We start from the raw sequence: 576,716 nt of genomic DNA, 5'->3' as shown, positions 1-576,716 counted from the left end.
ACTGAGGCCCAGAGAGCTTATGACTTTCCCCAGGGTCATACAGTCAGTGTCAGAGGCAATAATTGGAATGAGATCTTTCTACATGACTCTGGACAGTGCTCTGTCTGCTACACCAAAAACAGAAATTTTGAAGAATGGATGAGGACTGGGATTTGAGTAAGCTCATTTAACTGGCCTGGATCTTCATCTTAATGAGCTTGGTCTATATTCACCACAGGAAAGAGACCCCTGGGACTAGGTCAGAGAATGATGTGGAGAAACATGGGATTAGTAAATCGGGCCCCCAATATAGAGGGCTTTAGCATCACACTAGGGAGTTTGGAATTCCTCTTGTGGACACTAAGGAATGATGCTGTATTGGGTTATAGATTTAGAGCTGGAGGAAACCTTGGAAGAAAACTATTCCAACCTCCTCATTTTACATGGGAGGAAACTGGAGCCCAGAGATTATCCAAAGTCACACAGCTAATAAGTAGCACAGTGAGAGCCTTAGGTAAGATTCAAATTCTTCACTCCAAGTCCAACACTCCATCTATTCCAACCCAAATCCAGCATTCCTTATACTATACTATGAAGGAAATGGGACCTTCATAAGGATTGTCTGGCATCAGTACAAGGGATAGATTGGCAGGGGAAACTTTCAAGGCAGACTGGGATTAGGTGGTCAGTCTCTGTTTGGGTTAGCAGAATTAAATCTAATCCTTCTCTATAGCTTCCTTTCCATAGGTTCCTGGGACTGTGAAACAGGGCTTTCCTCTGTGCAAAGCTTCCTGATCCACGAAGGATCAAACACTCAACCTTGACTTTATTATGACCATGTTTTCACTCACTTTGCTTGCCAGGTCAAGGGAAGGAATCTACAGCCTCTCCCTCCCTTTACTAGATATGACTCTTTGGTTCTCTTTGTCCTGTTTATTTGGAATTGCTTCCATGGCCTGTGGTGGAAAAGACACCCAGAGAGACCTTTCTTCATACCTGCTTCCAGGGGACAACATGTTCCTTTTCTGTGAACGAGAAGCTAGGCCGTGTTCAGACTCCCTACTCAGCAAACAGCAGTGCACACAGAGACAGGAGGCTTCTAGTGGAAACAAGCTCTGTTTTGCCAGGAGAGAGTCTTAAACAAATCATGAGAGAGACAGCTATAGGACTGGAGGTGTCCAGGACAGTCTTGGGCACAGTTAGCCTCACCCTGCACCCAACTGGAAGCAGAGCATTCATTTTCTAAAGCCACTGTTCCTCTCTCTCTCCCTCCTCCCTAAAACCCAAGATTGTCATTGGAAAGAAACTGGAGTCAGATTTGAAAAAGGAGGAACTTTGTGGGGTATTTCGGGGGGGGGGGGCAGTTACAAGGAGCCAAAAAAGGAGTTTGGAAGAAGGAAGTGATATTTGGAGGGTGTGGGACATCAAATACTCTCAATGTGGAGAGGCAGTAAAGTATTTTTCTTGGACTGTACAAAAAGGCAGCCTTGAAAATGGAGAAGTAGTTGTTTTAGGGGGCCTGGCAGAGAGGTGGCTGCCTCCCTCACCTTCTCGTAGGCTGGCTCTACATGTCCCCATTTGAATGTAAAGTTCCGGTATTTTCAGGGTGATTTCTTGCTTGTCCACAGTCACTCTTTTGACGTAGGGTAGGGGTTCTGAACCCTCTTGGACAGTGAAAAGTTGCTCCTGGACCCTTTATGGTGAAACCTGTGGATCCCTTCTCAGGGTAATGTTTTTAAACACATAAATTAAAATACACAGATTACAAATGAAAGAAACCATACTGAAATATGATTATAAAAATATTTTAAAAAACAAATTGATGGACCCCAAGTTAAAATTCTAGGTCATAGGACTATGTGCCCATTTTTTTCCCATCAGACTAAGCTGCAGGGGTGGGGAACCTGTGACTTCAAGGCTACATGTGACCCTCTAGATACTTAAATGTGAACCCTTGACTGAATCCAAACTTCACAGAGTTCTGTGATAAACTCCAAGTTCCCTTCTAGTCCAAATCTCTGATCTTATGAATTAAAAAAGCATTTGTTATAGGTACTGCACTAGCTGTTGTGGGTACAAGGACAAGTCTCTGCCCTCAAGAAACTTAAACTCTCCTGGGGTATGTATTCAGACAGGTAAATAAATAGTGGGTAATTTTAAGAACCTGAGTGCTAATATTAAAAGTTCTATCTTTTGCATCTGTTATGGCCTCTTTACAACCAGGCATGCTGGTAAAATGTTTTATTTTTCCTGCTCCTGGGCTCAGACCAGGAAGATAAGGGGAGATGTAATGGTTCCTTTGTCAAGAAGTTGGGGAAACCATCGCTGTTGCCAGAGTCCCTAAGGATACGGTGACAGAGGGTTGTAGTTGGAGATCTAGTGAGTGCCACTGCCAAAAGTTTGCTTTCTGACTTGTGTCTTGTGTAGTTTTTGCAATCTATGGGAAGAGATCTCTGAGAGATAAAAGTACATTTGTGCTGTAAGACTCCTAATTAGGTATCTTCTTGCAAAAATTTTTTCCATCCTTTACATTCTATCTGTCAGCTGAAAAGATCCATTGTAATCATGTATCTTACGCATAGTATGTTCAGTTTAGGCTTTGACACTAGGTCTATCCCTCCTCCTTTTTTTTCTTCCTCCCCCTTCTCATCCTGGAGCTCACATCTATCAGGGTATGTATCCACTAAAAGATAATAGTTTTCTGTCTTTTTTCCCTCTAAACATGTGTGATGGGCAAACTGAGAATGGCCTTTTTAGTCTCAATACTTGTCACATGGGTGACCGCAATACTTGAAAATGGTTTTCTCCTCATTTAGTTTACCCTTAGTCATTCAGGTTCTCATGAACAACTTTTCAGTTACCTAGGGCCTGGCCTTACCTTTCTGCCTTTGTGCTTTCTGGTTTCTTCCACTACTGGGTAAAAAGTTTTACCCAAGAATGACTAGAGGTTCAAAGGTAGGCAAATAGAGCTTGCAAACTTGGAGCCAATGAAGTTGGTTTCACTTTTTGCAATAATTCTAGAGCATATAATTAAAGAAATGGTGAACAAATGTCTAAAAAAGGAAGCAGTGATCACAAGGGCCAAGATGGCATCTATAAGAGCTGATTGTACCTCATTTCCTGCCTTGGCAAGGTCACTAAACTGTAAATAATGGGAATTCTGTAGCTCTCATCTTCCTGAATTTTAACAAAGAATTTGAGAACGTATCTTATGCCATTCTTGTGCAAAGAAAGAAAGATAGGGACTGGATGATAACACAATAACGGATTAAAAATTATTTGAATGTCAGGACCAAAAGAATGGTCACTTGAAAGGCACTCCCCAGCAAAGTGCACTTCACTATGTTTTTTTTTCCTTTTTTCTTTACTTATTTTCCTTTCTCACAGTTTAAGAAGGGCATTGATAAGATGGAGAGCATCCCGAAGAATGCAGCTAGGATAGTAAAGGGCCTCAAAACTGTGCCATATTGGGACCCACTGAACACTCTGGGGCTGTTTAACCCAGAGAAGGGAAGATTCAGGGAAAAGATGATAACTCTCAAATAGATGGACCGTGTTTGAAGCTCTGTTAAGAGGAAAAGGGACTACATTTGCTTTATTTGGTTCCAAAGGATAGACACAGGAGAAATGGGTTGAAGACGCAAAGAGGAAGATTTAGGCTTAAAATAAGGGAAAACTTTCCAATGATTCGAGTTGCCCTAAAGTTGAATAATGGGTTACCTTGAGACGTCACTGAATTCTTTTAAGAGAGTCTAGGTGACCATTGGTCAGATATGTTCTTTTCTTTTGTGTACATATCTATGTTTCATATACTTACATTATATTATATATTTATATTTGTTTTATTCTCAACTCAAGAAATAAAACAATCATTTCCATCATATAGTAGAATAGGTGACTGTATGTGAAACTGCAAATCTGTTACGTATGACTCGCTATTCCTTTTAAATATATCAATTATTGTGTATATAAGTTATATTAAATATACTGTGTTCTTTTTGAGTATACGTTGGATTTGATGGCTGCTGATTTCCCTTCTAGCTCTGAAAGTCCATGATTCTGTGAAAGAAAAAGAGTGTGGACAAAAATCATGGCTGTATACTTGGTCCACGTTAGAACAATGAGGGGACTTGGCTTCCCGTCGATTTCTTCACTACTTTCTGACAAAATGTTTAGTTGTTTTTTCCTGGAGAGTAATATGGCGCCCAGGAAACAAAATATATATGAAATCTCAGTCATGCTTGCAGTCAAATATTAGAGGACATCTGGATGTTGTAAATAAGCTGTTGCCAAGAAAGAAAAAACATGCCAATGATCTTTCCACTTATGGTAAACTAAGCCACGGTGTCCTTAGGGTGATTGGAGATTTGCTTAATATTTGGTTCATTACAGTATGTCTATTTCTAGAGGACTTTTGCCCTAGAAAGGACCATCTGATGGAGATGGCAGGTGATAAATTCAATCCAGTGGAGGAGTATTCAGATGTAACTATCAGTACTGATGAGAATCTCAGCAATGACCCTTCAGATACTCAACTCCTCCAGGGGTTCTGTGGTCACATCCATCTAACTGCTTCCTTCAAGGATGCAAGGAGATATGTCACCCATTTTCACCTCTCCAGTTTGACCCTTGTCCTTGTCTTATCTCAACACTCTGGGAGCCTTTCTGACCAACTGAAGGAGATTCAACAACTTACAATAAATACAAAACCTTTCCCAAGAAACTGACTCCTTGGAAATTAGAATGGACCAAACAGAAATTAACATGAGAAATATTTTTTTAAAAAGTAGAAGAAAGTGTGGTCTGCCATACCCCTTACTCTTCCTATGTGACTGGCCCATCTTCCCCCCACGTTGGGCATTTTTTTGGTGATGTCGTTTTCTCTACTTCACAATTTGACATTTGTAATGAGTTACAGCCAGATAGGAATCAAAGGCCTGTCATGAAGTCATGAGAGTAGTCTGTGGTTAGACTGAATTTGTAGGAGACCAACCAGCCTAGGCTTATGAATTTCTTTAGCATCACATGGAAGCTTAGGGGAATTGTCAAGGAAGGTTATCTAGAGTCTGGAATTAGTACAGGAACAGTGAAAGGAAAGGGGAATCAAGGGATTTCAAGGGTGGAGGGCACCGCAATATAGAATATGATTAATTGTCCAGAAATGCTACAGAAAAGATACGCTGTAGAAATCCTTGGATGAGGAAGATCAGCATGAGCTGGAGAAACCAAGGGATAAATTCAAGTGGATCTTGAAGGAAACATGAGATTGGGATAAAGCAAAAGGGAAGCAATGTGCAGGTAGGAGGCTCAGTGGATAGAGCACTGGACTGGAAATAAGATTTGTGTTCTTGAGTTCAAATCTGATTTCAGACACTTACTAGCTGTGTGACCCTGGGCAAGTCACTCGACCCTATTTGCCTCAGTTTCCCATCTATAAAATGAGCTGGAGAAGGAAATGGCAAGGCACTCCTGTAACTTTACCAAGAAAACCCCCAGGAAGAGTCGAACATGACTGAATAACAAGAACAAAAGGGAAAGAAGGGCCGTACCACTTCCTCTTCTTACTTTTCTCTTTCCTCCTTTTGTTTTCTTTCCTTCTCACATTCCTACACCCCCAGCACAGAGGCTCTTAACCTGGGGTACATGAACTTTTTTTTAATATTTAGATATTTTTGTTCCAGTATGATTGGTGCCCTTCATAATCCTATGTATTTTGTTTTATGCATTTAAAAACATTCCATAGGCTTTACAGTCTGCTAAGGGGTCTATGATAAAAATAAGGTTAAGAACCCTTGCCCTAGATCCACCACCAAGGAGGCTTATGGACGCTACATTGACCTGCTGATGCCCCTTGGGCCTAAAAACTTGCCACCTTGAGTAAACTGGAAAATATATTCAGAAAAACAAAGCCCTCCCACCGACACCTGTGTCCATACCTTTGCACAGTCCTATCACTAAATCTGGCCCACAGACTTCACCTCCATCTTTCTTCTCATCTCCCCTCCCAGCTACAGCTAGAAGGTGGCTGATGCTTTCTCCTCAAAGTATATTCTTGGGCCTGTGCAGGGAGGGCAGACTTGTTTTTGAGGCAAGTGATGACTTGACTAAACCTTCGGGGCTCCTGGCTGGAGATGTTGGATTGTGTCTTTCCAGACAAAGAGAAGAGGTCATTGGTGTTTGTTCTCCAAGGTCTGAGCCCTGCCAGCGAGGCCTGTGGTAGCACACACAGGCCTGCCAAATTGCTTTCCCTTTTGTCCTTGCCAGCAGAAGGCAGAGCCCAACAACCAGGGCTGGTCAGCAGTTCCTTGTGGTTTTGGAAAAGTTTTTGTCTGCTCTGGCCACGATTTCTCTGAGGAAAACCTGACCTATCTGTAGAATGCTTATTTGTGAATAGTCTAAAGTAGCCTTGAAAATCATCCCTGACTGACAGGCCTTGGACCACAGAGAAACTTAATAAGCTGTTTTCTCCCCTTCCCTTGGGCCTCTTCTGTAGGAGGAATCCTGAATGAGCTTGCTAGGGGGCAAGTCATTAAGGTTACTAGATTTTTAGATATGTCAGCCTAGTGAATCTTGTGAGCTTATGGGTGTCAGAGTCCCTGCATCCAGTCTAAGAAATGTCGATGAAGACAGATAAGAGGGCTATAGCCAATGATTCTATTTATGACCGTAGGCAATTCATTTAGCTTCTCTGGCCTCAGCTTCCTCATCTGTCAAGTGAGTAGGTTGAAAGAGATCTCAAAGATCCATTCCAGATCTAAGTCCTCTCATTTATTCTTTCAAGGTCCTTTCAAGCTCTAAACATACAAATTCTGTACTGAGGAGAGAACCAATTAGGACATCTTGATGGGACAAACCCTAAAATTCCTCCAGAAGGTAGAAATAAAGGGATAATTTAGGTTATTAGTTTATCAAAGAAATATGATTCCCTGGGACAAGGGGAAAAAATTGGATGAAAATGGGTATCAGTCAACAAACATGTATTAGGCCCTTGCTATTCACTAGGGAGACAAATGCAAAATTAAGACAGTCTGACCTCTAGAAGTTTATATTCTACTGATGATAAATGTACATGAAAGGACCAATGAATATATGAAAAATCATTTATTAAATACAGCATAAGTAACAGTGAAAAAGATCCATGTAACTTTCAAAGGCTAGCTTGAATTTTTGCAGGTCTGTTGATATAAGAGAAGATTGGTCATCTTCAAAGTTCTTTTTATTTCAGACACCCAGGGTGTCTTTTATTCATGTATATATCACTTAGGATTTCATGTACGCAGGATGAATTTCTCAGCTTTACCTCAAGAGTCTAAATTTAAGAGTTTGAATTTGGGGTATTACAGATAGTAAGATTGAAAAGGTACATTTAACCAGGCCAATAAGTATGACTGGGGATGCTATTCAAACAAACATTCTTTCTAGTTTTTGCTGAGGAGAATGAGAAACCTTAGAGCAGCTAGGAGGGGCAGTGGATAGAGCACTACCCTAGGAACTAGGAAGACTGTTCTTCCTGAGTTCGAATCTGGCCTCACTTACTGACTGTGTGACTGTAAAATAAGCTGGAGAAGGAAATGACAAGCCACTCCAATATCTCTACCAAAAAAAAAAAACCTCAAATGATGTCAAGAAGAGTCAGACAAGCAAGTTGGAGAGGACAGGAAAGTTGAATCTGACACATATAGTTATTTAGTCTTCCTACTGTTGAGAGGGGAAAAATGTTTTCCCTAAACTTGCCTTGTGAATTTTCTTCTGATGACCATGGACCATGTCTGATTGGATAAATTAAGTATTTTCAAACTTAATTATCCAGATACTTATTTTTACCCAGTGCTTTCCTTTGGCTGTGAAAGCTTTACCTTTGAATAGTTCATAGGATTTAGAGTGAAAAGGGACCTTTGAAACTACCTAGTCTTCTCCCTCTATACCCTCTCCCTAGGGGAAAAGATGTAATTCAGTTAAAGGAGCATTGAGCTTGACTGCTGAATTAGGAACCACAAAATCTGAGTGGTGACTGTGACACCTACCACCCTGTGTAATCTTCCATCTGAAAAATGACTCCCATGGTCCCTTCCAGTCTAGATCTATGATTCTGTGATCATTCATATTACAGATGAGACAACCGAGTATGGAGGAATACATTGTCTCGCTTAAGGCCACTCAGGCAATAAACATCAGAGCTGAGACTCAAACTTAGTGCTCCTTCCTCTTTGCTAGGCTGCCTCCTCACGATTATAAATCATGACATGCCTCTTAGAATATCCCTGAGCTGTGCAGAACTGAATAACACTATCCTGTTTTGTAATATATTGTCTTTTATACAGGCCGTCAATAGGGCATGCGATCCATCTTGCCTTTTCCAGAAATGGGAATGGCTTGCACTGACTCATCCACTTCCCTCACTTGGTCTCCCTTGCAGCAGGGATGTGGATTTGCAAGGCAGAGTGTCATGTGTCACCAAAAAACAAACCACAGCTATCTTGTTTTGCAAATAGGTGAATATTAAATGATAGCCAGTATTACTGAGCTGAAGAAAAGCAGGGAGATTTGAGGTAAAGTACTATCCTCTGTATTATAAATAGTGATGAAGATATTCTCAATCTTAGCCAACGTGTGCTGTCTGACTGTATAGACATAGACGACCAGAAATTTGGCTGAGAAGTCTGTTTTCTCAAGCCCTTCAATGTACTTGCTTTGGAGAATGGTTGATGGATGCCTTGCTTTGGAAATTAGATGCAGATTTCTGAGTTACTTATCAGTTAGATTTTTCTATCCATCTGTCTGCCTTGCTTCTTTCTCTCTGTGTCTTTTTTTCTCTCCCTCTGGAAAATCTTGAATTGCCCTCAGGCACTAGTGAGGAGTGAAGAGGGAGAAATTGTTTCATTCTTGGAAACAGTGGTGGGCCTGTTGATGTCTCTGTTCACCAAAGATGGCCCTCTGTCAGGAATGTTTCATGTCTGTAACTTGGGGGCACCAAAACATGACCCAACAAAGAACTCTTTTGGCAGCTGGCCCAATTGCTCAAGAGGCTGCCCATTTCAGTCAGTCAGAGAGGGAAGGTAGCACCCTAGCCTCGGCACACTGTGCTGCCTTTGGAATCTTGTGTATCAGGCACTGAGGAAAATTCAATGAATGGCATAATGCAGCATCAACTTATAAGCATCCTGGTGTGTAGACTGAGAAGACAGCCCTATCCAGGACATGAATAGGATGCAAGGACTGTCATTATAGAAAGATCTAGGGAGAAATGTGAGGGGGTTTCCAGTATGTGAGTGGAAACCACAGGAGATCACTGTGCCAAAGACAGTCAGAACTCAGATCATAAACACTGGAAGGAACTCATAATCTAAGGCAGGGATTGGCAAAACTATGGACCAGAGGTCAAATCTGGCCCATTGCCTGCTGTTTGACCTGACCTCTGAGCTAAGAATGGGTTTTACATTTTAAAATAAAGTGTACAAATCATTCTTAGTTCATGGTCCATTCAAAAGCAGGGCCTTATTTTACCAACTTTTGATCTAAGATATAGAGTGGATACCAGGGAAATAATAACCAGAAATAATTATGATAGGCTTTCACAAGGGTGGGGCACCTGTGACCTCAAAGCCACATGTGGCCCTCTAGGTCCTCAAGTATGACCTTTTGATCTTGTTCTATGAAGTTTGGATTCCCTCAAAGGGCTGTCCTTGAGGACCTAGAGGGCCACATGTGACTTCGAGGGTTCAGGTGCCCCGCCCCTGCAAGAGAATAGATCTAGAACAGGGAGGAACCTCAGAGGTAACCTAATCTAATCCACTAATTTTACAGTTGAGGAAACATATACATATATATTTATATATCCACACATACATATATGTATATAAACACATATACATATATGTGTATATATAGATGCACACTTGTGTATGTTTATATACATATATACATATGTGTGCATATGTGTATATGTATGTATATCTGCATATATATGTAAAACTTCATGTGGAAAAAGGGTTAGACATAGGAATAACAAGTTACAAAGAGTTGAATTTAGGTTCAATTTAAGGAAAACCTTCCTAGTCATTTAATCTGGTCAAAACTGTAATGATCTGCTACAGAGCTAGTGAGTTCCCTATTACTGAAGGTTTTTGAGCTGTCTAGATGTTTTCATTTTAGGAATTTTGCAGAGGAAATCCATACTTTTGTTAAGGGTGAGATTAGATGACCTCTGAACTCACATGTAGGTCTGAGATTCTCTGATTTTAAGAAGTAGTCAGCCAACGTTAGCTAGTGATGCTGTGCCATACGGTTGTTTGGTCCTGTTTTGGTTTGGGCCTTCTACTTTCCACTACAGCCAGGTGGACTGACTTTGCTTGATCTAGCTCATGACCATATCTAGGATCTGGTTTTGGCACGTAAAACTAAAATTGGCAAAATACACATAAAAGATTCTCTGGTTAAAGAACAAGTTGTTAAAATTTCAAGGTCTCCTTGTCTCCCATGCCTCATATTTGATTTGATTTAATTTAACATATGTTTCCTGGGAATTTAAGCTTAGTATAACACTATTAGTATAATACAAACTCAAGCTCTTTTTGGAATTCAGTTTTCAAGTCAAAGTCCTACCCTCACAAAGCTTATAATCTAATGGGGAAAAATGAAGAATACACAGGTGATCATAGTACTCTTTGTAATATGTAAATATTATAAGGATACTACAAAAATGTCCTAAGGGTGTTCAGATGAGTACATTCAGTTGGGCAAAAGCAGGAAGAATGTGGCATCTGTGCTGAACTTTAAAGCAAAGGTAAGATTTTCATCAATGATCATGAAGGGAGCGAGAATAACAGATAGTGACAGGATATGTGCAGTGGAACAGTGTGGGGAATGTCTGGTACATTTGAGGAATATCAAGTAATCCACGGGAATTAGTGGGAGAGAAAGCTCAAAAAATTCTTGATAAAGGTTAGTTTGAACAGGTTGGAAATAATTTTTTTTGTGTAATGAGAACTTCAATTCAGAAAATCATTAATCAATGGTTGTATTATATGAGCATCACTGTGCTCATTTCAGTAAGGATACAAAGTTTAGATAATAGGGCTCCTGTTCTCATAGTACTCAGTCTCACTGAAGGATAAGATACATATATTCATAGCACTGGAAGATATAGTTGCAAGTACAGGAAGGTTAAATGTTCAGTCATACGTTTGGGTTTAAAAAGTCAATTTCACAAATACAGGATGGGATCGAGTGGGGGGGGGAGACATAGACAGTGGTTTATCTGAAGATCTAAGAACTGTATGGGTAATGAGTCAACAGTGGCAATGAGTGATGTGGCAGCCAAAACGAGGTCATTTGATCTTGGGCTACATTAAGTAACATTCAGCTTCCAGGAATAAGGAGGTACCCTAAGTCAAACCACATCTGGAGAAGTCAGCATGGTTCTGAGGGCTCCAGTTTAAGAAAGGCATTGACAAAGGAGGACATTATGTCGTATTGATCATTCAACAAGACTTTTCAAGTTCCTAACTGGGTCAGCAGGCACTGTGCTTGGCAGTGAAAATACAAAACCATTAATGAAACAATTCCTGTCTTCAAACTTACATTCTGTAGGGGAAACAGCATTGAAAGCTTACATTACATTGCATGATATTACAAGCTTACATGTAAACCCTTAGTTTACATTCTGTAAGAAAAACAATATGTACAAATATGCATGTACAAAGTAACTCCTAGCATGGTGGGCTCTAAAATCTAGAGAAATCAGGAAACGCCTCTTGTAGGGGATGGCTAAAAGTGAGCTTTGAAGAAATTAAGAATCCAAAAAGACAGAGATGAGAAAAAAGCATCACAAGGGACAGACAACCTGAGCAAAGACAAGGAGACTGAAGAATGCTCTGTGTCCCAAAGAGAAAGAAGAGCACTTTGGTGGAATTACAGAATGTGTGAAGGGGAATAAGAAATAATAAAGCTGAAAAGATAGGCTTGGACCAATCGTGAAGGGCTTTAAATGCCAAACAGAGTAATTTATATATAACACCAGAGCAACAGGGACCCACTAGAACTGAGGGAGCAAGGAAATGGCTGGAACTAGCGGTGTTTAGTCTTTAAAAGAAAAGACTGGGGTGGGGCATGATGGCTGTCTGCAAGAATTTTAAGGGCTGGCATGAGGAAGAATTATTAAACTGTTAAACTGTTTGGCCCAGAGGGCAGAACCTGTAGTAATGGGTAGAAGCTGCAAACAAACATATTTAGGCATCTTTGAGGTGAGGTCATTACTTCCAAGGAGAATTAGAAAAGATTTCATGGAAGATGAAACACACAGATTGAATTTTAAAGAATGGGTAGGAATTTTAATCAAATATTTTATTAGAACTTAATACTTAATGACCAATTAAAACTGCTTAGTAACTATTTATGTTTAAATTATCTCATTTCAAGACATAAAGTATGATAAATTTTCAGACTCACCCTCTTAAGTCCATATAGGAGCTTTTTGTTCATTCATTCTCATTCAGTTTTCCTCTTATATAGTACTAGTACTTATGGCATTCTTCTAATTTTGCTTTTTACACTTTGCATTATTTCTTAAAGACCTGTCCTTTGTATTATTCCTACATGATGATCTTAACTGCATTATAGTATTCCGTTCCATCATTCTACCACAATTTATATACTCATTCCCCTATTATTGAATATGTAGGTTATTTCTCATCCTCTTAATCACATGTAATGCTTCATTGGAAACCTTTGAACAGATTCTTTTTATTGTTTTGTTTTGATAATCCCTCCAGGGAATATTCCCAGCAATTGAATAAGTTGGTTAAAGGATATATTTTCGTAGATTATTGTCCTTAATTCTCAAAGAAGACCAAAATGACATCACTATGTTGGAGTCAAGGTGCAATGTGTCCAACTGTGGTGAATCAGGCCAATTGGGAGCTCAGAAGGCTCTACCACAAGTCCGTCACAAATAGTCCACACGACCATTTCATAGTTTGATGACTTTTACTATGTAGTGACTAAAATATTCTATTATTTTTAATCTATCAGAAATAAATCATTGTAACTGTTTTCTCACAATCCCACCATCATTTCATTTCATTGTGCCAACTTTTTTTTAGTAGGAATTGGTATCTCAAATTTATTTCAATCTTTATTTTAGTGAGGTTGAGCATTTATTACAATTTATATTTTTGATGTTTGATTTGTTTGTTTGATGAATTTGTTTGAACTTTAACAATTTGTTTTTACCATTTAGAAAAATTCTATTCATATCCTTTGACTGTTAAACCATCGTGAACTTTGGCAGTGGAGCGTATTGCCAGATACATTCTCCTTATCACCTCTACCCCCATGAATTCTTTGTTTCCTTCAAGATTCAGCTCTAGCACTAACTTCTCCATAGAGCTTTTTCTGATCCTCCTAGCTGCTAGGCTCTTCCCAACAAAACCACCTGGAGTTTATTTGTACATATATTTTTGTATACGTATATATACGTGTTATTTCATTTGTTAGAATATAAGCTCCCAGAAGTGCAGAAACTACTTCACTTTTGTGTTTTAGTCTCTAGTGCTTGGTGCAATGCCTGGTGCTTAATAAATGCTATTGGTTGGTTGGTTACTGTCTCCATTTTACAGAAGAAAACCCTGAAGTTCAGATAGATCATAATTTGACCACTGTGAGACAATTTTTCAAGCTGTTTGGTAGGAAAAAATAGGGTCATAATTTGAAGAAATGACATGGCAGAGGGAGGGAAATTTTATTGCTGAGTCGATTTTTTTAAAGGATACTTGACCTTTTAAAAAATGACAAGGTTGGACTACTTAGGCTTTAGGTTCTTTCTAGATCTGGATCCTTTGATCTTATGACTTGAGTGTGATTGCAGTCAAAGGGGAAGATTCCAGGAGAGAGTAAAAGAGTGAAGATATGATGAAAAGAATGATTGAAGTGCAAGATAGCAGAGAAAGTGGTCAGGAGGCAATCAATAGAATAGCCAAAGTCAAGACATACTCTTCTTCCTCACAAAGTGAAGCATGTCTGCTGTATGGATGGTTTTTATCGGGTCCTGATTTTTCTTCCTTGCTCTGATTTCTGGTTTTTTTTCATTCTTTCATTCCTGACTAGGTTAGGTGCCTGCCTGGTATTTGGCCTGTGGTTTTGCCTAACACATCATCAGATCTGATAATTAACAAGTGGTTGGCAACTTAAGAGAGAACAACTTCAGTTGAGTAATGAGGTCAGAATCCATATTGTACAGGATAGAGGAAAGAATGGGAGAAGAGAAAATGGAAGCAATGAGTATAAACAGCTTTTTCTAAGAGTTTGACTGATAAAAGAAAGATCCATATTCTGCCCTGATTTCCTCCCTCCTCCCCCACTGAGTAGTGCTTGAGAAAAGAGACTCCAAGATTCAGCATTGTTGGAGAAATTTCTCCCCTGGAAACTGAGATAATACAATGGCTCTCTCTGCATCATCACCTGTGCTCTACTCTTGCTCCCTCCCTCATATACTTGTTTAATTTATTTCATGAAATATTTCTCAATTACATTTTTAAAAATTGAAACATTCATTTATTTTAAATCTGAGTTCCAAATTCTCTCCCTACTTCTAAAATTGTAGAACAAGTTAAGCCATCTGTACATAGGTAACCTGCTTCCTCCTACTCTTAATGTTTACCAAAGAGCTGCTATCGGTTAACCCTAGTGCTGGTGAATTAATTACATAACAAATTTACTAATGACTGCTTCCAATGCCCACTGACGCTGACAAGAAAGATAGAGACTTGGGAACTTTCATGGAGAAATGTACATTTAGTCCATCCATTTCTACATGCCTTGATAAGATAACTTAGTGGATAGCTCTAGTTAAACATACACATTAACAACTCTGGGAGAAAAATAAAAAGGTATCACTTACTTCTAAGCTGAATTTGAATTATTAATATTTTCCCTTTCATTTTCTTAAGTCGAGGCAGTCAACAAAATGATAAATAGAACATTTGCCAATTTCTGAGGTATAAATATTCTCATCAAAAAAATATAACAATCAGCGCTCTCTGGTTTGAGCTGACTCTAGTACATCCCCACTAGACCAATATTACCTTTTAAGTTCTCATTGTACTCATTTGATTCATAGCTATTATTTTTTATTTTGAGGTTCATACCAACCATGTCTACACTAACATTTCCAAAACTAATGACCAGCATAATTTGAATAAGGGATTTGTGCACAAATTTCAGTCTTAGTGAAATATTCCCTCCCAAAATACTAAATAAGATATTACGTACATGTCAAAATACTCATTTGGAGTGCCTAATATAAGTGATCTTGAGTCAGAGGATGGATGTTCATTTGTCCAGCACACTTTGGAGGGGAATCTTCTTTTGGGTAGGACTAGATGCCTTTTAAGGTATCTTCAAACTCCAGAACTCTCTGATTCTGTTACTACAGTTATAATACATTACTTGTTTTAGAATAACTGTGTTTTGGGGCTATTAAAATAGGTTTACTATCCTTTATTTTGCTTCATTATTTCCTGATCTCCTCTCTTTTCCCATGGGACTTCAATACCATCCAGTTCCCTACCCATAAATAGCGATCATGGCTTCCATCAGTACATTCTAAATCCAGAAATATTCCATGTACAAATTACATGAGGAGGAAACATGGCTTCTCTATAGAAGCAAAGGGAAGTAAAAACCTGCGAATCCAGCCAGCTTACCCTGGCATTGCCCCTGGAACACCTGCACTACAGTCCTGGTAGAGTCAAGTTGAGTCATAACAGCTCTTTGGATATTTACTAAACAAGCAAAGTAGAATTCAATAGGTTTTTAAGATTTATTAAAATAACTTTAGGACATGAGGAATGATTTGCCTTCCTTTATTTTTAGAGTAAACAGAGATCTTTTATTTCCTTTTCATTCTTCTAGGGTCAGCTGAAGGGAAGGTAGTCATTATAGTTACCTAGAATTAAAAGCTACCCTGTACACCATCTTATCTATCCCCTGCATTTCACTGATAAGGAACTCAGCACCTGGAAGGGGAAATGAATTTCTCCAAGTTGCACAATCAGTTAGTGACTAAACCAGGACTGAAAGCCAAGTTGCCTGGCTACACTGCCCCAACAATACTGGGTGCTCTTGTTCCATACCTTCTGGGCATACCCCATGTCCAGAGAAAACTGAAGAATGAGCAGGGGGGGAATGGAAATGAAAACACACTTTGAACCACCTCATAATCTAGATGGAGTGGGCGACTTAAATTCTATTTTTAAAAAACTGGCCTTTTTTCAACTGGTTGTTTTCAAAATGGCAGCTTGTTTAAAGTCAGCAGGGTGGGAAAATAGTGTCTGGATTTCCCCTCACAAACCGTATGATGTTTTCCAAACTAATTTGTGTACATAAACAAACTGAGTCTGCATGTACTAAGTAAAGTGGATGTAGAGAGTATTACATAGATAATTCAAATCCCCCTCCCCCAAACCACCACCAAAAAATGAAAAAATAGTCCCAACACCATTTGGCCTGATATTACCTGACCACTTAAGCCAATGTTGTTCTTAGATTTAAATCATCCAGTTAATGGACTCTCTTCTAACCTTCACACATATTTTCTCTTCCTTATTTAATATTGCGTACACATGTGTGTATGTGTGTGGCATCAGAGCCAAGGTGAGGAGACAATAGGTTGCCAACTCCTCTGTATCCAAGATGATGCAGCTTAGGTAGGAGATTGTGGGCTGAGATCCTTACTTTGGATGGGAAAGGGGATGGGCTGCCTATTGGTTAGAGAATGTTCAATAGTGTGCATGTGTATTAATATATGTCTATTATAGGATGTGTATGTATATTACATGTGTTATATTATGATAGTGTGTATATATTTGTGTATTATAAGATTATGGGTTTAAAGTTATAAAGGACCTTATCTAAGCTCAACCTTTTCATCCTACAGATGAGCAAACTGAAGCCTAGTGAGGTTCAACAACTTGCTAAAAGTTACACAGGATTTGTAGGATATGTAGGATTTGAACTCAGGTCCTCTGGCTTTTTCTATGTCACATTAACACATGTGTTTGAATTGTCCCTTTCTATATCTTAAAAAGAAAATAACGATAAATGTACTAGAGATGGAGAGTTCATACAGTAGTAGGAAAACAGAAAAATACATTTGCGAGGGATGCCCTGGTACTCCTCCCCTCATCCTTATTCCACATGGACCTGTGCCTAGAATTATTGTTTCCTCTTACCCCAATTGGGTGAAGGAGGATGTGCAATTAAAGTTCATATGGGCTTCACTCACTGCAGCAAGAATGAGAAATCTCTTCTAATTGTGAAGAAATGATTTTCAAGTACTATCTTACCTCATCCTCCCTGAGAGGCAGGTGTTAGTTATCTCCATTTCACAGAGAGAAAACTGAGGCTGGGAGTGGTTGTGACTTGCCCAGGGTCTCACAATTAGTAAACGTCTGAGGCTGGATTCAAACTCAGATTTTCTGGACTCCAACTCTAGCACTGGAGTAGGTTACGAAGGTTAACTATGGAATTTTCCCTGGAGGACTTCTTAAAAAATAGCATGGATCCTCCTGTTTCTAGGACTAGTTTAGGTGTCTCTGCCCCATGGTGGGAAGACAGGCAGGAGGCTCAGATGACCTCCAAGTTTGTCTCTATCTCTAGCCTTTTCACAAAATAGAGATGACTAACTGGGTGATCTTTGTGTTTTGGGTGTTAATAAACTATTGGTTTTGACTTCTCCCTTTCAACCTGTGCTCTGTAGATGTTCCAAGAAACTGTACTTTGATTAAACAGCTTTGATCAAGCAGCTGTACTCTCCATCACAGACCTCTGAATCATGTCACTGCTTTCAGCATTTGTGCCAATTCACGGAATAATGTTGCCCAGCCAAGCAAGAGGGAATGAAATACAGAGTATTACACTGAGCATGTTGTAAAGAAGACAGCTGCAAACAGTCAGTCAGTATTTTCTTTTGTTGTTTTCTTTTCTTTTTCTTTTTTTTGAAGTTGATACATTAGGTACCCTTGAAAATAATTACCACACTATCAACACATACAAACCAGTTATTCACGTGGACTTCCCACCGTAGAGTGGGCAGCTCCCAGACTTCAATCAGGTGGGAACAGAGATTTGAAGAAACAAATCTTTTTTTTGTTTCTGTTTTCTTCTGACTTTACTTGTTGTTCAGAAATAGGATTGTGTGCTTTATTAAGCTCTATGTGAGTGCCCATCTTGTGTGTGTGTGTGTGTGTGTGTGTGTGTGTGTATATTGGGGTGGGGGGCAGGGGGAAAGCAGGGGTTTAGAGTGATGCAATAAGCTAAGAAGACATGTGTATGTGTGTATATGGTGTGTGTATGTATGTTTACATGTAGTTAACTACAAGGATGCCAAGGAAATGGCATTTGGATGTAGGGCACTTTGAACTATAAATCATTTCTTCCCTTTGGATATACGTCCTTTGTGGAGGCTGACTGTCATCTGTAGTGACTTGCTGCTCATAAGTGGAAGAAGGAACTCTTTAACCAGAACTCTTTGTTTCTTTGAAGGAAAGCACATTTAGCTACATGGTGTTGCCACAAGATGCCTTTGTTCATTTGCCGGCTGTGGATGTGAATTTATACATCAAATATTAAATTCTTTCGTCAAGGTCTTTTCAGTGAGGTTAGACAGTGAGGCTGTGTCTTAACTCAGTAGCCCAGGATTTAGGCTGGCTTGAATCGCACTTTCTGTTAGAAATATCATGTGTATTCCAATAGAGTGTCAGAAAAAGTCTGTGGGCATCAGTGTCTATCAGGCAGATGACTTACAATTACCAGCAGAGGTTAGGAGTCCACATGATCAAGGAAGGCACTGAGGAACATATAAGCTACTAATTCTTGAGGAACAAGAAGTTAAGAAGCCAAGCCAGTAAGCCACAGATTAAGGCTATCAGGTATCAGGGGTCAAGGTTGGCAAAAGTCCAAAATCCAGGCATGATCAGCAAGTCAGGTCAGAGTTACAGTAATGAGAGCACTGGAAGAGTAATCAGATTCTGAGGTGAGGTCTGGTTGGGTCAGAGGGCTCTTACATGTGAGTTATTATTAAGGGATTGAGCCTTGAGCATGGGCAGGTCTGAGCCTGCAGGTGAGGAAAAATGATCTTTCTTGGCTAGTTTGAGAGCCACGGTAGATTTTGGCACTGAGTAAACATTTAAAATTATGTAGCTAGAACTGACAATGATACTGTACTGCATACATGATCAGTGCTTAATATACATTATTGAATATATTGAATTATGTGTATATGTATATGTGTGTATATACATATATGCAGATAGATAGATAGATAGACAGACAGAGAGATAATTAGGCATATAATTATTTCTTTTCTGGGGAGCCCTGAAAAGTTTTTTAATATTTTTCTTGGGTTGCACTGTAGGGCTTGCTCAGAGGTTAAACCTGTGATGAAAAGAAAGCTATCTTTTGTGAACTTGGGAGTGAATTAGTTGTCAAATTGAATATTCTCTTTTTTGAGGTGATAGACACAGCTTTAATGTTATCCTCTAAAAACTCTTCTTTCCTCTTCTCCCTTTTGGATGAAGGAGGAATCCAGTGGCAATCAGGAGATCAATCCAGAACAGCCAAATATATGAATCCCCAAATAAGCACAATGATGCTCTGGGTTCTCATGGTATGTCATTCTTATGGTATGCCAGGAGGGTCTGAACTGTGTATGTGGGCTCCAGGTCTAGGGAATCATGAAAATTTCCCAGTTTGCACTAGGCTGTTTTACATGTATTTTGATCCCCTCTAGCCCTCTTCTTGATGTTTCTTCATACTAACTTTGCATAACCTCACCCCCATAAACCCTAGGAGATACGTACTTGTGGTCTGAAATGTATGACAACAAAGGGACAATGAGGAAAAGAGGGAGAGGGTACTGGAACAAGGAACCAAGATCATGGTAGTACCAGTGGAAGGAAAGGAAAATGACTAGAGATTTGGTATAGCAGAATCTGAACCAAGGGAGTCCAGCATCCCTAGGGACCAAGACAATTGGGAGGCTCAGGGCCTCAAGATGGAATTTAGAGATCAATGAAGTCTAGAATAGGTTGTGGAAAAATAAGCCCTGGGCTAGTCATTGCAAGGGTCCCTGGATTAGTTCCAAGGAATAGTCTCTGGGAAGCTGCTGTGGTCAGCACTGCCCATGACCTATGGTGTGAGCCTTCACAGGCCCATCAGCAGAAATGCTAATGATATCCTTAGCTAGCATAGTAAAGGCACACCCTGCATCACAGAGTACCGCCCCATAAGAATGTGCTTTGCTTTTCAATTATGACTGTTGCTTCTTTTGCTTCCTGAGCTGTGGAGCAACATAGAAAGAGAGTTGATCACCCTTAGGTGCCAGGTCTGAGGTGTGTTTCACCATAAATATTCCTGCTTGCTTTAAAGGGGATATAGAACAAAAATGAATGTCATATTTTTTTTCCAGTTTTTAACATGGAAGAAAGTCTTAGATTTTCAACTGGCAAATACTGATTGGGCGCCACTGTGTAACGTATTGGGGATACAAAGATAACGATAAAATAGCCCCTGCTCTCAAGGAATGTACATTCTATCAGAAGAAGACAACATAGATAAATATATGTAGATACAAAATATATAGTAGGGACATACAAGGTGATTTCAGGGGGAGACACTAGCATTTGGGGGATCAAGAAGAGCTTAAAATAAGAAGTAATGTTTGATCTACGTTATGAAGGAAGCTAGGAATTTTGAACAGTGGAGATGAGGATGAGCAGAATTCTAGATATTGGTCAGCCCATCCCATAACCATTGGATCAGACATGGGAGATGGGAATGTCATTATCATGAACAGCAGGTGATAGTGTGTTTATAATGCAGGTATGAGATGACCTCATTTCATTTCACTTTGCTGCATGCCTTGGAAGATGAACTTCTGGCAAAAGAGGTCAAATAAATGAAGACAAACTATGTAAGGGGGGCTTTGAGTAATGAGATATAGTCTTTTGCATTAATAGATTGTTGGTTCATACTGAGTGCAGGGTGAAGAGGCTGAGTGGCTCTTTTTATTGATGTTCTTTATTTGATTCCCAATAACCATCTGTCCTCACCACTTAGAAAACCACTGCGTGCCGGGAAATTGAGGGCAGAGAGTAGGTCTTTATATGTGTGATGGTTGGCTTTCTAGGGTGATCCTCTGAGCCTATGACCCCATCAAGTGAAAGGCTTAGCATAAAATTCTGATGAATTTCCTTGGAACATATTTCTAGGGATGAAGCTAATTCAGAAGTGAAGTTTCTGGAATGCTGTTACCACATAGAATCTTCAGGTGACTTTCCCATCTCCTTGACTAGGAGAAATGGCAAGTGCTGGACTCACCAATAATGTTCTTTCCTTTGGACCAGCGTAGGATAGGAGGTGGTAGCGAGGTAGAGGAAGAGGTGGCTTCTGGGTTTTCTCCTTGAGAATTACTTTAATGACCATCACACCAACACTTAGTTCCCCTTGCCATGAATGTAGTCCTTTGAACAGCCAGAAGGTTACATGGGAGCTCTGAGGGGCAGTGAAAAGGTGAAGGAGTGTCTTAAGAAAGGATATGGAAGAATGATAAAGAGAAATTTAGCCTTATTTTTCTCTAAGCTTTTTGTTTCCTCTCCATTCCAAAATGGCAGCTTATAAAAAAAGGATAGAGTGCTGGATGTAGGTGTTAGGAAGACCTAAGTTTGAATCTTGCCTTGGTCAAGTCAGTCCACTTGGGACACGGCCAAGTCTATGCCAGGGAATGTGTTAAATGCTGATGATACAAAGAAAGGCAAGAAGTCCCTGTTCTCAAAAACCTCATGATCCAATGTGGAGACTACATGAAAGCAGCTATGAACAAACAAGATACATACAAGACAAATCAGGGATAATCTTAGAAGGAAAAACCTGGAGTTAAGGGGATCAGGAAAGTCAAGTCAGCAAGCATTTATTAAGCTGGATCCTGGGCTAAGTCCTAGGGATAAAAGAAAGGCTAGAAACAGTTCCTTCTCCAGAGGAGAGGGAAGAGGGGAGAGTGGGGGGCAGAGAGAGAGACAGAGAGAGAGAGAGACAGAGAGAGAGAGACAGAGAGAGAGAGAGAGAGAGACAGAGAGAGAGAGACAGAGAGAGGGAGAGAGAGAGAGAGAGAGAGAGAGACAGAGACAGAGACAGAGACAGAGACAGAGACAGAGAGACAGAGACAGAGAGACAGAGAGAGAGAGAGAGAGAGAGAGAGAGAGAGAGAGAGAGAGAGAGAGAGAGAGAGAGAGAGAGAGAGAGACATAGGGGGTGGACACTGGCTACTTCCTCTATCTCCTATGTTTTCTGACTGACTGAGCTATTAAAGTTACCCAAAGGAACATACTCTGACTCCCATACAGGAGGCTTCTGTAATGATCCTAGGTCTTTTAGGCTGACTCACTCCTCACCCCTCACTCCTGAGAAAGGGGCCATGGTGAATCTGAATCTGCGCATAGTAGGCACTTGTTGGAAGGGTTGTATTGATGGGAATGGGGCTGGAAAGGAGAGTTGATTGGTCCTCCTGTTTTGCTCTTCTGTGTTGTTTGACTGTAATCTGAATTTTTAGGGTTACCCTTCAGATGGTTTGCTGCTCTTGTTTCCATGTATTACCTGAAAGATGTATCCAGTGGAGATCTCTCCAAGGAACGTAGCCTTCTCAGCAACTCTGAAACGACACCTGCTTGAGACAGGATGAATTTAGTAATGAACCTTGACAGCTGGTCACAGGTTTCTGAATAATTACAATGACTTGCGATTTGTCCTAAGGAATCAATCATTTCTTTGGGCTTGGAGTTTCTTTTGTAAGTGGGGAGGCTTTGATTGGGGTGGGGGGGATGTGTGTGGATTTGTATTCACCAGAGCACCCCAGGGGTAGAAAACAGATATATTCCCTCAGGAAGCCCTGGGAATTGTCAGAAATTCACCATGTGCCTTTAATAGACGAGTGACTTCCTGATGCCATTGCCATGTCTCCCCCCTCTTATCTTGGCCTCTTGTGCCCTTAGTCTTAATAGCATGTGACACTCTTGGCAAGAAAACCATGGAGATGGGAGTGCCATTTTCTATTTCTGATGTGGGTACCCTTCCCTAAGTGCTCTCGTTAATGCTTCATGATGGATTTTAGTACAACAGGGAGGCTAACCCAGCCCAGGCACTCTCCGTATTTGCTCCTCACTTCCTTAATATATTCATTTATTCAGTGCTACAGAAGAAAAAAAAGTTTCATTAATTCACAAGGCAAACTGAGAGGAGGTAATCTTGGTCCCATAGATGGAGGGATGGGATAATCCAGCCAAATACAAAATAGGAGGGTAAAACAAAGAGAATAAATGCCCTCATTTCTATTACTATCTCACAAAATAAAAAATTGCTTTTTCCCCCTCCTTTTTTGTTTCTCCACCCTCCTGGAGGAGAAGGCCATTTCTTTATTCCCCTTAGTTTCAAAGGTGGGGCCCTTTCCTGTCATTTTCATTTGGAAGGGGGAGAGATGGGCATCTGCCTCATGAAGACCTTTTCATTTTAAAATATATGGCATTGGCAAGGCTCACTATATCACATATTTTCAATCTTAAGCTTCCAGCCACAGATTCTTTCCAAATGGCAAATAGAAATTACATACTTCTTAAAGGATCTGTGATTGTGTGTGTTTGTGTGTGTGTGTATGTGTGTGTGTCTGCCAATCACTCCCCTTTCATGAGCCTAGCAGATGGACTTCATGAGTTGTTATGGCTGGAAAAAAAAAGAAATCCATGCCCTTCTGGTGATGAGGCTCTCCAAAAGTAGTTAGGCCAGTCCTCAGATGGCAGATAGACATACTCAAAGTTTTGGGTGTTTTTCAGATTTGTTTAGAACCTGACAGGAACCAATCTCTGCCTGGCTGAGGCTTCCAGAATCTAGTACCATAAGGAGTCACCACAAGGAAGACTTTAGTGGAAGAAGTAATAATATGATGGTAATAGCAGTTTAGCTTCTGCCCATGTGTATATCACCATTTCCCATGAGAACAGCTCTCAAATGAAAGTTGAGAGCCTAGTTTTTACTGCAGTAATATAATAATAAATATTAATAATAGCTAGCATTTATGTAACACTTAAGGATTTACAAAGCCCTGTACCAATATTATCTCATTTTATCCTTACAGCAGCTCTGGGAGGTAGGTACCATTATTATCCTGTTGTAGATGAAGAAACTGAGGCAGACAGAGGTTGTGACTTGTCCAGGGTCACATAGCTAGTAAGTATGTGAAGTCACATTTGAAGTCAGGTCTTTCTAACTCCATGTCAGGCATTTTATTCACCAGACCACCTGACTGCCAATAAGATCCTGTTCTTATATAACCTTTGGGACCTGAATATCCAGAAAGTATCACGAACTCAACATATCCAAACCAGAACTCATTATTTCCCCCCAAACCTACCCCTACTAACTTTTACAATTTCCTTGCGGGGCATTGAGGGCACTATTCTTTTAGTCACCCAGGTTCACAGTCATCTTCTCCTCTTCATTCTCACCAATTTCCTTGATATTTCAATACTGGATGTATCTTAGATTCTAACTCAATTAACACTTCTTGAATCCAAACACTTATCTCTATTCAGATGGTTATCACCCAATATTAGCCTCTCATCCACTGGTCTATCGTAACATCTCGTAATTGTTCTCTGCCTCAAGGCCTTCCCTTCTCTAATCCATCCTCAAAATATCTGTCAAACTAATATTTTTAAAACACAAATCATGGTACTCTCCTATTCAAGTTGCTTCAATGGGTCCCCCTTTTATCTAGGATAAAATACAGTTTCCTGTGTCATTTAAAGTCCTTCAAAATATGACTTCATCCTATTTTTTTAGGCCAATTTCGCATTACATCCTTGTCACTTATTCAATTTTCCATTCCAGACAAACAGGTCTACTTGTTCCCCATGTATGGCCTGCCATCTCCCACTTTGGGCTTTTGTACTTAGTGTCCTCCCATACCTGGTATGTTTTCCCTCCCCACTTCCACTTCTAGGCTCAGTTCAGGTGGCTCTTCCTCTAAGAAATCTTTCCTGATTTCCCCCAGTGTTAATGTTTCTCTCTCCAAATCACTTTGTTTCTATTTCTATGTCTATCCATTTGTATCTGTATTTATCTCTATTTTACCTATATCTATAGATATTTGCAGTACAAAAATATATCTATATCAATAGATGGAGATAAATCTCTGTCTTGTATACTTACTCCTCTGTGAATCTGTTGTTTCTCCCGGTAGCTTGTGAGTTTCTTGAGTACAGAGACCATCTCTTTTTTAGTTGTATGGTACAGTACGTACAGTATGACACAGAGTAAGTAGACCATTAACTAATGGTTGTTAATTGAAGGGTAGATTTCAATAGATGCATAAGAGTGTTAGTGTGTCTCACTTCAATAGAGGAAGTTTATAGTTTTCTAATAGTTCCCATGTGTGCACACATGTATACACATACACACACAGCTACGCCTCCCCAAATCTCCTTTTTGGGGGAGTGAGATCTATGGTAGCAGATTTGGAAATTCATTTGGTGGATGTTTTTTAAAACTTAGTCTGGTTGTGGGGAGCTGTGCCCAAAGGGGACTCATCTATTTCCCACCACCCTTTTGAATTTTCCAGTCTGCCTCTAGCTGGAAAGCCTATGGGGAAACCACTTCTCAGCCATTTGCATGTAAATTAATGCACCACACCACAGTGCCCAGCTTCCTCAAGCTGATGAACAACTCATCAAAAGTAAGGGCCTTTGGGACCTGTCATTCCTGAGAAGGTAAAAACTAAGCAAATCTGCTTCTCCTGCTAGTTTGCCAGTGTGCACATTTGACCCTGCTTCACTGCTGGCTATTTTGATGCATCACTTAGGTGACTGAGTCGTTGCAACTTAAACATTTCTTGTTTGGAAAGAAAATGTTCCAGAGAGGACCATAGGCTTTCCCCTTCCATGCTGGTTTTGTTCTGTTATCCAGCCCAATGTTGGTGGAATCAAGTGATTCAAAGAAAACATACGTTAGAAACACTAGAAAATATTGATTCAGACAGCAGAACTAATGGCTAACAAATGCTCTTCCCAATCAGAAGTAAACAGTTACAGAGGGGTTCTTTGAATTTGGTTCTCTCTTTATGCTGACCACATAAAGAGCATGTGCAGCTAGTTGTTACCCAACCCAGATTAACATGGTTAGCGTTCTTTGGTGGATAGATGCCTCAGCAACATATTGGACAAATGTTAGGTTCTGGCTCTTGGGTTCTCTTGTTTGCAGGACCCTTGCATCATTCACCAGCCTGTTTATCCCTCTCTTTGATTGTCTGGCACATTAAGGGCATTCAGTGTCCCTGGGGAAGCTCTGGAAAGCAGTGAAAAAACTAGAAGATTCGGAAAACAGTGTTGACATTCATCAATAGGGAAACTCAGCTTGACTCCTGAGTTTGAGACCATTTTTCTTGCCATAGGTAGAAAAGATAAATGCTTCTCTCCTAAGGGATCAGGTGTATCTTTTATGATCTATATTTTTTGAGTAAAAGGCTGAAATTGTTATGGTGTAGTAACTAGCTATCTTTTTGAGCCTACACTTCCTTTTTTAACCAGGTTGCCCTAGTGACACCAGTTAAAGAGAGTTGTGCTGAAGTTGTCTTGAAAAGTTTGAACAGCTATAGTATCCAAGGAGTTGAAGGAATAGGCAGAGATAGTGAGGTTGGAATGGGGACTCAGAGGAGTGGGCAAAGAAATGCCACTGAACTGGATAGTCAGGTAGCTTCTAAAAGCCTTCCCAGCCAGGCCCCTTCCTACTTTTCCAGTCTTCTCACACCTAACTGCCTACCACATACTCTTCCATCTCTAGCAACGTTGGCCTCCCTGCTCTTCCTCTCTCCAAACATTCCAACTTCAGCCTCGGTTCCTTTTAACTAGCTGTCCCCCATTCCTAAAATGCTCCCTCCCCCTTCTCATTTCTGCCTCCCAGCTTCCTTGTAAAACTCAGATTAAATCCACCTTCCACTAAAGAATGCCCTATTTGGTGTTCCTTCTTCCACTCAGTCTGGGATCACCGCTCAATTACCCTGTATATATCTTGTATGATCATACATGTTTACATGTTCTCTCCTTCATTAGAATGTAATCCCTCTGAGGACAGGGATCACATTTTTTTACATTTTTGTGTCTCCAGTGCTCACCACAGAGTCTGGCACATAGTAAGCACTTAATAAATTCTTATTGATTCACAACAGATCTACTAACACTCTTTTGTATTTCTGAGCTACTGCTAGAACACAATAAGTAATCCCCAAGTGCTGGGGAAGAATGAATAGACTCTCTCAGCTGCTGGAAATGGATAGAATAATCAACAGGCATAGCTGATATGTGTTAGGTGATGGAAGAGAGCAGAGAAATAAATATGGTCCTTACTTTCAATTAGGGCAGCTAAATGGCACAATGGATAGAGCACTGGCTTGGAATCAGGAAGACTGCTTCATGAGTTCAAATCTAGCTTCATACACTTCTCAGCTATGTGACGCTAAGCCAGTCACTTAAGCCTGTTTGCCTCAGTTTCTTCACCTGTAGAATGAGCTAAAGAAACAAATGGCAAACCACTCCAATGTCTTTGCCAAGAAAACTCTATATGAGGCCACAAAGAACCAGACATGACTGAACAGCAAAACTTTCAATGAGGTTATGAAGAAAACTTCATAAACTCTCTGTTTTATCTCCCATCCTTTTCTTTTCCTTTCTGGTCTCATAAGAGGTGGTCCTTCTCCTGGCCATGACCCATCTTTCTACCTGGGTCCATTATCTCTGCAACTGCTCTACACATCATTCCTCACTCATCATCAGTCTCCTCAACTTGCTCCTTCTCCTTGGCTTAAAAACATGCTTGTCTCCCATATCCTAAAACAACTTTCTTTTGATCGTGGTGTTTTTTCAAACTATTGTTTTTGCCCTCAACTCTGAAACTTTCAGAAAGAATAGTCAACACTCACTGTTTCTGTTGTTTCACCAATCATTGAATAAGCATTCCTAAAGTACTTACTATGTATCTGGCACTCCTTCAAAGAGATGAGAATACATCCAAAGAGATCAAAGAAAAAGAAAAAGGACCTATATGTACAAAATTATTTATAGCAGCTCTTTTTGTGAGGGTAAAGAATCGGAAATTGAGGGGGTACCCATCCACTGACAAATGGCTGAACAAGTTGTGGTGTATGACTGCTGGAATACTGTTGTGCTATAAGAAATGACAAGTAGAATGGTTTCAGAACAACCTGGAAAGACTTATGTGAACAGATGCAAAGGAAAATGAGCAGAACCAGAACATTATAACAGCAGTCTCTTAACTGTAATAAACTGTGAAAGACTTAGCTTCTCTGATCAATACAATGATTCACCACAATTCCAAAGGATTATTGATGAAAAACATTATACATTTCCAGAGAGACAACTGATGAAGTCTGAGTACAGATTGAAACATATTTTTTCACTTTCTTTTTTCTTCCTTTTATTTTGCAACCTGGACAATATGAAAATATGTTTTGCATGATTTCATATGTGTAATTGATATCACATTTCCTGATTTCTCAATGAGTAGGGGAGTTGTGGGAAGGAAGGAAAGAATTTAGGGCTCAAGAAATGTAAATGAATGTTAAACATCAATAAATACTAATTTAAAAAAGAAATGGGGATACAAAGAAAGGCAAAAACCGTTCCTGCTCTCAAGGAGCTTACATTCTCATACTCACTCCCTGCAGCTAGATGGTGCATTGCATAGAGCACCAGTACAGGAGTCAGGAGGAACTGAGTTCAAATCTCACCTCAGATACTTGACACTCACTTAACCCCAATTGCCTCATCCTGGGTCATCTCCAGTCATCCCGATGAATATCTGGTCACTGGACTCAGATGGCTCTGGAGGAGAAGTGAGGCTGGTGACCTGCACAGCCCTCCCTCTCTCAAAACAAAGTCAAGTGCAAGTCATGTCATCATTTGTCTGATGGCACGGTCTTCTTCGGCAACGAAGGACGAACACACACTCACCCCCTGCTCATTCCTCTGCAGCCTAATTTTTATCCCTACTATTCTCCTTTTTTTCAAGATCACCAGTGACTTATTCATTGTCAAAAACAAGAGCCCTTCCCACATACCTTGACCTACTTCTTAATATTGTCTCCTCCCTTGCCTCCTGTGACACAATTCTTTTATTTCTCTTCCTGACTGTTGACCTGCCTCTTCTCTTCTTTTCTGTACCTTTTTCCACCTTCCATCAAGGATCTCATATTCCTTTTCCTTTTTATCCTCCATAGTAATATCTGGGTTCCTGCATGGGTAATTATTCAGTATGTAGGAGCAGGTTAAAGAGAAGTGAAAGACCTGGTGGGAAGTCAGGCATTACAGGAGCTGAACTTGACTTTATTTTGAACATGGTTTATCTTCACTATTCCTAGTGCCTTTGCTGTAAAGCTTGTAGAGTAATAAGTGCTGAGAGCACCAGACTTAAAGTCCGCATGAGTGAGTTCAAATCTTGCTTCAGGCACTTACTAGCTGTGAGACTCTGGACAAGTCATTTAAGGCATCTAGATGGAGCAGGGGGTAGAGCACTGGGCCTGGAATCAAGAAGACCTGAGTTTAAATCTTGCCTAAGACAATTACTAGCTGTGTGCCCTTGGGCAAGTCACTTATCCCTGTTTGCCTCAGCTTCTTCAACTGTAAAAAGGGGATAATAATAGCTTCATTGTGCTTAGCACAATGCTTGGAACATAGTAGGTGGTGTGTAAATATCATGTTATCATCATCATCATCATCATCATCGTCATCATCATCATCATTATAATATAATTCCCTTTCAATTTCTTCATCTGAAAAATGAGTGAAATCATAGCACCTACCTCCCAGGATTGTCGTGAGAATCAAATCAAATCAGATCAGATAGAATATGTAAATCACTTTGCCACCCTAAAGTGCTACATAATGCTAGTATTGTTCTAATTATTTGCAGTCATAAAATCTGGACTTGAATCTTGGCTCTGCCTTGGTGATCCTGGGAAAATTTCTTAACCTCTCTGGGCCCCCATTTCCTTCTCTGTGGGATGAAGTGATTAGACTAAATCCTTTCTAAGGTCTCTTCCAACTTCTAGAATGTTTCCTCCTTGGAACATACATCAGTCTTCCCACAAGCCATGTATTTGGAAGGCTTCTGAAGTATGGTGTGAAACGTCACATAGCCAGAAATAGTCTCGTTAGAAATATGTCATAGATGGCTACTTGGTGGGGAGCTTCTGGGGGCCAGGGTGGAAGGGAGGTCAAATAACTGGGCTGTGTAGAAAATATAGCGAGGTATACTGTCAATAGCTGACTGTCTCAGCAAATGAATTATAAACCTTTGGAATAAAAAAGCTTCAGTTCAGGAAATTGAAGTAATTGACTAGATTCAAGGGTGGGGAACCTGAGGCCGCAAGTCCACATGTGACCCTCTAGGTTCTTGGGTGTGGCCTTTTGACTGAGTCCAGGTTTTACAGAACAAATCCTTTTATTAAGGAAATTTGTTCTGTGAAATTTGGATTCAGTTAAAGAGCCACACTTGAGGACCTAGAGGGCCATATGTGGCCTCAAGGCTATAGAATCCCTATGCCTGGCACCAGAAGATGTGTTTTTCTGGGGGTCCAGGATGGGAGGAGAGATATGTCTTCCCCTTAGGTCTGAATTTCAGTATGACCTAAAAGATATAGCTGTCTAACCCAGATGAGCTTTTGGCAGTCAACTAATCCTGAAATGTAGGAAGTTTTCTGGACCCCTGGACTCAGCATTTGGAGATGGCAAGAGGAGAGGAGATCAGGTCATAGTTCTCATTTTCAGTGATGGTTTCCTGACTCATTCATTTTACTCAAGAAATCTTTTCTCCCCCAAATCTCTGAGTGATACTGTGGTTAAGTTCTTTAAATAGGCAATCATCAGCAGTTTTGCATTGATTAAGCAACTTGAGCATCTAAAAATAGCCTGCCAAGCAGTTTCTTCTTCATGTGGCAGAGACTTTAAATGGAGCTGAATTCACACCTTTTAAAAGAACTGAATAGACAAGACTCAGGCCCTGAATCTCTACTGTATATTTCTCATCTGTCCCACCAAGATGGAAGCTGAATTTGAATGCATTAGAGAATATTTAATATCATCATCGTCATCCCCATCAGCAAATCTTTTATTAAGCATCTAGTATGTGCCAGGGACTGTGCTAAGCACTAGGGATACAAAAGAAGGCAAAAAACAAAGCTTGACCTCAAGGAACTCACATTACAATAAGGGAGAAAACATGCTAACAGCTATGTATATACAAGATATATAGAGGGTAAATGGGAGGCAATCTCAGAAGGAAAGTGAGGGGGGAGACCAGGAAATGTCTCTTGCAATAGGTGGGATTTGAGTTGAGTCTTGGAGGAAACCAGTGAAATTAGGAGGCAGAAGTGAGGATGGAGAACATTCCATGCATGAAAGACAGCCGGTGAAAAAGTTTTGAGTTGAGAAATGGCCTCACATTCAAGAATCAACAGGAAAGCCAGTGTTGCTGGATGGAGGAATACATGGGGTGGGAGGAGTGTAAGACTACCAGAAAGGCCAGAAAGGCCAGAAAGTCTCAGATCACGAGGAGCTTTAAAAGATAAACAGAAAGACAAATAAATAAAAGAGAAACACAAAATTTTCTGTTTAATCCTGGAGATAATAGAGAACCCACTGGAGGTTATTAGATAAGGAGAAGAAATGGTCAGACACATGCTTTATGATCCCTGGCAGCTGAGTGAAGGACAGATGAGAGTGGAGAAAGCCAAGGCAGGGAGACCAACCAGCAGGCTATTACAGAAATATCTTACACTTTCATCGTCCTTTCAACTTTTCAAAACACCTTTGTTTCTATGACTTCAGCCTACGTGACGTTATAGTATCTATTGGCAGATTCTGTCTATACAAAGGCAGGTAGCATTAGCTCCATTTGGCAGGTGAATAAACAAGCAGAAAATAAAAGGGTTAAGTGAGTCACTCAAGGTCACACAATAAGGTGGAGCTGTGCTTTGGATCCAAGTCTGCTGACTCCTATCTTTTTGTTTCTTTCTCTCCATTGTTTGTTGGCTTTTTAACATTTTATAAAATTTAAAAAACACTCCAAAGGGTCATTAGAATAGTAGTAGTAGCAGCAGCAGCAGCAGCAGCAGTAGCAGTAGCAGTAGCAGTAGCAGTAGCAATAGTAGTAGTAGTAGTAGAAGAAGAAGAAGAAGAAGAAGAAGAAGAAGAAGAAGAAGAAGAAAATGTAGCTATGACATGCCGCAGTGTGCAAGGCATTAAGCTCCAAGTGGTTGATGTACACTAGAAGATAAGAGAGATTGCAGCTGATACATAACCTGTGCCCTAATGCTTCTGTCAGCACTAACAGAATTTACAGAAGATGATACGGGAGAACAAAGTCTAACAAGCTGCCCAAGGAGGGCTCCGGGCTCCAGGCTCTGGCACAATCGCTGCATTATCAGCCTTCAGGGCTTTCAGATGAAGTCCTCTCTTTTCCAGAGTGCTACATCAGTGGAACGACAAGGCATGCTATGTGTACAATTAAATAACTCGTTTCCTTCAGGAAGGAGATGATAATTATCATATATTTACTTCTCAGTAACACCACGGAGCTGTATTTTGCCTGTACAGCTTCTATTCAATGGAGAAGCCAATACGCCTTGTTTCCAAGCAGCTGGATTTATGTCTGTGTGCTCCCAGCAGGCTGGCTCCATCAAAGGAGCCATTAAATTATTTCCCATTATGCTCCTTTTATCTCTTCAGCTTTCTATTGTCACAGCTTTTCCCCACTGGCTGAGGGCTTTTGCCGCAAGGCAGCTCTCCCTTTGGGATGCCCCTTTCTTTAACCCATGGGTGTCACTCCCCTAAGCCTCTGTGGAAAGAGACAAATAATGCCTCTTTTCTTTCTTTTCCACCATATTCTTCCTGGTAGGTTCTCTACCTTTTCCCCTACTCTCGTTCAGAACTGTGTGGCACTGTGACACTTAGCTGGTCCAAGCCAAAATGGGAGGGTCTCACCTCCCCTAGAGCTGTAAACAATGCTGGTAGTTTTGGCAAGAGGTACAGAGAAGCCAAAGGGGTGGAGGCTTCCCTAGCAACCTTTCGAAGGGAGGTAAGTTTTTCCCTGACAGAATGCGTACTTCAGCCTGAGATGATAGGAAGTTAGGAAGCCCATGAATGGAACTTGGCTTCATTTTGAACGTGATTTATCTGCTGTGTTCTGGCGCCTTCGGTGTATGGCCTGTGAGGGAGCCACTGTCATGGCATAAGTGCTAGGATATAATGAGGAAGAACACTGGGTTGGGGGTGGGAGAATTGTAGAGGACAGACAAACTACACGGAGCAAATTCCCATACTTCTAGACATTTGAATTTCTGGGTGTTTCTTTGGGGACCAAGGCTTCTTTTCAGGGCACCTTAACCCCACAAGTGGAATGAGGGCCATTGAAAAGGTGTGACTTGATCCTCATTTGTCCCACACTACAAGCTAGGACTCTGTCTCTGCATCCTCTGGCTCTGGTAGGCGAGCCTTAGCTTGTCTGGAACCAGGCCTCTACCACACTTTCTAGACATCTTCACACTCTGCTGTCCCCAGATAGCTTTACTCGCTCCTTTCCTAACCCCCTTGTATGGGTTACCTTTCCCTATTAGATCATAAATTCCTTAAACCAGCCAAGTAATGATATATAGAAAGTGATGGACCTAGAGTTAGAAAACCTGAGTTCAAATTCAGCCTCAGACACTTACTTTCTTTGTGACCCTAGGAAAGTCATTTAACTTATGTCCACCTCCATTTCCTTATCTATAAAATGGGAATACTTATACCACCTATATCTCAGAGTGGTTTTGAGGATAAAATGATATATTTGTAAATTGCTCTGCAAATCTTCAAGCTTTATAGAAATGCTATGTTGCAGTTAAGGTAGTAGTGTAGTAGTAGTGATAATTTTACCTGTATTTTTGCTTTATAACTATTATCTCATTCACCCTTAGAAGTAATCCTATGCCTTCTGTAATGTTCTATTCCCTCCACTATAGCAAACAGTAAGCTGACTTCTTGTCCTTAGCTTTCCTTATCCTAAATCTAATCCAAACTTTGGATCAAGTCAAAAGGCAGCACTTGAAGACCTAAAGGGCCACAGGTGGCCTCAAGGTTGCAGGTTCCCTACCCCTGTAACCACTTCTCACAAGTCTCAGTTCATTCTTTTTATTAGTGCTATTTACCGCACTCTTCTTACAGGCCTGTGTCACATTTTTGTATTTATCCTCAGTTATCTGCCCTTGCTTTCATTTTCTCTAGGTATCTTTTAAGAATTACAGTTGGTTGAAGAGGTATGTCCATCCGCACCACTCCCTTGGTTTTCTACCTTTTCTTCCTCATCAGAATTCTCTTTGTATCCTCAAAATTTCATTCTTGAGAACTTTTCATTGCTCTTAGACTGAATCCACATAGAGAATTTCCTACTTTTCCTTCTTAAAAATCTTCCTGTCCTTAGCACAGGGCACAGCACAAAGTAGACGCTTAATAAATACTAGTTTACCGACCTCTGAAATCTCCCACTTCCTCCAAGTTCTAGGATATCTGTAAGACTTTCCTCTATCACAGATTTTAGGATGTAGCAGTCACTTCCCATCACTCGTATACCCCCAAGCAGTTCCTCCTTGTTGGTGAGAATCAATCCCAGAATATTAGTTAACCTTTGTTAGCTTCCTCATTTCTCTTTGTTCTTTTCACTTGTATTTTATTTAAGTTTTATTTTTGTCACCTTTACTTCCTCACGTATTCCATCCCTCCTCCCTCTCCCAGAAAGCCCATTATTTATAACAAAGAATTTTAAATAGAGGGGGAAAGATCAACACAACCTACCAACACGTTGACCAAGACTCCCATCGTCTTCCACCTCTGCAAAGGAAGAAGGGGGAATATCCTCACATCTCTTCTAAGGGGCAATTTCTGCATCTCTTTAAGGATGAAATTATTTTAAGGCAAATGGAGAATTTGTTAGCCTTTTTTTTTTTGCTTTGGAAAGACAGACAAAGAGACAGAGTCAGAGAGAGAGACAGAGAGAGACAGAGAAACAGACAGAGACAGAAAAAGTTCTAGTAAATGCCTGGATAATTAAAAGTCTCAATTTTCCTATTTTATACCACCATGCCAGACCTGGGATATGATTCCTAAACTCTTCAGTTTCTATTACTGTTAAATGATTAAAGAATTACATTTGCTAATGGAGAAAAAGCAAACACATGATTGGTGCTTCATGCAAAATCCCAAATCAACCTTGATTATTGCTAGCAGTGAGAAGTCCTTGGCCTTTTCCACAAGTAGTAAGATGAGATGCTGATTGCTAATAATGACTGGCCTATGAAGGAATCAGGTTGTTTGGGGAACAGAGTTTATACGGTTTTTGTTTGTTTGTTTATTCCTGGTGAGTGTGTGGGGACAGAATACATACCACCTTTCCAATAAGTAAGACCATCCTAAATGAGGATGAAATATGGATTGACCTTTGTGTCCAATTTTCATTATTTTTTATCCACATGACTACTCTTTTGGAAAATCTGTGGAAATGTGTTCATTCTTTGAAAGCATTTGTTCTGTGGCTGTGAAATTATCTTCAATTATGATTCTAATTAGTTGTAAATATCCTACTTGTATCTTGTGATTTGTTTGAAAGAAAAGCCCATCAATAAGAAGCCTAACGTATAATATCTGATGAAGCTTTTGTTAAGAAAACTGGTTTTAATATTTGGCCCCATTAAGTCAATGATGCTCATTCATTACTCCTGACAGGCGAATGGTAAATGCCTTTGATGGCTTGTGGCTGAGAAGTTTGTGACAGGTCCATCTGAAAACATATCCTTCATGGATCAGTAATCAGGACATAATTGGGCACTAACTAAAATAGTCATGTATGTCAGGCTACCAGGTTCTTTGAAAAGAAAAAGACATTAACCTTTCTCTCCTGCTCAGGCCTCTTCTGTCGCAGCGTGGAGTTGGAATGAGGGCTGGAGAACATAGTCATTGCTGTCAAATTGCCAGTTTGCTATTGAACTTGTGTATCAGCTTTTCTCATCCCAGCACCATCTGCTTGGTGCCTTCTGTCATTCCTTCAGCTACACCTCTGAAACCATAGCAGTTCCCAAAACACTGACAGCTCCCTCTGTAACCGAATTTGAGATGAGGAGAAAAATAGAGCTACGTCTGCTCACCCTATTAGCATTGAGAGAAAGCGAGAAACTGTTCCCCTACAGCTAAATTTTACTCTTGTACAAGTTTTATTGTAATGGGTATCATAGATTTTGAGCTAGAAGAGACTGGAGAACTCTTCTAGTCTCACCATCTCATTTTACAGATTAAAAATAATCTGAGGTCTAGAGAAGATACTGACTTATGTGACCGTAGCACACAGCCTTGTAAGAAACAAGACTGGAATTGGAACCCAGGTTTTCTGACTCCAAAGTCAGCACTCTTTCTGCAGGGTGACATTACCTTGGAGATGACAAAAGTTCTCAAATATTAAAAAAGTAGTCTCGAAAGAATCTCTTGTATGCGAATATCTATAATGTTTTTATTAGACATGTATAACCAACCATAAGCATACTACATGGAGTAAGGACATCCATAAGGAATGGTTTGTAGACTGCTGCTCTCTTGTTCTAAAATATCTGCTTTGTTAGTCAAATATGGTGCCTCTAATTCCATCATTAGAAAGGAAACATGCCTCCAGTGTCTTAGCAAAGAAGAGGTAGACAGCAGGTGTGGAAGGAGGTACATGCTTTCAGACATGGTCAATCTGTTTATATGTTTTGCTGAAACATACTTATTTGATACAGAGGAGATTTCCATGGGATGGTGGGAGTTGGGGGTGGTGGTGGAGAGGTAGTGATTGGGAAGTAGCAGAGTTGTAAGAAAAAAAGAGAAAAAAAAGAAGCAATGATTTTCCTCCCAAATTCCACTATTACAAGTTCATTCTGTTAGAGCTGTTTTTAACCTCTCTTAGAGTCAAATTCTAAATATAAACCCCTGAGAACAGTAAGACATTGATCTATTCACATTCACAATTTATCATAGAATAACAGACTATGGGTCCAAAACAGAGATGTTAAGACATCCAGAGCATAGGTCCAGCAGGATATGAAAAGATACTCTGCTGGATCCATTCTCACCATTAACAGACCCCAGGGGTCACAGTTGAAGAACCAAAGAAGATATGGGATATGGGAAGTGGGAAAATTCAGTAATTCCCATAAGCAACTCAGTTTTCACTTCCTGACTTTAGCTCTCAAGATATTAACTAACCTTCTGTTGGGCAGATATAACTGAGATTATCATTTGATTTCCATCAAGAATCTCCCTGGGCTGCAACTCTGAGAATTTTTTAGTTATAGTACATCTTCCTAGGAGTGCCAGGGCTGGGAATATAAAATAGAAATGACTGTGCTGAAATATGGTTAGAGATCAGTTTCATATCATCCACCTGTTAGAAAAGCAGAAGACATTTAAGAGATGGGGATATGGCCCCAGAAAGAAAGCAGTACTTCAGTTAGACTTACTTTGTGAATTCTCTCTCTTTTTTTTATGGAAAAAGTTGTTCTGCATTTGGCAAATATTTGTCTAGGGTTAGACACGGTGAGACTAAGAAAGGCAGAAGACACGATGCAAATTAACTTGTGGTAGTGGGGGATCACATTAACCCCGCGTCCCTAGACATGACTCTCACTTGGGGTGATTTTCTGAGAATTCTGCCGCCTCATGTGAGATAGTTGAAGACACCATCATATACTGTAAAACTCCTGTTTTCCTCCCATTTCCCCCTTTTTACCCTTTCCTCATTCTCTTCTTCCTCCCCTTCTCTCTCTTCCAAACCAAAGCTGCATAAGGAACAGGGCATTTTCAACGTTGCTGTTAACTAGAAATAGCCTTCTCGTTCAGTTCACCTCAGTCGGCACCTAGGCGTACAACCCCTCCCCACCCACAGTTGCTGTGAGACATCCCCTTTATAATTTCTTATGGTACAATAGTATCCTTTTGCATTCAAATACCTTACTCTGCTCAGCCACTCCCCAGATGATGGATACTGCCTTGACTGCTATTTCACGATACCTGGAGACTGATGATAAGATACACTACTTTCCTTCTGAGATGTTATGGTACAGAATAAGACATTTTCTGGATATGGCCAATGCAGAAGTTTGTATTGCTATTCATATTTGTTTTAAAAAAAAGTTCTTTTGTAAGGAGTGGGGGATGGGATGCAGGAAGCAGACAAAATAGGTTTTTGTTAAGTTTTTAAAGTAAATTTTAACTAAAAAAAAGAAATGGCACTTTTCAAGAAAGCTTGGTTCCAAAATGGAAGAGCTGGCCTCTACCAATCCCTCAAATTCCATTCCCTGCTGAGGTTTCCTCTTGGCCTCACTTGTTTACTCAATGTGTTCACTGGGTGTCAAAGGCCCTTAGGGACCCTGCCAAGAGACAAGTTGTGGACAGTGTCAGATCTGACTCACTGGGCTGAGATGAGTGCTAATTGTCCCATTCTTTTTCGAGTAGAGAGCGTGGGCCTTTGAAGATCAAGCAGGAGCTGCTGGGAGAACAGGAACAGCTGATGGGGTGATGCGGGCATTTATAGCCACCTCCGAGCACACAGGAAATTGTTAATCAAGAAATCACAACCACAGCATGCTTTGTATTTATATATAATGATACCTTGCATTCACCACTTGCCTGTCATAAGCATTTTATAGACATTATTTCTAATCTGTGCACAAGCCCTAGGTGTGGCTGACAAGTAGCCATCCTTTTAAAAGCTCCCTCCTCTATAAAGGACTCTTTCGCTTCTATGGGATTTGAACTCAGTCCAATTCACCAAACATTTACCGAACACCTACCATTTAGGGAGCCCTGGATTAGACTCTGGGGAGCCATAAAGATGAAATAACAATTGGTCTCTGCCCTCATAGATCTTAGATATAGAACTAAAAGGAACTAAAGAGACTATCTAGTTCCCTCTAATTTTACAGATGGGGAAACTGAGGCCCAAAGAGGTGAAGTCACTTTCCAAGGTTGCCTCAGTAAGTAAGCATCAAAGGCAAAGTTTGAACTTGGCTTCTCTGACTCCATAGCTGGTGTTCTATCCACCTCACCTTGCTGAGCACGTGGGCTAATAGAAGTCTATCCAATGCCTCGTCCATAGTAGGGACTTCATAAATGCTTAGCAGTTGATTGTTATAATGAACGGAAACAGATACAAAGGAGAACGTGGTAAACAAAGATTTGTGAAGCAGTAAGACGCACAAAGGAGGTCTAAACAAAGCTCTCTTTAAATTTCAAGGAGGTAAAGATCATTCCTGATGAGGAACTGATATCAGGGAAATATCATAGCATGCCAGCTCTTGAGGGATGGGCAAAATCTTAACAAGCTGAGGTAGAAGAAGGGTACACTAGACACAGGGAAAAGACTGAGCAAAGGGAACAAAGGTAGGATATATATTTGTGTGCATTTGTGTGTAATGTGTGTATGTATGTAAATAAGTACATATGTATGTACTTACATGTATGTATAGATATACACATGCACACACATCTATATATGGAACATTGAGTGGTCCTGCTTGACTGGAAAACAGAGTATGGGTTAAAAAACATCATGAACTATGGAGGACCTTGACTGCCAGGCTAAGGAGTCAGTTGGTTGGCAGTAGAGAGCCATGATGAGTGTGGAAGAAGGATATGACATGTTCAGATTTCTGCATTCCTGGGGGAACTAAAATTGCAATTTCAGTAATGGTCAGATTTCCACATTTCAAAGGGAACTAAAATTGCAATTTCAGTAATGGTCAGATTTCCACATTTCAAAGGGAACTAAAATTGTAATTTCGTTGATGAAAAGAAGTCCAATGAGGAAGCCCCAGATGTGTACCTGGTCTGTATTAGAGAGTTTCCTAGGGCACTTGGAGGGTAAGTGGTGTGCCCAGCTTCATAAAACTAGTATGTTAAGGGCAGAACTTGAACCCAGGCCTTCTTCTCTCCCATACACTGTCTCTCTCTAATCTTTCCTTTATGGACAATTAATCTGGCAGCAATGTGAGGGATAGTTTGGAGGATCAGGAGATCAAGTAAAAGATGACTACGATAGTCATCCAGATAGTTGATAGTAAAGGCCTACCTATATTAGGGCTTCACCTAATGCTGGCTTTGCCAATAGCATTGGCAAAGAAAGAAATTAAATGATAAATTTAGCAATGGCAGAATCTCTTAAAATCTGGGCAATACAAATGAACATTTAATTATATGTTACTTTGTATGATACTTCCATCATCACACAAGTTTGCATTTAATTGTATACTGCCATCCATGTGTATGTCCTGTCTCCTCAACTAGACCATAAACTCCATCTCTTGATCCTATGATCCTTGAGGGTGAGAACCACATGTTGTCCTTCTGTAGACATCACAGCCCCTAGCCCATTGGACCCCAGTTGGTGTTCGATTTATACTTATTTCTTAATTGAAAATAAAAAGGACCTACTATTTAAGGGAATGTCAACACTGGAAACTGAGGGGTTCAAGGTACCCCCTTGCATCTCCTTGTTTTTTAAATACCTTCTCTTCCCTTCAAGGCTCAGCTCAAGAGCCACCTCTTCCTTGAAAAACCCCAAGCCCTGGAGCTGAGTGCCCTTTCGCTTCAGATATATTCCTGGATTACTGTTTGCCTTCTTCATACTATACCTTATATTAGTTTTATGTCACTGAATGTCTTATTTCTCCAGTTATATCCTGGTAAATGTTTAACAACTGTATCTCCAAAATGCAGGACACACATTTAAGTTAAATTTGAATTATGAACATTTCCCTAAGTCTAGTCAATCAGCAAAAAAATAAATCAAACCCTAATTTTTAGCATTTTCCAATATGAGATATAAATGCTTACACTGAAAATTTAAAAAGACTCCCTCACAGCCCTCCCATCTCCTCTTCAGTTAGACTGATCTCGAGAATAGGAATGACAGGGCCACCCTCATCAAAACTGAGCAACAGACAAAGGTTGCCTTTGCTGCGTGCCCAGGGCCTTCACTGTCTGTCTGGGGTGCCCCACAACAATCATCTTCAGGCCCTGGGCAGCATTCCCAGCATTCTGGCCTCCCTTCCTTTTATACTCCCACAAGCACTTAACTCTTCCTTTGTCCCATTCCCTCAGTGCTTGAATCTCAGATAAAGCCCTTAGAGAATGTCTACTTATGTGCCCCTCCTTCCCATGGCATCACACCTTAAACCTAAAAAAAATGTTGATGGGCATGAGTGCAGGTTGGGGAGATGTTTTTGATCAGGGGTGCTTGTCAGAGTTCCTAAAAACTCACCTGTTCCTACCATGGATAAGGCCAGCTTTTATGGATTATCTCCCACAACCTTGTCCCCATACCCTTTTGTAAGAAGTGGAGCAAAGGGTGGAAAAGGGACTGGTACTTGTGAAAGAAAGAAAAGCTTCTAAACAAAGGACCAGCTGCCTACTCTATCTTCTTTCACCCCTGGCACCGCTGTTCCACCCCAAATCTTGCTTCTATACCAAATAGCATTTTAGATCTGCAAGGGACCTTTATGTCATCTGCGTTTTCTTTTTTCATGGACTGCTTTGACACCCAGGTAAAATCTATATATCTCTTCTTTGAATAATATGTTTAAAGGCATAAAGTAAAACATATAGAAAGGAAGCCAAAGGTTAGTGAAAATAAAAGTGCATTTTTTTCCCACTCAGGTTCACAGACCCCCTGAAATCTATCCACAGATCTCTTGGAAGATCCATGGACCCAAGGTTAAAAACCCCTGATTTATTCTAAGCCTTTCATTTTGTACATGAGGAAATTGAGGCCCAGAGAATTCAAATGGCTTACTCAAGTTAGTCAGTCCCAGGCTGGGACTTGAAATCAGTTCTTGGCCCTCAGTCTATACTCCCCTCCATTCCTCTGTGGATAAGAATCTCCTTCAGACCCTCAGTAGCAAAGAGTTCCAGACAAGTTGAGGTGCCAGCTTTTTAGAAGTTCTGAGATTCATATCGTAGAAAGTCCCTTGAAGATTCCTTAAATCTTTTTGCCCTCTGACAGATACGAGAAGGTTAACCTCTCTATGGACGCTTCAGCTTTCTTTTCTTAAAAGGTCAAGAGAGGTAGTCTAAATGACCTCTGGTCCATTCTAATTTGAAATTTATGAAGTTCTGATCCTTTGACAGACAAGTATAATAGATTTAGAGCTACATGGGACCTGAGAGGTCATCTATTGTATCCCCTTTCGTTTTACAGATGAAGAAACCAAGGCATAGAAAAATTAAACAACTTGCCTAAGGTCACACAGTATGGGATTCAAACCTAGGACTCTTTGATTCCCTATAAGTAGAGGTAAGTTAGGATTTGTTGGTTTGTCTTAAACATACACATACACACACACACACACACACACACACACACACACACACACACACACACACACACACATGCAGAGCATCAAGGTATGTGTATGCTTTCCTTAGTGTCAATTCTGGGTTTTCTCCTGTCTGACAGGTAAGCCCTAACCAGATTGCCTAGAATGACAAGAATGGATAGCACATGCCCTCTGGTTGGTGGAGGGGGATGCATTTATCTCTGTGTATCTTTTAAGACCCAGAGAGGTCAAAGGTGGGTCCATATAGTTGTAAAAGGAACTGACAGAGAGACTCGGTGAGTTTGTGCTCATCATTTTTACATGCTACATTTGGATTACACTTAATTTAGCAGTTTCTCTGGAGGGAGCTTTGTCTGAGCTGTGTTAGCCTTTTATGGTCATGAAGCTAATTAAGTAAATGCAATTCAGGGGCACTTGGAAACCAGCTACTCTTTACTCAGGAATTGGCTGTGTCTCCAACTTGAATATGGCAAGAGAGCCTACCTCCTTAGGAAAGCAGGGACTTTTACTGAGAAAATCAGAAGTGAGCATCTCATGGTTTAACTTCCAGCTGGAGCTCCACCTCTTGCTCTCCCCCTTACAGGAGCATCTTAGCTCATGCTGGCTTCCCCTTCCCATCAATAATGATTAGAGTTGTTGTCTGACTGAGCTACAGTAAACCTACCTGATTACTGACCTGCAGTTGCCCTTGCCTCAGAATGGGATTCTTATTACAGCTGATGAAGGTTGTCTGCTCCAGGAAGGGAGAGGGATTTCATATACCATTAGCAGAAGCTCTGTGAGAAAATACAACATTCCTCTGTGGTTAAAAATATTATTTTACACACCTTACTGTGTCACTGGCTACATGGAAGACAAACTGTCTCAGGCTCAAGTCTGTGGTCATCCAGAGTGGGAAAAATAGTGACTCTAGAATGAGAAAACCATGGATTCAGCTTCCATTTCTCATGCTTTCTACCAGTAGACCTTAGGCAAATCACTTCCTCAGGCCTCAGTTTCCTCATCCACAGAACGAGAAGGCTGAACTAGAATACTTCTTAAATCCCTTCTAACTCTATATCTATAATCTTGTGACCTATGGAGTGGGTTTTAACAACTTGTGTTTCATGTAAAGAGATAAAGTGAAATTGTAGCTTGTGAGTCCAAATTCAGATGCAGATCAACTCTGCTTACCTTTTCCCCCCTTATTATAAGCCTAAAAAGTACCTATAAGTGGTATATACATGGTAGATCTGTGATATACAGAACTTGGCAACTCCCTCTACCAGCCAAGGGTGATGCTTCAGGTAAACAAAGGTTGTCATTTGCTCAGTGTCTGGTAGCTAGTAAATATCAAAAGTGAGATTTGAACCCAGGTCTTCCAATTTCTAAGCACACAATTCTGTCCACCAGACCACACTGCCTCTATTTTCCAATTTGTAGTAGCTACTTAACACAGCACTCCATATCTGGTCTCCATGTCTTTCCACAGGCTTGTTCCCTATGCCAGGATCCTACTTCCTCTTAGAATGCCTAGATTCCTTCACATTTCGGTTACATGAGGCATTTCCTGATTTCCCCTCGGTATCAGTGCTTCCTCCCTGCCCCTCTCCACAATTATCTTTTTTATATATTTATAAATGTAAGTATTGTAGACCTCTTCCCTCTATCTCCAAGGTAAATTTTTTGAGATCAGGGACTGTTTTGGTCATTGTATCCCAAGAACCTGACACAGTGCCCAGCACAGAATGGGCACTTAATAAAAACTTGTTGATTTATTGAATGAATACATGAACATGTTCACATTTCTGCCACTTTCTTCTGGAGGTAGAAGCAAGTTTCCTGCAAGGAAATCTGTAAAGGCCAGGAGAAAAGGTAATTATCATCTTTGCCTTTCCCTTGATTTTTCTCCCCTCCTTACCTCTGGTCTCTGTGAAAAATAGATTTTTTTAAACTGCCATTTCCAACGTGTTGCCCTAGAGAGAAGTACAGTAATTAGCTTCCGGAAACTTGGTTTCCTGACTTCCTCATTTGTACAATGGTGGTGGGGTGATGCCTTTGTTATCCCAACGCTCTAGGGAAGAGAATTACATCGAGTATATTAGGTAAAATGGCCAAAGGATCTTCCCTAGGGCCATCTTTGATGTCCCTTCCAACTCTAAATATAAGATCAGATGACTCCTTGAGCATCCCTTGATCCCCACGGGGGCAGTGGATCTAGGTGCTGGGACACATCCAGGATTTGTCATGATGCTAAACCCCTTGATCTAATAATGCTGGACTCATAGTCAATCAATACAGAGACCCCCCTGTTCTTTTTTTAATGCCAATAAAACAAGCACTATGTCCAGAACCAAAAAGCTTTGTTACTTTGCTTAGAGCTTTTAAATGGTCCCCAGGACGTAAAGGATACTCTCTGAGATATGAGCTCTGTGATTTTCTTTTTAGCTGCAGGAGTAGCAAAGAAAAAAATTGCTAACATGAATAAGGCTAACAAGCCACAAAGAACCAGTGAAGTCAGTGGAGGAAGGATGGGATATAGATGTCCCGGCAAGGTTGCTGCAGCACAGGGCAGTTTGGTCCAGTTTTCTTTACTAATGGATTTCCCCGCCTAACTCAGCAGCCTCTCTGCAGAGGGAACTACCCCTGCTTGCCTGATGTAATGAAAGCTGAAGGTTGGCTGCACATCCAATTGATTTCCAGTGCAGCTGGAAAAAGGAGAGTTGCCCCCTCCCCATCCCCCAATACCTGCTGGATCGCTGCCAAGTCTGGGACAATTGGCAGGGCAGCCAATCAAGATGCGGAAGGCCAGGGAGTTTATATAAAGCAAGCAATTAATACTTGATGATAGGAAAGCCAGTCAGAGGATGTGTCTTTGAGCAGGATGTATCTCAATCTGGAAGAAGGAAATGGCAGACCACTCCAGTGTCTTTGCCAAGAAAAAGCCCAAATGGGATCAAAAAGAGACAGATCTAACTGAAAAACGGAACGGCAACACAAATCTCAGTCTTGAGGTGATGGCCTTTGATCCAATCCACTGAAGCTTTTCTGGACCAGAACTGACTTTTGGTCATACTTGTGGACATCCCCCTCCATAGAAAAGAGAGTCTCAACTTAAATGAGCAGAAACTGTCATTCAGGAGACCCACATTAGGCAGGAGCTCTGACTCCTGGGAGAGAATTAGTGTTGTGTCAAGGAAAATAGGGCTGAACTTGGATGTACTTCCTTTGATCTGTCTGTCCTTGGGCCTCAATTTACTCATATGTCATATAAAAGGATTAGGCTAGATGGTCCCTGAGGTCCCTTACAATTCTGTTAACCTGTGAATGAATTTTTAGTCTGTCCAGCTCAGAACATCTGATACCACTCCTCCATTTTGCAGCTAATTCACAGTTAGATAGCACTTTACCATTTACATAACACTTTCTCACAATTACACTACGAGGTAGATAATACAAGAATTCTACCTGTTTTACAGGTGAGAAAATGGAGGTCCAGAGAAGACAGGTTTCTTACCCAAGGTCAGACAAGTACCAAGAAGCAGAAACAAGATCCTGGTGCTGTTTTCACTTCTCCATACCTCTCAGGGAGAAGTTGTTTTAAAAAAAAAAAAAAAAAAGGGGAAAAAAAAAGACTTTGAAAGGGAAGGATGCAAGTCACTACTGAAAGCTGGTGAGAGTTCACGAATTTCACATCTGTGACATCATCACCTGTGTGACCATGGGAATTCCCCTAGGCCCTTTCATAAATAGGTTCTATCCTTTCCTTTACCAAAATCAAAACTTAAAACAAATAAACAGAAAAAGGTCTTACCATGATAAATCATTAAGAAGCAATCAGCTTCTTGGCTGGACAAGTCAAGTGCTAAGCAATTGGCACCCCTTTCTGAACCCCTGCTTACACCACCCAGCCCAGCAGTTATTTTTTGAACTCTAAGGGAAATACCTTTCCTGAGCACTTAACTGCCCTTTTATGCATTTTTAAAATGTCCTGGCTCATTTCCTCAGCAGCATTACAATAGTCAGTGAGTCAGTGGCCTGGCCTGTGTGTGTGTGTGTGTGTGTGTGTGTGTGTGTGTGTGTGTGTATTTTGAGTTTTGTTTTTTTTTTAGTGACTAACCCTGTCTGCTTCCCTGAGTTTCCAGTAACTCTGAGTAAAGACTCAGCCTGAATCACTCTGACTGTATGTTTTTCTTTTCCTTTTTTTTCTTTCACTCCACTTTTAAATATCAACAGCTACATGCTGGCTGGAGAGAGTCATGTGGGTGCAAAATAACTGGAGGCTATAGACCTATAATTGGTGGGGAAATGTAGGCCAGGACGGTTGGGCTACTGTTCCCTCTCATTTTTGTTTAGGTCTATAAGGTCTCAAGGTTCCTCATCTTGAAATTTGAACATATCCCCCAGAAGCCCTTTCTAGGGCTCCTAGCCAAAACTGCTTTCCTTCATTCTGAATTCTTCTGGAGCATTTTCTAAAGCTCTCCTTTGCCCTATCAGTCTCCTACCCTATATTTTGCTTCTCTGCTTATGTTCATTATTCCCCACTCAGTAAATTTCCTGAGGTCAGGGATTATATCCATCCATCTATCTGTTCTCCATCAAAAAGCATCTATCAAGCTCTTAACTATAAACCATGCATAATGATATTTGATAGAGATAAAAAAAGTTAAAACTACATATGCATATACTTACATATTACATATATGTGTATATATGCATGTGTCTGTGTACACACATATGTGTATATTTATACACACACATTATGTGTGTGTATATATATATATGTACATATACATATACATATACATATATACATGTACAGGGTATCCCAAAAGTCTCAGTGGAGTTTTAAGCTAATAACTGCACTAAGACTTTAAAATACTGTGTGTGGGACAGGAAAAGGAATAGGGAGGGAATATATACTTTTCATCTTGCATACACAAAGTTAACACAATGCCTTGCTACAAATAATAATAAGATCAAGAAGGAGAAAAAAAAGAAGACGAGAAGGAGGATGAGGAGGAGAAGAAAAAGGAGGAAGAGAAGTTAGCGATATTTATTTAACATGCTATGCTTTGTAAAGCACTTGGCATTTATCTTACCTCATCCTCATAAAAACCCAGTTGTTTTCAGATGAGGAAAATGAATTTCCTAAAGGTTAAGTGATCAGCTGGTGGTCACGTCCATAACAAGGGAGAGGCCATATTAAGTAGTAATGGAAAGAACCCTGGACTGGTTATTGGGAGAGGCGTGATTTCAATGAATTCAACTGACATTGCTTTGTTTCTGATATGACCATGAGAAAGTCATGAATGAATGAATGAATGAATGAATGAATGAATGAATGAATGAAAGAAAGAATGAAAAAAACATTTAATTCATTGTCCTGTGCCAGCATAACAAAGCACTGGGGATACAAAGAAAAGCAAATAAAATGGCATCTGCCCTCAAGAGACTTAGATTCTAATGGGAAAGAAAATACATAAAAGGGGAGTAAGAGCTGGAAAAGCTGGGGTGGGATGATTCTGAAGAGGATAAGGCAAAAGTTCACCTTAGAGCCCAGGGTCCCAGAGACAGAACTGGATTTCTAGTTTCTTCACCATTCCTGAGCCCCCTCAGTTTACTTATCTCTGTAGTATGGTGGGGGGAAATCTCACTGGCCCCATAGAAGACAGGCAGAGGTTTCAGCTGGTTCCTAAGAGGCCCTAGATCAAAGAGGATTAGTGACCCAGTCAGAAAGAACTGCTATTATTAGACCTTAAAAGGAGTGACTCTACCCCTTGGCATCTTCTCCCTTTTCATCTTCCTCTCTTTTGGACTTCCTGTAAGGAGGAAAAGTTTTCTTTTCTCTCTCCTCCTCCCCAGCTGTAGAAGTGCCTGAACATTGATCATGAAAGATGGACTTTTCAGGAGTTCTTGGGTGAGCTAATTGGCAGTAAGAGGAGTTTGCTACAACTATACCCTCCTTACTGAAGGTACCCACTGCCATAGGAACCATCCCAACCATGGGTTTGCAAGAAAATCTGAACTCTGAGGGAGTTGTTTGGACAGTGTGGAGTTGAGGTGAAGGTGAAATAGTGCTTCAGCAATCCTTCTACGTGTTTTAATGCTTTAAGTATGCCAGGAGAGTATACTAGGAATCATGGGTTTATGTTTTTAATGCACAATTATGTGTTTGTATTTTAATCACCTCTTATGTAAAATAAATAGATAACCTATCTCTGATCTACACTGTATTTTGAATGCCTTTCCCAGCCCTTCTGGGAAACCTTAGATGTGAGCTATACATAAATTTTCCATGGTTTCCCCAAAGGCTTTAGGGTCAGGGCCCAAGCTAGGGCCCCTTGGTGAGAAAGGGCTTCCTGGGCCCCCTAAGTAAAATACCAGGTTGTTTTAAGATCAATAAAATGGAATAATAACCATTGTAGAACCAACTAGGGCCTGAAGTCAGGAAGACCTGAGTCCAAATCAGCCTCAGACTAGCTGTGTGACCCTGGGCAAGTCACTTAACCTCTGTCTACTTCAGTTTCCTCAGTTAAATAATGGTGACAATAATAGCACCTCCTGCCCAGGGCTGTTGTATCAAATGAGGTAAAATTTGTAAACCTCTTAGCACCGTGTGTAGCACATAGTAGGCACTATGAAGTGCTTATTTACTTCCTTTCCTACCTATAGAATCATTGTGCAGATTTGACAAAATATGTGAAGAATGTTGTAAAGCTAAAAGTACTGTATAACCTGTTACCTAAATCTATACAAAACATTATGTAAATGTCAGCTATTTTTAAATGTTGGAGGTAGGATTCGAACCCAGGTCTCTCCTAACTGCTGAATTAAATTCTTCTTTGCTTCTTTTAATTTTATTTATTGCTCTCAATAAAAATAATAGTAATAATAACAATGTTGCAAAGTGTAAGAAAATAGATATAATGCATCTACTTCCCATTATGATTATTGATAATTATAATTAATGTTTTATAAATCCATTCGTTGTTTTGGACTGTTAGGCTACCTGGATCAGGACCTTTTCAGGGATCCCTCAGTATCCTGATTTCATTTCCCTTCAAAGAATTATGAGCTTTAGAGCTAGAAGGCACTCTAGAGATGCTTGAGTTCAAACCAATCGTTGGACACACACACTAAATTGAAACTGGTTACAAGAGAACGTAAGTGACTTAGCCAAGGTCACATAGTCAGACAGTGTTATAATCAAATCTGAAATCAAGGTCCTCTGCTTCCAAATACAGTGTTCTTTCCACTACATCAAAATGCCTCCATGGGATGCTGAAAGGGACCCAGGTCGAATGCTGCTTTTCTCTCATTTCCAATGAGAGATGATCAAACATTTATTAAGCACTTACTGAGTGCCAGGCATAGTGAGAAATTCTAAGAATACAAATAGAAGCAAAAAAAACCAGCCCCTGCCCTCAAGGTGCTTATAATCTAATGGTAGAAGATGCCATGTAAAAGGAAGCTGATGAAAGTGAGAAGTGAAAGCCTACCTGAGCAGGGGCTCAGAGGGGAAAGAAATCCAGAGAGTCAGGGATGGATCCCACCGTGGAATGAAGGAGTGAACATTGTTGGCTTGGATGGTTCCTTAAAATGGGGGGTTCCAGGAACTGACAGGTCAGAGAAAGGGGCTTCACTTTTACTTACCAAAAACATTTGGCTCACCAATGGCCTGCACAGAATCGAAGGCTGGCATTATTGAAACATTCCCAGTTAGACATATTATACTGGCAATAATTCTATCTGTACACAAGGGTTGGCAGCTACAAGTCTGCCAGATGTTGGAAAAGCTCTCCACTCTCTCCCTGTCTCACTGCCTTTCACATCTTAGATTCAGAACTGCAGGTATCATCATAATTCATTTCAGCAAAACATTTCAATTCAACAAACATTTTAAGTGCCAGATATTTAGAAGGCAGTATTATCCAACATTTTTTGAGAACCTATTACATGTAAGGTGCTAAGAAGGAATGCCTCGCAATTCCTTGCCCTCAAAGACAGTATGTACCTAAATAGTAGGAAAGTAAGGCTCATGAGCTAAGCAATGATTGGCAATTCAAGGCCAGTATAAGTAAATGGAAGATGGTTAATCATAAAATATCTGAGGACCTACTATGTGTGTATAATTATGTGTGTACAAAAGGCAGTAGAAAGAAACATGGTAGACACAAGTCATGCAGCATGTTACCAGTGCTAATTTCTGGGCATAAGTGGTATAGAAAAGATAACTATTAAGGACATATGAGTACAAAAGAAAGCAGGCTGGTTCCAGCCACTCGGCAGGGGTGTCTTAGGGGATATTCTTCATCAGGTAACATTTGGACAAGATGGATTCCAAGATCTCTTCCATCTCTGGGATTCTAAGATTCTATGTCGTAGATATTAAATGAGTATATAGATCCCTTTGATCACTGTAAAGGAGTGATCAGTATGACCTGAAGTGGGTGGGGAAGAATTCACAGAAAAAGTGGAATTTTAGGAAGACTTACAAGGGAAAGGCAGAGTGGGATGGTAGGTAGAGTGACGGACTTGAAATCAGAACAACCTAGTCTCAGATCTCTCCTCGACATTTTCTAGCTATGTGATCTTGAGCAAATCAATCTCTCTAAACCTTTCTTAGCTCTGAAATGGGGATAATAATTGCATTTACCCCACAGGGTTGTTATTCAAATCATATGCCTGCAAATACTATATAAAGACTGCCTCATTTTTCATATTAAGAAAGATTAAGATTTAAATAAGCAGAGAGTGGTGGCAGAGTGTTGTCATCCATTCATTCATTAGTCAATAAACGTTTATTAAACACCTGCTACTGCATATGCTGGATCCTATACCAGGCACTGAGGATACTAGTACATAGAAAGAGATGATCTCCACTCTCAAAGAGTTTGCATTCAACACATTTTATTAAGCACCTACTGTAGACAGAGCACTACTGTAGATAGTGCCAGGTATCCAGCAGCGTGGTATATCAGGAGACCATGAGTCACACATGAATCTGGTTCCTTTGAATTCTTCAAAGCATCAGTGAACTTGGCAAATCTCAGTAACCTTGATCTCAGGGAAAATCCTGTATGATTCTTTGGGTACCATGAGCCTGTCAGAAAACTTTACAAAAGAATTGATGTACTGAAAAAAGAAACCAGTATCTAGGAGGAAATGCTTAGATGTGTCATCTTGCAACATTTACTAGAGCCGAGGGGTGGCCCAGTTGGTGAGTCGTGAATGATTCATGGGAGCAGGCTGACCTCATCTTTGTAAAGCACCATGACCTGAGTATTTACAGAAATTTATTGGCCTCTTGATCTGCCCATACCTTCCCCTAAGTAGGACAGAGGAGCTGCTTGGAAATAGACGAGTTCCCTGGTCACTCTTGATTGAAAAATTCCTCTCAAAACTGATGTCAGCTAGTGGGGAAAAGGGATTCTTTGTGTGAGAATTCAGTTTAAGAACCCCTACTTTAAATGCACAATTTGTGCTAGGCACTGTGATGGGTGCAGAGGATAAAAATACAAAATACCATAAAAGACAAAAAAAAAAAAAGCCAAACAAACAAAACAAAACCCAGTCTTTCTTCTTAAGGACCTTACATTTTACTTACTTATTTATAAATAAGTATGTGTGTGCCACTTTAAGTAGCATACATTTAAGGGAATGAGTAAAGGTCTACCATTATGGATGGCACCCAAAATGAGACTTGGAGAAAGTGGGATTGCAAGAGCCAGAGGTGAACAGGGGATGCTTGACATGGCCATCAGAATGCCTTTGTGTCTCAGATGAAAAGGGTATTGAAAAGCCCTTAGGAGCATCATTCAGTGATGTAGGAAGAATCCCAGACCTAGAGCCAAGAGGGACCTACAGGTCATTTGGTCCTCTTCCACATGAAGAAATTGAAGTCCATGGAGGTAATGTGACCAGCCCAAGGTCACAAAGGTAATATGTCGAGAAGCAACATGGCGGGACCTGACAATGGCATGGAAGGAATGGTCTGAATAGTTTATCTATATTATTGAGATTTTGTTCTTCTAAAAAAACCCAGAGGAGTTTTTCTAGTCATGGGAAACTGATAATTGTATGAAACTTTTACAGTCACTAATGTGACATTGGAGATGATGGGCAAATAACTCTTACCCTGAGAGGTGCTAGGATTACTAGATGTCCCCAAAAGGTAATTGCGGGCCTAGAGTTCTGCTGGTCCTAGGCCTCTTTCTGAAGGGTGTGATAGTCCCTCCCAGCCAGGTGTCTCCAAGGAACCACAATAAATAAGACTGACATATTCACAGATCTTCCACGCTCAGGGAAACATTTGCCCCCATTTGTGACAACCTGAACTTTCTCTTTAACCCAACTGAAGAGGAGGATCAGCCCCTGAACCTCTGGAAGTCCCATGCCAAGATATTTCACCAGTCTGTTCCCTTGTTGAATGTGGGAGGTGGGAGGAAGGAAGGAAGGAAGGAAAGAAGGAAGGAAGGAAGGAAGGAAGGAAGGAAGGAAGGAAGGAAGGAAGGAAGGAAGGAAGGAAGGAAGGAAGGAAGGAAGGAAGAATAACTTCTTTGTTCACTTTCCAGATCTCGTAGATGGCCAAACTATACTCTGTGAAAAGAAAGCGTCCAAGGCTTAAATTATGGCATTTTTCAAGGGATCATTGTTTCATCTCGTGAACCACTGAAGATATTCTGGAGTTTCTTCATTTTTTCTTTGGCTGATAGTGTCATGGCCAGAAATAGTTATTTGTAGGTGATAAATAGGTCCTGAGAATTAATGATCCAACAAATGAATGAATGAAGAAGCGTTTATTAAGTGCTTACAATAGTCAAGCCCATTCCTTCCCTAAGATTCTTTTGTATCTCTCTCTTGAATAGCCAGGCCCATCCAGAAGGCCTGGTAGAAAGCTGGCAGATATGGCACATATAGATGCTTCTCTTGCAACAGTCTGGGGTTGGGGGCAAGGGTAGGGCAGATGGACCTATTTGCATATTTCTATGGACAAAGTCACATGGATATGCCAAGTAGGCATTTTATTTTTGGTTGCTCTATATACCATCCTGATATACATCTAAGATATCAATAATAATAATAGCCCATATTTTATAGCATTTTCATAAACTAAATATTCTTTCAGTTTTTGTCTTTGCTAACAGTGCCTTGAACATGGTAGATGTTTTATAAATGCTTTTTGAATTCCGGACCCAAATGAAGAAGTCTGAGGGTACCTAGCCTAGGCTTAAGGAGATGATGAATGATCAATTAGCCTTTGTCCAGAGGTCAGTGTGGTATAGTGGGCAGGAAACTGACTCTGGACTCAAAGGATCTGAGTTTGAATCCTAGAACTCACTGAATGCCCAGGACAGGCAGCATGGTATAGGGGATAGGATTTTGAACTTCAAATCAGGAAGACCTAGCTTTAAGGCCTACCACAAATATAATTTGGGTGACCTTGAGCAGTCACTTCAGCTCTCTTGGCCTTAGCTCCTCATCTATAAAATGAAGAAGTAGATTTGATGTGTTCTAAATCCCCCTCCAACTCTAAGTCTTAAATCTAATCATTCTGTGACCATGAACAAGTTACATAATCACTCTGGGTCTCAACTTACTCATATGGAAAACAAGAGGATTGTACTAGATAATCATTAAAGCTACCATCCAGCCCCAAATCTTTGATTCCATCTGTGTAGGTATGCTCTTTACCAGCATCAATCACAACCTAATCCTCAGACCCATAAGATTCCTACCATGTTTCTTGAAAGACTATGGCTGAAGAGTTTGTGGCCCATTGGCCAGATTCTGGTGATACATCGCTCTGCACCAAGCTAAGTTGTTCCTTGGAATACTGGCACACAACCTGTTACCTATCTTGTGCTCAGAGCCCTTTAACTTTGGATGGACCTTTGGATGGTGAGGTTGAATTTCGCTGGCAGAGCCTGCAAGGGTTACCTCGCCAGTGTAAGACCCTAGTATAAAGATAGAAAACTTGAAAGTAAGGAGTGTTATTAAGGGTCATAATGAAACATTTTATCCATGTGAAGTTAAAACTCTTTTAAAGTTGATGGGCCTGTACATGAATTTCTCAAAATATTTTGATATCGTCTTTTATAATTGTACACAATAGTACATTTACCATAAATGACATTTTCAGTATGAAGTTTATTTTCTTAACTTGTACACCCTAGAGATTTTTATTTTGTAGTGTCTTCAGTACTATATCAACTGGATATTAAAATGAACATTTGTGCAGCTGGAAATTTTTTTCAAGTAACTAAAGGTACAACCAGTAATACCTAAAAAACAAAAAACCTAAATGCTCTATTTTAAAATTGTGGAATAAATTTTCTTTTTTTTTTTTGTTATTAATTTATTTAACTTTTAACATTCATTTTCACAAAATTTTGGGTTCCACATTTTCTCCCCTTTTGTCCCCTCCCCCCACCCCAGAACACCGAGCGTTCTAATTGCCCCTGTCTGCCAATCTGCCCTCCCTCCCTCCCCACCCTTTCCCTTTGTAAGGCAAGCAATTCAATATAGGCCAGATCTGTGTAGTTTTGCAAATGACTTCCATAATACTAGTGTTGTGTAAGAACTAATTATATTTCCCTCCATCCTACCCTGTCCCCCATTACTTCTGTTATCTCTTTTGATCCTGTCCCTCCCCATGAGTGTTGACCTCAAATTGCTCCCTCCTCCCCGTGCCCTCCCTTCCATCATCCCCCCCACCCTGCTTATCCCCTTATCCCCCACTTTCCTGTATTGTAAGATAGGTTTTCATACCAAAATGAGTGTGCATTTTATTCCTTCCTTTAGCAGAATGTGATGAGAGTAAACTTCATGTTTTTCTCTCACCTCTCCTCTTTTTCCCTTCACTAAAAAGTCTTTTGCTTGACTCTTTTATGAGAGATAATTTGCCCCATTCCATTTCTCCCTTTCTCCTCCCAATATATTTCTCTCTCACTGCTTGATTTCATTTTTTTTTAAGATATGATCCCCTCCTCTTCAGTTCACTCTGTGCACTCTGTCTCTATGTATGTGTGCGTATGTGCATGTGTGTGTGTGTAATCCCACCCAGTACCCAGATACTGAAATGTTTCAAGAGTTACCAGTATTGTCTTTCCATGTAGGAATGTAAACAGTTCAGCTTTAGTAAGTCCCTTATGACTTCTCTTTGCTATTTACTTTTTCATGCTTCTCTTCATTCTTGTGTTTGAAAGTCAAATTTTCTTTTCAGCTCTGGTCTTTTCAACAAGAATGCTTGAAAGTCCTCTATTTCATTGAAAGACCAATTTTTCCCCTGAAGTATTATATTCAGTTTTGCCGGGTAGGTGATTCTTGGTTTTAGTCCTAGTTCCTTTGACTTCTGGAATATCCTATTCCATGCCCTTCGATCCCTTAATGTGGAAGCTGCTAGATCTTGTGTTATCCTGATTGTATTTCCTCAATACTTGAATTGTTTCTTTCTAGCTGCTTGCAATATTTTCTCCTTGATCTGGGAACTCTGGAATTTGGCCACAATGTTCCTAGGAGTTTCTCTTTTGGGATCTCTTACAGGCGGTGATCTGTGGATTCCTTGAATACTTATTTTGCCCTCTGGTTCTAGAATCTCAGGGCAGTTTTCCTTGATAATTTCATGAAAGATGATGTCTAGGCTCTTTTTTTGATCCTGGCTTTCAGGTAGGCCCATAATTTTTAAATTGTCTCTCCTGGATCTATTCTCCAGGTCAGTTGTTTTTCCAATGAGATATTTCACATTATCTTCCATTTTTTCATTCTTTTGGTTTTGTTTTGTGATTTCTTGGTTTCTCATAAAGTCATTAGCCTCCATCTGTTCCATTCTAATTTTGAAAGAACTATTTTCTTCAGTGAGCTTTTGAGACTCCTTTTCCATTTGGCTAATTCTGCTTTTGAAAGCATTCTTCTCCTCCTTGGCTTCTTGAACCTCCTTTGCCAATTGAGTTAGCCTATTTTTCAGGGTGTTATTTTCTTCCGCATTATTTTGGGTCTCCTTTAGCAGGGTGCTGATCTGTTGTTCATACTTTGCTTGCAAGTCTTTTATTACTCTTCCCAGTTTTTCCTCCACCTCTCTATCATGATTTAGAAAATTGTTTGGGCTCTTTAAGACCTTTTCCCAGAACAGATCCCATTGAGTGGGCTGGGATGTAGAAGCACTGACTTCCATGTCTTCCCCTGATGGTGAGCACCGGTCTTCCTCATCAGAAGGGAGGGGAGGAGAAACCTGCTCACCAAGAAAGTAACCCTCAATAGTCTTGGTTTTTTTCCCTTTTCTGGGCATTTTCCCAGCCAGTGACTTGAGCTCTGAATATTCTCCTCACATCCACCTCGTCTCCTGATCCTCCCAGCCCGCGCTTGGGGTCTGAGAATCAAATGCTGCTCCCAGCCTCGGGGCTTCAGCAGGGGCAGGGCTGCTATTCAGTGTGAGATCAAGTTCAGCTGCTAGGTCGGGGCAGGGCCACCTCACGGGCTCAGTTCCCTCAGGGGGTTTATGCCGAGACCTTCAACAATGGATCCGGGCTCCTGCCTGCTTGGGGAGCCCCGGTATGCTCCCGCCTCTGCTGTTGCTTTCCGAGGGGGCCTGAGTATGGGGGCACCCCACTCCCCTCTCGACCCACCAAAGAGACCTTCTCACCGACCCCCGTCACCTGTGGGTGGAGGGACCCGCGTGGCCTCTGGAGATCCTGTCCCTGAAGCCCGCTCGGATCTTTTCCTCTCGGTGCCTCGGCCGTGGCAGGGCTGTACTCAGCTCCCAGTCCCAGCTCCCAGTCCCAGCGCCCAGTCCGCGGTGCGAAGGACCTTTTGCAAGAGGTTTGCAGGTCTCTCGGGAACAGAAATCTCCCTCGCTCCAATTTTCTGTGGCCTCTGGGTGCAGAATTCGCCGTGAGTTACTTATTTGTAGCCGTTCTATGGGTTGTGGGTTCGGAGCTATGTGTATGTACGTCTTTCTGCTCCTCCCCTCAATAAATTTTCTTAATAGACTTCTCCCATTTCAAATTTGAGGAAGTGACTGACCCACAGTTACACATAGAGAAAAGGTGAGAAATGAGGCTCAGACTCCACTCTTCTGACTCCAAGCCCAGGGATTCTTTCTGTGATCTTGGGAGGCAGCCACAAAGCCACAAAGCAGTACATTCTAGGGCAGCTTAAGGGGAAATGGGACTCCTGCTCCTGGAAAGCTCAGAGTTTTTTTTTATTACCTTTAGTGCTGGATTGGGGTGAGGACACGGAAAAATTGAAGCAGGGCAGGCCTTGCCTTTGGGATATTGTTTTTTAAGTTCCTTTAATGGTCCCAGACTTGTCCCTGAAACAAAGGCTTAAGTTTTTAATTATAACATTCTTCATAAGTCATGTATCTGCAAGTGATGGAACGTTGCAGTCTCCCAAGAGTGGAAATTGATGACCATCCAAAGGGGAATAAAAAGTTGCGTGATGGTATTAATACACTGCAGCTAGGAAGAACAATGGATAAAGCTCTGTACCTGAAGTCAGGAAGACCAGAGTTCAAATCCAGCCTCAGATACTTCCTGGCTGTGTGATTGTGGGTAAGTCACTTAGCCTCTGTTCCTGTTCCCTCATCTATAAAATGGGGGAAAATAACAGCATTTACCTCCCAGAATTGTTGTGAGGATTGAATCAGAAAACGTTTGTTAAGTGCTATATAAATATTAGCCATTGGCTATCATTATTATTAAATTATAAATAAGGAATTACATAGGAGAAAAGGAGTAAGGGATGCCATCAAGAAAAGATGGAGTGGACCTGTGGCTCACGTGAGCAATACCTGAGGGACAGCCTCTGTGCCCTACTGGCATACTTAAGATATCAAGGGAAATTGATAAGGACAGTTAGCATGTTGTCAGACTAGATGGTAGATTCTTATCCATCTCTGTCCTTGGAAGGGATAGCACATTGGTGAGGTCATAGATCTATTTCTGTATTTGAATATGAGTAATATACCTGTGTGAGCCTCAGCCCCACTTCTCTTCCCCCCACCCCATCCCTCCCTCTCCCTTTCTGTGTGTCTCTCTGTCTCTGTCTCTCTCTGTGGCTCTGCCTCTCTCTCAGCTTCCTAACTTTCCCAGCTGCTCTGTATCACTTTCCATATTTGACAGTCAGAACCAATGCCTCTGGGTGGTTTAGTTTACTTGTCCTTCCCTATGGATTCTGCAGCTGACCAGCTATCTTTAAATCTTTTCTGTTTCCACTCTAACTGGAATTTTCCTTTTGGTTTTATGGCTCGCTATCATTCATCATCAGTGGGTGGATCAGGGAGTTGGAAAGCAGAGAGGGGAAAACCCCAATGCACTCGTTGTTCCCAGAGGGATGACTGAGGTTAAAAAGCTTCAGTTCTGACAACATAGCTTAATCGGAAAGGGTTGAATTTGGGATCAGACACTCTCCTCTCTCATCTGTACAGCTTTGGATGGTGAAGATGATGATGATGAAGATAATACTAGCAGCTCACATTTACGCAACACTTTAAAGTTCAAAAATTGCTTTTTATAGATTATCTCATTTAGAGTCATTTCTCTAGGATTCAGTTTTTTAATCTGTGAAATAAGGGAGTTGGACTGGATCAGTCCATCAATGAGCATTTGCTAAATGACTACTCTGTGCCAGGTCTGGTGGTAGAAATTGGGGATACAAAATAAAAAAATAAAAATGAAAAACTACCTGCCCTTGAAGAGCTTACATTCTGTTGGGTGGGGGGAGGGGAATGACATGTATAGTGTAATTATTTCGAAGAAACACAAAAGAAACAGAAGGGAACCTTGTAGAGGGCAACATTAACAGCTAACAGGTCCAGGAATGGTCTCTTGCAGTTGGTGGCACTTGAGATGAGGCTTAAAGGAAGCCTGCCAAGGACTGCAAAGCCAGAGGTGAGAAGGGAGAGCAATTCAGACATGAGGGATAGCCCATGCAAGGTCATGAGGGTAGGCAAGTGAACATATTTTTAATAAGGAATAGTAAATATTTTTAATATGGCTAAAAAGTAGAGTATGTGGGAGGAAGTGATATGCAAAGAAACTGGAGGAGTTAGAAAGGTTCAGGTTTTGAAGAGATTTAAATGCCAAATGGAGGGCTTGACTTTGCTTATCCAAGTAATTGGGATCCACTGAATTCCAACCCAGGGTTGGGGGAGGGGTGTGGTCTGATCTGTACTATAGGAAAATCAGTTTGGAAGCACCGTGAAGGAAGGAGTGGAGTAAAAAGAGGTTTCAGACAGGGAGACCAACTAAGAGGCTCTTATAATGGTTCAGAAAAAAGATGATTAAGGTCTGAACTTGGATGGCAGCTGTGTGAGTGGAGGATAGATATATCTAAGAAATGCTGGAAAGAATGAAACAGGATATGGCAACAAACTGATATTGTGGAGTAAGTCAGCCAGAGGAGGGAGTCAGGTATGATGGCAAGGTCTCCAATCCTTCGCAGAACTTCAGAAGAGGGATGGGTTTTGTGGAAAAGACAATGAGTTCCATGTCTATAACATAGAATATGAGGTTACTGGAGCACTAATATAGTTAAATGTCTATTAGGCGGTTGGTGATGTGAGACTGGAGTTGGTAAGGGAGAGCGAGTTAGGAAGATATCAAAATCATCTCTGCAGAAGTAATAATTGAACCCATGAAAGCTAATAATATCACCATGGGAGGAAAGTCTATAGAGAAAAGAAAAGAAAAGAAAAGAAAAGAAAAGAAAAGAAAAGAAAAGAAAAGAAAAGAAAAGCTAGACCAGAGCCTTAGGGAACACCCAAAGCGAGTGGACATGGGTGATAAAGGAGTAAAGACTGAGGAGGAGTGCCACAGGTAGAAAGAAAACTTAGGAAGAACACCACAATGATGAGAGAGGAAAGAGTATCCAAGGGGAAAAGCTGTCAGTTGTGACAAAGGCTATAAAGAGGTCAAGTAGGAGGAAGGGAGGGACCATTAGGCTTGGCAATTAAGCAGTAATGGAGAGAGTGAGTGAGGAGGCTGGAAACCAGGATGCATAGATGACGGCAAGAGGAAGAGAGATGATATTGGAGTTTAACTGAAAGGAGGGTGATAGTTATTGGCCATATTAAGATCAAATGAAAGCATTTTAAGCATAGAAGAGATTTGGACATTTAGTACCAATTGTACCAAAAAATTAGTACAATTTTTGCAGCTCAAAAAGTCCTGAAGATTAGCTGACCTCTGAGGCTCCTTCCATTTATGGTCATTGGATTATATAAGTCACACCTCTGTAGCTAAGAACCGAAGTATTGAATGGTAAAAAAAAAAAAAAAAAAAAAAAATAGACAGGCTACTTGTGAGCATTTCTGCAGATGGGGACCAACTTGGAGGTAGTAGTCAGTCAGCACCTACTGTGTGCCACTGTGCTCCACTGTGGAGATGGAAAAAAAGGTAAAAGTCACCCTTCTCAAAGTGCTTACAGTCTGATGAGGGAGACCACATACAAACAACTACGTACAAACAAGATAGAGGCAGAACAGATCATCAAGGCATTCGCATTAAGAGGAAGCAAGAAAGACTTCTCATAGCCAGTAGCATTGGCAGAGTCACAAAATTTATATTCTGTTTTATTGGAGGGGGAAGGATGAAGAAAAAGGAGTAGGAAAAAGTTGAGTTCCTCTCTGAGAAATGAATGTATGCATAAATTTATGGAATCCTAGAATTTCAGAGTTGTGAAGAACATCAGAGGGCATTAAGTCCAACCTCCCACTCTGTACAGGACTCCTCCCACATCATCCCTGAGAGACAGTCATGTAGCCTCCGCTTGGACAGCCTTTACTTATAAGAATGTTCTTCTTTATCATGGCATAAAATCAGTCCTCCTGGAATGTGCCCCCATTGCTCAGAGTTTTTCTCTGGGACAACACAGATTAAAGTCTTATCCTTCTTCTATATTAATTATTGGAAGACATAAATCATGTCCCATTCTATGAGTCTTCATTCATCCATTGAGCTACTTATTAGGTACCTACGAGGTGCCTTACTGTGTTTGTCACTTGGAATGAATGAATTGGTGAAAAACCATTTGTCCAATACATATTTTGTGCCAAATACAACGCAAAGCTTGGGGGATACAAAAAAAAAAAAAGCAAAGGCAGTACTCAAGTAGCTTATATTCATACACACACACACACATACACACACACACAGAGGAGGGGGGAGGCAAAGTAATTGGGGTTAGGTGACTTGCCCAAGGTCATACAGCTAGTAAGTGTCAGGTATCTGAGGCTGGATTTGCACTCAGATCCTCCTGACTCCAGAACTGGTGCTCTATTCACTGTGCCACCTAGGAGCCCCCAAAGTAGCTTATATTCTAATGGAGAAAACAACCTACCCAAGGAAATAGTGGCCATGGAGGAGCACCCTGGGTCACATTTATTAAGTACTTACTATGTGTCAGGCAAATGTGAAAAAAAAAGCCAAGATCCCTGCCTTCTGAGAGTTGATGAGTTCTTTTCTTTAGAGAGACAAGACATACATATGGCACATTTAAGAATTAATGACAGACAGGATATTGCACTTAAGCATTAATGTTTCAGTAGAGCTGGGATCTTGTCGCTCTCCCATTGGCATGGAGCATAACCCCTTCATTCTTTCTCTCTCTGTGAGACTCTTACTCTTCCAATAAATCCTCCACAGGCAGTCTTCCCAATATAACAGAAGATTAGACTCTGGGCCCTTTAATGCTTTGTAGATACCAAGGCAACCCTTGGTCTTTCAGTTGTCATCTTTCACTCTCACTTCATGATCAGCTCGATTTCTTTTCCAAGTACACAATACCTGTTCAGATGAGTCAGAGCCATCCCTTGTAAGCAAGTCTTTGGTGGTAATATGCTGCTACTTGTGAATGCCCACCCTTGGCAGGGGTGTGCTGGATCTAGAACTGACTGTTAAATTCTCCATGTGAATAGTTACACCTTGGAAGTAGGAAAACACTACAAAACACAGCTTGATTTATTATTTTGTTGATTGTCTTGACTTAAAAAAATGATGGAGAAAGATTAGAAATGCAGATTAAACTTAAAAGTGTGTCGTGCATACATTTGAGCAGGGAGGAAGAGCTGATTGCTAAAGCATTCAGCACGTCCTTGATCCTATATCTCTATTGCCCTTTCGGGGTACCTGCAATTTATATTTTTCTAAGATTAAGGGGTTCCATAATGCTGTCCATGGTTGATTGGTTGTTGTCCTTCATTGTTGAAGGGAGCCAAGATGACGTCACTAGGTTGAGATCAAGGTACAGTGCATCCAACTTTGGCTGATCAGACCCATATGAGCTCAGAAGACTACCATAGTTTGGGCACAAGGAGCTGGTATGAACATTTGTCATGGAGATGTTTCTAAACTTGCACATCTCATGTTTCTTTTGAACTACTGCAATTCTACCTTGCTCTTAGAGCACAGTGCCTTCCTTGATGTGGGCATGCCATGCTGGACAGTGCTAGGCCAGTGTCTCTCATGTCTCACAATCAGTTTCAGAGCTCTTCAGAGAGACTTTGAGAGTGTCCTTGACTTAATTCTTTGACCTCCATGTGAATACTTAACTTCAGTCAGTTCTCCATAAGAAAGTCTTTTAGGCAAACATACTTTAGCATTCCAACAATATCTAGCAGTATAAGATAGATATCTAATAAATGCTGTAGGTATTCAGAAAAAGAGGATATCAGTGTAGGGTGGGGAAAGGTTTGTGAAGGAGATAGGACTTGAGCCTGAAGGTATGGGTAGCATTCAAATAGACAAGAGGAGTAGAGAGAACAGTCTAAAGTAAGAGGAACAACATGAGGATAGAAACACAGTCAGGAACTTAGTCAAAGGCACTTATGGAGCACCTGCTGTTTTCCTAGCATTATATCAGGTATCAGTGGTGATGCAAAAGAAATATAGCAACTGTGTTTGCCTTCCAATAGCTTAAAGTTTATGAAAGGTTGAAACAAGTAAGAGGAAACATGGGATAAAGGCTAAGGAGCTTGCCCCAGAGACAGGAAGACAAACCTATGGTCAAGTCCTATGTCTCTATCTACTAACTATGTTGCCCTGGGCAGCCATTTACCCTCTGAGTATTGTAGATCACTGGTGTCAAAATCCAATAGAAATAAGGCCAATGCACCTTACAAAAGGATCTCTAAGGGCCACATGTTGACTTAGCAAACCACATATTAATACTATCTGTGTTCTAGTGTATTTCCATTTATTTTGATAGATATTTCCCGATTACATTTTAATCTGGTTTGGGCATTGCTCAGGAGTTTGGGGAGCCCCATGCTGCCCTCAGGCCATGTGTCTGACACCTCTACTCTAAGCAACCCTCAGATTTTAAATTACATAGAAGGGGCCAACCTGCATCGATGGAGAGAGGAGTTCTTAATACTAATGAAATCATGTTTCCAATCCATAAATCCTATGTCTAGGTATAGCAATGTAACAGTGTCTATCCTCTGGCATGGTAGAAAGAGAACTGATTTTAGAATCCGAAGATCTGGGTTCTTGTCTTTCCTCTGTCACTTGGACAACTGTGTGGCTGTGGGCCAGTCACTCCATGTCTCTAGCCTTCAGCTTTGCCTCTGTTAAATGGGCTGGTCGGACCACATGGCCTTTGCATTCCCTTCTAGCTCTATAAGCCTCTGATAGAAAATGATGAAATAATCAAGTCACTAATGCAAACAGGAATGATGCCAAAGAGCAAGGAAACAGAGTGGGTTGGAATGGTCAGGGAAAGCCTTAGAGGCAGTGGGAATAAGGCTGAATCTGGAGGGACTGCTGGGATTTAGAAAGACTGAATGAGAGGGCAAGGGTGTCTCAGAAGCTGAGAGCACCTTTAGCCAGACAGAATGGCTGCAATCGCAAGCGTTGGGGACTAAAAGAAAATATAGATGATGTACAGAATGGAGGCCAAATCATCAAGTGTCTTGAAAGCCATGCGGAGTACTTTGATCTTTGTCCTAGAAAAACTTCTATATAATGAGTTCTTGTACTGTGAACACTTTTGCACTGATTCCCAGCTGGAGTGTGTCTTCTTCTTTTTTAAAAATAAATTTTATTGATATATTTTCTTTTTAGATAGCCAAAGTTCCCCCCTGTATTATTCCTCCTGCCTCCCAGAGTGCCATCTCGAATAACAAACACAATTTAAAAAGAAGAAAAATGGGAAGAGGAAAAACCCAGCAAAATCAATTAAGATATTGAAAAAAATCTGACAATACATGTAATGTTCCCCACCCGTGGCCCCAGTACCTCTTCAAAGTAGTCAAAGGAAGTGGCTTCTCACATCTCTTCTTTGGGGCTAAATGTGATATTCCCTCGTCTCAATTCAACTCCCCCTTGGGTCAGAATCCAGAATGATACATGATGTACTTAGCATTGATTCTCATTTCCTGGCCTTGGCCCAGCTCCCTTTTGTGAGGTAAAGAATGATTGCCTGATGACAGAAGTTTTTCTATTGCTCCCCTCTTCCCTCTGGTTGTCAGAGAAGCATATGTTGGATAAGGAAAGGAGATAATATGCTGCAGTGGGTGGAGAATGGGACTTGGATCATGGCAGATCCAGCTTCAGTCCTGACTTATCAGATGTTTGACCTTGGACAAGTCCATTACCTGTCTGAGTCATCTATAAAATCAGTGTGTTAGATGACCTCTAAGGTCTTCTCCAAACCTAAATCTGTGATCTTCTGAAAATATCCAGTCATCACGTCCTGATAGAGTTCAGTGGTTGAAGGAGCACTCAGTCAGTCAGAGCCACACCCTTCCCTAGGTAATCCAGAAGAGCCCCGATGAGGGGGCTGAGGGTTAATGATGTGAGTCCAACCCAAAAGAGAGCTCAGGAAGGTCCAAGAATTCAGGTTGAGACTCAAGCTTTAAATACTCCAAGTGCATTTCCCAGGTGAAAGTCTCTGCCCTGGGAAGGAGCAGGACCCTCGGTCAGCTTGACTTTCTGGCTACTGCATGAGACAACTTGAGTCTGGAGGTGTTAGAAAGTTAGACCCCTAGTTTCTGCCTCTGATTTCAAATTGCCCCTGGGGGCTGCCATTGGAGGGGGGAATCTCTGGAGCTCTAAAGAGAAGCTGAAATAGGAAGTTCATTTTCAAATTATGCCTGTATCTCAAGGGGAATCATCCATCTGATAGCTGTCAGGGAACAAGGAGAATAAAATATGGAGGTATAGAGTGTCCTCAGACAAGTTAGAAAGCTGTTGAAGAGCAAAGAAAAGTAATGATGACTGTCATTCTTGGCACAGAACACTTTGTGTGTGTGTGTGTGTATGTGTGTATGTGTGTGTGAATGTGTGTGTGTGTGTGTGTGTGTGTGAGGACTGCTGTGTGGCATTAATGTTCATTCAGCTCTTATCTGCAGTTGCAAAGGCTGCTGGATCTAAGCATGGAAATGTAGTTGTTCTTAATACCAGTGGGACTGATTCTGCTCTCTCCTTACCACTACCTCTTCTCTCTCCCCATCCCCCCTTCTCTTGTCCCCTTCGCCATTCTGGTTAGTGTAATAAACCCTGAGGGGTGTTATTTGGACATTCCCACCAAATGCTGATAATAAGGACTTCTCTGTTGGGGATTCTGTGGGAAGCATAAACACAATTTAAAAAGAAGAAAAATAGGAAGAAGGAAAAACCCAGCAAAACCAATTAAGATATTGAAAAAAATCTGACAATACATGTGATATTGAGTGAGGACCTCCATTTCCCAGAGATATAGTCTGGTTTAGTATAGCCCAGCTTTTCAGACTTCAAAAAGAAAATTAATCTTTACTTCTGAGAAGTGTCATATTCTCTCAGACACGCTCCTCTCTCCCCTTGTGTCTGTCCCTCTTTCTCTCCCTTTACTCTCTCTCCCTGTGGACAATAGCTACATATACGTGTATATGTACATATACACGTATAAGTACACACATATATGTATATATATGTGTGTGTGCATAATATTTATGTATTTATGCCTCTCAACTGGTCATCTCTTACTCATGGGTAAATAAATCTACACGTATACACACAGGTCTATTTGTGTATACAGACACAAACCCTATATGCATATATAGGCACATGTATGTATGTATGCACACATGCATGCATAACTGACATTTATGTAATCCTCTGATTGTCTGTAAAGTGCTGCTTTACATAATTATCTCATGGGATCCTTTACTAGCCAATAAAGCAACAAGAGACGTGATAATAGATAGCTGTGGCCTTCATACAAAAGGAAGACCTGATTCCTAGTCCGATATAGCTATAGTAAAATCATCTCAGCTTTCCCCCATCCGTCTCAGGCTATGGAAGTTCATTTTCCACAAATGAGAGCCTCTTGACCATGCTGTGTGGTGAGAGGCTATCAACAAAGACTGTAGCCCTGATGGTCCCCAGTGGAGGTAAATGGTGTCTATTGGGTTCTCAGGGAAGACGAAGGAACAAGCAGCTGAGAAGGAAGAAAAAAGACACTGAATGGAAAGAGGAGAGATAAGAAAGTGGTGCCTCTGTTGGCAAGCTGTGGGGGTGACTAATTGTCAGGTGTTACTAGGTGAGTGTGTAGGTGGCTGAATCATCAATGAAAAGCCAGAGAGTCAGCTGGAGAGGAAGAGCCATGCAATGGTAATCCCCACCTTTGAATAATGAGGGCTCTTTAAAGTTTGCAAAGCACTTTCCTCACTTCAATACTATGGGGTGAGTAATGTATATAGTTTTAGACCCACTTTGCAGACGAGGAAACTGAGGTTTAGTGAGGTAAACTGTGGTCACATAGCTAGTGTTAGAGTCAGAATTTGAAATCAGGCCTCCTGACTCTCTATTCAACCCTGATACCTCTATAATAAATCAAGTAGGATTTAAAACTGAAGGGAAACTCACTAACTGCCTTGTTTTATGGATAAGGAAATTGAGGCCAAGAGAGGTTAAAGTACTTGCCCAAGTTAGACCAGTAGTAACTAGCAGTGGTGAGATTTGAATTTGGATCCTTTGACTCCAAATTCATTGTTCCCAACTTTTTCCAAGCTGTATAAATCGCTTGCCTCACAACGATGCTACCCAGTAGATAAGTATTACTACCCCATTTTATAATGAGAAAAAGAGGGCTAGGGAATGTGAGTGTTTTGCTCAAAGACAACAGGTAGAAAGGAGAAAAGAGAAGTACTTGAAACCTTCTCCTACCTGCTGTGCTATGGTTTAGAAAAGTCCAGTTCATTTAAGTTTTATGTCTTCTGGGCAAGAATCATTTCTTTAGCAAGAGCAGATATTTCAGAAGGCAGCTTGGTCTAGTGAAAAAAAAAAACACTGAATTGGGAGCCACCAAAGCTGGCTAGCTCTGAATACAGACATCACTGCTTTAAAGACTTGGCTTTTGTCACCTTGGACAAGTCATTTCACAGAATTCCTAACTGAAGGTCTGCTTCTGACTCCCCAGACATTTCCACCATGCCTCAGTTGCCTTCTTTCCCTAGAAGTTCGCTGATCTCCTAGGGCCTTTTCACTCTCAGTCCCTCTGGTCCTCTTCTCCCACTGGTGAATTCCTCTTGGGGCTCCATTTTGAGGAAGGGCCCAGACCTGCCATCCTTTCTTCCCTTCCCAGCTCAGCTTCTGGCTCTCCAGACTTCTTCCTCCAACCTTGCCCCAAACGTGTATTTCCCCCATTTCCAACACACACTTTTCAATATCCTTTTCTCTGTTGTCTCCCATCGTTAGAAGGTAAGATTCTTGAAGGTAGAGACTGTCTTTGTTTTGTTTCTATTTATATGCCCAGCACTTAGCACAGTACTTGGCACACAGTAAGTGCTTAATAAATGCTTGTTGCAAAAGTCTCTCAGACTCCATTCTGTCCTTTGCAAAATAAATGGAGCTGAACTAGTTGGCTTCCAAGGTTCCCACCATCTCTCAATTTATATTCTATGATCTCTAAAGTACTAAATCTAAATCCTAGTAATGTACTCAAAACCCTCTGAGTAGCCTTCTGACCTACGAGTATTCTTCCTATATGGCATACCAGACAGTAAGTAAATAACCTTAACCACTATGGATCAAGAAGCTAAAAGATAAGTCAGAGTACTTACTTTGAGCTCAGGTGTCTTTTCCCTCATGTTGGCTTGGTTTTTAATCCTTCTGTGTTGGCATAATTTCTACACCCTTCCCCTTAGACTTTAGCTGCAGGGCCAGCTTGGTCCATCAATTCTGGGGGATTCAGTATCAGAGACAGCAGCAACTGCTCTCTTTGTTTGTGTACCTGATGCTATAGCCAAGCTCCCCAATCTGAACCAGTAGTGCACTTCAGACATATCAGGATTAACTACTAAGGAAACATCTACCTGCAGACTTCTCAAAATGAATATGGAGACAGTTCAAATGAGCTATGCCCTCTGGAGCCATGCAACTAGCACTTACTGGTCACACCCAGCCTCCTATTTCTGACTTCTAGGGCCATGAAAGAAGATGAATATATGAACCATCCATCCATCCATCCATGTAATGCATCTATCCATCCTCTCACCCTCTTTTTCCCCAGCCCAGGAAACCCACACCACTGGGCAGTGTCCCAATCCCTGGGCAGGAGAAGTTACAGCCCTGGTAAAAAGTGGTACCTCTGAGCCTAAGGGTGGTATATCCTAAGAGAGGGAGATAAAAATTGATCAGTAGCTAAGTGACTGACCAAGGTCCTTCTCCAAATGCAGATGGCTATTTGAAATAGCCTGAAAGCCAAGCAGACCAGAGGACTAAGGCTTGATTGGCAGTGTCCTAGGGATGGGGACTTTGACACTGATTCTAGCACTTACTTCCCAGGGTTGTCACAAGGATCAGAATGTGATAATATTTGTAAAGTACCTCAAATTTCAAAGCACTGTGCAAATGCTAGCTCCAGTTCCATGTGAAACTTTGTACATATACTGTCCCTCATGGAACCTGAGTTTTCTCCTCCTTAAAATGACGGGGTTGGAATAAATGAACAATGAAATCCTTATCAACTCTTTCAACTATTCTGGAATGCATAGCTCATTCTTCTGATTTATAACCTTATTGGATTTTTTTTTAATCTTAACTCTAGAGTTGCAGCCTGGTGAGACATACTGGGACTACTTCCAGGGATATAGTTGTCTCCTTAGAGAGCAATCAAGCTAATGTACCAGACTAGTTTCAGAAGAAAAGAAATATATTTGGTTAAGCCACCTACCCGATGAACCTATCCAAAAGGCTTCTTGGGCCCTTTAGAAATACTGGCATTAATATATGTCCTGAGATTCCCAATCTCCCCTGCCCCCACCATCATCATTTTGGTAGTGTATTGTGAATGTTTTGTTAGTGGTTGTTAACCAATGGTACTGAACACACAGGAACACAATGAGCCATGCAGAATTGATGGCCAGCTATATTCATTTGCACTTGTCAGCCTATAATTTAGTATGGTTTGTAAGGTAACGTGAAAACTACATATATTTTGTTTTTATATAACGTGACAGAGTGAAAAGAACCTTTAGTTCTATCGCAGTGAAAATAATGTAAATCATTTGCATACAAAAAGGGGAATACTGGGATGGCCTAATATAATGGTGATCCTTGGTCACCTTTACAAAGTGCTTTCCTTACAACGCTCTTGCGAGGTAAGTAGTGCCTATATTATCGTTCCCATTTCACAGGCCCATGTTGAATGGTTTCTACCAGGTCATAAGATTAGTAGAAGGTCACTAGGGGAAATCAGGACATCAAATTTCAAATCGGTTTTCTCTGCTATACTGTAAATGTTGCTCAGCTGTTCTCCTCTCTCACTCTCAAATATCCCTTCCCACCCTTCCTACCCATCACCCATGTCTCTTCGAGAGCATAAACCCTGTTTTCTTTTAAATGCTTCTATACTTCCAATCTCCTCTAAAATTGAAACCTGATGCCACATCAAGGTGACCCTGGATTCATGATAGTCATGGCAATAACCTCTCCTCTATTGCCTTCTCTTCCTCTCTGTTTTCCTAAGCTCCCTTCCCTCCCTACTCTTTGGCTCTGGTTCCTTCTTCTCCCTGCCCCTTGGTGTGGGCAGTGTCATTTTCAGGGCTTACATTTTAACCCTGAGGGTTGTTGTGGGGTCCTGCTGGTGCGGGGGATAGCTAACTATGTTGGATCCTTTTTTATTAGTTACCTTCCGTATGTCATTCTATGCTTAGCATGGCATAGTACAGATAAGATTGAGTACTGGGTAGAGCCTGACTTATCATTAGGAAGTTCAACTCACTCCTCAGAAATTTACTAGCTGGCTCACCCCAGGAAATCACTTAACCTCTCTATGCCTCAGTTTACTCATCTGTAAAATGAGGGGGTTGGATTCGATGGTTCTTACGTTTCCTTTCTAACTCAAAATCTGGGATCCTGGGCACCAATCCCATTCATAGGTATTCTTTCAAATGTATTGGCCCTTGATACTTTTTTCAGGGACAAAAGATGTGTTTGGAAGCCCTTCTGGTTCAACTCCAGCTGGAAAGATTGCCAGACTGGTACAGGAACAGGTGCCTTGCTGTGGCTATTGATTTGTACTTCTCCAGGAGTCACATGCAAAGATCTCCATTTGGTTGTTGAGCACCCCAAAAGTCACCTAAAGACTCAGACAGAGCTGAGAGCTGAGTGGAGAAACTTGGGTATTTTGTTAAAGTCACATCCTGATCTTGGAATGTCCTGTCTTCTCATTTCTGTCCATCTCTCCCTCCTCTGCCTATGACCAGGAGCTTTATCTGATTTTACTGGTAGATTTGGACAAAGAAGATATCTGAATTCTAACATGTGATGAGCAAAGACCATGAAACCAGGATATAGCAATAGGTTCCATCACCGAGAAGACATATAGGTCACTAGCCACCAGACAGAGCTGCACATTAGCAGTGTACTCTGCAAATTCCCTGGCTTGGAGAGAGCTGAAGTGCCATATAAGCCTGATGGAACATCCTGGCCATACCCAAAAGGAGCAGCTACGGAGAATTGGCCAGCCTAGCATTCTGCAGGAAAAAAAAAAAAACACAGGCCCTGTCACAAGATATAAAGGCAGAATCCTCTGATGAAACTTAACATCTGCTTATTAATTTGGCTTTTGAATTTGTTTTTTGGATTGCTGATTGATTTTTGAGCCTCAGTAGAGCATTTCTCTTCTACAGGTAATTAAATACCTCTTCTGGAAAATTAATTTGGGAAGGAAAAGAGGGAATTTAGAGAATAAAGATTCATCATCCTTACCCAGCACCTGCATATGGTGTCCATAAGCATTGACCCTTTCTAAACCACTCTTATTTGGGAGAGTTAAATGTAAAAATCAATCTATAACTTTAGTAGGAGCCATGGCAATTTGTAGTGATTAATTATTTGGGGCAGAGGGAATGGAAATGAAGTTCTTTCAAATGAAATTTGTAGTATGAAAACAGAGTGGCACTTCTGCCATGAGCATGGCATGGTTCTAATGTCTTGGGTTGTTTCTTTCCTTGTATATCCATTGTGCTGGTTAGTTACCATCTTCCTCACAAGTGGTATTTTTAAAGTGCCATGAATACCTCAACAGATTTCATTAAATTCACCAAATATTTTTCAAATGTCTATTACGTGCAAGGCATTGTGAATATAAAGACAAAAAAATGTCCCTGTCCTCTAGGAGCTTATATTCCATTGGGAGTTGCACATGTATATAGACAAGTAAAAACAGAAGATGTACAAAGTAATTTTGGTGAGGGAGGAGAGGCAGACAGGGGGAGATGAGGAAAAACCACTTGAAAGTAACACTTGAGCTGAGCCTTGATAGAGTTCCTAGAGCTGGGGGACTGGCACTCCAGGCACTGTAGACAGCCAGTGCAAAGGCATGGAAGGGATACATGGTATGCAGTTATGTGGAAAACAGCAAAGTTTGAATGGAAGGTACAGTATGTAAGGAGGTGTAATGTATAATCTGCCTGGAAAGATGAGTGACATTGAGTGACAATGATGTACCTAGATATGTGCTGTGCACTAGAGGGGATATAAAGAAATAGAAAGCACAGCTCCTATTCTCAGAATGTTTGCATTCTGCTGCTGAGAAGAAAAGACATACACAAGAAAAGATGTAGACCAATATGTAACACGTAACACTATGTGTTATAACAGTATAACAACATACAATAAAGTGTATGCCAAGAGCTCTTTACTAATAGTAAGGTCTGCTCAGAGAGGAAAGAAATCCTTGTAAGTGGAAGTGGTTATGGAAAGGTGAAGAAGGCTGGGGAGGACTTGATCTGAGCCATGAAAAAAATGGATAGAATTTGGATAGATGGATCTAAAGGGAGGACATTCTAAGTGAAAGAAATGGTTGCAGGAGGCAATAATATGACAGATGAGTTATTCAAGGGAAAGGGAATAGATTCATCTGACCAAAAACTGTGTATGTTGGAGAATAGTAGGAGATATACCTGAAGAGGTAGATCAGGACCAAATTGTGTAGGACCTTTTGAATGCTAGGCTAAGAAGCTTCACGTTCATCCAGGAGATAGTTTTGTGTGTGTGTGGGTATGTGTGTGCATATATACACACACATTTATACAAAGAGAGAGATAAAGAGAATATATTGTTTCACATAAAGTATTTTTGCATTTGGGGCAATCTAGTGAAGGTGGTACACTGTAGAGGGCTAGATTTTAAGTCGAAGAAAGGATGTAGGGTCAATCTCAGCTCTGCCTGTTTCATACACATATGTATGTATGTGTGTATATACACATATATGCCTGTTTGTATGTATCCATATATTTATGTGTGTGCTTGCGTACACATATACTGTATATATATATGAGATGTAGATATAATACATACTGTGTTCATATTTTATGCATTTATATATGAATGTATAAAAATATATATGTATTTATATATAAATAAATTAAATATGTGTGTGTATATGCACATATATATGGTGGATGTATAGATAGATAGACACATGCTCTCAGGACCAGACAGACCTAGGTACATCTTAGGGGAGTGTGTCACTCTTATGGCTTATAGCTCCCACCTAGAAGCTTGGGAATATGTCTTCATGGCATACCTACACCCCAATGCCATCCCCAGTGTGCTGAGGCCGCTGCAGGCAGGCATTTCACAATATTGCTGAATAGTTTTATAGAAAGCAGAGAAATAAAACAAATGCTTGCTTGAGCAATCACTGCTCCTGTAGATGTTGGAAAATCCTTAGTCATTTACAATTCTGAGTATAAGGACTCCTGTGGCAGAGCCCTGCACTCTGATTTCGGTCTGGGCCTATGGTTCCTTGCCACTTGAAAGTGAGAGGGGTAGCGAAGGTGGCAGGTAAGTGATGCTCACCTTCCCTCCTCCCCCTTTCAACATCCTGTCAATTTTCATGGCATTGTTTGCATACAGTCTGCCATTTTCTCAGGTAGCCCCATCAGATCTCTTCTTCGGGGCCCTCCTGTCCTTTGATGCCAAAACAAAACCAAAACAGCCAAGCATTAAAACCTTGCACTGTCCTTTTTTTATTCTTTCCAGGTACCCATACTCTCTTATAATAACTATCTTGAAATATTTAACGAGATTAGAGGCTCATACATTTTAAGTGAGAAGGGACTCAAAAGTTTAGTCCAGCTCCCCTAACAAGATGAGAAAACTAAGAATTTACGTGACTTGCCCAATATCATGTACCTGAAATTCAACCCCAGATCCCTATTTTGACTTCCAATCTAACCCTCTCCACTGTACCAACTGGATTGCCACACCTCTCCACCCCTCAAAAAAAATGAGGTGTTCCTCTTGGAGCCAGAAGGACACACGTAGGAGTACAAAGATACAAAGAGGCGCATGTAGGTCTACATAATGACAAACCCCATAATAATTAGAGCTACCCCAAAATGGAATGTGTTCCCTGGGAAGTGAGAGGGCATCCTCTCACTAAAGGTCTTCAAGCAAAGGCTGGATTGCTATCCCAAGCCTCACTGGCTCTTTCTAAACCAGGGGAAGCTTCGAATCAAAACCATGAGCCACAACACTTCAGCGTGTTGCTGGAACAAGATTAAAATATAATTGGAAAGCATTGAACAAAATAAAATAAAAATATAACAAAACAGAGAGGACACTGAACTTACATAGATGACAGTATGGTCATCTGTGATCCAGTGGTCCTCATTTCTGTCTGAGTTTGACACCACTGTTTTCAATCCATTCTTTGAGGGCATGTGACTCTTGTGGTGGGGACAATAGAACCGTCTCTTTACAGGAAGCCATATAATTACCTTCAGAGTAGAACAAGTATTTGTTCTAGTCAAGGTTTTCAGCTATTGCTGTAAAGAGGAATGAATCTTTATTCACTTTCCTTTTCCTTGGAGTAAAAAGGCAGTTTTATTTTCAGTGGAGGGAGAAGGGCCAGACCTGTTTCAGGTGCAGGTCTTCCCTTATAACCCATATAATATAGTAGGCAGAGATTCTGACAGATGTTCAGTCTTGCAAATTGATCAATAAGCAGCTAAATTGTAAGCATCCCTAGAGAAGGATCTCTTGTCTATTTCTTCTCTTGTATCCTTCCTGGTGCTGGACAGGAAGCATTTAATAAATGTTGTTGCATTCAGTTCAACCAACTGAGTTCTTGACTTATCAATCACCTTAGTGACACTTTCCAGCATATGTAAATGTGTCTTTCTCATTTATATATCTGGTGATATCTCACCATTTTTAGGTACCGAGGGGCCACCTTAGGCTCCAAGAGAGATTTTTGGATGTCTTAATTCTCTGAATCAGACACTTCTTAAAAATATTTTATTTCATTAAGAACCAAGAAAGATTTTCCAGATCATCTAAACCCAGCCTCCATACTTTATAGATGAAGACTTTGAGGACCATCAGGTAAAACCACTATATTAGGGACAGCTAGAACTAGATCCTTGGTGTTCTTTCCACTAGGAAGGCTTCTCAGGTTAGAAGTTGTCTCATATGAAAAGAGTAGAAGCAGGGGAAGAAGGAAACCTTAAAAAGCCCTTACTAAAGCGTTGCACTTTCCTTGGTTTAGTCATTCCCCAAAGATGATGGCCAGCTCTATGGTACAGAGCAGACTATGGACTGCCCCATTAAAAGTTAGAGTTCCTCCAAAAGTGAGATTAATGGTAAGCAGCATCTGCCCTCAATCATGGGAGCTGGTCTTGAAAATGTATACCACATGGCTTGCTTGGGCCATGCCATGACAGAACCTGGATTGCCAAAGAACATCTCATTGAGTTAGCAGTGACCAAGAAGGAAATGCTCAAAAGCAGGCAGCATTTCAGTGGCAGAGTTCCAGTAGGACATCTGTAGCCCCTTTGAGGCTATGAGATGAGGGGTATTTTCATGCTAAAGAGCCATCCATGAAATACATCTGACAACTTAGTTCATACATGTATATATATTAATTGGTCAGTCCCTACATACATGCATATTAATTAGTAGAAAACATTGAATGACCTCAGAAGCACTGAACTTGATACTTTAATAGGATCATGAATGTATGTGTGTTATATGCATCTGGGTATGAGATTAAGACTTCTATTCCCCTCAAAAGGACCGTTAAGGACTATCTCATGGCATATTCATGTTTTTAAAAGTGGGTTCCACACTGCATAAATGTTTAAATTTCTTGGCCACTAAGTAAGAAATGTATCTCTCCCCTTTACTTGGATAAATAAAAGATTATAGGAGTAGAATATACTGTCAGATATGTTCATGACAGTCAGTTTTACTGAACCATTTTTCTTTGTTTTAAGGGAAGGGGCATCTAGAAATGGTTATAGCATAAAAACACAAAATATTAATTAAATTTAAAATATATGCATATACATGTTCTCTATATTATGTATGTATGTGTGACAAGATATGGTTATCTATTGGTACATGCATTTTATATTAAAGAAGCAATATGTTCTAGTGGACAGAGAGCCAGCTCTGGAGTCAAGAAGACTTGGATGCGAGGTCCACCTCTGACAGAGATGCTGGCTATGTGAACCTGGGCAAATCATTTAATCTCCCAATGCCCTGAAGCAAATCTCAAAAACTATAAATTGCAGAGCAGGTGACCATCTGCTTGGGTAGAGGGAGTTTCCTGATCGCTTCTCCATGCCAGTGACATCCCAGCACTGACTGACATAGACGCAAATACAAATATTTAAGATCATCCTATCCAGTTCCGTTTTGCAGCTATCTGTTGGCTTTTTGGGTCCCTTTTTATAAAGAGGTTCCCAAGCTCCTTCCCCTCTTGGATCAAAAGATAAAGGTTTCAAATCTTTAAAAGGAAAATATCATGTTCTGAAAGCCAGAGTTTGAGAGTTTGCCTAACTCTTTTAGTATTGGTCTTTATTTTGTCTTCTTGTATTTAGCTGGCTCGGCATTACTGGGCATCAAATATATATTTTCAAGAACACATGGATATTTTGTATTATAGAGACAAAAAAATCAAAATATTGTCAAACTTTGATTTGCCAGAATGCTTGGGCCGTAGAATGTCTTCGTTAATAGATATTGCTGGTCAGCTCAGGGATAAGCAAAAAGCTTATTTTCAATCATTGCTATGAATCTTCCCAAAATGCCAGTCTACTTTTCTGCCTTAGGATACTGTAATGGAAAGCAATCTTCTCCAAAGTACTGACCGTTTAATTCTTTGTATCCTTAGCACATAGCTTAATATCCTGTATATAGAAGATGCTTAATAAACACTTAATTGAATTTAATTAATTTTATCTTTTTTTCTTGGAAGCACTGGACAATCAGCTGTCCTTGTATCAGACTAAATTTATACTAAACCCAGGCTATCTTCTAAAAGTCCCTCCTTTTAATGAAATTGTCCATTTATTTTCTTGTATTTGCTTATTTCTCCTAAATGTATAGGGAAAAGTCCCATTCATAGAGGTTTCCATACAGTTGGGTTCTAAGCATTTGATCTTTCACTGAATTTCTCATTTTTCATCCATGTAGATATATAGCCCTTAAAACAAACTTCCCAGTCTCTGCTGCCTGATTTTTGGCTTAAAATGGAATTGATTCCATTTTGGCTCAGAAACTTGTGAACAGGAGGAATCCCTGCCTTTGGAACAGATAGGCCTTTGCCTGGATAGCTAAGGCTTCATGTGGGCCCCCTGCATCCCTTGGAAACTACCCATGGCCGAGATTACTCTGTCATTCCCTACGCCTCCAACCAGGATGTGTTTCCTCCACCTGGACAAGTAGAGCAGAGGACATTCCTAGGATTGTCTTTTCTACCTCAGAAACTCTTCATTTCCAGATGGCTAGGTTTAACCAGTTACCTGGTTGCTCAGCTATTCCATATGTCTTGGCCACATAGTTCAAGTCAAAGATTAATTTTCTGCACTTTGCCTCCTCTGCAGCCCACTGGGCTCTACCTGAATCTATGACTTCAGGCACCATTTGAAGTTAGCATCATTTTTGCTCCTGATCTGATTATGTGACAATATCATCCCATAACAAGGAGTGGAAAGATGGGCAGGATATTTACCATGTTATGTTTTGGGTCAGATAAGTGAAAAGTTGTTTGCTACTCAAATTTTTCCATTGTCACATGGTTGGAGTAGCAAATGACAGAAGGAAGATAAACTAAAACATTTTCCATGAATTTTTATGTTGGTGTCAGCTGTGCTCATATGTTCATGGTACTAATTTCTGTGTCTATAAAACTAAAATGTACTATAAATCTAAAATAGCCCATCAAACCATTTGCTTATAATAGCATGCTTGAAAATTGCCCTAAAGTCACCCTTTGGAAAACAAAAGCAAAACCTAGACCATTACAAAGAGTACTTGTCCTCGATGTGCTTGCAAACATTCTTCCTATTAATGACGTTTATTCCCCTCCATTTGACAAACACTGATTTCCTCTCTCCCTGCCCTCACCTTTGCCCCTCTTGTTTGAAGTAGAACAGGAATTAATATGGTTATCTTCTTGAATAACAAATGCCTTCACTCAAGCATCAGTCCAGTAATGGCAAAACAACATTTTATTTGGAGTTACTGGTCACAGTGCCACTGTTTGAGGAAAGATCATGTAAATGGTTGCTTGTGATGGGGTTAAAAAAAGTCATCAAACTGAAGATCCACAGAAAAGATGGGCTGTTGTTCCTTTTTAAGACTGTCTTTGTTGACAGCTGATGGGTAAGGGTCAGACCCGGAGCTGTCAGGCTGGAAGATTTTGAGACTTGGGCGTGTCCGCATACATTCTGAGATAGAGCCATTGGATGGAGTTACCTAAAACGGAATATGAGCCAGACTTGGAATTCAGATACCAGACGTAGGTCAAGAATCCAAGAAGCAGAATTAAGGGCGATGGGAGGGAGAAAGTGTTTGACTCAAAAACTTGTGAATATGCGAGAAGATGCAGCAATAGCTACAGTTACAGACAAATCTGTAACTGACAGAATCTGGGTCCCTATTGTTAAAAAAAAAATGTCACATCAGTTACATTGTATATGAGCCAGTTATAACTCATCACCCTCCCTTGTCTTCAGTACTCCATTGACTGCCAAGTCTTGATACTATTTCCACAATGCCTCTCTCGTTTATCTCCTTCCTATTGACAAGAATATTACCACCCCCTCACCACCTCCCACTTGGAGGGGTGCCGCAGTAGCCTCCTAACTGGGCTCCCTGCTTCTACTCACTCCCCTCTCCAGGCCACCCTTCAAAGAGCTATCAGAATAATCTTCCTAAAACACCAGAAGTAGAGTCTTCTTATATTATTTATGTAATATCATATATACTTATATGATAAGTATATATAATATATTTATACATATTACTTAGATATATTATAATTATACATATAATATGTATATACATTATATTGCTTTCTTTGCTCTAGAATCTTAAATGACTCCCTTTGGTTTGTAGTACAATATATCATTTCCTCAGCTTGGCATGTAATACCCTTGACCATTTGACTCTAGCCTACTTTTTCAGATTTTATATTACTCCCCTTAATATGCTTGATTTTCTAGTCACATTGATCTATGAGTGCTGTTGATGGACCTGGACATCGATGGTTTATCTCTGTCTTTGCTTTGGCCACTAAGTGGTGCAGTGGATAAGGTGCTGGACGAGTCAGGAAGCCCTGAGTTCTATTCCAGCCTCAGACACGTGTGAACCTGGGCACATGACTTAACCTCTGTCTTCTTCGGTTTCTTCATCTGTAGAATAGGCTATTAATAGCATCTACATCTACCTATTGTGAGGATAAAATGAAATAATGTTTATATAGCTCTTTGCTCTTTATATAGTTCTTAACATGTGTCTTAGTCTTAGCACGTGAAAGTGCTATATAGAGACTCAATAAAGATTTATTAAGTGCCTAGTATTTACCAAGTACTGTGCTAAGCCCTGAAAATTCAAATGTGAGACAACACATACACACATACAAGCTGAGAGGGGAAAATTTGGGGGTGGTGGGGAGGTCGTGGAGGAAGTTAACTGGTGTATGGCCATGTTGGAGAAGTAAAAGCTATACTCCATGAAAGCAGGGAAATGAGGCGATCCCCAAGGAGATGTCAATCCTGTCCCTTCCTTAAATGGAGTTCATGGTTTCGCTCTCCAATAATAGGGGCAGAAAGTATGATGACCTGTACCAAGGCTGATTGGATCTTATAAGATAATGAGACTTCCAAGTGATGAGTTTACTGGGAACTTGGTAGAGAAGTCTAAAACAAATGCTACTGTAGAATTCAAAGCTGTATTGACAATATGATGATGATGATGTCCCTTATTATTACTGTTGTTGTTATCATATTATTAGGCTATCCCCTATGTCCAGAATATTCTTCTTCCTTGTTTTTCTGTTCTTGGAATTTTTCATTTCCTTAAAGGCTCAGCTCAGATATCACCTCTGATAAGAAGCCAAGGGAATTTCCAAAAATGTCCCAAATCCTTTACTTTACCCACTCAGCAAGAAACATTCTAGATTTGAGACAGGACTAGAACCTAGAGGTCACCTGATACTCTGCCCCCCATCTTAGGGATAGAAAACAAGGGCAAGAGAGGCAAAAGGGACTTGTCCAAGTTCACTAAGATGGTCATTTTTATAGCAAAATTCAAGCCCAGATTCTTGAAATCTGGTGCTTTCACCACTGTACCATATAGCCTCCTCAAGAGACAAAGGCAAGATTAGAGGCAAAGAAGCCCCTGACAGTATTTACCAAGATTTCAAAGAGGTTTTATGTGTTTAAGACTTAGCACAAAAGACATTAATAAGCATATGAATGACTTCCAAAGGAAAATAGTTGGTTGTGTTGAAAGAATAGGAGAAACAGATGGACAGTCTAAGTATTACCCTCCAGATAGGAAGAAAAAAAAGTGAACAAGAGCTGAAGGTCCCTGGCACATTGGCAACAACGAGCCAAAAAGCCACCCATGATGAGAAACCCTTTCAATCCAAGGAACGTTGACTAAGTGCCTAAGATGTGCAGGGTGGTGGGCTCTAACTCTAGGGATTCAAAGGCAAAAATAAAATAATTTCTGCCCTCAAAGCACTTATATTCTTTATAAGTGAGGAGAATATTTGTAAGCAGTAGATTATGGAAGGGACTCGTCTGCTTGGATATCTCTTTCAAGGGAATGTAATTTGCATGTGTATGTGGAGATGTGTCTCTCCTGAACTCCACTGCTAAATGCCTTTGAAGCCTTTTGAACTGTGTCCTGTAGTCATCTCAAACTCCATATGTCCAAACTAGAACTCATTATTTTTTCTCCAAAAGCAATCCTTTTTCTAAATTTCTCTCTTTCTGTTAAGACATCCCTTTCACTCAAGGAATAATCCTTGATTCCTCACTCTTCATCATCACCCCATATTCAACCAATTGCCAGGTCCTATGGATTTTGCTACCACATCATCTCATTTATCTCTGTCTTTCTATAACCTAGTTCAGGTCCTCATCACCTCTTGCCTGGGGTATTGCTATAGTCTTCTAATCAGTGTCTCTGCCTTAAGTGTCTCTCCATTCTAATCCATTATCCACACAGCTCCCAAAGTCATATTCCTAAAGCATAGATGAATCCATGGACTCCCCTCCTTAATATAGTCCATATCATTTCTAAGATCAAATACAGATTTTCTGTTGGCATTTAAAGCCCTTTACAAGTTAACTTCAATCTACCTTTCCAGGATTATCATACATTACTATGTTTAACATGTACTACTATTCAGCCAAACTGACCTTCTGGCCACTCCTCACACACAACTACCTCCTGATCCTGTGCTTTTCCTTGGCTATGTCCCTTATCTGGACTGGTGTCCCTCCACACTTCCAAGCCTTAGCTTCCTTCAAGTATCAGTTCAGGCTCCACCTCTTACATGAGAGCTTTCCTAATCCCCCACCCCCAGCTTCTATTGCCTTTCCAGTCCTGAAAATATTTCCCTAATCCCTTCCCATTGCAGGAAGATCATTTCATGCATGCGTGGTATGTGGGCAACATACATTGTCAGCAGTGTTATCTTATCATTGAGTTGGCTTCCTATAAGTTCCAGCTAAAATCCCATCTTCTACAAGAAGCCTTTCCCAACTCCTCTATCTATATTCTGGTGCTTTTCCTTTGTTAATTATTCCCAATTTATCCTGTATGTATTTCTTTGTCCATATTTGTTTACTTGTCATCCCCTATAGATTATAAACTACTTGAGGGCAAGAACGATCTTTTGTCTCTTTTAGTATCCCCAGCTCTTAGCACAGTACCTGGCACATAGTAGGAGCTTAATAAATGTTTGTTGACTGGTTGACTATTATTAGGTAGGCCAGCTCAAAGTAGTTAGAGCACTGAGTTAGGAGTCAGGAAGACCTGAGTTCGAATTTCAACTCAAACATTTTCTAGGTGAGCGACCATGGACAAGTCACTTAACTTTGACCTCACTCAGTTTCCTCATCTGCAAAATGAGGATACTAATAGCACCTATCTCCCAGAGTTGTGAGAATGAAATGAGAAAACATTAATAAAGTGCTTTATAAGCGCTAAGGTGCTAGATAGATGCTAGCTATTATTAACATTACTATTATACATACTTCTCTGCATATACATTATTTTCCCCCGTAGAATGAAAATTCCTTGAGAGTAGAGGTTGTTTCAGTTTTATCTTTGTTTCTCCGTTTCCTAACATAGTGCTTGGCACATAGCAGATGCTTAAAAACTCTTGTTGATTGATTGAGGAGAACCATTGTAGTAGTGAAGTTAGACGCGCATCAAAACATTAATCAGGTTCTAAGTAAAGGGATGAGAAACTCAGCCATCTTTGCATGGTAGCAATATGACTTCAACCACTTTGTTCTCAGCAATTAATGCAATTAACATTCTTGGATTAAAGATTCTTGTCCCAGGAGCAGGTTTGCATTGCCGAGTAGCAAGCAGCCTTCCTCTGATGGTAATGACCTTTGTTCCCCGTTGGCTTCTTGCCCCTGCTTGAACTGATGATTTAATAATGAGATGTCTCCAGAATCCAATACTAATTTTCCCTCATTTCCTTTTTCCTCTCCCTCCACCTTCCTATCCTGCTCCCTGACAGAGGCTAACCCAGATATTTCTAACATGGTTGCGGTTACTGCGAGAATATTTCAGTTTGGTGAAGATAGACTGGGGTGGATGGAAAAGCCTAAAGATAGAATATGGCCACTATTTCTGTTCAACTTGAATTTGAACTGTTGGCCACTCTAGCTCTTTTTACTTGTTCCAGTATTTCTTCTGTAGCCCGTGATGCCTACTAGGATAGTGTCATGGATTATGTGTGAGGCTTCAAGAAGGAAGCCTTCATTTTTCAAGGACCTCCCTCCCCACCCCAATCCCTGATCTAAAGCCAATGACAGTTCCAATGATGACTAGCCTTTACATAGTGCTTCAAGGCCTACAAAGCACTTTATGTCATCTCCCAGTCCTCCTTAATCTTAGTGTCTTTTCTCTGCTTACCCTTGCCCTGATTCATCTTGTATAAATCTTATTTTTACATAATTTTTTGCAAGTTTTCCCCCCATCAGACTCTGTGCTCCCCAGCTCTTAGCCTCTCACATAGAGATACTACCTGATTTTGTTCTCCTAACATGCTTGTGAGATAGGTGCTATTATTATCTCCTTTTTACATATGAGTAAACTGAGTCTGAGAGAGCTTAAGAGACTTGTCCAGGGGACATACTGCTAATAAGTGTCTGAGGCAAAATTCAAACTTAGGTCTTTCTGACACCAAGTCTTCAGCTATGTCCGTTTATGGCAGTTAGTTACTAACACCAAGGACTTTATTTTGAGGTGATCTAATTTCCTCCTAATTTTATTCCCTCTGCAAAACCTAAGGCCTAGTGAAGGTTGAACATCTCACTTGAGGAATAAGGAAGTAGAGTAGTAGAGTAGCTGTGTTCTGATTCTGTTCATGTCTATCTGAGTTCATCAACATGTACCCAGAGGGAAAAAAGGAATTTTTATTGTATAAAATGGAAGCAATGAGTTATGGTTAGGATTGCTTTTCTGATTTCCAATTTTTTAAAAAAGAAAGCAATAGTGATATGTGAGGAGAAATTTTTAGGACTAGTCAAGGCCAGAGGCAGATCTAGCCCCATGAAGTCCCTTTCTTTGAATCTGAGGTCCTAGCTTCTGCATAAAGCCACTGTCCCAAAGTAGTACCATCCAGCGTTCTAGCCACCCACCAAGTCAGTTGCATCATCCATCTGCCCAAGAATCCAATGGGACCACTAGGAACTCATATCAATTATTTCATTTCTTTGAACATCTGTATCCTCACCTGCAAAATGAGAATGTTGGACTAAGTATTCTCTAAGGACCTTTCCAAATCAAAAGTTCTAGAATTCTGTGATTTTAAGTCCCAGCTTCTTCTTTTGAGGGTTTCACATCAGTATGACTCATCTTCCCCACCTAGACTAAGTTCCTAGAGAGCAGAAACTTTGACTCATACTTCTGCATCCCTTACAAGATGAGGGATATCCTAGGTATCCAATAAATCTATGGTGAATAATTAGTTGATGGCATTATTGCTTTCTAGTTCCCCATCAGGAACTTTCTAATCTTCTAACCCAGCTTTCCTAACATTCTGCTCCATCTGGCCCCCACTCTTTCAACAGCCTTCCTACCTCAGCCTTCTGTGTTGACACCCCATTTGAACTGAGTAGTGGCAGATCTGGCCTGTGGCTCACCACAAAGTTGGCAAACAGTACGCTCTTACTGGTTTTCACCATCCTAGAAGTACTCTTGGCGTGCTTGGGTCTTTAAAAAGGGCAAAATCCCGATTCTGTTTACAACCAAATGACCAGACTTTTCTTGAGAGAGAGGTCTAAAATGAAGCCAACTAAGTGGTCTTCTTGCCACCAGCCTCTCTTCATACTTCCAGGACAGTCTCTTTAATATACATATGTTATCATGTCCCTCTGCCAGTGAAAAAACCTACATTGCTTAAATATGCAGAAGATTGAACTTGGCATTCAAGATCCTTCACAATCTTGTTTCAACTTGTCTTTTAAATTTTATCTTATACTACTTCCCTTACACACTAGACGTTCCAGCCAAAACTGACTGCCCCCATTTTTATCCTATCTCTATGCACATATGTAAATATTCATGAATACACATGTATGTATAAATGCATATATGCATGTATCTCTACATACCTGTATATTGACATTCCTATACACATGGACATATGCATATAAACCTATGTATATATGTTTGTGTGTGTACAGTTCTCTAGGCAAGCCCCCTCCCCAAGCCTGAACAATGTCCTTCCTTCTTCCACCACCATTTCTCTGCAAATCTTTCCTTACTTGATGACCCAAGTCCAGAGCTACTTTTTCTCTGTAGTCTCCTCAGATTCTCCTAGCTATTAGAGATCTCTCCCTTCTCAGAAATCGCACACCACCCTATCTGGATCTCTGCTGTTCATTTATCATGTTTTAACTTAGAATTATGTTGTACATTTGTCTAATCTACAAATGCCTTGAAGTCACCTACTATATCTTGCTTCATCTTTGTATATACAACTCTTAACATAATCTTTCATTGTCCCTTGCCTTCAGCAACCATTTACTAAGAGACTACTATGTGCCACACGTTTTATGGGTACCAAGGATGCAAAGTCTATGGCAAAAGAATCCCTTCCCACAAGTACTATACACTTAAGTGCCGGATTAATATCAAGTACTATCTCCTTTTCCACTTTTCCAGTGCTTCACACAGTACCTCTGGCACTTAACAGAGTTCCTGAAACATAGTAGGCACTTAATAAGTGTTCATTGATTGATTGATCTTCCAGAAAGATTCTATCACTCATCTGGCCTTGCTTGCAGGCTTGTGGCTACCTAGGGAGAAATCTCTGTCATCTAAACCTAGAAGGGAACTCAGAGTTCATTCCAGTTCAACCCCTGTCATCTTCTAAATAAGGAACCTAAGACTCAGAGAGGTTAAGTGGCTTGCTTGTAATCACACAGGTAGAAACAGCAGATCTGGAGTCCGATCTTAGGACCCCAAGCTCAGCATTCATCCCTATCAAAGTCTAAAGAGCCCCTGGTTAAGTCAGAACCTCAGTATCAAGTCAACCTCAGGAGAAGGCTTTGATCTGTGGTCCCTTGTATGGCCCTCCTCTGTGTGCCTGTACTGGATTCCTGACTTATTGCCTGCTCTGACTTTGGTAACTGAGTGATCTTTACCTACAGTCAGATCATCCCATCCTGGCATCCATCTTGTGACATCTGCTATGCTAGAACTCATGGTCCTGAACTGACACCTGGGATTTGTGGGATGTAGGGTAATTGCTGGTGAAATGTGTCTTTGTCTGGCATTCGCATGAAGAATTTTGTCCCTTTTGAGTTACCATCTGAGATCTGCCCAACAGCTTTAGAGAGCTGACTGTCCCATTGATCTTTGCTAATGCAAGGTCGGAGCTCAGTCATTTGTCCGTGTGCTCATTTTCACACTGTAGGCCAATTAGTCTTTAGAATAAGAACTGCTCCATCAGCATCCTATGAGAGAAAAAGAGGGATTCTACAGGGTGCACTGAAGCTGGATTTTGTCCAGCCACTAATTTTTGCTTGTGTACATAGAAATGCTAGTCTCATTTTCAGAAGGCTAATTGAATTTCACTAGCTTTGAAAAAAAGGCTAACCTTCTGCTCAGAGTTCCTTCTGTCACCATGGTATCACTGGAGGGGAGAGGAAGGCTAATGACTGCACAGCTTCGCCTCACTTAAATACAATTCATTTGAAAATCAAGACATCACCCTCGTGATGTCATCACTCCTCTTCAAAAATGAAGGATGAGCAGCAGTTGATTAGAAATACCTTGGTTTCACCTGGGTTCATGTCTGAGAAATAACCCAATGGACCAGTTTCACATCTGAAACTAGCCCAACTGATGGGAGTTTAGGAAATTGAAGGAAGACAAAAAAGCCTCATATAAATATTCAAATATTGCTTTCAATCCAGTCAACATTTATTAAATTCCCACTGTGTATCAGGCAGTGCTAGGAACTGAAGATATAGAGTCCAAAACAAAACAGTACTTGTCTTCAAGGAGTTTATATTCTGCTGGACTTGGCTGACTCATACTTGAGTATACATATAAAATATATAGACCCATATATATTGGGCTGCTCATCCATATTAACCTATATTGGTCACTATTTCAGTTTGGACCTTTACTCCAGGATGCTGGTATCCAGGGGGCCTTGCTTCTTCCCCACAGCAATGGTTGACCTCAGGAGAAGAGAAGGAAAAGGAGACTTCATATCCCTAGAAGGCTGGTCCCAGGGTAAGGGGCAGATAGGGTCAGGGTCCACTAGAGGGATGTTCTGTCCTTCCAGATGGAATCCTGTGAAAATGAGCGATGTAACTCTGGAACAGGCCAGAGACAAGTACTGAACTTGAAAGCATAAGCATAATCCAGACCATAATCCATCCATCCTCCTCAAATGAGTTTGCTCTGGACCACCAGAATTCCTAACTTTTGCCCTGGATTTGCATAATCCTATAATGTCCAGGACAGTATCCCACATGTGAGAGTGTTGAAGAAATTCCATTTGGTGTAGATGAACTCACAAGTCTGTTGGTTTGGAATGGAAAGTAATTTTTAATAATTACTAAGAACCTGGGCTTTCTCATGCTACATCTGAGAGGTATGTAAACCATAGACAATTCCCTCTAGCGACAACAGGTAGAAATGGCATTTAAGATAATAACCACACTCCATCTCCCAACTCCATCCTTTTGCACTGACTGCCCCCCATGCCTTTCTTGTGTCTGCCTCCTGGTTTCCTTTGGGATGCTACTTCAAGAAGCCTCTCCTCATCCTCCCAACTGCTAGTATAGCCCCTCCTGGATTATCTCCAGTTTACCCTGCATATACCTTGTACGTACACGGTTTTTTGCTTCTTGTCTCTCCCATTTGAATGTGAGCTCCTTGAGACCAGGGACCATGGTTTTACCTTTCTTTGAGCATTTAAGATAGCGCTTGGCACATATTAAGCAAGTTACACGTGCTTATTGATTTGACTTGACTGTTACTCTCATTTGTATAGTATTTTAATATTTTCAAAGTGATTTGTGAACATGAAAGATATGAAAAGGAGCCTTCTTTCCTTCTTGCCATAGGTGGAGTCCATGGGGTATGGAATCTTGCATATGGTGTAAGACTTGGTTGATGTCTAGATTTGTTTTGCTAACTCTCTCCCTTTTCTTTCTTGTTTTATTCTTTGTTATAAATCATGGTCCTCTGAGTGGGGGAAGAAGAAGGGTATGTTAGAATGTGAAGGTGAATCCAAAAGTTACTAAATGGTGTATACCCTTTGATCTACTATTAGGACTATACCCCAAAGAAATGAAAAAAAGAAGAAGAATATTGAAAACAATTCTTTTTGTAGTGGCAAATAAGTGTAAACTAAAGGGGTGCCCATCAGTTAGGGAATAACTGGATGAAGTATGGTATATGATATAATGAAATACTATTGTGTTGTAAGAAATGATTTACAGTATGGTTTCATAAAAACCTCAGAAGACTTGTACAGCTGATGCAAAGGGAAGCAAGCCAAACTAGGAGAACAATTTATATAATACCAACAGCATTGTAAAGACAAACAACTTTGAAAGACTAAAGAGCCATGATTAATGTAATGATCAGTCATGGCTCCAAAGGACCAATAAGCAAGTATGCTATCTACCTCTTGACAGAGAAGTTATCGAGAGGAGATGCAAAGTGAGACATACATTTTTGGACATGGTCATTGTGGGATTTTGTTTTGATTGACCACATATTTATTATTCTTTGTTTTTTTTTTTCAATGAGGGAGGCAGGGATTGAGAGAGAGAAAACAAATGCTGGTTAATTGAAAAAAATATATTTTTTAAAAATACAAGTGATATAGAAACAATTTAGTAAAAAAAAATAGATTTGCAAAGTGAATACAATTGAGATTTGATGTTCAGAACTTTAACACAAGAGAGACCCTATGATATGGTAGAAAGAATCAGTAGAGTTGGGAGATCTCAGTTTGAATCCTTACTTTTAGCTGAATCCCAGGCAAGCCACTTAAACTTTCTGAGCCTCACTGAGGATAATATTATATGATTTCCCTCACAGGGTTGTTGAGAAGAAAATGCTTTATAAATCTTAAAATTTTTCACCAGTGTCATATGTTACATTCTCTACAATGCTTCACATACTATGGGTAGTCAGGAAATATATCGCATCAGCAAAAAAAATAGGTCAGGATTTGTGCTTGGGTGTGCTGAGAGGCAGATACTGAGTGAAGCCAACAAGATCGGACAGGGATGCAGTGCTGAACTTCAAGAAACACCCAGAGGTCCTCATACTCCTTTTTTCCTATTTAAAGATTATTCCTGTCAGGTAGACCCAGATATCTGGGGGCAGTAGTTAACCAACCAGCTAAAAGGATTCCCTGTTTTTAAACAGTGCTGCATACTATAACCTATTACCACTCTATTAATTTTGCCTGTAGAGTCAACCTCCAGGCATCTGTCTGCAGGACAAAAGGGGGACAGTACATAGTCTAGTTTAGCAGTACAGAGTGTTAAAAGGAAAACAGCACATGATGAGGTCAGGAAGGTATATGGGAAGCAAATTATATGTGCCAGGATAAGAACACTGAACTAATCAATGTGGGAGAGGGGAGACCAGCAGGGAATGAGGAGAAGGATAAAAATAAGAAGAGATATAAGTGTACCTGTGGTTAGGGTACTTAGAGACAGAGAGAGACAAAGTGGACAGACAGACAGAAAGACAGAGACAAAGTGGACAGACAGACAGAAAGACAGAGACAGAGAGAGACAAAGCGGACAGACAGAAAGACAGACAGAGAGAGACAAAGTGCACAGACAGACAGAAAGACAGAGACAGAGACAGAGAGAGAGAGAGACAAAGACAAAGACAGAGAGAGACAGAGACAGGACAGAGAGACACAAAGTGGACAGACACAGACAGAAAGACAGAGACAGAGAGACAGAGACAGAGAGAGACAAAGTGGAGAGACAGAAAGATAGAGACACAGAGAGAGAGAGAGACAGAGACAAAGCAGACAGACAGGCAGAAAAAGAGAGAGAGATACATTAAAGATATGCTACCAGAAAAATAAATTCTTATCATTTAATTTATTGAATTATTCTGGTAGGAAGGCTTGATGATTCAAAAAACTGAGGAGTACTACAAGCCTTCTGGGGTGATGATTTCAGATCCTACTTTGTCATTGACCTGTAAAAGGTCAAGCCTTCCCTTCAATTTCCTCCATTGCCCCACCAATCTTGCTTACAGGATTGCTGGGCTTTAATAAGATCTCATTTCAGAGTGGTGATAACTCATAGCTCAAAGAACTTCAGCAGCTGTGACAGTGCATAGAGTCATAAAGACTTGAGTTCAAATCTAACCTCAGACACATACTAGTTGTGTGACCCTGGGGAAGTCACTTAAGTCACTGGCTTGCCTCAGTTTCCTCATCTGTAAAATGAGCTGGAGAAGGTAATGGCAAACCACTGCAGTATCTTTTCCAAGAAGACCCCAACTGGAATCATGAAGAGTTGGATACAACTAAAATGACTGAACATAAACATGAATTTCAGCACCTGTGTTGGTCACACCTTCTTCTCCAGGCTAAGCTGGTGGAAGGCCTATTAGGAGCTCTGTCACTGACCAAAGGTAGAGCTTTCCAAATTCTGTTCCCTCCCTTGTGCTGAGCTGGCCAGTGTTTTAGAGAATTCTGGATGTTCTGTTTCATGTGGTGGTGTAGAGAGGGCAGAGTTGTATCAATACACTAGTTAAGTTTCTAGTTCCACTCTCAGTTGATGGGTAAACTAAGGAGTGATCAGGCCTTCTGTTCAAGTTTATCTCATTGTGAAAGGGAAATGGTCTGATATATTTCCCTGTGATTTGATAATGGTGGATTCAATAATAGCTGCAGAACCTTGAGCATTGTGGAAAAAAATGCTAATCAGATGCGTGTGTTCTTTGTGTAAGGTACACAGTGGTTGCCTTCTTCTCGGAGGAGGGACAGTCATCATACACATAGAAATGTGATAGAGGCTCCAGAGAAGTCTGAGGGATGAAAATTGAACCCGTAGTCAATTTACAGGGTTATTCATTCATTTTTCCTGTATGTCTGCTTTCTTCTATCTCCTTCATTGTCTTATATCTTCCACGGCACCCAGAGAGGGCTGGGTGTTCAATAAACATTAACTGGTTGGCTTAGCATGGAGGGGGAAGTGTGAGAAATAAGCGAGAATAAGGCTTTCCAAGAGCTGGTAGTGATGGATGTAGGTAGGAATTTGATTTGGGATGTGGGTGTCAATTCCCTGAAGATTGACTATTTAGGTTAAGAATCCTGCCAAGTGAGGAGAGGCAGTGACTGAAGCTTAGCCCACAGGGACTTAATTAACTATGGGCCAGTGGGGCTTCGGTCCTGTGAAGGGATGAGAGATGATGTTTTTATAGTCTTCCTAGGAAGAACTGGGGAGCAAGGGGAACTCATAAGTACAGACCGCATGCCAACAGTGGCAAAACGTCTACAGTTGGTCTTCTGTAGAATGTGGTTTTGAAAGAACTGAACTCCTAACCACCCCAGCCCTGACATATCCCTGCCCTTCCCTACTGGTGCCTAAAACCAGGAAGTCATTCATTTGGGACAAGGTTAAAATGCCAGATGAAAGTGCAGTCCACTCCCTGGGATTCATATTTTGTCAAAAATGAGTACCCAATTATGTTATTTTATTTGGGGAATATTTTAAATGTTTTATTAATGCTTTTTGATATTTATGTCACATTCTCTTTCCAAATGATCAGTTGTTCTTAATCTTTTTTCTGGGTCACGGATCCCTTTGCTAGTCTGGGAAACCTGTAAACCCCTTCTCAGAAGAATATATTAAGTATGAAAAATAAAATTCATAGGATTACAAAGGAAATAAATCATGGTGCTATGTAGTTATCCATTTTTTTAAAAAGACAAATTCACAAACCCCAGTTAAGAACCCTTGCAATAAATTAACCATGCCCTTAGCACTCTTTCTTATAACAAAAAACCCACTCAAGCAAAACTGCTTAATAGTGACCAAGATATATTAGATTATTTTAACTAGTTGTCCCCTTAGAAAGTAAACATCATGGTCTGATGGAATTAACAGGTGACAGGTAAATCCTGATGGAAGACAAGGGTGGAGAAGAAAAACAGGATCAGAGCATGGGAGGGCAAGCTTGGGGTGAGGGATGCTTTTGTAGGCAATTTGAGGGTGCTAGGCCATTGTGTGAAGGTAGTCCCTTAAAACCCAAATACTTGCATCCCAGTCCATTGTAATACAAGAATGTGTCACTCCTAAACTTTGTACTTATGCTCTAAATTCAATGGCAAGTGCTTCTGGGACTGGAGCTCTTAGAAGTAAGTAAGCTTGTTTGCCCTGGACAGTGGATGCTTTCCCCCATTTTTATTTCTCCATGTCTACTCATCCCTCTCTAGTTTTCTCATAGGTACTATTGGAAAATATAGGGCTAGAGGACAGGGTACTCCTTGCAAAGTTGTAAGTCTCCAAAGCCACCCTTCAAGACTTCCAAAGACTTAGAAGAGAGGTGATGCACTAGAGGGACAGAAGCAGACATACATTCTCAGACGTGGTCAATATCTTGACCTGTTTCGCTCAATTATTCATATCTATTATAAAAAAGGACTTTTATTTAGGGGGAAGGTTGGCAGAGATAGATAGGAAAAAAGAGCATCAGAAAAGCAATTTAAAAGTTAGAGAAAGTTAGATGGAAGCTATTGGTTATGGTATATTGTGATCTACTATATATTTATGTGACATAATTTGTAATATGATAATTACTCATTATAATCATAATTATGTATATAATACCATTATTATAGAAAATGAATGAAAAATAGAGATGATGCTGAGTAAGTAACCCCTCTCTTTCTACTCTAAGTCTTGCTGATGAGGATGCAAGAGCATGAATTAGTATGGATGTCACTTGTCATCCTTCTTTGTAACTGAGGAAAGAATTGCCTCTCCCACAGGCTACTCTGATTTTCTATGCCTCAGGCTGCCTTGGGATTCAGTGAATTCTGCTGATTCTGGTTTGTTGCTTTTTTATGTTTTCATTTCTGTAGTTAAAGGCAGAAGACATGTGTCAGTACAATGACATTATGTCTGGGGAAAAAGAAAAGGTGGTGTCCTAGAGAGAGAAATCTATCACTCAAGTGGAGAAACAGGTCTTTGGCCTACCTGATATATTACCTCAATTCAACAAGTGCCTCCTGTGTGCCTGGAACTGTGCTATGTGAGTGGTATACAAAGCCAACAATAGACTGCTCCTTCCCATAAGACCTTTACATTCTACTGGGGGAGAGCAACAGGAACTAGATGTAGATATTAGTAAATGCAAAATATGTGTAGCACTCTGTCTGGGCTCACTCTCCAAACCCTATATTGTACTCGCATATTTGGTCCCAGAAGACTGTCACTTTCCTCAGAATTCCAGGGAAGATCATGAGGAGTTGTGGCTTTTAATGGCTGCTCATGGGCCCCTATCCGGTGAAGCAGTTCATATCTCCCCAAAATCAATCAACCATTTGACAGTGATTAGCTTTTATAAAAGGATATTTACTTCTTATTATAACCGTTCTCAGGTAGATAAAGAACAAAGTTACACCGTGCACATGCATAGTCTTTGGGGAGAGTGGGTAGGGATCAAGATATGCCTTGTGACTCCTGGTCCTGGTGGTCCTTTCTCCCTTCTAGGAGTCTTCACCAAGTTCCCTTTGAGGAGTAGTATTGTCTATGGAGAGGTTGTCCCCTTGATTAGCTCAACTGTTCCTCTGTAGCAATTAGCGCGATGCCTGACACGTAGCAGACACTTAATAAATGTTCATTTATTAGATTGATTGATGGATTGGTTGTTGTCTTGGCTGATGGGTCAATCCAAAGCTGGACTGTTGCTCTTCGGGACTCAGTTTTTGCTACAACATGCTCCAAGGTTGTCTGCTAAAGACTCTGGTTGACCCTCTAAAATGGCTTTTTCATCCTTGTCCTTTCAGAGCTTATAAGGTCATAACTGGGTCCATTCTATGTCAATTTACTGATCTATCTAATATCAGAAAAGGATAAACACAAAAAAGGAGCATCATGTGTTCAGGGACACATGGTTGTTGGATGGAAGATAGGGCAGGCAGCCTGTCTTGTTTTTGAATTCTCCTTTTGAAATGCCACCAGGGCAAAAAAGAGATAGAGAGAGGCAGAGACAGACAGGCAGATAATCTCCTTGAACTTTTTGTACTCACACTCACTTCTGTCTCACCCTCTCTTCAGTCATTAGTCCTGTATCCTCAGCCAACCAGAAGACTTTTCATTTTCATATGGAGCATGTAGCACTGACCCCTAAGTCACTTGTGATGAGTAGAAGCTGATTCCACATAGTAGAGAGATATCATCTGGTTAACCAGTATTGGGGAGATATCAATTAATTAATTAGTGCTGAAGGTGTATGTACCAGATGAAGATTGGGAAATGAGGTAATGTAATAGACAGAGCACTGGTCCTGGAGTCAGAAAGACCTGAGTTTAAGTCTGGCCCCAAATACTTACTAGCTGGGTGACCTTGAGCAAGTCACTTAATCTCCATTTGCCTCAGTTTCCTCATCTGTGAAATAGGGGTAATAATAACACCTAGCTCACAGAGTTCCTATGAGGATCATATGAGATAATAATAAATGTAAAGCACTTAGCACAGTGCCTGGCACACGGTAAGTACTATGTAAATATTATTATTATTTGTAGATGACAGTATGAGGAGCCAGAACCTCAGGGTCACCTCTAGAACCCTGAGGGTAGGAGTAATTAGTAGCTAGCCACACTCTGGGACTTACCACTGAAATCAGCAAAGGGAGGAAGGTTGGGACCATGAGCCCAGAGAGGATGCTGTGTATAAAATCAATACAAAATCATTTCAAGCTGGAAGACTGGAGAGAAGAGTCAGGAAAGGCCACCTGTAAGGGGCAACACATGCTGATTCCTGAATGGTCCTAGGGATAACAAGAGGCAGAGGGAAAGAGAACATTCCTGGTGTAGGAGACAGTCTGTGCAAAGGTGGAGAGTAGAACATCAAATACAGCAAAGCATCCACTTCGTCTGGAATTCAGAATGTGTGAGGGGGAGAGGTGGGGCTTTATTCACATCAACAATTTGGCATAAAAGCTGTTGATATGATGATAGAAAAAATCCATATATTAATCTAGTTGGCAAAAAGATGTAGCTGCAGCACATGACGTATATATCTCTTCTGGGAAAAGTTAGACAATTTCCCCGCAAGATTGTGCACCTGTCTGTAAGACAGACCTGGTAAGAGGAATTTAAGGAGACTCTGCTGAATTTAGGCCAACTGTGGAGTAATGCAGACAGCTGGCTAGAAGCCCACTGAGCAAGCGGAGCTATTTGGAGGTTTCGCTTCCAGATTTTCTGATTCCCAAATGATTTGTTTGCAAAAAAGAAAAGCAAAGAAAAAGTCTCAATTCAATTCTCTCCATCTTCTCCCTGCTTTGCCTATTCAGAAAGTCCTTAGTCCAGGATATGAAAACCTCATACTCCAACATGAGTGATAAGAATTAAAAGAAATCACCTCTCAGAGAGAACTCTTAAGGGTTCATTGCCTCTGACCCCAAACCCCTTCCCTGTAGACATTGGAGGGCAGTCATGGAATGAAGAAAAATGTATAAGTAGTCTGACCATGAGTTCACCCAGTGCCCATAACCCCAACCTTTCTGTTCTTGAAAGAGATGGAGGAAGGTAAGAATAAAAGGGGAACCCAGAAATAGAGGAGGGAAAGAAAATCCTAGGATGCCCTTCATCCATAGCACCATTACTCTGAACTGCCTACCTGGAAGGCTCTAAGCTATAGACATGCTCTCAAGGGTGAGCTTCTTTCCCTGGGGTTCTGGGTAGTAATAACTGATGCCCAAGAAATACAGAGATAGGCATGACTGGAATGAAACTCTTGAGAGGGTAGAAAGGAAAGAAACAACAGGTATTTGATAGAGGACTCAGTGACTATGAGTACAGTTGAAGGTATGGCCCTGGGATAAAACTGTAGACTTTTTAAAAATTGGCCTTAGGGTCAGCCCTCCCATTTTGTAGATAAAGAAAATTCTGCCCTGGAAGTGGATGAGACTTCCCCAAGGTCACATAGCAAGTGACAAGGCGAGCACTAAAATCTAGATTTCCTGACTCCCACTGAACTGCTCTTTCAACTAAATCGTTGTGTGGGTGTGAATGCCAAACAGATTGATGACTTAGATCGTTAGCTTTGCCAAGTGAGGAAAGCCACTGACCAAACCTTAGCCCACAGGGATTTGATGAAACATGAGAGAGTAAAATTTCTACTGTACGAAGAAACACAGGAATATATATACTTTTTTTTTTTTTTATAAAACCTAGAACAGAACTGGGGTTGAGACCGAATCAGGACATTAGGGTGCAGTGGAAACCATGGTGGAGTCAGGAGGACCTGAGTTCAAATCTTTAACCCCAATTGGCAAAAACAAAGAGCAGGACCTCAGAGTCATGAGGCTAGAAATTTGGGCGTCTGAGACAAAATTCAGTAAATATCCCTCACCTTTAATAGCAAAATAAACAGTGCTCTACTCCATTTCAAGGGCTATTTGTGTGGTGTTTACATGTGAAAAAAGAAAGGAAAACAGATGGAAAAGACTTGGATTTCCATGGCTAGCTTGTTTTCCTCTGCTTTATCTTTTTGAGCTATGCAGAACAAAATTCAATGAGGAATCAGTCATTAACAAGCTAAATTGCTCAACAAGTGGGCACCTCCTGCCAGTTTAAAGGGCTTAGCTGAAGTGAGTATGGCATGCTAATAATGCTGGAGCTGCTTTAAATATCCTTTGTTGACCTAACGTGGTTTGGGAGGAGGTGGGAGATTCACATGGCAGTCTTCAGGCTGTGACTTCTGATTTAGTCTTTGGGGGTGTCTTTAGTATCTAGGAATTACTATGAATTCAAAAGTAGGAATTAGTGTGAATTCAGAGGTAGAGTGAAAGAGGAAGATCTGAACCAAAGCCAATAAGAATGCAAGAAAAAGAACTAAGTCTTTTTTTTGGCTTTATTTTGAGCATTGCATGTTATTTTTTAAGTATGTCTTCAGTGTCTACAGTGCCTGGCATTGTGGCCTATTCTTGATAGGACAGTAAAGAAGTAGGAGACTCTGCCCCTAGTCACAGGAGGTTACAATCATCTATACGTAGGATGAGTAGAAAGCAGAACTAAAGTAAGGTAAATTAAAGTGAATCATTGGATTGTAGATTTAGAGGTGGGAGGGACCTTAATGGTCATCCCTCTCCTCTCATTGAGGTAGCTGTGGTTCAGAGAGGTTCAGTAATATACCTGTGCTCACCGTGGCAGCAAATGTCATAGCAGAGATTAGAACCCAGATTCTCTTACTCCAAATCTAATGCCTTTTCCTCTGTACTTAACTGGTACATAGAGCAGAACTAGACATAGGCGAAAGCCCTGGAGACACACACAGTTACAGAAATATCAGAGTAAAGGGTTTCTATTTCATTGAGGCAGTCTTGTTGATTATAAAGGAAGAAATGCGTGTGTGTGCATGTGTGTACATATATATGTATGTATGTATGTATTGTGTATGTGTGTATATGTGTATAGATAGAGAGATAGGTATTTGAATAAGAGTTCTTAATCTGGGGTCCATGGACAGCCAAGGGTCAGAAAGTTTTTTCAAATTCAAGGAATAGAAAAATAAAGAATTAAAAAAAACCCAAGTTGATAAAATGGTATCTTACATCAGAGAATATAGACTGCAGTGAGAACTGGAACTAAATAAAGGAAGAAACAGGAAAAGATCAGTCTTCAATAAACTACATTTCAACCTAAAAGAAAGGGCTAAAAAATGACCTGGATGTGCTGGAGTTGTTCTGAATTACTTGATCCTGGTAATGGACTAGATAGGGACAATATTTTAACGACCATATTCTGAACTGATCAGAAAGGAAGAAGGCTTTGGGTGACCTAGGAATGTATAGAGATTGTCAGAAATGTCGATGACTGAGTCTTACCCAAGGCTCAAACAATGATACAGATATGAATGAGATAGAAAAGGACTGGAGAATCAGGAGACCATTGTATACATTTACAGCAATATTGTAAGGATGGCTAACTGGGAAAGACTTGGCTACTCTGATCAAGACAATGGTCCAAAATAATTCCAAAGGACTCATGATAAAAAGCACTCTCCACCTCCAGAGAAAACTGATAAACTCTGACTGCAGATTGAAGCATACTCTTTTTTTTTACTTTATTTTTCTGGGTGTGTGTGTATGTGTGTGTGTATGTGTGTTTGCAACATGACTGATATGGAAATGTTTTGCATGACTTCACATGTATAATCGATATCAAATTGTTTGCCTTTTCAAGGAGGGATGAGGGGAGGGAGGAAGAGAATTAGGAAGTCAAAATCTTTAAAAATCAATGTTAAAAATTTTAAATGTAGTTGGGAAATGGTTTTGAAAATAAATAAAATATATTAGAAAAAAGAAGAGGACTCAGACAGAGATCAAGTATTTAATCATCACTGCATTTTATCAATAGATGGATCCAAGGGGTGCTCAAGTAAAGACCAAGAGAAGTAGTTTTAATGGCACACACTGGAAAATAATCTGGGTAGAGTTAAGTGATAAGGAAAGCTATGCTCAGGGTGGATCCTGAGAAAATGCTGGTGATAGTGTCTGCCAAAGAGATTCCTGTGATAGAAGGAGAAAGGTAGCTAGCAATCATTATGGATGGAAACTCACAGACCAGAGAGGGTTAAGGACACTGAGAATCTGGGGAAAATTCTAGAAATGTATGTCTGCTAGCATGTCAGTAAGTCAGGACTAGAGTTATACTATGGGATTGTGGGAAGTCAACTGGACAGCTCAGCAAACATTTATTAAACTCCTACTCTGAGCTAGGCACTGTACTGACAGCTGAGGGCACAAAGGAAGACAAAGAGCTTTGGATGCGGAGGCTGAAGATGAAGATTCTGTTTATAGAAACATAGACTTAGAATTGGAAGGACATCAAGTCCAACCCCCTTATTTTACAGGGATGGAAACTGACTCACAGAGAGGTTGTGACATCCAGGGTCACACAGCTCCTAAATGTATGAGACGGGACTTGAACTGAGACCTTCATGATTCCAGGACCATTACTCTTTCACACTGCCTCTAAAATACTTGATGTGTGACTTCTGGCAAGTCTCTTCACTTCCCTGGGCCTCAGTTTTGTTATCTATAAAATGGATGGGTTGGACCAAATGATACCAGAGGTCCCAAGAACTCTAACACTCTAAGTATAATGACTATAAATAGATTGGGGGTATGCATCTATATGGTGCCTACTGTGTACCAGACACTCCTCTGTGCACTTCACACATGCTCATTTACTCCTCAAAACAAGGTAGGTCCCATTTTACAGCTGAGGAAACTGAGGCAAACAGAGGTTAAGTAACTTTTCCAGGTTCACACAGCCAGTAGGCATCTGAAGTCATATTGGAACTCATGTCTTCCTGACTCTAGGACCAGAGATCTATGCCATATCACCTGCCTGTCAGTTTTACAAAGTATGTATGTGCTGTCACTTGAATCTCAGTATACCTTCTCTGGAGTAAGAATTGCAGCTACCATTATTCTTATTTTTGCAATTAAGGAAAAATGAGCACAAAGATATCAACTGATTAGTCAAAGTTCACAAAGTTAGCGTCAAAAGTGGGATTAGAGAGGAGATGTTCCTGATTCTAGGTCCCATTCTTTTGGAGACCTCTCTGATAGTAAAACGTATTCTAATGGTGTGCAATTGGAAACGCAAACTTTCATTTTCCCAGTCAGATGAAACTCTCCCATGTAAATGTAAGATTGAAAACATTGCCACTTGAAGCCCCCCAATTTTAAAAGATATTCTTTGCAGAAATAACTGAGCCAATATTATTATATTTGGCAATGTTTTGTAAAGCTATAAACAAACTAACTTCATTAGGCTCCAATTTGAGGCTTTTCCAGAATGTCTTCTGGAACAAAATTGAAACGATTTTATTCTTAGAAGAGCAAATAACTAAAATTCCTTCCTTAACATTGAGTCAGGAACAACCATAGGCAGGTTTTGTTTGGGAGTTTTGTTTTGGTTTTTTTTTTTTTTAATGTTTAATAGTTCCTTGCCCCTAGTGTTTGCAAAACAATCGCATTCTAATCCAGAAAACAAAATATAACCTCTACATGTTTTGTTCTTCAGCCTATGTTTTGGATAGAGCAGAAATCAACACATCTGTTTATGTTTAGTAATTTCAAATGATATAGTGCCTTTTTGTGCCCAGAAGAACCTTGAAAGTGGGTCTGCTTTATCAGTTGGTATCAGTCCAACTCTGACTTGAGCTGTCTATTTGGTGAACAGAGTATTCGAGGTTCCCTTGTCAGATACATGCCCTGAGTGGTTTATCTCTGGTGGATCTCTGCCGCTTCTCTCCACCTACTCCTCTCTCCCTTGTAGGGAGAATATCAAGTCTTCTGGCCATTCATCAGTGTTGCTTAGAAAAAACATGGTAGGCCACTAACTGAAGGGCTGATTTCTCCCCCTTCTTTCCCCTCCCTCTCCCCTCCTCCCTCCTCCTTCTTCTCTCCTCCCTTTTTCTCTTTATTTTTTTCTTTTTCCTGTTCAAGAGTAGTATTGGAACCACTGTTTGAGAACTTTTACATGATAATCATAGTCTTTTTATACCAGCAGATCATAGGATCATAGATATAAAGCTAGGGTGGATTCATCTAGTAGTCTAACTTTGTCATTTACTATAGCTCAGTGGGTCTCATAACAAAACAAAGATTAATTTCTAAAATATATGCACACACATTATATATAATATAAATAAATGTGTACTTATATAAATATATAATAAAAATATATATTGCATGAATATATAAGTATATTTAAATTATATTAATATATAATAGAAGTGTTTATATTATATGAATATATAATAGAAATACATATTTATGTTATACAAATGCATAATATAAATAAATGTTACATAAATGTATAATATACATTAATATTTATCTGTATTATATTAATACATTTTATAAGTCAATATCTATTTCTGTTATGTAAATATATAATATAAATAAATATACATAATATAAATAAAACCACAATAAATCAGGGATTGAGCCCAGCCTGTGATTTTGCGGATGTAAGGAATTCCCTGGTAGGGAAATTCCCTCTTACCAATGCAGATAGGAACCTTCTTCCTGGATCTATAGTCTCAGAGAACTCCTTAGAGCAAGGATACTGCCAAGCGTTCCAGAACCGGATTAAAACATAATTGGGAAATAGTTAAAACAAATAAAACTATAATAGAACAAATGCAATATATGATCCACAGAGATCGTCATGAGTGGCATAGTGGCCCCTTCTCTGTCTGGATTTGAATTCACTAACCTTCAGCACAGAGGGTTTAAATAAGAGATGGCACTTGGTCCCAGGTCCTTCTGGCTTCAAGGCCAGCTCTCTGTCCATGAAGCCTGTAGTTCCCTTTCAGTAGAAGGATGATGGCTCAAGCAGTCCACATCAAACATTTTTAATGGAGTCTTAACCAGTAAATAAATGCCCAGTTAGATTACAGATGTATTTTTCTTCTGTGACAACCGCCACGTGCATATGGAAGCATTTTTAGTTGTTTTGGGTGTGGTTTTTTGGGGGGGTAAAAGTTATCTTGTAGTTATCGTAAGCACTTAATAAATCGAACAGCTGTGCGTAGCGTATTAAACTACTCTGGAAATTCACAACGTATTTTTTGTTGTTGTTACTGTGGCTATTGTTACTGTTGTAAGGGGTCTGAGGAACAAAAAAAAGCGCTGGGAACCACTGCACTAAGCTACACTTTCTTCTCTCTTCCTTATCTTCTGAATGTCTAGCTTTGAATCCTAAAACAGATACTTTAGAGTTCTATGACTCTGGGTAAGTCACTAAACCTCTTTGAACCTGAACATCTTCATCTGTAAAATGAGAATAGTAACCCCTGGAAGGGACCTTAGAGGTCATTGAGTCTAACCTCCTCATTTTACAGATGAGGAAACTGAGGCCCAGAGAGGTTATATTTATCATTTTTGTCATTTTTTATATTCCGTATGGGTATATGGCAATTTTTGAGTGAGCCAGTTCTTTTTTTTCTGATATGTTAAGAGTAAGGCCTCAGTAAAAGAATCACTAGATTTAACAATATGATCAGATTTGTGATTCTTCTCGCCTATTGCCAGGTTGTTCTCCAGAATGTTTGGACCAATCCAAACATCTATCAATGGTGTATCTGTAGGATCATATTCAGAGCTGGAAGAGATTGAAGAGACCACCTAGTTCAATCTTTGAGCACTGAAGTTCAAACAAATTTAGGCTACCTTCCCAAGGTCACGCATAGTGAGAGGCAGAAGAGGGATCTGATCCCAAGTCTCTGAATCCAAGTCCAAAACGTCCTCAGTGATTCCTTGCAGCCTTCCACCACTGAATTTTATTATCAGACTATTGATTTGGAACCATAAGGAATCTTACAGATCCTTGGTTTTGAACCCTGGTCAAGAATCTTATCATCTTGCCCAACACCTTCATTTCACAGAGGAAACAGAGACCTAGAGTTATTTCATTTGTCAAAAAAAAATTATTCCAGAAGGGCATTTAGCATTTTCTCAAAGTTGTCTTGATTTGAATTCTCTAATTATTAGGGTATTTGAGCATCTTTTCATATGGCTGTTAAGTTAATATTTTCCCCTTTTAAAATTGCATATTCATACCCTTTGATTGTCCCTTGTGTATCTTATATCAGTTTTTTATAGATACTGATTTTTGTCAGGGATATTTACTAATGTATCTTGACTAATATTTATAATTTTGGCAAAGAGATTCCCAATCTCTATGACTTTGTGATCCACAGCAGTGAATTTAGACTTTCACAACTTCTTTTGACCACTGTCTGCTAAAGCCTAGTACAAAGTATTGTCCATCAGAAAGAGTAATGAATTGGTAGGGTTGGTCCCTTGCAGATCAGTTTTAAAGTTCAATTTATATTCACATAATCACTAAAAGTTTTGTGTTGAGCATTGGGGAGAATGAAGCTGCTAACTGATGGTCCCTGATCGGGGTACTTCAACGCTTGTAAAAATAGCAGTATATAATTGGTTTAGGCCTGTGATTTAATTGGTATAAGGAACTTCCAGTGAAAAAATCCTCCATCAATGCACATCAGCACCTGCTCTACAATTTATAGTCTGAGAGAGGAGGTCTGCAAAGTTAAGGGCTTTGCTACCATCACCCAACCAACATATGTCAGAGTTAGGACTTAGGTTGGGTTTCTTATGACCCTGAAATCTGCTCTCTAAGCCACACAGCTATGAAGGGTGTGATTTAGATGAAAGAGAAAAAGACTAGTATTCAAATCCCAGCCCTTCTTTTTACCACCTATGCCCCCTTAGATAAGTCACTTAACCTCTATATATGTCTTTGTATCACTATCCCATAGACATTTTTAAATTCAATGAGTCATAGTACTCTGTGGAGATCACCACATAGAGAATAAAGCCCCCCTCCTCACTCCCCTATACACATTCTTCACTTTTTTTATAGGAGTCAGAGGTACCAGATGAGCAGGCACAATTATTTGCAATAATATTATCTTTCCCATCAAAGGCTTTGGAATTTCCCTGTTTCATTTCCAAGGAGGGTGCCACCATCTTTCCAGTGTCCCAGATGCCTAACCTCTTTATCCTTTTTCTGAGTTAATATCTGGTCTTAGACACTAACTAGCTATGTGACTCTCAGCAAATCACTTCTTTGTTTGCCTTAGTTTCCTCATCTGTAAAATAGGGATAATAACAGTACCTACCTCACAGGTTGTTGAGAGAAAAAACAATGAGATGATGTTTACAAAGCCCTTCACCCAATGCCTGGTATATGGTGGAGGCTATATAAATACTTATTCCTTTCCCTCCTCATTTTCCTCACTCAATCAAAATTACTCTTTTCAAAGTTACCAATGATTTCTTAATTGTCAAATCTGGTGCCCTATTTTAATTCACCTTATTTGACCCTCCTTCTGCAGCATTTGGCACAATCTCCTCCTGGATCCTTTTTCCTCTCTATGTTGTCCTGATACTGCTTTCTAGGTTCTCCTGTTACCTGTAACATCAACTCCTTCTCACCCTCTGGAGGTGGATCATCATTCATATGTTCCCTAAATGTGAGTTTGTTCCAAGGTTCTGTCCTGGACCTTTTCTCCTCTCTCTGTACACCCTCTTTACGTGGTTACTTCATCAGCAACCATGACTTTAATTATTATCTCTATGAAGACAACTTCCCATATCCAGCCCCAATCTCTTTCTTGAGTTCCAATCCCACATTATAAACTACCTATTGGACATTCTGAACTGTGTATCCCATAGACATTTTAAATTCAACAAGTCTAAAATGGTACTCATTATCTTCTTCTCTCAAATCAATCCCTCTTCTCAACATGTCTATTTCCACTGAGAACAACACCCTTCTTCTTTTCCTTCAGTTTCTCCAATTTGGCCTTATCCTGGACTCCTCAGTTTTACTCATGCTCAAGTAGCCAATTCACTGTCAAATTACCCTTTCTGCCTCCCCTAACATCTCTCATGTTTCTCTTTATTCATACAACTACCACCCTACCACATGCCCTTACCACATCTTTTGGACTATTGAAATAGACTCTATAATAGTTTCCCTCACACCAGTCTCTCCCCACACAAGTCCATCCTCCACACAGTCTACAAAACCAAGTCACGTCCCTCCTCAAGCAATTCCAGAAGCTCCCAGTTGACTCTAGGATCAATGATTTCATCTTTAGCTCATCCTTTTTAAATGTCTATTTTTGGGTATGTTGCACAATGTACACCATTACTAGTATACTACATGTATATCATTTATAAATAATCACACATACACTGGGGGTGTGTCAGTAATTTTTTTACTGGATAAGATCCAAAAATTTTGAAGACCCCTGGGTTCGAGGCTTCTAATATCCTCTTTCAGCCCCAAATCTACTGTCTTAGAATCCTTCCATTTACGATCTCTTACAACTCCTCACTGCGCAGACACACACACACACACACACACACACACACACACACACACACACACACACACACACACACACACACACACACACACACACACCCCACCCTTGCCATTCATGCAGCAAGAAAACCTGGAATCAGCCAATGGTTTTGAGGCAAAGGTCAGGGACAGGTTCTCCCAGTCAAACGAAGTATTGTTTCTCTGGAGCCGGCCAATGTCATGAATGCTCTCCGGCCCACTCTAATTACAGTCTGTGGTAGGTAAGAAGGAGCTCGTTTAGGGCGGCTGCTTTTCCTGGGCATTGTATTTGCCCGTAAATACTTCAAAATAGTTGCAGTGAAATGTGTAGCCTTTGAAAGCCGGGGAGGAGCAGATCGAAGGGAGGCGCCCTCGCTCCCAACGAGTTACACAGGCGTCTTTCTGAATGGGTAGAGAAGAAACGGTTATTTCCTTAAATTTGAAAAAACAAAAAAAGAAAAGAAAGGTGGGGAAGGGGGTGGGGATGGGGATGTGGGGGGAGTGCGGCTCAGTGGAGCAGATCCTTAGTCAGATAGCAGCTGAGCCATGCCAGAGCTCTTACTCCGGGCAAATTCAAACTATAAAAGTGACCGGGGGAGGGGGCCTGGGGAGGGGACCTGGGGAGGAGGCGGGAAATCATCCACATCCTCCCGCGGCTCGGCCGCTGCCAGGGTACGTGTGGGAAGAGGCGTTTGGACACTTTCCGCCGGGTTTCGGGGGCGCTGCAGGGACTCCGCCCCGGGGTTCTTGCAGGGCAGTGCCCCCTCCCACTCCACAGCGGGGAAGCGAGCCGTGCAGCAGCGGCAGCTCCGGCAGCGGCAGCAGCAGCAGAGCTCCCAGCCCAGCTTTGCACTGGAGGGAGCCCCCCGCATCCCCAAGTCTGGCTGCGGCTGGAGTTGAGGTCCCGCCCCTTTTGCAGGCAGCTCTTGGGCTTCTGATTGGAGCGCGGAGGACCAATCAGCGGGGGTCCTGGCGAGAGGCTGTCAGTTTGCAAGCTTCTCGCGCTCCGGCTAATCCCCGCAGCCTTCTTTGGTAGCGCTGCTGCTGCTGCTAAGGCTGCTAAGGCTGCTAAGGCTGCCGAGGCTCGGGCTCAGGCTGCGGCTGCGGCTGCTGCTGCTGGTGCTGCCACCGCCGCTACCGCGCGCACTCCGGGCAGCTCTGGCCTCAGACCTGCTCCGCTGCCCACGCAGCGAACAAGTGGGCGCTGCTCTCGCTCGCTCGCTCGCTCTCACCGGCTGGATTACCGCTGATTGTCCTTCCTGCGCCCATTTCTGTCCTTTAACTCCACAGACAGCGTCCACACATACGCCCAGGCCTGGGAAGCCCTGAGAAGGTGGTTTCCCCCGGGATTTTGATCTTGAGGGGGAAGAGGAGTGGTGGCATTTGTGAGCTGTCATGCACCGACCGTTCCTCCTCCTGTGATTTCTCTCTCTTTCCTTCCCGGCCTCATCAGCTCTGGCAGATAGAAAGATATTAAGACTAAGAAGCTTGGTTCTCTAAGGCTCGTATCCAAGGGCATCAGGCACTCGTGTGCTGGGAGCTACATCTGCTTCTTGGCTAAGGCTGAAGAAAAACATCTTAAGCTGGAAATCCTGCTTGCTAGTTCTCGCTGGCATCTCTCTCTCTCTCTCTCTCTCTCTCTCTCTCTCTCTCTCTCTCTCTCTCTCTCTCTCTCTCTCTCTCTCTCTCCTCCCTTTCTCCCTCCCTCCTTTTCCTGCGGATTTTTAGTCCAAAGGACTGTCTCACTTTGGAGATGCAGTGACAAGATAATGGAAGTAAAAGTCTGGGTTTCCAGGAAGGAAAATTATAGGAAGCAGCGAGTGGAAGCGAAGAGCAGTTAAAACAGCCTCAGTCCATCTAAGAAGGGGAGAAGACGGCAGCAATATCAGACCATAGCCCCCCAGGCCAGCAAGATCAAGGTTGGCAAGCTAATAGTAGAGATCTGGGATTCCTGAAGGTGTGCCGGCTCCTAGCTGATCATTATTATTATCGGTTATTATTTTAATACACTGGTTGGAGCTTCGTGGGCGAAGTAAGTGCTGCCTTTCTGTCTTCTCGTCTTTCCCTTTGCCCGGCTACTGCTGCTGCTGCTGCTGCTGCTGCCGCTGCAGCTGACAGAAACGTGTTAGGAAAGCAGAAGAAGATGCCAGCCATCCTGGTCGCCTCCAAAATGAAATCGGGACTGCCGAAACCTGTGCACAGTGCCGCACCGATCCTCCATGTGCCCGTGGCCAGGGCCGGCCCCCAACCTTGCTACCTCAAGTTTGGGAGCAAGGTAGAGGTGACCAAGCCTATTTATTCGAGCCAGATACCCCTGAAATCTCAGGGGCTCCATGAGCCTGCGGGGGATGGGCTCCCCCTGAGGAAGAGCAGTTCTGTGGAAAACGGATTTGACACCCAGGTGAGAGAGAAGGCTAGTGGGGGTCCGGGGGGGGAGCGCGAGGTTCGGAGATATTGAGGTAGTGGGGAGCAGGGAATGAACTGGAGAGAGAATTAGAGTAGCATATGGGAGGGGATGGAAATCTTTATGATGGGGGTATGAGGTTTGGAGATTGTAAGGGACATGATGGTGGTGGGTGTGGCCAGAGGAGTCCTTGGGGTATAGAGATTTGTATGACTGAGGGTAGGTTACTAAGTAGGTATATGATGGAGGTGCTCTGGCACATTGGGTAGTTGTGTTGGTGGAAGGCATATTAAGGGTATCTCTTTCTCCTGACTCTTAGGAAGGCATGCCAATGTGTATTTTCAGGGAAAATAAAAATGCATGTGCTTTTCTATCATTTAGTAATAAAGATAAAAATACTAAGCTAGCCGCTGGCATAGTGCATTACCAGTTTGTCTAACATGACAAGGGTTAGTTTCTATTTGTCAGTTCTGGCTTTGGTTTAATCTCGAGTTGCAAAATCATTTGAGACACATCTATTTGCACTTAGATAGCATGGCTCTGGGCATTGACGTGAGATTCAGGCAAGCCTTATGGGAGAATGGAAAAAATATCCCTTTGCTTGTAGGATCATGGTTTCTGAGGGAGAATGTTCAGATCTGACAGTATGGTTGGTGTGATGTTGGACCTAGGGTATGCAAGCAGGCAGCAGTGAGGGTCCATGGCACACCATCTAAGGAGAGCAGATAGTCTGTCTTAGCTGGCTGGCACCTCTCTTCACACTGATGGGTTGATAGTATGGGGTGGTTTTCTTAGTGGTATCATACCTGAAGTCTGAGACCTCCTTCCTAGGTGGCAGGTCATGGAAAACTGAACCAAGAGAGAAAGATCACATCATCTGCTTGGATCTGTGATGGCTAGACCCCCTAACCTCTCCTAAGGAAAAAAATCATGGCTGCCAGTTGGTTCTGTTGGCCTTCTGCCTTGCTTTTACAGTGACAGGGTGGGGTATAGGCTCTGCTTTCTGGCTGTATGACAGCAGAGACCTTTTGGGTCAGACAGAACAGATGAACGTAACTGTTATGCCCCAGAGCCTGTGGCATAGCAACCCTGGGATTACTGAATTTGCCCTGGTGATTCGCCTGTACTCCCCCTTCCTCTGTTTCATTAACCTTTACAGGTTATCTGGAAGTGGTTGCCCTGCCATCCAGCTTTTAAGCTCCTCACTTAAGCCCTGCTTGAAGATTTCAGTCAACAACTTCTCTTGCCTGTGCAAAAATGCACCCCCCCCCCAGATAATGAAATATGTTCCTGTATGTGAGCTCCCTTCTATAGGCCTTACCACCAATGCTGAGACATCTTGCTTGCTATGATAATCCTACCAATAGCTCAGTCTTAAGATCCTGGTAGTAGCTGAACAAGAGCTTTCCCTCCCTCCATCAAGGGCCCCGCCCAATCAATTGCAGTTTTCCTAGTGATGACCAGTGATGCCTTATATGTGGAAAAGGTGTGGAGGTGAGTCTTAAAGGCCAACTCCCACTGCCCAAGGAAAGAAGAGCATATTTTTAACATTGCTTACAGGAGATGGATGGTAATACAGTCCTGGGCTCAGGCAACAGTAAAACTGCTGCTATGGGAGGCTGCCCCGGGAGCACAGACAGGCCACTCCTGCTGGGCTACTTTTCTTCCATTACCATCTGTAATTCTGCAGTTGCTACCCTAGCCTTTGCACCACTTAACTTGAAAGCACACGAAATGAAGGACTCCATAAAACTATGACCACTTCTTAAGTTAAATGAAGGTACATGGAGGAAGGTAAGGGGAAGTATGCCTTTACCAAGGATGGAGCAGTGAGATCATCTAGAAGCCAGATTTGCTCTATACAGTGATGATAGTAACAGCTAACATTATAGAGCACTTCAAGGTTTGCAGAGTGCTTTACGTAGCTCATCTGATCATCACAACAGCCCTGTGAGGTAAACACTATTGTTACCTCAATTTTTACAGATGAGGAAACTGAGGCAGAGAGTGGTTAAGTGACTTACTTAGGGTCACAAAGTTTGCAAGTATTTGAGACAAGATTTGAATTTTGGTCTTCTTGACTCCAAGTCTAGTGCTCTTCTGTCCACTTGGCCACCTCATTGACTAGAATCTAAGATATAGCTCTTCAATTCACAACCTCTCTTTTCCTGGGACTTGTGTTCCACACTCCAGACTCTGCAATCCAGTGACATTAGCCTCTTTGCTCTTCCTCAGACTGTCTCTTGGCTTCAAACACTTCACTGGTTTTCTCCCATTCCTGGAATTCTCTCCCTCCTCATCACTCTCTCTGGGCTTCCTTGACTTCCTTCAAAGTACAGCTAAAATCCCACATCTTACAAGAAACCTCCCTTGATCCTCCTTCCTTCTGTTGATTATCTCCAATTGATCCTGTCTATATCTTATTTGCATAGAGTTGTTTGCATGTTTCCTTTTTTGACTGTAAGATTCTTGAAAGCAAGGACTGCGGCATTTTTTTTTTTTTTTTTGCCTTTCTTTGTATCCACAGAGCTTAGCTAACACTATAGAACATTTTAAAGTTTGCAGAGTACACTGGCTTGCTGTATAGAATCATTGAAACACAGAAAACTTGGGGGACATATACCACTTGTCCTCTTGATTCCTCCCACCATTTTCATAGCCTTCTATGAGGCACCACATAGTACCCAGCTTACAGAGGTACACTAACCTTGTTGCTGGGACTTTAGTAGCTTACATACACTGATTTCCATAAACCTGGAATGGATGGAAACATCTAGAGGCAATCCCCTGTGCATTTCCCTACCTTCTCTGGGCTACCTCCACAACCAATCTGTCATCTTTTAATGGTAAAATTATCTGTGTCCCAGATACCAAGAGGTGGAAAACAGAAAAGGGTAGGTTGGAATTCAGAGCATTATAGCAACAGCAGAAGAGTTCATCACACTGTACCGCCCCCCCTCCGCCCCCAATTCTGGGATGACAATGAAGACCTCTATACCTGTGTATCCTTTTTGGTGAATGTACTTTCCCTATGTGCTCATTATAACCTGACTATTGGAAATGTGGACTTCAGAAGGCACGTTACTGTTCTGTAACCAGATTAGGCTTGAAGGTGGTAAGCACCATGTTGGTTACTAGGTCATACATGCTAATGGTTATTTGAATCTGAGAATTTAAGTAATAATATAGAACAAGTTTGTATGATTTCCTCCAGTGTTGTGAATTGTGATGGTGCCATTTTCTTTCTTAACGTTCTTTTCATGTCATAAAGATCAAGATCCGTTGGCATGGTCTTTGAAATGAGAAATGGTTTGCTCATCTTACGAATTTGGCTGAACTCGTATACCTGCAGCCCTTTGATTGATTTGTCCTTGGAATTGGGTGGCATGAGTGAGAAGACATTGGGGTCAACCAGAATAGTGACTTGGGACACCTTTTATATTCAAGAGAATGTCAGTCACTGAGTTCAACAAGCATTTATTAAGTTCTTACCATGGAGCAAGCTCTGTGCCAAACATGTAGGATACAAAGAAAGACAAGAAACAGCCCCCACCCTGGAGAAGTTTGTATTCTAACAGGAAAAACAATATATAAACCATTCGATACATACAGGATAGATATAGAGGAGATGGATTAGAAACCTTAGAGAGGAAGATTCTAGCAACAGGAAAGAATGGGAAAGGCTTCCTGCAGAAGGGAGGGGGATTTGAATAGAGTCTTCAAGGAAATGATGAGAAAAAGTGGGGTTTGAAATTATTCATATCAAGGAAAGTTAGGTTTTTTTTTTTCTTTTCCCTGTAATCAATGTATGTTAACTCCTGACTGGAAAACCCATAGGGGAAAATGAATTCTGGATTAGATCTGAGGTGCTAGTCTTTGTTGAGTTCTACTTGGCCATATATAAAAATCCTTCAGTTGTCAGGGTGCTATAACAGCTCAGTACCAGAAAACAGGAAAGGACTCAGGTGGTATCCTCAAAGACGTAGTTACTACTGACCTTCTGACACAAAGTCTTTGTTGCTAGCTTTGTCTTTCACTTTGTGCTTATAAACTCATCATACCCCAGTACACAAGATTTTCCCAGGGATACACAAATGGTCTTTCATACACAAATGTTCTTTTATACACAGCAGGAAAAGCCCCGCAGGTAGAGTCCCCAAAGGCAGAGTTCTCCACCCCAAAGAGGCTTCTCCCACCTAGCTTGCATCTTTTCCTTCTGACATAATCAACTCTACTGTATAAAGGGAACCTTTTAGAACCTCAGTTCTTGAGGGCAGGGAATACTCTAGAAAAAATTTACTTTGTGTCCCAAATACTCAGCACTGTGATTGGTAATTGGTAAGAACTTAATAAGAGCATTCATTGAAGTCAGTCAGTCCAAATGTTTCTGATCTCCCTCCTTTTGTCTGCTGCCTATTGGCATCCTCAGAGTGGGAGAACTCCTCTTCAGAGACATACAATTTATGAGATAATCATTGTTCATTTGGGGGGGGGGGGGGAATCTTTGTAACATGTTCTCTTCCATGCTTTGAATACACTGCTTCTTCATCTCGAGCTTTTAAAATTGCTATCTTCTCTTAAGGTTCAGCTCAGGTGCCTCTTTCTCTTATCCCCTGATAGGTTCTTGGTCTCCTTCACATTATCTTGCATTTACTATAATCTCCTTGATGACAGCAGGTGAATTGTTGGGGGGGGGGGGGTTGTCTTTACCTCCACCATTTTGTCTGCCTGTCTCAGTTTATTCAATTGTAAAATAATACTAGCCCCAACCTGCCAAAGTTGTGGTGATTATCAAATGATATAAGATTTGTAAAGTGCTTAGCGCAGTGCCTGGAATATAGCAGATTCTTAATAAAAAACTTGTTCCCTTCTTTTCTTCCTCTGTCCAGTACTTAGCATAGTGCCTTTAACCTCATAGTTACTTAATAAGTATGTGTTTAATTAAATTGAGTGGTTGGTGTCCTCCTTAAGGCTATTGGCAGCATTTAAGCCCTTCTTATTTCATTACTCCTGATTATCAAAACCACCAATCTTATCCAAACTTCACCGGCATCACTTCTCAATGGGTTTTGTCCAACCCCATCTAAGACCCCACATTCCAAGTCATGAGAGAAATCATGTTTTGGATTTTTCCATTTTGTCCCTGTAGCAGTCACCTGGGGATTGTCTGGGTAAAGTCTTGCTGGGGCATTTCACTGTAGCAGCAGGAAATAGCAGGCCTGACCATCTTTTGTCCTTTAGTTACTCACCTTCCTGTGAAAGTTTGGATGTCTTTGGAGCGATTCCCAGAAGAGCAGGTGCTAGAGCCTGAATCTTCTCATAGGCAGCTCCTTATCCTAGATTCAAACTGAATAACTGGTGGAACTTAATGGGGACAGGAGTAGCCCGGGATGACTTCAATCGAGAATGTAAAGCTTAAACTGCACTTTGAAAAACAGCTGGGATGTCACTAGGTAAAGAGCAAAGCTGAGAGCCAGTGATGTTTATGGGGCATTTTTTTCTCTTCTTCAATTTATTAAAGAAGGAATCAAAACCATGCTGACTTTAAGAGGGATAGGAGTTATATAGCAAGAAGACTGATATTTAATAGCTAGGAAATTGAGGAAGAGAAAGAAAGAGAAAGAGGATGGCAGAATGGTTTGCCAGGGCAGAAGGTGTGCATTGAGGAGTTGTGTTCATCTTTTGTTCTCGAAGAGGACCATGACATCAGAGAAATGGTGACATGACTTGCACTTGACTTTGTTTTGAGTGAGGGAGACCTGTGCCAGGTCACCAACCTCACTTTCTCCTCCTGAGTCATCTAGATTCAGTGACCAGATAATTGTAATACCAAAGCTGAATAGGGCAATGTCGCCTCTATCAAGCAGGTTATCATCTTTCCTAGTCTATAGAAGTAGAAGGGAAGGCTTAAGGAAAGACCTAAGTCCATATAGTGTTCAAGCTGGGTAGCACTGGGACACTCATCTTCTGGCCATCACAAACTCTGGCCACTTCAACCCTGTGTCTGTAGGAAACACATGAATTCCCGGGGTCAGCCACTGATACTTGGTGCAGTTGTTAATGCATATTTGAAAGAAAGTAACCTCAGAAACGAATATTCACCATGGCATTTTCATGTCCTGAGTGACTAGTGGGATTCACATTGCTCTTCATGCTCCAGACATATCTTTCATGCACCACAATTCTTTATCCAATGAGCAGGAAGGAGTTCCCTAAGTCAGAGAATGCAGAATCACAGAATTTAAGAGGTGTCTATACGTCCTCAGCAGCTCCCTGGTTCAACTGAAGGGAGTGGCCGCTAACATACTACTGGTAGTTATCCAGTTGCTTCTTGAGGACCTCCAAGGAGGGGGAAGCCATCACCAATTAAAGAAGCCCATTCCACTTTGAGAGAGCTCTTATTTTTAGTAAGTTTGTCCTGACGTCAAGCCTAACTTGTCACCTTGTGACTTCAATCTGTGGCTCCTGGTTCTAGTCTCTGAAGCTAAATTGAGCAAATCTGATCATTCTTCCACATGGCAGCCCTTCACATAATTAAAGACCAATATTTTCTTCCTGCGTTGATTCTTCTCTTTTGCAAAATAATCATCCCCAGTTCCTTCAAATGATTCTCGTGTTACATATCCAAGGTCCTTTGCCATACAGGTTACCCTGCTCCCAATATTCTCCAACTTATTAATGTCCTTAAGCTATGGTGCCCAGAACAATGCTTCAGATGATGTCTGATGATGGGTAGCACAATGAGAGAATCACCTCCCTCTCCTGGAAATTATACCTCTCAGTGCAGCTCCAATTCAAGTTTTGGCTGCCACAGCATACCACTGACTAATATTGAGCTTTCCATCCAGATTAACATGCTGGATACAAGGAAAGGAATGAATGATAATCATAACAATTGACATCTGTCAAGCACTTTAAGATTAGCAGAGGACTTTAAATGCAGTCTTTCTCTAGTTTCTTACTCTGTAGCTTTTTTCGTTAGGATCATGCCCCCTCTCCATCAGAAATTCAGATGCCTTCAATTTGTCTCATAGTCACTGGAACCACCACCAAACAGCTGTACAAAAAGAAATCAAGTCTCTCTTTTAATTCTATTTAATGTGTTTTAAGTCTCATAGTGGAATAGATTAAGATCTTTTCCTTTTATCTGGGAGAGATCTGGGATATCCCTGTTGGATTCCTTTTCTGGTATCTTGTGACAACTGGACCTTTCCCCAAGAATGAATATTTATAACATTGGTTCCCTTCACCTACAACATAAATTATAACCATGTGCAAAGAATTGTTTTAGAGACAGGTTCTAAATTAGCCCAGAAACCTCTGTCCAGAAGGTTGCAAGACCACCGAAGCCTGTTTGAAGAGAACTGTTAAATCTACTCCCCCTTCTCTTTGAAAGAAGCAACAGCAAAAAGGCCATCTTTAGTATTTTCCATTTTTAGGAGCTGGTTGGTGTTTCAATTAGGCTCATTTCTTAAGAAAGTAATTAGAGGTGATTGAAATCCTCTGTGGGTGTTTCAGAAGTTTAAAATAAAACTGAGGAGGCCATTGGGAAGAAAGCTTCAAGAACACAACCTGTTGTAACTTGGTGCCATTGTGTTTTGATTAGAACTCTTCATCATCAGTTGGTTATGGATTTGGTTTGTGCATTTTTGTGCTGTTTTGTTGTTCCCTTTCTTTTGTTTCTCTAACTTTTAAGGAGGATGTGTAGTGTGGTTACCTGCCAACATGTTAGAATGTTAATCATTCACATATTATTTCTTACTATATTAGTTAATTATGAGTCTGATCAGAGGTTTCTTAAGTGGCCATTATATCCATATTATGTAGATAAATAGGAGAGGCAGCCTGGCATAATGGATAGAGAGTTAGCCTTAAAGTTTTGGGATGGCCTGGCTTTAAGTCCTATTTCTAACCCATATTTATAGTGTGACAATGAGAAAGTCTCTTAATCTGTCAGTGTCTCAGATAATGATCTAATCCTGTAAGTTACAGATAGGCTGCCAATCTATATTGATGGAGATTTGACATTTGAAGTTCCCCCTCATGGATGAATTCACTGTTCTGGACCTCAAATATGGATAAACATACATATGCACATGACTCCTATATATGAAATACCTCTAAGTAATCATAAAAATTAAGGGTCTGATGGAAGTCATTAGATCCCAAATGGAGATGTCAAGACACCTTGGTTTCATAACTAGGACTCACCAAATTGCTCTCCCAAATTGAGTAAATAATTAAACCTCTCTGTCTCTTGTTTTATTAGATGTGATAGCTGAAGGGCAATGCAAAGACACAAAGTAGTTATAAATTGGCTACAACATTTTAATAATGAGAAGGTTCACTTGAGAAGTGGCATAAAAGACAGCATCCAAGATGTGTATATTCTCTCATTATCAAAGACTTATATGAGGAGGTGAGCCAGTTTGGAAGCAAGAGTGAGGGATCGTGTGTCAGTGAACAGCCTCAGTTCTGCCCTGAGATAGGAAGAAAACCAAAGGAAAGCCTTTGACATGTTGGGTAGCTCTTCTGGGGAGATGCTGTAGAATAGAATGGACAGAAAATGGAAGGAGGGAGAGGTTGTAGATGAGCTGCAGTCTGTGCCAAGAGAGTACCCACATTGGAGGAGATCAGAGATCAGAATATTGAAATAAGATGAGATTGGTGTTCTTTTCTGCAGACATTTAGAAATGGGCTTTTTTGGGGTTGTTTTTTCAGTCATATCTGACTCTTCATGACCCCATTTGGGGTTTTCTTGGCAAAGACACTGGAGTTATTTGCCATTTCCTTCTCCAGTTTATTTTATAGATAAGAAAACTGAGGCAAACAAAGTTAAATGACTTGCCTTGGTTCACACAGCTAGGAAATATCTGAAACCAAATTTGAACTCAGGTCTTCCAGACTCCAGGGCCAGCACTCTATCTGCTGCAACACCTAGTTTTCAGAGAGGAGTTTTAACCAAAGCTCTTGGCCCCATTGCAGAAGTATCCACCAAGTGGATACCCAGTTGAAAAACACTCTATTTCTAAATGTTATTCTAACCTCACTGTTTAACCTCATCACTAGCCATGTTAGTACTATAGGCTCATATTTCACAGGATCACAGATTTAACTGGAAGAGACCCACATAGATAAGGATGCCAACGACCAGAAAGACTAAGTAACTCACCTGGGGTCATACAACTATTGTATGGCAGAGCTGGGTCTCAAATTCAGGTATCTTGACTCTATAAATAGTGATTTTCCAACAACCTCACCTTAGAAGGACAAATGTCAAGAACATATCCATTTGTACTACAAAAGGAGGAAGGAATGGGGTCTTTTCATCAGGTAAATGGGGGCTCAAATCTGGGAGAGAAAGTCTTATCAGGGAGAGATCAAGGTCAATGTTCAGTGCTCAAAATAGATGGTTTCTCCAGCATACTGACTCCTTTTGCAGGCTCAAACTCAACTGTCACTAATCCAGTTGGTTTGTGTTCTTTGAAGATTCTGCTTCAAAAACAGACTAACAAATTCCGGGAAGAAAAGTACTGCCATTCAAACCCCAAAAGAGACAAAAACAGATTAGATGGACCCTGCATTAAGACAAAGATAGCCCTCTCACCAAATCAAAGTAAATTCACTTTCATGAAAAAAGACTCGTGTGTGTGTGTGTGTGTGTGTGTGTGTGTGTGTGTGTTCTCAAGCACTTGGGTAAAGGGGCACTCAACCAGATGGCACTGCCAAGAAAAAGTGTTGACTGGCAAAAGGATTCTAAATAACCACTTTGTCTTAAAAGGATACTGTTGATTAGCTATTGGATATATACAATAAGTATATTACATATTATATTATGTAGATATATAATAGGTTATATAAATCTGTGTATATTTATAAGTGAAGGAGGAAATTGCCACTCTTTCCAGCTTTCTAACATTTTGATCAGGGATTGGAATTCAACTTGCTCTGAAATTCCAGTCAAATGGACTGGTTTGCTATTTGCTTCCTATATCCACACCTTTGCACAGGCTGTCCCCTATGCCTACAATGCCCTCCCCTTTAGCCCCAACCTCATGGAGATCCCTGGCTACTTAGGTGCCACCTTATACCCAAGAAGCCTTGTCTGATCTCCTCAGAAATACAGAGTGTATTGATATAAAATGTATATAAAATACATTGCACATAAATATAAAATACAGATATACATGAATATGTATATGTATAAATATTTATAAATGTATATGAAAAATATTGATGTAAGATGTATATAAACTAGAGCTATATTTTATATTTTTGTACAATGTGTTTTATATACACCTTATATCAATACATTTTGTATTTCTGAGGGGAAATAGTGGAGATTTATAATCTAGATAGATAATAGGGATATCTCTCTAAATTACTTGTATATTTCTGTAATTATATAGTAGACATAGACTATATAATGTATCTATCTACATAGACTTATACAGCAGGTATATCACATGTTCTATTATAAAGATATATAGTAGGTTAAATAAATCTGTATATATGTATGTATATGTATATATAAACATAGTTTTAATCCAGACAAAGTTGGGCTATCTGACTCCAGGGACAGAATTTAAGAGAAGAGATTCAATCAGAAAGTGGGTGAAAGTTAGAAAAATTAAGGTCCCTATTTCCTGTGTGCTATTGACATGAAAGACCAGGATTGAATTCTGAGACTCCTGGAAATTTGTCATTTTATACTTTGTTCATTATTTCAACCCTCTTTTTAGGTACTAGTAATGATACCATCTACCTAGGGGCAGCAAGGTGGCACCCTAGTGCATAGTGTACCAGTCCTAGAGTCAGAAAGACTCATCTTCCGAGTTCAAATCTGGTCTCTGACACTTACTAGCTATGTGACCCTGAGCAAGTCATTTCACCCTGTTTGCCTCAGTTTCCTTATCGATAAATGAGCTGGAGAAGGAAAGGGCAAACCACTCCACCATCTCTGCCAAGAAAACCCCAATGGGGTCTCGAAGAGTTGAACAGAACTAAAACTAAACAGCAAAAGATCTCTATCGTTTATTTTTAAGCATACATATTTTCCTTCAGGTGATTGTAAGCTCCTTGAATACAAAGTTTTCTTTTTGTTCTTGCATCCTCAGCTCACAGTGCTTGAAATGTAGTAATACAGTGGGTATTTAAGAAATACTTCAGAATGAATGAATGAAGTAGTTTGTTCATTAATTATTTAATTTTTATAATAATTATAATTTTAAATTAATAAATACCTACAGTGCCATAGATCTCCTGTACATTTGGGACCCCCATTTTTCTTCCAAAAGAGGCAGCTCAGTAGCCTAGTGGATAGATCTCTGGGCCAGAGATCAGGTCAGGATGTCTTCAGTTCAAATGTGACCCCAGATATTTACTAACTTTGTGACCCTGGACACATCACCTAACCTCTGTTTGCCTCATTTAATAAATGCAAAATTTATCATGGTAAAATGGGGATAATAATTACGCCTACCTCACAAAGTTGTTGTGAAAATCAAGTGAGATAGTAGTTGTAAAAAATACTTATCAGAGTGCTTGGCATGCTTATTAATAACCCTTCCCTTCCCTCCTTAAAAGCAAGTCCCGGGGGCCTGGTTTCTTGGCTCCTTCCCCTGGTTTATTACTTCTACCCTTCTCCACCAACCTGGTTTTCTCATCACTGAGCTTTCAATTCAGGAGGAGCCCCAAGGTGCTCCCCCTTCTTCTCCATCTTGCTCCTTGAAGTCAATAAATGACTCCTCTTTGTTTGTTGTTTTTTTAAAGGGATTTTTGTTACTAGTGAGTAAAAGGAGGTTTGCAGTAATGAACAAAGCATAAAATGACAGATTTCCAGGAACCTTAGAATTTAATCCTGGTCTTTTATTCCAGTAATGTAGAGGAAATTAGAGGCCTTAATCCTTCTCACCTTCACCCACTTTCTGATTGAACATCTCTTCAATCCTATCCCTGGAGTCAGAGCCCAGCTCTGCCTTGGCCAAGCACTGGGATGGGTAGAATTATATAGATTTAGAGCTGAAGAAATGAATGGTGATCTCTCTTTCTCTCTCTCTGTCTCTCTCTGTCTCTCTGTCTCTCTCTGTCTCTCTCTCTCTCTCTCTCTCTCAACAACAACAAATGTAAAATCAGAGAAGTCAATAATCAATAAACATTTATTAAGCGCCTGTTATGTTTCAGGCAGTATACTATGCATTGGGGATATAAAAAGGAGACAGTTTTTTCTCTGAATTAGTTCAACCTTTTGATGCTCCTCCTAAAACTAAATGAACTTTGCATGGGACCTTGGGTCCAGGAGGACTTTGGATGGTAAATATAGGACTACATAAAGCATGAAAACAGCCCATCCTTAGCCAAGCTTTGCTGGGAGTCCTTCTCCCTGGAAAAGTTTGATAAAGGCAGATATTTTTGGTGAGAAATTAGCATTAGGTGCCTACGTGTTTACAGACTGGAGGTGAGGTGAGAGAGAACTTAAAAGTTACATCTCTCCTCTCTCTTCCTCCCTCCCTCTAAATACAAAGTATGTATCTCTATAGACATGTACAATAGATATAATTTGTATTACGTATACTATAGAGATATATAGGCTACATAGCTAGATCTGTATATATGTGTGTGTGTACAGTTTAATCCAGGCAAAGTTCAACTTCTTGGTTTTACAAATGAGGAACCTTGGGCCCAGAGGAGTTCTGTGACTTACCCAAGGCTACACAGGTACTAAGGGTATTGTTGTTTGTTTGTTAAGTAGGGTATGAGGTCGAGAGTTGGAAGGGACCTCAGAGACTATTAGACTAGGATTTGAACTCATGTCCTTTGACTCCAAATCAGTGCTTTTATACCCCTGTACCATGCGGCTCCCCAATGAAAAAGACCCACACAGACTGGGCACAGGCATGCAGCCACCCCCTATAACCAATCTGTGCCATTACCCTTAAGGTAACTGAAGGCCTAGGATATGGCTCATCCCTTAGACTTTGTACCCATGAAGGGTACCTCCAACATCATTACTACCACTTGTTTCACTGATTTCCCAAGGGAGACTAATATACCTTCCCATACTTACATGGCAGCTAGATGATGCAGTGAATAGAGTGTTGAACCCAGATTCAGGAAGACCATCCTTGCTTAACTGTGTGACCTTGAGCAAGTCATTTAGTCTCTGTTTGCCTCAATTTCCTCATCTGGAAAATGAGGATAATAGTAGTGCCTACCTCCCAACGTTGTTGTGGAGATAAAATGAAAAGCACTTAGTAAACCTTATAGTCCTATGTAAATGCTAGCTATTGTTACATAGCTAACACATCTATCAAAGATCTTAGTACACATGAGGTCATTCTCCAAAAGACAGCTCAAACTTCTATAGTACTTTGAGGTTTACAGATATGTGTCTCACCAAAAGCTGCCAAAATCATTGCCGGTGAGGAGAAAGATGAAGAGACAAAGGATCTTGCTTAAGGTCACATGGCAAGTAAGTTGGCAAACCTGGATTTTAACCTAGGGCTTCTGATTCTAATGTGCTCATTCTGCTAACACATGCTGGTTTTTTCACCGTGCCTGACACATAGTAGGTGCTCAAATGTTTACTTGTATTGTCTGTAGTCCTTCCTTTTCTAGGGATGATGTCATAAGGCCATAGGATTTTAAGAACCGGAAAGAACCGGAAAGGACCTTAAACATCATTTAATCTAACCCTTTAACTGTGTAGATAAGGAAATAGGCCCAGAAGGGTTAAGATGATTTGCCTAAGGTCAAAGGGCAGAGAGCAGCAAAGCATTTCAAGCTGATTTAGATTTGGTTTGGCAAGGCTTCCAGATATCTATACCCTTCTAGAAGCCACTTTAGCGTCACTGACTTTGGAGTAGCAATTCTTCCCTTAGTCAGTTTCCCCAACAATTTTCCCCTCCCACCCATCTCCCAATGCCTGGCATCAGACTTTGTACTGCCCTGAAAGGCAATGCCTTCCTTGCCCTTGTTATTGATGGCTGTGGACTCCTCTGATGTCTTTCCCTTTCCCAGACTTCTCAGATATTATATATTCCTTATGTGGTCATCAAACAGTCCTCCTCCAGACTTCCTACCTCCCATACCACCCTCTCAGTCACCTTCAGGAACCTCATATTTGCCTCTTTCCACTGTCCTAGAGTCTCTATGCCTACAGCCCCTACAAAGTCCTAACTTGTTTTTGACTCATCCCCACAGTTCCCTGTAGTTTCACAATAGAAGAATACCCACCTGAATGGTAAATTTTAACAGTTCCTTCCATTGATGAAGATAGAGTCCTGACACCATACTGTATCATGACAAACTGGTTTGAAGATTTTCCCACCAACATGATCAGTTAACCAACCATCATGCACAGAGACATAATCAAATTGTACCTATTTACATGGTAACTTTGGATTTCTTCTACCCCATGGGGTCAAAGGAGAGAAAATTCAGTCCTGCTACTTCCTAGACAGAGAGCAACAGTTGGTAATGAATTAAAGCTTTTGTCAATGCAAGATAATAGCAAGTTACATGGAGGTTTCTCAGGAAATTTATGTCACCCACACAAACCCCAAAGAATGACTCAGGACTCGTTGCCTCTGATTCCCATGAAAACAGTCCTGGTCTTGTCATTGAGCTATTTTGCAAACAACAGCCTGAAACCCCAGTGTGTTTTGTCTTTCCTTCTAAATGTGTGCCTTTATACCTTGGGCGACCTTCAGTCTGTGCCAACCCTACAGCCTCCAATGTGGGAGTAGGAGATGGCATGGGAACATGGCTTAGCAGAGTTCCCTCAATGCCTAACTCCTGACTTCCCACTCCTGGATAGTTGGATCTTGGCTGTTTTGGACATCTCTGAACAAAATCATTTTCTTATTGCCTTGGGGGTTAATTGAAAGTGCAAAGACATGGGAGTTAGGAGACTTAGCTTGTAGCTTTGGCTCTTGTTAATTCACTGTGTGAATGTAAGCAGAGCGCTTAACCTCTTTGCGGCCCACTTTCTTCGTCTATAAACTGGGATAGGGGGAGGCGTGGAGTAGAAGATCTTTTCCAAATCTAACATACTGTGATTTTAATAAGCACAACAGGACCCCCAAAAGACTTGGGGTACTTTGCAGTTATTAAGGTGTTCAATACTGCCCTCAGCCTTTTGGGTCCTTGTCCTTCTTAATAGAAGAAGATCAACATAACATCACTATGTTGCAGTCGATGTACAGTTTGTCTGACTGTGGCTGATCAGACCAATGTGAGCTCGCAAGGCTCTATCACTCTTATATGTCACTTACATATCACTCTTATACACTCTATCAAGAGTGTATAAATGATACTCCTCTAGGCACAGAGGGGAGGTCGTGAAGAAGTCTAAAATATGGTCCTTGTATTTTAAGAACCATTCAGACTTATATGAAGAAAGCAGAAAACTACCATTGGGCCCAGAGATGGTGTGAGAATAGGAGATCTAGGTAATAGGTACAACTCAGTTCAGAGTAAGAAGAAATAGCTATAGGCTGGTGTGTTTCGGAGTGGCTTAAACTTGGATCTGATGGATAACTAGGTCTTAGGCTATGATTTGGTTGAGCGGAGAGGAGGTGGGAGGGTATTTCAATCAAGTGAGGGAAAGGCTAGAAAATGCCAGCAGAGCTTGCCTGAATACACTCCTCGGTTCTTGTCACATTGCCTTAGATGCATAGAAATGTCCTGTCCTCTCAGAATGTCATCACCATTTCCTCCGCCTTGCTCCAAGAAGCTCTTCGTCAGCCTCATTCATCCTTGTCTTTCCCTTAGCCTCCCCGCTGTTGGCCTGTCTTTGCTATGGTGCCCCACTTGGCTTTGCTACATCCTGCTGCAATCTGGTAATGATTCTTTTCCTTGTAACCTACTCTTTCTGCTGCGACCCAGGGCACCCCACTCTGACCACCCTGACAAGAGCCTCCCATGTGTCTGACAGCTGGATGGGTTCCTCTCACATCCTTTTTCAGCCTCTCATCTGGCTCAGCAGAACGCCTCCATTTCATGCCCATTCCTCTATGATTATTCTCAGGCCTAGGAGTGACGCATGTTTCTACCGCAGTTTCTTGGCCCCAAACACCCCAAAGCTGTCAGCCTTTCCAGTTTATGAACCACTTGTCATTAGCCACTCTCTCTAACTGGACAGGACCCTCAGGGAGAAGAGGTCAGTACAGGGACAGCTCCAAGGAACTCACACCACTCAGGCAAATAAACTAGAAGTAATAAACTCACACTTGTATAACATCTTCAAGTTTATAAACAAGCCTGTAAGGTAGGTAGTATAAATATTATCTCCATTTACAGATGAGGAAACTGAGGCTCTGAGAAGTGACTTACCTAGGTCACACAGCCCTTACTCCCCATCCTGAAATGTCCTTTCTAATCAATCTGGTTTACCCTGGGACAGTCCATCTCCCAAATCAGTGCCTTTAACCATGCTCTCCATGCCATGCATGCTCTCTATTTCTCCCTCTGCTAATATGATCTTCATCTTTCTTCATAGCACAGCACAGGTATCACCTTCTACTCCAGGTCTTTCCTTATCCCTCCTCGTTTCCTTCCCCTTAAGATGCCCCATCCCACTGAAATGATCTTGTGTTTTTATTTGTTTACGTAGTATATGCTTTCATGGGAACATTCTCAGTAGAATATAAACCCCTTGAGGTCAAGGTCTACTTAGTTTTTTTCTTTGTATTCTCAGCATCTGACCAGCATAAAAAATGCTCCCTCAATTGAATTGAAGTGTTAGAGCCAGGATTTGAACCCAAGCCTTCTGATTCCCAGACTAGGGATCTTCCTGCTGTTTCAGCTGTCTCCCTATGGAGTTAAAATAATGCAATACAGTCTGGGAATTAGATACAATTCCCTTAGAAAAGTGGCTCTTACTCTGTGATCTTAAGACTCCTAGATTTCAGGACATCTGTGAACTTGGATCAGAAAAGAAGAATTCCATCTTGCTTTTCACTTCACTCTAACTGAAATATAGCATTTCCTTCAGTTATTGAAAAATATTTTTCTGAAAAGGAGTATCTCTAAAATATTCTGAAAAATGATCTGACTTTATCAGACTGCCAATGGGGGCGGGGGTGGGGGGCGGCCAGGACACACAAAAAAAGCTTAAGAACCTCCGCCTTAGACCGTGGAATGATAAGAGACTCCTTTAGCTTTAAGCTTATTCTTTTATCCATCTAAGACATAGGCAGGAGAGAAGGGGAAAAAATAGGAAAGTAAGGGAGGGAATGCTTGCTTCTATTATTGGATGTTCTACTCTGAGCAGCTTGGCAATTTTAGAAATTCTAAACAGCTTGCCACTAAATCATTTTCCCCTCTTTCTACCAAATGGAGCCAGACCAGTTTCCTTATTGTCATTATCTCACACCACTTTGAATTTGGAGCAGTAAATTGAATGAGAAAAGTTAGCACCCTTCCTAGAACCAAGCATGCAATCCACGTCCCTTTGCTGGAGGGCAAGACCGGGGGCAACTGCTACCTTCTGATTTCCTCAGATATAAGAAGTGTGGCTTGGAGAAGAGACGAAATTTGTAGAAGGTGACACAGCAAATGAGGCGCAATGACACTGGCATGAACTTGGTTTAGTCCCATGTGGTGTTCACTAGTATATGTCTTTATGTATTAAAAAAAAAAGAGGACCCAGTTTAGTCTCCACTTTGGAGTTCAATATCAAGAATAAATGACTATCTAGGCCATGAGAAAAAGGGTTTTAATTCTGCAGGGTTTATAGTTCTTTCTGATCACTCTTCTTATTCCCCAGTTATTACAGGTCTGGACTTGTTTCTTTTCTGAAGCATGAAGCAGAAATAAATATACATTTGACCCATTCCCTAGAAATGTTTACCTGGCTAAAAATACTCTAGCTGGGTATTATTTTTAGAGGGATTTATATTCGAAGTATATAAATTGCCAACTTAGATGTGTATTATTAGGCATGAACTATTCGTACATTTTATAACAGGAAGCTTCTGGTTTTCCATTGAGGAGAACTGGAACTCAGTCAGAAACTTGCCATTTGAAAATTCCTAATGTTATAACTCAATTGCTGTCTTCCAAAGCATTTTGTCATAGACCTTTAGTGATTTGGCCATTGGACGACTGGAAAGCCATCAGCCGCCTCTGAGAGTTCATTGAGTCCACTTTGGAGATCCTGCCATGTTTTAAAGGAAGTCTACCCTAAGTTTTCTCTCCACAGGCTTGTCACATTTTGCAATGTGTTGCCTTTGGATTGGTCTATGATCAGACATGGTGCTTATTTTAGAACTGGAAGGAGAGAAGAGACATCAATAAAATAATACTGAGTGGAAATACATTTTGTGGTTTTAAAATATCTGCCCTGGTTAGGAGAGATTACTTGTGTGTGTGTGTGTGTGTGTGTGTGTGTGTGTGTGTGTGTGTGTGTTTGTGTGTGTATTTAAATCACTTTCAGTTTTCTCTTCTCTTTCTCTTGGAAATTGGTGGGAAGGGAGCTGAGAGAGGAATTCAATTCCTGCTAAAGTATTCCCATTCCACTCTTAAGGACAGCTGTGAAATTTGATTCTTACTCACTTATAGCCCTTGGGTCAGCACCTGGTTATCTCCCCACCTATCTGGATGCTCCTTTCTGGTGTCACATTACCACAGGATTTTGGATTTGGAAGTCACCTTCAGCAGCCATATAGTCCAACCCAGACCCCACAAGTGGTCATGCAACCTTTGTTTGAAGATATCCAATCCAAGGAGGGGAATGTTCCACCACTTGAGGCAGCCCAATTTCACTTCCGGGTAGCTTTAATTGTTAGGAAACTTTTCTTCACATTGAGCCAGAATTTGCCTGCAGCTTCTGTCAATTACTCCTTATTCTTTCAAACAGAACAAGGCTCTTCCACACATCAGCATTTCAATTTTTTGGTCATGATTATTATGTTCTCCCTGGATCTTTGCTTTTCCAAGCTATATATCCATGTATATTTAGATATAGATCTAGATTTATATATATATACATATATACATATGGGCTACACACACACACACACACACACACACACACACACACACACACACAGGCTATATGTCCATAAGTTCCTTCACCATTCTAGTTACCCTCCTGAGATTGGACTCCAGTTTATTAATATCTGAAAGTTTGGCAACTGGAACTGAGCATGGTGCTCCCAGTGCTCTGACTAGGGCAGAGAATGGCAGGGCTATTGCCTTTGTCTCCTGTGCTAGTTCATAATTCTGCTTTTGCCCTATAAATGAGTGTCCTCCCCACCCCCAGACTTCATCCTCTGCCCTTTGTCGTTTCCCTCTTCTCTTTCTTCATTGGTGATATCATCCAGTCCTATAGTTAGAGTAATTACATCTATGCAGATCACACCCAAATCTCTATATTCACCCAAATCTGCCCCCTTGGTCCCACATCTACATCTGTAGGCACTTCCACCTCAAAAACAATGTGTCCAAAGCTAAATTCCTCACTTTCCAACAAAACCTGTATTCCTTCCCAATTTCCCAACTTCTTTTGATGGTATCACCATTATCCCAGTCATCCAGGCTTATAACCTCAGAGTCTTCTTTGGTTCTTGTCCTCTGGCATCCAATCAGGTGTCAAATCCTATTAAGTCTACCTCCAAAATATCTCTCACACCTGTGTCCTCTCCAGTCATACTTCAGTCTCTAATAGTAACTTCATCACCTTGGGCCTGGACTATTTTATTAGCTACTTAACACCACCTCTCCCCACCTCTTCCCCAAAGCTAGGTGGCACAGTGGAGAGAGTGCCAGGCCTGGAGTCAGGAAGACCTGAATTCAAGTCTAACCTCAGGCACTAGCTCTGTGACCCTGGACAAATCACTTTGCCCTGTTTGCCTCAGTTTCCTCATCTATAAAATGAGCTAGAAAAGGAAATGGCAAACTATTCTAGTATCTCTGCCAAGAAAACCCCAAATGGGGTCACAGAGAGTTGCACAGAACTAAAACAATTGAACAATCAACCTCATCTTTAGTTTATTTTCCATCCTCTGCCATCCTCACAGAGCTGCCAAAAGAATCTGCCTAATGCAAAGATCAGACCATATCATCCATGTTATTCTTTTGTTTTCAGCCTTCAGTACCCCCCAGTTTGGGGCCATTCATAATAGGGTTCCAATTTGCTTTCCCAGATTTATTTAAAACTCCTTCATGCTATTTAGATTTTAGCCAAATTTGTTCTTTGATAATCTTGCTTCTCACTCCTCCAATTTACTGTGTTGACAAAGGTTGGTATGTATGGCTTGTACACTTCATCTCCCTCCAAATATCTTTCCCTTCCAGGTCCAGCTGTGATGCTACCTCCAAGTGCAGCCTTTCCCAATTTCCCCAGCTGAATGGCATCTGTCTTCATACTTAGCTGTGCACCGTGTCTGCTCCTTTCCTTTGACACCATCACATTCTGCTTTGTGTTATAATTATGTGTGTGCATAAGCATTTAGTTGTAAGTTGTCTGATGGCAGATTCTCTGTATCCCCAAATCCTACCATGGTGTCTTTACGTCTAGACATTGTTGTAGGGAACTCCCAGTGAGAAAACTCCTTGTGCCATTGCATATCAGTGAGAAAACTCCTTGTGCCATTGCAGATCAGTCACTGTTCTAAACTGTATAGTCTTAGGGGGAGTCCTGGGACGATGGGAGGTTAAATGACTTACCCAGTCACACAGAGAAGGATGCAAAGAGAAAATGCTTGAAGCTAGGTCTTCCTGATCCTAAGACTGACTCCCTTTCAACTGTACTGGGCTGCATCTTACCTTGCTTGCATGTTCATTGAATTGAACTGGTCCTGGGACCAAGCAGAGTAAGTCTACCACCTCTTCCAATTAGCAGACCTCTAGGCACTTGAGAGTAGTGATCCTGGCCTCCTCTAATTTTTCTCTTCTCTAAGCTAAGAATCTCTAGTTTCATCCACCACTTCTCCTTCAACAGCATGGTTCCAAATCCTCCCACCATTCTGTTCACCTTCTTTTGGGACATATTCTAGTCTGTCAATTTCCTTCCTAGAATATGGTTTCCAGCACTGAAGCTAGTGCTCCAGATGTGGTCTGAACAGGACAAGACTTCAGAGAGACTGCAACTCTATTCTGAACAATGTTTCTCTCAATGCCACTTAAGACAGCTTTTCTGCCTCCCCTTGGAGCCACTGACATCTGTTAAGCACGGAGCCCCCTAAAACTCCTAAAATGTGTATCACCTTCCAATGCATAGTGTGTGTGTGTGTGTGTGTGTGTGTGTGTGTGTATGTTTTAACTCTGTATACCAGATTTTAAGCTTCTTGAGGACCAGGACCATGTCTTACTTATCTTTTTATTGGTCCCATCACCTAGCACCGTGCATTATATGTTTTAAGTGCTAAAATGCTTAATATATGTTGACTGAATTAATTTGAATTGAATGCCTCTACTTTTTTCACTATATGTTGGTTGTTTTTCCTCCTGCTTTCTTTTTTAAATTATTATTGGGAGGGATAGCTCATTGGGTATGTCAAGGGGAAGGAAAGTTACATTTAGAAATGAAGGTATAAAAACCAAAAATATGTTAAAAAATAGATGGTAAAAAACTGAGCACCACTGGAGCAGAATCATGAAGGGGTTGAAATTTGTCTCATGGACTTTTTGAGCTACTCCTTTCTCCTTAAAATCATCATCATCATCATCATTCATTCATTCATTCTCCTTCCTAATGGAAAGTGGAAGGATACTCCTGTCTAGAAGGAAAGCGGTATTTCATTTATCCTTGTGGAGCCCTATGATGATGGAAAATTCAGTTCTCCCATTGGGATTTTCTTCTATGCTAGATTGTGCTGTGCTGATGGAGATTGGAGATAATGACCTCCTTCAATTGGATTGACAGTGAGCTCAGTCACAGGCTGTGGTTACCATTAGCTATTGAATCCTTCTGGGATTCTTTAGTAACAGTAGGCAGTAGTCATTGTTTTCTGATTTGGTGCCACTTCCCAAAGTCCTTGGGTGCTTTGAGTTTTTCTTTCCCACTTCCCAATTTCAGACAAATGTTGTGTTGATATTTCTTTGAAAAGATGCTTCCCCTACTCATATCTGCACTCCCCACAGGTCTGGCAGTATAGTGATAGCGTCTCATTCTCTCCTCGATTGTTTTTAGGTGACCACAATTCCCCCTGAGTATCTGGAAAGGGTTATTAAAATTACTTGGGCCTCCTACCTGAAAAACCTGGATCAGAAGATTTTGACCATTTTTGTTTGGCATCAACTCCTTTGGCAGTCTGGGGATGCCTATGGACATCTCAGGATACTGTTTTTAAATATTTGAAATAATGCAATTACAAAGGAAATCAACAATAGTAAATACATACATACACACACATGTGTGTGTGTGTGTTTAAAAACTCAAGTTATTAGCTTCCAGGTTAAGAACTTCCAAGAGTAAGGTGGAAGGGGAAGAGACCAGGTATTCCTACTAGCATTACTGTTCATTGGGGAAGGAAAGATGTTCCTGCTGTACATGTCTATTATTCTAAAAATAGTATTTTAAAAAAGTTAAACTATTTTTAAATTAAATTTTTGAATATTTTTTAAAAGGCTACTGTAGCCTCTCAGAGCTAGAAGGGGCTTCGGGGGCCACCTAATTCCACTAATAACTGAACATGAATCTATCTATGTTCTACAGTATCTCCAGAAAATGGTCATCTAGGGCCTTCCTTGGGGCCTCTCAGTGAGAGAGAAGTTTTTCTTTTTGTTACATCAAAGTTTGTTTCTTTATAATTTCTACCCACTGGCCCCCTGTCGTTATTCAGTCGTTTCAGTCATGTCTAACTCTTCATGACCCCATTTGGGGTTTTCTTGGCAGAGATACTAGAGTGGTTTGCCATTTCTTTCTCCAGCTCATTTTACAGATGAGGAAGCTGAGGCAGAGTTAAGTGACTTTCCCAGGATCATACAGCTAGTGAGTGTCTGAGGTCAGATTTGAACTCAGGAAGATGAGTCTTCCTGGTTCCCAGGACAGTGATCTATCCATTGTACCATCAGCTACCCACCCATTGTCTTAATTCATTTTCCACAAAATGGTCCTGAAGATATATGTTGAAGTACTGGTGTCATGTTGTTGTCTTTCCTTTTTTAAGCTGAACACCTGAAATACTTTCAAATATTTTCCAAGTATTTTAATAGCAGGCATGTCTCCATACCATAGTATTTGATCTCTTTTGGACTTCCTGCAGCTTGTCAATAACCTTTCAAATGTGTCCTTCACAACTGATGTACAATTGGCAGTGTAGCTTCCTAAATATCGTCCCTCTTGTTCTGGACAATACGTCTTTTAAAAATTTCAACCAAATGTCAAATTAGTTTTCTGTGCCCTCGGTGGTGCCTCTTAATAAGAATAGGACCGGTGAGTGAGCTTTCATTCTGCTGAGCTAATGTGATTCATTTCAGTTCAACAGTCATTTATTAAATAAATGCCTATTGTGTTCTAGAATCTATCTCCATTTTATAGAGGCAACATTTCCTCAAACCAGAATGTCATGAAATGTTGGCTCTAAGGCTCATACTTAACATCTGAGCCATTTTTGAAAACTTCTGTAACATTCTGAGCTGTTTAAAAATTGTTGGCATGGTCGCTGATACCATAGAAACCACTGCTCAAGCAAAGAAGCTGTCTTTGCTCAGCCAAAGCTGGGCTGCTCTTGGATGGAGGAGAAGACTGGGTGATGTGGGGTCAAACTTCATCTTTAACTTAGGGTTATGTCGTCCCTGAACCTCTCTGTCTTAGTGTTTTTATCAGAATGAGATGATAGGATGACAGGATCAGGAGGGACTTTGGAGATTACCTAGCTGTCCATCCTCCTAGTACTAGATGGTGGAGGTGAGGTCCATTAAAGAGGAGTGACTTGTTTAACCGCTTTATTAGGATCACATGCCTAGCTCATGGCCGAGGGAGATAAGAACTCAGGTCTCTTGACTCCAAGTTCAGTGGTCTTTCCACAACACTATGAGGTTACCTATAGGAAAGAGCATTTAGAAAGATAAAAGTATGATTCAAATATGGGTCAATAACAGTGAATGAAAATGTCATTAGAAAATAAAGACATTAGGTTATTCTTTTAATAGGTATTTATTGGTCTCTGATTATTTTTATGACATGGGCACTGTGGTATATTGAAATAAATCTAAGACATTTCGTGACCTTCAGAAAGTTAAATAACAATAAAAGACAGGGATGATAAAATGTCAGATGAATGGTACAGATACTGTGTACTATAGTTCAGACAGAGACTAAAGAGAACCTTATAAATTCATTGCAGAAGGCTTGGTGATAGAGGAGAGATCTGAGCTAAACTTTGAATGATGTTTTGGTTTTAAAGAGGAAGAAAGATGTGTAAGATTTTAAAAGAAGCCAGTGTGGCAAAAGGAAAAGAAGATTGTTTCTGGAGTCAGTAGGCCTGGGTTCAAATATCACCTCTGATAGAAACTGTGTAATGTGGGACAAATCACTCCACAACCTGGGCCTCAGTTTCCTCATTTTTAAGAGGTTGACATTGAACTACACAGCCTCTGAGGAGCTGTCCAACTCTAGATCTATGATCCATATACTTCAGGGATTTCAGCTAAAACCAAAACTTGATTTTTCATGTCCTCTGCATCTAAATGTGGGCAGTTTCCCAGGAAGACTTTGGGCCTAGTTTACTCAAGTATCTAGGAAGAGTCCAGTCCCATAATGCTTATTGACTTGACTTCACATTGACTAAATGCTTCCATTGGCCTTTGGAGAATTCCAGCCTACTTCCCTTTACTCTGTAGGTTATTTAGTTTCTTTGCCTCGTTCATTCAATCTACACCAGGAAATAGTAAGTGATCTTTGGGAGATGCACACATATGTTTTCTCAAAGAAGTAGATGAGAGACATTTGGAGAAGTACAGACAATTAAACCATTCCCCATTATTGGAATGCACCCTGAGATATAATATAATAGTGATGATAATAATAGACAACATTTATATAGCACTCCAAGGTATTCAAAGTGCTTTACTTATGATCCAGCTGATATTACCATCCTCATTTTAAAGATGAAGAAACTGGGGCTTAGAAAAATTGTGACTTGCATAAGGTCGTACAGATAGTTCATGTCTAAGACAAGACTGAAAACTAAATCCTGACTCCGTCTGGCAATCTAACAATAGGGAAGGGAGTTATTGGTGTCTTCCTCAGAGGCATCACCTTTCAGAAAGTTCTTTGGCCCCTTTATCTGATTGGATCTAAATTTCTTGACCGTGGAGGTTGGATATGTGATCCATGTTTTCATTCATGGAGTTTTGGGTCATAAAAATTGGTTACCTTGAGTGGAAACTCTAGAAGGAAGGGAACATTCACTTGCACGTGTGTCCACACCCACCCACTCACATAGACACCCACACAACTTAACATACAGGTTTAGTCATTCTTTGTTTCATATATCCATGCACCCAGAGGCTGTGTCAGAGGCCTTATTATAAATCACAGATAATGGCAACAATGGAGATTTGTTATGAGAGATAATTATGAAGTTAGCTCACCACAAAGCATTATCATCTCAGCAGTTTAAGTTTTAGTCTCTGCCCAGGCACCCTTGTGATGCTCTGAGTCATTCCTAAGAGGGGTGGAGGCCAAGAGCTCCAACTATCTACTGACCAGTGCCATCTGCTGGGCCTTACCCTTCTTTTGATCCAAGCTTTGATCTCAGGAAACCAGATTCCAGATTAAGATGCCACCACTTTCAGAACTGGCAGGCAGATATTTGAGATGAGACCCTAAGTAAAATGGACAGGTTAGTATAATGAATATCTCCCATTCCTGCTTTCTCACTCTTTTTCTCCCTTCAAGAACCGCTATACCATTTTTCTTGCCTCCTCAGACCTGGATGCCCAGTGTTCTCCAGGTGCTCCATCCCTCCTTATCAAGAGGGAAGTGTATCTGATCAAACAATAACTTGGTGTGAATTCATTTAAATTCCCTTTTAAAGACAACTTAGTTGACCGCTAGCTCAGCACTCTTTTTTAATGAAGAAATTTTGAATCTTTTGGCCAGAATTTGGACAGTTAGGCGGAAGAGAATTTTTTAAGTAATTTATTTATTTTAAATTTAGGGAATAAAACAAGCATTTTCATAACATACTATAATAGAAGAGAAACTTTGAAAGGGGGTAAGATGTGGGTGGGGACCTTTCCAGCTCTGTGCTTGCACTGTCTAGCTGTACTTTGTCAATTGGTAAAGTTGTCCCTGGATGTACATCTCCTCTCCTGAAATTGAAGAAGTAAGAAGTGGTAGCAACTAGAAAAGTACTCCCAAGCTTTGTTCCATAGCCTCAGTTGGGGTGATGATAAACTGCTTGGCCTGTTTTCTACTTTAACCTAAACCTCTAAGAGAAAAAGAGGTGTTTTACACACACACACACACACACACACACACACACACACATTATTGTATTGTGGGTGGAGAGAGGAGTGAACTAAAACCCTTAGAGGAATGGCATCCCAAAATTTTGCTATTTATTGGGCACTGACATGGGGATAAGCATGAGATGAGGGGAGGTATGACTCTACAGAAGATTGTCTGAAAAAAAAAAACAGGGAATTTAATGCTCTGCTACATCAATATGGGGACAAGAATGTGTCTGACAGAACCTCCCCTCATTCTCCCCCTTCTTACCTACCCTTCCCCCCAAAACAAGGGGATTCCATGCTTTGCAGAGATGGCAAAGGACTCTGCTCTTGCCCAAAAGGGCGTGAAAGCGCTGCTGTGTCATTAAGCTGTTAAGTCCCTAGATGAAGTCTTTCCCAACTTGGCTTGTGCACCTTCTCATATCCATGACAATGCAACCTCCAGACTCTTCAGTTGGGTTGTCAAGTGAAAGGGAAAGTCTGTCAGCCTGAGCACCTGGGGTGTGGGGGAGCGCAGAGGGAGGTAAAAGAGAGAGGCATTCCCTGCCCTCGGAGGGCTTACGGTGTAGCTAGGCACAGATATTTTCTATTGTTAAGTTTTCAGAATGTCTGAGGTGGAAAGAGTCTCATGTGCTCCAACCCACACCAGAACAAGAATTCTCTTCTGTTTGAAGGCTTCCAATGACGAAGACCCCACTACTTCCAAAGAGGTCCCCTTATGAAAAAGCTTTTTTTGTATCAAACTAGCCGTATCTGCTGGCTGGCCCTAGACAACCCAGCTTCCATTTTATATCCCATCCGCCATCTCATGGATATGCTTCTGCCCTCCCCTTTCTCACCTTCCCCAAAACAAATCACTCCTTTCTGAGCTCAATCCTGCGCTATGTATAGTCTTTTCCTCTTCAAATGTTATGGCCTTGAAGTCTGGGACTGTCTATTCTTTAAAATATTTGTACCTCCAGAACCAGACACAGTGCTTGGCACATAGTAAGTGAATGAGCATTTAAAATAGTACCTACTGTGTGCCAAGAGCTTTATAAATATTTTCTCATTTGATCCTCACAGCAACCCTGGAAGGTAGGTGCTAGTATTATTATCCTCATTTTACAGCAGAGGAAACTGAGGCAAACAGAGGTTAACTGGCTTGCTCAGAGTCTTACAGCTAGGAAGTAGCTGAGGCTAGATTTGAACGCAGGTTTTCATGACTTCCAGCCCAGTACTCTATCCTCTACACCACCTAAGAACATCTGTTAAGTGCTGACTTGGTAAATACTTAATGGATGCTTTTTTATTTATTCATCAAATACAAATCTGTCTCTCTGCAGCTTTCTTCCATTAGGTTTAATTCTCCCCCTCTGGGGCCAAGCAGGATTAGTTTAATCGCTCTCTCGAGGGACAGCCCATCAAATTCTTGAAAATGGCTTTCACATCTTTCTACCCCTACACACACATCTTTAAAACACACACACATACACACACACGCACACACACATGCACAGACGCACACATGCACACACACAAGTTTTCTTTACGTCTGGTAAAACATCCCTACCTCCTTCAGATGATTCTCATGTAGCATCCAATAGAACAAGCATTGATTATTTGCCCCTACATGATCTAGAGGCCCTTCATCATCCTAATTCTTTTTCTCTGGGTTCTCTGCAGTTTATCAATATCTTTTCATTTTTCACATTTGTATCCCTGGTGACTAGCATATAATGGGCAATTCATCAATGCTTGTTGATTAATTGTTTGATTGGCTGACTGGAGTCTGGAACTAAACAACTCCAGATGTGGTTGGATCAGGGCAGAGTGTAGCAGGATTATCACCTCTGTAGTCTTGGGCACCATGATTCACTTAATATGGCCTAAAATCACATTAGCTCTTGGCTTTTCTATCACCCTGTTGGCTCACAATTAGTTTGTTGTCCTGTAAAATCAAAGTTTTATAAGCACCCTGCTCCAACTGAATCATGTGTCCCCCATCTTTGATGTATGAAGTTGATTCAGGAGGCTTACATGTAAAAGATCCCATCAGGGAAATTGAATGAATGAGAAAAAAGAAAAGTGATGTGAAAAGCTTATGTGTTCCATTGTTAGTCACATAATATGAAAAAATAAAGAGGAAGTTGGGTGGCCTTTCTTGAGGATGATTTACAAACCACAAACAAGACTCACACAGGGTGGGCAGGCACAGGTGGATCATGATCTGCATTGTTGGATGGAATTTCTGAATCGTTGAGATCAGAGATCCCTGAAGTAGCAAAGTATTGAAGTCTAAGATTTTACACTTACCTCTTTCAAATTTCATCTTATTAAATTTGGTCCAAAATTCTAGCACGTCTGGATTTTTTTGAAAGGATCTTGATTTTGTCATCTAATGTATTTGCTGTTCATCAGCACATTGATAAACTTGCATCCATCTATGCCTTTATCTAAATTATTAACAAAAATGTTTAACTGCATAGAACCAAAGGCAAGAACTATTTCCTTGTTTAGTCTTCAGATATCCCCAGCGCCCAGAACAGTTCATCCCTAAATAAATACTTGTTGTTGAACTGTCAAAGTTGACATCAAGTCTTCAATGACCCCTTTTGGGGTCCAGCCATTCAAATAGTTTTGATGTGGGCTGCCATCTACCCTCCCTTCCCCCACATCTCTCTACCTTTCCTGGTCCCCCTTCTACCCTAGCTGCTAATGCTTTACCTTCCAAGGATGAATTTTATCTACTCTGCACAGATCCTGTGTATACCTTTTTACATATGTATTCTCTCCCCTGGTAAAAATAAGCACTCTCACGACATCATTAATCCTCTCTAAGAACAAAGGATAAACTGTAAGAACTTCTACAAACTTGAGAGCAGGGACTGTTTTTGCTTTGTATCCCTAGCACTTAGCTGTAAGCTAAGCAAGTGCTTAATAGATTTTTGCTTGCTTGCTTAATAAGAATTGGGTTTTTTTTTTATTTTTTTGGTTTGCGGGTTGTTTTTTGGGAGGCAATCAAGCTTAAGTGATTCACCTGGGTCACACAGATATTAGTAAGAATTATATGAGAAACCTTAGAAAAAACTTGCTTAAAACCTAGGGGAGCCATGGACATGCATACCCACAACAGTGTTCTAAAAGTACAGTCTTATGTTAATAGCTAAAAACTTCACTAAGACTTTTGAGACATACATACATGCACAGATTCTCCTCTCCTCTCCCTTTTTTCTCTTCTCTCTCTCTCTTTCTCTCTCCTTCTATCCTTCCTTGCCTCCTTCTATCTCATATGTAGGTGTATATATATGTTTGTATGCATATGGACATACGTGTATTTATTTACATGTTTATGTGCACCCATATATACAAGTTGACACACATGAGCATGTCTTTACATTTAACTATAATATTATATCATGCTCAGAAGCTCCTCATATAGCATGGGCATAATAACATGTGTGTTATATTCTATACAGTACACATGATATTATGTTAATAATGTATTATATGTTATTATGTATAATTTACTTCTTCTACTATTACATGCCTTTTCATCTTGACTCCCCGAGCCAGTGCAGGGAGATGAGTGCATTTGACTGTCTCCTTTGCATTGTAGTTGAGTCCCTTCCTGGCTGATCCTGCCAAGAGCACATGCCTGCTTCAATAAGCCAAGCATGTATATGTTCATCTGACCGGCCCAGTGAAATTAACGTAGTGACCTTGCAAAAAATGAAGATGAGGTTAACTCAGTGTGCCCCATTCTTCTTAAATCCACATTGGATTTTTGTAGTCGCCATCTCCTTTCTTGATGTCCGTATATCATTCCTTTAATAATATGTTCTCAAATTTTGCCAGGGATCAAACTCTAGCTCTCTAGTCTATACTTTGGAGATTTTATCTTCTTCCAAAAACTGGGCAATATTTCCTCCGATCCCTTCATCTTACTCAGAGACCTGGGTGTCTGTCCCACTAACTTGTATGATCTCAGGCAATTCACTTTCTGTCTTCAAACCTCACTGTGCTTATCTGTAAAATTAGGAGTTTGGATTAGATGACCTGTAAGTTATTTTCCAGGTCTGTGACGTACCCTGTGATTCACCTCCTTGGCAAACTAGAGCTGTGAAGTCCACACTGAGCCTCTTTGTTATTTTTTCAGTCCCCTGTGGCCCAGGAAGGACCAGGTGCAGTCTGAATGTGAGGCCACTCGGTCACCAAGCGTGGGGGTAAAGCTGTCTGGAAGTCCCATGATTCCCAAGGACATTCTCCTTCTCTCCTTTAACAATCCATCCTTCAATAATGTTGCCCTGGCTTAGAGCTGTTTTCACAGCAGCCAGACCTCCCCACCCACACAGTCGAATATTTTAGCCAAGGGAGCACTCAGCCGGGAGAAGGAAGTGTCCTTTAGAACGGGGTTGTCAGTGGTGTTGCAAGGCCCCTCAATAGCCCTATTGACATGCCTGGGCTAGATGACAATCGGCCTGCCCCCAGCTCCATCAGTCAGGCTGTGGCGGCCAGGCTTGGTTCGGTCAATAGTTGGCATGGAGGCCAGATGCTGATGTGCCAGAGCTGGGAGCCAGCATATTTTACATGCTCTGAAATGCCAGCTCTGTTTAATGGGGAGCAGCTGGTATGGACTTTAATTCCTTCAGAGTTTTAATAAAAGCAGTGTTAATCAGGTTCCAGGGGCTGCTCTGGCTTGGACTGGTACTTTCTGACTTCTTCCTTATTTGTATTTGCTTCAGTTCCTGTGTCCTCGGCTAGCACCTGTTACTTAGGTGCTGTTCCTGGGCCAAGACTCAGGTGTGTCCGTGCTATGGGCAGCTTACCTTCCCAGAGGCAGTGGAAAAATACAGATACCACCACCGGCTATGAGATAGCTGCTGGATGGCCATCAAATTGGTTCAATTCCAGAGACATTAAGTACCACCATGGGTCTAGTAACGGGGGCATGAAGACAAAGAGGAAATGAGTCCCTACCCTCAAGGAACTTAGATTCTACTTGGTGAGATACAACAGGTGTGTGTACGTGTGTATATATATATATACACGTACACACAAGTATATGTGTATATATAAACAGACATTGTATATTTATATATGTAAGCATCTGTAAGACTATATAGTTGTGCAAGTATATACATTTGTGTAAACACAAATGCATGGACACACATGTGTACCATATATGTACATGTATGTGTAATAGGCACAGGATATGTTGAAAGTAAATACAAATTACTTTTGGGAGGAGGTAACAAGTGGGGATTGTGGAAATGGGAATTGTATCTTGTAGCAGGTAACACCCAAACTGTGCCTTGAAGGATACTGAGGGGGTTCTAAGAGGGAGAGAAAAAAAAGGGAGAGCATTCCAGACATGAGGATGCCTGAGCAAAGACCTGAGAAAGGGAAATAGAATGTCATATGTGGGTCAGGTAGACAAGTTCTGCTAGAATGTAGATTTAATGAAAAGGTTGAGAGAGTAGAGCTGAGAGAGACTGAAGCTTAATTGCAAAGAGTTTTGAATGCCATTTAGTGCATTTGAATGCCATTTGAATGCATTTATATTTGGTTAGGAGGCAATAGGGAACCATTAAAAGTTCTTGAGCAAGAGAGTGCTGTGGTCAAAGCTATGCTTTTGGAATACTCCTCTGGCCCGGGATGGAGCATGGGATGGAGATCAGAGTTTTAATGCTTGGAAAGAAGCAAAGATAGTTTCTGTACACGGTTTCCTTAGTGTCTCCTTGATCTCTCTGGCCAGGAAGAGCTAGAACACAAGAGGTTTTCCAACAGATTCTGCACCTCTTGTCGGGTGCATTAATTGATGGGTTGGGATAGTTTGTCTGGGGAGGATGGGGAGCCAGAGAGTCATGGTCATCATCATTAATATGTTGCTTTATGGTTTTCAAAGCACTTTACCAGTATCCTTTTATCCTCACAACAACCCTGGGGATAAGTGCTATTTTAACCCCATTTTACAGATGAGGAAACTGAGGCATACAAAGGTTAAGTGACTTGCCCAGGGCCATATAACTAAAGTTCATATTCGAACCCAAGTCTGCCTGACTCCTGGTTCATCATAGTTCATCATACCAACTAGCTGTCCTAGGCTTTACTCTTCCTCCATGTCTTTCCATAGAGGAATATTGGCTAGGTCGCTGTGGACCAGCTTTCACGATTGCACGCAGATCTCTAGGTATTGATGTCATTACTGTGGAACTTTCCTAGTCTTTGTATATGCTGAGTTCAAGGGGACATCATTCTAGTCTAAGCTGCTTACTTTACAGATAAGAAAACTGAGGCACAGAGAAGTTGTAACCTTCCCAAGGTCACATAGCTCATCAGTGGTAGAGCCTTGAATCTAGGCTCTGAATCCCACTCCAAGTCCAGCGTACTTCATCCCGCAGCAACCCCATAGCTTAGGAGATTTTGTCCTTTGCTTCCAGGCAAGGAATGCTAGTCATTTGTCCTCAGTGAGAATTTGTCTCCCTTTTTCACCCTGGCGTGCTTCTGGAGAGCACTGGGTTCTTGGCTCTCTTTGATCTCCCAATTGTCAGCTGAGATTTGTGTTCATGAATTCACAATGTCGGAGCACTCTATTATTTCCAAATCAAGTCTTCTCTAGATGAGGCAAGAAAGAGCACACTTTTAGAATTGGAGAATTTATTCTCTACAGTAAACTGTTCTCTCTTTGCTGGGCTGGAAGCCTGAAGTGTGGGCGTTTTTAATCCCCTCTTAAACCTTTGTGTTACCAGATGCAAGCTCAATTATGCTATTGACATGAATACTAAATTTATGGGTTTGGGGGGGCGGAAATAACTCTGAAGTAGAGAGAGAAGGAGAACTCTGGGGACAGCTTGGCTTTTAATGTTGAAATATAAGCTATAGGCAGCTAACCTCAATTTCTCTGAGGATTTCAGGTAAACCACATTGTCTTCTCTGGTTTCTAGGGAGCCCTTTGGTTTTTAATAGAATAATGAACATGACTGTAGACAAATCAACAAGTGTTTCAAGGATCAACAGGTATTTATAGAATATCTATAGTTACATGCTCAGACCTGTCCAAGGCTTGGTGGGACATACAAAAGAATTATGAGCCATGGTCCCTGCCCTCAAAGATCTTAAAATCTAGTTGAAATTCCATAACTAAGGCATTAATTAGGGAGTAACTGCAGCTAGACTGTGTGGTTTGAGCCAGAAGTACAAAAGGAATTCAGAGAAGACAGAGACCAGTCTGGAAATCATCCTGTATATAGCACTTCATGGTTTACAAAAACATTGTTTCCCCAGCAACTCCGCATGAGGTAGGACAAGTTCTAGGCTCATTTCATATTAAAGGAACAGATTCTGAGGAGTTAAATAATTTGCTAAGAATCACAAATCTAGTGAATATCAGAGCTACACCTCAAGCTCTGGGGATCTGGACTCCATGTCTAGAACTCTTTCCACCATGTTGAACTGTCTTTCTCAAAAGATGAGTAAAGGCAGCTAGGTGGCAGAGTGGATAAAGCACTGGATATGGGTTCAAGAAGACCTGAGTTCACATTTGGACTCTGACACTCAAACTGCCTGACCCTGGGCAAGACATTTAATCTCTCTCTCCCTCAGTTTCCTCAATTGTAAAAAAAATGGGAAAAATAACAGCACCTACCAGAGGTTCTAAAGAAATAGTATTTGTAAAGTGTTTAGCACAGTGCCTGGCATATGGTATACACTAAATAAATGCTCATTTCTTAGAATTTTTAGATGTGTGGAGGCAAAGGAAAAGGGCATGTCAAAGGAGAGGATCCACAGGGAAAAGCCCTGAGAGTAGGAATCAATCTGATAGGTTCAGAAGGATTATGAAAGGAATTGACTGGAGCATTGTTCAATCATTTTAAAAGATTTGATAAGCAAGTGGGGGCAGAATAATTTCCAGAAACATAACTTAATTATAATATAATACATTGATTTTTCTGTCCAGTACGTGACAATTGTTTCAAGATTCTCTCTCCATCTAGAGCTAATTGTTTTGTAAAAACCAAAAACAATCCATTTCGAAACCATGTTTAACGATGTAACCAGTATTATACTACGAGTTGCCAGCCTCTTTGCCATGAGGAGGGAGAATGTTAATTATTTGCATTTTAAGACTTTCCGTGGTTTTTTACTTACTCGACATTTGAATACCTTTCACTGGCGTTTTCATTCATATAGCTGTTGTCATTTCATATTTTATTCCCTTGGGTAGCTAGGTGGCACAGTGGATAGAGAGAGCATGGGGCCTCATGTCAGGGAGACTTATCTTCCCGAGTTCAAATCTGGCCTCAGACATTTGCTAGCTATGTGCCCCCGGGCAAGTTATTTAACCCTATTTGCCTCAGTTCCTCATTGGTACAATGATCTGGAGAAGGTATTTTTGCCTCGAAAACCCCAAGTGGGGTCATGGAGAGTTGCACATAACTAAACGATAACAAATTTTATCCTCCTAGTTATGCTTCTTTTACTGTAGATCTTTTCATGCAGAGCTTTCCAAGTTTCTCCAGTTTCCTCACATTCATAATTTTTTGCTGCACAATAATATTCCATTGTGTTCATCTAGCATATTTCCCCATCATTCCACAGTCTGAAATGTTACTTTACACAAAATGCCATTAAGATCTCTCTACTGCCCACTGAATAAAATCCAATCCTATGGAGTTTCTTTGATTCCAGACTTCTCTCTTACCACTTGCCTATATTGTTACTATAGCCCACCAAACCAGAGTACTCATTACTCCCTTGATACATCCCTCATGTTTTTCCCACTGCAGTGTCCTTCTTCCACAGCTTTACCTGTCATGAATTTCTACTTGTGTTTCAAGGCACAATTCAAAAGCCCCCTTCTCTCATGAAGACTTCCTGGATTCCCCAATGTGTGATCCAACTCCCAGACCCAGGGAACTTAACCACATTCTTCTTTGTAGTATATTATATTTGTTTTGTTTGGGGTTTTCAGCCTATTGTAAGCTCCCCAAAAATAGGGATTCTGTCTTATACACATCTGTATTTTTCACAGAGCTCAGAAAGGTGCTTTGTACATATAGTTAATGCAAAATCAGGGCTTCTTAGCCTACAGTCCATGAACTTTTAAAAAAAAATTGATTTCTGTTTTCAGCATAATTACTTTCTCCCTATGACCCTTTGCATTTTATTTTGTACACTTATTATTTTTAGAAAGGGTCTGTGGCTTTTACCAACCTGACAAAAGGGTCTGTGACAGAAAAGGTTAATAAACTCTGGTCTAAATAAATCTTTGTTTAATATAATCAGTTAAATACGAAATTACATCAGCAAGTAAACCTTGAAAATCTGGCAATTTTTTCCTCAACCAGGAAGTCTTTGATATGCAACAAGGTACATTGGAAAGAACACTTATTCTCAGGGGCCCTAGATCCAAATCTCACTCATCTATGGCACTTGGTCAATCAATTCACTTACTTGGGCCTCAGTTTCCCTATCTGTTAAATGAGGGGGTTGAACCAGATGGCCTCTGACATCTCTTCCAGCTCTTGATCTCTGGTGTGATTCTGCTGAGACAGAAACTAATTCTGGAAAGTGACTGGCCAAAGGCTTCTGGGTAGGAGCAAGTCAGTCACATAAAAGTGTCTTGTTCGTATAAACCACACCTTTAGCGGCTCTGTCCTCACCATGCTCCCTACACTTCAGCCATCCTCATCTCCACTCCACTGCAAACTTGGACCCTGCCCCTGAGTCCTCCACCTCTCAAAGCTGAGCTTTACCTTGATGAGATACAGCTTTTCTTTCTTCCCCTTTCCAGTCCCTCCTTAGGGTTCTTTTTCCCAGTTAAATTTTAAATTTCTTGGGGACAGAGACTCTCTTGGTTATTTGTATTTATGTCCACTTAACATAGTGTTTGCACATAGTAATCAATAAATGCTCTATATTCTTTCTCTCTCTCTCTCATCTCTCTCTCTTTCTCTGTCTCTCTCACTGTCTCTGTCTGTCTATCTCTGTCTGTGTGTGTGTCTCTCTCTGTGTGTGTCTCTCTCTCTTTCTCTCTTCAGGAAATAAGTGTGTTAAATTAAACCAAAATCAGTAACTGGTTCCAGTCTGAGATCGTAGGGTGAAACAGCTGGCATTTGTTTTCTGTTTTCCTAGGCAAATAGATGGTACTAGGTCAAGAAGACCTGAGTTCAAATCTAGCCTAGGACCTGTAATATTTGTATTATCCTGGCCATGTCACTTAACTTCTGTCTGCCTCACTTTCCTCACCTATAAAATGGGAATAATAATAGCACCTTCCTCTCAGATCTTTTGTGAGAATCAAATGAGATAATGTTTGTAAAGTGTTTAGTAGAGTTCCTGGCACATGGGAGGCATTAACTAAATGCTTATTCCCCTTCCCTTCCTTCCTCCTTTCACAAGATGCCCTGTGCCCTCCTTTTTGTGTCCATGCTTTTGATTTTCTCCTTTCTTCTGCCCTTATTTAGTGCCTTTAATATTTCTGATATTACCAGTTTCTCATTGATAAGGATAGCTATCATCCTGCCCACCCACTTTAAAGATGAGAAAACTGTTGCACAAGGGTATTAAGTATCACCTTAATGTCATACAATGAATTAAAGGAACAGCTGATCTTTTGACTCATCATTCTTGCTTTTTTCCCATTGGATTCTTCTGGTTTCATAAAGCTTAGGTCTCCTAAACTCCATCTCATTCCTCATTACTCATACTTAATTTATCAATGAATTTAGGTTAAGACATTTACATCTGATGCTGGCTCTTGGTCCTATCCTCAGCCTGATCTGAACTCACTCTATTTTCCTCTTACCCCCCCATGTGATATCCCTGGGTGCAGACATGAAGCCCCCAAAGCTTATCAGTGTGAGTGAGAAACCATCATGGAAACTGTCACCTCCTCAATTTTTCCTGGAATTCACACCTCAGTGGTACAGGTAGAGGCAGGTCCATATGCCCTCCTTCTCTTCTCGCATCCCTAAGGTAGACTTGTTGAATCACCAGTGCCAGTTCCCCAGAGGGCCTTAAGTACAAATTTTCTTTGGAATAATTTTGTCCAAGTGATCCATGAATTCTGGTAACCCGCTAAGAAGATCAAGGGATCACCATATTTCTTTGTCCACAAAGGAATAAAGCCATCTGTCATGTACTATTTAAAAGGAGCAACTGTAGTTCTTTGGCATCACATCTCAGGGAAATAACAAAGAGAAGAAATGGAATTAGAACATCAGTTTGTGAATAGGAAAGAGAAATTATATGTTTCTGACTATTTGGGGGAAAAGGAGGGGAAAAGGGGCCTGAAGATCCAGTGAGGTAGGGGAAAGTGGGCATCCTTCCAAAATACAACTCTGACCTGATCCTTTGATTTAAAGGAGCAAGCCTTTCAAATGGTGATTAACCATGAAAATCAGAGTAGTTGATAACTTCAGAGATGACTGAAATTCACTGGCTCCCAAAACAAATTGGATCTGGGTTTAGATCAGAGTGGGTTTTAAAAAAATATCTAGAAACAGTTTGTGAGGCTAGAATTATGTTAATTTATGCAGTTCCCACTGCTGCTGCGTTTAAAAATAGTTCCATTTCAAGAAAACTAGTTGTACTGTCAATCTGCTTTCTCAAGACTGCCTCTCTCTCTTACCTTCACCCCCTTAATAGATATAACACCGGGCACAAGGTATACGTTAAGTGGTGGCCCCTTTCCAGCCAGGTTGGCCCTTGACATTCATGGGGGGGAGGGGGAGATTTCTAATGTTGTGGGTTTTGTTTGTTTAATTTTTTGAATGAGAGGTCAGAGAGCCAGGTGTTGACCTGTGTGTTTAATGAAAGCCCCAATCTCTGGCTGGCTAGTGTGAGATACCCCTATAATTGTCCTCTGGTTCAACCATCCACGGAAATGCTTTCTTTGAAGCTTTTCCAGAACAAAACTGATGGGAGCTCCTTCTCTCATGTGTCCCTCAGCACATAGGAGTAATTCTGGACACACAATATGGCCCAGTCCACCACAAAGAAGAAGGAATTACTAAGACTTAGCTGTTATAAAATCATAGAATTATGTGGCAAGAGAAGGGACTTCAGATATGATGAATTACATCTAAAACATATCAAGCAAGTGATTGACAGGCCTCCTTTGGAAGACTTGAAGTGATGGTGACCTCACTACCACCATTACCCCCTCAAGGAAGGTCATTCTATTTCTGAACAGTTTTAATCATTAAGAAATTTTTCATGATATTGAGCAAAATCTGCCTCCCTGTAATGTCCAAGCATATACTTCTATTAGTTCCTCTTTTCAGGACCAAGTAGAAGTGTAATTATTCTAGAAAACAGCCAAGTGGTGCAGTATATAGAGTGCTGGACTTGGAGTCAAGAAGACCTGCATTCAAATGTACCCTCAGATGCTAGCTCTGTGACCCTGGGCAAGTTACTTAACCTCAGTTGTAAAATGAGGATAATAACAGCTCCTCTCTCACAGAATTGTTGTAAGGATCCAATGAATTAATATTGTAAAATGCTTAGCATGGAGCCCAGCACATCATAGGCCTTATAAGTCTTTATAACCCTGCCTTCTGCTCCCCCCAACAGTGTTTCAGATATTCCAGAACAGCTGCCACATCAACCAAAGTCTGTTGTTGTCTAGAATAACCATCCCTTTACTCTTTTCATTGGTTGTAATATGATATAGCATTAAGGTCTCTTGTCATTCTCATTGCCCTTCTCTGATCATCCTCCACCTTATCAATGCTCCTTGTAAAATATGTTACCCAGACACAGAATTCTAAATGTACCAGAGTGGCCCATGGTCATGAAACCAGTATGGGTCAGGGGGAGGACTTAAACCCATACATTCCTAACTCCAAAGTCAGCTTTCTAAATACAGTGTCACACTGCTTGGACTAAAAAATGTTGTTGGTAAGAATGTGGGCCTTTGTTTCACTGGGAATCATGAAATTATGAAGGAATTATCCATTCTTCAAAGATGGTCCAGCCTACCCTCCTCTTTCTGTTCAATTCCAGGCCCAATTCATTGTCCATCTGTGATATATATGTAAGACACAGGGGCAGCTAGGTGGTGCGGTGGATAGAGCACTGGTGCAGGCATCAGGAGGACCTGAGTTCAAATCTCACCTCAGACACTTGATACTCACTAGCTGTGTGACCTTGGGCAAATCACTTAACCCCAATTGCCTCATCCTGGGTCATATCCAGTCATCCTGATGAATATCTGGTCACTGGATTCAGATGGCTCTGGAGAAGTGAGGCTGGTGACTTGCACAGCCCTCCCTCACTCAAAACAAAGTCAAGTGCAAGTCATGTCATTATTTCTCTGATGGCATGGTCTTCTTCGGAACACACATATGTAAGACATATGTACTAATGGACCAGCTCAATGGGATGCCCATCCAATTCTGTGCCAAGTCTGGACAATAGCCATTCTCCAGTTGCATCTTCTTGTATAGACAGATAGACCAAATCTCTTATGAGAATCCGGATCTCATTTAAGGAAGGAAGCGTTTATTAAGTACCTATTATGTATCAGGCACCACACTAAACACTTAACATTTATTATCTAATTTTATCCTCACAACAACCCTGTGAGGTAGGCACTATTAAGATTCCCTTTTTACATTTAAGGAAACTGAAGCAGACAAAGGTTGTGACTTGTCACACAGCTAGAAAGTATCTGAGGTCAAAATGAACTCAGCTCAACGTTCTAGCCACTTAAGAGTGTCTAAAGTCTTCTATAGTCTGATTTAGAATGAAAATTCACATACTGCATCTCTCAAATAATAAATGTTCTTTAGTATTAATGTTTCTATTTTCTCTGATGTTTGGTAGTCTGCTTTAGTGGACAACTGCTTTACCCCTTCTGCTGGTTCCACTATTCCAGGATTTATTTCCTGGGGAAATATTCTGTGGATTTTTCAAGGGTAAGTAGGGGAGGGTGAGAGCACTTATAGTTCAATCTGCATCTTGGTTTCCAGAAGTTCAAGTAGAATTTCACATGAATTGTCCTATGGTTTTACCTATTACCATGCAAATTGGACCTTATATAAAGTCTTCCTTATAGTGGATCAAAATTAATGAATTGCTCTACTAAAAGTGGCCTTGGGGTATAGGGAGAGATATATACCTATTTTAATGTGAAATATTCCCGAATGAGACAATCATAGAATTGAAACATTAGAGCTGAAAAGAACCTTATATGTCATTTAGTGTGATCTTTTCATTTTATAATTGAGGAAACTGAGGCCCCCAAGAAGAGAAATGACATGCCCAAGCATACACAGCTGCTTTATGGCAGAAGTAGAATCAGAACCCAGGTCTCTTGACTCCCAAAGAAATCCACGCAATCCTATTTTGTTCAATTACAGATGTGGTTACAGGAAAAGTCAACCCCTCCTTTCTGACACTGCTTGTGTTATGTCAGGCAAGTCACTGAACTTCCATGCTCCTCAGTTTCTCCATCTGCAGAATGAGAGGGTTGAACTTAGCAGGTCCCTTCCAGGTATCTAGTTCAGGGGTCCTATGAATTACACTAAAGCCATATGGTAAGGGCATGTAGTTCCAGGGTGCCTCAGCAGCCAGATATGCAAGGTTGCTATCACCATCTAGTGGTCAAGCAGGTAAAACGTTAGCAGTATTTTCCTTTACCTTGACAATAAATGTAACTGAGGAAGATTCAACACTGAGATCCAACCAGGGATGGAGACACCTCCACTCCACTCCACTCCAGCTCCTTTGAGAGCCAATTGTTAATTAATCACTATAATCATTTACAATTTGAAAATGGACAAACTATAATTCAGAACTAGATATTACTGTTTTGTTGATTATCTAGAATTAAGAAAATGAGGGAGAAAAATGTTAAGAATTCAAATTAATCTTAAAAAGTGTATCATGGGTATATTCTTTTTTGGAGAGCTATTTGTTAAACATTTGCCAACCTTGGATTTAACACACACTTATTAGCTGTTGTTGGTCTAAGTGGAAGATGGTCCCCTGCCCAGTCCGCTTGTCAAATCTGGATCATCCACTGCTCCAGGGAGTGTGGACAGACATGAGTAAAGTGGTGGAGGAAGCTTATAGATCAGGGGTGAAGAACCTGCAGCCTCAAGGCCACCTGTGGCCCTCTAGGTCCTCAAGTGCAGTCCTTTGACTGAATTCAAGCTTCATAGAACAAATCCCCTTAATAAAAGGATTTGTTCTGTAAAACTTGGACTCAATCAAAAAGCCACACCTGAGGACCTAGAAGGTCACATGTGGCCTTGAGGCTGCAGGTTCCCCACCCCTGTTATAGATGAAAAGAATTCAGAATTGACTTGAGAGCTGTTCTCTATATGAACATTCCATCTCTTGCCTGTAAGGCCTTTTAACAAATGGGTTTCCTCTTCACCATTAACATAGCTCTCCCTTCTTTCAAAGCCCAAATTAGGTGCCATCTCTCCTGTGAGGCTTTTTCTGATTCTCACCTCCATCCCCACCCCATCATTAGCCATCTCCCCCTTATAATCCTTTCTTATTACTCTGTATTTACAAAACAGATCTCATTCACATATAATGGAAACCAAGTGATAGACATAATTCCTCAATTTTATACTTAGGAGATTAGTTCAGTTAATGTGTTAACATACATGTTTTGAAATCAGAGATAAGTTGATTGTCATGGATGCTTGGAATCTAATTTCCACAAAAAGGACTCTGGACAGAAAATCTTGAATTTGGTTGCTTGTCACTAATTACCTCTGTTGAGGTTTTTTTTTTTCATTTCTTTTTATTTTCTGTAATGTGTACCCCCGGCAATTCTCTAAAAAGATAAGCTAGCTGCAGAGCAGGTGGAAGTTGCATTGGTAAAGGGAATTTTCTATACTAATGAAATCCATGTCCAACCAAAAAGAAAAAAAAACAGCCACAAAAATGCCATCCATCCCAAAAGGGAATTTGGAAAGAGAGTGCTTAATAGGCAGTTATCCAGAGCAAAATTAAAGACATTTTAGTGCAGTGTTTGTTATTCATTTTGGGGTTCTTCCAATTTCCCCCTCCCCTCCCATTCCTTCCATTTTTATGTGGTGAATTGCAAGCTCTTAGTAAGTACTTCCTGCCTTCTCTAAGCTTCTCTCTCCATGGTCTGAACAGCCATTGAGTCATAACCTTTCTCCTTTAATGTACTCTAGGGTTTGTGACATTCAGGGCTATTCACAGATAGAGAAAAAAACTAAATGTCCCAGCTGCCCCAAATATTTCACTAGCTTGCAGGAGGTAGCTTAAATTTCCATCACTCATAGGCATGGCATCCCCATGAGCACTTTGTATCCTCTGCCAGACTAGGGTAGATGGGCCTATCACTTTACCCAGAAAGCAGTTTGGAAAACAGAGCCCACAGTGATGGAGGAATAAGACAGAGATTTGGATTTTTGTGGCGCACTGGGCAAAGCACTGGGCTTGGAATCAGGTAGATCTGTGTTCAGTCTTGCCTAAAACACTTACTGCGTGATCCTGGGAAAGTCACTTAATGTACCACAGCCTCAGTTTCCTCATATCTGTAAAATGGAGATAAAAGAGCACCTACCTCACAAAGCTGTGTGTAGTACATAGGCACAATTATTTCATGGCTGCTCAGGTCTCTTATACCTGCTTCTACCATGCTAAAATAATTAGTAATAATAATTTAACCGTGTTTTATTAGTGCTTAAATGTTTACAATGCATTTTACGTATTTTATCTCATTTGATCCTCATAGCAACTTTGTAAGGTAGGTGCTATGTTTTCCCCACTTTATAGATCCCAAGGAAACAGAGACTGAGATATATCAAGTGACTTTCCCAGGATCACACAATGACACATATACATATACACTATATATACATACAAGGACATATATATATATACTTTCCTCAGGACAGCCTTAGCAGGTAGATTTTGTATTGTCCCATCTTAGAGATGTGTCATCTGAGGCTTAGAGGACAAATAAATTGTCCAAGATAATGCTTAAGGTAATACATTGTCCTTAATTGGAAATACTCAGACCCTTCAGAGAAACTACTCCTATTAGAACTTCTCTTGCATCATTTGGGATCTCATATACATTGGGTGGGGTCATAGGAACCATCTTATACCAAAAGAGACACCCACGATTTGGACCAATGTGTCTTCAGCTTTGACTGGATTGAGGTAGTTACCAAAATTAAAGGCTTAAAAATAAATAGTCATAATACAATTATAAACAATCAGTTTCAGTGATCAAATGCTAAATCAAAGATTTAAAAATAAATAACCGTAAGACAATTAGAAACAATCAATTTTAATGATCAAATAGCCAGGGGACAATGGTAGGTAGAGGGAACTCAAACCAACTCTCAGGGGATTCTTGTTCTTTTAATTGCTTATCAAATGATATTCTGATCTTAATTTATATTATTATTATTAATGACATAGAAAGTTTTCAGATTTACAAAACTCTTCACGTATGTATCTTTTTTGATCTTTACAACAACTCTGGGAGGCAGGTGCTGTTATTGTCCTCATTTTACAAATGAAGAAACTGAGGATAAGAGAATTAAGTAATTTGTCCAGGGTCACACAGCTAGTGTGAGACAGGATTGGAACTCAGGTTTTCCTGTCTCCAATAGTAGCTTACAGTTACCGTGAAAGGTTCCCTGCTAAAAAGAAATATTTCCCATTGTAAATAATTTATTAAATTTTCTTTCTTATTTAAATCAATATTATGTTATAAGCCAGATTGTTGCTGTTTCTCAGAAACTGGTTATCCAAATGTATAGAAAAGGGAGATTTAAACCCTGGATTTAGAAAGGTAATATTAAAAAAATTTCCTTATTAACCACTTATGCCAATTACCTTGTCAAAACATCTTAGAAACTGGATTCCTACATAAGGCATGCTCATTGGCCATTTGGAAATAGACGAAATAGAAAGGAATGATAAGATGAGGATTGTTGTGGCCATAATGTATCTAGGCTCACCATGCTGTTAGACAGCTGGCTTTTCAAACCTCCCAGGTAACCCCTTTTAGTCCTCATTGCTGATTGTCTGTAAGCAGTTCTATTGAACTGAGTGCAGCTTGGTTTCTTTCTATAACGCTAAAAATCATTCCTTTCCAGGAATATTCTATTAATGGGTTTGTTCCAAACAGTGATAAAATCATTAACCATAGCAAATTCACTGTCCAAGTATTTTCCAATGAGGCTGCTCCCCAATCTCTGTCAACTTAACCAACTTCTTCAGAGGCAAACAATAATTTAATCCACTTCCTTTAACTAGTCCTCAACCTGATTACTGCATTAAGTAAAAATCTATTCATTCTTTTATTTTTGGTGTTTTAGGATTTTATGGAGTGCAGAAATTAAGATTTTTTTATATTGCTTGTTTTCCTATTACTCAACCATCTTTGCATCCCCTGATAAAAATCTTGTTGATTTTTTCATGTATTGCTATAGGTAATAGGTCATTAACTTTAAAAAAAATATTTTGCAATAATATTGATAACATTGTGTAGTATTCTTTTGATATCTATCTTTGCCAGGCTTGGAGATCAAAAGAATATTTGCCTTGTAGAAAGAATAAGTAGAATGCCTTCTTTTTTCATTTTAGAAAATGGTTTACATAATGTAAGGATTATTTTTTTCTCTGAATGTCTGATGGAATTAAATTGTGAATTTATCTGGTCCTGGCACCTTTTGCACTAGTGACTCATTAATAGGCCTCTTAATTCCCCCTTCTAACATTGGTATATTTGGCTTATTTTTTTCCTATTAGCTATTCGTCAAATTTGGTTTTAATAAATATTCATCCATTTCTTTTAGATTCTGTTTTATAGCCATATAGCTATACATAATAGTCTTCAGTAGGTTCCTTCCTTACTTCTGCTGTATTGGTTATGGTCTGTCTTTTTGCTCATTTTGAATTTGGACAATTTGATTTTCCTTATTTCTCCTTTGAGCCAAATTTACTGACCACTCTTTCATTTATTATTTCAGTTTTTATTGTATGCACTTTTATTGATTTCTAATATTTTGTCAGTTTCCTACTCTGATTGCTTTTTGGTGTATTTATTCATGTCTGTTTTGTTAATATAATTATTCAATGATTGACTTCCTCTTCTGAGTACTGATTTAGTTGTTTCCCATGAACTCTGATATCTATATTTATGTTGTCATCATCTTTAATGTGTTATTGTTTCAATAATTTGCTAAGTATTCAGGAAGTCATTCATTTAAGTCTATATCTTCTCATCCTATTTTTCTCAATTACTTTTTATTATGATCTACAAAGGGCATGTTTAAAACTTCTGCCTTTCTATATGCAACTTCTTTGTGTGCAGAGTACAACTAAATTTTTGCAAATATATTTGAAAGGAATTTCTTCTGGTTTTTTTTTTCCTATTCAGTTTCCGTATATCATAACTTCTTCAACACTGTCCCAATCTGGAACTTCTTTATCTTTTTTGTTTAATTTTTATTTATTATAGTCCATTAGTGAGATGCTGAAATTTTCCATGAATATTGATTTTTCCATTTGATATTTTTTTTTACAACTCAGTTAACTTTTCCCTTACAGTTCTGTTTTTTATGCCACCAAATGCGTAACTGTTTAAAATTGATATTCTCTCACTGCTAGAGGAACCATTAAGCATGAAATATTTTCATTCTTTACCTCTTCTAATGCTTTTAAATTTGAAATGAACTTTGTTAAGTCTCAACATTGTAATTTTGAGTTTTCTGGAGTGAGTTAAAACCTGATAATTTTTAGTCCATCCTATCATATTAAATCTAAGTACATCTTTTGGTATTAGGCAAATGTGTTCCTCTACACAACAATATATTGTCAGGTTATATTTTAAAGTATTCAATAACTCCTTCCCAAAAAGAAGAATTCATCCCATTTCCATTCAGAGTTACAGCTGTTGAATTTGACTCACCCTCCATCATCCTTTGTTAAGTTTTTCATCTTGTCAGACTGAAATACCATATCTTTAATTTCACTAACGCTAACCCTTTCACGAATGTAACACCCAAACACTAAAAGACAGTTTCTCTATTTTATATTATTATTCATACTCTTAAGCTTTGCAGAAGTTTAAAACCTCATTTAAGAGAGGAATTTTGTTCTGGAATAGTCTCCCCACTATCACCTTTCCATTTTGATTACCTGATTTTTCTTTCTTTCTTTTCTTGTCTGTAATTCTTATATTCAACTGATTTTTTCTGAATCATAGACGGAGCTGCAAGGGATCTTAGATGCCATGGAGTCCAATCCAGTTATTTTTCAGTAATTGAAAAGGAGGCACAGAGGATTAAAGTTGCTTGCCCAAAGTCACGCAGGTAATCATGGAGCTGAAGTTGGGATCCCTTTCAGCGTCTCCGCATCCAGGGTCCTTGTCACTATCTCATACAGGATCCCTCCATTCTTTTCTCTCTCTTTTTTTTCCTGTCTCAGGTCTGACTGTATAATTCATTAGTTTGCCTAAACAATTCTACAATCTTTCCTGGCTCTTCAGTGATTTCATTAAGTTAGCAATTAGTTAATCATAATTATTAAGCAATGATCAATTAAAATATTTATCTTGGTATCCAGGGGTTGTATTCTGGGTGGTTTTGAGAGTCAAAAGATAGTTTTAAGGTTGACCATCTCATCAAATTCTTCTTGATTTTTAAATATCTGCCCTTTGTCCTTGAAAAAGTAATTTGCTTTTCTGGGAAGCTGATTTGAGAGTAAATACTTCTGTCATAATTTAGGAATACTACATTACAGCTCCTGTAATTTCTAGGTTTTATAGAAGTATCTTATGTAATTAAATTGGTCTTTTTTAAAAAAAATTATGATACCTGTCTTCTTGGCTACTTTTATGATGATTTCTTCGCATCTTTTGCCTTAAAGTCAAGGTAATAAGCATTAATCAGTGATATGCCAAGCTTGATGCCAAGAACCAAGGATACAAAGTGCGAATTCAGACACGTTCAACTTCTACATCTATTTCCTCATCTGTAAAATGGGAATAATCATATCTGGTATTACAGAAAGTATTAGATTTTAAGGTAAAGCTCCTCGATTCAGTCCTGGTTATGACACTTACTCTTTGTTACCTTAGGTTCTGTGCCTCAGTTTCCTCATCTGTAAAGTGAGGAGATTAACAAAACAACTTCTGAAGTCCCTTTTAGCTCTAAATAAATGATCCTATGACTCACCTCACAGGACTGTTGTGATGATCAAATGCAATAATGACTGCGAAATATTTTTAAAACCATTAAATGCTACACAAATCAGCTGTAATTATTGGAATTAGAAAGGACCTTATATATCATGTGGTTTCATAATTCTCAAGCTAACAGAATATTTTGAGGTCTCAAAGATAGACTTCATGAGGATGAAATGACACTAGAATAAATCAAAATTGGGAAAATTTTGTAGCAAAGGAGCATAAATTAAAATTTTTTAGACCCCCAAAAGCATAATATGGAAATTATGAATATATTATAATTAATATTTTTGAGCAATAGCTAAAATGTGTTTTGATATGTAGTACCACATTTAATACTTCAGAGGGAAAATATCACTACTCTAAAATTTTTTTGGAAATGTTGTTTTTCACATCACACAGATGACCAGAGTTCTCTAGAAGAAACCTCCCCTCCCACCCACCCACCCCCACCCAAGAGGGGAAATGATTTGCCCAAGGGCCACATAACTAGTTATTGGCATAACTAGGCCAGGTACCTTAGAGTTGTGCCTTCTAGTCTAATGTTTTCTCCATTATACCATTCTCTCTCATCTTTTAAAGACAAGGTTCTTTGTAGGCAATGAAGACCCCTTCTTAGCAAAGCCAAAAACTGACCTCACTTCTTTTGATATCTCATCTAGTGTTCTCAAGACTAGTCCACACTGTTTAGGTTGGAGTTTACCTATATAACATCATTTTCGAAATAGTTATTTTATTTCTTCCAACATAAGTAGGTTGATTAGGAGGTAGAATGTGAAGGTAATTAAACTTGGCTGTCACTTTAGCTGCTGAAGTCAGAGTGAAATATATTTCTATAACCTTGCATTCCTTTCATTTCCCTAGCAGTCAAACTATATGAATTAAGCTTCTTATGGGAACAATATCTGACCCAAATGTGTTAGAAAGGGGCTTAGCAAGATGGAAAAACCATGATCTCCTTCTCCAATCAACTGATCTCCTTGACATAACTTAAATGAAGAGTAACCTCCATCTTGTACTGGAAAAGCCTTCATTTGTAAAGAAAACAAGGTTCCCAGCCATCTTATCTAATGGAAATGGTTTCTACATCCAGTGTGTACAGACAAGCTCTATTCAGTTTTTCATGTTTGTTGATTTTTGTGAGTCAGAATATGAAGTCCTCAGACATAACTTCCTAGAAGGCTTTCTACGTATCTTTAACTTTTAGGGAATTAGATTAGATCCTGTGTTCTCAATGGTAGGCCACCCAAGTGGAAGCTTATGAGATGTTCTGTTCTGGATCCATGAATTAGCCTGGTGTGAGTTAAAGGGACCACAAAAAAAGACATCAGACGCATAAATAATTCATTTTCTATTCATGTTTTCAACTCATGTAAACATCGCTAAAATTATTTAGCTTTTCCTGCTGTTCTATGTGACAGTGTTATAGGCAGCAGAATTTTACTTTGCTTTTCCCCTCAATACTTCTTACCCCAACTTCTCTCAATTTCCCCTTTTCACACCCATATAATCATAAAATCTGAGTGGAAGACACCTTATTATAGGTCTTCTAGTTTAGCCCAAATTGGAGCATAATGATAATAGCTAACATTTATATAAACACCTTAAGGTTTACAAAAAAAAAAAGGCTTTTTGTATGTTATCTCATTACAACCTCACAACAACCCTGTAAGGGCTATTAATAACCCCATTTTTACAATAGAGGAAACTGAGGCAGACAGAGCTTAAATGACTTATCTAGGGTCACACAGCTAGCGCCTGAGGCAAGTTTTGAATTCAAGTCTTCCTGACTCCAACTTTGGCATCTCTCCATTAGGCTACCTAGATTCCTGAACAGAGTTCCTCTTACCAACACCCTAACAAATGGTGATTTGACTTTTACTTGAAGACTGATTACTAGCTATGTGAAGTAAGACAGGTTGCTTAACTTCTATGGCTGTTTCCTCATCTGTATAATGGGAGCAACATATGTGGTAGGGTAAAAAGGGTTGGATTTTAGGTTAAAGACCTGGGCTCAAATCCTGATTTTGACAGTCCTTATTACCTTAGACTCTGTGTCTCAGTTTCCTTACCTGTAAAATGAAGAGATTGGACAAAATGACCTCTGAGGTCCCTTTCAGCTCTAAATATATGACCCTATGACCTACCTCTAAGCCTGCATATTCCCATGTTTAGACAACTCTAATGTTTAGGAAGATTATTCCTCATGTGAGATAGCTGAAATTTTCTGTCTTCACTTTTTACCCATTCCCCCTTTGGGGACAAAGAAATTAAGTCTAATTCCTCTTCCATGTGCTAGCTCTTCATTTGCATGAAGACAACCAATAGTACCTTCTTCCTACCTCCAATTAAATCTTCTCCACTCCGGGATAAACATTTCTGTTCCTTTAATAATCTTTGCATGGTGTGGTTTCAAGTCCTCTCATCATCCTTGACTCTTCCCTTTCCTCCTCTGGATGTCCTTGAGCCAATCTTTATTTTTACTGATAGATAACACCCAGAATTGAACACGGTACTTCAGAAGAAACCTGAATAACCTCTAAGGTCCCTCTTGGTTCTAGATCTATGATTCAGTGAGACTCAATGTGGTTTAACCAGGGAAGCATACAACCAAGGCTCCGGCTTTTTATAATAATTTGTCAGTCTAGTCCCTAGGCATGTGTGGGTCAAGCGGTTGGTGACCTTTCCAAGGATGGAGATCATTTGGCCTAAATTTCTGTGACCCTTATGCTGGAGCTTAGAACCTATTCAGCTTCCTTTGATTGGCCTTCTCATGCCCTAAAGGGGCGTCCAAAAATTTCCCCTTTCACCTAAAAAACACTGACTTGGAAGGTAGGATTCCTAGATCCTATTCCTACTTCCACCATGATGCAAACTGAGCAACTTGTCTTCCCCTTCCTAGGACAGCTTCCTTCCTTCTTTGCAAAGTGAGGAGATTAGACTCGGTAGTCTTTGAGGTCTCTAACCAAGGTACAATGGACAGGCCTATCTCTGGCAAGTATATTCCCTGTTACCAATCCCTGGTTTATCTTTGTCTGACTGCAGTGATTACTCATAGTCTTCTCTTGGTTTTGGGGGGGTTTTTTTTGATTATTTGATTATCCCATGCCTGATGCAACTCTGTTCTCTCTGCTATGGAGCACCTGTCTTCCCGTTATTTCTCTGGAAAACATGTCTACAGTTAGGAAATGTCAGTGATAATTTGCCATCAAACAACTGATTAAAAATAAAAGAAGGAGCTCTCAATCTTAAAAGCTGATTGCTTTTCCATCTTGGTCCTTTAATTTATCTGAGTGCATGTAATTTGAACTAGCTATTTAAGGGGCTCTTGTTAGACATATCTTTAATAGGACAGAGTACATTGGTCCACTGAAAAACATTCAATGGAAAAATGTGATTGCCTCTTCAAGTTTTGTGTTTCTTCCTTCACATTTCTGAACTGAGAAGTGCACACTGAACTTGACTCTATGAGCTTGTCATATCTGATAATATCAGTAATTCTTCCACTCCAGTGTGTCATCAACAACTCTGTAGGGACATTTACACCTAAATGAATATTCAAGATGAATGAGTGAAAAAAATTTATCAAGCACTTACTATGTATCAGACACTGTGATAAAAGTTGGGAACATAAATGGAAAAAGTTCCTAACTTCATGGAGCTTTCATTATAATAGGGGAATCAATTTTCTTCTCCTTCCCCAACCTAACCCTCTTCTGAACTTCCCCATTTCTACTGAGATCACTAACATCCTTTCAATCACCTAGGTTTGCAGCCTTGGAACCAATTGCCAAGTTGGAGGGAATGCTTGGTCATCAAGCCTCAGAAGTGGCTCCTGCTTTAAACATCTCTTCTCTCCAAAGAATCCAATGGTTTCTCCCTCCCCTGCAGAGCAGCTGTGGTCCCCTTTGATCTCTAGTGCTTAGCTCTCATTTTTTCCCCTCTTTCATTGTATCATTTATTCTGAGCTCTTACACATTTCAGCATGATTCTACCTTTCAAAGACTGCCCAGGTTAATAAAACACTTGCTTCTTCCTGGTAATCTAGACCATGAGGGAGAGAAACAGGGCCTTTAGAATGCCTTTGGGGGAGTGCCCAGGGCACACAAGACCAACCCCTGCCTTTTTTCCAGTGCAGTGAGATTATTTTGGAGAGGCCATAATTTGGCAATGAAAATCCATGCACTCATGAGTCGTGTTTTGATGGGGGCGTTACTAGAATTCAACAGTTAATGATCACGAAATGAGAGTCTGACACTGGAAAGCAAACCCAAAAGTGGGAGGGTCATAGATGCTCTTCGAGTTTATCAGATGAAAGAAGAAGTAGCTTTGGATGGAAAGCAATCTCCCCTTATCGGGGGACCCAGTGAGGGAAACATACAGTGTGTGGAAGGCAATATGTGAAAGGCAGCATGGAGGGATGAATAGGATGCAGAACTTGGAGTTGGGAAGACCAGTGTTCAAATCCTGGCTCCGTATTTAACTTAGCAGCTATGTGCTTAGTAGCTGTACCCTTAGCAGCTATGCTTAATAGTTATATCCTTAGTACTTATGCTTAATAGCTATACCCTTACTACCTATATTCAATGACTTCTTAGTATTGATAGTCTATTTATCAATAGACTTTCATTTATGTGAAACTTCTCTAAGAGTCAGCAAACTTTTTATTAAGAGTTGAAATTTATACATGGTGAGGGGGTAAGGGGTGGGGAGGTAATCGTCAAGCTGATGAAATAAATCAACTGGTCCTTGATTGTAGGATCATCTATCGACTGAGAATTGCCCACAAGAAGCTTATATTCCACAGGATCTAGCACAAATGGCCCCCTGGTTTTAAATGAGCATTTTATGTTCTCAAATTGAACATTTCTCTAGAAAAATGTCCAACTTGTTTTTATTAGTTCCTATCCTGGTTTCTTTCATTAATGCTATTAAAATCTGGCATATAGGACCATAAACACTGGCACAGTTCGGCTGGTTTCGGTCATTTTCCCTGGGAGTTTTCTATAAGCAGCAACATTTTTTTTTTGGTCCTTTTTGGAAACTCTGCACTTAACTTTGTTTTGCCTCAGACTAATCAGTATGCCGAGCTAAACTCTTTAAAGATTGATGCCTCAGTCACAACAAATCTAACTCCTGCTGTGAACTGAGAATACTGATTGGGGTGCCAGTCCTTCATTAGCAAGACAGATTTGGCCTGCTTCATTTGCATGCAGCCGCCTGGACTTTGCAGACCAACGCACAAGTTCCCCTTCTGCATTGTGACGGCAGGGACCTGAGGCCTGACATCCAGCCCCTCTGAAAAGCCTGAAGTGGAATTTGGAAGGTGGGGCTCTAGGGGATGCTTAGGGCATCAGAGGAATGGATGGCTGTTTACTCCATTAGGAAGTCGAAGGATCATAGTGCCATGGAATGACTCCCTGCCAGCTGGGAAAGTCTGAAAAAAAATCCAGTGAATTGCTTGAGCATGCTGCTCTGACATACATCCCTGAAAACATTAAGATCTTTTCTTGGAGCTGAGAGTACACTGAAACTTCGGGTCTGTTTTGGCAGTTGAAGCTACAGGCTCTGCCTTTGTTGCCCGGCCAAACCTTTGATTGGCCTTTGAAGGAGGGTGTTTGGAAAAGATACCTTTGGCTCCTCAGAGTGTACAGAGGCCTGGGGCTTCTGTTTATTTATTTTTAACATGAATATGTATGTAGTCAGGCAAATTTATTGGATGCTGAGGTGAATATGTCTACAGATATGAAAGAGAAGAAATGACTTTGTGGAGGTATTTGAATTCTTTCCTGCCAGAAAAAGAGCAAAATAATAAAAATACTTCTAATAATTTTAGTAGGAACCTTATCAGCCAGAAAGAGTTAATATACCTCTCTAAAGAAACGTGGCTTATTTTTTTTCCTTGATAGTTAAAAACTGCATATTCCTGTTCATTGGAATGTTTAGGGAATGGAGTGTCTTGGTTAAGTGACCTGGTTAACTGAAAACAAAGCAGAATTATTATTATTTTTATTGTTGCACAAACAAGACCAGAAAAATAAACCCCTGCTACTAAAACCTTGTTATTATCTGAATTCAAGCGCACCATGTAAACAAATGTCATCCTCTTACTTCTCCACTGATAAAAAACTTCATCTAACACAATTAAGCTGTAAAATAGGTGTTAGCTTTGTTCACCAGAGCCAGTCTGTGGCTTTCACCTTCAAAAGAGAGCCAAGGGTTTAGTGTTCTCGTCAGCACTCTTGTCTTTGAAGAAGTCCTACCACGCGAACTCCAGTTGGTTCCATAATGGTACTAGCTAGCCCCAGTATTAATCAATTCTCTCTTGGTTTGGGTCCCATAAAACAAATATTTTGAAGGGAAACAAAAAAGCAAAAAAAATAGCTCTGGAAACTGATAATAACTGAAAGATGACTAAACCAGACTGAATCCTCAGTATATCTTTTCTCTTTCTTTCTACAGATTACTGTCCAAGCTTTCAAGTTAAAAAAAATTCTAAAACATTATTATTTGCTAATTTTAAGTGGCATTCTTAAATTAAAAGAATATAGAGCCTTTTCTAAGAAGGTCTTTATCTAGGGGCATGGGAGGAAAGAAAACACCTAGAATCCCATCCAAGAGTTCAAGGATGAATTATGATCCACACTCATCCACAGAGCTAGATAATGTGACTTTCAGAACATGTCCCTTCCCCTTTTGGGGTCTCAGTTTCCTCCTTTGTAAAATGAATCATTTGGACTAGATAATCTCTAGTTCTAGAGTCTGTGATTTAGGATCTCGTTACTAGCCCTAGAGAAAAGACCACAAAACCTCTCCATTCAATTCCCTGTCAAGGCTACCAATGCCCAGGAGGCAGAATGAGATCGTGGCGAATGCTCTTGATTTGGACTCAGAGCATGAGTTGTAATCCCAGTTTATCCAATTTTTTAGTTCTATGACCTTGGGCATATATCTTCCTCTGCCTGGACTTGCTCAGTGTTTTCCTTTGTAAAATGAGGTTAGACTCTGGATAATGTCAAAATCACTTGCCTTTCTAAACCTGTTCTTATAATATTTAGGGTTAATTAGGAAGTATGTAGGGCATATAGTACATAGGTATACACTGCATAGTGTATTAGGGAAGCTAGGTGGCACAGTAGATAGAGTTCCAGACTGGGAATCAGGAAAACTTATCTTCCTGAGTTCAGATCTGGCCTCAGATATTTGCCAACTGTGAGACCCTGGCTAAGTTACTTCACTCTGTTTGCCTCAGTTTCCTCCTTTGTAAAATGAGCTGGAGAAGGAAATGGCAAATCACTGCAGTATCTCTGCCAAGAAAACCCCAAGCAGGGTATAACGACTGAACAAAAGAGGAGTACACATACATACATACATACATACATATATGTATGTATACTGTATGTATGATATATGTATATGTATGTATGCTATATGTATACATGTAACATATATGTAAGTATATATGATATACAGGGTAGGAAATACCCATTTGTGAGACAGTTGAATAAATCATTGTACCTAGCTTCCCCTATTTATTTTGTCCATGGGAGTGAATGCAAAAGATCTAAAATTTCATCAGCTTGGAGCAATTACTGGGATCATTATTGGGACTGATAGAGAGTACGTGTGTGAAGCAGGATCTGAGCCCAGGTCCTCTCCACAACTCCATGCCATTTCTTTACTACAGACTCCAGTCTGAGAAAATGCCCCACACCCATACCCTGTACTCAGGTGAGAGGGTAAGTTTGGTGTAGATTTCTATGGAAGTCTGGCTTTATGCCGTCTAAAGACTTGCCCAGTCCCTGGGGATGAAATTGAACACCAGGAAAATCACAGGAAAATGGCAGAATCTATCAACTCTTTTTTCGTCTAGCTCCCCTCGGTTTGAGGCATCTTAATTGATGTTTTTAATAGACAATGTTACACCTAAGCAGGGACTCACTTTAATATTTTTTCCAGGGCATTGTGCTTTTGTTTCAACTAATTAGAGGATGTAAGATGGTGCAGTGGTCAGAGAACTGACCTTGGAGCTAGGAGGACAAAAGTTAGGGGCAAATTCCGCCCCTCTGACACACACTAGCCAAGCAAGTCATTTCTTAGTCTTTTGGTGCCATAGGCAGTGGATGCTCTAAGATGACAAATAGCTGAGAGAATGAATTTTCTCAGCTAAGAACTCCTTATGTTAATAAAATCACAGGTCTGATCCCTGACTATCGTAACTGATGATGATAATTCCTTGGATATATACTGGAAAAGAATTTCCCTTGTCACTGAAAATGACAACAAAGGTTAGATAAGTGTGTATCAGGGATGACTGCAAAAGGAGATTCTACATTGGACAGGAATTTGGAAGCAGCCACTTGATAAAGTACATAGAGAGCTAGGCCTGGAGTCAGAAGACCTGAGCTCAAATGTGACCTCAGCCACTAACTAGCTGTGTAACCCAGGATAAGTCTCTTAACCTCTCACATTCTCAGTTTCTTCAACTGAAAAATGGGGATAATAATAGCACCCACCTCCCAGGACACTTTTTAGGATCAAATGAGATAATTTGTAAAGCGCTTGGTCACTTATATGACTGGCACTTGGTAGGCACTTCCTCCTCTTAAATGTCCTTTCTAACTGTAAGGCTTATAAGTCTTTCACTTGGGGCAGAGGTGTCTTGCTAGATTATCTGCTCAGCTTTCCTATCTTTTATAGCTTAAAGTATTTTGATGATAGAATCAGCGTTTGATGCCTCTAGATGATAATGCTTCTGAAATATATTTACTAAGCAAGGGATTTGGCAGATGACAACTTGCTTTAGAAGTCTGTTCATGCCTTCAGTTATCATAACAATGATGTTTAAGTCACTGAGAGGTAGCCAAGCCTTGTGTACCAAGGGAAGTGCTTTAAACTCATTTTAAAAAGTAAGACCCAAGAATAAGCTCAAATAATAATTAGTTGAAAAAAGGTTATAAAAAACCTCATGAGGATTATTGTAACTGAGAAATGCAAACATTTCCCTTGAGTCAATGTGGAAATGAATGAATAAAGCACCATTTGATTCATTGTCCTGAAAAATATTAAAACCATTTCAGAAAACAAACCCTAGATACCACATCTTAAACTACAGGAGGGACTGTGTCTGTAGAAAAGGATGAAAATCAAGGGAATAAGAAAGATATTATGAAAACAGAAATGGCTAAAAGATAAAACCATGCATTAATGATATAAAACAATAAGAAAAGAGATTGGAAATAGAAACTAAACAGTGGGAGGTATTATAGATTAAAATGGAAATGGCAATAAAGAGGCAAGTATAATCAGAATTCTCCATTTTTATAATCATTTTTTCAAGTAATTTTACTAGAGCAAGAAAGCCTTGTACACACAATTAAAGTATATGCAACAGATATACAGTCACTTGAAATTAAGAATAATAAATACAATAATTTCTTGTGAATATTAACCCATATTAAATCAGATTTTTTTCTTTATACTAACTTATGCAGTATAATAAGGTGAAGTTTTTTTTAACTCTTTCTTTAAGATTGTGATCATGTCAAGTCTTCTCAGTCCTATCCCATACCATTTAACTTGCTTTTATTTCATTTCATAGAATCATAGCTTGAGCCAGAAGGAATCTTAGCAGTCATCTGTCCAACTCCTCACTTTACTGATGAGGAAACTAAGATATAGCAGTGAGAGGAAAGCATTTGTCCAAGGTCACTCACATAATAAGTGCAGAGATGGGAATCAAACACAGATTTACTGATTTGAAATTTAGTATCTTTCCACTATACCATATAATAAAGGATCTCACCAATATAAAAATCATTGTGATTTTAAATATCACTTAAAATATTATTTTAATTTATTTAAATTTAAAATATCATTGTGAAGAGGAGAGAATGCTCAATTTTAGAGATGATAATATACTAAATAATATATTTCCAAGCCCCCTCACACTCATAAATAGTCCAGACCCTATAAACCAATTAGGAAAAAAAAGATTATAGAATAGACTTATTGAACTGAGGGAAAAGCATGGATAGGGCAGCATGGAAAATTTTTTCCTTCTATTAAGAGCTATAGTCCTTGTAGGAAAACACTGGTAGTCTGACTTGGCATCAAAATCAGCCTCTCTGCCTTTAAAGAGGTACTTTTGCATTGTATTGCAGAGCATCTTGGCTCCCAAAGGCTTGGTTGGTTCGGATCAGCAGCTGGAAGTGTGTCCACATAAGTATGACAGGGGTGGGAGAATTAGAAGGACACTTAGCTTGATCCCATCAATAGTGTAACCCCAAATTGAGTGACCTCAATTTGGTCACACCAGCACCAACTGTGGATGAGACACATAAGCCACAGCAATAAAAAGATCAAAGCTTTGGAAATCACACTGAGCCAGAAAACAATTGTTTCCTACACATTCTTTATGTTTTCAATTTCCTAAGCTTGTATGGGCTCCCTTGACTCTGAATCTCTGCTTGATAACTGGTGTTCCAGCCAGTACTCACCCTTAGATAAGAGAAGCAGACATCCTGCTGTCAACCTGGCTTCACTTTTTGGCTTATCTTAGCTCTGCTTTCAACTTGAACCCTGGCTGTTCAGCTTGAAATACAGATTGCTTTTTCCTACTTTCAAGGAACTGCTTAATTCCCAGCCCATGTTGACATTGGTCCGGGATATCATCTGCAGTAAGACCAGAGGTGCCATATCTCAACCATCTCTGGAAGCAACTGGAGAAACTAAATTATTTTTGTTCCCATTACTAGATGGGAACATGGTAGAGCCATTGAAAAAATTAGTTCTATGTTAATGGGTTCTGAGCCAGGTCAAGGGCAAATAAATGTTTGAATCCATCAACTGTCTTTTTTTGAGTCAAATTCTTAGCATAAAGACCATCAGAAAAAGAGAAAGTGAAGGTTCCTGGGAAACTGCTCATTGTTTATTTTTGCTGCTCAGAATAAGGATATTATTTTCTAAATTGAACTGATGAGCATGCCCCACCAACTTGACTAAGAAATACAAAATAAAATTTACATGCTGTATTTGGCAAAAAATGAAACTTTAGGATGTGAAATATGATCCCATCATTCTGATGTCTCTGGTGTACTGGAAAAAATATTGAATTTAGAGTCTGAAAACTTGTATTTAAATTGTGTCTCTGCCACTTATAACTTGTATGACTTTGGACATGTCACTTTACTTACCTTGGTCTTACTTTCCTCATTTGTAAAATGAGGGGGTTGAATTATAAACCCCATTTCAGCTTAAACCTGTGTTTTTATGAGTCTATTTAAAAAACCTGAGGGTGGAAGTTAAGAACCTTGGGTTTTAGACATAATTCTACCATTAGCTGACTTTATGATCTTACAAAGTCACTTAAATTTCCCGGTCCCTGTTTCTTCATTTGCAAAATATGAATAATTGTCCTTCCCAACCTAATTCAATGAGCTATGGTTAAGTATAAAATGTCAAACTCATAAGAAAGGGCTTTGAAGAATGAAAGTCTATATAAATGTAAATTGTTTTTTATTAAGTGCTCCTAATATAATTCTATAAAATGTCTTATTTTAAAAATGAATTTAAGACATTACATTAAAGAAAAGAAAAACTGAAAATAAGCAAAACAAAAGTTGATTGTAATTATACATGTAATGTATGCATGAAATCATTATATGCAAATTGACTTATATATACATATATATGAAAGCAACAATGCGCATGTTAATTATAATCAAATTATCTTCCTTGCCTCCATCACCCCCTCAGGATATTTTTTCTGTATGTTTGTCAAGGCTTTGTTACTGTTATTGTTACCTTAATTTGCATAATTATAGACAAGTGTGTATGTTGTTTTTATTGGTTTGGTTTTCTTTACCCCGCATCCCTTCATATGGGTTTTTCCATGTTTATTTTTGTTCTTCATATTCACCATTTCTCACAGCACCAATAACATTCCATTACATTCACATGTTTTAATTTATTACCATTCCTTAACTTTTAGATATATAGTCTGTTTCCACATTTTAATATATTACAAATGGTGCTGCTAAAAAAATGTATTTTGTACAATTTGGTCCTTTTTCCCCCTCATCAGTAAGTACCTTTGGGTAGAATCCTTGTGGGATCATCAGTCAAAGAGTATGAACTTCTTGTAACCAGTAATTTCACATTACTTTCCAAAATAATTGAACCAGTTCACACCATTGTTTAATACTGTGCCTTGTTTCTGAACAGCTATCCCAGCATTTAATGTTTAACGACTTTCACTAGTTTTCACAATTTGATGGGTGTCACTTCAAACTCATAGTTGTTTTAGTTTATACTTCTCTGATTTTAGAGACTAAAATCCTTTTTCATGCAGCTAGCGATAATTCATGTTTCTTCCTTTGGGTACTGCTTAGTATAATGATGACTCATTCATTCATACACTTCGACCACTTATCCATTGGAGAATGGTTCTTATTTGCAAATTTGTACAAATATCTTATAGACTGTAAATATGTGATTCCTGCTACAGATATTAATTACTAAGTTTCATTCCTTTAAAATCAACAAGGAAGAATTTATTGGCTATTAGAGATATATTGAATCTTTTTCAAAGTTTCTCAGCATAACAAAGAAAATAAAATGCCATCATTCCAGCCTCCCAACCCTGTCTATGTTGGATTACTTCTGGAAAGATAATTGTGAGTCAGTTTTGTGTCTGATAAATAGGGTGAGAACAAAACCAAGTGTATCTCTTTCTTTCAGATGTGCTTAATCATGGCCCAACACGAGGAGACTTGAGGCTTTGACATAGAGCTTTTGTTTCCAAGTTCTGAGTCAAATACATCCAACTATGACATCAGGTCCCCATCATTTCTCAGAGGAGGCCCATCAAAGGAAGCACTTTAGCAGTGTAATGTGAGGGGTCTGTCCCAGCATTACACTGGGCGCTGTCCCAACTGCAGGTTCCCATAACTAGGTAGCAGGTCCCATTGGGATCATCACAGTATCAAATAGTGCTATCCCACCCAGAATAGTGATTAATCTCAGTAGTTTTGAAAAGATTTCAGAAGGACTTTTCCATGAGAAAGTAGAGATTTTGATATAATCTCAAGAGGGCAGGCTGTTGTTTTCCATGTTCTCATCAAGAGAAAGAAGAAAGAAGACTACATCTTCTATTGCACTGGGTACTACTCAGGACTTCAGTGTCAGGCACAGAGCATGGTGATACAAAACAGCCTGATTGTCTTTATTTCCTAATATTTTATTAATGAGAGCTTGATGAGGACCTCTTCTTTCTCTGTTTACGGCAGAAATTAGAGAGACAGTAGATAACCACGTGCCTGGCTCCGGAGGACAAAATGAAGAAGATAAATAGTAAATTCTCACTTTTCCCCAAATGACTGGGGATCAGAGTTCTAACCGGTCAACTATTATGAGTAATGAGTAGTATACAGATTCTAACTTGATTTCTGCTTTATCAGAGATTTGAAATATGATGCAATGTTTGCCACCAGAACTGGAAAACGTTAATCGAAATAACAAAGATAATAATAACTAGCCTTTATGTAGTGCTTTGAGATTTGCAGAGTGCTTTAAAATATTATCTCATTTTTTCATCATAACTACCCTATGAGGTAAATGCTATCATTATCCCCATTTTACAACTGAAGAAACTGAGGCAAAAAGAGGTTAAGTGACTAATCCAGGATCTCTCAGCTAGTAAATGGCTGAGACAGGGTTTGAATTTAAGTCTTCCTGACTGCTGGTCTAGCACTCTTACCTACTGTATGACATAGCAGCTAACTCTGATGCCCTGTCATCTCAGTGAGTCCTCAAAGACTCTACCTGGCAAGTCCTACCAAAATGAGAAAGCTTTGAGCATGTACCCAAATAGGATTGCCAGACAAGGACTGCCAATCAAGCTAAACTTGGGGAGCTCATCACCAAGAGTTTGGCCATCAGGTGGTGTTTTTTTTAAACCACAGTCAAGACTTGGAGTTTACTGGAGTGCCATGGAAGGAGCTTACTAAATGTATGATGTTGAGCAAGACATTTAATCTTCCTTAAGTATGTTCTCGGTCTCACTTCCCACATCTACAAAATAAGGGGCTTGAATTACATAACCTCTGAGGTCCCTTCTAGGCACAGATCTGTGATCTTATGTGTGAAATATTTTACAAGGCTTAAATCTTAGCTATTAGTAAGGAAACTGTGGCGTCCCCACTTAGGGATCGATGATTTCTGGTTCATAGGATTGAGACCTGGAAGGGACTTTAGAGATCATAGGACTGTATGGAATATAGAATACAATACATAATAATATATAATGTGATATACAACAATTATATAGAATTCATATAATTAGAGCAGGAAGGGATCTGAGAGGTTAAATCCAATCCCCTAATTTTACAGATTTGAAAACTGAAGTCAAGAGAAGATTCTTTAACCTCTGATTTGTCCTTATAGTCAGAGATAGTAAACAGTACCATTTAACCCTATTCCCTAACTTTAGAGAGGAGGAAACCAAGAAACTGTGACTTATCCAGGTCACATGGATAGTAAGTGTTATTAGCAGAGCTAGCATTCAAAGCCAGGGTATCTGGGTGATAATCAAGACACTTCTACTACCCCACACTGCCTCTCAGTGATAAACACAGCTGCCAATCCTGGGACTTGGGGAGCATATGGAGAAGATAGCAATGACCTCTTGGGTAAAGAGTGTGACTCCAAATGGGGATTCAAGTGAGCGAATCTAAGCCAAGAGTCAGGCTGACTCGGAAAAGAGGCCCCTTCTCCAATTCCTAAACACCAAGGGACTAATACAGAAGTGGGAAGCTAGGTATGGTTGTGGAGACATTCACCCAGGATCATGAAGGCAAATGGCAAGGAGGTGAGATGGCCATCTGACACAATCCACTCACTCAAAACTGCCCTTTTATTGTGGCAGCATGTGGCATAGAACCTTCGCAGAGATCTCAGAGGTTATCCTGAGGCTTCAGCCCACCCTTCTACACCAGCCCCAACAACTGACTATCTCTCCTTTGCTGGGAGACGTCTGATGAGGGGGAACCCACTGCCTCAGCCACTTCATAGTTGTTTGCCCCTGGGCAAGTCATAATCTTTATCAAACTTGGTTTCTTCACTGGAAAATTATATCACCTACCTACAGGATAGTTTGGAGGATCAGATTTTACATATATGTGTGTGCATGTATATATGTGTGTATACATGTATATATAGGTGTATGCATGCACATATACATATATACATATGTAATTTGTGCTACATATTGATATTATACTTTTGTTGAATATTTATATGTTATGTTTAGGCATGTGTATGTATGTATGCAGGCACCTTGCAAACTATACATAGGTACATATATGTATATGTGTATATATGTGTTGCATAGGTGCACATGTATATATACATATATAATTTCTACTACATAGTGATATTATAGTCATATGTACATATATTTATGTTCATATACACATATATCACCTTGCAAACCTTAAATAACTGCATAATGTTACCCATATTATTTATCATTATTATTATTATATAGTATACACATGAGAGCCCATGAAGTTTTAAGAGGGCAGAGAGAAAAGGAGCCAGCATGCTTGAACACTAGAATGGCATTTGGAGTCTCAGTCCTTTCTATCCAGGGCCTTAACATTTCCAAGACTCAGTTTTTTCATTTACAAAACAGGGATAAATACTATTCCCTGAAGTCCCTGTCTCACAGTAGGAGCCTGCAGTGATAGCCTGCAAACTTTAAAGCCCTTTAGACAGGTAGGTTCTTAGCAGGATTGTTGCGACCATGACTTTGGTCCCTTGTCCCTTCTGGAGCTAGTGAATCTGCTGATAAACACTCAGCTCTGAGGAAGATGTCCAGAGCCTTGGAAAGAAAACAGTTCCTTCATATTGTCCAACAGAAGATTATTTTCCAAGGGTAGGGTGTGGTCCAACAAGTTATCTGCCCTCCTAGGCAGGACATAACAGATAGCACCTAGACTTGTGCCATGGGGAAGTGAAAGCCCAGAAATTGCACACAATGTGCCAAGAACCCTGTGAGGCCCTTTGACCACCTGTGGGAAAGCCTGGGGAACTCCATGGGCTATCTAGAGCAGAGCAGCTGATGCCAACTGCTTTGGAATTTACTTTTTTTCAAGGTGGCAAATGTGCCTCGGTCTTTCCAGGTCTGTAGCTATAAAGCAAGTCACTTAACTTTTTCTGGGCCTCAGTTTCCTCATTTGTGAAGCAAGGGGTTGGACTCACTTCCCTCTAAAGTCCATTTTACTCCTAAATTTATGGTGCTATGATAAGTCTGTGCCAACCATTGCACAGCTTTCTGGTTTCTAGAGCCCCCTGCTTCCGGTGCTTAATTAGAAAGGCAAACCACTGCACTATTGTTGACCAGAGGCAGTGTGTTTGGTACATATAAAAAATACCCTCCTATCTCCTATTGTGGCCAATCACAGTCTGATGATTAAGGCGATCATGAAGTCTGACAGCACAATTCCCTCCAGGGGGAGAAAGAAGTAGTGTCTGAATCCTAGTCCAAGAAAGTAAATAGTGATGATTGTGTCCTAGAGGGAGTCAGGGCTTCTCTAATGTACCCATAATCCAAAGTTCTCAGATGGATTTGAGCCACTGGGTACAGGAGCAGAGATTTGAAGCCAAGGAGGTCTGTATAGGATCTGGAAGTAAGTTATCGGGGAAGGTCAAGGAGCTCTTTCTCTGGGTTAATCTCACTCTTCATTCTGATGGTGTGAGTTCCCCACTCCCTCCTCCTAGAGCAAGTCATGGCCCCTCAGTGAGTAGATTAAGGATCCTGCAGATCCAGCTTTGTAGAAGAAACCATAGAATAAATTCTTAACTGGAGTGGAGTGAGTGGCTGGGGCTTTTTTCTGGTGCACTAAATTTAGAGAGTGCTAACAGTATTTGCAGTCTTTTGGTATGTTGGGTGGAACACCTTCCCTACTCAGTCCTGCTCTCTGCACCTCTTGCCAGTAGCAGCTATATACCACTGTTGTAGGGTCTCTGTCTCTCCCTCACAGGATGACATCTCTCTTTATCCTCTTCTACTCTGACCTCCATTGAAGACATCTACTGTGTTGTTTGCCTTACTTGTGTTTCTGCTAGGAGAACTAACTGTGGAGAGACTTCTAGCTGTATGGATAGAAGGAGTGCCTCACCAAGAAAATTACAGACATTTTCAAATATTAATTGAGAAGGCAGTACTTCAGGGACATCATTATGAATTTTACCAAAATTTATTAAAGTACCTACTCCCTACATGATGCTGTGGTAGAGGCATTGGGGATAAAAGAGACCCAAAAAGGAAACAACACTAATGACTGTATATAATTGTGAAGATATTTCCATTGTGAGCCTTCTTTCTGTGGATTGTGAATCAATGGTCATTTACTGTATTTACCATGACTTTGAAATGATCGTGGTCCACTCCCATTTCCCCTCCCCCCTCCTCTCCCAAGAGCCACAATGAACTGTAACTATAACCAATTACCTCTTTCTCTACCTGGACCCCAAGCCAAGTCAGCCCACAATAAAGAACCTCTAGTAACTTATTAATAGTGTGAGATTTGGGATTGTGCTGCTGGGCTCCTAGCTTGATTTGGGGGTGAATCTACTATGGCTGGTTTGTAGGAACGAAAGTCCCAGAGAGATACAAAGAAGGGGGTATGGTCAGCTCATCTTTCAGTGTTGAACTTTGATCCTGTGGAGCAGAAAGTAGCAGCTGGGATTCTGGCTCTTCCCTTGGAGGCACAGTGCCCCGTTTATCTCTAAAATTGTATTTACTTAGGGGTAGGGCAGGCAAAGAGTCCCTCAGGCATAACTCTGCAGATAAGAAGGGCCCTATAGCTGTGTGTGAAAATAACTGAAGTGGGAAAATCCTGAATTTGCTATCATAAGGTCTCTTCCTAGAAAGCAGAAAAGAGCTAGCATCGTATAGCATTTAGGGTTTGCAAAATCTTGAACAAATGTTAGCTCATTTTTCTTCCTTACAACCCTGGGAAATCCATGTTATTATTAAACCCATTTTACAGGAGACAAAATTGAGTCAGAAAGCAGTTAAATGACTTATTTGGGGTCACAGAAATCTTAAATGGCTAAGGTCAAATTTAAATGCAAATTTTCCTGACTCCGGACCCAGCATTCTGTCGACTGTACTGTAAGCTGCCCAAGGGATCTGTGGATAAAAATTTCAGGAGGTCCATGAATTTGGATGGGAAACAAAAAATTATATCATTATTTTCACTAACTTCTAACTTAAATTTAGCATTTTCTTCAGGTATTTAAAGGCAGTATTCTTAGAAGGGGGCTTGTAGGTTTTATCAGTCTGTCAAAGGGGTCTGTAATGCACATGCCTGCCCCCCCCACACACACACACATACACACACACCATAAAGTTAACCCTTGTATTAGGAATTCTCTTCATTAATAATGATTTGGTACTTTTATGGGCACTCCTATAGCTGTACTTGCCATTCTGTCATTGACAAAGGCTCCCATGCTGTCTGACACTGGTGATACGCTCCAACCTTCTCACACCCACCAGGCACCTCCTCATTGCTCCTTGCGAAGCTTAATTTTAATTCTTTGTACACTGCCATATCCCTCCACTTGTAGCAATGAACACACACTGACAGACAAGCCTTGCGGACTGTGCATGCAGTTACAGGCAATGATCCAGAGAACAGGCATTCACTTCCGTTTTCCTGTGTGGATAGATAGGTTGAGCTTTTAAAAGTGGTTTTAGACAATGTTGAATGAAGGAAACATACAATTTAATCAGCACAATGCCATTCACAAATAGGAGCATCTGGAAGACCTCACCTCGTCAGTCAGAAATCCTTGGCTGAACATCCTCCAAGCCAGAGACTAATTAGCATCTTTGAAGATGCTTCTTTTGATGGCTCATTTGATATTTATAATCATTGAACAAAGTCATCTCTGGTGCTATGTCTGTTGAGGAATTCTGAAAACTATTTTAATACAATATATACATAATAGATGCCTTGTTGGAAAATAACCATTAGGGTGATGTTTCACTCTTTTCAATTGTGTTTCAGTTCTGCCCAACTCTTCATGACCCCACTTGAGGTTTTCTTGACAAAGATACTGGAGAGGTTTCCCTTTTTCTTTTCCAGCTCATTTTACAGATGAGAAAACTGAGGCAAACAGAGTTAAGTGAAGTCCCAGGGTCACACAGGAAGCTTGTGGATTTGAACTCAAGAAGATGAGTCTTCCTGACTCCAGGCCTGACCTCTCTATCTACCACACCATTTAGGTCACCATATTTCATTCTACCAAATGAAGAAGCATAGGGACTGGACTACTGATTTGACTGGTGTAGGGAACACTTAATCAGTCAACCAGTATGTATTAATTATCCACTCTTTGTCGGTCACTGTGCTAGGTGCTGGTGATAATGTGTACAGACAGTGAAAGAATTTTTGCTCACACACACATATATACAAACATATTTGAATGGGATAGACAACAAATGTATGTTGATATGTGTCTGTGTGTGTCTCTGTATGTGTGTGTGTGTGTGTGTGTGTGTGTGTATGGAGAGGGGGAGAGAGAGATACACACACACACACACACACGCAATAAGAGAGAAAGAGAATAAAGATATACACAAAATAGTTAAATACAAGATACCATGGTTGGAAAGTCCCTTTAGTAATGCAGGTCAACACCTTCTTTGCAGCTGAAAATCTTAAGAGACTTGCCTGGAGCACTCAGGGAAGGGCAAGGCATTGGCCCAGGTTCACTCAGCCATAATGTATGAGACCACGCAGGATGTAAACCCAAGTCTTCCTGGCTTCAAGGCCAGCTCTCTTGAAACAATGCCATGCTCCCTCTCCTACAAAATGAAATTCTTTCAAACAGTGGAATCTTGTATTCTGTGTACCTTTCAGTCAATTGTATAACTATAAAGATACGGTCTGCTATAAAAATCGTTCATGGAAACCTTATTCCATTCTCATGTGTTCATTAAGGATACCCTTGATGAATGTATAAACTGCACTCATAAAGATTTTGTAGAGATGGGAAAGTAGGCCTTGATTACTTTTTTTGAGTCTAATAACGTTTGCGACTTTTTTCAAAGTATTTGGCATCCTGTTTGCACATAGATATCTTGAGAATCAGCGTCATTAAACACATGTAACATCCAGCGCAGATTTTCCTTGTGTGTGTGATCAAGTCCAGGTTCTTTTTCTAACCTGGTTTCCTTTAGTACCATTTCCACTTTAACATATGGTATGAAATCAGGAACTGTTATGTTAGCGTTCTTTGTTATTTAAATTTTGAGTATCTTTTCCACTTTTTGTCTCTTATTCTCCTTCCAGTTTCATCTTCCAACAACCTGAAGATTATCCGGCTTGATTGGGCCTCTTGCCAAGATTTCTATAAACTTCTTTTTCTTTCCGGTTTATGTTTTGGGAGGCACTACTACTCATAGCCTTTCTCCCTCCTTCCATATAAGATTTTACAGATGTTTTTTTCCAAATGCACATGGTTCTCAGCTGCCATATTTCTCTAATCTGTGAAGGGATCAATATTTGGTTGGTTAAGGTGTTTCTAAACTCTTCTGTCTTTTCATTATGGTAACTGATTTGCATTGATTAAACTTCCTTAGCAGATCATAGGCTAGTGTCATTTCTTCCATTCATTTCCTATATTTCAGTCTCAGTAGCTGGTTTAAATAGGTCAGACTGCAGTCATATGAATAGTCATTTCACATCTTCTCATTTTTACCTTGTCTTCATATTGATATTGACTTGGATATTTGCTGTAACAATCAATGGTCTGACTGTACACTCACAACTAATTTGGAATTTCTTCATCAATAACCAGTTGCTTCTTGACTGTTAAAATATCAGCTTCACTTCTCTTACGCTATGTGGTGCTCACTATGTCCAGCGTTTCTAAATTTCTTTTTAGAATGAAATTTTCATGAGTGCACATATTATTATCCCCATCCAAAGGAAGAAAAATGACTTTTCCTTAAAATCACTTCACTATAAAAATCAGTCTAGAATTGAATGGAAGTTTCTCTTAACTCTGGGCCTAGAACTCTTTCCATTGCATCTTGCAACCAGAAAGAAAGTCTGGGACGTTAGATGAATGTTTTTGTTATTATAATAATTTTTAAAATAAAATAACTTAAAGTGAACTATTTTTGCTAGATTTTAACAATTTATTTTGCTAATGTAATTTAAACATTTCTCTCCAGATCAACTCATGCTCATATTTCTATGATGACATAATATCAATAGCTCTTAAAGTCTAGAGAAAAGCCACAGCAGATCTGGGTTCATTCCCTGGTATTGTGCATCATTTGGAACTTTGAGTAAATCATTTATTTAATGCCTTTATGCCTTAGTACCTTTCTTGAGGAGGCAGTGTGGTGCAGCGGTAAGAGCCCTGAACTAGGAGTCACAGGATCTTGCCTTGAATAAGGCTTATACTTCATTTGTGACAATGGGCAAATCCTTGTAAATAAAACAAGAGGCTTGAATAGAGAACCTCTTGGTCCCTATGAGCTCTACATCTGTGATACAATAGTCTACTTGGTGCATAGACTGGTTGAAAAAATAAAGTAGTAAATGTGAAAATGATTTCAAAACTTAAAAAGAGTTCTGTAAACACAAAGTATTGTTTTTAATTTTATAAGTAGTGGGAGTGGAAGTTATTCTAGAAGCATTCTATTATACATGCTCTGGGTCTTGAGTCATAATTGAAGTTGAAAATGCTGTATGATCAACAGCAAAGCTAATTAAAGCAAATGAAATTTCATGGGTCTGCACAAATGCAAGAAAACAAGTCATTAGTGCTTGGAGTTTTTCTTCAACAAACAATGGATTACTGGTTAATGGATTTCTCTGGGCTTTCCTTAGGTGCCTAATGGAGACAGAGTTACCCATGTTGCCTTCCCACTTAGGCCTCAAACATCTGTTTCCTCCTGCTTACCCTAATTTCATGCCTTGTGTACCACCACGAAGAATGATTTCTGCTCAGGGCAATACATGCTAAAGTCTGTATGTACACGGCTGCCGTATGTTAGTAAAGGCTCTCCCTGAATAAGGAGTGAATTGTTTAGAAGGTTGATAGGCCTGTCATGGCTGCCTACAATGCCCTTCAGGGCTGATTAGTATCACTAAGTGGGTTGGAATTGGTTTAATCCTAACTGTTGTCATCTTCTGGTGGTCATTTCGTTGGAAGGGTAATGTCTGAGGAACCTCATCCGATGATGATGGGTTTTGAATTCCCAGTATACATGTGTATCTCACCTTAAAGGATGAAGCAAATGTAAAAAGTTCTTTGAAAAGTTACTGCTTTTCCCCAAGGAAGAATACTAGTGAGTGGCCCAAAGTTCATAAACAGGTCCCAGAAAGTCTTGACATCAGCCCTGAAGGGATGACCCTGCCCTTTAAAGAGCCATCTTTAATAACCTTAAATAGGGCTAGTGAGGAATGAAAGACTTGATTCTAAAAGAGAAAATAAAATTAAATAAATACTGCCCTTTGACCACCTCATCCAGCCTACAGTAATATTCCCATTTACATCAAGCTTCAATATTTTAGAAAGCATTTTCTTAGAATAACTCTGTCAGATAGTTAGTGTATTATTATCTGCATTTTACAGATGAGGAGACTGAAACTAAGAGATGTTAAATGACTTGTCCAAGATGACGCTTCTAGGTATTGGTTCTGGAATTTGAACTCTGGTCTCTCCTGACTCCAAATCCAATATTCTTTCAACAATACCATTCAGAATTCAGAAAGAAAAAAATATTTTGAGGACAATTCTTTCCCCAATTTGTTCCCTCTCCCCTGAAATCCAACCTTTAAATGTCCTGAACCTGCAGAATTAATAGCCAGAAACCATTTACTTTTCTAAACTGCATTGTGATCCTGACAGTTTTTTTAATGAGGTCCCATGGACATATAGTATTGGGTTTTAAAAACTATTTTTTCTTGGTCTCTGAGTTAGCACTCATGCTTATCAGCTAGGGTTCTGAGGGATTCAGCTTTTTCAGTGCTCCAGAGTAAGTCCTTTAGATGATCGCAACACATTTTCACTCTCTCTCATAGCCTTTAATCTGGGCTGGGGTCATAGCTGGATGTGACACTGCACTCCAGAGGCCTAGGCACCCACCAAGGAGGCCACTTGGAGAGCAGAGGAAAGGCCAAAGGGCATTGGGGGATTTTACAGATTTCCACTTTGAGTGTTATCTTCCTTACTCTGAAAGTGGGGGTAGAGGAAGGAGGAAGAATTTCTAGGCCCAGACCATTTCATAGAACAAATAACCCAGGCACACCTGGCAAAGCCTTGGATTAGGGGATGAGGATGACTGTCTGCTCTGAGAATTGAAAATGAGTCTTAATTTTGTTGGGACCAATCCAGTCACTTTTCTTATAGCAACAGCCATCAATCCAAAGGGATTTAAGGTGAATGTTTTGAGGGGAGCTTGACACTTTTAGATTCATAGCACCTTGATGACATTTCATTGAAGGGGGAACCTGGCTCACTTTCCTGATTTATCAAGCCAACTGGAGATGACTTCTGCTTGAGGATTTTTGGGCCCCATACTTACACACACACACACACACACACTCACACTCTTTGTTCTTCTTATATTACCCAGGTGGGCAGTAAAGTATATTGTATTTGCACTGAGATGTTGGGTAGGGATTAGGCTCTGGGCCAAGGCCAGAGACCTGAACCATAGATTTTGTGTGTGTGTGTGTGTGTGTGTGTGTGAGTGTGTGTGTGTGTGTGTGACATGCACAGTACAAATTAAACTCCATTAAGGGAAGGAAGTAAAGTCAATAACACTTTAATTGTACAATCATAAATTTCTTTGATATTCTTTATTAAAAAGGAAAAGAAAAAAGAAGGAAGGAAGGAAAAAGGAGAAGAAAGAGAAAGGAGGGAAGGAAAGAGAGAAGGAAGAAAGGAAGAAAAAGAGAGAGAGAGAACCCTTTGGTTTTACAGCCAAGATCTTCTCTTGAAGTGTATTCATTCATTCATTCATGGGCTTGTCAGCAGGTTATTGTATCTGCCATCGGCCTTCCAGAAAACCATACATCTTACTTTCAAACCCTCCAACAGCTTGTGAACCCCTGCAAAGCCTGCTGTTCTGTGTGCGACCTTTCACCAAGGGGCTTACTCCTCTAGCAGACACTGAGAAGATCTGGCTGTATCATGGCTCAGGTCTCCTTTGTCAGTAGGCCCAGGAATGAGAGTTCTTTCTTCTCTCAGAAGGATTACAAAATTACTTTGTAAATTTGACTATAAATGGCTAAAAACCTTTCAGGTCATGCACATCCCCAACTCCTTTATGCCCCTCTTCCCTGAGTTCAAGCTTTCTGGAAAGGTAGACACTGTCAACTTTCTACAAGTAAAAATCTCCATGATTCTTGTTTCCTAGATATGAGCCAAAGGAAGGTATGTACATTGGATGGGATTTACTTTTTTTTTTATTTGAAAGATAAAGGTAAGTACTTCTACAGGGTTTTTAAAAATTGTTTGTTTGTTTTTTAACCACATAGACTCAGGAAAAAAGATTGGGTTTTTCCACTGGGAAATAAAAGCAAAAAGTTGTTCGGGTGCTACTGGTGACTTTGTTTTTTAATATCACTTTTTCCCTTGGGAGCTATACCATTTCCCCTGTATTTATATCCACTGTTGCTAGTATCTAGAGCCCACATTCTCAAATGGACTGCCACAAGCTTGTTTTTTCTGAGTGGTCCAAAAGACTTTTCTGTCTGCATATTCCCCTGATGTGTAGTATTTCTCCAATCCTTGAAATTCATACCAATTAGTTATTCTATTGGCTTGAGATACTGAAAAGCCCTGTGAAAAACAGAATGACCATATTACATTATATTTTCCAATTGTTTTCACCTTAACTCATATTACTATGTCCAGTAAATTTATCTGGAGGAAAGGGGATCCCAGAAGGCTAGGGCACAGAACAAGTAAGTTTGATTTGAGGGTTGGAGGTCTCAAACAGGACACCATCTCTGAGGAGGTAGGTCCAAGTGTACCATCTCAGCTACCAATAAAACCACTCTCAACCATCCTCTGGGTACTGAGAACCCTAGTAACAAAAGTATGACCAGCAATCAATCAATAAACATTTGTGAAGTGCCTACTATGTGTCAGGCACAATAAAGCAGTAAACCAACAAATGTTTATAAGTACCTACTGCATGCCAGGCAGTGGGCTAAGTGTTGGAGATTCTTATACAAATAAGGGACAATCCTTGCTCTGAAGGAGTCTCCATTAATACAGGCTGATTTTACTGCCTTACTTTGTACCAAAAGGACTTAATTGGGGAACTGGAGAGATAGGGGGCAGTCTGAGGGTTGGATTAGCAAGAAGGCACTAAAGAAAGTAGCCTGGTGGGAGGCATCTTCTTCATAGATTATAGGAATCAGAGGGGTAGAAAGAGGCCATTACTCCATAAAATTTGCCCAGTTCCTGATGGTATTTATGTAGTGGCAAATATACTTCATAATCACTAATGGCACTACTATTACTAGTTGGGTATTTCGATCCTTAACCTGCAAAGGAACTAGTTGACATTTTGCTTCCAAAACATATAGAAATAAAATATATAGATATGTTGTATAGAATACACAACACATATATATGTATATATACATATAACATATACCTGTATGTATGTATATTACACACACACACACACATCCTTCTTCTTACTTTGTCTAGGAATTCTCAACCTGCAATCCATGAGCTTGTTTTTCCTTAAATCTATCTTTATAATTGTATTTCCATATAATTGGTTTCCTTTGCAATCCCACATATTTTGTTTTATGAATTAAAACACATGATTCTGAGAAGGGGTCTGTAGGTTTCACCAGATTGCCAAAGGGATGCATAATACAAATATGATTAAGGATTCTATTTTAGAAAAAGAGACCTTTCTCTTTCTTTTCTTTCCATTCACCTATTCTCCATTTGGCTAAATTCTTCTTGAAGTCTTATAGTCCAAATGAGGGTTCAATGTACCAGGATCAGTCTCAAACCTACTGATTTGGAATAAGATTCAGCTCTGGCTACAGGCTGATGGTTTGATCAACCAGTGGCTTTTTCCAGAAAAGTCATGGAGGCAGCATGGCATGGTAGACAGAGAGTTGACCCCATAGCCAGCAAGACCTGAATTCAAATTTGGCTTTTGACACATGCTACCAGCATGACTCTGGGCAAGTCTCTTAACCTCTCAGTGACCCATGTAGTTTTCTTTAATTCTGAATTGCAGATCAGTTTACCTGATATGCAGATGTTGAGAGAGTTGCCTCCCTGTGAATTTGCCCAGATGAAATGACAGGTTCAGCAAAAAATAAAAGAAAATTAGAGTAGTGGGGGGAGAAAAGACCTGTAGGAGAAATGAAAGGGAAAACCCAAAATGAGAGTGGAGAATGAGGAACTGACCAGTCTATTTTCTCCCATCACAAATGGGCTTGGCTGTTTTGTTTAGTATTTTGAGAGAATAAACTCAGCCTGATCACCATGTCTGCACTTGCATTGTCTGAGAACAAGTGGTGTATTGTGTCCCTTCAACTGCAGTGTGGGCAGGTGGGTTTGAAAACACCACAGTCCACTGACCCTGCTTCTTGCACATGCCCGGAAATATCTGGGATGGGGGGGACAGAGTGGCACCTGTGTGCATGGGAGTGGTCAGGAGATGGGGGATTCAGGAGGAACCCAGGAAGAAAAGAAATGGAGGGCAGAGGGGTGCGGTGGGAGCATATGTCTACAACACATGAAGTTGTCACACATGCAGTTTCAAACACACAAATGAATAAGCATTAAAAGCATTCTCCTGTGATGGGCTCTTTTCTGACTGCAGCTGTCAATCACTTCAGGGATCCAAGAAAAACAGCTATATATGCCAAACTGTTTTATCCAAGAAGAAAAAATCCCAATGAGTTAGGGTTGGGGTGAGTTGAGTGAGGGCTAATATATGCTCACTCTGATCCTGCTTTCCATGGGCTGAGCACATTTAGAAACAAGTGTGGCTTTCTACCTGTGTCCAGCTGTCTATTAAAATAGTCCGTGCTCCCTTGCGCCCTGAATCTTCAGGCAGCAGATTACCCTAAACTTCCAGTGTGGCCAGGATCCATACCCGAAATGGTTAACTGTGATTCTTCCCTGAAATGATGAACGGCCCCATTGAACTAGGAATGCCCAATCTTTGGAGTGCTTGTGGTTGCTGGGGAGGGGAGGGAAGAGGAGGGGAGGGAAGGGGAGGGGAGATGTTGCCTGTCCTAAGCTCACTGCTGCTGGAGCCCCAGCTGCCTCCTTCCAGAACTGCTTTTCAGGAGTTGTTTGATTTGGCCTTGGGAGGGAGAGGGAGTGATATCTAAAGCAAAGAGCCACCCAATGTGGTTTTCCCCCCTCCCTGAAGAAACCTGGCTGTCAGGATCAGCCCGAAAAATGAACTGGCCTAAACAAGAGCGGAGGGAGCTGTCCCACCGATACCTGGATTACAATGAGTGAGATGGATCTGTAGCATTCCTGGCCGCTGGTCCTCCTCTGGCAGGTGCTTTCATTTCTTTCCCTTTTTGCTTGGAGGAAATAAAATGAATGTGATGCTGTGGCGCTGGGAACAAAATAATGTCACCATGAAGCTGGTAAGGATTTCAGATTGCACGGGGTGCTTCTCTTGGGAAGGAAAATCCTGAAGTGCTTTTGACATTTGGTATTTCCTGCGGTGTGCATTTACAAAGAGAAAATAAAAACAAAAATAGAATCTTAACCAAGAAAGTGTGTGTGTGTGTGTGTGTGTGTGTGTGTGAGTGTGTGCATGTGTGCGTGCGTGCGTGTGTGTGTGTGTAAGAGAAGGGATTAGGTTAAATGATCTCTCAGATCCCTTCCAAGCCTAACATTTTCATATTCTGTGCAGTTTTCAGGTGCTGAGGTCTGTTTTCCTCAAGCAGGCTCATGTATTATCAACTGAATCCAGTTTCAACTTGATCTCATTCAGTTCATCCTTCTGTACATTTGAAAATTACTATACACGTTGACTTTGATTTCTGTTTACTGTTCACTTTGTCTGAGAGCGAAAAAACAGGAACCCTGTCAGCAGAAACAATTTCTCTTCTGTCTTGATTATCACTTTTTTTTTTCATTTAGTCTCGCAGAAACAGTCCAATCTGAGGTACTTGTGTCTTGAGAATGTGTGCTTAAAATAATATCCCAGTTCTCCATCACACAGGGGCTACAGAAAATCACTCATTTCCAAACAGAAAGTTTCTAGCTGCTCAAGATCCAGAAATAAATGAAGCTAGAGAAGGCTTTTCTATCTATATCTGCTGGCTGATCAGAATTGTTGGGGGATATGAAAGATGAAACTGGAACCCAAATTTAGAGAGACTGGGATGAACAGTTTACTTTCTGTTTTGTTTCTAAGGAGATGCTATCTTAGCTCCATTAAATATGGAGGTGTTGCATCCACCTAATAGCTCTTAACTTCTTTTTTTGTAAAGTAAATAACTTTTTTAGAAGATAATTATCACACTTTTTTGTTGTACTTTAGGAATTTTTCACTGAAGAGTAATTGTGTTTAATTTGATTGAAAAGGAATTAAGAAAATTTTTAGGAAACTGACTGTTAATATATGGGCAGTTTTGCTGGTTTAAAACAGAAGGGAACGTGAAAGATTGTGTGAGGACGCCAGTTTCTTAATCCTTTCCCAGAATCCTTAGTGCACCAGGCGGGGCTTTTAAACTTCCTTACAAAGACAGTTTGGGACATCATTTAAGGATGGTGCATTCAGAGAGGACGCTTTGCCCTGGCTAGGACCGGATAGCTTTGCCATGGTCCCCCTGAATTCCCAGGAAAGAAAATGCTATTTTACAATGGTGATCCCTAACCTTTGTGTAGTTCATACAGGTATGCTGTAGTAAGGGTTTCAGTATAAACCTCTCTTCCTTTTGCCTGCTGATTTAGCCTGTGGAGGGAGTTCTCCACCAAGCTGTGTGTGAGTTCTTTGGGGGTGGGGAGGTGTCAGTCTTTGATCCTAAAATGGCTTTGTCCTTTTTTGAATGAACTACTAGGATTCTTGGAACTCATGAAAATCCTCCAAATGCAGCCACCTTTTGGAAGAAAAGGCAGAAGGAAATTTACACTGATTGAATACTCTAGGCAAAATCGTTTATAAACTGCGCACCTGTCTCCTCACCAAGAAAAGGAAAGGGCTCCTTCTCCATAATCAGGCACCATCTTTTCTCACTCAGCTTCATTGCAAAATGATAAAATGTACTGATGCTCTCGTAGAAAGAATCCACAAAGCTTTATTAATAAGACATTGTTGGGAGAATTGCTTTGGGCTCTTAGCAGGCTTAGAGGAAAGCAACCTATTTGTACACTGGAAACTTTGGTGACCCTCATTATCAAGGAGTTCATAGGCAGTTCTTCACAGAAATCTGTTGTGCATGAATGACCATCACAGAATAGAGCTCAGGGTAAGAGATGGGAACTCCAACTTTTGTAGCTGGAGCAGCTGGATAAATGCTAAGTCTTTCTAACTTTAAACTTTGGAACTTCATTGTTCCAGGCAAATTTTGGAACCAAAGCTTTTGCCTCATGTGCTATTTATTTTAAGGCTGACTGGATCAAATCAGGCAAATCTTAATTAGATGACAAATATTGCCTATTCATTTGGCATGTATTTTCCTGGAGCATTTTATATATTTATGATCATGACTAAATGAAAAGGCAAATACATTTTTCTCCTGTTTAACAAAAAAAAGCCCTAGTAGGTTGGGGGCGGGGAGGAGTGTCTCTGTATTTGGCGATCAAAATGAATTGAGGGGAACACAAGACTTTAAAACACCTGTTGGGCCCTTAGTAAGCCAAGTCTTCTTGGACTAGAGGTAAAAGAGAACAATAAAATGGGATGGTTTTTTTCCTTCTTTTTTTCTCCCAGCACAAGTCACTAAACTAGACCCTTTTAGCTTTAGCAGGAAAAAGAGAAAAGGGGAAATCATGAAAGGGATGTTCGGAAGGGTTATCTGGGAGCAGTTTGCATCCTCTTAGAAACTGCAGGGGGAGTACAATAAGGGTTGTCAGTACAAAAGAAATAAAATCACTGCTGCCTCTCCCTCCTCCCTCTTTCTCTTTTCTCTTCAAATTCACTCTCTCCTGGGAGGAGGCACCCCCATCCAACACAGTTTATAGACATACTTTGCTGCTGGGAGTTGACAAGAAGCTGAGAACTGCTTCAAAGATAATCCAGTGTGCTTGAGAGAAAACATGGCCTCCTGGAATTAGCCCATTACTTTCACTTCTACTCAGGTGTGTAGTTCAAGGGTTAGAGTGAGCGAAGGAGAAAAGAGTTTAAATTAGTTGATCTCTCCATCCTACCCAAGAGAACTCAAACCAGAGTCTTCCTGAAAGAGGAGAGAACAGCATGAAGAATAATTGAAAATAATGACCATGATGAGAGTATGTACATCTGACCTTTGCCTCTCCCCAAGAGGACCATCCATCAAGACCTCAGTCTAAGGTCTAGCTCACAGCTGGCCTAAGAAGCTGATTAAAAGGGGTCAGCATGTCAAAGGTCTCCAGATTTTCTCTTGGTATACTTTTCCACAGTCACACTATTGTCTTCCAAAAGACATGGGTAGGGTGTGGTTAGTACTGAGCTTGAAAGCCTCAAGCTTATGCTTTGTAAATTGAGTTTTGGTCATTCAGTTTTTCTGAAGTGGCTTGAATTTCTTTTTTTTTTTTAAACTGCTTCTTGACTAAAGGTTCATGGTCAGTTCTTGGCAGGAGGTCACACTACCTTCTCTATGGGAAATACAGTCCTGTCCTTCAGTGCCTTCCAGACTGTTCTGTTGATGTTCACCGACTATACAAGGGATGGATTTTTCTGTCCTCCAAGTGCTGGAATAATATTTTTCCTGACACTTCCAAGAATCTCAGGGGTAGAATGATTTTTCTTTGCAGCAAGAAACCAAGTTAAAATTCACAAGAACATTCCCCACATAAATTTCTGTTTTCTGTAACAGACCATTACAGCCTTTAAATATCTTTCAGAATTTGAAACCAAAGAATGTAATGTAACTTTCAACCACAACAATTATTTTTTTTTGTGGGGGGGAGCAAAAAGAAGGAAACCAGCATTTAAAAATCATTAAATTTAGATGGTACTTTTTTTAAAACCAATGTCTAGTTCTTTTGCGTTAATAGAAATGTAGTATTGTAATTGGTCCCTTTGGCAACAAAATGGTGCCTACTACATTACTTATGCAATTGTTTTTGTGTGGAGTCCGTAAAAATTTAGTTTTTTAGTTTCTGGTTTTTGTCACATCACACCAACTACCCAAAAGACGTGAAGCCAAATCTTTCCATCACATGGTTCACGGTGCTCCATGGTGGGCTGACTCCTTAGGGACTATCCCTTCTGTAGCCATTCCCCCAGAAGATTTTCCTTTTGACCCAGATTTGTTGCAGGTGTGCTAGGCTGCTGGTTCTTTTTTCAAGAGCCATAATGGACTGGCAGGAAGGTGGGGGCAGGGTAGGAAAGTGGGTGGCAAGGACCAGACCTACAGCAGTTAGTGGTAATGGAGTAGGGTGGGGGGAAGGAAAATTCATTCAACACATTAATGAGAATGTGTTAGAAATTGTGCAAATAGAACAGTGAAAAGCTGCTCCTTCCATAGATCTATGTGAGGCTTATGAGGTAGCATGGGATTACGTTTCTACTTAGCAAATAAATTAGAATCCTACAATAACCCTAGAAGAATCAGTGTAATAATAATATTTGACATTTATAGAGTACTTTAAGGTTTGCAAAGCTCCTAACATACATTGTCATGTGGCTTCCTATTTGGAGAAAGTAATCATCCAATCTCCATTTTTTTCCCCAGTGAATTCTAGTTGAACCTAGTTGAACTTTTCTAGTTGAACTTTTCATTGTCCCCTGACTCTACCTTGTACATTACTACCTTATGCTGTGTCTACCCACATTTCATCCTTTCTTCTCCACCATGATGCCTGTCCTTTATCATCCTTGACCAAGGATATCATGTTGAAATGCAAACTTTGCTGCTTGTGCATCTTGGCTTCACAACTAGTTTGCAAACTCTTTAGAAGCAGGAACCCTCAAAATCTCCTTGTGTACTTTATAGTGTCAAGTATATCAATATTTAACAAATGCTTTTCAATTACTGTTGACGTCCATGGTCCAGTTTCAGAAGACCTTCCTGGGAACCTAGTAACATTGAACTGAGAATAGTTTGCCAGCTCCAGCTTCCAGACAATTGGCAGGTTCATGAAAGTGCAGTTGGGCAGACCGATATAAGACGCATGAGTAGGAAAAGCCATTATTAGTTAGAATTCTGCCCAGAAAAGTCATGTATCATCGAAAATGGGGCATAGCTTCTCATGGGAAGAATGGACTCCATCCACTTCTCCATCTGTTGTAGGAAAAGAGTGATTTCAAAGTCCAGTCAGATTCTACCTCCACAATGAGAGTTTTTCTTATCCCCATAACTAGGAGATATCACTCCTTAAAGCTCTGTTTTGGAATGGAAAGGCATTTACTATGTGCCTCAAACATAGTAGGCACTTAAATGTTGATTGATTTATTGACTGATGGATTGCCTAGCACTGCACTAACAGAAAATGAAAACTATGGTTCTTAAGGAGCTTGAATTCTAATTGGAGGAGACAACTCCTAAAGGGGAGGTTCATGTTTGTATTAGTTCATGGCAGACGGAAAAGCCAAGTAATGCTTCAGTTCCTGAGGGCAGATGGAAAGGCCAGGGAGACCTTGGGGAACAATGATAGGCAGATTCAAAGGTCACTGTGGAGTGGGATTTGCAGATGCCTTCTTCATAGGTGGAGATGTGGGGGCCAGCATCCAGTTGAAAGAGAGTGTCCTTTACCAGGTGGTACCTAGGCAGTAGGGACTGGGTTGAGGAAAGGTCAATGGCCCAAGGGCAGTTGGTGTTGGTGCTTCTTCTAGTTGCCTGTTGGTGGACTGAAGGCTGGAAAGGGAAGATCCCCGTGTCCCTGCCATGGCAACTGGTGGTACTGGCTGCTCCCATTGGCCAATTTTCATGTACTTATGTTACCCATCTACTAGAATATAAGCTCTTTAGGACAGAGACAATGTACGTTTTTTTTCTACATCCTTAGAGTATAACACAATACCTTTCACTCAGTAGGTGTTTAAGAATCACTTGTTTGCACTGAACTAAGTAGGTGATGTAATTCTTCTGTATCTTATTACTCAGTGTTTTGTTAATTTTTTTTTCTGGAAAACTTGTTTTGGTGAAATCTGAAACTGAAAAAGAAGAATAGAGTATATTACTTTTCATTTGTGTAATGCCTTTAGGACTTTGGACCACCATTTAATCCTAAGAGTAAGTTGATATTTCCTGATATTGCAATGAGTTAACATTTTCAAATTAAATAAACTAAATTTAGTGATTCAATTGGTTTTTTCTAAACACTTATCAAACTACTAATCTTCCTTCCCACAAAATAATGTCTAGCAGCTGCTGGTAACGAGCATGAGCTATGAGGCAATGTGAAAGCTTGAGTATTTAAGAGAGGGAGCACAGGTACTTAACAAATGCTTGCTGATTTGTTGGGTCCTATTAGAAGGCTCATGTTTTGTTTCATAAAACTATATTAAAAAAAATAAAAAGAGGGCCTCTGACTGAAGTCACTTCATCAGCACACAACAGTGAGCCAAACTGAACCATCTCAGGCCATCCTTGGAAATAGCCAGGTGTTATATCTCAAGGGATGATTTGTGGCAGATGAGTAGAAGACGTAACAAGATGGTCTTCATTTTCGATCCCTGTGCCTCTATGGAGAACAGGCTGTTCAAAAATTAATATACAGGCTCGCTATTTAGTATTTAACTTTCTGCTTACTCTGGCTCTTATCATCTGGTTCCTAGATGTCTCTTTATCCAAGGATTCTGGGTATTGACATGCAAATGATCATGCTGAATATGGAGATGGTTTTTCAAAGGAAATATTCCAAAATGTTTGGTTTCAGTTCTGAACACATCTATTGTTCGAAGTGGAAAGTTTGTCATAAAGTGGGAATTATTGGCAGATGTAATCTCAAGCTTCAGCAAAATGAAGGTGCCTTTTATTCACTGTTTCTGTTCCATAACTTACGGCTGGTTTGATCATTCCTATCATCTGTATCTTTGCACAGAGTAAAGGATCCTGATTTTTTTTTTTTTTTGGCTTTTGCTGCTAATGAGAAGTTTAGATGGCTATTCCTACTCTTCCTCTTTGTCTGCCTCTACTTCAAGATAAGAAAAATAATGAATATAGTGTATGATGTCATAAGGAAAGGGCTGGATTTGGAGTTAGAAGAGGTCTTAGCTTTAAATCCTTGCTGTATCATTTATTCGCTGTGTGACTTTGGTCAAGTTACTCGACCTCTCTTGGCTATAGTTTACCGAGATGTCAGATACAGGGGTTGGACTATGCATTCTATAAAGTCTCTTCCAATTGTGCTGTAACACCCCTAAGTGAAAGTTATAAAGGAAGTTTGGGTTTCCAATTCCACTATGTTCTGGGAAAAGAAACTTTGAAGGAAGTTAATAAAGAAAAGCTTTTTTGTTAATTTTAAATTTGTAGTTATAAAAATTGTTAATTATAAAGATCTGTCTACAAATGTTTTTTGAACATTTTTGAACTTAGTGCAGTGCTAGTGGAGGGGAGGATACCCGTGAAGCATGGACAAAGTTTGTACTGAAGAAGTTAATTGTCTAGGTGTGTGTGTGTGTTCATCCTTCATTGTCAAAGAAGACCATGCCATCAGAGAAATAGTGACATGACTAGCCCTTAACTTTGTTTTGAGTGAGGGAGGGCTGTGCAGGTCACCAGCCTCACTTCTCCTCCTAAGTCATCTGAATCTAATGATCAAATATTCATCAGGATGACTGAAGATGATCCAGGATGAGGCAGTTGGAGTTAAATGTCTTGCCCAAGGTCACACAGCTAGTGAGTGTCAAGTGTCTGAGGTGAGATTTGAGAGATAGGACTAATTAACATACAAGAAATGATTAAGGAATAATACAAGAGAGAATATATTTAATCATCAAATGGTATGGGCCATTCTCTAAATACTGTAGGGAGAGCCGAGATAAAATAATAGTAATAATGAGGAGGAAGAAAATAACATGGTCGGAGATATATCACAGTTTAAGGTTCGTTTCGCAAACATTATCTCAGTTGATCCTTTCAACAACCCTTGGAGGTGCTACTATTATCATCGCAATTTTACAGAAGAGGAAACTGGGGATGGGAGAGCTGAAGTGCCTTGCCTAGTGTTACACAGCTATTAAGTGTTGGAGGTCAAATTTGAACTCAGGTCTTTGTGACTTCAAACTCAGTGCTCTGTTCACTGTGCCCCCAGCTGTCTCTAAGCAGACATTTCTGTTCTCCATTAAAATGGAAGTTCATTGAGAGTTGTGATACCATTCTTGGTATTTGTGCCCAGTGCCTAGCATACTTGTTACTCCTCAGTCCTGTCCAATTCTTCGTGAATTCATGAGCCACATTGTCCATGAGGTTTTCTGGGCAAAGATACTGGAGGAGTTTGCCATTCCCTTTTCCACTGGATTAAGGCAAACAGAGGTTAAATGACTTGGCCAAAGTCACAGAGCTAGTAAGTATCTGAGGCCAGATTTGAGCTCCCCTCTTCCTGATTCCAATCACCATAATTGCCACTTAATAAATATTTGTTGATTGATCTAGTCCAACCCCTTTATTTTACAGATGAGGAAAACTGAGACCCAGAGAAGTAATTGCCACTTAATAAATAAAAAAAACCTAATAATAATAAAAAGCTAAAAAATTAAATTGGGCACGTCACTTTATGCTGTTTATCTCAGTTTCCTCATCCATAAAATGAGCTGGAGAAGGAAATGGTGAACCGCTCCAGTGTCTTTGCCAAGAAAATCCCAAATAGGGTCACGAAGACTTAGACTGAAAGAACTGAAAACAGCGCCACAAAGAAGCAGCTGTGATCATCCCAACACCTTTGTCAAAGATGCTAGGTGGTACCATTTCAAGTGTAGACAGTCTGACACTACTGTATTTGTAGAGACAGGAAAACTCTGTGTCCTCTGTTTTCTCCAAACATAGAAAACACTAAAAAAACCTAAGTGAAAATTATGTTGGGGGAAAGGAGCCTTTCACACAGAGTCTAGTCTTGGAAATCGGTCAACCAAGCAACAAGTATATCAGAGCTCTGACTGGGAAGAGAACACTGGGAGGATAGAAGGGGAGGGGATAGAAGAAGCAGGAGGCCAGAAATGAGAGCAGACAATAGCCTCAGGGAGCTTACAGTCTTGTTGGAGAGACATGACATGAGCCCATTAAATGGCTGGAGAACAAGACGGTATAAAGTAATGTACCAAACTGTGTAAATGTTTTCCGTGTTGTTTTGAATTGTCATCTAGATTTTCTCCCTCTTTTTTTGGCACAGAATATGAGCTGGGAGAAGCATGAAAAAAAGTCATGCAAATTCCATAAATTCCCAGACTACTTCTTTCTGGGCATCTTGCAAACTCCCAGCTTTTCCTTTGGTTACTGACTTTGCTTGAGGCTGAGTTCAAGTGCATTTGCAAACTTGGACTAAATATCCAACATAACGATTTACAATAGTTTTTGCAAGCTCAAGACAGCCCACATAGGTTCTCTCTCCATTAAACAAGGAAAGAACCCATAGTAGAGGGAGGCCAGCTTAATTCATCCAGGCTCTTGGAATCCATTTTTGATTTGTCCTCCAGCTTCAAATCACTGACCATTGCCTTCGTCTCCTGACCTTCTGTATGAAACAGGATCTGTACACCTTTGGAAATCTGGTAGCTACAGCCTTAGGTTCTGGTTTTGTTCACTTGAAAAAGGTTGAATGACAACTTACAAGTGTGTAGACTTTTCAGGAAAATTTCTAGCTCAGTCCAAAGATGCAAATCCATAAATTGAACATCAGCCCTCACCACGGCCATTGTAGCCTCCCTTCCAAGGTGATGCATTTTTTCCATATCTTTTACATGCACGCAGACACTTCCTGCTGTTCGTAGGTAATAACTAGGGAAATGCTGGCCCTTATTTCCCACGTGCAGGAGGGAAGGCTGTTGGAAGAGTTGTGTTCTTTGTCCCCTAAAGACCTAGATGAGCCCCTGAGCTTTACACCAGCCTTACATGATTCATTGTTCCACAGGAACCCGGGTCTCAGCTCCATAGCACATGAATGAAGCCAGAAGGGTGTGTGATCCTTCTTTAGGTTAACCATTACAGAAGCAACACAGTGACAGGAGGGTAATTTGAGCTTACTCTGACCCTGGAACCTCTCCTCCTGTGGTTTTCTGATCTGCTGCAGCCTACAAGCTAATGCAGTGACATAATGCGAGGGACACTGTTTTACTGCCCACAGGTGCAGAGCACAGGGTGAGCCCGGGACTCCAGAGAACTTCCTAGTCCCAGCCTTTGGCTGCAGGTAACCACTGCTGAAATGGGCTTCCTCCCCCTGGGAGGTTTTATTGTGTTTAAAGCTGCACGTCCATAGAAATTGTGGGTGAAATTATTTGCATACTGTGGCCATGGATGCTTCCAAAGAGTGGCAGTTTTGGTGAGGCTCATTTTCTCTTTTTTTTTTTTTAATTAAAAAAATGTATTAAAGAATTGTCAAATGAAAACATCTGGTCACCTTTCTTGAGCTTGGTAAGAATTTGAAATGAATTGGTTACCTTGGAAAGCAGCAATGTGGGGTTATAGAAACATATAGGTAGGGTTTACAAAAAGGGACAGTTTTCCTAAAAGGAAAACCAGGGAGGTTCATGTTATGAGTATCATAAAGTGTGTGGTAGGGTACAATCTGCCTATTGATGTATCTGAGATGTCTTTTAATAACTATGATTCCAGTATAATAATAAACCTGTTTGTGGCATATTTTGACTTTTCCCTGAAAAAGCAAAATACTCAGGTACCAACAGGACAGGTTTCAGCTCAGGACCCCTTAGCCAAAGCTTCCTTCTCCTGTGGTGCAGTGAAGAAAGTCCTCAGTCTGTAGTCAGAGGAATTTGTTTCCTATCACTACCTTTCCTGTGTGACCTTGGGAAAGTGACTTGGCCTTGTTTTCCTCATCTGTAAAATGAAAGTGGTTGAACCAGATGGTTTCTAAGGGTCCCTTCAAGCTCTGTGATCCCCTCCTTTCAGACCATGACCATAAGAAATGCTTTTGCTGTCAGGTCTGATGACTTTTCCTCCTATTTTGGATCCTTCAGTCACACAGGCAATAACTCTGCTGGTGTTCAGTTGATGAAATTCAATGAATACATTCTGAAATTAAAACAGTAGTAACAAACTACCACATTCCAGAAGGGCTCCGTTCTAAGTGTTGCTGGTTCCAGTTTCCCAGGGCTCTCTTCAAATAATGGCTTTCCTCCTCCTCCACCCCCAGCTTATTTTGTATTCTGAACCAAAATCTCAGCATTATAACTGATCCATTTTTTACTACTCTAAATAATGAGACCATAGACTAAATGATGCTCTTGTCCCTTTATATACAAAGGATTCCCCTGGATGTGGATTTCTCCAGTGATATATGTGTGTATTCATATATGTATATATACTTATACACACAAACACACACATATATATGCATGTATGTGTATGTGTACATGTATATACTGTGGCCAGCATCTGTGCCGCACTGCTAAGTGGGAAGGTAAAGTCATCTCCATGCAAATTTGTGAGCTAATTAGGAATTCACCCTCTGAAGGGAATCATTCTCTGGTTTGTCATTCTGTATGGGCTATCTTCTGGTTTATACATGACTCGCTGCTCTAGTAAATATGCTCTTCTAATACTCTTATCTCAGCAGGCCTTCTGGGTTTACTGGAGCATGTGGCAAGAAACCTCCCTCCTCAGTTCATTTTAGGAGAGATTTGAAGGGCTTAACTTGAAAATTATATTTGAAGAACGGACTCCAATGATTTGGGTGCAACAATAGGGGTCACACCAGATAGGTCTGTTTTGTTCTCCACTCTTACTGACCTCCCTGGCTTCCTTGAAAGCCCAACTAAAATCCTACCTTCCGCAGGAACCTTTCATTAACCCCTCTTAATTCCAGTGCTGTCTCTCTTTTAATTATTTCCTGTTTATCCTGTATAGAACTTGCTTTGTATAGATTTGTGTGCAATGGGTCTTCCCCATTAGATGGCAAGCTCCTTGAGACCTGGGACTGTGTCTTGCCTTTTTTTGAATCTCCAGGGCTTAGTATAGTGCCTAGCACATAGAAGGCATTTAATAAATGCTTATTGAATTGACTTGTCCAGTTCTGAAGGACTTTTCCTTAATAAGGATTGGAGTAATGGTCAGAGTTTGTGAAGCCTTTTCTTACCTTAAAAGTGGATCAATCCATATTCTAATTGTGGTTGTGTGTGTGTTTTTCCCCTGGATTTGTGATTTCATTGAAATACTCTGATGTCACTTTTTTTTCTACGTCACACTGCTTCATTAGCTTAATTATGTCAATGTGCTCTGTGTTGTAGAGTGTTTCTTGGTTAAATAAGGGTTGAACTGGCAGGTCACTGAGGTCCCTTCTAACTCTGTTCAGAGCAGACAGCCTTTCCCCAAAAAGTCTAGGCGAGGGGTGGGAAACCTGTGACCCTGTGGCCGCATGTGGCCTTCTAGGTCCTCAAGTGCAGCCCTTTGAATCTCACCTTCACAGAACAAATCGAGGATTTCACTTGAGAATCTGGAAGGCCACATGTGGCCTTGAGGCTGAAGGTTCCCCACCCCTGGTCTAAGCTTTTTCCTACCCCTCCACAACCCCCCTCCCAATAACTCACAAGAAGTATGTGGCAATTCAAAACCCTTCTGCTGCTTAGCCTGGGACATTTGGTCAGCCTAGAGGCAACTCATCGTTTCTTTCTACAGATATAAAATATAACTCTCCCCTAAGTTTTCCTTTCCTCTATGACCGTGGACTGATCTCCTAATCATAGTTCAATGGATTAGAAATAATTCATAAACCAATCTGCAGTAAGTAAGGGCATGCTTGGCTCAAGAGAAATCTGTAAGCATCCCCTTTGCATAGGAGGGACAGTCCTCTTCTTGATTCCCAGGTATCCATCCCTGCCAACTTAAATCCCTTAATATCTCTCCACCCCCTTTTTTGCTTCATCAACCTACTGTCTATTCTGTTTTTCTTTAAATCTGTTTTCCATACGCAGAAATCATCTAGACCAGAAGCAGTGGAGGAACCAAAGACGCATTGGGGTTAGGGTCAAATTTGAGTCTGATTCCCATTCTTGTCACTTAATAACTGCCCGATTTGGGGCAAGTAAAGTGACTTCCATAGACCCGAGTTTCTTTATCTGTAAGACAGATTAAATGACCTCTAAAGTCCCTGCCAACTCTATGATCCTACGATCTTAATTAACACTCTAATTGATACTGCTTTGCTTTTCCAGTTAGAAAAGCATTCAGAATTCCCAAAGTATGTGGCCCATCCTGTTTTAAAGACTTAATTTTTCCTAATTGTGTGTGCTTCAATAAATTTGAATTTTTCAGGTATGTCTGTTAGTCTATGAGCGAAAATCACTTCAAAATGCTGTGGAGGAAGGACCTGTAAAAGTCAATACAAATCACATGCAAGGAAACAATAAAGGTGAAAAATCTGTAATGTGGAATGCTGATACCTTCAATGAAGTCTAAAATGAGACGAGCTGGTTCTTTTTTAAAAACCAAACACCTCTGAAGTATAGAGTGACTGAATCAGCTTTCAACTCTTAGAACCTAGTCTTCTGAACTTCATGTAACCAAAACTTAGAAGAGACATTTTTGTTTTCTGTTTCTGCCTCTCATTCTACTTTTTCCAAATGAATCGGGCTAGAATGGGTAGAGCAGGAGGTGCTGATCAGTGAATTTGAAAGTGATGGGACTAAGATCTAACATGAATTTATCTAGGGCAGCTGTCAGCCACAAATCTTCCTTGGATTAATTCAACAGTAACTGAGTGGCTTTCCCTTGCCCCCCAGACTTTTTGCTGAGAAGCAATACCCAATTGTCAGAGACGCGACTGTCAAAATCAATAACATTTCATTCAGAACCAGGTATATATGTGTGCAAAGTAGGTATTTCCAAATAGGGGAAGATATTTGTATAGATTTTAAGATGACCGGAAAACTGCACTGCTTTATTGCTGGCTGATACAGCTGGTGTGATTGTTTAGCAGAGAATGACGTTAATTCTGGATAATCCCCCTAGAGAGGCAGCCAGAAGCGACCACCAATGAACCCTTTTTTAAAGGTCTGTCATCTCAACTGGGCAATCAGAACCAGAAACTAGACATGTACATTTTAATTCTTTGGAGATGAGCATCTGTGAACAGTTGGGAGAATAAAGTAGCAGCAGTTTCCAGAGAGAGCAGGTGTCAAGGTTCATTTCAAATCCTCTCGGTTTGCTTCACTTCTTCTTCGTTGCAAAAGAAATATTGGGAAAGGGGACGGACCACTGCAAGACATGTGCCTCCAATTACTTTTAGTATTCGAGATGAGTTTTAAATATGCTCTTTTACAAGAGTGATTTGATGGACAAATTATTCCAACTTTATGACAATTTCAGGTCTCCAACCTGGTCTCTAGATTAACCCTCACTGGCAACTTTCCAGGAGCCTATTGGGAGGACCTGATCTCCTAGCAAATTGACACATGCTGCTTTATTGAACAGAAATGCCCAGAGTGAGAATAAGTGACTGAGTTTATAACTCCCCTGAGAGCTGGATTGAAATTCCTCATGGGCAAAATTTACTGACAATGAAAACATAACTTGTGCACACTTCTCTCATCAGGGGCAGTTAGATGGAGAGAGAGTGGCTATGGCCCAGATTAGACAAGCCTGGGTACTGTGTGGCCTTTAGGATACCTGTGACACACGTTCAGCATTATACAAGAGCCATTTGAAAGGATAAAGGGAATGAGGCCTAACTGGGCCAAATCTAGTCTGCCATCTAAGATCCAAGTTGTCTATTGACTGCTGAGGTTTCTCCAGTCTTGTTTATAGTTACAAAGCCCGTGTGTTTGAAACTCAGAGAAATAGTCAGTTTTCTTCCCAGTTCCAAACTACAACTTTTTAATCACTATGTTTTCCTATTTATATTTAGACCTTCTCTTATATCACTCATCAATTAGAAAGCTTTATGCTTGCTGTGTGCCAGGCACTTGTGTCAACTGCTAGGGATAAAAAGATCTCTACTCCGAAGGATCTTACATCCTAACAGCAGAGATAAGTATCTATATAAGTATATTCAGAATAATGTAAATAAATATAAAGTAGTTCAATAGAGTTACTTTAGGAGAGTGGGTACTAGCAGCTGTCAGGTAGGGGGAAGGGGATCAGGAAAGACCTCATGTAGAAGGTTGCTTCAGCTGCATCTTGAAAGGAAGAGAGTGATTCTATAAAGCTGAAATGTAGAAGTGTATTTCAGGCATTGGAGAATGCCATGGCAGTGATAGATAGAGACAGGAGATGTAAAGTTCTATTGGAGAAATAGTGAGAAAACCAGGTGGGCTGTATTTATGATCCTTGATTTAAAAAAAGGTTCAGAAAATTCAGTCCCATTCAGCTTCATCCTTAATCAAGTTTTCCCGACTGTCACCCTAAATGCACTTTCAGCTGTATATCCTGTGTGTGCCTCCATGACATTCCCAGTGACTTTGAATATCTGTTTCTACTAGAACATCTTCCTTCCTTTGTGCTTTTGTTTGAGATCAGGAATTCAAATGAGGATAGTCAGGTTGCCTCAACTAGAGAACGAGGGTGCTACACATGACCTGAGGACTTCACTTGCCAAAGTTCCCTCTTTCAACAGATGTCCCCAGTGGCAGAAAAGCAATGGGGATGAATAAGTAATAAGCTTACACATCAAAAGTACTGACAATTATTCACCAACTAATGTCAAATCAGGTCCTGTGCAGTGATCTTAGTTTTGAGAGTTTCAGAAACATTAAAGATACCTTTTCAGAGGTTATATTTTTTTTAACCTCTCAAAATACCTCATAGTTTATCTCCACCCCTGACACTTACGATAATCTTCCAAGTGGCTGACGGTTTGCTTTTCAAGTGAGTCGTCTTTGATAAGTGAAGGTTGTATCAGATGGCTCATTTTTCTAACTGTATCTTAGAACAACCAGTTTGGCAACAGAAGGACCCCTTGCTTATAGAGCTGAAAATGATGGAGCCAGAAGCTGTCTCTAAGTGGATGACTTAGCTCTCTAACTTGGCCTCATAAGGTCTTCTCTGGATCCCTTTAGAGGTAACATGCTTCTTTTTGGCAGGTAGCTTATCAAAATGATCCTTTTATTCCAACATTAGTTCCAGCACCCAGCGTCAGCCTAGCATTGTAGTAGGCGCTTAATAAAAGTTGATTGGGTCATTTTTCTCTCCAGAGCCAACCCTTATCGAACCATTAGACATATTTTGTGTTGACATGATTCTGTTCCAGTCTGTAGGCTCTCCTCCCTTGCGCAGGTCTCCTCAGGTAGCCAGTATGTCATTCTGCTTTGGGTTCCTGGCCATCGCTTTCCATGGTCAAGATTTTGACCTTTCTCCTAAGAAGACGCCCAGCCACACATTAAGTTCCACGAGCACAGGGGTCATGTCCTAATTATCTTTTTAATTATCCCCTTGTGCATAATGGAATATTTTTACACGTGGCTCTTAAATAGTGATTGAATGAATGAATGAATGAGAAGCAGGTGGAAAGTAGGAGGAGCATCATGAATTAGCCCAACAGTTCTCAATATGTTATCTCTGAGGGTCTTCTGGACAGCATAGGGGCTTTTCTCTTATAATCTTACTGTCACTATCAACATGCTATGCACATATTCCACTCAAATCCCATTCATGTGCAAGTCAAGACATCACCCTCATGGTGCCACCATCCCTCATCAAGGATAAAAGGCGAACAACAATAACAACAGTTCCACTTGGACATACTTTCTAATAGCATGGAAACTCCCTAAGGCATTTTGTCTATGGAGCCCCAGTTCCTGGAACAACCCCATACACATAGTAGGTACTTAATAAATGACCATTAAATTAACATAAGTTAAGAATTGGCTAGGATGTTTAATTTTTTAAAAATCACCATGTTGGTTTCCCATCAAGAATTAGTGTCACCTTCCCCTTCTTTCCTGGGAGTGATCTTCGTGGGAAGTCAGTATGAGGTATTTCTCAGGGTCTTTCACAACACTGATAACATTTTATCAGTGGCAATGGCATAAGAAAAAATGGTTTCATTCTTTTTTACTGCTACACCCTAAGGACCGTGGGATTTTTCCATCTGACTTGCAGCTGACATCTTCTATATCTATTATTCCTTCCCACACCCCAATTAGGATGTGAGCTCCTTGAGAGTAAGGACTGTCTTACTTTTTCTGTTTGCCATCGCTAGCATTTAGCACAAGGCTTTCGGCAGATCACTTAATACTTCATTCATTCATTCGTTCGTTGGTTCATTCACTCACTGAGGGAGACCACAGCAACCAGGAATGTTTAAAGATCTCTGTTAAAATATTCTTTGAAGAAATCCCTAAGTACAGGTGGAGCAAGTAGATAGGTAAATACCTCTCCTCCCCCATTCTCCCTCATTTATTTGCAAAGAGAGACCATAATGTCTTAATGCTTTTATTTAAAGAGATACCAATATTTTATCCTTCTAAGTTTTTGTTAAAATGTCTTCAAATGTATAATTGTTGCAGCGGACTGCCAACATTGTTTTTGTCTACACTGTATTCCTTTATGTTCCTTCTTGGCAAGTCTGTATTTCCCAGGGGGGGCAGGTTTTGCCTAGTGCTATGTATCAAAAAATACATATTGCACTTACAAAAGTGCCTTTTAACTCCACCACAATCGCAACCACTCAGAATGTGTCTGCATCCCATCACTTCCCCAAGCCTTGGAGCTCTCAGCAGGTGGATAAAGGGCCACCCTTTCATGTGTATTCCTGGCAGGTAGCATACTGCTCATGTTGCAGAAACTTCTGCAGCCATTTTATTTATGTCAAAGATAGAGGTAAAAGGAGCATTTGTAGACAGAAAATGCTACCACTCTATGAAAGCGCCCACTGCAGGGAGAGGGGTTCTCTTGAAAGTGCTTAGTGTGTGTGTTGGGGGCAGGGATGGGGGGAGGGGCAAGGGCTGAAGACAATCAACTGATCATCGCTTACTGTCTACGATATGCCAGGTACTGTGGTCAACACTGGGAATAAAGGGACAAAAATGGAACAGTCCTTACCCTCAGGGAGCTTATAATCTATTGAAAAAGCCAACAGACAGATTCATAAACATATACATAATAAATGAAAAGTGATTGAGGTAGGAGGGAGAAAGGAGAGGAAAGTGCAGTTCCAAATGCAGTTGTCGTGTTGTCCCTCACTTCCCCTGGCATGTGATCCGGCTTGTTATTATAATTAAACAGTTGTTCATAACCAGAACCGGTTTCTCTGATGAACATAAGGAAGTCAAATTTCAAAAAAGGAAAAAATTGGCAAGACTGCTCTGATGTATTGCCCCAGCCCTACCCTATTGATTAGGGAACTAGGAAATGATTAGCTCAGTGGAAAGTTTGTGGAAGAGGAGGTGGCAAGTGTCCACTGGGACCAGTTTTCAATGATTTTCTCATTTGTACTCTGACTTCAAGAGAGCCCAGTGAGCATAACATCCAAATCTGGTGCTGCTGATAGGGTCTTCCAATCTGGCTTCCAGGAAATCATCTTTTGATCCTTCCATGTAGGTGTGATTCTCTTGCATCTTTGTCTGATGTATTCTCTAAGTGCGTTTTTCATGGTCTCATTTTACAGCACATTTCTTTGTACGTATCATATCTTCCAGCTGTAGTGACCGTAAGCTTCTTGAGGATTTTTACGTTTGTCCGGACCCCAGTGCTTAGGACAGTAAATCAAAGGTATTTAATCAATGTTTGATAAATGAATGTATGCTTATTGGTAACTCTTCTCATTCTGAATACTGTAGTCTTCATATTGGCCTTATTGGACTTTAACAATAATAATAAAGCTTTAGATTTTGTAGGGTGCAAACATATATCATCTTATTTAACCCTCACAGAAATCCAGGGAGGGTGTGCACTTGAGGTTCTATGATCTCCATTTTAGAGATCACAGGATCATAGATCTAGAACTGGGAGGGACCTCAGACATTACCTTGTCCAACCATCATTTTTCAGACAAGGAAACTGAGGCTCTGAGAACTTAAATGACATTTTTCATGGTCATATAGCTATGTTAGAGGCAGGATTCAAACACAGGTTTTTCTGATTATAAGTTCACAGTACTCCTCCCACTGAACCTTATTGACTTTATTATGGGATTCTATTGAGATAGAAAAGATGGTAGAGCATTTTTTGTTGCAGTTTTCTAAAACAGATATTGACCTGCCATTCTATAAGTCAAGATGCCCTTATTAATTGATATTTCCTCATATGTAAAGTACATATTAATTAATGCTCCTAATGATGACCCCAAGATACTTCAAAAAGCCACCTCCAAATCATCACCTAAAAAATCATTTTGTTCATCATTGCTCTGTTTGTTTTTCTAATTCACTGAATGCAACGAATTCTTAAATGGTGTCCTTAATGATTCTCTTACTATGAATATTGTATTAACTATGAGATCATCCGATTCTTTGGCCATACAGATACCATTTGATGTTGTATCTAGTTTCTTCAACATTAAATCCACATTAGTTATGACTAAGGATGCACCTTTTGACCCAAACTAGAATATCAGGGGGAATTGATATACTGTGACAACCCTGGAAGCTTTTTATGGATTAGATGCTACCCAGGCGACAGGATAATTTAATAGTAAATAATGGCTGGGTTAACATTGCTGGGCAAACACAAGTCTACATCATTCTATTTCTTGGTGCTTTTTTCTTTCTTCTTTTTACTTTTCAGATTTTCTCCTGCTTGTTGGCTTTCCCCATTTCCTCCATAGTCCCTCCCTCTTCCCACCCCAGCCCCTATTACTATTTTCAGGCATTCCTGCATGACCTACTTATGAACTGCATGTTTTTAGTCCTCTAGGAATATAAGAGTTCAGAGAGAAGAGTTCAGGCTCGATGACCTGTTCTATCTTTGGATTTTGTCTCTTGGCTATAAAGAAGGCTGTCACTTAGTGCCAGTATTGATGGCATTTGCAATGTGGACAGCTGTCCTCAGGGAACTAGGCTCAGACAAATAACCCATTTTCAAGAGGACATAATCATTAGATGACAAATACTTACGGTTCTTATTGACCTGGACCAAACTTGAACTGTTCTCAGAGACATTAAATTTTCATATTCGGGAAGCTACTTTGAGAAGCCAGGTTATTTCTTTATATGTATTTAAAAGTTCTAACAATATTTACTTAGTTCTTTCATACTATGTCTGAACCTCGAATCTCAGAACAGGAATCTGTTTGGAGGAAGGTGGGATTGGGTAGGAGATTGACTTGGTCAATCAGACCAGAGATGCTAATTTATAACACAATATTTCTTTGCCATATTTTATCTCCATAGGGTTAGAGTAAGAATCGAATTGGAGGCATTTAGGGTTAGGGTTTCCTTTTGAGTTCTTATAAAAAAATCAACAGCATCCTAGCATGTAAAATGACAAATACGCAGGATTTTACTTCGATGGGCTTCTTAGAAAATCATCTACATTTTACTCAACAACCACAACAATGCAAAATGAAACAATATTAAAAAACATCACAGCCCTGATCAATGCCTTGACTAATAGTGACTGCATAGGACTGACAATGAAGGAGACCACATACTTCTGAATAGGGAAGTGATGGACTTTAAGTAGGAAATAATGCATGCATTTTGAGACATCTACAGTGTATCGATGGCAGTGCTAGTTGGTGCAGTGGAGAGAGTGCTGGATCGGGAGTGAGGAGGAACTTGACTCAGGTCCAGTCTCAGGCAGTTCCTGGATGGTGACCCTGGGCAAATCGCTAAAATAGTGATAACGTTAGCACCTACTTCCCCGAGTCCTTATGAGGATAAAATGAGATATTGTTTATAAATCATTTTGCAAACCTTAAAATGCCACATTTGTTATTATTTATGTGTTTTGCTTCTACTGGTATCTAACCTTTTGGTCTCAGGACCCCTTTACACTCTTAAAAATTATTGAGAACCCCAAAGAATTTTTGTTTATTTAGATTATATCTGTTGACATTTAGAAAGTAAAATATGTTGGCTACAATAAAATTTGTTATGAAAATTGTTTTGACCTCTCATACTCCTTGAAAGGGTGTCCCAAGAGTCACTACTGACTTAGACTATAGTTATTTGTTACGAGGGATGACTCTGTGGGGAATGGGAAGGGGGGAATCATTGGAAAGTGACAGGACAGGAGTCAGGACTAACCTTGTAATTTTACTGGTATGGAGAACTCCTTTTACCAATGTAATCCAGCACCTTCCCTGTAGGTCCTTAGAGAATTGCCTGGAATGCTAAGAGGTTAAGTAGCTTGCTTGGTATGTGTCATATGGTGGCACATGAACCCAAGTCTTCCTGGCTTAGAGGTCAACTCTATATCCACTATATCAAGCAGACAGTAACGATGGCAGTTTGGGTTGTTGTTTTTTTAAGAAAATTAATGAAATATTCAAAGAGATCAAACAAGTCTGAATTTCCTTCTATTGAAAGAGTGACAATTTTTTTTTTTACTGGCCAATACTCTAAATTTCTCTGTATAAAATTTGATGAAGCATAGTTTATGTTTAATAAGGGCTTGTTGGTTGATTGATTTGCTTTAGACAATGACTGGATATTGGCAGGAGATATAATAGATGACCTCATCAGTCTCTTTCATCTCAATTATCTATTTTTTTCCATATGGGAAGGAATAAAATGGAACCTGTTGAGCTGCCAAATGATAGGTTGATCCCCTTTCATCTTAGTGGTGTAGTTTGTTGTTTACCCAGGAGATTTGAAAATGGCTAACTCAAGAGGTCCTTCTCTTCTCTCCCTACAACAATACCCCCGTCTCTTGATAATAACCTCCCTCTGTTAAAGGCATCTTATTTTTCAGAGCATTAGGCCTTGAAGCTATTGTTGAACTCCTATACCTGACTCTTTTAAGACTACCTTTCTAAGGAAAATCTCCTATAGTTTCTCTCTCCATCCTTGTCTTTGGCCTCTCGGGCAGGTGCTCTCTTATTTAAACTGTCCAGGTGGTTCAGGTTTTGTAGCTTTCTGGCTTCCACTTGGCTTTCCAAAGCAAACCGCTATACTCCTCTCTATCCCCATGCCCCCATCTCACCTTTTCTACCTGGTACTTTCCAGAAAGTCTTCAGATAGCTCTCTCAATTTCTTATTCTGAAGTCAGTCCAATGATATTTCTAAAGTGACATATTCCTATAGTAACTGTTTCCAAAAAGAAATGAATTCACAAGTTTCCTGATTGGTGAGGTCTCCTATGAACAACACAACTGAGGAAAAAGAATAAGGACTCTCCTTTTAATACCCTATGTATTTTCCTCAATTGTTTGTGATAGCTAGAGGGGGAAGAAGAAGCAGTTTCAGATGTTTCCTATAATCAGAGAAGTGGGGTGGAGGGAGATTTTATATGTGTGCACAAGTGCATGTGTGTGTGTGTGAATACATACATATGTATATAAATGTATAAATAAGATTGCATATATATGTAAAGAAAGAGAGAGAGAGAAGATCAATCAACTTATGTAAAGCACTTTGCAGAGCTTAAGGGCTACATAAATAGGAACTATTAGATACAGAAGAAGACCAATACTCAGGCAACATTATCATCAGAAAGTCCATTGTGCCATAAAGTCTTACTTGTTTGAGCAGAGATATATTTATTCTCATTCATTGGGGTTTTATTAATCTTTTCATCAGCTTGCCAACTTACTGTTGAGAGGGACTCAGCAATGATGTTTTTGCCTTGCATGACACGTTTTAACCAATCCCTAACCCTCCTTTGCTCTGAGACACTTAATATGGATTTTTTAAAACTTTGAAGTCAGATGCTAATGAAATACCCTTCAGGATCAGCAGACTCTCTTTCTCTAGGGGGTAATAAAGCACACTGGTAGGAGCCGCTTTTGTTCACTAGTCTAACTATATCTCTAGCCATCTTAGTCATCCCAATTAGAAGTTCTTCAATTGGTCTTCGACCAGATGGACAAGCTGACCACTCCATAACCACCTGCTCATATGGAGCCCTCAGTGTCTTTAGCGCCTTTTTCTCCTTCTCCTGAATATGTTGGGAGAATCCTTCAGTGAGAGAGGACCAGAAAGCAGGGCTGTTGGAGCTAATTTAATTTTGAGAAAGCTATCAGGCAGTAGATGATGAAGTTAGATTTGCATCTCAGAAACAGATGGCCACCGCAGATGATGAGATTAGATTTATTATGTTTGGGGAAATTAATTCGTCACTTTATTTTGTTGTGTTTTTTTTAACGTGATTTTGTTAACTCCCTGACAGAAATGATTAATGGAAAGAACTTGTTCTTTAATGTAAAACATGGGACACATTAGGACCTTAGAGAAAACAGGTCATCTAATTGCTCATTAATATTGGGTGCAAACAGTTCTGTAATATGCGAACCTAGAGAGCAAAGATGCTGCCACCTATTGAGAAGTGCAGGCCTGTGCTTTCCACTTTGTATAGATGTATCCTCTCTTGTTTTCTGATCAAGCATCTGCAACTTATGCATCTCTATCTCTGTCTATCTATCTGTCTATATACACAGACATACAAACACACACACACATATACACAAATGGATGTGTATATATATGTACATGTGTATATGTGTGTGAATATATGTATTTATACATGTGTATGTATGTGTGTAGATGAGTTTTTAAAGCCATTGCTGTTACCCAGCATTACATAACTCTCAGTAGTTGCTCATTCTGATATCATAATAAGTTCTGATATCTGGGAATAATTTACTAAAGGGGCAATGTGGTGAAGTGAAAATAGTGTTGGTTTTGGAAACAAAATGGAAACCTGCTGCAAATTCAGTTTCTGTCACATGCTTATTCTGAGACCATGAAAAAAATCATTTAACCTTTCTGAGCCTTTGCTTCCCTCATCTGTAAAATGGATCTAAAAATACTTGTAGTTCTTACTCATAAGGATTGTGAACAACATGTTATTGGTTGTTAAATGTTGGCCATTTATGATGATTCAAACTTAAAATATTCAATGAACAGGTGGCTGGAGCAGCTTATAAATTAATCATTTCTTCCCTATGTTCCTTTCTCTTGTCTTGATCATTTATCTATATGTTAGTGGACGTATTTTCGTTTATTTGTAGCTCCTCCTTGAAAGTTCTAGACCTGTGTATCTCCTAGCCTGGTAGTGATCCTGAATTCCTCAAAGCTGTGATAGCTTAGTATGAGCTCTGGCCTACCCTAGCAAGCTGGAAAGGTTCTGAATGCGGCCCCCAATTTCAGGCTATCTCTCTGTCAAATATCTGAGGACCAGCCAGGTTTGGAGAAAGTTTATTGCCCAGTGGCTATAGGGCAATGAGAACTTTGATGACATCTGCCTTGTTGTAGAGGGGTTGCCATGTGTGTTGGTGGAGGGAGAGTCCATGCTGATGAAATGAATGGTTCTTGAAGTACAGTCACAGATATGATTATTGTGAGCATCTGATCTTGATTTCTTCATATTCTTTCCAATAAGGCTTTCTGCAATTCTATATCCGCCCCATTGATCAGTCTTAAACACATTTTAGCATTATACTACTCAGCAACGTGGGCTAAAACAGAGGTTCTTAACCTGGGATCCCCAGAGCTGCCCCTCCCCCAAGGATTCCGTGGATAGTTTCCAGGAGGTTCATGAATTTGGATGGGAGAAAATGCATCTTTTTTTTCCTCTTACTAACCTCTAACTGAAATTTAACATTTCCATCAGTTCTCTAAAAACATTAGTCTGAGAAGGGGTCTACAGACCTCACAAGACTGCCATGACATAGAAAAAGTTATGACCCCCTGGTATAACAAACAGGGACCCAGCCTCCCAAGCCAGGACAACCTGCACCCTAATCTCACCTTAGTTGCATACTGTCTATGATACTCTAGCTAAGTTGCATAAACTCTTAATGCCCCAGGTCAAGGGTGGGGAACTTGCAGCCTCAAGGCCACATGTGGCCCTCTAGGTCCTCAAGTGCAGCCTAAACTTTTCTATGGGACTATGGATAGAGCGTTGAGCCTGGAGTCAGTAACCTTACTTAGATGCTTATTATCAAGTCACTTAACCTCTGCCAGCCTCAGTTTTCTTAACTATAAAATGAGGACAATAACAGAGCCTCGCCTTCAGGGTTGTTGTGAGGATCAAAGAATAATATTTAAAGTGCTTAACACTGTGCCTGACACACAGTAGGCACCATATGAACGTGCATTCCCTTCCCTACCTCTTTGGCTTGAAATGGGTTGAAACCCACCATGGCCCATTATTTTACCTTGGGACTGACGGTTGTTTAGCTCTTTTCCAATTACCAGACGTTTAGGCTGTTTCCATTTATTTTTCACAATCAAAAAAATGCTACTATAAATATCTTGGTTAGATAGCTCATTATTTCTTTCTGACAATGTTGAACTGCCGTAAGGGAAGCACAGTTTCTGGAAATAAAGGGAAATGATCGTCTCAGGAAGGGTAGGATAGCCATACACAAGAATATGAAATGCTCTTACCTGGAATAGGGAGATTCGGTTTTTCCTGTTTGGTCCCAGAGAGTATAATTGAGAACCAGAGGGTGGCACTTGGAAAGAGAGAAATTCAGGAGTAGATACTCCTTAAACAATTAGAGCTGTTCATTTGTGTTTATTCTTTCCAGATCTTAGGCAAATGAGCACCAGTCCTGAGATAGATGAGCCCAAGATTAAAGGTGACTTTTTAAGCTTTAGAGGTCTGGAAGGTCTGTGTCTTTTCAGGTTGGAGCTAGTAGCCTCAGAGAAAACTTCTGCATTAGAAAGTACACTCACCAAAAAGAGAATTTTGCCTGTTTGCCTGCAACATGTCATGGTACTATTTTGGAAAATGCGATGCTGAGGTGAAATGGAAAATATCTAAATAATGATCTTGCACAATGCTTTGTGTTCTGAAAAGGTTTAAGTATCCAGTCTCCCAGCAAATCATAACTGGTTATACATTAAGCTACTGAATTCCATTTTATTAGTGCAAATTTTTTAATGTACAGCATAACTTGTATGTATAGGAATAAATTGTTTACCTAATAACTGCTTAAAAGTAATTAAAATTGTCCAAAGGTAGAACCAACTACGTCAGAAGAAAGTAGGTTCTCTCTCCTTGAAAATCTTGAAGCAAAAACTATGAAAATACTTATCCCATATTTCACAGAAGACATTCTTTTTTAGGTGCATAGATTGAACTATAGATGGATACACAGATGTCTTCCTATTCTGAAATTCTGTAATATGTTTCTTAGAATATATTCCTGTTAATGTGGTTATGGGGTCAAAGGATGTGACTGTTTTTATAACAGTGGCTCTTCAAAAGGGATTCCATCAGCCTGAGCCTCAACCAACAGCATTTATTTATCTGCTTCATGTCCATAAACCAATCTTATTGTTCCATATGACCCAGCCCCTGGGTGGGGCCAGGGTAAGGTGAGAAAAGGTTGAATTCATGTAACAGGAACTCAGGACAATGTTGTTGTGTTTGTTTGGCCTCACTTCTCAGGGAGGTGATGCTGTGATATGCAAGTGAATTGGACTTAAGTGAGGGAGAGCTGTGCAAAGTCACCAGCAATTGTTTCTGTTTTGGGATAATGTACAAATGTACATGAAGTACAGGCACATGAAGGCAGGTAAACCAGCTGGAAAGGACCCAGGGCCAGGGATGTCAGAAATGGAAGCAGGGTCAAAACTAAAGATTCCCAACAGAACTTGAGAGATGAGATGGTGGGAAGCAAAATCCACTTTTTAAAATTGTGAGCATTTGGAGAAAGATGTGAGGGAGAGGACAGGTAGGCAAAGAAAGAGAATATAATTTGATCCACTGGTGACCATGCAGATGCATTCAAGTTTTAAACAGTCAAGAGCTAGCTAGCCCCTATTGCTCAAAGCTAAATCAGTTTGGGAATTGTTTGGAATACTCTTATCTTCATTAGCCTCCATGGAAACCAGGCTTATTCATAACCCTGTAAACTGCTCTCTGAATTGTTCCTGCCTTCCTTAACACTGAAATAGGGACTAGAGAGGGGAGCAGGAGGCATCAGATTAAAACCAGTACTGCATTATAATTTCTGTTTCTTTGAGCTTATTAGGTCAGACTATATTCCAACATGTAGAGAGGTTACAGCCTGTGTTGGTGGAGAGAATACCCATGGTACTGAAATAGTAGATGCTTGAATAATTAAAGTTCAACCATTGCACATAACATTGCACCTTTAAACATGTATAGATTATAGATTTAAACATTGTGCATATATTTTATATTTAATCACCGTACAACATTTTATCGTAGTTGACTTGTTTTTCAGTTGTGTCCAACTCTTCATGACTCTATTTAGGGTTTTCTTGGCAAAGATCCTGGAGTAGTTTCCTATTTCCTTCTCCAGCTCATTTTACAGATGAGGAAACTGAAACAAATGGGGTGAAGTGACTTGCCCAGGGTCATACAGTTAGTAAGTAACTGAAGCCAGATTTGAACTCAGAAAAATGAGTCTTCCTGATTCTAAGCCCACTGTTTTATACTCTACGACACCCAGCTGCCCCTGGTACAACAGAGTAGAAAAAACATTGAATTTATAGTCAGATGACATTGGTTGAAGCTTAACTTTGTCACATATTACATGTGTTCCATTCAATTCAATTCAATAAACATTTATTAAATATCTACTATATTCTAGGCACTGTGCTAAGATCTTTGTCATAACTTAACCTCCTTAGACCTCAGTTTCTTCCTCTGTAAAATGAGGAGGGTTGTAGTGGAATCACCCTTGCAAGGACTTCTAACCCTAAATCTATAAATTTATAAGTTTATGGCCTCAATGAAAAATAGGATTTGAACCCAGACCTTTTGCCTCTTACTTGCATTTCTCTATTTAGGATACCACATGGCCTCTAACCCAGACAGTATTTTGAAGAAGAGGAATCATTCAAGTATTTTGTTGCCAGAGTACCCCTCAAGCTGTCACTGGTAGGAGAGGAAAGCTGTGTGGGTGGCCCAGGATAATGGGAGGGAGAGAAGAAAGCACCCCATGAAGTTTCCTAGCCAGTCACAGTTAAAAGCAGTTTTTCCAGTCTAGCTTAGCGTTAGGTTATTTTGCCTTCCTTTTCTTGCCCATAATGAAAGTGACACCCATTTACAAGCCAGTCACTGGGAGTAGTGAAAGGATGGCTTCTTGAGTGGAAAAGATCAATTAAATGATTATCCCAGCCTGCCGCTCACTAATGGCTTTCTTACTTTGTTTGGGAGCCAGGAAACAGAAGGCCAGGTCATTTAGCCTTTTGGAGGCAATCTAATTGCTATCTCTGTGATGCCAAGTTTCATTAGACAAAGGGGTCACCGTTCTTAGCAACTAAGCATTTCTGGCATTTCAGAAAATTTCCCCCTTATCAGATTGGGGCTTTCCAATATGGCTGTTTGACATGGTTCTTGGCTGTGCTGTGTTGAAAATTTGGTGCACATTATACCTTCTCGATGTCTATCAAGGCTCCTAGGGCCCCATCTAATAGGTACACACACAGCATCTCACTTAGCCTGTCCAAATATAGTGACTTCCTCATCCCTTTGAAAGTTAATGGTTGTTGGCCCTGGGCTTTTTTTAAACTATGGGTATTGGTTACAAGTAGTCATCTTAACTCACTTCACTGTGAGTCATGTTTGGAAATGGGCACGCTTTTGACAATTGTTTCATTTTTGTGAACTCTTACACACACACACACACACACACAAACCAAACCGAAACAAACATACATATATAAACACAAGGAAAACAACTTCTTTATATCGTTACTATCTACTGGACTGATTAACTTGGAAGGTCACAGATCTAGGAATGGATATAGATTTCCATCTGGCAGATCTCCCTATGTGCAGAATTGATAGTTGAACATGTGAAATGTGTGCTTATCTTTGGAGAAAGCTATAAAACTCTTGGATTTTGTTTGTCTACTTTGAAATGAACATCACTGGGGAATGAGTTTGAGACTTGAAATAAATCTGGGAGTTATCCTTGGCTCTGCCACTTTTGTCACCTTTGACCTGGTGTTAGTCACTTAACTATTCTAGGCCCCAGTTTCTCCATATGTAAAATGATAGGGTTGAGCCCAAAGATCCCTTCTATCTCTTCTAGTTCTAAATCTAAGAACTTACAACCCCATTTTAGGTTATGTCCATTAATGTTCTATAGACAACATAACTGAACCAGCATTCATATCTTGTTTAGCATTACTGATGTAGAATTAGATCTTCAAGTAAAAAAGGCTAGTTCATCTCCTTGATCTCTATTTTAGATCACAGAGAACTCCCATAGCATGTAATCTTGAGGACCAAGTGGCTTTTTTCTTGATGTTCAGTGTCATAGTTGAAAGATGAATTAGGTGTTGTGCCAGGGGATCTAACAGACAGAGGCACCATATGACTGTTTGGACTAAAGTTGTCAAAATTCAGCAGTGGAAGATGACTATATATTAAACATTTGGTCTTGTGTGGCCTCCCCTTGTGATTTAAATAAACATAGCAACCCTCCTCCTTAGTCCTTAGAATCCTACCCTGCCACCCACTCCCAGCTCAATCTGTGCCAAGCATGAGATTCAGAGTAAAATAATTGATATTAAAGGTGGTCCCTCATTTGCTAGCAAACGGCCTGTGATTTATTTCATATTCCTCTCATAAATAAAAGGAAGCTATTTCATGGTTTTGTATTAAATAAAAAGAGTTTGAGGAGAGATGGAGAGATGAGAGAAATGAATTATGTAGGAGTCCAAGAAACTGGATGAACTGTGGTCCAGCGGGTAGGGAATGGAGGCTGACATTTATCCAGTAGCTTAACTTATGAAAGAAGATCTAGCCACAGCGCACACATAACTTCAGCTAAAATTAACCATCAAGGCTTTGTGAGCCTGTGTAGATGTTTTAACTGGCTGTGCACTGACAGGGATAAGAATGCTGCCGTATGATTCTTGGTCTTGGAGAGTTGGCTCTGCCAATGCTGGCCAGCGTGGCTGTTACAAAATAGTAAGAGGGTCACTCTTGACTCTGGCAGGATCATGATGAGGAGGGCTCATTTCAGCCTGGTTTGGCTGTAGCTTGGTTTGGTTTGAGTTATGTTTGAACTGTTTCCAATTTATTTTCTTTTTTAGTGTGTCCCTGCTAACCTTTCCAGTAGACTTTATCTCTTGCTTTGTATGTAGGAGCAGATGCACTTTTGTGTTTTGTTGTTTGTTTGTCTCACTGGGTTTTTTAAGTGTAATGAACAGAATGAAGATAATGTTTTTATGTCTAGTGGAAAGGATTTGTCCTGAAATGACTGGCAGTCAGAACAAATTAATTTTGCTTCTCAAGGGATAGGGTTGATGAGGAAGAGTGAGGAATAGGGAAGTGTAATCAGGATGACCAGTTTTAAGTAACTTCCCATAAGCATGGCAAGCTGATGAGTATCTTGTCTTGAACTCTTAGTGGTTAGAGGTATTAAAAGAAGATGGTTTTGGGAAGAACTTGGAAAAGGGAGGTAAAGGAGTTGTTTCCACACATATTAGCTCTAGAGGAGATCTAAGTGTAGATTGGGAATCTTCCGGAATATAAAGGAACAGAGGTTGACCATTTGGGAATACTAAAAGAGCTCAGTGACTTGGGCTTCCTTGGGCCCCCTTGTTGAGGCTAAGAATTCATTCTGAAGCTTGCTTCCGTGGAGAAAAATGAAGGAATGCTAGCTTTGCTCCATGTGGTAGACTGTACCCAGTTAAACATTAAATATCTACCCATGATCAGAAACTAATGGTAGGGCTGCCTTGAGAGCAGCTCTGATCTACCAGTAAGAATAGTTTTTCATAGGATGCAGATTTTACTGACCAAAAAACGTTTTATGTTAGGAAAAATCTCTTTTGGTTATAATTTTCAAAAGAAACGTGTAGTTTTGTTGTTTGTTTTCTTTTCTTTTTAAAGAATTAAACTACAAGTGGGCATGGTATAAACTGGCACACAAATTCCTGTTGCCAGGTTTGGCAAGTACTTTGTAAGGGCAGTGTATTCTCGACATAAGAGCATACAGTAATTATTTAATGATTACCGTATTAAGTGGTTGACCTTGGTGCTTATACAATTGGAACTATCCATTATAAATGAAAATTTTAAAAATTCCATATGGTTTAAAGGAAACAAGGTTAGCCATTCTGGAATGCTAGTATCCTTAAAAGTGAAAAGATGAATTGATCATACAAAAACATGGGTTGACTAATATGACATTCAAGAGTCAATGCTCCATGTTGTGTAAAAAGTAAAAAAGAAAACTGAGGTATTCTGGGCTCCTCAGTCATTTATTCATTGACTCATCAGGTATTTCTGGATTTTCTGCTATAAGCAATGCACCATGTACATTAGGCCTCTCCTATTTGCATGCTGCTCAGAGGTAAACTGTTGAGTTTCAAGGCACCTGTACACTACACTAGCTGAACATATAATTGATTTCTATCTATAACCATCTGATTGTTTACCTTGTTTCTGCTGCGAAAGGGTGTTGTCCCACTTACATACTTTGCAGAATCAAAGCTAGGTATTAGAATTTACGCTTTTTTCTTGAAATTAATTTTTAACGATTTCTAATCCTATTTGGCTCAAGCTTTAAAGAATTTTTTAAAAATTCAAGTGGTCTGGAGCCTAATGGCAATGGCAGTATTCTTCTTTGAGGAAGAAATAAAAAGAAGCTGCTGCGTAGCATTTGATCTCAGCTTTGCCCACAGCCATCAAAAAATAGTGGAGATTCACAGAAGATCATAAATCTTGAGCTGAGAGGGATCTTCAGAATTCTCTACTCAAAACCCCTCATATTTGAATCAGAGGACTGGATGGTTCCTATAAATTGTTCTTGATTTCCCTTGGGGCAAGATGAGAGCCTTACCATTGCTCATTTTTCTCCTCACAGTCATCAGAGTGACCAGGATGGGGTGTTACTGGAGAGTTGTGGGGAACAGATCAAATGAATTGTTCCAGATATGTGTTTTGTTTTGTTTTTACAATATTTGGCTCACTGTGCTCCTGTCTAGGCTTTCCCTTGGGTGGGAGAAAATTCCACTTTATACTGGATATCAGCGAATCATCTGGGTGATTAATCCCTTGGGGCTTAGCTATCTCCTCCTTGAAATCTATTAAAGAAAACCCAGGGACCACCCCTCCTTGATTTAGGCTGAAATACCCCAACAACAGGGCCTGAGATTGACCCCAGTGCTCAGAGTGAAACATCCCTTCTATTTCCAGTTCTTAGTTGCTAAGAATTATATTTGTTGGAAAACAAATTTATCTCCCAATGGGGGAAAAGCTTGATGCCAAGAAAACCTGATTCAGTCAGAGTTTCCTTCCTCCCTCACTTTTCTTTCCCGCAATCCTCAGCACATCAATTTTGGTTAATCAGAGGTGACTCTGCCCAGATGGCATGGCAGCCTCTGGTGACAGTGTAACTAAAGTGATATTCTGTGTCCCTAGATGATTTGCTTTTAATTTCTGTTACTTTCACAATACAGTGCAATGCAATGACCAACAGCCGGTAAATGTCACCTGGAGTTATGCTTGAGTTTAGGAGCAGAATTTTACTTCCTTTTAAGGAAGGCTGAAAACATCCCACCACCTTAATCTTCCTGTTAAAACCATAGATGAGCCAGTCCACTTTGTTCATCTTTTCTTTTCTCTTGATTCATCAAAAAACCTAGCTGTACTGGCATATCCTCATTTCATTTCTGACAGGATTACTAAACTGATCAGGGGAATACAGTAGATAGGGTTTTCCTAATTTCAGCAAAGAATTTGAGAAAGTTTTCTATGACATTCTTATAGATAAGATGAAGAGATATGGGTGAGATAGTATAATTAGCTGTGTTGAGAGTTTGCTAAATAGGGAGACCCAAAGCATAGCCATTAGCGAATCAAGTCAGCATAAAGGGATGTCTTTAGTGAAGGAATCTGTTCTTAGGATCATTCCACATAACATTTTTCTCAGTGACTCAGAAAAATGAATGGTCTATTTGTCACATTTTCAAATGGTACAAAGCTAGAGTATATCCCAATTAGGATCCAAAGAAAAATCAACAGATTAGAATCTAATAACTGAACTGAATGTAACAACGTGAAATATAATTGAGATGAATATTGTCTTCTATTTGTGTTCAAGAAGCATCTTCATAGATATAAGATGGGGAAAGTATCACTTGATAGCTATTCACCTGGAAAAAATGTTTGAAGGTTGTTATGGATAACAAACTTAATATATTAGTATAGTATTATAGAAACAGTATTGGACTAGGAGTCTAGTAAGACCCTGGTTCAAATCCCATCTCTGAGACTTAAAATTGTGTGACCAGAGGCAAGTTTCTTAATCTCTCTAAGACTATCATCTGAAAAGAGGAGAGAGTAATACCTGTTATACTGACCTTATAGGATTGTCATGATTATCAAAGGAGATAACATACATAAAGAGCTTTGCAAATCTTAAAGTGTTAAAGATATGCTAAGAGTGCTAATAGTAAGCCAGCAGTGTCATATGGCAGCCACAAAGGCTAACACAATCTTGTTGAGTTGTATCTGTTTGTTACCCATGGACCATATTGTTCATGGAGTTTTCTTGGCAAAGATTTGTTGTTGTTGAGTCATTTCAGTCATGTCCAACTCTTTGTGACCCCATTTGAGGTTTTCTTGGCAAAAATACTGGAATGGTTTGCCATTTCCTTCTGCAGCTCACTTTACAGATGAGGAAACTGAGGCAAACAGGGTTAAGTGACTTGCCTAGGGTCACACAGCTAGTGTGAGGCCAGACTTGAACTCAGGCAGCAGTCCTGAATCCAGCCCCAGCGCTCTATGCACTGAGCCATCTAGCTGCCCCAATGTCATCTTGGGCAACTTTTTAAAAACGAGTCAGAGAGTCCAAGCAAAGGGAGTTTATAGTCCCACTATAATCTTCCCTGCTCTGACCATAGCTGCAGTATTGGGTTCAGTTCCACACTTTGTGAAGGTCAAGTTGGAGAATGTCTAGAAGAGGGCAGCCAGGACAGTGAATGACCCTGAAATCTTGGTGGTTGGCTGAAGAAATGTGGTTTGGTTTTTGTTTTTGTTTTTAGCCTAGAGGAAATAATATAACAATCTCGTTATATGAGGAAAATAGGCTTCAAGAATTTGAAAGCTATCATATGAAAAAAAAAGTTTAAACTTGCTCTATTTGGCTTGAGAGGGCAGATCTTGGAGCAATGGGTGAGAATTACAAGGAGGCAGGTTAAGGCTCCATGTCAAGGAAAACTCCTATACAATGCTAGATTTGGAGTGAAGAAGACTTGAGTTCAGGTATATATTATTATTATTAATACATTATAGTATATATCATGTTATTTTATAGTATTTATATTATATTATTATGTTAATTTAACATAATATATTATGTATGTATATATTTTATGATCAAATCTGTCAAGAACAGCTACATGACTTCATCAAGAAACTAGACCCTCTGTCCTCAAACTACAACCCACTAGTCAAATTTCCCAGGCAGGAAAGCATCACCCAAGAATGATTCCAACTACGTATGCATAGCTTTGATATCATGACTTTTAGCAAGTAGGGCCAGTGTTACACAGAGATAGAGTACAGGACCATCCATGGAAACACCTCCCACAAAGCTGCCATTATGCACTAGATTGTGAAGTTTTGATTAGGTGGGTGGGGACAGAGAGTCATCTATCGCTAGGGAGAGCAGACTCAATTCTACACAAAAATAAGGCTCTGAAAGGACTTTAGAGACAAACTTTTCCCACTTTCCAATTTTGCCCTGTTAACAGCATCTCCCTGTTCTCTTATGTTTTTATAGGGTCCTGAGTTCAAAAGTCCTTTTCCATCTGTCACTAGAGATGAAGGGAGCTGTCTTGTTATGAGAGAAGTCTCACATTAAAGCATTACTTTTAAAAGCCTTTACCATTTATGGATCATTTAATGGATATCTATTAATCACTTATGAGTCCTTCATTCTGCTAGGTACTGTGAGATATGCAGAAGAATTACAAGATATGGTCTTTTCCCTTGAGGATTTCATATCATACATGAAAAAATTAGCAAGGATTTAGTAGTATAAGGGGGAAGGGGGAGGAAGGGAATTTTATTATGTGGAAAAATAGCATGAGGGTTGGAGTTAATGGGTAGATTTGCCTGGCTGGGGCAAAATTTATGTTGAGAAAAGAATAAGTCAGCATAGCTAGAGTGAGTATATGGTCTTCTTCAAAAACAAAGGATGAACACATTCAGATATTGTAAGAGTCCTGAATGTCTGGATGAATCACAGGATCTCAGAGGCAGAAGTTTCCTCAGAAGTTATGTTGACCAATCCATACTCAAACGAAAATGTCCTTTCTAACATCACTAACAAATGATTATCCAAGTTTTGCTAGAAGACCGTTAGAGAAAGAAGAATCTGATACTGCATAAAATAGCTCATTTCACTTAGGGATGGTTCTAATTGTGAGAAGTTTTGAAATCTTGTTTTTCCTTATAGCAGTTCTAAATTAACGTCTTTGCCATTCATTTCTACTTATTTCTTCTACTTCTCCCTTCTGGGGTCAAATTTAGTGAGTAATTTTGGACTCATTTGGAGAGGCACTAGGAGTCCACATTTATAGGATCTTTATTATACTCATGACAAAGAGTTCACTGCTTCCAGTGAGCACAACAGATCAGATACAATTTTAGTAACTTTTTAACTCATGTTGGCCCCAGGCCCATGGACTAGCCTGAGGATAGGCACAATACCGAGATACAAGTTGCCTTGGGGTCAATATGACCAACCCTGTTGGCTAGTAATGAAAACCCCTTGTTCAAGACTAATAATGGTTTATTTGCTGCCAATAAGATAGTGTTCAGCTGTCGCAATGATGCCTGCTTGAGTCATGCTCATGAAAATCTGATTCCCATAATAACTGTAAAGGAAACATTTGGAAGGAGCACATCTTATTAGTTAGTAACTAATGAATAGTATGATATGGAGAACCCTTGAGAAATTCAGAGTGAGGCCCTGTTTGGTCCCATCAGGAGCCACTGAGAAAAATGGTCGAAAAATCTTTCAGACAGTGAGGAGGTAAGGACTTTTAAAATAACATTTTGATACTGGGGGTGAGAGTAGATATAACTGAGCATGCAATTTTAAGTCTAGTGCTCCCACGACTAACTACTCTTTAGAAAAGTCCTCTTTCTCTTTTCCATCCTAACTGATACTTCCTGGGGTGCCTGAAGAGATGGTGAGGGTTTGTAATTAAGCTTTCTTCTCTGATGCCCTTCCTACAGATTAGCTATGTTGTGAGTTTGTTCCCTTAGCTCTAGAGCAAGGTTCCTAATTTTGTCCGTGTGTGTGTGTGTGTGTGTGAGAGAGAGAGAGAGTGTGTGAGTGTGTGAGAGAGAGACAAAGAGACAGAGACAGAGAGACAGACAGAGACAGAGACAAACAGAGAAGAAGCGCTTTGGTGCAGTTGAAACCTATGGATCCCTTCTCAGATTAATGGTTTTCATTGCATAAAATAAAATACATAGTTAAGGTAAACAAATATTTAAGTGGTTACTGTTGCAGCTAGGTGGTGCCAAGTCTGGAGTCAGGAAAATTCAATGTCCTGAGTTCAAATCTAGCCTCAGACACTTACTAGTTGTGTGACCCTGGGCAAGTCTGCTGCAGTTTCCTCATCTGTAAAATGAGCTGGAGAAGGAAATGGCAAACTACTCCAAGTATCTCTGCCAAGAAAATCCCAAATGAGGTTAAAAAGAGTGGGATATCACTGAACTATAACTATTGTTTGCCATGCTTTGTGCTAAGCTCCGCACAGTCCCTACCCCGAACGAGTTCACTGCATAAGGGGGGAGACAACATGCAAAGGTCTATGTAAATACAAGAATATTGAGGGTAAATTGGAGATAATCTGGAGGGAAAGCACTAGCACTGAGGGGATCAGGAAAGGTCTCTTATAGAAGGTGAGATTTGAGCTGAGACTCTAAGGAAGCCAAGGAAAGCAGGGGAATGAAGAGAAGGAAGGAGAACATTCAGGCATGAAAGAGATCCAATGAAAAAGTACAGACTCAGGAGATGGAATGTCATGTGCAAGAAGGTAGGCCAGTGTCACTGGATCACGGGAGCCAAGTGGAAGAATACTGGAAAGGAATGAAGGGTCCAGGTTGTAAAGAGCTTAAAAAATGGATCAATTATCTTGATATAAAAACATAAGTTCCCTCCCCCAAAACAAGTTCATGAACCTCTTGAAGTCTCTCCACTGACCCTTTTGAGGTCCATGGGCTCAGACTGAGAAATCTTGCTACAGGTAAGTAGGCTCAAGAACTAGGAATCAGTGACAACTTAGTTCAACCTTCTTATGAAGAAATGAAGGTGAAGAAATTGAATCCCAGGGAAAGAAAATAGCTTATTTAGGATCACACAGATAACAAATGTGAGGACAACTTGCCTACTATATGAAAGGCTCTCTAGTCTCCTCAGTAGATAGTTGTCCATCTGTCCAAGCTTGGCACCAAATGAGAGAGCTTCTTGGCAAACATAGCTGCATTTAATGGACTTGGTTCCCATTCTGCAGCTGAATCTTCCAAGGCCATTTAGCAAATATTTGATAAAGATGATGTTTTAGGAATTACATGCCAACCCAGTTACCTAGCCAGTAGAACAGGAAATAACAACTCTATGAGTATTTACTAAGTGTCTCTTAGGTGCTATATTATGAGAAGTACAAAAAATCTATAAGACAGAGTATGCAAATCAGTTGGTTGTTTTTGTCCCTTAACTATGAACAGACTATGATCTAAAACTTCTTAGAGCGTATTTCTCCATAGCAACAATGATACAGATGGCGGCTGTGTCTCCAGGCTTGCCCTCAGAAGTCTACTTAAGCCATAAAATATGTAACCAGACCCAAGGTGACCCTGAGAAGATCCAAGTGCCAACTTTAGAGGAGGTATTAAACTTTTGAAATTTGATTGAAAAAGCAGATCCAGGATTAATATAATGGAAAAGCTTTCTAACCATTAGAGCTGTCCAAAAATGAACTGGGATGCTACAGAAGGAGGAAGTTCTCTATCCCTGGAGGCTTTCAAGTAAAAATTGGATGATCATTTGCTTGCCAAGGATGTTGTAGAAAGGATTCTTGTTTAGGCAGGTGCTGAGCTCAATTTCTTCTGTGGTCATGCAACTAATTAGTGTCTGAGGTAGGATGGGTCTTTCCATCTCCTGAGTCCAGTTCTCTGTCCACTAATGCCCACATCCATAATTTGGGGACTGCCATAATAATTTCTATTATTCAAGGTCTCATCATATTACTGTATGATTGCTGTTCACTGTTCTCAAAGAGGACCAAAATGACATCACTACACTAGAGTCAAGTTTCAGTGTGTCATACTGTGACTGATCAGACCAACATGAGCTTGGAATGTTCTACCACAGGTCAGGTACAAAAAGTCTGTGTGAACATTTGGGGTAGATTCTCTAAATTTGTGCATCCTCTGTTTCCTTTGAGCTGTTTCAATTTTGCTTTGCTCATACAGCACAGCATCTTCTCTGATGTGGGCACACTATGATGAGTGATCCTGTGCCGGTGTCTCCCATGTCACACAATTCCAAATTTTTTAAGAGAGACCTTGAGAGTATCTATGTATTGCTTCTTCTGACCACCATGTGAATGTTTTCCCTGTGTGAGTTTTCCATAAAATACTCTTTATGACAAGCATATGTTTTGCATTTGAACAATATGGCCAACCTATTGGAGTTGTGCTCTCTGAAGCAGAGACTGGATGCTTGGCAGTTTAATTTGTTGAGTAAGTGCCTCAGTGTCTGGTACCATATACTGCCAGGTGATCTTCAGAATCTTCCTAAGAAAATTTATAGGTATACCTGGCCTAGGGATGGCCTTGAGGCCACAGATTCCCCAACCCAGACCTAGTTCATGTATTTTGACCCATATTCTTTTAGGAAAAAAAGATGCAAAACAAGGCTCCATTTGCCTGGGGTAGTCATTTTTCTGGAGGTGGGACTGAGGATAACACAAAAATGTCTAGGATATAATTCCAAAGGGAACCCCAAACTTCCCCTTTGTTCCATGAAAGGCTCCACCTGTCACACTTTCCAACTTTTCATTTGCTGTCTTGCTTCCTGTTTGAAATTGTCATCCCTGACCCTCTTCACAGGGGCCTCTAGGTAGGAAAGACTGAGAATGATAGCAAGAAACATAAATAACATGAGCGTAACATGCTCATCAGATTGGTCAGTAGAAGTTGGTGGGGTTAGCTCGATATAATGGATGATAGAATTGGAATGCCAAAAGGACTAGATAGTGGATTGGATCAGATAAGGAGAAAAGGAATAGGATAAGAAGCCAGATCTGCGATTTCATTAGCAGAGGAAATTGCCTGGTGATGAAATTCCCTTGAACAGGACAGCTTGGCACCTAATCTACAACATAAAATATTAGATAGTTGCCTGGATTCAGGACACTGAAGATCTAGAAAACAAAGTTCTTGACTCTAAACCCTCTTGGCACCATGGAGAGGTTCAGCCTCTGAAATAGAAATGGTATTAGCAATGGAAATGACATTCAAGAAGATATATTACCATCTGTTTTGCCTCTGCATCCAAAGGACCAGTGGGTGTTTCCATCTGACTTACTACTAAAACTTCCTATATGTGGGCTCTCCCTATTAGAATGTGAGTTCCTTGAATCACAAGTGCTTACTACAATATTTTGTAACTAGTAAACACCTATTTTTTTTTTCAGTCATTCATTCATTCATGCCATAGAGATGGAAGCAAAGGGAAAACATGAAATTCTTAAAACCTGTCCCCGCCAAGACCAGTGGGATTAGTCAGAATTCTCACAGGGTTACAAAGTATATAGCACTAGATTTATGGGGACTTTAGTACCCAGTATGTTTCCTGAGAAAGGAGGCTATGAGTGACAACAACCTCAGTCTTTAAGTGGATCACCTGCAGGGTGAGACACAGATTGGCACCAACTTGAGGAAGAAAATCATAGTTAGGAGATCCCTGGGATGCATTTAATTCCTTGCACCACTTCAGTTTATTTTAGTACCAAGGTTTCAAAATGCCTGAAGTCACTCTGTGGCCCTACCCTATGCTCAGTCCTGTTCTGATAGACAATGCCATGTTTGTAGGGTTTCTAGAACATTCCCATTCAGTGCCCGGGGCGTCTCGTGCAAAGTGCCTGGGGTTGGATTGGCAGCATTGCTGTTTCCTAAGTAAATATTTATCCAGGCACACCTCTGGTCTTTCAAACTTCTGGAGCTAGATATACATTTTTTTTTTTTTAAGGAAAGGAAAAGAAAGAAAAAGAAAAGAAAACTTTTTGCCTTAATTTTTAAAACTCTTTTTGGCCTTATTAGAGTACTACTCCATAGCAGTAACTTGTATTAAATTTTTAAATTATTATTCGAAGGTATGGATGGAGTGGGGGTTGGAGGGACACATAAGCCAGATGAATTTACAGGTAGAGTTTTTTAAACTTTTAAAGAATAAGTATATGACAAAAATTATTCTTTTAAAAACTGAGAAAGAAGGCACTCTGACAAACTCCTTATGAGACAAATATGGTCCTAATACTTAAACATGTGGAAGATAAAACAGAGAAATCAATGTCAATTTCAAAATTTTAAATTAAATCCTAGGCCCCCCCCCCCCAAAAAAAGTGTTCTTAAAATGAGGAAAATATCCATTTGATATTTCTCTACTCCTTCTGGGACATGGGAAACTACATAAAAGCCTTCCTGCACCTTTTAGGTCCGGATACCCATACACCGCCCCCCCACACACATACATACACATGCAACACACCAAGGGCTGAGTCCTAAGAGGAGTGTCAGTGATGTCTATTGAGCAATAAACTTTGTTCTCACCACCTTCCAATCTGTCCATGAGCAACTCATCCAAGTGTGGCTCTCAAAGAGAGCCAAGAATGCCAGTGTTTCACAATCATGGTAGCATATGAGAACTTGGCTCAATGTGGGGAGTGGGGAGAGTTCCATTCCTCCTAGTCATTTGCAGGGTGTGTGTGTGTGTGTGTGTGTGTGTGTGTGTGTGTGTGTGTGTGTGTGTGTGTGTGTGTGTGTGTGTGAGGGAGAAAGAGAAAGAGAGAGACAGAGACAGAGACAGAGACAGAGACAGAGAGACAGAGAAAGAGAAGAGAAAAAGCAACTACCAGAGAATACAGATTTCCTTTTGAGGGTTAGGAAAATGGAATATTGAAAAATTGCATTTAATTTTGATGTCTTTGGGAATCAAGGAGGGAATTCATGCCCACTGATAAATATGAAGTCATAGATACCTGAAGTTGGAAAGGATATCAAAGACCATCTACTCCAAACCAGTCATTTTACAGATGAAGAAACTGAGATGGGGGGGTTTATGACTTGACTAAAATCATCCAGGTAGTGATCCCATCAGAGGTGGAATTTCAATCCAGCTCCTCTGACTTCAGAGTTATTGATCTTTCTACTGCGCCACACTGCTGCCATATAAATACGGATTATTAAGTCTCTGACAATAAGCAAGTTTGTAGCTAATAATTATTATTATAATTAATAATCATTGTTATTATTATCGTGTGCCTCCAAATCTACTAAATACTTTTTTTCACAACAGCTTTGTGGAGTAGATAACATAAGCATTATTACTGCCATCATAAAGGTGGTACAACTGAGGCAAGAGATCAAACAATTTTTCCACAACAACACAGCTAGTGTGTATCAAAGATGGGATTGAGCCATGTCTTCTTAGTTGTAAATTTCTTGCTATTTCTATTATACCACTATATTATGGGGGCTACAAGTGGGAAATACATAATAATAAACTTATCGCTTGCATCAATATCTCAATGGATCTGTGTTCTTGTTAATGAGGGCAGTCCATCCAGCACCTCAGACTAAAACCCTTCTATGCCTTCCAATCTGATATTACTCTTTTTTACATGTCCTTCTATAAATCTGTCAGACACCATCCACTTTCTTTACATTGGAAGAAAGGAAAACAAGCATATATTTAGTGCCTACTACATGCTAGGTGCTGTGCCAAACTCTGGGGCTGCAAAGAAAGGCAAAATATAGTCCCTGCCCTGGAGGAGCTCATGATCTAGTGGGGGAGGCAATATGAGAACAACTATGTACAAACAAGTTATAGACAGGAGAAACAGGAAATAATTAACAAAGGGAAGGCATAGGAGTTCAGGTATTTGGAAAGGCTTCCTATAGCAGATGAGAATTTAACTGGGACTTGAAGGAAGTCAAGAAGTAGAGATGAGAAGAGAAAGCATTCTAGGCATGGGGGAGCACCAGTGAAAATGGTCAGATCCAAGAGGTGGCATACCTTCTTTGATAAACAGCAAGAAATCATTATCACTAAATCAAGTAATATGTGGAAATGTGTAAGGTATAAGAAAGCTGGAAAGTTGGGGAGGGGGTGACAAGTTATGCTGGGCTTTGAATGCCAGACTGAGAATTTTGTATTTGATTCCATGGGTGATAGGGAGCTACTGGAGTTTATTGAGTAGAGGAGTGTCACAGACAGACTGGCACTTAAGGAAAATCACTTTTGTGGATGCATGGAGTATGGAGTAGAGTAAAGAAAGACTTGTGGGAGGCAGAGCACAAGTAGGTTTGGGGGGGAGATAATCTGTTTTGGATGTGTATCAGTGAAGGAGTTACTTACACTGATAAGATTACATATCTGAAAAAAGTTGGAGAGAGACAGAGACAGAGAAAGACAAGAGACAGAGACAGAGAGAGTCAGACAGACAGAGAGAGATATTTTCTCTCTAATTCAGAGGAATATTGAGGGATTTTTTTGTTTTGTTTTTTGGTGTCTTATCCAAAGCCAGTAGTAGCCATGCAAGTCCAGTTGGTATAGCGGATTAATGAAAGGTATATTAATATGAGCTAAATTCACTTATTCTACTGTGAAGAAAGATATTAGCAGACCAGGATCATTAGGTAGAGTGGATTTAATTAACAGTTATGCTCCTGATGTGCTCTTTGAGCTGTGGAATCAAACTTAGTGTCATCAACACAGTGTCATCGATTTAGAATCGGAAGTAATTCTACAATGATCTAATTCTACCCTCTCATTATCACATAAGGAAACTGAATCCAGAGAAATGAGTTATGTAACCAGAGGTAAATGGCAGATTTGGAATTCCAGATGCCCTGATCCCACACCTAGCTTTCTTTTTCAATCACCCCAAGGCCTCTCTTCCCTGTGCTTTATTCCTTCTCCTGCAAAAATAAGGATGATAATTTCTAATTCACCTTTTTCACTGCAATGTTATGAGATAAATGATAGTGTTTTAATTAAAACTCTGAAAATGCATGTCTTTGAATAAAAGAAAAAGAGTTGTATAGATTCATAGCAGCAGCATCATGGATTGACTTATTTTTTTTGTTTTTTTGGAATTCAGATAACACATAATAAGATTTATATAAATGTTAGTTTTTATTATTATCATTATTATCCAATGCTAATTCTTTATAACCATACAGGCCCAGGTATGTATGGATTGGACACCATTCTATTATTGGAAAAACATGATGCTGGGGATATCCAGCCTTTCGAAACAAACTAGATCCAACTAATTGAGTTAAGACCATCCCACATGCTGAGATAACCAACTTTAATCTCTGGATACTTGGCTTTTTTTTTCTTTTGAGGTTTTTGCAATATTTCTATAAAGTGGAACAGCTCTCTTGGTACTTTCCACTACCCTGTTAGTGTGTGTGTGTGTGTGTGTGTGTGTGTGTGTGTCTGTGTTCATGTGTTAAAGAAGGAAATACCCAGTCTTTTGGCCTGGATTTATTGGTCTGATTAATTACTGACATTTATATAGCTCTGTAATGTTTGCTTTAAAGACACTAGCTACTTTGACCCATAAAACAACTCAAGTAAGTACTGTATCTATGATTGTGCCCATTTTAAAGATGAGGAAACAGAATCAGAGAGTTTAAGAGATTTACCCATTATAAGAATGAAAAGAAGCAAGAGTTTAAGAGATTTCCTTATAGTAAAAATCAGAGGTAGAATTTGAACTCAGGTCTTCCTAACTAATCCCAGTATTCTGTCTACCAAATCATACTGCTTGCTAAAGTGCTGGCTCTCTCAGATAGCCTGGGGAGCTATATTCTAAAGCATTATTAGCTTCATACTTAGAGAACTATGTTAATACCTTTACCAGCCATCACTGGAACACTAATTCCAGGGGTAGAATCTTGGAAATAAAACCAAAGATGCTCCTGTGTACCTACTTGTTAAATCCAACATTAGCAGAATTACAAAGCTCAAAGAAATTGCCATTATCCTCATTATCATGATGATGAGCTGGCAAAATATTCTCTGTTTTCACTGTATTAGGATAGAATAATAATCAATGTTAAGCAAAGAAAGAAACACTTCTTGAAATTCCATCAAGTAACATAAAATTAATCAGATGAAATTCAGCCTTTCAAAGTCTTTAAATTCTTTCTTCCTTTTATCTCCTCAAGTATTTGACAGCAAACTCCTTTCCTGGTATGAGAATTAGAGAACCATGACATTTCTCGAGTGGAGGATGGTTTCATTAGATACCTAATTAAAAAAGGAAGAAAGAAAGAGGGAAATTCAACAAGAATAAGAGGAGTTTGAAATGGCAAAGAGCTACATTAACAAGCTAATCCATTAGAATGAATATGGAGTTATTGCTTTTTTAAAAATTGTCATTAAAATTATTAAAATTTAAATTATAAATTATAATTATAAAAATTAAAATTATTTTATTTTCCTATTGGATTTTTTGTCATTTCCATTCATGTTCACTTATATTAAAATAACGCTACCCTCCTCTAAATGTTTAATTAATTATTGTGTTCATGTTGTCTTTTATTTTAACTTTACTGACATTGTTTGTTTTTACATCTCTGGATCTCTGAACATGCCCTTGCTCCCTACCCAGAGTGCCAGAGGATAGAGAGGAGGGGGGAGAAAGAGTGAGAGGAAACAAGAGGGGGAAAAGGAAAGGGAGAGGAGAAGGAAAAGGGAGAGAGAGCATTTTATGTTGTTCTTTTCAAGATCAGTCAGGGTTCTCATGGTAAAGCCAATAATATAACTAGACTTGGGGATGGGAAATTCTGGTTAGTTGATGGATCTGGGTAACTGTGGCTGAACCAGAAAGAATTGCTCTGCTTTGCAGATGAAACAAGATGATCGTAGGAGATGAGATAGGATGGCTGCATGTTTTGAGTTTTGCAATAACTCAGGAGTTATCTTCTGCAGTCGTTATCATTTTCCTATAGCTCTTAGAAGAGTTAGCCAGATGTGATGAGATACAAGGAAAGAATGAGAAGCAGTGGGTGAAAGTTACAGAAAGGTCAATTTTGGCTCTATGGAAGAGAAAATTTTCTTCCAATTTATCCTTATTCTCTTTGAAAGAGTTTATCAGAAAAAGCTTCAATTAACACAGCATATTTTTTTTTTGTTAGTTGGGATGCCATTAAACCATGTAATGGTAATTTTTTCCCCTCCCTGTTTCCTCTTAATATATTAAACAATGAGAAAAAATTTTTGTTTGAAAATTGAGTGAAATCCCACTTTATTGGAACCTTGACTGCAGTCAGTTTCTCAAGGATTTATACTTGGTTTTTTTCTCTCTATAGAAAGCAGTTTATTATTTTCAAACATCTTTGCATAACAATGATCAACTCTTGTTCCCAGGCATTGCCCACAGCCCTAGACTTTAAACTCTTCTCTAATGTGAACATTCATCTGCTGCTCCATCATTCATCCCCACTGTGTGTATGTGTCCCTGCTTCAATTAGTTTTGTGTAGTCTTAATTTGTTATAAATAGCATCATTCGATTTAGCAGATCAGTATCAGAAGTTCCTTTGCTAGGGAATTGGTTTTTAGAAGATTATACCTTTTAAGAAACATGCCTTTAAACACCATACATAGAAAGAAAATGGAAAGAAAGTATTAGAACAAACTTTTTTTTTTCTATTTTCCAGTCCAGTAGTAACCACAGCCTTCTTTTCCCCTATTGAATTTTAAGGTTTAGAAAGTGTTCTGATGTACAATTTCTAGTAGCCCCATTTTACCAGTGAGGAAACTAAGGGCTTCAGTTGATCCCATTGTGCCCATCAATGTTAGGACTTAAGCAAAGGGGCGAGCTTGATAAAACTGGCAAAAATGTATTTTTAGAAGTGACTCTATATGATATTCAGCATGTTCAAGCAGTTGACAGAAATCTATAAGAGCAAAAGTCAATCCCCAATAGATAAGTCATCAAAGGATACAAAGAATAGTTCTCAAAGGAAGAATTCCAAACTATTAAATAACACATGCAGCATTATTCTTTATCACTTATAATGAGAGAAAGGCAGATCAAAATATGTCTGAGCTTTTACCTCACAACCTGCAAGCTGTGACTAAGACTTTATATCCCCAGCACCTAGGACAGCGCTTTGGTACCTAGTTATCTTTGTAATCACCATCATCTGTCATCATTGTCATCTTTGACACGTTTATACTTCTTTAACTTTTGAAAAGGGCTTTATACGGATTATTTCATTTGATCCTAACAACTTTAGGAGATAGGTACGGTTTATCTCCATTTTGCAGATGTGGAAACTGAGACTGAGAATGGTTAACTGACTTTCCCAGTCACATACATAAAAAATGCTTGAGGTAGGAATTGAATTAGATATTCCTGACTCCAGGTCCAACAATCTACATGCTGTACCACCCAGCTGCTTATTAAGTGTTTGTGGACTGAGTGATGCCTTTGAGTACAATGTGCTAATGTTGGTTTCCATAATTTCTTCATCCCCCATTTTCATTTGAAAGACTTCCACAATTTATACATAATAGAGACTCATCAAAGTCATTGTAGCTGTACCCCAACATTTGTTCAGTAATTTCTCAATCATATCTGATTTTTTGTGGTTTTCTTGGCAAAGCTACTGGAATGGTTTGCCTTTTTGTTCTCCAGCTCATTTTACAGATGAAGAAACTAAGGCAAGCAGGATTAAGTGACTTACCTAGGGTTACACAGCTAGTAAGTGTCTGAGACCAGGTTTGAACTCAGGAAAAGAAGTCTTCCTAACTCCAGACCCTGTGCTCTATGGGCTGTGACACTACCTTAGCTACCCTGTGCCCCATCAAGTTGGATATAAAAGGTGGGAAAGCCTTTTCCACTTGGGAATATTCAGGTCAGACTCTGATACTAGAAAATTTTCCTCATGAATACTCTGCCAATAAATAACATTTTGAAAAGAAAGGCATTTATTTCTAAGGGATATAATACTACAAAAGAAAGGCTGGGAAAGGCTAGAGAGAGGCTTCCAGCTACCAAGCACTCTCCAAACTATTCCATCAAGAATAGCTCTCTAACTGACTGGCATCTATAATCAGGATTGGATTCTGGAACCTTGCAGAGTTCAGTGTTTCTGCAAGTCTATTTTGGATTCCCTCCATGGAAGGGGGGGGAATCTATTTTTGGTCTACCTATTGTTGCCCTTTCTAATGGACTGAGAAAAGCTGCCCTTACTGAATGTTGGAACCTCTGGTGATTGGTCAGCTAGGAATAGACTCTTTCTTCTGTTTAAGCATAAGAACAGTGGAAAGAATCAGTTACTGATCCTAACTGAATTGTCAGATGGAGGTAGTCTGGCTTCCTAATTCTTCCTTTGGTTCTTAAATTGAGATAAATTTAATATATGCACAATTGGTGGAATTGAATTTCCCCAGCTTTTGAGAGTTGGTGAAAACATAACAACCTCTACTAAAGCCCTGATAACTGATTAATTTAGAGTAGGGTTCTTTACCTATTTTGTGTCATGGACCCCCGTGGCAGTCTGGGGAAGCCTATGGACCCCTTCAAGGAGGAACATTTTTAAATGTGTAATATAAACTCTACTGGGTTAAAAAAGGAAGCCCTTATATTGAAATATAGTTATCAAAATATTTTAAAGTTAAGCTCATGGATCCTAGGCTAATAATCCTTTACTTTGAGTTAGAAAGGACCTTAGAGATCATCTAGTCCAAACTCCTCGTTTTACAAATGAGAAAATTGAGGCCAACAGGGTTGAGTGACTTGCCCAGAGTCACACAGCTAGTGTCTGAGGTCAGATTTGAACTCAGGAAGATGGGTCTTTCTTGCTGACTCCAGGCCCAGCGCTCTATACACTATGCCACCTGGCAGCCTTTTTAATCTTAAAGGAAACAGAGATGAAAATAGGACTGTGGAATCTTCAATGATTTTCTACCACTTTTTAAGTTCCATGTATAAGAGGTATAGGTCTAAGTCATTTGTCATGGAGGCCAACTTTAATAATCCTAGAATAAAACAATTACAGTAATAATAATAGCCAGTGCCTTAAGGTTTTCAGAGCGCTTTATATCTGTCACAACCATTCTGGGAGGGAGGCACTATTATGGTCCCCATTTTTTACAGTTGTACGAACTGAGACAGAGAGTTCAAGTGACTTGCTGAGGTTCCATAGTGGGTGCCATAGGTAGGATTCCAACTCAGGTCTTACAGACTCAAACTCCAGAACTCTGTTCATCCAGCCACCTGGCAGCCTCAACCACACTCCCTTCTCTTCAGGGATATTTGTCATACAAATGTAGCCGATGGAGTTTGCTCCTAGTCTTTTGTCTTAAAAATCCCAGTGATTAGCATGAGGTCGGACTTTCAAATTAAACTGATTTCATTTTTTGTTTGTTCTGGTAAACATAAAGCTGTAAGTGATTCAGCTCCCACAAAAGGAATTGAAGTGTTGATGCTTTAACATTTTGCTCCTTTAAAGGGACACAGAGGCTAGAAAATTTTGTTAAATTCACTCATTAACCTGAAATGGCCCTTTAAAAGGCATCCTTTTGGGCAGTGATTTCCCCTTAATGTTTTCTCAATAAAGGGGAAAGATTCTCTGGGTGAAAATAGGGCTTTAGTTTCTGTAGGCCAACCCATGGCTGAGTGTCTGCTGCTCCATTCAGGCCTTCACGTGTCTTAAAGCTGTCTTAAGCTTTCCCCAAGCTCTGATGTCAGATCTCTCAGTAGGGTACAGCTAAACTACAGTAAGCTGAATGCTTCCTCAGTACAATGCTTTGAATGTTAATGGTGCTAACTGGCCTCTGACAGAAGCGAGACTGAATCCTAGGGCCCAGGGATTGCCATGTGCTAAGTCATGAAATCTGATTGGAGAGTTTAATTGGGAACCTAATGCCAACTGTTTCCTTTTTTCTTTTTTTAATTGTAGATCTACACAGACTGGGCCAATCATTATTTAGCAAAATCGGGTCATAAACGCTTAATCAAGGATCTCCAGCAAGATGTAACCGATGGCGTCTTATTGGCTGAGATCATCCAGGTTGTAGGTAAGTCTGAAATTTCGTGCTGTGTTCAGTGTGTGACATTGGAACCAGGACCAAACTTTTCTGCCCTTTTCAAAGTTAGACAGAAGGGAGGATCCTCATGGGCAAGATCAGGTTTATTGGAGTAATTTTTATTCAACTATATAGTATGGTAAAACATAAGATTTTCCTGATGAGATCACTAATGCAGTAACAGCATCTTACAAGGAAGTGCTAAGACAAGAAAGAAGCAAACGTTTCATTGTTTTTCCTTCCTTTGACTTGCAGTTTTTCCAATGCTTTTAATTTTAGTGGAACAGTTTAGAGTTAATTCTCTCAGGCAGTATAGTGCTAAACTAATCCTTCAATTTCAACTGAAGTTTGAGTTGAACTGTAGCTAGGTAAAAGGATTTTTTAGTTTATCTAGTTTTAAAGCGTGGAAAGAGCGGAAATAGAAGAGGAAGGAAAAACCTGTGCCCCAGGGAAGAGTGTTAATCTGGTGAAAAGATGCATTGAGATTGGTCTTCTTTGGCATTCAATCTCTTGCCATGTTCCTTGCCATCCTTTTAGTGATGGGCAAGTCTTATCATCCATACCAAAAGACTTTAAGTAAGCTTGAAGACAAATGAGACCAGTCAGCAAGAATTAGACTGTTGTCCCTGGTGGGGGGAATGATGCCACGCAAAAAGCTGCTGGCAAAAAATACGTAAATAACTCAGAGGCTACAAGCTGAGGATATGCACTGCTGGGGCCCCAAATTTTGGGTGTGACCTTCCTTTCTGTGTTGGATGGGTCTTACCTGGAGAAAGCATGAGGTTTTGAGATGAAAATGGAAATCATAATTCAGGTAGAGAAGTGTTTCTCTGAAATCCTCAGATGGCATCTTGAGGCCAAAAGTTTCATTGATTCCTCATGTGAATGGGCCAAAATGAAAAGAATCTATCTCTTCCCTTGAAAAGACTCTTTCTTGGCACAACAGCTGCCATGATAGGGTTGGCAAGCATGCAGCCTAGAAAACAATAGCTGTCCTTTTGAAAGAGGGACTGTCTACAGTGAAGCGTGAGGTATTGCAGTGAAATCCTATTAGCCTAAAAGTCAGAAAACCTAAGTTTTGGTCCAAGTTCCACAATTACCTAGCCATATAACCTTGGCATAACTTAAAAACAAAGGAAAACCAAAAAATTCTCCTTGCCTCTATACTCTCATCTGTAAAAAGAGAATTATAATGCATGATGTTACTGATTCAGAGTGGTGTAGTGAAAATTATGAAACACAGATTCAGAACTAGAAGAGTTCAGGTCATTCAATGCCTTCATTTTTCAAATGGAGAAACTCAGGCACAGGAAGATAAAATGATTTGCATAAAGTCACACAGATATTAAGAATCAGACCTGGGAGGTGAACCTATAAGCAGTGGCAAAAGTATAAAACAGCATGCAAATAAATGTAAGGCAGTATTTTTCTTATTATTTATTATAGGTGAACTAACATGGGTGTCAAGTCATTTCCACCTCCCCACCCCCACCCCAACCATGTTCTTCAGTTCCCTGAAGAACTTAAAAGGATCTCCAAAGCAGATGAGCTAAATATCCTGGAGTGCCAGGTCATTCAGCAGATTCTGGAGGCTCAGTGAACTAGGGATGTTTAGCCTGGAAAGAAGACTAGGCGGAGTGGCGGGGGGGGTGTTGGGCAGGGACATGATAGCTCTCTTCAAATATTTGAAAAGCTGTCGTGGAGGAGGGATTCAACTTGTTTTGTTTGGCCCACAGTGCAGAACTAGAAGCAGTAGGTGAAAATATCAGAGGCAGATTTTGGCTAGAAGGAACAACTTCCTGACAGTTGGAGCTCTCCCAAAGCAGACATGCAGTAGGTAGCAGGCTCCCCTCTGTCCCTCTCCCTGCCCCCTCACAGCAAGCCTTCAAATGCAATTGAGAAGGATGCTGTGGAGGTGACTTGATGGTCAAGTGTGGATTGGGCTAGATGATGACAAAAGCCCTTCTAACTCTGAAATTCTGTGAAAGGTGTTTGTCTGAAGAAATGAATTTCTTTCTTAAAAATAGAGTTATTTTCTTCTTTCTCAACAGCAGAATCAAATCCAGCATTTGAAAATGTAGCCTGATTCTGGACAATCATAATCAAATCAGTGTTTAAATATCGTGAAATTAGAATCTATGAGGCCTGAGATCTGTGTGTGCCAATGTGTTAAGGTTATGCCCATGTTGTTATTTTCCATGTCTTCATATTTTATGAGAATTCTACAGTTAGGTTTATTAATGGACTAATTTTGAATGTCACAAAACAGTACTAAAATCAAAGTGTCAGGCTCTGTATTGATTGAAGCAATAAGTGAAGATGTATTTATTTGCAGAATTGTGACTAGGAGGAGACCACTGGGGCTTTGACCCCCTAGCCAGCACTGAAGGCTCACACTTCCTACCCAAAGGGTCCCCCACTTCATTTCACCTCCAGTCTGAAGAATACTTTCTCTACATCTCTCAGTACCCTAACTTAAATCTTCATAGGCATTTAGGGGTAGCAGGGAGATTGTCTGGGAAAGGCAAAGGAAGTTGGGGGGGATCACTCGCTTCACTGGAAGGAGAAGGAAGGAATAGGGATGAGCTATTTCCCTCTTCTCTTCCCCTTCCTTTCCCACCATGACTATGCTTATGAGTAGGATCAATGATTTTCCTTCTCCCCAAAGCCCCCCTAACCATATTCACTGTCTGGAAAACTCTCTAGGGCATCATCTCATTCCCCTCCCCCCTTCATTTTCCCAGGGGTCTTGGATTCTTGATTTGGGTTCTAGGTATTAAAAATGCTAAAAACTTAGACTGCTTGATAAGCCTATATACACTGTCTATTAGTGTCTAGTGTCTCCAGATGGAATTTAAAGAACTTAGAGTATTTCCAGAATGAAGGCCTTGAACCATGAATGTAAATGTTTTCTTTTGGTTTTTTTTTAATTGAATAAGTACCATTGAACTAGCCATTAATCAGAAATGGATAGCTTCTAAATTTGAACACCATGAATGGGCTAATGGAAAGTCTGCCAGTAACCTTGAATTTAGGAAACCAAATTTATTCTTATTTATTATATCAAGACCGTTGCATCATTCTTGCCATAGCCTTCTGTGCCATTGGTTGAATCTGATTTATGTCTTGGTTGTTCACATCAACAGTTATTGATTTTATACTGTTTTTTTTCTTTTTCAATTTTTCATTTGCAACAGACAGACATGTAACCTTTTCAAAATGCATATGGTAAAAACCTTAGTTGGAATGTTTGGAGAATAGAACATTCTAGTTCAAGAATCTGGACCTCATGGAATAGTCATTAATCAAATTAATAAATCAAGTTTTTATCAGGTACCCACTATGTGCTAAGTTCTCTGGATATAAAAACAAAAATAAAAAATTCCTGCTTTTAAGGAACCCATACAGTCTACTGGGAGAGATCACACGTTGATATATAATCATATACAGCAGGTAATTTGGGGAGAGAAGGAAGCAGTGGTGGAGGAGGGGGAGAAAATTTACCTGAAAAAAATAAGATGGAAGTAAGGTGGGAGAGATGCCAAGGTAGCTGAAATTTTCTAAGAGGTTTGAAAGGCCCCAAATAAAAATTTATTATTGTGCCCTATAAACTCTTATGTTTTCAGACGTGTTTTGCCTTGTGTGACAAAATCTTGGGAAGATTCCCTTTGGTAATCTCTTATTTGAAAATGAGTTTCTTGTCAATAGAAAGTCATCTTTTTTTGTTCACTTCCTTGTAGAGATGGGTCAATAGTTGGACAAGTCATTGGACTTTCCAGGGCCTCCATTTACCTTCCTTTGTTCTAGGCTATATTGTCGAAACAAAAGCTCTCTCGTTTGTGACTGTACTTAGAGCAAGTAGGGGAATGACCTGAGAAGAGATGAAGATTGGTGGTCCCTGGGTTTGGGGCTGTGTTCCTTCAGTTTGGTGCCAGTGGATCCCGTTCTAGCTGAAGCTGAGTGCTCTTGGACATTTCCGTTCCCAGGTTCCCAGACAAATATTTCAGGGATGCACCATCATTTTAAGGAGTGTCGTCTCCGCAGTTGTCATATTCTTAAATGAGTATGGCCTTTCTCCAGCTGTCCCTGGAGGAATGGCCTATGAGTAAATCCCTGAGCCTGCTTGGTGCGTCTCAGTGTTTCACACGCTTGGTTGCTTTGGACAGCCCCACTTTTAGGCCCTTGGATGTGCAGCCAGCAGCAAGGGCCCTGGAAATAGCTGTTCTAAGGGTTTCCACTGTTGGTTTCACTTTAGGTTTTGAAGTTTGATATATTCTCTTTATTTTTCAGCAAATGAAAAGATTGAAGACATCAATGGCTGTCCAAAGAATAGATCTCAAATGGTAAGTAGTCCAAAAACTGAGGGGCTGAATGTGATTAATATATTCCTACTGTATATTACACCGATGGTTTTGTGAATATTCCCATGTGATCAATAGATGTACTTATTCCTACTTTTTATTCTGGGGACAGGTTTGGATATAGGAGTGGGAAGGGGAAGATACATAACCAACTAACAGACTTCTCCAGGGGCATTATTTTTCTTCTGTAACCTTTGTGGTTAAACTTTGTCCTTAAAATAATCAATAGCCTATTGGTTTTTAGAAACTTGCTATGCTGAATTGGAAAAGCAATATATAGGAGGGCTCCTAGAAATAGGATTGATACAAGATATCTTGCTTTCCCTGAAAGACCCCAAATAGTTTACATATTTTTAATGTAACACAAGGGTATTAATAGAAGCCAAAAATGCAGAGATTTTCCAGGGAAGCCTTGAGAAGTGGTATATTATATGCTCTGATGGAATTTTGAAGATATATCACATTGCATTTTTTTGGATTGGTATTTTAAATCAGCCAGTTTTTTAAATAAACCCTTGAAATTAAAGCAGTGAAGATATTATTAGTGTTCAGGAAAGAAAATTGGATTAAATGTGATAATATTAAGCCTTTAGTTTCTCATCTTCAAAAAAGTTTATGAGTAAGGTATTCAAAGAATGTGATTCATTTGAGCCTAAGACTATAGCAATGCCTATTCATTAAAAAAAAAAAAAAAAAAAAAAAAAGGAACATGGTACGCTTAAGGAAAGGCTTTATGCTTAGAATTAATTTGCTGCCAACATTCCAAATGAGGTTGATTTTTGTCTTTCCTTCCAGTGTGATCCAATTTAATGCATTTAATTCTAAAACACATCAATTTGATAGGCAGTCTTTAGACTCATGATATGAAGTCTATTGTTTGTTAGGTCTTGTTCAGATTTAAATTCATTGTAACCCCTCCTTTGTCTCTTCTCCCTCGAATTTTTTTTTCTTTCCTTACTTTTTTTTTGCTTATGGTAGTGTTTTCCACATAAGAGTTGCAGGACATTGTTCTGTAGCTTGCACATGAAATCACTTTCTCTGCAGACCAGTTTTAAATATGGGGACGTTTGTTTTTTTACCCCTTTGATCCAGAGGATGACCCTTTCTTTCATAAGAAAATCCATATATAGATATATCACTGCTTCTTTTGCTTTGAAAATCTTGGCCGCTATTTTTACTGGTGCTTCAGCAGCTGTCTAGAGTATAAATAATTGAGAAAATTTGGAAGATCACTAACCTAACCATTACAGTAAGCATGTCAAGCATGTCTTTGCATGAAGTGGGCTCATTTGTCTTGGAAATTGAATTGGATTCATTTGTCATGCCCCATTTCAGTGTGTAAGTAGGGGGCTGACATCTGAAAATGATGTCCTTTTTTCAAAAAGGTTGTACTCTGTTCTGTGTGTGTGCACACATTTTCAACAGCTACCTTTTGAAGTGTCATTCTCCAGTAAAAGGAAAGTCAATCTTCAAAATCAAAATATCATTGTCTTCCCAAACTCCCAAAAGAGGATCAGTTCTCTATGCAAATATATCTGGGTATATTTATGTGTGTGTATCTATATCTTCTATATCTCTCTGTTATGTATACACACATATATATGCACACACACATACACACACACACACACACATATATGTATATAATCCCAAGAAGTCTTAGTAAGTTTTAAGCACTAAAACATATATACAACTGTAATCTTATCAGTTATTGAATGAATTTTAAAGGTTATTGGTTTTTAACAAAAACCAAAACCTTTCATTTTCCAAGGATACCTAGTGCCAGTACATGAGATAAGGAGGGAGAGAAAAGAGGTGGAGGCATTTGTGGTAAAAACCAAGGGCAGAGATTGTTCTGAGCACAAGATTCCAATCCAGGAAATGGCATCACTCCTAGAGTCATGTCATTCTGTAGAAAATGAGGATGATAACAAAAGAAGCAAATTGAATAGTAGACTTAAACCAAAGAGAACATTTGTCTATCCAGATCTGTTTGGTATCAGGGAAGTTCTTATAGTCTGGAAAGCAATTTCCCTCTCAAAAAGATATAAAAATATACAACTTTCTGTGTAATATCCACAGATTTAACTCTTGCTTATTTCTAGTAATGGAGGACAGTAGTGGCCTGGATGAATCAATCAGTAGTCCTCAGGGATAGATAAACTAACATTTTATTCAGCTTTTTAGAGTTTACTTCCTCCAGATGAATGGGGTTTTTTGTTTGTTTTTTCAAAGACTGACCTTGTCAATTATATTTTACTCACTGTAATATTACAATAATAACAGCAACATTTTATCTAGAATGTCACAGAATTTTCTTCATTACACCTTGTGAGATAGATAATGCATGTATAATGAAATTGAGATTCTGAGGAGGCATCATGGTGCACTTGAAAGGTTCCTGAACTTTTTCACTGAATTTGGAGTTGTGGGATCTGAGAGCCCATCCTGCCACTTTTAAATTGTGTGACCTTTGAAAAGTCACTTGACATCTCTGGACCTTGATTTCCTTATGGACCTCAGTTTCCTTACTCCAAATAGTTGGAGTAAAATGTGTAAAATGGCACCTAAATTCTCTTGCAGCTCTAGGTCTATATAGTATATTATGATTTACCCAAGACTGCACAGCTAGTCAATTTCAAAGGCCTCATTTGAACTTGGGGCTCCTCTGACCCCAAGTCCTTTCCACTATAATGAGTTAACCTTCCAAGAAGTGTGTTCTTTGAAGGGATCAGTTGTTTTAGGAGTAGTCTAGGTGGCAAAAGAAAAACAAACTGTGCAGAAAAGAGGGGCTGCAAGTAACCTACAAGGCAAATGATGTACATGTGGATAACTGAGAGTTAGCCTTGATATCTGTAGTTAATTTACTTAATGTGTGTTCTTACTGGATATAATTGATATGTAACATTGAATCTTTGTTAATAAAACGGGAGAGTGAGTTAATATTGAAACACTAGGGATCTTATAATCTTGACTCATTGCTACCCTTCAGTTTTTATGTTTGCAAAATGAAAATAAGTGTGCAGAAGGTGAAGTTTTTGAAGAAGTTTTTGAGAAAAATGGAGCGTAACCAGAAGTAACCAAACAAAAGTATCATTAACCTCCCACTGCTTCTTTTCCCCTCCCTGCCTAGCCCTGAGCCAGGTGTTTTAGGTGGGAGAGGTATAATCCACTACCCTCACCCCTCAGCAGACACCCATGGTTGACTTGCTGACAGCTCCTTCTCTTCCTAGAATGCAGGACAGAAATTGCACTTACTAAAGAGTTGAAATAGGAGAGAGAAAGAGACTTCCAGTGGAATCTTGGACTAAATTCTGCATTCATGTTATTATCATGGTTTTTAATATAGGTGTTGACACCTGAGAATTATGTAAGCCCTTGCCTAGTAATAAGCTGTGGGCTCATTCATTTTCTTAAATAACAGGATGCATCAACTATCTCCAGCTAATCTCTCTGAGCTTTAGTCCTAATCTCCTCCCTCAGAGATCAAATCCTTTCCTTGATTGGTCCAAGTTGAAAAAACTTTTATGGGTCTCCATGACCATGAAAGCACAACCCATGGACCTCATTTCCTAGATTTTCAGGTCTTTTCAGCTCTAACACAAGTCCTCTGCTTTCTTGGCACCATTTTTATCAAGTAGACTCACCAATGGAAATGGGAATGATTGAGGTGCAGTTTTTTCTTTCAATATCTCACGTGGAAATCATCCTTATCCTACAATGTCAGATTGGGGAAATAGGAATCATAGAAACACATCTACTTGCTGAAGAGTAGAAAAGCTGCTCCACAATAAATTCCTCACCTTATTAGTATACCTTGTGATTTACCTTTTTATTTCGTAAAAACCACCACCCCAATAAAATTTCATGAGGGGAGGGACAGTTTCATTTTTGTCCCTGTATTGTCATTGCTTGGTGCATAATTTGTGCCTAATAAATGTTTGTCATACTGCCTTGATATTATTTGGACATGCTAACTCACTGAAGAGGAGAGATGCCATTTCCAATATACTGATTTTTTGTTTGGTGAAATCCAGAAGTCTTTACTGACACTCTAGAACAGTAGTACCTTCTGGCTAAAAAGGCAAAAATTCTTTCTAATGATGCCTGGAGCACCACTCAGAATGTTTTGACTGCTGAGTGATCAAAACCTAAACCCCTTATAAGAGCAGCCTTTGCCAGTTGTCAGGTTAGAGCCTAACAGCCCGTACAGTTGGATCACATGAGGATGGCCTTGCTTTTGACCAAGGTTCTGGGAAGAGCTGTTGCTATCCATGCCAAACAGCAGCAATCTTCCCATATTTGCATGGAATGAACATAACTGAGTCTTAATCCCAGCTCTCCAGTGCTTCTAGAATTCCAGTTTAGGCAGCCAACAAGGAGAAGTGTTCATGCAACAAATCTTTCTACAGCTCCCAACTATAGGAACCATGAGGCTATTAATTTAGTGGCTGTGGATGAAGTCAGGAGCAGTAGTCAAGTTTCTTCAGTTGTGCCACACATTGGCATTCTTTGAAGGAGGCTTTTGATATCAGGACATTATTCAGGTGGTCTCATCTGGGGAAGCAAAACAGCATAGTCAAATGACATATTTGAATCAGGAGACCCTGGCTTAAACTGCTGCGTCTCTCATCAGTGTGTGCTCATGAGCAAGTCACTTGACTAAACCTCAGTTTTCTCATCTGTAAAATGAAAATAAGAATGCATACGGGTCCTGTCATGTAGGACTGTTTTGAGTCTTGAATGAGATAATATATGCAGAGCTCTCTGCAAACGTATTAAGGTATTACATAAATTCATGATAATTATCATACCATTTTGCAGTCTGGTTACTCTTCAGAACCTGAACATTAATTTCTACCTTATTCCAACCCCTACCCTCTATAGTCCCGTCTGCTTAGTTCTTAAATAAGTTTATGTTTGTGGGTCAAAACTCAGCTAGTGTCCCCATGGCAACAGAGGGGCATCTTTTTAACTGTCATATGGTATATTCGGCAGATCTCTGTTAGCTTGGAAGGAGACCTGCTGCTTGGAGCTATGCCATGGCAGACCGGCTTAACTCCTCAAAGAGTGCTCTGATACACTTGACTAAACGTCGAGCCCAGGAATTGCCCACAGCCCTTTGTCTCTTATTGTTCTTAATTTAAGCAGCTTGGCTCTGTTCCTAATGATGGTAGCTGCCTTTGGAATGGAAAGCCTTCTCTTGTTTTTCCCCCTATCTGATAGAAAGTGTTTTAAGAACAGGGGTAACTGGTGCGCTGTGAGGAGGGAGGATGTAGTTGAAAAGTATGGAGGAGTGTTGTCCCTACCAGGGGTGCTCCACTGGCCACACTTTACTTTGGTGAGAGATTCTTGGATCCTGAAGACAGAGCGTGGTATAGTAATGAACCAGAATTCCTCCCACAGACCCCCACTCAATGCAAGCTCCTTGAGGGCAATGGGGATGCTGTGGAATGGATAGACTGCTGAGCCAGGATTTGGGAAGACTCATCTCCCCCAGTTCAAATCTAACCTCAGGCACTTACTAGCTGTGTGACCCTGGGCAAGACACTTCACCATGTTTGTCTCAGTTTCCTTATCTGCAAAATGAGGTGGAGAAGGAAATGACAAACCACTCCAATATCTCTACTTAGAAAATCCCAAACTCATGAAGAGTTGTATACAACTGAAAACAACTGAACAAAATGGTGGCAATGACTTCTGAGGCTGCTAGGTGGCGCCAATAGCATTGAACCTAGAACTAAGCAGGTTAGGAAGACCTGGGTTCAAATTCTACCTCGGATACTTAACAGGAAAGTCATGGAACCAACCTCTGTTTCAGTTTCCTCAACTGTAAAACTGGGATAAAATAATAGCAAAAAAGGGATATTATAATAGCACCTACCTCACAGGATTGTTATAAGAATGGAATGAGATAAAATTTATAAAGTACTTAGCCCAGTTCCTGGCACTAAAGAAATGTTCATTCCTTTTCCCTTCACTGCTTTCATTTTAATCTCTGTATTTCTAGCACCTAAAAGAGGACCTGATATCTAGTATAGGTTTTGTTGTTGTTCAGTCATTTTTCAGTTGTGTCTGATTCTTCATGACCCAATTTAGGGTTTTCTTGGCAAAGATGCTGGAGTGATTTGTCATTTCCTTCTCCAACTCATTTTACAGATGAGGAAACTGAGGTATACAGGGTTAAGTGACTTGCTCAGGGCCACAGAGCTAGTAAGTGTCTGAGGCCAGATTTGAACTCAGGAAGATGAGTCTTCCTGACTCCAGGGATGGTACTCTGACTACTGCTCTACCTCACTGCCCAACTTAGTATGGTTGAATTGGATATGAATGAATTAGACTCCAATTTGAAGTCTAAGGTCCTGGATCTGAATGTGGACTCTGCCAGTTATTTCCTTGTGTGACCCTGAACAGTCCTCTGAATGTGTCTGGGCTTCAGTTTCCTCAACTATAAAATTACGGAATTGGACTAGATGAACTTTAGTGTTCTTTCTAGCTCTAAATATCTAATCAATCCCATAAAGCTGTGAGAGTAGTGATCAGAAGGATGTGAGACATCAAGAGGTCACTTAAACTCTTGCCTTGCTATGTCTTCTTTGTGAGAACATCCACATCTGAGAGCCCAGAAACCAGCAGTCCATGTTTTCAGTATAGGAAAGGGATAGGTAAGTAGTTTCCAAGATGTGGATGCTCATCATGAAATGACCAGTTTTACCTCTGAGGGACATTTCAGGTGTCAGTGATTGTTTTTCATGTATATTCTTAGACATTTATTGGGGAGAAGGTTGCAAAACCATCATGAGACCTGAAGGAAGCTCTAGTATGTATTCAATAATCAGTTTCCTAGCCCTTATTTATTATTTCATGACTAGCATTTTTGACTTGGCAAATGAATGAAACAGAAACAACGCCAGTGGTTCATTGGGCTTAGAGAGAAGGGAAGGACAGAGATAAAGTCTGGATTATCTGTGATTTCCTTGATTTGAGAAATTTTGGAGGAGGAAACTCCCTCTATCAATGAAGGTCAGCACCTGATAGTATTAGAAAGTTTCCTGGATCACTCATAGATGAAGGAATTTGTTCCTGATCATATCAAGTATGTGTCAGTCAGAGCTTGAACTTGGTTCTTGCTGGCTTCAAGGCCAACTCTCTATTAAGCCACAGCTGCCAGTACATCTTTAGGGAAGAAAAAATCTTCTAGAAGTAACTTGAGTTGACCTATGTGTCACTGACTTGAATAGACATCCCCCAGTAGAAAGCATCCTTTAGAGATTCCCCTCAAAAGTCCCAGTGATATATGATATGTATCCATATCTTGTCCCAGGAGGATGAGTTACTGCACCCACAGCCAGTAAGCCTGAGCTCGATGACCTGCAGTCTTCCCAGGGGCATCAGGAATGTGTGGTCAGATGACACTGGAAGTGTCTGAAATACTTGGACAGCTGAAATGCTTCTTCCACAAACCCCATGCCTATTTTTATATATGCCTGAATGCACACACACACACACACACACACACACACACACACACACCACTATACTGTGCAAATGGATACAGAAAATCTATGAAATCATTTAAGGTTAAGAGCAAATATTGGTTTAATAGGCTTACAGAAAACAAGATAATCCGAGAGTGCCCTGTGTGGGTTCTGATTGCCTGAGCAGCACGTCTGGTTTCTGCTCCCTCAGAGCCTACCTTTGGGCAGTGACCTTAAAATTGTTATACCTGGGAGGGTCTTTATGGTAACAATGCCAATAACTACATGTACACAGTGATTTAAGGCATGCTATGCAGTCTAAGGAAGCTAAGTGACATAATGGATCGAGGGTTAGATGTGGAGTCCGGGAGACCTGAGTCCAAATCCCATTTAATTGTGTGACTCTGATAAAGTCACTTGATATTTGTCCATCTCAATTCTTACTTATCTGCAAAATGGGAATTATAATGGCACCTGCCTCTGAGAGCTGTGGTGAGAATCAAATAAGATAAGATTTCTAAAGTACTTTGCAAACCATGAAGTGCTATATAAAGAGTGCTAGCTATGATGACGATGACGATTTTCATTATCATTATCCAGTGTCTCCTAACTGCATCCCTGTGTGTATTTCCCTTGTGGAATTAAAGTAGCCAGTACTGTTGCTGCTGCTTGTCCTTCCCTGTTTTCATTTCTTGTCTTGATTTAACCAGAATATAAAAACAATTCAATTCTATTAAATATGCATTTATTAAGCATCAAATATATGGTAGGCAGATACAAAGACACAATTAAGCCACTCTCGCCTAAACGTTATCATTACTGTTTGCAGAGCACTTCAGTGTTATTGAGGTATTTCATCTTTCCAAGATCCTAGTAAAGGAGATGAGAAATATGATGAATTCTTTCTGTTTTAGAAATGGAAAAACTCCTCTCCCTCTTCCTGCTCCTGAGGATTTTTTGACTTGGCTATGTGAACCAGATAGCTTTGGGTCATGTGAGAGAACTCCTGATTGCCTTTCCTTCAGATTACATACTATGACATTGGCATTCCAACCTGGGCATCCATCCCTTATCTCCCTTGAGAATAAGACCAAAGGAATGGAATGGAATGGAGTGGAGTGGAGTAGAGTGGAGTGGAGTGGAGTGGAGGGGAGGGGAGGGGAGGGGAGGGGAGTGGAGGGGAGGGGAGGGGAGGGGAGGGGAGGGGAGGGGAGGGGAAGGAAAGATTATTGGTGAGGCAGAGAAAAGCAAGCCATACTTGACTTTTATTCATTCCCTTTAAATCTAGGTTTGAAGAAAACCTTAGGCTGTGCTCAATGATGTAAACAGATGGCATGAATTTTAAAGGGAGTATAAGCCCAGCTTAAATGTATAATGCTGGGGGGAAGTATATTTATCACATGTTATCATTTCGTCAGTGTCCTTCACTTGGTTTATCCTGTAGATGTTGCCAGAGAAGACATTCACAGTTTTTCATTCTTAATTTAGGTGTAATGTTTTACATAAATAACATAAATAAATGTCTTGCCAAAATCTAGGTGAATGACATTTGCAACATTTCCTTGATATATGAATCTAACAACCTTTATCAAAAATGGAGATGAATTTGGTCTGAGGTGACCTATTCTTGATAAAATCATTGCTTCTTTTTCTAATGTTTACTAATCATTCCATATCATTATGTCCCTGGAGTTATGATTATACACTGTCTTTTGGACACAGTCAAGTCAACTAGCATTCGGTAAGGTGCTACTATGTGCCAGGAACTGTGTGAAGAGACAGGGATACAAAAAAAGGGCACAAACAGACCCTGTCCTAGAGGAGTTCACAGTTCACTAGCTTAGCCCAGTGCCTGGTGCATAGTGCAACACTATAAATGTTTTTCGATGAGCCATTTTCAGTGGTGTTTGAAAGCTCATAAAGAATGAGAGAGTTACTAGAGAGCTAGGCAATTTTGTTGCAATTTTTGAAAATGGGAAAAGAATGAAATCTGCAATGTGTAGGTCAATGATCTTGATTTTTATTCCTGGCAAAACTCTCAAATGCATTAATAAAGGAACAGTTAGTAAATATTAGAAAAAGAAGCAATAATTTTATCAAGAATAGGTCATCTCAGACTAAATTCATTTCCATTTTTGATAGAGGTTATTAGGTTCATAGATCAGGGAAATGTGGTAGATGTCATTTACCTAGATTTTAGCAAGACATTTGACAAAATCTCTCATGCAATCCTTATGGACAGATATCTTTGTTGAGAGATATTGACTAGACACTCTGACAATTAGGTATATTCAGGACTGGTTGAATTGCTGGCCACAAAGAGCCATTATTAAGGGCTCAATGTCAAGTTGGGTGCAGGTTGCTAGTGGAGTCTTCCAAGGATGTATACTTGGCCCTGCACTGTTTAACATTCTTATCAGAGACTTGGATATTGTGTTCATCCTTCATTGCCAAAGACCATGCCATCAGAGAAATGATGACATGACTTGCACTTGACTTTGTTTTGAGTGATGAAGGGCTGTTCAGAGACTTGGATAAAGGCAAGAGTGGTGTGCTTACAAAATTTCAGAAAAGCACAAAGCTTGGAGGGACAGCTCATATATTAAGGGACATGATTAGTATCCAGAAAGGTCTTAAAAGGCTAGAATTTGGAATTGAATCTAATACAGTGCCTGTATAATAAGGACTAATGTGAAGTCTCACAGTTTAGGTCAAAAGTTAAGTATGAATTTCCCCCAAGTTTATATCCTGGATTGTCTTGTTTTCCCTATTTTTTTCCCTTAGTAATATCATGAGTTTAATGGTCATCTCTATGCAGATGATTACCAAATACATAGGATAATTCTTAATCTCTTTCTTAAACTTCAGGTCTGTTATATATCTCCACCAGCATGATCCATAGGCATTTGAAATGCACCATGTCCAAACTGGAACTCAAAGCTTATATTTCACTCCCCTTCAAACCCATTCTTTTTCCAAACTTCCCAGTGTCTATTCTGGGTATCACCATCTTTCTAGTCACCCAGATTTGCTACAGTGGAATCATACATGATTCTTTACTCTCCTTCAACCCCTCCCACCATATTCAGTTCCCTGCTATTTCTAACCCCTTTCTCGTATTTGTCCCTTCTCCTACACAACCATTTCCCCAGTTTAAGCTCTCATTCCCTCTTTCTTGGACTAGTGTAACATCCTGCCAATTGGCTTCCCTGTGTCTAGGCCCACCCTCCTCCAATCCATCTTCCAAACACCTCCCAGATGGCTATTCCTAAAACAAAGATGTGGTCTTGTTCCTAAACTCAAAAATGTTTGGCCACTTCCTATTGCCTTTAGGATAAAATACGAAATCCTCAACCTGGCATTTATTACCTTAGCATGGTGTGGCGCCCACGTATCTTTCCACTTGTTATGTCCTCTCCATCATACATTTTCTGTTCAAGTCAAATTATTCTGCTGGGATTATAGCGTAGTTGTTATTTGTGGTTGGCGAAAGTGAGAGTCACGTGCCTTAGAAAGTAGATGTGAAAAGAAATTGTAGACACACACACATACACAAAGAAAAGTAGATGTGGGAAGAGGCGAAATTGTCTTTTCTGTTGTAAAAGGTTAAAAGCTGTGTTTTGAGTTCAGAGGTTCAAAGTGGATGGAGAAAAATAACTTTAGAAATGAATTATATGAAAAAATAGTGGAAAGAGGAATGAAAATGATAGGTTTAGAATACAGGGGAAAAGGGGGTATATCTCAAGATTATTGGATTTCTGAAAAACTGTGAAAAAGAAAATCTGACCATTCTATTTTATGGATTTATATTAAAAACTCCCCAACTTTTGAGAACACAGGACTAATTACAAATAAAAAATATTCATGGGGTACAAACATGGAAAAACAAGAGATTCATCTTAGCCAGGAATGTCATCATTAACATTCAAAGCTATAATGTCAAAGAAAAACTCTGTGAATGTGATTTTAACAATCAGTTATCAGAAAATGCAATTACAAATCATCTAAGATGTTTCTATGGCAGTAAGAAACAACAGAAGAAACTAAACCATCCCCACCCTCTCCCATATACAGAGTGAAAAGGACTAGATCCTAAAAACGATTCCCCACCATAATTAAGCATTCTTAAAAACAAAATATAGACATTTGATAATCAAGACAATTTTAAATAGTTCCCAGATAAAAGATTCAACTTCAGAACAGCATTTAGTTTGGAGAAACAGCAGGAGGTAACAGATTCTTGAATGAATCACAAGCCTGAGATTAAGAAAGAAAGAACTTTTATAATAGACTTGGGACCCCCTGAGCTAAGTACTCTGAATAATAAGTACTTTATAATTGTTACTAATTGTGTACAGTTAATAAAGGTGGATTTTTAAAATAAAGATAGTTCAGTTTTGGTTAATCACAAAATCCTGTCAGCATATGTAAGATTTTTTTTTTCTGGGTTAAGCTCAGGAAAGATTCACACTGGAGTAATAAAAAAAGATTTCTGACAAAATACTTTAACAAAGAATCGTAAAGAATTTCAAAGTTAGTAATATAACTTTGATTACAAATGAATTTCTATATAAAAATCAATTGAGCGATTTAAAAGTACAACAAAACACCATGTATAATATAAAAATATATACATAGATTACAGATAATGTTGTGGACCAGTGGTGGAGAACCTGTGACCTGGAGGCCACAAGTGGCTTTCTAGGTCCTCAAGTGCGACCTTTTGACTGAATCCAATCTGTTCTGTAAAACTTCAACTCAGTCAAAAGACCACACCCAAGCCAGCTGCAGGTCCCCTCCCCCTGGTGTGGACTGTAATTCATTATATTAATTCTAACAAAATTCTAACTAAAATCTGAAACCTCAGTGATATTTATCTAACGCCATATTTGAATATCACTAGAGTTATGTACAACCAATTCAAAATAGAATTCAAAACAGAAAACATTGAGAGATAGAGAAAGAAATTATATTACTCTTAAAGGTTATTGATGACCTTTGATAAAAACCATGGATAATAAAAACATGTCGATCATTGTTATTTATGCAAGAAATACCATAGCAGTTAAATTTCTAAATTAAATATTAGCTGATATGCAAAAATAACTAGACAAAATTTTGTAATATTTCAGTATTTCAATAGGCACTAATGGAATATGATAAATCAAAATTTTTAAAGTATACTAAGAAGTTACAAATATGACTAGAGTACTAAAGAAACAGTTTGCTAGATGCATGGAGAGTACTGAATGAAAAAAGCCAGAAATATAAATGTTTTTCATTTATCAGCTCGTTGAGAAGTTATAAGTGAATTCAGAAAGCTATAAATTTTATGCACTAATTTACAAGTCATTACACTGTAAAAATTAGATACTTATTTTGAAAATATGATCAAAACGCATAGGCCTGAGTACACATTTTTAAATGATTTTGAATCTAGGTTAAAAACCAAATCATGTAAATAAATATCAATGTGCTATAAACATAATGACAATATAAATATAGTATATTCACATGTATGGGATATGGCAAAAGAACATTCAGAAGCAAATAAACATGTATTTAGAAGAGAAATAAACATATATTTAGGAGACACTAAGGAAGAGATTAAGATAAGAAGAGAAGTAAGTAAGAAGAAAAAATGAAATAATGATTGAATTGATCAATTAAACTGTTTTTCAAAGACCAATATAATTTACAAACAGTAAATATAAATTTTATTCAAATAAAGGAAGAAAAGTCGAATCACCTGAATGGAAATGAACAAGAGGGATCACAAAGAATGAAAAAGCCAGAAAGCTACCAGATGTTGTCTTCTCAGGACAGAGTGAAATGGGATCATCACCTCCTCTCTTTTGAACATAATGCTTCTATTTATGTAGCCCAAGACTATTAATTTATTAGGGTCCCATATCACACTATCATTTCCTATTGGCCATTCAGTGTTCTAAAAATCTTGGGCTCTTTTGAAATGAATTGTTTTTTTAGCAACATCTCCTATAACCTAGATACTAATTTTTAACAAATGTTTTAAGTTTTCTGTGTATTCCAAGCTTTATTTCATTAGTCTCATTCCATCACCCAGCCTATCAGGATTTTTGTAAATTCAAAGTATTGTCATCTGATACATTACTTAGCCCCTCCATCCTAGTTCCAGTTGGGCAAATTTAATGAACAACTATATCTTAACACTTGTCTTTCTCTCTCCAAACAAATTGTCTTCCAAACTGTCATTATATATACTTCAAAAGATCACAGGAACCAATTTAGAAGCCATCTACTCTATAACTCCTTTATTTGACAGATGAGAAACTGACTTCCAAAGTGCAAAGTGACTTGCCTGTGATCATAGGGCAGAACTAGAGTTTGCATCTAAAGCCCATTTAGACTGAAAAATTTACCACAAATCTAGCAATCTTTCCACTGGACTATGCTGCCTCTTTAATTCCTGGGCAAGAGCTCATAATTAACATGGTTTATTATATGGTCTAGATGGGGACTTCAGAATTCACTTAAGTTCAGCAACCTCATTTTACAGATGAGGAAACTGAGATCCAGGTAGGTTAAAGGATTCTCCCAGTATCAGACAGGTATTAAGAAGCAAAGGCAGGATTTGAATGAGTTTCTCTTGACTTTGGTGCCCAGTAGTCTTTCCACTGTAACACACATCCTGTTCTCTGACACTGTCTTATTAGAAGACTAGTTACTTCAGAAAACATGGAGTCATGTAATTTAGACCTGGAGAAGCATTGAAGATTGGCTCATCAAAACCTCTCATTTCAGAGACAAGGAAAGTGATTCTCAGTGAGGTTAAATAATTCTCCTAAAGTCACCTGGGTAGTTAATAGCTGAGTTTGAACCTCATGTTAATATCTTTGTATTAGATCACAGCTACTAAGTTTTACTTCTGTACTCACTGGTAATAGCAGTGTTTCATTATTATGTAACTCATCCTTCAATTGTCTCTCAGAGGCTACACAATCCCTAGAGATCTGCCCCCCTCCACCCTTCCCAAAATTGCCAGGTTTTATTTCATTATTATTATTTTTTAACCATGTGAATTACAAGAAGTAGGTAATTGACCTTATCTCTAACAAGTCTCAAAGGATTGCCAAATTTCTAGTCCATCTGATAGGAAAACAATATGCCACTTGGTTGTTCACGTCACATGGACATCTATACACTTTTCTATATTTGTTCACCTACAGTAATGGCACCAATAATATATAATCTTAATCTTGGTTGTATCTGTAGAACATGATATTAAAGAAAAGCTAGACTTTCCATTTTAGGCATAAGCCTGACAGTATCATTTTTTAATTAAAATTATAATATAAGCTTTTTCTTCTTGGATGAGGGAAGTTGTCCAAAAGCCAAGTAGAGTTTCCCCTTGACCTTGAACATTTTTTATAAGTCCATTGGAATTTCAAATTTTAATTCTCAGTCAAAAGATGAAACTATATAGACAAGATTAAACAAGGGTTACAAGTTTAGGTAACAGTTTCAGAGAATACTTTAAGCAACTTAAAATGTCACCAGATCCTAGAGAATAATTTTCCTCAATCCCTTTAATCCCTTTTTGAGAGAATCTCTAAGGATTCTCCTGGTTTTTGCCTAGCTTAGTATCCCTAAAATTTATAGTACAATGTCTGGCCCATAGTAATTATTTAATAAATATTCATTGACTTGACTTAACCTTCGTCCAGGTGAAAAAGACATTCCAGTGGAGAGAAAGCATGTAAATGACCATATGCATAATAGGTGAATATGAATTAAATTGGAGATAATCTCAGAGGGAAGGTGCTGGCATTGAAGGGGACTAGGAAAGTCTCCTTACAGAAGGTGGAATTTGAACTGAGAACTTGAAGAAGACAAGGCACATAGGTGGCAGAGATAAGGAGGGAATGTCTCCTGGCATGGAGACAGACAACGTAAAGGTACAGAATCTGAAGATGGAGTGTCTTGAATAAGCAACAACAAGGAGGTTAAGTTTAAGAACTGATTGGTAGGAAGGGGTCAAGTTGTGAAGGGCTTTAAAAACCAAACAGAAGGTGATATAGTTTATCCTAGAGATAATAGGGAGACACTGTAGATAATTGAGTTGAGTGAGGGGAAGGGGTGACATGATATACTTTCAGAAGATCACTTTGGCAGCTGAGTGGAGAATGGACTGGAATAGGGAGAGACTTAGGACAAGGAGACCAATTCCAAGGCTATTGAAGTAGGCTAGACATAAGGTAAAGAGGGTCCACACCTGAATGGTGACAGTGTCTCTCTCACGGAAGAACGAGGGGGTTACATATGATAGATGTTTTGAAGGGAGAATCAACAGGACAAGGGAAGGTGAGATCAAGAGACTCTCCCATTTACTGAAATAATCAGACTCCTTCCTTCTCCTGGTCTGATCATTAATCCAGGCAAGGTATAGAAAAGGAAGGTAATGCTCTCGAGCTGATCAGTCAAGGGACCTGCTTCTCCTTGTCTGCTCATCACTTCAGCTCCATCGAGGAGAACAGAGTTCTTTTCTGGACTTTCATCCAGCTTCCTCCAAGAATATAGTCAGGTCTGTGGTAAGAGGAAAGGAAGATTTTAGTTTGGGGCACTGTTTTCATAGAAGTCTGATTATATTCTCATAAGGTGTCTCCTGTAGATGGAGTCATTAAATTTAGATTGGCAAAATATTGATTTTGTAATATTTTTTAAAAGAACGGGCAGGGAAGGAGCCTTGATGTGTTTCCACAGTGAGAAACTCCTTCCTCTTTATAAGGTGAAGACCACTCAAGATGCTCGTTGGGAAACCCATGTGCATCATATATTTGTCTTCCAAAGTAAACAAAAAGAAACATTCGGATAAATAAGGAAAAATAGAGCCATACATAAAATAAAATCTTCAATAAAACTGTGAGATCACTTTAAAAACTCTAGCTGTAAATGACTAAATCTGATTCTTCTTTCAATCGCTTATCTGCTGTGCACACGAATGGATTATGCTACTTCTGCTATTTGCTTGTTGACTGACTATCTTATTTGAATGTGGAGGATGTCAATGAGAAATCTGTGTCTAATAAAGATCACCGATTGGTATACAGCCTGAAGTGCTGGAGATTTGTTGATCAGTCAATGAATATTTATTAAGCACTTAATAGATGCTCAGCTCTATTCTAAGTACTGGAGATACAAATACCAAAAAAAAAAAAAAAAAGACAATCCCTGCCCTCAAGGAACTTCCAGTCTAATGGAGGGAAACTATATACAAAAGGAAACTGAAAAGAGAAGAGGAGAGTGATAGACTTAGAGGCAAGATGAAAAAGTCTCCAAGCAGTACAGCTGGTGAGAAATAGGGAAAGGTCTGAGCCAGGCCCCCTCCTTAGATAGAAGGTTTAGAACTCATGGCTCTGCCCTCCAATTAACAGGGGTGGAGAACCTGTGGCCTTGAGGCCACATGTGGTCCTCTAGGTCTTCAAGTGCAGCCCTTAACTCTATAAAGAACCACACTACAGGACCTAGAGAGTGGCTTTGAGGGTGCAGGTTCCCTACCCTTGAATTAGAGGGTCCAATCAGAGGGGCAGAGGGTATTAGAGATATGTGAGCACCAAGACTGATTCAGTTTTGCAGGAAAATGACATTTCCTAATGAGGAGGAAAGGGCAGGAAGGTACACTGTAGAAATCCAAAAAGTACAGCTGATGGAAAATGGGGGTGTGGGGGAAGACTCAGGTAAAGTGTCTTACCCAGCTGGAGTCTCATAGTGAGTATATTTCACAGTCAGGAGGACTTGAACCTAGGACTTTGACACTTAGAGGCTGGCTCTCTCTCCACTACTGCCTCTATATTAAGGTCTATTGTATGTAAGAATGGCAGTGTGGTGTAGTGGATAGAGAACCAACCTTGGAGCCGGAAATGCCCTGTCTGATCCAGTGAGCTCCAAGCAATTCTCTAAGATTTGTAGGTTGCTGGGAAGGTGCTGCTCTGCCTAGGGAGAGGGAGTTTCTTCATCCTGGCCTTCCTTGTTTGAATGAAATAATAGGTCTAGGCTCTCTCCTTTCATGGAGTGTCATTACGTAGAAAGAAAGGCAGCTTAGTAGAGTCGGCAGAGCTCAGCAAACTCCCCCTGAGAGCCAGATCCAGCCTATGGTTTGTTTTTGTACAGCCTGAGAGCTAAAAATCATTATTCCATTTTAAAATAAAGTTTGCTATATTTTAAATTTAAAAAATTCTTAGTTGAAAGGTCAGGCAGGCCTTTAATCTGGAAGGGAAAGGAGGGGAAAGAATAAGCATTTATAAAGTACCTACTATGTGACAAGCACTGTACCAAGAGCTTTACAAATATCTCATAAGAGCTGTTTTTATCACCATTTTACAGTTGAGGAAACTGAGGCAAACATAGGTTAAGTGACTAGCCTAAAGTAATACAACTGGTATTGTTTACTGAGGAACTTGCATCTTCCTAACTATGAAGCCTGTACTATCCAGCTGCCTCATCTCACACTGATGGATAGTGGAGAGAGACCTGACTATGAGTCGGGAAGCTCTGAGTTCAAATTCCACCTCTGGCACACACTGGGGATGTGATCATGGGAAGTCACCTAACTTCCTTGTGCCCCAGACAACTCTCTATAAATCGCAGTGAAGATGCTGATTTACATTGTTAGAGTGAATTCTGCCCTGGGAGCTCCCTACGCTAAGAAAATTTCAGGTCCTGTTTATAAAAATCTGTCAGGCCTAGAGGCCTAAGGGCTACCCGAGTCTTACCTTACCTATCACAGGTCTTCGGCTGGCCAAACCAGATAAACGTATGAGAGAAGAGACTTTCCAGAGTCGAACAAGGGTTAGGCTTTATTCAGGGTCTTGGTTACATGTGCAGGGGGAACTCTTCCCGAGGAGAGAGAAATCTCCCAAGGAGGCAAAGATCTTACAGTAAGAGAATGGAAGCAGAAGTGGAAGAGGGAGAGAGGGGAGAAGAAAGAGCGAAGAGAGGAGAGAAGGAAGAGGGGCCTTCTGTCCTCTAAGGGCCCCTCAGCGCTAAGAGTGCCTTCAGGCTTTCCTGACCCTACTTAAGCTCTCCTGCCGCATAGTTTGCACCTGAATACCGTGCCTGTTAGACAACAATAGGTGTGCTCAGACCCCGGGCCAATCTCGAGGGCAGGGATGCTCTCTCCCAGCACGTTTCCCACGGGAAGAAGCGGAAATGCATGAGATAGCCCGGTCTCACACCTCAATTCCCTGCTGTTCCCTGGGGGGCCTCATGAGAACTCTAAGGTTTAGAAGTCCTCACCTTTACCTGCCCGAGACTGTCCACATGGAACTGAGCTCACACCCCCAACAAAAATCAGTTCATATATTGTTGTTTTTACTCCAGTCTCTTCATTCTTTGTCATCTCATGTCTTTTCTTATTTCTTCCTATTTATTACTTCTCTCCAGCCCCACCCCTAATAGACTGTAACGTTCAGTGAAAAACTGTGTCCCCAGTGTCTGGCTCATAGTAAGATTTTAATACATGCTTGTTGTAATGTTTAAGGATGTGGGAAACAGAGATTTTATTTTACCTTTATAGCCCCAGTGTACTCAGTAGGCACTTAATAGATGCTCATGAAATTGCATTTTGCAATAATATTCCATTGTATTCATATGCCATGGTTTATTTATCCAGTCCTCCCTAGTTAGATATTTGGGTTGTTTCCAATTTTTTTTATATTATACATAAAATCTCTTAAAATATTTATGAACAGATACATATCTTGTTCTTTATTTCCTTTTTAAAATGTTAGAGTAGGGTCAATTCTCTAAAACACTTTTTTCTTTTTTCTAGTGGAGCCCATTTTTTTTAAACAGATGAGGAAACTGTGTCACAGAGAAATTAAGTGATTTGCCCAGTTTGATTAGTACTTTGCTAGTCCTGACCCCAACTCCTGCATTTTTTCCACCGTGCCACCTCGCTGCCTCATTATTTCTGCCATGTCTTCTGGAATAACCAACTCCTTCCCTGTATTTGATATTTTGTTAGCTGACCTTTTCTCTAGAGACTGAACTGGAGAATGTTCTGGAGTTTTCAGGAGAAACTATTTTTGGGAACAAAATGATCTAGATTTGATGATCCCAAAGTAGGAACATGAGCCAAAGAGAATTATTTGTAGAAAGGACTCCCTACCCCTCAAAATGAACACAGAGTTCTGGGCCATGGATGATAAGCTAATTGAAATTGAAGCCCTATGGGGCCCTATGAGCCTTGGGGGCCCTATGAACTTTTACCCAAGGAAATCAGTGATTCAATTAGTTTGGAACGTGTAGAGAATAAAATTTAACCTAATGAGCCTTTTCTGTCTCTCTGTCTCTTTCCTGCTCTTGCTCTCTCTCTCTTCCCACATACATATACATATACTGATACATACATCTATACACATATGCACACACACTTCCAACCTTCTTTCCCATTTCGGTCTAGAAGGGGAGAATTAGATGTAAACATCTGAAAAAAAATCCCTCCCATGGAACCAAAATTGTCAACATTAGGTTTTAGTTTGGGAGGACCCCAAATCTATCTTCAATATAACTCTGATTTCCAGATCTGTTGTATCTAAGATATGGTTCCCCTCCCCAAGTCTTCTCTCCATTTCAGGGGCAAATATAGAACTGGGAAGCCACCAATAGAAAAACATGAGATGCGAGGCAGTCTAAGAAGGATGGAAAAAGATAGTCACTGAAAGAGTTTAAAGTAGTCTTGTTTTCAGATGCTTTTTTTTCTTCTTTTTTAATCTCTTGAGATTTTTTTTTTTTTTTTGGTCCATGTGGATCTAGCTGTTAACAGCAACAGCAGCAAGACATATGTAATTTTTTTTAAGTTAAAACAGCATCTTGGAAAGCGAAAATTATAAATGTCATAAAAGTTTTAGTGGATAACGTTGCCAATGGTGGTGGGGAAACAAAGAAGAGGAGAAAGCAGACCTCTGCTCCCACTCCCAAAAGGAATTTTTGAAACTTTTCCAGGTCTGTTTCCTGGATCATTGCAAACTGCATGTTGAAAAGAGGGGTGGGAGCCAGAGAGGACCCTCGTTTCTAAATCTTGTAGCCTGTTGGTATCTCATCAAATAAGACGTCTGCTGTGGTATTCCCTGTATAAGACCAGGTTCCATCATGAATAAAGAGTAAGGCATAGAATTGGGAAGGACCTGAATCAGAAAGAGTTCAAATCCTGCCTTAGACTTTTATTAGCTGTGTCATTCTGGGCAGGTCACTTAACCTCTGCATTCCTCCATTTCCACATCTGTAGATGGAGATAATGAAAACAAGGTTGTTGTGAAGATCATGTAGAGATAACATATGTAAAATGCTTTGCAAACTATAAACCCCTATATAAATTCTCCTTAAACTAAGCAGACTTTTATCCACTGAGACCAAGTGACTTGAGGACATACTGAGGTTTCCAAGGGCATCCTAAGTGCCTAGATGTCCAATGTCTGAAATTTTATCATTAAAGATTCATTCTTTTGGCCCTCGTCTTTTGAAAGGCAAATACCCTGGGATGTTTTGGGGGTGGGAGGGAGGGTGTGGTACAGGTATCAGACATTACCCAAATTCACAGGAAGGTGTGATTTAGTTGTCAGAATAAAAACTAAGCAATGCCTATTAGCTGGAAAATTGGAGAGGGAAGGAAGGGATATTGAAAAAAATGAAAGGGGACAGAAAAAGTATTGGAGAATGAGGAAAAATTCCTATTTCTTTATGCCAGCATAAGACTATACTCACTGACATGACAGGCTTACCATGTTATGTCATGTTCTATGTAGTGTACTTGTCATTTTTCAGGGGAGCAAACTTTAGATCTACGTGCTGTGTCATAAGGGAGCCCTGCTCTGGTCTGGAGGCCCGACATTGCACAGACTACGAACCAAGCTGAATCACAGTGCCTTGGCCTCCTGGGGTTTGCATGAAGTAAACAGACGGCCCTGGCGAGACAGACATTTGGTAGGGCATTCCTCCAAACTCATTTTTGCTATTTTTGTTTGGTTTCATGGTGAGGTTTTTATTTTTTGTTTCTTTCTTTCTTTTTTTTTTTTTTAAGAAAGGATGGAAGCAAACTGACCATGAGAAGTGGGATGGATGTTTTTAGATGCAAAGCCAAAATTCCTAACATTGTCTTGCCACAATGTATTTCCTTCTGCCACCACCCAGCCCAACCAGGAATTTATAGCAGATATCCCAAAAATAGGAGGGGAGTGGGATTGATGAGTGGTCCCTACCATTAAAAACCTGGCCCCTGAGTGTTAGGGGAAAGTTTCTAATGATTACTACGGTCAGAGTCAGTCAACAAGCATTTATTCGGTTCTTACTATGTGCCAAGTCCTGCGTTAGGTACTGGGGATGCAAAGAAGCTCTAGGGGTGAGGGAACACACCAGAAAACCTCAGCATAGTAGCAAGGATCTGTTAGATTTGAGATTCTCAGGCATCACCCATTTACCCCCTTGTTGTTAGTGATTATCATCAAATAGAAGGCCCAGGTTTACATCCCAGCGGTCAGAGAGTCCCATAAACTGGAACAATGAGAAGACAATTAGAATTGAAAGTGGAGGTCCTAGGTTCAGATCCTTCTACCCCTATGACCTTGGGTAAATCACTTCCCTTCTCAGAAATCCGTTTCCTTATCTGTAAATGTCAAGTGAAAGATTCCAGTGAATGATTTCCAAGACTTCTGACTCTCCAACATTCCATGATACTGAGAAATTCAGAAAAAATCTTTCCCCAACTCGGAAGACAGTAAGTTTCTTTTCATTTTTCATTCTCTGATGTTCAGAAGTGATAGCTGACCTTTTAGTAACAGCTGAAGATGGAAAGAACATTTTGGAGACATTCCACCTTCAACCCTTGAAATCCCTGGTTTCTTTCAAAGATCACCTCACCCGCTGCCTCTTACATAAGGTCTTTCCCGATGCACCCACACAATGCTATCTCCCCTCTCCATTATCTTGGGTGTTCTCACATGTGCAAATTACCTTGTAATAATAAACAACACTTATATAGAATTTTAAAATTCATTAAGCTCTTTACAAATATCATCCCAATTTATCCTCACAACAATCCTGGGAGGGAGGTGATATTATTATCCTAATTTTATACTTGAGGAAACAGGCAGACAGGGATTAAGTGCCATGCCCAGGGTCATGACACAGCTGGTAAGGGTCTGAGACTGAATTTGAACTCAGGTCTTTCTAATTCCAGGCTGAGCCCTCTATCCACTGCACCACTTAGGTGTATATATTTATATGTGTATATGTGGTCTCTCCCAACAGATTTGAAGCTCCTTGTAGAATGTAACTTTTCTTTTCTTTTTCTTTTTGGTCTTTATATTGCCGGAGCCTTCAGTGCCAGATGTATCATCAGTGCTTAATAAATGCTTCTTAACTAATTTATTGAGCCACTCAGTGATGGAAGCATGACACCTATTATTCTCTCCATTTTACAGATGGGGAACCTGAGGCTTTAGTGAGGTTAAGATGCTCAGTTACAGTCTCATAATTAGCAAGTGCTAGAGGTAGTATCTGAGTCCAGGAATTACCTATCTCTGAGTCCGGTGGTCTTTCCCCTGCTATACGGCAAGACAGATCTGAAAAAAATTCCAAGGGTGGCAGCGATTTCTCCTTCCCACCTTTTACCCACTGGCTCCCTGAAAATTAATAAGCTACAGTTGGGGGTTCAGGTATGCTGAGTCCCGTGGATAGCAATCCTTTGCATTAAAATCCCTTCCAGGAGCTTTGCATTCAGATTCGCTGGTATTTAGAGAAAAAAGCTGCCATAGCAACGGCCACAACAGATGGTGGTGGATCTGTCTCTAAGCTACCAAGGAGATATACAGCAGCCTTTCCCACTTTTGCATGTTTTATAATATCCAGAGGCCTGGGACAATCTTAGACTGACTGACTCATGTTTCAAGGGCGGATCTTTTTCATTTTATCTTTCTTTCCTCTTGGCATATTTTAAAGAGTCTTCCCCATCTTGTCCTTTGTCTATGGTTGATTTCATGGAGTGCGTGAGGTGGAGTCTGGGTTGCATTTATCCTTTCCGGATTTTCCTGGGAGGATGAAGTCAAAAATTAGACTTTTTGAACTTTTGATCTAAGGTCACAAACTCTTTTTTCTTATTTGCTATTTATTTGCCTATTGTGTTCCAATCCATGCCAGGCAGAGTGAGTAAAGCAATTAGGGTCCCATGAGAACCTACAAACTTTGGCAAAAGTGATGGAGGTTACCTTTGTTGCCTCTCTGTCTCCCCTACTCCAGCCCTCTACCTTTGAGTCTTGCCCTACACTCCAGGTACCAGCACTCTGGTTACTTAGGACACTGCTCACTCAGTGTGGAACCTCCCATGAATCTGCCCTCACAGAGATATTTTGCACATGACAAGACCTTTCTGTTGATTCCTATGCCTATGGTTACTGTGCCCTCTCGGCAGCCAGTGCATTTCTTGGAATCCTTTGGAATGCTAGACTTTGCACAAATTTTTTAGCTAATTTTGGAAAGTGGTTTATATTGGCAGCTGAGTGTTAATGAACAACTATGGTCATATTTACATACTTGGCTGGTTAAGGATATCTTTGTCAGTTCCTTCTCTCAAACTTTAAATTTAGATCCCATCTTACACTGTATCTGGATCACATATGACTTATGGCCCCAATAAATAACAACACTAGGAGTTCTTCAAGCCGTAATTAGTACATGATGCCGGCCACTTTGAATATTTTCCTGGCAGATTTGGGGATTGTGCAATGTTGACCATAAATTCAAATGAATTGTTTACCTGTACAGTATTTGGAAAGAAACCTTGAAATGAATTTTAATTTGTAGGGAAACTGGATCAAAGGAGACTTTGCCCCCTCTGATCTCATTCCAAATGAAGCTAGGAGTTTTGAATCAACATCTGATCCCTCTCTGTTCCTTAGCCCGGACTTCTTCCTGGGGTAGAGATGAAAAGAGAGTGGCTCTCATCAGCTTTGTCAGGGATGATTTTGCATTTAATGGAATGTTATTAAAAAGTGCACTTGAGTTTTGAGGAATGTTTTTGGACACCTTCTGTGAGCAGTCGAGTCACTGTGGGGAAAAGAATCAAGGAAATTAATGGTGCTATGTGTATGTAGACTTAAAAAAATCTCTTCTCTCCCAACATTCAATTATTTAATATTTAGATAAAATATTCTTTAAATTTAAAGACTTAATATTTTTAGCATCTCCAGGGATAGCCTCAGGATACTACTCAGCGTATTTCATCTCCATACCAAGAAAAATAGTGAGTGTCCTTGTCTCATTGCCATGGCTCTATGGTCTGGTTAAATAGTTTAAATAAGCCACCAAGGACTGACTGGGTTTTGTCACGAGATACCTACACAGTTTTCTGATGGAAATCTATAGGAAGCTTATGGGTACATTGATTGACAGAACTGAACTTGAATGGAGATCATCATGGGGAATATTTGACTTGGAGAGAAGACGCTAAATGATATGAGGAATCATGAAGTAGTTAAAGGCTCACTAGTTAGACTGAGAGTCAGATAAATGGGAGGCTGCTAGATGGCACCATAGTGCATAGAATGCCAGGCCTGTAGTCAGGAATACTCATTCTTCTTCAAATCTGGCCTCAAACACTTACTAACTATGTGACCCTGGGCAAGTCACTTAACCTTGTTTGCCTCAGTGTCCTCATCTGTAAAATGAACTGAAGAAGGAAATGGCAAACCATTCCAGTATCTCTGCCAAAGGAAACCCCAGATGGGGTCATGAAGAGTCGAACACCATACAGATAACCCATTTTATACAGGGTTTAACAATCCTGGGAGATAAACGCTATTATTATCCCCATTTTATAGATGCAAATGACTTGCTTAGGGTCACACAACTAGTAAGTGTCTAAGGCTGGGTTCACTGTGCCATATAGCTTCCATTTCAGATAACTGAAATGTGAGGTAGGGAAATGTCCATAGCACAGGCCAATATTATATTCTTACAGTGTTAAAATTTAAAAATTTATTTATTTCAAAATAATTTTATTTATAAAATTTAAAATTTATTTTAATTAAACATTTTTTTTTCTTCTTCCACTCCTCAACCTCCCCCTTCCCCCACTAGAAAAAAGGAGATGGGGTTGAGGGGAGAGACTTTTGTAACAAATATACATAGTCAGGCAAAACTCATTGCCATATTCTCTATGTCCAAAAATGCATGCCTCAAAAAACATTTAAAAAGATGTACGTCTCACTCTGTATATTTAGTTTATCCTTTCTCTGTCAGGAAGTGAGTAACTCTTCATCACTATTCTTCAGGAATCATGGCTGGTCATCACCTTGATCAGAATTGTCGAGTCTTTCAAAATTGTTCATTGTAACGATGAATCAGTTTAACAGCATTATTATTAGAACATAGAATATTCTCTCACTTCACTCTGTGTCACTCCAAACATCTTCCCACATTTCTCTGAAACTTGGTTTGAGAGTAGCAATTAAAATCCACAGACTTCAAGACCAGAAGTATGGAACCAACATCCGAGATCATCTTTTATTGTTTATTTGTCTTTAAAGAAGGCAGAAATTCTGGTTGTCTTCTAGAAGACATTCATTTCATTTCGTTTCCTGCCCTCCCAACTCCATTTTTTTTTGTCCACTGTCACAGTTGAAGATTACTCCAAAACACTACAGAGACTTTTCTTGTCCCTTCTTATCCTGCCTCATCATTTCTTTTCTTTACCATGCAGGGGAAGGTAGGGAGAATGGTTGTAGGAAATTGTAGCAAGTGCTTCATCATTTCGGTGCTGAGGAGGTAGAAAGGGGGAGGAGGACAAAAAATTTGCAAAAATGGGGAAAAGAACTGAAGTGATTTTCTTTCTGGTGGATAGACTCTAATATTTTTGTACTTACTGATTTCTGCCTCTTCTTGATTAGAAAATGTACCCGTGATGAGGGTTCATTTAAGGTGAGTCAGAGGTAGAAACAGTCATAAGCACCCACCCTGTCATCAGTATCATTGACTTTGCATATAAGTATGGTGCAATGCCATGACTTAAAAGAAGTATAAGGATTTAGTGAATTCTCCAGTCAATTGATGGATAGAAATGAACCTGTAAATTTCCAGATATAAACAACACCCAGATAAGGAGACTCATTTTTCTGATATACATCAGGTCCTGCAAGTTATTATATTAGGAGATAGTTGCCCAAGGTATTGAGGAGTAAAGTGAGCTTCCAGGATCATGTAGCTGGGATGTGTAAGAGGTAAACCTTGAACTTGGATCTTCTAGCTATGTGTCAGGCACTGCACCTGCACCACCACTGCCTTTCCAATGAAAACATTTTAAATTGTTTTCTTGCTGTCAGAGTAGAAGAGGCTCCTCCCAGCCAAGTGCAGAGGGAAATATAGCTCTCCCTTGAACTCAGGGCTGTCTAGTCCAGAGAAGCAGGGTACCAATGTGGAAAACTCACTGTCTGCAGCAGAAAAGAGTAATTAACAAACTGCGTCAGGGAGTCACTTACACTTCTGTTATAAACGGTAACCATTGTTAGTTTATATGAAACCCTATGAACTGATTGATGGTCTTAGTTTGGGAAAATAGTGCCTAAGCCTGGGTGTGAATATCAAAACATGCTATTGCAAACTGCCAAATGCGTTCATTTACTTATGACTCCCGTCGGCTTTACTCAATAGCTCATATTTGCATGGTTTACAGAGAGCTTTAACACACATTGATTCAAGAATATTCTGAATAGCTCTATGAAATACATAGCATAAGTGATGTTACCTTCATTTAAAAATAAAGAACCTCAAGGTATTAAGAGATTTGCCCAACAACTTAGAGTTAGCAAGGGGTCAAGCCTGGGAATGGTCTGTTTCCGCTACATTGTAGTACCTTACCTCGAGACGGATTACCTTTCTTTAGAATGATCATAATCATAAAAAGCCTTAACAATTGAAATATAAACAAGCCCTTTATTCCAAAATGTGCTAATTATTCTTCTGGGCTGCTGTCCATTAGCATGTGCTTAAGTGGTAGCCATGACATCAGCACTCCTAGGATTTGAGAGCATCTGAGAGGCCTCCTGCCCCTTTGCTGGTGGGTCCCTGCTTGACCGGGAGAGAGAGCGTAAAGACAGATGGATATGAGAAATTGCAGCCCTCCCCAGTCATCTGCAATGCCTGCTATTCTGGGAATTTTGTGAGTAAACATTGCCTAGATACCAGCTGGAAACTCCAGTTACTGTTTGTACATTTCACTGCCCGTCCCAGTGACTGCAAAGTTCTGCCAGCACAGGCTAGTGGACCAATCTTTCCTCACCTCCAACTTATTTGGCAACCTAGAACATTTGGAGGACCTCACTGGAGACAATGGTCAAGGCAACATTGCCAGTCCCACTCTGGTTATTCTTGGCAGCCTGGAGTCATGCAGGGCTGCTACTCTGGGAGCCCAGTGACTGGGATGTTAGGTAACCTTTTCCTATTCATGTATAAATGAGGAAGAGTTACTGACCTGCATCTATCAGTTAGGAGGAGTTTTTTGTTTGTTTGTTTAACGTTGGTACACTTTCCTTGTTAAGTGTCCAAGCTAGCACACAAAGGACTCTTTCTGTGATATGAAGTTCTGGACATAATGTAACATGAGGTGGCATTGGAGGATTGCAAACCTTATTGAATGTTTCTTCTCTGTTGTTTTTTTTTTTCACCTAGATTGAAAACATAGATGCCTGTCTGAATTTCCTGGCAGCTAAGGGAATAAATATACAGGGTCTGTCTGCAGAAGGTGAGTCAGAGTTGTCATTGTTAAAAATCTACTTTATTAATTGGAAATGTATCCTACCCTGACCTCTGTTGAAAATAGAATTAGTACAGGGGCTATTTGTGGACCATCCTACTTTTGATTTTCCTTCAGTAAAGTGGGAGGCACAATGGGAAAATAAGTCAATTTTACTGGGAGTAACTTTTCTTTAAGAACCACAAATATTACCATGAGAATGAAAGCAGCATTAACTACTCAGGAAAGTTGTGGGTTGCTGGCAGAACAGGCCAAGCAGGAAGTAGTGAGCTCATTTGGAGGATCATGGAATCATAGATTTAGAGTTGACATTTGGGCTTGGTGCAACGACATCTTTTTGTTCAACTATGTGTTCACCTGTTGTTTACACATTCTGTTAGTTATGAGATTAGGCACCTACTACAGAATAAATTTAGAACTTTACAACTCCTAGGAAAATGAAGAAATGACCCTCTCTCAACCTTCCCTTCCCATAGAAAAATAGGTACTTTTACTTGGCCTTTTGAAAACGGTGCATGTTATCTTAATGAGATGCAAAATTTTTTTGAATCTTGATTACTTTTTAATTAACCTAAATCAGCTGGCTAATTAGCACATTAGTGTAAGCTAATGGCTCGTAGTTAAGTTAGTTATTAGTTGAGGGATGACTGGCCAGAATTCTCCCCTTCTCTGAACCGGATAGCCATGAAAGCCTTCACTTTCCCTTGTGTTTATACATAGAAGGAGCTGCCAGTTTCTGAAGCTGCCCTAGGCCACTGCCAACTCCCCAAACTCATTATGTCACACCTGCCTCTAGTTTTCACCAAACAGGTCATTTGATTTGGAATTCAGGTGATGATGCCTTTTCCCAGTGAGACTGCCTTCCTGAAGTGATGAGCGTCAGCATCTTCTGGGGATCATAGAGTGGGATAGAAAGGGATCAGTAGATGGAAATAGTTGAATGGAATGTATTGCCGGTAAGTTTGCAAACATGCGAAATCCTGTTGGGGAATACCTACTTCCTTGCTTTTCTATTGTGATGTGTTCAGTGTTCTTCTAGACTGGATAAAGAGTGATGAGACCTAAGCCAGCTGGCATGTGTGGGACATGTGTATGTAAGGCGAAGAGTGGAGGAAATGAAAATTCCCTTTCAGAGTAACGTAGTATTTCCTCCTCCTGAAAGCAGATGTTTTGTTAATGCACGGGGGTAGGAAGGGGAGGTTTGTTGTCAGCATATTTTCTTCAAAGTAATTCAGAGTGATTTATCATTGTCCTGGGTTTGAGGGACTGATTTCAGAGGCAGGAGAGGTGATTCTGTCCTGCCCATTCCCTTACATTTAGCAATAAATGCTCTCTAACTTGAGGGTTATGTGCCAGTGAAAGCAAATCCCAACTTTCCTATCTGAGTGGATTTTATTGCTAAGATGTTATAAAATACAACTGTTTGTAATGTTACTATAGGACCTATAACAGTTAGGCTTTGTGTGTCTACCCCTGCAATGAGTTGCCACCCACACCTCAAGAGAGCAAGCAGCAGAGAATCTTTATCAGCACTCTGATTGGAGTCAGGGTTGTCCTTAGAAAGAGAGTAAGCTTCCTTTCTGACATGTTAGACGTTTAAAAAAGTTGTTCTCTTTTTCTCTCTGTCCTTTATGATTTGGGGAGTGCTGATTAGCCAGAGTCTAAGTGTGTGAGATCATGGATAGTCTTGCGTAATTGTTGATCAATCTTTTCGGTATCTCTCCCTGGCACACATTCAGCACTTAGATATTCTTAGACTCAGATGGCTGTTATCTGCATGGGTTGTTATCTTGCTCATAACCAGTCTAATGATGGCCTTAAAGAGACGTTATTGCTATCTTAGAATGAAGGAGGTTTTGGAAGAGGAGAAGGGAAAAGTAATTGATGGGTAGACTCTGGGCAGTAAGGCTTCTCATAAAAGTTACAAAGAGTTACAAAGACTACTGAAAGTCAAATTAAAAGACGACAAGTGGTTATGTTATACCTCAAAGAAAACTCAACACATAAAGGGGGGGGGGGAATGAAGGTTATAATAGATGATACCTAAATATAAGTGTGGTCGATTACTTTTGCTCATAGGAATCTTATATCTGTGACATTTCTAATCACGAGGAAGGCCACAACTGTCCAATAAAAAAGTTACTTACCAAGAATGACTATGAGACAAATGCTTGCATTTTGCATTTCTGACATGCTCCAAGATCATGTATAATTTAAGTCTGCATGAAGATATTGAGTTAAAAAAATCAACTTTTGAAGTACACACTTGTGAAGGCATGTTTAGGCCAAAATTGGTTTGCAGAATATCTGAAGGTTGGTTTCATCAGTGAACTCCAAGCCTAGCATGAGTCAGTAATGTGACCTGGAAACACATAAAACTACTGGTATCTCAGGCTTTATTAATTGGAATATAGTGTCCTGAAAGTTGAATGTGATGGTCTCATTGCCCTGGAAATATCACATCTGCTTTATTGGGTTCAGTTCTGGGCATCATGTGGTAAGAAAGGGATTGACAAGCTAAAACCCAATTCAGTTCAGTAAGCATTTATTAGGATCCTATTACATAGGTGTTACAAGCATGGAGAAGGGTTCATGTTGAACTGATTTTTTTTTGAAGGGAAGAGAATAGACTCTATGAACTCTACATCAGTGAGCTTTGCTCCTGACAAAATTCTAGAACATGTTATCAAAGGGTGGCTAATAAGCAACTACAAAAAAAATGGTGGTCATGAAGAAACCAACATGACTTCATTAAGAGCAAAGAATTCATCCTAGAAGCAAAGGATTTCAGAGATGGAAGAGGCTATAGTGACCATCTAGTGGATGTTTTTCTTTTACTTGAATCGAGACTAAGTTTGCCTCTTTGAAAATTTGTAATATTTCTCCTAGTTCCAACCTTGGGTGCCAAACACCAATCTGTTCCTTCTTTCATTAAATAGCCCTTAAGGTTCTTGAAGGAAATTGTCATGTCCCATCCCTCCCCTGCCCCCCCCCCCCCCATCTTTCCTTTTTTGTTTATTTGTTTTTTGGCTGATCCTCCTATAATGTGATCTTGAGGCATTTCACCATCCCAGTAGCTCTTTCCCTGGACACTTTATCGACATTCTTCTGAAAAGGTGACATGCAGAACTAAGTGTATGATATTCCTGATGTGGTCTGATCTGGACAGAGGAAAGTCAAACTGTTACTCCTTTATTTATGGAAGTTATGCCTTATAAAAGAGCCCACAATAACATTAAATATCTTGGCTGCTGATTCACCATAGTGATTCATTCTGAGCTTGTGGTGTACTATGACTCTCAGCTCTTCTTTTTTTTTTTTTTTTTTCAGATGAGCTGCTGCTAGGTCTTCTCAGAGCAACCTTTCTTTTTTTTCTTTCAATAGACTTCCTAGGTGGATAGATCAGGGAAATGCTGAAGATATCATTTGTCTAGATTTTAATATAATATTTCACACACACACACACACACACACACACACACACACACACACACACACACACAGTTGGACCCTGAGCAAGTCATTTAACCCTCTTTGTTTCACTTTCCTCACCTGTGAAATGAACTAGAGAAGGAAATAACAAACCACTCCAGTATCTTTGCCCAGAAAACTCTAAACTGTGTCACAAAGAGTTGAACATAACTGAAAGACAACTGAACTACAAAAACAAGAGGTAAAGCAACATGAGGGAATACAACTAGCTAGATTGAAGCATGGTTGAACAGTCAAGGCCAATGAGTAATATTTAATGATTCAGTCAATTTGGAAGATGGTTCATTGTAGAATACTCCCGGTTATCTGTGCTTGACCTTTTGCTGTTTAACATTTTTATCACTGATTGGATAAAAGCATGAACACCATACTTATCATATTTTCACACAATACAAAGCTAGAAGGGATAGCTAATATGTATAACAATCAGAATCTAAAAAGATCTTGATATGCTAGAATATTGTTACAACTCTAAGACGAGATTTTGTAAGGATAAATATGAAATCTTTAGCTTGGGTTAAAAAAATGAAACTCCCAAGTATAGGATGGATGAGCTTCATCTAGACAGTAGTTTACCTGAAAAAAATATGTACTTTGTGAGGACTGCAACCTAAACATGAGTAGCGATTGTGATAATGGTGACCAGAATAGCTAATTTGATGACGTTAAGAAGCCCAGTGTCTAAGACTTGGGACATGATAGTCCTATTGATAGACCATATTTGGAGTAGTATGTTCAGTTCTATTATTATTGAAGTTTATTTACATATACTTTACATGTAACTATCATAAGCTCCTTTTGGGTAAGAATTGTTTCATTCTTTTAATTTGTATCCCCAGTGCCTAACATAATGCATGGCACATAGTAGGAGCTTGTTAAATGCTTGTTGATTGACTCTTCCTTTTTAGGAATGATATAACTAAGCTGAAGAGGGATTGGGATGGTGAAAGTCCTCAAAAGCATTCAGTCTGAGGATTCCTTGAAGTTTGAATGTTTAACCTAAAGCAGACAGCTGCCCTCAATCATTGGAGAGTCACCATGTGGACATGGGATTAGTCTTATTTGACTTCATGCCCCAGAAGGCAGAACCAGAATCAATGGGTCAGCATGATAGAGACTGATGTAGCCTTGATATAAGGAAAGACTTTCTAATAATTAGATCCATCCAAAAGTGTAATGGACTGGGAGTTAAGAAATTTCCCCTTACTAGAGGTCTTCATATAGAGGCTAGAAGAATATTTATCAGAAAAATTGTATAATTTGTCCTAGGTGTCAGGTAAGGGATGGTCTGCATAAGGGAAACAAGTGTAAGCAATGCATAGAAAACTGAAGAGAAGCAGATTTCATCCTGTCATAAAGAGGAACCTCCTACCACTTGAAACTGTCCAAAAGTGGGATAAGATGAGCTGGGAGGTGCCAGATTCCCCATCATTTTTCTATTGAAAAACCACATGTTGGGGATATTGTAAAAGGTATCCTTCTTTAACTTTTGTGACCTTTAAAGACTTTCCCATTTTGGACATTTTGGGAGATTGCAGTCTGTTTAGGATCACAGAGCTAGCAAGGAGCAGTCAGGATTTGAATCCAGGACTTCCTTCCAGGTCTAAATCTAGAACCTTCCCAAGATTTTTCTACACTGGATTGTGGCCTTTGGGACACATGGGGGGTGGGGATGATTTACATTCTTGCAGTGTACTTTTTTCCTTACATTTCTTGTCATCCCTGTAGAAATAAAAGAAGAGTTACTGATCTTTGTGGGTTTTTAAAAATACATATTTTTTAGGGATAGCCAGATTGTGCTGTGGATGGAACACTGGGCCAAGAGTCAGGAAGACTCCTCCTAAATTTAAATCTGGTCTCAAAGGCTTCCTAGCTGTGTTTGACCCTGGGCAAGTCACTTAACCCTGTTTGCCTCAGTTTCCTCATCTGTAAAATGAGCTGGAGAAGGAAATGACAAATCACTCCAGTATCTCTGCCAAGAAAACCCCAGATGGGGTCACAGAGAGCTGGACATGACTGCACAACAACAACAACAAGAATGTAATTTATTCTGTTTCATTGGTTTTATTCTGATTGGGAAGTTTATTTTTTCTCCTATCTTTCATTTGAGATGAAACTAACAGATCAGCTTTTAGAAACTCCCAAAGATACACACCCCTCCACCCGTTCCCAGGGACTAAAAATGCTAGGGAGATAAGTGTGTTTACATCTTGTCTTGGAAGCATTTTAAATGACTTGAGGTCATGTGTCAACTTGTCTTTTAGGGCACCTAGCCATTGTTCCAGGACCCAAATAACACAGCTCAGGGAGTACTAGCGATAGATATAGACCATGGAGCTAGATGGATTCCATTTATGAGATCAATGTGTGGTCACTTCTGTGCTGTGGTGGCAGAAACACTGGCTTGGGAGTCAAGGGCACTGACCCTTTAGGCAAGTTGTTTAATCTCCCTGATTACCTCATGTAAAATGAGGAGGTTGAATTGCTTAGCCTCTCAAGCTATTATCCTTTGACTCTCCTCTTTCAATAAAACCATCAAAGAACAGAAGTACTAGGGGCAAGAAGGTCAACTCCTTACAAAATATGAACTTCTACACCTACGTGGTGGCCCAAAAGTTTTAGTGTGGTTTTAAACTTTTGGGCCACTCCATCCTATGTCTACTGCATTATTCTGATCTGTCAATCGGGGCAACTTCTCAGAAAAAAAAAAGGAAATGAGGTTAGTCTGGGGAGCCAGGCCTAGGGTAATCCCATTCTGTCTCTCCAAAATCCATCCCAGTTTGAACATTATTCTTTATAGGATCTACATAGATTACAACCAATCAACAAGGAAGACAGGACCCAAAGGAACTGTAGTGAAGTATAAATTGTGATGGAAACCATTATATGAGAGATAATAAATAATGTAGTAGCAAGAACTTTTAATCTAGAATCAGAGTATCTGTGTTTATATCTTGGGTCTTCACTTTGGTAGATATATCATTTTGGGCAAGTGATTGAGTTTTCCTGGCCCATGTTTTCTTTATTTAGAAAATCTCCTAAGATCTTCTCAAGATCTAAATCTATGACCCTAACAGCCTATGATCTACTAAATTGGTCTGCTGCTCACTAGTTGTGTAACCTTGGAAAGTCATTTCCCTTGCTTTCAATTTCAGCAGGTGAGGAGGGTTGGCAGTGTAGTGCAGGTTAAACAATTTAAGGTCTGGGGACCAGAATTCAAATCGTGACTCTTTCACTTACTATCTACCAATGTGATGCTGGGCTGTCATTTGAACCTCTCTGGGCCTCCGTTCCTTATCTGTAAAAGGAGGCAGCTGGATTTAACAATTTCCTAGATTTCTTCTAATTCTAAATCTTTGAAATTCACCTATGGGTCTAAAATTATTTGAATGTAAGAATAATGATCAGGAAAACATTGTGGCTTGCCTTTTTTTTTTTGAGATTGCTTGTAGAGTTGGCTGACAATCTTTATGGCACATTCACAAACATAGTCTGAAAATGTAAGAAGAATTGAACACATTATTTTGGAAAATCTGAGAGAAGTCATGACATAATTTCTCTTTAGCTCTTGCTTCTCTGTCCTAAAAAAGCCACTGCCACTACTGAGTTTTAGAATAGGGATGGGAATATGATTTCTTTGCTGTAGAGAACTCTCAGTACTTTACCAGGAATTTGTAGTCTTAGAAAGCCGTAATTGTCTTCCCTTTTTCCTACCGTCAGCAACTGAAAGCATTATCTCTGTCCTCCACATTTTCTAGAGCATTTGGTCTGGATATCTCCTGTGCCCCCTCCCCCCCCCCGAATTGGTCTTTTTATATATTTAAATTATATATAATTTTATATTATAATTATATATTTATATATATTTTACTCTACATGTTTGCTGCACTCTACCTCAAGGAGAATGTAAGTTCTTTCAAGGCAGAGGTATATTTTTGTAGTACAGTATACTATAAATAGTAGGTTCTTAATAGTGGCTTGTTGAATGACTGACTGAATAAATTGTGTCCCAGGTCCATAGTATAGTGCCTTGAACATAGTAGATACCAAATGTTGGGTGAGTGAAGCCCAATACCACCCACCCCATGTTAGTCTTGACCCAATACATTTTGGAGCATACCATACCACAATTAAGTATCTTTAGTACCTATCTAATGGCCAAACATCTGGTGATAAGCCTTTCTGAAGTGAGCCAGGCAGGTTCTCCAATGATAGTAACTTGGTTTATAACTGGTCCATTTTCAAAGTCTTTCAAGTATAGAGGACCTGCTGGAACATGTTGTTCTTGAAGAATCCAAGGTCAGGGCCCAGCCACAGTGAAGCATTAAAGCAGAATCCTGTGATGCTCAAGAAATGTTTGCCTCCTAGTTATAAAATTCTGTTCATTGTGAGTAGGGGTTGTTTCATTCTTTGTACTTAAATCCTCAGCACCTAGAACAGTGTCCAGCACATAGTAGGTGCTTAATATCTATTGATTGACTGATTGATTCTGCTCTCCTCTTACTTTCTACTTTATAAAAGGAGAAAACAAGGGGGGAAAAACCACTGGCTATATCCTAAAACAACTAAAAGATATGAAGTTATATATGTAATATATATGTATGTAGAATATATGTAAGGGAAAATGTCAGCTCTAAAGAGTGGACCAACTAGAATAGATATGACATATCTTTAGAATGGTAGAGCTGGAAAGCACCTTAGAGATGGTGTTTGTTTTGTAGTTGAGGAAACTTGGGCCCCAAAGGGCAAATGACTTGCCTTATGTAGAATTAGCAGATTAAGAAATCATCAAATACCAAAAGAAGGAGAATATAGGATCATGGATCTAGAACTGGAAGGTTCTAGTCACCTAGTGTAGTCCCTTTATTTTCTAAGAAACATAGGCCTGAACACATTAAGTGATATACCCAAGGTTAATCAGATAGCAATTAATCAATAGGTATTTACAAGTGGTTAATATTTCCCAGGAACAGGGTTTAATAGCTGGGAAATACGAAAGAAATAAAGAAAAAGCAACATCCTGAAAACAGTCTCTATGTTCCAGAAGTCTGCATTCTAATGGAGGAGACAACTTATGAATAAATAGAAAAGGAGAATGATGGCAGAAATGAAGACTCCAATGACTGGAGGAACCAGGAAGACTTGGCATTTTAGCTGATTCTTGAGCAAAGTGAGGGATAAAAAAAGACGGAGATGGGAAGGGAAAGCATTTCAGGCACAGTCAGGTCCTGTAACTCAGTGAGTGTCTATCTCAAATAGAAGTGGATCCTTGTGGGCCGGTTATTGACTTAGTCACAAATTAATATTATCTGTGCTTTGTTATGTTTTTACTTATTTTATTAAATATTTCCCAGTTACATTTTAATCTAGTTTGGGCTGTATGCATCCAAGTTTGACCCCTTTGTCCTAACCCCGAGTCCAATGCCCTTTTGCATTTACCAAGCTCTGTCACCCATTTGAATCAGAAGCTGACTGCACTCATCTGGAGGTACAGTCTAACAACAATCATAGCTAGCGTTGATTCGGCACTTTTAACATCTGTAAAACATTTACAAATATGATCTCGATATCGTCATCACTAACATTTATTTTATTATGTGCCAGGCACTATGTTAAGCATTTTACAGTTATAATCTTATTTGAATCCTAGGGGAAGGGGGCAGGTACTAGTATTATCCTCATTTTACAGATGAGGAAACTGAGGCAAAGATTAACGTGACTTTCCCAGGGTCACACTGCTCATTCATGTCTCAGGTAGGATTTGAACTCAACACTCTATCCACTATGCCCTAGCTAATTATCTACTTCTTCCTTCTGACCATTTGGTTTTTCCCAATGGAGAAGGAAGCAAAGGCTTGGGGGTTGGAGCTCTGCCCCTTGTCCCTTGTCCTGGATACTGTTTCCCATGTCCTATGGGTTCTAGGTCAAAAATCAGAGCATTATGTGAACAGTTGCCCAAAATTGAGGTCTCAACTTTCATAGCATTTGTTAATCTCAACTGGAACATTCAGCCTTTCCAGAAAATTCAAAATACCATGTCTCTAATGAAAACAGTAAAGCCGGGAAGGGGAGAGTTAAGCAGTGTAACATTCAGGTGACTAAACAATTAACAGGCCGTATATCCTTAAGGAGGGAATTTGCTCCTGTGTATTGTCTCCTTTCCCACACTCCCCATCCCTTTCCCCAGCCCCAACCTCCAGCACCTTTAAGAGAATTGGAGTCAAGAAAACTGCAACAGGAAGTAATCCAGACTGTCTTAATCAGCAAATCACATCAGGGTTTGAGTACAATGGCAAACTGCCACTCCTTTCTTTAATGAATAAATGAGCAAGAAGAGGGGCCTGTTGTAAACATATGGCTTGCTCTTTAAAGGAGTTCATTCATAGATTTATCCCTATCACCACCCCCACCCCACTCACTTCTTGGGGAAAGATGCACACTGTTCTTTAGGCAGAGTTCCCTGCTCACTAGGACTGGGGATGCGTTTCCTTACCTTTTATCTCCCTTTGGGGAGGGAAAAGTTTTCTGCGGCTTATTTTTCTTTCCTCCCCTAGATACCCCCCAGGTAGCAGGCTTCTACTAGGTTGGAACTGAAAGGAATTTGTCCTCCTCTTTTCCTAGGAACCCCATTCCTGGTCTGTTCTTCCTGTTGGGTGGCCCAGCCCCAATGGGTTAGCTTTCCAGGGTCAGGTGCAAGACCCATCTATCAGATGTCTGGCTTTAACTGAGAGGGAATTGCATATGGAACAAAAATCACTTGCTTTCATTTGCCTCTGTCTGTTAACAAATATTTTATTCCTGTTCTGTTTCTTGTTATGAGCAGCTTGAGGGAGATGGAATTTATCATCTGAAAATAAATCCATTGTGCTGGGAGATTCTTTTTTTCCTTTTTTCTTGTATCTTCTTCCCTTGTTCCTCTTTTAGAAATATAGAAAAGAGATTAGTTTTAGACCAGCTCCTAAGAAAACACTGGATGTAAGAGAATCATTTTCTTAGAACAAAATATTCCTTAAACAGCTCCCAGTTCAAACTGTATGGGACTTGAGTTTGAGTTTACCTTAGATTCTTGCTACTTCTGTGAACTTGAGGAACTCACTTGGGCCTCAGTTTCACCATTTCTTAAAAGAATGAATTAGACTAGATGACTTCTATGTTCCTATAATCTAAAGTGAGGAAGATGCAGTGGAGTCAAGATGGTGGAATAGAGGCAGGGACTTACGTGTACTCTCCCCCAAGCCCCTCCAAATACTTTTAAATAATGACTAAACAAATTCTAGAGTGGTAGAACCCACAAAAAAATAGAGTGAAACAAGTTTACAGTCTAAGATAACTTAGAAAACTGGTAGGAAAGGTCTGTTGCACCAGGGTGAGAGAGGAGTACAGTCCAGCACAAGTTGCACCAGGGCAGCCTAGGCTCCAGCAAACCAGAAGCAGGCCTTGGAGTGACTATGAAGGTGGCAATTTCCATACCTCTCAGCTCACTGAGGGTATGGGGATCAGACAGTGGATCAGAAGGGGATTTATAGGGATCCCTTTGCTGGCACCAGGGGCTAGATTCTGTTGCATTGCCTATACTCAGATCTGGGTCACAGTCTTGGGTCTTAGTTCCACTGCAAAGAGGAGTAGTACCACAGTAGAGCTTTTGGTTAAAGGGAAGCAGGGACCCTGGTCACAGTTCCAGGGTTGAAAAGAATGCTTGTGGTCACTTGCAGACCAGAGCACAGTGCAAGAGAGTAGTAAACACACCTTTTCCTAGAGCATATCACCTTGAAAGAACCAAAAACTTATAGGTTCCCAAAATTACTTCTGAAAAGAGCTACACAATAAAAACCCTGACGCTTGAGATAGCGCTCCCTCCACTTCGGAAACAGAGACCCATTTTAGCATAGAGTTAAAAGTCAAGAAATAGGCTGTAAAATTAGCAAACAACAGAAGAAAAAAATTCTGACTATAGAAAATTACTATGGTGACAAGGAAGATCAAAAGACACACTCAGAAGAAGGCAACAAAGTCAAAATTCCTGCATCCAAAGTCTCAAAGAAAAATATGAATTGGTCTCAGGCCATGGAAGAGCTCAAAAAGGATTTTAAAAATCAAATAAGAGAGGTGGAGGAAAAATTGGGAAAAGAAATGAGAGTGATACCAGAAAATCATTTTAAAAAACATTAAAAAAAAAAACAAAACCCAGTCAACAGCTTGGTAAAGGAGACACAAAAAATACTGAAGAATATAATACCTTAAAAAAAGACTAGGCCAAATGGTAAAAGAAGCACAATTCTTGAAAAGCAAAATTGACAAAATTGAAAAAAAGAGGCACAAAAATTCACTGAAGAAACAGCTCCTTAAAAAGTAGAATTGGTCAAATGGAAAAGGAGGTACACAAGCTCACTGAAGAAAATAATTCCTTAAAAGTTAGAGTTGGACAAATGGAAGCTAATGCCTTTATGAGATATCAAGAAACAGTCAAACAAAATCTAAAGAATGGGAAAAAATAGTCTTCTGAATGTGAAACATATCATTGGAAAAACAGTTGATCTGGAAAATAGGTCCAAGAGAGATGAATTAAGAATTATTGGACAACTTGAAATTCATAATCAAATAAAGAGCCTAGACATCATCTTTCAAGAAATTATCAAAGAAGATTTGCTGATATTCTAGAGCTAGAAGATGAAATAGGAATTGAAAGAATCCACCAATCACTTCCTGAAAGAGATCCCAGAATAAAAACTCCCAGGAAAATTATAGTCAGATTCCAGACCTCTCAGATCAAAGAGAAAATGCTCCAAGCAGCCAAAAACAAATAGTTCAAATATTGTGGATCCACAGTCAGCATAACCCAAGATTTAGCAGCTTCTACATTAAAGTATTGGAGGGCTTAGAATATGATATTCCAGAGCGTGAAGGAGCTAGAATTACAACCAAGAATCACCTCACAAAACTGAGTATAATCTCTCAGGAGAAAAATAGATATTCAGTGAAATAGAAGACTTTCAACTATTCCTGATGAAAAGATCAACTTTGAATAGAAAATTTGGCTTTCAAATACAGGACTCAAGAGAAGCATAAAAAGGCAAACAGGAAAGAGAAATCATAAGGGACTTAATAAGGTTAAACTATTTACTTTCCTACATGGAAAAATAACACCTAACTCATAAGAATTTTCTCATTATTAAAACAATTAGAAAGGGTATACATAAACAGAAGGCAGAGGTGTCTGCTTGTGATGGTAAGATTAACAAAATAAAATTAAGAAATGAGAAAGAAGAATGCACTGGAAGAAGGCTAAAGGGAGAAGTAGAATGGGATAGTGGGATAAATTATCTGACATAAAAGAGACCTGAAAGAGATTTCACAGTGGAGAGTAAAATGGGAGAACCAGAGCGGGGGGCATATAAACCTTATTCTAATCATAACTAACTCAAAGAGGGAGTAATATACAAACTCAGTTTGGTGTAAAAATCTATCTTATACAGGAAAGTAGGAAGGGAAAGGCATAAGAGAAGTGGGGGTGGGAGGAAGTGATAGAAGGTAAGGAAGACTGGGGGAAGTAAAAATCAGAATCAAAACGCTTTTGAGAATGAACAGGATAAAAGGAGAAAGAGAATAGCATAAACAGTGGCAAATAAGGTGGAGGGAAAAAAATACGGTACTATGAAAAAAATTATTTTGAGTTTCTCTGATAAAGACTTCATTTCTCAAACATACAGAAAACTGAGTCAAATTTTAGGAAAAAGAGCCATTACCCAGTTGATAAATGGTCAAAGGATATGAACAGGTAGTTTTCAGACAAAGTAATCAAGGTATCTATAGTCATATAAAATATGCTCTAAATTATTATTGATGAGAGAAATTCAAATTAAAATAACTCTGAGCTGCTACCTCATACCTGACAGAAAAGGAAAATGACACAAATTGGAGGGGATATGGGAAAATTAAAACACTAATGTACTATTGGCGAAGTTGTATACTAATCCAACCATTCTGGAGAGCAATTTGGAACTGTGCCCAAAGGGCTATAAAACCATGCATACCCTTTGACCAAACAATACCACTGCTACATCTATATCCCAAAGAGATAAAAAAATAAAAAAGAAAAGGATCTATCTGTAAAAAAATATTTATAGCAGTTCTTTTAGTGGTGACAAAGAACTGAAAATTGTGGAGGTGCCCATCAATTGGGGAATGACTGGACAAGTTATGTCACATGATTATGATGGAATACTATTGTACCATAAAACATACTGAGGGGGATAGTTTAAGAAAAGCATTGCAAGATCCATATGAACTGATTCACAGTGAAGTAAAAAGAACCAGATCATTGTGTTCAGTAACAACGTTATAATGATGATCCAATGTGAAAGCCTTGCCTACTCTGATCAATATAGGGAACCAAGACAATTCCAAAGGATTCATAATGAAAAAATTCAGTCCACCACCAGAGAGTGAGCAGATGAACTCTGAGTGCAAATTGAAATATGATTTTCTTGTGATTATTGGGCAGGAACAGGACAAGAATCATTATAATTATTTGGGTTATGCATTGTATCTTCTCCTTTATCTTGTGATTTCGCTGTCTAAGGAACTCCCTCTACCAATGGAGACTGGCACCTTCCCTGTAACTTATAGTTTGGGGGAGTTGCCTAGGCACTGAGAGGTTAAGTGATTTATTAAAAGTCTTACAGCTGGTATGTGTCAGAGATGGGGCTTGAACCCAAGCCTTCCTGCCTCAGAAACCTACTCTCTACCAATGGTACCATGTTGCCTCTCTAGGGACTAGACCTATTCCCACTAGCATTGGGAATGCCAAGGAGGAAGCTCCCTCTACCAATGGAGGCTGGCACCTTCCCTGTAACTAATGGTCTAGTGGTCTAGGGTCATATGGCAGGTATATGTCGGAGGTGGCATTGAGGACTTCTCTCTATCCACCATGCTAGGGCTGCTACTTGGGAGGAGGGTGTGTGGAAAGGGGTAGGGGGAGAGGAACCAATAGCTCAACCCCCCCAAAAACAGAAAGCAGAAGATGGAGACCTCCATAGAAATGAATAAGTTGGCTCAGTGATTGCAGACGTCACCCCCATTGGGTTGGTCACTTCGCTTCTTTCACAAATGTGATGCTTGAGTTTTTTGTCCTCTAACAGGAACTGTCTAGTAACAGTCTGCCAGCCCCAGGTTGGAACTTGCCTTTTATCTCTAATGTATCCACTACAGAGGAAAAAAATAATAATTTCTTTGTGGTTAAAGCTCAGTTTTAAGCAACTGTGATACCAATTAAGTTTTCAGGAAGTCTGCCTTATCCTGGAGGAATGCAATTCCAGTTGCGGGCTGAAAGGGACCATCACTGGTTTAGAGGAGAGGAATGAGACCCAAGGGAAAGATGCCCTTCTGACAAGCTGTTTTTTATTATCTTTCAGAAATCCGGAATGGAAACCTGAAGGCCATTTTAGGCCTTTTTTTCAGCCTATCCAGATACAAGCAACAGCAGCAGCAACCCCAGAAACAGCATCACTCATCTCAGCCAGTCCCCACCACAGTGGTATCCCAGCTGCCCACATCTCCCTACCAGGGTCAAGTCGGGGCACCGCAGCCTCAGCAACAGGGGCTGGCTACCCCCCAAACCCAGTGCCAGCAGCACCCACCAGCTCCACATCAGCAGTCGAAAGCACAGCCAGAAATGCAATCCAGGTGGGGTTTCCTTTTTTTTTTTTTTTTTTTTTAAAGCACAGCTCTCTTCATTTCTGAGCTTCTATCATGGAATGTGTTCTTTCTCTAAAGATCTTCAGTGATAGTGGCTCCTGGTAGCCTGTGAGAGATGTCTTCAGCGTAGAAGTAGATAGAACAAGCCAGTCTTCTGTGAATTGATGGAACTGCTCATTGGTTTGGGTGTCAGCAGTCAAAAGTAATTAACTAGTTCACCTAAAATTCTGTGTCTATCAAATTCATACCAGCCTGTAATAAAATGTCCCTTATCATAGACTTCAGAGACCTCTTACATTTCTCTTTTACATATATTAGGGTATCATGATGGCAAGTGGGAGGTGGAAACAAAAACTTTCCTTTGGGAAGACAGCTAAGGGAGAGTTTTAGATTTCATGAGCAGAAATTCTAAATTGGAATTTTATCTCTGCCACTTACCAGCTACATGGCCTTGGTCAAGAGAGTCAACTTTTCTTAACCTCCCTTTGCTCATTTGTGAAATGGGGATAATCATGCCTCTACATCCTATCTCCGGGGCTGTTAGGATTTAGAGTCAGTCCAATGCCTTCATTTAATAGAGGAGGAAATAGAGGCCCAGGGAGGGCAAGTTACTTACATAAAGTCACATGGGTAGTAAGTGGCAGAGTCGGGGTTTGAACCCAGATCTCTCTGAGGGAGAGATTCTGACTCTTTCCTAAACTAAACCACATGACCACTCAACTGTCTTTGCACCTGGTAACTTCTGCCTGTTTGTGAGGATCAAAGAAGGCACTGTGTGTAAAGCATTTTATAAAATACTATTGTTATTATTACTGCTTTTATATCTACCTTGATTATATATATAATTTTATATACATGTATATATATTTATAGAGAAATATAAAATATATAATCTATAATAATATATAATATAACGGGTAGAGAGGTAGCGCAGTGGATAGAGCACTAGGCTTAGAATCATGGAGACTCATCTTCATTTCAAATCTGTCCTCAGATACTTGTTAGTTGTGTGACCCTGGGCAAGTCACTTAACCTTCTTTGCCTCAGTTTCTCATCAGTAAAATGGGCTGGAGAAGGAAATGACAAACACTCCAGCATCTTTGCTAAGAAAACCCCAAATGGGGTCACAAACAGTAAAACATGATTGAAACATCCAAACAACAACAATATATTATAATAATATAATAGGTAATAAATATAAATAGTGATCACATTATATATAATGCAGTCACAAGTTATATATAAGTTGCATATTTAGAGTTATATATGCAAACGTCTACATTAAATATGACACATATATGGTACACACACATACATGGTATATCTCAGAAGGGCCACAGGTAATATGGTAAGAGGAAAGATTCCTTGTTGCTTAGTCAGAATCTAAAACAATCTACACAGGGATTAAGGTCAGAGCTGCCATATTGGATAGGAGTCCTAGATTCTCCATCTCATGTCTCTCTAAAGATGAGAACACCAAAAGACCATTGATATGACTTTCTTCTCTGACTGTAATCTAAAAGCAGGGGCCATGTCCTCCAACATCCTTGCTTTCTTCACAAGCCTGTAGTAAAGAATACATCGTCTATAAGATCATTTGAATTTTGCTTTCAAGTTATTTATATTCTCTTTCTCAGATACCCCTTGGAGGTTAGCACATTATGTAAGTTTCTAGCTTTTCATATGGATTATACAAAAAGAGAGAAAGCCAGGGAAGCTTTTTATGAAAACTCATCAGAATAACCCGTCCGAATCCTCCTGACATCAGTATGCCATTTCACAGTTAGTGTTCTACATGAGGTGTTGTCATATTCCAGCTCTTCTCGTGACCCATGCATCAGACGTGTACTTTTGTAGTGGTTTCTCATTTTGTTTTCTTTTTAAAGCCATATGCCATTTCAATAATTAGATTGTGGCATCATGAGTATTTTTTTTAGGGTCTATAACATAAGGGCAAATCCCCAGGGCTTTTCTATTCTTTGACTATATCTGCACATAACTAGATATCAGATTTAGTCACAAGTTTCTTGTTTGTTTGGGTTTTTTTTCCAGTTGTTTGACATCCCTAGATACTTCTTGTATTTGAGAAAGACTAAGAATATTGTTTTAAGTTATTTTTAGGGCAGCAAAGCTAAGTTCAAGTTATTTTAAATTTACCCTTTTAATTAGGCTTAGATAATATTCATCACAGAGGAGCAAGTACTTATTTCTGGACTAACAAGTCTAGTAGACAATCCATTTCAACTGTTCATCCCATTTGGTAGATAATACATTTCCATTTAAAAACAAGAAGAAATACTAAAAATGATCTTGAGCCTCAGTCACCAATACCTGGATTCCAGTCCCATCTCTGACACAAGCTGGCTGGCTGATCCTAAGCAAGTCTCTTTAGCCATCTCTGGCACATCTCCAAATGATAAGTTGCAGAGGAGGTACCAGGCTGTTTCCTGTGCTGATACAAGCACAGATCCAGTCCAAAAACACGATCCAAAAAAGCTCTCCATTTAAATGGCTGCTTTCACACTCCAGAGAGCAAAAAGAAAGGGTAACTATGTAAGCTTATGATGTTCATAAACTTATTTGGTAGCAAAGATGTTATTCATTAATTTGAAATACTCTATGGAAGCCCTGAAGGAGATATTTAAATACCGATGTTTTATAAATATAGTAGTTCAACAGTTATTATATCCCCCATAGAAATACTAGTGGCCAATAATACAAATACTTATGATACACCTGCCTATGTGTGCATACATATATATTCAGGCAAGGAAAAATAAGGTAGACCAAGAAATTGTACGCAAAGCAAGAATGAAAATCTGTCTTGTTACTTGCAATATCTTGGATAATTTTCCATCAATTCAATGGAAATTGGTTATGTTAGTGAAGTCAGATCCCAATGACCTGGTTGGTGGTGTAGAGAAGTGCAGTGGAGAGAGTAGTACATTTGGAATTGGAGAGCCTGGTTTTGAATCTTGTCTCTTGTCTATTACCTTTTTGAACTCGAGCAAGATTTTTACTTTTCTGGACTTGTGCTGAATCACTTGTAAGAAGAGGAGACTGGACTCCATGACAAGTGAGGTCCCTTTTACCTCTGAATCTGTGAGCCACTGAGGTAAAAAGAGAAAACTATGAATGGGCCATTTCTGTCCATCATCAGTGTCCTATAAGTTGTGACTTATTTGGGGGAACATATCTTCTCTCTGCTCACTTATCTCTTCTACTTTTTTTCTCTTTTCCTGTTGTGCAGTGCATCATCCAGGGACCCATCTCAAAGCAAACTCATCCGATTCACTCTGGGTCAGAAAAAAACCTCTAGGTTAGAGTTTCTTCCTGTTCTGCAAAGCATGGTTTAACCCAATAGCCTTTACCCTCCGCTTTTGCCCAGTTTCCTTTTGGATTTTCCCCCCAATTGCATGTTTGGAATTCAGGTTAACAAAATAAGATGACGGTCTTGTTTACCTATGATCGGAGAGCTGCTCAAACACAGTAGGCATAGAAGGTGTTGAAAAGTGGTGTTGTGTGTGTGTGTATGTGTGTATGTTGCTTTGGTTATGTTTATTTTAATTTGCCTTCTAATTTTGTGAGTTTTTCTCCCTTCCTTACTCTGCTTCTACCTTGCTCAGCTCTGGTATCTTTGACACCTTTGTTTTCTGTGGTTGAAATACTTAACAAGTGGTTGGTGTTTCCTCTGGACAATAAAGACCTGACTGTGGATGTAAGTGAGATGAGATCAAACCTCAGTACAGATATTTGTCTTCTTTTTGCACCCTGAAGCACCGAGAGCCTAGAACATCTAATCTCCCTGCAGATCCTTAATGGTCACAACTGGCTGTTTTTTCCTGGATTCCTAGCTTGGTTTGTACACTGTGTCCTAGAAGGACTTCCTCACAGAGCTCAGGAATGCCATTCAAATCATCATTTGAGTTAGCCTTCTGATATTTGTATGTTTACTTCGTGCACTTTGCCCTACAGTTGATGAACTTTTGCTCCAAATGTCCCATGGGGTATTCTAATGGATGAATTTTTCTTTGTTAAGATTTGAATTTATCTTCTTTTGAAATACTTGTTTTATTCTGGAGTGCCCCAAGGGTTAGGGGGTTGTGTTGCTATTTTAACAGGCATAAAGCTAACTTAGAATTCTAGTGATAGTCCAGGCTTATTTTTGGTGCTAGTGGCAGGCTTCTTTAGCCAGAATTAACTGCTTTGAAAGGCCTCATGCCAGCTGAATAAATGACTGATTCTGGGTATTCCAAAGGTAGAGGAGGCACTCACATATTACTAGTCAAGGAAACCCATGCTACAATATGGATGGATAGTAAATTCTTCCTGAGAACACCTCAGAGCATTCCTGTGCAATAGTGCGCAGACTAGATTCAAACAAACCAGGAGTATTCTGAATGTAGCCTTCCTGGGCATGGCAATGCCAGAGATAGTTTCTGCTCCTCTTGACCATGGCTGTGTAAACCAAAGCAACGACAGAAAGAATGCACATTTTCTTGGAATGTTGGTATGCTCCCAGATTGAGCAGAGTTCCCGGTGTCTTGAATGCATCCTCTGTACACCCCATTCTTTTTGTGAGCTGATCTGCTGTACCAGGCCCTGCCAATTCAAAACTTCCCATGAGTATTTTAAGAAATTGGTAGGGACAGCAATATAATCCTGCATGCAAAAAGGGGGATGCGGTGGTAACATGGAATTTAGAATGGAATGATGTTTGGAGAAAAGACTTTTTTGCTGGACCTCCTACAAGTTTCCAAACATATGCAGACAAGCTGTTGCCCTTCCTATGCTCGGTTCTCCCCACCCTTAACCTTTGAAGTGGTAGTGGGAGAAAAAACACTCTTCTCTTACAAGCATGTTGGGCAAGGGAGAAATTGGTAGCGCCTGCAGGTTGCATGCAATGAGTAACAGTTTTATAGTCTTTTCTCCACTCTGTGCAGATTAAAGAAATCAATTGTAACTTTTAACAGATGACCTTTCTTTCCTTTTCTGTTAAGTCATTTTCCTTACATTTAACTAAAAAAAGCAACAGGTGGGCTTTAAAATGCCCATATGTATATTCCCAGTCATTACGTAAGTCTTTGCTTGGTAATGCAGACAGAGCCTTGTTAAGTCAGGTTTCTTTTAAGAATGTGTTGTCCAGACAAGTCTCCTACTATGAGCAACATCTAGTTTATTTACTTTCCTCTGATTTACTTCCTCTTCTCAGCAAAAGGGGAAATGCTTGGAGTAGCTGCTGCTTTGGTGGTACCTGTTCCATTATCATGACAGTTATGTGAGGGCAGAGCAGAGAGAGATATCCTAGCATGTGAAGTAATTACTCTTAGTTAAGGGGTTGGCAGAAATGCCCCTTGTGCACCAAGAAATTGTGGGAGCAGTGCTTGAGTGTCTCTACAACAAGAGTGACTTGTTTCTGGCACCAAAGAAAAAAATCAGAGCTGACAACAGGAAAATCACTCCCTGAGCTTAGACCCAGGTATTAGACAGGTGGAAAACACTGCCTGGCACTTGGTGAAAATTGTGCCCACTATTTAGTAACCTCAGCAGAGCCAGCAGTTAACTATGCTGGATCCAAGGTAGTACAAGTGGGGAAAGTACATGAGAAGAACAGTCTTAACAGCTGGGGTATGCTCTCATAATTTGAAACCCACCTTCAGGTTGAATGTCATTAGTATAGATTATAAGAACCAACACTGGTTACACTTCCAGTGATGGTGATCTGATTCTGGCCACTTTTCTCAACCTTTCTGAGATGTTCCGTCATTGAAAATGCCATGCATCTTTACTAGAGGGAAGCATGAACCTGGCTGTATAACCCAAGGAGTTCCTCGCCTGTGTGGTTTTAACATCTCACCCCTTTCAGAACTTCTGAGAGTGGTTGTGGCGGGATTGTCTCAGGAAGAAGACATGTTCTGTTCTAAGTCCCTCATTCAGAGGGATGTATGGATGTCTGGAAGGAACTGAGAAACTGGCCTGAACAGGCTAGGAATATTTGTAGTTGATGAGAACTCCCTCCAGGCTTGATGAACTAGGCTTTGTCTGTGAGTGAGACCTTAAGGCGACAGTGTACACTAGGGGAGGAAGGTAGCATCCAGGTAGGATCTGGATAGTCCTTTGCCTTTCAGCTATTGCCTTCCACATCTTTTATGTTAATGATTGTGTTTTCTTTTGGTTTTTTTCAGTCTTAATGTAGTAGAAAGAGCACTGGATAGATCATGTTAATTCAAATCCTACCTCTATTTTATATATATATATATGTATATATATATATATTTCCTATGGGATCTTAGACAAAGGATTTAATCACTTTGGGCTTCTATTCTCATTTGCAAGATAAGGGGATTGGGCCAGACTATCTCTAGAATTCCTTCTAGTTGTAGATTCCCAAGTATTCCATCAGTCAATCAAAAGACATTTTAAGCACTGCTATGTGCCACAGAAAGAATCAAAGACAGCTCACATTCTAATGGGGAAGACAACATGCAAACAATATACAAAGCAAGCTATATACAGAATGAACAGGAGATAATTGACCTAGGGAAGGTGCTGAAATCAAGAGGGGTTGGGCAAGGCTTCCTGTAGAAGGTGGGATTTTAGTTGGGTCTTAAAGGAATCCAGGGAAGTCAATAGATGGAACCTAGGAAGGAGAGCATTCCAGGCATAGGGAGAAGCCAGAGAAAATGTCCAGAACTGAAAGATGGAATGTCTTGTTGGTGAAACAGCCAGGAGGCCAGTGTCATTGAATTGAAGAGTATATGTCGAGGAAATAATGTATAAGAAGACTGGAAAGGTAGGAGGAGTCTAGGTGATGAAGGGCTTTGAATGCCAAATAGCATTTTTATTTGGTCCTAGAGGCAGTAGGGAACCAGTACAGTTAATTGAGTTGGAGGATGGGGATAGGGAGGATGATATGATCAGAACTGCACCTTAGGAAGATCATTTTAGTGGCTGAATGGAGAATGAATTGGAGCAGCAAGAGACTTGAGGCAGGCAGCCCTACCAGCAGGCTATTGCAATAGTCCAGCTGTGAGCTGATGAGGGCCTGCACCAGGGTGGTAGTAGTGTCAGAGGAGAATAGGGGGCACACATGAGAGATGTTGTATAAGTGAGATCAACAGGCACAAGCTCAGATACAGCAGATGAGAGGGGAATGAGATGTCCAGCATGACTCCTAGGTGGCAAACCTGAAGGACTGGGAGGATGTTGTTGCTTTCTACATTAATAGAGAAGGTAGGAGAAGGAAAGAGTTTAAGGGAAAAGATAATGAGTTTAGTTTTGGACATGTTGGGTTTAAGATGTCCAATGGACGTCCAGTTTGAGATGTACGAAAGGCAATTGGAGATGTGAAATTGGGGGTCAACTGAGAGCTGAGAGCAGGATAAATGGATATAAGAATCATCAGTATCACGATGGTAATTAAAATCACCAAGGGAGGTAGTACAGATGAGGAAGAGAAGAGGACCCCGAGCAGAACCCTGAGGGATACCTGTGGTTAGAACATGTGGTCTGGAGGAAGATCCAGTAAAGGAAACTGAGTAGGAGTGGTCAGACAGGTTGAAGAAGAACTAAGAAAGAATGGTGTATCAAGGAGAAAAGAGTGATCCATGGTGTCAAAAGCCGCAGAAAGATCAAGGAAAATGAGAATTGAGAAAAGGCCATTGGATTTGTCAACTAAGAGATCATTAGTAACTAGAGAGAGCAGTTTCAGTGGAATGATAGGGTTGGAAGCTGGATTGTAAAGGTTTCAGATGAGAGTGAGAAGAGAGAAAGTGGAGGTATCCATTATAAATGGTCTTTTCTAGGAGTTTAGCTACAAGGAGCAGAAGTTTTAGGGTGATAGTGGGCATGGAAGGTCACTTGAACTAAGCCGTTAAGAAAGCTAGGGAAACCAAAAAGAAGAGGTAAAAATGGAATATATTCTTATCATGGGGAATAGTTTGTTCAAAGGGATAGAGATGATAAATGGAATGTTGCATTTGGGCATCAGCAAATAGATGCATGTGATGAGGGGGATCCCTCAAGTGACTAAGACTTGCTTTGATTAGTTTATAAACACTCCTTTAGCCACTGCTTTAGGCAGCTCTTTCTGGACCTAGAAATAAAAGGTCAATAAGCTGTCCCTGCTCTCAAGAAGCTTATACTCAGTCAGGGGAAACAACATATACACATGTAAGTAAATACACAAGGTAAATACTAGTTTATACACCTGCAAAGGACTCCACCATCAGGATATGGCCACCTGGGCTCTTCTCAGATGCTCGGACAGGATCCAACACCCCACTCAAGAAGAGAATCTGTCCAAAGCAGCTTCTGGTGTAGACTGATTCTTGATGCTATCTCTGGCCCTGCTGGTGATAGCACTAATCTCAGACTCCTTGACTTAGATCTTCCCTAACCCTCCACGATTGGAGGCAGACCTGCTTATCACTCATGGCATTCCTTGTTTGTCATTACCCCTACCTCATGCTTTATCCTGCCCATTGTTACCTGAACAGATATCGGCCAGTTGTGACAATGCTAGCCAGGTTGATGATGGCGATAATAACCCACTTTAAAATGTGTAAAGCAATTCGTGCTACATTGTAAGATGTGTGAAGCATTTTATGCTACTTTGTAAGATGTGTAAAGCATTTTTTGCTACATTATCTTATCGCCTCCTCACCAGAATTGTAAGTGAAGAAACTATTGTTATCCCCAATTTGCAGAAGAGGAATCTGAGTCTCAGAGAGGTTCAGTAAATTGACCAGGATCACAAATCTCATAGATAGTAAGGGGCTGAGTTAGGATTTGAACTCGGGTCTTCTGAACTCCAGGCTCAGCATAGAGGATTCGTGTTCCTATCAAGCCCACTACACAAATTTGCAAAGATGTTAAACACATCTAGCCCCCAAATTCCATGCATTTTCACTGGTTTGGTAAGTATGCATCCATGTTTGGAATCTTCCTGTGACACCTCCTAGCCAATTGCAGACATTCCACATAGCTTATAAGAACCAGCACCAGGGATCCTCTAATGAGGATGATCTGATTCAGTTAAAATGGACAGTAGATAGAGTGCTGGGTCTGGAGTCAAGACCTGAGTTCAAATCTGCTCCAGATACTTACTCAGTAGTTGTATGACCCTGAGTAAGTCAATTAATTTCTATCTGCCTCAGTTTCCTCATCTGTAAAATGGGGATATTAATAACACCTACCATCTAGAGTTGTTGTAAGGATCAAACGAGGTAATAATTGTAAAATTCTTAGCACAGTGCCTGGCACATGGTAAGCAATATAGAAATATTAGTTATTATTATTGTCATTGTTAACACTAGCTGCAGATTTTCTGAGTCAAGTATTTCTACCACTGTGCAACAGAAGGTAGCATGATTCTGAGAGGTGTCTCCTCAATTAAGAGAGGTTTAGAGCAGAACTTTGCTAATGAAGCTATTACTTCCTCTTCCAGTTACACTGGAATTGCTACACCCTTGAAAATCTCCAACCCACTTGCCTTTACCACTTTGTATCATCCTTGGAATTGGCCTTTATGGCAGCAATTGATTTCCCTAAGAGGGACAAAGGAAACCCCTCATTGAGGCAAATGTTCAATGCTGTGTGGGAATAGATTGTCTTCAGTTCTTATTGCCACTTTTTAGAAAAGGGCTGTTCCCTCCTTCCCTCATCCAGGGCTAGTCATCAGAGAATTGCTTAAGAGTCTCAGCAATATAAATTTTATGGCCCCTCACACCAGCTCATGTTCTCTATTTTCTCTCCAGCCATCTTTCTTGCTCTGCCAACAAGAAGATGTTTAAAGAGGGTGGCTGCACATGTATATGTATACACATAATGCTTTCCAACTGTGGTCATCATTGCCTGGTGCTCAACAATTTACATGGAAAGTGATGGTTATGCTCTTGAAAGTTGAGCGTTCAGCATTATCACTTGATCTAATGAAAGGCGGCTGGAATGTCTGTGGCCATATAAACTCAACTGTGCAGATCTCTAATTATTGGAAACAACCAGCCATGAAACTCCCAGACTGAAATGTTGGCCTAGATAGTCTGTATACTGCAATGGAGAGAACTCTGGACTTAAACTTAGAGCCGCCTGGCTTTAACTCTTGCCTCTGACTCTACCTGGGGGACCAAGAGCCAAGTCACTGAATTTCTCAGAACCTTAGTTTTCTCAGCTATAAAATAACAATAGTACCATTTACTGTGTCTACTTCACAGGGCTGCTGACTGTGAGACCCCATATGCAATCAAAAATCAGTTAAAACATTTATTGAGTGTTTGCTATGTGCCAACCACTTTTTCTAAGTGTTCAGAATATAAAGAAAGGCAAAAACACTCATGTCCTCAAGAGACTTGCGTTCCAATGTGACTTGATATATACATGATCTATATAGAGTCAGTGGGAGTTAATCTCAGGGGAGTAGACACTAATGTCTGAGGGGGAATTGGGAAAAGGTCTCTTGTAAAAGAGAAAATTTGATCAGAGACCAGAAGGATGCTCAGGAAACCAAGTGAGGGAATTGAGGAGACAGAATATTCCAGGCATAGAGGCACTAAGTGTAAATGTGTGGAGATGGGAGATGTAGAGTCCTGTGTGAAAGGCCATTGGAGCAGAATAGAGAATGTGTGGAGGTTAACGAAGAAAAAGAAAGAGACAATTAGGTGATGCAATGGATAGAGCACCAGCCCTGGAGTCAGGAGAATCTGACTTCAAATTCAGTATCAGACACTTACTAACCTTGTGACCCTGGGCAAGAAGAAGAAAAAGGAGAAAGAGAAGAAGGAGGAGGAGGAGACTGAAAAGGAAGGATCCAGGTCTAAAAATCTTTGGATGCCAAACTGAGTATTTTCTATTTGGTCCTACAGAGGATTCTTGTAATTATAGAGGTAATGAGAGGGTGAAGTAGGACATTAATTATCTAAGTGGAGAAAAGAGGACTTACATGTGAGATATTGTGAAAGTAGAAATGATCAGATTTGGTGGTGCTGAAGTTGTAAGCCTGGTTACGTAAATGACATTCACTTTTAACCTCGTTAGTGAAGGTTAGTGAAGGTTAGTGAACCTCAAACATTGTCAAAGAAGATACTGAGAAAAGATAGAAAATTCCAATGATTCGATGTCCAAAGTCAACCAATTTACCAGAGTCCTTCCTAGAACCAAGAATTGAGATAGATATACATACATACATATATATATACATGTGTGTATCTGTGTGTATATATATGTGTGTGTGTGTATAATTTAAAAGAAAGTGAATGATTGTCTTTAAGCAAATAGATAATATTGTAAGAAGAGCTGTACATACTTAACAATTCATAGTCTGAGGAGACTGACTTCAGTGTAAAATCCCTAAGAAAGCTATTGATCAGATATTAAAAGTAGGTACTAATATGTTCTAATGTTTCCAAAGTAACCCATCTGTTTTCATTCTGTGTTTGGTAATTCTGTCTCTGTTGAATATATTTTATGGTGATTTCTCAATTTCTTTATTGTCATTATAGAGTAAGTCCCTCCTTTAAGAACCAAGGCAAGAGCTTGACACCCACATCCTTTTTATCATTCCGTATTTCTTAATGTATCCACCTAAGTGTAATTAGAAATTGGCTGCCAATGAAAGAATATACAACCAAGATGAAAAGCAAAATGAATTTCAAGACAGACGTTGATAAACTAGAGAGTTTCCAAAGAAGGATTGCCATGATGGTGCTGAAATTGTAGAGAACATCATATAAAAATCAGTTGAACGAACTGGGGATTGAGAGCATGGAGAAGAGAAGGTTTGGGTGTCCATGACAGCTGTCTTTAAGAATCTGAAACCTTGTTGTGTGGATGGAGGGGTTAGATTTGTTCTGCTTGGAGTTAGGATTCCACTGATGCTTTGTGATAAAGAAGAGATTCTTGCTCAAGTATAGATTGGGGGTGTCCCTTTCCATCAACTCTGATTGTGAGATACTTTGAACTTCACATTTTTAAGCAGTTTTTTTTTTTCAGAGAAAACACTCCTAAGTGTTTGTCTAAAAAGTAAAACCACTCAAAGTTTATGTTTGAGCATTGGCTCATTCATTCAACAAGATTAGGATATTCCAGTCACTGTGCTGACTATTAGAGATACAAAGACAAGAAATGAAGCTGTGTTACTGTCCTCAAGGCATTTCCCATCAATTTCTGTGTTTGTTCCTAGTCCCTAAATATTTGCTGTGGTTTGCCTATGATTTAAATTCTCCAGATGCAATTAGCCTGGATGCTCTCCTGTTCTTAGCTCCTGCATGGTTGCAGCCCTCTCTCCTAAGCTACCTCTCTCCTCCCCTTCCTTGGCCAGACCAAATCAGTTACCTGTTGACTTTTCCATTTCAGACTCCCAGGTCCTACCACGAGGGTATCAGCTGCAGGCAGCGAAGCCAAAACTCGTGGGTCTGTTAGTGCCAACAACCGGCGCAGCCAGAGCTTTAACAACTATGACAAATCCAAGCCTGTTAACTCCCCACCCCTCCCGCCAAACAATGAGCAAGGTAAGTCATCTTCTCGGAGTATTTTTAGCTTTTTGCCTTTGCTCTAAATCTCTGGGGAGAAGGGTTGACAAGCCAGGTAAAAACTTTAAAAGGAATACATTTGGGGGGAGGGGGGGGAATCTAAGATACTGAATTGTCTGAAATGTTATTCCCAGAACTGAAAATGATGTCAAAGGCATGCGGTTGTATTCCAGGTTTCTGATTCTCTCTGTAGGTCACCTTTGCTTCCCTTGGGGGCCAGCCAGGCAGCCCACTTAGTTCACCTCTTTTAAGATGTTTGCCTTTTTGGTCAATTGGGAGCACTACACACCTGAGGTCCGGATGGTACCTTTCCTGGGGGAGTTGGGCCAGGACCCAGCTGGCTTCAGGAGGTCTCCACGTCTAAGAAATTCCCCTGCTTCTCTAGTCCTCAGCCTTTGCCCCCACTGGCCTAGCCCTGAGGGGACCACACTTTTCCCAGCTTCCTTTGACTTCCCTTTGAGTAATAGAAGCTTATTCTCAGGAAAGTTGTTGATCCAGGCATCGCTGTATCCTCAGAACGTAGGGAAGAGAAGAGGTGTGAGGTGTGAATAGTGTGTGTGTGCGTGTGTGTGCGCGCGCGTGTGTGTGTGTGTGTGTGTGTGTATTGAAAGCAGGTACTTATTCTAGTGTTCTCAGAGTAGCCCATCTGTTTTCATTTAGAGTGTTCGGGTCTGTTTGTCTGATGGTAATTCTGTCTCCAATATAAATGATGGTGATTTCTCAGTTTTTGTACTACCATATAAATTAAGCACCTTCTTTAATGAGGCAAGAGTTTAACACCTCCATCCTTTTATAGTTCAATATTTCTACACACACACACACACACACACACACACACACACGGAAAGAGAGCTAGCAAATGTCCAGTGAGACCCAAAAGACTCACTTGGTAGATCCTAGCAAGCCCATGAATTCTTATGATTTCTCCAAAGTCCTGGACCCTTCATCATATGGATGGTTATTGGGCACTTCCCTCTCTCCTTTTTTGGGCTCCAAATCTCTCTTGACTTCTATAAGCATTTATTTAACTCCTGCTGGATGCAGAGAAAATGGTGCTAAGTGCTAAGGCAATGCAAAGATGAAATAAGACTAGGTCTCTGCCTTCCTCAGTTGTCAGTCACATTGAATGCGCAAATAACTAACTATTCATGATAAGTGTGTGTGAGAATTCCTAGCTAAGTTCTCTGAGATGCAAGAGGAGAAGCATTATTACTTAATGAATGGTGGTGGAGTGAGAAGCAGAGAGGGGAGGAAAATCAGAGAAGGCTTTTAACTTAAGCCTTAAAGAAACTGAGCAGATTTCAGCATGGGGAAATGAAGGAAGAGTAGTTTAGAAGATTTTCCAAGTATAGAGAATGGTGTGAGCAAAGATGGAGGAAAGATACTCTACACTTTGGGTAGAGTCTAGTGCCAGTGAAGGGGAGCATTCTGAGATAAGACTGGAAAGTCTGAGAAAGACTGGAAAGTGGGGCCAGATTGTCCTGGAGTATCAGGCTGCTAAGTGTTCTTTTCAATAACGCAGTAGTATCTTTGAGCAAGCCTACCCCACCCTTGCCACTTTCCATCTGTGATAATAAAAAATGTGCCAAGATTAGATACTAGCATATTAGAAGATTTAAGAGATTACAAAATACCAGCATCTGGAGTCTGACTAGGTGTGAGAATTCTTACTGTGGTAGGATTCTGCACACACAAGGGATCACACAGTCAGCGGGTCAGCTACTCCTTGGAAGTATGCATGGTAACTCTAAGACTAGAGAGTCAAAGCAAATGCAAAATCCAAGTTAAAAGACCTATACAAGCTGCAGTCAAAAGGGACTAGGCAGTTCCCATTAACTAATGCCAAATTTCCATGTCCAGGAATTCCCCATAAACAGGAGGGGATAGGTAGCAATTAAGGGGTTCCAAATTAATGAGCTGGAAATAGTGTCTTGGGATCCAGCTTAGATGAGTAGATCCACACAAGCGATATGGCAAGATTATGACTCCTCATCCTATGACAAGGTATCTGTTCCATGCTTTGGTTAGTGTAAGTGGCAAACAGTTGGCAGATGTTGAGGCAGGGCTACTCAGGTGCCAACAGCAGTGGATTGTGGCACACAGGTGGAGAGCTAGGTCTAAGTGCTTTAGTAGAAGCCAGCCATGGACACCATGTAGCTAAGACAAGGAATTCAGCAGTGGAGAATCACCTTAAGCCCCTAGTGGTCAAAGCCAGCTACTAGCGGAGCTCCTTTGTCAAATGTCACTTAGCATTAAAAAAAAATGATCATGTCAAGAACACAATTTGTTTTGTATTTACTTCTATCTCTGACAAATTCAGGATATTATCAATCCATATTTGGGGTTTTAGAAGCAGGAGAAGGGTTACTGCATCTTTTCAAATCTTTTTTTCATTGATTATTCTTTTACCTAATGTAGCTTAGACCAATATTGAATACTGTTAATTATAAATTTTGTAAGTAACACATCTTTTTAAAAAATTTTATTCTATAGATTAGCTCATTTATTGTTGAACTACGGGCAAGGTTTTACTGGCCTTTCAATTTCTTCTATCTTCTAATGGTAGATTTAACCATGATGGCAGGGGTGGTAAGATCCATGCACCACCAGCTACTGTTTTCATACAGCATTCACATATACCCCCAGCTCATCTCTTCATTTTTGTCAGAGAAAGAGCCAGTGTACTTGGCATACTGGCTAATTTCAATTTTCTTCACCATTTTTCTGAGGGATGCACCATAACATATTCCATATTTAACAATAATTCTGACACTCTTGGTACTTTTAATCATGTCACCAGCTACTGGAACCAAACTCAGAGAGGAATAAAATATCCTTGATAAGGATAGAAAATATTATCTACCTAAGTTTAAAATGATTTGTGAAGAAAGAAGCATATTCTACAAAACCTAAGTCTGATCTAGTTCTATATTTACTGACTTCTCTTGAGCTCCGTAATCATGTTTTATTTTTCAGAATGTGTCTGATCTTGTTTCCCTTGAAAAAAAGAAGACTGCAGATATTAATTAGAACTCAAGAGATGTCTGTTCAGAACTTATGATGTGCAAAGTACTTGTTATACTACAGGAAAAATACAAACATGGATAAGACACAGGCCTTGTTTTAATGGGACTTTATAATCTAGTTGTAGGGAGGAAATCTGACACATTCTAAAGTGCTGTGGTAAAGGGGAAAAAAATCTCACTCTTCGTTGGAAGGATCCTGAAAGGTTCTTAAGAAGAAGTATGATTTCAGTTCAGTCTTGAAGGATGGGTGAGATTTCAACAGGTGGAAATATGGAAGAGAAGGTGTGTTCTGGACACAAGAATGACATGAACAAATTCATAGAAGGAAGAGAGTGTGGGTCACATGCATTTAACTGGTATTGCTCTAGTGGTTTGAACGGCATTTGGCTTTAATCTCATTCCTGCAATATGAATTAAGGACAGAATATCAACCACACTGCGTGACTTGACAACAAGGCCTGTTGAACATGTGTGTCAGTAGGATGGTTTTTTGATGAACTGATCAGGACTATTAGCTTAAAGACTCAGAGCCAAAGTTGTCAAGGGTGGGGGAAATAGCAGTCACTAAACACTTTTTTAAATAGGGTTACTAGACTGATGGATCAAGGGAATGTTACAGATATGTTATACTTAGTTTTCAGTAATGACTTGGATTAAATTTCCTGTGCTCCCCTTATGGGCAAGATGAGGAGATGTGGTGTACATGACAGTATAATTAGATTCTGATTGAATGTCCAAAGCTTAAAATCTAAAAGAGTACTGTCAAAATAGAGGGAAGTAGCTAATGGAGCACCCCAGAAATCTATTCTTGGCCCCCTGGTATTCAACAAATCATTTTTGGTCAATGACTTAGCAATCAGATTTTCAAACAACACAAACATGGTGAGGCTAGACAGGATCAAAAGAGACCTGGACAGGTTAATCGAGTAGTCAATAATCAAGTGTTTATTAAGCACGTACCGGGCATCAGGCACCATGCTAAACACTGGAGATACAAAAACAGGCAAAAAGAAAGACAGATGCTGCCTTTTTTTGAGGCAGTGAGATGGTATAGGAGATAAGTACTAGGCTTGGGGGAAGACCTGAGTTCTAATGTGGCTCAGCTATATGACTATGGACAAGTCACTTAACCTCTGTCTCAGTTTCCTCAACTGTAAAATGGGGCTAATAATTGAGCTTACCCCCCAACAGGGTGGTTTTGAGGATCAAATGAGGCATTTGTAAAGATGTAGCATGTTGCCTAGAATGTAGTAGGCGCTTAGGAAATATTGTTTTCTTCCTTCCCTTAAGAATCTTACCTTCTAATGGGGAAGAAAACACATGAAAGGGGTGCTGGATAGGGGGCTGCTTTTAGACATAGGGTGAATATAAAAAAATGAAAACTGTAGGGATAAAAATAAAGTAGGATACTTGGATTCAGAATGAATCAGCTTTACAAGTACAAACGAGGGGAAATGTGACTAGACAACCGTTCCTAAGAAAAAGATCTGTCACTTTTCATGAATGGTAGTGTGTCTTGGCCTGACATGGCCAAGTGCCAGCTTAGGCTACAGTGAGAGTTTGGTGTCATAAGGGAAGAAAGTGATAATCCTACCGTCCCCTTCCCTGGTCAGACCACACTGGGAAGAGTGCACTGTCTTCTAGGTGCCACAGTTAGGAAGGACATCAGCGACCTTGAAAGTGTTCACAAAAGGGTACTCGGGATGACAGTGAAGGCCTAGTCACCATGTCATATGAGGATTTATTATAAGAAACTGGAGATGTTTAGCCAGAGGGGAAAAAAACTAAAAAAACAAAATTGTTGGCATATGATACCTGCCTCCAAGCCTTAGCACACAGGAGAAAGGTTTGACTTGATCTCAAAGGACATAACTAGGAGAAGTGATTGGAAGTTGCAAAGACAGGAAGCTAGGTTATGTGGAAAGAAAATCTTCCTGACTTCAGGTCTGTCTAGAAGAAGAGTAGGCAGCCCCAGGAGGTAGTGGCCTCCCTGTCCCTGGAAGTTTTTTATTGGAAGCAAGATTGGAGCACTTGTGAAGTGTTATGAAGGAGAATCCCCAAGTATGTACAGTTGAAACTAGATGACCCGTGAAGTCCCTTTGACTTTCAGTTTTGTGATGCTTGGTTACAATTTGGAGTGTTTTCTATTTTTTCTTACTTCCCTATATTTGCCTGTTCTGGGTGTATCCACCTTAACACTGACTATCCAGTAGAAACTAAACAACAGCGTCAGTTATCCTGAAATATTCACAGGCTCTCTTCTGGGCTTCATCATTTCTCTTGAATAATGTGATCTTTCCATTCTTTTATCCAAATCAGGTAGGTATTTTAAGAAGTTGAAATAATAACATACTCACCTGATCAAAAGGAAGTCTTTTTTTGTCATCATCTATTTACTATGAAATATGACAAAGGGAGTTCTTCTTTTCCAACTATCCAGATTGAGACTTCTCCCTGACACTGGTCTTCTTTCCATATGTCACTTTCATCGTCTCTTTGATCCCTGCTGCCTTTTATGGAAGGGAGAATAGAGGCAGACGTTGCCGGAGACAGAGTTTTATAGCCTTCCACACTGTCATATCTGGAGGATCACACGTTCTGCAGAATGAGCTGAGCCATTGATTTAGTAGCTCTATAAACTTGTCACTTTGTGGTTCAAGAAGCAAGTTCTTCATCCCAGTTAGTGACTGGAAGATATAACTGTAAAAGCTTTGTTCACATCATGCTTTCTTAACAGGGCTCTGAAGTAAAAGTCAACAGTTTGGTCAAAAAGTATGCTTCAGCACTCTTGGCCTTGTCAAGCAGAATATGGTTAGGATAACCTATTTGTAGACTTCTACAGGGGATGGGAACTGGACCTATGATTTAATTGGCATGGAGACTCCTGGGTGAGGAGAGTTCCTCTACCGGTACAACAGGTCATCACCTTCTCTGCAGTTTATAATCTTAGTGGGGTTGCCTAGAGCCCTGGGAGGCTAAAGGATTTATCCTAGGGCACAGTCAGTGGGTTTCAAAGGTGGGAATCAAACCCAGTTCCTCCTGGCTTCAAGGCTGACTTTTCTCCACCACACCAGGATGCCTCTGTGAAACTTATACTTGGAGAAAGAAAATAGGTAATAGTGGGCTACGTGTCACTGATGATCCAGCTGATGCCCATAAATTTTTTTTCACTTAGTTATTTTGATGCTTTAATTTTTCAAAATTATTTGTCCCATTTGGAAGCCTTTCTTAATTCAAGGAGACTTTTGCAAAATACTTATCAGATCTTTTAAAAAATATCTTTTTAGGATTCATGCTCCTTGTGAACTCGATGGAGAAATGTACAGTTATGGTGGGAAAGAGTATAAGTTAATTAGTCATTTGTTCTTTGCTTATATCACTATCACTATGCACCTAATCCCTCCATCTATATATAGAAGCTATCCTTGAAATAAATAAATAAAAATCCTGGGTCATCTTCAGTCATCCTGATGAATATCTGGTCCCTGGATCCAGATGGTTCTGAAGAAATGAGGCTGGTGACCTTGCACAGCGCCCCCTTACTCAAAACAAAGTCAAGTGCAAGTCATGTCATCATTTCTCTGATGGCATGGTCTCCTTTGGCAACAAAGGATGAACACAACAACACAACAACAAGACATGGAACTTGCTAATTTACTTAACCCAAATAAGAGTCATTAATAGGATCATTATCCACTTAGAGGGAGATCTGTAATAGAGAGGGTGTCCCAGTGATTTGTGATTGACCTGGCAATTTTAAACATTGTAATTAATCAATAATCTAGTTTGAGTCCTAAATTGCATACTTACTAAGTTTATAGAGTACACAAAGTCAGAAAGTATATCTAACAGTTGGTTGTCAAGATCCCAAAAAATCAAAACAGATCAACACATTGGGCAAAATCCAAGATTAAATTTAACAGAGGTAAATATAACGTATTCCTCTTGGACTGAAAAAATTCTACTTCCCAACTGCAAGATTGGTGAGAAGTTAGTCAAAAGAAATTCTTCTTTAAAATACTTAGCAGTTTTTAGTGGAGCAAATTGGGATCCCCAAAGCTAATATTTTGGGCTATGTTAAGAGAAAAATGTAATGTTCAGAATTTTAGTTTCCACTATTTAGTTTCCACTATTCCAGAATTAAAGTTTCCACTGTACTCTACCTTCTTTAGACTACCTTTGTAGTATTGAGTTCAGTGTTTTCCATATATGTTCTGTCCCCTCTATTAGAATTGAATTCTTTGGGATAAAGAACTGTTTCATTTCCATCTTTGTGTGCTCAATGTCTTGCACATAATAGGTATGATTCTTAAATCATGTCATTAGATGCCCTTTGGTAGTCATTTCCTGTTTCAGTCCATTAAAAAAGAATTTTCAAATAAGAAGACCCATCATTCTCCTTTAACATTCAAAACCTACTGTGTTTAGCATTGAAATCCTTGCTTGTACATTGAAAAAAAAAGTGTGATTTCTGTTTTCAAACTCATGTTGAAAATTTAGACTAATAAATACCTTTCCTCTGGGCATTTGTTACCTGGCTTTTAATAACTGTGAAGAAGATCAGAGACCTCAAAAGTCAAAGTGAATCATTAATTAGATGAAATATGTTTTTGACTATCCACTGATAGGAAGAGAAAATGACCATTTGATGGTCATCAGAACTTTGAGATAATTAATCATGTCATTTGTCATGCTTCTGTCTTTATAAGAAAAAGTTGTCAGACAGATACAATTTAAATTGAAAGCCAAGGGATATTTAAGCTGAGGTTTGGGGGGGAATGCTTCATTTTTTTTCCCCTTGTTCATTTTGCCCGTGTCAGCCACAATGTGGTTTTTGAATATTCAATGTAGTAACATTTGTTTTATCTTTTTAAGAAGTTTCGTTGGTGTGTTTTGCTGTTTATATATTATAATTATATCAATTATCCACTCCTACCTCACAGAATCCTCCCATGTAACAAAGAAGCACAATTAAGCAAAATCAATTACCTCCCTAGTCATTATTTGCTGGATTTGGCATCTTCAATGTCCCTTCTCTATACCTGAAGGGAACGGGTGGGATCCTCACCTCACCTGTGGAATTATTGGCATACTCTAAAGCCATTTTTCTTGACTGTTTCATGATCTTTCTTAGGACTAAAGATGAATACATTTTGCATCCTAGTGAAACACAGACAGAATTTATAAGCTAAGCATGGACCATAAAAAACAAAGAATTTAATTTTAAGATCAAATCTGTGACTCAGTAAAAACAACTCATAGGAACCCTGCAACTGTGTGAGTTTGCATTGTCTTAATATTCAGGAACTTCTACTTTACCAAAATCAATTTCTTATCAGTCAACAAGCATTCTTTTAGCACCTATGTGCCAAGCATGTGCTAAGTGCGGAGATGAAAACAGAAGTGACAGTCACTGCCCATTCTGTGCTCACCCTTTAATTCCCAGTCATCTGATTCCTGCTTTCACCATTCTACAGAAAATACTCCCTTCATTGCCACCAATGACCTCATAGCTGTCATAGCCAATGATCTTATTTTTAAACTTTCAGCAGTATTTGAAACTTCCTGATATTACATTCTCCTGGTGCTCTTTCTACTTGTCTTACTATTACCCAGGCTCCTTCCTAATTCATTTTCCTTCCCCTGTCCCCTAAGAGTACATGTTCCCCAAGGCTTTGGACTAGGTAGTCTTTTCTGCATTCTTTTCCTTGATGATTTCATCTCTTCCCTTCATTTTAAATATCACCTCTGTGCAGATGACTTCCAAGTCTATATTTCCATTCCTAATCTCTTCCCCTAACCTGCCATCTTGTTTTCAACATCCTGCTGGCACCTGGAACTTCATAACTTGGTCCTTCATCCCCCTTCTCCAGACTTCCCTATTTCTGTTGCGTAATGATCCTCTCAGTCACCCAGGCTTAAAACCTTGGAGTCTTATTTGATGTTCCTTTCTGATCTTCCCCTTTCAATTTTGTGGCCAAATCCTATAACATTTACCCTCACAGTAGTTTCTGTTCTTATCTTATCCGTTCCTACTTCTATTAACCTATGTAGGCCCTCATCCCCTCTCAGCTGGACTATTATAATAGCCTCTCAATGAATTCCCCTCTATCTAGTCCTTTCCTCCCCACATCTTTCTATATTCCTTGAAATATTCTTCTTTGTAATGCACTCATGTAAATTTATCATTTCTCTGCTGAAAGAACTTCAGTGACCACCACTTTCCTATAGATTAAAATATAAAATCTTTTGCTTGGCTTTTAAGACCTTTTATAATCTGGCTCCAGCCTACATTTCTTATTTGATGCTTTCGATCTAATACTCTCTAGTCATTTTTTCCTTTTTTTTAAATTCTGAATTTAAACTGTAAATAAAATGGGTATTTCCATATACCTAGTAGAACAGAAAACGGAAATTGCAAATCTCAATTTTGTTCAGCTTCCTTTTACTTTGAAGTATGTTCAGCATGTGACTTTCCTTTTTTATATTTTATTTTTTCCAATTACATGTAAATCAATTTTTTGAATATTTTATTTTTTCAGTTACATGTAAAAAACAATTTTTAACATTCATTTTTTGAAAAAATATGAGTCCCAAATTTTTTCTTGCCCTTTTCCCCTCTTACCTCCTCATGCCCTGAGACAGTAAACAATTTGATATAGGTACTGCATGTGCAGTCATGCAAAACATATTTCCATATTAGTCATGTGGTGAAAGACAACAGCCTCTCCCCCAAAAACATGAAAAAAAATAAAGAAAATGAAAAATAGCATGCTTTGATCTACATTCAGACCCCATTAGTTCTTTCTCTGTAGGTGGATAGCATTTTTCATCATGAGTCCTTTGGAATTATCTTGAATCAATGTATTGATCAGCCATGATACTATATACTGTTACTATGCACAATGTACACAAGAATATTCTATTAAAATCATATACTACAATTTGTTCAGCCATTCTCCAATTGATGGGCATCCCCTCAGTTTCCAATTCTTTGCTGCCACCAAAAGCTGTTATGAATATATTCTTTGGTGCAAATAGGTTCTTTTCCCTTTTTTTATCTCTTTGGGATACAGATCTAATAGTAGTATTGCTAGGTAAAAAGATATGCACAGGATATGGGTAGAGTTCCAAATTGCTCTCTAGCATGATTGGGTCACTTCCCAACTCTACTAACAATGTACTGGTGTCCCACTTTTCCCACATCCCTTCCAACACTTATTTTCCTTTTCCGTCATATTAGCCAATGAGATAGGTGTAAAGTGGTATCTCAGAGTTGTTTTAATTTGAGTTTCCCTAACCATTAGAGCACATGACTTTCATGTTTGATTGTCTTTGCTATTTCTTTGCTTTCCTTATGTTGTCTTCTGTACATTTAAAAAATAATGCTTTGATGACCCTCTTTTCTTTATTTTTTTCAGAACCCTATTTTTTGCCCCTCCTTAATTTCCCCTTTCATTAAAAAAGAAAAAATCCTTTTAGCAAATATGCCTCTTTCAAACAAAAATTTCCATGCTGATTGACCATGTTGTAAAATAGTCCTTTCATTCTACGTGTTGAGTCCATGACCATTTTGTCAAGAGGCAGAGAGCGTGCATACTGTGCTGTAACCAAGCCATTTGCCAGCATTAACCTTTGCTCTCCATCTCAGTGCCAGGTAGTAAATGAGCTGCATCCATATGCTGGCTGGACTGATCTCAGAATTATCTTACCTGAAACTCTAGGTCAAAGTGATTATCTTGGTTCATCTACAGAGAATGAAAATGTGATATTTGGTCCTTGCAGGTGACTGCTGATCATCTCCATTAACTGCTGTGCTCATTGGTTTGACCAAAAGCTACATTCTCACTGGTTCTGAGAACACAGCCTTTGTGTGTACCCCTGCTGGGAGTTAGTGACTCATGCCAATCTTGTCATTGGCAAGTTCCCTGTCGCTAGGGGTATCTAAGGATAAGTCCCGTGTGGGTGATAGAGCTATTGTGTGTATATATCATATATATAATATGACTATTATATATGTATTATATACATAATATGACTATTATATTGATTAACTATCCTATGTTTGTGTTTCCCTCACATAAGAAAAGATAAAATAAAATGAGGAGTCCTCGCCCTTTGCCTTGTTCAACAACAGAGATCATTGTGTTTCTCTGAAGTGTAACTGGGGTTAAAAAAATCAATGATCTGTAATCATTCACAACTAACTGGAAAAACAAAGCGGAACTATTTGATGGGCCAAAACTAATCTCTGCTGCCCTCTAATGGCCAAATCTGGAATAATTTCTAGAGCATCTAGTCTTTCTACCTGACTTTCACTAGCCTCTCTTCCCCCTTCTCTCCTTTTCTGTACATGTGTATGTACATGTTTGTATGCACATCTACAGTTTCCTTGCTTATAGTATGGTGCTCGGTACTGATGAAATCACAGGTCTAGTCTATTCTAGACTGGAATATTTTTGTCTTTATTTTCTGGATATTGATCATATCTTGTCATTAATTTAATATGTTGGATCTGCGATGTTCTCTATGTGGGTTCTCCCTCCAACAGGGTCAGCCATGTTCACTTCACCTTTGTTTATGCTGTACAGTTCTTGTTCATATCAGTCTATGTATTCCTTTGGCTAGGTGGCTAGGAGTACCATCCCTAGAGTCAGGAAGACTCCGCTTCCTGAGTTCAAATCTGGCCTCAGATACTTACTAGCCGTGTGACCTTGGGCAAGTCACTTAACCCTCTTTGTCTCAGTTTCCTCATCTGTATCTGTCCTCATCTCCACTCCAGTATCTGTGCCATGAAAACCCCAAATGGGGTGACAGAGTCAGACACGACTGAAATGACTGAACAGCAGCATTCCTTCACAAAGGATAATTACGTGCTTACTGTATATTTTTTTTACTGTTACACGGACACCTGTAGACTATAAAGATCATCCATGGTCATGACTAAGTTCACAAGGAGTTGTGGACAGCATATTCTCTAAGGTGAGGACGAACAAACGGTATCTTAGCTGAAATACAAGTGGAAGAAAAAATGTCTTCCATGACAGACTGTGTCTACCTACCCTCTTCTCTCATTTCCTACTTGGTGAATTGGGAAGATGGTGCATTTACCCCTTAGAAAAAGGTATGTGCCCTTTAGAATCACTATGACTCAAGTTACTTAGCTAACAATCTCCCTGTCTCTGAGAAGTAGACATTTCAAAAGTCCAATATGTCGTCTAGAATCAAGTGTATTCACTTTTCCTTCTTTGTTGTAGCATTAGTCTATGTGGTTCTTAAGGATTTGGGCCAGTGAGAGCCAGACTTGTAGTCAAGATCTGTGAACGAGTCTTGCCTCAGATCTTGAGCAGTTCTGTGATCTGGGGCAAGTCTCTTGATCCGTCTAAACAACTGTCAAATACTGTATGTGTTTGTCCTTCATTGCCGAAGAAGACCATGCCACCAGAGAAATAATGACATGACTTGTACTTGACTTTGTTTTGAGTGAGGGAGGGCTGTGCAAGTCACCAGCCTCACTTCTCCTCCAGAGCCATCTGAATCCAATGACCAGATATTCATCAAGATGACTGGAGATGACCCAGCATGAGGCAATTGGGGTTAAGTGACTTGCCCAAGGTCACACAGCTAGGGCTTGTCAAGTGTCTGAGGTGAGATTTGATATCAGGTCCTCCTGACTCCTGCACTGGTGCTCTATCCACTGCACCACCTAGCTGCCACTTGTCAAATACTGTGACCTACCGGGAAGGTGTATGTGCTACTTGCATTGGTAGGAGAAGTTTCTTTATTGGATGTTCCCTAATCCAGTGAAATCATAGGGTCAGTCCAAAACAAACAAACAAAAAAGTAACTGATCTAGAGAGGGACATCAATAGGTAAAAACCGCTGACATTCTATGTGGAGACCTAGAATCTTTCCTTAGACTTTGGTGTAGGATCACATGATTAGGAAGGAAGATGTTTGGAGATAATTTAGTAGAACAAATGCATTTAGGAATGCAGTGTCCATACTCAGGGCTGGCCTTATAAGTAAGTGGAATAAGTAGGTGACGAAATATGTGCCGTGATCTAAAGGCCCTCCCCTTCTGTAAATAACTCCCTTCAGTTCCCAAAATGTCACCACTGCAGATTCATGCCTTTGAGTCCTAAAGCGCCTGGCAACACACATAAACACTAGTCACTTACAACATGCCACATGGGACAGATTTGAAGGAGATTGCATTTTAGGAAGGATTTTTATTAACCTAAGTGATCAAACTTTGCTTTTATATATTCATTTTTCCTGGAATATCAGAGAATACAGTGAAAAGTAAAGATTTTTGATTCCTTAAAAAAGTTTTTTTTTTTTGGCAAAGTAGTGCTCTAGAGTTTCAATAACTCTTTCAATAAAAGCCAAGGGGTTGATGTGGTCAGTAAACCCTTGGAGTCAATTCCCATAGCCCAAGTAAGAAATGCTGGCTATGATCTGGCCTTTCTGAAGCTTAATTTGTCAAAGGATGCATTTCCTACATTTGCTGTAGGGGGGCAGCAAGTGCCCAAGAAAAAGAGATCATTCTTCAAGTATAAATGAGAGGTTTATAGAATTTTGCGGAAGGAAATATTCTTTATTAAGAAGCTGAAAATTACATTAGTGGCCCTTTCTCATGCATATCTTATAAAGCAAATGGATCTTTGCTATTTCATTGATGACCTCTCCCTGAATGGGGTTCAATGGTGTATATATAAAGTGCTTTATAACCACAAAAATCTTTAGAAATGTGAACTGCCATTCTTATAAAACTGCCTAGTGTAAAATTCTACCATAGAGGAAGTTTTTATTTAGGCAGGCCCTATTTTTTTCACAGATACACATTATATCAGAGCCAGAGGGACCTAAGAGGACATCTAGTCCAACAAGGACCCAAACTTGAATCCATCCTGCAACATGTCCTATCACTGTATTGCTCTACTAGGAAGTTTTTCTTTATATTAAGCCTAAATTTGTCCCTTTATGACTTGGAATGGATTGCTCCCTGTGAAGTCAAGGAGAAAAACATCTAACTCCCCCCTTCCACATGACATGCCTCCAGATATTTGAAGTTATCCATGCTTATCCATTATATAAACTCCTCCATCATAAATTTTCTCATCTCAGGGCTAAACATCCATAGTCTCTTCACCCATCCTCGTGGCACAATCTTGAAGACCTCAGCCAATCTGGCTGCCATCTTTTGGATGCTTTCTAATTTATCAATGTCCTACTGAATGCAATGCCTAGAACTGAACATGGTGCTCCAGATATGGTCTGACCAGGACAGAGCATGATGAAGCTATCACCTCCCTAATTTCAAACACTATGACTTTGTTAAAGTATCTCAAGGTCATATTAGCTTCTTGACTGCCATATCACTTTCTTTATACTTACTGAATTGGCAATTCACTAAAACTGGGATCTTTTTCTTGCTAACTGATGTCAAGTCATGTGTCCTTACCAAACCTCTTGGCTTCAGTGTTTGGTCATATTCAAGTGCAAGATATGTTATCCCTATTAATTTTCAACTTAAAGAATCAGCCCAAGGTAGTAGATAGAAAGCTAGGTTCTCTGTCTACTTGGTACGTAGTTAGAACTGAGATGAGGGTTCACATCCTGCCTCTGATGAGTACTGGCTGTGTACCCTGGGCAAAGCACTTACACTCTCAGGGCTCTAATCATCTCTTTAAGCTGATAAATCATAGAGAATATGCTGAATTGCTCTGCATTAAGAGGAAATTTCCACATTTTTTCACTATACCAACAAATCACAGGATCAGTCCCAATATTCATATTATTAGATTCAGTCTAGCATTCTATTTCCTTGACATAGTTTTGGATCCTGATTCCATCATCCATTGCATTAGATGTTCCATTCTAACTTTGTATTGTTTCCCTATGTGATGAGTATGTATCCGAGCTTCTGTCCAAGTCGTTGATAAAAATGTTAAATAGTGCAAAACTAAGCTGAGATTCCTGGGGCATTACATCAGAGCATTCCCTCCAAGGTGATATTGAACAATTAATTATGCTTCTTGGATATGGTTGTTTAACTGGTTGCTATTGGTTCTTTATTTCTTTTGACGGCACCACCATCCTTTTAATTACCGAGGTCCATGATCTAGGTTCCATTCTTGACTTTTCCATCTCCTTCACTCCCCTATATCTAATCTGTTGCCATGTCCTATTGGTTCTGCCTCCACAATGTGCTACACATCCTTTCCTTCACTTCCATGATCTATTAGTTTTGCTGCCCTGTCAAAAAAAGAAGATAAGAAAAAGAAGGAAGGAAGGAAGGAAGGAAGGAAGGAAGGAAGGAAGGAAGGAAGGAAGGAAGGAAGGAAGGAAGGAAGGAAGGAAGGACATTAATTTGGTATGACCTATCCTTGATAAAACCAGGCTGATGAGTATTGCAGTCAGAAAGACCCAAGTTCATAACCTGTCTCAGACACTTACTGAGTGACCTTGACATAAGTTATTAACCTCTCAACTTCAGTGTCCCAGATCTGTAAAATGGGAATGACAGCACCTCTCCCACAGATTTGTTAGAAGGATTAAGTGACATGAAAATTGTAAAACACTTTGCAGATCTTAAAGTGTTATATAAATGCTAGCATCATCATCATTACCATCATCCACCAGCTCAGCCACTGCCCAATTCAATTGTTTAACATCTCTTCCCAGGATTACTCCAAGACCTCCCAGATGGCCTCCAATCTCTGCCCTCTCCAAACCATTCTCACACTATGGATAAACTGATGTTACTTAAATACAGATCTGGTCATGTTACACTTCAGGGAATTTTTATTTTCTCTAGGATTAAAAAGAAGAGAAAAGAAAAGAAAAACATGTTATCCTGGCATGAAAAAACTGTACAATATGGTTCCCATCTCTTTCTCTGGTATTATTTCACATTACTCCCTTACAGACACTCTCTGGTCCAGACAGATTGACCTACTGTTCTCTGAATACAGTATTCTATCTCTGCCTCTTTCTTCTAACAGGTGCTCCTCCATACCTGGAGTAATCTTCCTTCTCATCTCTGCCTATTAGAATCAGATCTTTCAAGGCTCGGCTTAGATGCCATCTCCACAATGCCATTCCCGATTCCCCCAGTGATTACTGCTTTCTCCATCATGAAGTGATTCTACATCAGTTTTGTTGTACATTGGGTTTGCTTATCTGTGTGCATGTTGATACATCTAGTAGAATATTAACCCCTAGAGGATGGGAACTGTTTCCTTTGTAGCCCCAGCAACTAGCATACTGCTTTGCACTACTAGGTATTTAATCACTGCACCTTAACCACAAAAAAAAAGCATAAAATACTTTAGCATATGCCTTGTTAAAATTTAAGTAAATTGTATCTCTAGCAATCCACTAATCAACCAGGCTAACAACCCTGTCACAAAAGGAAACACGATTAGTCTGGCATGATCAGACCTTGATTAAACCATGCCAGCTCTAGTGCACTAGTGAGCTCTGACTTGATCCAGCATGAGTTCCGATTCTTCTCCTTTCTCTGGACCTGGATCTTACCTGCTTTCCCAGGACACTTCTTTCCTGCAGTCCTGTTCCTTGTTCTTAATTGAGGGGATATTACAAAATACATACACACACATACACACGCACGCACGCACGCACACAGGTTGGGGAAGGGGAAAGATTAATTATATGGCCTCAATCTACCATGTAATGTTGGTTATCATGGACTTGACTACTGGGCTTCCCAACCAGAACTTTCTGCAACCTAAGTCCAGGGTTCTACAAAACAGAATAAGGAGCCTATTCTTAAAATAGCACCTAGTGTGCTGGGGTCTGGGCCTCCTAATAATCAACAAACATTTATTAAGCATCTTCTCTGTGTCAAGCACTGTGCTAAGGCAAGAGCAATACAAATATAAGCATTAGACAATTCCCACCTTCAAGAAGTTTACTTCTAACAGGATACTACAGTAGAGTGGTGTACAGGGAATTGTGTCCAAGAAAGGGAGTTTGAGACACAGTAGTCACAGGGATTATGAGTGGCATCATTCACCCATAAATCAGTATGCCCTTTTTAACAGTGATGACACTATCCTTTTGACTATTAATCCAAGAGCAAGAGGGGGAATAGAATGAATGGGAGAAGGGGATCAGGAAGAGACAGTTGAAGGCTGCACAGTAAATGGGGTATGGAGCATGGTCTGACCCTTGCTAGATACAGTGAAGTGAGGTGAATTTTCCCTATGTCATTCACCCACCAGTCAGGATGACTCAACCCTCAGGCAAAACCCCTATGCTCCTAACCTTGGGGAAGGAAAGGTCAATAAATTTCCAATTCACTTATGGAAATGGAGTAGGGTACATCCCTAAGAACATTACCCGTATAGGGACTTACCTAGAACCCTGGCCCTTCTGAGCTCCAAAGCCAATGGTATTCCTTCTTTGGAATTAAGTGGGCTAGTAGAATAGTCACCAGCATCAGTTTCGGAGCTAATGCTGCCTTAAATACTCCTGTTCTTAATGAGGCAGCTGGATGGTGCACTGGACAGGCCTGGAGTGCCAGGCCTGAAGTCAGGAAGACTCCTCTTCCTCAATTCAAATCCAACTCAGACACTAACTAGCTGTGTGATCCTAGGCAAGTCACTTAACCCCATTTGTCTCAGTTTTCTCATCTATAAAATGAGCAGGAGAAAGAAATGGCAAACCACTCTAGTATCTCCACCAAGGAAACCTCAAATGGGATCATGAAGAGTCAGAAACAATTTAAAAACTACTGAACTGGGGAGTAATTGGAAACCCCTGTCGACAGTGACTACGTCTATGCCACAGCATGTCAGCCTCTTCTCTCCTGGTCAATATCAGGGGACTCTTTGGTCTTTCTATTTTCCTCTTCCATATACTTTTTTTCTTGAGATCACAGGTTCTGCCCCTTTCTGCTTCTCAGGAATAGATTTTCCTGCCCCTTTCCCTGTAGTGCTGGGTCTAATCAACAGTACTGAAGAAACTTCAAAGACCTGGGTTCATATTCTGCTTCTCCCCCTTATTGCCTGTGTGACATTTTTTATTAAATAAGTCTCACTTGAGCCTCACTTTCTTTTATGAAAGGAGGGCTTGTAAGATTGTACAGATTTAGAGTTGGAAGGGAAGGGCACTAGGACCAGCTTGAAAAAACTTAAAACCAAAATGGTTAAGTAACTAGTCCATGGCCACACAGCTGGTAAGCCTATCTTCCTGTCTCAGAATCCAGTGTCCTGGCCTTTATACTAATTCTCAAGGGATTTTTGAAAAGATAATTGCTAAGACCTCTTCTAACTCTAATCCTGTGATCTCTCTTGCTGATTAAATATGGATCATTTAATCATATCTTCATATCTCTGCCTTGGCAAGCCCTCTCTCTCCTAGCACTGAATGTGCAACTGACTTATTGATGAAATTTCATTCCACCATCCATGGAGGGGTGTGGGAGTGGCGTCTGAAGTAAATGTTTTTACTTATTGACAAAGTGTCCTCAGAAAAAAGTAACTTTGCTGAACTGGCCACTGAAGTAGGAAAACTAACATGCCACTTGTTTAATCAGATCTTAAAATTCTTATCAATTAGCATGTATTTATTAAGGACCTACTATGTGCCAGTCACTGTGCTAGATGCTGAGAACCCAAAGATAATGAAACAGACATAACTGTAGAGCCTACGTTCTATTCAATATTAAAGACAGAAATGTATCAGAATCTACCCCTAAATTAATTAAAGATGAAATTATGTCTTTCTACAAGTGTTTGAAGCTTCCATAAGTCAAATACAAAATCTAAGTGCAGTCAGTGCATTTTGGAGCAAAGGTTTTGAAGAGCATTAGAGGTTTTTTCTTTCTTTTCTTTCTCTGTGCATTTTGCAAAGGGTTAAGTATAAGAACCCTTCATCAGAGACCTGTTTTCATAACTGGGATCTTCCCTCCTTTCCTTTTTTCTTTCTTTCCTTCTTTCTTTCTTTCTTTCCTTCTTTCCTTCTTTCCTTCCTTCTTTCTTTCTTTCTTCCTTCTTTCCTTTCTTTCATTCTTTCTTATTCTTTCAGAACTCTTCAGTCTGACTCCTATACCACATTAATGTGGCCAGACCCATATTTTCAATCATCTTCTTTCACTCCCATCCTCAGGGCTAATGACAGTAGGAATTTATCATTGGTCAAATAGAAGAAACTATTTCCAAACAGGAGGCAGTGAGAAGTAATGAATGCAGTGCTCAATCTAGAAATCCTTATTAGTTCTATAATTCTGGTCAGCTAATTTTATTTTTCTGGGGCTCGGTTTTCTCATCTGTGAAATAGAGGGGGATGGTTGGGCTGGATTTGTTAGCTTCTAAAATGAAGTTTGAAGTCTCTGATCTTGTGATCAAACCATGAAACACTTTCGCTTTGGATCCCCTTTCAGGATCACATCTGCTTGTCTTTGGAAATTCTGTGGCTCTAGACATAGGAAATAGCCAGCACTGGCTCCTTGTTAAGACAAGTACTGAGTCCGTTGCAAACAGCAGTAGCATGACAATGTTTGGAAATGCTCAATTTAATTAAAGAGTCCCTCTGATCAACCTTTAGACCTGAATGTTTCCGAAATCATCCAAAGCCTGACATGAAGGCTGAATTCCTTGAAGTGTTTCCAAGGTGCCTTTTGAATGATTTTCCCCACAGATCCTATCAGGAGCATGCAGCTGGGAGAGTGGAGCTCTGGTTCTCTGGGCCGTTCTAACAATAGGGTTTTGTTTCATTCCCCCACCCCCAATCTAACCCTCTTCTCTATATTAGCCAACTATCCTCTTCACTCCCTCTCCTAAGGAGTGTGATGTAGGTAATTCCCCAGACCCAGAAGGGGCTACAATTTTGTGGTGAGATGATCTGTATCAAATCAACAGGAAACTTTGATGTCCTCTGGATAATAGTTAAATTCAGAATCCAAAAGAAAAGTCTTCAATCAGATTACCAGTTGCTGGTGAAAACCAGATTCGAACAGCCTGCTTCTCTTGAGAATGAAAGTCTCTTTGGCATTTATCTAGTTCCAACCAAGTACTAGGCGCTGAGCCTCATTTAGAAATAATCCTGGAGTTAGTAAAAGGAGAAAGAAACATAAAGAGAATTCTTCCTTTGCCTTAGGTTTAGCCAGGAGGAGTCTTTCAAGACCACCCTCTTTTCTCTTTTTCAAGGAGGAAGGGAAAGGCACAGGATCTAGTGCTTAATATGGTTCTAATGTTATAGTTCCAAGTGTGGCCTATGATTTGGAATGTACTGCTTCTGATCATCTGAGAATCAAAGGACACAAGAACCAGGTATCCATCTTCATTGTTTAATTCATCTCCTTCTAAAGCAGCCCAGGGTGACTTTTTTTTCTCTTTTAAATTCATTAAGGAGTTTCATGTAGTAGCTAAGACACCTTTAATCTTAGCAGCTTTGTTCTGAGCAAAGGAGACAGATGCCAGTCAATCAATAAGTATTTATTATGATCTAAAATATACCAGGAACTATGCTAGGAGCTAGTAGTCCCTGCCCTCAAGAAGCTAACATTCTGTCAGAGCAATGAATTGTACATAGAGGATGTCCCAAAAATCTTGGTGCGGGTTTAAGCTTAAACTCCCTTTGTCTAAGTATGCAGAGAATAAATAGAAAAATAAATACAAGAGCCCAGGAAGGGAGGGCACTAACAATTGTGGAGATAAGTTGTCAGGAATCTTGTTCAGAAATAGCTTTTCATTATAGTCAGTTCTGCTATAAGGCTTATTTAGAAAAGGTGGATTTGTTCCCGAGCCACCAATACATTAGGGAATGATAAAGCATGACTTGAATTTTGCCCTGAAGAAAGTGAGAATGTAGGAAACTGACCGATTTCACAATAACTCACATGCTACAAGCCTTCCAGCTCCCACTTTCAGAAGCAAACTTTGGGTCTTTTGCAAAGTAAAGTACCATATTTATCATAGATCTTCTGGTGCAATTGGAGCTGTGGATGGAAGAGGGCTAGTGGCCGCCCAACACTCCACCCCCAACTCCTCACCTTCTGCTACAGAAGATCCCTAAGCCCACATCCTGAAATGACAACCTATTCAAGCCTTTGAGCCCAGCCCAGACTTGTGAGAACCAGGTTACAGGCCAAACAACAGCCTCAAGATACTATTGTAGTAGTTTGGGTATTTTTTTTACCTATTTAATATGTGCAAAATTACTTTTATTGCATCCCTATCTTTTTTTTTATTGTGTCACTGACAGTTTTGAATGCTGTGCCTCTAAGGCCATTTTTCCCACAAGACCTATGAATTTTGCATAGCAGGGTGATTTTTAAGAATGCATATGTCCTCATATGAAAGAATTGACTATAAACTATGAAAAATATAAAAATAGATAAATCCATATTCATATAGTTAAAAATTTTTCATATAGAGTTGCTTTTTTTTCTTTTTTAAAGGCAGTTGCAAGTGGGAGTCCATGTTCTGAATTCTAAAATTTCTTATAGTCATCCCCCAGAAATCTCATGGTATCTGGTCTGAGAAATTTCTGTAAGGCTAGGCAAGGATGGGGAACCTACAACCTCAAGGCCACATATGGCCCTCTAGGTCCTCAGGTGTGACTCTTGGACTAAATCCAAACTTCACAGAACAAATCCTTTTAATAAAACTAGGACTCAATCAGAAGGCCGCACCACATGTGACCTCGAGGCCACGGGTTCCCTAACCCTGGTTTAGAGTCTCAGAAGCATATTTGTCCAGCAATGGACATCATTGAATGCTTGCTCCCTCAGGGCAAATGAACTCAGCCTCATGAGCAGTGAAAACAGTGGATTGTGTAATAATCACCATCGTCATCACCAGTAATAAACATAGGTTGAGCACCTACTGTGAGCAGGCTACTGTGACAAGTGAAAAGGTAGATAAAGAGTCTTCCAGCGGTTCACACTATAGGTAGGGAGACATAACAGAAGTATGAAAGATAGCTTGTAGACAAGTTTACTTGGTTGTACTCAATGGAAATTTCCTGTATGGATGAAGATCACTGATTTATATTGTGCTTTGCCCCCCACTTACTCAATTCTCAAATATTTGCATTCCAGCTTTCAGCTTCATTACTCAACTGAAAGAACTTCCTCCAAAATCACCACTGATTTCCAAATTCTCAGATCTGATGGCCTTTCTCAGTCCTCACCTTTACTGACTTTACTGTGATGCTCAACACTTTTGACTGCCCCTATCCTCCTAAATTCTGTCTCCTCCCTGCTTTGTTTTCTTGCCTGTCTGATAGTGTCTTCTCAGTCTCCTTGCCTGGCATATGTATCATGCCCCTAACCGCAGGTGTTCCCTAAGGCTCTGTCCTAACTTCCCTCCTCTCTTCTCTTTATAATCTCTCAGTGATCTCACCAATTCCCATGGGTACAACTATGATCTCTATATAGATAATTCCCAGAGTCACATATCCATCCCAAGTCTCCCTTCTGAGCTCCAGTTAGATTTCCAACTACCCAAAGGATGTTTCAAACTTGATGTCTTTTAGACATCTCCAATACAGCATGTCTAAAACTGGAGTCATTGTTGCTCCCTACCCCCAGTTTCTACATATCCACTCTCTACTAAACGTCTCTGTTTCCATCAGAGCCACCACCAGGCTTTTAGTCTCTTTGCTTCAAAACTCTAGCAGTGTCCTTGCTTCAACATTCTCTCTCACCCCACATAACCAGTCAGTTGCCAAATCTCATCATTTCTACATCAGATCAGTTCTTCCTTATGTCTCTCTCCAGTGCATCTAAAGTACAGATCCAGCTATCTCTCTTCCATGCTCAAACTCCAGTGGCTCCTTTTGACTTTTAGGATCAAATAGAAGAGCTTCCCTGACTTTTAAAACCCTTCCAACCTGAGCCCCAGTCTACCTTTCCAAACTTCATATTCTTTAATCCCCTTCCTGAATTCTATGGTCCAGCCAAACTAGTCTTCTTCCTATTCCTCATACAAGTTCTGTACCCCATCTCCGACTCTGCATTGGCCATTGGCCATGCCTGGAATGCACTCCTTCCTCACCCCTGCTTCTATCAACCCTCGTTTATTTAGAAATTCAAGTACTAACTGTGGCATTTTAAAAGTTTGAGAGACATAAATTCTGGGTAATTTAATTACTTTATTAATAATACCAGCATTTTAAAGAAAGGATGGTCATTTGACCATCTTTCTCTTAGACTAAAGACAATCGTGGCCACAGTCTCACAGCTTATATGCACATTGGAAGAGGGGTCGCAACAAGGGTGACAATCAACTCTAATTGGTCAACAATTAATGACAGAATGAATGTCACAATGAGGGGCTGGACCTGAACTTAGATGATATTGTTTATTTCCAAATTACCCCCAGCCTTGGGTAACCTATTCAAATAATTTATCCCCCACCCAAGACTGAGTAGAAGGGAGTTTTACCTTAGATTAGAAGTCAGGTTTAGTTTGGTGGAGTAGCAATACCCAGAATGAGGAGAATATCAATCCTATCTTCCATCAGCCCTGTCCTTGAGAGATTTGCCAAGGAAATGGAACAGGGAGCTATACCAACTGAGAATCATGTTGATCCTTAGTCATATACCAACTTAATTTAATCAAATTCTGGCTCTGACACTTATTTCCTCAGTGGACTTGGACAAATCAGTTCATTTCTGTAGACCTCAGTTTTCCTCATCTTTAAAATGAGCAGATTAGACCAGACGGTTCTCAAGGTCTTTTCCAGCTCTACGCTTATGACCCTGTGATCCACTCTAGCTTTAAATTTCTGATACAATGACTGAGATGCTGGATTTGGAGTCAGAAGACCTTGGTTTGCATCCTAGCCCTTGTCCATGGTTACATAACTAATGTTTCTTCTAGACGCTAAAGTCAGCCTTCTATAGACTCTGACATGGTACGTCTCAAGTTTTGTGTTTGTGTTTTTTAAGATTTTTGGTAAAAGATTTAATTCTTTAAAAGACAGCTGATAATTAATAATCATTCATCATTAAGTGCCTACTACATGCCAGGCAATGGGAGATCTTGGGTAAACCATTTAACCTCTGTGAGTCTCAATTTCCTCGTCTATGAAATAAAGGGGTTGATCTCTATGGTCTCTAAGGTCCCTTCCAACTCTAACTCTGTGTTACCATGATTTTGTATTTACATTGTTTGCATCTTGTCTCCCACATACGATTGTAAACTCCTTGAGGTTAAGGACTGTCTTTTGTCTCTTTGTATCCCCAGGACAGTATCGGGCACATAGTAGGCACTTAACAAATGTTTATTGAATTGAATAGTCTTAACTATCTTGTAAGATATTAGGTTTTAATATAAGATATTAGGTTTTCAACAAAGTGGTACAGTGGAGAGAACACCGGATTTGGGGTCAGGACACTTACTAACTGTATGATCCTGGGCAAGTCACAATCTCTATTTGCCTTAGTTTCCTCATCTGTAAAATGGGGATAATAATAGCAGCTACCTCCCAGGGTTGTTGTGAGGATCAAATGAGATAATAACTGTAAAGCACTTAACAAAGTGGCTGACACATAGTAGGCATTTTATAAATGTTAGCTATTATTATTCTGTGAGGGCAAGTCTTTGGGTCTTCCATAATAATTAAAACAGGGTATTATAGTGTGTAGACAGTGCTTTAAAAAAAATTACTTTGAGCCAAGTGGCACTGAATCCCTGCTAAGTTGGATGCCACTCAGATGAGTGACGTTTGTTGCCCATGGAGATATTTGATACCTGGGGAACTTTCGGTTCAGGTCTTTACATGTCCTACATTTGGCTAAGTGCTGATGGGACTTCCCAGTGAGAAATCTTGGTCTATTGAAAATTAACCCAGGAATGTCAGTGACCCCATCACCCACATCCTCTGATTTTAACAAAAATCAATTTTCTTGTCAACTGCCCCACACAAACAGCAACCAGAAGGAGTGGAAAATTCACCCACGGAGGGAAAGAGCAGAAGTCTGAGCTGTTGGATTTGCATGGTGGGCTTGGGGGATGGGAGAAGGAAATGAATGAATATCCATTAAGAGGAATTTGCGGACGCATGAAAACTGGCAAGAGTTCTGTTAAGATGAAGCAGTTGACCCATCGAAAACCCAGTAAGTCTCAGTTAACAAAAGGCAGTTACCGCTTTTCTGAGTGTGAGTGCTAACTTTGCCTGCCACCAGACAGGGTCTGATTTGTAAGGATGATGGATTGCAGGGATTCAACCTGTCCTTGATTTTTGTTTTAAGTTGGCTCTGGACCAGAGTAACATCGTTTGGCTCTTACTTTGTAATTTGCAGGCAAAGTATCTGTGCTTAGTAGCCATTCTTCGACTTTATCTTGTAAAATAAAGATAAAACAACTGCCAAAAGGAGAGTGTCCTGCCAATGTTTTTGAAATAAGAAATATGTAAATGAAAACCATCTCTTGCATACTGAGCTTTTCCCTCTCTTGCTAGCAGGATGAGAGCAAGATATGTGATCACATGATCACACATATATGCCTGTGTATGCAGAACATTTCAAATTGGTTGGTTTGCTTTCAAAAAATGCAGCGTTGAACAAATTGTTTGCGTTAAATGTAAACACATCTGAACAACTGGCAATTTAAACTTCTGTGCTGATGGTTGTGAAAGCTGTCATAGGCTCGTTCACTCCCCCATAACTCAGAGTGGGTGGGTAATTCCTACAGAAACTGAGAGCCAGGTCAAATAGAGACTACTAATTTGTAACTAGGTGGGTGGGAGGGATGGAGAGGCATCTGGCTTGCCCAAAGAGCTCTCTGAGAGGTTATGGTCATTTAAAAAGGATTATCTCCTAAAGGGATGTTTGTTTTGGTCATTTGATTTACATCTCACTCTTGAAGCCTGACCGGGTACCCTGGCTCTGAGTCGTCTGGTAATAAGCCAACTATATAACGATGGGTGTACTTCTAGGAATCTAAATAGCCCACCTACAAAACAACCAGCTTTTTTCTTCCATCCCATTTCTGTAGCAGATATGGATTATCCTACCCTGTTTTTTTTAATCTAACAATCTGCAGGAAAAAAATCACTTAAGCCCAATTTAATTAGTTTTGATGAGATAAAGTTGCCCAATACTATATGTTTTTATTTGGAAAAAATCTAATAATGTCAAATGATTAATTTCTCTCTTTGCTTCCCATTTTCTGCTTATGGCTGGGAGGTCAACTAGTTGGCAGTCAATAGAAAATGGCACTTTGCCATCACTGGATTGGGAAGAAAAGTTGGCAAGTTTCCAATTCCCCACCATCCCTTTCAGACCCTCCCTCTATTGTCATTCATCTTTCACCTTTAAGGTTCACTCCCTTTTACTTTATGTCATCCCACCCTGATCCTTGTTATCTCCATTTTTGTCAAGGAGTTCAGCACCTGGTCCTCCTCCCCATCCTCATCCCTTGCCTTTTACCAGGGGACTTGACTATTCATGTCAATGTATCTTCTAACACCCTGATTTCCCTGATCATCAGCCTCCAATGATTCCTTTGACCTCTCCCTATGAGTCCACCCTAATCACCTCCAAAGATGGTCCTACCTGGTGTAGTGGCAGGGGAACTATTTCTGGATCAGTGTTCAGATTCTACCTTTGTTGCTGATTTACATATGTGACATTGGGCAGGTCACATAAATGCTCTGATCTCAAGTATCTTCATGTAATTATAACAGGTGACATTTGTGAAGCACTTTAAACTTTGTAAAGCGCTTTGTGTATTTATTTAATTTGACCACAACAACCCTGGGAAGAAAGGGCTATTATCCTCCACTTGACAGGTAAGGGTTTTGACCCTCAGAGAGGTCAAATGATGTGCAGGATCCCATAGCTATTATGAATTAGAGGTTAGATTTGAATTCAGATCTTTCTGACTTCAAACCTAGCCCTTTAGCCGCTAAACCACCAAACTGCCCATTATGTGAAATAGGAATTATAATACCTGTGGTACTTACCTGGCAGGGTGGTTGAAAGAATCAGTTAGAGATAATCTACGTAAGACAGGTTGGTTGTCAGTCATGTTCAATCATGTTCGATTCTTCATGACCCCATTTGGGATTTTCTTGGCAAAGATACTGGAGTGGTTTGCCATTTCCTTCTCCGGCTCATTTTAAAGATGAGGAAACTGCGGTAAACTGGGTTAAATGACTTGCCCAGGGTTACACAGCTAGGAAGTGTCTGAGAGGGGATTTGAACTCAGGAAGATGAGTCTTTCTGGCATCAGACCTGGCATTCTATCTACTGTGCCACCTAGCTGAGAGGTTATACTTTTTAAAGTCTATATAAGGGGTAGGGAACCTGTGACTTCCAGGCCACATGTGGCCCTCTAAGTCCTTGGGTGTGGCCTTTGGATTGAGTCCCAAACTTCATAGAACAAATTCTTTTATTAAGGGGATTTGGTCTGTGAAATTTGGATTCAGTCAAAGGGTCACACTTGAGGATCTAGAGGGTCATATGTGGCCTTGAGGCTGCAGGTTCCCCATCCCTGGTCTATAAAATGATAGTTACTATTTAGTACTCACTATGTTGAAGGTTATGTGGTAGAACTTGCTGGGTATAAAATATTTAATATGTTAGAGCCCCTTACCCTGTTTTAAAAAACCTGTAAGAGTGGCAGAATATGATCTTACAGTCATGAATAAAAACTTAAAGCATCTACCATCTTGCAATCCACTAGAAAAGAGGCATTTGAACTCAGAAAATGGAGAGGAGCAGGGACTTTTAAATTGTCAACTACTCAGGTTGCCTTGTGTTTGTCAGAGAAGGGGATGTGTGCCATGGAGTGGTTTTTCTTGGGAAGGAGAACAATAAAACTTCTGTTAACTGAAACCCAACTAGATCTTTGCCTGGATGACGTATTTGCTTAACACTTGAAAATTAAGACTTAGGGGATATAATAGCTGTCTTTAAATATTGGAGTGATTGTCATGAGGAAGAAAAAAATAGTTTTATTCTGTTTGGCCCCAGAGGAAAGAACTAGCACCAACGGGTAAAAGATCGAAGGAGACAAAGTTTTGGTTCAGTATAAGGAGCGACCTCCTCACAATGAGAACTGTTTCACAATGAGCTCCCTTGAGAGGCTGGTTCACCATCCATTGGGATATTGAAGCAGAAGTGGACAACTACTTTGGGGGATATAATAAAAGGAATTTTTGTTTCAGGTGGGAGTTGGAGTAAATGACTCTGAAGTCCCTTCCAACTATGAGATTCCACGATTCTACTTGACTCTTATGTGAAAGATGTAGGAAATAGATTCAGGGGCACAGACAAAGAAGTGACATCTAGATTAGAGCATTGGTTTGGGAATTTATTCAGTGCAACCTCCTATACCTTTTATAGGTATATGCATAGCCCTACATAGTAAGAATTAATGTTCAGCATATGACTTGAAAATTTCTGTAAGGCCTCAAGCTTTCAAAGATTTAAATTGCATTAACCATATTGTACTTAATAAAAGCCAGGCTATGGAGTGATAAATACATCATAGAAAGCCAGAGTTGAAATAAGTACTCTAGTTGAATCATAAAATTCAATCAAACAAACCACTCTACTCTTGAACTCTTTTGTTTAAGAGGTGTTCACTGCAACAGTTTCTCTTGGTTTCACCAGATGATCACTTTGGCCTTGATAATAGTCTCTTGAAGGCTGACGGTGTAGAAATGAGAAGACAGAAAAAAAGGAGACTGTTGGCTGGTAGTTCTAAGAGGGAAGACTATGTTGAGAAAAGGTGATGATCTATATACAAGATGGGATTAAAAAATGAATAAATTTTATTTGGGAAGAAAGAGTGGATTAGAAAATAATAAATTTTAGATGGGAAGAAAGAGTGGAGGGATTTTATACAATTTTCAGTAGAAAAGACTTTCTGCAGACTAATGTCAAGACTATCTCAATATGGCCTTAGTCTGCCTTTACCATTTTTATTTCATATTACTCTCTTTTATGTACTTCATGTTCCAGGCAAACTGAACAATTTTTATCCCACTTCTTGTGCTACCTTCTCCCATTTTCATGTCTTTGCTCACCTTATCCACCATGCCTAGAGTATGTTTCCTTCATATATACTTTTTAAAGAGACTCAGTCACTTCTTTTATATTTCTATCCATAGCCCCTAGGAGAAGGCAGCTAAGTGGCACAATGGATAGAGTGCTAGGTGTGGAGTGAGGAAGACCTGAGTTCAAATCTGGTCTCAGACACTTCCTATCTGGGTGACCCCGGACAAGTCACTTCACCCATTTGCCTCAGTTTCCTCATCTGTAAAATGAACTGGAGAAGGAAATGGCCAACCACTCCAGTGTCTTTGCCAAGAAAGCACCAAGTGGGGTCATGAAGAGTCTGACACAGATGAACAACAAGACCTGAAGTGTCATGTAGTATACAGGAAGCATTTAATAAATGCCTCTTGATTGATTCACCCCCTCCATTACAGTCACTTTCTCTTGCCTTCAAGGTCTAGGAGAAGTGGTACCTCTTCCATGAAGTTTTCCCTGATACTCAGCTAAAAGTGATCAAATTTCTCATAGCACTTTGCTGGACTTTCCTTTGTTTTTATCTCACTCTCTCTTACACCCTAATTATTTATGTAGATGTTTTTCTTCTCATTAGATTGTTGGTAACTTTGGAACAGGATCTGCATAGTACAGCACTTTTGGGTCCCTAGACCTAGCACATTGTCTTGCAAATATTAGGTGTTTAATGGGTGCTTCTCAAATTGAAGACATCTAGGAAAGCAAGAGGCCTTGAAACTGTGCCATGAAGGAGTAGTTGGAAGAACTGGGATGTTTCAAAGAGAGAAGAGAAGATGAAACATGATCCCTGGGTTCAAGTATTTGAAGGTCTGTCATGTTGAGTACAGATTAAATTTATTTTGCTTGACTCCAGATACAAATCCAGAACCAACAGGTAGAAATAACTGAGACATTCTACTTTTCACCTCATTATATGTCAAAACTTCCTAATGATCAGAGTTGTCAGAAAAGTGTAATGAGCTGCCTCAAATAGGTAGTGACCCCTCTGTCCCTGGAGAGGTTTAGGTATTGTCTGGATGACCCCATTAGAGGTAGGGGTAGATGGGGTGTTCAGGTAGGACTGGTGTGAGGGCTTGCCCAGCCCTATTCATAATAGCTCCTCCACCTTCATTCAGCTCTCACGTGTGATTCCAAGAAGCTGTAATATGCCCAAGGGCCACAGCCTAGGAAACCATCTTGACTAAACCAGGTTGACAGTAACCAACAGGTTATCTGAAATCAGTCAGTGAACTAGGGGGGTGTCTCCCTCAAACATGTGAAGACTTTCCTGGGCAGAATGGGTAGTTGAGAACAATTGAAAGTAGCTGGCACTATGAAGAACATAGGTCTTGGCCAAGACATGGAAGGCATCAAGGTCTACCTCCCAGGCAGTCGTCCTGACTTTTGTCATGCCACTGCACTTTGATGACTCTGGAAGAGAGAGTGAGATTGATGACATTATGTAACTGGACCACTTAAATCCAATTCATCCATGAGTCAAGACATCATCCTGTGACATCACTGGTCTTCTTGAAAAAGGAATGACAACTTTAGGTTGGAGATGGAGGCTCAGGTTTTCCTTTGAACTAAATGACCTCCCTGACATCTTGCAATTCTGAATTTCTAAGATTCCAATCTCACTGAAATTCATTATATTTGACAAAGTTATAGCCATTTCAACTTTATTCATTTAAATTATTATACAAAGTTTGCCTCTTAGTAGGAAAGTTTAATCTTCAACAATGCCATCTATTTTGACAGCAAGAAGCAACTATGTCAACATTCAGCTGGGGGATTATTTGGAATTGTGATGAAATCAGCATCTTTTGTCCCAGGATTTTAAGCCAAATTTGAGAAGGAATAAAATTTAAAAAAAATTAAAAACCCCTACTTTGCTAGCCAGCTCTTTCCAGTTAGTACTGGGTGGTGGCTTGCTAGGAAAAAATACACTATGTGAAACTGAATAAGCACAGTGTATACGTGCTAGGTGAGGAGCGAAGAATGGTGTTCGGATTGAGTTAAATGTTCCATTTTACATTTTGCGTGGGTGAAATAGATATACCTCTGAAATTGCTGGTTATGATTAGTCCAGTGGATGGAATTGGCTGACCAGAGTTTACCCTGATCAAGTACAGCATCTCGGTGTTTTGACATTCTCAGTTGATTTTAATAGTAGGTGTGAATGAAGTAGACTTATTTTACTTTTACCAGGGCAGTTTACTTTGGAGCTCAGCACTTTCTAACATCTGAGAGTTGTAAACAAGAGGTCTATGAAGTGTGAAAAGAGTAAAGACATGAATTTTCTCACCAGAGTCATAGCACGCTGGAGACTTTTTAAAGCTGGAAGTGATTTTAGAGGTCCTTCAAATTCTTCACCTTGGTGTGTTGTAAAGCCTTCACCATCATCATCATCATCATCATCCTAGCAGTAAATAAAGCAGAACTAGGAGAACAAATTATTCAAAAATATTATAAAAATATAATAAAATGTTGCAACATGTAATATTAATAATATTATAAAATATTATAAAATTTTTTGAAAGACTTGAGAACCCTGATCCACACAATTACCTCTCCAGTTGTCTTGTGCTTTCTTATCTGAGTTCATATTGTTAACACACACACACACACACACACACACACACACACCACCCCCACCAAGAAAGCATAATGTCCTTAAAGGCTGGTCCGGTCTTTCATTTTAGCTGTGTATCTCTTGCAGCTAGCACAGTGTCTGCTACATAAAAGATCCCTAATAAATATGATCAGTTGAATTGAATCAAGGGATCCCAGATCTAGAGGGGACCTTAGGAGTCATGTAGTTGCACCTCCTCATTTTACAAATAAGGGGAGAGAAGTGCAAAGTATCTTGCTCCAGGTCACTTAGTCAGTATTAGAGCTAGTATTTGCACCCATGTTCTTTGATTCTTTTTACACTGTCCCACACTATCTCTCAATTCAACCCTCTCATCACACAAAGAGTGGGGTACAAGATAATATATATTGCTAGTGAAAATGCTACTAAATATAAAATTAATTAAATATCTAGTTAAAGGTTAAATTCATCCTAGAGTTTTTGTAGGGAAACTCTGCATCCTCATCATATCCCTTATTTGGGAGGTACATATCTGCAGATATTGATATTAATATATAAGACTTCTATTTCTATGATACTTTAAGGTTTATAACATGGCACCCAAATATCCTTATCACCATTTTACAGGTGTGAAAACTGAGGCTCAAAAGGGTTATCTCATAGCTCCTAAGTGTCAATGCCAGTGTTCTAAACCTGACTCCAAGTCTAGTGTGCTTCCCACCTGGGGACTTTGCCTCCCTTTATACCTCATTGCTTTCTGGGACCAGTAGAGAGGTGCCCCTTTAAGAACCAAGGAAGAGAGGCCGCCAGAACCCAGAGCAGCTGCTTAAAGGTGCCAGGACCACAGAGCATTGTCAGATCCATTTTCCTTGACCTGGATCCCTTCTTTATGTCTGTCTGTCCTGATTTTGATGTCTATCTGTGTTTCTGGACTCGTTTTCTCTCTACTCCCTTCTATTTTGAGGAGTTGGTATATCATTTACCCACCTAGGCTTCAGACCCTTGATGGTGCATTGTGCTTTTCCTTCTGGACGCTTCAATAGGCTTTGTTGTGTCCCATATCTCCAACTCAGGAAGGAGCTGGGCTTCTACTTTCTTATGTACTCATAGATTTCCCATTGAAGCCATAATAGTAATTTGTTCATCAAGGGCTACAGAGTGTAGATGAAGTTTCTTCTGCCTTTACAGTCAGGGGTAATACTTCAAATTCCTTACACTCTGGTTAAAACAGTTAACTTTATTAGTTATAACTCCCACTATGAGTCATTACGTTGGTAGTCAATTCAAGCTCTCACAGACTCATCTTGTGTTTTTATTTGTTTGTACATAAGATGAAAATCTACATGAGTATGATGAAATAGGCTGGGATCAATTAGGGAATAGCTAAGCCAATTGTGGTGCGTAAATGTAATGGAATACTACTTCACCATAAGAACTATGAGTATGAAAAATTACAAAAAGCATAGGAAGCTTTATATGAACAGATGGAGACTGAAATATTCTGGGATCTGGGATCTCATCAATTCAAGGGTTCTTTCCAGTGATACAGATTGCAACTTCATCCTGTTTATAAATCCTGCTTATCTCCATTAAGGTGGCCTAGGGGCTTCACCCAGTATTCTGGAGACTTTTCTTACTTTCTGCAGAGAGAGTGTCAGTAGAGCATCTGGCTGTGCATCTGTCAGCCTTCATTCTCTCCATATGAACAGGTCTTCTCTTCCTTAATCCCTCAATGACATCTTTTAATCTTATTCTTCTCAAGTTAATCACTGATTATATCTTACTTAACCTGCTCACATTCACCACATATCTCTTCATTTACCTCTGTGGATATTTATTTTTAATATATAAGAGACATTTGTATTCTAGATCTCATTGCTGTTGGTATAATGTTAGTATTTTTTTAAAATGGATCTTTGTTTCCCTGATAAGTTTGAAATCATGGAAAGATCTGTTTTAAGTTCTTTATTATTTTGTTTTTCTCCAATTACATGTAAAATAATTTTAAACATCCATTTTTTTTAAATTTTGAGTTCCAAATTCCCTCTCTTCCCTTCCCCCCCCCATTGAAAATGCAAGCAATTTGATATAGGTCATACATGAGTAATCATACAGTATGTATTTCGATATTAGTCATGTTGTAAAAGAAAACAGACCAAATTTAAAAACAAAACTGTAGGACAAGTAAAAAAGTCTGCTTCAGTCTGTATTCAGATTCCATCCATTCTTTCTCTGGAGATGGATAGCATTTTTCATCCTAAGCCCTTCAAAGTTATCTTGTGTCATTGTATTGCTAAAGTAGTGAAGTCGTTCATAGTTGATAATCTTGCAATATTACTGTTATCATGTACAGTTTTTTCCTGGTTCTTTCATTCTTTGCATCAATCACTGAAGGATCTTTGCAGTTTCCTAAAGACTGTCCAGCCTATTCTCCTCCTCCTCTTTATTTTCTGTCCCCCTTCCCTTATCATCTGTCTGTCTGTGCCATCTGCCTTAGATATGCACACTATGAACAAGTTATATAGATCATCAATCCAAACACATGTTGTAATATGGGCAACAGGAATGCTTATTCCCTTTGGTCTTTCTGTGTAGAAGATCGGGCCAAATTTCTTTGAGTGATTGCAGATCACTTCAAGGAGGCCTTGCAGTATGCTATGTCTTGATGTAATCAGCACAATGTCATCCACAAACAGGAGCATCTGGAAGACCTCACCATCCACAGGGAATTCCTCTTCAACTTGGACTTTGCACTAGAGCTCCTCTCACAATAGCAAATAGTTTTGGCAAGCATATGTCTCCCTGTTTTATGCCTCGCCTGATGTTTATGAGCAGAGGGTCATTGAACAAGGTTATTTCTGTTATATCTTTCGAGGAATCATGAGTGATTTTGATATATGGGTGGGTAATACCTTGTTGTAAAGGAGCCAATAAGAGAGCATTTTGTTACTAAATTTGAATGCTTTTTCATAATCAATGCACAATGGTATTCTGTATCCTCTTCATTTTTCAATTAATTGTGAAATGGAAAATATTTGGTCCATTGTGAAAAATCCTTTGTCAAGGCCTGTTTGTTCTCTGCTGATGTTCTCTTTGAGGATGACCTCAACTTGTGCATTAGTGACTCTCATAAATGGAAGAGTAGATCTACAGATCAATAACTGTTGAGGCTCTCTGTCACTCTTTTTTACTATATTAATAAGGTCTGAGTTTGGGGGTTTTCTCCCCCATATTTTTGGTACCCTCCCCTGTTTCAGATACTGTGTGTCTCAGTCCCTCAAGACCATCACCACTGAATAGCCTCTAGCCTGGTTCTCCTCCGTATGTACTTGGTTTCTAACTCTTCTCTAAGAGAGTCCAGGACTGTGATATTAAAGTCCAAGTATAGGGATTCCACTGACTTTCATGAGAAAAATGGTTGGCAAAATGATTTTTGCAAATTGTTTTCATTTTTCATACTCTGCCCTTCTTCCATTTTCAGTTAAATACAATGACTGCAAGAAAAGGAACACTGTTTTTTAGAAGAAAGAAACTGGATTGGTGTAATTATAATGAGCAAGCTTGGTTGTAGAGAAGAGTTGAAAAATGTACCTACCTCCTTTCTTTGAAGATGTGAGGGTTTATGGGTGTTGCATATACTGTCAGTCTTGGTTGATTTGTTGGTTATTTTTCCTGAAATGCTTTTCTTTACCCTTTTTAATTTTTATTCTTTGTAACAAGGATTGGTTTATCCAGTAAGAGAATGGGAGGCAACATGCTATAAAAATGAGATACCAATAAAAATTTTAAAATAACTGGCACGGACTTATTTAGGTTTAAATTAAACCTCTAGGTAGTTTTAAAAGGGAAGCTAGAATCATAAAATGTTAGAGCTAGAAAGCATCTTAGAAATGAACCAATCCGAATCCTCATCTTATAGAAGAGGAAATTAAAAGAAAAAGTAGTGAGTTGACTTACCCAGCGTCACATACCTATGGAGCGATGATGACTCCATTTCAGGTCTTCTGACACTCAGGCCAATGCTTTCCCCACCATACTCTGGACTACCTCCACTTGAGTCATTGTTCCTTATAACCCAACATGCAGATGTGGTCCGACTAGTCGTTGTTCATAGCTACTCATGTGAAGATCCTTAGAGTCTTACAGATAATGCAACAACAACAATCAAAGTTGCAAGTGTCTGTCTTTCCAACTAAGACAATGAGGGCAATGTGTGTGGAGTGTGCTGTCTCCGTTGAGATTGCTGGGGCTTGACTAAGCACAAGGGTAACCTTGTTTGCTGTCCTAGATGAGAACAAAGGGGAGCTTGATAAAGCTAGAAAGTCTTCCTGGGGGGCTTTTGCTTGGGTGGACTTTCTAACAGACACAATTTGAAAGCTATTTCTAAACCTCCACTGCTGATGAATGTGTAAGAAGACAGTAAGTGAAAACATGAACAAACTATGTTGGATTTGTTTGGGAGACTAGGGCTTAATCCAGATTTATAAACAGGTATCCACATTAACTCAGGCCACTCTTTCCTTGCTGAGAGTTCTTAAACTGAGGTCCAAGGGGATCTGTGGATAGATTTCAGAAGACTTTTGAAGTTGAGTGAGAAAATGACATCTTCCTTTTCACTAATCTCTAACTGAAATTGGGCATTTATTTGAATTATGATTTTTTAAAAATTATTCTGATTTAATAAGCTTTGCCAGAGGGTTTTGTCTGTCTGTCTGTCTCTGTCTGTCTGTCTCTGTCTCTCTTTCTCTCCTACACACATGCACATACACACACACACACACACACACACATATACACACACACATTAACTCCTGGATTGACAAACTCCTTTGATAGAGAAAAGAAACATTTTTAGAGGCTTTTAAGTCACTGTATTTTAGTGTACTTTAAAAACATTCTATATGCAAAAAACCTAATTTAATAAAACAGTTGATTGTGTAACAGAAAGAGTGCTTGGTAAGGAGTCAGAGAAGACCTGGATTCAAATCTTATCCCTGAAATTTACCAGGTCACAAAATGTGACCTAGAGCAAATCACTCATTTAACCTTTTTCTGTATGAGTTTCCTTATGTGTAAAATGAGATTATTAATACTTGTAGTGCCTATACTATTGTGTGAATCAAGAGAAATAATGCATGTAAAGTGCTTTGTAAACTTTAAAGCCATATGTAAACATGAGTTATTATCTGCCTTACAAAAGATATCTTTGCTTTACCAAGGCTAATAATCTCAATGAAAAAAGCTCTTAATATATTTAAGAGGTGATAGATATCATTTCCAAAATGGTGATTGAGTATACAGACAGCTTGACAGGAAAACATCAGTTGTAAAAAGTAAGACCTGAGAAAGATAGTTGCAAGCCTTGAGTAAAGAAAGGCAGGTGGATCCTCCCAAAAAGAGACTCTCTGCCTCTGTTTATTCTTTTCCTAAGGAGGAAGAGTGCTACTTTCCTAGTAAGAAGAAGGCAGTCAGTAGAGAATTCCACAAACCCTAATCAAGGTAATATCTAAATGCCCAAATCTGGCAAAGCGCCCAGAATGTTGAGCTATGCTGTGCCAACCATATTCATATTTGTACATATCTGGGAAATTTTTCAGTATTTGTTTACACATGTAGGCACAGTGACATCTTATATAGAGTTCAATAACCAAGTTCAGTGGCATGGTTTGTACATGGATCATCCAGGGAAACATTCTGAGCTGGCTATTTTGCCAACTTGTGGTCTTTGATCATAGCATCATAGATTCAGAGCTGGAAGGGATCTCAAAAGCCATCTAGTTGAACCCCATCATTTTACAAATAAGTGACTGGGACCCAGAGAAGTTAAATTATTTGTCTAAAGTCACATGGCTAGTATCAAAGTTGGGATTTGAACAGGGGTCCTGTGCAGTTGGCAGGTAGGTGGCATAGCAGATGGATACCAGCCCTGGAGTTAGATGGACCTGAGTTCAAATCTGACCTCAGGCACTTACAAATTATGTGACCCTAGGCAAGTCACTTCACTCTGTTTGCCTCATTTTCTTCATCTGTAAAATGAGCTAGAGAAACAAATGGCAAACCACTCCAGTATCTTTGCCAAGAAAACCCCACATGGGGGTCAAGAAGAGTCAGACACAACTAATTGATTAAACCACAATAATCCTGTGCAGTTTGCATTTTATTTACTCAGAAAAATTAATAGCAAGTTTATGTTTTCTAAAAACTGTCTAAATTTCAAAGAACAGACCCTGTACTACTGAATTCCCTTGCTATTAAGCAGATATCTCCCTTCCTTTTTTAATAGCCTTTTCAAGAAGTTCTGTTTTTCTCCTTAGAGACTGGACTAAAGTGTTTAATTTCCACTGTCTCTGGGTAGACAAGACTGGAAAGAGTATTCAATGAAACAAGAGTACAGTGCTCCTTTTCCCACCCTCCTTCCCCTCCCTTCCAAGTCTTTTCACTTCCTCTTCAGGATCAGAATTCTTGGCACAGTTCTATGGTGAGACAAGAGTTTTTTTCACACCTCATTATGATCACACTTGTTTCAATCCTGATATGGCAGAATTCGATAGTGGAAAGTCAAAGTCAGACAACGTGGATTTGAATTCCAGCTGCATCATTTACAACTTGGGTGACCTTGGGCAAGTCATTAAACCATCTCAACACTAAAATAAAGAAGCAGAACTAGATGAGGTCCCTCTATGAGTCTTTTGTGTTAATAATATTTCTTGCAGATTCCACTTCAATTGAGATGTAAAACTTCTCTTGTTGGGGTTAGCTGTTGATATGGTGATAGTGACAGCCCAGTGACGATTTTAGTAGCAGAGCTAGAGTACCAGTGTTCTTTTCCATTTATTTATTTAACAAGCATTTATTTTCGACTTACTATGCATCAGGCACTGTGTGGCCCTGACCTCAAAGAGCTTATAACTGTAGTGTTTAAAACGTTCAAGAGATATTGTTTCTGAGTAATTTGTTACTTTGTTAACAATGCTAGCATTTTATTAATAAAAGAGGTCAGTGGTATTCTCAAATGCCAGAGACCTCTCTTGGCATTGGCTTCAGTGGGTGTTCCTGAGGGTGGCAATCTGCTGTGATGGGTTCACAGCTAGTGAGGGAAAGAATATTACAGTGAGAGCTGGACCTATTCTGATGAAGGACTTGGGGAGGGGCTATAAATTTGATTACATCCTTTAGTTTTGAATTACTATCTCCACCCAAATTTGAGCAGAACACAATGGGCTTCCACACCTTAGATTAAATCTCTTGTTATACTGGGTGAGATCTATCCACCATTGAGGAAAAAGTTAATTCAACATTCAGAGACAGAGCTTGAAAATGAGGACTTTAGAAAAAGGGGGAAACTATGGATCTCCCCAAATCCTTTAATAATCATTTCTCTCATATTTGACTAGGATGGGGGGGGGGGAGGGAAACAACAAAGTAAATATAAAAATATCCAAACTAAATACAAAATAATCTGATGGGAGAGCAGAGCCCTAAAACCTGGAGATTTGGAGCCAAAGACTCTGAGTCCCACTCCTGGCTCTGATCATCGTATTTGCTTGACTTTGGATATGTTGTTTAATCTCTCTGGGCTTCAATCCCTAATCTTCAAAATGAGGAGGCTGAACTCAGTGACCTCTAAGATCTCTTCTTTCTCTAAAACTAAGATTTTCTGAATCCCCATGTAGGCATGGCACTTCAGCTGAGCCTTGGAGGGATCTGGAGATTATAGGAGGCAGCAGTGAAGTAGGACAGCATTCCACACTTGTGGGATAGTCATTATAAAGCTGTGGAGATGGCCAAGGGGAAAGGAACGAATATTTATTAAGTACCTACTATGTTCCAAGCACTGTGCTAAATGCTTTATAGTTATTTTTTTTTTAATGTTTATTTATTTATTTTTAGTTTTTGACATTCATTTTCACAAAATTTTGAGTTCCAAATTTTCTCCCCATCTCTCCCCTCCCTCCACCCCATAACACCTTACATTCTGATTACCCTTTCCCTCACTATACCCTTCCTTTTATCATACCCCACCCTTCCCTTTCCCCATCTTCTCTCTTTTCTTGCAGGGCAAGATAGATTTCTATACCTCATTACCTGTATTTCTTATTTTCCACTTGTATGCAAAAGCAATGCTCAACATTCATTTCTGATACTTTTAATTCCCACTTCTCTCCCTTCCTCCCTCCCCATCTATCCCCAATGATAAGGCAAGCAATTCAATATAGGCTACATATGTGTAGTTGTGCAAAAAACTTCCGTAACAGTCATGTTGTGTAAGACTATATTTCCCTCCATCCTATCCTGTCCTCTATTTATTCTATTATATCATTTGATCTCCCCAAAAGTGTTTACTTCTAATTACTCCCTTCTCCCATTTGTCCTCCCTTCTATGATCCCCCTCACCCCCTTGTCCCCTTCCTCCCTACTTTCCTGTAGTGTAAGAGAGATTTTCATACCAAATTGAGTGAGCATGTTATTCCCTCCTTAAGCCAAATGTGAAGAGAGTAAGTTTCACTTTTTCCCTCTCACCTCCTTCCTTTTCTCCTCCATTGAAAAAGATTTTTCTTGCCTCTTATATGAGTGATAGTTTGCCCCATTACATTTCTCCCTTCCTCCTCCCAATGTATTCCTCTCTCACCCCTTAATTTTATTTTTTTAGATATCATCCCTTCTTATTCAACTCAGTCTGTGCTTTGTGTGTGTGTGTGTGTGTGTGTGTGTGTGTGTGTGTGTATAATCCCTCCACTTATTCAAATAGTGAGAAAAGTCTCAAGAGTAACAAATATTATCTTTCCATGTAGGAGTGTAAACAGTTCAACTTTAGAAAGTCCTTTATGATTTCTATTTCCTATTTACCTTTTCATTGATTCTCTTCTCTTGATTCTTGTATTTGAAAGTCAAATTTTCTATTGACTTCTAGGCTTTTCATCAAGAATGCTTGATAGTCCTCTATATCGTTGAATGACCATTTTCCCCCGGAAGTATTTTACTCAGTTTTTCTGGGTAGGTGATTCTTGGTTTTAATCTCAGTTCCTTTGATTTCTGAAATATCCTATTCCAAGTCCTTCAATCCCTTAATGTAAAAGCTTCCAGATCCTGTGTTATCCTGATGGTATTTCCACAATACTCAAATTGTTTCTTTCTAGTTGCTTGCAATATTTTCTCCTTGACCTGGGAACTCTGAAATTTGGCCACAATATTCCTAGGAGTTTCTCTTATCAGATCTCTTTCAGGAGGTGATCCGTGGCTTCTTTCAATATATATTTTGTCCTCTGGTTCTAGAATATCAGGGCAGTTTTCCTTGATAATTTCATGGAAGATGATATCAAGGCTCTTTTTTTGATCATGACTTCCAGGTAGTCCCATAATTTTTAAATTGTCTCTCCTGGATCTATTTTCCAGGTCAGTTGTTTTTCCAATGAGATATTTCACATTATCTTCCATTTTTTAATTCTTTTGGTTTTGCTTTGTAATTTCTTGGTTTCTCATAAAGTCATTAGCTTCCATCTGCTCCATTTTCATTTTTAAGAACTATTTTCTTCAGTGAGCTTTTGAACCTCTTTTTCCAATTGAATTAGCCTATTTTTAAAGGTGTTATTTTTTTTTCAACATTTTTTGGGTCTCTTTTAGTAAGCTGTTGACTTGCTTTTCATGATTTTCTTGCATCACTCTCATTTCTCTCCCCAAGTTTTTCTCCACCTCTCTTACTTGATTTTCAAAATCCTTTTTGAGCTCTTCCATGGCCTGAGACCATTGCATATTTATTTTGGAAGCCTCTAATGGTAAGCATTGTTCTTCTTCATCGAAAAGGATGGAAGAAAATACCTGTTCACCAAGAAAGTATGGTCTTATTTTTTCCCCCTTTTTGGGGCAATTTCCCAGCCAGTTATTTGACTTTTGAGTCCTTTGTCAACAGCAGGGTATACTCTGGGGACCTGTAAGTTCTCAGTAACTCCAAGGTGGCACAATCAAGGGAGAGGAATTTATTCCTCTCCTAGTCTGCACCCTGGTCTCAGAGCAACCAAAAACTTTTCTGCCCAGAGTCTTTGAGTAGTAGAATTTCCACTCCACAACAGACTCCAGCTCCACCACATCCCACGACCATGCTCAGGGCTGAGATTCAGATCAACCACTCAATTCCCCCAGGGGCTTTAGGCTGAAGGCTTTACAAATGGATGCTGCTGCTGCATCCTCCACTGCTGAGACCGCCACCTGGGGCTGGAGCTAGGGGAGGACCTGCTCCCTTCTTGCCCAGTTGAAAAAGTCCTCTCACTGCCCTTTGATGTTGTCCTTGGTGTTTGTGCGTTGAGGAATCTGTGAACCTCCACAGCTGCTGGGGATTCCACCCCTGAGGGCTGCTCTGGTCCTGTTCCTCCCAGTGCTGTGCAGGCAAGGCTGAGCTGTGCTCTGCTCTGTGTTGGTGTGATAGACCTTTCCTATCAGCCTTCAAGGTTACCTTGGGCTGGAAATCTCTTTCACTCTGTCATTCTGTGGCTTCTGCTGCTATAGAATTTGTTGAGAGTCATTTTTATAAGCATTTTATGGGCTGTCATGCTTTGTAGTTATTATCTCAGCTAGGAGGCATGGCAAAGTGGAAAGCAAGCGCAGCCTGGAGTCAGGAAGATTCATCTTCCTGAGCTCAAATCTAGCCCCAGACATTATCTGTATGACCCTAGCAAGTCATACCACCTGTGTTTGCCTCAGTTTCCTAATATGTAAAATGAACTAGAGAAGGAAATGACAAACCACTCAACAACAACATGCTAATAGGTCTGTGTAGTTGGGTGATATAGAAAGTTGAAGGAAGTAAAATATAAAAAGATGGAAAAGGTAGGAAGTGGCTGTATTATGAAAGGCTTTAAATGCTGAACAGGATTTGCTATGAATCCTGTATTTGAGAGGGAGCCACTGGAGCATACTGAGTGGGGGAATGTCACAGTAGGACCTACACAATAGGAAAATGACTTTGATGGCAGAATAGAGGGTAAAATGGAGAGCGAAGAGACTTGAAACAAAAAAAAAAAAAACAATTAGAAAAGAACTGTTGTAATAATCCAGTGGTGAAGACTGCTTAAACTCATGTGGTGGTTGTGTCAATGGAGAGAGGTCATTTATACCTGAAATGTTGCAATGGTAAAAAATGACAAAATTGGATAATGATTTCAACTTTGAACATATTAAATAAGTGGGAGTTAGGAACCAAGGATGACACCAAGGTTGCCAGCCTAGGTGAACAGGAGGCTGGCGGTATCCTCAATAGAATAGTAATTTGCCAGTGCAAAGGCACAGACAGGATGAACTAGAAGGAAAAGCAAGTAGGTCCATTTGGCTTTTGCTATATGGTCATGAAGAACATTTGAGACATTGCTTTTTTTTTTCAAACCTTGAATTAAGGGTTAACTCTGAATGAAAGAGAAAACATTTATTAAGCACTCACATTTATTAAGCACTTACAATGAGGAAAGCAAGACCTGTCCTGCTTCTGAAGAGTTCTCATTCTGATGAATCTGCTCTGAAACTTATGATACTTGAAACGTTTCTAAAGCACTTCAGTCCTCATTGTAGTAAATACATCCAGATGCAGGCTGGACTCACATAAATGAAATGAACACAGGTGTAGAACTCAAGCAGTGGATTTGTGGTTCTCCTTTCACTTGTGGGAAAACTGCATTTTAGAGAGTACTGGGGCACGGCTGGGTTCTGTGATCATATTTCCATCATATATCATTTCATATAGCTTTCAATGAAGGCAGTAGGAGTCCTTGGTAACAGAAGAACACAGGTAAGCTTTAACTGGATTTAAATATACACAGTACATATCACCAAAGCATATTGAACCATAGTATAATTTCACACAAAGATCTCAACTTCTTTGCTTCTATCCAAAGACTTGGAACTCTGCCACATGTAACGAATCTTACAGTAAATGACATTTACAAATTTTGAGTTCCCCTTTGCTGCTTTGGTAGAAATGATAGTAGTTACATTCCTCCCCCTCCAGAAATCTATAGAAGAAGGATAAACAGCAAACAAAGAAATCAATTTCACTATATACATTTCTTGGTCCTTATTACTATTGGTCCTTTTCTTCAATAATTGGCCTCTCTGATATGCTAAGATCCTTTAGTTCCTTCCCCTTGTACTTAGGGAATTCTGCTCCAGAGTTACCTTTCCTTGCCCCAAGAAAATCTGAGGGGGCTGTGCTCAGTCTTTGGGAGTGAGGGAAGGCTGGGGGCTACCACGTCAGAAGTCCTCAGCCAAGAATATTATGTTAAGAAGGATTTCTAGGACTGTACAGTGTTTTTCACTGCCAAGGAATTGTTAGCTGGGTATGGTGACCTCCTGAAAGGACAGTGTTTGGCATATCATGCAGTGTTTACAATTCCTTTGTGAAATTTCAGACACCCTTGGAGAAAGGGAGAAAGGTTTTGTACAGTTGATTCAGTACATTTTTAATAGCCATATATGGTACTAGGTAGAGAAATAGAGATATCGATATAAAAATATCTGTTCTTCCAGTCTCCATTTAGGGTTTTTTTTTAAAATGCTCTTCTGAGCATTTTCAGGAGGGAAAGGAGTAACTTGTTGATGATATAGCCTCACGAAACAAAGGAATAAAAATAATCTATTGGGAAAAAAATAACTGTGGAATCTTTGAACATTAGAAGCCAAGTGATACTTTTTCCTTATAGAAACAAAGTGGAAAGATTTTTAAAGTATGCAGTTTAATGTTAGGTTTCTGGTGGAGTTTTAAGTATTTACTTTCCATTAAAAAATATTAGTACAAGGTCTGACTCGAGCTTTGAAATATAGATGAATTTCCAGGCAGTTGCATTTGGTTGAGGCTTACCAGTTCCTGCATTATTAATAGAAACCCTGCTGCTAACTTTGGATAACTATTTGGAAAATATATAAAGGAAACTATTTGGCAAACATTATTTCCTTGTTTTCTATTATAGTGATAGCCACCAGCTAAGAATCAAATGATCGCATTACCTAGTCCTGATTTCACCTAATTTGAATGAGATTTTCCCTCCTATTGCCAGTTGTTAGTATACTCTCAAAATAAATTGACTTGTTTATATCTCATATGGATTTGCATTTTGAATTTACTTATCTGTGCATGTATTTTTTATCTCCAGGTAGATTGTGATTTTTGTAGCTCTCAAAAAAGACCTGGAAGCTTAAAATAAATGTATATTTAATTGAATTGTATTAAAAACTATCCACCTTTAAAAACTACCTTGTCATTAAAAAAAATAGCTCTAGATGTCAAGGGCCTCCTCTTAAGTTTGTTTTTTGTTTTTTTTTTTCCTGAAATTGAAGAGCCAGATAAGGGAAATTGAAAAGCTTGTGAGTACCATAAAAGAGAGAATCCAGGCAATGCACTTTTCAAATCAAATTCATTTCTGTTCTATGAGCATGCCACAATACGATCGATGCCTGAGTACTTATCTGGGAAACATAGTCAGTTTACTATTATAGAAAATTGTCCACCAAGAACTTAAGTCGTAAAGCAAACAAACACGACTCTGCCAGCCTTCTTAGTTACCATGACCTCTTCTCAGCTTTCAAGAAAGCAACCGAAAATGATTACAAGGTTGGGAAATGGCTGAGAGTAAAGGCTGGATAGCTGGTGGTACCTAATTACAGTCGTCAGGCATGTTAAGAAATAGCCTATGAGTGACGTGGAGCAGCTGTTCTATTTTCATTAAGGACAGAGCAAGAAATAATGGGGCTGCTTTTGTAACAGGGAGACATTATGACTGATTTAAGGAAGCATTTCCTGTGTTGCTCATGGAACTTTAAGAAAGGAACTTAGAGCTCATCCAGCCCAGTGTTCTTAATTCTTTCTATCATAGACCCCTTCAACAACAGTCTGGTGTAGCTTATGGACCACTTCTTAAATTAATGTCTGGAAATGTATAAAATAAAATATAGAGGAAACCAGTGATATCAAAAACAGTTATCATTGTATATACAAAACAATCAAATTCATAGACCCCAGGTTAAGAATTCCTGGATTCTGCTCTAACCCATCTCAACTGACAGATGAAGAAATTCAAGTCTAGAGAAAGGAAAGGATTTGCCCAAGGTCATGTAACTGTAGGTTATGATAAGGAGTTACTCACAGGATGTGTTGTTTCCTTGGTAAGAAATTTCCAAGGTACCAGGAGACTTCTCTGGATACAGTTCTCCCCAAAAGCAGGAGTTTGGACTCTTGTCAAGTTTCCTTCAGATTGTTTTGTCTGTCTCTTCCTTTACAGCTCTGATGGCCTGCTTCTCAGAGCTAGTACAGGTACCTTACTGTGGTTTATGTATTTTGTTTGTTTGTTTCAATGGCTACAGTTTCCCATGAGTCCAATATCTCAGGTGGCCCATCCCTCACATCCTCAGGGGCTATTGCCACCACATACACAAGAAGGGCAGCCGCAGAATACTAAAAATCTTAGAATAGGAGTCAGGACCCCTGGATTCTAGTCCAGCTTGACCTCTGACCATCTCAGTGACATTAGGCAGAATGAAAGATGAACCATCTCTGGGTCTTAATCCCATAGTATCAGGAATTTAGAACAGAAATATTGGCCTTAGAGATTATCTAATTCAAAGAACTCCTCCCCCCTCCCCCCAACTATCTCACAGAGGCTGGAAGGACAACACCTATTCAATCCACTGTTGATTCTCAGGGAAATTTCACCTGCCAGGGTTCCTGCCTGGCCTGGTTCTCCCCTCTTTAGGCAGCCTGTTGGTCCGCACCACTCTCAAGGGCTCACTACTCAGGATGGCTCCAAAATTGTTAGTACCCCTTTCATTCATAGCTTAAGACTTTGGGGACATCTTGTGTTATTGGCGCCAGACTTTCTATAAACTCTGAATCGGCTTTACTCCTACACTAGCTGAGAACTGAGCACAAGTGATCCTCCAGCCTCTGCCCTCCCCAGGTAGCAGGTTGACAGGCATACACCATCACAAAGATCCTAAGACTATTTTACAGAAGAGGAAGTAGTGACCTAGAGAAAAAGAGACCTGCTCCAGAAGACCTAATTCAAGTAACCTGTATTGCCTCTCTTTGCCTTCCAATTAATTATCTCTTCATCTGCCTCCTTATGGCCTTTTTCACGTCTTCATTTTCTGTTCCTCCATCTCTTTTCCCTCTGAAATGGGGGGTGGCATGGGGAAGGGGGACTAGGAGAAGCAGGTAAGAAAAGGAGTAAAGTATAATGCCTTTAAATCAACTTATCGTGTAGAATTGTACGGATCACCAGTAGGAAACTTTTGGAGGAGGGAATAAAAATGATTTACTCAGGATGGGCAGACATCTGTCAGTAGAGGAAAATTCAGAATTGTTCCACTTGAGTAGTGTTGTATATTATAGTTAGAGGTTTGTCTTATCTCCCCCAACACTTAACATGGTACTTGGTACACAGTAGCTGCTTAAGAGTTTAGTTGAATCTGTTGAAACATAAAGTGCTATGAAACTACCAACTTTAAGAAAAACCAGCTTCTTTCTTAGAACTGTGAAATAAAGAGCTCACGCATTTCAGGTGTCTTGGAACTGAAAGATGAATGCTAAAGGGATTGACCTAGGTAAAACAGGCAGGCATCCTAAAAACCAATCTGCCATCTAGGTTGCTGTAGTCCATGCTTAAAAAAAAACTGGTTTCAATTATTCTAACAAATTTGCATGCCTGAGATTGACAGCTTGACAAATTATAGGAAATTGCAAACATTTTCTCCAGTCCCAATTATCAAGCCCATTCCCTAAAGAGTTCAGTGGGAGATTTAAGTCTGAAGCTTCCATGGGCAGGGGGGTGGGTTTCCCCTTCCTCAAGGATTGGCTTAGTGTAATAAGAATGCTCATTGGGAGCACGGATCAGCCAGTATACGATACTTTATCCAGTGATGGCTTTTGGCATTTCAACCAGACCACCAACGTATGCCTAACTGAAATGCTGGGAACAAAATAAACTCGGGGCCAGCGTTTGCCTTTGGAAAGGGGGGGGAGAAGAGAAGAAATGCTTATTTATCTGACTGAGACAATATTTTCATTTAGAATGTATTTTGGTTATTGTAAGTGAAAGTTAAGGCAGGTTTCTGAAGAAACTAAACATCATTCCTCTCTGGAGGATTAACCCCTAACTTTAAAAGAAAGAAGAAAAGGGGGGAAAAAACCTTTGCCTCAAGGTAGCCTGTCTCTGGCCCTGGTTGATGAAACTTTCTCCTCCTCACTGATGGTTTGTGGTCTGGGAGAGAGATTTATTAAAAAGCACAAAGTTTTGTTTTGTTTTAGCGGGGAGGGCTCATCCAAGCAGATCCAATCATTTTGCCAAACACATGATACATGTGAGAAATAAAAAAAAAGTATCGGGAAAAGAAATATAATTAGTAAATCAAACTCTACAAGCCAAAGGTTAGGGTTAATTCTCCCTTCAACCCTGATTGGACATTTATAATTTATTTCGAATTGAATAATAATTAGCATTTATATGGTGCTTTGAGGTTTGAAAAATGCGTTATACAAATAGTTTTTTTGATCCAGTACTCCTAGGAGGTAGATGTTGTGGTTAGCCCTGTTTTACCAGAGATGTAAATTGAGGCCAAGATCTCACCCTGAGTCACTTGGGCATGAAAGTATCAGAGATAAGGTTTGAATTTGAGACTTTCTAACTTGAGGTCCCTTATATTATCTATTGCACCTATAGAGGAGATTATATATGACTTTTTAAAAATGTTTCTTCATTTGCGTTCTTTCACTTCCCTCTCCCAACCCCTTGCAGCTTCCGAATTTGTCTCGGATATAGCTTTTCAACAGAGAAATATGTTTGTTTTCTATTCTTGATAGAGAAAAGTGTATGTTTACATACATACATATGCATACATATATGCACACACACATATACATATACATATATGTACACGTGTATTTATGTATGTGTGTATGTATATGTGTGTGGAGAGAGAGAGAGACCCTGATAGATATCAGTGAAAATAGTTTCATTGATTTTGAAGTAAACACCTTCGAGTTTTGCTTTAAATATTTCTGGCATTTTTGGAGTTATGTGTGAATTTCCTGGAGTTGAATATATCAGTTTTATTCTTCTATTAAGTGACCTTTGGAGGGTCAACATATTTAGAGATAAGGAACGAATCTGTCAAACTTGGAACTGCCAGTGACTTCATGAATTTCCTAGGTAAAATGTACTTGGGGGAAAAGTACTGACCACAGCCTAGCCTTAGGTCTGCTGTTTAAGTATTTGAAAAATAGAGCTCAAAGAGCTCTCATTTTACAGATAGGGAGACAAAGTCTCAAAGAGATTAAGTGGTTTACCCCAAATTAGTGACAGGACAAAACATCCAGTGATCTTTCTGGTATAATATCCTGATTTATTACCATAGCAAAGGACACAACAAATTGGAACACTTAGGGAGGGGAATGCCAGCTTTCCAAAGAAAGGAATTGCCTTCAAACAGTAGTTTTTGTTGTTGTTGTTGCAAAGATCTGTGTGATTGTGTTATTATCTCAAATAGCAGTCAATTTAATGAGCATCTGTTTCAGCTGACCTTGGAAGGATAGCTCATGACATTGAGCTCTTTCTGACATCTCAATATTAAGGAACTTCATGACCACATGAGAGGTTTACTTCTTATATCAAAGTCAAGGAGTGAATATTGGAGGAGAAAATATGATCCCCACATCGAAGACGCTGGCAACGCACTTCACAGGGCTTCAACTAATTCCATTCCAAAGGTCATTTTAGCTCTGGGAGCTTTATACGTTGGCATGAGTCTCATGTCAAGGGGCCATAGACATTGAGTCTTGCAGTCTAAAGAAGCAAGTGGAATTTCTTCTGAAGTTCTCATCCTGCTCTCACAAAGCAAGGGATACCCTAAAAGGAGAACACGAAATATTCTGTATCTTCATTCCTTCCCATGGGATCTTGAGGATCTATAAATCAATGGCCAGTTCTCTAGGGTGGAATTGTATCATGCAAATGATTGTAAGCGCTAAGTAAGTACTCTTTGAACATATAAAATGTCACATGGGAAAAGATATTCAAGTAGAGAGCTTCTAGTCCCGGAGAGAAGATGACTTGTCTCTTAGGAAAAATAATAGATACACCTGATTCCATACTTGCCTTACTTCTTGCTACACTTCATAAGTTCCTTCCAAGGAATTCACTTCAGTAAATATTTATTAAACAACTGCAACATGCTGGGCAGTGTGCTTAGTGCTGAAGATGCAGAGATGGATTAAGGAGCTTACCTTCAAACAGAGGAAAGAGAGTGGAAACAAATAAGCTCTCTATATATACATATATATATGTATGTATATATATACACACACACATATACATATATACATATATATGTATGTGTATATATATATATATATATATATATATATATATATATATATACAAAATTCAAAGTGACTTGGGATGTATCCCCCACTAGAAACTGGGGGATATAAGGATAGCCCTTGTGTAGAAGGAGACATTGGAACGGAGATCTGAAGGAAGTTAGAGAATATAAGAGGCAGAGGTCGAGGGATTTTATTCCAAGCCCAGTTGATTTTGGTCTTTTCAGTTTTGTCAACTCTTCATGACCTCATTTGGGGTTTTCTTGGCAATGATACTGGAGTCATTTCCTTCTCCAGCTCATTTTACAAAGGAGGAACTAAAGCAGACAGGGTTAAGTGACTTGCCCAGGATCACATAGCCAGTAAAGTGCCTGAAGCCAGATTTGAACTCAGGAAAATGAGACATCCAGACTCCAGACCTGGCACTCTATCCACTGTTTTTGCAAAGACAAAACAAGAAAGGGAACATCCTCTATGGGAAATAGCAAGTAGGATGGTTTGTCTATAGCATAGGATAAAGGAGATTTATATACAATAAATTGGTAAACATTTTAAGGGTTGTTATATACAGAAACATCAATAAATGTTGTAGCCAGTCAATCTATAAGTATTTGTTTATCACCTACTATGTGGAGGCACTGTGCTAAGAGCCAGATATTGAAAGACTTCAAATGCCAAACACAGAACTTTCTATTTTATGCTAAAGGCAAGTGGGAGCCCCAGCAGCTTCTAGAGCAAGGAAGTGACATGGTTAGATCTCTACTTTAGGAAAACCCCCCTGGCAATTATGTGGAGGGTAGACTGGAGAGAGGAGAGATTTGAGGCAGGGAGACCAATCAGAAGGCTGTTAGATTTGTCCAGGTAAGAGGTGATAAAGGCTGGAATTAGTGGAATGGACATCTCTGTTGGAAGTTACTGACAACAGTGTAACAAAAATCTAATAATGAGCCTAATTACTTATTAATTAAGCTAATCTGGAAACTACCTTAATCTAAGAATCTTCCTTTGAAGTGTTACAACATATGTACTAGTGTATTCCAGTAATCATATACGATGTTGTAATAGCAATAAATTAGTTCTAGAAAACAAAGGGAGATTTCAGTCTTTTTTTTTCAGGCCGACCACATTGCTCATCCAAGGAAGGAGGAGTGGGAGTGATACCCTTCTGATCTGAGTGAGAACAGGCTAGACATGTATAGCCTTGGTCAGTTCCCTTCATTCCTTGGCACAAATACACAGGACTGCCAGGTGCAGTTTAGAGCACTTTGCCCGCCTCTGTAAATGACCACTTTGCCTCTGTTTACATCTAGTACCTACCTATTCTTAAAGGATATCATGTTATAGCTTGAATAAACCATTTGCAGTTACCAATATAGTCTCTCCCAATATATAGGTTCAGTGATGCAAAGTGAAGGGAGCTGACCCAGGAAATCGTTGTGCACAGTAATAGCAATATTGTATGATAATCAAGTGTGGATGACTTAGCTATTCTCAGCAATTCAATGATCCAAGACAATTCCAAAGGACTCATGATGAAAAATGCTATTAATGCAGATTGCAGCATACTATTTTTCACTTTGTGTGTGTGTGTGTGTGTGTATGTCTGTGTATTTCTTTTGGGTCTGTTTTGTTCACAACATGACTAATATGGAAATATGTTTCACATGATCTCACATATATAACCTATATCAAATTACCTACCTTATTAGGGAAGGGAGAGATGAGAGAGGGAGGGAGAATATTTGGAATTCAAAATTTAAAGAAAAATAAATGTTAAACATAATCTTTACATATAATTGGGAAAAATAAATTACTGTTTTTAAAAATTGTGTGTGTGTGCTCAGGAGTTCAACAAGAGTTACTATGATCAAATCAACTATAAGAAAGTGCTAGGTAGGCAATTAATTAATTATCCAATCCATTTTCAAAACAGACTCTCACATGGTCATCTAATGTGGCTTCTATTAAGTATATGTAACAGCATGCAGTCTACAGATCACAAAGTCATTGGGGAAGGAGTAGTCAGCTCCTCATTAGGTAAAGAGAGGTCTCAAGAGACCTGTGACCACTGATTTTATGAAGCCACAGTCCACACTCAGTATCACATTAGGTACCATTAAGTCACACGGGAACTGTCATACTACCACAAATTCTAGCCAAGACAGTATTGGAGACAACGCTTGTCAGTGGCACTGAGGTGAGAGCAAGACTGATGTGCTCAGTCAATAAGCATTTATGCCATAGCTATTATGGGCCAGGTTCTGAAGATACAAAGACAAAAGTGAAATTTCTTTGCCCATGAAGAGCTTACATCCCATCAGAGAAACAAAGTGGACTGATATCTATAAAAATAGACACGATCTTCTTGGGGAGAGGTACAGGTGCAAGGGGGAAGAGGGTAGTGGTTAGGGGAAGGGGGAAACAGCTGGAAGGAGCAGTCAAGTTTTCATGTAAAAAGGAGCATTTGAACTGAATCTTGAGGGAAACTAGAATTCCAAGACATGGTGAGGAAGGAGTTCATTCCTTGAGGGATAACCAGTGCAGAAACACAGAGATAAGAGATGGAACATCATGTGTGAGGAAGAGGAAGAAGGCCAATGTGGATGGACCAAAGAGTATATAGAGGAGAGTAATATGGAATAAACTGGAAAAGTAAACCCTTCAACTTGAGGTCTGGTCCGTGGGGGAGTTGCTTTACCATCTGTGATGCTGAATGTGAAACGTTTTTCCTGCTGATATTGGGGATTTGAGTTTCTTTTTGAATATGATATGTCCTGGGGTTCAGTTATTTATATTTGTAAAAGAAAAATTGAAGCCCCATTAATGACTATTATTTAGAAATACTCATCAAATGCTAGGAAATCCTACTGCTTGTGTCAAACTTGGGTTTTTGGTAACCTCTTCTGTTCCCCAAAGGAATATTTTGTTTTCTTGGCTTTGCAAACTCCCAGACCCTGTGGTCTGAATGCCCATGAGGTTGTCATCAGGGAACATCTAGCCCCCTCCTCTTAAAATCCGAATCACCAGTAAGTCGGGAAGATGTTTTCAAACATTGGGAGGTCTGTTTTGGATCACACCCGAGCTCTATCTTCCCGGAGACTCTGAAAATGAAGTGAAGCAGTTCTTATGCGGTTACAAGAGCTCCGTGATTTACAGTGTTGGACTCACCAGACTGCTCTTGCCTCTGAAAAAGCCCAAGCCCTCAACAGCCGTTTATTTTTAAATTATAAAAAGCAGCTCTATGTACGGTGTACTTGGTTGCTAGAGGGCAGAGAAACATAGGTTTAAAAAAAGGGAGAAAAATGCCGTTAATCCCCAGCAGGCTCCTGGGCAGTAGAGCAGTTATGGATGACAAAAGTTAATTAGAAACATGAGCAGTTTAACCAAAAACGTTTGTGACAATTGGGAGTGCAGCGTCTCCAGAAGGGTAAGTTCTTAAAGACAAACGTTAATGGAGAAAGTGACTGCTGCTAGGTAAGTAATCTAATTGCAATCCTTTTTTTTCAGGCTTTCCCTTTAGTTGCTGAACTATCTATACAAAAGGAAGAATATTGGGCTTGGGGTATGGGGTGTGAGCATCTATGTCAGAGCAAGGAAAGCGGAGAATTTGGGTTGTGTTAGGATGCCGGCAGTAACTGCCACCAACCTTTCTTCCAGCTGGATTCACTTAGAAGATAGAGATGTATCATTTAAGTTTGCCGCATGAAGAGACTGTAATTTTAATATTTTTATTAAAAAAAAAAGCTGGTTAGCCTCTGTCTCAAATGTAAATCTACGTTTGAAAACATACTAATGCGAGTAAACTCCAAGTCTTATTTGAAAGCATTTTGTGGCTTTAATGACAGAACAAAACATTACAAAACAAAAAAAAACACCAGTAAATCTCTAAGCCGGGACAGTGCTTACAGAGAGCCAAGGGAAGCCTTTGCTTTGGGATAAAGCAACGTTCCCCTGCTTAGGAGGGAGCCTTGTGGACATGTCCGGCTCTTATCCAGTTTATTTTTGAAAACCATCCAGTTTGATCCCAGTGCCTGTCAAAAAGTGTCAGCTGAGTCAAAAAAGTGTAGATTTGGAGGTCTTAGCAGACTTCTTGTTAGGGATTTCCCTCTCTACTGAAAACTGATGTAGTAATACTTTCTCATTTCACTTTCGGAACTGACACCTATAAAGAGTATTTAAAGAGTATTTTTTTTCTTTTTACTAGAACTATGATTTCATTTCTATATGTGGACATTCCCTTTATCAATGCAGGCCAGTACCTATTTATGGAGAGTTATTCTCTTTTAAAAAGGGAAGAAAAATGGAAATGTTTGAGCTATTTGTATGACTTGATATTAAAAAAATTTATAGTCAACTTTATAACATGATTTTTTTTAAATACTGATTTATCTTCTTAAGTGCGCTCTTTTTTTTTTTTGTCTAGTTGGGAGTTGGGTGAGTCCAGATCCCTGATTTTATCAGTCTAGTGTGGAAACTCCAGTAATGTCACAGAGAAACTTTTAGAGTTCATTAGAACCTTAGAAAGAGTCAAAGAACCTTAGAGCTTTAATTTAGAATCTTAGAAAGTTGCCTGAGGTATTGAAAGGTTAAGCGACGTGCCTTGGGTCACCCAGGCATAGATGGACAAAAAGACATTGTCCATCAATGTATCCAGGGCAAGACTTGAACCCAGAACTTGGTGTCTTCATGACACCAAGGTCCATTCTCTATCCATTATACTACATTGCCTCTCAGTTTTGCTTCGTGGAATGTGATATCAAAATCAATGTGTATTCTCTTAATACATATGAGAAAGTGGTTCAGGATATGATCTGGAACAAATTAGATGTGAGGGGGAAGCCAGTCTAGGATTTAAAATTTAGCTACAGATAATACATAAAGTAAAGAATTTAGATGTTACTTTGTTCAGATCTTGAAACATTTGCTATGTAATACTTCAATTTCAAAAGATTATGTCAATCAATTAAGTATTTTTAAGCACCTGTTATGTACCAAGTACCATCCTAGATCCCAAGCATACAAATGTAAAGAATCAAGCCATCATTACTGGTAAGGAGCCTGTGGAGACAGTAAACACATTCATAAGTGTATGCAGAATAATTAGTAAGAAAAGGAACACAGATGAATACAAATTAAATTAGTATTTGGGAAGGTAAAATACTACAAGTGGGGTGATCAAGAAAGCCTTCATGTAGAAGACAGTGTTGGAGCTCAGTCTTAAAAGGATGGAGGGATTCTAATAGTTGAAGGCATAGAAGACACACAGAATGAAATCATTGCAGGTACTACCTCGATCAATGTAGATTTCAACCTCTCCATACTTAAGTAGTTAGTTTTACATGCTGTTCTGATCAGATAGATTTCTCACCTGATGGCCAGCCCTCATTGAACTTGGACTGGTTTTCAGATCATAGGCACATTGGACCATTATTGGAGCCATTCAAGTTTGTTCAGATTAGACAGAGCATGTGCTCTACCAGCACAACTTTTGAGGCCCCAGGGCCATGCCATAATGAGGAATATTTTTGGATGGCAATATTTAATATTGCGTAGAAATAACCTCTTCATAGCTTATCTTAGTGCAACGAAGGATTTACAGTTGTGTGTATGTTTTTCTCCCCTGTTTCTCCAGAGCCATCAGAAAGCCCCACCTCCTCACACCCAGGGATGAATGAAAATGCACCCGCCTCATATCAGAGCAGCAGCAGTCCCACTTCTGTTCAGTGCAACAACTCTTCAGCCATCCCCCAGCCAGGCTCAGCTGCAAAACCCTGGCGAAGCAAATCCCTCAGTGCTAAGCACACTGCCACGTCTACTATGCTCTCTGTAAAGCAGCCGGTGCCAGAGACACCCAGACCCCCTCCAGAAAACATCAAGCCAGCTCCTAACAATCAGAAATCAATGCTAGAAAAGTTGAAACTCTTCAATAGCAAAGGGGGATCCAAGACAGGGGAGGGGCCAGGCTCCCGAGACACCAGCTGTGAGAGGTTGGAGATGCTTCCCAGCTTTGAGGAGAGTGAGGAGATAGAGGCTGCCAGTCGAAATATCCCCACTACCAGTCCAGCTTCTAATAGCCCCAAAATCGCACTCAAGGGAATTGCACAGAGGACATTCAGCCGGGCCCTAACCAATAAGAAGAATTCCCCCAAAAGCAATGAGAAAGAAAAAGAGAAACAGCAACGGGAGAAAGAAAAGGAAAAGGGCAAGGACACCATCAAAAGAACATCTGTCACAGAGAAGCCAGAAATGAAAGAGGAGCCAAAAGAAGAAGCATCAGGAACCACTACCACAGAGATGCCCAAAAAGTCATCGAAGATCGCAAGCTTTATACCCAAAGGAGGGAAGCTCACTAGTGCCAAGAAGGAGGTGCCAATCTCCTCCTCTTCCTCCTCCTCGCACAGCGGAATACCAAAACCAGGGATGAAAACCACACCTGGGAAATCCCCAAGTGCCCCACTGCCTTCAAAGGAAGGGGAGAGAAGCCGTAGCGGGAAACCTAGCTCAGGGCTGTCTCATCAGAAGACCCCACTGGACAGCAGGCGCTCAAGTTCCTCCTCTAGCTTAGCCTCCTCAGAAGGAAAAGGGCTTGGAGGAATGGTGACCTTGAACAGCAGCAGCAGCTGCAACCAGACTGTCCATGGGCCAACTGGTACCACCCAGACAACAGGAAGCAATACTGTCAGTGTTCAGCTACCTCAGCCCCAACAGCAATACAACCACCCCAACACTGCAACAGTAGCGCCTTTCATGTACAGGTAGGAGATCATTCCTCTGGTACTTCAAAGCACCAAGCTTCATCAATAGAAAAAATGTGTGTGTATACATGCATCACATATGTGTACATGTAGACACACATGCATTCATATATTCACACATCCATGTATATACATATACACGCATGTATAGACATGATGTATGTGTGTATAAGTGTTTCATATATAATCCATAATGCAAAAAAATAGCAGGATAAGATGTTTTATTTCAAAGTAAAATCACTGCTTCCAATGATTTGCTCTTAAAGTTCATTGTTGCAGATAGGAGAGAGAAAGCATTTATCATCAAATATATTTCCTTGTAAACTGATGCACTGGTCCTTCTAGTGTCGAGAGTTTGCAATCTTCTATGGAAACTATTAACACCAAAGAGAGAACAGTGCGAATAGCCAAGTAGCAGATTGTGGTGAAGAGGGTCTAAAAGTTTCTTCCTAGGTTGCAGACTCTTATCAAGGGCAGAGGTTGTTGTGTCTGATGCATCTCTGTACCTCTCTGCAGCAGTAGGGTTCTAGAAAGTTGTAGGATGCATTTTTAGGTGCTCCATACTTTTTGCTGGCTGGGTGAAGGCATGACTTAATGACTCAGAATGAACAGAGTGTTGCAGATGTTCCAAGATAGCTCCATATACACTCAAGTGATTGGGGAAGGATATGCATCAGGCAAAGATTCATGTGTTTCAAATCACATTAAAGAAGGCTCTCAAGATACATTGGAGAAAGCATTGGGTTCAATGGGACGGAGTGTACAATGATCAACTAGACTAGAGATTACCACATAGAAGAGTTGTAGCAAGTAATTCTAGATGCCTCAGTGGATAGAAAGCCAGGTCTCGAGTTAGAAAGACTCATCTCCTTGAGTTCAAATCCAACCTCAGACACAAGCTGTGCAATCCTGGACAAATCGCTTAATCCTGTTTGCCTCACTTTCTTCATCTATAAAATAAGTTGGGGAAGGAAATGACAAACCCTCCCAATATCTTTGCCAAATAGGGTCATGAACACAACTCAACAATATCGAGTGCCTCTGAAACTGGTACATCATTTTTGCCTTATAAAATCTAACCTAAGAAGCATTTGTTAAGTATCTATGATGTGCAAGTCATTGCGTTAGCTGCAGTCAGACAATGAACATTAAGTGCTTACTATATGTCGATATTGCGCTAAGCTTCAAGAAACACAAAATATATATATATATGTATATATGTATGTATGTGTGTGTGTATATATATATATATATATATATATATATATATATATATATATATATATATATATATATATATATGCATATATACACATATATAAGTTCCTGACATCAAAGACCTGGCATTCTCCTCTGAGCATACAACATATAAAACAACCCACATGCCTGCATTTAAGCATTGGTCGTCATGTTGCTACGTTGCTGAGTCTTTTCTCCCTCTTCCTTTGTATTCATGCAAGTTTGTAAAAGTTTCATCTGACTGGCAGTTGGAAAGAATGAGTATAGTTTGGGATTCTCATAGAAAAAAAAAACCCAAACAAGAAAGCTTTGTCTGTGGCTAAGCGAGGGAAGTGGATAGACCTTTTGTCATTGCTTTTTTCTCCCTCTCCTCTTTTGCTTCCCTCTTCCCCTTCCATGAATGACAAGACTAAACTTATTAGACATGAGATTGTCATCTCTTTATTAATTTAAGTAATATGTTCAGCAAACCAGACTGAAAAGAATGCAAATGCTTACATAATGACTCACTGCTGATCTACAGACAGTGTTTGAGTACCAGTATTCTGTGAAGCATGAAGGCAGCTGCATTGCCACTCAAAAATATTATAACTAATAACATATTGACAGTGTTGAAGGAATGTGTATATATGAATTTGATCTAAAACCCACAAATCTTATTTTTTCAAAATGGCAGCATTTAGAAAGAAACCATTAGAAATTATACAGAAACTCCACTTTTTTTTCTAAAATTGTTTTTACCAGGATTATTTTTGAAGTTACAAAACATATTCCAAGATTCCTGGTTGTATATTTATAACGGCATATTTAATGTCAAACTTAAAAGAGTAGGAAACCATTTAATAGATAAGATCTAATGAATAGTAATCAAAGGAAAGGGACAAACTTCCAATTCATTCAATCAACAGATATTTATGTGCCTACTACATGCCAGGCACTCCTCTAGACAAAAGCAAAAGCCTTTGCCCTTGAAAAAGCATGCAATTTTATCTTCCAGCTTCTCTTTTCATTTCAGTGTGCCTCTTGGATTGCCATCTTTGTTTCTTTAATATATTGGCCTCTTAAAGGCAGAGAGTCACTCACTTGTCAGAGCCACTGTGCTCTGTGGAGCCTAGCATGACCTCGTAGTGTGCAGTTGCTGTCCATTGATGTTAAATCTGGAGAGAGCCAAAAGTACTTGAGAATTTAGATATAATCACATCCATCACTCTCAGACCAATTGTGATTGGGAAGTCAGCCAAACTTAGTCAAAAATTACTACTTTTAAATATGCAGTGTGCTTGTTCACCAATCCATGCTCCAGCTGAACCCTTTCTTCATAAATAGTGTATCAGACTGAAATAGCACAAATTGACATTGGTAAGATACAAATTAATGAGATTTTCCTCTGTGTGTATAAATTCATTATACACATATATGTAGTTATGTATTTATATATGCTGTTCCTAAGTGAGCAGAGGTGTGAATGCGTGTCATATAAATGTACATGTGTTTATACATTTGTCATGAAAAATTGTTTGGTTTCTTGAAGGGCACAGTACTGTCCCTTATGATTTATCGCAAAGATGAGAAAATTTTGAAAGCAGTTATTTAGAAAGAATATTGATTTCAGTCAAGTGCTGAGATAATAATCAAAGACCCCTTTTATGTCAAAAATTTGGAACCCTGATTCAGTCAGACCTGGATGGTGAGCACACCTGCACTGAAAGCGTTCTTGATTTGTTTTCAAATAACCCTTTCAGGGAGATGTCACATCAGGTGACACATTTAAGGTGTTTGTAAATGGAGTTGCCTCTTTTCCATGTCTATGATTGACTTCCTTGGCAAGGCTGATCGCTTATCAGTTGGTATTTGGTGCTGATGTTATCCCCACCAAGCATTTCATGTCTGGCAGAGCTGATTACCTTGTTCAGTGCTTCACATGAGGAATTGCAGGCCTTCCATTTGGACTATGAATATTTAATCTTTTACAGTTCAGTGACTGTTTCCGTTTCCAGGACATCGCTCAACATGGGACTAATGAATTATGTAAAGTCAGTCTGCTGGTCTCTCTATCCGAATGTGTGCCGAAATGGTAACCGAGTCAGTTGCGCAGATGTTGTAGGTGTGATACTTCGGTGATGCGACTACCTCTGCCTCTGTTGATAAATGTGTCTGGTTTGATTTGTGTGTAAAGGTCACAGACAGACAATGAAGGGAATGTCACCACAGAGCCCAGCACAGCAGGAGTGAGCATGGAGCCAGTGCTCTACACCAAGAGTGGACAATCTGGCCTAGAAGAGCTGGCTGGTGAGTCTTCATGAGTTTGGGAAATTCTGAGTGTGTTGGTGATGAGACAGGAACCAGAGCTACCAATAGTAGGGCAAAGAACAAGAGAAAGGAAGGTTTTTGGTGTCATTAGGTGTGCCATGAGATGTGATGTTTAGGTTGATTTTCCTTTCCTTGTCCATACCTCTTTCCATCCTTTCCCTTTTTTCTTTCATTGTCTTTTCCTTCCTTTCCTTCTTCCTTTTGTTTTCCTATTTTTCTTGCTTTCTTTGTTCATCCTTCTTTACTTTCCTTACTTCTGTTCCCTGGATCGCTTTCTTTCTCCTGCTCCTTTTACTTCCTCACTTCCTTTTCCTTCCTTCCCTTCATTTTATTTTTCTCTCATGTTTCCTATTCATAATTCCTTTTCTTTCATCCTCTTTTTTCCCATGTCCTTCCTCCTTTTCACTTTTTTCCTTCTATCCTTTTTTATCATCCCCTCTCTTATTTTTAATTTTTTTCTTTTTTCCTTCTCTTTATCCTTACTTTCTTTTCCTTTCATCTTTATTTCTTTGGTTCTTTCCTGCCTTTCCCTCTGTCCTATATCAGTTTCTTCCTTTCATTTCTTTCCTCTTTTTTACTCTCTCCCTCCATCTTTCCTTTTACCTTCCTTTCTCATATCCTGCTTTCCTTTTCTTTTTCTTTTCTTCTCTTTCTTTCTTCTTCCCTTTTTCCTCCCTTACTTCTTCCCCATCCTCTTTTCCTCCTCCCTCCTTCCCTCCTTTCTTTTTTCTTTCATTATTTCTCTTTCTTTCCTTTCTTTTTTCTCCCTTCTCTCCTTTTACTTCTTTTGCCATTTTTCATTATCCTGCTTGTTTTCTCTCTCCCCTTTTTGCCATAATTGTTCATCATCCCTTGCACTTTATTGAAAACTATTACCATCACATTCAGTCTGCCATCTATTGTCCTGATATTTGTACATAAATTTGCTAGGTACTGACTTTTTTAAAAAATGAAAGAGAATAATATATAGTAGAAATGTAGGTCGAAGCCAAATTAAAAAGGCTTAAATGTTAAATATGGGAGTTTGAATTTGTTCCTAGTGGTAATAGGGAGCCACTGGCATTTGTTAACCTGGGGAGTGACAGAGTCACACTTATAGTAGCTGTCCATACCAGAACTCCCAAACAAAACAAAATTTCAAAAAAAAAAAAAAAAACCCAAGTTCCATCAATTGGCCTTGGAAGGCCATGGGAACTAATTAATTTTTGTTACTTATCAGGAGATCATGAAAATGGGGACAGAAAAATATCTGTCTTCTTACAAATGAAGATATAGAAATAGCAAAGCTAAATATACTGCAAGCTGCATTACCAAGATACTGAATGGTACTGTCAGATTGGATTAAATTGATAAATAGTATACTTCTTAAGAGAAGAAATTAATGCCATGTGTGTTCAGAAACTGATAACTGAAAGCATTTCGTCAGTTTCAGTGTTCATGTCCTTGGTTATATAAATGCAGGATTTCCCTTAAGTACTTAGAATTTATGGATCAGTCCAATGAAAAAAGCATCTTCGAATTATACAAAGGGTAATAACAGTTAAAATTATAATAAAAGGTGCTGTTTATATAGCATTTTAAGGTTTGTAAAGTGCTTTATCTGCATTCTCTCATTTGAACTTCACAATAACAAGATGGGATAACTTCAGGTATCATTATACCCATTTTGCAGACAAAGTAACTGACACTGAAAGAGGTAAGTGACTTTGTGCAGCTATTTAGTAACAGACTGAACTTTTATGGTTCAGTGTATATATGTCATTTAGCTACTGAGTTACATTCACAAGCCACTAGGCTCTGGGGGAAACTTAAGATTCAAATGAACGTTTATTAAGTATTCGTTATATGAAAGTACAGTTATCCCTTCCACACCATGGCTTTCCCCATTGTAGTTTCAATATATTGTGAGTTGGCATAAGAAATAAAATGTGAATTTTGTAATAGTTTTGTGGAAGCAGCAAACAACACACAAGGGCCAGCAGATGACACAGATCCAATGATCAAATAATTAACCCAGATTTTACAGTAAAGTCCTGTAAACACCTCGTCGAAGAAAAAGAAAAAATTCAGACTTCTTCTCTAGTACAAAGGGAGGGCCAAAAACTTTTATGTGAATTTTCCAGATTGTGGGGATGCCATGCCCCTAGCCTCTAGCTATCTGGAAGGGATGACTGTAGTTAGGGTTAGTGTTGGAGATATGAAGATGAATAAGGGTGGGTCACTGCTTTTAAGATGTTTACAATTTAATGAGGGAATGAGACATCAGGAATATTTAGCTGAAATTGAGTGAGTGACTGTTGAATTGACCCCATGGGAGTTCACGAAAGGGAGAGATTGCTGGGTTGGGGTCATCAGTGCTGCCGAAAGTGACTACCCAAGAGAGGCAGGTCACTAAAGCCCTGCAGCAACAGCTTGGAAGCCTTCTTGTTGGAGGAATTCGAGCAAACGTTAAAGTGTAGCTTTCTAGCGAAGGAATTTTGTTATATATGGATACTATCGTTGCCAGACAAGGGAAGCGGACGCTTTTTGAAGCAATTCTGTCTTACTCCATTCATCAGTCAGTCAGAAGGTATTCTTTGATGATGCATGGGACTGTATAGGAGATACAATATAAAGACTGGACCCAATTTCTTCCCTCAAGGAACTTATAATCTAACAGGAACAAATACTCCATTAATACTTTTGTCTACATACAAATAAAAATCATTAGAAGTTCAAAATTAAAAGGGGAAGCTAGGTGGCACAGTGGATAGAGCAATCAGCCCTGGAGTCAAGAGGACCTGAGTTCAAATCCAGCCTCAGGCACTGGATATGTGACCCTGGGCAAGGCACTTAACTGCAATTGCCCCCAACAATAATAGTAAAAATAATAAACTAATGGTCAGAAGTTCATTTTCTTCAGCAGGAATATCCATCCATCCATCCATCCATCCATCCATTCATTCAACAAGCATTTGTTAAACATTTCCAATGTGTCAGACACTGAGCTGGAGATACAGAGACAGAAACCAAGTAATCTCTGCCCAGGAACTCAGTATGAATTTAATTAAGGGATTATAGTTTTTCCTCCTGGCTTATCATCACAACAAATAAATGTTCAGTACATATTTTTGAATTACCCAGAATGGCCAGTAATGTTTTGGCAATCGTGTAAAGATAAAATGTGGATGAATTGGCAATAAAATAAATGTAATTGGTGGTATAAGAGGAGGACAAAAATTATATTATTTTCAGGTGATTTGATGGTTAAATTAGAACTCCATTTGTACTTGAACAGAATACATTTGTTTTAAAGAATATGTTGGAAAATGTATGTTAGCTCATTTCTAATACTTGAGAAAAGTACCTTCCAAAATTCTTGCTGTCATGAACAAGGGAAAAACTAATAAATACTTAGTTGATTAGTCTTTGGAATGTAATATTTATTTCAGATATAGAAGTAAAATGTTATCTGGTATTTCCAGAGAGGTAACTATGGGGTAAGCGGATAGAGAGCTAGTCTTGGAACCAAGAAGTTGTTATTAATTTGTTTCAGTCATGTCCAACTCTTTGAAGCCCCACTGGGAATTTTCTTGGCAGAGATACTGGAGTAGTTTGCCCTTTCCTTCTCTAGCTCATTTTACAGATAAGAAAACTGAGGTAAACAGGCTAAGTGACTTGCCCAGAGTCATACAGCCAATAAATGTCCAAGGCCAGATTTGAACTCAGTAAGATAATTCTTCCTGACTCCAGCCCCAACTCTTTATCCACTATGCCACCTAGTTGCCCTGAATTCAAATCCCGCCTCTCAGATAGGTCTATGTAACCCTAGGTGAGTCTCTTAGCCTTTGATTACCCTATACAACTATAATAGACTATCATTTGGATCCCTGGCCTATAGGACTTCCTAACATGCCTTGCTTTTTAAAAAAATTACTTTTTAAAAGATTGTTTAATCTAGCACTCAGTCTTTACGCAGGGCTACATCTGCAGCCAAGACAAATATTATCTTGTCCTGCCTGAGAACAAAAATTCCATAGCCTTCCCTAATAGTATGTTCCAGTAGTTAACCATATGGCCTGTGGAAAAGTTCTTACCTTATATCCAATGTAAATTCCACTTGTTACGATGGAAACTCATTTCTTCTAGCTCTCTCATGTGGAAATAGAAAACTGTTTGCACATATTCATTTAGTGATTTCCCTTAAATAAGCCCCTACTTCTCTTATCTTTCATTAATGGGCCACCTTTCTGATTCAAAGTATTTTCTATTATTTTCTTTCTATTTTTGAATGCTTCTTACAGTGTGATGGCCTATGTGGGCCAATGAACTCCAAATGGGACCTGACCAGGGCTGATTACAGAGAGCAGGTGTCTTCTTGATTAATTTCACTCTTTATAACATTTCTTGTATGTAAAGTGCTTTCAGCTCTTGATAAACACTTCCCTTGTAGGAGTTCTGTTAAAGAGTACAAATGTTGTTATCCTCATTTTTCAATTTAAGAAACTGGGGTAGAGTGACTTGCCCAAAGTCACACAGCTAGTAATACAGGACATGTGACTTGAACCAAGGTGTTATTGATATCAAATCCCACGTTTTTCCCACCATACCACCCTTCCTAATTAATATGTCTGATTCTAGTATTGAACTTCACACAACTGTGTTTCCTACATAAAAAAAAAACTATGCAAATGAATGAAAAATCATCCTAAATTTAAGTGAATCCATTTTTTTTTTTATTACTTGTTGGCTTCTGATTTTAGTCCATACCTCATTCCATACTAGAACCCACTAAAATTGGAAACTCAAGCTAATCACAACCTTCTGCCTTAAAAATTATGAAACTGATCAGACTTAGGTAGGAAGACAGTAAGCTTTCATCAAAGCACATGTTTGTTATTGATCAAATGGATTTTTAGTTCATCTTGGGTTTAAATTAAATTAGTTTGTAAGGCGTGGGCAAACACAGCTAATGTCCAACTGGAAATATATTTACCATTGCTAAGATTCAATACTTTGATCTATAACTTTCCCCTGGCACTGGTAAAAGATTATGCATGAGAAACAACCAAGTATGTCTTTAAAAGTAATAGACAGACTGTATGGAAAGAAGAGCGTATGCCACATTTTAATTTGAAATCCATTTTGGCCAAGACACATTACTGTGATCCATTACTGGTGAGTCATCTAGGTAGTATAGTAGCTAGAGTGCTGGGCATGGAGTAAGGAAAATCTGAATTCAAATCCCACCTCAGACATTGCCTTAAGTGTGTGACCCTGGGTAAATCACTTCACCCTGTTTGCCTCAGTTTCCTCATCTATAAAATGAGTTGGAAAAGGAAATGGCGAACCACTCCAATATCTTTGCTAAAGAAACCTGAAATGGGGTTTTGAAGAGTTGGACATGATTGAAATGACTGAACAAGACAGCAAATATCCCAGAATTGTGATGAGGATCAAATGGGATAATGCTTATAGAGTGTTTTACAAATCTTAAAGTTTTATGTAAATACTAGCTATCCTCCTTCTCCTTTTCTTCTTCCTCCTCTTCCTCATCCACCATTCCATAGAGACCTTACAGGGTAGAGATGCTGCTTTTTTCTGACTTTGCTCTTTCTAAAATCTTTTTCTAGGGGAAGATCCTGAGACTCGACGACTTCGAACTGTGAAGAACATTGCTGACTTGCGGCAAAACTTGGAGGAGACCATGTCCAGTTTACGAGGAACTCAGGTTACACACAGGTAACCAGCAGCATGAGTAATGTCTCTCAGAGCAGCTCATAATCTCATACTACCAGCTTCATGCCTGGATGTACCACCAATCAAGTGATTAGTGTTGATAATAGGAGAAATGAAATTGATTTGAAAGCATACTGGAATTCAGAAAGGATTACATGGAATATAAAAAGGGGAGTTTTTCAGTATAGATTTCCATGTAGACAGAATTCCCTAAAATAAGCTTTAGAAAAAGAAGGTTGTTAAATGCACCAGATGGTATAAAAGATGTATAATATCATAGATCAAGCAGTTGCCTGAATTTGATTTGATTTATATTTTTTTTAAATCTCTACTATACTTGTCTATGTAGGCAGGGGAAATGTATTTAATTTACTGGTTTGAATGCTTTGAATTCTTTCACAAATCCCTGGAATATTGTTTATCATGCCCAGGTATACATATATGAAAGAAGGGTAGGACTTTTAAAATCCATGATAATATTTTAAATATGCTTAAAATGTCTTTCTAGATTTTGCTTGAACACGTATCAGAATGCTTTTAAGAATACTTAATTAGGCAGGCTATTTTAAAAGTTGGACAAGAGGTCTGAGTGAGTATCATTGTTAGCTATACTAAATTATTCTGGCATATTCAGGTTGTACAGTTTACCATTGTGTACCAAAGCTAAGTCTGAGTTTTCCCTGTTGAACTTCCAGTGAGTCTATTTTGATTTTCAAGTTTCAATTAATATGACAGCTCATTATGATTAATGAATATAGCCATGAGGCCCCCAGACTTCCCCATTTTTTAGAGTGCTAACAAAATCAGGGCAGACCTCATGTCTTGGCCATGCTTTGCAGAACACATGGGACCAAAATCTTCTAACAGAAAATTTACTTAATGTATTTCAGAAAGTTCATTGTCCTCCTCATATCAGTAGTCCCATGATATTGACATGAGAAAGTATGTATTATGTCATGTCGGGATACATACCTCAGTGACCTTTGAGAACAAGCAAATGTTTTTCTTATATCCCAGAATTCACTTGTTTTCCGAGAACTTTCTGACCCATGTGAGTTTTTTATTATACTCAAATCTAAATGTTTTTCATATTTTTGAGACCCTTTGTCTGATTGTTTCTCATGAGGAACCAATTATAGGTAGAAAGCAAGGTTCTGCGAATGGACTGGTTTGATCACATTATTAGAGTTTGTCACCTATAAGAATCATGGCTAAAAAGACTATAGAGGGATGAGTAGAGACGCTGCTAACTTTATAGCTGATAAGCATTTATTATATATATGTACATTTACATATATATCATATATCTTATTTATACGTATATTTATCATTTATTGTTGCCGTTATTCAATCATTTTAAGTCATGTCTAACTCATCCCGACCCCATTTGGGGTTTTCTTGGCAAAGAAACAGGAACGGTTTCCATTTCTTTCTCCAGCTCATTTTACAGATGAGGAAATGGAGGCAACAGGGTTATGTGACTTACTCAAGGTCACACAACTAGGAAGTATCTGATGTCAGATCAGAACTCAGGAAGATGCGTCTTCCTAACTCCAGGCCTGGCACTGTACCACTTGCTGCCCCCAAGCAGTTATTAAGTGCCTACTATGTTCTACGCACTGTGCTAAATACTAGGGCTTCCGAAAAAAGCAAAAGAAGGTCTCTGCCCTCTGAGAGCCCATGATCTAATGGGAAATACAACAAGCAAATAAGTATACTTCAATGGGAAATGTTACCTTGAAAGAAGGAAGAATGTGAAATAATAACCTAGAATAAAAAGGTGGATGAGAACCCTCAAGTCTTATTTTTATCAATTCTATTCTTCCCATTTCTTTGTTTTTCTGAGTTAAGGGTAATTAGTTATTATTAATTTATTGTAATTATCATATATCATATTACATGTTACATATTATATATGTGTCATATATTATATATGATATATATTTATAATTATAATATACTTAATTATTAATTAATTAATTAATAATAGGCTAGCATGCTCAAGGAAAAGACTTAGATGGGTTTCTGTCTACAGCAGGGGAAGGATTACCTACTTTGATGAAGTTGCTATGCCATCAATGTATAATCAGCAAAATACTTAGATGCTAGTTTAGGAGGTTGTAAAAAAATGTTCCTGAAATGGTTCCCTTTGGACCCATTCATAGAAAATTCACTCTACAATTCTGATCAGATGCAGAATATGACAGTGCTCTAACAGTTCTTTTATTTCTCTTATTTGAATCATTTTAGGATGCTGACTTGTTTTATGACATTCAGTCATTTCATTGTCTTGTAACATATTCTAAAACCCTATTTGCCTAAGTATAGGACTTTTAAGATATGCATTGTATATACATGCTCTTTGCTTTTATATTTTTTTTAAAGATAGGATTATCTTTTTTAAAAAATTTATAATAGGATTATGAAATAACTAGGTGGTACAGTGGCTAGAGTGCCAGGTCTAGAGTAGGAAGTCAATTGAGTTCAAATCCAGCCTTAGACACTTAATAGCTATGTGACGTTGGGCTAGCTGCTTAACCTTGTTTGCCTTAGTTTCCTCATCTATAAAATGAGCTGGAGAAAGAAATGGCAAACCACTCCAGTATTTTTACTAAGAAAACCCCAAAAGGGATCATGAAAAGTCGGACACAACTAAAAATGACTGAACAAAACTAGACCTGTGATTTCATGGGATAAGAACTACCCAAATGGAGAAACTCCAATCTACTAACTCAGATTAGCATCTTCTCCATAACTTTGACTCTTAGAGAGTTGCCTAGAGCACTGAGAGGTCAGAGGTGGGCCTTGAGCCCAGATCTTTCTGGCTTCAAAGCCATATCTCAATCTACCCTGTCAAGTGGCCTCATTTTTTGAAAGATACTCATTTGAATCCAACAAGTCTTCATTCATCTCCTGCCATGTGGCAGGCACCACCAGGCTAAGTACTGGAGATATGAAGACAAAAATGAAACAGCCACTATTCACAAGAATTTTAATAACCCTGAGGCCACTACAGTTGTGACACAGAGAGTTGTTTTTTTTCTAGCACATTGGAAACCACATTTGATGCCAATGTTACCACTGAAATAAGTGGGCGCAGCATCCTCAGCTTGACGGGAAGACCTACTCCTTTGTCATGGAGAATTGGACAGTCTAGCCCACGGCTTCAAGCAGGTGATGCACCCTCAATGGGCAATGGGTACCCACCAAGAGCCAATGCAAGCCGGTTCATCAACACCGAGTCAGGTCGTTACATGTACTCCGCCCCCCTGAGAAGGCAGCTAGCATCCAGGGGCAGCAATGTTTGCCACGTGGACATCTCAGATAAGGGGGGAGATGAAATTGACCTTGAAAGCATCAGCATGGATGCCACAGGCTACATGAGTGACGGGGATGTTCTAGGAAAGAACATTAGGACCGATGACATTACCAGTGGGTGAGTAACCATACCTTCCAGCCTTCAGTTATGACATACAATGGTGTGAGTAGAATTACTGGCATTTTGTTTTTCCTTTTGCAGGACCACATCATCTCATTTTAGTGAATAACTATTAGAGTTACAATAAAGAAAATTTCCCATCATCTTACCCTCTAGCATCAAATATTTCTCTTATGTCTAGTCTGTCAGCATAAAAGACAAATTAAGGAAGTAATTAAAATATAACTACGATAACAAAAATGCATTAAAGCAGTGTGGTAAAGTGGAAGGGCCAATCACTTTAGAGTCACTGGGCCTAGGTTCTAGACTTAGAATGGTTTTTTTGGTAACATTTATGTAACACTTTAAAGTTTGCAAAGCACTTTACAAATACTGTATCATTTGATCCTTACGACCATGAGAAGCAGTTGCTATATTTTTCCAATTTCACAGATCACAAAACCGAAGCAGACAAATGTTGTGATTTGCCTAGAACCACACAGCTGGTAAACGTCAATGGCAGGATTTGAACAAAGGTCCTCGTGACTCCAGGTCCTGCTCTGTATCTGCTTTGCCACCTAGCTGCCTCATTTGAAGAGATCTTAATAATTCTGAAGACAGTTCAGAAAATTAGTGTCTCAGAATTGCACATATTTTATAACTATAAAATTATCAAACTATTATGAAAATGCTATTTATTTTTATTTGTCTGGTTTGTTTGCATCCGGGATAAATTAAAGTTTACTGCATTTCTGTTGAGAATACTGATGTAGTCCTTTGCTTCGATGTAATGTTAACTATTTCCACAAGGTGGGGATATCAGAGTACTTTATGCTGAATCTTAATTAACATTCTAGGAAAAATGGTGGATTTCTTTAACCATCAGATAAAAGCTAAAAGCTTATGTGTTTATGTTTCAGACAGGTCTTGGGATACTTACACTTTAGAAATTATCTCTTTAGTACTGGGGCAAGTAACAAAAGACTAGCCAAGCTCAGCTATTGCCACTGTGCAAGACCAGAGACTGCCCATATCAATGGAGAATGTACTTGCCTACATCCTGTAGGAAAGTTGGGAATATCTTTTATCATTAAATTTTTCCTTTCCGTCCAAGTTGATATTCCTTTACCAAGACAGATCACAGCTCTTTTCGTGACTTTTTATTCTTTTTCATTCTTATTCTTTACTTCCCATAAATACTCCTTATTCTTCTAATATTCTAAGATTACTGATGTTTGACTGGCCCTGATCCCTTAGTCTCACTGCAAGACTGGTCTTACCCCCTTTTCCAGCTATGTTTAGCCTTAATAATATCTTTTCTTCCATTCCTTACCTACAAGTAGTTGTTGGCATCATACTCTAGTCCATCGTGGCTTCCAAGCATCTTTCTATTGCTGGTTAGATTACTTAAATTTTGATTCTTGCAATATCAAGGTGTATATTTTGTTTCATAGTTATATGGAATCACTGGGAGAGTTGTAATATTAAAGAAATGATCTCTTTTATGGCAATGAGCAACTTGGGGACTATTGAAAGTATTGAACATTTCCATAAATGAAATCCCACTTTCTTCCTTCTATTCAATTCTGCAAATTTACTAAGTGTGTGTGCCTACTCTGCAACCTAACACATATTTACATGTGTGACAGTCTTGACACAGAGACAAAAATGTGTGACACGTATACTCATATGTTTGCATGTGCAGAATTGGTGTACACATTGAGTCAATGTGCAGGATTTAGTAGAATGTACATAAGATACATATATATGCACATATGCGTGCATGTGTATATACACACATTGGTAGAGAAAGACAGATGGACAAACCAGTGATGGGCTATACCTCCCGTTGTATATAGTATCCTGGGTAGTATCTGTTTTCATCCACTTTATTTGCTTCTTTGTTTTTTCATTGTAAATAGATCAATGTCTTTTGTGTTGCTGTGTATTTCAGGGAGGAAGCTTTATGTGTTCTAGGTCATGGTTCAGTTAGGGCAATGTTGTCTCTTAGGAGTTTTTGAAGAACTGAATTATCAATGGGCAATCTTTCTTTCACTAGCCTCTGCACAGTATATCTAACCCCTGACTAACCGGTCAGGTGAACATATATCTCTTTGTTTTACACCTTTCTTTATGTCAGTAATCAACAGCCCACTGAACTAAATTAACACTGGCATTCCATCTGTCAATGAGTCTTGCACATTTTTAAAATATGCATGGGAGACATTATTTGAGGAGAGCCTTCAATCCATCAATCAACAAGCATACATTAAGCATTTCTTATGTGCCAGGCATGATGCTAAGCACTGGGAATACAAAGTAAAAAGCAAACAATCCCTGTCCTCAAGAGTCTTTCATTCTAGTAAGGAAGATGACATGTACCTAAAGTGCTACATGAAAGGTCCATACAGAGCAGATGAAGAGATAATTAGAAGGAAAAGGCTTGAATAAAACTTCATGTAGAACATGGCATTTGAGCTGAGTCGTGGAGGAAGCCAAGTGTGACAAAAGATAGGGATGAAGAGGGAGGGTATTCCAACCATGGGGGACAGTCTGACAATCTGTGCAAAGATATGGAGATGGGATATGAAATATCACATACAAAGAACAGCAAGTAATCACTGAATGGGCATTACCTCACTCTAAATGAGTATCTGAATAGGCCTTAGGAGAAAAAGACCAAGGTCTCCCTTGGCATTCTGGGCCATCTCCAGTCATCCTGATGAACATCTGGTCACTGGATTCAGAAGGCTCTGGAGGAGAAGTGAGGTTGGTGACCTGCACAGCCCTCCCTCACTCAGAACAAAGTCAAGTTCAAGTCATGTCATGATTTCTCTGATGTCATGGTCTTCTTCGGCGACGAAGGATGAACACAACAACAAGTAGACCAGCTTATACAGGGAGGAGAAGAATGTGGAAGTTTGGAAAGATAGTAAAGGACCATGTTATGAAGAGCTTTATACTGTACCTTATACAGAGTTGTTTGTATTTGATCCTAGAAATCTTGGGAGCCACAGGACTTAACTGAGGAAATTGACATGGTCACACTGACATTTTAGGAAAGTCAATTTGGCAGCTACCTAGAGGCTCATTTGGAGTGCTGATCTGAAGCAATGAAAGACAAAAGAAGACTGCTGGGGAGGTAGTCAATTCAGTTCACCAAGTGCAGTCCATGGAAGAGGTGCTGAGTTAGCAAGAGCTCATTCAAAGTTCTTTCCACATATATTTTCACCTCAGCTGATTTTTGCTGTTTTGTGAGGCAACAGTGCTCATAGACTTGTGACCTATTTATCTGTAATATCTTACAGATGACCATATGCTATGAACTGGTGATGTCTATGGCCACCATGTCTCCTTCTTTGGCAAAGACATTGTGTTCCCTGGTGGACATGATATGTGGACACATTTAGCTTCTTCATTGTGGTGACCATATAGCATTGATTAAACCTGAGAGTTAGAATCAAAGACTCTCTCTTGCTTGGCTTATTTTTCAGTTTCCTATCTTTCACAACTTAAATCTTGTCAAAATGGGTCAGTTGGAGGTATTGTAAATGGGCATGAGAATTCTTCTCATCTTTATCCTTTCACCAAAATAGACTATTTAATTATAGTGTAAAACAAAAGAGAAAAATGCTCATTTTTCCTCTGCTGGATACCTGCAAACTAGTATATCCAAGAACAAGAGTCTCAGGAAAATCCACAAGGTAGATCCTGATAAAAAAAAATGTGTAGGGACCCCCCCCCAGATGAGTCCAGATATGCAGCATTTCTTCTGGGGTCTCTTTCCCAACTTGCACTTAGAGGGTAAGCTTGAGGTTCCCATAAAATAACTGACTACTACTCTCAAGGTTCAGATATAATTTTAGTTAGATCTCTCAAAAAGGTATTCACATCATGAAAATGTGTTTGGGCATGTAAGGCTGGATTCACATGTAGAGTGGTTGCCTGCCTGTAAAAAAAAAATACAAGGCCAGGGCTCTTACGTGGTAGGTTTAACAGAGGTTACCATATGTAAAGAAGAAAAGGAGAAGAAAGGCATATCCACAGTGTAGCATTTTATCAGGTTATAAGTGCCAAGGTATCACACGTACTAGAAAGAAACTTACATATGAATACTGGTAAAGAATCATATGGGGATCTATGTGTCAGGCATATTTGTGGTCAAAAAGTTGTCATATGTGGTTCACTGGAAATCCTTTTCTCCTTTTGTGGGATTCTCATGAAGTTTCTTTTCGAAGTTCTCTGCTTGTTTTCTAGGATTTGTGTCTTTTTGTAAACTATCGTTTGTATTTCTCTATACCATAAGGGGTCACATCCTCCGAAGCTGCCTCTGTCTTTGGATGGCTGTCTCTCTGTATCCATCCATCTAACGCACCAGACGCTCTAGTAGCCACTTCTACTACCATCATTCAATACTGAGTACATAGGATCTCTGGAACTCACAAGGTTGTTGAGAAATCTCCATCTTGGAATACTTATTTAACTAATATCAGGAAACAATAAATACAAAGGGACAGGATTCCATGTGGTCATAGCTACCATGACCAGATAGAAGGTAAAGCATTGCTCCTTTGCCTGCCCAGTCTTTGGGAAGGCAGTTTAAAAAAGATCTGTCACCACACCACCACAAAGGAAAGAGAGAGAAAGATTGGTTAGAGGCTACCCCTTTTATGTAGCCACTTAATTCTAGCTCAGCATCCCACCAGCCTCTGAGTCATAAGTTCTTCTGCCTCTGCGGCCAATTAGAAGGATTTTCATCACTTCACAGTATAAGCCCTCAATCATGCAGGGCCAGAAATGAGCTTTCGCTAAGTTCCACATGGAAATGAAATCAAGCAAGAAATTTCAACACATGCCCTATATCATCCCATAGGAAGGGAAAATCTAAGCATGTTCCTGTTACAAAGTCATGTATAAACTTCATTTATAGTCATCTCTATTAAATAAATGTATAAATTTCTTTATCCGTATTAAATTCATCTTGTTAGATTTTGTTGAGTTTTGGACAGAGATGGCATATTAAGAATAATAGGTCATTTGATGTTTGTAACCCATACAAGAGGCATGTGACTATTAGCACCATCTGATCCTCTTGTCCATTGCTCTGATACTACAGTAAGAGACCACGGGGCTCCACACTTCTCCTTTGAAGCCTTTGAGTTCTAGGCAAGTTACTCCCCTCTCTGGGCTTTCTCTTCATCATCTATAAAATCCAATTTGGACTAAATCATCTCCTATGTCCTTCCTAGTCCAATTTAATCATTCAAATATTTATTTAGCACTTACTAGTGCCAGGTACTAGAGATGCAAGGTTCAGAGAACAATACAATCCCTATTCCTGGTGGGTTATCATATATCAAAAAAGTCCTATCTATAGACTGGTTGCAGAGGGATGAAAAATACAACTACTCTAGAAGGCAGTCTGCTAAGTAATGGTTTGTAGTGTTTGCTATCCATGATAACAACATGACAGATTCTTAAAAGTATTGAAGAATGAGCTAGTATCTTATTAATCATTTAAGAGATTAGTATCTGAAACTGTGTATTTCACTCTAAAGTTTAGTTCAGACCAAAAGACCAGAATAGTTGTCAAAGTCCAATAAATTAATGAAAAATAAAATTCATTCTGCAGTTAATGTAAGTACTGCAGTTAATGTGACCTATGCTTTTCTTCTGAAATCTCACTCATGGTTCTCCCCCTTAGGTTATGTGTACACAATTCTCAACATCTGGATTAAAGACTGAAAATCACAGTCAGTCCTCCAGATGTTTTTATGATATAACAGTAAACTTCCAAAATTTTGGAAATAATCACATTTAAAGTTTTCCATTTTTATCTGCATCTTTGGCTTCATATAGAAGCAGCCTCTACATATGGGTAACATATAAATCAGGACAGAGCTGTTACTATGAGGTTATTTAGGAAAACCATCATTGTAATAACTTAGCTAAAAACAAGGGAGATTTTTGAGTTTATAGAATAATTTTAAGACCCATAGTTTTACTCAATTATATATGCATTCATTCATTTATTTGATGAAATTTATTGTAATTATAATATTATTCTAGGAGCTAGGGATAAGGATAAAAAAATCCCAAACAAATCCCATAATGGTCTCTTTCTTCAAGGAGATTGGGATGGAGTGGAGAACATGTATCCATAGAATTAAGACACAAAATAATTTCCAGGAGGAAAAACAGTACTAACTGGTGGAATAAGCGCAGGTATACTGTAGGCAGTGATGACTATCCTAGGACTTGGAGGAAGTCAGGGATTCCATGTGGTGCAGCTGATGGGGGCGTGGTTTCTTGGTGTGGGTGACAGCTTGTGCAAAACACACAGAGCTAGGAAATGGAATAGTGTACGTGAGAAATCACAAATAGTCTCACTAATTCAGAGTGTGAAAGTGTAATCTGTAATTAACATTTATGTATATATTCATATGTACAAATGTATATATATACACACACGTGTGTGAACACATGTGTGTGGACCTCTTTAATTCTGCATTGTGCATAATTCAAGCATTGTGCTTGAAACTAGATCAGGGAGGAAAATCCAATTTGTTATCATGAGGTGCAACTGACCTAGTATCCAAAAGCACCTTTTGTCTGAATTTCCTGGGGAGCTTATCACATCGCTTCCTTTCCTGGATCGAAAAGATAGACGTTTGCTGTAGCAGCAAAGATAGGAAAATAGCATATGACTTACAAGTGTTGATCTGGGAAAGCTACCTATTCGTGGTCTAAAAATGTAGAGTGCCATATGGCTCTGAGATGAAATTAAGGGCAGACATGGGGTCCATATGTTAAAAGAATTTTTTATGTATTCAAATCAGTCATTGCTTTGTTGAATAACCTTCTATAATATAATTCTAAGAATATGAATTACGATTTAGAATCTTAAGAGTCATGGAAGGTGAGAACTGCATAGGACCTGAGAGGTCCTATAAGCATAGGATAAGAGATATAAAGGTGAGAGAGGTCTCAGAGGTCAGAATTTTCATTGTAAAAAGAAGAAAACTGAAGCCCAGGGAGATTTTGACTTGCCCATAGTCACATAGGTGTTACGTGCCAAAGATGGGATTTGAACCAGATGTCTTGACTTGAAAGTCAAGCGTTTTCTACTATCTCATGCCAAACTTCTTCGTTTTACGAAGCCTATTGGAAAGTGTCTAATTCTTCAGGTTCCTAGATCCCCTGATATATGAATGCGGATGGAGACAAGGAATGCTTCCTATTAGAACTGGGCAAACCCAGGCTAATCTGTCTGTGGTGATGTCCTGCTTCTTTTGTGGTAGCATTGCATGACTCCATCTAATGGACTAGCCAAGAATTGATCTGGCAATTTACATACATTTTGTAGGAAATTTCATTCATTTAGAGCAGTGGTGTGAAACTCAAATAGAAATGGTGACCACTAATCTTTAAATAAGGAGCCCTGTTGTCCCATAAGGATGCCATATTGATTTGGTTGCAAAATGTAATGTCTATGTTTTATTGTATTTTTATTTTATTAAATTTTTCTCAATTACGTACTAATCTGATTCTAACCACTCTAGGGAGTGCTGTGGATCTGGTATTTGACACCTCTGACTTACATAACACAATTCTGGTTTGAGGCAAACACTTTTGGAATTTCAACTTTACTAAAAATTATCAAGGGAAGCAGGAATCCAAAAGGCAATAAGGATTCTCCAATGAAAATGGTTCTTTCTTTATCTAATTCTTTAATCACTGTCAGCAAACACAATGAGAAAATGTAAAGGTATGGATATAAAGATGGCACAGCTAAAATCCATTAAAAACTTTCAGCTGACCTGCTGAAGGGTCATTAAGTGATATTGACCTAGACCTTCCAACTTGCTCTATTCTGTTGCCAAATTCTGCTGATTCTTGCTCGCTGGACTTACCCATGCACATACTCATATATCATATTCATACCCTTCTCTCCATTCACAGCTCCACCACCCTCATTTAGGCCCCCATTACCTCTTGCATGAATTCTTTTTATAGCCTCTTAACTGATCCCTCTGCTTCCAGCCTGTCTCTTCTCTAATCCAACCTTGATTCAGCTGGGCCTAGCAACCACCTCATTCCCCTGTTAGAAGTGGATCCCTGTTACCATTGGGATATCAGGTAGACTCCTGAGCCTGGCATTTAAGACCTTTCATAAAATGACTCCAGCATCACTTGTATTATTCACCATCACATGCTATAATCTCCTTCTAAATTGGACAAGTAGCTCTTTCCAGATCTTGACCTACTACTCCTCTTGTTTCGAATGTACTTCCTCAGTGTTTCACATAACTACACTTGTATAACCTACGTTGAATTGCTTGCCTTCTCAATGAGTGTGGGTGGGGAGAGAAGAAGGAAGATAATTTGGAACTCAAAGTTTTAAAAACAAATGTTAAAAATTGTTTTTGCATGCAACTGGGAAATAAGCTATATGGGCAGTGGGGTATAGAAATCTGTCTTGCCCTACAAGAAAGTAAGGGGGAAAGGGATAAGAGGGAGGCAGTGATAGAAAGGAGGGCAGACTGGGAGAAGGGGTAATCAGAATGCATGCCATCTTGGGGTGGATGGAGGGGAGAGATGGAGAGAAAATTTGGAACTCAAAATCTTGTGGAAATGAATAGTGAAAGCTAAAAATAAATTAATTAATAGAATCTATTTCCCCTTCTACGTTTCAAGGGTTAACTCTTCCATGTAGACTTATCTGATTCCCCCACTAATAATAATAATGATAACATTTGTGTAACACTTTAAAGTTTGCAAAGCTCTTTGTTGTTGTTCATTCATTTTCAGTCATGTTGAACTCTTTGTGTCTCCATTTGAGATTGTCTAGGCAAAAATACCGGTGTGGTTTGCCACTTCCTTCTCCCGATCATTTACAGATGAGAAAACTGAGACCAACAGGGTTAAGTGATTTGCACAGGGTCACAACTAGAAAGTGTTTGAAGTCAGATTTGAACTCAGGAAGATAAGTCTTCCCCATTCTAAGCCCAGCACTTTAACCCCATCACCACCTAGCTGCTCCACAAAGCACTTCACCTATCTCATCTGATCTTCACAATGACCTTCGGATATAGATACTATTATTCTCATTATACACATAAGAAAATGAAGGCAGACAGAAGTGTAGAGTCACCCAATTGGTAAGAGTCCGAGGCTGGATTTTGAACTCTTCCTGATTTCAGACCCAGAACTCTGTTCATTGTACCCCCTGGCTGCTTAGGTCACTGTCATTAATATTTTCTAGAGTGCTTTGATCTCATCTCTACTCCAGCATATTTTGTTTTGTTTCCTAAATTTATCTCTGCCTATCCTGCATCCCATCAGTACAATGTAAGGTCCTTGGGAGCAGGGATTCATTTTGTTCCTTACCTTTTTTCCTCCACTCTTCTCCATACTAACATCTGAAATGATCTTACAGACAGAGAGCCCAGCAATGACAAAATCCACATCTATAGCACTTGAAGGTTTACCAAGCACTTGCCTAAAAAATAGCATTGCCAGGAAGGGAGTACCAATATTTCCATTTTACAGGTGAGGTGACTAAGTCTCAGAAAGATGAAGGAAGTTGCCGAGGATGACCCAACTAAGTGTAAGGCAAGATTCAATCCCCTTACTTCTCTTAAGTACAAATCCATGCTCTATTGGCTGGAATTCTTTCTGACTTCCTTAGATTTTCAAAAGTTCTTGAGAACACAACTCTTTCTGAGCACTTGATCTAGTCAGACATCTGGGGCTATTACAGAATCATGGAACGTTGGAGGTGGGAGGGGTCATTAGAGATGCTGAGCCCAACCTCCTTCTACTCTGTGTCCAAATAGAGGGGTACATCCTTCCCAATGACAGAGGAAGCAGGTGGCAGAGTGAGAAGGGGAGTCTGTCTCTTCAGACACTTGCCCAATATTGCATTCTTTGTACATTGGTGAAACCCAAGATGTTGGCATGGTTCATTCCTCCAGTCCTAGCCTGATTCTGCTTTGTCTCTGGGATGGGAAACTGTGGCCTTGAGGCCACATATGGCCCTCTGGTGCCATACTTGAGGACCTACAGGGCCACATGTGACCCCCAGGCCGCAGTTTCCCCACCTATATTCACTATTTTCTGGGGATTCATTCTGAGAGATTTAAGAATCAGAAATATCTTCCTAAGGAAAAAGTCTTTGCCTCCCTTTGGTGGTTACTTTTCCCACTCCTGGCATGTGTCTCCATCCTTCTGCAGTCCCAGTAGTCTCATTGTTGTTCCATACCTGATCTTACCCTTCTTGAGCACTCATCTTCCTCCCTTCAGCCTATAAAATATTATTCTCTGTTTGCTAAGTTAAGGGGTCAGATAGCTGGACAAGCTAGCTGGTAAGAATCTAAGTGGTCAATAATGTACTGAAGCCTCCCCAAAGTATATTTACTAAAAAGGAATGGTGGGCATTACCAGCTAGTGGCCCAATTGTTTGTTTGTTTATTTGGGGGAGAATGAAAGAGATAAGGGAAATTTTCAGTATTGGCTTTCAAATAATTCCATGAATTTCTATGTAAGGCTAGTTTTGTTTGTCCGCTTCCCCTACCTTCTCCTTAACATTTGTACACAGAAGAAGCATATAGAGAACTTAGCTACAATGAAGGATTTTGGGGTTGAAATTCTAGCTCTTTTGTTAACAGAATTGTGTGACCTTAGACAAGTCACTTTCCTTGGTCTGAATTCCTCCCCATCTAAAATAAGTGGGGATGATTCCTCAGGTCGCTGATATTCTGTGAGTATCCCAGACCTGCTTATTTTTTTAAGGCAGTCAGGATTAAGTGACTTACCCAGGGTCACACAGCCAGTACATGTCTGAGGCCAGATTTGAACTTAGGTCCTCCTAACTCCAGGGCTGCTTGTGTAATCACTACACCACCTAGCTGCCCATGGATAAGCACTTTTTGAATTTGAGTAGCATTTATGTAAAAAAAAAATAAACTGAGACAGTAAATACTGCATGGAGTTAAAACTGGCTTAAAATAAGTGTGAATCTTTGTGTATATTTTTCAGTGTGTATTCTACTGTGGGCTAGCAGAGACCATGCTCCAGGACTGACCTTGTTAAATATGCCCTGCATGTTAAATACATCCTGTTAAATGTGTGAAATGTTTCCCTTATTCAATTTCGGAATTCGTGAGACCACACTAAACCAAGGCAGAGGCACTGAGGGTATAAATGGCCCCCTTCTTATCAGCCATGTCCTTTGGTAGGGTTTTTCATACTAAGTCTTAGGCTGGAAGAACCTTGACTTTTTTTGTTGTTGCTTCTGGCAAACTCGTAGAAGACGAAGCCAAAAGAGTTGCTACAGCCAAAATAGATCCAGTTGCCAAGATAAATGATTTTAGGTCTCAAATGCTGATGGCACTGGGTCATGGGAAGTTCCATCTTGCTCTTCCTTTGATGCTCGCACCAGCAGGGTCTGGCAGGTCTCCGCAATGATTTGAAAAGGTTAAAATATCATTTCTTATGGGTCAATCAGACAGAAATTGATCCCTGGCCTTCAGAGACCTTTGAAGTCAGGCAGCAAACTGTTCTCATCATGAGGGATTTTGATCTGCCATAGTGGCCAGCAGAAGGAGGGTAGAGTGAGGCAAGCAGGGTGTTGGCCTTCCTGTCTTACAACTGTAGTGTGCCCAGTGGCCACTCAAAAACCTTGAACCACCATGTTCAGATTCACCTGCTACTAGTTGCCTGGTTTATCTCTTCCCTAACCATTTATTATAGCTCTCCTTGAAGTAAGGATGGGGTAGCAGTACCATGGCTTCTACATATGGAAAGGGAGATCAGAAAGAATGTTCTTAAGATCTGGTGTATCTTGGTGGAAATGCAGACTAGGCATGTTAGGCTGGATGAGAGAGAGAGAGAGTATAGAACAAGTGAGATCTGATGCAGAATTGGCCAAGATGTTTGATTTCTGAACCAGTGGGATTCCTAGTCTTCATGAAAGACAGGTTAGTGATAGAAATGTAGCTTCTGACTTTGGGATAGAGGCATGCCATTAAGAAGAACACACTCCTGAAATGATGCTGAACAGCTGAAATTAATTATCCTCTTCTCCTTTGGAACAAGGAACTACTACATGGGATTCATGGGTCTAGGAGGAGAGCAAAGATTCTTGGAGACACCAACTTGTAATGGCTAGAGTGCTAGACCCAGGTTCAAATCCTGCCTTGGACACTTCCTAGCTGTGTGGCAAGGGAAAAAAAATCCCTTAAGATCTCTGAGCCTCAAGTTCCGCAGCCATAAAAATGAAGATAATAATACCTGTCTGTAGCGGCTACATTGCTGAGTTTTTGTGACCTTCAGGTTTATGACCATAAAGACCTTGGAAAGTTGCAGAACACAATATAAATATTAGCTGTTGTTATTCCAGCAAGACTGAAGGGAAGGTCAGATCCTTATATCTAGGAAATAATCTCCTCATTTGCCTCTGTCTGAAGGGCAGCTAGGTCACTCAGTAGACTGAGCACTAACCCTGGAGTGAGGAGGATCTGAGTTCAAATCCAATCTCAGAAGCTTACTAGAGTAGATGACTTAACCCTCTTTGTCTCAATTTCTTCATCTATAAAATGATCTGGAGAAGGAAATTAAAAACCATTCCCATACCTTTACCAAGAAAACCCCTAATGGGGTCATGAAGAGTCGGACACGACTAAACAACAGCAAAAACTCTGTCTGAGACAATTCAAAAGCTATTAAGAAGATTATCGACAGTGCAATCCACTTTCAATTATTTGTGTGAAATAGATCTTTCAATGTTTTGTTGACTGATTCACAGAGAAAGCTATGGTGTAGTGTGGGCAGGAGCAAGGAATTGGGAGTCAGGACATCTGTCTCTAAATCCCGGCTCAGCTAACTGGAGGACACTGGGCAAATCTCTTAACCTGTCTAGGTCCCATGTTTCTCATTTGTAAATTGGGGGAATACTAGACACACGCACACACACACACGCACATGCACACACATGCACGTATATGCACATGCATGCATATGTATATGTGTGCACATGCACACATGTACCCCTTACTGGCCTTTCTCTCAGGGCTCTGGGGAAGATCAAAAGGATGTCTATAAAATATGTATATTTCAGAGTATTTTTTAAAACTACATAAATGTCAGCTGTCAGATATCTTTCTACCACCCAGCATCCTCCTGGCTGCTTTCCTCCACTGCCCAGCTGGTGTGTTTTCAATGCCAACTAATTGTTTATGCCCAATCTAGTACAAAGTATTAGGAACATGAATCTATTGCTGCAAGGGGACGTGGGGGTGGGAAATCATTCAGAGTACTGCACAGCCAAATAGATATGGGTTTTGAATTATACATAGTATATTTTTCTTCATACACATTATAGAACCCTAGAACTTCAAAGCTGAAAAAGACCTTAGGGATCATTCAGTCCAACTCCTTCACTTTATAGGCCTCTTCCCCTTTACAGGGGAAGAAATTAAGGTTCTGAGAGCTTTAAACAATTTGTGGCAGGTCCCAAAAGAAGGCTTCTGAAGCCAAGCTTAGAACCGAATCACTTGGCTCTCAGAGTAGTAAGCTTTCCTGGGCTCTTCCTCTCCGTGCCTTTGCTCTTATGTTCTCTGATTGTTTGAGTTACAGCAAACATAAATACTTTCCTGATCTTGGAGTTTTCCTTGACACTACCATGCAAAGAGAGATAGTATATATCTTGGGTGAATACAATGACCTCTATTCTCACAAGTATATCTCAGCATGGAGTAGGTAGGAACAAAGTAGTATGTGTTCAGGGTAGGAGTGGGGGTTATGGAGGGGATTAATTTGCCTGAGTGTTCCATAACCTGTGACAGTTTTCCCATTGTGGGTGTGATTTTCACTGGTTTAGTTGAATTATGGTTTGCCCACCATCAGTCTTCCACGAACACTAGGAAGACAGGATGAACTCTACACATTCCACTCTGTCTGACAGGACCCAGGACTGATTTACTGAGTACATGGGGTTGGTCAGCCTTGGTTGGAAGTAAGGTAAGTATTTTTCTCAGATGAGGAAGAAAGATTGAGCTGGAAACACTCCGAGAAAGGAGAAATTCTGTTTTGTTCTCAAGGCTTCCCCAGGCTTTATTGGTGATGATGGGTATAATGGCTGTGAGCTTGGGAGAATGAAAAACAGTTCTATTAAGAAGGCAGCATGATGCAATTTTGACACTCAGAGACCAAGCCTCTTCTATGGCTGAGTAATTTATATTGGTCTTGTCATTTAGGGAAGGGGAACAAGAGGGGAAAGAGATTTCCTCCTCTCATCAGGAAGCTGTACTTGGAGACCCGGCATCATAGATCATCGATTTAACCTGAGGGGGGGACTTTGGGGACATCTAGTCCTGCCCCCTGGAAAATACTACCAATGGATACTAAATTGGTAGGAGAATAAACTTTATTGCATTTAGGAAATTGTATAGAATTAGAAGGGGCCAACCTTAGAGGCCATTGGGTCCAACTATCTTATTTTACAGATGACAAAACTGAGGCCCAGCAGGCTTAAGGGTCTAGCCCAACGTCACACATCTTCTGACTCCAAAGCCAATATCCTTGTCACTATATCATACTGCCTCTCTCAATAGAATTTCCTCTCTGACCTTAAGGAGACTTTTCCCACTCTGGGAAGGCAATCAGCGGGAGGAAAGTCGGCATGAGGTGGGGGAGTAGGAATGAACTACTGAGCATAGAGCGAATCAAAGGTATTTGTGCTGGAGAGGAAACTGACAACCGAGACCTGCTGATTGGTCTCTCAAGAGGACACCTTATACCTTTCCCTTCTTCCCCTGTCCCTGCCCTTCCAGTGATTTAGAGAGCTGAGACTTCCCTGGCTGCCTGCTATAATGAGAAAATGAAAGTCCTTCCTTTCTGCCTTCCTCTTTAGGAATAAGGTTTTAGGCTAAATGAAAGAAGTAGGTGAAAGTAAGGGAAAATTGTCTCCAGCCTTCTCAAGGCTCACTTATCCCCCATCAGCAGCAGACTGGCCATTGTCCACTTAGACCTATTCCAGTTTTGGCTAGCACTACTTGTCAGGAAGTAAAAACTTCCTAATGGGCCCTATTAAGCTGCTACATTTCAGATGATGGCTTAGTACAAGCTTCCTAACGATCAGAGTTATTTAAAAATGGAATTTGTTAGTCTCGGCGTGACTTCTGTCATACTAGCTTGTGTGACCTTGCTCAAGTCATTTAGGGCACTCTTTGGACTTTAGTCTCCTCATTTATAGAAGAGGATTGGACCCGATGATCTCAGAAGTTCCTTCCAGTTCTAAATCTTTGACACTGAGAACTCAGGAAGGGTAGCTTCCCCCAATCACTAAATATTTTACCTATATTGTAAAGGGAATCTTCGTTCAGGTGTAGGTTGAACTGGCTTCTCTTCCAAATCTGAGATTGTGTGATTCTGTGAAGCTCCCCAAACAGCATTTTCTCAGGGTGTGCCCTCCTAATATGCTAAGGTAGGCTTTGAGGTCACAGTGAAAATGCACATATCCCCAAAGGTTAACCGGGACGAAGCCCCCACCACCACCCTCATACCAGCTGGCTGGAGGTAGCAGCCAGTTGTTAAATTTTCAGTGTAAGTATCTGTGCCTCAGAAATCAACAACTATTACAAATCATGGCATGACGTATTGTTTTGTTGATTGTCTAGACTTGAGAAAGTGATGGAGAAAAATGTTAATGATGCAAATTAAACCCGACAAACTGTTTGCTAAACATTTTACTAGCACAGCTCTAGTTAACTCTTGAAGTTGTCCATCATTTCCACCTCAGCAAAGAAGGTTTTGGAAGCTTGTCTTAATAGGAGAAAGGAGAAGAAAAACCTTCTGTGATCTTAGAAAAATAAGTGAATATAGTGCCAGGCCTCAGATTAGGAAGACTCGTCTTCTTGCGTTCAAATCTGGCTTCAGACACTAGCTGTGTGACCCTGGGCAAGCCACTTCACCCTGTTTGCCTCAGTTTCCTCATCTGTAAAATGAGCTGGAGAAGGAAATGGCAAACCACTTTAGTATCTTTGCCAAGAAAACTCTAAATGGGGTCCCGAAGAGTCAGAAACAACTGAGAAAATATAGAAAGTAGACAAACCACCTCCTTTAGAAGTTTGCCCTGGAATGGACACTGATCCAAAACACAGTGCTAGATCTGGAAGTCAGAGGACCTAGCTTCAAATCCCAACTTAGCCAGACCACTCTGGGTCTCAGTTTCCTCATCTTGACAATGAGGAGTTTGGAGTAGATGGCTTTCGAAGCCCGCTCTCATCCCAGATCTATCAGTGAAACCTAAGATCTCTTCTACCTCTGAATTTATGAACCTATAGTCCTGTCATTCTTCTTCCTTCCTCAGAAATTACTGGTCCCTGTGTCCGTCTCCCTCAGGGCCATGCAAGCCCTTTGAATAATTCTAATTAATTCACTCTAGTGTTTTGAAAAGATGGCTTGCTATTAACCCCGCAAAATCATATTTGCATTTTGTCAGTGTATAACATAAAGATGCAGAAGACTGACCTATGGTAAAAGCTTTAGGTGGAGTGGCAGGCTAGGGGAAAAGGGATTTGAGGACAGAGGAATTTAAGTCAGGTGGCTGCCCATAACACAGGATATAAAGTTAGCCATCTACCTCCTTTCTACCTCCTGCTTGATTTTCATGACTCTTGATTATTTTTATGCTCGTGTAACACTTAAGATGGGAAGCCTATGAGTAGTGGATGGAGACACGGCCACAGAGTCACAGTTTAAGACTTAGGATCAAGCCTCAACTCTAGCACATATTTGCTGTATGGCTCCACAAAGTTATATAACCTTTCAGTGCCTGAGATAACTAACTCCCAAAGACTGTAAATTCTGGATTAATTGCTAATCTGCCATAGTAGAGGGATGTTCCTTCCAGAGAGTCATATATCCCAAGGAAATTAGAGAGCTAAGGTGGGGAGAAAAATACTGAAAACTATTTGAAAAAAAGGATTAAAGAAATATTAATAAAAATTATTGTTCTGGGTAAAAATTTTCCAGAAAAAAATTCTGGAGCCCTGTTTGGAGAAAGAGATAAGAGAAATCTTAATTAAAAAAATTTGTTCTGAATAAAAAAAAAATTTCTTAACTCAACATGGAAATAGCAACTAATTCTTCTTGAGAACTCCAGTGTTATGTCAGGGTAGGAGATTTCATTGGGATGAGGAATTCCCTTCACTAATCCAAATCTGCAGGTCATCTATAATTTCCCAGATTGACAGCTGGAAGGCCACTAATAAATCCTTCTTATTTTACATATGAGGAAACAGGTCCAGAGAGGTTGTGAGTTGTCCCAGATCACACAGGTAGTACAAGGCAGAGCTGGGTTTTGAACTTGGGTCCCATGAATCCTAGTTCTTCACTTCTAATTCAGTATTCTTTCCTCTGGACCATACAGCTCCCCAATTTGGTTCCAAGGACGCTAGGAAATGAAATGACTTGTCCAGGGTCACACAACTAGCATCTCTTAGAGGCAGGATTTGAACCCAGATCTTCTTGACTCTAAGCAATCCATTGTCAGCTGAATTCCATCCTTCTCTTCTGTACTCTATATCAATAGTCAATAGGTGGCACAGTGGATAGACTGCTGGGCTCAGAACCAGAAAGACCTGAGTTCAAGTACAGCCTCAGACATTTACTGTGTGAGCCTAGGCAAGTCACTTAAAATCTGTTTGCCTCAGTTTCTTCAACTGCAGAATGAGGATAATAATTGCACCTGCCTTACAAGTTGTTGTGAAGATCCAAAGAAATATTTGTAAAAGCTCTTAGAACGATGCCTAGCATGTAGTAAATGCTGTATAAATTATTCCCTTCTCTTCCTTCCCCATAAACTGAATTTACCTCTCTTTATTAAACCATCTCACCAAAATACAGAACAGGATCCCCTAAATAGCAGTTACTGAATATTTTTTTTTTACAAAAAAACTATATTGTAACTGCATAAGCCCAGCCAGATAAAAGATAGGTGGTTTCTACTCTCTCATTCTGCTTCTCCCTTGATTTTCTGTAATTCATATCCTCTCTGGCTCACAATTTTGATGTTTGAGTTATTTTTCTATAGTCTGAACCCTTCTCCTCTTTCATGCTGGCTGCATAGCACTAGCCCTGTGGCACTCTACTTTCATGAGACCTAAGAAATTAGAAAAGAAAAAGATCTTAAGAGGTCATTTAGATATATGTCCAAAGTTTATTGACTTAGAATTAAGAAGTACTCGGAGATCACATAATCCAATCTGCTCTTTCTACCAATGCAAGAACTTCAGCCCAATAGGTCGAACCATTTGCCTAAAGTCTTACAAATACTAAGTTGCAGAGCCTTGAACCAAATTCAGCATAACTACCTCTAAACCCCAATGCTCTTTCTCAACTGGAAAGAAGACAAAAAGGAAAGATCCCAAATTTTCATCAAGTTTTCCTGCTTGTATTCGTAGCCTCCCAAGTATCTTTCACCTTTAATAGCCAATGAATATTTATTTTCAGTCATGGAATAGTTTGTGGATTTTTTTTTTCAGGTTGAAAATACTCTTTCCAATTATATTTTATTCTTCAAAGTCCAGCTGCTCTGGACTGCATGATTAAAGTTATGATGACAAGGTTGGAGAACAGCAAGTTCAAATGGAGGTGAATATTTTTAACAAAAAACCAACAACATTTGAATGACATTCAGAGTACTTTGGCCATGTGACAGGCAGTCTTGTGTTGAAAGACTCTGAAAGCGAGTCACACATTTGTCTTTAAATCTCAAGAGAGGACACTCAGGAGACTGACCTCGAGTTAGTTGGGACAGGCATGGGGAATGCATGAGCCCCTGGCTATGTAATAAGGTGAAGTGCTGTTTTTCTAGAGAATGGATTTGTTGGAGGGAGACCAGTTCAGAAAGCCAAGCAAAAGTGCCCATTATCAGAGCTTTGCAATGACCCGCAGACTCCATTAACAAGAATCCCAGGGTCTGTTACTCTTTCCGTTATGCTGTAATGACTTTTTTGTATCATTCACATCGAAGACTGCAGCATGATAGCACACAGAGGCTTCAAACACATAGCCACTGGGCTACACACAACATACAATACTCTCTGAAACAGACTTGAATGTCATTGGGAAATATTTAGCAAAATAAATTTAAAAAACAGCTAAACACACACATATGTGTTTGTACATATACATCATAATGTATACATACACACATAATGTATATGCACACACATGATGTATGTTACAAACATGATCCATATATACACACATGATGTGTATGCATATATACCTGATATATGTATACATGCGTACATGATGTATGGATAGATATATATCAACTTAATGTGTGTGTACATATGTGATGCATGTATAACCTGTGTATATAGCGTGTATATATACACGTGTACATTATATTTATATGTTACTGTATGCATATATATTTAATATTCTAAATCATACACCCACAGGGATCCTTATGTAGAATTAAGTGGCCTCCACTTCTATTTGAGTGTGATGCCACTGGTATGTAGATAGAGAGCTGAAGGCCTGAGTTTGAATCCTACCCCAGACCACTTCCTACCTATGTTACCTTGCTTAAGTCACTTCTCTGACTTCTCAGATCTCTCCTGTGTAAAATAGAACAGTTGGACCTGGTGACCTTTCTAGGTTCTTTCTAGCCCTAAATCTATGAGCCTATAACTTGATATCGCACTGTTTTTTGGTACATTACCCGAAGAGTTTCCTATCTAGTTCAGTTTGAGTGTGCTCTCTCAGGGCATTTTGGGTCAGCAGGAATCGGAGGTAGTGTGAATGCTGAACGTGAGGCACTGAAATCGTGGGATTTGAGTTTGAATCCTGGATTGAATCCTTGAACAAATGGCTTCACTTCTCTGTACCTCAGATTCCATATCTGTAAAATTTGGGGTTTGGACTAAATGACTTCCAAAGTCCCTTACCTTAATCCTCTGATCTGGACTAATTCTCTAAAACCAGGGACACATCTGTGGGTGTGCAATACAATATGATTCAGTATAATACAATAGACACATATTAAGTACCTACTATGTACGAAGGTCTGAGGATATAAAGAGAGGCAAAAAACAATCCTTACCCTCAAGGAGCTTAAATCTGATGGAAACTTAGGAACACAGAAATTAAATTACTTGTCTGAAATAATTTATGAAGAGACAGAGAAAGAATTTGAACACAGATCTTCTGCCTCTACATGCAGTCCTCTTTCCCCTGTACCTTCCTGCCACTGTGACATTAGATAGTCTCTAAGACTTTATTATCTTATTATCCTCCAATATCCCTTCACGATATTCCTATGGAAATTATATGTTTATCCTCCATGTTAATCTTGAGATAACTAACAAATGAAGAACCACAAACTGATCCAGACACTCTTGGGAGGGCTGTTTCACTAGTGACCTAGTAATGAAATAAATATAATTCCATCTAAGAAGGGGCCCAATTTGGGAGCATTTTCCAAATGTCACAGCTATAAATCAAACGGACCTCAACTTCTAGTTCTTGGGCGAAGTGGGGGAGGGGATCTGTGGGTCTCTCAGTCCCATCCCCAGACTCCCCATTCTGTTACCATCGCTTTGTGAATCTAATCTCCCGTTCATCTGTTTTGAAACTGGAAGGCTCACATACTTGTGCAATGAAGTTTAAAGGGTGAAGCCAACTGTAGTTGTCAGAAGCATGTAACAGAATAAATGTGGTGTTGTCTCTATGTGGCCATAGTTGTATAAGGAGAAAGGGCATGCAGAAGTCAGTGGGCTGGACCTGCTCAAAAGAAGTTTTTTGCCGACCTTCAGCATAACATGATATGGCAGCATTCTGTGCATCAGGGAGGTGGGGGCAGGGAGAGAAGAGTGGTACAGGGAACTTGGAAACCCCAGATGCCCAATGTGGCATCTTAGAGGGCATGTAAAGAACTGAGGGAGGGGGCCACCTAGAAGAGAAAAGGGCAAAAAAATGTCCAAGTTGCCAGGAGAGCTAAAGGCACTAGAGTCTGCCAGGAAGACAATTTGCGGAAGGGAGGGAGTAAACATACTTTTCTTTGCCTAGAAAGTATTATGAAGTGTTGAATTTCAATTCAATGTCATGAGCCTTTACCATAGTATTAGAAACACTTGTGTCAACAAAGTCTAGATCTGAAAGGCTCTCATTCATCTCCAGGCAGGCTCCCTCACTGCCCATGCCAGCTTTCAGAGCTCTGTCTTCAGGATGGACCTGGGCTGTGAAATCCCTGGAGGATCAAGGGAAAGGCCCTTACTCTCTCAGAGAATACTGAATCAGAGAAGCCCTAACTCCACTAAGGATGCTTCTAATTTTAAGGCCTCCCATAATATCTAGAATAAGTGATGCCTTGGGAAAGAGTGCTGGGTTTGGAGGAGATCTAGATTAATTTCCCAGCTCTGCAACTTCTTACTTCTGTGATTTTGGGCCCTGGGCAAGTCTCCATGGGCCTGTTTCCTCATCTGTAAAATGAAGGTATCAGTCTGTATAATTTCTAAGATTCCTTCTAGGTCTGGCACTATAATGCTATCACCCCAGGAACATCAGAGTGGGGCCTGAGCTATATAATGAGTAAGAAAATGAAACACAATGAGCAGATTGGTGAGAACCCATGGCTTAATAAAAGAAGGGTGAACAACCCAACTTGACTTTCCTTTTGTCTTGTCCTTCAAGGAGAATCATGTTCAGTCTGCTAAATGTAGACAAACTATTGTGTAAGAGAATCAAGGATCAAAACAAATTAAAGACATGGTTGTTAAAAAAATAAAGATAGATGGCATGATATAGGTGATAGAATGTTGGACTTGGAGTCAGAAAGGCCAAGGTTCAAATTGCAACTCCAATTCTTAGCTGTGTGACCCTGGGCAAGCCATTTAACCTCAAAAAGTCTCTATTTCCCCATTTATAACATGAAAGGGTTGGTCACAGTAATCAAGAAGTTCCATTAGCTCAGACTTGTGATCCTGTTTGATCCTGTAAGTCACTAAATTTGTCAAGTTCAGGTCTCCACTCAAAACAAGACACAGTACTGAAAGAATCCCATTATTGGTAAAGTTTGAGTAACTGAGAAACCAGAGGCTGGAGACAGATGGACATCATTCTAGTTTCCAAAATGTACAAAGGTACTTCCTGCTGTTTGTTAGAGTCCTTTAGGTGATAACAGTGAATAGAGTTCCAGGTCTGGAATCAGGAAGGCCTGAGTTCAAACCCAGCCTCAGACACTTCCCAGCTGTGTGACCCTGGGCAAGTCACTTAGCCTTGTTTGCCTCAATTTCCTCATCTGTAAAATGAGCTGGAGAAGGACATGACAAACCACTCCAGTATTTCAGTCAAAAAAAAAAAAATGGGGTCACAAAGAGTCAGACATGGCTGAACAACAACAGACTCCAAGGTGGTGCTGACTAGCAGGGAAAGCTGATTGCCAAGTCAGAACTGCCCACAGCAAAGGCACCAAATCAGTTATCAAAGTAACTGCTGGCAGTGACCTTTGCAGGCCACTGCTGCCTCAGGCTTTTGCTCTGTGGATTTCTCCAGGGCTGCCTTCTGAAGACTCATTGGTTGCTAACTCACCTACAAACAATGCTCCATGTAAAGAAAGAGAGGTAGAGAGCCCTCAGAGCTTCTTCTTGGCAAAATTCAATTCAATAAAAAGGTATTGAGCTCCTACAAGTAATGGGGATTTAATTAAGGAAAAAGAAAGCTAATCCCTGCCCTCAAATTGCTTACAATCCAATGGGAGGAAACATCACACAAAAGAAGGAAGGAAAAGAAGAAAAGACATCCACCGGTGCCCAGTGGAAGGCATCTTGTTCAAAAGATTGAAACCCAGCAGAGCAGCAGATGCAAAATGGAGCAAGCTGAATGTCCAATTTGTATTCTCGATAAAGGAAGGCTTTGGGGGGAGTTTGGTCCTCCATTCTCCAGCCCTCCAATTAGCCTACTTTGGTACTGTGTTTCACCAGCAGCTTCCCATCATGATCTGCATCACTCAGGCAGTTCCCCAGGTCCCTCCTGTTCCCCTTCTAAAGAAACAAGCCAATGGGTACTTTCCAAGGAGTTCATGTTCTATCCCAAACACACAGGACAAGATCTGGCTCTCTAGACTTGGCCCACCTAGGCAATTTCTGGGGAAATAATAGTAAATCATGTGAATGAACAATGAGGTTCCAGTTGACTGGGAACTCTTTGGATCATGTAAAACTCTAAGCATTCCATCCAATGGGATGATGAAGCAAAAGTCCCCAACCATACAAGACCAGAACCATCAGGGCAAACACCTACTACTGATTCAAATAGACAGTTGCCTTCATAAGGAGGGGAAGTACCAGCTGATGAAACTTAGTGTTCCATAAAGATTATGAATTATCTCTTTGCTTGCCCCAGCACCTTTCATATGCATTTACATACTCATGTGATATTTGTAACTCTATCAGAAAGGGGCTATTATTATCCCCATTTTATAGGTGAGAAAACTCAGGTGCAAAGATCTTATGTGACTCACCCAGGGTCATAGAGTTAACTAGTAAGTATCTAAGGCAAGATTTGATCTTAGGTCAGCCTGATTCCAAGTCCCATGCTCCATTCACTGTACCACCTACTTGCTCACATCACTCAGAGCTACCTAAGCTCACGAAGATGGATCTCATTTCCTAATAAGGTAGTATTAACAACTTGGTCAATTTTCATCTTTATCTTGTGGTCAAATGGAAAAACGTGCTGGGTAATGCTTAGGTGATAGTTGCAGAACCCTGTTCAAAACATGGTGTTCAATTGCTCACCATCACTGTGCTATGCAAACCACAGACCGTCTTATTTGGCAAGAACATGTTGGTCACTGGCAAAGGCCATGCACTCTACTAATGCCCAAAATGCAGATAAGCTGAATGATTTGTCTAGGAGCCACTAACTTGCAATTCAACATACCATACCTGGGATGCTGGACTTTAATTTGTGAACATTCACCTTATCTTGCCAGGACCCAAGCCCACTCACCATGCTACCTCCCAGCCATCTCGACGTGTGCATGCTCTTCTAAACCCCTTTTCCATCTTTAGCTCCAAAAAACAGTAATTGGATCTTCACTCTCATTCTTGGAAAGGGCATTCCAGTCAACTGTTCAATCATTCTGTTCTACCTCCGTGCCTCAAATACTCCTTCTATGCACTTCCCTATGTGTGTCTTCCCTACTACAAGGAGTCTTAACATTGAGACCATAAACTTTAAAAAATGTATTTTGATAATTGTATTCCAGTAGAATTGTTTCTTCTGTAACTCTACATATTTTATTTTATGTATTTAAAAACATAATTCTGAGAAGGATTTTATAGGTTTCACCAGACTCAAATGGGTTAGGAACTTATAACAGAATAAATGTGGTATTATTTTCATATAACAATAGATATATAAGGAGAAAATGCCTGCAGAAGTTAGTCGTCTGGATTGACCCACAAGAAGCTTAAAATTAATGAATTTGAGGTACCGGGTCTGGAGCCAGGAAGACTCATCTCTTGAGTTCAAATCTAGCCTTAGACACTTGCTGTGTGACTCTGAGCCAGTAACTTAATCTCTCTGTGTCTCGATTTCTTCATTTATACAAGGTGGGTCATGATAGCACCTGCCTCACAGGATGATTGCATGGATGAAATGACTTACTATATGTAACGCACTATGTAAACATAAAAGCATTATATGAATATCAGTTATTATTATTAGAGATGGGTTAAATGTCATATGATGAGATTTCATAAGAATAATTGTTCAGAATGGGTGGTAAACATCCTGATGTTCCCTGCCCTCATCAGACTGCATCTAGTAATATTAATTTTTGAGCATGACATTGAAGAAGAGATCTAATAACCTGAGATGTTTCCAAGTCCCTTTGTGGGCACTCAAAAGTATGTCAATGAGGGTCAGTTGGAGAAGAAAAGTCTTAGGTGAAACATGATAGATGTCTTCAAGTATTTGAAGGACTATCATGTGGAAGGTGAGCTAGACTTGTTCTGCCTGGTCCCAATGAGCAGAATTCGGATCAAGGAATAGCAGTTCCAGAGAATTTGACTTTGTATCAAAGTCAGGAAAACTTTTCAGACAACTCAAGCTGTCTCTGAAAGAGAGATGGTGGTATCGGTAGGTAATGAATTATCTATCACTTCACATCCTCAATAGAACATGACTTGTTGGGGACATTGTAGGGGGATGTCCATTTAAGCATGAGTTGGACCAAATGACCTATGAAACCCCTCCCATCTCTGAGATTCTTTGATTCTTTCTTGTTTTGTTTTGTTTTTTCTGAGTGAATGACTATGTTAAAAAGAATTTCTCAATGAACTCCAACTTCTCCTCTCTGGGATGAAAAGTATAGGAGGAGAAAAGATGAGCAAAAAGGGAGCCCAGTTATTAAGCATTAGCATAATCAGTGAAGAATTGTAAAGAGAGAGAAGCACCTCACTTTGGAGTTGGTCATCCCATCTCAGCATTGACATGAGCATTTCAATCATTAAAAGTAAAGTATCTGTTCCCTAGAATTTTGTACCACATTCAGTGATGCTAGGTGGACTTAAAGGTACACATTTAGCATCATTAGGAGAAAAGATGGGGGAGAACTCTCTTCCTAGATTAATTAGGAAAAACCTGTTCCTCCTCTGAAAATAAATAAGAACTTATGTTTTTTTTTAAGTTTCCTCCAGCCTTGAACCTAAATGGGGTAGTTTTTAAATTATAATTTTGTGTGCATGTGTTTTTAACATTAGGAGGATTACGATTTGGTAATTATTAGTTCAGTAATTATTCTACCAGTGCACTTCCTGTAAGAGACTAAGTGACTCCAGAACCAGAGTTCTCTAATACCCAAAAGAATCAGTGAGATTTGCTCATTCATAACAGGAACTACTAATGCATTCAATGTTCCAATAGAAGCAAAGAGACCATTTATGTTAACTCAGGTATAGATACTTGTTTTACATAATGCATTTTTTCTTCAAGTTACTGCATTTATTTTTAATGTTATTATATGATTTCAGCGTTTCATTGGATGTATGATCTTGTCTGTTTCAGGGGTGCCCTATTGGCACAGATCATGACCTATCCATGGCTTGTTTCTCTCTCTCTTTCTTTCCATCATTCTCTGTTTCTCTGTCTGTCTTTCTCTCTATCATCTCTCTCTCTCTCTCTCTCACTATCTATCTATCTATCTATCTATCTGTCTGTCTGTCTGTCTGTCTGTCTATCTATCTATCTCTGTCTCTTCATCTCTGTTTGTCTGCCTCTCTGTCTTTCTTACTACCCACCCCCTTTCTTGTTCCTGTCCTTCATAGAGGATCTACCCACTATGTAATGAAAACTACATCTTTTCACATTTTTGTTGCACCAGTATAGCATTTGTCTGATCATCTTTTATTGCTCCAGTTTGCTAAATGACCCTCTCATCTTCCTTTCTGATCTGATATTTCCTGGGTGAAATCCCTAATGCCACCTTAGATACACAAGCCATTGTTGATTACATATAACAACCTGTTTGCACCTATCGTTGATCTGTTCATGTGATTCACTTGCCATCTTGACATTTTAGAAACTGTGATATTCCTTTATTCTCAGCTATGAAAATATTGATATTAAAAAGATTTGAGGGCGTCAGGGAGAAGCTTGGAAAGAGAACTCTCTCTTCATTGATATAACCTGGCTTCAAATCCCACCTCTAGCATTTCCTGCCTATATAACCTTAGACTTGGATTCAGAGAGTATCTTGAACCTGTGAAAGTTGTACCCTGGAGGACTCAACTTACTAGTGTGAATAAGAGAAGGGACAGCTGCCAAAAGAACTTTATTGACTCAATCTTATCAGACCTTATCTGATTAGTTAGTTGTTTGAAAATCATTTCAGAATCCGCTATCTGATACAATCAGTTCTAATTAGAGTATAGGTCAAAAGATAATACAAAATTAAAAGAAATAATAAAGATGAGACAGTACTACATGTAATTACAATATCTCCAGTCCAACATTTTAAAATAAGGTGTTGACTGCAAAAAATGGGAAATAGATAAAAGGAAAGACATTCACTCTGAATCCTCAACTGGAAAAGTTCTGCACTCCTTCCCAAGTAGAGAGAGATGGTAGCCAAGACCACTAACAGTTTGTAGTGCTCATGCAAAATATTATACAGGAGGAGGATAGAAAATTATAAATATTATCACCCTAAAAGCAACAGAAAGCAATAAAGACAACCACAGAATTACGGAAAAGTTAGCAGGACATCCAGCTAAGTCATAGAATCCTCAAAATATAAAGATAAAATGGGAAGAAGGTGACAGATAGACATGAAATCAAACAAATTTGCCAGCATTTATATAGCAATTAATTCTCAGAGATAACAGTGGAACCACCACATTTGGACTATGACACTCAGTACCTGATTGACCCATGAACCAAAGGGGCTTTATGTATTTTCATTTATTATCTCTTTTTTGCTTTCTTAAGACTTAACACCCTTCTCCCTCAACTTTTTGCAGAGGTGGGAATTTTGCCTCCAAGATTTCCAGCTCCTTTCCTTTTTACCACACTTAATATTTTTCTTTTTAAATGCCATTCTATTTGTAAGTATTTATTTTATTATTTTCTATTTTTAATCATCATAATGCATAGTATAAATTTTAAGCCAAAATTATAATTAGATTCTGTTATATTTATAAGAATTTATATATTTTATTCTGAGACCTTAACCATATGGAGTAATAAACTTATAATGTTTCATTTTTAGAATTTATCTTTCTATCAGTCTGGAATACGTCCTATTCAGCTAGCAGAGACATATTTAATAATTCGTTTTTACTGAGAAATTTTTTACTCTCTTGTTTTAAAAATGGTCTTTTGTTTTCTTTTCAAGTGAAATGTTCAAGCTAACAGAATACTTACTTTTGAACTCTATATGCCTTGTGTACGTGTGTGTGTGTGTGCATCTATATTCTAAAATTATCCAAAATTCTTATGCATTTTTGAGGCCAATGATATTCTAATTGGTAGGGTTTTTTTTCTTTATCAATACTTAGAGAACTCTTATGTGTTCTATAATTGAAATTTACTTACTATATTTTTGGACAATTTGTATTTAGGATTTCTCCATTCTAGTGACTTATGGATTTTTTACAGTTTATGGAGTGACATAATTTTATCCACTCTGGGAATTTTTAAAAATTATTCCTCCTATGTATTCTTTTTTTCATGAGTCTCTGTCTTTCCATTCTGTTACATTATGGCAGGTGCTTAATAAATGTATATTGATTGATCCTAATTTTTTAAAAATTTTGTTACCTTATTAATTACTTTATTTTAATTTTCATTATTATTGAACTTTACTTGACTATATTTGTTTTTCACTTGCTACTTTCTCTGTTTTTTTAGTTCTTTTTTGTCTTTGCATTTCGGTTCATTGTTATTTTATCTCTTTTGCATCAAATTCTATTTTTTAATCACTTTATTGCCTTTATAAAGCAATTTATTTTATTCTTTAGTGTTTCTTGTATCTTTTCTAATGATATACAGCATGAGTTGATGGAGAAATTTTGGATTTTGTGCATTTTATATTATAGAATTTCCTTATTATATTCAAACTTTGATTTGTTATCTTTTAGATAAACTTTATTTCTCCCATTTTTATCTCCTGGGCTTGATGTCAAGTGTGACTGTGTTTTATGGTAACACCTCCCTGGGTTTCTGCTAGCATCTGCCTCAGAGGCAAGCATCAAAAGGGATCATATATATATGTATATATATATATATATATATACATATATACATACATACATACATACATACATACATACATACATACATACATACATACAGCTCTTTGCAGGTCTTAAAATGCTATATAATGCTATTTTATCTTTGTCTTTGTTATCATTATTTTCACTTTCTTTATTTTCTCCTAATAGGACAAATAGGATGCTGGGCTGCTTAGGTAGCCTCGGAACCTCACAAAATTCTACTTTTCTTGCTTTTATCTCATTTGCTTTTTCTTCTTTAAGGCTTGTGTTGGTAGCTGCAACATATCCACTAGGATGTCCTAGGTAGACATTGGAGCTGTAGGGGCCCTTGAATTGGGGACTGATGACTGTGAATGAAATCTGTGGCCTCTGTACTGGGGTTGGGTACTGAAAGTAGGCTCCAATTGTAGGTGAGACATGGTAGGGCAGTTGTGACCTTGTGACAGGTGGAGAGATGCTGGGGTGTGACTCAGTTGCCTGCCACTGACCTCCCTGTCAGACTAGAAGCAGAGACTGTTAAGGTCAACACTGGTTCATCTTACAAGAACAGAGGCCAGACCTGCTGAGGACAGCGGTAGGTTGGTAACTCTCCTTGTTTCCAGGCCTGAGGAATAGAGTTGCTGAGGTAGAAGGCTGTGGCAGTTCTGCTTGTTCAAGTGGAGCCTTTTTCTCCTAAGATGAAGGAGTTTTTGCCATTGATTGAACTATCATTGTGATTAAATAGAGGCAGAAGGGGGTGGATCATTGGGAAATGAAGGATGGTCAGTGGGAATGTCTTGATTTTTAAAGTATCTTTGGTTGGCCCAGTAATGTGACATGTTCTTTCAATCAGTACAAAAACCTTCATTTGACATAATCGGAAGTAGGTGGTTTTGACTTCAGAGAAAGTCCAATTCTTGTAATAGCCACTGTTCCTGTTTACACAAAAGAATATGGTAGAAAGGTTGGTGGAGGGGAGAAGTTAACCAAACAGTTATTTTGTCTAAAAAAACATCAAACAATTGTTTTATTGACATTTTCATAGACTTCATTAGCAGATTCCATGAGTATGGCACAGGTACATTTCTGCTTTATCCCAATGATCATTCAGAGATCTGAATGGTAATTCATTGAAATGATAATTTCTTGCTATTGGTGGAACTTATAAATGAAACATTTATAAATGGCTACCCTGACTAATCATTTGGAATCATTCTAATATTTGGAATTCATTCAATTATCATATGGGAACTTCTCATCTAAAACCATCTATTGTAATGTTCTGGGGTATTTTTTTTTAAATAAAACCTTCTATACTCTGTATTCTGAACAAAATACAATATGCCCTCTCCTAGAATATAATGTAATGTTTTAGGGTGATGTCTTAAAAAATAAAACTTTCTCTATTCTATATTCTCAACAAAGTAAAATACACCCTCTCCTAGGAGTGCCCTTGTCTAAATATAACATATTCCTTTGCAGTACCATGGATAGAATCACAAAATGTAAAAATCACTAGATCTGAAATCAGACAGCCTGGATTTGAGACTTGGCTCTGATGATTAATAACTACGTGAACACCAACAAGTCCCCTCCTTCCTCTAGGCTTCAGTCCATAAATTGAGTGCTGTCTGTGTCACAAGGGCTATCATGAGGAAAGGCCTTAGCAAGTCCAAGAGGTGATCTAAAAATGAGTTGTTATTTTTGTCACTATTATGATTCTCAATAAATAGTTTTATGATAATGTTCAATTTTTATTTATGTCTCATGAAAAAATAGAATTGGTCAGTGGTTACAAATAAAAAGGAAAAGATTGAAATAGATTCCCTTTTGATCACATCTGTTCTTTTTCCCCATCATTCATTTATTTATCTGTTTATTTATTTATTTTCATTTACTGGTATTTTATTTTTTCCACTTACATATAAAGACAATTTTCAACATTCATTTTTTGAAAGATTTTGAGTTCCAGATTTTTCTTCCTCCTTTCCTCTACCTCCCCCCCCTCCCCAAGGCAGCGAACAATAGGTTATACATGCATCATATCTGTTCTTAAGCCAATAATTTAGGTCCTCTTGCTGGATTTTTAGAAATAGACGTAGAATATTCTGAAACTGCAAACTGACATAATCCAGATTTTTGATACCAACTGTGACTACCATTTGGGAGATTACACAGTTCAGAGAAAAAGGTGCAGAGTCATCAGTGATTCCCCTCACTTTGTTTGGACGACCTAGAATCTCTAGTAATCCCAAAGTAGTAACAGGATTCTCTCCTACTCCTACTCCTTCCCTCCAAAACATATTTACACAGATTTTAAAATTTAATACTCTATGTAGCATTTTGAGCCTATGGACTAGTGTTTGGAAATCAAATAAAAACTTTGACTTTATGACCCTACAAGGATTGGGAGTCCTAGTATTACAGTCATACCTTAGTAGCTAGAAAATGTGTTAGAAGGAATATCTTTCAGTTTCAAATAGTGCATTTACATAGATTATATTTATATTTACATAAATTATATTTTCATAGATTGCAATTGTTCTATACGTTTACATAGACTTTAAGTGAAGCCCTTTACCTATTTTCATTTTCATTTGATCTTCACATCAATTCTGTAAGGAAGGTGCTATTATTATCTCCACTTTACATATGAAGAAACCAAAGTTGTGCAAAGTTAAATGACCTGCCCAGGGTCATATAGCCAATCAGTGTCTAAGGCAGAATTTGAACTCAGGTCTTCCTGACTACGTAAGTCTGAACAAGACACTCCATCTTTCAGCTCTGGGCACTTTTCCTGGCCCTCCCCCAAATCTGGAATGCTCCCCCCACTCATCTCTGCCTCCTGGTTTCTTTGGATTCCTTTAAGTCCCAGCTAAAATCTCACCTTCTACAAAAAGCCTTTCTCAATCCCTCTTGATTCTAGTACCTTCTCTCTACTGATTTTTTTTTCCTGTTTATCCTGTATGTGGTTTCTTTGTGTATAGTTGTTTGCAGCTCTTTAGACTGAGAGTTTCTGGAGGGCAGACCCTGGGTTTTGCCTTTCTTTGTATCTCCAATACTTAGCATAGTGCCTGATACATAATGGTTCATTTTCAATACTTAGAAAGCAGTAAGTTTAATAAAATGCTTATTGACTATGAGGCTGAAGAGGCATTGCACCACCTGACTGCCTAGATGAAAGCGGACAAATTTGTTATTAGGATCCTTTAGCAGAACTATTGAATCTTGGCACACATAGTCATCTACAGATCTCTGTTATCTATATCCAATCAAATGGTGGGTTCATCAAACATCAGATGACTGTTGTCATCTACTTCTATATATTTTGTACCTAATTCATTCCACTGACCAACCACTATGTTTCTTGCTCAGTACCAGATTGTTTGAATGACTACCACTTTGTAATGTAGATTGGAATTTGCTACTGCTTGGTCTTGATCTCCTTCCTACACTCTATGCCCCCCACCCACCCATTCATTTCTTTGTTATTCTTGAACTTTTTATTCTTCCAGATAAATTTTGTCATTATTTTTTCTAGCTCTATAAAATAATTCTTTGGCAGTTTGATTGGTATGGCACCAGATAAGTAAATAAATTAAGGCAAAATTCTCATTTTTATTATATTGACTCATGAGCAATCACTATTTCTCCAGTTCTTTAAGTCTGTCTTTAGATCTGTGACAAGCATTTTGTAATTGTGTTCATATATTTCCTATGTGTGTCTAGGCACGTAGATTCTTAAGTATGTTATTATATCCCACTTTTCTCTTTCTGTCTTTTCCTGATGGGTTTTGTTGGTAATATATAGAATTGCTGATAATCCATATGGGCTTATTTTATATCCTCACCCTCAAATGCTGCTTTCTCATATTTGTTAAGCAACATTTGTCAAGTTGCTACCATGTTGGAATCCATGGAAAAAGCCATGACATAATTGGTATTTGAAAGCACCAGAAACTAAGTCCCCAAAACTCTGTTATCATCTGTGGGATATAAATCCTTCTTCTGTCATGCATTCAGTAATCATCATTTGTTCACAACTAAAAGGGATTTTGCTTTGAAAGAATTAATTAATAGATTCCAATGAAAAGTAATCTTTGCAAAGCATCTGTGTCATGATCATTTTGTTCTTTTGAGTGTTGGAGAAAAGAAAGTCAATTAAGGACTTGCTATGTACCAGACATTAAAGCAAAGAAAAAAAAAAGTGATCTCTGCCCCCAATAAGTGTATTCTAATGGGAGAGATAACATGTAAATATCTAGGAACATAAAAGATATATCAAGAATGGCTGAAGATAATCTAAATGAGGAAGGTATTATGAGCTGAAGAGACCAGGAAAAAATTTCTGCAGAAGTCTTCTATAGGTTATATTGTCTTTAACTTCCTACACATCTTAGAAATATTGGCCATACTTCCAGATGGACTCTTGAACCACAATAAGGAACCAGCTTCCAGACACGTAGATTTTCAGATTTCTCAAACACCGTTTTTCAAAACAATACAGTACTTGACACCTGGTGCTCTTTTTTTCTTAAAGCAACCATCCATGGTTAGATAAGCAGATGGCGCCACAGAGAATGTAAAATAAAAAACATTACAGAAATAACATGAAAATTCCTTCTTTTCATTGACATTATGAGAAGTCCCGTGGAAGATTTATACACTTTGTAGCATATTTTAATACTGTCAAGCCAAAAAACAGATGCTCTCCCCAATTGACCAGATAAACTCATAAATCTGAGTGGATTTACATTGTCAGAATCTGTTGCATAGACAGCCTCTGTGTATTAAAATTCGTGATGACATTTGAGTTAAAACAATGACATGTGTCAGGGCTGAGTCACTTCTTTAAAAATGTCATATTAAAAACATTTTTAAAAACCAAATAGGAAAAATATATTCTTGATCAGGAATTACCTTTATGGAATTTTAGAGGTGAGGAGAATGAGCTTTGGGGTGGTATTGGTAAAAAGGAAACCTTCAGGATTTCCCTGCCGCCTCTTCCAAAGTGCTCACAACTAAACCCTGGCAAATAGCCACTATGTTATGCTCACCCCCAGTGAGGCTCATTGAGAGGTAAGAGCAGCCACCTTAGCCAGGGAGATGCTTATAGCACCTTCAGACATGCCTTTTGATTTCCCCCTGGCTCACACCATTCTTTTCACTCAATTGCATCTTGTCCCCATAGACAGGACTGAGAATAGTCTGGTCCCTCATTTTCTTAGCTTAGCAACGTCTTTGTAATGCACCCCAGAGGGAATCTCTGTTGTTCTTGGGCAAGCCAGGCGGGGCACAGACCCAGAGAGCTAATTTACTTCTGTTTCAGCCTTTTCTTCCTGCCTCTTGTGAACCAAATAATTGAGTCTGGCTTCTCAGGTCAGCTGAATTCTTTACCAGCAAGGACACTGAGATAGAAGGAAAGCAGAAATGCTGAGAGAGGGCTATCTGGGCCATGAATATTTCTAATCATTGACTCCTTACTGGCTTAAAAGTAATTACACAGCAGCCAGGGCCAGCTGATTGCTAGGCTGGTCTTTTCTGCCTGGAGCAGAGCTGCATTTAGCCAGAGAGGGAGAAGGAGGGAGGGAGATAGAGAGAGAGACAGAAAGACAGAGAGATGCAGAGAGACGGACAGAGACTGTTTTGGGACTGATTTAGAACAGAGGAAGACTTCTCTATACACATCAATCCTAGTCCCTGAAAGACTTTTTGCTTTCAAAAGAAAGAAAGAAAGAAAAAGAAAAGCAATAAACCTGGATATAATTTCTGAAGAACACACAGTCCTATCGACCAGTGGGATGAAAAGCCGGATGGTGCCCGGTACGAAGGTATGTGACTTGCTAGCTACTCTATCGAAGTCCATTTCTTCTTCCCCAGAGTGAAGTAGGTTTTCACTTTGCTGACTTCCATCCAGCTCTAGCCAGTTGAGGAAAAAACAAACAAGATTACAAACCAGATTCTTGGGTGGAGGAGAGCTGGGCGGGACTTGAATGTGACAGGGAGATACATCACAAATTTCTTGACTCACCAAAATAAGTGTTGTTAAATTGCATTTGACTGTGACTAAGAACCTGTGCTCACTAGAGAATAGAACTGAGAAAGCTTTTCTTACCTTGGACTTTCTCTCAAAAGGCAATTGGTTTCTCAATGGCCCAGCATCCTCTTGTATGTGGACTGCTGATGAGGGTCTTTATTTTTAAAAACAGCAAGAGGTTTGGATTTTTAAAAACTTATTTGCAGTTAGAGTTTGAGTTTTTTTAAGACTAGAAAATACAAAGATTCCTTGTTTGCCGGATTTTAGAATCAACCTGAGATTCTATTTTTCCAAGCTTGTCATTTTTAAAAAAAGTGTTGGGGAAATGAAACATGTTTGATTCATTAGCCTCAGCTTCTAAGTAGAGAAACATTTAGAAGTAAAAGCTGTTTCAAAATGTTTTCTGTAACAAAATACTGAGGGTGGAGGACTCCTAAATGAGCTGCAAAAACGTCAGTTCATTCTTGGCTCCCCCTAACTTTTTTTTGTTGTTTGTTTGGTGTTTTTGGCATTCCAGATACTATCCTTTCCTCCCTGGAGTAGAAAACAAGGAGCAGCTACTTGTCTTTTGCAAAAGCCAGCTTCCTTTTAAAGGAGTTAAGTGGTTTTGTGAGAATTGTTTTTCTTTTTGTCCTTCTCTGACCTCAGTGTACCATCCCATCTTCCAGAAGGTACAAAATTAAACAGAGAGATACTTTCACCGATTTATTTAGAAATTAATTTAATGTGGCAATAAATCTGGATAATGAATGGAATCTCATGAGGTATATGGTAAGGAAGTAAACCTTACATCATTGTGAAAGTTTGCATTGTTGAGAAATTTGGGCATTATGGAAAACTGTATGAAAGTTTCCAGTTTTTTCTTCATTGAATACCATCTTTATTGGTCTCCTTGTTTAATACTATATGTTTATACTTACATAAACATGGAGTGTTAACTGTATACAGAACTCATTAATCTCTAGCCTATGATCATGTTATTGGGTTCCATTATAAACTTGATGAATACTAGAATGCAATAAGATAATTCTCCCTTCTCTCCTCTCCATGTTATTTACGAAGGGATTGCTTAAAGCATGGAGGTACACATGACTTGTATTTCCTTTTAAGAATATATTGAACAGTAAACCTTCTGAACCTTCTCGCTCATCCACTTTCACTGAGTATTCCAAGTCTGCATCATCATACTCGAACAAGCAAAGACACTTTCATCATTAGACCTAGAAGTCAAAAACGTGTAATGAATGTGTTTCTTTCTGAAAAATGTGCATTAGATTTCAAAGCTTTTTTGTGGTTGGTTTCTATTACATGGGCACAGGATGTAGTTATCTGTAGCTAAAGTTCTTTTGTTATAGGTATGGTGACCTCAGATTTCTGCCCTGACTGTAGGCTTGAAGGACCATAGCACTTGTTTGACGGGTACTCATCAATTTGGGATGACTTAGTTATAAATAGAATACAGTTCTGATCTGAAGCACTGGAGAAGCAGTGGATGAGAAAAAGGCAAAACATTGCTCTGGCCTCAAGTTGTACAGAATTAGTAGAAATATACAAGGAAGAGAAAAAAAGGAAAAAAGAAATATAAGAAATAGAGATAGGATATGGTGGTGGCTAGAACTCTTGACTTGGAGTCAGAAAACCTCAGTTCAGATCCTCTAGTGGCTTACTCTGGATCTATGGGCAAATCACTTCATCTCTCCAAACCTCAATTTCTTCATCAGTATAATAGTTAAGATACATCTTTAAAATTTCCTTTAGGGTTATTGTGAAACTCTAATTATATATATATATATATATATATGTGTGTGTGTGTGTGTGTGTGTGTGTGTATCTCCATAGGTATACACACTTGTTTGTCATAGCACATATATAGGTCATTTTTGCAAGTTTTCAAGCATTCTATGGATATCAGCTATTATTTGTTTTTATTATTTAATTATTTGGCTTGGTACATTTAGAATAAGATCTATGAAATGCCAACTCTTAAGCATGGAGCACCCAAAGGATATGTTTACATCTCTGCAAAAAGTAAATCAGGAGAAAGTTCATTAAATTTGGAGTCAGAAGACCTGGATTTTAACCCTAACTCTGATACTTTGTTAAGTTTGTGATTTTGGACAAACTACTTAACTTCTCTAAGCCTCAGTTTCTCCATCTGTGAGTGGGCAATGGTTTTCTTTGGACTCATTCTCAAGGTTGTTGGTAGGGATGGCACTTTGGAGATCATAGACTGATGTATGTATATACGCAAATCTGTCAATATATATATGTGTGTGTACATATGTATGCACATGTCTGTATAAGTATGTGTTATATATATAAACATGTACATGTGTATATCTTTTTATGTATGTGTATGTGTGTGTATATATGAAGAGGAGAGAAAGGAGAATTGTCTTGTTGCCTTCCAGTATTCATCAGGTTTGTAATGGAACCCAACAGCATGATCATAGGCTCTTAGAAGTAGAAATTGATGGGTTTTGTAGACGTATAAAATGCCTGATTATGTAAGCATAAACATATGCACACATGTGAATCCACACAACAAATAAGTACGTGTACAAACACAACCACATATATGCATATATATGAACTACCAATACTCTTTGTTTCGATTGTTGCCATTTCTGCCAGCACTACATACCTATGCCTATTTCAGAGAGGTCTTTGCCTCGATAAAAGAACTGTCAAAAAGGCTAGTTAGTTGCACTACCTAGTTGAGTACCAGCTCTCCCATGCTGAGGCTCCTGTCCCAGTAAGAGAATTGGGAGAAATTATAATGAGTAAATCATTTAGTGGCTTGGCAGTCAATAAAGAACTCACTAAGCAAACACTATGATGTTCCCAGTACCTCATTAAACTTCAGCATTAATTATTTATTTCCTAGAGAAGGAGGAAACTATAATTTATACACTCTAAGATTCATTCTCTGGATCAGTTGCTAACTTCATGTGTCAACACCATACACAGTGTCCCAGAGTCTTGCACAGTGTTTCCAGTAGGTGCTTAATCAATGCTTGTTTACGTTGTTTGAGCTAGAGCACATCATTTCAACTGCCTCTATTTGAGGCAAAGTTAATCACTCTGTAAAGTGGAGGGCTTGGTATCACTTGTCATGCCAACCCTGATCACCCTCAATGAGGGTTTATTCAGCACGTCTGGAGTCAGACTGGAGTATTGTTCATGGCAACACTAAGGCTTTCTGAGGTTTCTTTCTAATCACACCTGCACCATTTAGGGAATTAGCTTTCTTTTGGTTGCCTGTGAGGAGTTTTTAAATGATCATTTTTTATTGAAATATGAAATTTTCGTTGAAATTTAGATATTTATTGAAAAATAGACTTTTTCATAAGCTCAACCACCACAGAGACTGGTTGATAACATATGACATCATAAAGTCTCAAAGGTCACCCAATCTATCCCCTGCTCAGTGGACTTGTCTATTCTCTGACATCCCCAATGATTTATTGTGCTTTCTGTATTTGCCAGTGGTGGGAAACTCAAAGGAATGGACATATTTCAAGTGCCATATCACATGTCCAGTGAGAGGCAGCATGTCACCATGGAAAACAGCTAGTAGACCTGGGTTCAAATCCCAATTCTGCTATTACCTATGTGAGTTTGGGCACAGAGGAATTTACAGTGCTCCTCTTTGTTCCCAAAATGCCTATCAGTAATTTCTTTTTAATTTTTCTCTGTGTAAAAAAACAATTAACCTTTCCCTTTTATCATACGCCCTTCTACTAGACATTAAGTACAAATGCAAGCTTGCAAGTAGAGCCAAGAAAGGAAAATCAGACTTGTTATATATGAACATCTCCTTAGGGAAGACTGTGTGGCCCAATGAAAAGAGCATTTGCTTTGGATTCTGCTCACTTACTCACTACCTGGATGACCATGGGCAAGTCACCTAACTAAACTAAATTGGATCTCAGTTCTTTCATTTGTAAAATGAAGAAGAAACTGAACTAGATGCTCTCTAATGTTCTTTGCAGCTTTCAATCTCCAATCACATCATCCTCGGTCCTTTATTCTTCTGTTGAAAAGGCAAAAAAGTTCAATTTATCATGACTTTTCTCCTTCCCTTCCCCCACTTCCCCAAATAAAGGCAGGTCAGAATTCCCATCAGCAATTGACAAGCCGAGTCAGCACATTCGACTGTGTCTGCTCTGAGTCCTTCCAGTTTTCTCAGTTATCTTTTTGGAATAAAATCACATTTCGCATGGTTGTTATCATGGCTGGGTTGCTGAAGCATGTCTCAGCATTCCATTTCTGGAATGCTCACTGAGTTCTGTGCTCAGTCTTTATATGAAGCAAGAGGTGGGTGCCTCATTTGTATACTCAAGTCTTGGTGACTGCATGTCTTTGGATGTTTTTCCCTGGTGTTCTCCATAATGTAAGTCAGTGAGTGAAATGGAAACTAAATTTCCTTTGTCATTGGACAAAATCTCTTACCTTGAAGATTCTTTCTTTATCTTTGGGGCTATTATTCAAGGTTTGTAAAACTCTAAGTCAGCTTCCTCTTAGCATGGGACAACTCTGTGAGGTTCAGAGATAATTCCTAATTCTCTGTGAAAAGACATTTCTGTTTTGAGAGTCACTTCCTCTCACCCATAGACCCAAATCAGTTGTCACAGATTTCTTTTCCTCATCATATCACATTATAGGGGCACTTCAGGTTTGTCCTCTTCTGGGATTTAGGTGGCAAGTTTGCCAACACTGCAGAAAAGAATAGACTAAGAAGAAAAAAAACCCAATTTAGCTGCCATCCTTCCAAAAGAAGATTATGCTGAATCGTATTTGTGACTAAATCCACATATCACTGGAACCCCTAAGAAAAATAAGTCCATCACCACGTTGTTTTGTCTGTGTGACCACAAACAATTGGTTTGGGACTGGATTGGATGAACTAACTGGTTGTTTTGGCATGGCACAGATGCAGCCTACATCTGTCTATGGTTAACTACGATAATTAATGTCCCCAAAGAGGTACAAACATCAGGCAGCTGAGGTCTTCAGGCATGCTGCGAGGAAAGCAACCCAAAATAAGGATTCATAGGACTGCAGGATTTTCGAGTGAATAGGATGCTAGAAATCATCTTTAGAATTTTATAGATAGAGAAACTGAGGTACAGACAGAGAGTGTGTGTTTTTCCCACATCACCCAGTCAGCAAGGGGCATAAGCAACATTAGAATTCAGGTCTTCTGGCTCCAAATCCAGGGCTATCTCTGATGCACCACACCTTGGGACCCCTTCATGAACCAGTCTGTCCTCCACATCCCACCTGCTTACCAGTCTTTCAACAAGTTCAGTAGATCTCATTATATGTGATTGCTTCAGTGGAATCCCTCTTTTGGGCTAGTTATAGGTAGTCTCCAAAGTCTCATAATTCTCATCAGAAACTTAGTGAACACACACACACACACACACACACACACACACACACACACAGAGTTCATAATAGGGCTGGAGATGGAAGAAGCCCAAAATTTGAGAGACTAATGATGCTAAAGGCAAATAGGTGTAGCTAGGAGGCACAGTGGATAGAGCACCAGGCCTGAAGTCAGGAAGATGTGTCTTCCTGAGTCAAAATCTGGCTTCAGACACTTCCTGGCTGTGGGACCCTGGGCAAGTCACTTCACCCTGTTGCCTCAGTTTCCTCATCTGTAAAATAAGCTGGAGAAGGAAATGGCAAATCACTCCAGTATCTTTGCCAAGAAAACCCCAAATGTGGTCATGGACAGTTGGGCACAACTTAAAAACAACTAGCGACATAGCCAAATAGTATAGAACTTGGGAGGAGTACAGGGAGGCAGCCATTCCTCTTACCGTAGGCTGTTTGGTTAGAAACTCTTGCAACACCATAGTTTTTCAAGTTACCTTTTGCAAAAGGGCCTGGGAAATGTCTTACTAGGTTAGGTTTCTGGCTCTGTCACTGACATATTTTTGAGTGGCTGTAGAGTCCTTTCCCAAGCTTTGATGGCTCTCTCTGTATGGTATCAGTAGAACAATCTCATCTTTCCCCTCCTAGCTTACAAGGAATTTTCAACAGAACAATTCTATGAGGTATATGGTATTTTGCTCTTTTTACCGATGAGTAAACTGAGGCTTGGAAAGGCTGTGGTTACACAGCAAGTGTCAGAAGTAGGATTCAAACCCATCTTGCTTCCAGTTCTAAGATAACTTTTATTGGTGCTGTATCCTTATTCTAGTCTTAAAATATATGGAGGATGCCCCTCATAATTAATTATTATCAACTGAGATAACACTTATAAAGCACTTAGCACACTACCTGGCACATAGTAGGCACTTAATAAATGATTGTTTTCTTCCCTTCTCCTTCATGAGGGCATCACAGAAAATAAAAGCATTTAACATTACTTGTAGAGATGGAAAGGTTTATTTATGCAAGGAGGTTTTTTCTTTAATCCTTAATTTAAGATTCCCTGTTTTGTTGTTTTGTCAGAGACCTTAGAGATTGGTTAGTCCAAACCTTTCTTTTTCAAAACAAATGATAATTTTTCTTTTTTTTCCAAAGAAATTTCCTAATACTTCACTGAACCCAGTATTAAAATTAAAACTCTAAAGCAAAACTGACTAATAAAGCCACTATATCTGGTAGAAAATGGGACATTCAGGGGATCATAGTCTTAGAGTAGGAAGGAACATCAAGGGATATGTAAGCCATCCCATCCAACCCCTCCTTCTCACTTTATGGATGAGGTTATTGAGGCTGAGAGCAGGTAAATGACTCGTCCAGGTCACACAGCTAGTTAGTATACAACCACAGACCCTCATCTCTCTATAAAGAAAGAAGGATACATTTCATCCTTTGGTTTCTTCAACCAAGACTGTTAATTAATTAACAATTAATCTCAGTTCAACTGCCTTTTGGTATAGTTCTCATTTACATTAGTGGGGCCATCGTGGGGCCATATGTTCTCTTGGCACTTTCTTCCCTCTCCATTACTTCGTACAAGTTTTCCCATGCTTCTCTGAGTTCCTCATCCTCCTGTGATACCACACTATTCCATTACATTCATATTACCACATTTTGTTCAGCAATTCCCCAGTTAGTGGGTACTCACTTTACAGTTTTCTTTGCCCAGAAAGGAGGGTAATATGAATATTCTGTAATAAATGCATCCATTTTCCCCCTATAATTGAACTTTTTGGTGCTATATGCCCAGGAGTAGACACACTGGGTCTAAAGATGGAGTGATATTTTTTTTCTTCCTAACACCTAAATTGTTGTCAAGATTGGTTGTAACAATTCGTATCCTCACTAAAAGTATGTTTGTGTATCTCTTTCCACAACCCCTCAAACATTGACTGTTTTGTCTTTTATCATGTTGTCCATGAAGTGAAATCTTGGAGTTGTTTTAATTTACATTTTTTATTAGTAATTTGGGGCATTTGTTTTTCAAATTCCCAAACCCTCATTTTACAAGGGGGAAGGAAGGCATAGAAAGGTTAAGTAGTTTACACAAAGTTACACAAGGAGGGAGCCAAGATTGAAAGCCAGGTCCTCTGATTCCACATCCAGGGACCATGACATTGTATATAATACTACGTAATACTGGTGATATATATAATGGACTGCAGTTTATCAGATAGTATGTTTGTCATAGAAAATATTCCAATTGGTCTTGAATACTTGAAATGAATTGAACTGGATTTGATTAAATAACCAAAGTCCTGACAGTTATGTTATCCTTAGTGACTCCAGGAAATACCTTTGGGACCTAATTTCATAGCACTTTCTTCTCCTTAAAAGTGTTTTATGGCAAATACTTCTCTTTTTGGGGTCTCTGAATATCTGCTTTTTTGTTTAGAGAATTTCTTGCCCCTAGATAAAATGGGTTTCAGAATTTTACTGCTTTTAAAGCTTCTATTCTTTCTATGTTGTATCTTTCTACAATCCAATTTTCTGATACACTAATTACCTGTTAATTTCATGCTTATTACCAGTAAAATTGCCTGTTTTGTTATTAAGGTTGATAAGAATGTCCTAAAATAACTGGAAAGCTAGTTTTTATTATCCATCTTATGCTCCACAGGTTACTGTGAATGTTGGCCAAATGACCAACCTGGAATGGTTTTAAGTCCATGCCCCATAGTGGACTTTTATGTCTCTTGTTAGAGAACCAGCTTAGTCAAGTTCACATAGTTTTACTACTATGGTGGCTGAAAAATTGGTCTGAAGAAACTCTCACAGAATCTGGTTGCCAGCCTATGTTGTTGGAGACAAAACTCACAGCAGCCAAACTGTATATCCATTAAGTATTAAAGGGCTAATGAATTCTGTTCTATTTTTCTGCTCAGGTTGGTGATCCTTTGAGTCACTGGAGGATTCTTAGGTTGTAATCTGAGGCCAGACATCAAGGAGCCCTTTGGCAGTGTAGCTGTTTCCCCAAGCAAAGCATGAGATAGATACTCGGTGGCCCCAGCAGTCCCTGTGGGCATACACAACAAGACCATGCACGTCTTGCTTCTGAGAACAGAGTTTGCATCATCCCTCTTTCTTTTTGAAGGTACATGACTGATGGTGGACTGGGCCTCTATACTCGGCGACTGAATCGGCTGCCTGATGGAATGGCTGTGGTGCGGGAGACCCTACAGAGGAACACCTCTCTGGGCCTGGTAGATGCTGACAGGTAAGCAGGCTCCCAATGGGTCTTTAACCATGGTCTATTGATTGTTCTGCATAGTTCTGATATGCAGAGGAAATAGGAAGGTGCTGGAAAAGACTTTCTCTTGGTTCCATGAAGCCCTACAGTATAATGGGAGAGATAGGACAGAAATAAGAGAAAAAAGATGTAAGGAAGAAGCTCATAAATCAATTTAGATTCCCGCAGGGCTTTAAAAAGGGGAGCAATGGTTTAGGGCAGGTGAGAACAAATCAGGGAAGTTTAAGGAAAGCAAAGGAAATGCTGGTAAGGTTTGAAAGCCAGTATTAGGACTAGAGGGGGAGATAGACTAGCTTAGAGGAATAAGAACAGGATTCCTAAGTAATTTAGAACATTTTCAAAAGCTTTTGACCTGTAAGCAAATCATAGGAGGATTAGTTACATGACTGAGGGTGAGGCTACATTTCCCAGTGTAGGAAGGGGGACAGTTAGTTAAGTTGGGGCAAAAATCATGGAGAAAACAAATCTATTTTGTTGGCAGACCTGAACTGTGGAAGAGGTAGTAAGGAAATGCTATCAGTCGCCGTTTGTTTCTGTTTTCACCTGATTTTGGAGCCACTTGCAGTGAACTTGGCATTCTAGTCTTGGGAAGTTGCTGTTGCTTTTTGGATTGTTGGCTATCAGGTACTTTTGGCACGTTCATCCAGCACCTGGAGTATGTTTTACTTCCTCTCTCATTAACCAGCTTTCTAGGTATCACACTTTGGAAGGAAAGCTTGGGGATTAGCCTCTGGTGTATTGCTGAGGTCTGTGGCAAAAAAAAAAAAAAAACAAAAAACCAGTCTCAAGATGCTTGATATAATGGTATAAGCAACCTTTGCTTGCTCTAAGCCCAAATCCTACACCTGTGAGCTCTGCTCTTTGTTGCTTTAGAAGCAATTTTAGGGACTCAGATTTGCATGAGATAAAAATTTAATTCTTAATTGACTTTTCTTGTATTTTTTTGGCAGGGTGTTTATAGCCTTTGCCCTCAGAGGGAAATGTAATCCCCTTCCTTCATTACTCTCATTTTTTGTTGTTATTGGGTCTTCTGAAATACTCATCCCACTTGATAAGAAGCATCATAAATTCTAGGTGGTAATTCTGTGGACCACCTGTAAACATACTCAAGATTCAGCATTCTCACGTATCAAGGTAACTGTGCATATGGTGAATGCCCAACTCTATTGGGTGAAATTGTAGTGACCAGGGTACAACTTCTAATGAATCTGAGTTCTTTTACAGAAAACAGATTCTTTGGTGCTCGGAATCCTTTGGCTTCATGGACACAGGAGGGCACAGTAGCCAGTGGATAAACTCTGAAGTCATCCTCAGAATGAATAACTAGGTAAAAGGTTTAGCCTTTCTTAGAGAAGCTTTTAGGGGGCTCAGCATAGAAAGGGGGAGAGACTCCTCCTAAAACTGATAATATTTTTCAGTCTAGGAAAAAAAGAACTGAGAAAGATATGATCCTAGAGAAATGGAAGGTGGATTAGTGTATTATCATCTTGGTATTAGCAGAGGAAAGACATTATTTGAACAATCCATAGAAATACCCTTCTTTAGGTGATACCCTGGCCAAAACCTCACTGAGAATGAGTGGTTTAGAATAGTTTAGACCAGAACTGCCCAGAACAGAATCTGCCACACCTTAATTGTTGAAATACTCTCAATGGAGCTTTCCTGATATGCTAATTAATTTTGTTTACTTATGTTTTCCTGTAAATATGTGGTCGCAAAGAAAACCTTATTAGCTATAATATAGGTCTTACAATGTACATTTCTCCCTGCAGCAGCCAAGGAAATCTGAAATAGACAGTTTAATTTAATGCTTGATTGCTGGGCTAATAGAATTCTCACAGATCACAGCTGGGCTTGTTTTTGTATTTTGGACTGGAGAATTTTTGTCAGGATCCAGAGTGTATTTGTAATTTCATTTCATCTCTGAATCACTTTAAAGAATACAAACGGGCTATTTTAGATTCCATTCTTCTTGATTTTTTGTTGTTTTGTTTTAGCCCGGACTTATGATTTATTGCTAGGAAGAACTCTTGTTAAGGAAATTTTCTGTACCCATACAGGCCAGCAACTCTCCTGGAATTTATAGTCTTACAATGGATGTGCTTAACCATTTAAGTCAAGGATTAAAAAATTTGGAAATCTGGTGAAATGTCTTCTCAGACTTTTTTTTTAATCCTTAATTAAAGGAACACTAAATTTCAGTTAGCAGTTAGTGAAAATAAAGGTGTATATTTTCCCATCCTATTTCATAGATCCCTTGAAATCTGTTCACAGAATCCAGAAGAAGAAACCCTGTCTTAGAAAATTGCCTAGTGCCCTGAGAGATTAAGTTATTTGCCCAAGATCCTACGTGTCAAAAGTAGGACATGAACTCAGGTCTTTCTGGCTCTGAGGCAGACTCTTTATCTGCTGTCACAAAGCTTTCTCTCCCTTTGCTTTGTAAAATAGAGTATATGGATACAAGAGCTGCTGTCATATTCCTAAAACTGATTAGCTAATAAGGCCGGCTTTGAACAAGATCTTTTGTGGTTATTTGACGTTTCTGACACTTAATTAGTACATATTTCTTTTTGTCTGCTCTAAATTGTGATTTAGGGTAGAAGTTGACTTAATTGTATTTGAATATGTCCATAAGCTTTATTTCTTATAATCTCTAAAATTATTTTTAATATAGCATAATCTGTGTAACAATTTATAGGCCTGAATGATGGTGGATTTATTCATAAGAAGCTTTCATATGAATATTTAAAAATTATTTTATTTTAGATTGCATAATTAGTTACTTAAATATGTATACATAAAATCTATGTAAACTTGTATGACATATACGTATATTGTGTATATATCCACATATAAAACATGTATATATGTATATATAAATGTATATATGTTTATGTGCATATATGTGTGTTATATATATTTATACATATTATATATACACATGTAGACATATATTGGAAAATATATATTATATAATTATATGTCATATATAATTATATTATGTTATGTTATATAATTATATATATTATGTAATTACATATTGAAAAAGACATAATAAATCAATGCCCTCCTAGAATTCTTTTTTCACTTTGTTTTTGCAGGCAGTCAGAGTTAAATGACTTCCCTAGGGTCACACGGCTAGTTAGTGTTCAAGCCCAGATTTGAACTCAGGAACTCCTAACTCCCAGGGCAGTGCTCTACCCACTGTGCCACCTAACCACCTCTCAAATTATTAAAAAAAAAAAAGTTGTAATACTAAAATTGTATTATAGGAATTACAGCGGGATCATTTCTACTGCTAACTATCTGGGTGTTTGGACAAGACCCATAATCAACCTGGGCTTCAATGTCCTCATCTCTAAAATCAGGGAGTTGGACTAGATGCTCTAGTAGGTCCCTTTAGACTCTAAATCTATGATCCTCTGACTTGTGCAATGAGGATCCTGGACTAGGTGGAGCTCTCTAAGATCCCTTACCACTCCAAATCCTGTGACCCATTTAGGGGCCTAAAAGATGCTCATCAAACCCAACTCCTTCATGTTATGAATGAAGAAGTTAAAGCCCAGAGAGATTAAACAACTTGTGACGGGTCAAATTCAGGCCCACTGACTCTATCTTAATCAATTTTTATATTTAAAAACACACACACCCCAATTCATTAAAGTTCCACAAGGAAGATTATAGTTTCTGGAAATAAGGTACAAAGGAAAGTTGGGAAAAAATGAAAGAAAAATTGATGTCAAGTCTAGAGAAATATAGATAAAGGCCTAATCAGTATGACTAGAGAAATCCTTAAGAATGCTAACTCTCCCCCAGAGAGCAGTCTGTCCATTCATGGGTAGAAGGAAGAGGAAGGAAAGTTCTTAATGGGTGAACGTTCAAAGGCGGCTTGATCTTTCTGAATCTGGTAGTTTCAGTGTATCATTGGGTTAAGTGATATGGACGTCTAACTTAGATAAGTCTCAGTCTCGTGGCTTTGGATGAGTCTCCTATCCCACCAAACTTTCAGTTGACATTAGAAAGATAATAAGTAAAGACAGTGGCTTCAGAACTTTTATTAAGGGGATTTGCTCTGTGAAGTTTGGATTCAGTTAAAGGGCCACACTTGAGGACCTAGAGGGCCACATGTGGCCTTGAGGCCACAGGTTCCCTGCCCCTGGACTAGAGATTACTCCCAACCGCCTAGGATGAGTTGAGACAAAAGGTCAATAGAAACAAATAGGAGGAATTCTGTTAAGCTGCAGGTACTAGAACCTTGGCAGAATTCTCTCAATGGCTCCATAGAAGGAGATATCACAGTCAGGGCAATGAGCCTGGCAACAGGTGGTCAATGACCTCCCTACTGAACCTTGACCCAGGTGCGTCTGTGAGATGCTTGAGTTCCCAGAACTTCCTGTAGCTGAAAACTCTACTTTGAGAAAGTTTCTTCCTTTGCTTCCTTTTCATACTGCCCTTGTTATTACCGATTCTATTTCATCTTGGTCATTGTCGCTCCATAATAAGAAGTTGGGTACTTAGGAATAGTCCTATTATGCTGGGGTTATGCACAGTACTTTCCTGTCAGTCAGTCCATCAGTAAGTATTTATTAGATGCTTACTATGTAGCTGGGGATACAAGGAAAGGCAAAAGATAGTCCCATTCCTCCAAGAACTTACAACCTAATGGGGGAGAGAATATGAAAATAAATCTTTGCAAATAGAGGATAAATGGGAAAAAATTGATAGAAAGATTGAGAAAAGGCTTCCTGGAGAGGATGGGATTTTATCTGGAACTTGAAGGAAACTAGGAAAGCCAGGAAGCAAAGATAAGGAGGAAGAGAATTCTAAACATGAAGAGCCAGAGAAAGTGCTCAGAGCCAAGTGTCTTGTTCAAGGACCAGCAAGCAGACTTGTGTCAGTGGATCAAAGAGTTTGGGGGGAAGGGGGCATAAGGTATAAGAAGGCTGGAAAGGTTGAATGGAGAATGGGTTATGAAGAACCTTGAACATCAAACAGAGGATTTTGCATTTAACCCTGGAGGTGATAGGAAACCAGTGTTATTATAGGAGGGTAACATGGTTGAAACTGTGATTTAGGAAAATCACTTTGGCACCTTAATGGAGGGTCAACTCAAGAGGAGGAGACTGGTGACACACTGACCAAGTCCAGACTTGAGGAGGTGAGCAACTGCACACCAGGGTGGTAGCAATGTCAGAAGAAAGAAGGGAGCATGTTCAAGAGATGCCACAAAGGTGAAATCAATAGGCCTTGGCAAACAGCTTGGATATGGGGGGTGAGAGATGGTGAGAAATCAAGGATGACATCTAGGTTGTGACTAGGAGGATAATGGTACCCTTGATAGTGATAATGAAATTTAGAAAGAGGAAGGTTTTGGGGAAAGATAATGAGTTCAGTTTTGGACATGTTGACTTCAAGATGTTGCACTAGACATCCCAGCTCCAGATATCTGCAAAGCAGTGGGAGATGCAAATATGGAGGACAGTAGAGAGCTTAGAGCTGGATATGTAGGTATGAGAATCATCAGCACAGAGATGCTAATTAAATCCATGGGAGTTGATGAGATCCTCAAGTGAAATAGTATAGAGGGAGCAGAAGGGAGGGCCCAGGATAGGGTCCTGTGGGATACCCATGCATAGTGGGCATGACCTGGATGAGGAACCAGTAAAGAACACTGAATAGTCAAATAGATAGAAAGACAGCCAGGAGAGTCCTAAACACTTAGAAGAGAATATTAAGGAGACCAGAGAGATCAACAGTGTCAAAGCCTGCGGAAAGGTCAAGAAGGAAGAGGATTGAGGATGAGCCATTGGACTTGGAATTTAAGAGATTATTGGTGAATTTGGAGAGATTCCATCAGAGAGTGACGTATACATGGCAGAAAAAGAATATTATTAGTACTATACTAGTATTGTGAGTTGATATTCTAATTCTTCTCCAGACAATTCAAAATAATTATTTAACTTTTAAAAACTATTTTTGGTTTGGCTAATAAAATCCTATGTAATCCAACAAAGCTTCCCTCCAAAATTATTGTAGAGTCTGGGGGCAGGGGATGAGGGAAAGCACTTCAGTGTGAACCATAAGCAAAGTGCTCTTTGAATATCAGTATTTCCCCAAGAAGGGTAGCTAGGAGGCACAGTGGATAAAGTGAGTCAGGAAGACTTATTTTTGTAAGTTCAAATCTGGACTCAGACACATACTAACTGGGTGACCCTTGGCAAGTTATTTAACCCTGTTCGCCTCAGTTTTCTCATCTGTAAAATAAGCTAGAGAAACAAATGGCTAACCATGACAATATTTTTGCTAAGAAAACCCCAAAAGGGGTCATGAAAAGTCAGGCACAGCTGAAACAACTGAATGACAACAACAAAGAATTTTCCCAGCAAGGCTTACCAGAATGAAAAATAATTATTTCTGCTTCTCATCCCTAATTTCTTTCTTCTTGAATTTTTGATGTTTGGGATTTTGAAGTTTTCAGTCAGAGGATTCTAAATCAGAGCTGCCAATTCTGTTGCACTACTTGCATTATGTTTTAAATTTTTCAAAGTTTTTTACATAGCTAGGAGTAACTTTAGAGGAGAGTTCAAACCTCCCCTCCCCCCCCCCCCCACATCCCACATCCCACCTATATTATAGGTAAGGAAACAGAGACTCCCAGAGAAGGAAAGTGACTTGTCTAAGGTATCACAGGCAGTAGCACCTATTGTTCCCAAATCTTTGCTCTTTCCTTGAATTATACTGCCTCCTGGGGTACATCACTGTCACAATCCCCTGTGATAGGTAGCTGCAGTAATATCATCCTCATTTTACGGACAAGGGACCCAAAGACCGGATAAGTGAAGTGACTCACCTGTGACTGCACTGCTTGTAAGTGTGCCAGGTGGCATGTGAAAGGGAGTCTCCTGATCTACCGTTAGATTACACTGACTATAAATGGCATTGAGGGAAGCTTGGTCAATGCTAACTTCAGCTCTGGTAAAAGAATGAAATGAAGTAACATCATTTTGAGCTAAAGCCCACGGCATGGGAATGGAACTGTGCGAAATAGAGCTGAATGTGCCTCCCAGGTGCAGCTTCCCTCTACGATCTGGGAATTCGAAGAGTTTGCTGCTGGTTTTGTGATATGTCCCACAGATAATGGACCTTACCACCAGGTGACCCCCTGAGGCGCCATAGTGAAGCATGGGTTGCCCTACATCTGATCTAGGTAAAAGGGTTAACGTTAGTAGGTCAGGCTCCACTGGGAGATTGTGAAGCTGATAGATCACCACTTCCTTTCCCGTTACCATTCTCTACCTTCCTTCCCCTCAATCACAGTCCTGCCTAAGAAGTTGCAAAATATTCTTAGCAAGAGGGAAAGTGATGATGGGTGGCTGATAGCCCTTTGCCCCATTCTGTCCAGAGAGCTTCACTGTCAGCATTTGTCCTTCCCCACCTTTTTCTAAAAGTCTTGGGGGAGGAGAAGAATAAAAGCAGGTCCTCTCAAAGCACTTTGGGGGTCTCTCTTCTGATCTGAGAAACCTTTCAGGGGAGCATTCTTGAGGCCTCCCCCTTTCAGACCCTCACCTGCTTCAAGCTTCCTTAGTTTGGGTGCCAAGTTTGCCCACCACTACCTGACCCCAGCCGGAGGGTTAATATTTCCTATTCAATTGACTTCAGTTCAATCAATTCAGCTTTTTGAGTTTCTCTTGTGGGCAAAGGAGCTGAAGGACTCTTTTGGGTGGAAATTGCAAATACTGACTGTACGGATGACACAGGAGACAGAGATTATAAATTTAAAGCTGTAGGGGACACAGTCTAACCCTTGATTTCATAGAAAGCACTACCTCTAAATTCACAAGACCTGGGTTCAAAGCCTGGTTCTGATGTTTGCTGAGTGACCTTGGGCAAGTCAATTCTCTGGGGCTCAGTTTCTTCATTTTTTAGATGAGGGGATTTGACTATAAGGCTCCTGAGGTGCCTTTGAGTTTGAGATCCATGATCCTCCCAAGAGATTCAGTGGCTTAACCATAGTAACATAAGTTAAATGGTATTCAGAACTTTCCACTATCTATCAGGACAAGAGTAGCTAGCCTCAGACACTGATGTAGCCACGGAGTAGTTCCTGAACCAGTCACTGGTGTCACTTAACCTAGAACTATCCATCAGATGGAAGAAATGGCCCCTCTACATCTCCTACGCATGACTTGGGAGGCTCCATTCTGTTGATGGGAGGGAAGTGATTAAAAAGCAATCAATGATGGGAGAAGTGGCCCTACTGGCTCCTTTGGTTTAGTTCAAATCACTGGGCCTATGATGTGTCGGAGGCAAGTACTCATGGAATCATAGATCATTAGGCAGAAGGGACATCAGAGGTCATCATGTCTATCTCTCTCCTCTTTCAACTGAGGACTGAGAGGAGGTTAATATCTGACCCATGTGACACAAGGTAGTAAGCCTTAGAGGTAGAATTTGAATCTAGACCCTTTGACTCCAGAGCCATTGTCCTATCCACTGTACCACACTAGCAGTATAGATTGAGGCCCATGCACAACTTGGGTTTCACTATGACCTGTGTCCCCATAAACCTTCCATTGGAGTCTACCCATTAGAAGGACCAGAATTTAAGAATACCTTGAAGGACCATGCTACATCAATTGATGCAGTATGGTGTGGGTTGTTTGTTTTTTTTTTTTATCCATAAGGCAAACAAAATAGAGATAGTTGTATGATTTTTCTTAAATCTCAAAGTAAAATATAACATCTGCTTGTAATTATGTCCATTGAAAATGCATTTGCACAAATAGAAGAAATTATAGTAAAATTATTTTTAAAATTTGTGTCAGTTGAGATACCTGGTCCCTCTAGTATTTTCTTTTTTTAAGCCCCAAGATTTTTATATATAATCAACCTATAAGTTCTCCTACCCAGGACAAGTCACTTAACTTCTGTTGGCCTTAATTTCCTCAACTGTAAAATGGGGACAATAATAGTTCCTGCCTCACAGGGCTGTTATGAGGATCAAATGAGATGATATTTGTAAAGCATGTAACCCAGCGCCTGGCACATAGTGTGCTTCAGCCTAGAAGTGACATTGGGCTCTGAAGATGGGTTGCCAGGTCTCATTTTAAAACAAGAAAGCAGTCAGTACAGCAGCCACTACTGGTGGGAGGTGCTGAGATTCTCTCTGTCTCCTATCTCTGTTTCTCTCTTTCTGTCTGTCTTTGTCTCTCTATCTCTCTGTCTCTGTCTCTCTCTGTCTCCCTGTCTCTGTCTCTCTCTGTCTCTGTCTCTCTGTCTCTCTCCCTCTCTCTCATTCTCTCTCTGCCTGTTCCTCTCCTCCCTCTCTCCCTCCTTTTCTCCTTTCTTTCTCCCTTCTTTCTTTAATTCAGGGGTTCTGATAGGTGAAAGTGAAAGCCACTTTACCTTTAAAGCTCTTAGAACAGCTTTGTATGCCTGGAAGGCAAAATGCGATTGTGTTCTTAACTAAGTCCTAATTATCAGGTTAGTTTGTCCCTGGGGCCTCATTCAGGCAGGAGCAGCTAGCTTCTGTTAAAACTGCCATTGCCTCCCGGAGGGGAGGAGGCTGAGAATCCTCCGGAGACACACACCTGAGTGGAGCAGCCTCTGTGTGGACAGGAAGATCGACTGTATCCTCAGCTTGGGGCAAAGAGGAGTCCGAGCCACGATCATTCTGGGGCAGTGCTTTTATTCCTGTTTATTTGGGGGGTGGGAGTGGAGGGAGGATTCCTGCTGGTCTTCATCTTTGTTCTTCCGTGTGAATCAGCCACTTCCTAATATTAACTGGCAGTTAAGTCAAGGGCAAAGTAAGTCTCTCAGGCGTCTGGGGTGCCCTGCAGGGAGTGTGGAGCCATCGTTTTATAAATCATAATATTTATGAACTACGATTTCTAGTAGTCATTACCAGAGTTTAATATTATGGGATTTTTATACATTTGGCAGGAAAGATTCTAATGGTTTGGCAGCAAAGTGACTTGAAAAGAGCAGTGTGTTGGTTTGGATTACCTGCCTGGTTCTTTCTGCCACTTAGTACCTGTGTGACCTTGGGAAGGTCACTTAAACTTGCTGGGACTTGATGTCCTCTTTTATAAAAAGAGAAAATCAAGGAGCTGGAGCCCATTATCATAAGGCTCCTATTCGAGGCAGGCAGAGGGCAGATGGAGTCATCATTTTGTAGGCAGGATTGAGAATTTAAAACAATTCCCTCTTTTATAAAAGGGATAAGTGCCGTGGACCAGCTGGCTCTTCACCAAGCATTGTGAGCACATCCTTATATTGGGCTTGTTTGGGGAAATCATTCTTAATCAGTAGCAGCTTCAGAGAGAAAAAATGATGCTGATCTGACATTAGAACTATTGTGTCTTGTGCCTTGTGTTGTGTCTTGTGTTGTGTCTGCCTATGCAATGTGGGTCGTTTCTTTTCCCATTAATTGTAACCTAATCGGTTAGAAACATTATCAGCTAAAATAGTTTCGTGTATCTCATCATCGGAATAATAGCTGGTGGTTTCAAAGAAAAAATTAATAGCTCTTGTTCCCTTGACAGGGACACTTTAAATAATCACACAGCAATGCCGTCTTTTATTGAAATGGAAAATAATATTGGAAATCCTTCTGAGATGGCCATTATCCTCAGCTGCTCAAAGTATCCCTGGTTACAATTTAACCTTTAGATTAGGTATGCTTTGATGGCTCACACTGCCTGTGACTAAGCAGAGTCATGGTTACAGTGTAAATATGATTTAGTAGTACTGCTTCTTCATCTATGAACAAAGATTTCAATCTGCTTTGGGGGACAGGACAGAAGGTGATTTCATTGCATCTGGAGGAGGATGAAATTGTGTGAAACTCAGGGTCAGTTTCATTTTATTGGGGCTTCAACACATCTCGTTGTTAGCTCACTGGTTTGACATTTAAGATACAGGGATATTCTCTGTTACTGTTTAGTTGTTTTGTCTGTGGGTATAAACTTCTCAGCTAGATTGTAAACTCATGGAGATCCTTATAATTTTCTCTCCCCCAGAGTGTCTTTCGTACCTCAATAAAAATTTGTATAATGCCAAGAACTCTGGATTGAGTGTGGGAGACCTAGTGCCTGGTTCCAGCTCGGTCACTGTTGTGGTTCAGTCCTTTCAGACTCTTCTTTGACCCTGTTTGAGGTTTTCTTGTCAAAGCTACTGGAATAGTTTGCTAGCTCCTTCTTCAGCTCATTTTACAGAAGGGGAAACTGAGGCAAACAGGGTGAAGTGACTTGCCCAAGGTTACTCAGCCGGTAAGTGTCTGAGACCATATTTGAGCTCAGGAAGATGAATCTTTTGGACTTCAGGCTGGGCACTTTATCCACTGTACCTTGAGTTGCCCCACTAATTTAACCAAGTCAATTGGCCTCAGTTTCCTCATCAGTAAAATGAGATTTTGGTCATTTCTAAAAACCCTCCCACCTCCTAGGTTCATTAATTCTGTAAATCAGATTTTCTTAGTGTTATCCCTGGAGGGGCAGATAGAAGGGATGACTCATGCTCTAGCTATTAATCAGATGAGCTAATGTATATAGAGATCAAATGAGATAATGTATGTCATTTCCAAACGTCCAGCACCAAACCAGTGCAAGCGGTTATTATTCACACTGTGTAAAGAGCCCACCACCCTTAGCTTCAAACCACACAGTGCCAATCCTGCCCTGATTGTCTGTTTGCTTTGTCTTAGTAAAGGTAGGCTTCTGAACAGATAGCTGGGGACCAAAGTCCTGTGTCCATGCACAGACTGGGAGGTAGGTAGCTTGCAACTTGTAATCTAAGTTGCGACCTCCTTCCCCATCAAAGACACTGCTGATGGTCTCTTTTTCTGAATGTAGGCCTCTTTCCAAAGGGCAAGAAAACAACTTGGTTTCTATGCCCTTACCATTTTAATCAGCATGCTTGCCAATTCTATGAGGAATCTGAGGTCTTTAAAAAAAAAAAAAAAAAGAGCCCAACTTATCCTTCTTTCCAGTTTACTAAGAAATGATGATAGGTGGGTGCCAGCCCATTGCTCTGGACTAAAGAAGGTGGATGGATAGTTAGGTGGTGCAGCGGATGGAGTACCAGGCTGGAGTCAGTAAGATTCATCTTCCTGAGGTCAAGACTGGCTGCAGGCATTTACTAGCTGTGTGACCCTGGGTAAGTCACTTCATCCTGCTTGCCTCTGTTTCCTCATCTGTAAAATGAGCTGGAGGAGGAAATAGCAAACTACTCCAGTATCTTTGCCAAGAAAACCCCAAATGGGGTCACAAAGAATCAGACGCAACTAAAAGACCACAAACTGTCTAACTAGATATTATGATTTGGGACAAAGATGGCATTCAGATCAGAATCCAGAGGATTCCATAGGTTTCAGATTTAATATTAAAAGAATACTTGTGTGTACTGCTTGTACTTGTACTACTCTACTTGTGTACTGCTTTCAGTTATTGCTGTCATCATGAGTACTTTGCTGGGGTTTTATTTAAACTTGTTTGGAGATGAAAGGAGACTGCTGCCTAGATGATACAGTAAATTCCAGTGGCTCCCTATTACCTCCAGGATCAAATATAAATTTCTTTGTTTCTCTTTTAAAGCTTGGGGCATAGAATCTAGAACACCTGGGTTCAAATCTTGCCTTACACACTTAACTGGCTGTGTGATCTGGAGTGCCTCTGAGGGCAGGGAATGTTTGGCTTTCCTTTTCACCTTCAGAGCTGAATCAGCACCTGGCACAAAGTAGGTGCCTAATTAATGCTTGTTGATTTGACTGACTTTATTGCATAACACAACAGAAAGATTTCGATTTGGGGTTGATTTGGGGGTCAGAGAGCTTGGATTCACACCCCAGCTTTGCTCCTTGTTTCTTATGTGAAATTGGACATAGAAATTTACCCCTTTGAGCCTGGGCTCCTCATTTACAAAATGAGAGGGTTGGACTAGGTCCTTCTAATGTCCTTCCAGCTCTGAATCTATTATTCTATAATCCTGTGAACTTAATTCAACATGTTTACATATGCATACATTATGAAAAAGCTACATAGTGTAATATGAGGGCAGCTAGATGGTTCATTGGATAGAGTGCAGGGTCTAGAGTCAGGAAGACCTGAATTCAGATCTGACCTCAAATCTGTGTGATCCTGGGCAAGTCACTTAGCCTCTGTTTGCCTTAATCCACCGGAGAAGGAAATAGCAAATCACTCCAATATCCTTGGCAAGAAAACCCTGTGGACAGTATTGACATGCTATGGTCTACAGAGTCACGAAAAGTCGGACATAACTGAATGACTAAATAACACACCAAGGCAGCACAACCAATAGAGCCCAGCATCAGAACTGAAGTCAGGAAGACCTGAGTTCAGATTTGGCTTCAGACAATTTCTAGCTGTGTGACCCTAAGCAAGTCACTTAATCTCTGTTTACCTTAGTTTCCTCATCTGTAAAATGGGAAGGATAAGAGCATCTGCCTCCCAGAGTTGTTGTGAGGATCAAATGAGACCATTGTAAAGCACTTACCAAGTGCCTGACGCATGGTAAACATTATATAAAGCCTTGTTACTATTATCATTAAGATGATGACGATGATGATTGGATGGATGCTAGGTTCAGAATCAGGAAGATCTGAATATGAATTTAGACACTAGCTATGCATCCCTGGGCAAGACACGTAGCCTCAATGAGCCTGTTTCTTTATCAGTAAAATGGGAATATTAAAACATCTACCTCATAGGTGATCATCTTTTTGACAGCAGAGACTACTTTGTTTCTGACCTTTAACACCTGTTACAGGGCCTGACATCTAATAGGCTTTTAATAAATGCATGTTGGAAGAAAATTATTTTAGGATTCAAATGAAACAATTTCGTTGGAATGTGTAAGTATTTGTAATACACAGAAGTGCTCCATAAGTGCTCGTGTAGACTGTTTTTGCTCTGTTGAATCAGCACAGAGAGTTTATCTTCTCTCTCCGTAATGGTAACAGCAACCCCTACAGAGAGGGAAGACTCCAACATTTGCTGGAGTGACAGGTGCTTGGATCCAGTACCAACACACGTGGTGGCAAATAGGGCACTTTCCCCCACTAGTAGCACTGTATTGGGTATGTGTTCATCCTTCATTGCCTAAGAAGACCATGCCATCAGAGAAATAATGACATGATTTGCACTTGGCTTTGTCTTGTGCGAGGGAGGGCTGTGCAAGTCACCAGCCTCACTTCTCCTCCAGAGCCTTCTGAATCCAGTGACCAGATAGTCATCAGGATGACTGGAGATGACCCAGGATGAGGCAATTGGGGTTAAGTGACTTGCCCAAGATCACACAGCTAGTGTGTGTCTGAGGTGAGATTTGTACTCAGGTCCTCCTGACTCCTGCACTGGTGCTCTATCCACTGTACCATCTAGCTGCCCCACTGTGTTGGGTAGTTCTTGTTGAAATGGAGGAGCCAAGAGCAACTGGCATGATTCAAGCCCAAGATGGTAGGTTTGGTAGGAAAAGGAAGTCGAAAGAGACATCTCTGATTTCCAGCTTCTGACTTTGTTTTCTTAACCAGGTCAGAACTGTTTGGTAGATGGGTGTTTAGTGTTTCCATCTCCCTAGGAAGTAGATTTAGGTACTCAGTGATTACTTACTTAAGTTGATCGGAGCCAAGGCAAAGTTGAGTGTGGGCCTTTCCAAGAAGGATATCTAAGTTAGTGACCTTTGAGGATGATCTCATTCCCAGAGACCTTTTTAATTTGAAAGGCTAAGAGAAAATCTAGGAGTATAGATCAGGCTGTTGTCCAAATAGTCACACGAGGCTGTTGAATTCTTTACCCCTTGAAGAGGTAAGAACAAAGCCTAGACCTGTGGGCATCATGTTTCCATCTGCTCTACTTTTTTAACCACTTCATCACTGGTAGTACAACCTCCTATGACTCATGGGGCCTTTGTAGTAGAATTGGTTTCTGGAAATGTCTTTTACTTGTTTTCAATCTAGCTTTTTTCTCCCTGCAGTGACCACATTTGTATTTTTCTTTAGCTCTCATTAGCCCCCCTGCACTTAATAGCTTTGTGGTAATAAAAGGAAATAGACATCCGTTTTGTATTCTCAAGATGAATGAGTGTTTAGGCCCACTAGCGTCTCCTTTGCCACTGTGAGTTTTGATTTATTTTCCTCATTAAACCATAGTGCACAGTCCTGTAAAATTGCCTGAAACAAGATCTAAAGAGGAACACTGACATTTTGAGTGATGTCATGAGACTGACTGAGGAAGGGATTAGAAGTGGGCGGTAGGAAATGAGGTGGTAACATGGCTCAGTGGGCTAAGCCCCCTGGCTCCAGCGTGTGATGGCTAACTCTGCCTCTTGACATTAGGGCTGGGACTTGGACTGAGGTTGTGCTTCTTTGGTGTTGAACAGAGCATGGAAAAGCTCTTAGCTCTTTCTTCTCATTCTAGTCTATCCTGAAAAGGAGCTTCTGGTGAGCTCCTGTCTGCAGAGTTCTGGGAAGAGGGGTGCAGAAATACTGGGAGATGTATGGTCAAGTGGAAAACAAACATTCTGGACTGGAAACGAATCATCAGCTCAAATACTTTTGCTCTCTGAGACTGACAACCTCTCTGGATCTCATTTTCCTTGTCTAAAAAAGGGAAGACATAATTAAACAACCGCCAGGGAGGGGAGGAAAAATTTTTAAACACTAAAGTACCATACAAATGTCAATTCTTATTATCAATAATAGTACTCATATTTTTATTCCTTGTTTAAATTCCCTACGGCCTTTAGGGATGCCAGTGCTCAATATAGGAACCATTTTATGTACTTAAAAATATAATAGAGACCATTTTTGCCTACAGATTAGTGTTGGGGAGGTGTCAGCTTGCCCAGCATGGACCAGCAGAAGTTACAAGATTCCTTTGGGGGAAAGGGAGCATTTTAAAAAGTGTTTCTTATTTTTATTTTTATTAACACCCAATCAGTGTGCTGGACTTAGAAGACAAAGGGACCACGATGGAGCCATGATGGGTGTTCTTCAGTGTTGATTCCCTAAATAACTAAGGGATCGGAGTTAAGGGGGGGAAGGAGACAGGAAGTTGGGAGTGGGATAACCAGTTGATGGTTTTCAAGATCTTTCCGGGCCATTCATTTGTGGTCACATTTTACCATTATTGTCAAGTATCCAGATGGACACAATTTTACCCAGGCAGACACTTTGGCTATTAGGGGGAAAACCATTGTTTGCTTAGCTGTCCATACTAACAAATTTTCTTTTCAGTCTGTAAAAGGAGAGCACCTGTCTTGTGGCCACACAAAGCTCCCTAGCTCCAGCCATCTGGAAAATGAACAAGAGGGTCATTGTGGGGAGGTGTGGATGACTTAGCACATCCTACCCCCCTCCTAGGAAGAAAATCCAAAGTATATCATGGGCCAAGAGCAGGACCTTCCTATGGGAAAGAGCATGATCAAGGGGAAATATGGGCAGTGGCATGTTTAAACTTCTTTATTATTAATTGCAGGCATTTTAGGGGGAAAATCCCATAGCTGTTTGGGAGTACAGACACTGACCCTCATTTGCTTCTGATGTTCCAAATGTTCCCTACTGAATTGAATCTTCTTCTATAAGACAACCTTTCTTTAAGAGCTGTTAGGATGTAGTAGAGACTTCTCCTAAGACTGCTAGACAGTTTTCTGAACTGATCACTTCCATCCCATTGCTTAAAGACTGGCATCATTGTTTGTCTTCCCATTTTAATTTTGATTACATATAAGGAAGCTCATCACCACCTGTGATTTGGAGAGTGATGGACCCAGCAGGTCAGGAAACCATCAACTCTGGCAGAGAAGTGCTTTCTGTAGATGAAATATCCACAATGATAAAATCACAGATTTGATGTCTGAAATGAATTCTGAGCCACCATAAGTATATAAGTACTTGGTTTTTTAAAATTTCTTATACTACCATATAGGACCGCTTAGGTGACCCTTAGCATCTGGTATGTGCTTACTATGTGTCAGGCTCTGTTAAGTGCTATGAATGTATGCAGTAAAGGCAAAAACACAACCTCTCCTGGAGGAGCTCACATTCTGATGGAGGAGACAGCTTGCAAATACATACATACAGTACAAATGGGAAATAACCCAGAGAGAAGAGGCAGGGAACCAGAAAAGGGCTCTTACATAACTCATAACAGATAAATCAACTTCCTAAAAGCCAGAGTCATTCAAAAATGAAATGAGTTGCTTCATAAGGGAGTAACTTCTCTGTCACCATAGGTATTCATATGGAGTCTTAATGACCACCTACTTGGGATGTTGTAGAAAGGATTGGAGAAGCCAGAAACATTGGAAACTCTACCAATTCATAAATACTACCCTGGTAAGCTAGGCTTGCAATAAAGTAGGTTTAGCTGCAGGGATGCTTGGCTTATGTGTAGACTGCAATTTGGGTAGACTCTACTAGGTATTTAATAAATACTTGCTGACTTGAGATGAATTGACCTTAAAGACAACTTTATTTGCTATGATATGTGATCATCCACTTACCTTGACTATCTTGTTCCTTCCTAGGCTACCCTCCCTCCTAGCTCTCCTTATTCCTAATGTAGGAAAATTGTGTTTGAGAAAAGACAAAAATCAGATATTAAGATTGGAGACCTCACATTTATCCAGCAAGTGATATCTATAGACCTGATATGCTTCAGGTTTCATATCGTATGGTGGAGAGAGTCAAATACAAAACCCTCTGTTTAATGTTCCAAGCCCTACAGAACCTATTCCTCCCCAACCTTTCCAATATTCTTACACCATACACTCTTCCCTCTCCCTAGTCCCCAAATACTCTTTTATGCAATGACACTGGCTGCCTAGATGTTTCTTGAACAAGACACTCCATCTTCTGATTCTAGGAGCTTCACTGGCTGTTGCCCATGCATGGAATGCCCTCTCATCTCTTCTTTACTTCCTGGCTTCCCTGACTTCCTTCAAGCCCAATCTAAAATACCAACTTCTACAAGAAAGCTTTCCCAACGCCTCTTAATTCCAAATGAATCCTGTATATATCTTGTCTGTATTTTATTATTTGTATGTCTTCTTCCCCATTAGATTGTGAGTTCCTCAAGAATAGAGACTGTCTTAATCTTTCTTTGCTCCCCAGAGCTTAGCATAGTGCCTAACACTTTATTGATTGACTGGTAGTGTGGAGAATTCAGGTTTTGCAGCCAAAGCATCAAGATTTGATTCCCAGCTTTTCTGTACACTATCTCTGACCCCTAAGAAACTGCTTAGCATACCTGAGGTTTGACTTCTTTATCCATAAAATGCTAAGAGTTGAGCTTACCTTATCTAGACCAATCCTGACAAACTAGTGGACACCTTGATGCCATGACTCTGCTTATACATTCCTTTTGCCTTCCCCTGTCTTTCTGCCTCCATTTCTGAGAACAGTAATCAAGTCAATATCACTATTACTGGCTTTTCAGTCAACTGCCTGATGATTTCACTGACCAATCATTCCCATAACTTTCCATTAGAAACGCAGTCCCTGGCCACCATTCATATATATGTGTTATTTCCCCAGTTAGAATGTAAGTCCCTTTCCATCAGGGACTACCTTGTTTTTTGTATTTTTGTTATCGATGGTGTGTGGCACGTACTAAGTGCTTGACAAATGCTTTTTCATCCTTTCATTCCTTTCCAGTTCTTAAGTCTATGATCCTAGGAGAAGCAAATATACCTTACCCAAAATCAGAGTTTATTTGGGAGAAGATGGACAGTGAAAAATCTTAGACTAAGAACAATCATTATTGACCATTATTAATTAATCATTTAATTAATTTAATTAATTATCAATTAATAACCATTATTCACAAAGAGAATAGCAAGAAAGGTCATGGGCTCACCCAAGAGCCTAAGGTTTATGATCTGAGGATTTAAGTGATGCTGCTATTCTACATTTGCTTTGAAAGTAAAGAGAAGACCCCACTGGACCAGACAACTGAGGAATAAGGGGAGTGGGACAGGTCACCAGAATAAGACATAGCCGCTAATTATGATATTGGTTTGATTACTGTTCTCAGAATTGGAGGCAGAAAGAGAGGGGAAGGTGAAAGAAATGTGTAAACAGAGCCATGATCAAGATGGCCACTGAGCACCATGGTTTGTCAGGACTGGTCTAGATAAAGGGGGGAGCTATGTAGCACTTCACCAAGCCTGAGGGAAGAGCATAGCATCTGGCAGGAGCAAGTTCTAACCATTTGGGACAGAGAGCTAGGCTGGAGAACCATGAAATGCCCATCATGAGAGAAGACTGAGACATACTGAGATCTAGCCCCCAAGAAAACCACAATTAGAAGGGAGAGAGTCAGGAAGTGAGTAATAAGGAAAATGGGGAAGGAGGAGTAGGGGGAGAGTTACAGACTGAAAGTACCAAAGATTTCAGGAAGAAGAAAACTCAAAGACCTTGCACCTTGATGAATCAATAGGGAAGACAGTAACAACAGAAGGAAATATGGGCCTTGATTCAATACATCATATAATATAATGCAATATAATATAACATTGTAATATATAATATATGATGTAATATAACATAATGCAACATAGTTAATATAATGCAATATAATATATAATAATAATGTAACCCAATATAATATGATTTATATCATTAAATTTCTCTTTTTTCTTGAATCACTGTTACACTTCCTTCTCTGAATTTTAGTTGTGTTTGGCTCAAAGAAAATAAGAAATGTTACCAAAAAAGAAACAAATAAACAGTAGATTAGGAATGCAAATAAGCAACTGAAAGACAAGCTAGAATAAGAGAAGCAAAAAAAAAAGAATATTAAAAGAAAATATGCTTGCCATGCAAGTAAAATATACTGAATTTAAAGATAAGTATCGTATAGGAGGTAAAAACATGACAGGATGAAAAATAGGACAAAATAGTCTATAATGAAGGAGATAATAAAAGAGAACTGCGAAGCCTAGAAAATGAAATTCCAGTGGAAAAAGTTCACAGATGACCTCCAACAAAAAAAAAAAATCGAAGACTTCAAACCATAGCAAACCTAGTGGTTAAATTTAAGTTTAATTCAAAAAGCAAATTCTGCAGGCCATCAGGTGAATGACCTTCAAATACAGAGGAAAAGACATTCAAATAGCACAGGACTATTCTGCACCCACTAGAAAAAGGAGGAAGGAGTGGAATCATGTATCCCAAAGAACATTGATGCTCGTGGCTCACAACGCACCCCAAGATGATTTGCAAATCTGAGCTTAAACATACAGAGCAAAAGAACGTTCCATAGTAAAGAAGAGTTTAAAACATTTTTAGAAAAAAGCCAGAACTGAAGAGAGTCTTTGCTTTTCTAATACCCCCAAATAGCAGAAATACAGGCAGAGTAAATAAATGTTACAGTCAAGGATAGCAGTAGCAGCAAAGTGAAAACAGAGAGAACGTTAAGATTTTCTAAAGTCTTACATATGACACATGGTTTAGGACTTTTTTCAATGTGCCAATCAGTTGTCCTGACTTTTTTTACCCTCTTTTTCCTCTCAAAAAAAAATACTATTTGCCATATGGCTCTGGGAGGGGCAGAAAGAGGGTTGCATGGGATACTGTGGTGATGTAAGAAACAGAAAATAGCAATAAAAACTTATTTTTTAAAAAGGAAAGTAAAGAGAAGACACGTTTTAGAGGGGGAGGTGTGTGTGTGTTTTAAAGACATAGGCAGGCTCAGGATGGGGTGGGGTCAGTGGGAGTGGCACTGAATTGGGATTTCAATCTGGGGACTCAGAAAGGCACTTCTTTCTCATTTTCATCTAAGGGACTGGAGGAGACCTCCCCAGGACTGAGCTGGTAATGATGAGGAAGAAAGGGAAGTGGGTTACTGGGAGACAAAGCAATCTGTTGTGGCCTGAAGGAAGGACCTGGCCCTTTCAGAAGGTCGCTGCAGGAAGTCTCTTGGAGGGGTTTTTCTCAGTTAATAAGAAATACTTGTTATGTTAATGAGCATGACAATTAGAGTAAGGTGAACTGGTTTAATTAAGGGGCTCTTTGTGTGTGTCTCAGCATATATAAATATGTACATATATGTATATTATATGTATGTGCTTTCCTTCTGGTCTTAGCCTTGGAATAGGAACATCCTAACTGGGCCTTGGGAAAGCACACTGAGAGGGAAGGAGAAAGCCACAACTGTTGGGTCAGTCAATTGATAAACTATTTATTCTGTAAAAATCACTGTACTAGCAGGGAGAGCTAAGAAGTCCTAAAATGCAGATTTCTTCCAAGAAACTTCTGGGGTTTTTTTGGAAAAGTGATTTCTGCTCTGTAGTTCTTACCTTTGGGGATGGGAAAGATGATGACAAAAAGAATCCTCACGCACACAAAACAGCAGTGCAGCAATAGTTATCATGGATATTAATTTTTTCTGAAATATTGATCAAGTTTACTGATTTTTTTTGGTCTTTTTCTTTTCTTTTTTTTTTTTTTTTTGTTATAAAATATGGCTTTCCAGGAGGTGGGGGAAGTATAGCAGGAGGAACCTAGGGGACATAAAAACAAAAGAAATCAATGAAAATCTGCTAAAAAATAATGATTATGGTTGACATTGATATAGCAAGTTTAAGTCTGAAAATTGCGTTATGAGGCTTTAGCTCATTTTATCCTTCCAACAGTCCTGGAAGGTGGGTACTACAGAGGGTATCATATTTATTTTGTAGAGAGGGAAATTAGGGGTGAATTGTACTACAAGGACCAGATAGGTCAATTAACAAAAAATTTTTCTTGGTCTTTTGAGGAATTCTTAAATTCCCATGCCTGGAATCTTCAATAGTGGTGGGATGGGGGATGGGATAAGCTCACACTTTAGTGAATTCAGTTCATTCTTTCTCACCCTCTCATAATTCTCTGGACACCTCATCAAGGTTTACCCTCTTAGTATATACCTAAACTTCTTTTCTAAGGCTTGCTGCCTAGGGCTAAAGGCATTTATTTATAAGGTTTCCTTTTGGGGCAAATGGCAGCTGTTCCATGTGTACAGAAAGACTTTTCTGACTTAAGTCCCCAGGTTGTTTATGTTTTTGTCTAGTGTTTAATCATTAAGGGTTTAGTTCTTCCAGTGCTGGTCTGCATTGATATCCCTGGGAATAAAACACATATTTGGTTCCGTTTATCCTGCTTTGTTTAGAGGAGGATAGTCTCCATACTGTGCCCAGGCTCTCTGGCAGGCAATATTGAAACACAGGTATTTGCCAAGTTGGAGAAACCAGGCATTTATTTGCTTGATTGTCATGTATGAAGTTTTCTGCTATGGTCCCTTCATCTTCCCACCATATACCTTTTTCCACCAAAAAATGAATCTCTGCTAGTAATATACCCAATAAATCTTATTGAATGCAACCAAGAAGGAGAAATCCACTATTTCTAGAAACTTACCACTTTACTTTGGGGTCCCTCCAATTGACGATGATTTGTCTTAACATCAAACCCAGTGGCCTCTCTGTAACATCCACCCATCACTCCAAGTTCTGTTCTCTGGAACAAAAGAGAACAATTCTGGTCCCTTTTCCACATGACAATTCTTTAAATATTTGAAGAACTTTATTTCTTATCCCTCTCAAGTCTTTTCTCTAAACCAAGCATCCCCATTTCCTTTGGATGATCCTCATGTGATATGGACGCCAAGCCTTTGACCATTTTGTTTTGTTTTAACCAATATTAAATCTTTAATAACCATTTTGTTTTGTTTTGCTTTTTTTGAACACTCTCCAGTTTATCAATGTCTTTCTTAAACCACAATGCCCAAACTTAACACAGTATCCAATACAAAATCTAGCAAGGTGGAAATAAAGTGAGACTACCACATCCCTGTTTTAGGGAGCTCTACTTTCTCTTAATACAACCCAAGATTGCATCCATTTTTTGACTGTCTCACAGTGCAAACTCATTTTGAGTTTATAGTCCCCCCCCCCAAAAAACAGGTCATTTTCAGAGCAATTGTCAGCTAACCATACCACCCCCATTGTATACTTTATCTAGGGCTCTCACTCTACACTGTCATTGCCCCCCCCAAAATAAACTCACCCAATAAATTAAATGACATTCAGATAAAGGATTCTGAAGTCTCCCAAACTTCATACCTTCTTGCTTCTAATAAGCATCCTGGTCTAAAAGGCCTTAAACTGAAAAGCATGAACATCTATTATTCTAGGAGCATCCCAGCCAACCTGAGAGATTTTTCAAACCTGTCTCTTGTCAAGTCCTCTAGGAAAAGTTTCACAAGTATCAGGGTACTTTTGTGCTACATGCAAGAAAACTCCCCAAATATTCAACCAACAAGAGTCTTCCATTCCAAGAAATGCTAGGAGGCCAGGGTTTCCCAACAGCCGCTGTTTCCATGCATATAAGTCTTCCACATGTCCCAGATCTTTGTAGGAAGTAAAACACATTGGGAGGTGCATATTTTTGCATGACTTCCATTTTTTCTTTCATGTGTTCACTAGGGCAAACCACAACCGTTAAAATGGTGATACTATAGATGAAGGCATTAGGTTGAAATGTCGTCGGTCCTGCTTCCCATTTTTGAAGGGTAATGAAGGAAGCTATTTACTTGCCAGTGCTGTGATCTCTTTCACACATCCATATGCACACAATAAAGAGCATCCACCTGAAATGCAAAAAAAAAAAAAAAAATGGACTACTCAGTTTAACTTTAATTCTTGGGGAATTAATGACAATGTATTTTACTTGCAGATGGTGGCAAAAACTGAGATAATACCTGTGGGGGGAGGGAATGTAACCTGCCTTTTTACTCATTAAATCACGCATTCCCTCTCTGATGAAATGTTTACTTACTCATAGCGTCAGTTTACTTTAGGGACACTTGAAAGGAAACATAAACCATAGGCCGTTATTTCTCTGTTTTTCTGCAGACTGACAGAATAGCAAACCTTACTTGAAGGGGCCATTCGAAAGCACTTATTGCTCTGTTACAACACTGCTCATTTCTGTGTTTGTAAATCTTAATAAATATGAATTCTTGCTGTTGATAATACTATTCTGTAATGTTTCTAAAACTTAGAATGTTGCAGTTCAGCCCTTTCAGTCTTGTCTAACTCTTCATGTCCCCATTTGGGGTTTTCTTGGCAAAGATATTAGAATGAGTTGTCATTTCCTTGTTCAACTCATTTGACAAATGAGGAAACTGAGGCAAACAGAGTGAAGTGACTTGCCCAGGGTCACACGACTAGTAAGTCTGTCTGTCTGAGGTCAGGGATTCCTAACTCCAGGGTCTGTGCTCTATCCACTTCACCACCTAGATGCCCCCTAATGTTATACATCTGCATGATTGAGAAAAATTAGTTCAGTATGTCCATTCTTATGTCCATTCATTATTATGACATCTTAATTTTTATTAAGTTGATCATAGGCTCCTAGATCTAGCAATAGAAGGATCTTCATAGGCCATCTAGATTAATACCTTCATTTTGCAGATGAGGGGTCAAGAGAGTTAAGTGGTCTGCCCAAGGTCACACTGGTAGCAAAACAACAACAACAAAATAGCAGCCACATTTACCTAGCTCTTTAAGGTTTAAAAAGATACATACACACACACTTACACATATACACACACATATATATACACACATATGTATATATTTCTCAATATTTATACATGTGTATATGTATATGTGTACATATACACATACATACATATGTATGTACATATAAAATCTCATCTGAGCCTCACAGGTAGGTGCCATTGCTATCCTTGTTTTTACAGATGAGGAAATTGAGGCTGAAAGAGGTTAAGAGTTGAAATCTAATATAAATGACTAAGGCAAATTTTAAATTCAGATCTTCCTGACTCCAAGTCAATCTACTATGCTGTTATCTACCTCCTAAGCATTGAACTCTGTGGCATTTGAACTCAGATCTTCTCACCGAATTGCCAAGGTTCTTTCCATTATACAGTGTTACCTCTTGATTTTTGAAGTATGGTCACAATTAATATGTTTTTAAACCCAAAGAAGATGAAGAAGGACAGATGTCATTATTCCTCCATCATAAATGGAAGAAACTCAGGCACTGAAAAATTAAGTGGCTCATCCAGAGTTAATTGGTATAGTTGAGGCTAGAACCCAGGTCTCCCTTATTCCATAGCCTAGACTTTTCTCTCTAACCTCTCTAGGGAGAAAGGAGTATAGAATAAAGAAGCTTATGTTAGGTGTCTGGAGACTAAGGTCCTAGATAGAGCTCTGCTGCTAATTAATAGTGAATCAGACCAACCTTTTAACTTCCCTGGGACTGAGTTTCTCTTCTCCCAGGGATTAACAAAAACCAGACCAGAGGATTAATCATATTTCTTGCAAGAAGGTAGTGTTGCAATAATGACATTAGTGTAAGAATGGATTGTGCATTCTGCTGAGGGGAGAAAGTCCAGTCAAGTTAGAAGGTCTGGAAAATGAATGGAGGTTGGTATCTTGTAGCTCCAAGGTTTTTAGTGTTTTTGATAAGATTATACTCAAGTCTCTCAGAATATACTTCCATAAATTAAGGGTCATTAATCTAAGTGCCCATCTTGAAGCTGAAACATTAGAGTAACTTAGGGTGGTCATGAAAGGAGATAGCATCTAAGATCACTAATCCTTTCAAATTGTAAGAATTATAGGCTCTACTAGAGATGCATCAACTGTGACTTTTGTTCCAGGTTTGGTCGGATGGGCTTGAAGTAATAGAAGATTTTTCATCAGGTACCCTTTCTTTTAGACCCTATTTGGATGCAAGATTTTTTTTACTTGAGATGAAAGGAAAATAACACCAGGAGAGGCGTATACCTCATCTAGGAGAACAGTAGAAACTTCACATGATTCCCACCCAAAATGTTCAATTTATTGTTTGTTTGATTGTTTATTTATTTCATGTTTGTTTTATTCACTTATTAAAATCCAAGGAAGGGGAGAAGGACCTCAAGGTGAGATTTAACAAAAAGGAAGTTTGTTTTTAATTTCAATTAAAATTTTTTCCCCTTCCCACCCCCTTCGCTACCCTCTTATGGAAGGAAAGGAGAGATGAAGGAAGGAAGGAAGGAAGGAAGGAAGGAAGGAAGGAAGGAAGGAAGGAAGGAAGGAAGGAAGGAAGGAAGAGAGGGAGGAAGGAAGGAAGGAAGGAAGGAAAGAAGGAAGGAAGGAAGGAAGAGAGGAAGGAAGGAAGGAAGGAAGAGAGGAAGGAAGGAAAGAAGGAAGGGAGGAAGGAAGGAAGGAAGGAAGGAAAACAGAAAAAAAAGAGAGGGAAAGAGAAGGAAGGACAATACCCACATAACAAATAGGCTTAATCAGGCAAAACAAAGTTCTCTAACGATTGTATCCAAAAATGGATCTTACTTATTTTTAAATAAATGTAAATAACTTATTAGATTATTGAGTACGTCACCTCTATGTCAGGAAGGGAGGTGAAAATTAAAGAGTTTCTGACAAAGTGGTTTCTTAAATAGAGGGATAAGTTACCGCATGACATTTCTTTTCCTTGAAATCTTAAAATCATGGATTGGCTATTACCATATATCCAAAGTAGTTTAGAAATAGTCCTTCCTGGCTGCAGGGGTAGAGTCCATGACCTTTTGATGCCTTTAGATTCACTCTTGGCTTTGATAACATCGAGAAAGCTTATCAGGATGTAAAGTATTATGTTCAGAGGAGAAAGGTGATCTCTCCTTGTCTGTGAACACACTACATGAAAGGGAATGATACATGCAGTCTAAATTTAGCCAGCTTGATTCCTAAGTGTCCCACATCCATCTGACTTCACAGCCAGAGAAGTCTGACAGGAAGAGTAGACACAGTTATTAAAGAAGTCATTTCTTCTTTGAATGGTAAGTCTGATTTGCCATTATTATGCGTATTGGATATTATTATGCTTATCAACATGCTTTTAAGCTCTCAGGGCAAGTTCGAGTTGGTCACTGGTTGCTTTGTTCATTAGCACCTGACCAAAGAAGAGGTGACTGATTTGCCTGGGAAAGTCAATATTAGAAGAAACATCCCAGGAGCCCCAATCCCACACTTGGGATATCTTAGTTCAGTCAGTTATTTGAGGACCATTAACAGCGCTTTGCAAAATGCAAAGCCATTTGCATTCATTGCTTCTCACTCAGACCCTAAGAAGATGATTGGGATTTATGCCTGTTTTTTAAAAACAAGGGCAGTTCCCAGCCTTGGATCCTAGGCTGAGCTTTGGATTTCTCAGCCAAGGTGTCTACCACTCTCTTCTCTAGGAAGAGTTCTGAGAGCTGCTGATGGGACATATTGGATATTTGATGAAGGGAGCAATTTCATTTAGTGCCCCGGGGCTCTCCTTACAGGAAAGGTTGATGGCACCTACAGAGCAAAGACTTTAACTTCCCTAGGTTTTAGTGTCCATATCGTTAAATGGGGTTAGACTGGATGACCTCAGAGGTCCTTCCAACTTTATTTCTATGCTTTTATCCTTAGATAAAACTCACACCTAGGCTATACTGGGCCACAGCCATTTGGAGGGGGAATTAGCCAGGGTATAAGGTTTCAATAATTCATGGATCTTAGATGGATAGCTGGAAAAGAGATCAGAGGCCATCTCACCCAACTCCCTCCTTTTAAAGTGGAGGAAACAGACCCATATTTCTTTTTCCAGTTTCTGTTACTTTGATTCTGGTACCTGAAAATTCAATCCTGAAGTCTCCGGAGAAGTGCCCCAATTTTTAGTGACTAAAAGCATTTATAAAGTGAAATTAGGAAAAACTCACATATGATTCTTTCTCTAATAAACATTTTGCTCTCTTTCTCTTACCCGGTGACAACACAACACCTCACCCTTCCCCCAAGAAAAGGATTAATCAATGTATGTATACAGAATGTATACAGGAACACTGAGAGTGCTGTGTAGTGACTCTGGAGTCTAAATTCCGCCTCTGATATTTACTAGGTGTATGACCTTGGGTGAGTCACTTCATTTCTCTTGGTCTCCATTTTCTCATTTGTATAATGAGGAGGTTAGACTAAGTCCCTTACAGCTCTAGCTCTGTGAGCCTGTGACCCTATGAAACTGGAGTCCAAAAAGACTGGGTTCTGATTCTGACTTTGCCACTTACTGGTTTTGTGACCTCTAACAGGTCATCGTTTCTCTCTGAGACTCAGTTTTCTTGTGTGAACATAGAAAATAATAGTACCTTCTTTTTCTGTATCATAGAGTCATGAGGAACAAATGAGATAAACCATATGAAAACATTGTTACCTGGTCAAGTGATATTTGAGTGAATGTCATTATGATTATTTTTAAATTAGATGGAATTAGAACTTCTGAATCAAAAGCAGCAGAAAACAATTTCAAATCAGAAGCTGATTTTGTCATAGGAATGTAAGATCATAGATATAGAGCTATGGGGGACCCAGAGACAATCTGCTCCAGCCCCCTTCATTTTATAGTCTAGAAAACTGAGTGGGGTGAGAGGTCTCTGCTGGGACCATTGAGGCATTTGTTGAGCTCCTGAAATAAATATGGACAAGGGTCTGTATGGTATTTTGTGAGTTTAAAGAGGAATTTTTTAATAGAATAATTGAACCTCAAAGATAGAGTAGACCTCAGAAGCCATCAAATCCAATTCCTTACGTTAAAAAGAATATCTTATAATATCCCTAGCAAGTGATCATCCTATCTCTGTAATTCTATAATGCCTGTATGAAATTTATAATGCAAACTTGAAATGCAGTTTCGTATTCATATTGATCCACTTGCATATATTACATCTGTTAAGGACTTCCAAAGCTATAAATAGAGATTATATTTGTCAGCTTAGAATCTGCTGAAAATGACCGCTTAGGGAACGAATTCCTCATATGAGATCCTACTTAACTATTTTTTAAATGACTATTTTTTTGTTTTTATGATGTAGCTAGGTGGCATGATGGATAGAGTGCTGCACCCAGAATCAGGAAGACCTGAGTTCAAATCAGACCTCCTACACTAGCTGTGTGATTCTGTGCAAGGCATCTAATCTCTCCCTCAATTTTTTAAACTGATGATTAGAGATTGCCTTGCACGGTTGTTGGGAGAATCAAGTGAGATAATATTTATAAAGTGTTCAGCACAGTACCTTGCACACAGTGCTTATTCCTTCCTTCCTTCTTTCCTTCCTTCCTTCCTTCTTTCCTTCCTCCTTCCTTCCTTCCTTCCTTCCTTCCTTCCTTCCTCTTTCTTTCCTTCCTTCTTTCCTTCCTTCCTTTCTTCCTTCCTTCCTTCCTTCCTTCCTTCCTTCCTTCCTTCCTTCCTTCCTTCCTTCCTTCCTTCCTCCCTTCCTCCCTCCCTCCCTCCCTCCCTCTCTCCCTCCCTCCCTCCCTCCCTTCCTTCCTTCCTTCCTTCCTTCCTTCCTTCCTTCCTTCCTCCCTCCCTCCCTCCCTCCCTCCCTCCCTTCCTTCCTTCCTTCCTTCCTTCCTTCCTTCTTTCCTTCCTTCTTTCCTATGGTCTCAATTCAGGTATCTCCCCTCTCCTTCCTTCTCCTCTCCACTGAGCCACTCCTTGTAACAAAGAATAAAAAAGGATATTCAGTACAACTAACAATCATTGTCAACATCTGACAGCATATCTGTGTTGTACACCCAGAGATATCCCCTTCCTCCCCTCCCTTGACCTCTATAAAGATGATACATTTGCTTGTTTCTTCTCTAGGATTAAACTTGGTCATTATTATAACCTGACATATTTTTGCTTTCTTTTCTTCTTATTCCTTCCATTTACATTGTTATAATCATTGCTTACGTTCTTTCCTGGTTCTATTCACTCTGCTGTGCATTAGTTCAGACATCTATTTGTGCTTCTCAGAATGCTTTACATACATCACTCTCATAGTTCAGTGATGTTCTATTACATTAATAGCTGAAGTTTTTTTTCTTTTAGCCATTTCCTAATCAGTGGGTATCTCCTTTATTTCTGGTTTGCTTTTTTTGCTGCCACCAAAAAAATAGTGGTGCCATAAGTATTTTAGATTGTATTCAACTTTTCTTTCTGTCTTGGACTTCCTTTGGATATTACCCTTAGCAGTCTGTGTCTTTTCAAAATTGAAATTCCCCCCACTTATAGCCTTTGCTCTTGGAAATTTAGTAGAAAAGAATTCATTGATAGGTTATTTTGAGTTGATTGGATGTGGGGTTGATAGTTTTTTAACAAGTGAGGCACACATGGTTCATTGAGTAGCCGAAGAGCCACACCTTTGGTTATTAGTGGATATCTCCGTGCACAGCTCCAAAAGTGTTTCCTGTCACTTAGTGACTGACTATGGATTATCCATTAAGAATGCATACAATAGACCCACTCTAGTTTTTAGCCACTTGATAAGCACACTCTATTGTTTTAGGGGTGGTTTCACATAGTTTCCAGCCTCTGTGTCATCACAGTCTCTGTTATATTTAATTACATAGGAACTGAAAGGCTTATGCTTCCCAGTCAGAAACAGGCTATTATTTTCCAGTGAAAATGAAGTGTACTTACAGTTTTTGACCTGGGGTCCCCAGAGAGTGTGCTCCTGATTCCTTAACAGAAGGAATATGTGCAGGCTGAAACAACTAATCATATCTCTATCCAGGTGTGACTAAGTGAGAGGCCACCTTTAGAGTAATGAAAAAATGCCACTTTTTGTTTGTCTTTCTACTGTGAATTTCAAGAATGTGAGTCTATCATAAAACTCGGTCTGTGTTGTGAGCTTCAGTCCTACAATCTGAGCGGAAAGCAATAGACCTTCACCTCCCTAGAAATCGAAAACTCAGTATAGATCAGTGGTCTCCCATTTGTGGGCCAAATGAGTCTCCAAGCCTATAGGCAATCAGTTTCTGAAGAATGACTAATTTTTCACATGTTACTATTTTTCAAATGTATGCTCAGGTATCATGGCACAGTGGAGAGTTGGCTTCAAAGACCTAGAAAGACCCAGATTCCAGTCTAATCTCTGACACATTCTAAATGTGTAACCCTGGATAAGTCATTTATCTCTCAGTGCTGTAGGTCAGAGGCATCAAATATGCAATACTGGCAAGTTCTGCCCCAACCAGATTAAAATGTAGTTGAAAAGTAGTCGACAAAATAAATAAGAAATACAACAGAATGTAGATAATGTTAATATGTGGTTTTCTAAGTCAATATGTGCTCAGCAGGGGATCCTTAGGGATAGTTTAGTGGCTTGTTTCTCTTTGAGTTGACACCGCTGATCTAGTTAAACTATAGACCACATATGGGGTCTTAAAAACTTTGGCAACTGTAAAAGGTTTCTGAATATGCAATAACCAAAAATTAATTGAAAAATCAAATGAGTAATGTTAATCGGAGCTGTTTCTGGCTTCACTACAGCCTTGGTTCTGAACACAAAGCATGTGCACTTTGTACTATGCATGCCTTCAGGCCATGCAATGCCAATGAATGCTGCTGAAAGGGGTCACAAGTGGAAAAAGTGGCTGAGATTGTCCGTTGTATAGAATATGCCAGTGGGCATTGGTAGAAGGAGTTTTCTTATCCAGGGGTTCCCTTTATCAGATAAATCGCAGGTTCAGCACTCTCCCTATTCCTTTGTTGAAACTATTATAATTAAATACAAAATCATCTTAAAGGTCTTTTTCACTGCATGTTTTATTAACCAGTAGATACCGTCTGCTAGAGGTATGTGAATTTTTTTTTAATGTTAGAAAAATGGGGCCTCCTCAAAAAGGTTGGAAAGTATTGCTGGAGTTCATATATACTAGCTACATATAGACTGACTCTCTGTACTACTTTTCTACCTTGCTTCTTTTTGGGTACACCCTCCCCCTCCTTTTAGCTCCCTTTCTGCAGTCTCTCTCCATTAGAATTTAAACTCTATGAGAATAGGAACTACATGTCTTTTAATTTTATTTGCATTCCCAGTGCTTACCCAGTCAACTGCACTTCGTAGGCACTAAATAAGCACTTAATCTAATCTAATTTGATACATACCCTAAACCCTATTCCCATCTATCCTTATCCCCTCTACCCATAAATAACCAACTTTCCCTTTATAAGATTTTGTACCAACCCCCCCCCCCCCCCCACCCAAAAAACCTGTATCTATGGCTCACTAGGACAGCAAGGTACCGCAGTGGAAAGACTGCTGGACTTGGAATCAGGAAGTCTCATCTTCCTTGAGTTCAAATCTGGCTTCTGACACTAAATCTGTAACCCCGGATAAGTCAATTAACGCTGTTTGTTTCAGCTTCCTCATCTGTAAAATAAGTTTGGGAAAGAAATGGCAAATCACATTATCTCTGCCAAGAAAACCCCAAATGGGGTCGTGGAGAGTTGGACACAACTGAAAAATGACTGAATGGCCCACTATTTTTGTCCATTATCAATGCTAAAAAGACCTTTGATCCTTACAACAACTTTGTGATATAAATAACTCAAGTATCCCATTATCATCATCTTGTTTTCCAGCTGAGGAAACAGTTTTAGGGAGTCTAGGTGACTTGCTCAGGGACACATAATTAGTTAGTATCAGAGGCAAGATTTGAAGTAAGGTCTCTCTGGATTTATTCCAATCTACCACATTGTTTTTCCATCAACACCCAAGGAGACCAAGCAGAAAGAGAGGATGTTCTTGTGCAAATTCATTGCCATCATCTGGAAAACACTCATAGTGAGCAGCATCATATTCATGTAGAAAGATCAGAATTTTCTCTTTGAGCTGGTCTTTCAAGGCAGAATTCTGAACTTCATCAAAAAGCACAGTATGAACACTAGAAAAAAGTGCTTTAAAAGGAAACTGCTGCTCATAAATAAATGCTCAGATCTTTGACAAGACTGAGTTTGAGAAGACTTTTCCATTTCCTTACCTTTTTTTTTGACTCTCCAGAAAAAGGATAGGTTTTACACCTAACAACTTGATGTTGAAGATTCAGTGGCATTAGATACATAAAGAGGGGAAGGAGGGGAAGAGGAAGATCTAAAGACCCCATTCCATTCTTAAGAATAAATATAGTTTAAAATATCAGGAAATCGAGAAGATTAAGGGTATTATAGCTGCCATTCATGAAGGTGTTTTGTTCATACTTCCAAATAGCAATCTGGTGAGATAAGCTGTAGGTAGCTTTAAATACAGGGCTATTACAATACACTTTAGTTCCTGAGAGAAGTAGAAAGACTTCCAGGTATTAATTTACCTGGGGAGCTGCTGCCTGGAAGACATCATAATTTATCATATTTACCCAACATATAAGAAATAAAAGAAGTCATTGGCCAAAAAGCCATGAGATTTCAGCATTTGGTTCACTCTGTGGGAGAATGATGATCGTCAGTAACGAGAACTGTATCAAAGGATCCAATGAGACAATGTATGCCAAGTGCTTTGTGAACCTTAAAGCTACTGAAATGAATTCATTTAGCAAGCATGTATTAAGTAGCACATGGGCACTTTGCTAGGTGCTGGGGAAATAGACAGAAATGAAACAATCCTTACTCTCAAGGAGCTTACTTTCTAAGCTATAAATGTCAGAGTTTTTATAGTTATTTATATTGTGTCCATATGGAAAGGTTGACCAATGAAATGAGTTCCCTCTCCTTTCCATCCAGCTAAAGTGATAAGTATCAGAATAAGCCCACATCCTTGGCATAGTTTATGCCATACTCTAGGCAACTAAATCAACTTGGAGATTTTATTATTTTTTTCTGTTAATTTTAAAATGTATTAACAGTTTTCTGTACTGAGCAGATTCATCCAGCCCTGACACACAAAGATTGTTCGATCAGAAGGTTGGGTGAGAGATAAGATTGTAAAGGGCACTAGGTTTGTAACTGCCTAAAGTAGAGTGGCCAAGAGTATCTGATAGGAGGACTCTCAGGAGCATATTCCCAGCTTACTATTTATTTGTATCCAGGGTACTTCATACAGTGCCTGGCACATAGTTGCCACTTAAAAGTGCTTTCTGATTGGTTGATTTGAAAGCTTGACCTGAGAGAATGGGACTACATATGCCTTGGTGACCACCATACTAAATATACTTACTCCACTAAAAACAAAAAGTAAAATTAAAAAGTTCATTTTTATCCCTTTGAATATAGTAGACAATAAATGCTCATTGAGTTGAATTCCCATAATTTGAAAGCTCATATTTATGATCAATTCATTCAGTTGCATCAATTTAATATTGAGTTTCAATCTAGTAGGCCAGTTATAGGAGCCTTAGCAGTTTCCTTGACCCAGAGGGTGTGGAACTTAATGCAGTATCCCAATTGGTGGTTGTTGTGTTTGTCCTTCATTCTCGAATAGGACCATGACATCAAGATGATGACGTGACTTGCAGTTGACTTCGATTTGAGTGAGGGAGGGCTGTGCAAGGCCATCAGCCTCACTTTCTTCTCCTATCCCAATTGGCTGCAGAGAAACCAAGAAAGACTTCTTTCAAGTCATATGAGCAGACCACAGGGGATGAATTTATAAAAATAACAATGTTGTAAAGACAATTAGCTTTGAAAGACTTAAGAATTCTAATCAATACACTGCTCAATCATGATGCCAGAAGAGGCGTCATGAAGCAGGCTACTCATCTCCTGATGGAGAAGTGATAAAATCTGAGTGCAGGTTAAGACCTTTTTTTTGGACATGGTCAATGCAGGATTTTGTTGTGGTTGGCAATATATTTTTTTTAATGACTTGTTGTTCTTGATTTTCTTCTAGGGAAGGAGAGGGGGTTGGGAGGTAGAAAAGGCAGATCTTCACTTGAAGAAGTAACATTTTTTCCCCAAAGGTAGCATGTAGTGTGCTAGAAAGAACCATGAGTCTCTGCTCCGTCACCAGCTCTTCACATGACTTTGGGGCAAGTTCAACAATGAACTAGTCAGTTAGTGACTAGTATTTATTAAGCATTTAGGAGCACTAGGGATTCAAAGAACAGCAAACAAAGGAAACAAATAAACAAACAATGGAAACAGTTCCAGATCTCAGGGAGCTCAGTCTCAGGAGATTGACAAAATTCTGAGAACTGTGCCCAGACAAGATACAGATAAGATAAATTGGAGATAAACTCAGAGGGAAGGCATTAAGATTAAGGAGGGCTGGAAAGGCCTTTTGCAAAAGGTGGAACATTAACTGAAACTTGAGGTAAATCAGGGAAACCAGAAAGTACAGATGAAAGGGAGAACTTTCCAGGGGTGGTGGACAGTTAGGAAGAACAGTGGGAGTTGGGCAGGGAAAATGTCATCACTGAATCACAAATTCTAGCCCAGAAGAGGGTAAGATGTGAGACTGAATGGGCAGGAGAAGGGTCCTGGTCTGTTAGAGGATTTCACAATTGATCCTGGATGCAATAAGCAGCCACTGAAGTTTGTTGAATAAGGGAGCAATATAGTCAGACCTGCATTTCACAAAGATCATTTTGACAGTGAGTATGGTTTGGGTTAAAGTGGGGAAAGACTTGAGGCAGGCAAAGCAGATCTGGAATATCACTGGAAATCATGAAAAAAAGGCAGTTTTGAAGGAAGAATCACACTTCCAAATATCATCATCATCATCTCTCTCTCTCTCTCTCTTTCTCTCTCTCTCTCTGTATGTATATCTATATCTATCTATCTATCTATCTATATATACAGAGAGAGATATGTAGGTGTACATATATACACATATATACACATATTTTCACACACAACATATGTACATATATGTGTGTATATATACATATATACACAAACACATATGGATGTATGTGTACATAGTTATAGTTATAAAGCAAGAGTCAACACATCTACTTGATACTGGTTAAAAAAGAAAACAGTAGACCAGCAAACCAGATTAGACAATGAAGAATATGAAATAATGGAACTTTCAATAACCCAATGTTTAATAAACCAGAAAACATAAATTACCTAGAAAAGACCTCCCTACTTGATGAGACTTGATAAGAACTGCTGGGAAAACTGAAAAGTAGCCTAGCAGAAATTAACCTTAGACCAACACAATACATCATTTTCTGCACTAAATCCAAAATAGACACGTGAAGTACATAGTCACACCTAAAAAAATTAGAAAAGAAGCAGACCATACATATACGTATATATATATATAAATATATGCGTATATATACACACCTTTCACAGATAAGAATATGGATGAATTCTTAAATAAACAAGAGAAAGAGGTGATTTTGAAAATAAAATAGATAATTTTGATTATATGAAATTGAAGTTTTGCACAAACAAAATGAACACATTGAAGATAAAAGAGGTCCTTAGTATATATATGAGATGAGACACTTTTGTAGATAGAGTGTTGCACTCAGCCAAGACAATATGAGTTAGATAGAGCCCTGCCTCTGATAAGTACCCTGGCTATCTTTCTGTGCCTTGAGTCTTCTCTCTAAAACTACAAAGTTCGGAACAATTGCTAATGTGCATTGAGAGAGGGACTTTCCTCATCAGGAAAATTCTGAACCCAAAAAATCACAAATCCTCACCAAAACTAAATGCTTAACACAGGAAGTTAGTTCACCTGTATGTCTGAATATCCTGATATATAAAATAAAGTGGATGAGCTGGGTAAGATCTAAGGTATACTATCATTCTGTGAAAAAGTTTCATTAGAAAGGGATTTGTGGTTGGGAGGGAAGAGGCGCAGGAAATTCAAAGCCTCAGACCTAAGTGAGGCATAGAAGTTCAGCAAGGAACTATACCAGGAGGTATAGGCATAGGTGTAAGTAGTAGGTATAGTGGAAATAAAAAACAATGAAAAGGTAGGATGGGAAGATTCACAGACAAAGACGTTTGAACTGGCCTGATCTATTCTGTTCTTCCGATCATCATGAGATTTCTCTTAGTTCTTTGAATACTTTCAAACGTAGTATGTGAGTGGGTAATGTGGTAGGAGATTTAGAGAGAGAAAAGAAAAACCTGACAACTTGTGTCCTTCTTTATTCATCATTAATCCAACTTTATAGAAAAATATTCCAGCTCTAGAAATTAACATAGCAACTGTCTGTTAATCTCCTCTCACACACATAAAATATAAACTCTTTTGTTCCAAAATTTGTTTTCAGATTTCCCTGAATTATTTCTTTCTTTAAATAGTAAATGACCACACCTACTTTTGTTTCAATATTCAAGCTTTTTTTGTGGCTATTGGGACCCAAGAGGCATTGGGATTTTGGAACTGGAAGGGATTGCAGAAGTTTCTCTGTATGAATGAGTTCTGAAGAATGAATTCTCTGTAATATAGCCTCCCCCAAAAGTGATCTTCAAGCCTTTTTATGGAGAACCCCAGTTTTAGGTGGGATGTGGCAAGCAATCCAGCTTAAGAGGAAATATCAAAGAACCTTGGGAGAGAGACAAGAGGTCTATCTAGCCTGTGCTAGACAGCCAGACTTCCTCCACCACCACCTCTAACTGCTAACTCACTGTTGCCAGTGGAAATGTACTCCATTGCTTGTTTCTAAAGCCACCGCTGCTGAAGACCTGGGTCTTCACTAAAGTCTTCTTTCCGCTAGGGTCTTTGGCATTGCCAAATGGTCCCACATTAGAAACAAATATGGTTGTGTCAATGGAAACTATAGTAAATAAAATATTTTATCAGTTGTTTTAGTCCTGTACTCTAAGGGCCATTTTGTAGTTGTTAAGGTTTGTCTGACTCTTCACGACCCCTCTTGGGGTTTTCTTGGCAAAGATACTAGAGTGGTTTGCCATTTCCTTCTCCAGCTTGTTTTATAGATGAGGAAACTGAGATGTTTCCTCAACGTTAAGTGACTTGCTCAGAGTTACATAGCTAGTAAATGTCTGAGGCCAGATCTATCCACTGAGCTACCTAGCTGTCCTAAGGGCCATAGAACCTTTCTGTTTACTTATAACTGATTCATGTGTTGTCTCCCTCTTTAGAATGGAAAGCTCCTTAAGGGCATGGATTGTCTCTGATTTTCTAATTGTACCCTTGGAATTTAGCACATACGTTGACAGTGCTTAATAAATACTTTTTCATTCATTTCATTCATTTATTAGAATACTCACCACTTTATATACTTTTAGAACATTTAGAACAACCAATTTTTTAGAACAACTAAATTTAAAGAAATTTTCCTTATATGGAACAGGAATTTCCCTTCTTAAAATTACTATCTGGGGCATTGTCCCAGTTTTAAAGAGGAAGAAACTGAGGCTGAAATAATTTGTGTGACTCACTTGCCTCACTTACTGTACCATTAGTAAGGCCAAGAGAGTGGATATGAACCCAGATCTTCCTCAATCCAAGCTCAACTCTCTATCCACTATTGCTCCATCTGTCCAGTCTATAAAAAGTCCTGGAGACATCGATGTGTCTGGAGACAGTCATGTGAAATAAACGGATAAATGTATAGAACATCTGAAACTGAGTGGGACCTCAGAAATCCAACCCCTTCACTCTATGGAGGAAGAAGTTGAAGCCCAGAGACAATTAATTAGTAATGGCTTTAAATGGCAATTTAAGAAGTTAGTATTTTATCCTAAAGGCAACAGGGATCACAATCAGGTCCTTACCTTGGGCCAACAAATGAACAACAGCTCTTTAATGAGTTTTTTCAAAAAGAAAATTAAAAAAAACTCAGACTATTTTTAATCCAGTGGAAATTCTAATGCCACTGGAGCCATAACATGACCTATCTTTGTATGGAATTCAACATAAAGTGGGTCTAAGTTGAACTCTGTCCAAAGAGGTTTATTTTTAGAAGTACTAAGACTTTGTTATAGCAGTGATCTGACCCGGAACCCCTGTGTCTTAGAATTACCCTGAGGCTCACATTCTAAGGGGCTTCCCTGCTAGTGACATTGAGGACTTGGGAATAATATTTTAACAATGATAATAACATATTTCATCCCAAAGTTTCAAAGATCTTAAACCTGATTAACTTTCCTCTTTAGCTTAATATGTCTCAGCGTACAGAGACCATCCCAGAAATATGCTGGTTTGGGAGCCATTGGTAACTTTCAATTGAGATTCTGTTAGCCATATTGTTTAATAATCTGGAGCAAAGGAATAAGTGTTAAGATCTAAGATTTGAGGTCAGAAGATTCTCTATCGTTATGTTCCAAAATGCCCCTCTTGAGAATTAATATGTTAACATGGGTTTGAGGTAAAGACTTGGAGTCAGGAAAGTAGAAGTGCAGATCTCATCTCTGAGACGTAGTAGCTAACTGACTATCTGGTCATAGGTTTGTCATTTGATCCCTCTGAATTTCGTTTGTAAAATAAGAATAATGATATCTGTAGCATCTACCTCAGAGAGTTATTGTCATACTTAAATAAGAGCATGTGAGCACAACACTTTCCAACCTATAAATTGCTACATATAAATTAATAGAACTGAAAAGCTCGCCATCAAAGTGAGAGTAATTGATCCATACCTTCACAATTCCTATTTGAGTTTGAGAAAAATGGTTTTGAATTAGAGAATGTTGAAAAGGATCTCAGAGATTGTCTAGTCATTCCAACTGAGTGGTTTAACACAGGCACCAAAAGGTGAAGTGGCTTTTTCAGGATCTTAGAGTTGACTAACAGAAATCAGTTGCCCCGACTTAAGCACAGGTGTTTTTCTATCTAAGCTAATATACTTTACTGGTTTTATTTTCCACATGGATGGGTGAAATCATGGTCTTTTAACATACTTTAATATATTTAACATGTTATAACGTAACATATTATATAAAGTATTTCTTTCTATTAATGTTTCTTGCCGATGTAGTCTTTAAGTTACATCACGGATCAGGTAAACTTCCGTTAGTCTAGCCTGTTAACCTAACATATTTTGGGGAAAATGTCTTCAAGGTTCTGGATGACTTTTGGCATACAATCAGTTTGTAAGTGAGGGGCTGAGTGTACTAGAAATGTTGGTTTAAAACTTCCTCTTTTAGAGAGGACCATCATATCTCTACCATTCATGACATTTGTGGGTCAAAGTTTGGGGTGTTTTCTCCAGTTTTCAGAATTTGCCCATCTCTCAGCAAAATTTTCTGATGCCTTCCAAGTTATGAAAAGATTCATCTGGATTTAAACCCATGATTCCAAATAGATTGGAAGTTTCAATCCTTTACTTTTAACCAAAAAGAAAGGAAAAGGAAGGAACCCTGGAAACAGTTGAATGAACCTATGCTCCCACCAAAAAATGGTGACATTATTATTGTTTTTCAGATGTTCTAGAGGAGGTTGCTAATTAAAGTGATCTTGTTTTAATATTTAAAAATCTTATCTCTTTGTGAATCAACTTTTCCTTTTTAAGAGGGAATACCTATTCTATGTATTTTTGATAAATGTGAATTTTTGTATATTTTTATTTTATTAAGTAAATGTATACATATAGGAAATGATGCAACATAGGCTTGTTTTTAATATTCTTGATTTTTAGGCACATTCAGACCTTTCCAGACTAAAATAGGTTATGGAATAAATCAGACATTTTATTGTTATTTTGTTCAAGATCTATTTTTTCTAGGGAGGTAGTAAAGTAAGAAAGGCTTTGATTTAAAGAATTTTTAAAGGCATTCTCATTGTTAGCAAAACTCTGTCCCTAACGTAGATCTCTGCTCAGTGGACTTAGGCTTTGTGACCCCAATGATTCCCACACCCATTTCTCTAGCATCTTCCTCCCTCCCATCCCAGATGCTTCCAGCAGTTCTAAAAGTGGGAAAACATGGAGAGACGAGCTGTAAATGATTAACTTTTGCTGAGAATGATTTTCTTTTTACAAAACCAGATTAAGATCTGTATTCCAAAGCTTCTTTTGCTTGTTTCTTCACCAGAGCTGGAGAAGCCTACCCTGACCTTTTATCCCCTCCCATTTTGGGAGGGGGAGGAAAGGTAGGTCATTCTTTTTGGAAAGATTTCTATTTGCTGAGCAAATTCAGACCACACAGAGCCCTTGCTCTGAAACATCGATTGCTTCCTTTCCAAAGAAGCTAAACCGCACCCCTGGGTCAGCCCCATCAGAGTAGCTCAACTCTAAAGTTGGAGAGAATTTTTCAGAAAAAAATTGTGAAAGCTGCCAAGAGTCACTCTGGGTAGGACTTTTGGAGAGTGAGTAGAGGTAAAATACACCTGTGGCTAGAACATTATTTTGCTTTGGGGCCTCTTAGGGTGTAATAAGCAACCACACACAACAGTTTATCATTGTTCAGTGTATTTATTTGCAAGGTTGCATCTGAATTTCTTAATTACAGGTGTGACCTCCTTCTCCTAACAAAATCAGGACCCTCTCCTACCATCCCCACAGAGCACAATTCTCCTAGAGCCAGGATGCAGAACATTTTTTTTTCCTTGAGGGGTCTAAATTGAGGGATCCACAGCTTTTCTTGCTGTCCTATTAACACTCAAAGCAGTTTACAAAGCTGTTAACTGTACTGATACCTATCTGTACTGTTTTCCCAGACTCAGTTCCCAGCTCATTGTTCTAGCTTCCACTACCTGAACTAGGAATTTTAACAGCTGATTTGTGTGTGCCTGTGACAGTTTTTGAAACTGGCACTGTGAGGATGGGTTTTCTTTCATTTCTTTTGTGTGACTCGCATCGGCTTAATTCCTTTATGACAATTGGGGATTTGAACGTAATGAATGGCTACATTCCATCCTCTGCTACTATTATATTCCTCAGGAACTTTTATTGAGGAATTTACGGTAATCACTGTTTCAGAGTTTTTGAGCAACTTCTCTGCTGTCGGGCAACTTTTCACAGTTCACTTGAAAGGAGCCCCTCGCCTTGACCTCTCTCTCTCTCTCCTTCAGCACTGCAGAGGTTAATTTGGAAGGGGATCAGGTTTCCTCTCCGGGAAGTCGGGGGATGATCACCTTCTGGCTGGCCCTTTCATTCCTGTGTCTCTCAGGTTTGCTGAGGGCGCCGTTGAAAGCTAACCTTGCTCATCTTGAAAAGCATATTATTCAAATGACAAATTGGATTCTCTGGCAAACTGTGATGATGGCCCGGCCAGCTGATGAAACTATTGTTACCGTCCTGTAAGGTGAATTCAGAGGCTCTCTCTGGAGCTCTCCATGGACCCCAGAAGAGGGACATGCTTTGGCTTGGGGGAGCTGCAAGGTAGGAGGTTTTTGCGGGATATTCCGAGGGGCAACCTTGCTTAAAGGGACTATGTTTAAAAGGAGATTGACTCAGGACATGATGGAATTAGCAAATTCATTGTGGATTTAGGACTGGAAAGTATGCTGCGTCTGAAACTGATACTCCCCCTCCCCTTTCCTTCTTCATTGTGACCTTCTAACAGTAAACAGAACCCCAATGTCCTTGATCAGTGAAAATATTTTTAGAGTCATCTTATCAAACCGAACCACTGAGCCTTGGGAGTTGAGGTGCTCATAATATAGGCTGTTTCAGATCTTGATTTCAGCCCCTTCTAGAACTGTTTGCCGACTTAGTGAGGGTGTGTGTGTGATCATAGGACTCTGATTAAAAATGCTTTGCAAATGTGGATAGGGTCCATTGAAATTAAGGGCATTTAACTACTGCCGGTAGCTGTTGGTGGCCGCATTTGCTAAGCTTTCAGATTTCTGAGTCTGTTCTTACTGTACAATTAGCCTCCAAAATGAGAGAAAACTGGTGTTTCAGGAAGGAGACTTTTCATACCTGGTTAGTGGCATAACAGAAAAGACAGGTTAAATCTGATTTTATAACGAAACTTTCTGGGTACCTTTGATTATTTGGCCTCAGCCCAGACAAGTCTTCATGCTTCAGGGTTTAAGTGTGCTTTCAAAAGTGGAGGGCTGTCTTTGTTCCCAGGGTTAGGGACTTACCCAAGTATACCTGCGTTACTTAAGGATTCATCCCGTTTTTATCAGGTGCACTTCCTTTCAGTCTCATATTAGCAAACCATCACACTTTAAGTTTGGACTCTTTCTTTCTGTGATGATGAACTATTTATCTGTGCTGTCTGAAATGTATGAGAAGTGTGGAAAAGGCATAATAATAGATATTTCTAATACTTCTTCCTCAGGTTGTTTTTTTTCTTTTAGGATCAAGGTAGATTTGAATGTCTATTAGAAAAAGTACTAGGTGTGCCTAGGGGAGAGGACAGTGACCCTGAAGTTGGCCTTGTGCCACTTCATTCTTGCTCTTCGGGACACCTACGGATGGTGAAGCAATTAGCCTCTGAGGAGGCTTAATTTATGAGATGTTCCTTTCGTCCTTGGAGCCTGGTAGGAAGACGGCAGAAAGGAAGGTGTTTTGTTTGTGTGTGTGAGTGTGTGTGTGTGTTTTCACACCCTAATGTGTTAATTTTGCTTTGAGCTATTGGCACTTGCTGCCCCCATATGCCCTCAATAAGTCGTTCTGGGGGCTCTGCATGATTGCGCTGGGGTTGAGCCTTTCCCTTAGGTTTAAAGATGGCATTTTTTTATGGTTGTTTCCTTCCCTTCCCCAGCCCCCACCCCCAGCCTTAGCTAGCCTGAAGAACAAAGGTAGAGGAGGCGGGGGAGAGAGGGTGCTTTACACCAAAACTGCAAGATAAATTGGCAGGGTGCCTTCAAGCGTGAGGCAGTATTCTTCCTAAACTTTCCAAACCACCCCTGCTCTGGGCATATGTGGAACTCCCCCTGACATCATTGTCATTGCAACTTTGTGTGAGAAGCTGCTTGGAGAGCAGAATGATGGCCTTTCTGGATCACCATTCTCTTCCAGACCACAACTGTAGGCCTAAGGGCAAGGCTTATACCCTGCCCAGGGCTCAGTTCCACTTACTAGCTGGGGATGTTTTGAAGGATAAATTGATTGTGTTGATAAAATGCATGGCGATTTCTGGAAAGGAAAATGACAAGTCCCACAATAAGGCATTTAAAAGCAACCTAAGCTATACTTAATGGAGGTGGTTTGTTTATACTTAATATGAATTTTTTAAGAAAAAAAAGACCTAACTAGATTATAAGGCTTGTAAAAGTCAGTTGAAAATCATTCAAATCTATGATAACAAAATGGAATGGATCCCCAAATTGGGAAGCCAGTTGTCACGGATGGAATACTGAAGTTGGAATCAGGAAGACCTCGGTTTTATTTATTGGTTGTATAACCCTGGGGAAGTTACTTAACTTTTTGTGGGCTACTGTCTGAATCTGTGATTTCACTGGTGTAGGGAACTCCCAGATGAGCAATCCCCCTCTACCAATGCAGGTTGGCACATCCTCTGTAACTCAGTTTTCCAGAGTTGCCTAGATCATTGAGAGGTTGTGATATTCCCAGGTTCCTATAGCCAGTGTATGTCTGAGGCAAGACCTGAAGAACTCAGGTGTTCCTCACTTTGAGGTTAACTCTTTATCCAGTACTATACCTGTGCTACCTTCTATATCTTTGTATAAAATATATCCTAGTTAGTTTGAGGAGGCTGCTAGGTGGCACAGTGGATAGGGTGCTGGGCCTAGAGTCAGGAAGACTACACTTCTGAGTTAAAACCCTGCCTCAGATATTTATAGCTGTGTGACCTTGGGCTGGTCACTTCACCCTGTTTGCCCCAGTTTCGTCATCTGTAAAATGATCTGGAGAAGGCAATGGTACATACTGCAGTATCTTTACCAAGAGAACCCCAAAAGGGATCACAAAGAGTCATACAAGACTGAAAATGACTAAACAAAAGTTTGAGGGTAAGAGGAAGGACTACAGGACAAGGAGCGTGCAGGAGCTATTTGTCCAGGCTATCCCTAACCTTCCTCTTTGCTCTGGGGCCTTCCTGGTTGTAGTATCCCCAGACATGGACCTCTCTCCTTTAGAGGCTGGCCCTTGCTGTCTTTCATTGACTTGTCATCATCTCTCTGATGTCATGGTTCTCTTCGAGGACGAAGGACAAACCCAACAACCCAACCTCAGAGGGTTATTATGAGTGTTACATGAGAAGATGCAAGTTAGCTCTTTGCAGACTTTGAAGTCCTTTATCAATATTAAACATTACTGTTGGAAAACATCCTATAAGAGAGGAAACACATCTAATGCACACATCTCCCTGAAACACAACATTCCATCAATTTATGTCCCAGAACTTTGGAGGAGAGGAAACTCTTAATGTAGCTTACCAGACAAGCTAATGTCTCCTGAAACAATGAAAGGCTAAGTCATCCTGACTGGGAGTTATGGGGCTGTAAGCAAAGGGGTCTACCCCCCCACATCAGAGTGGAGGAATTTCACGCTTAACATGGACCACCTACTTAAGCTGGGAAGGAGTTACACAATTGGGGCAAAGGTACTATATGGTGAAACCTAACCCAAGGAGTTTTCAGCTCTGTGAAATTCCCTGAGTCCCCTTTATCATGGAGTTCATGTTTCTCTCCCTCTCTGCTCCCTCCAAATCCTGAACGTATTGTCCTTGCACCTGGCACAGTCAGTATGGAGAAGCTCTTTCACACTGTGGTGACTGCAAGAATAGACACAGAGAGAGGGAGAGGGAAGGAAATAGACAAGGAAGAGATAGAGAGAGGGAGAGAAAAAGAGGAGGAGAGGAGGAAAATAGACAAGGAAGAGACAGAGAGGGAGAGAGAGAGGGAGAAGGGAAAAATAGGCAAAGAAGAGAGACAAAGACATGGCAGAGACAGAGAAAGAGAGAGTCATACAGAGACAAAGCAGAGAGAAAAAAGATGGAAAGACAAGGGTGAGAGACAGAGACCATTTCTCATTTTTAAACTTTTTGCATGTAAAACATTTCCTTTCTGCAGTACTTGTAAGCCACATTTAGCCCCTCTTCTCCCCCTGGAGCTTTCCTGCATGCTGCTGGCATGTTTGCATACTGGTAGACGAGAAGGATTTGACATACTTTTGCTTTTTAGTAAAGCTCCATTTTCACACTTTTTCTGGACCCCGAGTTTAGACTCATTTCTCCACCTGTGCTTGGAGCAGTCTCAGAAGCCTTTCTATATTCTGTACACCAACAGCTGGCGACTTTAGGTGGGATTTACTTTTAAACTTTAAATCGAGCTTGTCTTCCTTGGTGTCAGGAATTCTGCAGCCTTTGTGCTGCTCTGTCCCATGTAGGAAAGCAGGACTCTCAGAACAGCATTCCTTTGGTTCTGGCTTTCCTGATGAGTTCTCCCTGTTCCTAGGGAGCAATTGCCTATCAGTATGTTAATGTGCTTTGGCACAGCCAGTCTTTAAGAAGAGTTCTTACCATTAAACTGGCCCTCTTTTACGGGCCAGTAGGAGCAAGGACAGAGAGCCCTGGCCCCACCAGTTATAGAAAAGGCAAACCTGTGTTGTAGAACAAAGGGTTAACCTTCCTATCCTGTAGGTGCCTCCTTTCCCTTCCCAGGGACCCCTGCATTTGGGGAGGCTCACTCTTCCACTCTGATGTCTCCTGTGGCCCTGAAGGCACTAGAGTTTCCCCCGGAACAATTGGCCAAAACAATAGTAAGAAACCGGTCCCCCATTCCACCAGTCAGGGGTTTTGCAACTTAATCCAGTTGTCTGACTGGGGCTCTCTGGGGATATAAATAGGGCTGCTGCTGCTTCTTTGAGAGCTGGAAATGGGAGCAGGTAAAGCTCGTATTCTTACACCGCTCTCTTTTGCTCAGCAGTATGAGATTAGTCACCTGGAATGAGCCAGGAGGGGAGCTTATGAACACTGCTCAAGGTAGCAGATAAGTGGGAAGAAGATCCTTTCGAATCCTTGTGGGCTGGAGAGGCACTCTGCAAGCATCTGACCTGCATGAGGGACTTGGCAGGATTGTCTGGTGCAAACCATCATCCACCCTCCCTCTAATCTCCCCTGAGAAACATATTATAATTCTTTGTTTCTGCTAAATGTTAATGATTTATTAGGGAATGAGTGAGGGTCAGGCAAGAGAGATCACTGATATGTGTGCTTTGCTACTTTTGCCCATCATTTAAAATGTCTTTCCTTGAGTAAATAACATTATCTTACGTGTGGTCTAACAAGCATGCAGAGAAGATCCAGATTCATCTGTAATGCAAGCCCTTGAAAATTGGGTCCCTCTCTTCCTGTAGGAGGAAAATATACATGTTTTTTCTTCTCAGCTTGAGGGTTGTCTCTCCCCCCTGCCCCATATTTGTTTTGTGGATGGCCATAAATATCATACCTCTTGAATTCATGGCTGTTAGAGGTTTCTTCTTGGTGCTTGGCTCCACAACAGCAACTGACCACAGAGTAGTTCAGTATCAAAAATATGGTCCATAAATCTAGGATCCTTTCTTCCGGGGTCCTGATCAAAGGGAACAGTGGGCTGATTGTTTGACAGACTTGCGCTTTGGAGACATTTGGTAGAGTGGGAAGTATCAGGAGCTGAAAAAAAAATTAGCGATGATCTCACCTTCATATTTTATAGACAGGCATATCTTAACATTTTTGGTTTAAGCCATTCGAGAAGGGATCTGTGGCGTTTGGATTCCTGACACAATGATGTCAGTATATCCTAAAAGACAATGAAACCTGATCTTTTTGGTGCCTCCTTTTGAAAAGAACCATTTAATTTTAATTTTTTCTCAATTCTTTATTCATTTTTTCTGGGAGTCTTTGGGCTCCTGTTGCAACCTCATAAAAAATGGTGGTAAACGAGTTAAGAATTTTTAATGCAAAATAACCCTTGTGTTTATAGGGAGCATTATGGTCTATTGCAAATAATGGTGCTAGGCTGAGGAGTACAATCTCTGCTACTAACTTGTCCCAGGGTCTTGGACAAATCTTTGGACATCAAGTTCTTCACTTGCAAAATGAGAGGGAAATTGTTAAGCTCAATGTTCCCTACATAATATGGGCTATTAAATAAATGTTTCCATTCGTAATCATATTTCTTAAGTCTGTGATTCTCTGTATTTATGGCTCTCAAACTCTTTTGAAGTATGTTTTGTTTAGAATATTGATTTGATCTTTAATTCTTTTAAATAAGAAACATTTATTTTTTCAACTCCTTATTCTCAAAAATTCTGCACTTTAATGATTTTCCCTACTAGTGATTTCCCAGGATCTCTCTGTCTTCGTCAATAAATACAATTTTTATCTGCAGCTAGACTGTCTTTTTTGGGATAAGGATGATTAGTACATTATTAGGATTTTGAAGTTGTTAAATTTCTGTGTGTTTCAGGACTGGTTATGAGAGTATATTAGCTAAAGTTTAATCACAGTTCTTTGAGACAAGATGGTACCATCATGGCCACTCATCATAGCTTACATAAGTGTTGTCTAATTTAGTACGAGATACATTCTGTCCCATGATGTGAACTTACTGTTTTCTGAGATCTTTAATAATGGTCTCAAATTCAAAAATGTTTCCTTTTGTCCTCATAAACTATCACTGCGTTCCAAAGATTCCAGTATTTTGGCAAATAGTAAATGTGGTAGAATGGCATTGATAACTGTCACTTACTACCTATGCGACCTTGGGCATGTTTAATCTGTCTTGGGCCTATTTCCTCTTCTGTATAATGAATGTGTTGGACACAAAGACTTCCAAGATCCCTCCCAGCTCTAAATCTATACCATGTTTAGTTATCAAAAAATATCCTTCCAGATCCAAATCTGTGATCCAGTTGAATGTAAGATACTTGAGTACTAAGAATCTCTCTCTCTCTCTCTCTCTCTCTCTCTCTGGGCTGTCTCTTTCTCTCTGTCTCTCTGTCTCTCTCCCTTTCTCTCTGTCTCTCTATCTCTATGTCTCTCTCTTTCTCCATCTCTCTCTCTGTCTTTTTTTATCTTGAGTACCAGTACAGTTCCTGGCACATAATAGATATTGTCTGAATGATTTAAAGAGCAAATTAATATTACAATAAAAGACATGTCACAAGACATTGAGTGACAAAAAATGTAGACAGATGAAATATGATTATTCACAGAAAAAATTTTTGTAATACTCCATATTACGTATTGTATGTTACTGTGGTGTATACAGTGCAGAAGATACAGTGAAGTTTGTATGGCCATGTTGATGATTGGCCCCAGCATTTCTGGTCATAAATTCCACAAATAAAACTCAGCATTAATTAAACAGCCCACACCATTCTGGGGACATACAAGAGAAAAAAGTGACCCCCTTTTTTTCCAACTACATCTCTTTATATTTGGTTTGAAAAATAACAGTTGCCCTAAGTATAAGACCAATTCCCTACTGTGATTTTGAGTTCTTTATTCCTGTAAGAACTGGGGAATGCTGGCAGTCTGTAGTATTAACATTATTCATTGCTCTGAATGAAGAAGGATGTCTGGAGACCCCATTGCAAGTTTCCAAGTGGATGTTCATCTTTGTCCCAGTTCTTCTCTGAAGGGTTTTGCATTTCCATGGGCTCTGCAGGAGATTGCAGCCCAGGAGAGAACTTGGAGCCCAGAAGGCTTTCACAGCTTTACAGGATGATGCTGTATTAGATTCTCATCTGACTCTTCTCACTTCCTCCCTCCATCCAATACACCTGATTTAGCACTCTTTCCCATACATAAGATGAAATGACTCCTTTGAGGAAGGGGTGTAACTTGGCTTGGGGGAAGAAAATACTCTAGGCTGAAGTATTGTAAATGCTACAAGCATCAATCTGCCCAGTAGTTGGCAAGGGGCAGTGGTCATATTCTCTATTGAATCTGCCAACTCGATGAGACTTTGCTATGATCCTTCAGAGCATGGCTTTTGACATAGAGATAAAGGATGGATGCCCTTTCAGTCAGTTAGTGATACTGTACTATAAATGTGCCTTTTACATCACCTTCTTTTCTCTTCTCTGTGCTTCCTTCCACATCCTGCTTGCTCTCTCCTTTTTTCTCCTATTCTGCCATCCCATTTCTTTTTCTTCCCCTTTTCTTTCCTTTCCCTGTGCCTTAGACCTGCCAGTGGTACCCAAGGGAATTTCTGTGGCCTGGAGCACAGCATATTCAGCAAACTGCTGAGCACTGCTGGAACACATTGAAACCAGTCATTTGCCCTATTTTCGGAGTCAAATGCAGTAAGGCCTCATTAATTCAGCCCCCAATAATAATTGGGCTGATGGCCAGGCTGAAATTTACCCAAAGAAATGGTGTAAATACGATGCTAAGAGGGAATGTCTAAGATAGTTTTAAAAAAAGAAGAAATTTTTCCAGTACCCTCAAAAGTACTCATGGCTATACAGTCAACCAATTTGCTAAGCATTAATTATGTTTATCTAATGGACTGACTCCTGAGTAATAGTGAGTTTTGCATTGGAGGTGAAAGGATGGCTTCCACATGTTACAGGGTGGAGGTGGAGGGGGAGTTGGAGGTGAATTCAAATGAGATAATAATTTGTAAAGTGCTTAGCATGGTACTTAGCACATAGTAAGTACTATGGATGTCATACAGAGTAGATAACATTTGAGATTTCTTCCAAGTATGAGATTCAGGATCTCTGGCCAATTGTGGGTACTGCATTCTAGTAGGTAATTGAGAAACTAGAACACATTAAGAGAAGGATAACCAGAATGGTGAGGGAACTTGAAACCAAGCCATACAAGGACTGATTGAAGAAACTAGGGTTGTTTAGCCAGGGGAAATGAAGTTATGATGGGACATTATTGCACTCAAGTAACAGAAGGGTCTACATATGGAAGGAAGGATTAGATGTTTGTTGCTTGGCCCCAGCAGACAACGTTAGGACCTGATAGAAGGAAGTTACAGAGGAACAGATTTTAGTTCAATTTCAGTATAGCAGTCAGGGTTCAGGGTCAGCTTTGTGGAGGTATGACTACAGCTGTGTACACCCTACTTTATTCTACAGTCACACCAACTCTAATCCCCCTCTACTCTAACTGCCTTTGGCTTATTTCCTTATTAAAATGTTAGGAAATTGAGGGATATATTCTGATATTTCCACATAAGTTAATAGATGCTCACAAACAGTATCAATTAATTAATTAGCTCTGAGCCCCCACCTATAATTGTTACAGTTCACCTATAAATTGTCTTCCTGCTTTCAAGATCAAACCTCCATCTCATAGGTTTAGACAAGCTTCAGTCTTAATTTATTAACTTCCACAAACAATACAAAGACATAGTTAACTATTTCAACACTGTATCACAGATAAGAAAGATCCTAGCAAGAGCATCCTTTAACCATAAATGGTAACTACTGACTCCTCCATATACCTCTGCAAACATGGTTGTCTCAGGATGGTAATCAGAGTCTCGCAAGAAATAATTTTCTTCAGGTTATCTTCTCCAAAATATTTCATCTCCACAGGGCAAGAGTTAAACATACTTTTCTGAGGAAATATTTCTCCTGGACACTTGAGTCTCTCAAGAAAGAAATCCTCTTAGTTCTTTCCCTTTGTGTCTCCTTTATTCCTTTATAGCCATGACAATAAACTCTCCAGAATTACAATTAAACTATGACTCCTCAAGATTCTATCCCCTCTTAGAGTTACAGAAACAAGGATTACATAAGCTAAAGTTTCTTTTATCAGATTTTCTTTTTCGTCACCATTTTATTTTTTAAATTAAAGGTATTTTTTTAAAAAAATTAACCAATCTATTTTTTTTCTCCCTCTTACACCAATCCCATCAAGGGGGGAAAAGCCAAATTCTTTTTAACTAACATACATAGACAAGCAAAACAAATTCCTTCATTGGCTGCATTTAAAGAATATATGTCTCCTTCTCTATCTTGAGTCCATGACCTCTCCCTCAGGAGGTAGGTAACATGCTTTATTATGATTCCTGTGGAATCATGGATTGTCGGTGTGTTGATCAGAGTTCTTATAGCTTTTAGAGTTGTTGTCTTTACAGTGTTGTCGTATTGTATAAGTTATTTTCCTGATTCTGTTCATTTCATTCTTCATCAATTTCTAAAAGTCTTCAAAATTGTTTGTTTTTATATTGATTTTATGATATAAATTATTCTTCTGTTTCTCTACTCACTCTTTCAATTCATGCAAGTCTTCATTTCTTACAATACATTTTCCCATCCCATTCATATATCACAATTGGTCTAGTCATTTCCCAATCAATGTTCATCTGTTTCCAGTTTCTTGCTGCCACAAAAAGAATTGGTATAAATATTTTTATACATACAGGACCTTTTCCTCTTTCTCTGATCTGTTTTTGATATAAGCCTAGTAGTGACATAGCTGAGTTAAAAAGCGTGCACTCTTTGTTAGCATGTTTGTGTATAATTTCAAATTACTTTCCAGTATGACTGTACCCATTCATAGACCCATTAATAGTACATCCATGTCCCTGTTTTCCCATAGCTCCTACAAGACTTGTCATCTTCTTTTATGTGTGATATTCACCAGTCTTATGGGTGGAATGGAACCTCAGAATGGTTTTAATTTGCATTTGTCTAATTATTAGAGATCTAGAGCATTTTTTTCATATAATTATAGCTATTCTTGGTTCCTTTTATTGAAAACTGTCTATATCATTAGACAATTTTTCATTTGAGTATTGGATCTTATTCTTAAAAATTTGAACCAATTCTTTATATATACATTAGAAATGAGATCTTTATCAGAGAAACTAGATATAGGAATGACTTACAGATTGGAGGTATTGCTGGGAAGATTTCTATTCAGATATGAATTGAATGAGAACTCTTTGTTCTCTTTTAATATCTGCTTCTCTATAATTAATGAAAATCCCCCACAGTCTCTATAAGACAAGATTTAATAAGCATCTTTTGCTACCACGATAAAAAGTTAAAAGTGATAGAACTGTATTTCTTTAAGCATTTTATGTCAAACATTTTTCTAAAATTTACATTTTGACTAATGACTCCAAATCACTACACTTCTAAAAATGCATATAGTATTTTCTAATACCATAGTGCTTGTAAGCAATTTCATTACAAAGAGATAGATATAATGCCTAGAATTAATATAGTGCTTGGTGTTTTGCAGAACATTTTACAAATATTATTCTCATTTTATCCTCATAACAACCTTGGGAGATAGATCCTACTGTTATTCCCATTTTAAAGATTAGGAAACTGACTCAGACAGAGGTTAAGCAGCTTGCTCAGGACTGCATAGCTAGAAAAATATCTGAGGCTACATTTGAACTCAGATCTTCATGATTCCAGGTCCAGCACTCAATTTTCGACTGTCTGGAATAGTCTTCCAAGACATGGATTTCCTTATGCTCATTGGGGAACTTCCTTCTCATCACCCCTCCAAGCAGAGTGGACTATGACTGGCTGTCCTTTTGGTCCCTGTACAACCCAGAAGCCACTCCTATGTGATCTAGCCATCTAAGCACTTTTAGGATGTGGTCTTCTGCTCCACTGGGCCCTGGCCCACCCACAGAAAGCCTGTGTCTAAGGCTTTGTTTGCCCCCTTCTCTTTAGCTGCTGCTATTGCCAACCCTAGCTAAGAAGGCTGCAAATTCCCCAGCACCACCACTGCCACCCACCCCTTCATAATCATCTTATTAAAAAGGGTTTTGTTCCTAGAGCATTTGTTAATTGAAGCGTTAAAAATAATTTGAATTATTTTAATGGTAGGCGTTTTGTTTTTTTCTTACTTACTTAGAAGCAGAAGGCTCTAAGAATGATGGTCCAAGAATCTATGTGCTGTAATCTCTATCCTGTGGAAGGTTTGTTGAATGATTAATTAAAGGATGAATTCCCCTGAGGTGCTAACTGAGGGTTGTATCAACCATGAGAAATTATCATTGGGCCTCAACCCAATTTCAGAGATCTTATCATGAGCACAGGATCCAGAAATGCCAACATTAAGAGGAGTAAACCCGATGTCCTTCCTCTTTCTTCTGTCTAGGTGCTTACCTAACATACTGATCCTTAGCAAAAACAAGCACAGTGTCTTAGCATTGGGAGAGTCCTTAGAAACCACCTAGTCTAGCCCCACTCTAGTCTAGTTAAGGACTTTTATGTACAGTGATAAGAATTCCAGTATCTAAAAGGCCTTTTTTTCTCCTTCAAGAACAGATGAGTGTCTTCCTCCACCTTTTGAATCCCAAGTACTATTTCAGTTCAATCCAATTCAACACCGTTAGTCTTCCCAGTGATATCTTTAGTGCCTGCTCATTTTAGTGATGAAATAGTATTTCTGAGAAGTAGAGTGAAGGTGAGCCAGCTCAGAAGGAGCTAAAGATGAAGGCTCCAGATGTGTCACCTACACATTTACATGTGCCAGTCAGTGAGTAAAGATTTATTAAGCATCTACAGTGTGCCTCCAGGTCCTGGCCAAGTGCTGGGGAAATGATAAGTTCTATTCTCAAGGAGCTCAAAGTCTAATGGAGGTTGACAACATGCAAACAATTGTGTACAAACAAGTTTTTATAGCATAAATTTGAAATAATCAACAGAAGGAAGTCACTAGAATTAAGGGAGATTGAAAAAGAATTCTTGCAGAAGATGAGATTTTTGTTGGGACTTGAAGGATGCTGGGGAAGTCAGAAGGGAGAAATGAAGAGGGAGAACTTTCCAGGTCAGGGGGACAGCCAGAGAAAATGTCAGACTTGAGAGAAGGAGAGTTTTGTTTGAGGAACAACCAGGAGACCACTGTCACTGAATTGTAGAGTATGTGGTGGAGGGGTAAACTATAAAAAGACTGGAAAGGTGGTGGGGCAGGTTATAAAGGTCTTTGAATGCTAAACAGAATCTTACAGTTGATCTTGGAGGTGAGAGGGAACCTTAAGCATTTATGAAGTATGGTTAAGAAGTGTTTGTATTCAGGGCTCTGTGCTAGATACGAGGGGGAGACAGAACTGAATACAATACATACCCTGCCCCAAAAACTTGTAGTCAGGCGGTATGCTGGTGTCTAAGTTATTTGCCTTGATCTTCTAGGCAATAAATGTGCCTGCTTTCAAGAATGTACCTAATTGGTAAGCTTTATGATGTAAGTTATCATGCCTGTCATTCCCTAATTCCCCTCTCTTCTTGTTTGTGTCTTGAAGATTTTCAGAGTATTTTTATACCTTTCAATATCCCCTTAGAAACATCTCCCTTAAATTATTTCCAATTTTCCCTCTCAATTTTGTTACCTGTGATTACTAAGGCATCTATTTCTTACTCTAGAATTCTAGGTCCATTCAGTTCCCCAGATTGAATTTCGATTCAACAAATAATTATTGAGCACCTGCTATATATAAAGGACTGTGAAAGTCTGAAAGTAACAGTATCTAGGAATTTACTTTCCTAGGGAATGTTAGAGAACTTATATTCCACACAGAATGTATGGTCTATATTTATTGTTTTTAAGACCATTTTACCAGAGCTATTGGAATCAAAAAGAAGAACAGACTCATTTTCTGTCCTCAGGGAACTTGCAGCCTATTAGATAATACATATATTCAGATGACTTTAGTGGAAGGTACAATGTGATAACTATCATCAGAGAAATAGAACATGTCAATGAGTGACCCCAAAAAGAGAGTATGTTTAGGTGGGAGGATTTTAGGAAGAGGCTTCATGGAGAGTCTGACATTTAGCTGGGTCTTAAATTATGGATAGATAGAATTTTAAAGATGAAGGGAGGAGAAAGAGGAGCCTTGATGGATTGAACAGTATGCACTAAGGTCTAGATATGAGAAACTATAAGGACCACGTACAGGTAACAGTGCAGACTAATAAATGCCATCTTGCTGGAAGGACCACTGGTCATGGGATAAGCAAAGGAACATGATCTCCTCTAACTCTTTGACTGTTATCTTGGACAAATCACCTTTTCTCTGAATCTCAGTTCCCCTCATCCCTGAAATGGGAGCTTTGAATGGAAGAATTTCCAAGGGCCTTTCTGGGTCTGATTTCCTCTGAGTCTAGCTCATTGTGCTGTGACGTAGTACCTCTTTTGGTTCTCTGAAAAAGCATTAACCTTTTAAAACACTTTCCCATTGTAAATTCTGGTTGATTTGGAGGTTTTCTTACCTCTTCATCTCTCTTGACTTATTTAAGTTCTCTCTACCCAAAGGACATTTGTGTTTTCATGTTGAGTTTCTCCTTTCTCTCTCTTCCCTCTTACCTAGTGAATGCTTGCATTTTATTGATAGGCTTTCAGACAGAAGGGGTAGAATGTTTATTCTTTTGGGTTTATCTCATATTATTAACCTCTTGAAATCTCTTTATGTTTGTAGACTTTATTGTTTTCCATGTTAATGTTTGCTGCTAATTCTTTCTCTATCATGCATTTCATCTACCTGTTTATTCTTACTTTACATTAGAAATTCCTAGCCAGGGTGTCCATCCTCCTTTTTTAAATTATGGTAATTGCATTTCAATATTATTGGTTTCCTTTGTAAGACCATGTATTTTATTTTCTGTGCTTATTTTCAGAAGTCCATAGGCTTTCCCAGACTGCCCAAGGAGTACATGACACACAAAAATGTTAAGATTCTTTCTATTGGGTCACTGATAAGAGTAGCATATGAGGCCAAAGAAACATACTCCTTGGTCCTAAGTTTTGCATCTTTTCTCCTAGACCTAGTCATTTCATGTTTTATATGGAAATATTCAGTGTCTCACTCTTTCTAATATCCTTTCTGTTTCCTCTGTTTTTCTCTCTTCCCCTCAATGAAATACTGTCCACAGAACATAATAGTTAACCAGAAGTTGCCAGACCTAATCCCATGACCAGGGGTGATTGGCCACAACTATGCAATCAGTGAATGGATGGCATGGACCCTTTGCCTTAATTTCCTTATCTGTAAAATTAAGGGTATTTTCCTCTGATAAAGCTATCTTGGACTCACATGTAAGAATTTATGTGAAAATGTTTAAAGATGTTTGTTTCTTCTCAGATGTGTTTCTGACCAGATATCTTTCTGTTTCTGAATTGAGTCAGGGATGAGTTGCAATTCCTATAATAATAAGGAAACACTCCTTATACGGGCAGGTTTTTAGTCATTAGTTATTAGACACATTCTCCTACAATGCCTAGAATGGGACCTTGCACAGATCAGACATTTGATAAATACGTGTTGAATGAATGAACCATCTCTGCATCAGCAAGAGCATCACAATTAACATGTCTAAAACCGGACTCACTTTTCCACCAAAACCTGTCTCTCCTTCATTATTTTGACTGATGGCGTCACCTCTTTCCAGTAATCCAGACTAGAAATCTGAGTCATCTCTGATTCTTCCTTTACTGGACACATTCAATCAGCTGCATCATCTCATCAATTATGAGGTCTTTCAGATTTTCCATATGCTTTATGTTTTCTACTTCAGCCCCCCCTTATCTCTCACCTGAACTACTATAACATCTTCTTCACTGGTCTCTCAGCTACATCTTCAGTCCATTTTACAAAGATTCTGGTTTGAGTTCACAAGGGCTATACGTGATCACCAAAGCAGGAGGGCATGACGTACTTAACACCAAGTTGGGAAGCATAGCGTGTACTTGTCAGCCGTGGGTACACAGAACACTCTGTTGAGGTGAGACAATCAGTAGGGAGGCTTGCAGAATTTAAACATGAAGAGGCCTTAAGGGTCATCTAGTCCAACTGTTATTTTCCAGATTAATAAATAGGCCTGGTGAGAGGGAAGTAACTTACCTAAGTCACATAGGTAGTAAAAGACTAGGCAAATCTGGGCATTTGAAATCAGGTCATGAATGCAAAAAAGATTAACAGGAATCCAAAGCAAAAATTTTTGTTGCTAGAACACTCACAGTGTCTCCACCCCCCTACTTTTCTCTCCCTCCCCCCGCCCTGCAAATCATCTCAGGGTGCTTTTTCTTCGGTGAGACCTTAAATCTTTAATTTTTATAGCAGTTATAAGCATGGATCTCCCTATTAATCAAAGAATGTTGGACTTGGAGTCAAGAAGCCTGAGTTCTAATGTGACCTCTGGCACTTCCAGCCATGTGACCTTTGGCACGTGATTTCACCTGCCTGAGCCTCAGTTTCGTGATCTGTCCAATTGGAATAATAAAATATTATCTCCCTCACAGGGGTGTGGCAAAGAAAGGATACACAGATGTGTGATAGCATTTTTTCCCCAGATCTCCTGACTCTCACGTGATGCAATGACAGGGAGATAGTCATTTCAGGAAGTAGAAAAATGAGTCAAAGCCATTATGTTTATGGATTCAATGTACCTTCTTGAGTCACCTTGCTAGTAGGTACATGTTAAATAAGGTATCTCCTCAGCCCATGTGGCTTTAAGCTTTAAGGACCCCCATTTTTTTTCTGCTTCTCAAGTATCTATTAACTCATCTTTACTTAGTGAGCTTAAGGTTTGCAAAACACTGTCTCCATAACCATCCATCAAAGGGATTGGAAGTATTATCCATATTTTCCAACTAATGAAACTGAGACTCAGAGATATTAAACCAAAACACTCTTTCCCGCAGCACCAAGTAAGGATATGTCAAAGATCACATTCAAACTTGGATCCTAAGATTCTAAGACTAGATCTCTTTCTTCTTCACCATGTTGCTTTGAAAACTTTGCCTGGGTTCACATTCAACTTGATTAAATGTATTTTAGAAGAAAAGGGGGATAAATGTTGAAGGAGATTGTGATAGAAAGGAACTTTAAATAATGAGCAGTTGTCTCCTTACCTGATTGGCATAGCTGGGCATACTGGCTAGTTGAACAATACCAGCATTCTCAATTGCTTTCAGGACTATGACTGCCTGGTTTTCTTGGATGCCAAGTGACCCTGTTTCCAACCTGTTGTAGAAACTGTGCAGAATACCATCATGGATAGGAGTGGGAGCTACCAAGGAAGTTGATCAGTTGTTACCAGCTATAGTTTTCCAACAAGTTGGCATTGTCTTCTCTTTCCTTTTGCAGTGAAACCTGAGATTTCATCTAACTTCTGCTCTTCCCCCGCCAGTCCTCTGTGTATGCTTTGCTTTTTTTTTTTTTCTTTCTTTCTCAATTACTTTCCAGGAATAATCTCAAAGTAAACCTGGGTGGTGGTGATTGGTTTAAATAAAGTCCTTTGACCTATAGAATTGGTGATGGGGATATGTATGGTACATATTTACTTTCAGGTTTGAAAAGTCCTTTATATACATCATCTTATTTGATCTTTGCAACAACTAGGCAAGAAGGATGTCATTTTTTCCATTTTACAGCTGTTCGGAGAGGTAAATGGTTTGCCAGGATCACACAACTGGTAAACATCAGAGCTAGATTTCTTACTTCAAGTCCAGCATTCTAGCCTATAGAAAAGCATCTATAAACCAAGCAGCCTCAATTTGCTACAAAAGCACAAAGGCTTATGGGGAAAATTGGGCATCTAATGCTTATAGCCTATAAGTGATGCTAAAAAATGTTTGCTATTGTACAACGATTGGGTAATATCTGACTAAATGACAATATCAATAAATCAATGCAATGGAATACTGTAATGCAATCAAAAGTGATCAGTCTGAAAAAGAAGAATAATCAATAGCTAGTATTTATAAAACACCCTGAGCTTTACACGTTATCTCATTTGATCATCATAACAAGCCTATAAGATAGATACCGTTGTTATTCCCAGTTTTCAGATGGAAAAACTAAACCTGAAAGGGAGTGGAGGATTACGTGAGTTACTCAGACTCACACAGCTACTAAATATCCAAGGTCAAATCGGAACTCAGGTTTCCTGAGCTCAGGTTCACTATGCTACATAGCTACCATCATATAAAAAATCTGGAATCATCTGTATGGAAATGATATAAAATAAGTCGGAAAATAAGGAACATAGCTTGTACTTTGTTAGATGAAAACATATGTGCAAATGTATAGGGATGAAGAAAAAAGAAAATTAGGGGGATGCAGGGAGTAACTCAACTGCTAGGGATATTTTACATATTGAAATCCATTTATTCAAATGTATAATTATAAGGTATGTTTAATTTGTTGATTATAATCACATGATCCTCATAACAAGCCTATAAGGTAGATACGATTTTTATTATCATTTTGCAGATGGAAAAACTAAACCTGAAAGGGGGTGGAGGAGTAAGCATTATATAGCAGTGGATAAAGAGAAGGGAATAAGCATTTATATAGTGCCTACTATGTGCCAGGCACTATACCAGGCTTTTTTTTTTAAACAAAGTTCCCATCTCAACAACCCTGCAAAGAAGGTGATAATATTGTAGTTCAGGAAACTGAGGCAAACAGCGGTTAAGTGACTTGCCTAGAATTCGGAATTGCCACAGTAAATTCTAAAGTTACACGTTACAAAGAAGATGAACACCTGAATTGGTAGAGGGAATTTCCTCCCCAGGGACTTCCCTATACCTGTCTCTAATCGTAGGAATGGCGTTTATTATATATTCATTATTCCAAACATTAAAATGCTCAGAATAAATCATTGAAATGTTAGCTCTCCTGCCAGCAGACAGAGTTGTTACTCTGCAGATGAGTCACAACAAATGAAAACTGGCTTTATTTCTGCGGTTTTATTACATTGGGAGGATTCAGGGGTGGTGCTTTTACTCTGTGTTTGCTCCTCCATGGCTCAAGTGGGAGAAGGCTCCAATATTCTGATTTGTTGGTTTCTGCAGCTGGGATGACAGCAGCTCTGTCAGCAGCGGGATCAGCGACACCATAGACAATCTCAGCACCGATGATATCAACACCAGCTCCTCTATCAGCTCGTATGCCAACACTCCAGCCTCCTCGAGAAAAAACTTAGATGTACAGGTAAGTTACCCTCATGGGCAATGGGGATCCAGTCCCAAGCTGCCTTCTGGGAAAAGAGCAGCAGACCTGGAGGAAAAGGATAGAATGACTAGAGGGGAGGGGATTATGTTAGTGGACCAGTCCTGAAGGATCCACCACTGCTACGAGGGCTTCTGGCCCCTTGGAGGCTATTGCTAATTCTTAGCTGGAGCTTGAGGAAAGAAAGTCAAGTTCAATGTCTTGACATGATAACAGCTGTGGAGAGAATACTAGAGTAGGAGCTTAATTAGGGTTACCCGATCTGAGTTAGGTCACCCTAAATTCTGATCTGAGCTCTGACATTATGTCTATTTTGCTTAAGGCAAGTGATTTTTCCCCCTCTTTTCTGAAACAAGGGGTTTGAGTCAGATATTCTCTCTTTTACCTTTAACATTTTGTGACTCTGGTAGGATACTGCATCATATTCTGAAGACAATACTATCACTAAATTTTACTTCATTTTATTTTTAAAATGTTATTTTTACTATACTGTGTTATGGAAATGATTTTTTATTCCATAAATTAAAAATAAAATAAATAATTTTTTAAAAATGTTCGTGAAATCATAGATTTAGAACCAGAAAGGACCCTGGGGCTCTTTCCAATCCCTAATTTTACAGATAAGAAAATTGAGGTCTGTAGAATTGGAAAGTGGTTTGCCCAAGACCACATAATGAAGAAGTATCAGAACTGGTATTTAAACGTTGTTCTCTGCCTCTGAGGAGCAGGTAGGTGGCATAGACTCATTTTCTTGAGTTCAAATCTGGCCTCAAACACTTACTAGCTGTGTGGCCCTGGGCAAGTCACTTAACACTATTTGCCTCCATTTCCTTATCTGTGAAATGAGCTGGAGCTGGAGAAGGAAATGGCAAACCACTCCAGGATCTCAGGACTCAAATGGGGTCACAAAGCATTAGACATGACTGAGCAATGACAATTCTGCCTCTAAATCTTTTCGCAGTACTATGTGTGGCTGTTCACCAAAGGAAACTGAGGTAGATGCCACATAGTCATTGACTGAGTTAGGACCAAAACTCCAATCTCTTAACTTATATAGGTTCCTAGTTTTGGTCATGTTATTGTGCCAACGTTGATTTCTTTTTCCTTCTCTCCCATTTTCCCTTCTCCCCTCTCCTCTTCACTTTCCTCATTTTTTGGAGACTGTGTCTCCCTCTCTCACTGAGGATGGAAGTACTCACTGTTTGGCATGGAAGCTTTGTGTTTCTGACCTGGGCTCAATTCTCCCTTCTGCGGGCAGCCTCGTGGCTCCCTACTCCCATGGCATTCACCATATTAGTGCCAGTCTTGGCATAGACACCACCTTTAGCCCTATTGCAGCTCAAAACTTTTGAGCACTTTTTTAGACGCTCCAGCAGCAGGGATTACGGGCATGTGTTTACACACCCATCATGTCCTATGGTTCCAAAAGCCCTTACACTAATAATCAGTTCTTATTTACTGAACATATATAACTGATACTACAGTTGTGGAGGTTGTTACTAAGCACATGACTAATGCTGAGCTAGGTAAAGCTTCCCAGAGGCTTGAGGTAGGGCTGAGTTTTCTACTGCCTTATTCCTTCTGTTTCCTCCTCCTCCAACCCCACCAACTAAGCCTTTGTTTTCTACAGGTAACCCCCTTCATTGAAAATCTTGTTCTTTGAGAATTGTGCTGAATAAAGGACGTGTGAGGGTTTCCATATGATGAAGTCTCCCAAAAATGTAAACAGTGACTGCCTAATGAGAGGTTTGGGGTATAGCCTCCAGGGCTGCCTGTCACTGCATGTGTTTTCATTTTGAGCAGTATTTGTCTGTGTGCTATGTATGTGTGTATTTTCCTTTAAATCTTTACTGTACATCGTATACTCTGGGATGCTATCCCAGCTCGGTCACCTCCCAATCAGGGAAATGAGAGAATTTAAATACTCCTTCCCATCTAGTGGATGTCCTTAGCACAAACCATTCATTAAAATGTAGATTTCTTCTAGTTTTCCTCATTCATAGGCACTTCACTTTACTGAGACACATACCAGTCCCAAGGGGGGGGAAATGCCTCAAGATAGTCCTTAGACAGCTGGTTTCTGAGCCAAAGGAATTTAGGATTATCAAGGCCTTTGACTGAGAGTAGCTGGTAATAAGCAGTAACTGCAGAAGAAAGATTTCAGTGTGTGGTTTCTCTTTTGTTTACTTGTTACAAGATTGGAGCAAGGGCTGCTCTTAAATTGTGTATTGTATGACTCCCTCAGTCTTTGTTTCTGGGCGGAGAAGGCCATGTTGGAATCTCTGTTCAAGATTTATGGAGTTAACATCTGGAGGATGTGGAAGTGCTTTTTCCCTGAGACATATTCAAATCTAGTGACTACTCAGACACTTGTCTCTTGGGTTTCAAGAGTGGCCTGTCCTCCTTTGCTCCATGTTAAATGTCCTGTTGTTCATCTTGCAAGTATCTCATCAGAAAGCTTTCAGAATTAAAGCATGGGGAGTGATTTAAATGCCAACCTAAACAAATGTTAACCAAAAAAGGTAAGGATTTTTAAAAGAATGATTCCCCAGTCACTTTCCATTGTTTCTGAACCAGGGAGCATCTTGAAACATCTGATTTCAGAAGAACTTGCAACCCACACTGCGCTCTCTCTCCTCTATTACACAGATGATTGTTAAGGGCCATTACTTAACATCCCAGAAGGATGTTAGGTGACTGATAGAATGATAATGCAGTCATTTTCTGAAACTACTCACCCTGAAATTTGGCACCTTTAGATTCTCAGTGACTTTTTTAACATAGGATATCAAATAGGAATATAGAGCCTTATGTCAGAGGAAGAAAAGATATGAGCACAGAGTAAGGAAAGTTGGTGAGGAACAGGATATGAATTCTGAAATTTTCCTTTTTTCAAAGGGAAGCAGAAGAAAGAGGAAAATATAGGGGGGGAAAGATGGGAAGGAAGAGGAAAACATTGAAAAAATGATTCTTTTTCCCAAAAATATGGGGTGTTTATTGCTTCCAGTGCATCAGAAGTAACTTCTTTAACCATATTGGGGGAGGGGAGAATGGTAATAACTGTGGGACAATAGCCTGAAGTTAATTATCGATGAGGGGATGGACTGCTTTCTAGATTATCTGCACTCCTAATCTAGCTTCATCATAGTATTAGATGATCATTATTAACTGGGGATAGATTTGGTCTGGGTGCAGAGTACCTCTGAGTTGGGGCATGAGCTTATGTGTGCGTGTGTGTGTGTGTGTGTGTGTGTGTGTGTGTGTGTGTATGTGTGTATGTGTGTGATAGGAAGATTTCTGGAAAGGATCTTTGGAGCCACCTGCACAATGGATAGAGTGCTGGACTTGGAGTCAGGAAGACCTGAGTTCAAATCCAGCCTCAGACACTTACTAACTGTGTGACTCTGGGCAAGTCACTTACTCCTGTTTGCCTCCATTTCTTATCTGTAAAATGAGCTGGAGAAGGAAATGGCAAACCACCCCAGTATCTCTGCCAGGAAAACCCCAAATGGAGTCAGGGAGAGTCAGACAGGACTGAAACAACTGAATAACAACAAGCCATTTTTTTAGAGGCAGCATGGCATGATGGATAGGACAGTGGCCTTGGAGTTAGGTTTGAATCCATGGATTTAAATTCTTCATGACACTAGGTGAACAAGTCACTTAAACTCTCTGAATCTGAGTTCCTCATCTGTCACATGAGGGTATTGGACTATGTAGACTCTAAGGTCCCTCTAGCTTCCAATTTGTGATTCTATGACACAGTCCCTTCATTTAGCAAATGAGGGGAACTGAAACCCAGAAATGTTAAGCAACTTGTCTAAGTGCCAGGGTTTGATTTGAACTAAAATCCTCTGACCTCAAATTCAAGATAACTTCCCACTCTTCATAATGCTTCAAAGGCTGGTATAGTAATATTTTTGTCATGACACAAATGTTGACTATCTCTTTTTCTGGGTGGGTCATTGTGCTGATTTTTTCCTTTGTTTGTAAGAGGCAGCATGACATAGTGGATAGACACTTGGTGTTGGAGCCAGAAAGACTTCAGTTTGGTTTTTAATCTCTGACCACATCACCTGTATAGCTCTCGGAAAAAATCACAACCTCAGCCTTAGGCAACGCTGTCATAGTATAGAATGCAAACAAGGTCCCAGCATGTGTTGGTAGAGGGAGTTTCCTGTCCTTGTGAAATCAGAGGTCTTGTCCCAACCTCTGTCTCCTCTATTTTTGTAATTCTTTTGATGTCTAACACATAGGAGGCATTTATCCTGTAAATGTTTACTGAATGAATAAAGTCGTGATCAGGTTTGCATTCAGAGTTCTAAGGGTTGGGATTTTGGGGAAATGAACAATCCTCCCCAGAATCTGGCCACTTTACTCAGAATGCCTTGTTCCCCCATTTGGATGATTAAATGAGAACTGATTAGAACCTTATTTCTACAGTTTGTCCCTACAGATGTTACAAGGCTGTTTGTGAAGGGGTAGATGGCAGGAGTTCTGGGCTTACAAAAAGTAGATAAATATTCCTGCCCCATCCACAATAATCCCACAAAGAATGCCAGTTCCACCCATGGTCTGTAAGCTAGCACATATGTCTTTTATATGTATATATATAATATTTTATTCTGTCCCAATTTCATGTAAAAACAATTTTAAACATTTTTTTTAAATTTTGAATTCAAAATTGTCTCTCTCCCCCACCCAGAGATGACGAGCAATTTGATATAGGTTATATATAGCACATTCTTCCTTGTTTTATTTTTCTCTGCAATTGATTGCATTAATTTGCATGGATTAACGGGGACTTAAGATCCAGATTACTAAATCAAATATTTAGATCTGGAAGGGACCTCAGAGTCATCTTCTTTATCATTTTATAGATGAGGAAATTGAGGCAATGAAAAATAAAGGGATTTACCCAAAGACCCTAAGCAATGGAGTCAGAACTAGAATCTAGGTTTCCTGGCACACAAGTCAGAATTCTTTTTCAGGATGTGAAAGAGCTATCAAAGGAACACAACATTAGGGCCTGAGAGTCAGGGAGACACGAGTTGGAATCTGACTTCAGACACTTACTAGCTGTGTGACCTTAGACCAGTCACTTCACCTCAGTTTCCTCATCTGTAAAATGGGTATTATAATAGCACCCACCTCCCAGGGTAGTTGTGAGGATGAAATGAGATAATATTTGTAAAGCCCTTAGCACAGTGCCTGGCATGTGGTAGACACTATGTAACTGTGAGGTATTATAATTATGTGAAAGAGGGAATAGATGTGTTCACTTGGGACCCTAAAGGGAAAACTAAGGCTGTTGGGTAAGAGTTTGGAGGCAGGTGGTATGGCCTAGTGAAAAGAATACTAGGTTTAGCATTGAGGACTTGGGTTTTAAATCCTGGTCCTATACCTGTGGGACATTGGGTTAGTAATTTCTCCTTTCTAGGTGTCCTTTTCTTAGATGTAATGGAAAGGGGTCAGAAAGGATGATTTAGTGAAAACATGTTTCAACTCATTGTCAGGGAAAACTTCCTAACAATTAAATCCATGGTCACAAAAATGGAATGGACTCTACCTGAGGTGGTGGTGAATTCTGTGACATTAGAGGTCTTCAGGGGTGTAATGGGAAGGGCTCTGGATGTGGAGTCAAAAAAGATCTGGGTTTGAATCCCCTCTCTGAACTTAACTATATGATCATGAGCATGTCTCTCAAACTCTCTCTGAGTCCTCGTTTTTTCATTTGTAAAAAATGGAGATGATAGTATTCAGGCTACAGGTCTATTGCAAGGACTGGATGATATAATGTGCGTACAGAGCTATAGAAATGTTAATATATGTAATATGATTATATAACAGAATGTTATGTATGTGACAGGTATTTTATATTCATGATTAATAGTGTCAAGGATGGGACAAAAGAGATTGTAGTAATATTGAGATGACCATCTGTGAGTTCATTCCAACTCTAAAATTGTTTGCATAATTAATATAACTGAGGACAGCTAGGTGGTATCCAATGCTGAGCCTAGAGTCAGGAAGACAGTGCATCTATCCTTGAAATGCATGTTCAATACATTCATTCTCCTTTCTGTTCCTCTTTCCTTGCTTCTGCTGCCTTGAGAGCAGTAAGTGGGATCAAATTTCCTATTTTCTCCCCACTGGGCTAGCCTCCAGCACATTCTCAGTGACTTCTTCTGGGCATATTAGGAGGTAAAATTAATCAGTAAGCATTAATTGAGCTACATTACTATATTCAAGGCTCTGTGATAGGTACTGTAGGGGAGAGCAAAATGGATAGGGCTCAGTCTCCGGTGAAGTAGACGGAACAGTAAGACACAGGTACAATGACAAGTAATTAACCGAACAAGGTAATTTATCCAAATTGCCAAATGAGCCTTGCAGACTGTGAATGCACAGAAATTCAGAAGAGGGAGAGGCAGCCATGGCTGCAGATGAGCATGAGCTGACTCTCATAGGATCACAGGGAGTTGAATTCTTCTAGCCTTCAAGGCTGGCCCATTATGGGGATAAGGAATGCATTCTGAACCACTCCCAAGGTTATAGGCACAAAAATCTTAGTTGTCAGTCTTTTCAGGTAAAAACTTCTCTTTGAAGAGTTCTTCCCTTGAGCCCCTGGCCCTTTCTGAAATGTTACAAAACCTTGAATTGGGGCATAGTATAGCCATCCCAAAAGTGATCCAACATAGCTCTGTTATAGGGGGGAAATAGTAGAGGCCTCAGGCCTTAGCCCTGTTGCTGAAATCTGGAATTTAAGTGTTCCCTAACTGTTTTGGAATATCTTGATAGGATATAAGAGCACTGTACTATAATACCTGCATTTGAATCCTTGATTTGGACATTGACTAGCGAGAAGGACTCTGAGAAGGAAATCGTTTCTTTAAACCTCAGTTTATTCATCTGTGAAATGGGTCTAGTAGTACTTGTACTATTTTTAAAATGTTTTTGGTGTGGAGTTCTTGGAGGGAGCACTTTGTAGACCTTAAAACAACCTATAAATATAATATTCTTCTCACTCAGTGGAACAGATCTGGAATCTGGAGTCAGAGAATCTGGATTCAAGTCCTGGCTTTGTCACTTACTACCTTGCGACCTTGAGCAAATCACTTAACCTCTCTACGTCTTCATTTTTTCAAGTGTAAAACAAGGGGTTTGGGCTAGATGACCTCAAAGATCCCTTCTATTTTTAAATCTAATAGTCTTTTCAGTGCAGAAATGGGGAACCATATGGGTTTAATATTGTATGTTTTACTGGAAGAGGTTGATACATTATTCAGTTTTGCTGATTTTTTTTTCCTATCTTTAATCATTGTTCCAAGGAGATGGCTTATTGAAGAGGAAAAAGGATCTATTCCGTTATGGATGTTGTAAAAATAAAAAAAAAATCAGTTAAAAATAATAAGTTAACAGCATATAAATGAAGCTTCAGTTTGAACTCTATGCCCGTATGCTTTGATCATTCCCCTCTGCCTTTTAACATCTTGAGGAAGTATTATTTTGGGATTCATTCCTTTCAGCTCCTGTCTCTCTGGCACATTAGGGTAAAGCTAGCAGCCCCTCAGCATGTCTCACTCCAAGAGGAAGGCTGCAGCACTGTGCTGTATCTAGAAATGTAACTGCCAGTCAAGTGATAGAGAATCCAGAGAACAAAGGGAAGCTGGCTGAGTATGTTTGAATACACGGAGATACTGGGGACATATGGAGTTGGAGGATAGCAGCACGGAGAGGCAAATGGCTTGAGTATTGAATGCATAGTGCATCCTTGGTGAATTACTTGGGCTCTTTTGTTGGTGGTGGTTTCTTTTACATTTCTGGATCTCCTTTGCCACCTTCTCTTTCTTTCTCCTGTATACTTTCCCCTTATTTTCCTCTCCCTCTTAATCCCCTTAGGTATCATCATGTTTTCTTCACCTTCCTTGAACCCAAAGAAGGCAGGGAATTTGAGTAAGGAATTCAAAGCACAAAGCTAAAACTTTTTTTTTTGTAATGTCCAAGGCATAGTTCTCAATCTTCTATTTTCCTTCTTTTTGCTTATTCAAAACAGTGATATTTTCACAAGTAGCATTTCTAACCTGGGATCTGGGGAGAACTAACCTGGGGTACTTTTTTCTTCAGACTGACACTGAGAAGCATTCCCAAGTGGAGCGGAATTCTCTTTGGTCTGGTGATGATATCAAGAAATCAGACGGGGGATCTGACAGTGGCATAAAGATGGAGCCTGGGTCCAAGTGGCGACGGAACCCCTCCGATGTGTCTGATGAGTCTGACAAGAGCACCTCAGGGCGAAAGAACACAGTTATTTCCCAGACAGGCTCATGGCGGCGGGGCATGTCAGCCCAGGTTGGCATCACCATGCCAAGAACCAAGACTTCTGCCACAGCAGGCACACTGAAGACTCCAGGGACAGGTGAGGAAAATCAAGAAACTGTCCCAGACCAGGATGGTGGGCCTTTGAAATCAAGAATCAGTAACTCTTAAAACAACATCTTTCTAGGTCCTCATGAATTTACATTTTGGGGTTTTTTTTGGGGGGGGGAGAGTATTTTGCAGTTTATATTTTAGTAGTCTTTTAAAAACATGTCTATGAATGAATGAATATGTGTGTATGCATATATACATATATATGCATGTGTATGTGTTTGCACACATACACATTTTTCACCTCAGCCTAGTTGGAATAATTTATTTGTGTTAGCCTATTAAACTATTAAAATATCTAAGTGTTAGAAACATATTGAATTAGTTAAGCTGTGTGCCAAGTAAAGTCTACACTGATTTGTCAAACTCGTTATGCCTGTGAGATTTTATTATGAATGCTTTAGAAAATGTGCAGTAAATAAGCACAGTTTGTTGAAAGAGGTGCAGAAATATCTGGGCAACAATTTAGCTAGCGATGACTGGGTTCAAATCCTGGCTCTACCACTTAATGACTCAATGACCTTAGGCAAGTTACTTAACTTCTCTGGGTCACAGTGTCTTCATCTGTAAAATGGACTGGGTGCATTAAATAACTTCAAAGGTTCTTTTCAACAATAGAATCCTAATGAGGAGAGACATTTGGTTTCCAGATTTCGTTTAAATGCTCAGGTGACTTCTCTTTATGAAATGTGTTTTAAATATTTATGAAAAATAAGTATTTGCTAATAGACATAACGTAATAGGAACAGACAAGATTATTTCCTTTAAAAACTGTTTCTTCTACTTCTCAGGGGGAATTATCTTCCCATGGGAGTATCATCTCTTTGCAAGAAGGTGTTTCGTTTATTGATTGTGTTCCTCTGTGTCTTGACTTTGGTGTCTTACACATTAACTTCTCTCTTAGGAAAAACAGATGATGCAAAGGTATCAGAGAAAGGAAGGCTTTCCCCTAAAACTGCACAGGTGAAACGCTCTCCATCAGATGCAGGTCGAAGCAGTGGCGATGAATCCAAAAAGCCTCTTCCCAATAGCTCCAGGACGGCTACTGCCAATACCAACGCCTTTGGGTTTAAGAAACAGAGTGGCTCCACCATTGGGCTGACCATGATTACAGCCAGTGGAGCCACCATCACCAGTAGATCAGCCACCCTGGGCAAGATTCCAAAGTCGTCTGGGCTGGTGGGAAGGTCCGCCAGTCGAAAGACAAGCATGGACGGGGCCCAGAACCAGGACGATGGCTACCTAGCCCTAAGCACAAGGACAAATCTTCAGTACAGGAGTTTGCCTCGTCCCAGTAAGTCCAGTAGCCGCAATGGAGCTGGGAATAGATCCAGCACCAGTAGCATAGATTCCAATGTGAGCAGCAAATCAGCAGGTCTGCCAGTGCCCAAACTGAGGGAGCCTTCCAAGGCAGCCTTGGGGACCTCTCTGCCAGGACTCATCAATCAGACAGATAAAGAGAAGGGAATCTCCTCTGACAATGAGAGCGTAGCTTCCTGTAACTCAGTTAAAGTGAACCCAGCATCCCAGCCAGCATCCAGTGTGGCCCCAGCCACCCATCCACAAGGAGCCAAGTACCCAGATGTAGCATCTCCCACACTACGAAGGTAAGTTGTATCTTGACTCTCAGTTTCAATGATGCTGAAATGTTTGTTTTGGGCAGTTTGTATTCTGTTTTGTTAGTAACAAGTCAGCTGTTTTCATCTACCTCTGTTTCTCCCTTTTCAACAGGAAGAGCCCTTGGGACATTGTTACTATAAAGCAAAGGAAACATTTAGCTTTAGATCATTTTGGTGCCCTGGACTGCCTATTTAAAAAAAAAGATATTTTCAAATAGGCAAAAGAGGAGGCTTGCCACTCAATAACACCTTGCTGGGTCTACATCAGGATTGGTTGCTGAGTCAAGAACAACCTTTCTTTGATGATTCATAGAAGAGTTTTCTCTGATCCCATAAAATGACCATATTAAAAATAAAACCCAGCTGGTATATTTGATGGAAGTTATGGTTCACTCAGAATTCTTATCAAGATATTACATCAGCAGAGTCAATCCCTCTTTATTTTTTCTACCCTGTACAGTGTTGGTTTTTAAAAGGAAGAGAAGAGACCAATGTGTTGTTTGATTAGAAGGGATTGTGGGGAAGGAACATTATTTCCTTTATGTCTTCCAAAGCCAATTTGCATTCCCATTTCCCACACGAGAGCAGTTTCTCTAAGGAGAGAGATGATCTGATTCCTTTATTTCTATCTGGTCTCTATAAGATGTCACCATTCTAACACTTTGGAGCTAGCACTGGATTGTCTCCTTATTCCTCCCCCCCCCCCCCCCCATCAACATTCTAAGAGCATGTGGGCAGAAGAGTGCCCCAGATTCCAATCTTGCCCCTCATACCTTCTATGCTGTCCAGAGAGGTGAGACCCCCACTGCAGCAAATAAACGCCGAAATTTATTCTTGATGAATAGGAACATTTGAAAGGGCTTCCTAAATACCAATTTCCATGAAAGGTACGATGAAGCAATTCAACACTTACTCTTACTTGCCTAGACTTGATTATTAAAACTTCAACAACTATTTTTTGAGCAGGGGAATCAAAGTTTGTACCCTTTGTTGTTCCAACACACTGCCTGGTAAATGAAACATTTTATTGCTTCTCACTTAATGTATTATATATAATATTCACTTTGTGTCAAAATTTCTTTTAGTAACTACAAAGGCATTTTTCTAGACCCATAGGCTCCTATAATCGTAGACTTCAAAATGCATGCAGCTTCTTAAACATTATACTGAGCACCTTTCAACTAACTCTTGGAAAACTTTACATTTAATATTATTATTTTCCTTTCTCCTAATTGATTAGACCCTTCATTCTTTAGTTGTCAAAAGAACCTGTATACTGCAAGCATTTCTCATTAAACAGCAGTTATTTCATAGCTAAGAAGATAATAAAGCATAATTTTATGGTAAATGAGATGAGTAGGACTGCACTGGATATAAAGATCAAACTCACCTTAAAATCCTGTGGCCGATTTCAGGGAAAAGCAGTGATCTGCTTTTCTTATAGCTTAGTTATTGCTCTCCCTGGAAGATTTTTAAATGCTTAGCTCCTACAAGTTTGATTTTTTCCTCTTACATGCACATGCACACACACACACACACACACACACATTTTTATAGATGAGATACATTTCTTGCATTTATATGATGTGTGCTTTCCTTTGCAGTCAAAGGCAATGAATGCTGTTGACCTACTCTGAGGAGACCATGTTTTTTCTCCCATTTCATTCACCCCACCCCCTCCAAACCCCACCCCCCCCAGGCCTGATAGTACATAATTATGTGATAATTGGACAAGGTTGGACATGTGATCTGTCGGAGAAGGAAACAAACTGATACCTATGTGACTAGTAAGGGCTGTTGTCTACTTCATACTCCCACACTTGTTTGGAGGCTCAGACTATCCATGTTAATGCCAGATGAGTGCTTTCTAGCCACTGGAGAGGCCATAGATGCCACAAAAGCAAACATTTCCATGAAAGATGGGTTTTCCAGGCTCCCAGGTGCAGATGTAGCCTGTTAAGCCAGTGTTTCCAAATTCCAGATACTGTGCATGAAGACTGGGAAAAACAAACTTCATCCAATAACCTAGAAAAACAAAATGGCCATGACAAAATTGTTCAGTTCATCTAGTTAGAATAATTTGTGTAGGTTTAATTCTTCCTACTAGAACATGAGCTCCATGAGGACAACAATATAATCTTCTTTGTATCTTTGTCTCCCCAACATCTACAAAATGCTCTACTGCATTTTCACTGAATTACTGAAAGAATGACAGGATGGGGACCCAGTAATGAAGGGTATTAAATCAAACAGTATCTTCCTCACACCTCCATTCCTTACCTCCTTTAGCTTAGAGCTAGTGTTAAGTCATTTTCATAGCACTTGGACAGTAGACCTGGGAAATACTCAAAAATGTAAAGTTAGTCATTTTGGTAAGATAGAAAGCATCCCCCATTCTGCAGATTCTTGCTCTCTCCTTTTCCCCATCAATCTCTTTGAAAGCTCCTTGCCTTTGGCATTGAGCACTCAATCCCCACAATGCTTTATCTCTTCACAGACTCTTTGGTGGAAAGCCTGCTAAACAAGTATCCATCACCACAGCTGAAAGTATGAAAAATTCAGTGGTCATCTCTAATCCTCATGCTACTATGACCCAGCAAGGCAACTTAGAGTCCCCCTCTGGCAGTGGCATTCTGAGCAGCGGGAGCAGCAGCCCACTGTACAGTAAGAATGCCGACATGAACCAGTCTCCGTTAGCCTCTAGCCCCAGCTCAGCCCACTCTGCTCCTTCCAATAGTCTCACCTGGGGCACCAATGCTAGCAGTTCTTCGGCAGTGAGCAAGGACGGCCTTGGATACCAGTCCATTAGCAGTCTTCATACCAGCTGTGAATCCATTGACATCTCCCTCAGCAGCGGAGGGGGACTGAGTCACAATTCTTCCACTGGCTTGATCTCTTCCAAGGATGACTCCCTCACCCCCTTTATAAGAACCAACAGTGTTAAGACCACTCTGTCAGAAAGGTTAGTGTTTCCATTCTGTTTGATTTGTCACCATAACTTATTTAGAATAACAGCACCTTAAAAACCAAGAAAGTTGTAGCAGGAGTCCCCCAAAATGGATTAGCTTTTAAAAGAAAAATGTGGATCTCTTTCTTTTTTGATCTATTCATACCATTATGATTTACAAATATGACTAAAATCCACACGGATTTCTCACCAGTTTGATATTACACTCAATATGAAAATATACTTTCTGCTGTCCTTTTGACTTTGGTCACCCTCAATGCTCACAGCTGCTGGAAGACTTTGGTTTAATTCCTTCCCTTTGAAATGATATTCACCCTTTGAAATCCTTCTAACAGTCATTTTGTTCTTCTTCCCCCTCCCTGCCTTGGATCAACTTTTTTTCTTCCCTCCCTTTGGTAATTCTGCCTCACAGTAGTTTGTGTATTAAAGAGAACAGTTGTTCTCCTTAATAGGCAATCTTAGAGTAACTGAGGAAGTTTTAGGGTACTTCCCCGGGGTGGCTGAGTGGTTACAGTAGCAAGCAGATAGCAGGGGCCCTACCCGAAGGACTGCCTAGACTAGGAATTTGAAACTTCGAAATCCTGCACTTCAGCCAGGCAGCGTGTTTCATTTTGGTGTTGAATCATGTTGCATTTCTCGAAGTGGGAGGAAAAGAATTAACAGTAGCTTTTAGAAAACTAAATGTTCTGATGACTGTGTTTAACAACTTCCCTGTCTTCAGCATTCTTGGCGCTAATATACCTTCTCTTGTTTTCTGTCTGATTGGACTCATTCCTCTAGCCCTCTCTCTTCCCCTGCTGCTAGCCCTAAGTTCTGCAGAAATACTTTACCCAGGAAACAGGACAGGTAAATGATGTTCCTTTCAGGCAGGCGACCACACAGGGGCTTCAGGTTTTCTGTTCGCTTATCTGAAGTCAGATGTTTGTTGAGGAGAGGCTGCTGGGTGGAGGCCCCCTCCCTTGTGTTTGTGGATTTGGTATCAATTTGTGCTACTTAGACATGCCAATGAGGGTCTACTCCTTTGCTTTTTGAGACCTGGAGGGAAGGTGGCAGGGTTGGGAGACTCCCTTTTGAGTTCAAGAACCCTGCTCTTCTCAAATAGCCCAGGAGAAACTCTCACTTGCATTTCAGCCTTCCTGTGGCATGCTATTTCTCCCTCCCCCCAAGCCTAGCCCACTCCACCTACCCACCTGGCAGACCTCTGTCACCTTTGTCTGTATCTCCCGATGCAGTCCCACAGTTTCTCCTGCTGTAAGTGGGTCACTTTGATTTGGCTTGGCCTGTCTTGGAGGCAGCTTTGTGCTAATGTGCCCATTTTCCTTAATGACAGCAAAATGATAATGATAGAAAATGGCTAAGGCTGAGTTTTTCATGTAGCTTCTCCATGGTCCAGTTTAAGTGGTAGACTTTAAACTTGATATGGGCAGAGATGGACTTTATTTAATAGAATAAGTAAATGATATTCTATTTTTTTTTAATTTTTTTATTTTTTTTAATGTTTAACAATCACTGCCATACAATTGCGATTTATGATATTCTATTTTTAAAAAAACAAACACCACTCCCATTACCCCCTCCCCAATTTGCCACATTCATGAACCAGTGCTTTAAATACTTGCCTTTTGAAAAGAGAAATAATGCCTTGGCTTTATCACCCAGCAAGTTACAGCATGCCTGGAAGAGGTCTGGCTCACAGTTCCTAGATGCTGCAGCAAGGGCTACTGAGGTTGAGACAGATGGAATTCACTTAACTCCAACTGAATTCCAAATATGCAGACTCCTACAAGCTTTTGACCTCTCAAAACTCTACAAGTAGTCCCTTCCCCCCATTTCAATCTCACACACCTCCAGCATCTCCCCTCCTTCCTCTATACCCCGTTTCCCCAGCACTTAAGGAGTAGGCCAAAACTTGGGTGGGCTAGATAGAGGGGAGAATCTGGCATCCCTACTCTTCAGTTAATTTTGGTAATGGTGACTCAGACTAAGGAGCCCTTTTTTCCAAATACATTGGCTTGTGGATCTCCCAAAGCCAACAAACACCCTCGGTTTTGTGTGGAGTGGAGTGCTGGCTTTGGCCCCTGGGTGATGGCATGCTACCTAATGCATGGATAACTAAACAGTCCAGGGATCAGGTCATCTCATGTATGTATATATATGTATGTATGTATTTTTGTACGTACATATTGGTTGCATGCTTGCTTAGATAAAAGATTGTTACTTTTTTCTCTAAAAAATGTGATGTGGGTGTGGATACCATTCTCTTCCTCCTGCTCTTTTAATCGCCCCCCCCCCTTGTGTTTCTCTGAAGTTTTTTTTTTCTTTTAACTCTCCTACAGTGACCCGCACCTTGATAGGAACACTTTGCCTAAAAAAGGACTCAGGTATTGGTGTTTCCTCCTAGAGTACTTGGCTTTTGTGGTGGCTTGGGCACTTGGCTGTGTGTGTCTTTCTCGTGGCCGGCAGCAGGGTGGGGTAGGAGAAGTTCATCTGCTTCAACAGCTGGACTGTTTGGGCCAGGCTCCTCTGACCCTCTTGTCTTCACCTCCCCATCCAGCGGCTTGTTTGCTTGAGCAGGGGCTGGGGCTTTTGCAGACCAAATCCTGAAAAACCAGCACTGGGCAAGAGTGGGGAGCTGTGGCCTGCTGTTTTTGTGGTCAGGTTGATCAGCTCAGACAAATTTGCCATCATAGCACTGCTCATGGAAACTATTTTCCAAGAATAAAGGACATGATTTATAGCATTTTCATTTACTTGCTAGGACAAGGTAAGAAGGGGCAAAAAACAAAACAAACCAAAACACTGGACTATGTTGAAACCTAGATTTGGACTCAGGACTTCTGTTTGAATCCCCCTGGGGCTACTTAAAATCTGTGTGACCATGGATGGGCAAATCATTCAACCTCTGAGTCCAGAATTTCTCCTTTGTAAAATGAGGAAGTTAGACCTTGTGATCCTAAGGTCACTTTCCTGTCTTAGTCTATGAACCTATGGTCTGTGATCTTTTTCCTTTTTCTCTCTCTTTTTTGCCAAATAAAAATGTTGCTAATAAGGGGTACTTTACTGAATCTAGGATATCCTGACTGAAAATTGAGATCAGCTTTTAACATGCCAAAAGCATGTACATCTGTTTCCTGGGGGAAAACTTGGAAAACACCCACCAGAAAGGATTTTCTTTTCTATTCAAACCAAGTGGGTGGTTTTGGCTCATTAGCAAGGCAAGCCCTGGCTAAATGAAATGCTATAAGTCAATCCTGCTTATGCTATGGGGGTCACTTTGCCCACATGAGAGGTTTTTACTTCCTTGCCCTCCTTCCAGGATCCCCATCTCACAGCGGCTGCTACCATTTTTCCTGCTCTCTAAATGCCTTGTTCTTTGTAGCAGGTGGTTCACCCAGCATTGGGTATGAACTGCTTGGTCACACTTGGGACATGGAATGGAATGTTTGGTTGCTGTCATGTGTATGTGTATCTAACAACCTATAATTTTTAAGGCTGAAACATATTGACCTATAAAGTAAGGTAGGTAGCAATACTTCCTTCCCACAGGGGCTTAAAATAGAGCAGATTCTGGGCAAATAGAAGGTGCTAGGAGGAAAAAAAACAAACAAACAGTCTCACATAGCTCATCTTTCCATAATGCTTTAAAGGTTTGCAAAGCGTTTTCTATACCTCACTTTATCTGATCCTCAATGTGACTCTGTGTGAAGTAGATTTTACAATTATCCGTTGTTCAGTTCTGAGGAATTTGTGACTCAGAGACGTTCAGTGACTTCTCCAGTATCCCACAGCTAACAAGTATGTGAGTCTGGACCCAAAACCCAGGTCTGTCTAATTCTCAGTCCAGCCTTCTCTCCAGTAACCCTCACTTCTTATCCTAGAGATCTTAGCAGTGACTGAGCCCCTAAAACCTTTCTTCGTATCTGAGCCTTTGTTGTACCATATTCTGTTCGTGGTATTTATCCACAGACAGTTTGAACATTTAAAAGGGAACCAAAGTTAATCTGAGTTTGACTTTTGATATACTGTTTGTAACCCTGGAGGGAGTTAACCTCTCCAAACAGAAGCATGTTGAAGTAGTCTGTATGTGTAAATTTAAGGGGGGGTGAAATTCCCTTCCATTGAAATTGCAACCCTGCTTCTAATTGATTTTAAACAAATCTGAAATAAGCTATAGCACTCTTTCTGCTAAAATTAAACAAATATTGTCATTGTTTTGGAGGCAGTTTCATATGCAGATGTGAACCTGAAAAGATATGAGTAAATCATATCTTATAAAAAATTCATAGCAAGAATCCTGACTGCATGAAGGAAATGAAGGCAAAGCCTTTGGTAATGTGAATAAGCACACCTCCCTCATGTACATATTTTATAGATTCCTATTTCTGTGTAGTAATATTCATATGGTGAAGCATACCTAGAGTCCAGCAGTACTGGGGCTCTGTAAGCACTTTAAAATGGCTGAAGTAAACCACAAAGTAAGTGAGGGTCTAGATTCTAGAGGCCTTGGGTGTGGCCTTTTGACTGAGTCCAAGTCTTACGGAACAAATCCTTTTATTAAGAGGATTTGTTCTATAAAGTGTGGGTTTAGTCAAAGGGAGGACCTAGAGAGCTACATGTGACCTTGCGGCCACAGCTTCCCCACACCTGGTCTAGAAGGTTTAGAAAACCTTCCAAGGTTTCACCTCTCCCCAAGATTCTCTGATTTAATTGACACTAGTTTGCATTTTCCCCAAACTTTTATATATCTTTGGGTCTTTCAAAGATCCCCATCTGACTTCACAGCTTATATTTCATATATACATATATATATATATTAAAAATGTGCTAGCCTCAGTGTCCCAAAGATCTGGGTTCAGGTCCTATCTCCAACATGTACTAGCTGTGTGACCTTGGGAATTCATTTTAATCTTGTGTTGTTCTAGGCAACTCTATAAAACTATAGGCTATGGAGCAGGGGCCAACCTTCACTAGCAGAGGGAATTCCCTCACCAGAAACCTCCTAATACCAGGTCCAGTCCCTAGCCCTATTTTGTTCACAAATAAATAACCAAAATTTCCCAGTAGCCTAATAATGGATCTTCCCAAGTATTATTTAGTAATTGATCTCAATTCTGGTATAACATGATCAGATGGGAAATTCATTAAAGTGGCTGAGTAACAAAAACTAGAATATTGAGAATTTTCTTTCCATTCAGTTTTTCAAGGGTGTGTGATCATCTTTGGATTTTTATTTTCTTTCTTGAAATTGCCCATCTATTCAGTTCAGTTCCAGTTCTGTGGAGTTAATTTCCTCTGTTACTTTTGTGATTGACCCTAGGATCATTTTTGCCCTTTCAGGTACACCCCCACCTCCCAACTTCGCACTCAAGAAGATGCAAAAGAATGGTTGCGGTCCCACTCTGCAGGAGGCCTGCAGGACACAGCCACCAATTCCCCCTTTTCCTCAGGCTCCAGTGTGACCTCCCCCTCTGGGACCAGGTTTAATTTCTCCCAACTCGGTGAGTTTTTATATAGTCGCTGGCCATGACAATGAGTGCTAATGAATGGAAAGACTGTCTTCTACTTAGAAAGGGCCGTATTGTCATGCACTGGGCATGGTTACTCTTCAGTCATTTGGCTCGCTCCCGACAGTGTGAATTTTATTTCTGGAGTTTGCTAGTTGCTTAAGAGGAGAAGTTCCATCAATGAGCAAGCAGCATCTATAATATTCCAAATTTAAATTTTCTTGATGTGAAGAAGAGATGATCAAAATGGACAGACTCACACTGTCCCTAATCCATGGGAAGTTGCTTCAGTAAACGCTTCCTGAATATTTTGGACATTTATTAAATGCCAACTCTGTGCCAGACACTGTGTTTGTCGGTCTGTGCAATGCCTTTTGATTTGTTTTGTGAAGAAAGATGAAGGATATTATCCTTCAAGAATCGGATCGTCTAGGAAGATATGATATTACCCAGATAATAAACTAAAGAAGGATGTGATAATATCTTCCTGTAAGGAACATATGAGACTTATGAGAGTAGGATTGGGTCATTTTTTATCCTTGTTTCCTTTCTGCCTAGCACAGGGTCCAGAATATAATAATAATGAATATTTGTTGAGTGAGGAACTATAGGAAAAAAATAAACAAGATGCTATGAAAGAAGCATGATAACCAAGCACCTACTATGCTCAAGAAAAAGACACAAGCTTTTATTAGTGCCTACTATGTGCCAGGCACTATAACTAGAACTCTACAAATATTATCTCATTTAATCCTCACAGTAGCCTGGGGGTGGGGGGAGTAGGAGGTATTCTGCTAGGTGAGGAGATAAAAAAATGAAATGGGGATGAAAAGCTGGCACCTGAGTGATGGGAAGAATTAAAATGGTAAAAAGGAAGGGGGCAGAATTTTAAAAGAAACAGAGACAACAAATGGGTCTAAAATAGTTCATTTTAGTTGGAATGTAGGGTGCATGAAGGAGTAGTAGGAGAAAGATAAATTGAGGCTAGAGCACAGTAGGGAAAGGGGAAGGATGTTGAATGCTCCAGTAAGAAGGTTAGACTGTCTTCTAGCAATAGTGCAGAATCATGAAAAGTCTTTGAGCTGGGGAGCGATATTTTATGGTTTTCTTCTGCTTTGGTTACCCATCCTAACATTTAATGTGTCTGGCTTCTTATATGAAATTGAAAATATTGAATTCACTTCAGTAAATGTGAATGGATCACTCACTGGGCAAGTCTGCTACTGTGCTAGAGGCAGGGAAGGATTCAGAAAGTGTTGGGACACAAACTCTGCAGAAGGTCAGTCCTCTTGGAAAATACATGCAACGAATAGAAAATCATGCCAGATCACATACAGTTAAGTGCTATGTGAGATATACTTAAGTGTTAAAATACTTGGAAGAGATTGTATGCACTGAGAGTGGGTTAAGGAGAGGGAACTGAGGAAGGTTTTATGGGAAAGTAGAAGTGCTATGGGACCTAGAGTGATAAGATTTGGTTAGGTAATAGAAGGACTGCCTTCTCAGTTCATTTTCCAGGCAGAATTTAAAAAGTAATGCAAAGGATATATTTAATATGGTTAAATATGGTATGAATGGAAGTTAGTACTTTTTAATTAGTGTATATCTCCTGAAAAACAAATGAGCCTCTTGGAATAAGGGAATGTTCTGCGTTTCTCCATAAAGGCTGATGACAGTTAATGAAATTGGGTCACATCCAGTTCTTTAAAACCATTCTGAATACTTTTCCTGTATAAGACGGTGGGATCGTAGCCTTTGTCAGCTCTACTCTTTTGAGTTAAGGGGTCTCATTGCCACAAAAGACCTCAGCAGTTCCTGGCCGTTTCAAAGCTGGATTTGATTATTTGAGGCTTTGGGCTTTAGAAGGAACTGAAACGGTAATTCATTAGCACATGCCTGGATGGAGACCCTGGCATGTCCAAACTTGTTAATTAGAAAGCAAAGACCCAGAACCTTGCTCTGAGACTGACTTTCCTTTCTTTATTTTTTTGCCCCGTGTAAGTTACCTTTTAGGAAGTGAAGGGGAATTGTGTGATGAAAAAGTTGGCCAGGAATAAATAGGTAGTTAATGATTAGCAAACAGTCTACCCTTTGTCAGTGATGAAGTAGTGAAAGGAGATGTGAATTTTCTATTTAGCATATACGCTTCTTTTATTTTAGCGAGTCCCACCACGGCCACCCAGATGAGCTTGTCCAACCCGACCATGCTGAGGACCCACAGCCTCTCCAATGCAGACGGACCTTATGATCCCTATACTGACACCCGCTTCCGGAATAGCTCCATGTCCTTGGATGAGAAGAGCAGGACCATGAGCCGCTCAGGCTCCTTCCGAGATGGCTTTGAAGAAGGTAGGCAAGGAATTTTGGGTTCCTTGAATGCATGTGAGTGCGTAACAAATAATCCATGGGTGCTTTCATTAGTGCAGTTTGTCTCTGCTGAGCAGGGCACCAAGAGACAGACCAGCCTCATCTAGACTGAGTTGTGTTTTGTTTTTCATTTGTGAACTCCTTAGGTTCTTGCTATCTTTTTTCCTTAACCTAGAGATCAGTCCTGAGAAGCAGTGGTCTTCAGAGTCTTAGAGGTATAGTCCCATATAGATGGGCCAAATTTTGAACACTGAAACTGAATAGACCTGCCTTTGTAAAGTAGATGAGTTGGGAGAGGCTTAGGTATGGACACAGAGGATCCCAGGCAGATATTTGGGCTGCTAAGAAAGTATAGCATCAATCAATCACCAAGCATTGATCAAACACTCACCCTGTGCCAGGCACTGAGATGTGGCAAGGCAGGAATCCAGGGTACAGTGGTATACATTAGGGCAGTAGTGCTCACCAGTTGACTAATTATTCAAGTAGTCAATGTCAGGAAGCTTTGGCAGCAAGAAGTAAAGACCCATCATAGGGACTGGGATGCAGGGCAGGGCTTGACTCCTGTCTTTTAGAGGGCAACTGAGAATAAAGCAGACCCTCTAGTGCCAGAGGAGTATGAGGTATGAGCAAGATAGGAAGAGGTGGTTTTAGATATATGGTCTAAACCCTGCTACTGGGTCATGAGGTGAGACTTTGGTTATAAATGGGCAAAGCAAGAGCCCAGATTCTAGAACTAAGATATATAGTCAGAATGGAACCAGCAACTAAGCCATGGATTTGGGAGTCATCCTTAGCCCAGTGACCTCATTCTTCCCAATGCCTAGGACAGGGCCACACCTAAAGCTAGGGTTCATTACACTAGATTAAGAGGTTGGAAAATATAAAGAAAGGATAGTCACTACAGAGTTGGAAGAAACCTTGGGAGGTTATAATGAGTCTCTGGCTTAAAGTACCCCTTGTGGATGACTTGTAACAGACTCCACAATGCTGACCCCAAGACCCAGCTAGGCCTCCTTGGGGTACAGTGTTCAACACTAGGCCCCACCCTCCTGACTCCTGTCTGAAACAACACGACATTCTGATCCAGGTTGAGCCTTACCATAATAGAAGAGAAAGTTAGATGAAGAATCTACTTCTTTCCCATCTCCTCCTGTGACCCATAAGTTGGCACAGCTGACTTGCATCCTATGGAGCAGAGATTCTTAACTTGTTTTGTGTCATGGATACCTTGGGCCATCTGGGAAAGCCTATGAACCCTTTCTCAAAATAATCTTTTTTAAACAACTTAAGGAAATGTCACACTTTAGTTAGAGACTAGTGAAAATAAAAATATAATTTTGTTTTCCTATTCAAGTTCATGAACTCCCTGAAATCTTTCCATATGTCCCCAAAGGCAAAGGTATAGACCTTCCGTAAAGCATCACTGCTATAGAGGAAAGTCAGCATGCTCTTCTAGAAACTTACTAAAGACAGAGAGGATCCATGTTACAAGCCTCTCTTTGTATCTTCGCACCTCTTCATCTGGGATAATAAATCCTAGATTTAGGCTTGGCCCTACCCTATCACTGGGAAGAATGAGACCCTGGGCTAAGGAGATGACCCCAACATCCATGGCAGCAGCCTTTCCATGTTCCCCTAATTGACAGATGTGATGTGCCACAGAGAAGAACAGGCAGTAGGGTGGTGTATGTGTTTTGGTCATGTACACAGCAGTTCAATAATTCCAATAACTGGTGCTCTCTAAATTCTACTATTGAGATTCTATAGAAGGAAATGTGAAATAGACAAAGCACAAGGTCTTCCCTTGCTAATCCCAGCTTTGGAGAAAACAAACAGTCAACACCTCCTGGGTGTTAAAAAAAAAAAAAAAAGGACCATTTCATAGTATCCTCAGATCTGGAGAATAAATGAGAAAAACAAGATATTAGATATTTCCAAACCTTCTTTTTAAGAGACGATTTAAAGAGTTTAGTTACAGAGGAATTGTTGCCCTTTATTTTTAATTTTCTAACAACTAAATGGTCCAATGAATAGTCTGTGGATCATTTGCATCTAGTAAGTAGGCAGGAGTCTGGAAATCCATATAGTGGAGCCTGCAGGGATGAAGAAGGCTCTGGAAAGGTGGATGTGAAGTTGCTGAGAGTGATTTGTTACTTTTGAGAGCAGGAAATTTGGTTGTATATCCTTTTAGAGTTGTAATATTTCAAGTTTTTTGTGTTGTAAGTTGAGTTGACATTTTGCTTGGATTTTCTAAATAAGCATTTCGGCAGTGCGCTATAATTATTAGTCATTGAAATGACTAGCTCATGTATCTGACCATGGAGTTCATAACACTATCCTCTCAATCCATTGTTGTCGCATATTGCTGAATGAACCATGTTCACGACTGAAACTTGTCTAAACAAGTAAGATCTGGCTCACAAAGGCCCAACTTCATTGCTTTATCATCAGATAACTTTCATTTATCCAATCTAGAATCAAGCTGCCTTAAGCAGGCACAACTGTGGAATATCTTAGATGTCAAAATGACTGATTAAAAGCTCTTGCTAACTCTGCTACAAGCAATGTCTAGACTATTATAAACGTTAATCGTTCACACAGAGTTAAAACAGAAGTATAGACAGAAAAGTCTTAAGAGTTGGTGCTCTGTGAACATGTAACATTCAGATCTCTTGGGGTCTGTGGGTACAGATGGATTTTATTTCATCCAGCAGGAGATATTATGTTATGAAGACAAAGTAGGTTTCTCCTATTGAATGCAGTTTGGTTGGAATGTGGGAAGAATTAGTTTCTTTTCTTCTCTTCCTAGAAACTGTAATCCCTCTACCAACCTAACCCCCGCCACTGGGGTGAATGGATAAATTTGAACAAATCACATGCTGTACTCAGATAAAATGTATAAACTGTATTAACTCCATTCAATATGTTATAGGTAGTCATCAGAAGCAGAAATTTCAGGGGAATTAGAAACTCAAACTGAAAACTTAGTTTTTGCTATTGGCACACATCTGTAGGGTTTTATTGTATTTAATTAGTATTCTGACTTGACACCCAGGCGTGGTCCAAGAACAGCCTTTTAAAATTACCCATGGTACGTTAAATTTCTTGATATTTTATGCAGTCTTTAAAAAGGATCATTTGTGGAGGTACTAATGGGACACCAAGTGGATGTTTAAAAGAGGTCTGCTTTTTTAATTCAAATTTTTGTGACCAACTTTTAGAATCGGCATAAGCTAAAAACGAACAAAAAAGCTAACATTTATATTGTACCTACAGTGTGTTAAGTGTGCTAGGACTTTATGCTATGTGTATGCATACAATGTGCTAGACACTTTATAAATATTATTTCATAAGATCCTCAAAACAACCCTGGGAGGTAGGAACTATTATTATGTTACAGTTGGGGAAACTGAGGCAAACAGACGTTAAATGACTTGCCCATGATCACTCAGCTAGTAAATGTTTAAGGTTGGGTTTGAACCATGTCTTTGTGACTTAAGAGCTCAGCACCCAATCCACTATGCCATGCACAGCTGCCCCAAAATCTGTTAGCACTTGCTACATAGGAGCCCTCCTTCTTTCTCTATCTATCTCTGTCTCCTTCTCTAACTTAGAATGGGAAACGCTGGTTATATCATCAAGTTGATTTCCCTATTGTGACAGGATAAAGGCTCCAAGAGGAAGACACAACACTGGGTCTTAACCAAAAGGCCAGAGAGGCAGTGGTAATCCCCTTGGCACGTGTGATATCTTAGACCCAGTGAGGAGTTGGGAGGTTGAGGATTACAGCTTCCCATGTGCGAAGTCAGAAGCATTTTATTGCTTCATTGACTGGAATATACCCAATTATTCCATTCAGTCTAATTCCAACCACAGTGGAGTGAATGTTTCTTCTGGCTTGGGCCTGCATGCTGATTTCATTCAATGACTTGAATCCTACGCCCCCCCCCCCCTTTTCTGTCAGCATTAGGGCTTTGGAAACCTGCTCAAAAAATACATTGAAAGTCATGAAAACTGGTAGCTAGAAAATGAGACGTATTAGTCAATCAACAAGCATTTCTTAGATGTTCTGACTTTAGATATTGAGGATATGAAGATAAAAGTGAGAACACAGTCCCTGCCCTCAGGGAGCTTATATTTGACATCACAGATTCTTAAATTTTTTGTAGAATAGATTGCTTTGACAGTCTGATGCAGCCTAGGTACCCCTTCTAAGAATAATGTTTTTAAATGATTAGAATAATATCCATAAGATTCTAAAGGAATACATTCATCAAAACATTTTTTAATAATTTATGGACTGACGGTATGTTCTCAGGTAAGCGAGGAAAGGAATTACCCGAACTATATATATGATGTTGAAAAGGTGGGTGCAGTCAAACAAAGCCTCTTGAACAAGATGTTGACTGAGATAGAGGTTTCAAGATAGCATGATAAGGAAGGAGAGTTTGCCTAAGAGATGGAATATCTTCTATATGGAACAGCAACTAGGACAATATGTTTAGAGTCTGGATTGTTAGAGGTGAAATAATGTGAAATTATCCTAGAAAGATAGGCCAGAGCCAGATGGAAAAGAACATTAAATGTCAAACATAGCTATTTATGGTTTCTCCTAAAGGCACAGGGGAACCACTGAACCTTCAGAGCAGTAAGTGACCTAGTCACCCCTGCCCTTTATATCGGTAAGGTAGCTTGTATTCATTATGGATTGGAGAAGAAAAAGACTGGAGGCCAAAGGAAAAATTAAGAAGCTGTTGCAATAGTCCAGAGGAGAGGAGATGGGAAGTGGGACTGGGGGTGAGGGAATGGGGAAGAGATGTGGTGGCAATGGAGAGAAAGGGTCATGAGTGAAAGATGTTAAAGTCTCAAAAACAGGACAGTTATTAGATTTCCTAATAGCTAGCCCCTGATATCAAGGGGAAGTCATATTGTCTTTTTAAAAATCTTTTTTTTGGTGTGTGTATTATGAAAGGCATTTTGCTGATTCCAATGTAGCTATACCACATAAAAGGTTAACCTGGCTCTCTGTCTGAAAAAGGATAAGTTTTAACACTTCAGAGCAGGCCTAATTGACTTTTATTTTTCAGCTTCTTTGGCCTGCAGTCATATGATTGCTATTTATGAATCAAGAAGACTTAAATATAGAGAAATATTATAATGACATTGGTGAGAACCCTACTTGCCATATGGGTTGTTCTGGTGCCCAGTAGTATTAAGTATTCGTAGAAAATGCCCCCAAGGCAACAGCACCAGTAGCAAGTTAAACATTTAATGAGAAAGTGATAGCAATTTGGAAGAAGAAACTTCAGTCTGAGTAATCCAAAAATGCCATCTTAGTTATTTTCATATTTTATTGTGACACCATCAAAGACAGTATGCTTGTTCTAAGGGCCTTCTTGTCCAGAAATATTTCCCCCAATGATTTGACTTAGTACCTGAAAGACTGGCCATTTGCCCCTCCTTTAACTTCAGGCAGTGAAGGGCCCTGCTAAGATGGGTTTACAGAGGCATAGGGTTGCCTTTCTGGGAAGGTCAGAATGGTAGGGTCCCATGTTGGGTCAGTGGTCAGCCTATGAACAGTCTGAGGGCTCCAGGTCCCTAAGAAAGGCTCCCCACAAGAGAAGAAGATTGCCTAAAGCGGTCTTCCTCTTATTTATAATCTTCCTCAGATTATTGTGCTTTCCCCATACTTCATAACATGTCTACAGAAAAGGGCCTTTGTTTCATAGGACTGTAGAATCTTTGAGCTGAAAGTGGCCTCCATTTGATATAAAGACCCCTCTCTACAACATCCCTGCTGAGTGGCCCTCCTATATAGGCCTTATATTCAGTTTAACAAATCTGACTAGTATTTATTAAGTATCCAGTTTGTGCAAGGCACTGAATGGTGCACTCAAGGTACAAAGGCAAAAACCAGACAATTGCTTCTTAAGGAGGCTACAACATGTATAGAAATTAGTATTGTACAAGGAAACTTGAGGAGAGAGAGAGCATTACCTACTATGGTGAAAGAGGAATAAGGGAAGATTTCATGGCACCAGGATTGATCCATGAAGAAAGTCAAAGATTCCGAGACATGGAGATGAACAGAAAATGTTTCTGACGTGGAGTCAGGAGAGAGATTGATAGGTAAAAGAAGCAATGAAAGTTTGATTAGAAGTTTGGAACAGCCACTGAGAGGAGTGCAATAGAGGATCAGTTAGAGATTTGCAAGTCAGATAAAGATTTGCCGTGCTGGGGAGGCAGGCTTATATAGTGGAATAAACATTGGCTTTGAGACCAGAAGACTTCTGACATTTACCACCTTTGTGACTCTGGGTAAATCACTTAACCTCCCTGGATCTTAATTTCCTCATCTAAAATGTATAATGCTAACTGATTCTTCTCATTTTCCCTGACTTGGGAAAACAGCAGGGGAGTTGGTGTACACCTCAATCTCCAATGTCCCTCCTTTAGCCATCAGTGACCACCACGCTCTACCCTACATTAGAGAAACTGAACAAACCATAAATGAGTCCCTAAAAAAATAGGGTACCTAGACACAATCAGAACTGAAAAGAAGGTAGATGGAAGGAACAAATTAGATTGGGAGGATATAAACAGGTAGGACAAGGACTCAGGGGAGTCAGGAGTGTGGGACAATATAAAGTTGAACTGATCAGATAGGAGAAAGACCAGAAAAAGTAAGGCCAGAGCAGTGAAGATAGATAGGGAGAACAGGGATGAAATAATATTCTGGAGGTCATAGTATGGATGAAAAATAAGTTTAGGAGAAACAAGAGCGAGGAAGAGGGGAGGAGAGGTGGGAAGACAGGAAACTGATTAAAATCTGGTTTTTCTAAGTGAAACTATGGATGTGCCCCATTACATGGTGATTAGTTGTCTTCCATTCTCAAAGAAGATGAAAATGACATCACTATGCTACAGTCAAGTTACATTGTATCCAATTGGGGCTGATCAGGCCAACATGAGCATGGAATGTTCTGCTACAGGTCAGGCACAAATACTTCATGTGATCTGAAGCAAGGTGGGACTGTTTCTATGAATGGTTGAACCATGGTGAAATTGTAGGGCATAGGAATTGAGGAAGCTGATGAACTAAAAATCTAGCACGTAAGGGTGTATGTGTATATATATGTATTGTGTACATATGTGTATATGTATATATCATGTATAAGTGTCATATGTCTTATATATGTCTTCAAGTATGAGGGCAAACTTTAGGTTGAAGACGCTGAGTCGGGTACTGAACTCCTTGAGAAAGGAGGGAGAATAGTTTAGGGGGTAGCAGGTGACAGCAATAAGAATATGGAACAGATGACAAAGAGGGATGTAGTAAACTTCAAAGAGAAAGAGTTGCTGAGTGTTGGTGGCTGAAAGAGAGTCTGGAAGGGACAGCAGAGACTGAGGTGTAGATCAACTCCTCTTCTTGCTTTGGGAACATGAGAAGAAGCAAGCAGTGTTGAAGAAGGTCGCTAGTGATGCCGTGTCTTCTGGAGAGGATCAGGTTTCCATGAGAACAAGAAATCTAGGATATGTGAGAAAAGGAGGGATTAAGGAGAGAAGGAAGGTATTTTTTTAAAATAGTCTAGTTCTAGAGAGCACAGGTGAAAGAGACAGCAAAGGGGGAAAGAGAATGGGGAAATGGTAGGACTGACTGGGATAGTGACAGGAGTAGGAGAAGAAGTATGGCAGAGATGATGACTTTTGCCCCAGAAGAGCTGCTATACTAGAATAGCTGCTCTAATAACATTAATAATTATTGTTGTAGCTTATAGGTGGTTTCCTGCTTAATGTCTATCTGAAGAGTAGCTCTGGAAGGTCCTAATTGATGCCTTAGAAATGGCATTTAAGCAATTAAAAGATTTGCTTTTTGGGAGAATTGTTCATTTAATCATTGGCATATAGATGATTTTGCTGCGTTTCAGAAACCATCCAAACCTCTCCCAGGTATTTCTGATAGCAATTGATGGTGTGAACAGGAAACTTCTGTCTGCTAACTCCAATCACCCTGTTTTCCAAGAGGACTAGGGTCACACCCCATCAATGGCATCATCTTCTCAAAGCTCTCTGGCCCTTGTGTCCTACCAAACATTCCCTAGTGTGGCTAGTACGTGTTTTATTTTTGAAAAGTAAACTTTAGAGAGACACCATCAAGAATGTAATTAGGATTTCTTAAAATAAGGAGCAGTTAGAACACCTGAGCATGAAGAATTAGCACATTTTTACATCACATTTGAAATAACAAATGAATGTGTCTTGGGTGGTGAGAAAACACATTCCTTGAGCGGTGCTCATCAGTAAGAGAACTACTCGTCTCCTTGGGTACCTGATAAAAATAGAATAAAGAAGCAGCATTTTTTGAAGGATGTATTTCTAGGCAGATTTTCATTTACTTGATTTTTCTTGGAAGAAGTCGCTATTGAATATGATCTTTGTAATTTTCACTATAATCTGCCATCCCCCCATGTAAAAATAGTAGCTATTTATAATTCCCTTCATTATTTCTGTTTGTCTCACCTCCTACAATTAATATGAATAGGATAATGAATCATGATGAAATACAGCTGTTTTATATTTTCAAAGAGAGGCTTGTAGCTTCCTGCAGTGTATTGCCCATGATTTATCTCTTTGGTCGTATACCCTGTGGTTATGCAATTAGCTTGTTATTTTTATTTTCAGTTCATGGATCTTCCCTCTCCTTGGTTTCCAGTACATCATCCATTTATTCCACAGTAAGTATTAACACGTTTAGATTTACTCCTGATAGTTTGTACTTAGGTATTCTGATCACTTCAGCAGTTTTTTGTTTGCTTATCTTTTTGGTCTGGAACTGGGATTTCATAGGTTTAGGGAAGTTCTGGGGAAAAACAAAAAACAAAAAACTTCTACCAATGTAGAAACTGTAACTGATAGTCTTAGAGAGTTGCCTGAGACACAAAGAAGCTGAGACTTGCCCAAGCTTACACAGCCAGGATATGTGGGACTTGAACCCAGGTTTTTCCAATCCCAAAGCTAGCTCTCTATCTACTACACCATTCTGTATCTCTTTGCCATTTATGTCCAGGAAAAAAAACATAAATGACCCTTGGTAAACAATACTCTTCAAGGTCAACACAATAAGTCTGCATCCTAAATTCTCATCAGGGTCAACGTGTTCTCGTATACAAGGTTGAGAACTCATACTCTAGGGCTTATAATGTAGCAGGAGAATGAGATGTAAAGTTTGAATACAATTTCGTGCATAGGAGAGTAGCAAGAGATTGCCTATAGATGTCAGGGAGTAGTGATCAGGTAACAGTTATTGTACAGCATGGTTACCTGAACAGCTTATCTAATGTCAGAACATGAGCTCAAGGCAGCCATCACTATTAATGAAAGAAGCTTATTGTCATGGCATGATCACAAGACTAGCATTGAATCTCCAGAGTAAGGAGACCTGGGTTCTAATGCTGGATCTATTTCTAACTAATGGCCTTAGACAAGTAACACAGGATATAACCTTATTAAAAACTCCTAAGATATGGTCTTGACAGCCAACAGTGACACTGACTTGCAGATAGAAATATTTGGAATTGGAGCTAGCCCTGTTGGGGTGATGGTGGTCCGCTCTGATCCCATGCACACCTATCTTAACGATTTTTGTTTTTCTTACAGCCAGAAGAAAAGTGCCAGTCAGAGGTAAGCAGCAGTTCCTTGACTTGATATCCCTTTTAAATCTTAATGTGTTATATCCTTCTGGATCTGAGTATCTGGTCCTCAAATAAGTAACCCTCTAAAATTTGATGTTTAGATTCGAAAGCTACGGAGGGAGTTGGATGCATCCCAGGAGAAGGTTTCAGCCTTGACTACTCAACTGACTGCTAATGTAAGTACTAAGAATTAAATGCTTGCAAATGTTGCCCATTATTCTGTCTAGTAAAGATTGAGATTTTGACTTAAATTTAGCAATCCCAAGTCAAAACCCAAGATTGACTCTTTAAAAAGTTTTCCTTTGTTAATAATAGGCCTGACTAAATATTCCAATGGATCCATACCCCTATCTATTGATATGGATATTTCTTCCAGGGGTGCTAATTCATAGCTACTTATCCTATGTAACATTTGTCCATGTTCTCCTATACATTTGCCCCAGGGGTTGTACCTGCCTCCTCCACCCCACCCCACACCCCCCCCCCAAAGTGCTGACTGTCTTTCTCACTTTCTCTTGGAGTCAAGATGTTATTTGATTAGATAAAATAATAACTGTCACTTATATGCTACTTTTTGTTTTGCAAAGTGGTGTATCTCATTTGAACCTCAGAAGTCCTATGAAGTAAGAAATAGAGATTTTATTCCATTTTTATAGATGAGAAAACTGAGGCACAGAGACAGTGTAGGGACTTGCCCTTGATAGTGGTTGGCAGAACCAGGATTTGAGCCCAGATTTTTTGATTCCAAAATTACACTGTATCAGTCTTGGTGAGTTATTTTACTGCCATTCTGTTAGCCAAAAGTCTATAATAATAATGATATTAACCAGCACTCAGATAACACTTCAAGGTAAGGAAAGCACTTTACATATGCATGTATTATATCACCAGATATTCACAACAACCTTTTAAGCAAAGTGCTATTATTATTAACAGATGAGGTAGAATGACTTGCCTAGAGTCACACAGGTAAGAAGTGTCTGAGGCCAAATTTGAACTCAGGTCCTTCTGACTCCAAGTCTCATGTGCTGTCCACTGTATCACCTTCCTGCCTTTGTAAAACAAAGAATTTCTGCTATATGAAAGTTAATGCTAATAGTTATAATATAAGTTTTCTTTTTAGCATAAAGCTCGTTCTCTTCATCTCTATTAAAGTCCTACTCTGACGCTTCATCACAGGATGAAGGCGAATTTTGCTTCCCTGTAGCTTTTCAAGTGGTATCCAAGTCTGGCAAGTCTTACCGAGAGAAAGGGGCTTTTAATTATGGTCCTAGCAGCAAATTCTGTGTCTCTCATCCCAAGAGCAGCAAAGCTGGTTCAGAGAGGCTCAACTAAAGGAGGCTGGCCACCAAGTGATGGTTTGTTTTTTTTGGCCATAGTGACTCATATGGTTCTTGCTAAAGGAGAAAGCGAGCTGTCATTTACATTAGAGGAAGGGATACCCACAGTGATGAGGACACAGCCCCTTCAAGGAGTGAGGTATTCAAGTGCACCAAATATGAAAACATGGGGGGGTGGCAACATGGTTCAGTCAGAGGACCTATGTTCCGATGCCATCTCTGACCCTTACCATCTTTGTGATCTTGGGCAAGTCCCTTAAAAATTCTGGGCCTCAGTAGTCTCATCTTTAAAATGGATTAATTGGACTCTGTGGCCTCTGAGGTCCCTTCTGGCTCAGATTACTGATTCTGGCTCAGTTACTAAAACTAAAATAAGAATTCCTTAAATATTAGATACAAGTAGGTTTTTTGTTTTCATTTGTTTTCTTCCCAATTAAATGGTCTTAAATGTTTTTTTATACCTCTAATTATGGAAGATGGTCCAGTTTTAATATCATTCCAATTCAGACCAACTTTTTATTGGTTAAAAATGCAAATATGTGAAGGTCTGCCTTAATGTATGCATTGTCAACCCTGGGGTTAGTATGAAATAGATTCTTCCCCTCTAATTGTGGAGACTGATACTTGGAACCCAGAACAAAGAAACAAGATCAATGAAATACTTATTAATACTGCTATGTGCCAGGCACTTTGTGGGGACAGAGATAGAAATACAATAAATGGAACAGTCCTCACTGACAAGAAGCTTGCATTCTAATGGAGGAGACAAATACGTGCGTATAGGTACGTGTCTACATATCTCAATCTTCACTCTGAGTCTTTTGGAATTGTTATTGATCATTGTGTTAACCAGGGTTCCTAAGTCTTTGAAAGTTGTTTTTCTTTATAATATTATCTCCTTGATTGTTTCTTGCAGTAAAATAGTAATTTGTTCAGCGGTTCCATTCCCCAATTGATGGATGTCCCCTCAATTTCTCATTTTTTACCACCATAAAAAGAGCCACTATGTACTTGCGGTCGTTTTCCCCTTTGATCTCTTTGGAGTTTAGACCTAGTCGCAGTATGGCCAGGTTAAAGGGTAATGCACAGTTTATGAGCTGGGAGGCGTAGTTCCAAATTGTTTCACAGAAATAACTAGGCCAGTTCCATCAATAAATACTTCACTTAATGGTGAAACTTTAAAGATCACTGAGCAAAGTTTTGTTTTTCTTGGTCTTGCATTTGAACAGAAGTCTAATATGCTCTTAAAACATGAATGGTAGACCTTTTGGTAGAAGAGAGCCTTTCCCACAGATTTTGCTCAGTTAACTCAATTGTTGTATGATCAACAAATGATAAACACAATAGGATCTTAGTGTGTACCTATATCAGTCAGTTACATAATTACAAACATGTCATCTGTGGAGTGTTGTCCACATAGAGCTTGACTTCCTCTTCCTCATGTTTTCATCAAGAACATGAATGTAGACCATTCTCATAAAGATGGTAGAGTTGAAAAAGTGGACATGGTAAGTCAGTAAAGGCTGGTGTCTTCTTGATTGCCTTAATTCATTCACCCAACAAGCATTTATTAAACGCCAACTATGTGACAGGTAGGCACAGAGGATACAGTGCCCCTACACTTTAGGTGCTCGGATTTCACAGAGGGTTGAAGGAGAGGCATCAACTCAAATACAGACATTTAGAGATATGTTGAAAGTAATTCCCAAAAGGGACAGTAATAGAAACTGGGGATAATCAGAATAGCATATTCCTTTTTTGATATTTAAAATCTGTTCCATAGTTCCTTTATTTTTTATTTAATTTTGTCAATGAACAAAAACCTATTTTCTCTCCCTTTCATATCTACTCCCCAGTGAAACAAAAAACAAAAACCTTGTAACAAGTACAGTCAAGCAAAATAAATTCCAATGTTGGCCATGTCCAAAGAACATATGGCTCTTTCTACACTCTGGTCCATCACCTCTCTTTTTGGATATAGGAAGCATGCTTCATCATCACTCTATGACTGGTTACTACGCTGAGCAAAGTTCTAAATCCTTTCAAAATTATTTCTCTTTACGATGTTATTTTATAAATTGCTCCCGTTCTCCGTACTTCTCTTTGTATCCATTCATACAAGTTTTCCCAGATTTCTCTAAAAGGCCCCCTTTTGTCATTTCCAATGGCAGAATTGTATTCCTTCTCAGTCATATACCACAATATGTTTAGTCATTCCCCACCTGATAAGCATATGCTTGATCTCCAGTTCTTGGCTGCCATAAAAAGAGTTCCTATAAATATCTTTTACTCTTACTCTTACTTTGATCTCTTTGGGGTATAGATCTAGTAATAATATCATTGAATCAAAGGGTATGCACAGCTTAGTAACTTTGGGGCATAACTCCAGATTGTCCATAATAGCTGGACCAATTTACAAATTCAACAATACCTAAAGTGCCTTTAAAATTGTGTTACCTATGGCCCATATTCCTCATGTATGTATTTGCACAGGTCCAATCATTCTCAATATAATGCTTAACTGCCATTTTTACTTCATCATATAAGATACTGAGGTTGTGGTGTACAAATGTGGTGGTTTAATTGTAATCAACGTTGAGACCAGGTCACTGTCATTTCTAATCTGTTTTATTTTGAACTTTTTTTGTGGTCTTTTAAATTTCAACTATAAATAGTCTGGTGGAGATGTGGTCCAACTATTCTCATGCCAAGAATTATACAAGCTCATTTTCCTCCTCAACAGCTTTTTCCTCTTTTGTGAGGAAGTATAACTCAGTCTAGTGCCATCCTCTTCCATAACTATTTACAAATGATCCTTCACTTTAAATTAGTGTTGCCTTGGCTCCCACGTCTCTAGTTGGCAAAGAGATCAACCATGTCCCAGTTAAGGTGATTTCTGGCTCTCTTGATCTTTTCATTTGGCAAGTGTTGTTCATTTATATTTCTCTAAGGAAAAAAATTATAATCAGAGTCAGTGTCTTTACTTTTATCCATTTCCCATACTTTAGAATGAACAGTTTGTTTAAATAAGACATATTGGAGCTATTACAATTGAATGCAGTTTTTTTCCTCTGTCTTTCTTCTTTTAATTTGGAATTGATTTTGATCTTTGCTCCAACTAGCTGATGGTCTGATTAGACTCAGCTATTTCTGAAATGACCCCCACATCAGCTAATGGTTAATTCCTGTCTAACAAGTTATTTATTCGGTCTTGTTTTTGTGATATAAGCACCAAAACAATGTCTAACCTTCTGATTCTCATCTTGGAAGAATATTCATGGTACATAGGCATAAAACTCCTGAGTAGACTTTAGATATTTGATCTCTGTGACTTCTTTTTTAAAATTATTATTATTATTTTGTCTAGTCTTTGGCTATTCAAAGATAAAGCTTTTATTAATGTGCTTTAGAGCATATACAGTGGTAGCTTATTTTGTCCTCATTTTTTTTTCCTGTAGAGCTCAGTTAGAAAAGACCCTGGGATAAGGTGCTATGTCTGTGATCCTTCTTCTTATTCTGAAAGTACAATGCCAATGGATAGAAAGCTGGTCTATGAGCCTGGAAGAACAAGGTCCAGGTCCCACATACTGATATTATAAGACCCTGGGAAAATCACTTTAACCCCTCTAGGCAGCATTTAAATAATAATAACAACATTACTAGAAGCAAACATTTATATATCACTTCAAGCTTTAAATGGGTTTTGTCCTAGCTGCCCATAATTTCTTAAAATATTTTTACTTAAAATCTTGAGTTCCAGATTCTATCCTTTCCTGTCTCCCATTCCTCCCCCTTACCTGAGACAGAAAGCAGTCAGATATAGGTTATACTTGTGCAATTATGTAGAACATTTCCATATTAGTCATTTTGTACAAGAAGACTAACTTCTTGGTCATAAATTAATATTAAATTTCCAAAATAGTTTTCATTGTCCTCCCTTTGGTCACTTTCACATTAAAATCAAGACAATTAATTAATTACAATCAAGATGGTAAAACCTAAAATGAGAAAGATCTGAGTTCAAATCCTGCCTTAGACACTTAGTAGCTAAGTGACTTTAAGAAAGTCATTTAACCTCTCTCCACCTCAGTTTTCTCACCTGTAAGTGGCAATGGTAATAACACTCACCTCCCAGAACTGTAAAGTACTTATAAATGGTGGTGATGATGATGATGAGAGTTAATATTAAATTTTAATATTAGGTTAATATTAAGCATTAGGATATAATAAAGGTTAATATTAACTTAATATTAAGTATTGAGATATAGTAAGTATTAATATTATGTTGATGTTAAATGTTAGGATATAAGTATTAAGTTAATATTAATTAATTAAGATTAATTAGTTAAGATATTTGTTGACTTATTTGGAAGGATCATATCAAGTTCTTCATCAAATCTTTCTACCTTCCAATCCTTTGCAACAGATTTTAGCTCATAAATTGTACTTATCTTCACAGTGATCCTTTTGCATATGCTTGCCAGAAGAGCAAGATGACCAAGTGTCCTGTGTTGTGATGATTCTGATTGCCTTTGGGCGCAGGATAAAAACCAATTCTGCTAACTCCTTTTGTTTTCCTCTCCAAGAACCAGTCAGTTGTCTTATGATCTAGGTGACTGACTGTCTCATAGGCATTCTTTTCTCCTTTCCTCCCTCCCCACCTTGCCAACTCTACAACACTACCAAATCAGCATTAATTCCTCCTCCCAGGTGCCAGTTAAGAGATGTTGAGTCTACTGGTTGACATGTAGACCATAAAGAATTAAATTCAGTCAAGTAGTTGGCCATCAACCGCCATCAAGGGATAATAACCTTTGCTTGCCATTAGCTTGGCTGAATAACTTTATAGCCCATTCTACTCCATGGGCCTTTTGGAATCCCATTGTAATACTGTGTCTCTCTGAGGTTACTCTTCTACTTTCCACAGCAGTTGATGTGAGAACCCTCACCATTATTCTAATAATGTGTTTGTTCATTACATTTAATACTGTATTACTTTACAGTAAATATTTAATCATACCAAACACTAGGCGGTGGTAACTTATTTGTCTGCCATTTTCTCAGACAGATCTGTGTTTATTTTTGTAGAACTCACTCCTCAAGGACATGTTATCCCTATGTTTTCATACTATTCATGTTTGTTTTCATTTGGAATGTGAGAATATGGTGCTTGGTGAGAAATCTATTGTGTGTTAGAAGAACAAGACTGAAATGACTTCACCATCCCATATTTTCCTAATCATTCTTGTGACACAAAAGAAAAATGGCCCTATCATTTAACAGCAAAATAAGACCCTCTTTTATAGACTAATCTCTCACTGTTAATGTAGATTCTTTTTGAGCTTAGAAGAAAATAGTTCATTTCTCATTGGCATATTCTTTGTCAATTTTTTTCTTATAAAATTAAAAATTTTAATGCAGAGAGGAAGGTAGGGATGGGGAAAGGGCTATTATTTAAAGGAACAGTAGTTCTGTTCTTCAAGGAACCATTATTTCATCAAGTGTGATTATTTACTCTACCAATCTAGATTGCAACCACTATGTGCTAATATTAATATATAGTGGCTGTAGCCCCCGGAGTTCATTACCTGGTAATCAAACTTCTGATGATAAGCCTCTTTATAATTAGCTTGGCTGACAGATATATTTCTGGTTCCATTCCCGAAACCTGTCCAGCTTGGCAAATTCTGTTGGACTTTATGTTGGAATGGCCTTGGAGAACTCAGAATGACTTCCATACTACAGGAAAAGTATTGGATGAGAGACTCAATGGAGGAGATGCGATTTTTATTTTTGAAAGAAACAACATTTGTCACAGGAAACCTTTGCTTTCTTTATTCTGAAACACAAGTGTGAAAATTATTTTAGAAGTGACATTGCCCTCCTTTCTGTTCCTTCACAGAATCCTATAACTCTTTTCTCACCATACTGAGGCTTCTATTATAGCTAAATATTCCAAGAGAAATTTAAATGCATTTCCTTATTTTAAAACTTAGTGATATTCTATCTTAAGATATTCAGAGTATCTATTCATAAAAAAATAAACAGGTCTTCTTGTGTCCTATTTATTGTAGCTAGTGGTCCTTTGAAATGGGATCTCTATATTTAAAAGTAAATAGTAAATTGATAAACAAAAGTAAATTTTAAAAAGATAAGTAATTATCCAAGAGGCAGCTTGTCCTCAAATATTTCTGCTCACCAAACCCAAATAACAAAATCCTCTACCTGCCCTCGAATCCCTTAAGTCCAGTTCCCATCCTTATCATTTAACCACAAAACCACCTTCTCCAAGTTAGCCATTCATCTTGGTGCAGCCTTAATGCAAGGCTTCTATTATATCCTCCTCCTCTGCCTCTTCAAGTCTCTCCTTGTCTAACATGATCAATTACCCTTTCTTATTGAACTAGTTCCAATTTGAACATTATATCATGTTAGCATCCTACTTTTTCAGTTCATCCTGTAGTAATTCATTTATCTAATGACAATCCTACTTAGAAATCTACCAAGGCTTTTTCCTGGTTCCTATCTTTTTTTATCATGTGTATTTACCATTGGAATTGCTCACCTTCTCTCAGAGACTGTCACTCTCTAATTTCCTCTTTATGCCTCTCCTGTCCCTTACTGTACACTTACTATGTACAGTCTTTAGGTTAGCTGATTAATTGAGTTTGTACCCCCTCAGTATGGCTAACAAGTCGTTGTGAATGATTCCCTAGATCCTCCTCCTCTGCTCAATTACCACATCAGCATAGCTGTGAGTGAGCATAGTCCCAATGTGAAACTTTGATATGTCAGTAAATATACTGTTTTGCACCTGAAAGTTAGTCCCTTCATTTTCAGCACTGGCTTGTTCAAGAAAAGGTTGCTGTAGGTTTCATTTACATCAGCAAGTCCAACAATACCTCCTCTCCCCTTCACTTGACCATCACATGTGCTTTCTCTTGAACACTCTGACATTTTATTTAGCCAACTTTAAAACAAGCCTCTTACAGTTGTGTGTGTGTGTGTGTGTGTTTGTATGTGTATGTGCTCCACCCTACATATTTTCCTTCCCTTGAAGAGAACTTGATCCCATTCTATGTCCTTGACCTTCCAGGCTCACCTTGTAGCAGCCTTTGAGCAAAGCCTTGGGAATATGACAATCAGACTTCAGAGTTTGACCATGACAGCCGAACAGAAGGCAAGTATGAGGAAGAATGCTATTTGGCTGTCCTTGTAAGGTATTGAGAAGAAAAGTGCTCCGATTGTTTCCTTTATAATAACATCATGTTAACTGAAGTGAATTTAATTAACCCACTGAATTATAGTAAAAAACAGATCTGTATGTCAGTCTAGCTTGCTGAGTAGAGAGTAAGTCTAATTTTATAGTACTGGTCATTCTAACCAAATGCCACGTGCAAATGACCTAGAGACACCAGACTCATATAACTGTTCTTTTTCTTTTGTCTGGATGTTTTGTAGGCCTTAGAAAACCTCCAACCCATCCACTGGAATTGCCCCCCTGCAAAACCAGTCTTTCACTAGTCTCTCCTTCCTCTCTAGGCACTTTTCCCAAGGTTGAGTGACTGTTCCCCACTATGCAGTAAGAATTTAGGTTCCTAAATGTTTTCCTTTGTTCTTCAGGATTCCGAACTGAATGAGTTAAGAAAAACAATTGAACTTCTAAAGAAACAAAATGCTGCTGCTCAGGCTGCCATTAATGGAGTAATTAACACACCTGAGCTCAACTGCAAAGGTAAAGAAACAGATACTAATTTTAGCAGAAGCACAATACCCAGAGGATACCATCACTTGATAACATCTGATGCAACTTCCCTCCAAGAGATTACCGATGTCTGCATGAAATCAAACTTTTGGTTGAATCTCAAAAGTTCATGAACGATACCATCAAGTTGAAAATACCTAACTTTAAAAAAAATATTCAAATTTTCTCTTTCCACTGCTGTTTTGCACATCAAAGATGGAAAAAAACATGTTTATATTGGCAAAGCTTATTAAGTTTCTTCATGCTGATTTCCCGGTCTATAACTCTCCCAGAACAGCTAAGGCATTTATATTTTCATACTGACAGGAAACAGAGTAAGAGGTGTTTCTTCAGTTTGTACCTAAGACATCATTTCTAAATAATGCTATATGTCCAATTGCATTTTTACACTGACTTTTTGTGTGAGAGGAAGTGGAAAATGTCTTTCAGCAATGTTCAAAATGGATTACTCTTTAAAAAAAAAAAAAGAAAAAAATTGAAAAAGATTTGTCTTTCTCCTCTCATCCCTTACACTTAGAGTGGCACTTCCTTTTCTTCCAAAAGCAACACTATAAAAATCCCAAGAAAATGTTTGATAACTTTTAAGAAATTCTAGGAAGGAGTTTCAGTTTTTGAAAACATGACTGCTTTTAAGCTGATTAGACTCAGTAGGCAGCTAGGCAGTGCAGGGGTTAAAGCACTGGGCTTATCTTCCTCACCTTCCTGAGTTCAAATGTGGCCTCAAACATTTACTGGCTGTGTGACCCTGGGCAAGTCACTTAACCTTATTTGCCTCAGTTTCCTCATCTGTAAAATGAGCTGGAGAAGAAAATGGCATACTACTCTTAATATCCTTGCCAAGAAAACCCCAAATGGGGTCACAGAATTAGACATGACTGAAAGAACTGAATAAGAAAAGACTCAGAAGGTACTTTCTTAAAAAAAATACATTTACATTTATTTAAAAAATAAATTTATATTTCTTTAAAATGCTCTGCTAGTTCGTAAAATTATGGGTTCATCGATTTAGAGCTGAATATGACTTCATAGGTCATCTTGTTTGACTAGCACAATTTATAGATGAGGAAGCTGGGGCCCAGAGAACTAAGAGAATTTGGTCAAGGTTACATAGGGAGTAAGTGCCAGGACCAGATTCAAATCCAGGAACTCTGACTTTAAATCTAGTCTTCTTTCCCCAGAACCATACTGCTATAAATTGGGGGCTCATTGAGTCAATTGATCAATTAGTTACCCTATCCCACTTTAAAGGAGTAGGTTCTATGGCCTGATACCTTGACCAAGTTAGAACATCTCAGCCAAGTCATTCAGGGATATTAGACTAAGGGCAGAAAAATCATTGAAAGCCATTGGATAAGTAGAGTAACATGGCGCAGGAAATCTGGATTGATGGAGAGACTTGATCCTTCTGGGTATTCTATAAGATAGCTGTCTAATTCAATATCCAGTGATATGAGCCAGTTGATACAGGACAAGGTGTTTTTCTTCCTTCCCAAACATTCCCCAAGTGACTCTCAGGGGCTTGACTAGAACTGCTTGCTCCTTGCCAATTACCTCAGATCTCTGAGTTTTGAACTGGCCTGCTATTTTATTGAAGACCCACAAAATGTGGTCAAGTCTCTCAATCAATTCGAACAGACTTCTTTTGCGTCATCATTCCAGTGCATCCAGTAGCTTCTAAGAACTTTACCTCCTTAGTCAATCTTTGATTGAGATGTATTCTCATCTGGTTAATGGATCAGGATATAGCATCTGTTCATTTAGGGTAGCAGTATTTGATATATGACTTACTCCATTTCAAAGACACTGTTTAATTCCATGTAGATAATAGCATCCTGAAGAGACAAAGATTATGAAAAGAAGTTGAGCTAATGTATTAAAATCACTTATTCAGACTATTTGACACCTTTATGAAATGATTGAGTTAATATATTTTTGGTCATTCCCCCAAGTGGCAAAGGTGAGCGCTGAATTTTGAGTCAGAAGACTTGGGTTCAGATCCTGGCTCTGTCACTTGCTTCCTTTATAGCTTCCTGTTATCTACACAGGAACAACTATTTGTACTAAATAGGAATCTCTGCTTGATTTCAGATCTAGATCTGTGATCCGATGAGCTTAACCAATTGATTATAATCAATGTTACTCTCATTTGAAAAATTTCAATCCCAAGTAATAAAACATTGGTCAAATATTTCCTTAGTTTATTCATAAAGAGTTTAATTCTTCCCTATAATTTGAAAAGAATTTTGGGAAACATTCTCTTTGTGCCTCACCTTTCAAAAGAGAAAATTCTAACTTCTTTGGGTTGAGTATAGGAGAAGGGGGGTACAACATCACATCTCATTTGACTAAGCAAAGAGTGCTTTTTCTCTGAGGTTCTGTGTCCAATTACTAACAGGTGCTGATTAGAAAAGAGTCAATCCTTCTAATTAAGCACCAGTAATATAAAAATATATCTGTCTGATCACTAATGTGAAACCATTCATTAAATCAGCAGTTTCTTCTTTTGTATGCAGGCAATGGCACTTCACAGACGACTGACCTTCGCATCCGAAGACAACACTCTTCAGATAGTGTCTCCAGTATCAACAGTGCTACCAGTCACTCTAGTGTGGGAAGCAATGTAGAGAGTGATTCAAAGAAAAAGAAGAGGAAGAATTGGGTAAGTACAATTTAACAGTGTTGAGGAGAAACCCCAAAAGAACAACATATTTAAAATGAGGAAACCTGGGTGTGAGCTCTGGTTCTGCCGATTACTCTTTGTATGACCTTGAGCAAGTCATTTACCCTGTCTGTGCCTCAGTTTCCTCACCTGTAAACTGAGGTTGTTGGACTAGTGGATCTTAAAGGTCCTTTCCAGCTCTTAATTTAAGATCCCATGAATAGACCCATCAGGACTGAATAAAAGACAAAAATGAATGCATTTGGGATAAAACCTTGACTGGTTCTTAACTATTATAGAAACTAGTCTTTCAGTAATATACCACAGAAAAATTAGCTAACAAAATTTTAGCTACACAATGGTTTTCTCAGGTCAGTGGTGGACTCAGTGTGATCATAGAATTTCTTAAGGAACCATTGCCTTAGAATTTTTCTGTTCCATTAGGCTGTGAAATGCATACCTTTCATTTCATAAATGTCCCATGTTTCCTGTTGTATTGTGTGTGAGGTTCTGGATTCCAGAGCTAACATTTTCTTTGGTTCAGACCCCTCTTTCTTTGGATGATGCTCAGTGATACTAGTGGCCTATTTTTTCATATGTATATTTGGAGGAAAACTGGAGGCAAATGAACCTTTCTTTTAAATACCCCTAATATCCTTTCTTACGAGAGAAATATTTACATGTCTCAAAGTAGAACATCGCTTTCAGTGAGTAGTTCAAAAGAGGACATGAAAGGTCCCAGTTATGAAATGGCATCTCCCTCTGTGGTATCTGTCATGTTTTTATACCTTCAGAAGATGTGCTTGGATTTTTTTCCATTACGGCAGTGCAATCAATGATGATGACCCTCCAAAGGATAATATGTTATACTCATTTCCTTCCTCTTTTCTTGGGGGAGAAATCTCAGTCTCCTGTTCTCTTGGTTCCATTGCTAGCATTCAACGAAATGGCACAGTTAGAACTGGTGGAACTTTGGGTGCTCTAGGTCTCCTTTCTTCTCAGAATAACAGGTGTCTTGTGTTCTTCTGAACCTGTCTCCATCTTCCAGGTAGAGGGGTAACATTGTCATGTTATCGTCATGGTGTGCTTAATGTTCTAGAAATTGTCATTCATCCCATACACTTCTCACTCATTTTACATTATCCTGGATGGGTGGCAAGGTCAAATTAAATGGGAAAGAGGGTTGACATTTTAGTCATGATATGCTTTTGCTAGTTGCAAGCACTAAAAAAGTCCAATTCCCTTATTCTAATTGTTAAATAACTTTAAAATAACAAATGACTTCTAGGGAACTATTTTATGAATTAAACATAACATGATTGGTCAATCAGTCAATAAACATTTGTCAAGTTCTACTGTGCTAAATGTTTTGATTAGTTATCAAAGCCAGGGGAGAAATGTCTTTTCTAAGAAGGGCATAAGATATATACATATATATATATATATGTATCATACATAAACACACACACTTTCAATTTTCCCCCTTCCTTCAGCAACTAAGACCTAAAATCTATTTAACTTAAAAGCAGCTCTTGGTTAAGCATAATATTGAGAGCCTAGGAGAGAATAGATATTATCCATTCATATGCATCCAAAAACAATTTTGTTCAACAATTTCAGCTTCCTTCTCCATGAGTCTTTTATTTTAGAGAGAATTACAGGGTCTCAAGTGGGTAGGTTTGAATGTTACTATTTCCTGTCAACTCTTAAGAGGTTCCAGCAAATCATGAAATGACCGCAGAGTATGGAGTAGAAAAAAAAATCAGACCTGGGGAACCTTAAACTAGTTCTGTAGCCTCTGGGGGTTGAGCATGGTCTTCATAGTCTGGGAGCCATTTTTCTGTTTTAGAACTTGGATTCAATCATATGCATATTTAGTGGATACCCACTGCATCTATGCTAAATTCTTTGGGAAAGGAGATGATGTCAGAAAAAAAGAAAGTGACTCCAAAAAAAAAAAAAACATAGTAATTTAAAGATGAAAATATTATGCAACCTAGAGTGGAATTGATTTAGTGTTTTTGAGTAGACATAATACTGATGGAGCACAAAAAGACAGAAGGAGGTAAAAGGGTAGCAGAATTCTGTTCTTTTCAATAGTCATGCAAGAGATCCAATCAGCCAGGGAGAATTTGAAAGAATTTGGACTACATGGAGGCCAAAAGCTGCATTCCTCCTCTTCTATAATGGAGAAAGCTTCTGGTATTCCCAAATATTCCTGTTTTGGCCATATCAGTTAGACTTACGTGCTTTTTGTGTGGTGTTTATTGGTCATGTTATGTCTGACAAGTCCAGAGCTTTCCCCATTCACTGGCTTTATCTGTTAAAAATTGTCTTTTTTCCTTCCCCTTCCCAATTTTTGCTTGCGCTTCCTCTGGCAGGTCAATGAGGTAAGCAAGACAAAGTCTAAAACATCAAATACCAAGCTAACCCATCCATCCATGTGACTAACCTCATTGGCATCCATCACCGTGTCTAAGCATATCGCTTTGTTGCTGTTGTAACCTCATCATCCAAACATCCATCTGTCTGCTGAGCCACATCCTGTCTTGCTGTTTCTACCTGTAGATTCAAACAAAAGAATAGGCATGGAATGCTCTCCCCAGGTCCTTTCAATGGTTTCTAATTCCTGCCTTTCCCTTAAAGCCCTATCAAAAGGGAAAAGTCTTTGGTGACCTTTCTCCCTGGAAAGAGTGGTCCATTTGGCTTCCACTCGCCTTCAAAAATCTGCATGTCTGTCTTTCTGCCCTGGCAAAGTATGGATGGGCATTTCTTTGGATTCTGTACATGCTTACCAGTCTATCTTTTCAGTTACGCAGTTCCTTCAAGCAAGCTTTCGGAAAGAAGAAATCCCCTAAGTCAGCTTCCTCCCATTCAGACATTGAGGAGATGACAGATTCTTCTTTGCCTTCCTCACCAAAGTTGCCACACAATGGCTCTGCGGGCTCAACGCCACTGCTGAGGAATTCTCATTCAAACTCTCTGTAAGTTCAGCCTATAATTTTAAAATCTTTTGGAAAAAAACAACATGAAGCTATCTTTGTTTCTTTGAAATTATGACATAAGCCAAAACAATTGTAACTAGGAACACTCTTATTATTATATTCTGTGCTATCTTTACCACCAAATCTTTGAAACTATTCCAGGAGTTACCACTTCATTGAAAGCTGTTTTTGCCCTAACACGTCAGGATTAGTGACACTAGACTGAAGGTCAGGAGACCCAAGCTGGCATCACAACTTTCTTGCTGCCCAGTTGAATGACTTTGGGCAAGTCATGTAACTATTCTGTGCCTCGGTTTCCTCATCTATTAACTGAGAATAATAACTCCTGCCCCATGATGCTCTAAGGTATCGTTGAGTTATATTGGGATCAGGTATGATAATTTAGAAAAGCACAAAGGACTCTTTGTTAGCAGTTTGCTTAGTTACAAAGGACAAACAAGGACAGGGAGGGATCACAGAAATGACTGTTGTAAAAAAAAAAAAAGCACAAAGGCAACAATAAAATTTTTATTTAAGCCACAAAAAGGAAAAGTACAAAGCATGATCTAAATGTAAAGTAATGTTAGGATTAGAACTCTGATTATTATTAAATATTGCGTACTCATATGGCCTGGAGGTCTTGTTCAGGTAGATTACTCATTCTTCGAGGGAACATGAATTGTTCTTTTTTTTGCTCTTGGCATCACTCATTGGAATAATAGTGACTTACCAAGGCATTGGAAAAGTGGGCTTTTGAGCAGCCATTCAAATCAAGCTAACAAACTTTGAAACGCCCCAAATCCAATTCTAATCCAACAAGTATTCTTTAAGTACCTACTGTGTGAAAGGCACTGTCCCTGGTACTGGAGATAGAAAGACAATGATGAAAAACAGTCCCTGTCTGCAGATTGTTTACATCCTCCTGAACAATTCCATACAAAACAAATAAATTAATGGAGTAGTATTTGAGGAAAGAGGGCACCTGGACTGAGCCTTAAGGAAGCTGAGGATTTTTATGTACATGCATTGAAGAACCAAGGGAGGACAGCCTGCAGGAAGGCAAAGAAAACACAAAAGAGAACCACAAATTGGAAGAACAGCTGCAGACTCCTTAGGTTAGAATGTAGAAGCACAAAAGGGAGTAATATGACATAGGCATAGAAAGGTAGACTGGAGCCAAATTTCATCGTACTGTAAATAATAGGTTGGAGAAGCATTGTAATTTAACCTGAAGGCAGTAGGGAGCCAGCAAAGATGTTTGAGCATGGGAATGACATCATCGGACCTGTGCTGTAGGAAGATTATTTTGACAGCTGGGTATAAATTGGATGGAAGAGGAAAAGATCCAAGAAGCAGGGATAACATTTAGGAGACTATTATAACAATCCAGGTGAGGACCTGATCCAAAGTGGTGGTTGTGAGAATGCAAAATGTTGTAGAGGTAAAGGTAGAATTGATAAGACTTCACAAGATATTAAATATAGGGATAAGGGAAAAGGAAGAGTGGGAGATGATTCTCTGGTTGTGAACTTGGGTGACTGAGGGAATTATGGTACTCTCAAAAAATAGGGAAGTTTGGAAGAAGAACAGACTAGAAGGACATTGTATAGTATTTTTTTCTTTTGTTTTTACTTTTTTGTAGTTATTAATGGTGGCTTCTTATAGTAAGATAATGCTTCAATAGCCCATGCAAAGTGGGAGGTCGAGCCAGTGGACGATTTAGACTAAGTAGGGAATTTTGCTTTGGAAGTACGACACCCTATTTATCCTCAAAAAATGAATGGCAGGATGTGGTAATAGAAAAAAAGGCTGGATTTGGAGTTAGAGAACCTGGGTTCAAATTCTGACTTCACAGTTTTGTGCCTATGGCAAACAATAAGTCACTTCCTTTTCATGGGTCTCATTTTCTTCATCTAAAAAAAGATTGGACTAGATAGTCTCTGATATCCCTTAACTCTGCTCTCTTTGTGATTTTTTTAAAAAATTTATTGGTATCTTTTTTGAAAATCATCTGCATTTCCCAGTGTATGTCTCCCCTCCTCCACCAAAGAAAATTTATCCCAAAGAATTAAAATGAGGGCAGCAAATTCAGCAAAACCAACCAATATATCCAAATAGTATGACACTATATACAGTATTCCACATCCATAAGTCCCCTAGCCTTTGCAAACAAGCAGAGAGAAGTATCTCCTCATATTTCTTCTTTGGTGCCAACCATGGTCATTATAATTCACCAGTCAGTTTTTTTGGCTGTTCTTTCCCTTTTCATTTTTGAAGTCGTTATGTAAATTGTTTTCCTGGTTATTTTTCCTTCACTTTGCATCTTTTCATAGAAGTCTTTCCATGCTTCTCAGTATCCATGAGATTTATCATTTCTTACAGCCCTCTGACCCACTTGAAGGTGGTACATTCAAGTACCAAAATTTATTTAGACATTCCCAAATGCATGGGCATCCACTTTTGGTTTTTTCACTACATAATGCCTCATGGTGTTAGTTATCATTTGATACAGATATATTGTTTCTCTGCTTGGATTCTAGGTTCCTTGAGAGTAGAAGTCCTATCTTTTTTACCTTCATATTCAATATGGCACCTGGTACAAAGACTAGCACTTAGAGGCTTAGCAAACATCTGAAGTTAAGTCACATCAACAAATATTTATTAAGTTCTTATTATGTGCTAAGCTCTGGCGGAAGGGAATGAGTGTCTGGAAAATGTGGAAACAATAACTTTATTGATAGGGCAATACACTGAAAGGACTCAGATGCTTCCAATTATCAGGCTGAAGTTTGTAAATCTGCCCCTAATATAGAACTTGCAGGTTGTCACTATGCACACTTTCATTTACAGATATTTATTTAGTATTGTGTTCAGGATCCTGTATTGAGAGTCTTAGAGGGAAAAAAATTAGATAACAGGACTCCACCCCAGAGCAGTATACTGTCTAGCTGGGACTGTGAGACATGCAGAGAGCAACCAGACTGGAAGAAAGAATTCTTTTTCCAAAACCACTTTCCCCATTGGGATGGGCGAGGTTGGCAAAGCCCTTTTCTTACATTCCACAGTGTCCATAGAATCTGGAGATGTTTGTCTTTGGTCTAATTTTCCAAAGGCTGGGTGCATAGCAAATGCTCATTTCTAACATTGAAAGGTTTGTAATAATATGAAAAATAAAGAAATTCAAGGGAGTTCAGGGATGAAACCAAAGTAAGGAAATCAGGGACTGTAGCAGGAAACACCCACCTTCTTGGCAAGGAAGATATGCCAACTTTGGGAAGGTAAAAGTGAGTCCCACCCTTGAGAGGCAGTCAGCAGCCATAGCTTCAAAGCATAACATTAGAAAATGGGCTGGGATGAATAAACTGACACTAGTTAGGAAAAGAAATTGGATGATTTAGAAAGTCCTTCTTAGTTAAAACTTGGCTGAGATTGATGGTGAACTTTTTTTTTTCTTATGCTATACATTGGAAGACTACGTTCCTTGTAGTCCTTTATGTTAGTGAGTCAGCCTCTTCCTAGTGATAGTGTATGTCCTGGTGGGGATGAGTTTACTTTCCCTCTCTTCCTCTAGAGCTTAGCACAGTGCCTGGAACCTAGTGGGAGCTTAATAAATGTTGATATGACTTGACTTCATATGTTTGCTGAGTGTCTAAGTACAGGTGAGGAGACATACTTTATCTCTCTTCCATGACCTGCACAGCCCTCCCTCACTCAAAACAAAGTCAAGTTCAAGTCATGTCATTATTTCTCTGATGGCATGGTCTTCTTCAGCAATGAAGGGCAAACACACACACACATGTACCATTACTTAGCCAAAGGAGCTTACTATTGTGCCTTCTACTTGTTGAGTAGTACTTGTTCCCTAGTGATGTTGATTGGAATTTTGTATTGACTGAGGGTTAAAAAAAATTTGCATTGAATTAGAGAGCAATTAAATGCCTTGTTGGTTATGAATTGAGTGGCAAACTAATTCAGTTAGAATAGGGCTTCCCCGGCATTATACTGAAGCCATAATGATCTAATTGTCACCGACTGGAGCAGGGATTCTTAAACTAGAGACTGGGAACTTTTGTTTTTAATATTTTAATAACGGTATTTGCAATAGAATTTGTTGTTATTCCATTCTTTCTAACTCTTCATGGCCCCCATTTGGGGTTTTCCTAGCAAAGAAACGGGAGTGGTTTGCTATTTCCTTCTCCTGCTTATCTTACAGATGAGGAAACTGAGGCAAACCAGGTTTCAATGACTTTCCAGGATCACCCAGCTAGTAAGAATCTGAGGCCAGATTTGAACTCAGGAAGATGAGTGTTCCTGACTTCAGTCTCAGCACGCTATCCATTGCACCACCTCATTTCCCTTAATATAATTAGCTCCCTTTTAATCCTATGTATTTTATGGCATAAATTTAAACACATCATTCTGAGAAGGGTCCATTGGCTTTATCAGACTGCCAAAGGCATCCATGACACAGAAAAGATTAAGAACCCTGGGTTACTAGAGTATCACAAGGGAATACTTATATATTGTAGATTCAGTCAGCCAATGAACAAGCATTCATTAAATGCATGCTATGTGCCAGGCACTGTGCTGAGTATTGAGAACTCCAAAAAAAGGAGTGGGGAGGTATTTCCTGCCTTCAACATTCTAATGGAGGAAAACACCATGCAGATAACAAGATATACAGGGAAGAGACAAAGGCACACTGAAAGATGGAAGCATTAGCAACCATAGGTACCAGGAAAGACCTCCTACAGAAGGTGGGATTGGAGCTGAATTTTGAAGAAAGCTAGGGAAGTCAGTAGGTAGAAGTGAGTAGGGAGATCATTCTAGGCTTGGGGGCTAGCCAGTAAAAAGACATGGAATTGGGAGAGGGTGCATGACGTTTGAGGAACAGCAAGAAGGCCAATGTCACTGTATATCATAGAGTGTGTGGATGGAAGTAAAGTATAAGAAAATGGGAGAAAAGGAAGGGGCCTTGATTAGGAAGAGCTTCCAATGCCAAATGGCTCCAATTAAGTCAGGAAACTGATTATCACAAAAAGTAAACTGTTTGTACTATATTCCTCTGCAAGTATCCCAAACCAAATAAGCTTGATTATGGTTGGGCCCTAGAGTACCCAACTATATTTTGGTGAATGGACAAACTTTGTGAGGGGAAAAAAAGGTTACCTTAATTAAAAATATTCAGTTTTGTCATGAATTTTTTTTTTGTTTTTGTTCAATTGGATAAACATTAAGTATCTACTATTCCATAGTTTTGGCTTTGGTGAATTCCCAACCCTTGGAAGAACACTGGCTCTAGAGTCAGGAAGACCTGTGTTCAAATTCTGCTTCTCATGCTTTCTACCTGGGTGATCTCTATCAACCTTCCTGAACCTTGGTTCCTTTATCTACAAAATGAATGAGAGGATTCAACTAAACAGATAACCTCTGAGGTCTCTTCCAACTTTCTAAATCAAGGCTCCTATGGATCATCATCTCACCATTATGTCATGCCTTAAGTCTTACAAAGTTATCTCCTCACAAGCTTAGGCTGTACAAGTAATAATATTATTATTTTACAGATGAGGAGACTGGGGTTCATATTGGGGATCCAGCTTGCTACTTGCTTATAGTAATACAACTGGTCCTAGCACTTTGACTCTCTGTCCAATGTCATCTTCACACTATATCAGACAGGGAAAGATAGTTAAATCTTCAATACGCTTATGTTTGTAGAGTTTCTGAGAAAACAAAAGTCATTGCCTTAATCCTGAGCCCTTTTATAAATGAAATGTTGTTGGGCCATCTTTCAAACTCCATGATGCAATGAATAGTTTAGGTCAGGAAACCAGAAAATAGAGTTGAGGGCAAAACAGCCAAATGTGGCTGTTCTGCAGTTCATTTTTTCTTCTCTTTTTTCCTATCCCCAAAATATCATCATATCACTTTTGACAATTGTCTAAATGGTTTTCCTTTGGCAATTAAAGAATCCACCCCCCTCTGCCAGTTGTACAGGTCAGGTTTTTCTTGGCCACAAACCCAGTATACAATATTTTGAAAGCCAACTTGCTGGATATTTTTTGTAGCAGCCACATGCTTAACATCTCTCTCGGAGATAATCAATTTCAGCTTGGTAACTTTGCTGAACTCGAGTTTCTTCTGTCTGTTCTCCAAGAAACAGCAAAGCTTCCTGCTGCGGGTCCCCCTCCACTCCTATGATCGTTTAAGTTCATAGAACTAACTTTTTAGCAAATGAAGTCATCACCACTTTTTATAATCCTACATTCTGCTGTCAAGGATCTATCTGTAGGTCTATCTGCTTATGAATGAACAGATAAGCAGTCAGTCAGTCAACAAGCCTTTATTAAGTACTTGTGTTTTCAGATTTAGTGATACAAAGACAAACAGGAAATGGCCCTTCACTTGAAGGATTATCAAGGAAATCAATATATACATTCTATCAAGGGAGTAAATTATAGATAAATAAGTACATAGAGAATATATACAAAATGAATGCGAAGTAATTTTGGGAAACAGTGCTAGGAACTGAAGGGATCAGAAAAGGGTTCATGTAGCAGGTGGTGTGTAGCACCCACCCTCTTGAGTGTCAAAGATTCCAACTGTATCAGGAAACTACTTATAAGATAGTAAGACAGTTCTTAAGACAATCACCTCCAAGCTCCCCAAGCCAAGTATGCTTGATTATATTTGATTAAGTTTTTATGGTCTAGGGTACAAAGCTTTGTGAGAAAAAAAAGGCAACCCAAGTTCTAAATACCCAGTTTTGTCATGATACTGCTCTATTATTTTTTAACCTATCCAGTTATCTTATTTTTTTACCTTTAAATAATATTTTATTTCATTCCCTACATAAAGACAATTTAAACATTCATTTTTTAAAAAATTGAGTTCCAGATTTTCTCCCTCCCTCTCTCTTTCATCTCCCCCCTCCCTGAGGCAGAAGGAATTTGATATAGGTTATACATGTGCAGTCATGCAAAACATATTTCCATATTAGTCATGTTGTAAATGAAGACATAGACCAAAATGAAAAAAAAAACATGAAAAAATAAAGTGAAAAATATTATGGTTCGATCTGCATTCAGACTCCCATCAGTTCTTTCTCCAGATGTGGACAGTATTTTTCATCATGAGTCCTTTGGAATTGTCTTGGATCATCATATTGCTGAGAAGAGCTAAGTTATTCACAGCTGATCATTCTATAATGTTGCTATTGCTATGTACCATGTTCTCCTGGTCCTACTCACTTTGCATCAGTTTGTGTAAGTCTTTCCAGGTTTTTCTGAAATCAGCCTGCTTATCATTTCTTATAACACAATAGTATTCCATTACTATTTTCTAGCCATTCCCCAATTGATATGCACATGAAGCTAGCCTTGATAGTTGGCAGGCCAGGCTCACAGAGTATGAATGACACCTTCTCCCCTCCAAGCTCTAAAGGTCAAGGGTTCTAAGAGGTCAAATATTTTCTAATAATATCACTCATGAGCCTCTCATCTGGTGTACATCCTGATGAATATCTTGTCACTGGATCCAGATAGTTCAGGAGGAGAAAGTGAAGCTGGTGACCTTGCACAGTCCTTCCTCACTCAAAACAAGGTCAAGTGCAAGTCATGTCATCATTTCTCTGATGTCATGGTCATCTTCAAAAACGGACAAACACAACAACTCCTTGTTGATAGACAACCAGACTTAATTAGCTTTTAGAAAGAGGTATTTACTAATGTGGTATGGTAAGACCAGATGGTACAAAAACATTTCCCCAAAGGTCTGACAAACACTCTCCCACAAGTATATACAGAGTCCAGGGGAAAGTGGGCTCAAGCTTTGAGGGGCTAGCCTCACAGCTCCTGGTTATATGGAAATCCTTTTCTACCTTCATGGAGTCCTTATCAAGTTTCCCAGAAGAGTAGCTCTTTGCTAGGCCCTGAGATTTTGTACCTTTGTAGGTACCATATACTATAACTATACTTCTCTCTGCCCTACAAATGTCACATCTCCTGAAGCTGACTTTTCTTAGTGTGTCATTTAGTCCCTCGGTCATTGTTGCACCAATTTTTGTGAGAAGTCTAAATCTTTGACCTTTTCCAAAGTTCAAAAAGTCTTGGGGGGTGGGGAGCATGATCCTACTTCTAGGGTCACTTTCTCCCCTACTTCCTTACTGCCTTTTTGTATAGGCATAAATGGTCTGCCTTCTCAAGGTACTCCTAAAACTTAACATCCTTTCTCTTCAGACTCCTTTTTAGAATTAGACCCAAAGGTGTCTCTAATTCTTCTAACCAATTCCAAAACATTTTCTCTAAGTCACAATCTGATTACTTCCAAATGGCTAAAATACCTCATTTCCCCCATATTGATTAGAGACTTGCTCACTACTTGTTTATGCCTTTGATTTGGTTGATTGATGATTCTATAACCCAATAATTCTCACCTGAAAAAAGCAGAGGCACTTGGTCCCCAGTGGATAGACCTTTGGGCCTGGAGTCAGGTAGATCTAAATTCAAATCAGGCCTCAGACATTTACTAGCTATGAGATCCAGAGCAAGTCACTTAACCTGTTTGTCTCAGTTTCCTTAACTATAAAATGAGGGAATATAGTAGCACTTATCTTCCAGGGTTATTGTGAGGAACAAATGAGATATTTGTAAAAAAAAAAAAAAAAATACTTATCCCTGTGCCTGTCAGTATAAGTAGTCTCTTATCTCCTCCTTTCCCTTTCTCTTTGGCTCTAAGCATCATGTTAACTCCATCAACTACTGTTGGAGGAACAGTCTTGGTGTGTAACCCTCCTCTTACAAGAGCCTGAGCTGCAGCTAAAGGAAGCAAGCAATTCTAAAAGGTTGAGGTGAGGCAGGAGGGTATTCTTGAAATAAGAGATGGAATGACATGTGAGGAGTAGAAAGTGGCCCTTTTGACTCTACTCTAGAGTGCAGGAAAGGAAATCAAAGTATAATTAAGATTGGAAAAGTAAGGGATCAAGTAGTGAAGAGCTGTAAATGCCAAACAGAAGAGTATATTTTATCCTAGAGGCAACTGAGAACCAGAGGGTCCCACTGCATTAAAGGAAGGAGAACAGACAAGGAATCTCAGTGTCCTTGTTTGCATCAGAGTTGTAACTTACTAATAGAGCTAATCCCCATTCACTTATGGAAGACCTAGGAGGAAAACTTTTTGCAGCTAAGCATCGCAAAGGTTTGTGGATTATGTTTCTGAGTTTCATTTTACAGTTAAGAGTCACTGGGCTGCAACTCTCCTGAAAAGAAGTTTCTTCCTTTAATTAGTGTCAGACTGGAAGGAGATGTGGTGGTACACCTTGGAAATCTTTTTTCTAACTTCTCAAGAAATGTCAAACAAGGGGGCTTGCATAGAAATAGAATTGCGCTTTGCTCCACACATTTACATTTACTCAAATTTTTTGTTTAATTTTGGAAAACAGAAATTGCCCTTGTACTACTTACTCATAAGCATCTACTCTTTTGATCAAACTTCAGATTTCTGTGCCACACTGAGTCACTGGAGGGCCACACCAGTGTACATGCACTGAGGTCATCGAATTCCAAGAATACTGTTCCTCACTTTATTGGGTTGTTTGAGTGCTACTCAGGGCTGCTAAGCAGCACATCCTGCTTCAACTATGGGAAATTTCAAGAATGTTTGCTCTCTGGACTTTAAAAATATTAAGGGTTATCTATTACAAGTACTAGCCAATGCCTTACCAGTATATGGGAAGGCCATGTAGCGAAATCGATCAAGTCCTGCACTTGGAGCCGGGAAGACAACCCAGATTCACATTCCACCCCAGACACTTATTAGTTACCTGAAATTGAACAATTCACTTCTCATCTCTAGCCTCAGGTTTCCCATCCATAAATAGGGATGATCATCTCTATAGCACTTCCCTCACAGGTTGTGAAGATAAATGAGATAATATGCATAAAGGATTTCACAAACCTTAAATGCTACCAAAATTTATTATTGTGGCTATTCCTCCACTTTCCTAATCTCCCCTTTCAGAAAACAATTGAAAGATGGTCCAAATAGTTATATGCAGCAAATATGGATGATGAAGATGGAGATAATTAATGACACTGACATAGTGTTTTAAGGTTTGCAAAGCATGTTTCATACATCATTCCAGTTTTTTCTCATTTACCATTGGTTGCAATTGCAAACCCATTGAGATAAGTTGGCTCGCTCAAAGTTCCCTTTGCAAGCGGTCCCATTAATCATTCTTGGTTTTTTCCCAGCATTTCAGAATGCACAGATAGTGAGGCTGAGACAGTGATGCAGTTACGCAATGAACTGAGAGACAAGGAGATGAAGCTCACTGATATCCGTCTAGAAGCTCTCAGCTCAGCCCACCAGCTCGACCAGCTCCGAGAGGCCATGAACAGAATGCAGGTGAGAAGGGGTGGAGGGCAGCGTGCCTCATGGAATCTGCAATGACTTTCAAGATAGATGTTTCAGCAGACTGTGCTGAGTATACTGGTTTTCATGGAGTCCTTCCCTCGCTGGCCCATTCCTGAGTCTGACTGGGAAATCATTAGTGGGTATGCTTCTGAAAGAATATTTTACTTATGCTTTAGACTTTGCCCAGGTAATACCTCCATTGGGTGGGGATGAAAAAGAGAGAAGATAAGCAGTCAGCAAACATTTTAATGTATATTTAATTTTAATTTTTTTCTCATTATACATACGCAAAAATTTTAATATTTGTTTTTAAAAATTTTGTGCTCCAAATTCTCTCCCCCCATCTCCCTTCCTTGAGAAATTAAGCAATTTGATATAGGTTATACGTGTGCAGTCATGCAAAACATTTCCATTTAGCCATATTGCAAAAAGAAAATGCAGACCAAAAATAATAATAAAGTTTTAAAAGTATGCTTCATTCTGCATTCAGCTCTGAAGGTGCTTAGATGGAAGGACCAGTGGCTTAGGCTGAAAGCTTCAACTTGGATGCTTCATGGTAGTGGAAAGGTGACCATGAATTCTTAAAACCTATGTCCATAGAGAATGCATTCTCATAGGGTCAACCAGTCAGTCAATCAATAAGCACTTTATTAAGCTCTACTATGTGCCAGGCACTCTGCTAAGCACTGGAGCTACAAAGGCAGAAAGGAAACAATCACTACCCTCAAGTAGAAATAGTACCCTCAGGTAGAAATTATATATACTTAGATAGGTATATAAATCCTAAATAGGAGGGGGAGCCAATAACCACTGTGGGGTTTAGGAAGGAACTCATAGAGGAGGTAGAATTTGAAGTGAGTTTTAAGGGAAGCTTGGGATTCTAAGAAGCAGAGATGGGGAGAAGAAGGTATTCTAGGTATGGGGCACAACCAGTGCAAAAGCATGGAGGTAGGAGATAGAGCCTCATGTGTGAGAAAGAAATAAGATAAGTTTGACTGGAACAAAAACTACTTGAAGAGGAATAATGAATGAGGCTAGAATGTAGAGTGTGGGTTGTTTGTTTTTTTATCTTGGGTTAGGAAAGTGTTTGATCCTAGAACTAATGCTTCAAGTATGGGAATGAGTTGTTGTGTAAGGACCAGGCTAACTAAGTTCAGAGACAGTCATCAGATTGGTGTGGGGGAATAAATTCTGGGGCCACTGTGACTCTCAAAGACCATTTACTAAGTTATAAGGGTGTGAGCTACATCACTGGAGGAGAGTTTCCTTACCAATATACTACAGAGCCTTGAAGTATTGAAGCAAGCTTATGGGAAAGGCTCTCAAATCTCCAAAATATTAGGTGCTTAGAAAGCCATATGGCATTTTTGGTGCCACTCTTGATGTTTGCCAAGAATTTCAAGAAGTGGATGACAGCTGATGGTGCCCTAAGGCTTAATAGATAACAACGTCCCATGATACTGTCTGTCTGTCTGTCTCTGTTGGTCCTTTGTTTTTGAAGACCATGACATCAGAGAAATGATGACATGACTTGCACTTGACTTTCTTTTGAGTGAGGAAGGGCTGTGCAGGGTCACCAACCTCACTTTCTCCTCCTGAGCCATCTGGGTCCAGTGACCAGATATTCATCAGGATGACTGGAGATGACCCAGGTTGCAATGGGAGACCTCAGCCTTTTTAGGCAATGCCCATTTGCATAAAGTGGGAGGAGCAGTCTGTGGAAGTTGTTTCATCCTTTCCTGCAGATGCACAGGTTAGATGTGTCTAGCAGGAATCTCTCCTTTTGATTCTTTACAGAGTGAAATTGAGAAACTAAAAGCAGAGAATGACAGGCTCAAATCTGAGAATCATGGTGGCAACTGCAGCCGGGCACCATCCCAAGTGTCCATCTCATCTTCCCCGAGGCAGTCTTTGGGCCTCTCTCAACACAGCCTTAATCTCACTGAGTCAACCAGTCTGGGTGAGTGAAACCAGAGGGCCAGCCGGCAAGATGGGGCCTGCAGTCAGCCCAGTTGCCACAGGGAGCCCTCAGCTAAAAAGATCAGAATGAAATAAAAGGCGCAAGGCGTTGGATGTGCAAGGGCATGGGTGTATGTGAGTGTGTGAACATCTGTGTGTGTTGGCTACTGACATGAGCCCAGCCTTCAAAATGTCATCATGCTTGGCTTTCATTTTGGCCCCAAACTCTCCTAGCTACAAGCTTAGCTTCTGCCCTGTGCTCAGTTGTGTTCTGAACCATTTTAAAATGCTCACCTGCAAGATGAATGCCGTGTATGAAGAATGATGACTTGGCATTGGGGTCATAGCTTTATATGATGTTCCCGCTTTAAAAATTGATTCCAGGCTGGTGGAAAGGTCAATACTATTGATCTGTATTTTTCCTGTTCCACATACAAAGGCTCATGCTTTTTCATTTATTTAATTTATTTATTTTTCCCATGAGGCTGCTGGGATTGTTTTTTGGTTTAGCCTTTCTGTGCTCAACAAAGTGCGTGACCAGCCTTTTGATTTATTTGGTCCTCTCATTGGTTTCTGTTGGTTCATGTTCCATTTCCTCCCTTGGACCATCTGATTTATTCTGCTGCCACCCTCATGATGGTGCCAGGAATCCGGCTTCGCTGTCCGTGTGTGGCTAAAAGAGGCTGTCGGTGTTTTCCATTCGCAGACATGTTGCTGGATGACGCTGGTGAATGCTCGGCACGGAAGGAAGGAGGCAGGCATGTTAAGATAGTTGTCAGCTTGCAGGATGAAATGAAATGGAAGGAGGTTAGTTTGATCCCTTTCCCTGCTCCTATTACCTTCTGCCCTTTCCCATTCCCCCAGGTAGAAATACCTAGTTTAGTGACTTAACTGTAAACTGTATCACCTTCATGCTTTATGGGTTTTGGTTTTTTTGGTATTACTACTAACATTGTCTTTTCCTTAACCAGCCCTCCCATCCTTGCCCCCAACAATCCCAGAAACATTTCAGATTCAAAATACAGTACTTAACCAATGAAAATGAAATTAGAGCAATTACTAGGATCTATTTTGCCCAACTATATGCCATTAAAACCAACAATCTAAATGAAATGGATGAATGTTTACAAAAACATAAATTGCCCAGATTAACAAAAGATTAAGAGATGAACAGATACTTAAATAACCCTATGCTTGAAAAAGAAATTGAACAAGTCATAAATGAGCTCCCTAACCAAGTAGGGAACTTGGACACAGTTAGAACTAGCAGGAAGGGCTTTCCTTCCTTGTGAATTTTCTGCATCTAGCAAATACAAAAATATTCCCATGTTGCACTTATAAAACTATTATGATTAACTTTTCCCCATCCATCAGGCATTGAAAATAGTTTTTCTAAAGTTCACACATGGCTGAAGCACTTCAGAGTCAGCTAAGCTCTTTTGAAAAACTCATCCTTGAGTTTTTATAAAAATGAGTATAAATAATTGGACAAAAATTGTCTCAGTGTACCAGTTATATTCTAGGACCCTCGTAAATAAGACCTGGTGCATATTACAGAGGTACAGAGAGTCCTGGCAGTGATTAGAGGCCAATAATGAGTAGGGGCATGAGTTCTATCCCGTTTTCTTTTTCATGTCAATTCTGCAGCTATCCTAGCACCACTGGGCAAAATCCTGGCTTTGGGGATCATGTGGGGTGACTCTGAATTCAAGGAATACAGCTTCTCTTCTCCTATGGGGCCTTATAAAGCTATAGCTACGTTGTGGGGAAAAAGTCTCCCTTTGTATTTGATTAAACTCTTAGGTCAAATATCATGATATAGAGATTGAGAATAAAGTGATTTTCTTAAAGCGGGATTTCACAACTTTCCATCTCAGGTCTCTTTGTAGCATCGCAATATCTTGGAAATAGTACTAGATTTAGAGTCAGGCAGTCAGCAAGCAATTAATAAGTGTCTACTATGTGCCAAAACATTGGGATCACGAAAAGAGGTGGAAGATAGTCCCTACCCACAAGGAACTCCCAATCTAATGGAGGAGACAGAAGACCTGAGTTTCAGTCCTAACCCTAACACTCAGTAGCTGTATAGCTATTGATGAGGCACTTTAAATCTCAGTTTCCTTATGTGGAGAATGGGGATGAAAATAGGTGCCATTTGTGTCAGCACCTTGGCATAGTGGAATCAGGAAAACAGGGTTTAGGTCCTAGCTCTGATGCCTTCTGCCTATTTTACACTGGGTAAGTCAGCCTCTCTGGGCTTCAGTTTCTTCATCTGGAAAATTTCAACATTTGGACTAGATGATTTATGAGATCCCACTTGGCTCTAGGTCCAGGATCCTATGAAACTTGGAGAGCTATTGTGAAGAAAGCTTTTAATAAAAGTGCCCTGTGTTCAGAGTTGTCTCATCTTTCTGATCAATATAGTGTTGTAGTCTAGACAATGCAACATGCCCACATTTTTACTGCCTGCCAACCAGAATCAGGCGTTACTCAGTAGCAGAGCCTATAGTAACATTGATGGTGAGAAACATGAGTGTAGAATTGCAGATTGGGAAGGATGAGTAGGAAACATCTGGTCCAGAAATAATGTAAATGTTGCCGATAAATGCAAGGGATTGTCACACTTGGGTGAACCCTCCCCCACATATCCCTGTAGCCATGTGTTCTTTGAAACATACTATTTGAATGACATAAGATCATCCAGTAGTTTATCCAGTTTTCTTAGCTGACCACCTTCTTAATAGGTTGCTCCACTGTGTTATTTATTCCATACCCCTTGTATGTAGAGCTCTGTGGGCAGAGGTGCCAACATAGGAGATAGAGCCCTGGCCCTCTAGAATCTTAGGGTGATGGCAGAACTGATAAGAGAAGAAGATAAGAAAGAAAAAATCAAGTTTGCATAATTGATATTCACAAGTACTGAGGTAATAAGCAGATTAAAGTCAAGTCCATGAAGACTTTCTGGAGAAGTTTGGAAGGTGAGTTTAAGGGAAGACTTTGCAAGAGGGAGATGGTTAAGAGGAGGTGGGAAGGGCATTGTGGGCAGAACAAACAGCACCAAGGAAGGTCAGAGTCCAACAGACCCCAGAGAAGCCATGGTCCCTGCCCTCAATCTTCCTCTCACTAGTCAGCATCATCTCAATGGCACTGTGAACAATACTGAGATTATTTAGACCAAGGAAAGGCAGTTTCATGAGCAACGCATCTATATATAAGGAGAGTCCAGGTATTGGGGGGATTTTCTTATTTTTTTTTCCAACTAAGTGGTGGCATATTAAGTGGTTTAGATAACCTGCTGAGCCATCTCAAGATGAATAACTGGTTCTTCACTTGAATACTTTCCTTACCCTTAGGATTCCAGGCCTCATCTCTTTCTTATTGGCTGCATTGGAGTCAGTGGCAAGACGAAGTGGGATGTGCTGGATGGAGTGGTTAGACGACTCTTCAAAGTAAGTGATTTCTAAAGGTGTTCATGATCACACATGGGTGCCAGAGGTGGGAGTGAGTCCTTGGTTAGAGGCGTGGAGGGCAACATCTGATCTTGACATATCACTTCTGTTCTCTCCCTCTTCAGAGATGAAACAAAGATCAGAGTTGTGTGTCTGACAAATTTCTATCACTCAGCAAGCATTTATTAACCACCTACTGAATGCAAGAGCACTGAACATGTTTATCATAGACCTTTTGGAGATAGAGTCCATTCTCCATGATGCTGCCACATTGATATTCCTAAAACAAAGTTCTGACCATGACACTCTCCTTCTCAGGAAACTCTAGTAACTCTCTTTAAAATAAAATACAAATTCCTGTCTGGCATTTAAAGCCGTTCAACATCTGTTTCCAGTATCATTGGACGTTACTGTCCTTCACTCACTCTGTGTTCCAGTCAGTCCTGCTTACTTGCTATCCCCTCTAGCTCATATTCCATCTTTTAGCTCCCTCCTCTCCTCTGCCTCAGAGAATCCCTAGCTCCCTTCAAAGTTTAGTTTACCTGTCACCTACTACACTAAGCCCATTTCAGTTCTCCCAGTTTCTAGTTCCCCAAGCCCACTCCCTCACACACCTAAGATACAGCTTTGTATATATTTTTAATTACCTAGATACAAGTTGTTTCTCCCAATAGAATTTAAGATCTTTGAGGTAAGGAGCTATTTCTGTGTATATCCTCAACACCTAGCCCAGGGCTCAGTACATAGTAGGTGCTTAATAAATGCTTGCTCAATAAATGAAGATGAGATCTACAAATGATAGTCAGCAGTATTTAGAATACGTCCAAGTTTGTGGGCTCAGTTAGTGGTATCTGTAAGACCCAGGGCCCAGATTCAGGCTCAGCAAGTCAGCTTCATATAGAGAAAACTCTTCTTTCGTCCAAGATTACATCCCTAACTTAGGCCAGGCCATTTACAAATTATATGTTTACAAGGTTGGTCAGTTCAGATCTGCTCCCACTGCTGCGAAAATAGCTGGTTGCTGTCTTGGCCTTCCTGGTGATGGGACCCTTCATGGTTGTGCTGCTGAATATCCACTGAATCTTCACTGGATGAAGATGGGAGACAAGAGGCATGAGGAAACCACAAAACTATCCCCCAATCTCAAATGACCTACTCTGTCTTGTTCTTTTCCTGTTTACCAAAGAAGATACAACCAGGCCTAAAGGTCACAGTTTCAGCGATTCTTCATCTGAAATCTCTTACTCATTTATTCCATTTCAAGGAGATTCCCATCAAAATTGAGCTAGAGTTTTCCTTTTCAAAGTGCCAGAGGCTCCCATTTCCAGGCACCCTGATCTTTGCTGGAAGCAACCACCAATTGTCGATCCTAGGAACTTGTTTAGTCACGTTTTTGCCCAGATTCATAGGAGGAGTTTTCTAGGGAAAGAAAGTATCGTGCCAGAGCTGTCTTCTTATACATTATCCAAGTCCGCTTTCAGGGCTGGTAATGAGAGACCTTGCATGAGCTTGGAAGAAGTCCCCTAACTTTTCCATGCTCCGTTAATCCAGACTAAATGTACACAAACTTCTCCAAGGTTTTTTTTTCATCACTAACCAAATATATCATTATTTGTAGAGGCCTTCAGGGACGCTAGAAGTATCAAAAGCGTTTATAGACAGCCAGTTCATCCTCCACTCACTTCACAGTTCTGTTTCATCTCTGACTCTGTCTGAGAGAGAAGAGGAGATGGTCATAAATCACCCACTGAAACCATGAGTCACCTATGAATCTGAGCCGGGGCTTTGATCCGTCTTGATTTTTTTCTGTTTTTTTCCCCAGGAATACATTATTCATGTGGATCCAGCAAGTCAGCTGGGCCTGAATTCAGACAGTGTTCTAGGCTACAGCATTGGGGAAATCAAACGAACCAACACGCCAGAGACTCCTGAACTGCTACCCTGTGGCTATTTAGTTGGAGAGAATAACACCATCTCAGTTTCTATCAAAGGTAATTAGCCCAGATTCAGAGTTCAGTCCTCGCTTGCTAATTGTCAGTCTTGTTTTAACACTTGGCAGAATGAATTTTTCCCCCTTCACTACAGTTTTTCTTAACATGGCTTCAATCCTTGTAACTAATCCCAAGGGTTTGCGAAGGGCTACTGAAAACATTTTTAACAGAATTGTGCTTATTACTGAAATTAAATACAAAGGGCCTCATTAGTCTTGTGACTTGTAGAAGATGAGTTTTACAAGAGAACTGGCTCATCTATAAAATGGGGGCAGTAATAGAACCATGCAAGGCTGATGTTTAGAATCAAACGAGACCAAAGATATCTGGGGTCTCATAAAACAGTATAAACGTCAGCTCCTCTTCTAACAGAGAAATAAAGGCTTAACTTATATAGGAGCACCTGCCCCAAACGCTTACTTCTCTTTAAGTGCCTAGTTGGAAAATAAATATACAGTAGGTTACTTTGAATTGGAAGATAGCAATGCAAATTTATTTTAAAAATTGAAATGAAATGTCTTAGATCTATGGACATGTGTGTAGAGTTCCCTTGGCCACCTTCGTTTATCAAAATTCAGTCTTGGGAAGCAGTTTGGGTTTATTTAAAACTATAATCCCAGTTCACTTGGTACCAGCCTGTATGATATTGGAAATGGATTTGCCTTCCAGGCATGAAGAGCATACAAAAGATTTGTTCCAAAAAAGTTCATTCCGATGCAGACAATTCAGTTCAGGCATGAGGGTATCAGCTTGTCTGTCCTGAAAATGAGTGTCCTTTGTGCCTAGAGCCACTGAAAAATACTAGAATCTAAATTGTTTGCTCATCTGAAATGTCCCAGCCATTCATTTACTTTCAAGAAGACTCCTATCTATATTAAACTGAAATTTTCTTTTCTCAAACACCAGGGCCTCCTATTTCCAGCCATCTCTGAGAACCACTAGGGCACAGTATGGATTTGGACATGGGAGGCCTTAGATACTTGCTCACCAAAATAAAAAGTTCACCCCTCAGAGTCTCATTTTCCTCCTCTATAAAAATGAGGAGATAATACCTTCATTCCCTTCGTTAGGCTTGTGTAGGGAAAAAAACACTTTATAAGCCTTAAAATGCTGGGTAAATGCGAATTATTACTGTAATAATTGTTATTGCTGTCACCATCCCCACTGAAGGATCTGTCATACCTAAAGATACAGAGAACTACTATTTTTTTTATTTTCTTGAGTTCCGAGGATATAAGAGTTTTAATTTAAAAGTCATTTTTTTGCCCCCAAGTAATACAGGATCTAGGTTTCTTGCAGTGGAAAGAACTATGGCTCTGGTGTTAGAGCATGTAGGTTCAAATCCTACATTGCTTCTGATGCCTATTAACCTTGTGACCTTGGGCAAGTCACTTTACTTTGCTGGCCTCAGTTTCATCCTTTGTAAAATAGGGGAGTTGGACTGGGCAGTCTCTGAAATCCTTTTCAACTCTCCTTCCGTGACCCTAAGATCTTACCCAGCATAGATTGTTTCTGGTCACAAGTCCTGGAAAGACTTGACTTCCCTACAGCTAAGTCATTTCGGAATTATAAACTGCAGGGGCTTCCCAGTGCCTCACTGAAAAGCCATAGTTCTCCATTTCTAAATCAGGTATACCTTGCTTTACCTAGTCTCTTGTTTCCTAGAAAAGTTGTATCTCTGAAGTCTGGCTGAATCAAATCCCAATCTACTGACATCAACATTTCAAATTGTTTCTTTAGTATTTCTCATGTATTTTTAGCAATGCCTCCCATTCCTTAAGGTTAAAGTTCTTTGGCCCATTACCAGTGAAGAGGTATGAGTGGAGACCTTATGGAAGGAATGACTTTTGGATGGGGGTGTGTTCTCACTAGGGTTGTAGGAATGAAAGCCAGATTGCAAAGAATTGAGGAGAAGGTGAGTGAGAAGTAGGACTGGGTTATTCAAAGCTACCCTTTCCAAGAATTTTTCCCTGAGGGGTCATTTTAAAGCTTTCATTAAATCAATCGTCCAAGCTACTTAGGGCACTGATTATAAGATGGAATCAGAGGAACCCATAGGCAGTAGGCTGCCAAGCTAGACTTGAAACTTCAGCAAGCATTTACTGAGCACCTCTGATGTTTAAGGCATTGTGTCTAGGTTCTAAGGAGGTAGGGAAGCCTGAGGAGCTCATTCATACATGTCCCTGACTTCAAAGAGCTCACACAGTTGTAAGATGAGATGAGATAGGTACCCAACACAAAACAGAGTGATGTGAGAGAGAAAGAAATAAGAGAGAAATAAAGAAAAGTACAATGGGAGTAGAAAGAGGACTGTCACATATCTCTGACTCCCACCCACCACCCACCCTGGAATGAGTCAATAAGACAGGAATGCCCGGGGAGAAAATTTCCATAGCAGAGACTTTCAAAGCAGATGAAAGAGCAGGATCCCAGGTATAGAGCCAAGTGAACCTTTACAGAGTGGTTTGTGTCCATTTTGGCTGAACTGTGGCCTATATAGTGCAATTGTGAGTGATGAGCCTGGGAAGGAAGGTTGGGGCCAAAATCTTAGATATGCTAGGCCAAGCAGTTTGGACTTATTCTTTAGGGCAGCAATGGCGAACCAGCTGCTGGAAGGTTGGGATGGGAAGGGAAGGGGAGAAGGTTAGTGATAAGAGCTGTGCACTTAGAAGAAAACTCTAGTAGCAATATGGTAGGATGAACAGGTGAAGAGGAAGCCTGGAGACAGAGAACTAGGTAGTCCTTGCAAAAAGGAAAGAGGTCCTGAATTAGACTGAGGGGAATGAAAAGGAAATGACACATTCAGGAGACTGTTTGGGGTCTGAATTACAGGAGAATGATTGGGTTGTGGTTTTCACTGTCTGTGTGTTAGATAACCTAAGAGTAAGATGGCCATTGACACCCACCCCCCCCCAAACACACACTGCTTACCTTGTATTCTGCTTAGATGTAAATGATGTAGAAAAGGCCAAGAGAGGCTAAACCAGGGATCCCATTAAGCTAGAGGGAGATCTGTAGGACACTTAAGGGCCAATTAGAAAGTGAGTAAAGTCTTGGGAATCAGTTAATGTAGAGGAAGGAAATGAAGGAAGGGGACCAGAATCTGTAAGGTGAGTAAACTGTCTCTTCTTAATGGGGCCTCTTTGTAGGGACATAAGATGGAAACAGCAGATGCCTGTAATATAAAATAATAGTTAATAAATGCAGTCCAGAGCTCTGTAGTCCAAAGGGGAAGAGATCATTACCGATGAGGGGATACAAGAGAAGACTTCATGTAAGAAGGGATTTTTCCATGGATGCATTCTCACAAGAGTCATAGCAATAGAGAGCAGATTGCTACGAAGGATGGAGGAGGTGTGGGCATGAGAAACGGGAGACTTTGGATTGAGACAAGCTTTTCAGAGATTTGAATGGAAAGATAAGAAAGAAATGGGACAGAAACTGGATATGGGATAGAAGGCAAAGAAAGACCAGTGATGACAAGAGCAATATTAACAATAAATCTTTGACCCCAAAGCAGAGGCTGTACTCCCTAGCTTGGTTATCTGTTTATGAATGGGCAGGCAAAAGCTCACCAAAAGCAAAATCTTGAATACAACCAGTTAACAAGTGGACACTGTGCTAGAAATTGGGGGTACTAAGTGAAATGGCCAAATGACCCCTGCCTTTAAGAGGTGGGGCTTCCATTCTGTTAGTGGAGGTGTTGGGGCAGATGACACACACACACACACAAACACATACATACATACATACTATATATACATATGTACACATACATATACGTACATGTATATGTATATATACATACATATGTGTGTATACAAAGCATATTCAAATAAATACACAATGGGGCAGAGGACTTTGGCTTGGCATAGTGGATAGCATCCTTGTGAGAAATGAGCCCGACACCAAGCCCCCAACTGTGAGATATGTGCTCACCTTGAACAAAAAACAATATTTACTGAGAGATCCAGAAAGCTTTTATTAATTTCTGCATTCATTCCCCCTGAATGAATGGGTAGCTCCCAAGTAAGGCTACAGGAAGATTGCCATTTCTACTTCTCTGAGCTTCAGGTCCCTCATCTGTAAAATGGCAGTAGGAACTATAGTATCTGACACTCACCTCCAGTGTTATCTTGAGGCTCAAATAAGATAACTTGTTTGACCTTAGAGTCAGTTGTTGTTATTCAAGGGAAAATCTTACACGTTGCATTTCTCTCCCAAATATAGGCCTCTCTGAAAACAGTCTGGACTGTCTGGTCTTTGAATCTCTTATCCCCAAACCCATCCTTCAGCGTTATGTCACCCTCCTGACAGAGCACAGGCGCATCATTCTCTCTGGGCCCAGTGGCACCGGGAAAACATACCTGGCTAACCGTCTGTCTGAATACATGGTCCTCCGAGAGGGACGGAAGCTGGTAGATGGAGTCATTTCCACTTTCAATGTAGACCACAAATCTAGCAAGGTGAGTGAACCAGATTAAGGGGCCAGGCACAAGCTACTCCTGGCCCTTGCTAGATGGTTGACGATGTCCATAAAATAGTGAGTTACCTTTCCATAGCCTATGTGTCAGAGATTGGGTCACTTACTTTGTTTTCCCAGGTTCCCCTTTGTGCTTTTCCAGCCCCCAATTATAAAGAACTTGGAATGAAAAATATTGTTTCAAATGAATATATGAATGGAAAAAATGTATGAAGTACTTACTATATGCTAAACGCTAGGAATGTAGATACAAAAGCAAAGACTGTAGCTATCCTCAAGGAGTTTATATTCTACTGGGCGACAATGCCAAGGGGTTATTAGTATTGGCCAGGGAGGAAGGGCGCAAGGATGGTGACTGGAAGCATAAGGGATTGTGCTGATGTACCCTTCAAAGGAGCAATGACAGTTGATTTGATTGTGCTACCAGAACTGGAGGGGCAGGAGCAGGGACTATATGACAAGAAAGAGTCCAGGGAGTGAAGTGAAGGGTGACTGGGGTCTGAGCCTAGCGTAGTGGACCCCTGAGGCACCCATCAATGAACACCTCTGAATCCCAGCCCAGGGGAAACGTCTCCACCAGTTAGCTGAACCAGAAACGTGGACTGTTTCCAGAGAAAAATTTAATTTTCCTAGTAAATTTCATGAAGAACAAGAAACTTGTTTGGAGGGTTCTCCCAATGTACGCTAAAGCCTTTGCTGGCTAATTCTAGGATAGAATTAATCACGTGAATTTTGGCCAGACATACAGTGGTATTATTGATATAGCTTGAATTTAAAAGAGCACTCACTGAATTGGGAACCAAGGCACCTGTGTTCTAGTTCTGCCTTTGCTTCTAATGACCTGTTTGACTTTGGACATTAAATCCCTTTCTCTGAACCTCAATTTACCAATTCTACAAAATGAAGGGAGTGGACCAGTTCATCTCTACCATCTCTTTCAAGTCCAACATTCTATCAGTGTTTGCCCAACTAAAATTTAACCGTGGAATATATTTGGGGCTCTAAAGTACCCTTACTTGGGCGCTGCAAAAATACCCCATAAATCCTGCTCCTGAGGATGACTTAGAGGTGATAGAATACTCTCAGACTATACAAGTGTGAGGGTAATTTGGGAGAGAAAATTGAACCTATTTTTATAGCAAGAAATTGTTGTGTGCTTTTTATTCATATGTAATCTCAAATTTAATATTTTTGAGGAGGGAAATCATTAGCATTGACATTTTCTACATACCCTTAATCATGTCAAATGGAACACTGAGGTTTCATGGAACACAGTTTGGCAAAAACAGCATTCTGTGAAAAAGTAAAGAATGACCAGCATACTTTTTATTAAGTGCTCCATTGGTACCTAGACTATGTTAAGAAATGAATGGTATGGTAGAAAGCAAGTTGGATTTTGAAGGGAGAAATCCCAATTTTGCTACTTATTACTTGTGTAGCTTTAAACAAGCTACTTTTCTTCCTGGGGTCTCAGTTTCTTCATCTGCAAAATAAGAGGATTGGCCTAGATGGCAGACTCTGATTCTAGAGTGGGTAACCTTGAATAGGTAAAATAAAGGTTCAGAAGCATCTACCCATCCCAAGAAAGTTTGACCTGTTCATGAAAAGACCTTTCGCCAACTTGTTCCTTCTCTGCTCTTCTTGGGACATGTACAGGAACTACGCCAGTACCTGTCTAACCTTGCTGATCAATGCAACAGTGAAAACAGCCCTGTGGATATGCCTCTAGTCATCATTCTGGACAACCTCCATCATGTCAGTTCCTTGGGCGAGATCTTCAATGGGCTTCTGAACTGCAAGTACCATAAATGGTAAAGACTTACTTGGAACCTTGTGGATCCTTGCAGGTTACTGTCCCAATCAAATAACTTATGCAACTGGGTGCCAAGTGATTAATACAGCAATGCAGCAAGTAATAGTTAATGGGATTCACTGGGTGGTTATTTAGATTCTAAAAGGCCTATAGCCTGGGTGCAAATACAATGTTTCTTGTGTGTGATTCTTTCTTGACTTATACTTTCCTCCTCATTAATTTCCCCTGCAGTCCGTATATAATCGGCACAATGAACCAGGCTACCTCTTCCACTCCCAACCTACAGCTTCACCACAATTTCAGGTAAGGTGTATCAACTGTGCTATTCTAATTTGGGAATGATGTGAAAGATAGTGGTCCCTCCCTACCTGTAACATTATTGGCACCTCAATTTTCTACATACCCTACATAGAAAATGAAACCTCACCTTTCCCTCTTCAGAAGACCATTTTGGGCAATGACTAACCTTTTCCAACCCACTGTCCATAACAATCCATACGTACACCACCTGTTGGCATCTCTCCTCTTTGGTGCTGAAACTGGATATGACTGATGAAAGCTGTTATTGGAGAGCATCTTCCAAGCTTCTGAGTCTATAGGACCTTGATATTCTGTTCAGTCTCAGATGGACTTCTTCTTCCTCCCCCTTTTCTTCTTCTCTCTCCCCATAACCCTTACATATGACCTGCTGAAGTATGAACTTCATCACAGTGAGTTATTAGATATATTCACATATTTCAGGCATTAAGACTAAACGTATTAGTTTCTCCAAAAGTATGGGAGGTGAGTGAGGGAAAGAAAGGATTGCTTGGACCACAGAAGATGTTTAATAATTATTGGTTGATTGATTGATCGATTGCTGTTTCGCTGCTACCGTGGTGAGGAGTTGGAAGGAGCTCATTAAGTATCATTATGTCCTTCTACTTGCCAAGCATACCAACCACTGCTCTCTCTAATGACTATAACTAAGTCAGGAGAGAGGAGTCACCAACTGGGAGGATAGGGCAAAGAGGTACCATTGTTATGCAATCACCCTTTGCCCTGAATAGTATACCACTATGTCCTTTCCAAGTCCCCCATCCATATCAGATCTATAAGCATGTAGGAGCAGGATTGACATTTTAATATGGTTTGGAGAATCACAGCCAGAGATGTGACTTGCCAAGAAACATTAACCCTTTAGGGCCACTGATTTTTTTCTAGATGGGTGCTGTGTGCCAACCACACTGAGCCAGTAAAGGGTTTTCTCAGCCGTTTCCTGAGAAGGAAGCTCATCGAAACAGAAATCAGTGGACGTGTGCGGAATGCTGAGCTGGTGAAAATCATTGATTGGATCCCTAAGGTCTGGCAACATCTCAACCGCTTCCTGGAGGCTCATAGCTCTTCTGACGTCACTATTGGTGAGAGGCAAAAAAGGCTTTGAGCCCACAGTACCACCAGTGACAGTTCAATGGGTAGGAATAAAGAGGAGGCAAAGTGAAAAGGTAGATGCCTAAATGTTCTCACCACCCTCAAATTGTGGGCACTCTGGCGCCCTCTAAAATGCCATGACAGTGAGAGCCTTTTCTATTTATGCCTTTGGCGATGACTGCTTCCAAATCCCATATTTCCCAATTTTGTGGAGAGAGAAGATGGCATGGCTGATTAAAATTTACAGAGAATTTCCCAAAGCTCATTTTCACTTTCTCCGTTGCTAAATCTTTCACCACTTCTGCCAAATCATACTGTAGGTTTTGCTTCTCCCTTCCCTGACAAGCTACAGATGGCAATGCTGATAGAATGGGGGAGGTACCTGAAAGGCAAGAAGCAGAGAAAAAAGAGGAGCTTAGATAATGAGATCCTAAATGGCCAAGAGCTGCCTATAGAAAGATTTTCCCCAAGAGGTTTGAGAGAGACCCCCGTGTTCAATATGAGCAAGGCTGTTTCTTAGCAGAAGAAGTCCTTTTAGATCCTTCATAATTTGGGTAGATCTGCTGGATAATACCCCTGTGGGGTGTTCTTTCTCTTCACTCATAGAGTTTGGCGTGTAAACAATTTCAATCAATTCTTATCAATCCCCTGGTGCTCTGCTTGAGCATTCCCCTCTCCATGGTACTGCCTCTCAGGGGCACTCAGCTTGAAGTCATACCTGCACTTGAGTTTCTAATTCTTCTTTTCTTGTCCTCTTCCAGGCCCTAGGCTTTTCCTGTCCTGCCCCATAGATGTGGATGGTTCGAGGGTTTGGTTTACAGACTTATGGAACTACTCGATTATCCCCTATCTCCTGGAAGCTGTCAGAGAAGGACTCCAGGTGAGGAGAGCATTTGGGAGCAGCTTTCCTGTGACCAGGCTCCTTTGACAACCAGATAAACCCACCCTCATCCCAGAGAGCCTGTTTGTCCAGGCGATAAAAGCTTTTGATCATAGGCTGCCATCCAGCTATCTTATTGAAGTGGGTGTGCATACAAATTTCCCTGCCAGCCAAATGACTCCAAGCTGTAGTAACTGTCTGCAGCAGCTGGAGATCATGAATACATGAATTTTTCACCTTGTGCTAAGCACAAGGAGTAGGGCGGTTATGCTAAAATTAGAGTCTGTGACAATTTTATTGTTGATCCTGAAGGCATTATAAGAAGCTAAATCTGTATTTCAAAACCAAAGCTGAGTAATTAATAGGCAGAAGGCCAGGATGAATAATCTTCAAGCCAGTTCATAAAATCTCTTTTCTCAGCACTCAGGGTAGAAGTTATCCACTGGGGCCATATGCTAGTAATGTTTGTGTATTTGTTTAAACTGTAGGCATTAAAATAAGTCAATATTTGCTATTGTAGCGCATTTGGAGAAGCCATAGATAATGCTGAGAAAACATGAGAGAGATTTGTCTTTGTAATGTATGCCAGCAATGCTATCCTTCAAAAGAAGTCAGAGCAAAAATAGCTTAAAGGAAAAGAACTGGGGATGTTGATCCTGGAGAACACTTGAGAAGTCAGGCAGTGATCATTACTGCCTTTGGATTTTTGAAGGGCTGGCTGTGCTCTTGTATTGAAGAATTACTTTTGTTCTGCTTGGCCCTGATTCTGCTTGGTTCTGATCTACTTGATCAGAACTAGAGACAGTAAATGGCTGGTATAGATAGGAAGACTTCAGTTCAGTGAAGGAAGATCTTCCTAATTAGGAGAACTGTCCCAAAGTGGAATGGATTGCCTCAGAAAGTATAGCAAGCTCCCCATTGTATAGAGTCTTGAAGAAGACGTTACCTAACCACTTGTTGGAAAATTGATACTGTACTCTTAATTTCTGTTCAGTTATGCATTAAGATGAAGCACCTCTGTGGTGTGGTCCTTTGGTTGATCAGTGTACCGTGAACTGAATATGTTTGAAGAGTCAAGAAATTATTATAAAGGTCTAGTAAAAATGTGTTACTCAGTGTGGGAGTGGATTGGTCCCTACCATCTTCTCTAGATCCAGGTCCCTATATCTATTAGATCTTTGATAATTAGGTAGTACTTTTCAGAACTCTCATTTTGTTCATAGAGTTTCTCTCTACATTGACACATTGCATGCCTACTAAAATTTAAATGTGCTAAAATTCATCACCCTGAAACCAACCTATAGCATTTCTAGATGTAACTACACTGATACTTGGATGATAGATATTTCATCACTGGATCCATATTGAAAACCTTTCCAGTTTGGTACAAGAACTGGTACTCCACTGGTCAAGCCTTTGAGAGCTTAGAGTCATTCATACCATAATGAGATGTCAGAAGAGAACATTAATGGATAGAGGGCTGCGCATGGAGTCAGGAAGACCTGAGTTCAAATCTTACCCCAGATGCTTGCTAGCTGTATAACCCTAGGCTAGTCATGTAATGTCTCTCAGCCTCAGTTTCCTTATCTTTAAACTAAGAATAGTAGTGGCACCTATGTCCTTCAGTTTGATTGTGTGATTCCAATGAAACAGTGTATGCAAAGCAATTTGTAAACCTCTCATATTAGGATTAATGTCAGTTGTTTGTAATTTTTTTTCCTCAAACGAACTCAAGTAAAAAAACAAAAAAATAATATATACACATACAAATCTTTAAAAAATACGTTGCTTCCAGATTCCATAGGACTCAAATGCACATGAGCTATTTGAGAGGAATATTAGCTTAGCATAGAGACAAGTAATTTCAATTAATTTTTATGAAAAGTTTTATTTAAACTTCCAATGGCAAGTACAAGATGCAAACGTATAAAATAAGTCATTGTAAACAGTGCTGTATTTCTGTTAGCATCTGTTATTTACCGATTATTCCCCTCCACCTCAGAGACTTTCAGTTTTCCAAGCATTATTTTTGTTTTCGTTTCTGTGCACATGATGTGGATTTATTGCTATCTTTCTTGCTTTGACAGCGTCGCAGTCAATGTGTACATTCTTTTTGTCCTCCTTTTTTCCCTCTGAGTCGTTTCGTGTCTTTTCATGATTAGCTTTGACTTCGTCCCACTCACTGCTTCTTAAAGCATTACAATCCATGATATCCAGGTACCATACGTTTCCCAGCCATTCCCAAGTTGTGGGACTCATTTTATTTCAGGACTGTTTTCTGTTTGTTTGTTTTCACTGTTACAATAGTGCTGCTAGGAATATTTATATTTTAAAAAAAAGTCTGCTGCTAATTGGGGTGTAGGACTAGTAGGTCATAGGGTATGAATGTTTTTATAATTTGTATTGCTTTCCAAAAAAAAAGGTTAAATAAATTCAGAGCTCCACCAGCTGTGTCTTAGCACTTCCAGAGATCTCCTTATCTTTTATTATCTTATGAATAGGCAATATACTTTATCATGAAGGGATGCAGTGCTATAATAGCCTTTACAAATGGGGAATATGCATTTGTGATGTTGATACTGGGACAGCTAGGTGGAGCCTTAGTGCATAGAGCACTGGACCTCAAGTCAAGAAGACTCATTTTCCTGAGTTCAAATCTGGCCTCAGACATTTACTAGCTGTGTGACCCTGGGCAAGTCACTTAACCTGTTTGCCTTGGTTTCTTCATCTGTAAAATGAGATGGAGAAAGAAATGGCAAACCACTCAAGTATCTTTGCCAAGAAAACCCTAAATGGGGTCACAAAGAGTCTGATGTGATTAAAAAAATGACTGAGCAACAGCGTAAGTTCCTAGGCTCCACACACATGCAATCTCAATAAATGCATCACACGCTGTGGTTCCCAACATTTTCAAGTGCAGGGACCCTTGTGTTTTTCAGCTCAAAAACCTCTTGACCAAGAGATTCCTCCCCGTGCCCTTCCCCTTGGTTCTACTTTTCATTTCTAAGTTTGTCAACATGTGCCTTGTAAAGCACACCAAATATTGTGTAAGAGCATTTGATTTAGAATCAAAGGACCTGGCTCCAGATGTTGGCATTGCTACTTGCGATCTGTGTGACTGCGAACATGTCAGTTACCTTGGGGCCTCATTGTCTTCATCTCTGAAATGAAGGAATTAGATTGGATGATTTTAAGGGATCTTCTGACTCTACATTCAGGTAGTACATCCCACCATAATCACAGTGTAGCTTCCCTGCAGGAAAAATCTCTTATTGTAAAAGTGGCAATATTTACCTTCCTCCCCCCACCCCACCAGAATTTCTTTTTTCAAAAAGCTTTCTTTTCTTCTCTTTGCAATACTGTTTAGTTGCCACAGTGACAAATGGAGCATCATTTAGGTTCCATTGGCTTCTAAAAGGGGAACATTAATAAGGACATGATCCAGAATATAATATAACCTCATTCTTTGAGTTTAGCCCAATACTTTCTATCCTAGAATGCCTGACATCTGGTTTATCTCATAAACCTTTCCAAGACTGAAGTCTTTAAGGCCAAATGACTGTTGGGTGAGGGACAGAAGATCGAGGACCAGGGCAGGAGTGATTGTCCAGTCACTATGTGAAAAATGAACATTGAAAACATGGGCATGGATGGCCTATTTCTTTTTCTGTTTCTGTTCTCTCTTACCTAGAACTCACTTGGTGAGGGAACAGGAATTATACTAAAAGCTGCAGTGATGCTGAGAAGGGTCAGGAAACTTGCTGAATGTATAAACTTTGCCTCCTCGGGGGTGAATGGAAAAAGGCAGATTTTGTTTCTGTACTCTGAGACTCCATGTTTTCCCGTTAGATGTTTCTGGTCCAGCCATAACCATCTTGAGAAAGCCGCCTTAATGATCATTGGCCAGTGGTTGACAATCCAAAGGCAGCTATAAAAGTCCTATTGGCTTTTCGTGGAATTTGTGAAAAAACAGCATGGGTTATGTCCGCACACTTTTCCCTCCCAACAAGGGAGTGCTCAAAGGGTTAAGTGACTTCTCTCCTTTTAGTGTTTTTATCTGTCATGAACAGATATTCAGCCTAGTGATGGCCAGCCTGTCAAAAAGCAAGTGAGACTGGAAGTGTCAAGGGATCCAGAATAGGAACAGTCACTCTTGGGCAGGAAACACTGATTATGAAATCTCTTGGCACCTAATAGTTCAAAATGGTACTCAGCCCTTTAGAAATAAGTTATGGGGGACAAGGAGAGTTTGTTATTAATTTTCAGTGTTACATGTCATCTTTAGAATGCCTCTGAATACTCGTACAAGAGGGTGCCTGGGCATCATTCAGTGACTCTACTAAATACAGGGCAGTAGGATTGTGGTATTTGACCCTGAGATGCTGTGCTTTATACAGACTCACAGAATACATTGATGTATGAAGATGTATGAAGATGTATGATGTCACAGGTCTGAGATTATTTCTGAAAGTCTTTTGTTTTCCTTTAATAGATGATGATGTATTTTTAACAATTTTTTTTTCAATTTTAAGTTTCAAATTGTCTCACTCCAGTTCCTTCCCCTCCCCTTGAGAGGGCAAGCACTATGATATTAGGTATACATGGGAAATCATGCATGGAAGGAAACAGTCTTGACTACTCAGAGCATTTTAATAGCTTTTAGTAAAGCAGTTTTGGTTTTGTCCAAAGCTGAGGAACTCCAGATATGAGAACTCCCTTCACTAATACAGCTTGAAACTCATGTTTAACTTATGTCATCTCAGATAGATGAAATTTGCACATGGTCACACAGCCACTATGTGTTAGAGGTAGGAAGGAAGCCCAAGTCTTCCAGAAGCCAAGGCTGGCTCTCCATCCATTATATCAAACCTCCTTTTCTAGTCTTTTATCATAATATCCTACTGCCTTTTATTGGACAAGTCATTCCATGTCTTAGGGCCTTCTCTGCCTGGAATATCCCTGCACAAGGGCCACCCTTCCCTTCTCCCTTTAGTGACTTAAACTTGGGGCCACCATTATGTGGAGGAGCCCAGGCCAACCAGCATTCATTCTCCTCCCAGCCCAGCCTGCAAAAAGAGACTTTCCTGGCTTCAAAGCTAGGCCTCGCACCAGGTACCTTCAGTCCTCCCTTTTGCCCCTCCCTCCCTTTCAGGTCCCTTAGTATAATGCCTAACACATAGTAAATGCTTAATAAATGCTTCTTTCGCTTTTCCTAGTGCCTCAGTTTCTACTTGTATAAAATGAGGTATTTCTACCGCCCACCCCCAACTTGAGGTCTCCTTGAAAGCAGGGGCTTTCATTTTTGTCATTGTATTCCTAGAACCCAACATAACATGTGACGTATGGCATATCCTTAATGGCAAAATCTGGTTGACCACTTATGTGTAAGTTATGTGTAAGGGGTATTTTTGGTCAGGTTGAACCAGGTGACCCTCTAAGACAATTTCCAGTCCTAAATTATGGTGATTCTGTGAGTGTGTTCAGTCATTTCAGTTGTGTCCAACTCTGTGACCCCATTTGGGGTTTTCTTGGCAAAGATCCTGGAGTGGTTTGCCATTTCCTCCAGCTCATTTTACAGATGAGGAAACTGAGGCAAACAGGGTTAAGTGACTTTTCCAGGGTCCCACAGATAGGGAATATGTGAGGGTGGATTTGAACTCATGTCTTCCTGACTCCAGGCCTAGGCCCAATGGTGTATCCTTTGCACTACATAGGTGCCCCAGTGCTGTGATTAGATGATCCCTCAAGTCCTTCCTACAGAGCAGGTAGGTGGTGGCAATGGATAGAGTACTGGACCTAGAATCAGGAGACTTATCTTCCTGAATTTATATCTGGCCTCCAACGTTTCCTAGCTGTGTGACCCTGAGCAAGTCACTTAACCCTGGTTGCCTCAGTTTCCTTATCTGTAAAATGAACTGGAAAAGGAAATGGTAAACCACTCCAGTATTTTTGCCAAAAAAATAAATGCCAGATGGGGTCATGAAGTGTAGGACATGACTGAAATGACTCAACAGCAAGAAATCCCTTCTATTTCTAAAGTTTTTTAAATCTAGAAGTCATGTCTCCTGACCTCCAGCTCAGGGTTCTTTTCTACCACATTATCTATACTGCTCTTGTGAAGGGCGTTTCATTCCAGGTCCTTGTGGTTTTCTAGGGGAAGACATGACCCCAGAATAACCATTCAGTCAGTAAGCATTTTAATGTTAATTGCCTGCTCTGTACCAGGCATGGTGCTGGTCACTATAGATAGAAAAGGAAACCAAAGATCATCCCTGCCCATGAGGAGCTCAAAGGGGGGGTGGGGGAGAGACACAAACAAACTGTGGACAGGATAAATAGGAAATAATTAATAGAGGGAAGGCACTAGAATTAAGAGGGGTTGGGAAAAGCTTCCTGAAAAAGATGAGATTTTAGTCGGGACTTAAGTGAAGACAGTAGATAAGAGAGAAGGAGAATCCCAGGCATGGGGGACAGCCAGGGGAAATGCCTCGAGCCAAGAGATGGCGTGTCTTATGTGGGGAACCTCAAGCAGGCCAATGCTACTGGACAGAAGAGCATGCATGTAGCAGTGGGGAGTAAAGTGTAAGAATGGAAAGATAGGCCGCAGGCTAAGTTACAAAGGGCTTTTACACGCCACAAAGAGCATTTCGTATTTGATCCAGAAGATGATAGAGAGCCACTGGATTTTACTGGGGGGGCGGGGAGTAGGTGACATGATCAGACTTTCGGAAAATCACTTTGGTGGCTGAATGGACGATGACTTGAGCATGGGAAGAGACTTGAGGCAGGCAGACCTACCCGTAGGCTATTACAATAGTTCTAGTGTGAGGTGCTAAGGACCAGCACCAGAGTCTGGCCAGTCCTGGTCAGAGGAGAGAAGGGAGTCTATTCAAAAAGATCCAGCAAAGGTGAAATCAGCAGGCTTGTGATTTTTCTACATATTTAAGTCTCTTTATCCATCTGATTTCATGAAGCCAAGCTTTCATACCTTTCAAAAGAGATTTGAGCCAGAATATCCCTGTCTAAACTGGTGAATCAAACTGCTAGCTCGTGTGTCTCAGGAAAGCCAACAGGCATTGTGCAGTCCAACTAAACCTATGTGCCTAAGTCTTCTGCTTCTGAATGTATGATCCAGTGAACTCTGTGCCCCCAGATCTGTAGATACAACCCAAGAGATACGGTCCTTTCATCAAGAGAAACTTAAGAGTAGAGCCCACTGTTGGAGAATGAGACAATGTTGCCCTCTATTGGCCAAATGATTCAGCTGCTTGATGTCATCTGTAAACTAGGCAGATGCGGGTGTTTAGCTTAGCATAAAGATTTTACTGAGTTTTAAAAATTTCTATAGATAAATACTATAGATTCACTTGTGAACAAATGAGAAATAAAAGGGTCCTATAAACCTTTCTGTATAAGAGTAAATTCCCACTGAAACTTCAGTCCTGTAGATTGTTCTAGAAATATAGAAATCTAGCCTCCAGCTTTTATCATATCACTCTTTGCCTCTTCCCAAGCAGGGATTTATGTGTTCGTTGTTTACAGCTGAAGTGGAAGTTTAGATATATCCATATGTCAGAAGCCTATTTTTCTTTTCTTTTTTTTGTGGAGACCACACATCTAGCCTTGAAATTATCATGTACTTTCCTTTCTTTGCTGCTCTGTTCAGCTGTTGACTTCATGGTTTTTGTTGTTGTTTTATAGTCATCACAACCCTTCATGATCTCCTTTGGGATTTTCTTCGCAAAGACATTGGAGGGATTTGCCATTTCCTTCCCCCGCTCATTTTATAGATGAGGAAACTGAGGCAAACAGAGTGAAATGACTTGCCCAGGCTCACCCAGCTAGTATCTGAGGCTGGATATAAACTCAGGAAAATGGGTTTTCCTGACTCCAGGTCCAACATTTTCTCTACTGTGCCACCCAACTGCTTTTTTCATGATTTTTGGTCCTTCCAAACACAAGCAAGAGGCTAGTGAATTTGTTTTTGAAGATGATATTAACGTGCTCATTACATCATCTTATAACTGAGGCCACTGTCCCATTATTCATAGGCTCTTACTTCTCTCGAGCTAGAAGCAACTTTGAGATCATCTAGTCTAATTCCTCATTTTACAGATAAGGAAACTGAAACCAAAGGAGCGTAACTGATTTGCCCAAGGTCGCACAGGAAGTAAAAGTCGGGGTTGGGATTTGAACTCAGATCCTCTGACTTTCGAGCTTGTAGTCTCTTCTTCACCCATCATTCTCCTCTCTTTTTAGGAGCATTGACTGTCTGAAGCTGGCAGCAGTGAGCCTAAGGCATCCATCACTTGCTGCTCTGAATCTGTGGTCCAGTGTCTTTGCTGCCCCACACTGGTCCTGTGTCTCTAGAGTTCTAGGAGAGTGGAAAGGATTTTGTGGCCTTTTTTTCAGAATGAATACTAAATCTCTTTCTCTAAGAAAAGAGAATGAGGAGGGCATCTGTATTCTAGTGCCAGCCTGAGCACAGACAACACCAAGGTGGCCATCCAAGACCATGTTCTTACCCAACCCTGTTCCTACTGGTTTCTGGGATAGTACTTGTGAGTTCTCGTATAGTAGCTGTGTTCGTTATGACCTCTAGCTCTTTCTTCAGGTCAGAGGGATGGGATGGCACTTTCTTGCAGTCCATGCCATGCTTATGGGGACTTCTGTTTGTGGGAATCCTACATAAAGTCAAAAGCAATCCAAAAGCTTGCCCCATTTCACACAGAAAGCTTTTTCTGTGAAATGAAGTAATGTCATGTAATGATCGGGCACTTGGATAGTGCAGTGGATAGAGTGCCAGGCCTAGAGTCAGGAAGGCCTGAGATCAAATCCAGCCTCAGACACTTCCTAACTTCATGACCCTGAGAAAGTTACCTAACCCTGTTTGCCTGAGTTTCCTTATTTGTAAAATGAGCTGGAGAAGGGAATGGCTAACCACCTTAGTATCTTTGCCAAGAAAACTCCCAAAGGGGTCATAAAGAGTGAGACATGACTGAGCAACAACTTGTAATGAAAAAACAAACCAACCCACCCAGAACACTGGACTCAGCATCCTAGCCCCTGAATTGAAGCCCCAACTCTAAAATGTAACAACACAACTATGCACAGTATAAGTTACTTAACTTTTCTAAGCCTCAGTCTCTTTACCTGTCAAATGGGGATAATAACATGTATACTACTTACCTCCCAGTATTTTGAGATAAGCACTTTGTAAACTAACAAGCCTATAGAAATGTGATCTGTTGTTATTATTCCGGGGCAAGTCACAATACCCCAATTATGCCTTTCCCAAAATTTTACTCTGGCTTAGGCAATGTCCCACCTAACATATGGGACGCAACAAGGGTCACTTATAAAAATCATGCGAAATGTGATCCCAACAACTTTGGCAGATGTTTTTTGTATGTGAGGGAAGGTAAGAGGTCATCTATGGATACCCTCCTAATAGAACTGATACCCTCCCCAAACTTGATAGGTTAAAGTTAACCAATTTTAATTATGCAGTCGGTGAATTCACTTAAGTGTCTGCTATGGAACTTCTTGTCTGTACATTTGTCAAATACTCTTTCCCCTGGGGTTGAAGAAGTTCAGATTAATGAGATTCACACCATATGAAGAAGAAATCTGTCGCTTCAGTGTATAAATAGCACTTATGCTCCAAAAGCCCCGAGTTTTGTAGGTCTGAAGGGTTTATGCTCAGTTTATACTCCCACAGATCTAGCATACCCAGCAAACCAAATGCCCTTTCCTAAAAATATACTATAGGAGTCACTGCTCTTAGATCTCAGTTTCCTCACCTGTCAACAAAGGGATTTGGACTCAACGTCTACTAAGAGATTCCTCTTAGTAAACTGAAGGAGGTTGGATGAAATAACCTCTGAGAGCTCTTCCAGCTCGAAACTGAAGAACAGATGATTGAATTTATTTCAACAAATATTTATTAGTCTAGGTACTGAAATATATATATATATATATGCAAAATATATATGTGTGTGTGCGTATGTGGTATACATGTATGTGTGTGTGTATATATACACATATTATATATGTCATATATATGCACACACATATACATTTGTGTGTATACCTACATCTCTACACCTAATAGAGTGAGATAGATATAGATCTATCTGGATATAGATATCAATATCCATAGATATAGACATCGATATCTCTTTGTAGCTGTATCTATCAATATCTAGATCGATAGATAGCCACCTAAAGGTGCCTTTAGAGTCAAGACCTATGTCCAGATCACAACTCTTCTGTGATCTCTTCACGTAACTTCTCTGGGTCTCAGTTTCTTCATCTGTAAAATCTGAACTAGATGATTTTGAAGACCATGTTCTATTTCATTCTAAGATCCTAGGAACTTAGAGCTAGGTTTTGTGCCTCATTCCTGTGGTATCTGCTATATCTGTTCATTTGATTGGGGTGGGGAGGTTGGGGCCTCAGTCTCTGGGGCTCCTATGCAAACTTTTATTTCTATGTTAGTACTTTGTGTCTGTTTTCTATTTTTTCTCCCATCCTCTTTGCTTCCTTGCTTAGCTGCATTTGATTTGCTGATTCATAGCAAAGCCTATGAACATGTGTCATATTCCTAGCAGAAGCCACCCTAAGGAGTCTGTGGGGCAAGTAAATTGTAGGATCTTATAGTTTTCTTAAGTAAAGTCCTCTTCCCTTTTAGTCTCGATTAGAGCTTCACACACTTTCTGCCTCTTCTTGTCTCTTTGCTATCTTGGTTTCTTGAGGCTCTTGGAAGTCCATTTGTCAATAGTACAGCCCTTATCATTGTGTGGTAGGAGGTAAGTCACCAACACAGGATTTTTCAGATGAGCAGAACTTCAGTAGATACAATCCTGAGGTTTCCAAAAGCCATGTTATTTCACCATCAGCATACTTCTGAACCTGATTTCAGTCTCATCATGTTTTGTTTCAGCTCTATGGAAGAAGAGCCCCCTGGGAAGATCCTGCCAAATGGGTGATGGATACTTATCCATGGGCGGCCACCCCCCAGCAACATGAGTGGCCTCCTTTGCTTCAACTTCGACCTGAAGATGTTGGTTTTGATGGCTACTCTGTGCCCCGAGAAGGTTCAACCAGTAAACAGGTTCCCCCAAGTGATGCAGAAGGAGATCCACTGGTGAGTGTCCAGTTTCACTCATGGCGATTAGAGAATGTCATACATCCTTGGAGCACCTGAAGATCAATTTCTTCTAACACATTAGTCGGTCATCTTTATCACAGACTTTGTAAGATGTGAGCAGTCAGAAAAAATAGGAATTAGTCTGACTTGTGAACTTTCACTAAATAGATCCAATAGGTGCATCCTACTAAAAAGCCACTTTGGTTTTGGGTTCACCTGGGGTCCTATTTAAATGCACATAAGTCAAAGAGGTTCTGGAGCTACCTTGGGAGGAGCCTCAGAATAAGGAATCTGAGAAGATCAGGACAGCTTCACAGTTGCTTCCAGGACATATATTACATGCAGTAACATCAATATTGTTCGATGAAGAGCTGTGAATGACTTAGCTATTCTTAGCAATACAGTGATCCAAGATGATCCCAAAGGACTCATGATGAAGCATACTATCTGCCCCCAGAGAAAGAACTGATACTGATTGAATACAGACTGACACGTGCTATTTTTGACTTTCTTTCATTTTTTCTTTTATTTTAGTCTTCTTGTACAAAATGACTAATATGGAAATATTTTATGTAATTGCACATGTATAGCCTATATCTGATTGCTTACCATGTCAGGGAGGAGGGACGGAAGGATAGAATTTGGAACTCAAAATTTTAAATAAAAATGATAAAAAATTTTTTAAAAATTCTGTATGAGGGAATAGGGGTAACTAGGCTGAGAGTCCCTAATCCTTTGTACTCCTCCTTACAGATGAACATGCTGATGAGGCTGCAAGAAGCTGCCAACTACTCGAGCCCCCAGAGCTATGACAGCGATTCCAACAGCAACAGCCATCAGGACGACATCTTGGACTCGTCCCTGGAGTCCACCTTGTGATCAGGGACCAAACACAACATCTTTCTCCACTTCTCATGCTTCTCCCCCTCACTTCCCAGTTCCATCTGCATACTCCAAGCCATCTCCGAAGGTACCCTCTCAACCCAGCCTTCAGGTTCAGTGTTAGAGCTGGGAGAACAAAAAACCTTGTTTGTCAGCCTTGACCATGGGTGCGGGCATCCAAGTCAGACAACCTTGGGACTTTTTCCTTTCAATGACAGGGACAACTGCACTATGTTTTCTTTCTTTCTCTTTCTCCCTGGCCTCCTTCTCTCCTTTCTTCCTTCTCTTCATTTCTTTGCTTTACTTCTTTCTCTGTGAGCTCTTATGCCTAAGACCTTGAAAATCCTTCTGAATTATTGCTGAAGTATGGAAAACAAACAAGGGGTTGGGAAAATCCATTCAAAACTCGGGAAATGAAACAGCAGCAGGCTGTGAACTGTATGGAGACTAACGGGGCTAAGGAGGGGCAGAAAATGAAGCCTATGCTGCTTTCTACCAAACAAAGAGCCTCTGGGCTGGGCATCCGAGCAGCCCCACCAAACAACCTCAGCTCCAGAAGCCTGGTGCCCGAGAGGGCACTTGCCTTGGTGATAGTCAACAAAAGGCAAAGCTACAAAACAGGGAAACCTTTTTTTAAAAAGATCATGATTTTTTTTCAATGGTGCTCTCTTTGCCTGAGACCTTAGTTTGACATGTTTCAATTCTGTCACACCTTTGTGTACTTTTCTACAAGAATTTATATATATACATATATTTGTGTGTGTGTATATATATATATACATATACATAACCACACACACACATATAAATGCACAATAGCATATATATGTACATATATATGCTTATGTTAAATATATGTGTGTATGTGTGTATGTATATATATGTGAATATATTTGAATCAGGTTTTTTTGTTTTGTTTTCTGCAAGCACTGTGTGTAGTAAGAGATGTTCTACAGCTTTGAACAACTGAATACCCACCCCCTCTGAAATGGACATTGAAGTTTTATTGTCTTTCTGTCTAGCATTGATTCTGAAATTATTTTTTTCTCCTGCCCTTATATTCAAAATTGGTAAACATTGAGGAAAATGAGAGCTGCAGGAATCGGCTCATCATTTTGTCCTACGTGACCTTTTTTTTTTTTAATTACTCATTGTAACAGCTCAATATCCCAGTCTTTTGCAACTGGGCCCTAGGGTTCTTGGGTCTCTTTGAAGTAGCAGGGCCCATGCTGTCAAAACACGGGTGAGCTTTGAGCCACATTAGCCCGTCTTTCTTCCAAACGCACATCTGTGACATAAGCAGCCAGGCTTGGACTTCATCGAGGTGAGAGGTCACCTCCCAAAGGAATTGCACTTCCCCGTCTAAGGGAACTGATATATGCCACAGGTCACTGGATGTGGGCAACCCCTTCCCGGAAAACCCAGCCTCTGCCTCCATCTGGATGAGCTTCCTCTGATCTCTTCCGGTGCTGAACTTCAAAACGCGATGCCTTACTTATTTTGTACGAACTGCTCCTTTATGTTAGTGCCGCATCTGCTGGGGTTGGATTTTTCTAATGAAACAAACAGGGCTAAAATGTCATCTCTTCATGTGAAATAGGAGAACACAAGTCGCTGTGAATATTCCTTGTCTGAGAGATTCGCTTCTGTGGATGTGTGGCCGCTTTAAAATAGCAGGAGGAAAACGAGATCTGTTGTCAGGTTCATTTTAGTCTACAGCTGCAAATTTTCTGGACAATTATCCATCTTCTCTGCAGGAAAAAAAGACAAACTTTTAATACTCTACATACAATACAAACCACCTTTACAGGAACCCAGTGTGCTATTTCTTCAATGTCCTGGTATACGTTTAAGAGCTTGTTAAATCTTTTAAGTTGCCTGTTTAAAAACAAAAAAAAACAAAAAACAAAAAACAAAAAAACAACCTTAAATACCAATTTGCATGTAGTTTAGGATTGTTCATTTCCAAGGTTGTTTTGTTTCATCTCTTAAATTTCTGCTAACAACGCTATGACTCCCTGTGATTTCCCTAATTTTTTTTTTTACTCCATAAGAACTTGACATGAGCCTGCTCAAATCACAATTTCAATTTGCCAACGACTCATAATTTTCTTTCTTCTAAAATTGACTGCCCTACCAGTGAATGAAATGCCAGTCAAATTTGTCCCTGCTTTTATCTCAGTAAACCCGGAATATGTCTGAAACTAGTAAATTACCCTTGATCTGGGATATCTCCCTTTGGTTTGGGTTCTGGTTTGAAGAGCCATACTTTTGACTTTCTGAACAGTACTTCAACACCAGACACTATCATCTATTATACTAATATGTGATGCTGACTTCTCAGCTAATTGTACACCCAGCAATTCCCTTACTTTCTACTACTGTGAATTTGGGTGGAGATAAAGTTGATCTCTCATTTTGGGTAATTTTCCTAGCCACCTTGTGAATAGACACCCATCGATATTTTTCAAAACGATATTTTTTTCAAATCACTCCCTTCCCTTGTCTTCTCCTTTTTTTTTTTCTTTCCTCCCTCCTCCAGCTTTCTGTGGCCAGGCACAGAAAGGCCTCTGCATCGATCATTCAATGGCTGATGATCATCTGGATGACTGTGAGCAAGAATGACTTCCAGTATTTTATGTCATGATCACAATTCAGTGTCCTTTCGAAAGCTTCAGGAAGCAGGGTTGTCTGGGTGTATTAATATTTTTTTTTAATTTGGCCATATTTTAAGTATACATAACACACCTTTGAAAGAATGATTACTCATTTAGGGCTTTGTCCAAAATGCTTCCATTTTGCCTTTTTATGCAGAGTTTGGCTCACTTTGAAATGTACAAGATTCTATGCAACATTCATGTTGAGTTATGAGTGGAAGCCAAAAGTTTTCTTTCCATACTGCCAAGAATATGCAGGCCATAAAATGAGATGGGAGAGATCTTATAAACTGGGATGGGGAGGGAAAGGGCTTGGCTAGACCTTTATTGTACATTGGGGAAATTTTTTATTTCATGGTTGATGCTTAAACTTCAATATTCAGTGTATTGAAAATTGTTTGACCGTGGCGAATCTATTTCAAATTAAAAAAAAAAACAACCAACTTTGTGGATATTCAATAGAAGGTTTGCTGTTTTGACCTAGTTGTTTCCAGTGGAACAGTTTATGAAATATGTTCTATAAGATGTACATTTTTTCATTGTAACATAGAAATTGTAAATATTTGATTAAAGTGCTGCATTTTGATGAATTTTTTCTAGCCATTTTTAAAGAGAAAACTAGGAACTGAGTATTTTGTGTACGGTATGATGTTTCCATCTTCCCTCCCTCTCTTTTCTCCCTTCCTATTTAATTTTCATTTGTCACTAGGTTTGGGATTTGCCAATGGTCTGTTGGAGATCATGCCCCATGTCATGGAGAATGAAATTGATGATTGTACCAGTCTTAAATTATTGATGATTCAATAAAATCAATGCTTATTTATTCAGATTTAGAGTTGTGCTTCCTTATACTTCTTGATTAAAACAGCCTTTTTCCAAGTTCAGTTCTATTCCAAGATGATATTGGCCCTGTTTGCCAGTGTTTGTTGGCATCGCATGGCCTGAGGGCATGCACAGTGCAACGTGTGCTTTCTTTGTACTCAGAACCATGGCTACAGTGAAGTTGCGAGATGTACCACAGGCAAGAACTACCAGAAACACCTCAGATTCATGAAGTATTTGATTTTTAATTAATTTTTAGTCATTGTACATTCAGAAACCTTTTATCATTGCCAATTTTTTCATGACCTGCAGTTTAAGAAGCACTGTGTTAGGCTGCCCATCAGGTGTCAGACCTAGCAGAAGAATCTAACCTCTATACTCTATCAGCTGTTGTCACTTTCTCCCTCCTCTTCATTTCTCTTCAGTAATCCTTCAGATGTCAGAGCTATACTCTTTTTTTTCCTCCCATTTTTCTTCCCTGCTGGAGTCTTGGGCCTGCAGAAAAGATCACTGATGTGCCTGATTATAAATTACAAACACCTATAACAAAAAATTTCCCCTGAATTCTAATGTCTCTTCTTGGTGTGGTCAGAGGAATGCTAGAGCCAGTTCTTAATGATTGTTAAGTTTTCAGCATGACCATTGACATCTCAGAAATGGGCAAACACTACAAATTAGGCCTTAATTTTGATTGTCTAGTCTTCAGAAAGTGATGGAAAAAACTAGTAATGATGCAAATTAAATTTAAAAGTGTTCCTGTGTACTTTTTATTTTTTTGGTTACACTTGGCTGTTAAATATTTATCCTTGAAAATGACCCTGTACTCTGTCAGCTCTAGTGAATGAAATCATAAGATTCTGGTTGTAGAGTTGGCTGGGACCTCAGAAATCCACTCTTTTCACAAGTGAGGTCACTGAGACCCAAGAAAGTGAGGTGACTTGCCCAAGGCCATAAGGAAATAAATATCAAATGCAGGATTTGACTTCAAGTCTTGTGAGTTTCCTCATCAACCCTCTACCATATTGCCTTCCAAAGCTCAGCCTGAACTATTTATCTGCCATCACAGAATTCGATTTATTGAGTGACAACAATGTTCCAGTCATGATGTTAAATGCCACCAGCCTCCATGATTCTCAGAAAATCTCAGCAGTCTGGTCATCTGTGATGACTTCATTACCAGACACAAAATCTCTCAAAGACTGTCTAGTAAACACAAGGATCCTGTGACCTATATTGGTGGAAGGAGACCCCATATGGACAAAACCACAGATCTCTTGACTATATGAGAGCTTCTGGATGTCATCACCTTTGGGGATTTTTACAGCATGTTGAAAGCAGTGGACCTTCTGGATATATTGCAAATTTGACTTTGCTCCACTGTTCCCACCTTCGGTGCCATAAAAAGGCTAAATTGATCTAGACCACATAGGCCCACTCAGCTTCAGATGTGAATTTGGGGTATTATAGCCCCAGGACCACATGAATGCAAGGCTACCTATAGTAGATGTTCCATAGAACACAATGGAAGACGTTACTCATTTGGAGGGGGGGTGTCCAACATCCTTTCCCCTTTTAGCTGCTCTGTCAAAGAAACAACATTTGGATATACAAGAATCTGACATGTTTGCAACAAAACATGGTTTGTGGTTTGTGATGTTACTGCTCTATTGAGTACAATTTGACAGATGACAATAACAGTTAACATATAAAAAGTCCTAGTATCATTTTCAGCTGTTATAGCTTACAGCTGCACTAAGACTTTTGGGAACCCCGCCCCCCTTTCCCTGCATGTTATCTCATTTGATCCTCACTACAACCTTGTGAAATAGGTGCTATTGTTATATTATCATCACAATTATTTCCATTTCACAGTTGAGGATGGTCTCTGTAGCTAGTAGGTATCAAAGGTAGCATTCAAATCCAGGTCACTTGTGACTCCATGTTGAGTGCCCTTGCTCTCCTCTACTACATCCACCATCTTGTTGCTCTACCTTCCTGAGCACCAGACCTCCAGAAACCATGCTCTGGGGGACTTAACTCACTCAGGTTTGGCACACCTTTCCTGGGGACTGATGCAGTCTAAATTGGTGAGTTCATGAGTGTAAATTCACATGATAAGATGGCCCATCTAGCCAGCCCTAGTCAGGCTTCACATTTTATCATCTGCCTACTGTCTCCTATGTTCCCCTCTACTTCTCTCTCTATAATCAAATCCATATCACCATTACTTGTTGTTCGGACTATTTTCCAGTTATGGACGACTCTTCGTGACCCCATTAAGGGTTTTCTTGGCAGAGATACTGGAGTGGTTTTCCATTTTCTTCTCCAGCTCATTTTACAGTTGAGGAAGTTGAAGCAGACAGGGCTAAACCACTTGCCCAAGCTAGTAAGAGTCTGAGTCTGGATTTGAACTCTGGTCCTCCCGACTCAACTCTATCCACTGTGCCACATTGCTGCCTCATTGCCATTGCTACTGCCCTACAACTTCCCTGTAGTTTCCCAAGCCCAAATACCCTTCTTGGCCCCCACTCCCCTATAAGTTGTGTTTCCTCTCATTATAAAGTAAATTTCTTGAGTGCACCCTGTCTCCTTTGGTAGAATGGAATGGATAGAAAGGAATAAGCATTCATTAATTGAGCATAGCACCTACAATGTACCAGACAGTCAGCCAAGCATTTATGAAATATCATCTAATCTGACTTTCACAACAGCCCTATGACATTGGTGCTTGTTAGGATCCCCATTTTACAGTGGAGGAAGCTGAGGCTGACAGAGGCTTGCCCAGGGTCACACGGGTAAGAAGTGTCTGTGGCCAAGGCAAGCTATTAACTCAGATTGTCCTGACTCCAGGTCCAGTGTTCTAGCCACTCAACCATTTGTTTTTGTATTTATGTACCAGTGCTTAACACAAAATAAACACAGAATAAAAATATTTTTCATTCATTACTATCACAGTGCTCCTCAAAAAACATAAATTGCCTGGTCACCTTCATCAAAACCCCCTGTCAATGATTGAGACCCAACTCCACAGCTGCAGGCTATCGCTATTAGCTAATAAGCAGAAGGGTTAACTTACCTACCCACCCAAGTCCATTCAAATCTGCCCCCAGTTCTGAGCAGAACCTGCATGGGAAGAAAGATTTCTGTACAGAAGAATGAGGAAAGGAGCTGTGTGCCCAGCACGCAGGAATCTTTGGCTGTGTCTGGGAAAGCAGTAGAGGTAGGTGTTCCTTCCCTTGGAGGTGGGGAAGTCTCTGACTGTGGTGCCTGGGCCCTCACTGTTTTTGACCAATCCCCCACCCCCACTCTGCCCCAGTGCTTAGCACAGTGTTCTGCATGTTGCTGGAACACAACGTCCTAAAAGAAACTTTTCCTGCATCCCTCTCTCCAGCACCCAGTGCCTACCCTAAACTACCTTGTGTATATTTCCATCCATTTTTCATGTGTTCTTCCATGTGAACATGTGGCCTCTCTCCTTTGACCTATTGAATGGGACGAGGACTCTTTCATCCTTGTTTTGGAATCCTAGAACACGGTCTTGCAAATCACTTCATGAGTGCTTGTTAATTAAGTGATTTAATGAATAACTTTCTAATGAATGAATGTTGAGTATCGCTCAGACATGAAGCTTCTTCTCATACCCCCAGTCTTGAGCGTCTTCGCCCTAATAATCACGTTGCATTTATGTTGTGTGTGCATGTGTGCATGTTGTATCCCTCAGTAAAGTCAAGTTCTTTGAAGACCAAGATTATTTCGTTATTGCATTGGCAGTACCTAGCAAAATGTCTAGCACAGAGCACGTGAATAGTCAGTGCTTTCAAAAGCCACATTGTATAGATGATGCTTCTGAGGTTTTCTTGCTGTGAAAGGTTTTAGCTAATCACAAGATCTGATAAATTTAGAGGTTCCTCAAGCTCGACCTCAATTTTTCCATAAATTGGCAGGACAAATAAATCACCTAGCAAAAAGAGAAAGGGCCAGGGAAGTCAGGCAATCCTGTTTGCTCTAGCAGAGCATTGGGTTTGCACTGATTCTACCTGGATGTGAAGAAAGCCAATGGCATCTTGGGTTACCTCATGAGATAAATAGATCCAGGACTATAGGGGCTGGGGAAAGGGGTGGGATACTTGCACTGTTATTGCCACTCAGTCCTTCCACTTGTGTCCAGCTCTTCTTGACCCCATTTGGGGTTTTCTTGGCAAGATATTGGGGTGGGTTGCCAGTTTCTTCTCCAGCTCATTGTACAGATGAAACTGAGGCAAACAAGGTAAAGTGTCTTGCCCAGGGTCACACAGCTAATAGTGCCTGAAGTTGCATTTGAACTCAAGCCTTCCTGATTCCAGCCCAGCATTCTATCCACTAGATACCCTAGATTTACTGTTTTCTGCTGTAACCACATTATACATGGAGCACTGTTTTCTGTTCAGTGTGTTTTGAAAGGACAATGATAGGCTGGTATGCCCAGAAAATATGGTAATAGAACTAAAGACCATCCAATACATGATCAGTTGATGGTTCAAAGGATGTTCACTTTGGAGAAGACTTAGACCAAGGAGAGGGGACAGTGGTTCTAGACCTTTGGAGGCCTGCCATGGGGGAGAGGGATCAAAATTGTTGTGTGTTCCCAGAGGGCAGAACTTGGAGCTCAGATGGGACCTGCAGAGAAGCCCATTTAGGCTCAATGTGAGGAGAAGTGTCTAATTAGAGATGTCTAGAAGCAGAATGGGCTGCCTTGAGAGCTGCTGGAGATCTTCAAGCAGAGATGGGAAGGCCACTTGGGGCCATCATGAAAGGGATTCACATTCCGGTTGTATTAGAAAACCTCTGGGATCCTTTCCATTTCTGAACTGTTTGCTATTCTGTGATCAGTCTAAAGCTGTGCAAGTTTGTGCAGGTATAATCAATCAAACAAGGTGCAGTCATTGAATACCTATTATGTCAAAGGCCCTATCCTAGATGCAAGGGCTCAAAGAGAAAAGCAAAATTTCCTTTCCCATCAAAGGGGAAGAAGGTAAAGGAACAAGCATTTATTAAGCACCTATTATATACCAGGAACATGATAGCTTTGCAAATATAAGCACTTTGCAAATCTTATCCCATTTGATCCTCACAAAAATCATGTGGTAAAATCTTGCACAATACATGTCTTTCTGGACAAGGCAGAGAGAAGAAGCCTAGCTCTGACTGTTAATTTCCACTGTGAGCATTTACACCTTGGAAATCAGCAAACACTACAAATCTTGGCTTTTTTTATTGTTCTGCTGTTTGTCTAGACTTAGAAACACTATAGAGAAAAATGTTAATAACGCAGATGACAATTAAAAGTAGTCTTGCACTCATTTCCCTCCCTCCCAGTGGGTTGTTAAAAAATTTATCACCGCTCCCTTGTCTGGAACCATGGGCCAAACCTAAAAAGATGAAATGTGAGGTATTTGTGAAGCCCTATACTTAAGTTCAAAACAGAAACTACATCAATACAGGATGCAGGGGGTAGCTAGACAACCATTTGTGTGAAGGTCATCTGGGAATTTTAATGGTCTTCAAGGTCATTGGGAATCAGTGAAGGAACTGGCAGCCATAAACCCTTTGGCAATTTGGGAGTGTCAGTTCAAGAGACCTTGGCATGCAGAACAGAGTTCACAGACCTTCATTTCTCTGGCTTGGTCAGCTCACATCTGGTGAACTAAATTCCCTTCCAGATGTGATGATTTAAGAATACTCACAGATTGAAGCAGCAGAGGATAGTGACCAGGATGGTGAAAGGCTTGGAGACCAAGCCACACAAGCCATGGAGGAAGAAACTAGGGAACCCTGGGAAAGGAAAGATTTAAGGGGATGAAATATCTGTCCTCGAAGATATGAAAGACTATCTTACGGAGGAAGGTTTAGATTTGGACTTCTTGGCCCCAGAAGATGAAATTGGGAGCATTCACTCAATAAGCATTTATTAAGCTCCTACTAAATCCCAGGCATTGTGCTAAGCAATGGGTGAATGTTGGAGAGAGACAGATTTCAGTTTTGTGTAAAGAAAGACTTCCTAAGGAAAAGGAAATGGCAAACCTCTCCAGTATCGTGGCCAAGAAAACCCCAAATAAGGTCACAAAGTTAGACAGGACTGAAAATGACTGACCAATCATGAAATACTTCCTAATAAAAGAGCTGTCTTTTGCACCTGGGACTATCCCCACAAACTCGATGAGTGCCCCAGGTTCAGAGCACTCTGTGGGACCACATCCCTCAAAATATAGTCTCAGGAATACCTACCAATGTATTTATAGCCAGAAAATACCATTAGTTGAAAGCAAAGATATCTAATAAAATGAAAGTATAAGAAATGTAGCAACCAAAGATATCCACCATCAGCTTGGGGTTTGCTCTTCCACACATGCAGAATGAGTAGGAAAAGTGAACACACAGAGGGAGCAGACATGGAGGGGACACATGGCCAAGACACACATGTGGAGGACCACACGCAGACAATGTGTGTGGCCAAACACATGTGGCCAAGACACATGCACAGGAAACACATGGACATCCAAGCATTAGAGTTGCTCATTTCTTCTGTTTATGTCCCCAGAACTGCGGTTGTGGTCTCTGTTGCCTGGGCCTGCCTGCTCCCTCCCAGTCTCCACAGGACCAGGTGGTGCAGTTGATAGAGCATCAGACCTGGAATCAGCAGGTTCTGAGTTCAAATCTATACTCAGACACTAGGCAAATCACTTAACCTCTATCTGCCTCAGTTTCCTTAACTGCAAAATGGAGATAATAACAGCACCTACCTCACAGCCTATGGGGTTGTTGGGAAAGTCGAATGACATAATATCTGTAAAGCATTTGACGCAGTTCTGGTACGTAGCAAATAATAAATCTTTGTTTCCTTCCCATTTCGTGGAATGGGCACTGGTGTCCCTTGAGTCAGAGACTTCAAGGTGATTGTTTAATAACCTTCCCTAATTTTTTCTGAAGACTAGGGTATCTCCCATGATGATCGTTTGTCCTACAACTGCCCAACAGTTTTAGAGGATTGGGGACTCCCCAATTTTTAAGCCCTGTGTCTCTCCTATTTAATGGCAAAGATGAATGGCCAGAGGAAAGGTACAGAGCCAAAGTAAGCCCAGGGGGCATGGTCATTGTCTCTACTGCCAGTTTATTTACCTTCCTGACCCTTTCATGTGTAGAAGGAGCCAGTCAAAATCTCAGAGATTTTGCCCCACACCCTTACAAGTCTGAAAGTGATTTCCTTTTACTGCCCACACTACCCCACTATGACCACCAGAGGGAAGCAAAGCACAAACAATTCTATTTGGAATAAGAGCCTTGCAACCAACCTTCTTTCTTAGCAAGCGAAGCTCTCATCAGTGCACTCACATAAAAAAGATCAGGCTGGAAAGAGGTGCTATTCAATGCTATGCATTCCATCCATTCCTTATCTCCCACTCATGTACAAAAGGGAAAGAGGGAATAATTCTATCGAAGTGTTTTTTCTTATCTGCAAAAAACACAACTGCTAACTACAGTAATACATTGCAATATAATCAAAGAGCTAAACAAGACTCGTTCAGTTGTGTCCAACTCTTCCTGACCCCATTAGGGGTTTTCTTGGCAAAGATCCTAGAGTGGTTTGCCATTTCCTTCTCTACTCATTTTACAGAAGAGGAAAATGAGGCAAAGAAAATTAAGTGACTTACCCAGGATCACATAGCTGGTGTCTGAGACCAGATTCGAACTCAGGAACATGAGTCTTCCTGATTCCAGATCTGGCTCTCTATTCACTGTGCCATCTAGCTGCCCTAAAAGAGACCTTAGAAATCATTTAATCCAACTTCCTCCTATTATAGATGAGAAAACTCAGGCCTAGAGAGGTTTGCCTGGAGTCAGTCACACAGGTGGTAAGTGGTAGAGCCAGAATATGAACCCAGATCTCAACCTGAAAGCCAAAACTCTTATTACACCATACCTGGGACATTTTCAAGCTTTGCAGGACTGTAGCTAAGGCAAGGTGACTGAAACTTTGTCCCAGAATACTGATATCCAGGGTATTATGTGGGACTCCTCAACCAACAAGCCTCTCCTTTCTTCCTCATCCAACATTGAATCACTACTCTGAAGGTCCCATAGCTTCGGTGACCTTGGGGTACAACTTCCTTTGCCTTCTATAAGTTAAGGGTAGAGAAGGCAATGAACATCACAAAAAGACAAAACAGGCATTGACTCGGTTTTACAGATGAGGAAACAGGTCTGAAAAGGTGAAGCAGCTTACCCAAGGTCACACAGGCAAATGCCCAAGGTCATATAGGAAGCTTGAATGAGAATGATGAGAACAAGGCAACATCTCCTCATCTTACAATTTTTCCTCTTTTTCAGATTTTGTGGAAACCTACCCTATGGGCATCAAACTCTAGTCAAATGGGAAATTCTCATTAGACTGAATTTTGACTCCCTTTTTTCATCTATTTCCCTTGATATGGAGACCAGAACCCTCTTATAAATGGAAGCAGTTTGAACCTGTTTTCATTTGGAATTGACCTTTGATTTAATTTCATATTGACATCAAAAGTCACATATTAACATCCATGTATAACAGGAAAAGGAGGGGAGTCTATTATGTAGTAAGAGTAAAGGACAGCAGCAGTATTTGTATGTCTTTAAGTTTTACAAAGCATTTTGCAAATATTATCTCATTTTGTCCTCACAACAATCCTAGGAGATGGATTCTATTGTTAATCTCTTTTTTTTTATTCATGATGAAACTGAGGCAGATAGAAGTTAAGGGACTTCCTTAGGATCCTGTAGTCAGTAAGTATGTGGGACAGAATTTGAACTCAGTTCCTCCTGACTTTAGTTTCAGCACTCTAGTCACTGTTTTACCTAACTGCCTCTAATGAACCACTACAAGATTGTGCTGCTACCTAAGGAATGGGTAAGAGACAAAGAAGGTCTCCAATAGTTGAATAGACTCTTTGGAGGATTAATCAGGGACATAGACACAAATAACACAGGTGGAGAAGAAACCACTGGGTCTCAATCTTTGTCAAGTTAAGTAATACCCACAGTGATGAGATCTTGGGGTTCCATTACAAAATGGAATATTCAAATTGTGTGGAGAGACAGCCTCAATAGATCATACTGGTTTTAAAGATCCTTTGCTAGGGGGAGAGAGGAGAAAAGGGGGTATGGTAAGCCGGTAGAAGGATGGAATGTGCAGACATCATATAGTCTAGGATGAAGGGTGGCCCTTTAGGATGATGTTCATATCCCTGGGTTCACTGGTATTATAGTTTTCTGCCATTGACCAGAAAATGTGGGACTTAGTCACCTCTGCCTCTTGGAATCCCTGGATTCCTTCAAGACTCAGCTCAAACACCATTCATTTTTTCACCCCCAACTCCCCCATTTAGTTCTTAGTACCTTCCCTTTTAAGTTCAATTTCTTTTGTTTCAGTTCCACTCGTCGCATCCCATCCCCCAGCCTTGTAATCAGGAAATTAAAAGGAAACATCTAGAGATCAAAAGCAAGAAAAATAAAGTCAGATCGAGTTAGGTAATTAGATTTCTGCTTGTGAAGCTCTTCCATCTGGGTCTCTTTGTTTTAAAATATTGTTATTTAAATATCTAAATTTATTTAAATATTTAATATTTAAAATATTAAAATATTGTTTTAAAATATTACAGTATAATTGAAGGACTGGACAATGAGAACCCATTCCTCCCAAGGAAGGCATGCTTAGATTTGTCCCTTTTGGTATTTTAGAGAACGCACAGTCTTCTCTGTCTTCTGCCAGTACGTTGGAAGTTCATTTTGTCCACAATAATCCAGGATTAACACTGAGTGATAATGAAAAGTCTTCTTGTTGGCCAAAGATGAACTTAGAAAAGTTTGGGGTGGAACTGAAGCTGCAGATGAAAGCTTTCAGTAGACAAGCTCTCCCCTTCTTCTCTTCTTTGGCAGCGTTCTAATGAGGAGGACTGTTGGACCAAAGCCAGATTAGGAGGTCTTTTTTATGCTCCAAGAAGTGATGATTGATTCTACAGGTCCTACAATAAAAAGGGTTATCCAGTAACCTTTGTGGAAGAACAGACCAGTAATGGTGGCTAAGGTTCCTCTCCTTACCTGGGGGCAAACCATGGAGGTGAATTGCTGACCTGACAAAAACCACCGAGAGGTCTGCATCAAACCAGGACTTGCATATAGAATGTGATGGAGAGCTTACCAAGATTTGTCAGACTGGATGAACCCTAGTCATTTTTGGTGCTTCAGACAGGAATAAATCAGGCTCCCAGAAGATGTGCAAAGAGAAATGCCAAGAACTGCGGGTTCATGGGGGAGATAATGAAAATCTAAGGGTACAAGTTAGATAAGGAATTCAGGAAACAAATCAGAAGCTGAGCATGAATGCATAATATTGTACCAAGGGGGGAACTTCAATTATCCAGACATCTGCTGGAGACGTTGCTCTGCCAATTTTCATCACTGCTTCTAATTGACGTTGGCAATTCAAAAAAGAAAGTCAGCTTTGGGAGGTGAATAGATGAATAAAATATAGTGTCTGATAATGGGATTTGGATTTCTGAACCATGGCTGAAAATATAAAAATGACTTGAGATGATAGATCAAGGGATGAAGTACGCCAATAAAGGTCAATAAATCATGTTTGATCTTATGTTTGTAAATCTGATATCAAGAGGACTTTAAACAGAAAAGAGAAAAAGAACTTCCCTCATTTATCTGCCAAGCCTGAAATCATAGAAAGTAATAGTTACAACAAAAGAAGCATAGCCATAGAGAAGACAAATAATTTGTAGGAAATTATATCCAAGAAAAATATTGAATGATAGCTAGGATTTACATAACACCTTAAAGCATATACAGTGCTTTACAAATATTTCATTCTATTTTTAGAGTAATGCTGAGTGGTGAGTGCCATCATTATGCCCATTTTATGGTAAAGGAAACTGAGGCAGAGAGGAAAACCGATTTGCCCAGGGTCCTACAGCTAGTAAATGTCTAAGGCAGGATTTGAACTCAGGTCTTCCTGACTCCAAATTCAGTACTCTAGATCTCCACTATGCCACACTCATATCCAGGTCTCTTTATCTGTTCTTTAAAAGTACATGCTTGTGGATGTGTGTTAAGTTTATAATAATAATGTTTAAATATATAACCAGAAATGATTCTCATTCAGAAAAAAAGGAGAAAAGGGATGTGATTGTATGGGGAATTCACATACCGGTTTCGTAGCTGATGATGAATATGGAAGATTACTTTTAAAGTATTTAAAGTTTTCAATTGATTAAAATAGTTAAAGATTACTTTAAAAGTCCCTTTAAGAAAACCAAAGTCCATACTGACAATTTTAAAAACAACAAAAATGATTCTTGTAACCACATTGAGGAAATGAAGAGATCAAAATAACAGAACCATAGCAAGGCTGTATGGGGTGCTGATTACACATGCTGATGATAATCCAATGCATTCCCTAGACTTCTAGGACAGAATTATTTTACAGAAAAAAAAGATAGACTCCATTGGTCTAATATTTGGGGGGAGGTACTCTTGCACAGAGTGAACAGGTAAATTTGGAGCAGAATTTGGAGAGTGAATCATGGATTGTAATTTCTTGTTAGAATGTAAGTTTTTTGAATAGAGGTTGCTTCATTCTTTGTATTTGTAGCCCTGTTACCTAGTACAATGCCTGCCACAGAGAAGGCACTTAGTAATTGCTTATTGATTGGTTGATCCGATCCATGGAGTAGATATCAATGGGGAGATGTCAATATAGCAAGAAGCGTCCAGTGGCAAGCTCCAGGAAGCTATCTTTGGTTCTGTTCTGATCAATATTTTCTTAATCAATGACTTGGATTGCCATAGCAAATATGCCTAATGCATTTGTAGATTGCAGAAAGCTTGATAGAATTGCGAACATGTTGTATGGAGACCCAAAAATGAGCTTTCTTCCTTCAAAGTTGTCTGGGTCATGATATAGAGGAAAAAAGAGCATTGATGGGGGTGGAAGAACAAGACTGGAAGACAGTCCCTTCACCCATCCTTAGAAGACTCAGAGTTTTACTATGGCTGCTAGCCAGTCAAAGGGCGTGGATAATCACTGTATGCTGCTCTGGATGCAGCAGCCCACCCCAGCACTCCCATAGTCATGGAATCAGTGAAGACCAAGGGACCTCTTGGAATTTGCTTTATCATACCATGACCTTTCAGTAATGAGTCATATTTTGTCCCTAAAAGTTGTCAGAGGAACTCTAGGTCCCTCTCTATTTGTGCTCCATATGGTACAAGACTTGCTATAGTTCCATAGATCACTATGGAAGTTCATAGATTCATATATTTATAACTAGAAGGGACCTCAGAGATGCAAGCCTCTCATGTTACAGAGGAGGACATTAAGGTGAAAAACGTTGAAGGTACTCATCCAAGGTCACACATGTAGAAAGATGACAAACATGGGATTCAAAACCATATTCTCTAACTCCAAAGACAGCATTCATGCCTTACACTAGGACAAGTACAAGTATATTGTAAAGTACAAAGGTCATTATTAACTGGGGAGAGGGAAAAGGGGATCTCTGGAAAAGGTACTGCTGGAATTGGGCTTTTAAAGATAGGCTAAGCCAGAAATAAAACTAAACATGAAGACATCAATAGCGGACAGCTCAATAAACGAATTCGGCCAAAAAAGTTAAAGAAAAAGTAAAAGACCATTTATAAGATTAAAAGAAGGTTTTTTAAAGATGAGAAGTTTATTTAAATAGTAAGATGTTTGACTTGAAAGGAAAACTATCTAGGATCAATTTCTTTATAGATATTTATCCCTACTGAGAGACAGAGATTGCCCTACATGTAACAGCTACGTACAAAAAAGTTATAAAGTCATTCTTGGTTTTACAATGATAAAAGAAAAACATTGAAATTATTCAATCAAATAAGGTATGCAAGGATTTTTTGTGGGCCTTTTTTTTGTGGTTGTTAAATAGGGAGAGCAAAATAACTTACTGGAATATAAGGACAAAAGTTGAATGAGCATGCCACTAATGGAGAAAAGGGATATTTTCACAGAATCAGTTTTTTTTCCCCTCCCCATCTCCATCTGATGCTGATCAGAACATACCATCAGCCATTTAGTTAAAAAAATATATGCATTATGCCTGTGCACATAACACCAGTTACGTTATGTTTAATAAAGGAATGGGGGAAGGGAATCAAAGAGAGAAAACTATTTTGCAGTAGTCAGGATGTAGATGAATCAAATCTTGTTTTTTTAATTGCGAATGTATTGTTTTCCTTGGGAGCACAGTTCTAGAGTAGAGTGGTAGATCCTCTTTTAAGTAAGCGCCTCCTGTCTGTTGCTGGAATGCATCAATTGTATCTTCATGCTCCATTTCCAACCACGCAGATGTGTGTATTTCATTGATTGGTTGCCCATCGAATCAGAATATGATCTGCCTCATTGACAAACCCTGTCATTCACAATAGGCTTTCATTAGTTTACTAAGTGGTGTGTGCCTCTTAATCTTAAATTGTACCACCGAACCATCTTGCCCGGCTACCTTCAAATTAATATGGTCGTTGTTTTCAGTCTTGACTCTTTCCCTTGGCTTTTCATCAACCATGGTGAGTCCAGAGGTGTCCTCAGCAGCCGCTTCACAGAAGAGGCACCAGGATGGTTTGCTCCAAGGGAACGGGGCGGGCTAGGGTGGGAATGGGGGAGAGGTGAGAAGCAGCAGCAGCAGGAGCAGGAGGAGGAGGAAAATGAGGGTGGTGATGGTGAGGAAGAGGAAGAGCTAAAAGAAGGTTTTAGGTAAGTAAGTTACTTAATCTCTCTGGGTTTCAGTTTCCTTATCTGGAAAATGAATGGATAGGGCTAGATGACCTCAAAAGGTCCCGTTCACCTCTGCATCCATGATCCTCTGAAACTATGATGGACTGACTTTTACCTTCTAGGAGACAACGTGTTAGCAGAAAGAGACGATAGATTTATGGAAAAGAAGTTATTGGCAAGAAAAGTGGCTCTGGAACGGTGATGGCATCAGCTCTTAGGGTCTCATTATCTGGGGATGGTCTTTGCATATTATAAAAAAATTACATTTAAAGAAGCTAGATGATGATAATGATTATTACTATAAAATTATTATTACTATAAAATATTATTATATAATATGTTATATTTTATATAAATGTATTGTATATAAATATAATATTATTGTAAAATCATTGTACTTCACCTTGAATCTGTGTGTCCAGTGTGCACGTGTCTGCTTCTATATGCTAAATAAATTAAGTCTTGCCCTCCAACATCCACTGAGAGCACGGAGCCTAGCAACCAGAAACAAAGAGAGGGTATAGAAAGATAAGGACAAAGTGAAACAAAGAACATAGATCCCATTAGATAATTGGATTTAATCTTGTGTGTTTGTGTATACAGCCTTTATCAGCTAAATATATTAAAATTATCCCTCCACAGTGGAAACAGAGTGCCTATTGACCAAGAAATCCAAGGGGAGATATATGAATGCCGGAAGAAAAGTGACAAAGGGTAAGTAGCACTAATTAGATGATTGGATCTCTTCTTGTGAATTGCAGTTTGTTTGCTTTTGTATTGAGTGTCTTGTGTTTGCTGTCCAATAAATTTTACCTGATTCTTTCAAATGAGGACATAGTTCCCTGCAGCCACAGAAGTACAGGGAAATATTTAGAGATCTGTAGTAAGGAGAAATAAGGTGGATAGATCTCATTTGGTATTTGGATTTCCACATGAGACAACAGGTGAGAAATCAGAGAAAAGTAGAGAGTAGCAGTTGGTGACTCACTCCAGAGGGAATCAAGGCAGCTATTTATTAATAATTCAGTCTGTTGTATTACTAAGGAATATATAATGAAGACCGTGCCAAGACATGTCAGCCCTGATCATCACTTATAACTTGTTTGGGCAAGCAATGACATTAGGAGGAACATATTTAGAATCATTTAAGATAACCAAGATGGCAGAGTATAGGCAGCAATTCAGAGGAACTCTCCCAACATTCCCCATCATACAACTTTAAAATGCCTCAAATCTAATTCTGGAGTGGCAGAGTCAACAAAAAAGTCATGGTGAGACATTGTTCAAGGCCAAGACAACTTAGTTGGTCAACAGTAGAGGTCTGTGACACCAGAGTGGGAGCTGGCCTGGTGCATGGCAACACTAGCTGTGGGTCTTAGAGATAAGTACAACAGCTGCAGTGGCAGCTTCAGGAGCTCTCAGCTCAGAGAAAATAGGGGGTTGGAGAAATGGTCAGAACGTGGTCACAGGTGACTCTTTGCTAATTTTATGAGTGTAGATTAAAGCATAATTCTTCCATTTCTTTATTTTTCTTGCTTTTTTTGCAATATGGCTAGTGTAGAAATATGTTTTGCATGATTTTGCATGTTGATATCCAGTTCCCATCAATGGGGGAGGAGGAAGAGAATTCAGAATTTAAATTTTTAAAAATCAGAGAATTAATGAATAGAAGCATGTATAGGATGATGTTCTATATATATATATATATGCATATATATATGCATATTTGTGTCTAAGGGAGCCATGATGGGGGAGAGGAGAAGAAAAAAAAGAAATTTATATAATAACTTTATTATATATTTAAAAGGAATAGCAAATTATACATAACAGATTTGCAGTTTTGCATGCAATCATCTTTTTAAAAATTATACTGTTATGGAAATGCTTGTTTTATTTCATTATTAAAAGTAAGAAATTTTTTAAAGTTCTGTATTCTTAAAAAAGTTAATCTTAAAAGTAAATAAATAATAAAAGTTGAAAAAGAACCACTTTAAGATTATAAAATCCTGGAAAAGAAGGTCTTGAGGACACAGGTGATGTGTTTTCATTAATGTTATTGATTGAAAGTACGTGAGTCAAGAGAGAAAGGGAGATTTGAGAAATGAACAGCTCGCTAACAAGATGGCATCTGAGATTGGGAATTTGACTTCTGGACCATATCTTAAAATCCAGGAATCTCGACTTCTTGGCAGTGGTTGGAAGGTGAAACTCATCCAAGAGGGCTCTAAAAAGAGAAGAAAGGATAAAGGACAAATTTACCCACCTAAATTTCAGTGTGCTTTTTTCCATTTTGTCAATTGTATTTTTAAAGGAATTGTTCCATTTTTCTTCTGCCTCTCTAATTTAACTTTTAAAATCTTTCTTGAGCTCTTCCAAGAAGGCCTTTTGGGCCTTCATATTCACCTTTGAGGTTTCAGATGTGGTTATAGTGCCAATGCTGTCATCTTCTGAATTTGTGTTTTGATCTTTTCTGTCCCCACAGTAAGAATCTATGGTCTTTGATTTTCTATGTTGCTTCTTGTTCATGGTGTTTGCTTTTTTCCTGACTTTTAAAGTTGATCTCTGCTTCTGGGGGTGGGGGGGAAGGACTGTCCCATGTTTCTTGTGTTGAGGGCTAGGGGCCTGATCATTGGCTTTGTTTGCTGGGGCCTCAGGTTCTGGCAGCTAGAGGCTGTAGAGACTATAGTTTACCTGGTGCTCAGCTGGAGCTAGTGATGGTGGCTGGTGTGTGCAGAGGCCACATGGGGTTTTACTGCTTCCCTGAGGTTACACTGAAGCTCAAGGTGTGGGGTTGGGGGAGTCTGGCTGCTAGAGGTCGCCTCCTCTCTGTTCTAGAGCATGGGTAGGCTCAGCTGCTGGTGGACATGCAGCTGCCACACAAGTGATGGTTCTCTGCTCTGGTGTCTGCCCTTTCCCTATGCTGGTATCTGCCAATTCCCGTGCTGTGCCAAGGCATACGAAGGTCCTCGTGTTGGTGCTTGCCAGCTCCACCACCCTGGGGCTCAGGATCTCCCACTGATTCGCTGAGGTAGGGCTTGCTGCTGGTTTGCTGGGATGCCTCCCGTCCTGTACTGCTTCCCTTCAGCCCCAGCAAGAGTGACTTTTCCTGTTAACCTCCCTAACTTCACAAGTTAAAAAAATGCTGTTGGCTCCACTGTTCCAGGGTCTTTCCTGTGGCGGTATTTTCTGGGTTTTTCAAGGTCAGGAAGGGAGAGTGAGAATAACTTACTGCTTACTCCTCAATGGCTACTGAAGTCTTACCTACATACATTTGCAAAGCCTAGAGCAGCAAGCACAAACATGGCAGAGAAAAGTAGAAGAGTCCAGTTATTCATGGGGAACAATGTCTAAAAGGAGAGCCAGCATGAAAACATGGAGGATATATCTAATAGCTAATTGGCTTTTTATTTGTGGATTAATTTTGGTTTGCTTCTATCTCTGCTAGGGCATGGTAGGAATGTCCTAACTGACAATTAAAAGTAAGCAAATGAATATGCAAACATTTATTAAGCACCAACTATATGCCAGGCACTGTGCTAGGTGCTGACGGTTTGTTGTTGTTCAGTCATTTCGATTGTGTCTAACTTTACATGACCCCATTTGGAGTTTTCTTGGCAGAGGTATTGGAGTGATTTGCCATTTCCTTCTCCAGCTCATTTTACTGATGAGAAAACTGAGGCAAACAGAGTTGTGACTTGCCCAGGGTCACACAATCAGTAAGTGTCTGAGGCTAGATTTGAACTCAGAAAGAGGAATCTTCCACGCTCTCTAGGCCCTGGCACTCAATTCACTGAACCACCTAGCTGTTGAGGATTCAAAAATAGAAATATAAATCCCTCCCTTCAAGGAGCTTACATTCTTTTAGGAGAGAAAATGCATACAACTATACAATATGAATACAAGATAATTTGGAAGGTGAGGCACTAACAGTTGGGGTGATCAAGAAAGACTTCATATAGGAGGTAGCATCTGAGCTGAGCTTTGAAGGACTCTGATGGAGGTGAAGAAAATGTTCGTGGAGGGGAAAATTGTGCAAAGGCATGAAGATGAGAGTGAGAAGGCCAAATTAATCGGGCCATACAGTAGGGTGGAAAGTTGGATTGGAGCCGCATTGTAAATGGCCTTAACTGTCCATCAGAGTAGTCTGGCTTTAATGCTAGAGATAAGAGGAATCTACTGGAGTTTCTTGAGTGTTGTGGTCAAACCTGCACTTTAGAAATGTCAAATGTCATTGTCCTGTCACAAGAAAATATAGACAGCTAAACTCCAATAATTTTTAGGCTTACTCAGGTGCCTCCAACAACTGAGCCCTAAGAGCAGTGAACATGAGTGGCAAGTAGGCTCAGATTTCACAGGAACACTTTTTTCATCATGACTCCCTCGATCCTTTGGGAGGCTCTTTTTTTATCCAAGTATAGATTTCCACATTTTTCCCTATTTGATTTCCTTTTGATTGGACTTTCTCTTTTGTGAAAATTTTTTTAAATTAATTTTTATTCTGAACTTAAACCCAGACTACCATGGGAATTTTCATATAAGTAGCAAAATAGAAAAAGAAGATGATCTATGAAACTATATGTCCCTGCTATGTAGAGCTTGCTTTAATTTTTTTTAGTGTAGAATAAGCTCAGTTTCTAGCTTTTAAAGCAATCCCTAATATTCATCCTTTTCTTCTGGCCTTCCTTCCATTCTATTTTGGAAAAAAAGATGCCTCACTAGCATTCTTTCTTTTCCTTACTTTCCTTTTCATTTGTTTCCTTCTCCCTTTTTGTCCCCTAGAAAAAAGAAAATAAAAATAGAAAAATAGAGTAAAATAAAGCTTAGGTATGTAAACATTACCTATATAAACATACATGTATATATATATATATATATATATAGGTGCATATATGTATGTGTGTCCAGAAAGACCACATAATTAGAACAGCTTTAAAAAACATACACATCCATGTACACACACATGTGCACATACACACATATACACAGAGTCAAGCAAAACAAAACCTAAATTTCTTGAAAATGTATGTCTCATTCTTTATCATACATCCATCCCTTCCCTGCAGAGATGAGTAGTAAGCTGCATTACTAGTCCTCTGGAATTGTGGTAGTTGATTGAATTAAAGCTTTTTTTCTTGGAAATGTTGTTGCTGTTGGTCTCTTGGTTCTGTTCACTTCACTTTGCATCAGTTCATACAGATCATAAAGGTCTTCTTGGAACTCGATTCACTGACATGTTACAGAAGTTATCCCTTCCACTTTGTATCATCTGGAAAACAGACAAGTATGCCATCAGTGCTTTCATACAGGTCAGGAAAAAAAATATTGAACAACATCAGGCCAAGGACAGGTCCCTAAGGCACCACACTAGAGACCTCCCTTCAAGTTGACTTTGACCCATTAATGATGACTCTTTTAGGTCTACCAGTCAGTCAGTTGAAATTCACCTGACTGAACTATCACCCTGACTGCATAACTCTTTATTATTCATGGCATAGTATGAGAGATTTTATTAAATGCTTTACTGAAATCTAAATGTACTTTGTCTAGAGCTGGAGTGGGGAGTCTGCAGCCTTGGGGTCACATGTGGCCCTCTAGGTCCTCAAGTGCAGCCCTTTAACTAAATCCAAGCTTCACAGAACAATCCCCTTAATAAAAGGGTTTGTTCTGTAAAATTTGGACTCAATCAAAAGGCTACATCCAATTGTTATTGTAATCCTCAGTACAGCTTAAAACATAAACATTTTTGTTGTCTTTAGCATTCCTTTATTACTTCTGTTCACTTGAGGCTATAGCATGCCTGACACTGTATGATGCCTATTCTATTCTATTCACCCTCAGTTGTTTTTCCTTCATTTTTTCTGTATGTCTTTTTGTCCATGTTGGTCAAATCAGGAAGCTCCTCTTTTCCTACTTATCAGAATCATTTCTGATTGTGCCCTCATACCATTCTTGTGAGTTTTCCGTTGTTCTACAAAACATGCCATTGGATCCTACCTATCCAACGGATGACAGGAATTACCTACCTCCACTGGTCAGATCCAGGTATCTTCCTCCCCCCAACCCAACCTGCCAGTGGGTGTGAAGATTCAGGCCATCAACACTTGCTGTCACTGAGGTGAGACGTGGACCTGTCCCTTCTCAATGAATCATTGTTACCCCACTTCCAAGGTCCCTATCTAGCTCATGATGTCCAGTGACCCTCATGTCCTTACCACTGATGGGGACATGCCAAACTTCCAACTCACTCTAGCCATTGAGTTCACTATCCTATTGTTAGTGGATGAACCATTTACCCTGCCAGTCTCCCCAAGATCTTCACTGCCTTGCCATTAAACTTTCTACTTCCCCTACCTAAGTATTCACTAGCCTCTCAGCCTGCTATGAACTGAGTATAAATATGAATCCTACTTTGCGTGGTGTTTTTCTCCAGTTAGAATGTGAATGCTTTGAGAGCAGGAAATATATCAATTTTGTCTTTGTATCCCTAGTAGTTAGCACAGTGTTTCATACTTCATTAGCTTTTAATATATGCTTTTTCATTTTATTCTGAGTCTCTTGAAATGTGTATCCACTCCAGATTTGGAGTGATCATATCAAACTATTTCTAGTTTGCTTCTCCTCTATCATAAGTTCTGTAGCAGAGTTTTAAGGGTCAGGCTTCACTCCCACTGCAATTGATCCCACATGGTCCAGATATCTCAATTGAGTCAATCAAGATGTGTCTAAGTCTTTAATTAATTGAATTAATCAGAGTAGCTTCAGATCATTGAATGAAAATAGATGATGCTACACAGGCTATATCTCATAATTAACTGAAGAAAATTAGTTGTGCTCCATAGGGCTATGTATAAAAACAACAAACTGTGTTGGAGGCAGGTGAGAGAAGACAAAAATTGCATGAGTTGTGGATTAGAGGTCCCTGAGAGAGAATCACTGGGGATGGGAAAAGGAGGAAAGAATGACTCCTTCTTTCTCTCTTCACCCTTTCTCAGTGATCATGTTACCATAGAGACTTGACCAGTAGGAGATGGTGCACCCCAAGAAAAGTAAGAGTAGAAAAAGACATGCCAAGGTCAAACAAAAATTTTCCCAAGGAAAGACAACCAAGAATCCAGAAATGGAATTGATCAAGTTATGACCTTATGAACTTTGAAAGGGCAGAAGACCTGTAGATTATGTTGGAATCAGAACCAGTGACCATAACTACCAGTAGCAGCTTCCTCAGAAGAGAAGTGTCTGATGGCAGTTTCTACATTTGGAGCTACAAAATATAACTCACTGAAGAAATATCATTTCAAAACTTGTAAGGGTAATGATCTTCAAAACCCAGCATAGAGCTAAGGAAAAATTCAAGAAAAAAAGGGGGGAAAAAAGGATTTCCAGAAAACAGGAGTTATGAGTATCCCTTTTTCTAAATGAAGTCCCAACACATATACCTCATTACCATTTTACTATGAGTCCATTCTCCACAGGGACCTTGTGTGTACAAGAGGAAAGTGTACCACTGGTTTGGGGGTTTGGTATCTGTCACAGCTGTCCTTGCTGTACCTGCTTAGAAAACATCCTTTCTATAAGTTAATTATATCTGATTGATAATCAATGGGAAGTACACTGATGGGGGCTTATAAATGACAGGATTACAGACTTCAATCCCTTTTACCCCTAAGTAAAAGTGGAGTAGTAGTTGGCCTCTATCTGAAAACCCAGCTTGCCAATTCTAGTAGAAGTTGAGAAAGTAGCCCCAGAGAGGATGCTAGAGAAATGGTTGCTTCCCGCGAAGGTTCATATCATTTATATTTGAGTAATCTATTGTCAGATTCAAGTTCAAAGTAGCAGCACTACTTACCATTATCTCTACATTTTGAAGATTTAAAGGAAATCAAGAGTTTTTCAGACATTCTGCTTTTGGCAACAAATGTATGAATAATTAAAGTTCTATGTCACTACCACTTTATATCTCAATGGTTTGTAATATGTCCTAAATCGCTGAATTCTTCATCTATTTCTCCTTCCTGTATAGATGGTCTACAGTATACACCCATGACAATATGATTCCTGCTTTTCTCTTTATTGATCATCACCAAATACTCTTCTTCCCCATCAGTAACATGGCCACCATTTTCCCCCATCAGCTCCTAGAATTTCTCACATAATTGTACCTTGTAGCTACTTTACTTCCCCTTTTTTTGTACGTTTTGCTGCTTTGGAACAAAGTCCACTCTTCAATTGCCCTATTCCAGTCTTGTGTTCTATTCCATCAAACTTCAGCAGAATCTAGGAGATTCTGCCTCATACTATAGTTGCTAACTAACCTTATTACCCATACTTTTTGCATTCATGTGTAAACACCCAAAGGCATTTGTTTTATTTCTTATTGACTTCCTTCCTAGATACTGTCACTTGTGACTAGCTGTGTTTCTCTACCACCATTCCTTTTTCAAAGTTTGTGCTATGATTCTTAATTTTATTTGGTGTGGCAGATGTATATGGCTAGTTTCCTCCCTTTCCATTTAAAATTCCAGGAAAATGTATATAATACAATGTATTATATACACATATAATGTGTACATATGTTATATATTACATTATGCATATCATATGTGTAGATCATTACAGTATAATCTTTCTATATTATGTGTGTACATTATATGTAATTATTAGCCTTATAGTGTTTCCTCCTTCCCTAAGAATTCATTTCTATGTTTTAAGCCATGACTGAGAAATCCAAATCTCCTTCTTAACTACCATTTGTAACTAACACCTTCTTAACAGTCATTCAGTCAACAAGAATGTGCCAGGCACTGTGCTAAGACATTGTTCATGTGTTCACATGGACTATTTGTGCCGACCTATGGTAGGACATTCAGAGCTTGTTTTGGTCTGATCAGGCTAGTTGGACACATTGGAATTTGACTCTAGGATAGTGATGCCATTTTGGTCCTCTGAGAGAAAAGGACAATCATAGGCACTGGAGATACAAAAAAAGAGAAAAATTGTCCCTGTCCTCAAAGGGCTCACATTCTAATGATGGAGACATGCAAACAAGACAAGATATACATGGTAGGTGGTGGGTAATCTCAGGGGAAGAAACTACCATTAAGGCAGAGGAAGGGATTCCTTTAGAAGGCAAGATTTTAGATTCGAGTTGAAGGAAGCCAAGAATGCTAGAATGAAGAGGTGTGAGAATGGGATGAGGGATAGCCAGTGAAAATGCACACAGTTGGGAGATGGAGATTCTGGTGTGAGGTAGAGCAAGGATACCAATGTCACTGCATCATAGAGTACATAGAAAGGAGAAGAGTATGAGAAAATTTGAAAGGTAGGAAGGGGTTAGATTATGAAGGGCTTTAAAAGTCAAACAAGAGATTTCATATTTGATCCTGGAGGTAACTTTCCAAATCAGTCTCTAGAATCTCTATCTTCAGTTGATAGCAATGATGACAAAAGCAAAAACACACTAACCATGCCCCTGACACCTTTCAGGTATGTTACTCAAGTTGAGATGGCCAAGTATAAAGTAGGAAGCACTATCATCTTTTCAAATGAAATTATTATCTATTTTATGGAATTGGCATACCCTCAATCAGTTTCCCATTCTTCTATAATTATTATCTTGATTTCTAAGCTTTTAAGATATATATTTCTTTTATTTTTATAAAATAACTTGATATGAGTAACATAATTTGAATTACTTTCGAAATGTGTTAACTTTGAAATTAGCACCTAATTTGGATTTATTATTGAATTAATCAGAGAACAGATCCTTTTCATGCCCGAGTTTAATAATCCCCGCAATGCTTTTCAGGTTTGTTTTCACAGTATCCTTTGGCCTCTTGTAAATCACCAGAGGTGAGCAATGATCCCCACCTTTGATGATATGGCGACAGTTTTCATTGTATCCTAGATGAGTGCCACAGGAAAACTGGCCTGTGTGTTACTTTTATGTTAACATATATAGTTATCAGTCACTATTTGTTTCTCGTTCTTTTTACCCTTTCTACATGATCTTTCTCCTGAAAGTTCTTCTGTGTCCTTGTCATTATGCCTTGGCATATAAGAAACTGCTTCCACCTGAGAGG

At 39.7% G+C, this 576,716-nt stretch overlaps 1 protein-coding gene and 1 long non-coding RNA gene across 7 annotated transcripts; one reads left to right on the top strand and one right to left on the bottom strand.

The window, feature by feature from the left end:
- Window positions 1-106,672: 106,672 nt before the first annotated feature.
- Window positions 106,673-552,813, top strand: NAV2 (neuron navigator 2). 6 transcript variants are annotated; one of them, XM_072619349.1, is made up of 38 exons: window positions 106,673-107,489; window positions 231,673-231,790; window positions 236,090-236,142; window positions 264,336-264,408; window positions 279,324-279,594; window positions 291,958-292,112; window positions 347,741-348,863; window positions 352,279-352,391; window positions 358,025-358,133; window positions 361,177-361,566; window positions 404,897-405,019; window positions 465,408-465,546; window positions 473,692-473,983; window positions 474,899-475,601; window positions 478,111-478,575; window positions 479,362-479,427; window positions 480,918-480,962; window positions 483,919-484,079; window positions 486,246-486,434; window positions 495,138-495,190; window positions 496,113-496,136; window positions 496,249-496,323; window positions 504,584-504,667; window positions 505,111-505,222; window positions 507,766-507,911; window positions 510,723-510,895; window positions 521,146-521,299; window positions 523,106-523,268; window positions 523,974-524,074; window positions 526,621-526,716; window positions 528,539-528,707; window positions 532,938-533,173; window positions 534,847-535,001; window positions 535,235-535,306; window positions 536,207-536,403; window positions 537,175-537,293; window positions 548,239-548,442; window positions 549,199-552,813. In XM_072619349.1, exons 1-38 carry the CDS (start codon window positions 107,232-107,234, stop codon window positions 549,322-549,324), a joined length of 7,305 nt encoding a protein of 2,434 aa, XP_072475450.1. In that variant the 5' UTR covers window positions 106,673-107,231; the 3' UTR covers window positions 549,325-552,813. The 6 variants fall into 6 exon arrangements, with proteins under 6 accessions (XP_072475450.1, XP_072475451.1, XP_072475453.1 ...); XM_072619350.1 differs by lacking the exon at window positions 479,362-479,427; XM_072619352.1 differs by lacking the exons at window positions 478,111-478,575; window positions 479,362-479,427.
- On the bottom strand, window positions 321,999-327,882 carry LOC140510626 (uncharacterized). Its single transcript, XR_011969314.1, has 3 exons — window positions 327,714-327,882; window positions 323,469-323,603; window positions 321,999-322,591 (listed from the first exon to the last, which is right to left on the bottom strand). It is a non-coding gene; the product is annotated as an uncharacterized lncRNA (long non-coding RNA).
- Window positions 552,814-576,716: the final 23,903 nt, after the last annotated feature.

The sequence above is a fragment of the Notamacropus eugenii genome, chromosome 6, assembly GCF_028372415.1.
Source record: "Notamacropus eugenii isolate mMacEug1 chromosome 6, mMacEug1.pri_v2, whole genome shotgun sequence".
Classification (NCBI taxonomy): Eukaryota; Metazoa; Chordata; class Mammalia; order Diprotodontia; family Macropodidae; genus Notamacropus; species Notamacropus eugenii.
The sequence above is the reverse complement of the archived record's forward strand: the minus strand, read 5'-3'. Positions and strand labels throughout refer to the sequence as shown.

Bases quoted from the DNA above. Each gene is read 5' to 3' on its own strand.
- NAV2 (XM_072619349.1), top strand. From the start codon at position 107,232: ATGCCAGCCATCCTGGTCGCCTCCAAAATGAAATCGGGACTGCCGAAA. The intron at 496,137-496,248 runs GTAAGCAGCAGT...TTTGATGTTTAG, and splicing joins AAGAAAAGTGCCAGTCAGAG to ATTCGAAAGCTACGGAGGGA. The intron at 523,269-523,973 runs GTGAGTGAAACC...TTCCATTCGCAG, and splicing joins CACTGAGTCAACCAGTCTGG to ACATGTTGCTGGATGACGCT.